The sequence below is a fragment of the Ambystoma mexicanum genome, chromosome 3q (assembly GCF_040938575.1).
Source record: "Ambystoma mexicanum isolate Mex_15411 chromosome 3q, UKY_AmexF1_1, whole genome shotgun sequence".
In the NCBI taxonomy this organism is placed as follows: Eukaryota; Metazoa; Chordata; class Amphibia; order Caudata; family Ambystomatidae; genus Ambystoma; species Ambystoma mexicanum.
This window is the reverse complement of record NC_090926.1, coordinates 250,954,659-251,378,157: the sequence shown is the minus strand read 5'-3', so window position 1 is coordinate 251,378,157 and position 423,499 is coordinate 250,954,659. Positions and strand designations below refer to the sequence as shown.

Genomic DNA, 423,499 nt, shown 5'->3' with positions numbered 1-423,499 from the left:
ATGACGGCACGTAAAGTTATATTTTGCTGCCCTGCAAAGCCGACTGAGGAATTTTACCAATTTAACGCTACGTATCTCGGCACTGTCCTTCCCCGGCAATTGGCGGTGTGCCTCAGCAATTTTAACCCTATGTTGCATCATTTATGTAACGGTAGCAAAATCTGATGCCAGCCTAAGCAAAATCTGACGGCACGTAAAGTCATTTTTTGCTGCCCTGCAAAGCCACCTGTGAGTAATTTTACCAATTAACCCTATTGTAGTAGCTTGGCGAAATACTTCCCTGGGCAACTGGAGCTGTGCCTCAGCAATTTTAACCCTATGTTGCATCATTTATGTAGCAAAATCTGACAGCAGCGTAAGCAAAATCTGACGGCATTTAAAATCATATTTTGGTGCCCTGCAAAGCTGCCTGCGAGGAATTTTACCAATGTAACCCTATGGTAGCTTGGTGCCGTCCTTCCCGGGCAATTGGAGCTGTGCCTCAGCAATTTTAACCCTATGTTGCGTCTTTTATGTATCGATAGCAAAATCTGACTTCAAAGTAAGCAGTATCTGATAGCAGGGTACGCAAAATCTGACGGCACGTAAAGTCATTTTCTGCTGCCCTGCAAGGCCGCCTTTAAGGAATTTTACCAATTAACTATGGTAGCTTGGCAAAATCCTTCCCTGGGCAACTGGAGCTGTGTCTCAGCAATTTTAACCCTATGTTGTATCATTTATGTAGCAGTAGCAAAATCTGACAGCAGCCTAAGCAAAATCTGATGGCAGCCTAAGCAAAATCTGATGGCATGTAAAGTCATTTTTGCTGCCTTGCAAAGCCGCCTGTGAGGAATTTTACCAATTTAACCCAATGGTAGCTTGGCACCGTCCTTCCCGGGCAATTGGAGCTATGCCTCAGCAACTTTAATCATATGTAGCATCATTTATGTAGCAATAGCAAAATCTGACAGCATGTAAAGTTATATTTTGCTCCCCTGCAAAGCCGACGGTGAGGAATTTTACCAATTTAACCCTATGGTAGCTTGGCGCTGTCCTTCCCCGGCAATTAGAGCTGTGCCTCAGCAATTTTAACCCTATGTTGCGTCATTTATGTAGCGATAGTCAAATCTGACAGCAGCCTATGCAAAATCTGATGGCAGCCTAAGCAAAATCTGACAGCATTTATGTTGTGTTTTGCTGCCCTGCAAAGCCACCTGTGAGGAATGTCACCAATTTAGCCCTATGGTAGCTTGGCGCCGTCTTTCCCGGGCAATTGGAGCTATGCCTCAGCAATTTTAACCATATGTTGCATCATTTATGTAGCGATAACAAAATCTGACGGCAGCCTAAGCAAAATCTGATGACAGCCTAAGCAAAATCTGACGGCATGCAAAGTTGTATTTGGCTGCCCTGCAAAGCCACCTGCGAGGAATTTCACCAGTTTAACCCTATGGTAGCTTGGTGCTGTCTTTCCAGGGCAATTGAGCTATGCCTCAGCAATTTTAACCATATGTTGCATCATTTATGTAGCGATAGCAAAATCTGACAGCATGTAAAGTTATATTTTGCTCCCCTGTAAAGCCGACTGAGGAATTTTACCAATTTAACCCTATGGTAGCTTGGCGAAATCCTTCCCTGGACAACTGGAGCTGTGCCTAAGCAATTTCAACCCTATGTTGTGTCATTTATGTAGCGATAGTCAAATCTGACGGCAGCGTAAGCAAAATCTGATGGCACACAAAGTAATTTTTTGCTGCCCTGCAAAGCCGACTCTGAGGAATTCCACCAATATAACCCTATGGTAGCTTGGCGCTGTCCTTCCCGGGCAATTGGATCTGTGCCTCAGCAATTGTAACCCTATGTTGTATCATTTATGTAGCAGAAGCAAAATCTGACAGCAGCCTAAGTAAAATCTGATGGCAACGTAAGCAAAATCTGACAGTAAGTAAAGTCGTTTTTTGCTGCCCTGCAAAGCTGACTGTGAGGAATTGTACCAATTTAACCCTATGGTAGCTTGGTGCCGTCCTTCCCGGGCAATTGGAGGTGTGCCTCAGAAATTTTAACCCTATGTTGCATCATTTATGTAGCGATAGCAAAATCTGACGTCAAAGTAAGCAATATCTGACAGCAGGGTAAGCAAAATCATTTTTTGCTGCCCTGCAAAGCTGACAGCGAGGAATTTTACCAATTTAACCCTATGGTAGCTTGGTGCCGTCCTTCCCGGGCAATTGAAGCTGTGCCTCAGAAATGTTAAACCTATGTTGCATCATTTATGTAGCGATATTCAAATCGGACAGCAGCCTAAGCAAACTCTGACGGCACCCAAAGCACAATCTGACGGCATTTAAAGTCATTTTCAGCTGCCCTGCAAGGCCGCCTGTGAGGAATTTTGCCAATTAACCCTATGGTAGCTTGGCACCGTCCTTCCCGGGCAATTGGAGCTGTGCCTCAGCAATTTTAACCCTATGTTGTGTCATTTATGTAGCGGTAGCAAAATCTGACGGCAGCCTAAGCAAAATCTGACGGCAGCGTAAGCAAAATCTGATAGCACGCAGTCATTTTTTCCTCCCCTGCAAAGCCGACTCTGAAGAATTTCACCAATTTCACCCTATGGTAGCTTGGCACTGTCCTTCCCGGGTAATTGGATCTGTGCCTGAGCAATTTTAACCCTATGTTGTACCATTTACGTAGCGTTAGCAAAATCTGACGGCAGCGTAAGCAAAATCTGATGGCACGTAAAGTCATTTTTTGCTGCCCTGCAAAGCCGCCTGTGAGGAATTTTACCATTTTAACCCTATGGTAGCTTGGCGCCATCATCCCTGGGCAATTGGAGCTGTGCCTCAGTAATTTTAACCCTATATTGCGTCATTTATTTAGCGATAGCAAAATCTGACGGCACGTAAAGTTATATTTTGCTGCCCTGCAAAGCCGCCTGTGAGGAATTTTACCAATTTAACCCTAAGGTAGCTTGGCGCCACCCTTCCCGGGCAATTGGAGCTGTGCCTCAGCAATTTGAACCCTATGATGCGTCATTTATGTATCGATAGTAAAATCTGACGTCAAAGTAAGCAAAATCTGACAGCACGTAAAGTCATGTTTTGCTGCCCTGCAAAGCCGCCTGCAAGGAATTTTACCAATTTAACCCTATGGTAGCTTGGCGCCATCCTTCACGGTCAATTGGAGCTGTGCCTCAGCAATTTTAACCCTATGTTGCGTCATTTATGTAGCGATAGTCAAATCTGACGGCAGCCTAAGCAAAATCCGACAGCACGTAAAATCATGTTTTGCTGCCCTGCAAAGCCGCCTGCAAGGAATTTCACCAATTTAACCCTATGGTAGTTTGGCGCTGTCCTTCCAGGGCAATTGGAGCTGTGTCTCACCAATTTTAACCATATGTTGCATCATTTATGTAGCGATAGCAAAATCTGACGGCAGCCTAAGCAAAATCTGACGGCAGCCTAAGCAAAATCTGACGGCAGCCTAAGCAAAATCTGATGGCACGCAAAGTCATTTTTTGCTGCCCTGCGAAGCCGACTGAGGAATTTCACCAATTTAACCCTATGGTAGCTTGGCGCAATCATTCCCTGGGCAATTGGAGCTGTGGCTCAGCAATGTTAACCCTATGTTGCGTCATTTATGTAGCAATAGCAAAATCTGACAGCAGTTTAAGCAAAATCTGACGGCACGTAAAGTCATTTTTGCTGCCCTGCAAAGCCGCCTGTGAGGAATTTTACCAATTTAACCCAATGGTAGCTTGGCACCGTCCTTCCCGGGCAATTGGAGCTGTGCCTCAGCAATTTTAACCCTATGTTGCGTCATTTATGTAGCGATAGCAAAATCTGACATCAAGGTAAGCAAAACATGACAGTAAGTAAAGTCATTTTTTGCTGCCCTGCAAAGCTGACGGAGGAATTTTACCAATTAACCCTATGGTACCTTGGCAAAATCCTTCCCTGGACAACTGGAGCTATGTCTCAGCAATTTTAACCCTATGTTGCATCATTAATGTAGCGATAGCAAAATCTGACGGCAGCCTAAGCAAAACCTGACGGTAAGTAAAGTCACTTTTTGCTGCCCTGCAAAGCGGACTGTGAGGAATTTTACCAATTTAACACTATGGTATCTTGGCGCCGTCCTTCCCGGGCAATTGGAGCTGTGCCTCAGCAATTTTAACCCTATATTGCATCATTTATGTAGCGGTAGCAAAATCTGACGGCAGCTTAAGCAAAATCTGACGGCAGCGTAAGCAAAATCTGACGGCACAAAGTATATTTTTGCTGCCCTGCAAAGCCGCCTGTGAGGAATTTTACCAATTTAACCCTATGGTAGTTTGGCGCCGTCCCTCATGGGCAATTGGAGCTGTGCCTCAGCAATTTTAACCCTATGTTGCGTCATTTATTTAGCGAAAGCAAAATCTGACGGCACCCTAAGCAAAATCTGACGGCACGTAAAGTCATTTTTTGCTGCCCTGCAAAGCCGCATGCGAGTAATTTTACCAATGAACCCTATGGTAGCTTGGCAAAATCCTTCCCTGAGCAATTGGAGCTATGCCTCAGCAATTTTAGGTATATGTTGCATCATTTATGTAGCAATAGCAAAATCTGACAGCACGTAAAGTTATATTTTGCTGCCCTGCAAAGCCGCCTGCGAGGAATTTTACCAATTTAACCCTAAGGTAGCTTGGCGCCGCCCTTCCTGGGCAATTGGAGCTGTGCCTCAGCAATTTTAACCCTATGTTGTGTCATTTATGTAGCGATAGTCAAATCTGACGGCAGCGTAAGCAAAATCTGACGGCACGTAAAGTTATATTTTGCTGCCCTGCAAAGCCACCTGCGAGGAATTTTACCAATTTAACCCTAAGGTAGCTTGGCGCCGCCCTTCCTGGGCAATTGGAGCTGTGCCTCAGCAATTTTAACCCTATGTTGTGTCATTTATGTAGCGATAGTCAAATCTGACGGCAGCGTAAGCAAAATCCGACGGCACGTAAAGTTATATTTTGCTGCCCTGCAAAGCCGCCTGCGAGGAATTTCACCAATTTAACCCTATGGTAGCTTGCCGCTGTCCTTTCCGGGCAATTGGAGCTGTGTCTCACCAATTTTAACCCTATGTTGTATCATTTATGTAGCGATAGCAAAATCTGACGGCAGCCCAAGTAAAATCTGCTGGCAGCGATAGCAAAATCTGACGGCAGCATAAGCAAAATCTGACAGCATGTAAAGTTATATTTTGCTGCCCTGCAAAGCCACAAGTGAGAAATTTCACCAGTTTAACCCTATGGTAGCTTCACGCCGTCTTCCCCAGGCAATTGGAGCTATGCCTCAGCAATTTTAACCATATGTTGGAATCATTTATGTAGCGATAGCAAAATCTGACGGCAGTATAAGCAAAATCTGACGGCAGCGTAAGCAAAATCTGACGGTAAGTAAAGTCATTTTTTGCTGCCCTGCAAAGCCGACTGAGGAATTTCACCAATTTAACCCTATGGTAGCTTGGCGCCGTTCTTCCTGGCAATCGGAGCTGTGCGCCTCAGCAATTTTAAGCCTATGTTGCGTCATTTATGCAACAGTAGCAAAATCTGATGGCACGTAAAGTCATTTTTTGCTGCCCTGCAAAGCCGACTGAGGAATTTCACCAATTTAACCCTATGGTAGCTTGGCACCATCATTCCCTGGGCAATTGGAGCTATGCCTCAGCAATTTTAACCCTATGTTGTATCATTCATGTAGCGATAGCAAAATCTGACGGCAGGGTAAGCAAAATCTGACGGTAAGTAAAGTCATTTTTTGCTGCCCTGCAAAGCCGACTGAGGAATTTTACCAGTTTAACCCAATGGTAGCTTGGGACCGTCCTTCCCGGGCAATTGGAGCTGTGCCTCCGCAGTTTTTAACCCTATGTTGCGTCATTTATGTAGCGATAGCAAAATCTGACGGCACCCTAAGCAAAATCTGACGGCATGTAAAGTCATTTTTTGCTGCCCTGCAAAGCCACCTGCGAGTAATTTTACCAATTTAACCCTATGGTAGCGTGGCAAAATCCTCCCCTGGACAACTGGAGCTATGTCTCAGCAATTTTAACCCTATGTAGCATCATTTACGTAGCGCTAGCAAAATCTGACATCAAGGTAAGCAAAATCTGACGGCAGTGTAAGAAAAATCTGACGGCACGTAAAGTCATGTTTTGCTGCCCTGCAAAGCCGCCTGCAAGGAATGTTACCAATTTAACCGTACGATAGCTTAGCGCCGTCTTTCCCGGGCAATTGGAGCTATCCCTCAGCAACTTGAACCATATGTTGCATCATTTATGTAGCGATAGCAAAATCTGACGGCAGCGCAAGTAAAATCTGCCGGCAGTGTAAGCAAAATCTGAGGGTAAGTAAAGTCATTTTTTGCTGCCCTGCAAAGCCGACTGTGGAATATTACCAATTTAACCCTATGCTAGCTTCACGCCGTCCTTCCTGGGCAATCGGAGTTGTGCCTCAGCAATTTTAACCCTATGTTGCATCATTTATGTAGCAGCAGCATAAGCAAAATCTGCCGGCAGTGTAAGCAAAATCTGAGGGTAAGTAAAGTCATTTTTTGCTGCCCTTCAAAGCCGACTCTGAAGAATTTCACCAATTTAACCCTCTGGTAGCTTGACACTGTCCTTCCCGGGCAATTGGATCTGTGCCTCGGCAATTTTAACCCTATGTTGTACCATTTATGTAGCGTTAGCAAAATATGACAGCAGCCTAAATAAAATCTGATGGCAGCGTAAGCAAAATCTGATGGCACAAAGTCATTATTAGCTGCCCTGCAAAGCCGCCTGTGAGGAATTTTACCATTTTAACCCTATGGTAGCTTGGCGCCATCTTTCCCTGGGCAATTGGAGCTGTGCCTCAGCAATTTTAACCCTATGTTACGTCATTTATGTAGCGGTAGCAAAATCTGACAGCAGCCTAAGCAAAATCTGATTGCATGTAAAGTTATATTTCGAAGGGATTGTGTCCTCCTACGTATTCCTTATCTTTGATATATGTTTCCAGCTTGCTGGCCTCAGAATTTTTTTCTCTGTAGAGGGCGCTGCGCGTCGACGTCCGCCGAGTTGATGTCCCTCGACGGCCACCGTATCGACGCCGACGTCACCATGCCCATAAATAGACATGCGCTGCGTCCGTTGCTCAGTTCTGTTTTTCCGCGCTTCGTGGGGCCTCGGAACGTCGTTGCTCAGTTCAGTCAGTTAATCTATATCTAATTCGACGAATATTCCTCATCGTTCTCGATGGCTTCTTCATCAGAACCGACGATGCCGCGATCCGGCTTCAAGAAATGTCGAGACTGCGGTAAAAAAATGTCAATAACGGATCCACACAGTGTCCGTTTATGGTGCTTGGGGTCCGAGCACCATTGTTCGGAGTGTGAGGACTCTATGTCCATGACGGTGAAAGCCCTGAAGGAGCGAAAGGGGAAGCTCGAGAGGTAAGTCAGCCAAAAACTCCTCGAAGGTTTTGTCGGCCGAGTCGAGGCATTCGTCTCCTCGTCGTCGAAAAACACTCCCATTCTAGATCTCGAAGCAGCTCCCACCATTCGTCGAGATCTAGACACTCGAAAAAGAGACGAAGGTCCCATTCCTCATCATCTTCGGTGTCCCCAGAAAGAGTTTCCTGTCCCACCAAACACAGTTCTCAAACCGAGTGGGAGGAATTCAGAAAGAAAATGTTAAGCGTCTTCGAGAACGCGGCCTCGACCCCCTCGAAGACAGCTGAGGGTGATACCCTGGGTGAAAAACCCAAAAAATCAAAATGCCACGAGTCGCAGCACCCGGCAAAACATTCCACCCAAGAGCGCCATGAGCCATCGGGTAAGATGGCACAGTCTTCGACGCCGTCGTCGAGGGTTCCTTCGACGCCGAAGATTCCCTCGACGCACGGGTCGGCGCCATCGACGCTGTTGTCGAAGGGTTCCTCGACGCCATCGTCGATGTCGACGCCGATGAAAGAGAGGACCAAGGCTCCACAGCCAACAGTGTGTTTTCAAGGGCCTCTGGCACGACGCCGAGACCGTCGTCGATGCCCTCGAGTAGGATCCCGATCCTCTCAAAATCTTCGAGGCCCCTTCCAGTTTTTTCGATGCCATTTTCGGCGCCTTCAAGGCCGGTTACATCGGCGTCGACATTTTCTCGTCCGATAACGAGTTTGGCTCCTTCAGCCCTAGAGATGGGCTTTTCTCCATTTCAGAGAGAATACCCTGCTCTCTTCAATTTATGAAGAAAGAGAAGACTCTGACCAAGAAACTTTTGGTTTACAGAGATCCTCACTGCCTGCTGCAGAGGATTTCACCTCTGAAGAAAGGAGGCTGAAGGAACTACAGGACTCACTTCATGAGGCCAGTGGACTTGACACTTCCCCAGAAGTGGAATTTGTAAAGCCAGACCCAGGGGAACATGCAGAAACACCATATAGAACCCTGATGGCAAGAGTAATTGAGTTTATGGGTTGGTCTGCGCCTTCACCCGTTTTCCAACAGGATGATCTAACGGCTATATTGGACAAAGGCCCACAGGAGGACCCAGTGGTCCCCTTCCATGCAGCCCTACAAAGAAAAATTGCTTCCAATTGGAGACTCCCGAAGTCATCACAGCAGTCAATAAAAGACTGTTGACAATTTATAGGGTAGCGGCTGCTGACCCTGAATACCTGCCAAAACACCCGACCCCAGAGAGCCTGGTGGTTCAAGCGGCAACTTCATCCAGCAGTAGGACTGCTTACCCTACTGTCCTGTAATGCTTACCTCATAAACTCTGCGGGAGCACTTCTCTGGAAAATCTGTTTGTGCTATTCTTAGTGTGCGTCGTTAATCTATGTAGTTTGGTTATCTAAAAGGAAACATTCAGCAATCCTTAGTATGCTAGTCTAATGCACCCGTTCAGGAATTAGCTCTCTGACACTTTGGGGGGCGTTACCTGTAGTTATTTGTTGGTGAACTCTCCATCCTGCTTCTATGCAGGGGCGCTTGTTCTGAAGAAGGGAAATGAAATGTAATTTTCTGAGGGAAGGAAGGATCGCTAGTGTGCGTGATATGCGAGGAAGAGGAAATAGGAATAGATAAGGAGTTAGAAACTATCCCTGGCAAGAATAGCACAATTAAGCCGTTCCATTAACAATTGACGTGCATGAACACCTAGTCATACCAAACCCAACAATTGAGGAACAACTATATGTGCGTGTGAACAATTGGCCAGAACAATGTTAACTGCTGAGAAATTGTATTGTCCTTTTTTACATTAACATGTGGCGTATGCTAACTAATGGAGAAGACGTCCCACAGCTAACAATATGACCCTAGTTAGTTTTACTGACTGGAAGAAATTGTAACACCCAAGATATGACAACTCAAAACCTTGTCACCGAATTGCAGTACTACATAGCATGTGTGAAAGGCTGACTGACAGGGGAACAACTTATTACTGCTGCCACAAAAAACAATGTAACTCAGCTGACTGGAAATGCACGCTAAAACAAGGGCGCAACATTAACAGCCAATACTTACGATAAATGCTGGTTGACGAAACAGGCTTCAAACTGCTGAGGGAGATTCACAAAATGTTCCGCTGACAGGAATGAGCGCGGCAAAAGTGCTGAGGTAACCGTGAAGGCAACTTGCGAGAATGCTGGCTAAAAACTGACACCATGGAATACTGTGGAAATGACGGGAATGTATACGGCTAACTTCAGAGGAAAACTATGGAACCACGGTCAGGAGATTATAAGAATGAGCTGAGGGAAAACTGTGACTGGAACTGGCGCCGCGGTAAGCGTACACTGCGAAGCAGATGACGCGAAGCGCGGAGCAGGTGAGGGGAGGGGCTTATATATGCTTCGAGTGTGAAGCACTAGACCATAACTATCACTTCCCATAGAACCACTAGGCCGCCATCTTAGGTAATGAGGAAGTGTCTTTTGCCATATAGCCTAAACATGGTTCTTTCCTTGTTACAGACCAAGCATGATAAGCCGTGGTCCACGAATTCTTAGAGGCTAATCTGGGGGCATGACCCAAGCTCATGACAGTATTCCCCCCCAAAACCCCTCCTAAGCCAGAATCCCCCTTGGTAGGCTTGCACGGGTTATTTCTATGAAAGGCTCTCAGCAATCTAGGCGCATGTATGTTCTTTTGGGGTTCCCATGTTCTATCCTGAGGACCATACCCCTTCCAATCCACCAAATAAAACAACTTCTTGCGCACCACCTTGGAGTCCAGAATAGCCTTGACTTCATACTCTGGCTGATCAGTCTCAACTTCCATTGGGGCTGGTACTTCATGAATTCTGGTATTCGGGCTGACTGGCTTCAACAAGGAAACATGAAACACTGGATGGATTTTCAAGTTCTTGGGAAGTGTCAATTTCAAGGCCACTGGATTAATCACTTTTTCGATTGTAAATGGTCCCAGAAATCTTGGAAGGAATTTTCGTGACCCCTTCAATGTTAAGTTTTTGGTAGACAGCCACACTAAATCTCCAACCTTGTAATCGGGAGTGTTTTTTCTTTTTAGATCAGCAAATTTCTTCTGGGCCTCTTTGGCAACAAACAAATGCTCTCGTGCCTTGACCAGTGTGGTGGCAATTTTTTCATGCAGAGTTTTCACAGCTGGCATTTCTAAGGATTCAGGAGGATCATAGGCAGACGTCCGAGGGTGCCAGCCATGTAAGGTAAAAAATGGACTCAAACCTGTGGAGGCGTGTACAGAGTTATTGTAAGCGTATTCAGCTACCCACAAGATATTAAACCAGGTGTCTTCAGACTGATGCAACATACATCGGAGGTATTGTTCCAAGGTTTGATTAGTTCTCTCGGTTTGTCCGTCCGTTTGTGGATGATGACTGGTGGACAAGCGAACCTCCACCTTGGCTAGTTCGCAGCATTTTTTCCAGAATTTAGAAACAAACTGGCTTCCTCGATCAGACACTACTATTGACGGACAACCATGGAGTCTTACTACATTCTCCAAAAAGGTTTTAGCCAGAGCCGAGGCTGTAGGTAAACCCTTCAATGCTACAAAGTGCGCCATCTTTGAAAAAAGATCTACCACCACCAAAATGGTATCATACCCCTCGCACATGGGTAGATCTGTGATGAAGTCCATAGAGAGAGTATGCCAGGGAGCAGGTGGCACACTCAGCGGTTGAAGAAGGCCAGAAGGTTTACTCTTTTGATTCTTGTTTTGAGCACAATTTCCGCAAGTGTTCAAGAATTGAACTACATCTCTTCGCCATGTAGGCCACCAATAAGATCTTTTCACCTTTTCCATAGTTTTGGTAATTCCAGGATGACCCTCCAGCAAGGCTCCATGATAGTCGGAAATAACTTGAACTTGCAGCCTGGGCGTGGGCAAATACAGGCGATTCCGATAGAATGGCAACCCATCCAGAACACTGAAGTTTTCACCCCTTGCCTCCCATTTCTGCAGTTCGTCGGTGTTCATGCTGATTTTGACTTCCTCTCTCAGTTTCTCCCAAGACAAATCTGTTGTACCCACAACTCCAAGCACCTTTTCCCCAGAAATAATTTCCACAGGAATGGGAGGCACATAAGCTTCTTCACCTTTTCCAATACGAGATAGGGCATCCGCCTTTCCATTTCGCACCCCCGGCCTGAATGTGATGACGAAGTCATATTCGGCAAAAAAGAGGGCCCAACGTAGTTGACGGGAGGATTGTGCCTTAGTCGAGCGGAGATACTGCAGGTTGCGGTGATCCATAAAAATGGTAACGGTATGTCTTGTCCCAAGTAGGTGATGTCTCCATTCCTTAAGGGCACACTTGAGGGCCAACAATTCCTTATCAGTAATTGTATAATTGAGCTCTGTAGAGGAGATTTTTTTAGACCAAAAGGCCACAGGATGCAATTCGTGGGAGTCCGGATTGCGCTGTGATAACACTGCTCCCATGGCCACATTTGAAGCGTCTGTTTCCACCACAAACGGAAGGTCCGGCCGTGGATGATGGAGGACAGGGGCTGCGGTAAATCTTTCCTTTAATTTTTTAAAGGCCTCATCTGCCTATGTAGTCCAATCAAATGTTTTGTTCTTCTTGAGTAAGGACGTAATGGGATGAACTAATCGTGAGAAATCAAACACAAACCGTCGATAAAAATTTGCAAACCCTAGAAAACTTTGAATTCCTTTAACAGACGTGGGTGCAGGCCAGGTGAGAATTGCATCAACTTTTCGGTTGTCCATCTTGACTCCTTGTGTCGACAAAATGAACCCCAAGAACTCAACTTCTGGAACGTGGAAGTGACATTTTTCCAGTTTAACATACAGAGAGAGTTTTCCTTGAGTCATTGGAGAACAGCAGTCACATGCTTGACATGTTCCAAAGGGTCATCAGAAAAGATTAGAATGTCATCCACATAAACCACCACACAAATATCCAACATATCTCTGAAAATGTCATTCATAAAGGATTGAAAGGCCGCTGAAGCATTGCACAGCCCGAAAGGCATCACCATGTATTCAAAAAGCCCGTATCTGGTTCGAAATGCAGTTTTCCACTCATCTCCCTCTTTTATGCGAATTAGATGATATGCACCTCGGAGGTCTAGCTTAGTGAAAATTTGCGCCTGTTTTACTTGGTCCAACAATGTAGAAATGAGTGGAAGAGGGTAGCGATTCTTTACAGTGATTTGATTTAGAGCTCGGTAGTCTATAGACATTCTCAATTCTTCTTTTTTGGGGACAAAAAATAGGGGTGATGCTGCTGGGGACTTAGATGGTCTGATAAATCCATTAGCCAGATATTGATCCAAATAAGTTTTCAAATGGACATTTTCCTTTTCTGTCAAAGCATAAATTCGACTGCACAGAAGCTGGGATCCAGGAATCAAATCAATTTGGCAATCGTAAGGTCTGTGAGGGGGCAATACTTCGGCTTGTTTTTCCTCTTGGAATACATCTTGGAATTTCCAGTATTCATGGGGCAAGGAGCCTATAAGACCTAAAGTATTTTCCGTAGACCCCTCCTGTTGCATTATCTCCACTGAACCTTCCATAGAATTGCAAGAGTTTTGGCAGTCAAGAGCAAAGGCCAAAGTTCTAGTTCGCCAATTGATCAATGGGTTATGCTTTTCCAACCACGGTATTCCCAAGATAATCTGGAACTGGGGAGCTCGAATCAGGTCAAAAGAGATCATCTCTCTGTGTCCCTCCTGGCAGAGCATAATAAGGTTGTTAATGCATTGTGTAACCGGACCTGACACTAAGGGAGTGCCGTCGACCCGGATACATTTTCTGCCTTTAACTTATCCGTTAAGGGAAATCCCAATTTGCTAGCCAGGTGAAGATCCATATAATTGCCAATAGCCCCACAGTCAATATAAGCAGTCAACTCATGTCTTATTGTGGGAAACTCAGGACTGAATAGGATGATTGGAAACACAAAGTTGGGTCATTGAAACCTTATCCACGCTCGACAAGCTGACCTCTAAACTTGCCGGGCACTGGAGTTTTCCGAATTCTGGTCCTTCTGATCTTGACCTACTCCTCCCAAAGGTTTTTGTGCCGGTTTTACTGGACAGTCCTTTAAAAAGTGACCCGCCTTACCACAATATAGACATAACTTTTGTTGACGTCTTCTCTCTCTCTCAGTCTGAGAAATCGGGCCTCGAATTCCCCCCAACTGCATGGGTTCAGAGGGAGTTTCTGGGCTTGATCTTGCAATTGATTCTCTTGGGCGAATCACATACGCTCGATTGTCTAGGCGAGCGCGATCAGTTCTACGATCTTGTAACCTGTGGTCTAACTGAATAGTCAAATCAATGAAGTCATTGATATCCTCCGGTGGGTTCACCACTTGTGCCAAAACGTCCTTTAATTCACTGCGCAGACCTCGATAAAATAAAGTTGTTCTTTTTTCCGTAGGCCAATTGGTTTCTGCCACTAACCTATTAAAGGTGGCCACATAGGCCAGCAATTCATGATTGCCTTGCTTCAATGACAACAACTCACCATCCAATGTGTGCCCTTGAGTGTGTCGAGCAAAAAGTCTTTCCAATTCTTTCTGAAAATCCTGGAAGTTTTGCAACACCGGATCATCCCTATTTACAAGGGGTATGGACCAATCGGCCGCATAGCCGCCCAAATAAGATAACACGAAAGCCACCTTTGATTGGTCTGTGGGGAACACTCCAGGTCTGCACAAGAAATGTAATCTGCATTGATTTAAGAACACAGCAAATGTCTTTGGATCTCCTGTGAAGCGCTCAGGAGGAGCTAATGGAACGTTTCCAGTAATGACCACTTGGACTGGAGCCTGGGGCGCCGTAGATGCAGAAGCCTGGGAATTATTTAATGGTAGCGGTACCTGACCTGCTTGAGCCTGTAACAGCTGACGAGCCAATTCTTCTGTTCAATCCTTGTTCACCACCAGCTCTCTTCTAAGGGCATTGGTCTCCGACCGAGCTGCGTGGACTTCAGCTCGTAATTCCCCCAAAAGTTGAGTCAACTGATCCATCTCTGTATTTTCCATGAATGCTCAGACAGAGTATTTTTCAGCACGGCTTCGCGTTCTGTAACGCTTACCTCATAAACTCTGCGGGAGCACTTCTCTGGAAAATCTGTTTGTGCTATTCTTAGTGTGCGTCGTTAATCTATGTAGTCTGGTTATCTAAAAGGAAACATTCAGCAATCCTTAGTATGCTAGTCTAATGCACCCGTTCAGGAATTAGCTCTCTGACACTTTGGGGGGCGTTACCTGTAGTTATTTGTTGGTGAGCTCTCCATCCTGCTTCTACACAGGGGCGCTTGTTCTGAAGAAGGAAAATGAAATGTAATTTTCTGAGGGAAGGAAGGATCGCTAGTGTGCGTGATATGTGAGGAAGAGGAAATAGGAATAGATAAGGAGTTAGAAACTATCCCTGGCAAGAATAGCACAATTAAGCCGTTCCATTAACAATTGAGGTGCATGAACACCTAGTCATACCAAACCCAACAATTGAGGAACAACTATATGTGCGTGTGAACAATTGGCCAGAACAATGTTAACTGCTGAGAAATTGTATTGTCCTTTTTTACATTAACGTGTGGCGTATGCTAACTAATGGAGAAGACTTCCCACAGCTAACAATATGACCCTAGTTAGTTTTACTGACTGGAAGAAATTGTAACACCCAAGATATGACAACTCAAAACCTTGTCACCGAATTGCAGTACTACATAGCATGTGTGAAAGGCTGACTGACAGGGGAACAACTTATTACCGCTGCCACAAAAAACAATGTAACTCAGCTGACTGGAAATGCACGCTAAAACAAGGGCGCAACAACATTAACAGCCAATACTTACGATAAATGCTGGTTGACGAAACAACAGGCTTCAAACTGCTGAGGGAGATTCACAAAATGTTCCGCTGACAGGAATGAGCGCGGCAACAGTGCTGAGGTAACCGTGAAGGCAACTTGCGAGAATGCTGACTAAAAACTGACACCATGGAATACTGTGGAAATGACGGGAATGTATACTGCTAACTTCAGAGGAAAACTATGGAACCACGGTCAGGAGATTATAAGAATGAGCTGAGGAAAAACTGTGACTGGAACTGGCGCCGCGGTAAGCGTACACTGCGAAGCAGACGACGCGAAGCGCGGAGCAGGTGAGGGGAGGGGCTTACATATGCTGCGAGTGTAAAGCACTAGTCCATAACTATCGCTTCCCATAGAACCACTAGGCCGCCATCTTAGGTAATGAAGTGTCTTTTGCCATATAGCCTAAACATGGTTCTTTCCTTGTTACAGACCAAGCATGATAAGCCGTGGTCCACAAATTCTTAGAGGCTAATCTGAGGGCATGACCCAAGCTCATGACATGTCCCACAGGACAGGGATGACAAGAGGTACGACTCTATGGCAAAGAAAGTCTTCTCTGCCTGTAGTATGGCGTTGAATTCCATCAGCGCCACCTGTACGCTCTCCAGGTTCAGTCACACATTATGGGAGTGTGCTTCATCAGCGGCTGACTGCATACTCGATGGAGTGGAGAAGGAAGCCTTCCTTAACATCATTCAAGATGGCAAAGATGCCATGTGCGAGTCTCTTCAAACTGGCATCGATTCCGCTGACAGTATCAGCAGGGCCATGGCAGCTAGTACAACAATCCGCATGCATGCGTGGTTACAAAAGTCTGGCTTTGCTCCAGATGTACAGTCCAGACTTTTGAATATGCCCTTTGACGGCTCTTCGTTATTCGGAAAAAAGGCTGATGACAGTCTGGAAAAGTTAGACTTCTAAAGCAGCAGCAAAATCCTTAGGAGCTGCTATCCGCCAAACTCCTTTTCGCCCCTCAGGAACCTCTGGGAGAGGAAAGTCCTTTCGCTATTATTCCGCATTCGGAAAAGGCAGAGGACAGCCGGCTCAAAGGGGCCAAAGAAGATCCACCCGAGGTGGACGGGTCAAAGGTACTAAGACCGCAGCAGCAGCAGGTGCCTCTTTACCCTCGGCATCTGCATCAGCCGCCCCCAAACCACTCTGAGGCCTTTGCACACAAGACACCTGTAGGGGGCAGGTTAACTCATCATCTGACGGAATGGCAGGCTATAACGTCAGATGCTTGGGCGTTGGAGACAGTTGCCCAAGGTTACTGCCCACCCTTTCTACACATCCCTCAGAGTCATCCACCGGGGAACAGCTCCCGAAAAGTTCCAGATCTGCTCCTCTTGCAGGAAATTATGGACCTGCTAGAGAAAGGTGCCATAGAACCGGTACCTGTAGCAGACAGGAACAAGGGCTGGTACTCCCCCTACTTTCTCATACCAAAGAAGGACGGAGGACTTAGACCCATCCTGGACTTAAGAGAATTGAACAAGTTCCTCAGGCAGGACAAGTTCAAGATGGTAACTCTCTCTCAGATCCTTCAGGCCCTCCAGCTCCAGGACTGGCTGGTATCCCTGGACCTTCAGGATGCTTATTTCCATGTGCCAATCCATCTCAAGCACAGGAAATACCTGAGGTTCGCAATTGGCAACTCTCAATATCAATTTCGAGTTCTGCCATTTGGGCTGACCTCCGCCCGAGGGTCTTCACCAAGCTAATGTCGGTAGTGGCGGCGAGTCTAAGGAGGGAAGGGATCCAAGTCTATCCCTACCTGGACGATAGGCTGATCAGGGCCGTATCTTCGGAACAGGCCCGGACCCAGCTAGATTATGTCTGCCTCTTCCTTCACAGACTAGGCTTCTTTCTCAATTTAAAGAAGTCACAGATGATACCATCTCAGAGACTCCAGTTCATTGGAGCGGTCCTGGACACTTCCCTGGGAAAAGCCTGGCCACCAGAGGTGAGGGCTCAAGATATTCTACAGATGGTCACCAAGTTTCAAAATGCCCAACGTCTCCCAGCCTTCGACTTTTTGAGGTTGCTAGGCCTCATGGCATCCTGCATCTTACTTGTGCCAGAGGCTCGCCTGAGAATGAGATCTCTTCAGTGGGCACTGAGAAGTCAGTGGTCACAATTCTCAGGGAGAATGTCAGACCTCCTCTGGATTCTGGACAAGGTAGCCCACGACCTTCAGTGGTGGGCCTATTCAGAGAACATCTTGAAAGGAGAACTGTTTTGGCAACCATGGCCGGAGATAACAGTAGTCACAGACGCCTCGCTCACAGGGTGGGGAGCCCATGCCAATGACTTGACCATCAGCCGTCGTTGGTCTCCATCGGAGTCCAGACTACATATCAACCTATTAGAGCTGAGAGTGATCAGACTAGCACTGAAAGCTTTCCTGCCATCAGTACGGGGAGAAATGTCCTGATAATGACGGACAACACGGTGTCCATGCACTACCTCAACAAAAGAGGAGGCGTAGGTACACTACCACTGTGCAGAGGCAATGCAGATCTGGTTTTGGGCAATTCGGGAAGGAATCTCTCTATCGGCAGTCCATCTAGCCGGAAAGAAGAATTTGACAGCGGACGCTCTGAGCAGGCAGAGCACAGTCTCCCACGAATGGGAGCTAGCTCAGGAAGTCCTTCAAGAGCTCTTTGCCCTTTGGGGAACCCCTCAGGTAGATCTGTTCACCACAAGCACCAACAGGAAGTGCAATCTGTTCTGTTCAAGGGAATTTCCCCCGAGAGGAGCTCTGGGAGACGCGTTCGTAGTGGACTGGGAGTTTCCACTCCCTTACGTGTTTCCACCAGTCCCTGTTATTCCTCAAATGATCAGGAGGTTGAGAAGATTCCGGAAAACCATGATCCTAATTGCCCCGCACTGGGCCAGGAGAACGTGGTACCCGGACCTTCTAGATATGTCCATTTGTCCTCCAATCCGTCTTCCACTCAAAGAGAATCTTCTCTCGCAGAAGGGAGGTCAGGTTCTCCATCCAGACATCAGAACCCTCAACCTTCACGCTTGGCTTCTGAAAGGTTGAGGTACAAGGATTGGGATCTCCCTGATAACGTCATGGAGGTGTTGCTTTCGGACAGAAGACCAGCAACAAAGTCTTTATACCGCTGCCGTTGGAACAAGTTTTGCAGCTGGTGTAGGGAAGAGAATATCAACCCTTTTTTATGCGGTACACCAACGGTGCTATCGTTTATACTCTACTTGGCAAACTCAGGCCTTCTAAGTTGGCACTGTAAAAGGCTATCTTGCAGTGCTTTCTATCTTCAAGCGCACTGTGGAGGAACCATCAGATTTAAAAATTCCTCTAGTGGTACAATTTCTCAAGGGTCTGACTAATGTTTACCCTCCTAAACCATTCCAGGTTCCATTATGGGACTTAAATCTAGTCTTAAACTTCTTAATGGGTGCTCCATTCGAGCCACTTCACTCTTGCGCATTAAGATTTCTCACACTTAAAACTGTCCTACTTGTAGCACTAACATCGGCTAGAAGGGTGAGTGAGCTTCAAGCTCTCTCCTGTAAACCCCCACATACAATCTTCCACAAGGACAAGGTTGTCCTCCAGGTGAAGCCTAATTTTCTCCCAAAGGTAGTTTCTGAATTCCATATTACTCAGAAAATTACCTTTCCTTCATTCTACCCTCCGCCCCATCCTGGGAAAGAGGAGGAAAGGCTACACAGGCTGGACTCTAGGCAAGCTCTCAGCTTTTACATCAGCAGAATGGCTAGAATCAGGCAAGCAGACCAGCTGTTTGTAGGATACCCAGGTCACAAGTTGGGACTACCCATAACAAAACAAACCATCTCCAGGTGGATTATCTTGGAATGTTATAGACTAGCAGGGAAAGAGCCACCCCAAAACCTCAGGGCTCATTCAACCAGGGGTATCGCAGCTTCTTCGGCTCTCCAGAGAGGGGTACCGGTCCGGGACATATGTGCGGCTGCCATATGGTCGTCCACACATACATTCACAAAATTTTACAACCTGGATTCCTCCACTGCTCAAGAGACCAGATTTGGCAAAGCCATATTACACTCGGTCCATCCCTAAAGGGATACATAACACTATCACTCCCCCCTCCAATTGCATACCACTGCTATGGGAGTCTATCAAAGATAAGGAATACGTTGGAGGACACAATCCCTTCGAAGAACAAGTTACTTTCTTACCTGGTAACGTTCTTTCGACGGGATGTTCCTCAGACGTATTCCTTAACGCCCCTCTCATCCATCCCCGCAGTGATAACTTCCCTTGTGGTTGCAGCTTTCGCTCCTTCAAGGTTACTAACCAATTCAGACATGTCTTTCTTATGCTACAAAACGGAACTGAGCAACGGACGCAGCGCGTGTCTTTTTATGGGCATGGTGACGTCGGCGCCGATACGGTGGCCGTCGAGGGACACCGACTCGGCGGACGTCGACGCGCAGCGCCCAATACAGAGAAAAAATTTCCAAGGCCAGCAAGCTGGAAACGTATATCAAAGATATGGAATACGTCGGAGGAACATCCTGTCGAAAGAACGTTACCAGGTAAGAAAGTAACTTGTTCTTTGCTGCCCTGCAAAGCCGACTGTGGAATTTTACCAATAAACCTTATGGTAGCTTGGCGAAATCCTTCCCTGGGCAACTGGAACTGTGCCTCAGCAATTTTAACCCTATGTTGTGTCATTTATGTAGCGATAGTCAAATCTGACGGCAGCGTAAGCAAAATCTCACAGCAGCGTAAGCAATATCTGATGGCACGTAAAGTCATTTTTTGCTGCCCTGCCAAGCCGACTGAGGAATTTTACCAATTTATCCCTATGGTAGCTTGGCGCTGTCCTTCCCGGGCAATCGGATCTGTGCCTCAGCAATTTTAACCCTATGTTGTATCATTTATGTAGCAGTAGCAAAATCTGACGGCAGCCTAAGCAAAATCTGACGGCACATAAAGTGAATATTTGCTGCCCTGCAAAGCCGCCTGTGAGGAATTTTACCAGTTTAACCCTATGGTAGCTTGGCGCCATCATTCCCTGGGCAATTGGAGCTGTGCCTCAGCAATTTTAACCCTATGTTGCGTCATTTATTTTGCGATAGCAAAATCTGACGGCAGCGTAAGAAAAATCTGACTGCACGTAAAGTAATTTTTTGCTACCATGCAAAGCCGCCTGTGAGGAATTTAACCAATTTAACCCTATGGTAGCTTGGTGCCGTCTTTCCCGGGCAATTGGAGCTATGCCTCAGCAATTTGAACCCTATGTTGTGTCATTTATCTAGCGATAGTAAAATCTGAAGGCAGCGTAAGCAATATCTGATGGCACGTAAAGTCATTTTTTGCTGCCCTGCAAAGCCGCCTGTGAGTAATTTTTGCCAATTAACCGTATGGTAGCTTGGCAAAATCCTTCCCTGGGCAACTGGAGGTGTGCCTCAGCAATTTTAACCCTATGTTGCGTCATTTATGTAGCGATAGCAAAATCTGACAGCAGCCTAAGCAAAATCTGTTGGCACATAAAGTCATGTTTTGCTGCCCTGCAAAGCCGCCTGCGAGGAATTTTACCAATGTAACCCTATGGTAGCTTGGCTCCGTCCTTCCCGGGCAATTGGAGCTGTGCCTCAGCAATTTTAAACCTATGTTGCGGCATTTATGTATCGATAGCAAAATCTGATGTCAAAGTAAGCAAAATCTGACGGCAGCGTAAGAAAAATCTGACAGCACGTAAAGTCATTATATGCTGCCCTGCAAAGCCGCCTGTGAGGAATTTGACCAATTAAACCTATGGTAGCTTGGTGCCGTCTTTCCCAGGCAATTGGAGCTATGCCTCAGCAATTTTAACCATATGTTGCATCATATATGTAGCAATCGCAAAATCTGACGGCACCCTTAGCAAAATCTGTTGGCACATAAAGTCATGTTTTGCTGCCCTGCAAAGCCGCCTGCGAGGAATTTTACCAATGTAACCCTATGGTAGCTTGGCTCCGTCCTTCCCGGGCAATTGGAGCTGTGCCTCAGCAATTTTAAACCTATGTTGCGGCATTTATGTATCGATAGCAAAATCTGATGTCAAAGTAAGCAAAATCTGACGGCAGCGTAAGAAAAATCTGACAGCACGTAAAGTCATTTTTTGCTGCCCTGCAAAGCCACCTGTGAGGAATTTTACCAATTTAACCCTATGGTAGCTTGGCGCCGTCCTTCTCTGGCAATTGGAGCTGTGCCTCAGAAATGTTAACCCTATGTTGCGTCATTTATGTGGCGATAGTCAAATCTGGCAGCAGCCTAAGCTAAATCTGGCAGCATTTAAAGTCATGCTTTGCTGCCCTGCAAAGCCGCCTGTGAGGAATTTTACCAATTAACCATATGGTAGCTTGGCAAAATCCTTCCCTGGGCAACTGGAGCTGTGTCTCAGCAATTTTAACCCTATTTTGCGTCATTTATGTAGCGATAGCAAAATCTGACAGGAAGTAAAGTAAATTTTTGCTGCCCTGCAAAGCCGACCGAGGCATTTTACCAATTTAACACTATGTAGCTTGGCACCGTCCTTCCCGGGCAATTGGAGCTGTGCCTCCGCAATTTTAACCCTATTTTGCGTCATTTATGTAGCGATAGTCAAATCTGAGAGCAGCCTAAGCAAAATCTGATGGCAGCCTAAGCAAAATCTGACGGCATTTAAAGTCATGTTTTGCTGCCCTGCAAAGCCTCCTGTGAGGATTGTTACCAATTTAACCATATGGTAGCTTGGTGCCGTCTTTCCCGGGCAATTGGAGCTATGCCTCAACAATTTTAACCATATATTGCATCATTTATGTAGTGATAGCAAAATCTGACGGTAGCCTAAGCTAAATCTGACGGCTGTCATGATGCACACCCCCGGGCATCCAGACCACGTCCATCAGCCCCGGGAGCCGGCATCATGTTACTTTGAGAAAACCCAGCAACCCCTGTTAGGGGCTGTCTGGGTTCAATCCTGGCGCCTATGGCGCCAGGCTCATATGGGACATCAGTCCTGGAGCCATAGGCCGAGTGCACCTCTGCCCTAAATTCCCCTAACAGTTGAGCTAGTTGATCGGTTTCAAAGGTTTCCATAACACCCGGGTGGGTTTTTTTTGGTAGGCTTCGCGTTTCGTTACGCTCACCTGCCTCCCACAGGGGCGTCGGTCGGACCCGGACTGCTGCGGCTTCCACCCACGTGATGCGTAGTGCAGCAATGACTGACTGGATCTGCCCTCCTAATCTTGTCTGCTTGACCCGTAGAAATATTCTCCTACAAGTGGAGGGCTGGATTTAGCCACTTGTGGATTCAAGTGATAGCTCCCCCACTGTCCTCCCCACTAATCACCTCTGTGCCCTCTCAGCAATCTCACCTTATATTCTTGAAGGATGAGCCCTCCATCCTGCGAAGCACGCAGGGGTGCGTTGATGACCAGTTACTTCACTGGCCTGAAGATATTGGAAGAGTTGTAGATGAATCCTGACTCCAAAAGGTCCTGGCGAAGAGCCGCAAGTATATAGTTCGTAAGAGTTCAAAATGTCTGGAATTCACTCCTGCCCAATTCCTCTTATCTTGCAACTTTGACCCATTAAGAAGATTGACTGCTGAAAGCGCTCCAGTAAAAGTCTGTTACCCAACACTGTCCAGTAAATAATGCCAAGGGTTAAACTTGCTGCTTTCTCCTTTTCTTACAGGTGCGGCATAAGAAGATGTGGCGTGCTGATGAATAATACCTCCGGCGGTAAAATCGGGTAAGCATATGGCGGCTAAAGAGATTTTCTGTCTGTTCTCTCTGCTTACCTTGTTGTTTCTTGTCCCCCTTAGGTGCCGGGATTCGGCGATGTAAAGATGGAGACAGCGCTGGATCGAAGAAATGCTGCATGGAACGGTGAGTATGGCGCAGCACTGCTGCTGCGATGCAACACGTTTAAAACAAAGTCGTTCCTCTGGTTTTGAAGATGCAATGAATCCGGAATCAGGTAAGATATCAGGTAATACTCTTGTTCTAACCTTTGCTTCTTTCCTTCTTTCTAGGTGCTCCAGGTTCGAGGCGGGCATGGCAGAAGGCTGGATGCTGCTGCTGGCACGGTGAACGTTACGCTGCTGGATGCAGAATAACGTGAAGTGTGTGCTGCTCTTTGGGCGTGGTTTAAATAGCCTCCAAAGTAGTCCGAGGTAGGTATTCCTCCCCGACCACACCCGAGTAACAAAATAGTCTCTAAGGTGAAGTAGTCCCTTCTAGGTCTCACATGGGTTTGGATCTTCTTGCAGCATGGTCTGTATCGGGTAAGTGTGCACCTATGAGCTAGACAACTGCTGCAAAGCCAAGCCGGCCAAACACCACTACCTGGGCTCGGAGGGAATCCAACTCCTGTCTCTTCGAGCAATCCTGTGGAAATGGTTCTACCAGGGAGCATTCCTTTAGCTCCACCTGTTACAATTCAGAGTTAGGATTCTGTACAATTACAAGGTATAACACTAGCACAACACCCAAAAGGATACTCAGATGTACAAAAGGATACAAGTTGAGTTCCCGTAGAGCTTCTCCCGATTGGCTATTCCGGGTGTCTTCTAAGGAGAAGATTTTGATGATTGAAAACCTTCCAACCAATGCCACTCTCAGACTATTGATCAACAGACACAGCCTGATAGAGTAATTAGTGGAAAGGTCCAGATATTTGGATGGATACCCCCAGTCTGTTGGATAAGAATGATACGTTTTAGTAGCTAGTCAATTAACCTAATTACTATGTAAGTGTTAGATTGAGGATACACTAACCTGTGGTTGTTTGGACTGAAGACTGAAGATTGAGTTCCAGGAATACAATCCGAAAATAAAAACCAAAGAAGGAAAAGGGGAGGTTAGTAAGGTGACTAACCCAAACGGAATGAGGGCCGCACTAGAGACGGGTTGGTGCACACCGGATAGCGTCCATAAAGTTCAGTGCACTATCCTTGTAGGAAGTAGTTGGGAGAGAAAATGGATGGAACGGAAATTCCTAGAAAATGATTGTCCAAATAGACTGGGACTGGATTGGGACCTTTGGAGGTTAGAAATGGATCCGAAGACCAGATGTGAAGACAGCGCGGGTCCGGCTGGCAGAAATGAAAGAGCAGTTCAGGAAACCACCAGAAATAGCAGCGCGGGTCCGGCTGGAGCAAAAGGGAAAAAAGCAGTTTGGAAGCTGCTTAGAAGCAAGGTAGAACCCGAGCTCCGGAACGAAGATCAAAGAAACAACGATCAGAAGCGCCGATTAGCGGGAGGCTTCCTGTTTAAATATGAGTCAGCTGACGTGAAACGCGTAAGTAGCGCGTTGACGTCCGATCATGTGATACTCGCGCATACCTGTGGAATGAAACTGGTAATGTGAATGGTATGCGCGGTATGATTAACAAAGAATGTTCGCCCCTCCGCAGAAGATAATAAGGTCTGACAATGGACTAGCGGAAATGAAGGCGTTTGCCAGGAATCTTTCCCCAGAGTCGCCACCGAGTATAAAATTGTCTGGCTGATCTCTGGGCTGTAGGTGTAGGGTGCTGACCTCGAGCATGAGATGACCTGGCAGGCATGACACCACCCAAACTTTTTGCTGGGGACCCGAAAAGGTTTGCCGTGTTCATGAACCAGTGCTGCTTGCACTTTCTATGCAGACCAGGAGCTTTCCCAAACGACCAAGCCAAAGTAGCCTTTGTACTATCGTACCTTAGTGGCAGCGCAGCAGATTGGTCAATCCCACTGGTCAACCAGGATGACCCTCTTCGGGATCTTCAAGGTTTTCAATTGAGCATGGAAAAACTATTTGCCAGACATTCACAGGGTCAGGCCCTGGATAACAGACTTTTATCCCTACGACAAGGCACTCAGGATCTGCTAACCTATATCGCAACCTTCAACAGGTTAGTGGTGGAAACCGGCTGGCCAGAGGAGAAAAGAATTACTTTATTTCATCGTGGGCTTCCGGATGAACTCAAAGATGTTTTGGCCCAAGTGGTGAACCCACCCCAGGATTGCACAGAATATATACACTTAGGAGTCCAGTTAGACCACCGACTCCAGAATCGAAAGGCTGATCGAGCTAAATTCGAGAATCGAGTACTGGTCAAACCACATGTTACCTCCAAAGGAACTGACATCAGAACCCATGCAGATCGGGGGTGGGTTAAGGGACCCTTAATGCAAAAAGAGAGAAAGAAGACGACAAATGCAATTGTGCCTTTATTGTGGGGCTTCAGGACATTTTCTAAGGGATTGCCCTATTAAACCATCCAAGAAAGTAGCCGGAGTAGCTGTTAGAAATCAAACAGAGCCTGAATCGGGAAACGACCACGCCCGACAAGCGTAGAGGTCCGCTTGCCGAGCTTGAAGGAGGACACTCAGACCTTGCATCTAATCATACCAATGGTCCTCATTGATCCAAGACTCCCATCACGTATGCACGCAGCAAGGGCATATATCGATAGGGGGGGTAATAGGAAACTATATGGACCATAAATTGGCTTCTAGGATGAATCTATCTCTCTGTAAAAAGACCGCTCCGGATGTCGTCACCACAGTCGATGGAACTGAAATTGCCTCAGGGCCTGTAACTCATTCCACTACAGCAATGACATTGTTGGGTCAGGACGAGCATCGAGAAACTATTGTGTTTGACTTAATCAAAGCCCCACAGTTCCAAATAATACTGGGGATACCTTGGTTAGAAACACATAATCCTTGTATTGATTGGCGAGAGAAGAGAATAACCTTCCCCGATTGTGCACACACCTGCTACCCGGAAAAACCCTTGAACAAAGGCCTGGCCACAGTCACTACTCCAGTCGTGCAGTTACCTCAGGAATACCAAGAATTCCAGGACGTTTTCCAAAAAGAACAGGCAAATACCTTACCGCCACAGATCATACGATAGTCAAATCAATCTCATCCCCGGTGCACAACCCTCATGTAGCAGAATCTATGCACTCACGGAACCCGAAAACCTGCACCTATGACAATATTTAGACCAATACCTTGCTAATGGTTTCATTTGTCCATCCAAGTCCCCTGTTTTCTCAGCTTTGTTCTTCGTGCCATAAAAGGAAGGTGACCTTAGAACGTGCATAGACTACCGCGCACTAAATCAGATTACTGTAAAAAACTGGTACCCATTGCCTCTGATCCCCAAATTACTAGACCAAGTAAAGGATGCTTGTATCTACACTAAGTTATATCTCCGAGGGGCATATCATCTGGTACGTGTAAAGAAAGGCAACGAATGGAAGACGGCCTTTCGAACTAAGCATGGATTATTCGAGTATCAGGTGATGCCCTTCGGGTTGTGCAATGCATCAGCAGCCTTCCAGTATTTTATGAACAATGTCTTTCGTGATCTCATTGACGTCTGTGTTGTCGTATACATAGACGATATCCTTGTGTACTCCTCCTCAGAATCAGACCATGTTAAGCACGTACGTGCAGTCCTTGAGAAACTACGCCAGCACAAGTCATATGCAAAATTGGAAAAATGTGTTTTTCATGTTACGGAAGTTGAATTCCTTGGATTTATCTTGACTCCAAAAGGAGTCCGAATGGACTCACGAAAGGTGGACGCAATTCTCAAGTGGCCATCACCTAGTTCAGTTAAAGGGGTACAAAGCATGCAGGGATTTGCCAATTTCTACCACAGATTCATTCCGGACTTCTCACATGTTGTACATCCCATCACAGCACTTTTGCGAAAGAACAAACGTTTCTTGTGGACTGAAGAGGCTGAAAAGGCCTTCCAAGAGCTGAAAGCGAAATTCACGTCTGCGCCTGTCTTAAAGCATCCACGCCCAGAGCTTCCATACATAGTGGAAACTGATGCATCCAGTTTAGCCATGGGAGCTGTCCTGTCCCAGAAGGATCCTGAAACTGGTCAACTTCACCCCGTGGCATTTTGGTCCAGAAAGTTCTCAGCACCCGAGTTAAACTATGCGGTTACCGACAAGGAGTTATTAGCCATTAAATCCGCCTTCAAGGGTTGGCGACACTATCTTCTCGGTGCCAGGCATACCATTACTGTAATCACCGATCACCGGAACTTGCAGTATCTAAAAACAGCCAAAGCCCAGTCATCGCGCCAACTTCGATGGGCATTGTTCTTTGCTGAATTCGATTTTGTGATTACTTATCGACCAGGCTGTAAAAATGGCAAGGCAGATGCCTTATCCCGAATAGGAATGGAAGACGCAAATGCGAACACAGAGCCGGTGCCTATAATTTCTGAACAAAGAATTCTTGGCATAACTACTTTACAGACACTAGAAGAAATTCATTTAAAAATCCAACAACTCTTCGATCCAGCAGCCCTGCAGGACTGGGTAAAGAAAGTCCCGGATTACTCGGTCATCAATGATCTACCCTACTATCAAGGATGACTATTTTTACCACACAAGGAATTACAGGAACTTGTCATCACCAATTATCATGATACCCTGATGGAAGGTCACCCAGTTATCGCAAAAACCAAAGCTAAAATTAAACGACAATTCTGGTGGCCCACCTGGCGAAAAGATAAAGTCATTTGCGATGTCTTGCGGCATTTGCGCCCAAAACAAAAGTCAGAAGAAAAAAACAGCTGGCCTTTTACAACCTTTGGATATTCCACCTACACCATGGCACACTTTATCTTTAGACTTTATTACTGATCTGCCTCCATGTAATGGATTTAACACCATTCTAGTTATTGTGGATCTTTTTTCCATTTTTGGAAGAAATGTTGCCAATTGGTGCAAATCGACGTAAGGTTATCAACCAGTCACCACCCCCAGACCGATGGTCAGATGGAAAGGACCAACCAGACCCTTGAACAGTACCTACGTTGCATGCTTCACCAGACCGAAAGTAATTGGAAAGATATTTTATGGATTTCCGAATATGCATACAATAACTCTGTACATTCAGGAACCGGACAAAGCCCCTTTTACACCATATATGGACACCACCCTCGAACCTCAGAACTCGATTCGCCTCAGCACTTAGAAATGCCTGCAGTTAGTCATTTACATTCTACTATTACACAAGCCTTCAAGAAAGCAACAGAACATTTAAAGCAAGCAAAAGAGAAATACAAGACAAATGCTGATCTACATAGAAGTGAAACTCCACAGTACCAAATTGGAGATCAGGTTTGGCTAGCTACAAAACACATACCTCTGAAAGGAACTCTGACTTTTAATCCTAGATATCTGGGACCTTACACCATAAAGGCCATTATCAACCCGGTGGCCGTCAAACTGGAATTACCCTCCAATATGCGAATTCATCCTGTTCAACCAGAAACAAGACTAACCAAACCACCAGATCCTATCTTGATAGATGGAGAACCTGAATTCGAGGTGAAAAACATCCTGGACCCAAGGTGGTTAAATCAAAACTTTTTTACTTAATCGATTGGAAAGGTTACGGGCCACAGGAAAGGTCATGGGAGCCTAGTGACCACGTTCATGCACCACGATTAGTGAAGAGATTCCACTGGGACTTCCCAGACAAACCAGGACCAAGGGGAGGAACGACTTTAGGAGAGGCCTTGAGGGGGAGTGCTGTCATGGTGCATACCCCCCGGGCATCCAGGCCACGTCCATCAGCCCCAGGAGCAGGCATCATATTGCCTTGAGAAAACCCAGCAACCCCTGTTAGGGGCTGTCTGGGTTCAGTTCTGGCGCCTATGTCGCCAGGCTCATATGGAACATCAGTCCTGGCGCCATAGGCGCCAGGCTCATAGGTGCACACTTACCTGATGCAGACCATGCTGCAAGAAGATCCAAACCCATGGAGGCCTATAAGGGACTACTTTACCTTAGGGACTATTTTGTTACTTGGGTGTGGTCGGGGAGGAATACCTACCTGGGACTACTTTGGAGGCTATTTAAACCACGCCCGAAGAGCAGCATACGCTTCGCGTTATTCTGCATCCAGCAGCGTAACGTTCACCGTGCCAGCAGCAGCATCCAGCCTTCTGCCACGCCCGCCTCAAACCTGGAGCACCAAGAAAGAAGGAAAGAAGCAAAGGTTAGAACAAGAGTATTAACTGATTTCTTACCTGATTCCGGATTCATCGCATCTTCAAAACCAGAGGAAAGACTGTTTTAAACACGTCGCATCGCAGCAGCGCCGCGCCATACTCACCGTTCCACGCAGCATTTCTTCGATCCGGCGCTGTCTCCATCTTTACATCGCCGAATCCCGGCACCTAAGGGGGACAAGAAACAACAAGGTGAGCAGAGAGAACAGACAGAGAATCTCTTTAGCCGCCATATGCTTACCTGATTTTACCGCCGGAGGTATTATTCATCAGCACAACACATCTTCTTATGCCGCACCTGTAAGAAAAGGAGAAAGCAGCAAGTTTAACCCTTGGCATTATTTACCGGACAGTGTTGGGTAACAGACTTTTATCAGAGCGCTTTCAGCAGTCAATCTTCTTATTGGGTCAAAGTTGCAAGATAAAAGAGGAATTGGGCAGGAGTGAATTCCAGACATTTTGAACTCTTACGAACTATATACTTACGGCTCTTCGCCAGGACATTTTGGAGTCAGGATTCGTCTACAACTCTTCCAATATCTTCAGGCCAGTGAAGTAACTGGTCATCAACGCGCCCCTGCGTGCTTCGCAGGATGGAGGGCTCATCCTTCAAGAATATAAGGTGAGATTGCTGAGAGGGCACAGGGGTGATTAGTGGGGAGGACAGTTGGGGAGCTATCACTTGAATCCACAAGTGGCTAAATCCATCTCTCCACTTGTAGGAGAATATTTCTACGGGTCAAGGAGACAAGATTAGGAGGGCAGATCCAGTCAGTCATCGCTGCACTACGCATCACGTGGGTGGAGGCTGCAGCAGTCCTGATCCGACTGACGCCCCTGTGGGAGCCAGGTGAGCGTAACACGACAGCGTAAGCAAAATCTGACGGCACGTAAAGTGATATTTTGCTGCCCTGTAAAGCCCCCTGCAAGGAATTTTACCAATTTAACCCTATGGTAGCTTGGCTCCGTCCTTCCCGGCCAATTGGAGTGGTGCCTCAGAAATGTTAACCCTATGTTGCGTCATTTATGTAGCGGTACCAAAATCTGACGGCACGTAAAGTCATTATTTGCTGCCCTGCAAAGCCGACTGAGGAATTTTACCAATTGAACCCTATGGTAGCTTGGCGCCAATCTTCAGGGGCAATTGGAGCTGTGCCTGAGCAATTTTAACCCTATGTTGTGACATTTATGTAGCGTTAGCAAAATCTGACGGGAGCCTAAGCAAAATCTGCCCGCACGTAAAGTCATTATTTGCTGCCCTACAAAGCCGCCTGAGAGGAATTTTACCAATTTAACCCTATGGTAGCTTGGCGCCGTCCTTCCCCGGCAATTGGAGCTATGCCTCAGCAATTTTAACCATATGTTGCATCATTTATGTAGTGATAGCAAAATCTGACGGTAGCCTAAGCTAAATCTGACGGCACGTAAAGTCATATTTTGCTGCCCTGCAAAGCCGCCTGCGAGGAATTTTACCAATTTAACCCTATGGTAGCTTGGCTCCGTCCTTCCTGGCCAATTGGAGTTGTGCCTCAGAAATGTTAACCCTATGGTGCTTCATTTATGTAATGGTAGCAAAATCCAACGGCACCCTAAGCAAAATCTGACGGCACGTAAAGTTATATTTTGCTGCCCTACAAAGCCGCCTGCGAGGAATTTTACCAATGTAACCCTATGGTAGCTTGCGCTGCCCTTCCCGGGCAATTGGAGCTGTGCCTCAGCAATTTTAACCCTATGTTGCGTCATTTATGTATCGATAGCAAAATCTGACGTCAAGGTAAGCAAAATCTGACGGTAAGTAAAGTCATTTTTTGCTGCCCTGCAAAGCTGACTGAGGAATTTGACCAATTTAACCATATGGTAGCTTGGCGCCGTCCTTCCCGGGCTATTGAAGCTGTTCCTCAGCAATTTTAACCCTACGTTGCGTCATTTATGTAGCGATAGCAAAATCTGACGGTAAGTAAAGTAATTTTTTGATGCCCTGCAAAGCCGCCTGTGAGTAATTTTACCAATGTAACCGTATGGTAGCTTGCGCTGCCCTTCCCGGGCAATTGGAGCTGTGCCTCAGCAATTTTAACCCTATGTTGCGTCATTTATGTATCGATAGCAAAATCTGACGGTAAGTAAAGTAATTTTTTGATGCCCTGCAAAGCCGCCTGTGAGGAATTTGACCAATTAACCCTATTGTAGCTTGGTGAAATCCTTCCCTGGGCAACTGGAGCGGTGCCTCAGAAATGTTAACCCTATGTTGCGTCATTTATGTAGCGATAGTCAAATCTGACGGCATCATAAGCAAAATCTGACGGCAGCGTAAGAAAAATTTGACGGCACGTAAAGTCATTATTTGCTGCCCTGCAAAGCCGCCCCCTTCCACCAGGAAACTGTAGCAGCTATGTGTACTTGTAAGGAATTGAAGACCAAGCTAGAGTCTAAAATATATAGATCATGTACTATATGTGAAGGTGAACAGTCAATTGGATTGACGGTACATGCTTTACACCACAAGACAAAACTTTTCCATTTGATAAAATAGCAGTGTCTTGTATTGGATTGCATGCTTCCTTTAGGATGTCCATCCAACTTTGGTTTAGATGACCAAACTCTTACCCCAGGAGCCAAGCTGCCAAGTTCAGCGTCTGAGGGCATGGGTGGAGTGTTGTCTCTTGGTTCTATAACATTTTATATGAGCGGGGTAGTTTCATTGGAGGACAAAGACATCTTTTGTAGGTGTGTAACCCAAGACTGTTACAACCACATAGGAACTATTAAGATCAAGATTACTTGTTCCTGGTGTAGCTTGTGGACTTATCCTGTTGAGAAGTGGTGTTGGGGAAATACATATTCAAATTTTCCTGACCAGTTCAATAACAGAGCGCTCCCCTTGGATTTTGTCTGGGGAAATCTAGATGCATAGGTTTGGCATTGTGAGTTTTCTTGTGTAGTAAAGAGGCCCACGTCCAGAAACCCCCAGTTTGTGAAGACTGTAGGACGTCTGAAAGGGCAGAGGGCAGTTCTCAATTTCTGATTGGTACGTCTGCCAGAGAATTGTGTTCCCCTGGAACATGTTTTGCCAGGAGAAACATGCTGTGTTTCAGTGCCCACAGCCAAATGTTCTGGGCTAGTCTGGACAGCCCTAGAGAGCGTGTTCCCCTCCCTGATCGTTTATGTAGAACATGGATGTGGCACTGTCTTGTAAGTATGACCAATTACTTCTGTACTAGCTGTTTTGAATGCTCAAAGAGTTTTGAAGATTGCTAGCAGTTCTAGAAGGTTGATATGCTTTTTGGTTAATGCTTGTGTCCACACCCCATGCTACGCTTGATGGAGACAATTTGCTCCCCACCCTGTTAGCGATGCGTCTGTAGTAAGAGTGACCTCAATAGTTGGGGGTATTGAATGATTTGCCCGTTGAAAGGTTTTCCTTTGTCCACCACTGGAGAGATAGGATGTGGAATCCCCACTAGATCATCCCACAGACCGCTTGCTTGCACACATTGTTTCATTAGCCACTCTTGCACAGGACGCAGCATGCGGCACAAGGTAAATGCAGGAAGCTATCATCCCGAGAAGGTGCATGGCCTTTTGCACGCTTACCTGACAACCAACTACGTATTGAGGGATTTCAAAAAGCAGGTTTTGTACCCTCTCGTTGGAGGGGAAGACAAGACCACTTCTGCTCAAATTAGTGCCCCCAGAAATGGTTTTACTTGACTGGACACTAGAGACTTGATTTTTTCTTGTTGATGGAGAATCCTAATTGAAACCTAAGTATTTTGATGCCACAACTTAAGTGGGTGCCGTGTCATTAGCCAGTCATCTAGATAAGTGTACACTGGTATGGACTGCCTATGTAGGTGTGAGACCACCACTGCAAGGACCATTGTAAACACTTGAGATGCTGAGGCTACACCAAACGGTGGCACTTAGAATTGGTAGTGCTCATTTCCCACTTTGAATCTTAGGTATTTTCTGTGCGCTGGCAACATTCAAATATGTAAGTATGCATCTTTCATGTCTAATGCTGTCATGTAATCCCGTTTTAGTCAAAAAATTACCTCCTGCAGCGTTGTCATCCTGAATTTGTGTGGCTTGACATAGGTGTTTGCAGGGTGCAGGTGCAAGACCGGGCGCATTGTTAGAACTTGCGTAAGGAAGTACACTGAATAAATAACTTGGTTTTCTTCCAGAGGTGGAACCAGCTCTATTGCTGCCTTTTGTAGTAATGATTTATTCTTCTAGAATCAGGTGATGTTCTGAGGACATTCTTATTGATTGAGGAGGGTGGTGGCGAGGTGTTTCTAGGAATTCTATTGAATAGCCTTTTGCCACAGTTGTTGGCACCCAGAGATACAATGTTCTCACGTCCCTTGTGTTGGTGAACTGTGTTATGCTACCCCCTACTGGGGAAGCGTGGGAGGGTACCTTAACTGCATTGCCATTTGCTGGCAGAGGCAGCCAAGCCTCGACAGGCTTGAAATCGGCCCCAACCTTTACCTCTTCAAAAGTCTCTTTGCTGATTTGATTGAAAAGAGGATGCTTGACCTTGAAGAATGTAGTAAGAGGAGGAGGCTCCAAAGCCAGACAGGTCTCGTGAGAAACATTGGCTTTGAAATGAATGTGGTGTATTAAAGGTTCCCAATGCATAAAGGGCATATTACACGTGTGTCCTATTTTCAGGGTTTCATGCTCCTTATTGGTAGTTTCTAGTTGTTCAACTGTCTGCCCAAAAAGGACTGATGGTTCAATAGGCATATTTATCAAAGTTGTCAGAGTCTCAGGGTTGGACCCTGAATCCCAGAGCCATGAATGGCGTTTGGGCAGGGTGCCTTCTCAACTTTTACTCTCCCCGAAGTGTGAACTGGATCTAAAGTGTTTAAGATATTTTGGGCTACTTGTATGCCCTCCGTCGAGATCTTGAGTAGGTGTGCCTGAACTGGTTTGGGGGCAGGATCCAGTTGTATGTCACCCCACTGCGTATTATAGCTTGCAAGCAGAGTGGTGTTTGCAATGCATGTGAAATAAGCCCCAGAGGTGGTTACTTTTTTGCCCACGGTATACAATCTCTTGCACTCTTTATTGGGAAGAGCTTAAGCACTAGACAGTGGAACACCCGCCCTTTTGCTAGCGATGATGACCACTAGGGAATCTACTATAAAGAGGGACAGAAGGTGTTAACTTAAAAACCTTTTGGACCGTGGGGTTGACTGCCCGAGAGGGGGCAATTCTTTCTTTATTGACTGTAAAAGTGGAATAGCCTGAGTGATGGCTTTCCTTTCATTTAAAATATCCTTTACAAATGTGTCCTCCACAGTTTCTGGAGTTTGAATATTAAAATGATTAACAGCTCTTTTTAATAAGTCATTGACCAAAGGTTGGTCATCAATGGGGGAAATGTAACCACTCTCTGCTGTAACATCAGGAGTGTCTACAATGGTCAAGTCTTGATCAGTCAGGATTAACCAGATCATCATACCACACATACTTATCTCCATCCCCTTCATCTTGGTAAGAGTGATGAGCAATGTCCACAATAGTATGTGTGGGAGAAGGTTGACACCTTGAGGGTTTAGCTAAAGGCTCCCCCCTTTCTAAAGGCTGCCCTAATTCCAAGTCTAAAGTTTTCTGCCCGATTGAGTATTTTTACATGATAGTTATAAAAGAGGAGGCCGTGTCCATAATGTTCTCGAAAGGTTCTCTAGACCAGGTTCCTGTCTTGGGTGTTTCAGGCAGAGGGAACACAAAAGCTTCATGGTCTTCCCTAGGCCTTTTCTTCTGAAGAGACCAGGATAAAGGGGAGGTAGCTGCAGTATACTGTGGCACCTTCTCAGGGACAGTAGTATGTGTGAGATGTGTTCATGGGGTTTTTCCCTGCTAGAATGAGTCTTGTGCATTTTCAACGTGTTTCAGTGTTTGCGAAAACACCCGCCGAGGGACTTTCATGCACGCCTGATGGCACCTGTTATACTTGATCACTTAGGCTAGATGTTGGAAGCGCAGCAGGCTTTTGGCAGTATGGTCAGTAGGCCGCAAGGTGGCTTCTGCCGGCGTTTGGCCTGCTTTCGACGCATCTAAAGAACGGCTTGGGGGTTGTGTGCAGTTTATGTGTGTGCATCTGTCACCAGGAGATTTCCTGATAGCGCGCTGCAAATGTTTTTCGGTGCTGGGGACTGATGCGCAGGAGCCAGAAGTTTCCCTTGAAACGCCTTTGGCTTCAGATATGGAGCTGTTGCTGCATTGGCCTTTTACCTCCGACTCAGAGGGGCTGCTAGGGTGTTCTGATTTGGCTATCATAGCATAGGCCGCCCACCATTTGGTGTGTCGTTCTTTTAGGGTTTTGGGCCTAAATAATTTACACAATGCCCCTCTGGGTGCTCTCAGGGAAGGCAGTGGTTGCACAACCGATGGGTGTCCATCCACAGGTATTTTACGCTACAACTTGGACATAATTTAAAAGTAGTTCTCTCCATAGCTAATCTGAATTGAAAAGGCAGTTTATAAGTGTGTATATATAGGTTGGGGAAGTATGCATTCTCCGATGAAGGTAATCAGTCCCCCACTCTCCCTACTGCAATGTCGAAGTCTGGTGTAGGCTGAAGCCTTTCGCCGAATCGGACGACTCAGATCGGCAGTAAGAAGGCCGCCTTGTTGTTTGTCAAAATATGTGAACTGTGACCGTTGAAAGAAGTTAAAGTTAATTAACTCTGAAAGTAGCAGCGCTACAGACGCCATGTAATATGTCCTACCACAATGGTGGAAAAAAATAATCTGAGGGACCTCAACACACAATGGAGCATGGGTACAGTAGACATCACATTAGGAATAATGCAATACTCCACGCCTACCAGTAGATGTCGCCATATACAAAGCATGCGATTATGAGAACTGCAACAAATCTACCTCGGGGGGTGTGGATCACTATGCCCCCCTCTGCTCTTGTATCTCAGGGCCTTTGTGCACTGTGTTACTCCTAGATTACTCCTAAATTACTCCAATGGACACACTAACATAAGAGACACAGAAAACACATTGATCAATTCAACAACAGAAACACTTTTATTCATACATAGCAATGCATGATGCAAACACTACTATAATGCAAATCTCAAATTTGCACCTTTTATGTTCTGGGTGCAAATCTACAATGCAATGCAATAACTATAAGCCTTACAGGCTTCTAATGCAAGCAATCTAATAGCAATTTATCCACACCATTCCTCTCCAATCCACACCACACTCTCTCTCTAAGACAAACCCTGTCTGATTTCCCCATCTATTATGTCAGCCAAAGCTCTGTGCGAATGTCTGTTCCAATTCCCCATGCACATGTCTTAATCAGCAATACTCCCCTTTTCTCTGTGTTGCTCTGTCTCTTCTCTCCAGCTAACTTCTGCAATCAGCCAGTCAGTCAGCCAGGGCCAGGCCTCTCGCTGCCAGAACCCTGCCAGATCGATCTCATCAGCTCTGCTCAGAATGTTTTTCCCATCTGCCCATCAGCCAAATCCATCGGATTCTGCTGCTTGCAAAACCGCTTTCCAAAGTACATCCAATCACTCCCAAATGCCTCTCCAAGTCATCTCTCACAGTGTCAGTGTGCCATCTCCAACTAGCATCTCAAACTACCAACTCCCTCTCTCTTCAGATAGCAGACCAGAAGAGAGCAGCAACTACACTCCTCTCAGAGCCTCACCTCTCATACTGTTCAATGACGTATACATATCCATGGTTACACTCGTTCTCTCTAAGCTAAAATGCCTCTCTTTCTGTCTGTCAGCATTTCTAAATGTGAGCAGTGCCTGAAAGTCTGTGATGCATGTCTTGTACTTTTCAATCACTGCGTGTTCTGGTCATCATGACATTTTCTACATATCTATACCATGGCCTTCTTCTGTATGCCTGCGGTACACCATCTTACCATCTCCTCATATTTCTCCATTCAAATCCCTCTCTCCTTGCACGTCTCTCCTTGCAAAGCTCTCCCTACATGGTGCTGCCTGCCCCCACCTTCTCTCTGTCTGCGAAGCACCAGCCCAGGCTGGTAAACCCACAATGCCTTCTCCACTCGGACCAAAAGTCGCGTTATCTGTCTGCCAAGCAAACTGTTTAAGCATACTTTGTACACCAACTCATAACAATTTCGCACTCTGCAGCTTCTCTGTGTCTCAATGGAATGGCTTCATAATGCCAGGGGCCTCATTCTATAGCAAATTGCAAATGCATACAAACATGTGGCAGAATAATGTGGATAGTCTAATGATGTCACTACTTCTTGTCACTACTAATCAGTACTAATCAGAATGTATGATGGATGCAATTATGGAAAACAAATCCCTAAATGGGTAATGATTCTCTAATAATGGATAATGATTCTGTAATGATAACAAACCAGGGTTCTCCATACTATCAGGTTTCACAAACTATATAAGGGATACATTACTCACCGTAGTCGTATTTCTGATGCTTGTATCTGCTTAGATTCACATGCTGTGTGCATAGGCCGACATCTAGTGGAAGCTGCAGAGTATTACAGTTGTTTTCGAAACTCGAAAAAGGGACGTCGACAGGGCGTGCCAGTAATACTATCCCTAGTGTGACATCCACTGTACCCATGATCCCTCACGCGTCTAGGTCCCTCAGATTGTTATTTTTCTGACATGAGGTGTAGCGTGAGTACAGTTCTATCCAAGCAGATACGTATCAGATAAGCTCATAGGCATCCATGAACCTTCTCTCCGAGGGGAGGAATGGTGGGTCGCATGTGAATCTAAGCAGATACAAGGATCAGAAATACTATTACGTTGAGTAATGTATCCCTTCTGAGGCTTGTGGAATCTGCCTAGATCACATGCTGTGCATAGATTAGCGAGCAGTGGAAGCAGAAGGAGGTGGGATGTGAGAAGGTTCAAGAGCAAATAAATGTCTTAGAACTGCTTGTCCCACTTGTGTATCTGTCTTGGAATGAGTGTCAATGCAGTAGTGCTGAGTGAAAGTATGTACAGAGCTCCATGTAGCTGTCTTGCAAATACTGTCTAAGGGTCCATTTGCAATGAAATCCAGAGTGGCTCCTGTGCCTCTAGTGGAGTGAGTCCTGGGTGTAAAAGGTAGTGTTTTATCTGATAGGGAATATCACAATTGGATACATCTGCCTATCCACCTAGAGATGGCATTTTTAGAAATGCAGCCACCTTCTCTGCCTAGCGCTACGGAGACAAACAATTGATCTGTCTTTCTTAGCCGTTTGGTCTTGTCCACGTAGTAGAGGACCGCTCTCCTCACATCTAGTGTGTGGAGGTTTACCTCAGCTGAGCTGTTGGGTTCCTGGAAGAAAGCCGGTAGCTCAATCGACTGGTTTACATGAAATTTAGAGATGAATTTAGGGGAGAACATAGTGCGAGTACATAAAAACCAGCTTGTCTTTGAGTACAACAAAGAAAGTATCCCGCACGGACGATGCTTGAATTTCATTAACTCTTCTTATGGAGGTGATAGCATAGGCTCAAAAGGAAGTCCCATGAGCTTAGCAAGTACCACGTTGAGGTCCCAACCTGGCAATGGGTTAGAAATTGGAGGGTGGAGTCTTTACTCCTTCCATAAATGCCTTGATGACTGGTACTTTCCACCATGAGACCTTATTATGAGAGGTCCTGTAGGCTGACAAAGCCACCAGGTGGACTTTAGGGAGTTGAATACTAACCCTGCATCTAGCAAATTGAGCAAATAAGTTAGAATGTGGGATGGAGTACATTCTATGGGGTTGATCCGTTTAGACTGGCACCAAATTACGAATCTTCTCCATTTGTCAAAGTAACAGTGCCTAGTATTTGGTTTTTTGATTCTTTCAAGATATCCATGCATCTCTGTGGCAGGTTGAGATGGCTGAACTCTATGACTTTAGGAGCCATGCTGCCAAGTTCATTGAGTGTGGCTGCGGGTGCACTGTTAGTCCCTTGTGCTGGGTGAGTAGGTTGTACTGGCACAGGAGTTTGATGGGATCGCACATCACCAGTTTGCGCAGATGTGGATCCCATGGTTGTCTTGCCCACATAGGAGCAACTAGGGTAAGCGTCATCGGTTCCTTGTGCATCTTGTTCACCAATTTCCTCATGAGGTGTTTGGGGGAAGGGGGGAAGCATAGGCAAATTCATTCCCCCTTGGAGACTGGCTGGGGGAACCTGTACGCGAAGTCTAGGCATTGACTGTTTTCGCTTGTGGTGAATAAGTCTATTGTGGGGAAACCCAATTGAGAGAAGAGGGGTTCTACGATTACTTCGTGTAGACGCCACTCATGTTCCTCTGGTAGGGGGTCTCTGCTCAATGAGTCTGCTAGAGAGTCGATTTCCCCTGGAACATGTTGTGACGACAGGAACATTTTCCGTTTGAGTGCCCATTTCCAAATTTGCTGCGCAAGTTTGAATAGATTTGGAGAACGTGTACCCCCCTGTTTGTTGATATAAAACATCGCTGTAGTGCTGTCTGTTAGCATCTGCACAGATAGGTTTGTTAAATGGGGTTTGAATGCCTGAAGGGCTTTGAATACTGCCAGACGTTCTAGCAGATTGATGTGGTTCTGAGCTACAGTGTGAGACCACAGACCCTGAGCTGTGTGGTGAAGGTAGTGAGCCCCCCACCCCGCCAGTGAGGCGTCCGTCGTGACAACCACCTGCACCTCTGAATCGTAGAAGGGTTTTCCTTTCGTTAGATTTTCCCTTGTCCACCAGCAAAGATTTTGTGCAAGTGTTGGCGAAACGACCACTAGATGGTCCCACTGACCGCTTGCCTAAGACCATTGTTTCCTCAACCACTCTTGCATGGGACACAGGCACACGCGGGGAACCAGGTAAATGCAGGATGCCATCACGCCTACTAAACGCATAGCTTTGCGCACCGTTACCTGGTGGCTGGCCTGATAATGTGGTATTTGCAGTAACAAATGTTGTACTCTTTCCTCTGATGGAAAGACCAACCCCTCTTCTGTGTTTAATACAGCTCCTAGGAACTGTTTTGGAGTGCTTGGCACTAGGCTTGACTTTCTCGTTGATGGAGAAGCCCAATTGAAAGAGAAGCTTGACTGTTCTCTGAATGTTTTGTCTGCAAATTAGGGAGTGATTCCCCTGTAATGAGCCAATCGTCCAGGTAAGGGTACACTGGGATTGCCTCCCTGCGCAGGTGCGCTGCCACCACTGCCAATACCTTTGTGAATACCCTTGGAGCCGAGGCTATTCTGAAGGGCACCACCTTCAATTGGTAGTGCTGGTTTGCGATCTTGAAACGCAAGAATCTTCTGTGCGCTGGGAACATTGAAATATGAAAATAGGCATCCTTCATATCCAATGTTGCCATGTAATCCCCTTTTTTAGTAGAGGGATTACCTCTTGTAGTGTAGTCATGCAGAACTTTCATGGCTTGACATACTTGGTTGCAGGGTGCAAATCTAATACTGGGCGCATTGTAAGATCTTTCTTTGGCACAAGGAAGTAAGTTGAATAAATACCCGTTTACCTGGTTGGCTGTGATGACTACGATGGCGTCCTTTAATAGAAGTGTGGCAATCTCCCTGATGTTCTTCTGAGTGAGTCTTCTGTCGTGGTGGGTGACCGTGGGGACGTTGGAGAAGTTCTATACAGTATCCGCCTGCTACTGTGGACAGCGCCGATCTTGAGGCGATTCCCTCCTATGCATGGGTGAAGCAGGAAATGCTGCGTCCTACTGGAGAAGTATAGGAGGGCACCTGAAGCGGAATGTCACTGCTTTGGAGGTGGTGTGCCACCTCAAGCAGGGCCTCTTCCTCGACCACAACCCCTGCATTGTCCTCTAGGATATCCCTGGGAGGATTGGCCTGGATTATTTCCGCACGAGGAACCTTGGCCCTGACTATAGTTGGATCTTCGTTGAGAGTTTTGGCTTCGAAACCGTGAAAATTGCCATTACCCCTTTGCCCGGAAGGTTTGTTGGCAAGTTGACCCAAAGATTTAAGAGTGTCATACTCGTCCTTTACAGTCTTAAGGGTGTCCTCTACGGCCTTACCAAAGAGCACATTTGGTTCAACAGGCATGTTCATTAGGGTGGCCTGTGTCTCTGGCCTGAACCCTGACTGGCGTAGCCATGCATGCCTCTTAATAACAGTCCCCTGTGCAATGACTCTTCCGGCATTGTCCGCTGCATCAAAGTTGGTCTTAAGAAGACAGGTAGAGCCACTTCTTCTAGCTGGGACTTTAGTGGCTCTGGGGCATAAGAATGTAAAGCCGACATTTCTTCCCACTTGTGGCAGTTGTAACTGGCCAAAAGTGTTGCATTATTTGCTATTCTTGTTTGATAAGCCGCAGAGGGGACGACTTTCCTACCCATGGCGTAGGATCCTCTTTCTCTCCTTGTCGGGTGGAGCCTCAGAGGAAGCAAGGGGTGAGCCCGCTCTTTTTCTAGTTGTAGTCATATACAAGAGAGGCAGAACGTCCTCTGACGGGCCCACGGGTCAGAGCTCACCCTTGAGTACCTGTAAAACAAGATAGCTGCACCATGTGAGGAATGGGGTGCAGGATTCACTTACTCCAACACGATTCAATAAGGACACTCAAATAGTTTGGCAAAGGGAAGTTAGTTTAATGACAAGTACACAAAAAGGGGAAACAAATGGGAATCAGCAGTTATGATCGCCTGTCTCGCTTCAACTTCCCGAACTTCATACAAACAGTAACTTTTATCCTCAAAACTCATCATCATTGATGTCTCACTCTACAAGTTTGTCATGCAATATAATTGGTTGGAAAAGGTAACTTAAGTATAGGTGCCATATCTGTATATGGCAACAGAGCATGCGGATTGGATAACTTATCGGGTGGGCTTCTACACCCATCCCTCTACATCACACGTGATAGACATCACTACAAGTACGGCGTTCTATTGGTTCAACTACCTATAGGACCCTAGATAACTTGGTCCTTTGTGATTGGGTAGGTTACACCCCTAGACATAAATCTCCATTTTAATTAGCAGTCTGCAGAATGGACACCCAGGTGCCTAGTGCCCCAAGATTCACCCTGCCTCCCTTCCATCAATCAATCAGTGCATTTAGGCTATGTGTCAATTAGTTGGCTGGGTATGGCCTCGAAACTGTAGCCTCTTATCTGTAGAAGTTATGGCATCCTTGGTTCTGGGTGACATCAGACGTTGGTAACTCTTCGTGCCTGGCTGGTCACGTGTCTGTTCACCATGAATCTGCTTCAGTTTCCAGCTTTTTGTGTATTTGATTCTTCCTTAGCCTCACCACCTGCCTGGGCCCCCTTTATCTTGACCTTCACGGGGCAGGCTGGTATGCTCTGAAGTTTCGATTCTTTAGCGTTGCCGCTCTCCTCCCTTCCTTAGGTTGACCTCGAATTCCTAGGCGTGAGCAGCTTCTTTGCTGAGTTTCGATTCCGCTCTTCTTTCTGGCTTTAGCTGGAATATGAAACCTGGCCTGGTAGGCCTCTGGCCGCCTGGAGATACTTCTGCTTACAAAATGGAGTCGCACTTGTATAATGTGCCTTATTGAGGTAGATATATGGTTGTCGCTTGCCGCTCTATTCTTCTACTAAGCATTGCAAGCAGTACTGTTTTCTTAGCTTCTTGCGTTCCAAGCCTATTTACATGTGTTAGCTGGTTGGCTACTTCCATCCTGTTTCACCGCAAAGTTTCCTTACGTTTCAATATCGTCTCTTCTCCTGCGTACATTACATCTATTTTCATAGCTGCTCGCACTGGTGTGTTAACTTTGATTGCCGTTTTCGTTCATCCGCGAGTCTGTCCAGGCCCTCGTGTCATTTCCCCTGGCCATCCATTAATGCTCTTTGGGTCTCTTCGTGGACCGTCTGTAGGTACTCTTCATTTCGTGTCAGCAGCTGGTATGGTTGTCTAAGAAGGTATCGTGCAGCCCATGCTTGTCTGGTTGCGGGTGCTTCAACAGGTATTGCTCTTCTGATGTACACTGGGCAGAGCCCAAGTGCTGCTCTCTGTTGGTTCATTTTCTCCTCATACGTCACATACCTTGGCGTGTATACGTTCCTGGTACCTCGAAATGGGGGGCAGGGGTACAGGCCATGTATGGGACCTCCTCTACAGTCACAACTAATGAGTGGCTTCAGTTGCCCTCTAATATATAAAGGGTCTGAAGGTGCGGATTTGAATCATTTCTCTACACAAGGGTTAACAGCCCATGTGAGGTTAGGTGCTTCTAAAGATGGTTGTATTCCGTGCTGCACTGACTTCAGTAGCCGGATGAACTGTGCTACTGTCTTTTTGTCCTCCAAGATTTGTTCTGCAAAGTCTTTATCCTCCTGTACCTCCTGGGTGCCAATCTGAAAGTGCTTGGCCGCCTTGGCTAGCACCTCATCAAGGAGGGGTTGATTATCAATAGGATAATCAACAACTGGAGTGTCTTGGTTAAGAGGGGAGTCAGTACATATTGGCTTCTTGGACCTCATCATGCCCATAATAAGGGTCTACTGTGTCCTCACCAATAAACGGAGGGTCAGCTGTCACTACAAAGGAGAGATCTTCTTGGTCTGATTCTGGGTCATAGAGATATATGACTGTACTCTATAAAGGAACATTTGAACGAGACTCCTTAGAAGGGGGTTGAGTAGGTAAGGCAGAGGCTTGAGAACAAGAAGGAGCTGTGGTGAGGGGAGTGGAAGCTCTGAAGGTAATCGGGGTTCTTTTTGAAAAAATTGTCCATAAAGGTAATTCTTTTCATTACTCAATATCTTGTGAAGACCATTCTTTGGAAGTTAGGACTTTCCCCTCAATCTGTGCTAATCCCAAATCCTCATCTGTGTGAGGTAGCACCTTAGGCCTAGATTCTCTAGGTTTCTATATGTGCCTGGATTCTCTAGGCTTTTCCTTCTGAGAGGTCTTTTGCCTAAGAGGGCTTTTGTCCCGATGAGGAGTGTTTGAGGTCTTCTTGTAATGTTTCCGCCCCCCCCCCTTGGGGCCAAGATGAGTGTTTAACTGACTTTTTGGGGGTTGCCACCTTATCTGATGCCGAGTGTTGATTTCGGATGCGGGTAGGGCCGAGGTCTCCTCCACGGACTATCGACCTTCAGAGGGAGTTTTGCGAGGGACACCCTTGCCATCCTTCAACGGTAGGGCCCTGTCGTGTGGCGACCGAGTGAGATTGCCCAGAGGACTGGGACTCAGCGGACCTTTCCCTGGGTGTTGAACGTTGTTGATCACTCGACCCATGTGTTGAGTTTCGACCTAGGCTTATGTGCTTAGTGGTGTGTGTCTTTGTAGTGCTACCGCCGCCGGGTGTAGTCCCCACAACATGGCCGCCAGCCTTTCCTACGGGGTTGGGGGTCTGCGCTTTAGTAGCTGGAGCTACTCTGTCACCCTTGCTGTCCGAAAGGCGCTAAATGTGCCTTCTACCTCCATGGCCTCGAACTGCCTGGCGTAGTGGGCTGTCATGGCCACAGAACACAAAAACCACACCATCTAGTGATGGGGCAATGGGTCACTTGACTCACTTATGCCCCTTTGGGACCCATGAACACAGGGGCCTTTGGCACCAGGCTCATATAGAGATGTGAGCTGGAACACTTTATTTCAGTGCAGGAGTGCTTTTACTTTATTTCAGTGCAGGAATGCTTTTATTTTACCAGAACGTTACAAGAGCTGAAAGCCTTTATTTCAGAGAACATCCTCATGTGCTGACTCATCGGGTGTGGCAGGCAGGCTCAACCTGGTGGGCGTGGCTTCAGAAGCTCCGCTATATAAGCTGCTCCATCCTTAAGGCGAGTGCTTCGCGTTACTGTGCACTCGCATACAACGTGACGCTCACCGCCGCTTGGACCAGTTTACTTACCTTTGAAACCAGGCGTTCTCCTGCATACTCACCTCCAGGAAACTGGTGCTTCATCGCTTCATCTGCAGACTCATCTCCTGACATCCAGTGATCTTGATCCCGACGCGACAGCACTGCACTCCGCATCCACAAACTCGGACCCTGTGAAGAAGAAAAACAAGGTTAGAACATCCGTCCTAGAGCTGCGTCGCATTTGAACCCCACGCGCCCCCTAGTTAACAATTTACCAGCTACTGTACTGCTGTAGCTCTGTTCCGCATTCCCTCCGGCTGCCGCCTCGAGGTCTGCAGGTTCTGCCAGACCGGCATCATCACCTGCAAGGGAAGAAAGCAAAAGAGCAAACATCAAAAGTGGAACGGACAGCAATACAAGACAACAAACTTTACAATACAACAAAAACAGCCGAGGAAAGACAAAGGAAACCAGGAACACTTACCTGAATGTTTAGTCGCAGCAGGACTGGACTACCACATGCAAGGGACCAGTGAAGGAGCTCGGTCCGGATCATACAAGCGCCCCTGTCAGAAGCAGGACATAGTGCTCGCCAAAACTAATCAACAGGTGAGCTTTCCAGGGACAGCGCATCTGTAACGCTCACCTGGTTCCCACGGAGGCGCGGCGTCGAAGGCGCAGAACTCTGAAGATGGACAGGAAGGGCCCCTCTATTCTGGCTTCCCTGGCTCGTTGGATACCCTCCTGTGCATGAAAAGGGAGTATTACCAACTGTGGAACAATGCTCAAGCCTCCCACGCCTTTCCAACCCTCCACGATACCTCCTCCACGATTCCCCGTGAAGCCTCACCTTAGGGTTTGGAAGGATGAGCTCTCCATCCTGCTTCTGATGCAGGGGCGCGTTGAAACCCAGTTACTTCACTGGATTGAGGATTGATGGGAGTTCAGGTAAGCTTGACTGTTCAGGTAAGGCGCTGTAAAAGTTCTGTTCAAAAGTTCAAGCTTAATAATAATGTTTGTTGTCTAATTGCAGCAAGCACTAATGCTTATGTCTTTTTCCCCTTAGGGGCCGGGGTTCGGAGTGCCGGAGATATGGCGCCGACCCGAAGTGAAACAGTTCTGGATGAGCGCTCAGGTAATGTCTTTGCATTCGCTCATTCAATGTCTTTGTCTTTTTTCCCCATAGGGGCCGGGGTCCGGGGATGCCAGGAAGCGGCAGGACCCGAAATGCAGTGGGAATAATCCAACAGGTAAGACTTAAAAGGAAACTGAGCTTTCCTTATTCCTTTTCTCCCTCTCACCTTTGTTCTTGTCTTTTTTCCTCTAGCCGCCGGGGCGTAGCTGAATCCGGAAGATCGCTGCTGAAGATGGAAGCGCCTTGCAAAGGTGAGTAAAATGCAGCGCTGCAGCGATCGAAACAAAATGCCTTTAAAATGATGTCTTCCTTTTCAGGGCCGTTGGAGAAATGACTCTGGGATGCAGATTTAGCAGGTAAGGGCTTTTCTTCTCCTATTCTCTTCCTTTCTCCCCTTGCAGGTGTTCCAGGGTGCTGGCAGGCGTGGCTGAAGTCAGGATGCAGGAGCTGACACGGTGAGCGTCCAGCTGCTAGGTGCAGAACAACGCGAAGCACGTGTGGCTGTTCGGGTGGGGTTTAAATAGCCTTGGAAGAAGTTCCTGGTATGTATCCTTCCACCAATCAGGTATGTATCCTTCCCCGACCACACCCGGGTGGTGAAGTAGTCCTACAGGTAAAGTAGTCCCATTCAGGCCTCAAGAGGGCCTGGATGAAGCAGCAAGGTCTGCATCAGGTAAGTGTGCACCCAAGCACTTAAACACATATCCTCTTCTATGAGCCTGGCGCCTAAGGCGCCAGGACTGGGGTCCGCTATGAGCCTGGCGCCTAAGGCGCCAGGACTGAGTCCAAAGGGCCCCGACTTGGGCCCGCTGAGACTTCCCTGGGGAAAATGATGTCTGCCTCTGGGGTTGCTGGGCCCGGCCTGGCTCCTTGGAGGTAGGCATCATGACAGTACCCCCCCCTCAAGGCCCCTCCCAAGGTCTTTTCCTCCGGGGGTTTTGGTTTGTGCGGGAATCTTCGATGGAATCGTTGAATTAATCGTGGTGCGTGAACATAGTTACTGGGTTCCCAAGATCTTTCCTGAGGTCCATATCCTTTCCAATCAACAAGATCAAAGAGTTTCGACTTAACTATCTTGGAATCTAAAATGTTTCACTTCGAATTCTAATTCTCCATCAATTTGGACAGGGCCTGGGGGCTCAGACAGTCTGGTTCCAGGTTGTACTGGTTTTAGAAGAGATGCGTGAAAAACGGGATGAATCTGTATGTTGGATGGTCAATCGAGTTTAAAGGCCACTGGGTTGATAATAGCTTTGATGGGGTAAGGCCCAATGAATCTGGGATTAAAAGTTCGCTGACCCTTGATGGGTAGATGTTTAGTTGCTAGCCATACCTGATCTCCTACTTGGTAAGGAGTTTTACTTCGGTGCAAATCAGCGTTTTCTTTATACTTTTTCTTGGCTTGCTGTAAGTGAGTTGTAGCTTCTTTGAAGGCTTGGGTTATTGTGGAATGTAGGTGATTTACTGCAGGCATCTCCAGGGTCAGAGGTGGATCTAGGTCAGAGGTCCGAGGATGGTGACCATACAGGGTATAAAAAGGAGTCTGTCCGGTTCCAGAATGCACTGAATTGTTGTATGCATATTCTGCAATCCAAAGGATGTCTTTCCAATTTAACTCGGATTGGTGTAACATGCACCGCAGATATTGCTCGAGAGTCTGATTGGTTCTCTCGGTTTGTCCGTCGGTCTCGGGGTGGTGGCTGGTGGATAACCGCACGTCTATTTGTGCTAGTTGGCAACATTTCTTCCAAAAGTGGGAGATAAATTGACTTCCACGGTCTGAGACTAATATGGAAGGGAAACCATGTAACCGCACTATATTTTCCATAAATTCCTTGGCCAAGGTGGAAGCTGACGGCAATCCTTTTAAAGGGATAAAATGGGCCATTTTGGAGAATAGATCCACTATTACGAGAATCGTGTTGTAACCACCACAAGGAGGCAGGTCAGTTATAAAGTCCATTGACAAGGTGTGCCAAGGTGCTGGTGGAATGTCCAAAGGTTGAAGTAGGCCGGCTGGCCTTTTCTTTTGACTCTTATTTTGGGCACAGATTCCGCAAGACAACACAAATGACTATGTCTTTTCTCCAAGAAGGCCACCAGAAGTGGCGTTTGATCTTTTCTTCGGTTTTCGCGATACCGGGGTGTCCTTCCATTAATGATTCATGATGACGGGTAATGACAAGTTCCTGCAATTCTTTACTTGGCAGAAATAACCGCTCTTGGAAGTAGGGTAAATCATCCTTAACGGTGTAGTGAGGACCCTTTTGACTCCATTCCAGTAAGGCAGAAGAGTCAAAAAGCTGTTTTACTTGAGCTTGGATGTCCTCAATGGTTTGCAATGAAGTCAAGCCCAGAATTCTTTGTTCCGGTATGATTGGCACAGGTTCTGAACTCGAATTGGGTTCTTCCATGCATATCCGGGATAAGGCATCTGCCTTACCATTCTTGCAGCCAGGGCGACAGGTAATTACAAAATCAAATTCCGCAAAGAATAAAGCCCATCGGAGTTGTCGCGAAGATTGAGCTTTGGCCGTCTTTAAATACTGCAAATTTCTGTGGTCCGTAATTACGGTGATGGTGTGTCTTGCACCGAGAAGATAGTGATGCCAAGCCTTGAAAGCTGATTTAATAGCCAGTAGTTCTTTGTCGGTAATTGCGTAATTGAGTTCAGGTGGAGAGAATTTTCTGGACCAAAAGGCTACAGGGTGTAGTTGGTTAGTTTCTGGGTCTCTTTGCGACAGGACAGCTCCCATGGCCGAACTGGATGCATCGGTTTCCACGATGTAAGGGAGATCTGGGCGCGGGTGCTTCAATACAGGTGCAGAGGTGAATTTGGTTTTCAGGTCCTGAAAGGCTTGTTCAGCCTCAAGAGTCCATTCAAAGCGTTTGTTTTTCTTTAGGAGAGCTGTGATGGGTTGAACAGTTCGAGAAAATTCCGGGATGAACCTTCGATAGAAATTGGCAAAGCCAAGCATGCTTTGCACTCCCTTCACAGAGCTAGGAGATGGCCATTTGAGAATGGCGTCCACTTTCCGCGAGTCCATTCGGATTCCTTGAGGTGTCAGGATGAATCCGAGAAACTCCACTTCTGTGGTATGAAAAACGCATTTTTCGAGCTTGGCAAATAATTTGTGCTGGCGCAATTTCTCAAGAACTGCCCTAACATGGTTTCTGTGATCAGATTCTGAGGAGGAATACACCAGGATGTCGTCAATATAAACGATGACACAAACATCGATAAGTTCCCGAAGAACATCATTCATGAAGTACTGAAAGGCGGCAGGTGCGTTGCACAAACCGAAGGGCATTACTTGATATTCGAAGAGCCCAAATTTGGTGCGGAATGCAGTCTTCCACTCGTCGCCCTCTTTTATACGTACCAGGTGGTAAGCTCCTCGGAGATCTAGCTTGGTGTACACACGAGCATCTTTTACTTGGTCGATAAGCTCAGGTATCAGGGGCAAAGGGTAACGATTCTTAATCGTTATCTGATTTAGGGCGCGGTAGTCAATACAGGCCCTAAGGTCTCCTTCCTTTTTAGGTACGAAGAACAAAGCGGAAGAGACTGGTGACTTTGATGGGCGAATGAAGCCATTGGCCAGGTATTGATCCAAATACTGGCGCAAATGCAGGTTCTCAGGTTCAGTAAGAGCATAAATCCTACTACAAGGTAGTTGTGCATTGGGTACCAAGTCGATTTGGCAATCGTAAGATCGATGGGAAGGTAAGGTATTAGCCTGCTCTTTCTGAAAAACGTCTTGGAATTCTTGGTATTCAGATGGTAACTGTACAGGGGTGGAAGTTACAGAGGCTAGACCCATAGCTGGATTCCTTGGGTAACAGGTTGGTTCACAATCAGGAAAAGTTATCTTCTTTGCTCGCCAGTCTATTCTCGGATTATGTGTTTCTAACCAAGGGATACCAAGAAGTACTTGAAATTGTGGGGCCTTGATCACATCAAACACGATTGCTTCCCGATGTCCGTCCTGACCCACCAGAGTGATTTCAACTGTGGAATGCGTTACAGGCCCTGAGGCTATTTCGGTTCCATCAACTGTAGTAATTACATCTTGGGTTACTTTTGGGCGGAGAGGAAGCTTAATCCTGGAAGCCAATTCACGGTCTATGTAATTTCCAATAGCTCCACTGTCTATGTATGCTTTTATAGCATGCAACTGCTGAGGCTGTTTTGGGTTCACAAGCACCATTGGCATGACAAAATGCGAGGTCAAAGAGTTTGTTTTCAAGCTCGGCAAGCGGACCCCTACGCTTGTCGGGCTAGGTCGTTTCCCGAACCAGGTGTCAATAACTCGTTATCAGTGGCTCCAACCACCTTCTTGGGTGGTTTAACTGGACAACTTTGAAGAAAGTGACCGGAAGTTCCGCAGTACAGACAAAGTTGCATTTGTCGCCTTATCTCTCGTTCCTTCTGCGTTAATGGTCCTTTAACACTGCCAATTTGCATAGGTTCGGAAACGTCAGTACTCTTGGAGTTAACGTGGGTCTTGATAGGTACTCTGGTTTCATACTTGAGCCGATCTGCTTTTCTATTTTGAAGTCTGTGATCAAGTTGAACCACTAAGTCTATGTAGTCTGCGCAGGCCTGGGGTGGATCTACTATCTGAGCTATAACATCTTTAAGCTCTCCGCGCAGGCCTTGATGAAACAATGTGATCCTTTTATTTTCAGGCCATCCGGTTTCCACAACTAGTCTATTAAAGGTGGCGATATAGGACAAAAGATCCTGATTACCTTGTCGTAAGGATAGCAGTTCGTTGTCAAGGGCCTGTCCCTGCGAGTGTCGAGCGAACAATCTTTCCATGCTGGCCTGGAAGCCCTGGAAATCCCGGAGAATGGGATCATCCTGATTTACCAATGGAATAGACCAATCGGCAGCACAGCCACTGAGGTAAGATAGTACAAAGGCTACTTTGGTCTGGTCATTGGGGAAGGCCCCGGGCCTGCATAAAAAGTGTAACCGGCATTGGTTCATAAAAACGGCATATTTCTTGGGATCCCCCGCAAAACGTTCCGGCGGGGCCAAAGGCATGTGTCCAGGTAGATTGATTTGTACCGGGTTATTCCAACCCATTGTTGTAGAAATATCTCCGGAAACAGGTAAAGGAGTGTGCTCTGCCTGGCCCTGCAATAACCTTTTGGCCAGATCATCAGTTCTTTCCTTGGATAGGATTAGTTCCCTTCTGAGAGCATTAGTCTCCTGGCGGGCTGAGTGCACTTCTGCCCGTAATTCCCCTAAAAGATGGGCCAGCTGATCTGTCTCGGAAGTCTCCATAGCGCCCATGTGGGAAATTGTGGTAAGGCTTCGCGTTCTGTAACGCTCACCTGGTTGCCACGGAGGCGCGGCGTCGAAGGCGCAGAACTCTGAAGATGGACAGGAAGGGCCCCTCTATTCTGGCTTCCCTGGCTCGTTGGTTACCCTCCTGTGCGTGAAAAGGGAGTATTACCAACTGTGGAACAATGCTCAAGCCTCCCACTCCTTTCCAACCCTCCAAGATACCTCCTCCACGATTCCCCGTGAAGCCTCACCTTAGGGTTTGGAAGGATGAGCTCTCCATCCTGCTTCTGATGCAGGGGCGCGTTGAAACCCAGTTACTTCACTGGATTGAGGAGAGTTCAGGTAAGCTTGACTGTTCAGGTAAGGCGCTGTAAAAGTTCTGTTCAAAAGTTCAAGCTTAATAATAATGTTTGATGTCTAATTGCAGCAAGCACTAATGCTTATGTCTTTTTCCCCTTAGGGGCCGGGGTTCGGAGTGCCGGAGATATGGCGCCGACCCGAAGTAAAACAGTTCTGGATGAGCGCGCAGGTAATGTCTTTGCATTCGCTCATTCAATGTCTGTCTTTTTTCCCCATAGGGGCCGGGGTCCGGGGATGCCAGGAAGCGGCAGGACCCGAAATGCAGTGGGAATAATCCAACAGGTAAGACTTAAAAGTAAACTGAGCTTTCCCTATTCCTTTTCTCCCTCTCACCTTTGTTCTTGTCTTTTTTCCTCTAGGCGCCGGGGCGTAGCTGAATCCGGAAGATCGCTGCTGAAGATGGAAGCGCCTTGCAAAGGTGAGTAAAATGCAGCGCTGCAGCGATCGAAACAAAATGCCTTTAAAATGATGTCTTCCTTTTCAGGGCCGTTGGAGAAATGACTCTGGGATGCAGATTTAGCAGGTAAGGGCTTTTCTTCTCCTATTCTCTTCCTTTCTCCCCTTGCAGGTGTTCCAGGGTGCTGCAGGCGTGGCTGAAGTCAGGATGCAGGAGCGGACACGGTGAGCGTCCAGCTGCTAGGTGCAGAACAACGCGAAGCACGTGTGGCTGTTCGGGTGGGGTTTAAATAGCCTTGGAAGAAGTTCCTGGTATGTATCCTTCCACCAATCAGGTATGTATCCTTCCCCGACCACACCCGGGTGGTGAAGTAGTCCTACAGGTAAAGTAGTCCCATTCAGGCCTCAAGAGGGCCTGGATGAAGCAGCAAGGTCTGCATCAGGTAAGTGTGCACCCAAGCACTTAAACACATATCCTCTTCTATGAGCCTGGCGCCTAAGGCGCCAGGACTGGGGTCCGCTATGAGCCTGGCGCCTAAGGCGCCAGGACTGAGTCCAAAGGGCCCCGACTTGGGCCCGCTGAGACTTCCTTGGGGAAAATGATGTCTGCCTCTGGGGTTGCTGGGCCCGGCCTGGCTCCTTGGAGGTAGGCATCATGACAGCATCCCACGGGTACCACGGTTTGGGAGAAGGGGTCTGGAAGGGGATCAGGCGCAAAAGCTGGCATACTCACGCCCCCTATTCTCCACGCAGGAGCAGTCTTGAGCAGCATCACCTATTACCAACAGTCACCACATAAGCGCAGAAGGCGAAGTCGGACCCGAGCAACCTCACCCCTGGCAGGGCTGCAACCGTGCCCCAACGCCTCCGCAGAGACAAGGTGAGCGTAACATGGGCCCAGCGCTTTGTGGAGCGGTCCTTTAACGTCTTTGGCTTGAAGAGCCTGCACGCTCGACAAGACGTTTTGAATGTGGTCTCTTGGGAGAGACAAATTACAAACTCAATGTTTGTCTACCCACAGGAATTTGCGATTACACTTGCGGCAGCATTTAAAAGATGTATTTTCCATAATTCCAGGCTATGGCAGCTGGGCAAACCAAGTGTAGGAAGGGGGGTATATACATCCTAAAATGGCCTCCCCCCTCTCTCCCCAGTGTCTGGGCCGAGGCCCGGGGCGGCCTTCCAAGGCCGAACAGTCCGTTGCAGTAGTCTTCCACGGGCAGTTTCTCTGTCTTCACCGGTGTGATGTTTCGGGGGTCGGTGAACGGATAGAAAGAAATACCAACACTTAATTGTAAATAGTCAATGGCTTTACGCCAAAAGGAACTCTACTATACGCGTCCATCTACAATGGTGGAAAAAACAATCTGAGGGATCATGGATACAGTGGACGTCACACTAGGGATAGAATTACTGGCACACCCTGTCGACGTCCCTTTTCGAGTTTCGAAAACAACTAATAGTCTGCAGCTTCCACTAGATGTCGGCCTATGTGTAGAGTACATTTTTTTGTTTTCGAAACTCAAAAAGGGACGTCGACAGGGCGTGCCAGATTGTTTTGTTTCTGACATGAGGTAGCATGAAGTGTAGCGCAAGTACAGATGTAACAAAGCAGATGAGAGTAGAGAAAGCCAGACAACATCTATGCACCTTCTACTCTATAGGGACGAAGGGTGGGCGCATGTGAATCCAAGCAGATACAAGCATCAGAAATACGATAACGATGAGTAATGTATCCTTTCTGAGGCTTGTGGATATGCTTAGATCACATGCTATGCATAGATTAGCAAGCAGTGTCTGGAGAAGGTGGTGGGTTGTGAGAAGGTACAGCGGCAAATAGATGTTTTTAGCATTGCTTGTCCCACCTGTGAATCTGCTTTCGAACATGTGTCAATGTAGTTGTCCCGAGTAAAAGTATGTATGGAACTCAAGTCGCTGCTTTGCAAATAGCGTCCAGGGGGCATTTGCAATAAATGATAAAGTAGCTCCTGTACCTCTGGTAGAGTGGGCTCTTGGTGTGAAAGGCAGGGTCTTTTTTGATAATGAATAGCACAGTTGTATGCCCATGACTGTTTGGAGATGGCGTTATTTGAAATGTGATCACCTTCCCTACCAGGTGCTATGGTAACAATGAGTTGGTCTTTTTTCCTTCGAAGTGTTTTGTTTTGTTTATGCAGTACAAGACCACCCTCCTTACATCTAGTGCATGGGGGCTTCTTTCAGGGGAGTTGGAGGGATTTTGGAGAAAGGTAGGTAGTTCATTGGATTGGTTGACATGGAACTTGGATATGAATTTTGTTGAAAACCTAAGATGCGTTCTAAGGACCACCTTGTCCTTGTGGATTACAAAGATAATGCCTGTAGCTCTGTAACCCGTCTTATCAAGGTGATGGCTTCCAGAAAAGCAGTCTTGTAAGTGTTTTATGCTGGCTTTGTGCAAAGGTTCAAAATGCGGACCCATGAGCTTTGAGAGCACCACAGTAAGGTCCCACCCTGGTGGGGGGTTAGGAATTGGGGGGTAGTCTCTTTACTCCCTCCATGAAGGCTTTGATGACAGGAACCTTTCACCAAGATACTTTGTTCTGTGAAGTGGTGTACGCGGACAGAGCCGCTAGGTGTACTTTGATGGAGTTAAATACTCGGCCAGAGTCTTATAGGTAATGCATGTAGTGTAGAATGTTGGATAGAGAAGATTCAATTGGATTTAAGGATTGTGATCAGCGCCATATTACAAACCTTGTTGGGTTTTCATGCCTCCTTTAGGATATCCATACACCTTTGAGGAAGTCTGAAGTGCCCAAACTCTAGGACTTCAGGAGCCAGGCTGCCAAGTTCATAGGCGTGGATGAAGTTCTATCCCCAGCATGTTGTAAGGGCACGGGAATGTGATTGGTTTGCACATCTCCAGCTTGAGCAGGTTGGAAACCATGGGTGTCTTGCCCACATTGTAGCTATCAGGATTAGCGCGGCTTGTTCCTGGTGCATCTTGTGCACTATCCTGCTGAGGAATGGTGTCCGGAGGGGGGGGGAGGGGGCGGGCGTGGAGAGCGTAAGCACATTTCCCTGACTAACTCATTCACAGGGCGTTACCCTTGGACTCTGATTGGGGAATCCTGGATGCAAAGTCTGGGCATTGTGCATTTTGGCATGCGGCGAACAAGTCTAAAGCAGGATAACCCCACAGGGAAAGATTTAGTCTAGAATATGTTGTGCTGCCACTCGTGTTCCGGTGGTAGAGGATTTCTGCTCAGAGTGTCTGTTAGAGCATTGAGTTCCCCTAGAACGTGTTGAGAGACTAGGAACATGTTCCGCTTGACTGCCCACTTCCAACATGTTTTGGGAAAGCCTGGACAGACTTGGAGAGTGTGTGCCTCCCTGCTTGTTCATGTAGAACATGGCAGTGGTGCTACATGGCAGGACTTGTACTGTCTCACCTACTAGATGCTGCTGAAAAGATTGCAGAGCCTTGAGAACTGCTAGAAGTTCTACAAGGTTGATGTGGTTTTGGGCTCTGTCCACTGCCGATGCGCTGTGTGGTGAAGGTAATGGGCTCCCCATCCAGAGAGCGAGGCGTCCATAGTTGGTATTCCCTGAATTGGTGGATTGTGAAAGGGTTTTCCTTTCAGCAAGTTGTATTTGGACCACCAACGAAGAGCACGTACCAAGTTTAGCAAAACCATCACTAGATCGTCTCATTAAAATAATTTGAAAGATTGTTTGCCCTCCCGATTACACAGCCATCACTGGAGGGCTGTGCAAAAATCTCTAAAAATGTGCTACTAGAATGAAGTATCTCTGGGTCAGGAGAACATGCCCAGTTTGGGTCAGGAAAGGTACAACGCCTCATCACCAGGTTTTTTCACCCGATGAGTTTTTGCCCGAAAAATCTTTAATGAAAAAACTCATCGAAAAATATATGGGGTGTGGGCAATCTCCCCCCAACCCCCAAATACATATAATAAAGATATCAATGACTTTCCGTTAATACATTTTCGGCAAAAAACTAATTGGGGGGGGTGGGAAACCTGGTGATGAAAGAACATAGAACAGTCAGGAAAGTAACTGCATCGGAACTGCTGCAGCACAGTGTATAATATTGCTTAATTCTTTGACACTGATTATCGTTAACAATACATTGCCCTGAGAAGAGAGCAGTGACAGATTACTCATAACAAGTCCAACATGCAAGAGGCATACAAGGCACTTTTACTCCTTACGACAAATAAAATTGGGAGTAAAATATAGTAAATAAAAATAAAACATTAAGACATGGGAGCATAACCCCCTGCTTACACACAAAAAGTTCTTTTAATTTCTGACTAGCTGTACAAGCAGAGCAGTGAAACAGGTTACTACTGCCTGATCTAAAGAGGAACCTTAAGGGAAGAAACAACTTCTACATTATGAATAGGTGGAAAGAATTCGGATTATAAAAAGAAATCAGTTTACACTGTAACATTTATCTTCACATGACTAAAAATGTACCCTCTTTGGCTATCCAAGTTACTTTTATCCTCAAAATTCCCAAAAAACAGAGTAAAATCTGATTAAAGCACTGAGTAACCTGGTAATCGGGAGTGAAAGGACTGGGTGCAGAATCTTTCTATCCTACAATTGTTTTGCCCACCCTTGTGCAACACAGCCTAAAGAAAATTAAACTAATAAGAGCCACACTGGTGTTCCTTAGGAAGCCCGGTAAACAAATATAAAAAATAAACAGATCTACCAATACGTTAATAGCAGCACTACTGGGTGGTATAACACAAGTGCCTTCTTCTGCAAATTTTTCTTATTCTGAAATTCACGGTTAATGATTAAACAAGATGGATGGGGCTCTAAATATAGAAAATATTAAAAAGCATGCAGCAGCAGCTGAGCACAGAAAAGAAACTATGTAGTTTTCTAGACTGTTAGAATATGCTGCCCTTCAGTGCAAGCAAACAGCATGTTTCTTTTACTGTACTGTACCCACACTTGGATATTGAAAGTGGCATTTATGTCCTTCACCAAGGAATTTGCTCCTGTGCTGTTCTCCAATACTAGTTTACAGGGGTCAGTTAAACACAAGTTAGGCTCCTCTTGGGATTGCAGCAGTAAACTTCTCACTGGGCTATTCGCATAACAAAAACATTCAGCCTGCAAAAAATATTTAAAGCCTCACCACAACCTTATGTGCAGTTAAGAAAATGTCAGGAATGCGCAGTCACTCAATTATTTTGCAGTGCTAACAAGATTCTTTGCATCATCCCCTCCCAATAATAGTTGGTTCGTTTTCTAAAACTTCTGAGTGAAACCATCAATGTATTGGAGGGATCAGAGTTTCCATAGCATTAAAGTATATCCCTGAAATGTGCTAATTTCCCTTCTACCTTAGAGACCCCCAGCTCTTTTTGCTGGACTTTAGGGCTTTTCATTTCCTTCCTGAAGAGAGTGAGACTTTTCCCCCACTCTCTCATGCATTTACATTCGATTTGAACATGGTTTCTTTTGGTTTTGAAGTCTGACAAACTCCATAGGCATCTTTTTACATTGTGACACACAGAACCCTCAGTGCAGTGTCACAGAGAAATCCTTTGGATTTCTGCTCAGGTTTAAACACCTTCTCTTTGATAACTACTGTTTCCAAGAGTAGTAAAGTGAAATTAACTTTACTTCCATTTTCCTCTTTATAGACCCAGCACGCACTCTCCTATAATAGGGTGCTGGAGGGGCTACTTAGTATTCCCTTTGTCTATCTTCTCTAACATTTTTATGCTATCCTTTCTACAGATAATGGCTGGTGGCAGTTGTTTACTTTTTCCTACCATTGTGTGTTTTTACTAGAAGTGTACCGAAATTCGGCTTCGAGTAAGTATTCGGCCGAATTCTAGTAAAAACGTAGGTATTCTGCTTCGGCAGAATGCCTAATTGAATGCTTACTTGAAGCCGATGTTACACGCACCCCTAGTTTCCTATCACTGCGAATGGGCTTTTTTGCCTCGAAATGCTGTCCTTGTATCAATCAGGACTCAGGAGCCTGCTGTTTATATTGCAGCTAATCAGGCTTGATGTATGCATAACATATGCTGCAGCTTCCCGGTGTTGTGCGGTCAGAGGTCACTCTACGTGGCTTTTCTACTTGCCCCCGGCACTGCCTCCACTGCTTAGCCGAGACAACCGATCCTCTCGTGCGCCCGGCTCTCATCTGCACCGCCAGAATGTCATCTTCGCTGTCTTGTGCTGCGAGCGCAGCTGTGTTTACACCCGTGGATTCAAGATCACGGCCTCCCCCACCCGGCTCAAAACTGTGCACAGTGCGAAATGCGAATGGTGCAAGTGACAAAGCGAAAGCGTGCACCAGGGCTCAACCAGGACAGCGTTGCACAGTCAGTCTCGCTGGACTAGCTTGGGAAATTCCGCACTTCAGGTAGTGTACAGGATCAATATGAATTACAGCGCCTACACGCCCAAGGGCTAAAGCGCTATATGAAGGAGGACATTAGTCAAGTCATCCGCTCTCAAAGGACAGTCACAGAGCGACCTCGCAGGCTTGTGTTGCTAATATATGGACATCAGAATGTTCATTTTAAGTGAGTGTCCTTCACCTTGGGTACAAGTTGAGATATTCTGAATTTGTCGTGACACGATGTTGTCTGCCTTCTTGCCGGTAGAGTACTGCATATTACTAGCCGAAAGGCCCCATGCACGTGATGCATCCACAGCGATGGGAGTCGTGCTGTTCCAGTGATTAATGGCCCTGTGTGGCTTGTGGGCTGCCATATGGTGTGCGGAGCAGTCTGGGCTGGCACCCCGGGCCTCCCCTCGGCCCACCAGCATATTAGAGGCTCAGTGCAGTCTGGAAACACCCGGCTTGAGAAAACCCCCATGGCGGACCACAGACTGCACACTGAACCACCAGAGCAGTCCCAAACAAATGGAGCATTTCAAAGCCGTCTCCTCGACACAGCACAGGATTTGCCACAGCCCACTGCCCATTGTTTGTCAAGAAGGCAGATCCTGGGTGGTGGCATTGTTGGCCCTCCGCCCTGTCATTGGGCAGTTTCAAGAGGAGATTGAGGCTGTGGAGGGTGGGGGCTGCATGGCCTCACATCTGGAGCCTGGTAGTTCCGATAGCAGGTCTCAAATTTCACAGAAACACCCCAGAGGCATTAGCTGTTCTGACACGAACAATAGATTGTACAGATTGATTCCAGGCAGCCAGGACAGCAGGGAGTAGCCATTGATGGGACACTGTGGCCGAAACACTCACTGTATATTGTTCTCTCTTCTTTGACAACATGCAATAAAATAAACCCCCTACCTGAGGCAGACAAGTGCTTTTAAAGACCAATACTACACCGTTCTCCAAAGCGAAAACCCAGCTGCATTTTCTAGAAACTACTTTCCACTGCAAACAAGTCCCTATATAATCAATTTCCCCACAGTGACGTGTGCATTTTCCGTGGAAAGGAGCGTCACCTCAGTACCTGGATCTTTGTATACCACCCTGACAAACATGCTGTAATGCTGCATATGTTTCTCCAAGGACAAACATGCCAACTTAACCTTTGTGTGGGAAACGTTAATAGTTCTTAACGTCCGCTGGTCTTTCACCAATTTAAAATATCCAGCCCTCTCCATATTCTATTCAGTTCCGGGCGAATAGTTTTGCAACTATTCGGTAGAATAGTAAATGTACTATTCGGTACACCCCTAGCTTTTACCACTGGCTGCATTCGAAGATGCAGAAAAGCACCCATCGGTGCCCATTTTGTCAAAATGGCCCTGGTTGTCTTTTTTCACAATTTTCTGTTGTAAAGGTCCTTCTTGAGATTTACTCTGTGTGCCAAACCAGGTTTGGTCCCCTTGTTGGTTTTGTCTTTGGGGTGATTCACTGGTGAAGCCCGCCTCTGGCTCCAGAGTGTCTGGCAGGGCAGGAAGCAAGGGAGGTGCCCGAAACTCCCTGTGCTTAGTCCCCTTGGTTACAGGAATGCACCCAAAGGTGATTGGCCGGCTGGCTGTCCTTGTAGGTTAGCCACCCTGCTGTGTGATATGATCTATGATATTTTATTTGTATCGCGCTCATACAGAAGTGTTTCAGAGCACGACTAGCAAGGGTGGGGAACAGGGGAGAACACAAAACAACAACAATCTTACTAGGCCCAGTGACATTGAGAACGAGCAAGTGCATGGGAAAGGGAAAAGGGAAAAACGAAAAAGTGCATGGAAGGATGATAGTGGAAAATGCAGAGCAGATAAATAAATAATAAAAATAAATAGAAAATGGAGGCAATAAACAGTGGTAGTGCAGCCAGCAAGTGGCAAGTGCTGTGTTTATGGCAGCAGACTGGGTGAGTCTGACAAGTGCAGAAAAAGAGAAGGGGGGGCTGTATGGGTACAGATACAGTCCACCAGTGCAAGGGGTGGCCATGAGGCAGTGCAGGAGGGCAGCAGGGTGAGCAGGTACCTGGGCCCAGGGGAAAGAGGGTTGCCAGGTGCACAGTGCCAAGAGAGCCGGTCAGCGAGGGGGAGAGAAGGAAGAAGCAAAGAGGAAGGTCTTGAGGTACTTCTGGAACAGGAGATGGTTCTCCTCAAGTTTTAGAGTGACAGGGAGGCTGTTCCAGAGAGAGGCCCCAGCTGAAGACAGAGATCTACCCCCAGCTTCTTTCTTTGAAAAACAATTGATCCGGAGGGAGTTCGAAGTAGAGGAGCGAAGAGCTCGAAAGGGGAGGCATTTGTGGAGGGATAGCTGTAGGTATTTTGGACCCAGGCCCCAGAAAGCCTTGTGGACAATGTAGAGGGTTTTGAAGTTAATCGTTTCATCCACTGGGAGCCAATGGAGAGATTTCAGGGCTGGAGAGATACGATGCCAGGGCTTGAGGCCAAGGACAAGTCTCGCAGACATGTTCTGGATAAGTTGCGGAGAGTAGAGGCAGATAGATTTAGAAAGAGGCTGTTACAATAGTCCAACCTAGAGAGAACCAGAGCTTGGGAGACAGTGAGCTTCTGAGGGAAGGAGAGGAAAGGCAGAGTACCTCTGAGGAGGTGCAGTAGGAAGTTTGACTTTTTAGAGACCTCAGAGATATGGACAGAGAAGGAAAGTGTGGAGTCAAAGATGACCCAAAGGTTCTTAGCCTCGCAGGTACGGGTGGGAGGGGAGCCAAGGGAGGCCGGCCAGAGTGAGGGAAAAGGATGGAGATGGTGTGCCGATGAGAAGGATCTCAGTCTTGCTGGCATTCAGACAAAGATCATTGGCGGCACACCATTCTTGAATGGCAGGCAGTCAGATATGAGAGGGACGGAAAATGAGTTGTGTCATCAGCATAGCACTGGAAATCCGAGCAGAAAATGGCAATGCAGTGAGCAAGAGTTGCAAGACATTGGTTAAAAAGCCAGGGTGAGAGGTTAGACCCGGCCAGAGTGAGGGAAAAGGATGGAGATGGTGTGCCGATGAGAAGGATCTCAGTCTTGCTGGCATTCAGACAAAGATCATTGGCGGCACACCATTCTTGAATGGCAGGCAGTCAGATATGAGAGGGACGGAAAATGAGTTGTGTCATCAGCATAGCACTGGAAATCCGAGCAGAAAATGGCAATGCAGTGAGCAAGAGTTGCAAGACATTGGTTAAAAAGCCAGGGTGAGAGGTTAGACCCCTGGGAAACCCCACAGGTAGACAGGAAGATAGATGATAGGAAGGACCCCAGTTGGACCTGGGAGGGTCGATCAGAGAGGAAGGAGGTCAGCCAGGCCAGCGCCTGATCAGTGATACCCAGGTTATCACAGAGATTGTTGAGCAGGATGGTGTGGTTGACCGTGTCGAAGGCAGAAGAGAGAGATCTAGAAGGATGAGGACAGAGGGAATGTTAGAGTCCAGGTTGGAGAGCAGATCTTCACAGATGTTCAGAAGAGCAGTTTCCGTGCTTCTGGTCGCTCTGAAGCCAGACTGGTGATCATGGAGACAGCCAACAGTATCTGAATGAAGGTTAAGCTGAGAGATGGCCAGCTTTTCCAGGGGTTTGCCCAGAAAGGGGGTAATGGAATTTGGGCGATAGTTGAAGGATCAGCTGTGGGTTTCTTGAGAAGAGAATGCACAAGGGAGTGCTTCAGAGGGGAGGGGAACGATCCTGAGGCAAAGGAGTGGTTGCAGAAATCGGCAAGGGTCAGAGTGAGGGTGTCAATGTGGTCCTTGATGGTTTTAGAGGAACCGGGATGAACCTGTTTTGATGAGGCTTTCATAGATCGGACTTGTCTAGCGCCCTCGTCGGGGAGAAAATAGGAAAGGAAGGACGGGGGGGGGGTAAAATGGGGGTCTGCAAGCACAGACTGAGTGGTAATAGGAGGGGCAGGGGAGGAGCGGGTGGACAAGATGTCCTGGGTTTTTGAGATAAAGTGCGAGGTAAGGACATTACAGAGAGCCTGGCAGGCAAGAGGAGGGTGGAGACTGACGCAGGGTTGGCAAGCTCCTTGCAGATTTTAAAGAGTTCAGCCGAGTTGTTAGAAGCCACAGAGACACAGGCTTCAATGTGGGCTCTTCTTAGTGCGGACAGAGAGTCGGTATTGCCTTTGGAGCAGGAGACAGGCCAGTTTGTCAGAGGATGAACCAGAAGCCCTCCATTTCCTCTCAGCCGCCCTACACTTACGTTTATTAAGTGTAGCTAGGTCGGAGTCATACCAGGAATTGCACTTGGCTTTGGACTTCAAGCGGATCCTCATGACAGGGGCAAGAGCATCAAGAGTATCAGAGATAGAGTAGAGAAGGGGCTGGGTTGTGTCGGGTGTGAGTCAGCCAGAGGAGGAGGAGGAGGAGGAGGAGGGGGAGGGGGGGGTGGGGAGAAGGTGGCAGCGAAACCCTCAACTGACACACGCTTCATAGGTTGGATGTCTGAGAAAGTAAATGGCAGTGTTGTGGTGGGGTTGGTTTGGGGGGGGAAGAGAGAGATGGTAGGAGAGAGGAGTGGTCAGAGGGATAGAGAGGGGGCGGCCAGGCGAGATCATGACATCAAGTGTGTGTCCAGCAGAGTGCGTCAGGCCAGAGGGGAAGATAGAGAGGGAATCGCATAGGTTGCAAAAGAGCAGAGATGAGGGAGAGGGAGAATAAAGGTGGATGTTGAGGTCACCAAGGAGGAGGAGTTGAGTGGTTGAGGCCAGGAGGGAGGAGGAAAGGTCCGCCCATTCAGAGAGAAAAGAGTTCATTTGCCTAGGGGGCCGGTAGAGAGTAGAAACAGTAAGAGAGTGGTTAGGAGAGATTGAGAGCCTGCAGACAAGGCATTCAAAGAGGAGTAAATCGGAGTGGGAATAATAGTGGCAGGCATCCACTCGGGAAAGATGAGGGCTACGCCCCCTCCAGGTCTAGTGGATCTGGGTGCAGAGAGGATCTTGTAGTCATCAGGGAGTAATGTCAAAGCTTGTGACAGAGCTGTCCGTGAACCAGGTCTCTGTAAGACTGAGGAAATCATGGTCCAGTTCTTCAAGGAGGTGGCAGATGTCAGAAGAGTGTTTGACAGCAGAGCGAGAGTGGCAACATGAAGGTTGCCGGCATTAAAGACCTTCCAGGGAGGGGGACAAATCAGAGATACGCCCTGCGGAGCTGTGGAGGTAGCCTGAAGAGTGGCAGAGGAGGAGAAAAAAGTGGACAAGGTAGCCAAGGAGTGAGAGAAGGGACAGCTGGAGATGAGAGGAAGTTGATGAGGCGAGGCAAACGTCTATCGAAGAGGAGGAGATTTGCCTGAGGACCTTGGACCATGACAGTGCCATTTAGGTAGGCATTAAGGAGGACACTGGAGGAGTCGAAGGAAGCCATGGGGACATCCCAGCGGATGCCACCATTTATGGGAGAAGAGGAGACAGGACAGAGCACAGAGATAATATGGGGGGTCCATAGATCAGGCGAAGGAACAACAAAGAGGATGTCGGTGAGGGTCTGGCTGGAATAAGCACTAGTATAGGTATTAGCGATAGGGAGACCAGGGTTGGAGGCCAAGATATCCTTTTTAAATTTATTTTTTCCAGACTTAGTGAGAAGGGATGGATAGGTGATAGAGAAGCAGTTGGAATAGATGGGAGAAACAGAAAGCATCATGATTGGAAAAGGGAGGAGGCAGGAGTAAGCACGTCAAGCAGAATTGAGCAGTCACTACGCTAGCAGGTTAAAATCAGTGGGCAAAGTTGGATGCAAAAATACACCAGAGTTTGACTTTCAAATAAATGCAAGAATTTCACTCAGGTTTGACTTTCAAGTTAAATGGGAGACCAGTAGTTATGGAATTTAGAATGGTAGTCAGATGGAAGAGATGATTATAGATAAAGCTTCAAATGGTAACATAACAGGGTGAGTTCAGAAGTACCCTCTGAGAAGGAAGTAGATGTAAATCAAGGAGGGAACTAACCCAAAATTAATATGGTGAGTGTTTCATGGCAGTCCAATAGTCAAGGGGTAGCATCTTCAGTGAGTGTGGCTGTTGCAGGAATCTCATGTTGCAGCCAGTAAAGCAGACAGGGAAGCTGACAGGAGCCTTAGAAATGGGCCTTCAGAATGATTGGGCCGGCTAAAGCCTGCCGGTCCCTCGTTGGTCATAAAATGCTGACTCCCCCACCAATCCAGGAGCAGGATGGGCGAAGGTGCTCCAAACAACACTGCCTCACTAGTGGAGAGGGCCTGGGTGGCCATGATGAAAGCACCGGATGGTGCAAGGATATGCAGGCAGGAAAGGCAGTGTGGCACAGTCAGGTGTAGAGCAACGGGTGCAAGTCAAACAAAATGCTGCCCAGAACGTGTACATATAGCAAAGTAATTACGTCAGAGGAAAAAAGTGAAAACATTTCAAAATTGCATTTCTTTTTCATAGAAATGTGCCCACAATTATCTGGATGGTACTGCGATGCAGGACAATTGCACCTACCTCGTCTTGAGGGGTCCAAAACAGCCTGGTCGATGAGATTAACTCCAATGGTGAAAACACAGGTTGGAGCAGAAGAAAGGAACGTTTGAGGACCAAACACTCCGTTGCGTAATGTAGAATGAAAAGAGCGCGAGTGACAGCTGGTCTGCAAATGAATGGGAACGACTTTAATAAAAGGCAAAGTCTTTTGCAAGGAAGGCAGAGCTGACCACTGGACTAAGGAACCGAAGAAAAACTGGAAGAGAAGCTTCCTGCACCTCCTGGACCATTGGTTTGCCCGGTGAAGCCCTGCTGCAGTGCTGAAGCTCCCATTTCGACTGACTAAAGAAGCCCGGAAAGAACTTCTCCCCTTTGGTCCCACCAACCCATCGACCCCAAGACGAACTCAACTGAAACTCCTCTCTCTGCTGGCTGTACTTCCATTGCTGCTGCAGGAACCGAGTGCCAGGGGACAGGAACACCAGAATCGAGTGCATCGCTTTAAAACCGGAAACGAGCTCCAGGAAGATCCTCCAGATTCCCTTGAAGCAGGGCTGACCAAGCCTAAGCCACCTCAACAGAGTGCTCGACCCCAGAACCAAGAAAAGTCCACAAGGTGCCCAGGAACTGCGGTGGTGCTATTTGCAAGTAGCTGAAATAAAGTGCTGCTGATCTGAAATTTGCCCATTGCTGCCGCTGACCTTCAATTCGTAGTGCAGGAGTCCCCAGACGTCCTCCAACTTGTCCCCACGACTGAGGCCCAGGAACAACAGGATCAGCAGGACCTATAACGGGAACAGAAGCCAGCTGGAACCATTTCTTCAGACCCAAGGTACTGTGAACTAAGGGGTACTTACATCTTGTTTGAGTAGCTTGCTTGCACTCAGTTGAGACTTGCATTGGGTGCCCTTTGCAGAGTTGCTTGCAGCTTTGCCCTTCACAAGCCTCCCAGCTTGTGGCCCAACAGTGATTTCTTTTTACAGCAAAAACATTGTGCAAGAGTTTTACCTACCTTGAAGAAGTGCCTCAGCTCCCCTAGACTTTGCTCAAGTAACATTGGCTGTCCTGACTCCCTTAAAACTCTTCTTAACCTCTCACTTCGTTTTAACTACCCCTCTGTTACGCTCACCTGGTTTCCACAGTGGCGCCGAACGAAGCTGGAGTGCGGCGGTCTCCATCAGCATGACTCGTAGCGAAGTGATGAGTGACTGCACCTGCCCCTTTAGTTTCGCCTGTTGGGCACGAAGGAATATTTGCCTAAAATGGTGAAAGTGATAAATGAACTAGCCGTAAGGAGAAGGGCCAACTTCCACCTCCGCGACCTCCCAATGTCCCTTCACTGTGTCTCACCTTAATGTTATGAAGGGTGGGCTCTCCATCCTGCGACTGTGTGCAGGGGTGCGTCGAGATTCAGAGATCCAGTTAACTTCACTGATCCTGTAGCCTTATGGCAGAGTTCCAGACAACAATGACTCTGAGGTAAGTCTTTCTGCCAATCCTATATAGCGTGAAATGCTTTAGAGTTCTGGTTGTCTTAAAGTTCACTCTTGTACCTTTCTTTGCAGATTCCCCTTTGAAGTACTCCTGAAGAAAGACGAATCCCCTCCGGATAAGATGATGTAATGCCAAGGTAAGTTTCAATACTTGCACGGTTCAAAAATGCCCAACAAGTGATATTGTTCTTTCGTGCTATTAATCTGCCTTCTGCTTTTATTTCTGCAGATGCGGTGCCGCCGGAGCAAAGGTTGTATAATGGTGACTCGTGGAACTGCAAGTGAATACTGCTTCTGGTGAGTATTATGCTGCACGAGATTGAATGTCGTTAGCGAAGCGCAGCTCACCTCTTCTTTCCTTGTTCTGCAGATGCGGCTGCACCGGGACGGCAATCGCGTGAGAATGCCTCGTTGGATCGCGTGGGCGTACAGCGCTTAGGTGAGCATCACGCTGCGCTATGCTAACTGTCTTTAAGCTGGTTCTTACGTAGCGTGGTTACCCGATGTTGCTTTTTCTGCAGATGTGGAGACTCCAGAGTGATGGTGTATCAGGTAAAGCTCTTGTTCTAATCTGTGATGTCTCCTTCCTTTGCAGGCGCGGACCACGATGATCAGGACGGGTTGGCTGAAGAAAGGACTGGAGCTGCAGGCACGGTGAGCGTTACACTGCAGGAGTGCAGAATAACGCAAAGCGTTTTCTGTTCTTCGGGCGTGGTTTAAATAGCTTCTCAGAAGTAGTTCCCAGGTAAAGTAGTCCCTGCACCACACCTCATCAACTAGTCCCCAGAGAAAGTAGTCCCTTCAACCAGCCTCAGACTGGGCTGTACATGGTTCTGTTACGTGATAACCTGTCTTGCCTGAAAAGGCAGTATGAGCCTGGCGCCAACGGCGCCAGGACGGAGTCCAGGAAGCCCTTAGGAAATCCTTTGGGGCCTTAAAGGTCTCCATGGGTGCCAGTACTCTGGGCCGACTGGTCTGCTCCTGACATTTGGGGGCAGGCATCTTGACACCCTCCAAAAGTCATACATACCTTACTTGTATAGCTGGGAAAGGGTTAATCTACATTGCATTGGGGGGTTCTAAAGTGCTTACCTGTTAGAGAAACGTCTTATCCATTGTATCCCTCCCTAACCTTTTAATTTTTGACAACTTCAGTATTACTATTTAAGTGAGAAAAGTGATATATTAATGTCCACAGTATCCCAACTATTGAAGTCACCTCAGGGTGTATGAATTTCTGCATGCCATCCCAAAGGGTATCTACTTGGGTATGACTTAGGACTACGCAAAATCCTTAGACAAAACGTAAGATCACACCTGCGTAGTGTAGGCAAGGTAAAACAGGGCAAGACCAGAATATTGTCTAATTAGCAGAATGTAACTAACAGAGCAAGCAGATCGTTGGTTCCTGCTGTGGCTTTTGTCCAATAAGAAGGTGGCAATTATGCGTTTGCTGCCAGTGGCACCAGTGGGAAGCTGGGCAAGCACACATGTGCACAGCTTGCTTAGAGGGAACAGTTGACAAGCACATTCATATCTGACCAAGTCATCCTGTTGTGTTCACTGTAGAATATACCATATGTTCCTTTGGGGGAGATATCGATCTCTCGATATCAATATATATATATCATGTGCAATGACCAAAGTTGAAATGCGGAATACATTTGAATGCCACCCTTTTACAGAAGGTAAATCACTGTCTCAAGTACTTGTTGCATAAGTCTATTTTCATATGCCTCATCACAGTGCCAAATTCTGGGTAGGCCAACACAGCTTTCCCACTCTCTAATATTGATGACATTAAGTCCATATATATATTTGGCGATAGTAACATCGATTGTACTACATAATGCACCAGATGGGGCCAGTTAAAATCTAACATAGCATCATTATGGTGCAGGTCCGTTAGGACAGTTTTTCTAAAGTCCACACAAGGGGCTTTATAAAACTATACCATAAGCAATACAGTAAACTCCAACTCAGTATAGACCTGTAATACTTGTTTTGGTAGTGTGGACTGAGCAGGCAGGCTTATTTTAGGAGGGAGAGAGGGCTGTAGTAAGGTACAAGGAACTTGCAGCATAGATATGGTCCGTCCAAAGAAACCGTGATCCACTGATGTATTGTAAAAAGGTTTATTTGATATACAAAGGCAAAGAGAATTCTTCAGAAAGGTAAGTACCATTATATGCCATGAACACAATATAAAAAACCAAACAATGCTTATGGTAAGTAAACTAAAGCATTAACTACTTTCAGAATAGCAATATGCAGTTCAAGGAGAGTTAAACCTAGTGTTACACATTTAGAATGGCAGTATGCTATTCAAGGGGAGAAAAACCAGAATGACCCAAGGTAAGCAGACCCTATTGGTAGTACACTATGTCACTTCAGTCTCTAGAATAATAGTTACACCAAAATTACTTTTCAGAATAGTGGAACACAATTCCAAGGCAAGCAAGAACATATGAATTACTTTTTCAGGAGGGCAGTATGCACTTCTAGGATAAGTACGCACTCAGGAATACACATTTAGAATGCCAGTAGGCTATTCAAGTTGAGTAAATCCCCATCGGTAATAAACCCTTACACTTATTCTATTTGTTGTGTCGATTTATACCCCTACCATCCATGGCAGTCTCCAGGTGCTCGCGTGGCTCTGCAAAGGTGAAGGGGGGTAGGAGATGGTGAGGATCGGATGAGATCAGAGCAGAACCAGGAGGAACTGAGTGTAGCATGTGGGAGTTGGTGTGTGAGGCCCCGAGACTCAGTGCCTTGGGTGTGTGCTAGTGTTTGTGTTGCTGTGTCGTGTGATGTTGGGGTGGGTTGTGCACACTGGTAAGATTGTGTCCATAAGGGATCCAGAGCCGCGGGTGGCTGTCACTGTATCTTGGCGTGTACTTGACAGTTTTATGGACTATGTGGCGGGTGGCTCACTGTAGGTGTGTTTCCAGAATCTCAGAGATGGTGGGGTGTGAACATTGAATTGATTCTTGGTGTCTATGTGTAGTGTGGCTAGCCCAAGGTCTAGTGTAGTGGCGTTGGTTATGTTGGAGGAGCAGGACGGGGAAGTGGGTTATTAAGTCGGTCGGTTTGGTGGAGCCTATGGTGTGACACTTTGGTTGCCGCTTGGTGGTATCTACCCATGTTGTTGGTTGCGGTTCATCAGCCCATCTCGCCTCCTCTCCAGTTGTTTGTGGGGTTATTGCTGCTGTTGTACCTTTGCGGTGGTCATGGTCTACTGAATAACCAGGTTTGGGATACCTGGACAGAGGGAGAAATGCCTACAACGTTGACAACAGTAAATTCAACAAAATGTAAGTGTAAGTGAATGGTATATATCAGTGATGGGAGTACTACCTGCTAGCTGGATAGCCTTGGTATGCTATGTTATATGGGTTTGACGGGTGGTAGGGCTTTTGGAATACAGTAATTGCTGTACTCCCACCCCACACCAACCTTGTTAGTTGCTGCTGGTTGACAGCTGGCTGGCTTCCCAGGCGAACACAGGTCCTTGTGACAATTTCGTCTTTACTCACCCTTCTGGGACTGCCCCTTTGCATACGTCTTCACAAAGTCTAGAACTGAATCTACCACCAACCTGACCCACCAACAACCTGACCTTGTCTGGATGTAGATGATGTCATTAGTGACATACCAATCAGTTTCAATTACTATATAAGGTGTGGGTGGTGTGGGGGGGGGGGGGGAATAGTCCTGCTGTAAAGTTCTGAATGCAGTCACATTTGCATGAAGATGTACTATTTACCAAAGAACTGTTGGAATGTTTAAACTCGAATATAAAGATTACATTTTTTCTTAAATCTCGACCTCAATGAATTGATGCCTCAAACGTTTCCAGGTATGGCGGCAGGCTACCCCGCTTTTTGTGGTACAGAATGCTCTGCCGAGTGCTATGCTTCAACTGAATATTTCTTTTCCTTAACAGATGTGTGTGGCCTTGTAAACAAAGTATATATTTTTCAGTATACCAGTGTGGTGTGGTGTGGCCTTTTGTGAGGGCTACTGGGAATACTTGTACCTCCATGCTAGCTATTTGCCCTCCTGAAGTTAAGCTGGACTTTCCTGCTACAGTTCACAGGAGATTTTGTTCGACACTGTTTTACCATTAGGTTAGATGCTTAACAGTCTCACCAGACGGCTGCGCAAACATCACCCCAACAGTGGTTTTAACTGGTAATTTGGGTATGAAAATAAATTGTATTTGTGTTGGACCTCAATGTGTGTCCTATTGTTACAGGTTTTGCCTATGCAATGATTATGCATGGTCTCTTGGATGGGAGTGAAAAATACTAGGTGACAAAGGGGCTCACAGAGATTTGAGCCAAAGGTTTTTACTTCAATGTATTCCTATTGGAGTAGAACATCCAAGAAGAGGAACCCCTGCGTTTTGTTATTGGGTAATAACATTTTCCTTGTTATTCTGTTATGTTAATGTTAAAGGATATTTGTACCGTGCACTATCACCACCGGAGTGGTTCCCCTGGTGCTCTGGCGGCTCTGAAAGAGGAGGGGAGGTTGAGTCAGTGGGAGGAAGCAGGAAAAGTGCAAGAGAGCAGTGATGTGCTGCAGGCGGCCTCAACCCGGTGGGTCCATTGGCTGGTCCTGGGGTGTTTGCGGCCAATAGACGTCGTGTACTGCGAGTCTACGTGTGAACTTTATTTTGTTGTTGCAATGTAGTGAAGTTTGTGCGGTTTGTTGTGCTGTAGGTTTTTGGTTGCATTTGGTTTGGCGTTTGAGAGGTGTATGCAGAGGGTGAAATTGTTAGTGGAGTTGGTTAGTTGGCATTTCCATCCTGAATTGAGGCGCTGGGCTTGCTTAGTCTCCCCTGATGCGCCACTGTCCTGATCTGGGCCCGTCAGGCATTAAAGGTCCCTTTCTCATCTGGCCCCCACCTCCATCAGGCTCTCTCATAGCCCCACCTGTCCTGCCATCATATTCCTGTGGCCAGTGCACCTGCCAATGTCAACAACTCAGATAGTGTGGTAGTTGTCAATTCCTTACAATTCCTCAGTATTGTGGTAATTTAGGGCGGGTAAATAAGTAGAGTGAGGTTGGCTGGGGTAGTTGACTTGGTCTCCATGTGTGTCGCCTGTGTTATAGTCTGCCCGGAGTGACCCGTCCAGGTGTCGTGGGATCTTCCTGGTCAATTCTGGGGTTGTCCGTGTCCTTTCCTGTTTAGTCATCCTTTTTCTTTGTTTCGGTTTTCTGTTCGAGTCTGTGGTGTTGAAGAGCCAGGTTTTTAGTGATTTTCTGAATGTTAGGTGATCTTCTGTGTTTTATTTCTTTTGGGATGTTGTTCCTAAGTGGTTAAGTGGTAGAAGGAGGTGCCGCCTAGTTTTTTCTTAAGATGTGGTTTAAATTCCAGGCGGATTTCGTTGCTTGATCTGAGGGGTCTCGTTGGTTTGTAGATTGTTATTTTCTTTTGTAGGAATTTTGCTCCTTGTCCATTGATTTCCCTGTGCGTTATGCACATTGTTTTGAAGGTGATGCAATGTTTTACTGGGAGCCAGTGTAGTGTTTTTAGGGCAGGAGTGATGTGGTCTCTTCTGGATAGTTTGAGGAGTAGTCTTGCTGCTGCATTTTGGATCCGTTCTAGTTTCTTCAAGAGGTATTCTGGTATTCCGGTATTCCGAGGTAGAGGTTGTTTGCATAGTCGATTCTTGACATGATGAGGGCGACGATAGTGAGTGTTTTGTGCGTGAAGGAGAGGAAAGGTAGAATTCTTCTTGCCGTGTGGAGGAGGAAAAAACATTTCTTCACTGTTGCAGTAATTTGTGGTTCTACGGTGAGGGTGTTGTCCATTAGGACTCCCAGGTTTTTTACTACCTTAGATGGTGTTGGTGCATTTCCCATTTCAGTAGGCCACGGGATGGTGGTTTCATTCTCTTGGTCTTTGGATATGATCAGGATTTCTGTCTTTGCTGGGTTGATTTTCAGGTTGTTGGCTTTCATCTAGTTGAAGACTTCTTTTAGACATCCAATTAGGTTTGAATGATCGGCATCAGTAGCTTTTATTTTGTAGATGATTTGAGTATCATCTGCGTAGTTGTAGCATGTAGTGTTGTATTTTTTGAAGATTCTGATGACCCGAGTTGAAATATATTGGAGATAGTGAGGATCCTTGTGGCACTCCACAGTCGTTAACTCTTGGGAGTGGATTTGAATGGTTTAATCCATACGGTTTCTGTTCTGTCTGCTAGGAATGATTTGGTCCAAAGTAGTGCTGTGTCGGTTATGCCTATGTCTTCTAGTCTTTTGGTCAGGGTGTTGTGGCTAACTGTGTCAAAGGCTGCAGATAGGTCGAGCAGAATAAGGGCTGAAGTAGTGTTCGAGTCTGCGTTAGTTTTGAGGTCGTCCCAGATGGATAGTAGTGCCGTTTCCATTCCTCTTGCAGGTCTGAAACCGACTTGGGCTTGATCTAGAAGGTGGTGTTTTTCTATATGTTCTTGGGTTAGTTTAAATACGTAGGTTTCTAGGAGTTTTGCCGGGTAGGGGATGTTGGAGATCGGCCTGTAGTTGGAGAGGTCTTCTACATCGCCACTTGAGTTTTTCAGGAGTGGCTTGATATACGCTGATTTGAAGATCTTCGGTACAGTCCCTGTTGTTAGTGATAGGTTTAGAAGGTTTCTGTAGTGTTCTGCCAGCGTTCCTTGCGCGAGAATTGTTTGGAAGATGTCTGGGGGACAGGGGTCCATGGGTGATCCCGCTTTCTTGATTTGTTTTACCAGCATTGCGAATGCATCTGCTGAGATTTCAGGAAAGTTTCGGAGTTTGTGCTGTGGTTCGTTAGGTTGTATGTTGTGGTTGGTTGACCTCTTTTGTATGGTTTGTCGGATGTCGTTATTTTTTTCTTGAAGTGGTCTGCCAGGTCGTTGCATAGTTTCTCTGAGGGGGTTGGGGTGTTCTCGCAACCTTGTGGGTTTCTCATTTCTTTAATGATGCTGAACATCTTTTTGAGTGTTGGTGGCATTGGTGATTGTCATTGTAATGTCTTCTCGCCTTTTGAATTTCCTTCTTGTATGCGCGGATTTGTTTCCGGAACAGTGTTTTTTTGTCTGGGTTGTATTCTTTCCTCCATTCCAGTTCCATCTTTTTGTTTTCCTTTTTCATGGCGTTCAATAATGGGGTGAACCATTTTGCCATTGCTTTTTTTTTGATGGGGTGAACGGTTTTTCTGGGGCGATCTGGTCTATTGTATCTGTAATCCATTTGTGTAGTATCTCCGCTTTCCCGTCTAGGTCAGCTAGCTCTAGTTCTGTAGTTGAAGGTTTGGTTAATTCCAGTTGTTCGAATAGGTTGCTTTCTTTAATGTGTTTCCAGTTTCTTTTTGTGGTGGTTGTGAGTTTCGGGGGTTGGATGCAGATTTGAGTAGGCAGAGTGATCACGAATGGGATGATGAGGTGGTCGCTCCACAGAATTTGTATTAGTGGTGCTGTGGTGATGAGTTTTTCTTTGGCGAAAATTGCGTCAAGTGTGTGTCCTGCTGAGTGTGTTGCCCCTTTGACTAGTTGTCGTACTTTCATGGTGGTGAGTTGTTCAATCAGTGAGCTTTGGGAATTGGCGTGACTGTCTTCAAACTAGATGTTGAAGTCCCCCAGGATGATTAGGTGTTCGTGGTTAATGGCTAAGTTGGTGATGGCTTCTATGAAGTTGTCGATGAAGGTTGCATCTTATGTCGGCAGTCTGTACACCAGGATGAATGTGATGTTGGTTTTTGGGCTCACGTTTAGGTGTATTACCATGGTTTCGCAGTGGAGGATGTCGAGTGGTTCGTCTGTTTTTATTTTCAGGTGTTCTTTGAATGCTACTGTGATTCCTCCTCCTTTTTTGTTTTTCCTGTTTGTTTGCAAGCATTTGAAGTTGGCTGGAAGACAGCTTTGGAGTGTGATTTTGTAGTTGTCGTCCAGCCATGTTTCTGGGATGAATAGGATGTCAATGCCGTTGTCGTCGAGTAGATCGAAGATCTTTGTTGAGTGTTTTGACATGGATCTTGCGTTTATTAGATTGCAGTGAAGTTTGGAGGTGTTGTTTGCTTTAGACTTTCTTGTTGAGGTCGTCTTCTGAACGGTGTTGAGTTTTCCTTCCTGGTCGATCTCTTGGTGGGCTGTGGGTTTCGGGGTGTCAGCGCCTTCAAAAAGTTCTCCTAGATTCTGTCTTGGTTTTTTTTTGTTTTCATCGGGTTCGTCTTCCAGGAGTTGTGGTTGTTGGTTGAAAGTTCTTCTTGTTTTGGTGATGTAGGGCGTTATCGCATCGGTCGTATGTTTGAAGTGTTTTGTGTTGTTCATCCTTCTTCTACTTGCTTGTGTTAGGTTGTTTGATGTTGCTGCTTCTAGTGTTGGGTTGGATTGCTGTGGTGGCCAGTTGTCGGCGTGTTATGGAGTTAGGTAGAGGGATTTGTCCCTTCTCTCAGTGTTGGTTCGATTTGTGTTACTGTCTGTGGGGGTGCCTTCTATAGTTGTTGTTCTTAGTTGCTGTTCCGGAGTGTGTTCTTTCTTCTCTGTCTTTTCCTTGGAATGAGTTGTTTGCGCGGCATTATACGATTGAGGGTTGTTTTAGTCTGTTTTTGGTGATGTCCTGTTGGTCCGGCTTTGCTCTGGTTGTCTTGTGGTATAATAGTGGGTGTGAGGCTGTCCACTACTAGTTTGGCCTCTGTCTGTAGGTGGTGCTCCGACTGAAGTTGCCGACTCGTTCAGTCAATGTCTTGAGAGGGGTAGGGCGGTGGTTAAGGGTTATATAGTTGGGTGTCATCATTGGCTCTCTTTAGTGTCCATCTCCCTGAGCGCGGTTCATTGTGGAGAGCTAGTTATGTGGGCTTGGGAAGTGTATCTATTAGTTGGAGTGGCTTGCAGGGCGCAGCTCGGACTTTCTCCTAGTGCTGTGTGGGCCCCTAACTAGAGTGTCACTCCACAGTAATTCACCAGTGGCTTTTTTCACTTGAGTGAGTTGGTCAGCGAAAATTAGAGAGGCCTGTATAGTGGGAGGGAGGTCTATCAAAGCAATCTAGCTATCACACAATGTAAATTGTGCACAGAGGCCCTGCTAATCTTGACAGACCTGTATGGTGGGAGAGAGGCCTATCAATGCAATCTAAATATCACACCATGCAACTTGGGCACAGGGGCCCTGCTAGATTTGAGAGACCTGTATAGTGGGAGAGAGGCATATAAATGCAATTTGAATGTCACCCAATGCAATTTGGGCACATAGTCCCCGCTAATCTTGCGAGGTCTGTATAGTGGCGGAGAGGCCTATCAATGCAGTCTAAATATCTCACAATGCAATTGGGCACAGGGCCCTGCTAAATTAGAGAGACCTGTGTAGTGGGAGAGAGGCCCATCAATGCAATCTGTATGTCACACAATGCAGTATGGACCCAGAGACCCTATAGAAAAAAATAATTTGAGAGACCTGTATAGTGGGCAAGAGGCCTATCAATGCAATCTAAACATCACAAAATGAAGTACGGACCCAGAACCCCTATAGAAATATGAGAGACATGCATAGTGGCAGAGAGGCCCACCAGTGCACCCCAAACCTCACACAATGCAAGCCTGGGCACAGGGGCCCCGCTAGATCCGTGAGACCTGCACAGTGGGGTAGAGGCCCATCAATGCAATCTGAACATCACACAATGCAGCCTGGAAACAGGGCCCCTACCAAGCCTGAGAGACCTGTACAGTGGGACAGAAGCCCATCAATGCAACCTGAACATCACCCAATGCAATTTTGGGCAATCTGAATATCACACAATGCAGCCTGGAAACAGGGCCCCTACCAAGTCTGAGAGACCTGCATAGTGGGACAAAGGCCCATCAATGCAACCTGAACATCACCCAACGCAATTTTGGGCACAGAGTCCCCGCCAATCTTGCGAGGTCTGCAAAGTGGGGGAGATGCCCGCCAATGCAGTTTAAACATCCCACACCGCAACTTGGCCACAGGGCCCCGCTAAATTAGAGCGACCTGTATAGTGGGAGAGAGGCCTATTAATGCAGTCTAAATATCTCACAGTGCAATTTGGGCACAGGGCCCTGCCAAATTAGAGAGACCAGTACAGTGGGAGAGAGGCCATCAATGCAATCTAAATATCACACAATGCAGTATGGATCCAGAACCCCTATACAATTTGAGGGACCTGAATAGTGGGAGAGAGGACCATCAATGCAATCTAAAAATATCATTGCAATATGGACCCAGAACCCCTATAGAACAATAATTTTAGAGACCTGTATAGTGGGAGAGAGGCCCATCAATGCAATCAAAATAGAGGAAGAAAGGCCTAATCATCCTGTGTAACTTTGCTTTGCTAAGTGGCTAGGTTTCGGGGGTAGAGTTGTGGCTCTCCCCCCTAAGCCAGGCCACTCCTACCTTACTGGTCCTTGTAGTTGATGGTAGACAGCTGGTCACTGGCTTCCCCGGCAGACACTGGCTGACATTTCCAGGGGCCGCCTCTGTTGGAGCCGAGGGCTCGGGGCCCTTAGCTGAAGGGCCACACGGACAGAGGGCTGCCCTCGGGGGGTTGTTTGAGACAGGGGGGGTTTGTTTGCTCTTACCTGCCTTGCACGATCTAAAGTGCTGGCAGGGAGAGCGACACAGCCGTAGGGCCTGGAGGCTCAGCGGCAGGAGCCAATTACCGGAGGAGGGAGGGCTAGGTAGGCGGGGGGAGGACGAGGGAGGCGGGATGAGGAAGCTAGAGTGGGGCAAATAGAAGAAAAGGGCCCAGAGGGTCTCCGAGGGGCCTGCTCTCACCTGTCTTGCACGATCTAAAGTGCGGGCAGGGAGAGCGACACGGCCGTAGGGCCTGGAGGCTCAGCGGCAGGAGCCAACACCGGAGGAGGGAGGGCTAGGTAGGCGGGGGGAGGACGAGGGAGGCGGGATGAGGAAGCTAGAGTGGGGCAAATAGAAGAAAAGGGCCCAGAGGGTCTCCGAGGGGCCTGCTCTCACCTGTCTTGCACGATCTAAAGTGCGGGCAGGGAGAGCGACACGGCCGTAGGGCCTGGAGGCTCAGCGGCAGGAGCCAATCACCGGAGGAGGGAGGGCTAGGTAGGCGGGGGGGAGGACGAGGGAGGCGGGATGAGGAAGCTAGAGTGGGGCAAATAGAAGAAAAGGGCCCAGAGGGTCTCCGAGGGGCCTGCTCTCACCTGTCTTGCACGATCTAAAGTGCGGGCAGGGAGAGCCGCACGGCTGTAGGGGCCTGGTGCCTCAGGGCAGGAGTCAATCACAGGAGGGGGGAGGGCTAGGGAGGCGGGATGAGGAATCTAGAGTGGGGAAGGCGAGCGGGGTGCACGGGGTGGGGGGAAATAGAATGAGAAAGGCCCAGAGGGTCTCCGAGGGGCCTGCTCTCCCCTGCCTTGCTCGATCTATAGTGCGGGCAGGGAGAGCGACATGGCCGTAGGGGCCTGGAGGCTCAGGGCAGGAGCCAATCACCGGAGGGGGGAGGGCTAAGGAGGCGGGATGAGGAAGCTAGAGTGGGGAAGGCGAGCGGGGTGCACGGGCTTGGGGGGACATGCAGAGGGGGAAAAATAGAACGAAAAAGGCCCAGAGGGTCTCTGAGGGGCCTGCTCTCCCTTGCCTTGCACAATCTAAAATCCAATATCACAGTTACTACCTATACAGACAACCATTCCGGTGCCCAAATACCACGTTTTTACCTATACAGACATCACTTTTCCGATGTCCAGCTTTCCTGGTGCACATTTCTGCTCTACTCTGAGCTCCCGTCCCCTTAAGGGCTACTTCTTACCCTAGTCCTTCAACCATCACTTCTGCCCCCAAGTATTCCCATTTCGCCTTACTGTCCCAGAGTGCTGCGCTTAGCCTGAGGTTCCGTACTCCCTGTACCCTGACCCTAGGCCCTCAGATCTTGCCCAGGGGTACCCCCCCCCGTCGTTATTACAGTTCCCTGGGATCCATTCTCCCCCAAAACTCCCACCCCCCACTGACCTTGATTTGTCGTTCTCTCAATTTCCCCCAAGTATCCCCGCCTGTTTGCCTCCAGCCTTGCTCTTGCCCCCCCTTCACCTCCTTGGGCCTTGTGCCCCCCCCAGTTCCCTCTTGTCACCCCTCGAGCCCATATTTTTTGATTCCCCTCTGTGTATTCTGTCCAAACAAATGTATGGAACAAGTTACTTGCCTGTAACTGTTGTTCTCCAGCATGAGTCTGGCATGGATTCACATGCTCATGAATATTCTCAGTCGTCAGGCTGGGAGTCCTCGGTAAAAGAAAAAACCTTCATTTTCGTTTATAAACTGTCTTTCTCCTATAAATCAATCACTGAGCTCTGGGTCATACTGCCCCCAGCCAATGACTGCCCTCTCCCTAAACCCCTCCTCTGGCAGCCATCTTCAGATTTGGTAGCACGTAAAGTTGCAGCAGTATGACCAAAAAGCCGCAGAGCGGCAGGAGGGAGGGTTTGCATGTGAATCCATGCCAGACCCATGCTGGAGAACAACAGTTACAGGTAAGTAATTTGTTCCTTCTTCAGCATGGGGTCTGGCATGGATCCACATGCTCATGAATAAAGAATACATAGCAGTGCATAAGGCTCAACAGAAGCAATTATTCTTACCACCTCACCAGGCTCACCTTCAAGCAAACAGGTTGCGTAGCACGGCTTGGCCGACTCTGGACTCCTCCCTGGAATCCCTGTTGATGCAGTAGAATTTTGTGAAGGTGTGTAGACCTCCACCTAGCAGCCCTGCAGATGCCTATCAGGGGCACACTAAACAGGGACGTCGTCATTGCAGCGATGGCTCTGGTAGAATGGGCTTTCAGACTGCTAGGCAGCGGTCGGTTTGCCAACTGGTAACCATGAGTGATGCAGCCGGAGAGCCACCTGGAGTAGAAGTCTTGGACAAGGCCTTCCCATGGTTCGCAGGACCAAAATACACAAAAAGCTGAAGACTTCCGGAAACTCTGTGCGGGCCACATAAAACTTCAGCGCTGGAGCCTCATCCCGCAAGTGCAAAGTCCTTTCAGCCGGTGACAAAGGCGTTGGAAAAAGCACAGGTAACACCAAGGGCTCGTTGAGATGAAATTCCGACGGAACCTTGGGCATAAAGGAGGGAAGCTTGATGCATCAGCTGGAATGGGGCCGCCATGAGCCTAGTCAGTACCACGTTGAGTTCCCACGTTGGCGCAGGAGCCTTCACCGCCGGGAACAAACGGAACAGTCCTTTGATTAACTCCATCACTAGACGGTGCAACCAAAGAGAAGACCGTCCCGGAGCCCTGGTTTAGCGGGAGATAGCCACCAGAGGCACCTTGATGGAGGTGTGTGCCAGCATCGACTTAGCCGACTTAGCCAATGACAACAAATAAGGAAGGACTTGGGGGGCCGTGACTCTCAGAGGGTTAATCTTCTGCGACTGGCACCAAGTCGCAAAACTCTTTCATGATGCGCTGGCCTTGGCGAGGACCTCCCTGCAGTCCGCAGGAAACTCGTACCCACCGAACTCAAATGCTGCAGGAGCCAGGCCTTCAGGTTCAGCAATCCTGGGCCATGGTGCAGGATTGAGCATCCTTCCCTGGCGAGAAGATCTGCGACCGTCGGCTTGACTAGAGGGGAGGCTAACATGCTTAGAAGGTCCGGGTAACAGATTTGCCTCGGCCACGCTGGCGCAACGAAGATCATCCTGCACCGTCACAGTCAGAGTTGACTGATGACTCGTAGCAGCAGTGGGAATGCGTACAGAAATAGGCCTTCCCAAGGGAAGGAGAATGCGTCCCCCATGCTCCCCAGCTGGAGGAACCTGCCAGCAAACCTCCGGCACTGGTGTTCGTCGCTGTCGCAAACAGATCAATCTGGGGATTGCCCCCACTTGAGGAAGAGTTGGTCCACTTGATCCTGCCGAAGCTCCCACTCCTGGCAAGAGCACAGCTCCCTGCTGAGGGAGTCGGCAACAGTGTTTTTGACTCCTGCCAGGTGAAAAAGAATGAGGAACACCCCCTGGGCGACGGCCCACTGCCACAGCTATTGTGCTTCTCCGGAGAGTGCCAGAGACCTGGTGACCTCCTGCTTCCAGGTGTAAAACATTGTGGTGGTATTGTCCATGAAGACCCTCACCACTTTGCCCATGAGGGACGGGAGGAATGACTGGAGGGCCCAAAACGCAGCCCGTAGTTTCAGGACGTCGATGTGTAGCACCTTCTCCTCCGGCAGCCACAGTCCTCTGGCGTGGAGACGTCGGTGTGTGCTCCAGGGAAGCATCCGGCGTGACCGTTTCCTGGTATGGAGGGCTCTGGAAGTCTGTGCCCCTGGCGACGTTGGAGCGCACGCCCCACCACTTTACCGCTTGACGGAACTCCTCGTCAAGCAAAATCTTGCCCTTGAAGCTTCTGGACACCTGGATCCAACGGGAGTCCAGGAATTCCTAGAGCGGTGGCATCCGCAACCTGCAGAGCCGGATCATGCGAGGAGTGACTTGACGGTCCTCACTGTGGCGATCTTCTGTGCTAACAGCACTTGCACCTTCCCCAAAATGGCCGCTATTCTCTCCTCCGACGGAGCCACCAGGCAGGATACCGTGTTGAGCCTCGACCACAGGAACAGCGCATTCTGCGATTGAGTCGAGCAGGATTTTTGCATAGTTCACTGAGAACCCTAGATCCATCAGTGGCCGGACGGTCCTCTGTGTGATCGATGGTGATGTCCGTTGACCTGGCCCGGATGAGCCAGTCGAGGTACGGGTAAACATGAATTCCCTGTAGTCACAAATGGGCCGCCACCGGTGCCAGGCACTTCATAAAGACTGTGGACGCTGACTTCAGTCCGAAGGGGAGAGCCTTGAACTGGTAGTGCTTCCCTTGTACAACAAAGCACAAGAACTTTCAATGTTTTTCGTGAATGGGGATGTGGAAGTACGCGTCCTCTAGTTCCAACAATGACAGAAAGTCTCCGCCCTCCAGTTGGATGAGCACGTGCTGCAACGTGACCAGCCTGAATTTATGGGACTTGTCGAGTCATTTTAGATCGAGAATGGGCCTCCTATCCCCGGTCGTCTTTCTTACCAGTAAGTATCTTGAAACATGGCCCGAACCTCCAGCAGCAGCTGAGGGATGTGTTGTTCCTGCCGGGCCACCAGTGGTATTCGCTGACACTTTCGTTGAAACGCCAAAGTGTGTCCCCGGGGGCGAGAGCATCCAGCACCCATCGATCAGAGATGTTTTCCCACACGCTGACCAAGATCACTATCCGTCTCCTCAGCCGGTTCAGTCCTGCTTGGAGGCTGGCTCGCCGCACTGGGAGCCTTGACGATGAGGCCCACCTCAGAAGGCCTTGCAGCGACCCCTTAAGGCTTCCTGGGTTGTGGAATGAGAGGGTTGGCAGTAAGAGGACGATCCACTGCCGAAGCTCTTCGAAGACCTACCCGACTTCCCTGCTGAGGGACGAAAGGACAGACAGTGCTGTTGCAGTTTGCCCAGGGCACAGGCCGTTCAGCGTCAGTCTTGATGGCCTGGAGAGATTCATCAACAGCCTTACCGAAAAGGTTGTCCCTGTCTAACGGCATGTCCCGGACCCTTGCCTGAAGTTGGTGGCTTTCAGCCAGCCACGACGACTAAGGCAGACTCAGTTTCCCATCTGGTGGAACCCTGTGTCCGCAATGTCCAGGGCCATGGTGATGGTGTGTTCTGACGCCACCTCCCCTTCCTGAAAGATCGCCATTGCCTCTACCCGCTTGTCCTCAGGGAGGAAGTCCAGGATCTGAGCCATCTTGTGCCATAGCTCCCCATCATACCTGGCCAGAATCGCTAAGGCGTTGGCCGCTTTGACCGTCGTCGCCGCAGAGTAAATGACCTTCCATCCCACGGCGTCCAACTTCTTCCCCTTGCTGTCTTGGGAGGGGGTGGGGGGGGAGAAGAACAGAGGCTGACGACGGGTTGGACTTCTTCCTAGCTGCAGCCAAGACCACAGAGTCAGGCAATGGTTGTGACTGCAGACACTTGGGTGCAGATTCCAGCACCCAGTATTTCTTTTCTAGCCGGTCCCTCTTCGCTGGGGTTCTTCAACAGCGCCAGCCCCTCATCCTAGACGTCGCCCAGGAGCAGTACTGACAGAATGGTCTTCCTTTTCGCATCCCGGCATTGATACAGGAAACCTGCCTTCTCTTCCGGGGGGAGTTGGAAGATTTCCAAAGCACAGGCGATCATGGAGTGAAAGGAACCCACTTCGTCTGGTGGAGAAGCCCTTTGTGGCGGAGAGATTCTGCAGGCGTCGTCGGAATCAGTCGTCGCTGTGTCTGTCCCGCTTGGGGGGGCGGGGGGGAAGAAGGCAGCGACGGTTGAAGTGGAGGCGTAGGGTGTCTCCTTTTCTTCAGCGGTGGTGGCCCCGGTGTCAACAGGGCCATCGCCGGTGGTGTCGCTTGTGGTGCTGTTGGCATCCTCTTCTGCATCAGATGGAGTGCCCTCAAAGGACCTAGAAGCCCAGTACGGGTGGCTGCGTCCGGTTGAGGCATGCCCATGTGGACCACACCTGGTAGAGGCCCTTGATTTGAGCCACGCCGCCAGTCGAACGTGCCGATCCTTCATCGTGCGCTTGGAAAAGCCATGGCAAATCTTGCAGTCTTCTTCCTTGTGCATCGGGTGCAGACAAAGGCACTCAGAATGCTGGTCTTCCATGAAAACATTCTGCAAACCACATCTGTGCAGAGCTTGAAGAGGGAAGCCCTGACCTCCGACATGATCCGGCATGGTGCAGACCTGATGGAAACTTCCAAGAAGATAACACTCAATGATTTAGCCCTTGAGGGGTGATGAAAGCTGCCGAAAAACAGATCCCTGTTAATAGGATGAGTAAACAATGAGGCACACGGGCTCGATTTTAACAAAAAAGGGGTTTCATGAGCAAAAAAAAGCACAAAAAACGCAGGAAGCTCTAGGAGCAAAACGTGAGAACTCCCAACACTTGAATGTGTGGTAAAAATCTCAAGGTGGCTGTAAGAGGAGGGACTTAGGGCAGTCATTGGCAAGGGACTGTATGACCCAGAGCTCAGTGATTGGTTTATAGGAGAAAGACAGTTTATAAACGAAAGATAAACTGTTTTTTCTTTTACCAAGTATTCCCAGCCCGACGACAGGGAAGGGAGTAGTTTCTTACCTGTAACTTCATTTATCCAGCGTTGGTATCTTTCATGAATTCACATGCTGTGAATATTCCCCGTCAGGCTGGGAAGACCCTGGTAACTTTAGTGTAGCAGTTTTCCTATGGAAAATCTTCGACACCTTGAGTGTCCCATCAACGCAGTTATGGGTGCTTTAGGCAGCACCAATGGGACGCCGGGAGTATAGCTCCATCCCCGCAGCTTCACCTCAGATTTTAACCTCTACCAAAATAGTATGTCGGAAGAGGCCGTTTGCCCGAGGGGGAAGGCTGGAGGGTCGCATGTGAATCCATGAAAGATACCAACGCTGTAGAAATGGAGTTACAGGTAAGAAACTATTCCCTTCTCCCGCATTAGCCAGAGCACTCATACTCTCGAAGCTCGACTATTGTAACGTCCTTTACCTATGCACATCTAACACCAATCTAGCCAAACTTCAACTCATGCAGAACAAAGCCCTTCAAGCGGCACTCGGCATGAAAAAAAAAATAAAATAATTCAGACCATATTTCGAACACCAGGAGAGCCAACCACTGGCTCCCCATTCAAGCTAGAGTACTGCTCAAAACTCTCAGAATCACACATAAATGTATCACCAAAGCAGTTCCAAAATATCTCCTTAACGCAGTCAAGAAAAAACACCACACTAGACATTTAAGATCGACTAACAATAATAATCTCAACATCCCACGACATAAGAGAGAAAAAGCAGGCGGTAGTAGTTTCATAGTACTCAACCCCAGGCACTGGAATACCCATCCCATTAATATCAAGATGGAAACGTCCTTCCCAACATTTAAAAAGCCACTAAAAACCTGGCTTTTTAATAAATTCTAACAGGATTATAGGGCGTAACCCATGCCACTATATAACCGCTAGAAAATTATTACTGTATTCTCTCTGTTAATGCCTTATTATGTTCTAAAATTGTATTAGCCACTGTCTGTAACTACGCCATGATAACTCAGGGTCTGGGCGTATAACAAACGCAATAAATAAATTGGATCTTCCATGGATTCACAAGCTGTGAATAGACTTTGTAGTACTAAGAGAGCCTGGAGGTGCATACCATGCAACTAGGACGCAGACATAAGGCAATATGGTCAACAAGAGAAAAAACATCCATTCCAGTCAATATATAAAAACAGGAATGGAGCCAAAACCCTGGAAGCTGCGAGGCTTACCTTACTGGAACAGGCGTTGGAGCACAGTTCGTCTTATCTGTACGTCCTCAGCATGCTGTTGATTCAGACAGTGCCTGGTGAACGTGTGAGGCACTGCCAATGTTGCAGACTGGCAAATGTCTCTGATCGGTATGCCTACCCAAAGAGCAGCTGAGGTCGCTGTGGACCTTGTAGAGTGAGCTCTTGGAGTCGACTGTAATGGTTTGTTGCCCGAAAGATATAGTTGCCGCCCCCTAGCGTGAGATGGCTCGTTTAGAAATCGGCCTCCCCTTGTTGGAAGGGCAAACGCCACAAAAAGAGTTGCTTGGATGCTCTGTACGATACAGATGGTACTTTAAATCCCTTTTGACATCCAGGGAATGCAAGGGTTTTTCCGCCGGAGTAGACGCATTAGGGAAAAAAGTTGGATAAGGCTATTGTAGTGTTCTTAAGAAAGTCTGATGGTATCTTTCGAATGAAGTGTGGATTTGTGGAGAGAAGAACCATGTATTTCATGAAGCGCAGTTATGGAGGGTCAATTATTAGAGCCTGCAGCTTAGAGAAGCGTCTGGAGGACGTACTGGCAATTAGAACAATTGTTTTCCAAGTGAGAAATGTTATGGCCGCCGTTGACATAGGCTCAAATGGTGGTTTCATGAGGGCCGATAACCCCGGGTTGAGACGCCAAACTGGAGAAAACTTTCTTCGGGGGAAAAGTCCTGAAAAGGCCCTTGAGGAAATGTTTAATCAATCGATCGCTGAAAAGAGCTGTAGAATTCCATTTCCGTGTGAAACTTGAGATGGCCGCTAGGTGAACCTTGATAGACTAGATTGCTAGACCATCCTTTGCTAACTGCAGAAGGTAAGGAAGGAGTTGCTGAGGTGAAACACGTAATAACTGTAGGTTAGGTTGCTGAGAACACCAAACATGCAACCTTTTCCATTTACGGGCGTATGATGCGTTGGTAGATGGAGCCCTTGCCGCAGCCAAAATGCGTCAACACACCTGAGGTATATTTAGGTTTCCGAACTCGGATTGGTCAGGAGCCATGCAGCTAAGTTGAGGGAGCCGGGGTTGTGTTGCCACCCCATCCCCATGTTCTGAGAGAGAAGATACGGCTGGGATGAAGAGGGTCGTCCCTCGCCAGGTGAAGAAGGTCTGAGACCAGGTATGTCTGGGCCAAAACGGGGCTACCAGGATGATTTTGCAGGGAACTTTGTGAATCATCTGAATCGTTATCCTCATCAGGGGAAAAGGCGGAATCTCGTAGGCGAACATCCCAGTCCACGGAAAAGAGAATGCGTCCCCCCCCTGGAGTCTGGATGAGGAACTCTGCTGGCAAAGTGAAGGCACTGCTTGTCGTCGAGGCTGGCGAACAGGTCCAGAGGCGGAGTGACCCATTTCTTGAACATCTTCGCCACCTGGGTGTCGTTCAGTTGCCATTTGTGCATCTGAGAAGAATCCCTGCTGAGGGAATCTGCCTGTATGTGTTGAATCCCTGGCAGGTGTAAAGCCAGGATCTGAATCCCATGTTCCTGGGAAATTAGTAGCGAGTGTGATCCCCCTGCTTGCGCAGATAGAACATGGTCGTGATGTTGTCTGTTAGAATCCTCACCATCAAGTCTCTGATTAGGGGAAGAAAAGAGTTGAGCACCCAATTTACTGCTCTCAACTCCAGGACATTGATATGTAGAGATGCCTCTGTGGGAGACCACAGACCCTTGACTTGGAACTGGTCCAGATGAGCACCCCATCCGGCCTGCGAGGCGTCAGCCACGATGGAGTCTTGAAAATCCGGTTCCACCAGTGGCATGCACTGCTCGATATTGACGGGATGAGCCCACCTCTGCAGGGCGTCTGCCATAGCCTGGGAAATGAGCACCCTGTCTGACCAGGAGCCTTGTATCTGGGACCACCTGGAAGTGAGAAATTCTTGTACGGGGCGTATAAAAAGACGACAATTTGGAATGGGTGGGATGCAGGACGACATGGTCCCGAGCAGAGACATGTATGAGCGGACCGTTACCCATGTTCCTTGTGAAAACAATCCCGCCAGGCACAAGAGCTTCTGTATCCTTTCTTTCGGTGGCTTGACTTGATTGCGAGCAGTCTGGAATTGGAAGCTGATGGTGAAGCCCAGACATTGCAAAAGGAGCATAGCAGCGTGAATAGACTCCAACCAACGTCCGCTGACAAGTCGTCACCCTGACCAACCAGTCATCCAGGTACGGATAAACATGGTATCCGTTTCTGCAGAGGTAAGCTGCAACCGGAGCCAGGCACTTGGTGAAAGTCCTGGGAGCTGACTTAAGGCCAAAGGGTAGAACACAAAACTGGTAATGGCTGTTTCCCAGCATGAACCTGAGAAACTTTCGATGCCTTGGATGCACCAGGATGTGAAAGTAAGCGCCCTCGAGATCCAGAGACGGCAGAAACAACCCTGGTTGAACTGTCCTTATAACGTCTTGCAACGTTAGCATCCTGAACCTTTGGTGTTTTATGTTCTTTTGGAGCGGCCGAAGTTCAAGAAAGGTTGCGCCATTTTGCATTTGGCTTCTTGACCACGAAAAACCTGGAATGGGTCCCCTTTCCTTTTGCCGATGAGGGAACCTTCTTGATTGCCCCTTTTTACAGCATGAGACGAACCTCTTGACGCAAGATGTGAAGATGAGCCCGAGACATTTTTACTGGAAGAATGGGGAGTGGAGGACACAAACTCTAACGAGTGGCTGTATTGGACTGCTTCCAGCACCCATCTATTTGTTGCGATTGCCCGCCCCCTACCCCCTAGTAGTTTGCCCTTGTGGCAGTCACTGTTGAGGCTTGCTTTGACGGCCTCTTTCTGAAGAGGATCCCCTTTTCCTCTGGCCTTGGTACTGCTTGTTCCGTTGGGTGGTCTGGAAGGAACGCCTGAAGCCCCAACCGTATCCCTTGTCTCGAGAACCCGAAAACCTTGCGTTTCCCCGAGTCACTCCGAAAGGGGCGAAAAGTTCTTATACCCTGCAGGGCTGTAAGGGACCTTGCTGTATCAGAGTCTGCTTTCATGTTCTTCAAAGCGTCAATCTTTTCCCCGAAAAGATTTTCCCCCTCACAAGGCATGTTCCCCACCTTGTGTTGAACCTCTCGGTGGAAGTCAGTGCAGCGAAGCCAGTCTTGACGGCTGAGAACTACCCCATTATTAATCTGCTTGAAGCCAGTCTCCGCCAGGCCGACCGCAATATTTATACTATGATTTGACGCCTCCTCCCCCTCACGCACCAAAAGCATAGCTTCTTGCCTCTGTTGCTCTGGCAGGTGGTCTAACAGAGGTGCTAGGCGATGCCACATCTTGCGGCCGTACCTTGCCACGATAGCCAACGAGTTGGCAGCCTTAACAGCAGTGGCTCAGACAGTGAGGACTTTCTTACCAAAAGCATCCAATTTATGGTTCTCATTATCGGGAAGAGTAGCGCACTTATGCTGGGTACAAGACTACCTACTAGCCGCAGCTGAAACAACTGACTCCGGAGTAGGCGGCGACGTCAGGCACTTCGGGGTGGTCTCAGGAGCCTTTAACCTTTCCAAACGGCCCTTGACAGCTGGCTCTGTAAACGAGTGCCTCATCGTATGGAAACCCTCCTGCCACATGTGCTCCAATATAGTGATTGAGAAAACAGCCTTTCTCCTCTTCTCCATATGGTCTAACAGGAAACAGTCCTTTTCCCCCTCCCGGATGAGACCAAATTCGTGACAGGCTTTAACAATCATGGCATGGAAGGCTCCAATGTCATCCGGTCGAGATGGTTCGGGCCAGACTACTCTGTACATCCAGGTCCGGGTCTGTATGCCAGGAGTCCCCCCTTCTGGGAGAAGAAGAGATCATAGAGAGTGTCCTGCGGAACAATCTCTTGCTCTGACTCTTCCAGCTCCCCTTCCTCCTGATCCCTTCGAGGAAGACTAAAAACCCTAGGGGAAGGCGTAGGAGGTCTAGCCAGAGATGGTTTCCAGGGACGAGGACCTTCCTTCCGACAAGGAATGGTAGGCGGGGTGTGCAGCAACGGAACTGACGAAGCCTCAGGAACTGGGAGCCTGGCATTTAATTGCCCCCAAAAGAGTTTGCAACATAGCGAGCACCTGCATCGAGAGCAATGAGTGTGAGTTCCTGAGAGGATACTGAGGCGGCACAGCACCCAGACCCGCTGATGTGGACATAGAGAAGACTGTAGGCCCAAAACAGAAGGATCCAGGAAAGGCTGAATTGACACTCCTTCAGGATCCTAATCAAAAGCAACATGCTCGTCGTAGGGAGGAGCCTCAAAGTCTGAGGTGATCTCATGCTGGAGGATGTTCTCATGTAGTAAGGACGGACACCTCTCCAGAAGAGGTTGCTCTGTAGACATAGCAATATGCTTCAACGACTACCTGGAAGACGGGACTTCTGTCACCGACTGGAGCTGAGCTGGCCTTGCAGCAGACACATGCATTGTCGTCACCTTATTCTTTTCTATCGTCGACGGATTAATCGTCGGCGGAGCAGTCGTCAGCGGAATCAGCATGGTCATCGACGAGGCAGTGGATGAAAGAGCTTTCGTTAACAGTAGAGTCGTTGTCGATGGAGCGGACGAAGAACGAGTCGTAGGCGCTGCCTCCGTCACCGATACCACCGTAGATGGAGAAAGAGGCCGCTTAGACCAAGATTAGGACTTGTGCTTCGCTGCCTAATGCACCTAGAACTACGTTGATAGGACACTCAAGGTGTCGTTTTTCCATAGGAAAACTACTATACTAAAGTTACTTGGGGTTTTCTCAGCCTGACAACAGGGAATATTCACAGCATGTGAAGCCATGAAAGATCCAATGCTGGAGAATATTCATGAGCATGTGAATCCATGCCAAATCCCATGCTGGAGAACTGCATTTTTCTTTAAATGTAGGGAGGACTTCTGCAAGCGAAAGTGATTGAATACTATATGTTCAGGCCCTTAAAACTAGAGTAGTTAAACTGCTATGGAACCAGGGGCTGTACGGGACATACTTACGGCTCATTCTTCTGGTTAAAGGGAAGACTAAAAGGAGAAAAAAAAAAGATCCACCTCATTTCTCTGAAAGCTTTAAGAAATATTTGCACTCCTCTTATTTCAGGAATATGTAGTTATACCGATGTTACTTTTCAGTATAGTGGGACACAATTCGAAGGTATGCAAGAACTCTAAGAATTTTTTTAGAACGGCGTAAACTGTTCCATGTAAGAAAAACCTAATGCTACACATTTAGAAGGGCAGTAATCTATTCAAGGTGAGTAAAACCCTATTGGTAGTAAACCTATGCACTAATTCCATTTGCGGAATATGTAAGCACACCAATGTTACTTTTTAGAGGAGGGGGGCACTTCAAAGGCAAGTAAATAACTTTATATACTTTTCAGAATGGCAATAAGCAATTCATAGGTAAGAACTTTGTAACTATAGGCTTTCAGGATTCAAATTTACAGCACTAATTCATAGCAAGTACTTGTTATAATTTCTCTGCAGAGGTCTATCCTTTAGAGTGTTCTCCAAGGCAGAAGGGGGACCAGGGTGGCCCAGGAGCCAGCTGTAGGCAAGTCAGGATAAGGCAGAACTGTAGTTTTAGGTTTTTATAACAGACAAGTATCAGATTTTAGAGTTAGTATAAATGTTCAGGGACTTCGTAGAAGGCTCCCTATAGGCGTTCCAGCGTTAAGCCTGGGGAACCGATATGGGTGAACTCCCAAATACCTGAATTGCCCCCTTAGCCACACAGAAGTGACAAGACTTTAGGTTAATTAATATCCTAATGTGCAGCAGAAGACCAAGTGAGATACGAGGTCACACAGCCGCTCTCACGGGAACCCAATTTGGGTTTATAAGTAGACAAAAATCATTTCAAGTTCAATTAGTTAGTAAAAAATAAAAGTTGATTGAAGAATGACAGCGTTGTGGTTCACTTGTATTTCATCATTATTTGATCAAAAAAAGGAATCTCTTGTGTGAGAAGTCACTAATACACTCTTAGTGAGGAAGAAACTGTCACAAAGTTTTTCAATCAGACCAAAAATTGCCAATGCATTTCGGAATAACATTTCCTTCATCAGGGCAGGTCTATAAAACAATGCATTACTTACCGTAAAAGCATTTCTGATGATTGTATCTGCTTAGATTCACATGCTGTGCATAGGTCTGACATCCAGTGGTCACTGCAGAGTATTGCATCTTGTTTTTCGTAGTCGAAAAGGGACGTCGACCGGGCGTGTCTGAAATACTATCCCTATAGTGACGTGTGTTGTACCCACAATCCCTCACGCGTCGAGGTCCCTCTGTTTGTATTTTTCTGCCCTGAGGGAGCCTTCTAGACGTGAGTGAGTACAGAAAAGAGATATAAAAGGAAGTCTATGTTCCTTCCATCCGAGCGGGGAGGAAGGGTGGGCGCATGTAAATCTAAGCAGATACAATCATCAGAAATGCTTTTACGGTAAGTAATGCATTGTCTTCTGATGCTTGTTAATCTGCTTAGAATCACATGCTGTGCATAGACAAGCGAGCAGTACCCGGAGTTGGCGGTGGGGTATGAGAAGGAACAGTAGAGAAAAGATGTCTTAGTACTGCCTGACCCACCAGGGAGTCAGATCTCGAGTGTGCATCTAGACAGTAGTGTTTTGTAAAGGTGTGCACAGAACTCCAGGTAGCCGCTTTGCAGATGGACTCAAGGGGAACATTTGCAATGAATGCTATGGACGCCCCCATGCCTCGAGTAGAGTGTGCTCTAGGCTTAAAGGGCAGTTCTCTCTTAGCAAGAGTATAGCAGAGAGTGATGCATTGAACAATCCATCTAGAAATAGTGGACTTTGAAACTGCATCCCCTTCTCTTCCTGCTGCCACCGAGACGAAGAACTGATTAGTCTTCCTCAGTGGTCTGGTTCTTTCCATGTAGAACATGACCGCTCTGCGCACATCTAGTGTATGCAGAGTTTTTTCTCCCAAGTTGGAAGGATTTTGAAAGAATGTTGGCAGTTCTATAGACTGGTTTACGTGGAATTTCGATATGAACTTCGGAGCAAACCTTGGGTGCGTGCGTAGAACCACCTTATCTCTGTGAACTGTAACGAAGGGGTCTAGAACAGAAAGAGCCTGTAGTTCACTTACCCTCCTGATGGAGGTGATAGCTATTAAAAAAAGCAGTCTTAAGAGTGAGGTCTTTAAGAGATGCTTTGTGCATGGGTTCGAAAGGTGAGCCCATGAGTCTGGTAAGTACCACGTTAAGGTCCCATCTGGGAGCTGGGTCAGCTATCGGGGGGTGTATTCTCTTTATTCCCTCCATGAAGGCCTTTATAACAGGGATCTTCCACCACAACACCTTGAGTTGGGAAGTGGTGTATGCAGAAAGTGCCGCTAGGTGGACTTTAATGGAATTGAACACTAGACCTGAATCCAACAAGTGGGTCAGGTATAGAACAATATGTGTGGGAGAGCAGTCAATTGGGTTGATGCCTTCCCCTCTGCACCAGATGACAAATCTCCTCCACTTGCTAGAGTAGCAGTGGCGAGTGTTAGGTTTTCTGGCTTCCCTGAGAATGTCCATACATTTCTGCGGGAGCAGTAGATGTCCGAATTCTATGATCTCAGGAGCCAAGCTGCTAAGTTCATGTTCTGGGGGCATAGATGCAGAGTCCTGCCCTTGTCTTGTGACAGCATGTTGTACGGGCAGGGGAGTTTCACTGGGGGAGATAGAGACATCTCCATCAAGTGAGCCACATAGGGGCCACCAGTATCATGGTTACTTGTTCCTGGTGCATCTTGTGCACCACCTTGTTGAGAAGGGGAGTCGGGGGAAAAGCGTAAACAAATTTCCCTGACCATTGCATCGACAGACCGTTCCCCTTGGATTGGTTCTGGGGGTACCTGGAGGCGTAACTTAGGCATTGTGAGTTCTCCAGGGTTGCGAATAGGTCTATTTCTGGGAATCCCCATTGTGTGAAGACGTCGAAGACGATGTCTTTGTGTAGTCGCCATTCGTACTCTTCGGGCAGGGGGAAATCTCTGCTGAGTTTGTCTGCCAGCAGATTGAGTTCCCCTGGTACATGTTCTGACAGTAGGAACATGTTTTGTTTGAGAGCCCACTTCCATATATTTTGGGCCAGTTTGGACAGTCCCGGACAGTGGGTGCCCCCCTGCTTGTTGATGTAGTACATGGCTGTGGTGCTGTCTGTAAGGACCAACACCGTTTTGCCCTGTAGGTGTTCCTGGAAGGCTTTTAGCGCCTTGAACACAGCTAGTAGCTCCAGTAGATTTATGTGTTTGGATGCTACGTTCGGAGTCCACACTCCGTGAGCAGTCTGATGGGATAGGTGAGCCCCCCCATCCTGTTAGGGATGCGTCTGTGGTTAGAGTGGCTTCCGCCGCGGGTGTGGCAAAAGGTTTCCTTTCCAGGTTTTCTTTTGTCCACCATCGTAGCGAGAGAACTAAGGCCTGCGAGACCACCACTGGATCGTCCCATAATCCGCTGGCCTGACACCACTGGCTGTTGAGCCACTCTTGCATAGGGCGCATGCGCAGGCGCGCGTGAGCTACCAAATAAATACACAACGCCATCATGCCTAGCAAGCGCATTGCTTTGCGTACCGTCACCTCTCGACCGGGCACATAGAGGGATCTGAAACAGCATGTTTTGGACCCTCTCGGAGGGGAAGACGAGGCCGTCCTTTGTTTAAATTAGAGCCCCTAGGAATTGTTTGATTTGGCTGGGGTCTAGGCTAGACTTCTTTTCGTTGATGGAGAAGCCCAACTGGAACAAAAGGTCTACAGTCTTTTGGGTATTGGAGAAGCATGTTTCGTAAGAATCCCCTGTTATGAGCCAGTCGTCGAGGTAAGGGTAAACTGGGATGGACAACCTGCGCAGGTGGGCCGCTGCCACTGCCAGTACCTTCGTGAATACCCTTGGTGCTGATGCTATGCCGAAGGGTAGCACTCTGAACTCGTAGTGTTTGCCCTCTATCATAAACCTGAGGTATCTTCTGTGCGCTGGCAACATTAAAATATGAAAGTATGCATCTTTCATGTCCAATGTTGTCATGTAATCTCCCTGTGATAGCAGTGGGATCACTTCCTGTAAGGTTACCATACGAAACTGCTGGGGTTTGATAAACTTGTTCGCTGGGCGCAGATCTAATACAGGGCGCATGGTTAGATCCTTTTTGGGTAGAAGGAAGTACACTGAATAAATACCTTCCGTTACCTGAGATAGAGGCACGACCTCTATGGCTCCTTTTTCCAGCAGTAGTTGTACTTCTTGGAGAAGGATGGCAAGGTGTTCCGGTGTCATGTGTCGTCCCCTCGGGGGTCTTTATGTTGGGGAACTGTTGAATTCGATGCAGTATCCGTGGGCTACGGTGGAAAGTACCCAGCGGTCTGACGTTATTCCCTCCCATGCTGGAAGAAAGGATGTTATCCGGCCCCCGACCGGTGTTGCATGGGAGGGGACGCGAATCTTCGCGTCACTTGGTGTTGTTGGGGGCTTGGGAGCCTCTGGGGGTGGACCCCCGCCCTCTCCCCTTGCCCCTGCGCTGTCCTCTTTGGCTGTACTGCCCACTATTGGTCTGGTAACTGGTGGCAGGGTACTGTTGCTGCTGATTCTGCTTTTGGCGTTGGCCACGAAAAAAGCGTGTGTTGCCATAGCCACGTCTGGTAGTGGGCTTAGAGATCTGGTCAAGAGTTTTGATAGTATCGAACTCTTTTTTAGCCATTTCCAGAGCCTCATCCACCGCCTTCCCGAAGAGGTTTGCGTCCTCAACAGGTTTATTTATTAAAGACGCCTGTGTCTCCGGTTTGAACCCTGAGTTGCGCAGCCATACATGGCGTTTTAGGAGTATTCCCTGAACCAGGGAACGTCCCGCTGTCTCAGCAGCATCCAGAGAGTTCTTTACAATACTCTGGTTGACCTGGGTTCCTTCGCCAATAGTTGAAAGCAGGCGTGTACGTAATGGTTCTGGCGCTTCTTCGGCGTCCTTGCGCAGTTTGGCCCACTGTGCGTCCGCGTAGCTAGCCAGCAACGAATTGTTGTTCGCAATTCTTGCCGAAAAGGCAGCCGAGGATGTGACCCTTTTAGCAAGGGCATATAACCTCTTGCCCTCCTTGTCAGGTGGTGCCTCACTGGTGGACAGCGGCACCCCTGCCCTCTTCCTTGCGTTAGATACTACAAGGGAATCCGGAATGGAATGTCCCCTTATGTACAGCGGGTCTGAGGGTGAAGGAGTGAAAAGTTTTTCAATCCTTGGATTAACTCCTCTGATTAGTGCGGGTGTGGATAGCGAAGGGATGATTCTTCTCTTCACTGAAGCGAGGAGGGGAATGGTCTGGCTGACTGGGGGTTTCTCCTTAATTACTCTTTCCACAAAGTCTATTTCCGGAGAGATCTCCCCAGTGTCCAGTTCGAAATGTGCTGCTGCTCTGCGCAACAGGGCATTGAATGTGGGCTGATCGTCAATGGGAGACGTGTTTCTGACAGGTGAATTGTCTGGAGGATTTAGGTTCAGGACATCAGTGTCCGAATATCCTGATGGGGATTGCCAGGGATGAGAAGGTCCTTCTTCTGGATTTTCTCCGAAGCCTTCTCCTACCATGTCTGGGCTGTCTTCCAGACCTTCCTCTTGGTTCTGTCCTTCATTGTCCACAAAATCATCCTCCTCTTCTAAGTATTGTTCCTCACCAGTGAGGTCATACACATTATGGATGTCTAAGGCTGTATCCTGCCTCGGGTATTTGGCCCTGGGGTCCTCCTGAGGCCCTTCTCTTGTTCTCTTGTGAGTGGGAGGGTTCTGGGTGTTCATAAACCTCTCCATTCTCTCCATGCAGAGATGGAGCCTTTCCATGGGGTACCTTTGAGCGGTCTAGTGGTGGAAAATTAGTGTTTTCTTGCTGAAAACGGCTCAACCTCTCCCACAACGTCGAGGAAAGTGTCCCGTCGCCCTCTGAAAAGCCTTCCGGTGTGCTGGGGGTCCCCCCGACTGAAGGGGGTAGTCCCTGTTTTTCTTCGGCTTTTTCGGCGTGCCTTTCGACCTTTGCGTAGCGCTCGACGTGTCTTTCGGCGTACGCTTCTGGGCGTCGGCTACAACGATCCTCGCCAAGCTCTCTGTGACTCGTTTGTCAGCGGAGGGCTGTGGTTTGGACGTTACGGGTGTCGAACGTTCTACGGCGGCGTGCGCTCTCTGCTGGTGCGCGCCGGCCGATGGTTTGGGGGCGGCGCCCTTATTTGGCGAAAGCCCAGTCGCTGGTCGCGGCTGCGAGAGGGGCTTCGAACCCGAACGGTCCGAGGAGGCCGCCGGTATAACCTGCGTCTCCTTGGTCGCTGATGCTTTCTTCGTCTTCGACGAAGAAGAGCTATGGGTTGTGTGCTTATGTGATGTATCGTGTGCGTCAGTGACCCCGGGGTGTTCTTCCCCATAAGCAGGGCGTGAGCCGAGCCCGTCGGGGCTGGGGACAGACGACAAAGAGCGCGAGCGCTCTTTAGAGGGGGGTACGACTTCCGTAGCGGAGGTCGTGTTATCACGTTCCTCGCCACTGTCGGTGGTAGCAGCGGCGGGTAAAGACCCGGCCTTCGACATAGCGTAGGCCGCCCACCTCTTGACCCTACGGTCTTTTAGAGTCTTTGGCTTTAGAAGCCGACAAGCCGAGCAACTCTCCTCTACGTGATCGAGGGGCAAGCAGCAGTTACACCGTGAATGCTTGTCCTTCCAAGTAAACTTGCCCTTACAAAGTGGGCAAAACCTAAAGGGTGTCCTCTCCATAGCCGAGGCAATAAAGCGTGATAACTACCCCAAGGGAAAGGAAGGGGAAAAGGAAAGGTATTCATAGAAAAAGAATCAGAGATGTCCCACGACCCCACTCTCCCTACTGTATTTGGCCTGCGAGGCCAGGCCACGTGTTCGGCTACGCCGACGGATCTCCTCTGCTCGTCCCCTCCGTCGAAGATCTTGCTCGGCGGAGACAGCTTCACCACTGTGTCGAGGGAGGGATCGATATATTAAATCTTTAAACAGGAAAAGACGACCAAAGGTCGAGGAGATGGAATGTGCAATGTCTCTCGAGGAGCTCCGCGTAAAGGCGACCAGTAGCTGGGCAGAAAAAAACAATCTGAGGGACCTCGACGCGCGAGGGATTGTGGGTACAACACACGTCACGATTGTGGGTACAACACACGTCACTATAGGGATAGTATTTCAGACACGCCCGGTCGACGTCCCTTTTCGACTACGAAAAACAAGATGCAATACTCCGCAGTGACCACTGGATGTCGGACCTATGCACAGCATGTGATTCTAAGCAGATTAACAAGCATCAGAAATAATGTATACCAAACCATCAAATAAAGTTAATCATGTAACAAAACACATTAGCACATATCAGTGTCATATATATATATATATATATATATATATATGAAAATGTAAAGAACATACCATTTGGTTGTAGTAACAGAAGTGGATGGTAAAGATGAGGGGGCAAATTTGAGAAAAAGGAAAATAGAACATGATGAAGCTCTATACGGTACGAGTTAAGGACAGTGAGGTAAATAAAGAAAGTATTTTACCTGAAATAGCAAAATGCGTGCGCTGTGTGTGGCGTTGTAAGCTATATAGAATTCAAAATCTGCCTGATGCAAAATCAGCGCAAAAGAACATCCTTCAGCAGTATGGCTGTAATCAGAAAGCATATATGTGTTGGTAAGCGGGTGGAATCAGTGTATGGAAAACAGAATGTAAGCGTTAAGACAAGCTTACCGTGCGGGACACGGGGAACTGTAGTGCTCCCGTTGCCTGCTCGTGAAACACTGCAGCTGTAGCATCGAGGCGTCGCTAGGGCAACACTTCCTTTAAGAGACACGTGACCGCAAGGCAGCCCAAATGGGCGCGCGGTTAAAAATGGGAGGCTGCATTCAGACCTTAGGGTTTGTTTAGGACAAATATGATTATTTGTCTGGCCTCATGGCTATTAATGAGGAATTGTGGAGTATTAAAAAATAAAAAAACAAAATTGGAAAAAAATGATAGAAATAAAAGAAATACTATGCTAAATTCAAAATCAAAAGAGCCATAAATACAGTTAGTTTGAATGTCAGCCTGGCCGTGCCAAGGGCTGATGACCCCAGGTGAGTGGTGTGCAGTAAAAACATTACTGACATAGAAAGGGCAACAATTTGGTTCACACATAGGCATATATATACACTGTGTTATGGGTGGAGACGTCCAAGGGGGACCCCTTTAGGTCCATAGGGTACCAGACATTTCAGGTAAAATACTTTATTTACCTCACTGTCCTTAACTCATACCGTATAGAGCCTCATCATTTTCTATTTTCCTTTTTCTCAAATTTGCTCCCTCATCTTTACCATCCACTTCTGTTACTACAACCAAATGGTATGTTCTTTACACACATATATATATATATATATATATATATATATGACACTGATATGTGTTAATGTGTTTTGTTACATGATGATGGTTAGGTATACATTATTTATAGACCTGCCCTGATGAAGGAAATGTTATTACGAAATGCATTGGCAATTTTTTGGGCTGATTGAAAAACTTTATGTGGCAATTTCTACCTCACTAAGAGTGTATTAGTGACTTTTCACACAAGAGATTCCTTTTTTTGATAAAATAATGTTGAAATACAACTGAACCACAACATTGTCATTCTTCAATCAACAACATTTATTTTTTACTAAATAATTGAACTTGAAATGATTTTTGTCTACTTATAAACCCGAATTGGGTTCCCGTGAGAGCAGCTGTGTGACCTCGTATCTCACTTGGCCTTCTGCTGCACATGTATTTTGGATTTGGTTGTCTCCGAATTCATCACAGCCAGCTCCTTTTTGAACATTTGGATAAGAAATATTTGAACAAATCGACCATCTTGTTTACAATCTTTGAAAGCTGATATTCGCCGATTTATTATCAAGTGGTGCCCACTCATTTCTCTTCTTGTTAATTAATATCCTAAGCCACAAAGTACCTCAACAGTGAAGAAGAGCTTTTGGACGGATGCCTTCACGATGCAGCAGCACAGGACCGCCGTCTCTGGATTCTTGGTCATGGTGACGAAAGAACAGACAATGGATGGGAACTTGCAGCAGCAGTCGACTGGAAAAGCTCCCAACAAAGGAATATTCACTGCTTCTCACAGTTCCGATTTTGGCACCCTTTTCAAGGTACCAGATGAAGGCCAGTTGTTGCCGATCGGATTCACCTTGCATCTCGGTCCGGCACTCTGGTAAGGGGACTTCAAGGAGTGGAATTGTCTCTCTGGAGGTCCACCAAGGTTTCAGCGAGATTCCTTCTTCGGAAGACGTTGCACAGCACTCTGGATCTAGGTCTTGGTGACTTGCAGCCCATGAAGGACGCAGCTAGTCTTGGGTTGGCTCGGAATGCAGGTCTTACGACCGATTGGCCCCAATAGTCCGTTGGTCGGCATCTTTAGGACTCCTCTGTCACATCAAAAGAAGGGGTCAGCACGGGCAGCGGTTACACAGCAGGCATAACTGGTCGCTGGAAGTAGCTACAGCAGTCTTCTCTTCTTCATCGGATTCAGCTTCAGTGGTAGACTTGTCTTCAGCTTCCAGCTCCAAGCTAGATATATAGGAACCCACACACATCCTCTGCAAACTCTCCCTGCAGTTTACAGAAAGGGGCCGTTGGCTGTCCAATCAGGAAAACCAACCCCCAGTGGGGAATGGATTCTCCCTCACTTCCTGCCTTCACAGACACTCAGGAGCCTCAGCGAAGTACACAAAGGGTTCCTGCCAAAGACAAATGTACAATCAGGACCTATCCCTCCCAGGACATCAGAAGGACCAAGAAAGGAGAAGGAAACAAGAAATGGCAAGCAAATTAAAGAAGCCACCGTTCTAGCAGAATGGTGACCCTTCTGTGCACAGAGTAACCCCCCAGCAATCCACATAAGGTGGGGTGTGCTTGCCTCAATCTAAAACTTAAAGGGGATGAAAATCCCTCTCTACCCTTGAGAACATTGTTCTACAAGGCAAGTCACAAGAAAATACAAAGGGGGGGCCCCAAGGGCTACTCCAGCAACATTGAACAGAAAGGGCTTTGTTCTGCAATAATAACATGTAGATTTCCAAAACGTTATAGGAAAGTAAAGTTTCAAAAATAAAGTATGGAGTCAGAAAAATGACACCCATAAAAAGAGTAAGAGGGTGAGTGGGAAGAAAGGTTCCCACTCAGGAACATAGAAAAATAACCCACAAGTCCAGCAAAAAGTGCTGGAGGTCTCACATGTGAAGGTGAGTTGGCATATTGTTAGGTAAGAATTGATGTAGTAACACTGAGACTACAGAACACTTATCTGCTTGGTATTAGGTAACCCACCTTATGGTATAGGTCTGTACTGCACAAGTTGGTAGTGTGACTGAGCAGCCAGGCCTATCTCAAGAGGGGTAAATGTGAGCTGCAGAGCTGTAGCAATGAGTGTAACACTTACACTCAAGGTTTCAGTTATAGTTATTTAAAAGCAATTTTTAAATAAGCATTCTTTAAAAAGGGCAAGATATGCAATTAAATTTACTTCAAAATACTTTTCCAGAATCAGCACAAGTTAGTGGATACTCTTTAGAGATGCTTTTTACAAACTTCCTACACCCGCAGGTGACTTCAGTAATGGCATTTATATATCACTAGTTATAGTTATACTTTGCAGATTGAGGTTGCAGAAAGGAAAGGTTAAGGGAAGAAACGAGGTTAAACAGGTTCTCAGGGCATGTGAGTATACCTAAATCGTCCAATGAAGTCTAGACAAGCCTTTCCCAGCAATAACCGTTTAAAAGTTATCACCTATGAGGGACAGAAATATCAGAGTCAATGGACTACACCAGTCTGCAGGGAGCCAGGACAGACAGTCAATTGGAGAAAAGTCTATGGGGCTGAGGCACTCAGTTAATAAAAGTCTGTTACACTTGTGAAAATCAGAGTTGGAATCGACTCCAACAAAAGTAGCCAATGGAAGTCTCAAACTGAAAAAAGCACAGCTAAAGACACTGAGGCAAGTTACCCAAGTATAAAAAGTACCTCTGGTTTGAAGAATAGTGGTCCAGCTGGATTCTGTCCTGTTGCAGCAATGCAGATCCTGGCTTCCTGAGCCTCAGTCGTGGGGACAACAGGGAGGGCGTCTGGAGGACTCCTACGGCAGCAATTTGGAGGTCGTTGGCAGACAGGCTCTTTTCGGATTAGCAGCACTTTGCGGTTTCAGCGCACGGTAAACAGCACCACCCTGGATCTCGGATACCGGTTGGGCTTCCTTCACGTCTTGAGTCCTGCACTCTGGTGAGGAGACTCTAGATCTGGTCGTCCTGCTTCTGGAGGGTCCTTAGGAGACTCCTGGAGCTTCTGGACGGATTTCAAATGTTTCACTTGACTACGGATTTCTCGACCCCCTGGCACTCGGTTCCTGCAGAAGTGAAGAAGTACAGCCAGTCAGGGAAGGTCGTCCAGTGGAGTTCGTCTCAGTGTTAGTTGGTCCCACTAACACAAGGGGAGAAGTCGTCCCTTCTGGAGCTTGTCTTGTCGATCAGAACAAGGAGTTTCAGTACAGCAGCAGGGCTTCACCAGGCGATTCAAAAGTCCAGGAGGATGCACCAAGCTTTTTTCACGGTTTCTTGGTCAGGAGTTTCTCCCACTGGTCGACTCGGACTCTAGTTCCAAAACCCTCACCTTTTAAGCAGGTTTCTCGCGTTCATGCACAGCCTAGACTGTCATTCAAACAGCAGGGTGGCTTGTCCTGAAAAGACAGCCAGGCAGCCAATCAGAACTGGTTGCATTCATGCATTCCTAATTCGGGAACTTCCCTCACATTCCGCCTTTCCAGATACACTTGTGCCAGAGGCGGGTTCAGGACTGAAGCACGCCAAAGGCAAAAAGAACAAAGGGCTCAAACCTGGCTCAGCGCACAGAGTAAAACGCAAGAAAGATCTCACAAACAGAACATGGTGAAAAAAAAGGGGGCCGGGACCATATTGACAAAAATGGTCACCCATGGGTGCTATACTGCAGCAGAGGATTCAGCCTGCGATACAAAAGCACAATGGTAGGAAAATTATACCACGGCCACCAGCCATTTAAAGTAGTGAGAGTAACAAAAAATGTTACATGAGAATGTAGGGTAAGGGGCTAATAAGTAACCCCCCCAGCACTCCACATAAAATGGTGTGTGCTGGACCCACAAAGATAAAAAGTAAAGTCAATTTCACTTTACGATTCTTGGAAACAGTAGTTCACACAAGAAAAGGTATTTGAACCTTATGTGAAATTTGAACCTTATGTGAAATCTAAAGGATTTCTCAGTGACACTGCACTGAAGGTGCGGTGTGTCACCATACAAAAAGTAGATCCCCGACAGATTCTAAAAACAGAGGAAATATATAATCTAAATCAGGTCAAAATACATGAAAGAGTGAGTAAAACCGTCTCACTCCAGGGTTAAAATTAAAAAGTCCTAAACTCCAGCAAAAGAGCTGGGGGCCTCTAAGGTTGTAGGGATTTAGCACACATGATAATTCTCCCTATCACAAATAAAATAAAATCTAACTTAGTCTAGAACATGGTTTCTCAAAACAAGTGTTGCAAAACCTGGCTGCCAAACAAACTGATTTGAGACTGGGGAAACAGAGTTGAGACTCATAACCCAGCTTTGGAAGCAGATGATACGGTGATCCTGGATACATTTTCACACCCCACTGTCCAGTAATGTGCCACCTTCTGTGAAAAGGTTTATCTATTCATTCTTGTGACAAGCCCATTGGCTGGCCACCCTTTGTCTTCATATAGGCCACTTGAGTAGAAGGGTCCCTAGACAGAAGAGCTCCAACCAAACTAAATCCAAAGAACATTTTATTTCCATCTATGTCTGTTTATGTTCACCAGCAGGTCTTGACAGTAGCGCCTAGCTAATTCAAGTGTAGATTCCATACGCCCAGCAAACAAAATTCGAGGAGGCTTGTAAGTTTTGATCATACAAACCAATAACTTCATCACAACACTTAAGATAAAAAAAAATACACGTTCAGCTTCCTTCGTGAAATCTTTCAGAGCAGTCGATCTGAGCAACCGAAAACAGAACCAACAACTATTCTGTTAGTATGGAAAGTTTTGCGTTGGCTGGAAATTCATGGCAGCATCACAGATTATTTCAAATAACGATTGGAGGAAACAAATGTGAAAGCAGTTTTTTAAAAATGTTCAGGGGACATGCAGGAATGTTTAAGGGGGTGGTGCAAGGCGATGTTACATATTTTAAGATCTACCTCCTATGAAGGTGTATTTTGTACAGTGCCTAATGAATAGTGACGTGGGGACGGGTGTAAATTATCTGACGCCAGAAGTGTCAGGTCCCCTGAAAAGCTGCCTTTGAAGTTCTGGATAAGCGTTAGGTACGATTTCTTTTCAATTAACAAGTTACTTACCAACTGGTAACGTTCTTTCGACTGGATGTTCCTCCAACGTATTCCACATCTTTGACATGTAATGTCCACAGCTGAGCTGCTTCGGAGAGAGAGAGAGAGAGAGAGAGAGAGAGAGAGAGAGAGAGAGAGAGAGAGAGAGAGAGAGAGAGAAGAGGGAAAAAAAAAGAGGGAGGGGAAAAAAAGAGGGAGGGGAAAAAAAGAGGGAGGGGAAAAAAAGAGGGAGGGGGAAAAAAGAGGGAGGGGGAAAAAAGAGAGGGAGGGGGAAAAAAGAGAGGGAGGGGGAAAAAAGAGAGGGAGGGGAAAAAAAGAGGGAGGGGAAAAAAAGAGGGAGGGGAAAAAAAGAGGGAGGGGAAAAAAAGAGGGAGGGGAAAAGAGAGGGAGGGGAAAAGAGAGGGAGGGGAAAAGAGAGGGAGGGGAAAAGAGAGGGAGGGGAAAAGAGAGGGAGGGGAAAAGAGAGGGAGGGGAAAAGAGAGGGAGGGGAAAAGAGAGGGAGGGGAAAAGAGAGGGAGGGGAAAAGAGAGGGAGGGGAAAAAAGAGAGAAAGAGAAAGACACCTCTCGGTGGGGAAGACGGCGTGGAGGGTAGATGGACATTTCTAGAAGGTCCGGGTACCACGGTCTCCTGGCCCAATCGCGAGCAATGAGGATCATGTGGTATCCGAACCTCTGCAACCTCCTTAGCACCCGAGGAATGACGGGGACCGGAGGAAACGCGTACAGAAGTGGGAATTACCAATCCATGATGAATGCACCCCCTAAGGCTCCTCTCAGAGGAAATTCCCTTGAGCAGAATCTCTCGAACTTCCGGTTGGCACTGGTCGTGAACAGATCCACTTGTGGGGTTCCCCAAAGGGCAAAGATCTCCAGAAGGACTTCCTGAGCCAACTCCCACTCGTGAGAGATAGTTCTCTGCCTGCTCAGAACGTCCGCCGCCACATTCTCCTCTCGGTCCAGATGTACTGCCAAGAGTGATATTCCTTGCTGGATTGCCCAGAACCAAAGTTGCATTTCCGCTCTGCACAACGCGAGTGACCCTACTCCCCCTTTTTTGTTGTGGTAATGCATGGCCACTGTGTTGTCCGTCATTATCAGGACCCCGCACAGATGGCAAAAAATCCTTCAGAGCCAGCCTGACGGCCCTCAGCTCCAACAGGTTGATGTGGAGTTTGGACTCAGACGGAGACCAACGACCGCTGGCGGTCAGCATGTCAGCATGAGCCCCCATCCTGTGAGGGAGGAGTCCATCACCTCTGACCACGGTTGCCACAATGGCTCGCCCTTCATCAGATTCCCTTCGCTGGCCCACCACAGAAGATCTTGCGAGACCGAGAGTGGAATCTGAACAGGATCCGACATCTTGTCTGAGAATCAGGACCACTGCATCCTGAGAACCCATTGCAGGGATTTCATCCTCAGTTTGGCCTCTGGCACTAGAAAAATGCAGGATGCTACGAGGCTGAGCAACCTTAAAAATTCGAAAGACGCTGGGCATGTTGGAATTTGTCCACCATCTGTACAATGTGATTACCTTGGGAGGCGAGCACTTTCCCAAGGACGTGTCCAACACAGCCCGATGTACTGGAGCTGTTGAGGTGTCAGATGCAACTTCTTGAAATTGAGGGACAAGCGCAGCTTGTGGAGGGAGCGGCAGGTGAGGCTGAGATGATCCATAGCTTGCTCGGGAGAAAGTTCTGGGTTCAGCCTGTCGTCCAGGTAGGGGTAGACGTGAATCCCCCCTCGCCCGAGATACGCTGCCACCACCACCACCATTAGCTTGGTGAAGACCCTCAGGCCGAGGTCAATCTGAATGGCAGGACCCAAAAATGAAAGTGCAAGCTGCCAGCCGCAAACCTCAGGTACTCTCTGCTTTGGATGAATTGGCACATGAAAATAAACATCCCGTAGGTCCAGAGACACCAACCAATCTTGAAGTCGAAGGGCCTCAAGGACCTGAGAAAGAGTGACTATCTTGAACTTGTCCTTCCAGAGGAGTATGTTCAACCAACGCTGAACAGACCCCCGTCTTTCTTTGGAATACAAAAATATGGGGAATACCATCCCTTGTTCATCTCCGCTACAGGCACTAGTTCTATAGTGCCTTTCTCCAGCAGGGTCATGATTTCCTGCACAAGGAGCGGAACTGGAAGCTTCAGAGAGATTCCCCGGTGGATTGTTGTGAGGCCGCTTTAGGAAGGGAAGGCAGTAGCTGTGGGCCATTGTATCCAGAACCCACGCATCCAAAGTAATAACTAGCCATTCTTCGAGATGCTGAGACAGTCTGCCCCGAACCGGTGAACAATGGAACATGGCCTCATAGCTGTTTGAGCGGTTGAAGGCAAAGAGGCAGCTCCTTGAGCAGCTTTGGCACCTCTATTTATCCGACCACCACAGGTACTTTTACGTTGACTCCTTTGATTGGCGGCTCCTCTCGTCCTACCAAAAGAGTAGTAATGAAAGGAACCCCTCCAATGTGGTCCCCTAGGACGAAAAGGCAGAGGTTGACCACAGCTGCGCTCAAAGATTTAGCAGCATCTTTGGAGGTCTGCAACCTTTCAAGACTCTTGTCAGCCTTGCTGCCAAACAAGAGAGCCATCAAAGGGCATGTTCAGAAGACAGGCCTGTACATCCGGAGCAAAACCAGCCTTCCGCAACCACGCAAACCTGTGTATAACGGTGCTCGCAGCCATGGACCGGCTAACACTGTGGGCCCTGTCCAACCCAGACTAAAGGGATTCACACATGGCATCCTTGCCATCCTGCACGAGAGCAAGGAACACATCCCTTTCTTCCCCCTCGGGAATATGCTGTCATGATGCCTACCCCCAGAGCACCAGGTCAGGCCCAGCACCCCCGGGAGCAGGCATCATGCCCCCGGGTAAAAGCCCAGCGGCTCTTTATAGGGGCTCTTTGGACTCTGTCCTGGCGCCGTTGGTGCCAGGCTCATGTTGGACATCAGTCCTGGCGCCATAGGCGCCAGGCTCATAAGGAGAAGTGTTTGGTGCACTTACCTGAAGCAGACCATGCTGCACACTCACCTGATGCAGACCATGCTGCATGAAGACCCAAGCCAAATGAGGCTTAGGAGGGACTATTTTACTGAAGGGACTATTTTGTTACTTGGGTGGGGCTGTGGAAGAATACTCACCTGGAACTTTTTCCAAGGCTATTTAAGCCACGCCCGGACAGCCACACGTGCTTCGCGTTGTTCTGCATCCCAGCAGCTGAACGCTCACCGTGTCTGCTCCTGCACCTGGACTCCAGCCACGCCCGCCTCGAACCTGGAACACCTGTAAGGAAAGAAGAGAAGAGAAAGGTGAAAACCAAGAACTTATTCAAACTTCTTACCTGCATCCGGAATCTTCACGCCAGCATTCCTGAAGAAAGACTTCCATTTAAAAGCACCACGTTGCTCGCTGCAGCGCCGCGCTTCACTCACCTGTTCCCGAGACGCCGCCCGGCTCCATCGCGGCTCTCAGCACCGGTCGCCACATCTCTGCACCTAGGGGAGAGAAGAAGAGAAAAGGTGAGCAAAGGGAACACAAGAGGAAAGCCGAATTTTCAGCCATATTACTTACCGGCTTTTCTTGGTGAACCATTCCACATCTCGGGTCGGCGCCGCTTCTTTGGCAGGTACCGCACCCCGGCCCCTAAGGGGAAAGGACAAAAGACATTACTGGGGAATTATAAAGACATTTAGAGGGGTTGCCCTCATCACTAACTCACCTGATTTTACCATCGCCAATTTAACCCCTCAACGCATCGCCTTCATTCTGCACCTGAAATAAAGGACAGATCACAGTTTAGGAAAACATAAAAGGAGGATCACACTTGAACTTTTGCATCTTCATACTTACGGCGTATCGCTCAGAAAAGTCAAGTGGATTTGCCAGCGCCATTCTGAAAACCAGTGAAGTAACTGGACGAACGCGCGCCCCTGCACCAGAAGCAGGATGGAGAGTTCATCCTTCCAAACCATAAGGTGAGCTTAAACCGGGGGTTTTGGAGGAAGTCGGAGAAGAACGAAGGGGGAAAAGGAGGAGCAAGCACACTATTCTGCACACAGTTAATCCCCTTTCTCATCTGCAGAAGGATATGCCTACGGGCCAGACAAGCAAGATTTGGGGGTCCTGTTCAATCGGTGGTCCGAGTTCTGCGCATCACGCTTGAAGAGGCCACAGCAACCCAGACCAGACCAGCGCCTCCGTGGGAGCCAGGTGAGCGTTACATATGCTCAGCCGCTAGAGAGACGCAATTGCACAGTTTGTGTGAAAATCTTGCCAACGCACAAGTGGAGTTGGCCGACTTCAGCGTCATACTCCCTGCAGAAAACACCTTGCGTGCCCAACCATCGAATCGCTTGTCGTCCCCATCAGGAGGGATGGTAGGGTACGCTGCCGCCTCTTGATATGAGTCCCAAATAACTTTTTTTGTTTAAGTTTACGTACAAACTTGAAAAGATCAATTTGAGTTTCTATATTGCCATACTTGAGAAGGTGAGAATGATAACCCCTTGTTTAGTAGTTGTTTCTCAGATTCAGTTATTTCTTTTGATGACAGTTTCATAACCAGATTGTTTATTTCTTGGTCCCTGCAGCAATTCGGGCGCTCGCCCGTGTCAATCTCCTGTAGTCTTCCAGAGCCTCTAGGTTTCCGCAAGCTATTCCCCCCCCCCCGCCTCCCCTCCTGGCAAAGGTTGTGTGGGGTTTGGTTAGGTTGGTAATTGAAAACTGACCTGTTTGGTATTCGTCATTACGGTTCCCTTTTTGTATCGTCTAATTTGATTTTGAAAGCCGGATCCTTCAGTGATTCTTTTAAGTTTCCCCCCCTACCTTCTTTATTTCTATCTCAATCAACATCTGAACTCCCGGGAGAGGTGTTTGGAGCATTTCCTTAGATAGTGGTTTGCTGAATTGATTATATTTTTCCTGAAAAGTATACAGCCCATCTTCTTGATAGTCCCGTTCGTCTCTGTAGAATTTCCGTACCTTTCCACCTTTCCTATTTTGATCTCGTCTTGATACTCCTTAAGTATCTTTTTTTAAAAATTATTTTCTTAAGTGGCCTCTAGTACCTGTGTTTCCGAGATATCCTTTTTGGTAGCTTCTATTTGTTCAATTGCTCTTTTTTGTTCTCTGGTTGCATGTCCTATGAGTATTTGGAGCATGTTCTTGGAGCTGGTATTCAAATTCGTCTCCCACTCTTATGCCAAGTCTTTGTCCTCATCTTTGGAAAAATATGGACAAATTTGTATTCTTAGGCCTCTACATATGAATTCATTGGAAAAATATTTCCTCAATGACACTATTTCCCAAATGTGTATTTCTTTCCTGGAGATTCTCTCTAATTTAATAAATTTGCATCTTAGGTCTTCCCTCTTGGGGGTAGTAGATGAGAAACCATGTGTCATGTCACCTCTATGGGAGAACAGATGTTCCCATTTTCTATCGTTCAGATGTATTCAGCCATCTTGTTCTTTCCAATTCAAAGCTTGAGTAGGTTTTTTTCTTGATCCCGGCCAGATAGGCTGATGGCACTTTATATTGGATAACTAGAAAAAAAATGGTTGGGGTTTTGTTGTGCCAACTTTTTTAAAGGCCTGTGCCCAAATTCAAATTGTAAATACTCAGGTGTTGCACAGGCATGAGGAAAAGAAGAGGCAAAGACTAAGACTCCTACCTCTATTTTGTAAACAAGTAAAACGTTTCCTCACACAAAGTAAAATGCGCCACACAACTTAATTTTGTTTCAAACCCTTAGGTATTTTTAGGAGGGATTAAACCCAACGACCTTTTGAACAAGACTTTGAAGAAAAGCCAACCATCATCCTGGTAAGAGAATCACACACTAATTTAAATACACACAAGGTTATCTAAGATTTGGAAATGACGGTACCAGCTATCTCAACTTTGGGAATTCTGTACTTGGCCTACTGTGTTACTATGGAAAGTAACTATATAAAACCTGTACATTTAGAATAGTGATACCTGTGACTATTTGGTGTTAAGCCAGAAGGGGAAAAAATAAAACTTTGCGATGTTGACTATTTTGTTTCGCTCAAAGCACCAGCTTTTACTGATCTTATTTTGTTTTGTGTTTCTGTAAACTTCCCTACCTGACCCCCCCCGCCCCTCCGTATTGTCTTTCACTATTCATTCTTTTCTTTTTTCCATTTCTTTCATAATTTTTTGTTCCATAATTATGGATTGTTAATGTTTGATTGAATATGTGAATTAGAGTTAATTCAACTTGCCCTGATTTGAAAAAGGCACATCTAGTGCCAAAACACGTGTTATATAAGATTCAACTTGTGTGTTATGATTAAAAACCAACACTAACGTTTTGAAACAGAATTAAGTCAAGTGGCGCATTTTTCTTTGTGTGAGGAAACTTACCCGTTTACAAAATAGAGGTAGGGGGGTCTTGACCTCCTCTTTTCCTCATGCCTGTGCTACACCTGAGTATTTACAACTTTAATTTGGGCACAGGCCTTAAAAAAGTTGGCACAACAAAACCCCAACCTTTTGTACACACGTTTGAAACAAATCTGGTCTACAACAAACCGGTAGCTGTGAACATACATGCCAAAAATGATCAATGCCCATGCTGAAAGAGGTCTCCATTCCAGAAATATTAGTTATTACAAGCTCACACTTCTGAAAATATTAAACTTGCATTTCCACCCATTGACAGACAGGAAAACGACTTGCTCCCAGGCTTTTGGCTGTTTAGGTAGAGTAAAAGAAAAGGATATATTTATTGGAAGATATTTTTTATTAAAACAAATGTCTACTAGCGAAGAGTACAAAAGAAATTTGGTCCATCAAAAACATAATATTAAGTTAATAAAAAACAAGAAATCTGCCATGGGCCTAGGTATTATGGAACCATAACAGACATTACATGGGGCAGACAGGGAAAGATACGGGACATTGTTTGAATCCACTTGAAAAGATAGTCGTTGGAGGCCCACAACAAACTTACTGCGCGACAACAGGAAGCAGTATTCCAACAGCTAAATTACCTGGCTTCCTGCAGAGCAACTAGAAGCCTCGGAACATGTAGCGGGGGACCAGGGACCGGAGGTATTCCAAGCTACACACCTTTAAGGTCTTCTTTAATTAGGACAGTAAATCAGGGCAGGGAGTGGAGTTTGAAATATAGGCCTGCACACGCTCGTGTGGGTCATTTATTTGAAATGTCTGAGACAAGGCAATCCAAGAGCACACCACTCAAATTAAGTCGTTGGCAGAAGCAGCAACAACCCACTTCCTCTTTGAATCTTAAAGGAGATTGTGTTAGGGGAGTACACAATGCAGGTTCAGTGGGCTCTAAATGTGTACATCAAGCTTTGCTCTTATGGATTGCTGTGTCTGATAAGAGACATACCACCAACGTAAAGAAAGGTATAACTGACCCCCTATGCCACCCACAGCTTAAACTATTTGTGTTGCAGCAAGTTGAAAATTAAATCTTAAAAGGAAACCCATTGTAGCAATGCTCTTGCTGTAACCACTTACCTGGAAATGCAGTCTCCCCACATAACATTACCCGCCAGTTCTGCTCTGCATGGGTGGGATTTATTTGCATATTCTTTTTTTTAAACAATCCAATTTGCTTTAAGAAGTGAATACATCTTCTCTAATAGTCTCCGTTAAGAGAACCTGGTTGGGGTTGGAAGGACTGTTTAGTACAGCATATTAAATCTCCCCTGTTGTGCACACCACAGCAATGAGTTCTTCACCTGAGGATGCCGGAATATCTTTTACTCTTCACTTTACTTTTCACAGGTTCACCAAGTCTCAATCTGCAGAGGTTCTTTACGGATTGCATTCAACAACAATACAAAGCTTCAATAGTCTCATAATAAACCACTATCTCAAAGAACAGTCAAGATTTCTGTGACAGACAGACAAATATTACACCACCCGGAACGGGTCAAACTCGCTTCATTCTACTGACCTCAAATCCCTAACCCCATCCCAACTATTCTTCCTATGCTAAAGACCTTAAGGCAGAGACTGGAATCTGGGACTAAGGGCACCACCCCTATCAGAACCCAAAGACAGGGAAACTGGGGGAGCACTCTGAATGCAGACAGAGCAGCTGAAGGCATATCCAGTGAAACACAGCATCTAGATTCCAGAGCATGTATCCTTCCCCATGCCTCTGATGAACAATGACACCAATTGTGAAAATGAGGCTTAGGAGTTCCAGCAATCTACATATATGTGACCAAGACCATCCAAACCAAACTTTCTGCATGAAATGAGTGTGAAAAGTGAAAATGCAGCTTGCATGTGAAATTCAAAGCAGAGTCCATTCACATGGCAGGTAAGAGCCTTCTGTGTCATTAATGCCACCTCCCCCGTACCGAGACAAATCCACACTGTTGACCAGAACCAGCATCCGGGCGAGTCGAGGTATGTGTGTGTGTGTCCAGTGATCACAAGTCTGCACGTTCCTGTGATCACTCTTATGTCAATGCTGGATACAGGCAGTGCCTGATGCTGTACGCAGAGCAACAAACTGAAGGCTCTGCTAGTCCAGTTGTAGAGGAGAGCAAAGAAGCCCTTCGTGCCCCTTTTAGGTATTGCGAATTCCCAGTGCTTGCTCAAGCTCCTGTCGCCTCTGTTGCACCTGAGGGGAAAAAATTAAAATAGTTAGTGTGTCTGAAATGGATCCGTATTTAATATGACTCATTTGAACGACCTGCACACACTCTGGGTAGGTTATAAGAATCTTCACGAACTTGCTCAATTCATCAGTGGAACAAGCTAAAATCACCTTGAAAATCTTAACTAAATGTGTGTAGCCAAAATAAAAGGACCAATGCCTCACCATAGTGAAACACTACTAATCCCAACCATTCACTCGCATCTATACAGTCTTAATATACGAATGGGAAATTCCTCTCGGAGAAAGGGACTGAAATGTGTCTACACAGCACAGAAGGAGAGGCAGATTTGCTGACCAGCATCCGATCAGACAAGCCATTCAGCTACCAAACCACTTGCTTTTCGGCTTTTATTTGCAAAGATTAGAGAGATTTTTCCACAGCCCTCTAAAGAGGCGTGTGAAATCATCTTTTGGGATGCAATGGAGAAAGTTGGTAGCTAGGTTCACTTAGTCAAAAAAGGTTTACTGGAGAACCCACCTCTTATATAGTAGGCTATAGGCTTAAATAAAATCGCACAAAGTTAAGTGCTTCAAGTTGAATGCACCAGAGGCCTTTTTATCAGTAAGGGACTTCCACATAAAGCTAAATGTATTAACTATGAATATTAAAATACTAAGGGGTGGGGAAAAAAGAGGCCCTCCAAACATCAGAAAAATACATGACAGTCCATGTTCAGGGTCCACAATGTCTATACAGAACCCCCTCCCCAACCCCCCCTGCTGAGTGCAAAGCAGGTTACATGCAGGTAAACCACATACTTAGGAATGTATAGCACATAGAGGGAGGGAAGGGAGTTAAATTAAAACAATGCCCAGAGGGCTCAGAATAAACTTAAGATATAGACCATAATATTAATGCACGCCTAGAAATAGTTATAACCAAGTTAAGATACAGCAACCTAGTACAACTCTAAAGTAGCATAGCACAAAATGAGGAGGTCCCTCTGTGAGCTCTGCTGAGGCGACACTCCTCCTCCCAAGCTCCTCTGAGAAGCCTATCTGCAGCATACTCTTGGACCGGCACCCCCTCTCCTCCCCCCCCCCCCACCACTCATGCCTAACTATTGATGATCATGGTGTTGCAGGGGCATGATGCAGACTGCACTAGGTGAAAGCTATTGGTTTTGAATCAAGTATTACACCTAACTTTACTTAGGAAAAAGGGGGGTGGATCCTCGCCCCCAAAAGTTCCAGCCGCCATTGTGTGCAGCCATTAATATTATGCACATGGCAGAAGCGGAGGCAGCTTTTGGTTCCTGTTAGGTAAGAAATGGAGTAGTCACACTGTGTGAGACTACCCAAGACTTATCTGCTTGGTATTAGGTAACCCACCATTTGGTATAGGTCTGTAATACACAAGTTGGTAGTGTGACTGAGCAGCCAGGCCTATCTCAAGAGGGGTAAATGTGCACTGTACAGATGAAATCAGTCAATACAAGTAACACTTCCACTCAAGGTTTCAGTTATAGTTATTTAACAAGACTTAATAAAGCCGTCTTTAAAAAGGCAATTGTAACAGTTCAAACAAACTTTGGCATTGCGTCTCAGAATCGAATAAGCAGGTGAATACTCTGGATATGCTCAATACATTTCTCCTACAAACTGAAGTGATTTCGATTACAAGGATAGTATTTGCATTTATATAGAACACCAACATACTTTGTAGACTGCTTTTCAGAAAGGAAGGGTTAAGGAAAGTAGAAGGTTAGAACAGTTTCTACGAAAATGTGAGGCCAACCAAATCCTCCAATGAGTTCTAGATAAGCCTTTCGCAGCAGTAGCAGCACTGAACAAGCTAAACAACCTATGGGGGGACAAGTAATACCAAAGTCAATGGATTTAGAAGAACAAGTTACTTTCTTACCTGGTAACGTTCTTTCGATGGGATGGTCCGACGACGTATTCCATATCTATGACATGTAATCACCACAGCTGTGCTGCTTCGGAAACTTTTTCGGCGTCTGCGTCCTGCGTCGATGCGCCGCCGTCGAGGACCTCATCCGACGTCCGACGTCATCCGATGTGATGAGTAGGACGCACGACGCCAGTAGCCTCAGTTGTAGTTTTTTTTTTCCCCAGAACGTGTGACATTAGTCAACTGCCAGTCAGACACAAAGCCTTGCGGAACGTAAGCTGCAATCGCAACAGAAATTCTGCAGCGGGGAAGGCAGGGCGGGAGCGATATGGAATACGTCGTCGGACCATCCCATCGAAAGAACGTTACCAGGTAAGAAAGTAACTTGTTCTTCGAGGGGATTGGGTCCTCCGACGTATTCCATATCTATGACAGACTCCCAAAGCAGTACCAAAACAAGGAGGAGGGAAAGAATTTAGAATCAAAATTTAGAATAGCCAATCAAATAGCAGAGCAAAGGACCGCCTTGCCAAAGGCCAGATCCTGCCCTCTGATGGAATCGAGGGAATAATGCCGTACAAATGTATGTACTGAAGCCCAGGTGGCAGCATCACAGATGTTGCGAATAGGAACACCCCTCTGCAGGGCAGTAGATGCCGCCACGCCCCTGGTAGAATGGGCCCGCAACCCAGCCGGTGGGTCCTTACCCGCCAAGCGCTAACACTCCGAGATGGCCAAAATAATCTAGCGGGACAAAGTCTGTTTCGTCACAGCTTGCCCCAAGCGCTTACCAGCGTAACCAATAAAGAGTTGATCGTCCACTCTGACCCGGGACATGCGAGAAACATAAAAGCTTAAAGCTCTCCTAGGATCAAGCCTATGGAGCCTCTCCTCTTCCTTACCAGGATGCGGAGGAGGATAGAATGCCGGAAGAACAATCTTCTGGGCCAAATGAAATTCCGTCACTACCTTTGGAAGAAAAGAAGGATGAACTCGAAGGACAACCCTGTCCTTGTGAAATACAGTGAAGGGCGGCTTAACAGAAAGTGCCTGTAACTCACTCACTCTGCGAGCGGAAGTAACCGCAACTAAAAACACAGTTTTCAAAGTCAACAGCCTCAAAGGGCAAGAATGTAAAGGCTCAAACGGAGCACCCATAAGAAACCTAAGAACAAGGTTTAAATCCCAACCGGGCACCAGGAAAGGCGACGGAGGGAACACATTAGTGAGCCCTTTCAGAAACTGTGAAATTAAAGGGATTTTAAAGTAAGAACATACTTCAGATGAGCGCTTAAAGATGGACAGCGCCGCCAGGTAACCTTTAATGGTACCCACTTGCAAGCCCCTGTGGGCCAAAGAAAGCAAAAAGGACAGAACCATGGGGATGTCACATGCAAAAGGATCCACATTCTGAACTCTGCACCAGTCGCAGAACTTACGCCAACGGCAACGGTACAGAGACTTATTTGCAGGCCTTCGGGCCGAAAGCAACACCTCCATCACGTCTTCAGGGAGGTTCCCAATCCTTATACCTCAACCTTTCAGAAGCCAAGCGTGAAGGTTGAGGGATCCGACCTCTGGATGGAGAACCTGACCCCCCCCCTCCCGTGAGAGCAGATCGTCTCGGTAGGGAAGACGACGTGGATGGCAGATGGACAAGTCGAGAAGGTCCGGGTACCACGTCCTCCGAGCCCACGCCGGAGCAATGAGGATCATCCGGGAACCGAACTTCCGTAACCTCCGCAGCACTTGCAGGATGACGGGGACTGGAGGAAACGCGTACAGCAGCGGGAATGACCACTCCACCACGAACGCGTCTCCTAAGGCTCCCTTCGGAGGAAATTCCCGCGAGCAAAACCTCTCGCACTTCCGGTTGACACTGGAGGCGAAGAGATCCACTTGAGGGGTCCCCCAAAGGGCGAAGATCTCCAGGAGAATCTCCTGAGCCAACTCCCACTCGTGAGAGATCGCGCTCTGCCTGCTCAGAGCGTCCGCCGTCACGTTTTCGTCTCCGGCCAGATGAACTGCCGAGATCGAAACTTCCTGCCGGATGGCCCAGAACTCGAGCTGCATCGCCTCCCTGCACAGAGGAAGTGACCCTGCCCCCCCCCTTTTTGTTGAGGTAGTGCATGGCCACTGTGTTGTCCGTCATGATCAGGACATTCTTTCCTCGCACAGTCGGCAGAAAAGCCTTCAGGGCTAGCCCGACGGCCCTCAGCTCCAACAGATTGATATGGAGTCTGGACTCCGACGGAGACCAACGACCGCTGACTGTCAGCCCGTTGGCATGAGCTCCCCATCCCGTGAGGGATGCATCCATCACGATCGTCACCTCCGGCCAGGGTAGCCAAAATGGAGCCCCCTTCATCAAGTTGCCTTCGACGGCCCACCACAGAAGGTCCCGGGCGACCGAGGGCGGCACCTGAACCGGGTCCGACATCCTGCCGGAGGACTGCGACCATTGCGTCTTGAGTGCCCACTGCAAAGATCTCATCCGCAGGCGAGCCTCTGGCACCAGAAGAATGCAGGATGCCATGAGGCCGAGCAACCTCAAGAACTCGAACGCCGGGAGCGTCTGGGCATGCCGAAACTTGTGCACCATCTGCTGAATGTGAAGAGCCCTCACCTGGGGAGGAAAACACTGCCCCAGGGAAGTGTCGAGCACTGCTCCGAAGTACTGGAGCCTCTGTGTTGGCGTCAAATGGGACTTCTTTAAATTGAGGGAGAAGCCCAGCCTGTGAAGGGAGTGGCAGGCGACGGACAGATGATCCAGGACTTGCTCGGGAGAGCTCCCCCTGATCAACCAATCGTCCAGGTAGGGGTAGACGTGAATCCCCCCTTGCCTGAGATGCGCTGCCACCACCACCATGAGCTTGGTGAAAACCCTCGGGGCGGAGGTCAAACCGAACGGCAGGACCCGAAACTGAAAGTGCGAGTCGCCAACCGCGAACCTCAGGTACTTCTTGTGCTTGGGATGGATCGGCACATGGAAGTAAGCATCCTTGAGGACGAGTGACACCAACCAGTCCTGAAGCTGAAGGGCCTGGAGGACTTGAGAGAGAGTAACCATCTTGAACTTGTCCTTCCTGAGGAGTTTGTTCAAACCGCGCAAGTCCATGATGGGTCTCAATCCCCCGTCTTTCTTGGAAATCAAAAAATAAGGGGAATACCATCCCTTGTTCCTCTCCGCTACAGGCACCAGTTCTATGGCGCCTTTCTCCAGCAGGGCTTGAATTTCCTGCGCAAGGAGCGGATCCGGACACTTCAAAGAGAGGTTCCCCGGTGGATTGTCGCGAGGCCTGTGCCGAAAGGGAAGACAGTAGCCGTGGGTTATGATCTCCAGAACCCACACATCTGAAGTAATGGCACGCCACTCTACAAGATGCTGCGCCAGCCTTCCCCCAACCGGCGAACCATGGGACATGGCCTCATGACTGAGTAGGAGCGGCTGCGGCGTTACCTGAGGGCAAAGAGGCAACTGCCCGAGCGGCCTTGGCACCACGGGTACCTTGTCGTCCACCTCTGGTACCCCTGCGTTGGCCCCTTTGACTGCCAGCTCCTCTCGCTTTACCAAAGGACGAGTAATAGCGAAAGGAGCCACCCCTCCACTGCTGTCCCCTAGGACGAAAAGGCGGAGGTTGGCGAACTGCAGCGCCCAACGACTTCGCTGCAGCTTTTGAGGTCTGCAAACTCTCAAGGCTCTCGTCAGCCTTGCTGCCAAAAAGATGTTCACCATCAAAGGGCATGTTGAGGAGCCGGGACTGCACATCAGGAGCAAACCCCGACTTCCGCAACCACGCAAACCTGCGTATCACGGTGCTCGCCGCCATGGACCTACTGACGCATTCAGCTAAGTCCAAACCCGACTGAACGGACTCACACATGGCATCCTTACCATCCTGGACCATAGCAAGGAAACCATCCCGTTCGTCCCCTTCGGGAATATGTTCAGCCGCTAACGCAACACAGTTCCACAGAGTGTGCGTGAAACGTGACAAGGCACAAATGGAGTTGGCCGCCTGAAGCGCCATACCACCAGAAGAAAACACCTTCTTCGCCCAGCCATCAAAACGTTTGTCGTCCCCATCAGGAGGGATGGTAGGGTACGACGCCTGCTTTGCCGGGGCCGTGGCCGCCTGCACCACCAAACTTTCCGGAGTGGGGTGCCTGGTCAAGTAGCAGGGGTCGCCACTGGCTGGACGGTATTTTCGCGACAAGGATCTGCCCACTGCCGGGAGACTCTCCGGAGCAGTCCAAGCCGCCGCCACCCTTCGCTGTAAAGCCATATGGAACGGCAGTACCGGGTCAGTTGGGGGACCAACATCAAGGATGTCCGTCAGATCATCCTGCACAAACTCCCCTGGGGGAGCAGACCATCCCAGATACTCAGACACCCTAGCCATAAGGCGCCGGTATGAGGAATCGGCATGGGAGCCAGGCTCAGGCCTACCAAATTCCACCTCCGGAGAGGTGTCCAGTCCACTGGCATCATGCAGTGACTGCCTCAAATCGTCAAATTGACTATGGCCCGAGACAATGTCATCTGGCACCTGACTAGGAACCAGGCCATCCGAATCCTCATCCGCCTCTGAAATATAATCCAGGTGGCGGAAAGGCACCCGAGAGTGCCTGCTCTTAACCAGAGCCTTCCTAGGGGGTACACCCGAGACACGGGGCACCTCCGACACGAAAGGCGTCGCTGGCGTCGAGCGAATCGGCGCCGACGTCGAGAAAACCGGCAACGGCGTCGAGAGGATCGGCGTCGACGTCGAGGAAATCGGCGTCGACGTCAGATGCAGCGCCTCCAGTAACGGCGGCGTCGACACAGCCCTCGAAGCCGGAGCTCCGAGCGTGTCCCTCGACGACCTGGACGTCGACGGCTTCGACGACTTCCTCGAAGCCGGAGCCACGAGAAAGCCTGTCGACGCCCTCGACGCCTCAGACGTCGATGTCTTCCTCGAAGACTGCACAGGCGCACACGGTCTCGAACGCGTCGAGGACCGGGACCTGGAACGGGTACGGCGAGAACGAGCCTCCTTGTCCGAACGGGACCTCTCCCGTGACTCGTGCCAACCACTCTTGCGAGCGGTGTCTCTCGACCTCACACGGCCGACCCCACTCGGGGGCGCGGACGGTTGAGTACCCTGCGACTCAAGAATCGCCAACATTTTCTTCCCGAAGGAAGCCCATTCCTCCGGCGTCGCACGGCTGGTGGGAAAACCGACGTGCCGGGCAGAGTCCTCGGAAGAGGACCTGGAAGGCGACCGGTGACGGCGCATCCGAGAATGCCTCGAAGAGGCTGAGGAGTGGCGAGACCGACTCCTAGAAGAAGACCGACGAGACTTCCGACGATGACGCGGAGAGTCACCCCTCGAATCATCCGTCGAAAGCCCCGCCGACTTCGACTTCCGGGGCTTGGACACCCGACCTACCGACAATTTCTTCTTACGTTCGCGTAAGGCCTTGGACGTGAGCGACTGGCAGTCGACACAGTCATCCGTGTCGTGGGCCTCCCCAAGGCACCAGAGGCAGGCGTCGTGCGAGTCAGTCACCGACATCTTGGACCCACACTCCCCGCACTTCTTGAAGCCCGGACGCGGGGTTGAAGACGAAGTGGAAGACATCGTCGAAGGAATAGTCACAAACGAACAGGTTCGAAGAACCAGAAAGAACAGAACTCCAAAGAGTCGAGGCAAGAACCGAGAAACACGAAGCAACACGTTCGCGGAAAAAACGGAACTGAGGCTACTGGCGTCGTGCGTCCTACTTATCACATCGGATGACGTCGGACGTCGGAGGAGGTCCTCGACGGCGGCGCATCGACGTCATCGACGCAGGACGCAGACGCCGAAAAAGTTTCCGAAGCAGCACAGCTGTGGTGATTACATGTCATAGATATGGAATACGTCGGAGGACCCAATCCCCTCGAAGAGTGCCTTTAGGGAGCCAGGACAGCCAAAGTGATTTGGACAAAGTCTATAGTTCCGATGCACTTCTTGGATAAAAAGTATTTCACAAAGTCAGACAGTTCAGAAAATCACTTGTAGGAACACAAGCGATTAAGCCTGTGCAAAGGGAGTTGAAATGAACTCAGAAAGATAAGCAGGTGTAGGTCTCAAGTGAGACAGCATGACTCAAGGCAAGAAGGTAAGTACCCCTAATTCCAAACAGGACCTCTGGTTAGAAGAAAAGTGGTCCAGCTGGATTCCATCTTGCTACGGCTATGCATACCCCTGGTTCCTGAGCCGCAGTCGTGGGGACAAACGAGGACGTCTGGAGGGCTCCTGCGGCAGTACTCAGGAAGGCCGTCGCCAGCTACGGGCTCTCTTCAATTCAGATGCACTTTTCGGTTTCCTGCACTTCGCAAACAGTACTGATGTAGAACGGTTAACTCTGGTTGGACTTTCCTTGCTCCCCCAGTCCTGCACTCTGGTGAGGGGACTCTGGATCAGGATTTCCTGTATCTGGAGTGTCCTGAGGAGGCTCCTGCAGCATTTGGCCGGATTTGTTGTGCAGCAGACGTTGCACTCAGTTATGGACACTCAACCTTTGGCATTGGGCTTCTGCAGCAACGGAGAGGTGAAGCAAGTTAGTAATTGCACCAAAGTGGAGTTCGCCTCGGGGTTAGTTGGTCCCACTAACCTAAGGAAAGAAGTCGTCCCGTCCAGAGCTTTGCTTTCAATACTAAAAAGGAGGTTCACTGGGCAATTCAAAGGTCCAGGAGGTGGCAGCAGCTTCTCTTCACGATTTCTTCTTTGGATGTTTCTTCCAGTGGTCGACTCTGCCTCTCGTCCCAAAACCCTCTCTTAAGTAAGTTTCCCATTCATTCACAGCCTAGGCTGTCAATCACACAGCAGGGTGGTTGTCCGACCAATCAGGACTGGTTTTGTTCAGGCAAACCAAGAGACAAAGGACAGGGGAGTTTCGGGACCCTCCCTCACTTCCTGCTCTTCCAGACACACTGGAACCAGGGGCGAGGTTCAGGGTTTATACCCGCAAAAGGCAAAACAAACAAAGGGCTCAAATCCGTCTCAACGCACAGAGTAAAAGCCAAGAAAGACCTTGCAAACAGAAAATCGTGAAAAAAAGAAGACAGGGGCCATTTTGACAAAACGGACACCCATGGATTCTGTACTGCAGCTGAGGGTTCAGCCTGCGGTAGAAAAGCACATTGCTAGTAAAAAGTAAACCACTGCCACAAGCCATTTAAAGTAGTGAGGGTAACAAAAAATGTTACATGAGAACGTAGGATAAGGGGCTACTTGATAACCCCCCCTTCCCTACTACTCCCCAGCACTCCACATAAGATGGTGTGTGCTCAACCTACAAAGTAGAAAGGTAGTGTTAGAGAGAATTCTCATCAACGTGCTAATTCCCTTCACCTTAGAGACCCCCAGCAACTTTGCTGGATTTTGAGGTCTTGATTTTTTTCTTCCTGGAGAGAGTGAGCCTTTTTTCACACACTCATCTTTTACATTGTGTCACAGCACCTTCAGTGGAGTGGCACAGGGAAGTCTTAGATTTCCTCAAGGTTTAAATACCTTCTCTGGGATAAACTACTGTTTCCCAGAACAGTAAAGTGAAATTGACTTTACTTACCTTTTCAACTTTGTAGACCCTGCGCACACTATCTTACAATAGGGTGCTGGAGGTGTTACCTAGTATCACTTTGTATAGCTTCTCATGTAAAATTTTTATGTTACCCTTTCCTCACTGAATAGCTAGTGGCAGTGGTTTTGTTTTAACTACCATGGTGTGCATTTACCGCGGGCTGCGTTCGCAGCTGCAGTAAAGCACCCATGGGTGCCCATTTTGTCAAAATGGCCCCGGTCTTTTTTCGCCATTCTTTGTGGAAAGGTCTGAGATTTACTCTGCGCGCCAAACCAGGTTTGGTCCCATTGTTCATTTTGTCTTTGGCGGGATTAACGAAATGAGGGAGGTGCCCGAAACTCTCTCTGCTTAATCTCCTTGGTTACAGGAATGCACCCAAGGGTGATTGGCTGGAGGGCTGTCCTCGGAGGACAGCCACCCTGCTGTGTGATTGACAGCTAACCTGTGAATGAATGGGAGAAACCTGCATAAAAGGCAAGGCTTAATGCTTGGAATGTAGAGTCGACCACTGGACAAAGGAATCTGAAGAACTTGGAAGAGATGCCTGCTGCAACTCCTGGACCGTTGGTTTGCCCGGTGAAACCATGCTGCAGTGCTGAAGCTCCGAATTTTCCTCGAATAGAGAAGACCTGCAAAGGACGACTTCTCCCCTTGGGTTGGTGGGACCAATCAACCACAAGACAAGCTCATCTGGAAATCCTCTCAGAGCTGGCTGTACTTCCATTGCTGCTGCAGGAACCAAAGTGCCAGGGAGAGGAACACCAGAATCGAGTGAGTGTCTAAGTCAGACCAGAGCTCCAGGAAGATCCTCCGAACTCCCAGAAAGCAGGACCAACCAAGCCTGAGCCACCTCAACAGAGTGCTGAACCCCAGATGCAAGGAAAGTCCAAAGTGGTATCTGAGAACCGCAGTGTTGCTATTTGTGAGAGCCGCGAGGAGCTGAAAGCGCGAAGTGCTGCTTATCTGAAGTTTGCCCATTGCTGCTGCTGACCTTCAATTCGTAGAGCACGAGTCCCCAGACGTCCTCCTCCTTGTCCCCATGACTGAGGCCCAGGAACAACAGGATCTCCAGTCCTACACAGTAACAGAAGCCAGCTATAACCAATTTCATCTACCTAAAGGCACTGTAAAACTAAGAGGATTTACCTCTTGTCGTGTAGCCTTGCTAGTTCTCAGTTGAGACTTGTCTTGGTTGCTTTTGCAGAGTTGCTTGCAGCTTTGCCCCTCACACGCCTCCAAGTGAATCTATCTACACAGACTTCTCAAACATTGTGCAATACTTTTACTTACCTACAAGTGCTACAGCTCACCTAGACTTTTGCTCAGTTAACATTGGCTGGCCTGGCTCCCTGAAAGACTCCTCTCACCTGACTTTGTGCTTTACCTTTCCTCCAGGAAAGGGTTAATTTACTTTGATTGGGAGGTGAGGGGGTTCTAAAGTACTTACCTGCTTCAGAATATTTGTTTAACCTTTGTTTTATTCTTAAATCCTTTTCTTTGACAACAATTCAGTATTGCTCTAAATGTACCAGTGATATATTAATGTCCACAGTGTCTTAGTTATTTTAGTCACCTCAGGGAGTAGGAACAATCGGTGTGCCATCCCAAATGGGTACTTGCTGATTTAGAGAAACTTAAGAGTGTGTATTTTGAAGTGTATTTTTGTGTTACTTATATATTGCGCCCTTCTGAAGAAGGCTTATTCAAATGACTGTTAAATTAAATTAATTGCCACTGTGAATCTCTGTGTAAAAACCCTACTGCTCACACTGACCCCTCTTGAGATAGGCCTGGCTGCTCAGCCACACTACCAACCTGTGTAGTACAGACTTATACCAAAAGGCAGGGTTACCTATTGCTAGGAGGACAAGGTTGCTGTAGTCTCCCAAAGGGTACTGCACACAATCTTGCCTAACACTTCCAATCGACCTGGGGACGCTGAAAATGACGACCCGGAGCCTGGCGAGACCCACTAGTCTTAAGACCACCAGCCTTTTGAGCCATTCCACGTTGTGCTGCAACCTTGCGGGGCTGCAATACCCCAATACCTTGGGACCTCAAGCCATTGCGCAGTTGTCAACTAAGTGCTTAGTAAACCCATTCAACTGAGGAAGTACAAGACTCCACTCCTATTATAAGGCTGTACCACCCAAGTATATGATAACATAGACAGAGCATCCAGGCTAATCTTAGGCGGGAGGGACGGCTGTAGAATCAGTACAAACAAATCCTAATACAAATATGGTCCAAAGAAACACTGAAACACTATGTATTGTAAAAATAAATTATGTATTTTAAATACAGGTAGGCCCAGATAATTATTGGGGGGGGGCTGGGGAAATACAAACACATTATTAAAATAGAAAAACACTTTGCTTACAGTTACACAGACCAAAGCATATAACCTTATTTGGAACACAACAGTAGCTCTAGGGAAGTCACACCAATAGTTACTTTTGGATTACTTACAGTAATACAGGGTGGTAGACCCTAGCAGTTGTACTGTGACTCAGCAAAGAAAATCACAGTGAATGAACTGGACAGTATATTTTTCAGAATAGTGGAAAACTTGTTCCAGGAACAGTATAAACCTGTAACTCTGATTCAGGATAACAGTTATACTAGGGGAGTTGGACGTTGGGGTGTAATATACAATTACACTTACTTTTCAGCTCAGTGGAACACAGTCTAAGATCAGTAAGAATGTAGTACACTATTTTTGGATGGCTCAAGGCAGACCAAGGTTACGTACACCCAAGAACACTTTTCAAGAATGGCACACATTTATTCTAGGCAGGTAAAACCTAATGTTGTAATATACTATTACAGTTTGCTTTTTAGATCAGTTTAACACACAGTAAGGCAAACAATAACTACTTGTTTTAGGATGGCACACAGCTAATAAGTAACACCTTCACACTTTTTAAAAGGAGCTATCAGCAACTTAGTCAAGTATAACCTACGGCAGACTTATTCTGGACAGGCTAACAGCAAGTCAGGGGCAGCAAGGCCCAATTGGGGACACACATACATTAATATCCTAACAAGAATAGTACAGAGGAACCAACAGCATTACTTTTGGGAAGAGGGTGACCAAAACAAAGATGAGTAAATTAACCTATCTACTTTCTTTTAGAATGGCGAGAGTGTTTCTAAGGAAAGTAAGACTTTGAGTACACTTATTCAGAATGACAGCTATTACAGGTAGGAAAACCCTATGTATACATTTTTCAGAAGTGCTAAACATATCTAAGGTAAGTAATAACTTCACATTTACTTTTACAAGTGGAAGAACACTTTCAAGTTAAGACCTTTTTGTAACTGCTCACCTGCTCATCAATCATACCCCTTAAAGTATCCAGCCCTTCCCAAGTCTACGACATGAGTTCTCTCAGAGGCAGAAGAGGGACCCTACAGTCTAGGAGCCAGCTGTAGGCAGGGTGATATTGGGCTCAGTTGTAGGAAAGTCCGAGTTCCAGAGGAAGACTGTTTCAAAGTTACTTGAGGGTCCAGGGACTTCAGAGAATACACCATAGGAGGATTCCAGCAGGGTACTGGGTGAACTGGACGAGAGGTCTCAATCACAGAAAACAACCCAAAACAACAGAGGAATCACAAGAGACTTAAGGTAAGTAATACCCAAGCAAACACAGTACCTCCGTACAGAAGAGGAGTTTGCAGCAGGAGGACTTGAGAATCTGCAGCCAAAAACCTAGTCACTGGATTCCTTGTCACAAAGACAGGACTCTTGAAGGACTTTTGAAACAAGGATCAACTGGGAAGGCTCCAGGCAAGAGTTACTTTGCGGCTGGATGCTGTTCTGTGGTTTTGGTGCCCTTTTCAGGAGCTAGAAGACGACTGAATATTGCTAGATGGATTCTCGATGTTTCTAAAGGCCAACAATCTGGTGAGGGGATTTTTCTGGACTCGAGTCACATCTCTGGAGGTCCAACAGAATGCCCACGAAGTTTCAGCAAGCTTTGGAATTCAGAAGCATGTGCACCGCTGCCCTAATGCCTTCCCCTGGCCATACAACCTCCCACCACTCCACTCGCGGTCCTCCCACAATCCCAAACACGATCCGTTTGCAAACACACCCCATCAACTGTCTTGCATTCTCATCAATGCGAGGTCAGTCTCTAAAATTCCAAACTTACTGTTTGAAACAGATCACGAAGGTGTGGAGGACTTGCAATACTACACAAACACCAATTCTCCCTACTAATTAAGGATATCTCTACCAACACCACAGACTAAGAATCCCTTTTGGTAAAACTCCAACTCTCATCCTAGCACAGTTTCCTACTCATTTACAGACCCTCTGGCTAATACAACAACTTTGTTGAGACACTGACGCTCTGGCAGCAATCCGCTTCATACATCCAACACTTCCCATCCTAGGTGATTTCAACATCTGGTTTGACTCCCCTTCAAACTCCATGCTCCCACAGGCAACCTAGAAGCCTTCAACCTGACAACGCATCTCCACGCCCACCCACACTGGAGGCCACACCCTCGATGCGATCTGCAGCACCCCAAACACCATTTCCACACTGCCTCCACGCACCCCAAACCCCATCATGGAGGATCACTCAGCAATCCTCTTCTCTGTACTATTCACAACCGCGTCCACGCCAGACCACCACCAGCCTCCACACCCCTCAATTCACTCTCAAAGCCATTATCACCCCAAATCTAGCCAACTCCCTCCTCTCCTCACTCCTAGCACTCTGCCCACAGGAAGATCCTCCTACACTCCCTCAGCAAACTCTTCGACCTCTGGCTTTCGACCACCCTTCACCCCAACAAAATGACTCAGATCAGGACCCACACCCAGGTCGTACACCTCCAAACTCAAATCACTAATAACCTCAAGCACCTTCTGGAACGGTCCCTACCGTAACGAAGCATCCCTACCGCCCAGAACAAAACCAGAGCATATACATTGGAAATCAGAAAAACCAACAAAGCATTCTACGGGAAAAAAATCTTACATTCTAACAACCAGAGCAGGGAATTGCATAGAATCATTCCTGAATTCAATTCTCCAGATTGCTCCAACTCCCTCCTCCCAATCCCTACGTGACACCTTATCATAACACTTCCACAATGCAGCTATCAGACACTGTGCCTTCATCTCTAAATTGGAACACATGCCCACACCCCATGCTCTTCCTCAGCTCGACCCCCATCCAACCCCCCCTTTGATACAAACCTTCACCTATTTCCTTCTCTGCAATCTCGCACCAGGAGTTCCTCGCGCTCCTAGCACAAAGCTGCCCATCAGGCTCCCCTGAGGACCCCTGCCCGCCCACCCTCCTCAAAAACATCCTAGCTTCAACCTGTGCAGTCAGTATCGCACACTCAATCCCCAACAACTCCCTAACATTGGGAAACTTCCCAGAAGCCTTACAAACCTCCTACATCAAACCCCTCAAAGAACCTTCAGTCAACCCACAGTTCCCCCAGAACTACCGGCCCATATGCAACACCCACTTCATGGCCAAACTCATTGATGCACAGCATAAAAGCAGCTTGGCCTTTTCACTGAAGCCAACAACCTCCTGGATCTGCCCAATCTGGCTTCAGTTTGCTCTGAGGAACGAGTCCTCCCTATAATGTCTGTCTGGGACGACCTAAAAAGAACAGCTGATGCAGAAGGCTGCGCTGTACTCATCCTCCTTGACCTCTACCGCTTTCTATACAATCAACCACACCATCCTCCTAGACAGGCTACACTCACTAGGAATAAAAGACACTCCCCTCTCATGGATCTCCGCTTTCATCTCTAATCGCTCACAAATAACGCTCCTCCAACCGTTCACCTCCACCTCACAACCAGTGACAAAAGTGGTCCCACAAGGTGTATCCCTATACCTCCTCCTCTTCAACATCTATCTAAACCCACTCCGCTCCCACACTCTCACGTCCTACTACTAAGCAGACATCCAGATCAACCTTAAAATCCCCAAGGTCCAACCCTCCAGATCAGTCATCATGCCTCTCGGAAATGGGACTACTGGATGACTACCAACCACCTCATCCTCAATGCTGGGAAAATGGAAATCTTAGGTCTACAGGGAAAACAGCCCTCCTTCCCTAACCTATTCCCTGGCCTCAATCCCTATGCCCCCCACGAGCAACCTCCAGCTCGGTTAAAAACCTGGAATGCAAACTGGACAGATCTATCATTGCACCAACACATCAAATCTGTATCAAGTGTTAGGACAGTTTTTCTGAAGTCCAACGGGCTTAGTAAAACCATACAACTGAGACAGTACAAACCTCAACTCTTAGTAGAAGGCGGTACCACCAGAGTATATGGTAGTGTAGACAAAGCAGCCAGGCTAATTTTAGGAGGGAGAGACGGCTGTAGGAAAGTACAAAGAACGTGTAGTATAGCAAGGGTTCAACAGAAACACTTACAACCAGAAGTATTCTAAAAAAATAAAAGGTTTATTTTCAATACAGTTAGGCAAACTTAAGTCTTGGGGTAAGTACTTTGTCAGAGTCAAAAAAACATAAAAACACAACACAATGCTTTAAATTACACAGACCGAATTTGGCGGTTGTAGGTCAAAGGATCGACAACCAAAGGGTCGAATGGTCAAAGGATCGACACCAAAGGACCGAAAACCAAAGGATGGAATTTTTTTTTTTTTGGGGGCCCTCCCCACCCCCTCAGGGGCCCCCCCACCCCCTCCTTCAACCCCTGTTTTTGTGGTAAAAAACACTTTTTTCACAAAACAAAAACCCCCAAAAATATATAATTAAAAAAAGAAACTTGATCCTTTGGTGTCTGTCGATCCTTTGGTCAAAGGATCGAATCCAAAGGGTCGAATGGTCAGACACCAGACCGAATCATAGACCCTGTTCAGGAAACTAACAGTATTTCTAGGGAGGTCAGACTTTACAATACACATTTAGTAAAGGCCACACCTATTCATGGGGAGCAAACCTGTAAATTACTTTAAAATGACCTTACTGTAAATCAAGGGTAGTAGACCCTGTCAGTCAGGCAGACCCACTCAGTTAAGGAATAACCTAGCAAACCAACCCGGTTATCAGGATACTTTTCTGAATAGTGCAACACAGATTCAAGGAATAGTGCAACACAGACTCAAGGAACAGTATAAACCTGTAACTACATTCAGGTTAACACTCAGTTATACCAAGTGAGTAAGACCTTTTGATGTAATACAATTATTTTTAGTGTAATTAGTCAAACGACTTACAGAAATTAACCTAAACAAACTAAGATAAAATACATGCATAAACTATAATGGCAACAAATACCCTAGAGTAAAATGAATAAAATACATATATACAGTACTTCGCAAATTGGCCATCACAAAATTAAAGCAAAGACAGCTTTACTATCAAGTAATGATGTTATACCAATCTTAGACATACAAACAAAAGAAGCATTAGATACGTCAATGATGACAATAGAAGATTTAAAAAACAGTATCTTTTTAGCGGCACTCCCAGATCTAAAATGATTTTATAACAATGGCAAGTCTCTTCACTATCACGTTCCAGATCCTATAAAGTGTAAGGTGCACTGAATGTGACGGTGGGTTTAAACAATAAATCCAGAAATCGTCAGATCGTGGAGATTTAATGGAGTTGCAGTCATAAACGAGAGTCTAGTACTCCAGGACGAACACTCTGTAAAAAGTGCTTTGATGGTTCCATAGCTCCATTGCACCTACATATACAACACTTGATCATCCAATACTAAGTTTATTCGTGCACCCAAAACAGTTTGTATTGGCAACTGATTAATACGAAGACGATACTAATCTACACACTTCCAGCATTGTGCTCAAGATAATATACACAAGGTTTTTTTTTAACCCTAGACACACAGTTTAGACTTTTCAAAGTAAAAATATGTTTGTAATTTCTATTCCAGTCTGCCAACTCAAATATGGCTTTAAACAAGGACAAATCCCCCCACCCCCCTCCCAGCATCCCAATTTGGGTACCAGTTTATAGCTAGGAAAGTGGTCATTGCAAGATCAAATGCATCACTCTTAGCCCGGCCGCTTCGCCCACAATTGGCACTCAACATTTTCAGAAGTCGGCCGTAGGAGGATCATCTTAGCTTTTAAATATAACTGACCCCTTTTCCTTTCCACCTGGCCACTCAATGAGACCAAACCAACTCCAGACGAAACGTTTCCATAGGGATCGAAGTTTGAACAGTTTCCTCCTGAAAGCTCACTCAAGACAATTTAACCATCTAAGATCTTTCATCCTTAAAGCCTCAAGTCCATATAACATTGCTGGGCAACAACGTCTACAGAGTATTATCCCCTCCAAAGAGTAACCTGCCGTCTGATGTGCGAAGCGGCTACACAAATAAGTCAGCAGAGCATCTTTCCTCTTTTTATGGCAATAATATGGGAATAACTATAGTCTGCACTTATTTCCAATTACAGTTGCTTTTCAGATCAGTGGAACAAAGAATAAAAAGGTAAGCATTAACTTTCTACACTAATTTAGGATTGCACCAGGCAGACCAAGGTCATCGACACCTAAAGGTCACTTTAAGAATGGCACACAGCTATTCTAGGCAGGTAAAACGTATGTAATATACTATTGCAGGCTCTTTTCAGTTCAGTGGAACACAGACTAAGGTAAGCAAGAACTCTATAACTTAGTTTAGGCTGGCAAAAGGCAGACCAAGGCAAGTAAAACCTACAATACAAGAATTGCACACAGATTTTCAAGGTAAGTAAAACCCAAGACCGATTCTAGACAGGCTATACAGCAGGTCAGGGGAAGCAAGACCCAGTTGGTAAACCTATACACTAATATACTGAAAGAAATAGTAGGAAACCCAACAGCATTACTTTTGGGAAAGAGGCACAACCAATTCACAGGCGAGTAAAATAACCTTACATATACTTCTCAAAATGGCAGAACACATTCAAGGTAAGCAAGAACTTTTGTAATTGCTCACTCTCAGAATGACAGTTACCAACCAACTCTTTCACAAGTAAGTAAACTTTTAAAACGTGTTCTCTTTTCTAGGCAACATGCCAAACCTTAGAAGTATTTTCCTATTCTTGAAGCATGGGTGTTCTCAGTGGCAGAAGGTGGTGGAGGGGGAATTCACTAGGTCGCTAGTGTCCAACAGGCAGTTCAGAATAGGCACAGAAGTAGCAAGCGTTCCTAAGGAAGACTGTGCCAACAAGCAAGTATCTCACTTTAGAGAGGTTGAAAAGGTCCAGGGACTTCTGAGAAGACACCCTAGATGGATTCCAGCAGTGGGCCAGGGTGAACTGGATGAGAGCACTCCCAATCACAAGAAACACCCCAAGGCTATACAGAAATCACACAGGCTTAATAAATAACCCAGCCAACGCAGTATCTCAGCACAGAAGAGTTTGCAGTGGGATAGACTTCAGGATCTGCAGCCAAAAACCTGGCTGATGAATTATTGGTCAGGAATACAGGACAATGGTAGGGAATTTGCAGCCGGGATCAATGGGGAAGGCTCCAGGGAAGAGTTGTCGTGGCTGGATGCGTCTCTGGTTTTGGCACCCTTTTCAGGAGCCAGGATTAGACAGAATATTGATCGTCGGATTCTTGTCTCTCATCTGGTCCAGCACTTTGGTGAGGAGACTTCAAGGACTTAAATCGTGTTTCAGGAGAGCCAGGAGGATGCCACCAAAGTTTCAGCTCGATTCAGTGCACCGCACAATGGCTCGATGTCCCAGGGTATTGCAACCCGCAAAGTCGCAGCACGACGTGGGGTGGCTCAAAATGCAGGTCTAGAGGATCTCAGCATGCTCTGGGTTCAGGGTCGTCGTTTTCGGGAACGCCAGGTTGACTGGAAGGGTAACAGCAGGCTCTGGTTACACAGCAGGCTCTCTGGTCGCTGGAAATCGCTTCAGCTGTATTTTCTTCATCTTCCTCTTCGGTTTTAGCTCCAGTGGTCGACTTGTCAGCAGCTTCCATATACGGAGCATTTAAAAGGAACTACAGCAAAACTTCTGCAATATCTCCCTGTATTTTACAGAAAGGGGCAGTCTGGCAGTCCAATTAGGACAGCAAGCTGTTAGGCAAGATTGGATGCAGTAACCCTGTGGGAGACTACACCAGCCTTGTCCTCTTGGTAATAGGTAACACCCCTATTAGAATAGGTCTGTACTACACATGTTGGTAGAGTGACTTAGCAGTCAGACCCATCTCAAGAGGGTTAAATGTGAGCTGTAGACATGCAACCCTGAGATTCACAAGTATCCAAATAACTCATACTCGAGATTTTCTAGTAAAATAATTATTTAACGGTCAGTTTTAAGACATGCATTACTCATCGTAATAGCATTTCTGATGATTGTATCTGCTTAGATTCACATGCTGTGCATATGGTCCGACATCCAGTGGTAACCACAGAGTATTGCATCTTGTCTTTTGGTGACGTCGGCATAGGCGTGTCTAACACTATCCCTATCGTGACGTGTAGTGTACCCAAAATCCCACACACGCCGAGGTCCCTCCGATTGTATTTTTTCTGCCGTGAGGGAGCCCAAGGCTATTGTGAGTGAGTACATAAATAGAGAAAGTAGTAAGATGTCTATGTTCCTTCCAACCGAACGGGGAGGCAGGATGGGCGCATGTGAATCTAAGCAGATACAATCAGAAATGTTATTACGGTGAGTAATGCATGTCTTCTGATGCTTGTTAATCTGCTTAGAATCACATGCTGTGCATAGACTAGGAAGCAGTACCCGGAGTTGGAGGTGGGTTATGAGAAGGAACAGTAGTGAAAAGATGTCTTAATACTGCTTGTCCCACCTGAGAATCAGATCTACCAGCTGCCACTGAAACGAAAAACTTGTCTTCCTCAGTGGTCTTGTTCTTTCCAGGTAAAACATGACTGCCCTGTGCACATTTAGTGTGTGTAGGCTCCTTTCAGCCATGCTAGTGGGATTCTGGAAGAAAGTGGGTAGTTCAATTGACTGGTTCACATGGACTGTAACAAAAGGGTCTAGAACTGAAAGGGTCTGTAGTTCACCAACCCTTCTAATAGAAGTGATAGCCACTGGGAAGGCCATTTTACAAGTAAGGTCTTTTAGACCTGCTTTAAGCATTTATTCAAAGGGAGACCCCATGAGTCTGGTCAATACCACATTTAGATCCCATCCGGGAGCTGGGTTAGAAACTGGGGGATGAATTCTCTTAACCCCTTCCATAAAGGCCTTAATAACAGGTATTTTCCACCACAACACCTTCTTTTGTGACGTAGTGTAGGCTGAGAGAGCAGCTAGGTGAACCTTAAGGGAATTAAAAACCAGTCCTGAGTCTATAAAGTGTGTCAGGTACAACACAATGTGGGTAGTAGAGCAGTCAATCGGATTGATGTCCTTGGTATTTCAACCGGATGACAAAGCGTTTCCACTTACTGGAATAGCAATACCGGGTGTTAGGTTTCCTAGCTTCGCTGATTATGTCCATGCATCTCTGAGGAAGTTGAAGGTGTCCGAACTCTATGACCTCAGGGGCCAGGCCACTAAATTCAGAGTTCGTGGGCATGGGTGTAGTGTTTCCCCTCTGTCCTGAGACAACATGTTGAACGGACAGGGCAACTTCATCGGAGGGGAGAGCGACATCTCCATCAGATGAGAGAATCTGGGATGGCGGGCCCACATGGGAGCCACCAAGATCATCGTGACTGGTTCCTGGTGCATCTTGTGCACTATCTTGTTGAGTATGGGTGGTCGGGGGAAAAGCGTAAACAAATGTCCCTGACCAGATTATCCAGAGCCCGTTCCCCTTGGAGGTGGAGGTGTAGTCTTGGCATTGGGCGTTCTCCTGAGTGGAGAACAAGTCGATCTCTGGAAAGCCCCATTCTGCGAAGACGTTGGAGACGATGTCTTCGTGTAGACGCCATTCGTACTCTATGGGTAGTGGGAAATCTCTGCTGAGCAAGTCCGCCAGAAGGTTGAGTTCGCCGGGAAAGTGATGGGACAGCAAGAACATCTTGTGTTTGAGAGCCCACATCCAAATGTTCTGGGACAGCTTGGATAGCCCTGGAGAGTGTGCGCATCCTGTTTGTTCAGGTAATACATGGCTGTGGTGCTGGCTGTCAAGATCAGAACCGTCTTCCCCTGTAGCTGTGTCTGAAAGGCCTTCAGTGCTTTGAATACTGCCAATAGCTCTAACAGGTTTATGTGGTTGGAAGCTACTTGTGGGGGCCACACTCCATCCACTGTCTGTTGTAGCGGATGAGCCCTCCCCCACCCCGTGAGAGATGCGTCTGTCGTGAGAGTGGCTTCTACTGCAGGGGTGGTGAAGGTCTTCCCCTTCAAGAGGTTTTCCCTCGACCACCACTGCAGGGAGAGAACGAGGGCTGGCGAGACAACTATTAGATCTTCCCACTGTCCGCTAGCCTGACACCACTGGTTGTTGAGCCACTCTTGCATGGGACGCATGCACAGTCACGCGTGAGGAACCAACTAAATGCATGACGCCATCATTCCAAGCAGTCGCATGGCCTTGCGTACCTTCACTTCCAGACTGGCTACATATTGAGGGATCTGAAACAGCATGTTGTGAACCCTCTTGTTGTAGGGGAAGACGAGGCAGTCTTTGGTCTGAATTAGAGCCCCCAGAAACTGTTTTACTTGACTGGGGTCTAAGCTGGATCTCTCCTCGTTGATGGAGAATCCCAGACTGAACAAGGTCTATTGTCTTCTGAGTGTTCAAAAGGCATGCTTCGCAAGAGTCCCTTGTTATGAGCCAGTCATTGAGGTAAGGGTAAACTGGGACGGATAGTCTGCGCAGGTGTGCTGCTGCTACTGCCAGAACCTTTCTAAACACCCTTGGCGCTGAGGCAATGCCGAAAGGAAGTACTTTGAATTGATAGTGCCTGTCCTCTATCATGAACCTTAGATATTTTCTGTGCGCTGGCAACATTGAAATATGAAAGTATGCATCTTTCATGCTGCATCTTTCATGTCCAGTGCCGCCATGTAATCCCTGTTTCAACAGTGAGATTACTTCCTGCAGAGTTACTATACAAAACTTTTGAGGTTTGACCGGGGTGACATGGGAGGGGACCTGGATCCATAGGCCATTTCTGACCAGAGGCTGTGGCTCCCCTGGAGTTGGGGCCTCTGCCTTTCCCGCACTGCTGTCCCCTGGGTGGATAGTTGGCGGGGGTGCTGGATGCCTGTCCCGAGTGCCAGGTATTTCCCGTATTATACAGATTGTGTGAAACGGGATTGGCCCTGAAAGGACATGCTGGAAATGCTTCCCCTCTGAAGGGGGGTTGCGGGGGGGTTCTTTTGGGCGATTTGCTGAAGGGACTCAAGCTCCTTTTTGGCAGTCTCGAGGGCATCGTTGACTGCTTTACAAAAGAGATTTGTCTCCTCAACAGGCTTATTAATAAGAGCTGCTTGGGTTTCCGGCTTGAAACCCGAATTCCTGAGCCAAGCATGCTGTTTGAGCAGGGTGCCTTGAGCTAGCGATCTTCCCGCCGTCTCTGCAGCATTCAGCATGTTTTTCAGTACATTCTGAGGAGATCAGGGAGAGCTTCAATCTCTTCTTCCTCTTCCAGTTTCTTTAGTGGAAGGTTGTAGTTCATTTAGCTCTTAGGATATTTAGTATAAGTTATTATAAAAATCCTTTTTGAGAAGAATTTACAGTGAGCTTAATTTCTACAGAAATTTCGTTAATGAAGTCCTTGTTGTAACTTCAAGACCAACTTACAGGTGAAGCAAGCTAAGTTTTCTAAAGTGCAATGTTTTTATCTTCAATTTTTCTCAAGAAGAAGTTTACTTTAAAATTCTAAGAAACTATTTATCTGCATTTGATTTTTATGAACATTATTTGAACTCTATTGCGCACGTATTCAAGGAAGGAAAATTCTGATGCACGTTTATTTTTTCCTCTCGTGGCTGCGTGTGCGGGAAATTAAAGTACGTTTGTTTTTTCCTCTCGTGGCTGCGTGTGCGGGAAATGAGAGTACGTTTATTTTTTCCTCTCGTGGCTGTGCGTGCGGGAAATGAAGGTACGTTTATTTTTTCCTTACGCGGTGGCATGTACGGGCTAAGAAAGTTAGTGTAGGTGTTTTAGAGCATTCTGGTCAGGATATTTGTGACTTATTGGTTCTAATTTAGTTTAATATTTTCACTATAGTACGCGTGTTATTAAAATTAGTATAGTGATGTATAACACTTAATATGCGCCTCTTTAGTTCATTTACTGAAAAATCAATCCTAGTCGGGAATCGGTTAGAGTAAGCTCGCACGTTCCACTTTAAAGTTTTACTTCCTGGTTTGACGTACTAGTGTTGTCAAGTAGCGTTCCTAGGGGCGTCGTGTTGAGTTCCGGTATTTCTCTGTGAATTTGTTTACTTTTGTGGAGCGGTTACTGAATGAAGCTACGTGTTACCGCGACCGTTTGAAAGCGCGGCTATTTTGCTTCGTGTCTTTAATTCAACTTCGCTCTGATGGCACGTGCGTCGCGTTCTTCAATCAACTGAACTTTTCGTTCATTGTGCAACAAGCCATCTAACCTCATTGGAGCATCCAAAATCTACAGTACAGTTTTGAATGATATTTATATATTCAGATACAAGAAAGTAAAGACTGTAAATTGAATAATCCAGAAGAGTTTTATTTAACTCAGACTAAGAACTATAGTAAAAACATTTTTTCTTCAAGCAAGCCAGTTTCAGACTTTCTACAACATATATTCAAAGAATATACAAAGTGTTTCAAGAATATTGAACATTGACTTTCATTGTAAATTCTTATTATAAGTTATTCAGAAGAGCATCTAATAATACAAAAGAACAAACTATAAATTCCTATCAGCAATCAAGCATAGGCAGCAGGTACATGCTAGTTTTGTTTATATTATAAATAGCAGAAAACAACATTCAGATAAGAGTTTATTTAATCTGTGTATTTTTGTGCTTCGATTTCACAGACACATTACTGATGAAGCTTCCTCAATCCAGTTCCAAAGAGTTTACATCTACTGAGTTTATATTCTGGGAACCAGTGTCGTGTCTAAAGAAACAGTGAAGATCTGCAGTTGTTATTTTCTCCTCCATTCCCCTTGGGTTTGCCTGTTGGGTAGTTTTATATTTTAAGAACTATTGGGCAGGCATATCAAGGGGGTCTGGTGGGCCAGCATCACTCCTGCAAGAAGACCCAAGATATGGACCCGACAGTGGTCAAGGGGTAAACAATTATTGCACTTAGCGTGCCCGTCCTTCCAAGGATATCTGGCCCTGCAAGAGGGGCAAAACTTAAATGGTGTTGTTTCCATAGCGAAAGGCAATAAAGGCGATGACCGGGTAAAGAGGGGGAAGAGGAGAGACATAGCTCAAAGGATATGGCCACCCCAACCCCACTCTCCCTACTGTGGAGGCCAGCCAGAGGGCTGGGCTACGTGGAAGGCTCTGCCGACGGATCATAGGCGTCTAAAGTTCACTGCAGTCTTCGGCACATAACAGGAACCACCGTCAAAATGACTAAAGGAATAATCGACAAAGTCGATGATGAAATGATAATGTCTCTTGAAAGAGCTCCGCAATAGGGCGACCAGGAATCTGGGTGGAAAAAAAACGATTTGAGGGACCTCGGCGCATGAGGGATTTTAGGTACACTACACTAATGATAGGGATAGCGTTACAGACATGCCTATGCCGACGTCCCCTTTCGGTCCCCGAAAGACAAGATGCAATACTCTGCGGTTAACACTGGATGTCGGACCATATGCACAGCATGTGATTCTAAGCAGATTAACAAGTATCAGCAAGTAGATCTACTTTTTGGATGCCTCACACACCCTTCCTACACCCTGAGATAACTTAAATTACTGGGACAGTCTTGGCATTTATAGATCACTTTTTGTACTTGATACAATTCTGAGGTTGTGGAAAAGGAAAAGGTTAGGGAAGCAAAAACGTTAACAAGTTCTCAGAGCATGTGAATACTGTTCAATCTCCCAATGAAGTCTAGATTAGATTTTTCCCAGCAATACAAGTTAAATTTATGCACCACCTATGAGGGACAGTTAGAATCAAAGTCAATGGGTCAGAAGAGTCTGGATGGAGCCAGGACAGCCAAAGCCAAAGCCAATTTGAACAATGTCTATGGAGCTGAGGCACTTCTTTAGATAGCAAAAAGTTTAGAGAGTTTGTAATAATATCACTGTTGAGCCACAAGCTGTCAGGCTTGTGAAGGGCAGAGCTGGAATCGAGACTGCAAAAAGCAGCTACTGCAACTCTCTAATGAGAACAAGCAAGCTACAAACAAAAGAGGTAAGTACCGCTTAGTCGAGACAGTACCCTAGGTTTGAAGAAGAGGATCTAGCTGGCTTCTGTTCTGGTTGCAGTCTTGCAGATCCTGGGTCTCAGTCATGGGGACAAGAGGGAGAACGTCTGGAGGACTCCTGCACTGCAGTTTGAAGGTCGGCAGCAGCTACAGGCTCTTCAATACAGCCTTGCACAATCTGTCAGTAACTAATATGCTGCCATTGTGCCGTTTATGTAATTTAATTTGCACTGTGAATTGATGTGCAACCAAATAGTATCCCTACAGGCAGGACCCTCTCTTGTTTATAGCCTCTTCAATTCAGTGGCACTTCACGGTTTCAGCTACCGGCAAATAGCACCACTGCAGATCTTGGACACTGGATGGGCTTCCCCTTGCTTCTGGAGTCCAGCACTCTGGTGAGTTGACTCTGGCTTGAGTCGTCCTGCTTCGGGAGGGTCCTCAGGAACTTCCTGGAGCTCTTTTCTTAAAGACTATGCTCTCAACTACGGATTTCTCGAGCCATGGCACTTTGCAGCAGCAGCAAAGAAGTACAGCCAGTTGGGGAAGGTCCTCCAGCAAGTTAGTCTTGGGGTTAGTTGGTCCCACCAACTCAAGGGAAGAGGTCATCCGTACCGGGGCATCTCTAGTCGATTAAGAATTGGGGCTTCAGCAACGCAGCAGGGCTTCACCAGGCAGTTCAATGGTCCAGGAGGGTGCAACAAGCTTCTCTTCCAGTTTCCTTTGTCGGATGTTTTCGTCCAATGGTCGACTGCCTTTGGTTCAAGAAGTCACGCCTTTTATGCAGGTTTCTCCCATTCATGCACAGCCTAGCTGTCACTCACACAGCAGGGTGGCTGTCCTGCAAGGACAGACAGCCAATCACCACTGGGTGCATTCAGGTAACCAAGGAAATGGAGTTTCGGGCACCTCCCTCGCTTCCTGCCCTGCCAGACACACTGGAGCCAGAGGCAGGTTTCATTACTGAAGCCTGCCAAAGACAAAACTAACAAAAGGGTTAAACCTGGTTTGGCGCGCAGAGTAAAACCCAAGAAAGACCTCACAAGTAAAAAATGGCGAAAAAAGAAGACCAGCCATTCTGACAAAATGGGCACCCATGAGTGCACTACTGCAGCGGAGGATTCAGCCTGCGTTAGAAACACAATGGTAAGAAAATGAAACCACTGCCACAAGCCATTTAAAGTAGTGAGGGTAACATAACCTTTTTACATGAGTAAGTAGGAAAAGGGGCTAAGTAACTCCCACAGCACTTCCACATAAGATGGGGTGTGCTGGACCTACATAGGAAAAACCAATAAGTAAAATCAAGTTCACTTTACTACTCTTGGGAACAGTAGTTCACCCAAGAGAAGGTATTTAAACCTTATGGGAAATCCAAGGGACTTCTCTGTGACAATGCACTGGAGGTGCTGTGTATCACAATACAAAAGTAGATGCCTATGGAGTTTGTCAGACTCCAAAAACAGACACACAGAGTCCAAATCAGATTTTAAAAAATACGAGAGTGAGAAAAAGGTTTCACTCACTCCAGGATTAAAAATAAAAGTCCTAAAGTCCAGCAAAAGAGCGGGGGGTCTCTAAGGTTGAAGGGAATTAGCACAGAGATGAGAATTCTCCCAAACACCAGCCCCCTTGAGACTGGGCTCCTTTCAGGCAAGGTGAAAGAAGGGCTGCAGAGTTTTGGACTCCTCCCCCGCTTCCTGCCTTCTCTTCTCAGACACTCTGGAGCCTTGGTGGGGAATACAAAGGATTCCCGCCAAAGACAAAACTGCCACTGAGGTGGTTCCTGTCTAGAATGGCTGGGGAAGACCTCAGAAACTACAAGCAAACACGAAATGGCAAAAAAAGAAGGATCCCACCATTTTAGAAAAATGGTGGCCCTTCTGTGCATAACCGAGGCTGAATTAACAGCCTGCAAATAAAACTGACGAAAAGCCAAAAGACAAACCATTGCCACCAGCCATTAAAGCAAACTTGCAATTGTAACAAAAATGTTACAGATAAGTAATAAATGAGATTCATTGTATCCCCACAGCACTCCACATAAGGTCGAGTGTTCTGGCTCACTATTTAAAATGCAAAAGGGGATGAAAATCCTACTTTCGAACTTGGGAACTGTAGTTCACCCCAGTACATGAAAAATAAATGAACAGAGGAGTCCATTGGGGCAACCCAGTCAAATCCCAAAAGCTGTAGCAAACTATACTTCAACCATACACTATGGAGAGACCTAAAAAGGTCACCCATAAAAAGAATAAGGCTAGTTGAGAGGGGAAAAAAGATTACTCTTCACCTAGGGACAAGGTAAAATAGTTACCTAGTCAAAGCAAAAAAGTTCTGGGGTTGACACTGGTCGGGTACGATTTTCATATTTATCATAAGTATGAAAATCTTACCCAGCACTTACTAACTCTTATCAAAACACAACCATCCCTACACATCACAACAAACTACGCACACACTTCACTACCCACAACATACCACACATAGCCTCGCAAAACAGCACATGAAAACTACCAACTGAAAAATCACACCTATGCTCAGCTAACAGTGTAAACCGAACTGAAGCTGCCAACAGCACATCACCCCCGGTCAATCCTACTAACGTATCATACCCTCTTGCTTTTCAGATTCCGCCAGAGCTCCAGGCGACAACTCAGGTGGTGATAGTGTGCGGTACAAATATCCTGTAACAGTTTTTGCAGCCGCATTCAAAGCAGATAAAGACAAGTAGAGCTCCAGAGGGGGCACCACTACCCTAGAATTCACACAACCTTCAAAGGCTTACATTTCACTGAGACTGACTCCTCTGGAGTCTTTCTTCCTGGCAAACGGCAGTCATCACACAATTCAAATTACTGGAAATACTTCGCGTTTACCTCTACAGATTTTAAATTTGATGCAGTATATGCTGCAGTCAATGTGATGTTTCGTAGCAGACATACATGTCAATCAGAAAAATGATGCTGCACATTCAGCTCACTTACCTTGGAATAGAAATATCTACACACTGCTTCCTGTGCCCATGGTTGAAAGTAAAACTCTGCTCGACGTTCCTCCTCTGGGTTCCCCACCACATCTGTCATGGTCTAAAAGTAAAAAAGAAAGGACACATTAGAATAAGCTTGATCTAAGCTATAGAGGCACATTCTGCACAACTCTGCTTGAAAGCAAGACATCAAGAGGGATAAACATGTTCCATGTGCAGTACTGCTCTGAATATACATATTAACATCATACTGTACAATATGCCTAGAGTTGAACTGCATTTCTTTCTGGCTCTCCAATATGCCAACATGCTTGGTGACTGGCATAGCATTTCTTCTGACACCGAACAAAACCCATAAATCTGAAGGCATTCATATTGCTTCTAGAAAAACCAAGATACAGTCAATGTATTAGTGTTTTGTCATGCTTCACAACAGCTTTTACTCTTCAGCAAATAAAAGACTTTCAGGTAAAACTTTTTTTTGTAATTGTTCAGGTTACTGTCTAACTGATACACCCACAAACATGCAGAATCATGCTCAACTTTCTACAAATATAGTGATAAACCTGCTATGTGGGGTGGACGGGCGGTAATAGCCAGCCAGAGGCCCTACGTGCACCACATAGCAGGGTTCATCACTACTGGCACATGTATGTTTGGTGGGCAGGGGAGTGCATGCTGCAAGACCACTGCCAAGGGGAATGGTAAAAAGAAAAATGTGGAAACAGGGAGAGTTGGAGGTCCCAAGAGACCACGGGTGGTGACTGTGGCTTTGTGTTCCAGGCCTAGTTATTGGTTGGCACGCCCCACAAGTTCATTCTTAACCTCTTCCACATTTTCTTGATCATAAACAAGTTGATACTGTAGGTTGTGACATAGGTGATCCTGTCCTGCATGGTATTAATTTCTTCCTCCAATAGAGTGTCCCTCATGTAAACCTTGCTCTTTCAAGAACATGGGAGACCAGTTGTTTAGGGTATTCCCTTTCTCTGAGATTGGAACTAATGTTTGTTAGCATTTTGGTAATAGTCCACTGTGGAAGTGCAACATACAGTACCAATTCGTTTATGATCAAGAAAATGTTGAGGACATATTGGCCAATGATCTCTACCCGTTTGCCGAATACACAAATACCACTGTTTGCATTTAAACGATAAAAAAAAAACCTTAAAGACAAACTGGTCCACTCGAGAACAAGCTGACCAGATCCAATAAGAGCAACTGGGATTTACGCCCACTTATGGGACATTTTCCATGTGGAAATTGCAGAGCCTGTAATTTCACCTCCAAAACACTAACATTTCAGATTGAAAACAAAAGGTGGGAACTACGATTCATGTCGAACTGCAAACCAGCAATCTTATATATTGCATAGAATGCCCATGTGGTTTGAAATATGTTGGACAAACGACAAGAGCAGCTCATATTAGAATCAATGAGCATAGATCCAGGATACGATGCAGAAACCACACAGCACCATTAGTATCCAACTTTCTGGAATTCCAACACTCCCCTGACGACCTAAAGTGGTGGATCATTGATATATCTAACTTGATACCATCACTATGTGAGTTAAGGTGAGAGGCATGATTTCATGTATTCCAATCCAACAGCCACTGTCGTAGACTAGCACCCGTGAACAGTCCTCCCCAGTGCCCTACATCTCCACAGGTGATCTACATGACGCACCATTGGCCTATAGATTGCACAGCGTTCCCATCCCTATCCTATTTCAAACCATCACTATGTGAGTCATGATGACAGGCATGATTCGATTTACTCCAATCCAACAGCCATTGTATACATCTGTAGACCAGCACACATGGCCAGTCCTCTCCTGAAGTGGGAGAATGGGAGAAAAAGCCCCCCCCCCCAATCTCCTCGCAACCATGGCCCAGAGGATCGCGGCCCAGACACCCACCCCGAGATGAATTTGTCTAACTACCAGACGACCAAATACCCTGGTTCAAGAACATAAAGATATGCCCACCAGCCTGCCCTACTCAAGCCGACACCTGTGGCATGGATGAACTCGTCTAAGACCTCAACAACAAGCACCCACATCGTTGAGATGCCATGACGACCTAGCCAACTGCCAAGAACACACGTGCCACCATGCACACTGGACACTCACGCACCAACCCACACGAAGAATATATTCAGTGCTAGGACGTAGGTGACGGATACACCCACTGACGCGCATCTTTATTATTTTTCACATAGGTTTTCCGTAATGCAGAAACGCAAGATGCATAAAGCACTCGCGTATACGCTTGCTGATGCTTCTCCCACCCCTTGCATCGTGATGAGAATGTAACGAAGACGTAATACTGCCTATGAAGCCATGTCACACCGCAACACAGGTGCCGTGCATTACACATCCCCACCCATGAACCAGGCCCAAGTAGGCCTCAAGCAAGAGCCGCCATGAACACTGAATGAGCGAGAGTACAAGTGCTGATCCCGCAGAACGAGCCCAGCGAGAGCTCACAGCCAAGGGGGCGATGTTGCAACTCGTATGCTAGCAGCCGGCGCCAAGGTCACACCTGTAAGCAAAGCCAAGCACACAGAAGCAAAATACAACTTTAAATTTGCAGAAATTCTGCCCCAGCCACGGTCTCTCCACACGTGACCAAGCCAACCTGACAGGGTGCCAGACCCACGAGGGAGAAGTCGCCTGGGTCCCACGTCTGGGACACAGGTTGCAACAATGAAATGACCCGATGGACACCTACAGCGATGGGAATGGTCTGCTCTCAAGCCTATGAGCAAATCCACACATTGTCTGCACGAACACATAGTTACACATTGTTGCTAGTGACGGGTACAACGCGAGCTGGGAACAACGATGGTCCCAGACTGGGGGGCTCGCGGGTGGACCAATCAGAACATGGGGGCACTCATCACTGACTCCACTAACTTTAGCCAATCATTAGGGGTCTTCGTGTAACAATTTTCAAGTATCTAATAGAAGGGACAACCCAAGTATACCACCCGACTCATCCTCAACCACTAATACTGTTCCCTATATGTATGCTATACTAACCCTACCACTCGAGGAACCAATCCGGAGTGGCGATAGGTTTTTCGCTAACTTTCCCAGGTGACGCAAGTAGCGCGTCATACTGAGGCAAAAAGGGCCTGCGAGCCCCACGAATTTTGAGAGTCTGGACGGACGCGTACGATCCTAAACCCATCCCTGCCGTTGTTTTAATAAACAGCAGAACCACCTTGCTTCTTGTGTGCGTCTCATACTAATTTTTGGGAACACGGGAGGAGTTGGGGCCTCCCAGCCCGGAGGTCCGCGGACGGCCCAGCCGACCACGGGAGAATCACCCCGACACTCCAGTGCCCTACATCTCCTCAGGTGATCTATATGACACCCCATTGTCCTATAGATTGCACAGTGTTCTTATCTAAACGACCAGCTCCCCTGCTACACGGGTCTCATGCACACTTGGTGAATCAGTACTCCAGACTTCACTGTCTCCAGCTGTTCTTTTGATGGTCCGCACAGTTACTCATATATACGTGCCAGCACATTTATTCCATCGCCCTCTAGTGACATATGACATGCATTACTTACCGCAATAGCATTTCTGATGATTGCATCTGCTAATGCTGTGGATATGGTCCGACATCCAGTGATAAGCGCAGAGTATTGCATCTCGTCTTTCGGGGACCGAAAGGGGATGTCGGCATAGGTGTGTGTAACACTATCCCTATCGTGACATGTAGTGCACCCAAAATCCCTCACGCACCGAGGTCCCTCTAATTGTATTTTTTCTGCCATGAGGGAGCCCAAGGCTTTTGTGAGTGAGTACATGAAGAAGAGAGAAGTAGTAAGATGTCTATGTTCCTTCCACCCCGAGCAGGGAGGTAGGGAGGACGCATGTGAATCTAAGCAGATACAATCATCAGAAGTGCTATTATGGTAAGTATTGCATGTCTTCTGATGCTTGTTAATCTGCTTAGAATCACATGCTTTGCATAGACTAGCGAGCAGTACCTGGAGTTGGAGGTGGGTTGTGAGAAGGAACAGTAGAGAAAAGATGTCTTAGTACTGCTTGTCCCACCCGAGACTCAGACCTAGAATGTGCGTCTAGGCAATAGTGTTTTGTAAAGGTGTGTACAGAACTCCAGGTTGCCGCTTTGCAAATGGACTCAAGGGGAACATTTGCAATTAATGATATGGATGCCCCAGTGCCCCGAGTAGAATGTGCTCTAGGCTTGAAGGGCAGTTCTCTCTTAGCAACAGTTTAACATAGTGTGATGCATTTGACAATCCACCTTGAGCTAGCTGATTTAGAGACAGGATGCCCTTCTCTACCAGCTGCCACTGAAAAGTAAAACTGGTTCGTCTTCCTCAGTGGTCTTGTTCTTTCCAGGTAAAACATGACTGCCCTGCGCACATCTAGTGTGTGTAGGCTCCTTTTCGCCATGCTAGTGAGATTCTGGAAGAAAGTGGGTAGTTCAATCGACTGGTTCACATGGAACTTCGAGATGAATTTAGGCGAAAATCTGGGGTGAGTGCGCAGAACTACCTTATCCCTGTGGACAGTAACAAAGGGGTCTAGAACAGAAAGAGCCTGTAGTTCGCTAACCCTTCTAATAGAAGTGATAGCCACTAGGAAGGCCGTTTTATAAGTCAGGTCTTTTAGACTTGCTTTATGCATTGGCTCTAAGGGAGCTCCCATGAGCCTGGTCAAAACCACATTTAGGTCCCACCCAGGAGCTGGGTGAGAAATGGGAGGATAAATCCTCTTAATCCCTTCCATAAAGGCCTTAATCACCGGTATCTTCCACCACAACACTTTTTGTTGTGATGTGGTGTGGGGGGGGGGTGGGAGGGGGGGAAGTGGGGAGGTTGGGAGCATAGAAAAATGTCCCTGACCATGTTATCCAGAGACCGTTCCCCCTTGGAGCAGTTCTGGTGGTACCTGGAGGCGTAGCCGTGGCATCGGGCGTTCTCCTGAGTTGTGAACAGGTCGATCTCTGGGAAGCCCCATTCTGCAATGACGTTCGACACAATGACTTCGTGCAAACGCCATTCGTATTCTTCGGGCAGAGGAAAAATCTGAGCACATCTGCCAGAAGATTGAGTTCCCCTGGAACATGTTGGGACAACAGAAACATCTTGTGTCCGAGAGCCCATATCCAAATATTTTGGGACAGCTTGGATAGCTCTGACGAGTGAGTGCCCCCCGGTTTGTTCAGGTAATACATGGCTGTAGTGCTGTCTGTTAGAATCAGACCCTTGTAGTTGCATCTGAAAAGCCTTTAATGCCTTGAACACCTAATAGCTCCAGTAAATGTATATGATTGGCCGCTACTTGTGGGGACCACACTCCATGCGCTGTCTGCTGAAGCAGGTGAGCCCCCCTAGCCTGTGAGAGATGAGTGTCGTGAGAGTGGCTTCCACTGCAGGGGTGGTGAAGGTCTTCCCCTTCAAGAGGTTTTCTTTTGACCACCACTGCAGAGAGAGAACGAGGGCTGGCGAGACAACTACCAGATATTCCCATTGTCCGCTGGCCTGACACCACTGGCTGTTGAGCCACTCTTGCATGGGACGCATGCGCAGCCGTCCGTGGGGAACCAAGTATATGCACAACGCCATCATTCCTAGCAAGCGCATGGCTTTGCACACCGTCCCCTCCCGACTGGCTACATATTGAGGGATCTGAAAAAGCATGTTCTGAACCCTCTCGTTGGAGGGGAAGACGAAGCCGTCTTCTTTCGTCCGGATTAGAGCTCCCAGAAATTGTTTCATTTGACTGGGGACTAGACTGGATTTCTTCTCGTTGATAGAGAACCCCAGACTGAAGAAGGTCTACGGTTTTTGGGTGTTCAAAAAACGTGTCATACGAGTCCCCTGTTAAGAGCCAGTAGTCGAGGTAAGGGTAAAATGTGACGGATAACATGCGCAGGTGTGCTGCACCTACTGCCAGGACCTTCGTAAACATCCTTGGCGCCGAGGCGATGCCGAGAGGAGTACCTTGAATTGGTAATGCCAGTCCTATATCATGAACCTTAGATATTTTCTGTGCGCTGGCAACATGGAAATATGAAAGTATGCATCTTTCATGTCCAATGTTGCCATGTAAGTCCCCCTGTTTCAGCAGTGGGATCACCTCCTGTAGCGTTATGCAAAACCTCTGAGGTTTTATGAACTTGTTCGCTGGGCGCAGGCGCATGGTGAGGTCCTTTTTGGTTACAGGGAAGTACACTGAATAAATACCCTTGTTTACCTGAAGAATAGGGACGGCTTTATAGCGTCCTTTCCCAGCAGCACTTCCACCTCTTGATTCAGGATCTCCAGACGGTCCGATGAAAGGCGCCGTGAGCGCGGTGGTCTGAATTGTGGAGGTCGGGCAAATTCCACGCAGTACCCGTGGGCGACCGTTTTTATGTCCCACTGGTCTGAAGTTATCCCCTCCCATGCCGTGAGGAAAGATATTAAGCGACCCTCCCCCCCCCAGACAGGGGTGACATGGGAGGGGGACCTGGATCTGATGGTAATTTCTGACCAGAGGCTGCAGCTCCTCTAGGATTGGGGCCTCTACCTCTGGCTTTGCTGCGTCGCTGACCCCTTGAAGGGTAGTATGCAGGGCGTCCTGATGTTTGTTTGTCCGGTATTGCAGTTTCCCGTGCCATAGTTGTTCTGACTTGCAAGGGACTGCCCTCGAAAGGACCGCCGAGAGTTACTTCCTCTCTGGGGGGAGGTCTTTGAGTGATTTGTTGCAGAGACTCAAGAGTGTCATGCTCTTTTTTGGCTTTTTCTAAGGCCTCATCGACCGCCTTTCCGAAGAGGTTAGCTTCTTGAATTGGTTTATTGATGAGCGAGGCCGGTGTTTCGGGCTTAAACCCCGAGGTACGCAGCCAAGCGTCTCATTTGAGTAAGGTTCCTTGGGCCAGAGACCTGCCTGCTGTTTCAGCTGTGTCCAGAGTGTTCTTTATTACATTCTGGTTCACCTGTCTTCCTTCGGCCACAATAGTGAGAAGCTTGGACTTAACAGATTCTGGGACCTCCTGGAGGCCTTCCTGAGCGTCAGCATAACTCGCCAGCAGCGTAGTATTATTCGCTATATGCGTGGTATATGCGGCAGCCAAAGTGACTTGCTTGCCCAAGGCATACAGCCTCTTGGATTCCCTATCCGGGGGTGCCTCCCGCGTGGCAAGGGGTACTCCTGCCCATTTCCGGGTGGTAGTCACTACCAGAGAATCGGGGGTGGCATGCCCTTTAATGTATTGAGGGTCCGAAGGAGCTGGCCGAAATAACTTTTCAACTCTTGGGTTCACTGCCCGCGTTTGAGCTTGTGACACCAGGGAGGGAGCCAATCTTCTCTTGATAGAATTAAGGAGGGGAATGGCCTGGCTCGAGGGATGTTTCTCCTTAAGAATATGCTCTACAAAGTCCTGCTCAGGCACTGCCTCTTGAGTAGAGATGTGAAAATGCTCAGCTGCCTTCTTTAACATGGTATTGAAGGCCATCTGGTCGTCTACAGGCGAGGCCTGGCGAGCCGGGGTGGACTGAGGGGAATCCAGGCACAATACATCAGTGTCCTGATCTTGATGGGGAAGCGTCCATGGGTCTGTCCCCACTTGCTGGGTTTCTTCCCTATTGTCTGTGGCATCCGCCTGATCCTCATCGTAATTCTGTAGGAAGGAAGGTTCTTCATCTTCACTGTAAATGTCCCTATAAGTGTCCATCTGGACGATGTCTTCATGCTGGACGGGGACAGAAGGCTGATCTTCTTGGAAATGTGAAGCAGATTGAAGATTAGGCTCGCCACGAGATCTTTTCAGGGAAGGATGCTCAGAAAAACTGATAATTCTTTCAAGACGGTCCATACACCCTTCAAATGTCTCCCTTGTCCATTTAGAGGACCCAGAAGGGCCTACGGGTGGAAAAGCGTTGTGTTCCGTCCTTCGGCGTTGAAAATTGTCTCTCAGGGTGTTGGAAAGAGGCTCTTGACTGTCCTTATAGATAGTGAGAATCTGGGCACCATGGAGCATCCAAAGATTTGTCCACGTCCTGCCCCATGTTTTTCGCCGGAACAGGAATAAGCCCAACCGCCGGAGTAATTCTTGCAATGCTGTCTTCGATTACCGCCGTGAGTTAGTGGATCCAAAGGACTATCGGTAGACTTCTTGCCTTCCACGGCGTTAGAGGGCCTAGCAGTCGGTTTTTCGCCTTGAGGCCTACTTGTGATTTTTAGTCCTATCGCAGCCTTTGGGACCGTCGGATTTTCGTGCTTCGACCTGTAAACCTGATTCAGGTGTAGTGCCCTCGTTTGTTTTGGAATGCCCAGTCGCAAGACGCTTCAGCGGATACGGGGAAGGCTTTGGATCTGTACGATCAGATGAATCCGCCAACATTGTCGGTGGCCCTGCTGGCGCTTTCACCTTTTCCGACGTACCCGTCGAAATAGGTGTAGGGGTTGTGTACTTCGTGAACAGCGATTGTACGCCCCTGTCACCGGGTGTTGTCCCTGAAGCGAGACCAGAGTCAGGCCTTAAAGGGTGGGGGACTGGCGTGGCGGACTTAGAAGTGTCCGCCTCGAGGTCTATCATATCTGCAACGGATGTTTGGTCATCGGAGGTACCCCCATCACTTTCGGCGGGTGTGGCGGTGGGGGAAGGGGGTTCCACCCGCGACATACCGTACGCATCCCACCGCTTTACACGTCGCTCCTTAAGGGTCTTAGGCCGAAGGAGTTTACAAGCTGCACACCGCTTCTCGTTGTGATCTAAAGGGAGACAGGAGTTGCATGTCCTGTGTTCTTCCTTCCAAGGATATCTGACCAAACACTTAGGGCAGAACCTTAAAGGAGTCCTTTCCATAGCAAAAGGGGAAGATGATCAGACCTAGAGGGGGAAAGAGGAAAGGCAAAATGGAAATATGGCCATACCGACCCCACTCTCTACTGTAAAGGCCGGCCAGAAGGCCCGGCCACATGGATGCTTCAGCCGCTGGATTGTAGGCACCGAAATCCACTGTTGTAGACAAGTCCCCTGTAGTCTTCGTCGAAGTTGTTCTTGGCGTCAAAATGACTTAAGGGGTAAAGAACCGACAAGTCTGTTTAGGATAAACAATGTCTCTTATGTAATTGCTCCGCTATAGGGCGACCAGTTATCTGTGCAGAAAAAAACAATCTGAGGGACCTTTGCACGTGAGGGATTTTGGGTACACTAAACGTCACAATAGGGCTAGTGTTACAGCCACGCCTATGCCGACGTCCCCTTTCGGTCCCCGAAAGACGAGATGCAATACTCCGCGGTTACCACTCTATGTCGGACCATATGCACTGGAAGCAGATGAACAAGCAACAGAAACTGTTACTATTCCTGATACACGCCAGTCAGGCGCAAAGCATCGAAATCAGTAGTGCAGTACCGCTTTCCACTGATATAGGTATAGTGGCGCAGCACAATTCTCCCCCGCACAAGTTAAAGCCTGCGCGGGTTAAAGCCCGAGACTTTACAGCAGGTTACCATAGTGACCGAATTCTTACGATACGGCTCTAGTCACGACTATCCTCATATACACAGCTAGGTGCTGTTACGAGGTGAGTCGCAGCGATCGCACAGACGCTACCAACCACGCATACTCTGTCTCATACCAAGCCTGCTTGAGACCTACGTTTTAGTCGATCTACTTCGACCATCACTTCTGTGCCTTTATTGGCACCAACAGGTTTCCACTCTGATGATCCCGGGCGTAGAGATGCGATTCACTTCCAGGACTCCTCCAGATCCTTCCAGGATCCAGGCCGCCTGCCTCAAGGTATGTCTTTGACAGCACCCATATTCACACAATGCTACTCAAGCAAAGTGTACATTTACATCCCTTCTATACCTCCCAGTCCTAGGCAGCCATTGACCTCAGCACGTCAACAACTGAGCCAGCGCTAACTTCAGCTTCTCCCTCCAGAGTATGCAGCACCCTATTTAGGGACTCGCCTAGCCATGGTAAGCCTGCAAGCCTCTAACTGTTCTCACTATGTACAAACCTTTTATCCACTGTGCTCTTTTAACCCACTATTGCATCACATCCACTTCCCCTATTCTCCAAAATGATCTTAAAATTGTCTCAATGAGTGAAGGGAACATCTAAGCACTACTTGTTTTCATAATAGCAATTTTCGCAGGTAATGGCCCAAAATGTCGCTCTCGTAATTGCGACAGCCGAAATGCCCGACTTTTTTTTTTTTAAACACCCCCTTTACACCACATATATATGTGGGGGTGTATGGGATATTATAGTAATATGGAGGCCTGCGGGGGTCTCCTCCGGCCATCGCAATTATGTGTGGTCTCAGTGATCACAGATCCATTTCTGCTCAATGCAATGCATGGGCTTATTACCCCCATGAGGAGTGTCAGCCGTAAGACACAGATTGACCCAAAGCCTGACACTTTCCTTCTTCGCCCAATTTTCTCCTCAGGGGTCACCACATAAATTAAGTTCTTTTGGTCGTGAGGAAGGCGGACATATCTACAATTAACCGTCGAAATGTATAGCCCGTGTGCCTTGATTCAATCACATACCCGGGCCGCGCTAGAGTCAGCTTTACACCAACGCACTAAGTAGACCCCTGAACTTTTGATACCCAACTCATGTAACAAGAAACATTAATTCTTAGTTGTCTGCAAGCAAGATGACAGAACTTGCTATGCTTTTGCTATTTGAAATACAGCATTAACTGTGGGTATTAAGATGTATTGCTTATTTGGGAGCTTCACCTATGTTGCATCTGAGAATTGTATCAGTGTAAACTTTCACAGGTTGTGGTGCTCCTTTATCTGTTTTCATTCGGTTTGTTTTTTAGCCTTATTTACTGTATCGTTTTCAGGCTTTACTTGACACATGCTTTTTGCATAAACATGTGTACAATAATTTGTGTATGAATTTGTTCAGGTCAATGCAATTATATTTAATAAATGTATGTGACAAATTCGGAGACATAGTACAGTGTGCTTTGTTCTGATAGATACAGAACTACAAGTGTTCCCAGTTCAACTAGGGACCAAGACCTGTTAATAAAAAACTGTTTACACTTAGTTGCACATTCAGTTGGCTACAATTAATCTGTCCAGTTTTCCTGTCAGGACACCCTTGTTGTATTATGTTTATATTGCCCTAGTCCTTGGCAGAGTTGGGGTTGACCCTCACGGGTTCCAATCTAGTGGGCAAAGCTTGCCCCTTCCTCTGACATATGTAGAGAGCGTTAAGGGATAGCCATGTGAACTGTAGGAACTAGAGGTAAACAAAGACAACCTCCATTGTGTTGAAACAGAGGGAGTAAAAAAAAAAAAAATAAAAAAATAAAAAAAAAAAAGGGCATAGCCATGTAAAATGGATTCCACATGTGGAACCATATTACACAGGCGTCAAGGCCACCACTAGTCTAGCCACATGACTAACAGATGGGGATACCTTTACGGGACAATAAGGGGTCCCCGCTGCCTTAGCCGTCAATGACAGAAGAGCACACAAACAACCTCTAGTCAGGTTTTGGGTTAAGCTGGACTTGGAGGAAACAATGAAGTCCAAAACCCAGGAAAGCCAGCAAAAAATGCAGGGGACTTCCACATCAGGCCAGACATGGGCTTTCTACCCAACAGTGGTGCACTGAGTGAATCTAGCTAAGCAATGGGTGCACTAGTAGCAGAATAAAGAGAAAGAAGAGAATTAGTACAGCTATACAATGGGTTCAACTGGCAACATGACAGATTGCTCTAACTAAACAATGGATACACTGGAGCATAATCAATGGGGAAATTAATCTAGCCTTGCAGAGGGGTCATGCTCAGTCTGGGTAAGCTAGTAGCATAATCAGTGGAGAAATTGAAAGGTTTAAGGTTTCCAATGGGTTCAGGCATAGCCCACTGAACTTATCCAGCTCTGCAATGGTAGCACAGTGAACTAATATACTATGCACAAATGTTCACTTCCAATCTAGCTGTGCAATGGATTCAGACCTTGTGTCCTCAGCAGGAAGATGACATCTAGCATTGGAAAGGTTCACTGGTAGCACAATTAATTAATCTAACCAAGCAAAAGTGAATTATGCAACAGAGAATGATGGCAGAACATATTAATCTAGTTATGCATTGGTTACACTGGTAGCACATTAATTCATCTAGTTAAGCAATTGATTCATGGGAAGCTCACTGAATTAAACTATGCAACGTATACACTGGAATCGTAATGAGTTAATCTAGCTATGCATTGGTTTCACTAACACCATAATGAATACATTTTGCAATGTTTGCACTAGTAGCAATGGTAACAAGGTGAATATCTTTGCAATGGCTCCCAGGTAGCAAGAAGCGTTAATCTACCTAAGCAGTGGAAACACTGTTAATGGAATGAAGTAACTAGTCTAAGCAATGTACACACTTGGGTAATATTCATGAGCATGTGAATCCATGCCAGACCCCATGCTGGAGAATTAATGTAACTAGGTGATGGGTGCACTGTTCGTAATGGAAAATATTGAGCTGTGCAATAGGATCACTGGCAACAACAAATGTATGAATTAATCAAGCTGTGCAATACATTCTCTAGTATCCCAGTGAGATAAACTAGCTATGCAGAGCATTCCCTGATGGCACACTGAGCAGAGATATTATAAATTAATCACTGTAGTGACTAACGTACTCTTAGTTCATAGTCCCATTTCATCCATACTGTATGGGCGTCCCTTCCAAGCGACGGAACCTTTTTCACCAGAAAAACCTTCCCCATTAAATTTAGAGACGTGCAGGGGAGCTGCCCTAACACTTCCCTCCGGAGCCACACCTCAGTCCCCATTGACACGCCAACAATCGATATACCATTGCCTAATGACACCAGTATTATTAGGGCGGGAGGTTGGTGGGACGTATGGAGGAAAGGGGACTATGGACTAAGAGTATGTTGGTCACTATGGGGAGTAACTTATAATTACTCTTACGTCCCGTCCCCTTTCCTCCATACTGTATGGGCGATTACAACTGATTGTAGCCCCAGGGTGGAGAGGAGACCCTCCTTAAGCAAATCGGTTCCTGAGAACCGCCTGTGTGAAAGCTGCATCAGATTTAGAGCCGACATCCAAACAGTAATGCTTGCAGAAAGCTGAGGGAGAGGCCCAAACTGCTCGCCCTGATTATGACTTGCCAAGGGACATCGTGCTGGAATGCGAAGGCCATGTTGGCAGGGCACGGCTTGTGCTGGCCCTCATACGCTTCTTTGATGGCAGAGACCATCCAGCGGTATATGGAGGCCTTAGAGGCCTGTTAGCCTGGACTCGAGCCTCCCAAAATGACAAACAGGCGTCTGACTTGCGGAGGCCCTGGGTCCTAACAAAGTAGAACTTTAGGGCACGCTGGACATCCAGGCAGTGCAGCACACACTGCTTCGTCCTTGGGATCGGGAAAGAACGTAGGAAGGACTATTTCCTAATTCAAGTGAAATGCAGATGGAACCTTGGGCAGAAATGCCGGGTGCATCCACAGGATTACCTTGTCCTTGTGAAAGGTGGTATATGGTTCAGAGGTGACCAGCGCCTGGATCTCGCTGAATCTGCGAGCCGAGGTAACACCGACTGTTGCGTGAAGGGCTGTGCTGCGTGAGAGGAGCTGCAAGCATGAGCATTAGCCAACAGCTGTTGTGGAATTTCTTTGATTGACTCGACTTTACGGGCAGCGCTCGTCAGCAAAGACATTGGCGACATTGGCTAGGAAGCCTGGTGAAGCCCGCCCATTGCTCCGCCCCTCCAGGAAGTTGCAGCATCAAAAGAACGCAGCGGCCATGCAGCATTAAGCCCTCTTGCGTGGAGGGCTGTGCTTAGTGGCGCTGTTTGGCTGTGCTGCGCTGCTGCAGCGTGGGGAAAACACAACCCTCTACCAACGGAACAAGAGCACGAGGTGTTAGTGTCCTTTGTAGCGGGATAGAGTACACAGCATGGCCGAAAAGTATCCTGCTGATACGGCTGTACCGCGACACAACACCAGAGCGAAGCCAAGGTTACCTACCCATCTGCATGTGTTATCTGCCATGCTGATGCAATTGGTCTCCTTAAGAACAGGTAAGGAGCGGGATTGGGACTCTTCTGTGTCATCTACTGCATCTCCCTCAGACATTTGTGGTAAGGCCGGTCTGCTGGGGAAATTTAAACATGTCGACACAAGTAAAGTTGCAACGGAAGAATCTCGTCCCTCTGTGGGGGACAGTGATTCACAGAAAACTTCAACAGACACCGACACAATAAAAAAACAAAAGAAATTCTACGGCGGCCAGATGAGACGGCTTAACCAATCTACATGTGAAAAAGGACCCAACAAAAATGGGCAGCATTAATCCACAATATATGTAACCAGATAGTGCAAAAGAAAAAAAGAAAATACCAGAAGTGTGGAATAAAAGCATCACAGTACCAATATACAAAAAAGGGAACAGGGATGAGCCAAAAAACTACTGTCCAATATCACTTTTGGCAACAATTGGAAAGATTTGCGCTTCCGAACTACAAAGCAATTGACAAGCTGGGCCAAAAACAACAACAATATCGACCCCAGACAAACGGGATTTACTAAAAGAACAAGCACAGACTTAAACATCTTCATACTAAACATGGTGAAAATAAATGCACAAAAATCGAACAGAGAAGTACATCTTGCATTTATAGATCTTAGTCACGCATTTTATTTGTAAGATTTACTCAAAGATAAACAAGCAAGTCAGTTAACACAATCAAACAAAACAGTTAATTACACGCAGAATACAATATACAAATAACCATCAAAGAACTAGTATAAACTCAGAAAGTCATCCCAAATCTTTTCATGTAATCTTAACTTCCCTTGTCTCTTATAAATCACCCTCTCCATAGTTGCAAGATCAGACATCCCCTCAATCCAATCCTCCACTGTAGGTGCAATCCGTGTCTTCCAGCCCCTCAAAACCAGCTTTTTGCCCAAACTAGTACCACGGAGCAGAAACTTTTTCAGCGAAATAGAGAGATCCTCTAGCAACTCAGTCAGGCATTTGACACGGTACACAGAAGAAAATTATGGGACAAAATTGGAAAAGTGGAAGTGCCCGAAAAATCTTCTAAACCCAATAAGAGCATTACATCAAAACACAACACCACAAATACGGCTCGACAATAAAGGAAGGCTGTCTCGAGAGGTGGCTATAAAAAAAGGATGCCCGTTGCCAGCTACCCTTTTTAAACTATACATAGCCGACCTCCTGACAATAATAACATACAACACTTCCCTCCAAAACTGAACGAGAAAGAAATACCAATTATATGCTATGCCGATGACATAGTACTATTGGACGAGACAAGAATCGGTTTACAGAGGCTATTAAACAACTTGCAGATTTATATGACATCGAATCACCTGGTGATCAACAGTGAGAAATCGAAGATTGTCACAATTGGAGGAAGTAAGAAACTTTCAATAAACAAATTTAAATGGCAAATTGGAGGAGAACAATTGGAAAAAGTCTCAGAGATTCGCTATCTCGGTATCAGGTTTAACAGCTCGAGCATAGAAATTAAATGGGAAGAAGAGCTTCAGTCAAAGGTAAAGAGGTTATGCTCACAGGGTAGTATCATAAATGGGAGATTTGGCAAATGTTTTCTTGTCCCGGTGAGAATGTTTTGTCCCGGTGAGAATGTATTACTCACAGAACGTGGTGCCGTCGCTAAGGTATGGAAGCAAGGCAGGTATGAACCCAAATTACAAAATCTGGCCAAAATTAGAAAGTATGTTTTGGAAGTCCATATTTAAACTGCCAAAAACTATTCCAATAGTTGCAATAAGAGCGGAACTATGTCTTGAGTCCATGGAAGCAAAAATGAAATGGAACTCTGTCTTCTGAGGAAAATCACTGAAGAAAACCCAGCAGAAGGGTACAGAATACTGGTGAAAAATGGTAAAGGAAAAGGCGCAAAGCTCCTAAACATCTGGAAAAAGGAGTGGGAAGAAATGCTGGCAGATCTGGACTCTTTGATGAAAGAATTAATCTCTAATCCAAACAAAGTGAAGGAGAAACTTCTTAGACTAGACTGGATTGTGAAGAGAGGCAAAACTGGCTCTCAAAAATTGTGCAAATATGGCAAATGAACATCGAAAAAAATGAAATGCCCGCATATCTACATAAATTCCCGTCAAGCTTCTACAGAGAAAGACTGATGAAAATTAGGCTGGACGTGTATCCAACCAATGAGAACATGAACTGGACTGGGAAAAGAGGGATAACCAATGGAACTTGTAGAGGCTGCCAAAAACCAAATCAAATGGAAACAACATTTTATCTATTATTAGAATGCAGTGTTGAAGAAAATGCAAGACAACATCTGTTGAGGACATATATGGCGCTAGTAGGTGGAAAAAGTACCAAGGAATGTTGGGACTACTTTCTACAGGGACAGAACCACAAATTCACATGTCAAGGGATAAACTTTTTAGAAAAAATACTCCAGAAGATTGAAACCATTGCGATATGTACTGTTAATGACGAATCGATTATTTGAATGAGGATGTAGTACAACAGCGGTGATTTTGTGGTTCTGTGGGAGAGATGGGGTTTTCTTTTTAACAAAAGGAATGTGATAAAAATTTTCAAATGTAAAACAAATGTCACAATAAATAAATAATAATTTTTAAAAAAAGTAACACCGACTAGTAAGGCCGCCTTGATGGTGACCAGCCTGATGTCCATGGACGCCATTGGCTCGAATGATTTGTGTGCCAGGGCGCCCAAGCTATGTTAAGGTCCCACACCGGGTGCGGTTTCTTGACAGGTGGGTAGAGTCTAGCAAGACCATTCAGATGTTTCATGACGATAGGGTTGGAGGGGGAAAAAATGCCTTCCTCCAGGTTCCTGTAAGCCCCAGTGGCTGCAAGTTACGTGCGGCAGGTGTCCACCTCTACGCCCGAATGAGCGAGGGGCGCCGAAAAGGAGAGCACGTCGTCCAAATTGCATGCCAAGGGATCGATTCCCTTGGATTCTGCCCAGTGGCAGAATCTGGTCCATTTGCTTTTGTACTGGGCCCTGGTGGCTTTGCTCCTGGCGCCCTGTATGATCTCCAGATTGGCCTGCGAGAGGCAAAGGTGCCGAAGCGTTACCTGCTCAGGTACCACGCTGTGAGGGCTAGTTTCTCTGGCGCAGGGTGGATGATTCTGCCCCCCTGCTGCACCAGAAGATGTACCGGGCCCATCGGAAGGTGTATAGGGGACACCTCCGAGAGGCCGAGGAGCTCCGAAAACCATGGCCTGGCCGGCCACCATGGAGCTGTCAGAATGATGAGGAGTTGGCGGGACTCCTTGATCTTGCAAATTACCCTGTGCATCAGAGGAGTGGGCGGAAAAAGGCATAGGCTTTCATGCCGGTCCACTGGAGGTGAAATGCGTCGCCCAGAGAGCCGGGGCCCTGACCCTGCCAGGATACGAACTGGGGACACCTCTTGTTGTGCCAGGAAGCAAAGAGATCCACTTGGGGGTGACCACACCTGTTGAAGATCTCCTGAATAACGCGGTTGTTTAGCTGCCACTCTTAATTGTCTGCTCCCATCCTGCTGAGCCTGTCCGCCTCCAGGTTGGATTCCCCCGGGAGGTGGACTGCAGAGATGTAAATGTCGTTTTTCCAGGGCCAACTCCCACTTGCTGATCGCCAGTCTGCACAGAGGAGGGGATCTGGTTCCTCCCTGCCTGTTGACGTAGTACATGCTGGTTGAGTTGTCTGTCTGGATGCGGACAACCTTGCCCCTGAGAAGTGGTAGGAATGCTCTGAGCGCTAGCCAGATGGCGTTCAGCTCCAACCAGTTGATGTGGTATTCCTGCTCCTGTCGAGTCCAGGTGGCATGGACCGATAGATCGTCCAGGGTGGCTCCCCAGCCCTTGAGCGAGGAGTCTGAGGTGATGGTGACCTGCGGAGAGGGCGGCCGAAAGGGCTTGCCCTTCCGTAAATTGCAGTCCATGGCCCACCAGGTTATGTCCGGGTGGAGAGAGAGAGGAAAGTTGATCTCGGATTGCGAGTCCCGATTCCACGAGGCCGCGAAGTGCAGCTGAATCCTTCTCATCCTTAGTCTTGTGTGTGGCACGGCTAACAGGACCGCCACCAGTAAATCCAGGAGATGTTGGTACCACCATGCCGAGGTCACCTCTCTGCTGAGGAAGTGGGCGGTGGCCCTCTTGATGGCCGAGATTTTGTCCTCCGAAGGGAAGCCCCTCTAGGAGCACTTGTCCCAAATGAGTCCCAGGAATGTCATTCTGCATAGGCTGCAGCTGCGACTTCTTGAGGTTGAGCGAGAAGCCCAGATTGTGCAGTGTGTTCATAAGGGCATGGGAAGAGTGGCATACCGCTTCCGGATATGTAGCCCTGACGAGCCAGTCGTCGAGGTATGGGTAGATGTGGAGATCCTGCGCTCTGAGGAGGTCCGCCACTACGTTCATGAGTCTGGTAAAGACCCTGGGGGCCGAGTTGAGGCCACATGGAAGGACTTTGTATTGAAAATGGTAGCCCATCATCCTGAACATGTAGGAAGGAACGATGGGGCTGCCCAATCGTGACGTGTAGGTACGCATTCTTCAGGTCCAGGGAGCACATCCAGTCTCCCTTGTCCAAAGTCTCCGCTATAAAAGCTGGCGTAACCATCTTGAATTTTTGCTGGGGTAAGGAGAGGTTGAGCGTGGAAACGTCCAGCACAACTCTCAGGCCCGCCTGGTTCTTCCAAATGGTGAAAACCCTGGAGTAAAAGCCAAAGCCGTGCTGGGAGGCTGAGACTTCCTCCACTGCCTGGCTCTCTACGAGCGACCGGATCTCAGCCAAAAGAGTTGCTGTCCCAACCTGTGGGAGGGGAGGAGAGGCTGGGATAGGAAGGCGGTACCCAGTTGATACTACGGAGAGGATCCAGGGGTCCACGAAATTCTGGCACCAGAATTTTGCATGGAGAGCAAGCCTGCCCCCCAACGGAGACACGTGGACTTGAAGGGGCGAGTCATGCATTCTTTCACTCGGAGGCTGATGCGGAGGAGGGGGACTGGAAAAAACTCACCCCTTTTTTGTTGTTTGCGCCGGTTCTGAGACGGCGAGCGGTCCGGCTGCCTGGATTTGCGTTCCTGGAAGCCGCAGAACCCTCCATATGTACAACCCTTTCCCAAGCGTTGCTGAGATTGGGTGTACGATTTGGGCGAGGTGTTTGTAAGAATGGAAATAGACTTTGCCATTTGTGAGCTGTTCTTTTTGTCCATCTCTTCCATAGAGGAAGAGGTCCCCCCCCACCCCCTTGAACAGTAGATCTAGGATGCACTCCTGGACATCCGGGTTGAATTTCGTTGCCCGGAGCTAGGCTGTTCTCATGTCAGTGGCAATGCAGATGGCACGGCTTCAGGTATCGATATGAGCCACTGTGGATTCCATGAGGTCATGCGCCACGAGCTTGGCTTCAGCTAGCCCCGCCTTAAAGCGTGATTGGCATTGGGTGGGGAGTTCCAGGGGGAAGTCCGCAATTTCCCGCCATAACCTCAGGTTGGCGGCTGCCAACATGGCATCAGGGTTGGCTTGACGTAGATTTAAAGAGGAGTCTCTTGCCGTATGCCTGCAAGATCTTCTCGTCCTTGCCTAGCAGCGCTGCAGAGGAGGAGGCTGAGGATGACTGAGAATTGGAGTATAGTGATGCTGCAGCGATCACTGATGAGTGTGGCTGAAAATGGGTCGAGAGCAAGAGTGTATCCCCCTCCATCTGCCTGTACTTGGCGTCCAGGCATCGATTGACCGCTGGACCGAGTGGGGCTTGAGCCAACCCTTCTTGGCCAGGGAGACCATCGGTTTGCAGTGGAATCCCCGTGTTGGCAGAGGGGCGTCGCGTGAGGACTTCTGCCAGAACCCCTCTGCCAGCTGTTTGACCTCGGGTTGGGGGAGGCCAGGTACTCCGCCAGGCCAGCAAGACGTTCGTGGAAGGCCCTGGCTGAGGATGGCGTGTCCGGGTCCTCCTCGTCTGTATCCTGCGGGTCTGGATTACCCGGTCGAGGCGGAGTAGATGGCGCCAGAGGCTGTGGTACAGGGACCGCAGCCGGAGTCTGAGGAAGCGGCAGAGTTTGCAGAGTTGGCTCTGGGGCCGTAGGAGGCGGCTGCACCGGGCCTGGGGGTCCGATGGAGGAGTCTGTGGTGATGCTAGCATCGCAGGGAGGACTTCCCTGGCGGCGTCTTTGATGATAACCCCCATCTGAGGAGACCTCATGAGACCAAGGAACTTCTCAAAGAGCACCTCACTGGCCAAAGAGGTGGCAGGGGGTACCGACAGGTTAACGAGAGGCTGCTGGAGCCGCTGTATACCCCTCCCGTATGGACGCAAAGGAAAGCTGCCCTGCGCAAATGAAGGGTAAACTGTAGGCCACGTACCTGGTTGAGGCCAGGCCCCACCTTGACACATGTTCTTCGCTGAATTCCTGGAATGGCATCGGATGGGTGCCTCTTTCTGGCGCAGCGGCCATTTTGTCGAGCTGCCTGCCACGTGCCTGCGATGTGGTGCTCGGCCCGCTGGGCCCAGCCTCGTCCAAGACTCTTGCCTGTGGATCACGAGGCCTACCCTGCTCCTCGTGCCTCGGCCCGGTAGGTGCGACACCCTCGACCTGGGAGCCGGTAGAGCTGCATTTAGGTGCCCCCCTCAGACATATTGCCGGTATTAGGGCATAGCCCCTCGGACGTATTTCCGGTGTTAGGGCATAGCCCCTCGGCCACGGTGCCGGTACAAGTGCGGAGCCCCTCGGGTGTAGACCCGGTACAAGAACCTTCCGGTCCCTCAACAATGCGCCCGGGAGGATCCAAGGATCCTTTGACCCAAAGGCCGGTAGCTTAAGAAGCCTTGGTGCACGTGCCGGTAGAAGGACCTGGCTGGCCCCTCCCACGCGGGAGAGTCCCTGGGAAGGAGTCTCCCTTGCAGGGTGCGCTGTAAAATATCGGCCCTACCGTGGGCCTGGTTTGATGTCTTCACGAAGTTCTTGAGATCATGTGGAGGCGACCCCTGGAAGAGCTGCATCCACCTGGCTAATCTGTTCTTCAGCGCCTTCGAGGACAGCAGGTCACACCCCAAACAGGATTGCCAACCGTGGTCTGGGCCAAGGCAACCTAGTCAGAGGGCGTGGGGGTCTGAATTTCGGAAGAGCCCGTTGCAGGATGGACACCGGCTGAACCCTGTAGAAGTCGGCATGCGCCGGGGAGGAGCGTGACAGACGAGGACGGAGTACACGAATGATAGATAAGACAAAAAAGACAAAGAAGAGGTATCCACGCACGGAATTACATGGCCAAGGCCAAACCCAGGAGCACTGGTGAATACGGCCTGTTCCAGTCTATGAAAGGGGACTGAGGTGTGGGGGCGAAGCCAGGGCAGCACATGCTCCCGGGGCCGCTCCCCCACGCGCCTCTAAATTTAAAGGGGAAGAAGGTTTTTCTGGTGAAAAAGGTTCCGTCTCCCGCCCCTTGGAAGGGACGCCCATACAGTATGGAGGAAAGGGGGACGGGACATAATTCGATTATCTAGTTATACAATGGCTTCATTGGCCACGTGAATGCATGAGGAACTGGATTTACTGGTAGCACACAGAATGGGACAATGATTCTGGCAAGAGTTGGTGGAGTTTTTCTAAAGTCCACACAAAGCAAGACTTTGCAAAACGATACCTTGGTATACAGGCCCCAACTTCTAGTATATGTCTGCCCTACTCAAAAGCTTAGTAGAATGGCAGAGCAGCCAGGGTCATCTAAGGAGGAGGATGTGAGCAGTAGTTGTATAATGAACTAACTACATAGGCCCAAAGAAACACTTCCACTCTGGCAGTTAGATTAAAATAGTTATTTATTTTACATACACAAGGATAAAGTTATTCGGGTAAGTAAGTACTATTTCAAATAAACACAATAGGAAAACAATATAGTATTTCAGGTGAGTAAACCAATAGTCTGGAATTATACAGGGTATGACCTCAGTTCAAAGTTAAATCACATTATTATAGCCAATTAGACAATGTTCTGTTGTAGGAATAAAAAGGGGGTATTCAACACCAATAATAGAAAGTCAGTACTTTAAAGCGATTGTAATACTTTTCAGGGGCCTTAAGGCTTAGCAGATCTTCAAAGTGAGATTGGAGGGAAAGCAGATAAGGCACAGCAGCAGAAAAGGCAAAGTTCCACATGAATCTTCTGGTACAAGTAAGTAGACTGCTTAAGAGGGTCAAAAAAGGTCTTAGGGACCTTGGGAAAGGCTCCCTATGGCGCACACGCATTAGGCCTGGGCAAACGGTATGGGCTAATACCTGAACACCAGAACCAGCACTCCAGCAGCAAAGGAGCAACAGAATGACTTGAGGTGTGTACTGCCATGACCCCCACAGTACCTTAAGGAGCTGTGCAGAAGATGCAGCTGGATTCTTGCACGGTGCAGAAGCAAAGGACCTGGTCTACTGTTCCTTGCTCGTGGTGACAAAAGGAGGGACTCTAGAAGAGCTCTTGCAGCAGCAGTCGAGAGAAGGGGCATCCAGCAAAGGATTCTTCATACTCCCACGTTGGTCTGCAGTTTTGGCGCCTTTTTACAGGCTCCAAGGATTAACATTTACCGTCTATCAATCTGCCTCGATTCTTCGGTCCTGCACTCTGGTGAGGGGACTTTGTGGAGGGGGGGGTGGATGGGATCTGGTCTCTGGAGGTCCAAGTGGAGCTCACCAAAACTGTGTTGGGATTAGTTCACGGGAAGACTATGCACTGCAATATGGTCAGAGGTCCCCAAGTAATGGCGGTTTGCAGTCCAGGAAGGCCAGAGCATGCCGGGGGATGGGTCGTCTTTCAGGTTGTCTTATGGCTAGTTGGTCCCACCAGCCAAAGGGAAGGCGCCATCCTCTTTGGAGCTCCTCTGTTGAGGTTCAGGACAGTTCGTCTCTTTGCAGGTGCTGGAAAGGATTGCAGGCGTGTCTGGTCGTGCAGCGTTCTTCTGTTCAATAGTCGACTTGCCTTCTGCCTCAGTATCCTCACCTTTTATTAGGAATTCACACTCCTCTACAAACTCTCCCTGCAGTTTACCGAAAGGGGCATGTGGCTGTACAATTATGACAGTCAGACCTCCCTAGTGGGAACTGGACTCTCTCAGGCACGACAGAAGATTCAGGATAGCAAAGTTTCAGGATCCTCCATATCCTCTCCTCGCTGTTCTGAAGTTTTCCTAAAGTCCACTTGAGGCAAGACTTTATAAAGCTATCCCTTGACATACAAATCCAACTCTTGGTCTGTATTACCCAAAGGATCTTGGCAGAATGGCAGAGCAGCAAGGCTCATCAGAGGAGCAAGATGTGAGTTGTAGATAAGTACATTGAACCCCCGTAAGTACAATTGTCCAAAGAAACTCTTTACACAGTAAATGTTATATTAAAATAATCATGTATTCGTATTTACAAAAGGAGGGTAGATAAATACTTATTTCACTAACCAACACAGGTAGGAATTGTTAATACTTTTCAAAGATGATTATTCAATAGTAGTTGCTCGCGGTTACAATTGTTAGAGTTTACTGTATTATCGGATTACTTTACAGATAAACAATAATGGTATTTATTTAGCAAAACCACATCAGATAGTCTTTTGGAAGGAAAAATGTTGGTTATACACATAGCATTAGAGCTGAACCTTCTAGAGAAGGTTTTTGAAGCGTCAAATGCTTTTAAAGTCCAATCCCCAACTATACCAAAAGGTCAGTGTAGGAGTGGATCCAAAGTCTTTCCTCCGGATACTTTCAGTCTCTAGGATAAGATGACATGCATTACTCACCGTAATAGCACATCTGATGATCGTATCTGCTTAGATTCACATGCTGTGCATATGGTCCGACATCCAGTGGTAACCGCAGAGTATTGCATCTTGTATTTCGTGGACCGAAAGGGGAGTGTCGGCATAGGTGTGTCTAACACTATCCCTATCGTGACGTGTGTAGTACCTAAAAACCCTCACGCGCCGAGGTCCCTCCGATCGTATTTTTTCTGCCATGAGGGAGCCCCAAGGCTATAGTGAGTGAGTACATAAAGAGAGAAAGTAGTAAGATGTCTATGTTCCTTCCACCCAGAGCGGGGAGGTAACGAGGGCGCATGTGAATCTAAGCAGATACAATCATCAGAAATGCTATTACGGCGAGTAATGCAGATCTTCTGATGCTTGTTAATCTGCTTAGAATCACATGCTGATCATAGAATAGCGAGCAGTACCCAGAGTTGGAGGTGGGTTGTGAGAAGGAACAGTAGAGAAAAGATGTCTTAGTACTGCTTGTCCCACCTGAGAATCAGACCTAGAATGAGTGTCTAGGCAATAGTGTTTTGTAAAGGTGTGTACAGAACTCCAGGTTGCCGCTTTGCAAATGGAATCAAGAGGAACATTTGCAATGAATGCTATGGATGCCCCAGTGCCTCGAGTAGAGTGTGCTCTAGGCTTGAAGGGCAGTTCTCTCTTAGCAAGAGAGAAACAGTGTGATGCATTTGACAATCCACCTTGAGATAGCTGATTTAGAGACAGGATCCCCTTCTCTACCAGCTGCCACTGAAACGAAGAATTGTTTAGTCTTCCTTAGTGGTTTGGTTCTTTCCAGGTAAAACATGACTGCCCTGCGCACGTCTAGTGTGTGAAGGCTTCTTTCGGCCATGTTAGTAGGGTTCTGGAAGAAAGTGGGCAGTAAGATAGACTGGTTCACATGAACTTTGAGATAAATTTTGGCGCAAAGCTGGGATGTGTGCGCAGAACTACCTTATCTTTGTGGACTGTAACAAAGGGGTCTAGAACAGAAAGAGCCTGCAATTCGCTAACCCTTCTGATAGAAGTGATAGCTACTAAGAAGGCTGTCTTATAAGTCAGGTCTTTCAGACTTGCTTTATGCATAGGCTCAAAGGGAGTTCCCATGAGCCTGGTCAAAACCACATTCAGATCCCAACGAGGGGCTGGGTGAGAAATGGGAGGATAAATCCACTTAACCCCTTCCATAAAGGCTTTACTCACTGGTATTTTCCACCACAACACCCTTTGTTGTGATGTGGTGTAGGCTGACAGAGCAGCCAGATGAACCTTCAGGGAATTGAATATTAACCCAGTGTCCAACAGGTGGGCCAGATACAGCACAATGTGTGAGGGTGAGCAATCGATGGGATTGACGCCCTTGGAATTGCACCAGATGACAAAACGTTTCCATTTGCTGGCATAGCAATAACGCGTATAAGGTTTTCTCGCTTCCCTGAGTATGTCCATGCACCTCTGAGGGAGCTGTAGGTGTCCAAACTCTATGACCTCAGGAGCCAGGCTGCTAAATTCAGAGTTTGTGGGCATGGGTGTAGGATGCCCCCCCCCCCCCCTGTCCTGAGACAACATGTTGTATGCGCATGGTAGCTTGACTGGCGGGGAGAGGGACATTTCCATCAAGTGCGCGAACCAGGGTTGGCGGGGCCACCAGTATCATGGTAACTGGTTCCTGGTGCACCTTGTGCACTATCTTGTTGAGAAGGGGAGTCCGGGGGGAGGGGGGTGGGTGGTGTTGGAAGCATAGACAAATCTCCCCGACCATGTTATCCAGAGACCGTTCCCCTTTGATCGGTTCTGGGGGTACCTGGAGGCGTAGTCTTGGCATTGGGTGTTCCCCTGAGTAGCGAACAGGTCGATCTCTGGGAACCCCCATTCTGCGAAGACGTTGGACACAATGTCTTCCTGCAGTGGCCCTTCGTATTTTTCGGGCAGAGGGAAATCTCTGCTGAGTACGTCTGCTAGAAGATTGAGTTCCCCTGGAACATGTTGGGACAACAGAAACATCTTGTGTTTGAGAACCCATATCCAAATGTTCTGGGACAGCTTGGATAGCCCTGGAGAGTGAGTGCCCCCCCTGTTTGTTCAGGTAATACATAGCTGTAGTGCTATCAGTCAGAATCAGCACTGTCTTCCCTTGCAGTTGCACCTGAAAGGCTTTCAAAGCTTTGAACACGGCTAACCGCTCCAGTAAGTTTATTTGATTGGACGCTAGATGAGGAGACCAAACTCTGTGTGCTGTCGAAGCAGATGAGCTCCCCACCCTGTGAGAGATGCGTCTGTCGTGAGAGTGGCTTCCACTGCAGGGGTGGTGAAGGTCTTCCCCCTTCAAGAGGTTTTCTCTTGACCCCCACTGCAGAGAGAGAACGAGGGCTGGCGACACAACTACCAGATCTTCCCATTGTCCGCTGGCCTGACACCACTGGCTGTTGAGCCACTCTTGCATGGGACGCATGAGCAGCTGCGCGTGGGGAACCAAGTATATGCTTGACACCATCATTGCTAGCAAGCGCATTGCTTTGCGTACCGTCACCTCCCGACTGGCTACATATTGAGAGATCTGTGGAAGCATGTTCTGAACCCTCTCGCTGGAGGGGAAGACTAAACCGTCTTCCGTCCGAATTAGAGCTCCCAGAAATTGTTTTACTTGGCTGGGGACTAAACTGGATTTATTTTCGTTGATCGAGAAACCCAGGCTGAAGAGGCGATCTACTGTTTTTTTGGAGGTTCGAAAAACAAGCGTCGAACGAGTCCCCCATGATGAGCCAGTCATCGAGGTAAGGGTAAATTGGGACTGATAGTCTGCGCAGGTGTGCTGCTACCACTGCTAGGACTTTGGTTAACATCCTTGGCGCCAAGGCGATGCCGAAGGGAAGTACCTTGATTTGGTAATCTTTGTCCTGGATCATAAACCTTAGATATTTTCTGTGCGCTGGCAACATTGAAATATGAAAGTATGCATCTTTCATGTCCAATGTTGCCACAAAGTCCCCCTGTTTCAGCAACGGTATCACCCCTTGCAGTGTTACCATGCAAAACCCTTGGGGTTTTATAAACTTGTTCGCTGGGCGAAGGTCTACAACAGGTCGCATGGTGAGATCCTTTTTGGGTACAAGGAAGTACACTGAATAAATACCCTTGTTTATCTGAAGAATAGGGACGGCTTCTATGGCGTCCTTTCCCAGCAGCGCTTCCACCTCTTGGATCAGGATCTCCAGATGGTCCGGTAAAAGGCGCCGTGAGCGCGGCGGTCCGAACTGCGGAGGTCGGGCGAATTCCACGCAGTAACCGTGGGCGACCGTCTTGAAGACCCACTGGTTGGAAGTTATCCCCTCCCATGCCCTGAGGAAAGATGTTAAAATCGCGCCCTGACCGGGGTGGCATGGGAGGGGGCCTGGACTTGGTGCTCATTTCTGACCAGAGGCCGTGGCTCCTCTGGGATTGGGGCATCTGCCTCTAGCTTTGCTGCGTTTCTGACCCCTTGAGGGGTAGTAAGTGGGGCTTCCAGATGTTTGGTTTGAGTTGAAATTACCCGCGCCGTAGTGGTTTTGGCCAGCACGGGCTTGCCCTCGAAAGGACCGCTGAGAGTTATTACCCCTCTGAGAGGAGGGTTTTTGTGTAATTTGATGCAGAGATCTAATAGTCTCATGCTCCTTCTTGGCTGTTTCCAAAGCCTCATCTACCGCTTTCCCAAAGAGGTTAGTCTCCTCAATGGGTTTATTAATGAGAGAGGCCCAAATCTCAGGTCTAAATCCTGATGTGCGCAGCCAAGCGTGCCTTTTTAGTAGGGTCCCTTGTGCAAGAGACCTGCCTGCAGTTTCTGCAGTGTCCAGTGTGTTTTTCACCACATTCTGGTTAACTAGTCTTCCCTCCGTTACAATGGAGAGAAGCTTTGACTTGGTAGATTCGGGAACCTCTTGGAGGCCTTCCTGGAGCAAATTCCATTGGGCATCAGCATAGCTTGCTAATAGAGTAGTATTATTAGCAACCAGTATGGTGTATGCAGCTGCTGACGTGAAATGTTTGCCCAGGGCATACAGCCTCTTACACTCCTTATCCGGTGGTGATTCTCCCGTGGCAAGGGGTACCCCTGCCCTCTTACGAGTGGTAGTCACCACCAGTGAATCTGGGATGGCATGCCCTTTGATATATAGAGGGTCGGAGGGAGAAGGTTGAAATAATTATTCGACCCTCGGGTTCACTACCCGTGTCTGAGCAGGTGAGACCAATGAGGGAGCTACCCATCTCTTAACAGAGTTAAGGAGGGGGATGAATTGACTCGCTGGAGGTTTTTCTTTAATAATATCCTCCACGAAATCCTGTTCAGGTACTGCCTCTTGAATGGCAATTTTGAAGTATTCAGCTGCCTTCTTCAACATGGAGTTGAATGCCATTTGGTCATCCACAGGAGAGGCCTGGCGAGCCGGGGTGGACGGAGGAGAGTCTAGGCACAAAACATCAGTGTCCTGATCTTGCTGTGTCCATGGGTCTTGACCTTCCTGCTGGGTTTCCTCCCAGTTGTCCGTAGTATCCTGTTGATCTTCCTCATAGTTTGAGAAAAGAAGCTTGTTCATTATAGATGTGTCTATATGTGGCCATCGGGACAACGTCTTCCTGTTGGAAAACCTGAGACTGATCTTGAATTTGGAGGTTAGGGTCTACCCGAGCCCTTTAGGATGATCAGAAGAACTGATCTGTTCCAGCCGATCCATACACCCCTCAAATTTTTCAGTAGTCCATTTAGAGGACCCAAACGGGCCTACACGAGGAGAAACAACGTTCTCCGCACTGCTGCGTCGAAAGGAACCTCTCAGGGTGTCGGAAAGAGGCTCTCGACTATCTTCGTAAGTCTCATCGGAATCGGGAACCCAATCCGCCGAAATTTTTCCGCGGCCTGGCCCATAACTTTAGGCGGAACCGGAGTAAGGCCCACCGCCGCTGTGATTCTTCCGATGCTACTTTCGATAGTCGCAGAATCGTCGTGAGACAAAGGCTCAGATGATTTGATGGCAGTTGTAATACCGTACGCAGCACTAGAGGGCCTAGCGTTCGGTTTTCCGGGTAGAGGCGTAGCCGTTGTTTTCGGGCCTACTGAGGCCTTGGAAACCGCCGAAGCGTCGGGCTCCCGCACTTCCGACGCGTGTAGGTTTTGGAGTAGCGCCCTTAGTCTGTTTAGATTGCCCAGTCGCAAAACGCTGCTGCGGATGCGGGGAAGGCTTTGGATCTGGAGGATTCGAGGGAACCGGTGAAGTCTTCGGTGGCCCCGTTGGCGCTTTCGCTTTTTTCGACGAAGGTGTCGAAACTGGCGTAGGGGTTGTGTGCTTGGTGCGATGCACTTGTACGCCCCCGTCGCCGGGTCTAGTCCCTGTAGCAAGACCAGAGTCGAGCCTGGAAGGGTCGGGGACGGGCGTGGAAGCGTCCACCTCAAGGTCTAAAACATCAGCATTGGACGTTTGGTCATCCGAAGTACCCCCGTCACTTTCAGCTGGCGTGGGGGAAGAGGGCTCCACGCGTGACATGCTGTACGCGGCCCACCGCTTTACACAGCGCTCCTTAAGGGTCTTAAGCCGAAGGAGTTTGCACGCCGCACACCGCTTCTCGTGCTCTAGGGGGAGACAGGTGTTACAAGTCCCGTGTTCGTCCTTTCAACAGCAAAAGGGAAGGATGACCAGACCAACAGGGAAAAGGAGGAAAGACATGCTAAACAATATGGCCACCCCGACCCCACTCTCCCTACTGTATAGGTCGGCCAGAGGGCCCGACCACGTGGAAAATCCGGCCGCCGGATCTTAGGCGCCGAAATCCACAGCCGTAGACTATTCCCCCATAGTCTTCGTCGAAGATGTTCTTGTTTGGCGAAGTGACTTAACGGGGAATAAACCGACAATTCGGTAAAGATAACAATGTCTCTAGTAAGAGCAACGCTATAGGGCGACCAGTTATCTGGGCGGAAAAAAATAATCTGAGGGACGTCAGCGCGTGAGGGATTTTGGGTACTACACACGTTACGATAGGGATAGTCTTACAGACACGCCCATGCCGACGTCCCCTTTCGGTCCCCGAAAGACAAGATGCAATACTCTGCAGTTAGCACTGGATGTCGGACCATATGCACAGCATGTGATTCTAAGCAGATTAACAAGCATCAGAAACTTAGTAGTATAACAAGTTAGGGGGACCCTGCAAAAGGACTCCCTAAAGGGACACAAGCTGGCAAGCCTGGGTCAGAGGTAGGGTGGGCACCCGGACACCTCTTTACTCACTTAGAATTCACAACATTAGCCTGCAGCGTATCTAAATAGGATTGTGAATGTTAGCATGTGCACAAAGAGGGAATTCTTAAGCCTAGCATGTGCCACATCTAGACATGATCGCGAACATTAGCCGGCGTCGCATCTAGACGTAATCGTAAACACTAGCTGGCGTTGCACCTAGATAGGTTTAAAATGTCAGCACGTGCCACACTTTGATAGAATTGTGATTGTTAGAACATGCCCAATTAACCAAGCCACTAACGATTTCGCCCCTCTGCATATACCTCTCAAACTCTAACCAAACACAACCACAAACCTATAACACAACAATCCGCACAAACTTCACTACACTGCAAAAACAAAACAAACCACACAGACTTGCACAATAGCACACGACTACCGACCAGAAAACACCCCAAGCCCAGCCAACGGAATTCCGGGCAGAGGCCGCCAACAGCACCTCATTGCTCTCCTGCACTTCTCCAGCCTACTCCCACTAACTCACCCCCCTCCCTTTTCAGAGCAGCCACAGCGCCAGGGGACCACTCCGGTGGTGATAGTGCGCGGTACAAATATCCTTTAACATTAACTCCAGTCACACTGGATCGACTCTTTGGTTCAAGGTAAGTTATACCTTTCACCTCACAGTACCTTAGGTTAGAAGAAGTAAACGTAGCTGGATTCTCCTCGGTGCAGCACTAACGGACCCGGTCTCTTTTTTCTTCTGTCTGGTGTGGAAAAGATGGGATGTTTCAGCAGCAGTCTGGCGAGAAGACCTGCGACACTGATTTTTTTATTTTCTTGGTTGGTCTGTTTTGGTGCATTTTATCAGCTCCAACTAAGGACGGTATTCGCTGGGTCGATCTTCATTTCTAAAGTACTGCACTCTGGTGAGGGGACTTGGATGAGTGGGATTGTGCCTCTGGCAGGCCAACTGGAGCTCACCAAATTTCTGGATGGATCCCACCTCGCAAAGACATTGCACTGCAAATTGGTCAGAGGTCTCCCGGGATTCGCGGTCTTCATCTCTGGAAAAGAACAGAACCTCGGAAGATGGCTGAACTTTTATTTCGTCTCAGGGCTGGTTGGTTCCACCAGCCAAAGGGAGGATTCGTCCTCTTCGGAGCTCGTCTGTCAATTAGAAAATGGGGTCAGGACAGCAGTGGTCGCTTCACGGTTACTGGAGGAGTCTGCAGGCATTTCTGGGCGTCCTCAGCTTCAGTTCTTCTGTTCAAGTGGTCGACTCATCTACCGCAAAAACATCACCTTATATTCTGTTTTCCCCACTCACTCTACAAACTCTTGCAGCATTTTACCGAAAGGGTTGGGTGGCTGTCCAATCAGGACAGCCAGCCCCCCCGCCGCCCCAGTGGGAACTGGTTCCATTCAGGTACTCTGGCAGACAAAGGTCAGGGGAGTGAAAACTCCTCCCCCACTTCCTGCCTTCGCAGACACTGAAGCCTAGGCAGGCACGCCCAAGGGTTCCCGCCAAAGGCACAAAATACACACAGAACCCCTGTTCCCCCTCCCAGAATGGTAAAAGGGGTAACAAAAGACAACCACACGAGAAATGGGGAAAAAGAAAGGAGCCACCATGTTAGATCAAAGGTGACGTTATTGTACACAACCGAGACTTAATACAGTTCTGCAGTAAAGAAATAGCACAATAGTTGGCAAAGCACGTCCACTGCCACCAGCCATAACTGTAGGGTTGTCACTGTGACTAAAAAGAAAAGTCACAGGAGCAGGGTGAAGGGGATGCTAGGTATCCCCTGAGCACTCCACATAAGAATACAGTTTAAGGAAGGATACAAAGTATCCCTCTAGCCTTAGGAACAGTAGTTAAGGACAAGGAAAGAATCTCAAAAGAGAACCCAAAAGGTTCCCATCAACACTGCACATAGGGTGCTGTGTGTTGCAAACGTTAAACACAGATGTCTTTAAAGAGATATGGAGGAAAGCAGACTCCATGGTAAAGTTAAAACACAGAACATAGTTTCAAAATAAAGAATGAAGGGGAAAAAAGCTCCCCTTATTCAGGCTAGAAATGAAAAGGTCCTGAAGTCTGGCAAAATGTCCTCGGTTCTCACTAGGAGAGGGGATGAAGCATACAAATGCCGAATCTCCCCAAAACTCGGGAACTGTAACTTTCCTGCATATGAGCCCTAGCCTGATCTGCCTACTGTTGGCTACAAGACAACTAGGGTCCCTCCTCTGCCTATGAGATCACTCGTGCCTTAGAATATATGGACTCTGACTAGAAAATAAAAACAAGTGTTGCAAAGTACTCGTAAATTTGTGTGCAATTCGATTCCTGAAAGTGAATTAGTTACAAAGTGTCCTAAAGTTCTTACTTTACTTATTATGAGGGGAACAAGCAACTCAGTTATGTACTTACCTTTGAATTGTGTTCCACTCTTTTAGAAAGTGAGTTGCCATTTATTATTCCTGCAATTGGAGGAGTTTAAAAGTCTACCAATTGGGGTTACACACCTTCAATAGCTCCTGCCATTCTAAAGGTGTACCATTGGGTTTTGCTTACCCTGAGAACTGCTTAGTGCATTTCTAAAATAGTCTTACAGAGTTCTCACTTATCGTAGGGTTGCATTCTACTCTTCTGAAAAGTATCAACATTTTATTTACTGACCTTAGAATTGTGGTCCACTCTTCTGAAAAGTATCATTGGTATAACCAACTATTCCTTAACAGAAATAGTGTTATATGACCAATCGGTGCACAAAGGCATACCTCCTGTCCTTGCCTGTGCCTGATCAATCACTCTCCGACACCGAAGGAACTGGAGCCTCGCCTCCAATGCAGGCGCAGTGTGAGGAGCGCGGAGCGAAGCAGAAGCTTCCAGCATATTTCAAGGTAGGCCCCCTGGGCTTGCTAGATCCCTTTCCAAGCCTGCGCATACCCGCCGAATTAATGCGGCTTTTCATCCTAACCCACGACTTCTACTACGATCCACAAGAAATTGCCACTTCACAGCAGCATCCCTCCAGACACCAGCGCGACCCCCTTTGTTGTGTACTGGGGCTGCCTTTCCAAGATGGCCGCACGCCATAGCCAAGTTTTACTCTCACTTGTATGAGCCCACCCAGGCTACCAGCAGCGCCCTCATTGGCCGCCTTGACCTGGTAAACAGCCAATCAACAGCCGGCATCAGCACAAAGGCGGTGTGCACAAAGGCATACCTCCTGTCCTTGCCCGTTACTGCCTAATCACCTGCCCCCTGCCCGAAACGCTGCTCGTGCCCTACACGGACTATAATCCAAAAGGTACTGTACTAACTGCAGACGCACTCTTTCTGACCCCCGCCCTGGTACCATATAGCCTTACCCATACTACCTGCTCCTAAGTGTAGGCTCACTTAACTATAGAATGCCGAGGGCAACTGCGATCCGACTCGTGGCTAAGGTAGACTTGCTATGATCATCATCCAACCCATACAGGCATACATGCCTACACTAATCCATAGCGTGGCTCCCATGAAGCACACGAAATCTCGTTATGTATCCTGCATAATATTGTTACTGCCAATCCCAGTATGTGCTTATCTTGCTTTGACCATGCCTTTGTTGCCTGCTGCATAACTGTACCTAAACCAGCGCATCCTAGGCTGCTGTAAGCTCTCAATATAACTATCATAATTGTCTTGTCCACCCTACCCACAGCACAGTGCCTAAATATTCATTGTTGGGATTGGTTGGATTGCCTCATGGTCGCCCTCAGACCACATCTGAATTGTGTTGTGCCCTATGGTCGCCCCCAGACCACATTTGAACTGTGTTGTGCCCTATGGTCGCTCCCAGACCACATTTTAATTGTGTTGTGCCCTTTGGTCGCCCTCAGACCACATTTGATTTGTGTTGTGCCCTATGGTCGCTCCCAGACCACATTTGAATTGTGTTGTGCCTTATGGTCGTCCTCAGACCACATTTGAATTGTGCTGTGCCCTATGGTCGCTGCCAGACCACATTTGAATTGTATTGTGCCTTATGTTCGCTCATCGGCGATCCTCCTGGTGCCTTTTGCTGCGCGTAAGCCTCTCTGATACCTCCTAGTACCCCAGCATGCCCTTTAGCCCACTCCGAACCTATCCACTGCCTACCTCAGGCTAGGTCCACCCCACCCAACCTGACTGCCCTCCTCCACACACAGCCCCTCCCAGCATACATCATGCGCACAGCGTCCTGCAAGCTTGCAGCTGCTCACCCTCCTCGCAACACTCACTGCCCTCCAACTCTATACACCTTTCCACCCCCCCATAACCACACTACCTAGCCCACTCCCCTACCCAAAGCATCTCACTACCCCGGATACCCCACAAAGACAGCCACCTCGCACACCCTGCGCTGCAATTATGCAGACTAGAAAGACTTCGAGCTCGCACACAACCCCCACCCACTGTATACAGAAACTATAGACAGTTCCCGCACCACCAAAATGTTGTCCCCGCATGGGACACTCACTCTCCCACAGTCCACCACCCACTAACCACACCACAGCCCACAATACCACCACACAGAACATATCAGATACAACCTCCACTCGCACCGCCACAAACCACACACACCTCACATCAAATGTGCCCTTCTCAATGTCCGATCACTCCCAGCTCATGCTTCAGATATTCATGACCTCATAACCAACAATAACATTGACATACTAGCCATCACAGAAACATGGTTACACGAAGCATCAGGTCCTGCCGTTGCACTTGCACTTCCACCTGGCTTCACCATACTCAGACAAGACAGGCCAGATCGAATAGGAGGCGGAGTAGCCTTCATTTACAAGGAGAACCTCCAGCTCCGACCTGCCAGTCACCCCTCTACCAACAACTCGGACCTCCTATCGGCTAAACTCACACTGTCTCCCAACAGCACCATCAACATTCACCTACTATACCGCCCCCCGGGCATCACCCCAGACTCCCAGGAAAACATTGTTCACATCCTCAGCAATAATATCAAAAGCTCCACTAAAACCCTTCTACTACTAGGAGACCTCAACCTCGGATTCAACGATACTAAAGACAAATCCGCAGTCACCCTCACTAAGGAACTTAATGACCTGGGCTTCACCCAAAAATTAGAAAGTCCCACACACGCCAAAGGCCGCATTCTTGATTGGATTGCAGACCATAATTGCCTCTCCACTATCACCTCTAACTCCTCACTGCCTTGGACTGACCACAACTGTATCGAGTTCACTATTCCCATCACCAAAAACCTCAAAACTCTGACCCCTGCTATCGCTGCACAAGTCAGAAGCTCTAAAAAACACAGAGGATAACCTGCGCCCATACCTCAATACCCCCCCAGTTAGCACCCCCATTCGCTAATGACCCCAATACCCTAGCAGACATCTACAAAGATGTCATCACCGAAGCTATCAATGAAATAGCACCACTCGAATGGAAAAAAGAGAAGAAATCTCTACTCACCAACTCATGGTTTACTGAAGAACTGCACTCAATGCGATCCCACAAAAGAGTAGCACAAAAAAACTGGCAATCTGACCCCTGCACCAGTACCAAAAACAAATTCAATTTAATTTCCCGCCAATACAAGATAGCTATCACTGATGCCAAAGCCAATGCTTTCAACACTCGAATCTCTAATGCCAAATCACACTCTAAAGAGATCTTCGGCATCTTTAACGAGCTCATCTCCCCCCCAAATACACCAGATGAAATAATCAAAGATGAAGCCTGGTGTACCAGCATTCAAGCTGCCATGCTACACAAAATGGAGCTTCTCCAAAAGAAAATAAAAAAGACCACTGCAAAGCACTTCCTCAACAGACAGCAACCAAGCCTACCAACGCCCCACCCACCTCGTCCAAGCCCGCCATACCGGACTTCTACTTCAGGGACGTCACCGAATCAGAAGTTATCAACCTACTAAAAACCCTCAAACCCTCCCCCTGTAAAGGGGACATCTGTCCACCTAAACTCGTCAAAGATTGCGCAGACTGCTTTGCTCCGCTCTTTACGGCATTCATCAATGCGTCCTTCAAAACAGGCATCATCCCAGCTAACCTCAAAGAGGCCTGGGTCCGGCCTCGCCGAAAAAAACCTACTCTCGACCCCTCACAACCCAACAACTACAGACCAATAACCACAGTGCCATTCCTCCTGAAATTACTGGACAAAGCCGCACATTGCCAAATCCAACAATTTCTAGAAACCCACTCTATCCTCGGGACCAGGCAATCAGGCTTCCGGAAGGGACATGGCACAGAAACAGCCCTGGTGGATCTGAAGAGTCAGATCACCCAAATCATGGACAAAGGCAAGCCTGCTCTTCTCCTCCTAGATCTCTCTGCCGCTTTCGATCTGGTTGCCCACAAGACTCTCACTTCACACCTCACACACTCAGCCAACTTCTCCAAAGAATCAGCTCTCTGGGTCACATCCTTCCTAGAGGGAAGAGCCATGAAAGTTATCGGACATCGCCAACGCCACTCCCACGACAATCCACTGCGGGGTCCCTCAAGGATCATGCACTGCACCCACACTCTACAACTTGTTCACTAAGCCCCTCTTTGACAAACTAGACTCGTACGGTATCACATACACGAACTACGCGGACGACACACAAGTACTTCTACCCCTCTCAGGATCATACAACGAAGACGCCAAGGCACTCCACACAATGTACTCCATCATCAAGGCCTGGATGGCAGTTAACGGCCTCTGCCTCAATGGAGACAAGACCGAAATCATGATATTAGGTCAACAGAACACCCTAGACAAACTTGACAAACTGTACGCTAACTTCTCCATTAACCACTCCATCATCCCCGTATCCACAGCTGTAAAAACATTGGGAGTATACCTAGACTCCTCACTATCTATGACCAGACAAGTCAGCGCAATCACATCCTCATCTGCGCATACCACCAAACTCAAACGCCATCAAGCCATACCTCTCTAAACCCAACTGCCTCTCTATAGCTAGAGCAACCATTGGAGCCAAACTGGACTACTGCAATGCCCTGCTAGCAGGAACTTCAGCCAAAAACCTAAACAGACTCCAAGTCACGCAGAACAATGCTCTCCGGGTCGCTCTTAGCATCCCAAGAAGAGAGCATATCTCCCATGCCAGGCAATCAACCCAGTGGCTTCCCGTCAAAGAGCGGATCACTCTCATAATACTCACACTCACTCACAAATGCCACTCTCTCTGCCCCGTCCCATCTGTCAGACCATCCTCAAACCACCCTCATCCCGTCCCGCTAGGACGCAATACTCCAACCTACTCTACATCCCACGCATCAAAAAAGCCAAAGCCGGAGGTCTAAGTTTCCCCTACATTGCAGCCAAGACCTGGAACACTCTTCCTGCAGACAGAGCGGCAAACTCGCTCCCGATTTTTCGCAGGAAACTGAAAACTTCATTCCTCACAAACTAATAGGAAACTCTCAGGATTCTATGTAAATATACTGCATTGTAAATTGGGACACACGTCCATGGTTAATGTAAATACTGTACTTGTATGTAAATATTGTATCCTATGTAACTAAGATATTGTCTGTAACAAGCGCCACGATGCCCCCGGGCTGACGTGCGCTCTACAAATCCGAATAAATAAATACTCGCCTTGAATAGCTGCAGCCATTCTAAAAGTGTAACATTGGGTTGTGCTTACCTTGAATTGCTTAGTGCCATTCTATAATAGTCTTGCAGAGATCTTACTTATCCATGAGTAGCTGACTGCCCCTCTGAAAAGTATATAAGTTATTTTTTTTACCTTTGAACTGGGTTCTGAAAAGTAATCTGAATGTAACGGTATCCCCTTTGAGAGAAGAATGCGTTACATATGTTGCAAGGTGTATACTTGAAACAATGTTGGTATAACTAGAGTATTCCCAAAACCGAATACTATAGGTCATCATCATTAGGGTCTGTTCCCTTGAATTATATTGTGTCATTATCAAAATCTAACTAATGTGGTTTTATTCCCCCATGAATAGCCTGCTGCCCTTTTAAATGTGTGTCATTTGGGTTTTACTCACCTTGAACAGCATACTGCTCTTGTAAATAAGGTTTACACTTTGGTTTGCATACCATAGGTATTGTGTTGCTTTTTATAATTGTGCTTATGAATGATAATCATAGTTCACTTTCTAAAGCAATCTTTGCCTGTGTATAAACCATGATTTTTAAAAGTGTATCAGTGTTTCTTTGGACAATATGTATGCTTCAATTTCTTTGTACCCATCTTCAGCCCCCTCGCCCTAAGATAAGTGCTTTGTCCACGCTACAAGCAGTGCAGGTGTATACTAAGATTTGGAGTTTCTGTATTGCCTAAGGTATAGTTTTATAAAGCCCCTGGTGGACTTTAAAAAAACGGTCCCAACAGATACCCTGAGGAAATACCTATGCGAACTGTAATGGTTGCCAAGGCCCTACTTGGTATATTTTTACCAGGGTAGACTTTCCTAAGGAGGTAGTATCGGACAGGGGGGTCAAATGTTATGTCCCACTACATGTAAGCCATGTCCAACACCTGTGGGGTCTCGTACAAGTTCTCAACATCCTACCAACCCAAATCAATAGGATGGTGGAGAGGTATAACAGTACCATGAAGAGCATGATAGGCGCTTTTATTTTTTTAATTTGTTGTGCATTTGTAAGGCGCTTATACATCAAGTAAATTGTGTTTCAAAGTGACCTTAGAAGAAAGAGGGACCTTCTACTGCTATGCATTCTTTTTGCTTACAGAGAGGTGCCTCTAGTTGGAGCGGGCTTTAGCCCCTTAGAGATCCTCTATGGCTTCTAACCAAGAAGAGGAGAAGTGTGAGCCTCTCCCTGCTCTTCTAAAAGGACACCCTTCAGATATGTCTGTAGAAGTAGTAAAACTCCCCTCTAACTTGACACTGTAGCAACAGCAGGAGTGCAAAGCCCTGTTAAGTCAGTTTGCCCCTCTGTTTTAACGAACTGTTAGGCAAAGTTTGTATGCAGTACCCTCTGGGAACACTACAAACAACTCTGACTACACGTATAGGAAACCCAACCTTTGGTATAAGCTTGTACTACACAGTTTTTGTAGCGTGTTGAGCAGCCAGGAGTATCTCACGAGGGGTCAATGTGAGCTGTAGGGGAGTTACACAAAGATTCACAGTGATAAGTATTCAAATAAACACTTACACTCAAGGTTTCTTGAATAGACAATTTTTGAGTCCGTTAGAATAAGCCTTCTTCAGAAGGGAGCAATATAATAGTAACACTCAAATACACTTCAGGAAATAGACACTTAATATCTCCAGTAGATAGCCTTTTGGGATGGCCCACCGACACTACCTACACCCGCAGGTGACTTCAACTGCTAGGGTGCTGGGGACATTAATATATCACTGTTGCATTTAGAATCAGATAGTAATAAGGTTATTCAGAACATACAAGAGACCACAAATATTCTTAAGCAGGCAAATACTTTTGGTTCCCCCAAGAAGAGGCATTCAGTACAATAGGCTAAGCCAAAGTCAATGGGCAAAAGTCTTATATAGGATGAAGCACTTCCGGTAGGTAAGTAGGAAAGTCTTTGCAATGCTTTAGAAGTCTTTGAGGAAAAGAAGAATCAAATGTAGGGCCACAAGCGGATTAGACTTGCTAGTAGTTCTCTCAGACTTTACAATACCTTGGTATTAAAGAAAATGTGTAGCAGATGACTTCTGTTTCTGTGCAGCTCTGCAGATCTCTGTTCCTGGACCTCAGTCGTGGGGACAAGAGAGAGGACTTCTGGAGACTCCTGCACTGCAACGGGACGGTAACCACTGGCAACCGGCAATCTTCAATTCAGTGGCTGTTCAATCTTTCAGCTCCTCGCGTCGACCGCAAATAGCAACACTGCGGTTCCTGGCTGTCGAGATGGACTTTCCTTGCTTCTGGGGTCCTGCACTCTGTTGAGGGGGCTCAGGCTTGGTCAGTCCTGCTTCATGGGAGTCCGGAGGACATCCATAGCTCCGAGATGGATGTCCAGGTGGCTTACTTTGGAGTTGATTTGTCCCACCAACTCAAGGGGAGAAGTCGTCCTTGCAGGAGCTTCTCTGTAGATACAAATTTGGAGGTACAGCAGTTACAGCACAGCAGCAGGGCTTCACCAGGCAAACTAACGGTCCGGGAGTTGCAGCAGGCGTCCTCTTCAAGTTCTTCGGTTCCTTCGTCCAGTGGTCGACTCTGCCTTCCAAGCCAAAGGCTCGCCTTTTATTCAGTTCTCCCCCCATTCAATCCAGCCTAGCCGTCAGTCAACCAGCACAGTGGCTGTGCTTGCCGGACAGTCAGCCGGCCAATCGCCACAGAGTGCATTTGGGTCTCCTAGGAGACTAAGCACAGGGCGTTTCGGGCACCTCCGTCACTTCCTGCCTACCCCAGACACCCTGGAGCCAGAGGCGGGCTTCACTCGTGACTCCTGCCAAAGGCAAAGCAAACAATGGGACCAAACCTGGTTTGGTGTCTAGAGTAAATCTCAAGAAGGACCTTTCCACAAAGAAATTGTGAAAAAAAGACGGCCAGGGCCATTTTGCGAACGCAGCCTGAGGTAATGCACACCACGGTAGTTAAAACAAAACCACTGCCACCAGCCATTCAGTGAGAAAAGGAGAACATAAAAAATGTTACATGAGAAGCTAGACAAAGGTGATACTAGGTAACCCCTCCAGCACCCTATTGTAAGATAGTGTGTGCTGGGCCTAGAAAGTTACAAATGTAAGTATAGTCTTACTGCTCTGGGAAACAGTAGTTTATCCCAGAGAAGGTATTTAAACCTTTGGGAAATCTGCAAGACTTCCCTGTGCCACTGCACTGAAGGTGCTGTGTGACGCAATGTAAAAGATGATGCCTATGGCGTTTGTCAGACTCCACCACCAAAAGAAATACAGAGTTCAAAATCACATTAAAATACATGAGAGAATGGGAAAAAGGGCCTCGCTCTCTACAGGAAAAAAAAAATGAAGTCCTCAAAATTCAGCAAAGTTGCTGGTGGTCTCTAAGGTGGAGGGAATTAGCACATTTCTGAGAATTCTCCCTAATACGGACATCAGGCCTGACCCTTTGGGATCAGCATGACATTTGTTAGGTAAGATTTTCATATCGATAAATCTTCCTGACCTGTGTCAACCCCAGAACATTCGTATTGAATAGGTAACTATTTTACCTTGTCTCTAGATGAAGGGAAGGAATCCTCCGCCCCACCCCCCACCCTGGTCTTTTACTCTTTTTATGGGCAACCTTTTTATGTCTCTCCATAGTGCATGGTTGATGGTTTCCTACAACTTTGGGCTTAGGCTGGGTTGCCCCTATGGATTCCCCTGTTAATTTCTCTTTCTTGTACTTGCGTGAAATACAGTTCCCAAGTAGGTAAGAGTAATTTTCATCCGCCTATACATGTTATATAGTGAGCCAGCACACCCCACCTTATGTGGAGTGCTGGGGGGATTCTTACTTACCTTTGTTACAATTTCAAGTTTTACATGAATGACTGGTGGCAGTGGTTGTACCTTTATGACTTAGTCTGTTACTCACAGGCTGTCAATTCAGCCTCAGTAATGCACAGAAGGGTCACCATTTTTCTAAAATGGTGTGCTCCTTTTTTTCGTCATTTCTTGTGTGCTTGCTGTTTCTGAGTTCTTACCCTGCCGTTCTAGGTGGAAACTACACAGGCCCAAGAGTGTCTGGAAAGGCAGGAAGCAAGGGAGGAGTCCAAAACTCGATATCCCTTTGCCTGTCACCTTGCCTAAAAGGAACACATTCCCAGCAGGGGGCTGGCTGTCCCGATTGGACAGCCAGACCGCTCCTTGCTGTAAAATGCAGGGATTGAATGCAGAAGTTGTGCTGTAGTTCATGATAAATACTCCGAACCTGGAAGCTGCTGAAGAGGAAGAAGAAGAAAACAAGGCTGAGACTATTTCCAGCAACCGGAGAGCCTGCTGTGTGACCGGAGCCCGTTACTCTTCCTTCCAAGCAACTTGGGGACTCCGAAAACTACGACCCAGAGCCTGGTGAGATCCACTAGACTCAAGACCACCTGCATTTCGAGCCATCCCAGGTCATGCTGCAACCTTGCAGGGCTGTCATACCCCAATACCCTGGGACCTTGAGCCATGTGGCATCCTGCTGGACTTCGAGACGTAAATCAAGTCTGAAAAGTCCCCTCAACAGAGTGCAGTACCTTGCAAGTGACAAGAATCCGACTAGAGATATTCAGTCTTCTTCTGGCTCCTGAAAAGGGCACCCAAAACACAGAGCTGCATCCAGCCATGAAGAAAGTCTTTCCTGGAGCCTTCCCAGTTGATCCCTGCTGCAGAGGCCCTTCCAGTATCCTTTCTTCATGATAAAGGAATTCAATCACTGGGTTTTGGCTGCAGATCCCAAGTCTTCTTGCTGCAACTCTTCTCCCGTGCTGAGGTACTGTGTTGGCTGGGGTACTTACTTTGTTGAAGCCTTTATGACTTCTGTAAAGCTTTGGGGTGTTATATATAGGACAAGGACTGGAAAAATAAATCAAAGATATGGCTCATAGTAATCTTAAATTTCAGCACCCCGACTAGCCCACAGCCTTGTTAATGCACCTCAAGCCTGAGCTGTAGCAACCTCTGGTTATTCCAGTAGGTAGTATGTGCAGCTCTGCCAATACTTCTCAATCATGAATTCCAGCAGCACCCCTTGTAATCGCAGTACTTGAGCTCACATTCTCAAGTGCCAATGCACCTGCTTTTGTGGGGTCTCACAAATAAACGCCCCTTTTCCAGTGAGCCTCAATACTGGATTACAGCATGCTTTTTAGTACTATTCGTGCAACCCACACAGATAATTCACCTAAAATTGTAACTTTTTGCAGGAATTTCACTTTATTACAAGTTTTATACACCGGAAATGACAAATCAAATGAATAAACACCATAAACAAAATGCAGTCATCCACCACCCACCCCAGGATGCGGATGAACTCAATTTCACAATGCGCATCAACGACACAGCACCTCTAAGAGTACAGTGCATGGAGACAGTTTCAGCTCATACATAACTCCCCAGCCCAATCCCAGAGGGAAGCCTCATTTGAAATACCACTTAATATAAAGCGAACCCACGCCCAGCCTATTCAACCCAAAGCTGACCCAGAATGGTCCTCCATGCTTACCATATTTTTTGCAGAAACAGCAGCCACTCCATTTCCCCAGAGGGGAACATGTCAAAGAGAATCCCCATGATATTCTCAATCTCCTATCTATCTTGCCTTATGTGACCACTCTTTCAGCCAATCGCATACCGCGAGAAACATCTTAGACAACTGTATTGTATCATATTGCCACCTATATAACAATTTGATCCAAAGTAGCTTACATCGGCAGAAAATTGAAGTCTTATGCGCACCAGGGCACATTTCCCCCCCCACAATTCTTCATCGAATTCCCTATTTACGTCTTGTTCCCATCTGCTTTTCTCATACTTCAGCCACCACCAGTGATTGATAAAGACCAGAAATTAGCCCCCTAGAACGGGACGCGTTTATTATGCACCCCATGGGTGTTGTGGGAACTATAAATCCAAAAAGTCACCCCTAGAAATAGTAAAAGACTAGGTGAGGAGGGTACGGGGGGAAAGATTACCACTCACCAAAAAACAAGGGAAAATCACCAAGTCCAAGCAAAACGTTATGGTCAGGAAGAGCATTCACATTTATGAAAATCTTACCCAACAGGTGTCAACTCTTGTTATGCAAGCTTTTCATAGCAATGATACATCTTCCTGATCTGTGTCAACCTCAGACCTTTTTGCTTACTGGTGGATTATTTGTCCTTATACCTCTGTGATTGGAAACCCTTTTCCACAATCACAGAATCTTTCACTCTTTTTTATGGGGCTCCCATTCTGAACTTCCCCTAGCTAACCTTGTGAGAACTACAGTTAGGGTAGAAAGGATCGTTGGGTCCCCTTTACATTTTATTAGGTGAAACCAGCACATCCCACATATTGCGGAGTGCTGGGGAGATGCACTGTATCCCCTTTCTACTTTTAACTAACATTTATGCTACAGGGACAAGCTTACCTTTAATGGTTGGTGGCAGTGGATCTTTTAACTAATCTGTGAACCTTTATCGCAGGCCGTTTCCATAGCCCCAGTGAGGGCACCCAAAGGTGCTCATTTTACCAAAATGGCCCCCTGTCTTCTTTGTTTGCCATTTCAGTGTTCCCTGTCCGTTTTCTTGGTCGTTACCCTGACCACCAGGGCGGGAACATCCTGTGTGTCAATTTTGTCTTTGCCATGAATATTGTGGATTCCCCACCCAGGCTCCAGAGTGTCTGTGAAGGCAGGAAGCGAGGGAGGAGTCCAACACTTGACAGCCCTTTGTCTTCCAGTCTGACTGCTAGAATCCGGTTCAAACTGGGAAGCTGGATGTCCTGAAAGGACTGCCACCCCCCCCCCCCCCCCCAAGTTCGAATGTTTCATGGCTGTTTGATTGGCTGGGTTCCTGCATAAATGTCTGATCCTGGAAGCTGAAGAAGTAGCCGACCACTGGAAACGAAACGAAGCTGAGATGATTTCCAGGGACCGGAGAGCCTGCTGTGTAACCACAGCTTGCCGTTACCCTTCCTTCCAATCGACCTGGGGCCTCTGAAAACGACCCACAGCCTGGTGAGACCCACTAGACTCAAGACCTCCTGCATTTTGAGCCATCCCACGTCATGCTGCAACCTTGTGGGGCTGCAATACTCCAATACCCTGGGACTTTGAGTCATTGTGCGGTGCACAGTCTTCCGAATCTTGCTGAAACTGTGCGCGTCCTGCTGGACCTTCAGAGATGTGAATCAAGTCTGACAAGTCCCCTCACCAGATTGCTGGAGCTCGCAAACAACGAGAAACCGACCAGCAATTTTGTCAGTCTTCTTCTGGCTCCTGAAAAGTGCACCAACACCACAGAACCGCATTCAGCTGTGAAGAAACTCTTGCCTGGAGCCTTCCCAGTTCATCCTTGCTCCAAAAGTCCTTCCAGAGTCCCATCTTCATGACAAGGAATCCAGTGACCGTGTTTTTGGCTACAGAACCTGATGTTCTCCTGCTGCAAACTCTTCTGAGCCGAGGTACCGTGTTCGCTTGGGTATTACTTACCCCTTAAAGCAGACCCCTTAACGTATCCAGCCCGTCCCAATTCTATGACATGAGTTCTCTCCGAGGTAGAGGAGGGACCCTAGTGGTCTAGGAGCCAGCGGTAGGCAGGGTGAGCTAAGGCTCAGTTGCAGGCAAAGTCAGAGTTCCGGAGGAAGACTGTTCAAACAAGTAAGTATTATACTTTCAAAGTTAGTTGAGGGTCCAGCGACTTAAGACAACCTAGGTGGATTGCAGCAGGGTACTGGGTGAACTGGACGAGAGGATTCCCAATCAGAGAAAACACCCCAAAGCTACACAGGAATCACAAGAGACTTAAGAGTGGGGTCTTAAACCGTTTCATTTGAATAGTTTTACTAAGCCCTTAGTTGGACTTCAGAAAAACTGTCCTAAAAACTTTCTCTGAAGAGCCCACTTCCATGTATTTGACACAAGCAGTCCCTTGAGTTGCAAATACAAGAAAACTGACAGCATGCCTATTTTAAGGTGTTCCTCCAACACCTGAATGGATATAAAAGCCCCACTCACATTTGCCCCACCCTCTCCAAAACTGCCTCGAATCTGTATTGGAATCTGAGAGGATCTGGCATGTTGTCTCGTATTGGGTGCTGAAGGGGGATATGCATATGTGATTCAAGAGAGAAGGCCAGGTAGTCACCCCCAAATCAACCTTTGTTTCTTCCAAACACCCCATTATATGCCTATAAAAGTATTCCACAATCATTCTCTTTCATTTTCCTTGGGACCCACAGCCATTCCCCAATGGCCGTTGGCTTCTTAATGCTTTGTATACAGATTGATTAGTGGATGAATTACCAGACTTTAGACCAATGCAAAACATGCCTGTAGGGGCCAAGAACTGGGGGTGTTACATCCCTTACCTTAAGATCACGACACTGAGACTGCAGCCAGTCATTGATGAAGCCCTGAGGATCTCGAGCGAAACTTAACATGAATTCCCTCTGTGTCTTCAGATGATTAATAGTTTCTATCGTCTCGTGGATCTGGCAAAGGGAGAAAGGGTGATCTTGGATAAAGATGTAAAACAAACTTTTGTATATCACAATGAAAAGAGGGCTAAACCATTAAGCCCAATCAAAAAGTGGATCTCTAAAAGGCAAGTGTAGTGGCATAGGAGTAGAATGGCAGAGGGGGAAGGGCTAGATTACACACATATAACTATGGATAACGCCATTGTCTGAAGAAATTATACTAATGCTACACAATGGCAATTCACTGCTCAGTGGGGGGTGTACTGATGATACAAGTGAGATGAACAGTGTGCGAATGAAAAGGTTTAGCAAAATGCAGAGTGAACCATGATGTCATAGCGCAAAGGTGATAAGAAAAACAAAAAGTAAAGACACTTGTTTTACAATCGTGTGAGGGAAGTGGTGTGGGTGAAGATTCAATAGATAACATTTTGGTACATTAGAGAAATACAAATTGTGCATTGGTTAAATGTGCTGTGCGCTGTAGCATACCTCTGCGTGGCCCATTTACTTAAACAGTGCAATTTTAAATGAAGTGCAACCCTAGAGTTAGCCCAAAGGACCCAAGAGGAATAGTAAGGGAATGTCCTGTATTAGGGAGGATTCTAATTTCTGTGTTAAGTCCCTCCAACCTTAGAGACCCTCAGCTCTTTTCTGGACTTCAGGACTTTTTAATTTTAACCCTGGAGTGAGCGAGCCCCTTTTCACTCATGTGTTTTTACCTGATTTGGATTACATGTTTCCTTTGATTTTGGAGTCTGACAAACTCCATATGCATCTATTCTTTGTATGGTGACACACACAGCACCTTCAGTGCAGTGTTACTGAGAAATCCTTTAGATTTCTCATAAGGTTTAAATACCTTTTTTGTGTGAACTACTGTTCCCAAGAATAGTAAAGTGGAATTGACTTTACTTACCTTTTCTCTTTGTAAGTCCAGCACACACCATCTTATGTGGAGAGCTGGGGGGTTACTTGGTGGCCCCTTATCCTACTTGTGTAACTTTTTTGTTACCCTCACTACTTTAAATGGCTGGTGGCAGTGTTTTTAATGTTTCTACCATTGTGCTTTTCTATCGCAGGCTGAATCATCAGCTGCAGTACAGCACCCACGGGTGACCATTTTGTCAAAATGAATCCAGTCTTTTCGCCATTTTCGGTTTGTGAGGTCTTCCTTGGTTTTTACTCTGTGCGCCAAGCCATGTTTGAGCTCTGTTAGTTTTGCCTTAGTTGGGCTTTAGTACTGAAACCTGCCTCTGGCTCCAATGTGTCTGGAAGGGCAGGAAGTGAGGGAGGTTCCCACAATTCCCCTGTCCTTTGTCTTTAGGAATTACTGAATGCACCCAGTCCCAATTGGCTGGCTGGTACTTTCAGAACAGCCACCCTGCTGTTAGAGGGACAGCTAGGCTCTGCATGAATGGAGAAAACCTGCTTAAAAGGCGAGGGTTTTGGGACTGAAGACAAAGTCGACCCCTCGGAAGAACAACCCGACAAAGAAACCAAGAACAAATCTTGCTGCATCATGGTGGACTTTTGAATTGCCCGGTGAAGCCCTACTGCTGTGCTGAAACTCCTTTTTCTGATCGACAAGAGAAGCTCCGGAAAGGTCGACTTATTCCCTTGGGTTAGGGGGACCAACTAACCAGTGGCACCCTCAGACATTTTTCATACGGGTGGCCTGATGAGGTCACTGGGGTGGCACACAAGAACAAACAACTGAATTTCAGGCCGGTGGGGGGCAGTGTTTTTATAAGGGTTGCCATGCCCCCCCCCCTGCATACTCCTTGGTGGTGCCTCTGCAACTAACCGAGACGTACTGCACTGAACCATCTTCCCCGACTGGCTGTACTTCCTTGCTGCTGCAGAAACCGAGTGCCAGGGGTCGAGAAATCCATAGTCTAGTGCAACATCTGTGATCCAGCCAGAAGCTCCAGGAGTCTCCAAAGGACCCTCCAGAAGTAGGACGACCAGAGCTTGAGTCCCCTCACCAGAGTGCAGGACTCAAGGAGTGAACGAAGATCAACTGGTATCCAAGATCCGCGGTGGTGCTGTTTACCGAGCGCAGAAACCGCAAAGTGCCGCTGATCTTAAAAGAGCCTGTGGCTGCCGCCGACCTCCGAATTGCTGCCGCAGGAGTCCTCCAGAGTCCTCCAGATGTCCTCCCTAATGTCCCCTAACTGAGGCCCAGGAACACAGGATCACTGCAACCAGACAGAAGCCAGCTGGACCACTTCTTCTAACCAAAGGTACTGTTCTAACTTCAGCTCTACCCTTCACAAGTATAACAGCTTGTGACCCTACAGGGATTGTTCTTCAACAAACACTCCAACTTTGTGCAAGACTTTGCTATCTAAGAAGGGCCTCAGCTCCATAGACTGTGCTCCAATCGACTTTGGCTGTCCTGGCTCCCTGCAGACTATTCTAGTCCAATTGACTTTGATACTTACTGTCCCTCATAGGTGATAATTTGGTTTTGAACTATTATTGCTGAAAAAGGTTTTTATCTAGACTTCATTGGAAGATTTAAAGTGCTCACATGCGCCGAGAGCCTGTTTAACCTTTTTCCTTCCCTAACCATTTCCTTTCTACAAATCTCAATGTACAACATGTACTAGGGATATATAAATGCCATTACTGTCCTAGTTCGTGAAGTCACCTCAGGGTGTAGCAAGTGTGTAGGAAGCATCTACAAAGAATATCTACTAGCATTGTGTTGATTCTCAAAAAGTATTTTAAAGTATATTTTACTATTATCTACATTGCCCTTTTAAAATAATGCTTATTTAAAATCTACTGTTAAATAATTATGTATAACAAAATAACCTTGAGTGCAAGTGCTTTTTGGCTACTTGAATTTGTGGATTTCATTGCTACAGCTCTACAGCTCGCAGTTACCCCTCTTATAAGCCTGGCTGCACAGCACAGTCACACTACCAACTTGTGTAATACAGGCCTATACCAAAAGGTGGTTACCTAACACAAGACGACAAGTGTTGTGTAGTCTCCCACAGGGTTACTACATCAATTCTTGCCTAATAACCAGCTGATGGGAAGAAGGGTAGGCAAACATTTAATGTGTTACAAACTGAAGACCAAGAGTATTTTTCAGACACAAGTTAAGGAATTCCTGGTGTTGTGATGGAAGCATTCATTAATAAACAGGTCAAATATGTGGATGTCCATGTCCTAAGTATTCCACAGAAAATGATGATGCGGCTATCCTTATTTTAAGCAGCTCAGTGGTTAAAAATTAACATTCAAGGAAAACAAAGCATTTGTTAGAGCACAGCTACGCAGAGGAAGTAAGTGAGTAGTTACACAGACGGGATACATTACTCACCGTAATCATATTTCTGGTGCTTGCATCTGCTTACATTCACATGCTCCGTCAGGGAGAATTCTCAGAAATGTGCTAATTCCTCTCTACCTTAGAGACCCCCAGCAACTTTGCTGGATTTTAGGACTTTTAATTTTTACCCTGGACAGAGAGAGAGACCACTTTTGCACTCATGTCATTTTTCTGTGATTTGGAATCCGTTTCTTTTGGTTGTTGATTCTGACAAACTCCATAGGCGGCATCTTTACATTTTGTCACACAGCACCTTCAGTGTAGTGGCACAGGGAAGTCTTTCAGATTTCCCAACGGTTTAAGAACCTACTCTTGGATAAACTACTGTTTCGGAGAGCAGTGAAGTGAAATTGACTACTTATATTTGTAACTTTCTAGACCCAGCACACACTATGGAGGGGTTACTTAGTATCCGCTTTGTCTAGTTTCTCATTTAACATTTTTATGTTACCATTTCTACAATTAATGGCTGGTGGCAGTGGTTTAGTTTTAACTACCATTGGGAGTTTTTACAGCAGGCTGCATTCGCAGCTGCAGTAAAGCACCCATGGGTGCCTATCTTTGTCAAAATGGCCCCAGTTTTCTTTTTTCACAATTTCTTGTTGGAAAGGTCCTTCTTGAGATTCTCTGCACGCCAAACCAGGTTTGGTCCAGATTCATGAGTGAAGCCCACCTCTGGCTCCAATATGTCTGGCAGGGGCAGGAAGTGAGGGAGGTGCCAGAAACTCCCTGTGCTTAATCCTCTTGGTTACAGGAATGCACCCAAAAGGTGAATGGGTGGCTGGCGGTCCGGCAAATACAGCCATCCTGCTGTGTGATTGACAGCTAGGCTGGAATGAATGGGAGAAACCTGCATACAAGGTGAGGCTTTTTGGCTTGAAAGGCAGAGTCAACCACTGGACAAAGGAATCCGAAGAAGAACTTGGAAGAGACACCTGCTGCAACTCTTGGACCGTTGGTTTGCCCAGTAAAGCCCTGCTGCTGTGCTGAAGCTCCAAATTCGCCTCAACTAGAGAAGTCCTGCAAGGACGACTTCTCCCCTTGAGTTGGTGGGACCAATCAACCCCAAAGTGAACTCGTCTGGACATCCTCTCTGAGCTGACTGTACTTCCTTACTGCTGCAGGAACCGAAGTGCAAGGGAGTGGAACACCAGATTGGCGTGGATCACTTTTATATTGGACCTGAGCAGCTGGAAAGTCCTCCAGACTCCGAGTAAGCAGGACTGACCAAGCCTGAGCTACCTCAACAGAGTCCTGGACCCCAGATGCGAGGAAAGTCCAAAGTGGTATCCAAGAGTCTGCGTTGGTGCTATTTGCCGAGACGTGAGGAGCTGAAACCACAAAGTGCCGCTGAATAGTAGTTTGTCCTTTTCTGTCTTCGACCGTCCCGTTGCAGGAGTCCCCAGAAGTCCTCCTTATTGTCCCCACGATTGAGGTTCAGGAACAAAAGGATCTGCAGAGCCACAAAGGAACAGAAGCCAGCGGGAAACATTTCTTCTAACCAAAGGTACTGTAAAGTCTAAGAACTTATCTCTTGTTGTGGCAGCCTTACTTGATCTCATTTGAGACTTGTCTTGGTTGCTTCTGTAGAGCTGCTCGATTTTTCTACACCTCACAAGCCTAACCAGCTTGTGGTCCTACTTTGATTCTACTTTTCTACAAAGACTTCTAAAACATTGTGCAAGACTATTATTCACCTACCAGAAGTGCTTCAGCTCACCTAGACTTTTGCCCAATTGACATTGGCTGGCCTGGCTCCCTGAATAACTCTTCTGTCCTCTGACATGGTGTTGTACCTTTCCTCTAAGAAGAGGTTAACTTACTTTACATTGGGACGTTCAAAAGTACTTAACTGCTTCAGAATAATTGTGTGATATTATAAGTTACTCACCGTAGTGACTAACATATTCTTAGTCCATAGTCCCCTTTCCTCCATACTGTAAGGGCGTCCCATCCAAGGGAAGGGAGACAGAACCTTTTTCACCAGAAAAAAAACCTTCTTCCCCTTTAAATTTAGAGGTGCGGGGGTGCCACCCAGGGAGCATGCGCTGCCCTGACTCCGCCCTCCGGCGCCACACCTCAGTCCCCATTGAGGCGTCATCAATAGATAGAACATTGCCTAATGACACCATTATTATTAGGGGGGAGGTTGGAGGGACTTATGGAGGAAAGGGGACTATGGACTAAGAGTACGTTAGTCACTACGGTGGTGAGTAGAACAAGTTACTTTCTTACCTGGTAACGTTCTTTCGATGGGATGGTCCGACGACGTATTCCATATCTATGACAGGTAATCACCACAGCTATGCTGCTTCGGAAACTTTTTTCCGCGTCTGCGTCGATGACGTCGAAGCGCCATCGTCGAGAACCTCCTCCGACGTCATCCGATGTGATAAGTAGGACGCACGACGCCCGTAGCCTCAGTTGTAGTTTTTTCCCCCAAAACGTGTGACATTAGTCAACTGCCAGTCAGACACAAAGCCTTGCGGACCGTAAGCTGCAATCGCAAAACAAATTCTGCAGCGGGGAAGGCAGGGAGGGAGCGATATGGAATACGTTGTCGGACCATCCCATCGAAAGAACGTTACCAGGTAAGAAAGTAACTTGTTCTTCGAGGGGATTGGGTCCTCCGACGTATTCCATATCTATGACAGACTCCCAAAGCAGTACCAGAGCAAGGAGGAGGGAAAGAATTTAGAATCAAAATTTAGAATTGCCAATCAAATAGCAGAGCAAAGGACCGCCTTGCCAAAGGCCAGATCCTGTCCTCGGATGGAATCGAGGGAATATTGACGTACAAATGTATGTACTGAAGCCCAGGTGGCTGCATCACAGATGTTGCGAATAGGAACACCCCTTTGTAGGGCAGTAGATGCAGCCATACCCCTGGTAGAATGGGCCCGCAAGCCAGCCGGCGGGTCCTTACCCGCCAAGCAGTATAAATCCGAGATGGCCAAAATAATCCAGCAAGACAAAGTCTGTTTCCTCACAGGCTGTCCCAAACGCTTTCCAGCATAACCAATAAAGAGTTGATCGTCCACTCTGACCCGGGACATGCGTGAAACATAAAAGCTCAAAGCTCTCCTAGGATCAAGCCTAGGGACCCTCTCCTCTTCCTTACCAGGATGCGGAGGAGGATAGAATGCCGGAAGAACAACCTTCTGGGCCAAATGAAATTCCAAAACCACCTTCGGAGGAAAAGAAGGACGAACTCTAAGGACAACCCTGTCCTTGTGAAATACAGAGAAGGGTGGCTTAACTGAAAGTGCCTGTAACTCACTCACTCTGCGAGCGGAAGTAACCGCAACCAAAAACACAGTTTTCAGAGTTAACAGCCTCAAAGGGCAAGAATGCAAAGGCTCAAACGGAGCACCCATAAGAAACTTAAGAACAAGGTTTAAATCCCAACCGGGCACCAGGAAAGGTGACGGAGGGAACACATTAGTGAGCCCTTTCAGAAACTGTGAAATTAAAGGGATTTTAAAGTAGGAACACTCTTCAGACGAGCGCTTAAAGATGGACAGCGCCGCCAGGTAACCTTTAATGGTACCCACTTGCAAGCCCCTGTGGGCCAAAGAAACTAAAAAGGACAGAACCATGGGGATGTCACATGCAAAAGGATCCACATTCTGAACTCTGCACCAGTCGCAGAACTTACGCCAACGGCACAGACTTTGGTGCTGGCCGTCGGGCCGAGAGCAACACCTCCATCACGTTTTCAGGGAGGTCCCAATCCTAATACCTCAACCTTTCAGAAGCCAAGCGTGAAGGTTGAGGGATCTGACCTCTGGATGGAGAACCTGACCCCCCTCCCATGAGAGCAGATCGTCTCGGTAGGGAAGACGACGTGGAGGGCAGATGGACAAGTCGAGAATGTCCGGGTACCACATCCTCCAAGCCCACGCCGGAGCAATGAGGATCATCAGGGAACCGAACTTCCGTAACCTCTGCAGCACTTGCGGGATGACGGGGACTGGAGGAAACGCGTACAGCAGCGGGAATGACCACTCCACCATGAACGCGTCTCCTAAGGCTCCTTTTGGAGGAAATTCCCGCGAGCAGAACCTCTCGCACTTCCGGTTGACACTGGAGGCGAAGAGATCCACTTGAGGGGTCCCCCAAAGGGTGAAGATCTCCAGGAGAATCTCCTGAGCCAACTCCCACTCGTGAGAGATCGTGCTCTGCCTGCTCAGAGCGTCCGCCGTCACGTTTTCGTCTCCGGCCAGATGAATTGCCGAGATCGAAACTTCCTGCTGGATGGCCCAGAACTCGAGCTGCATCGCCTCCCTGCACAGAGGAAGTGACCCTGCCCCCCCCCCCCTTTTGTTGAGGTAGTGCATGGCCACTGTGTTGTCCGTCAGGATCAGGACATTCTTTCCTCGCACAGTCGGCAGAAAAGCCTTCAGGGCTAGCCTGACGGCCCTCAGCTCCAACAGATTGATATGGAGTCTGGACTCCGACGGAGACCAACGACCGCTGACTGTCAGCTCGTTGGCATGAGCTCCCCATCCCGTGAGGTATGCATCCGTCACGATAGTCACCTCTGGCCAGGGAAGCCAAAATGGAGCCCCCTTCATCGACGGCCCACCACAGAAGGTCCCGGGCGACCGAGGGCGGCACCTGAACCGGGTCCGACATCCTGCCAGAGGACTGCGACCATTGCATCTTGAGTGCCCACTGCAAAGATCTCATCCGCAGGCGAGCCTCTGGCACCAGAAGAATGCAGGATGCCATGAGGCCGAGCAACCTCAAGAACTCGAAAGCTGGGAGCGTCTGGGCATGCTGAAACTTGTGCACCATCTGCTGAACGTGAAGAGCCCTCACCTGGGGAGGAAAACACTGCCCCAGGGAAGTGTTGAGCACTGCCCGATGTACTGGAGCCACTGTGTTGGCGTCAAATGGGACTTCTTTAAATTGAGGGAGAAGCCCAGCCTGTGAAGGGAGTGGCAGGTGACGGACAGATGATCCAGGACTTGCTCGGGAGAGCTCCCCCTGATCAACCAATCGTCCAGGTAGGGGTAGACGTGAATCCCCCCTTGCCTGAGATGCGCTGCCACGAGCCATGAGCTTGCTGAAAAACCTTGGGGCGGAGGTCAATCCGAACGGCGGGACCCGAAACTGAAAGTGCGAGTCGCCAACCGCAAACCTCAGGTACTTCTTGTGCTTGGGATGGATCATGAAGTAAGCATCCTATAGGTCGAGAGACACCAACCAGTGCTGAAGCTGAAGGGCCTGGAGGACTTGAGAGTAACCATCTTGAACTTGTCCTTCCTGAGGAGTTTGTTCAAACCGCGCAAGTCCATGATGGGTCTCAATCCCCCGTCTTTCTTTGAAATCAAAAAATAAGGGGAATACCATCCCTTGTTCCTCTCCGCTACAGGCACCAGTACTATGGCGCCTTTCTCCAGCAGGGCTTGAATTTCTTGCGCAAGGAGCGGATCCGGACTCTGCAAAGAGGTTCCCCGGTGGGTTGTCGTGAGGCCTCTGCCGAAAGGGAAGACAGTAGCCGTGGGTTATGATCTCCAGAACCCACACATCTGAAGTAATGGCACGCCACTCTACAAGATGCTGCGCCAGCCTTCCCCCAACCGGCGAACCATGGGACATGGCCTCATGACTGAGTGGTAGCGGCTGCAGCGTTACCTGAGGGCAAAGAGGCAACTGCCCGAGCTGCCTTGGCACCACGGGTACCCTGTCGTCCACCTCTGGTACCCCTGCGTTGGCCTCTTTGACTGCCAGCTCCTCTCGCTTTACTGAAGGACGAGTAATAGCGAAAGGAACCACCCTGCTGTCCCCTAGGACGAAAAGGCGGAGGTTGGCGAACTGCAGCGCCCAACGACTTCGCTGCAGCTTTGGAGGTCTGCAACCTCTCAAGGCCCTCGTCAGCCTTGCTGCCAAAAAGGTGTTCACCGTCAAAGGACATGTTGAGGAGCCGGGACTGCACATCAGGAGCAAACCCAGACTTCCGCAACCACGCAAACCTGCGTATCACGGTGCTCGCCGCCATCGACCTGCTGACGCATTCAGCCATGTCCAAACCCGACTGAACGGACTCACACATGGCATCCTTACCATCCTGGACAATAGCAAGGAAACCATCCCGTTCGTCCCCTTCGGGAATATGTTCAGCTGCTAACGCAACAGTTCCACAGAGTGTGTGTGAAACGAGACAAGGCACAAATTGAGTTGGCCGCCTGAAGCGCCATACCACCAGAAGAAAACACTTTCTTCGCCCAGCCATCAAAACGTTTGTCATCCCTATCAGGAGGGTACGACGCCTGCTTTGCCGGGGCTGTGGCCGCCTGCACCACCAAACTCTCCGGAGTGGGGTGCCTGGTCAAGTAGCAGGGGTCGCAACAAGGACCTGCCCACCGCCGGGAGACTCTCCGGAGCATGTCCAAGCCGCCGCCGCCACCCTGCTCTGTAGAGCCATATCAAACGGCAGTACCGGGTCAGTTGGGGGACCAACATCAAGGATGTCCGCGAGATCATCCTGCACAAACTCCCCCGGGGGAGCAGACCATCCGAAGTACTTGGAAACCCTAGCCATAAGGCGCCGGTACGGGGAATCGGCATGAGAGCCAGACTCAGGCCTACAAAACTCCACCTCCGGAGAGGTGTCCAGTCCACTGGCATCATGCAGGGACTGCCTCAAATCGTCAAACTGACTATGGCCCGAGACCATTTCATCTGGAACCTGACTAGGAACCAGGCCATCAGAATCCTCATCCACCTCCGAAATATATTCCAGGTGGCGAAAAGAAGGCACCCAAGAGTGCTTGCTCTTAACCAGAGCCTTCCCTAGGGGGTTCCCCCGTGCCACGGGGTACCTCCGACACCCTAGCCTCGAAAGGCGTCGAGTGAATCGGCGCCGGCGTCGAGCGAACAGGCATCAGCGTCGAGTAAATCGGCGTTGACGTCAGATGCAGCGCCGCCAGCATCGACGGTGTCGACACAGTCCTCGAAGCCAGAGCTCCGAGCGTGTCCTTCGACGACCTGAGTGTCGATGGCTTAGACGACTTCCTCAGAGCCCCAGCCTCGAGAAAGCCTGTCGACGCCTCAGACGTCGATGTCTTCCTCGAAGACATCACAGGTGCACACGGTCTTGAACGCGTCGAGGACCGGGACCTGGAACAGGTACGTCGAGAACGAGTCCCCTTGTCCGAACGGGACCTCTCCCGTGACTCTTGCCGACCACTCTTGCGAGCGGTGTCTCTCGACCTCTCATGGCCGACCCCACTCGGGGGCGCGGACGGCTTAGTACCCTGCGACTCGGGAATCGCCAGCATTTTCTTCCCGAAGGAAGCCCATTCCTCTGGAGTCGCATGGCTGGTGAGGTAAGCGACGTGCCGGGCAGAGTCCTCCGAAGAGGACCTGGAAGACGACCGCTGTCTGCGCTTCCGAGAATGCCTCGAAGAGGCCGAGGAGTGGCGAGACCGACTCCTAGAAGGAGACCCACGAGACTTCTGACGATGACGCGGAGAGTCACCTCTCGAATCATCTGTCAAAAGCCCCGCAGACTTCGACTTCCGGGGCTTGGACACCTGACCTACCGACAACAACTTCTTACGTTCTCGTAAGGCTTTGGACGTGAGCGACTGGCAGTCGATACAGTCATCCGTGTCGTGGGCCTCCCCGAGGCAGGCGTCGTGCGAGTCCGTCACCGACACCTTGGACCCACACTCCCCGCACTTCTTGAAGCCTGGACGCGGGGTCGAAGACTAAGTAGAAGACATCTTCACACAAAGGATTTTCTCACAAAGACGAACAGGTTCGAAGAACCGAGAAGAACAGAACTCCAAAGAGTTGAGGCGTTAACCGAGATTCACGAAGCAACACGTTCGCGGAAAAAACGGAACTGAGGCTACGGGCGTCGTGCGTCCTACTTATCACATCGGATGACGTTGGAGGAGGTCCTCGACGATGGCGCATCGACGTCATCGACGCAGGACGCAGAAAAAAGTTTCCGAAGCAGCACAGCTGTGGTGATTACCTGTCATAGATATGGAATACGTCGGAGGACCCAATCCCCCTCGAAACTTATAATTACTCTTACGTCCCGTCCCTCCATACTGTATGGGCGATTACAACTGAATGTAGCCACAGGGTGGAGAGGAGACCCCCCCCCCCCTTAAGCAAATTGGTTCCAGAGAACCGCCTGTCCCAAAGCCGCATCAGATCTAGAGCCGGCATCCAAACAGTAATGCTTGACAAGGGACGTGGCGCTGGAATACGATGGCTGTTGCCTTGGCCCCCGACTGCGTGGGCATGCATGTTGACCGGAAGTGGCTTGTTTTGGCCCTCGTATGCTTCTTTGATGGCAGAGACCATCCAACGGCATATGGAAGCCTTCGAGGCTTGATAGCCTGGTCTTGAGCCTCCAAAAGTGACAAACAGGGCGTCAGACTTCCAGAAGCCCTTAGGCGTGCCCTAAAATTCTACTTGAACAGGACCGACATCCAGGCAGTGCAGCACTATCTTTGCTTCATCCTTGGGATCGGGAAAAAACAGAAAGGACTATTTCCTCGTTCAAGTGGAACGCAGATGGAACCTTGGGCAGAAATGCCGGGTGCGTCCGCATGACTACCATGTCCTTGTGAAAGGTGGTATATGGTTCCGAGACGACCAGCACCTGGATCTCGCTGACTCAGCGAGCCGAGGTAAGACCGACTAGTAAGGCTGTCTTGATGGTGACCAGCATCATGTCCACGGACGCCATTGGCTTGAATGGTTTGCGCCAGGGCGGCCAAGACAATGTTAAGGTCCCACATAGGGTGCCGTCTCTTGACGGGCGTGTAGAGCCTAGCGAGACCCGTCAGATGTTTCTTGACTATAGGGTTGGGGGGGAAGAGAAAATGCCCTAATGGCTGCAGGGTATGGGCGGCAGGTGTCCACCTGCACCCCTGAATGAGCGAGGTGGGCCGAAAAGGAGAGCACGTCGTACATAGTGCACGCCAAGGGGTCGATACCCTTGGAGTCTGCCCAGTGGCAGAATCTCATTCATTTGCTATTGTACTGGGCCCTGGTAGCCTTGCTAGTGGTGCCTTGTATGATCTTCAGATTGGCCTGTGAGAGGCTAAGGTGCCGAAGCGTTACCTGCTCAGGTACCATGCAGTGAGGACTAGTTTCCCTGGGGCAGGGTGGACGACTCCCCTTTCCCCCACCCTGCTGCGCCAGAAGATGTGCTGAGCCAGTCGGGAGGTGAATCGGGGGCACCTCAGAGAGGATGAGTAGCTCCGAAAACCATAACCTGGCCGGCCACCATGGAGCTACCAGAATAATGAGGAGATGGCGAGACTCCTGGATTTTGCAAATTACCCTGTGGATCAGGGGAGTGGGTGGAAAGACGTAGGCCTTCATGCCGGTCCACTGGAAATGAAATGCGTTGCCCAAAGAGCCGGGGCCCTGATCTTGCCAGGATGCGAACTGGGGACACTTCTTGTTGTGCCAGGTGGCAAAGAGATCCACATGGGGGTGACCCCAACCTGTTGAAGATCTCCCGAAGAACGAGATCATTTAGCTGCCACTCGTAATTGTCCGCTCCAAGTCTGCTGAGGCTGTCCGCTTGCAGGTTGGACTCCCCCGGGAGGTGGACTGAAGTGAGGTAAATGTCGTTTTCCAGGGCCCACTCCCACACGCTGATCGCCAGTCTGCACAGAGGAGGGGATCTGGTGCCTTCCTGCTGGTTGATGTAGTACATGCTGGTCAAGTGGTCTGTCTGGATGAAGACAACCTTGCCCGAGAAGCGGTAGGAACACTCTGAGCGCTAGCCAGATGGCGTTCAGCTCCAACCAATTGATGTGGTATTGCTGCTCCCGTCGAGTCCAGGTGCCGTGGACTGAGGCCGTCCAGGGTGGCTCCCCAGCCCTCGAGCGAGGAGTCTGTGGTGATGGCAGCCTGCAGGGAGGGCGGCTGAAAGGGCTTGCCCATCCGTAGGAGTCAGTCCCTGGACCACCATTTTAGGTCCGGGTGGAGAGATGGAGGGACGTTGATCATCTCGGATTGCGAGCCCCGCTCCGGATTCCATGAGGCCGTGAAGTGCAACTGAATCCTCCTCATCCTTAGTCTTGTATGTGGCATGGCTAATAGGACTGCAGCCAGTAGACCCAGTAGATGTTGGTACCACCATGCCGAGGTCACCTCTCTGCTGAGGAAGTGGGCGGTGGCCCTCTTGACGGCCGAGATTTTGTCCTCTGACGGGAAGACCTTCTCAGAGCACGTGTCCCAGATGAGGCCCAGGAATGTCAGAGGCTGCGTAGGCTGCAGCTGTGACCTCTTCAGATTGAGCGAGAAGCCCAGATCATGCAGAGTTTTCATAAGGGCATGGGAGGAGTGGAGAACTGCTTCCGGACATGTAGCCCTGACGAGCCAGTCGTAGAGGTATGGGTAGATGTGGAGGCTGTGCGGTCTGACGAGGGCCGCCATGGCATTCATGAGTCTGGTAAAGACCCTGGGGGCCGAGTTGAGGCCAAAAGGAAGGACCTTGTATTGAAAATGGAAGTCTGAACGATGGGTCTGCCAAATCGGGGCGTGTTGGGATGCGTGCTTCAGGTCCAGGGGGCATATCCAGTCTCCCTTGTCCAATGTCTCTGCTATGAAAGCTGCTGTAACCATCTTGAATTTTTGAAGGGGTAGGGAGAGGTTGAGGGTGGAAAGGTCCAGCACAATTCAGGCCCGCCTGGCTGTTCTTCTGAATGGTGAAAATCCTGGAGTAAAAGGGGGGAGGGGGGAAGAGGCTGGGATAGGAAGGCAGTATCCTGTGGATACTACGGAGAGGATCGAGGGGTCCGCGAAATTCTGGCACCAGCAATGTACATGGAGAGCAAGCCTGCCCCCACCGGAGACACGTGGACCCGAAGGGGCGTGGCATGCTTTCTTTCCCTTGGAAGCTGATTGGAAAAAGCCCTTATCCCCCGTCACGTTCTGATGTTTGCACCAGCTCCGAGACGGTGAGCAGTCCGGCTGCCTGGATCTCCCTCCCTGGAAGCCACGGAATCCTCCATATGTACAACCGCTTTCCGAGCGCTGCTGAGATTGGGTGTACCATATGGGCGTGGTCTTTGTTAGAATGGATAAAGACTTTGCCGTTTGTGAGCTGTTTTTCTTTTTGTCCAGCTCCTCGTCCATAGAGGAGTGATAGAGGCCCCCTGCCCCCCACCTCGAACGGTAGATCTAGAATGCGCTCCTGGACATCCGGGTTGAATTTTGTTGCCGGGAACCAGGCCGTCCTTCTCATGTCCGTGGCAATACAGATGGCACGGATGGAGGTATCAATATGAGCCACTGTGGATTCTGTAAGGTCATGCGCCCGCCACCAGCTTGGCCTCAGCTAGCCCCACCTTAAAACGTGATTGGCTCTGGGAGGGGAGTTCCGGGAGGAAGTCTGCTATTTCCCACCATAATCTCTGGTTGGTGGCAGCCAGCATGGCATCGGCATTGGCTTGACGTAGATGTAAAGAGGCTTTGGAATAGAGTTTCTTGCCATATGCCTCCAACATATTCTCCTTCTTGCCTAGCAGCGTCGCAGAGGAAGAGGCCAAGGACGACTGGGGCTTGGAGTATAGTGATGCTGCAGCAATCACCAAAGAGTGTGGCTGAGGATGGGCCGAAAACAAGAGTGTATCCCCCTCCAACTGCCTGTGCTTGGCGTCCAGGCGTCGATTGACCGGCTTGTCCGATTGGAGTTTGAGCCAGTCCTTCCTGGCCAGGGAGACTACATCGGTCTGCATAGGAATCCCCAATTTGGCAGAGGGGCATCGTGTAAGGATTTCAGCCAGAACCCCCTCTGCCGGCTGCTCGACTTCAGTTTGGGGGAGACCCAGGTACTCTACCAAACGAGCAAGACGTTTGTGGAAAGCCCTGGCTGAGGATAGCGTGTTCGGATCCTCCTCCTCCTCATCCTGCGTATCTGGAGGATCTTGTGGAGGAGGAGGATACTGAGACTGCAGCCAGAGGCTGAGGAGGTGGCGGAGGTTGTGGAGCTGGCTTTGGAGCCGGAGGAGGCAGCTGCACCAGGGCCTGGGGGCCCGATGGAGGAGTCTGTGGTGCCGCTAGCCTGGCGGGAATAACTTCCCTGATGGCGTCCTTGATAATAGCCCCCATCTGAGGTGACTTCATGAGGTCGAGGAACTTCTCGAAGAGCACCTCCTCATTGGCCAATAAGGTGGCAGGGGGTGCCGACGGGGTAGCGGGGAGCTGCTGGAGCCGCTGCGTACCCTGTCTTCATGGACGCCACGGAAAGCTGCCCTGCGCAACTGAGGGTATACGGTAGGCCATGTACCTGGTTGAGGCCAGTCCCACCTTGACACTCGTTCTTCGCCGTATTCATGGAATGGTGTCGGACGGGTGCCTCTTTCTGGCACGGCGGCCATTTTGTCGAGCTGCCCGCCACGTGCCTACGACGTGCTGCTCAGCCTGCTGGGCCCGGCCTCGTCCAAGACTCTTGCGTGTGGATCACAACGCCTACCCTGCTCCTCAGCCCGGTAGACGCGACACTCGAACCAGGGGTCGGTAGAGCTGCGTTTAGGCGCCCCCTCGGATGTGTTGTCGGTAATAGGGCATAGCCCCTCGGGTGTAGACCCGGCAAAAGAACCTTTCCGGTCCCTCAACACTGCGACCGGGAGGATGTGAGGATCCCTCGACCCGACGGCCGGTGGCTGAAGCAGCCTCGGTGCCCGTGCTCGTAGAAGGACCTGGCCGGTCTGTTCCGCGTGCGAGAGTCCGTGGGAAGGAGCCTCCCGCGCGGGAGAAACCCTGGGAAGGAGTCTCCCTTGTGGGGTGAGGTGGAACATATTGGCCCCACTTTGGGCCTGGTTCGATGCTTCACAAAGTTCTTGAGATTCTCTGGAGGTGACTTCTGGAAGAGCTCCCTCCACCTGGCTAGTCTGTTCTTCAGCACCTTCGAGGACAGCGAGTCACACGCCGAACATGATTGCCAACCGTGGTCTGGGCCAAGGCAAAGTAGGCAGAGGGCGTGGGGGTCCGATGTTGGGAAGAGCCTGTTGCATGATGGACACCTGCTGAACACTGTAGAAGTCGACATGCGCCGGAGAGGAGCGCAACGCTCGAGGACTGAGTACCTAAGACAAATAAGACAGAAAAAGTATCCGCGAGTGGAATTACATGGCCGAAGCCAAACCTAAATTTAATGGGGAAGAAGGTTTTTTCTGGTGAAAAAGGTTCTGTCTCCCGTCCCTTAGAAGGGACGCCCTTACAGTATGGAGGAAAGGGGACGGGACGTAAGAGTACCATTGTTTTATTCTATAATCCTTTTCTTTGACATGCTTAACAGTATTGCTCTAAATTCAACAGTGATCTATTAATGTCAGTGTCCTAGCTAAGGACTAGGGTGTAGGACGTGTGTGCCATCCCAAATGGGTATTTGCTGATTTAGAGAAACCAAGAGTGGGTATTTTGGAGTTTATTTGTGTGTTACTATTTCATTGCCCCTTCTGAAGAAGGTTTATTCAAACTGACTGTTAAATAGGGGGGTTCCTTTGGTATATAATCTAGTCCAGACACACTCCACCTCCTGTAACCCTATAAAGGAAATTGGGGAACAGGACCTGGGAGCCAACCTAAGCGAGGGGCGATTGTTTAAATACTGTAATTTCACAAGATCGGTTTCTTTAAACTCTGGGCTGTGTCTAACTCAATTTTAAATACTCAATCAGTTGCACTATACCCCTGCTAGGTTGGGCAAATTTGTAGCGAGTTGCACAAGGAAATGGTTGAAATGTGACGCACCAAACGCAGACGCCTACCATATATACTGGGCATGCCCCTCCGTGGCTCTATTTTTGGGCGAAGTCGCTAACATCATTGAGCACATCACATCAATCCCAGCGTCCCGATCTCCTCTGAAATATCTATTTGGAGATATTGGTAAGGCAGCCGAGACTACTCAGTGGTTCTTTAATATTGCTTGCGTAATTGCAAAACGCTGTATATTAAAGTGCTGGAAATCTGCTAATGCACCCCACCGGAAAGACTTTAAAGCCCTTACAATGGTGAACGAATGTGAAGAACAATTTGTATTAACTGTATCTGCCACTTGCTGTTCTAAAAATATTTGGGCTCCGTTTAGGGGCTACCTCTTTAATATGCTCTCTGAAAATGACTTTACACCCCCAACAAAGCCTTGATCTTTCAAATGCTATGTAACAAGATATTGGAAACTAAATGTAATGTTTTTTGTGGTGCTGCGCTGAACCTGTACTGACTGTTCTGCTGTGACTCTATAAAATAACGTTTTTTTTAAATGACTTAAATTAATAATTGTTTAATCAAGAAACCGCAAGTAACTGTTTATTTGAATACTTGTCACTGTGAATCTATGTTTAACTCCCTTACTGCTCACATTGACTCCTCTTGAAATAAGCCTGGCTGCTCAACCACACTACCAACCTGTGTAGTACAGACGTATACCAAAGATTGGTTCCGATTTCCAGGAGGTAAAGGTTGTTGTAGTGCACCCAAAGGGTACTGCACCAAATCTTGATTAACACTGGTGGCAGGCGGTAATGATCTATTGTAGAGTTGTTACACTAAGTATTTGCTTTGCTTTTGTTCAACTAAAACCTTCACAAGGCTAAGCTCCACTAGAACAGCAATTGTAACATCCCAAATATGAATAACTTCAGTCATGAAGCCCTGATCATTTTAATAGTAGATCAACTGAAAGAAAGGTGTAAGGTCAGGAATCTCCCTGTTAAACGGAAAGAAAAATGAATTAATTGCAAGATTGTTGAATTATCAAAGTCTGGGTAGTAGGCCTGTCACACCTTACTCAGGAAATGTGGAAATTGAAAATGATGATGATAATTCAGAGTCCCACTCTAATGTCTTAGAAGAGCGAGAGGATGGAGAGGCGTCCCAGCAAGGGATCCCCTCCTTGCCTCAACAGTCCCCTTTGCCTCATCCTTTAGCGACTGGGACCCCACAAGGCCCATCACTGAGTCCAGAATATGTGTCGCTTGAGAAATGAAGACTTTAATTAGAATTCAAAAAGCTACAAGTCCAAGCTGAAACCAAACAGGACATCAAACTCAGGGAATTAGAAATGCAACATGCTCTTGAAATGAAGAAATTGTCTCTTGAAAACATTTCTCTCCCAGAGTCCTCTAGGTCTTCCAATCCAGAGAGGCCTTGCCTGCCCAAAGAAGCAGCGAGTGTGTATGACGTGAAACTTTCTATTTTGGATTGGTTGGGTGCTTATGAATACAATCATGGGATTCAGGGTATCACAAGGAATCAGTGGATTCATTGGCTTTTGACTAGGCTCCCCCAGGTTGGAACTTATGCTGTAATGGAGGTGGGTGAATTTGAAAGATTGAGTATGAGAATGTGAAGCTAGCTTTGATAGCTAGATTTGGCAAAACTCCTTCCCAGTACCTTAAGAGGTATAGGACCCTCAAAAAGACGGATGGTACCCCTTGGGCTAACTGGGTGTGTGAATGTTTGAAAAACTTAGATGGATGGGTTAAGAGTTACAGAGTGAACTCCTTTGAAGGAATGAGAAATCTATTTCTGTTTGAATCTATTTTTGATGCCTGCTCTCCTGAGCTGAGAGAGCACTTGGCTGACTCAAAAGAGATTGATCCCAAGAAGCTAGCAAAAGCCGATTACTTGTGGGTTTCCAACAAGGCTACTCACAATGATTATGGGGCCACTCATAAAAAGGATGAGGGGAAGCAGCACAAGAAAGATGACAAAGAGAATTCTAAAACCTCCCACCCAAAGGAGGGCCACAAACATAAGACGGGTAAGCCATTTGGGAAACCAGGTCAGTCTAGTGAGACCTCTGGTGCTAAACCAGAGGGAGGTCAGCAGAAGCCCCCATTTGTCAAAACATTTGGAAAATGTTATGCTTGTGGATCAACTGACCATGTGAAAAGGTATCCCAGATGCAAGGGTAAACCGTCGGGGCTCCACACAATCTCCATAGCCTTAATCGCTGAGGGAGAAGTTCATATACCAAGTGAAAACTTTCAATTATTGGCTCTGTGGACCCCATTGGAGTCTCAGCCAGTGTTCCTTTAGTGTCCCTGGGTCTGAGAGAACAGCAGAATGCTGATGTCTATAACTCTATTCCAGACAACACAAAAGAATATTACGAGGACAGTGTACTTGTGAATGGCCAGGAGACCCCTGCCATTAGAGACACTGGGACCAGCATTACAATGGTGGATGAAACCTTTTTCAAACCGGAGGATGTTGCTAAGGCACCCAAAGGTCCCGCAAAGCTTGCTGGAGGCTCAGTACAGATGGTTCCAATACGACCAGCTCTCATCCATTGCAACAATATGACTGTAGGAATACCGTTTAGTGTGCAAAATGAGGTCCCAGGGAAAGTCTTGTTGGGGAATGACTAAAAAGCTCTTGCGAGTTGTATCAAGCACCCCCACGCATCCCAGTAAAAGGAAAGAGGACCAGACTAGACTGGCCAGAGAGCAAACTTTGAATTAATCTAATTGGGAAGTTACAGAAGTGCCTATTACTCCAGACCACAGCAAGAACAACCGTCTGATTCCAGGAGGAAGGAGACAAAGGGGAAACCCAAGGTTTCAGGAAAAAAGAAAAGTATCACCCCTGTGCACAAAACAAGGACATCCCCAAGAGGATAGTCCAAGGTCACACAGCAACCCCTCCACCAGCTGAGGCCGAGTGGGAGGACCAACCAGAGGATGGCGAACCATTTACTGATGACAGAGCTGGAAGAGGCCCTTCCCTCTATTGGAGATCTTGTTGGGGAGAATTCTCAAAAATGTGCTAATTCACTTCACCTTAGAGACCCCCAGCACCTTTTGATGACTTGATTTTTTACCTAGAGAGTGTGACCCTTTTTCCAACTCTCTCGTGTATTTTGATATCCGTTTTACTCTTGTGTTTTCTTTGGTTATGGAGTTTTAGACAACTCCATAGGCATAATCTTTTCATTTGTGTCACACAGCACCCCCAGTGCAGTGGCACAGGGAAGCTTTTTAGGCTTTCCCAAGGTTTAAATACCTTCTCTGGGATAAACTACTGTTTACCAGAGAAAGTAAAGTGAAATTGACTTTACTAGTCGTTTTAAATTTCTAGACCCAGCACACCCCATTTTACAATAGAGTGCTGGAGGGATTACCTAGTATCCCTAGGTCTAGATACTCATGTAGCAGTCAAATGCTTCCCTTTCCTCTCAGAATGGCTGGTGGCAGTGGTTTTACAAAGAACTACCATGAATTTTCCCGACAGCGAGTAGTGTTAAATCGTGGGAGCCTTGTTTTTCAAGATGGCGTGTGATCCCCTTTGTTTAAACAGGTCCCGGTCTTCTATTTTCGCTATTTCATTTGGAAAGGTCCTTCTAGAGTTTGTCTCTGCGCGCCAAACAAGGTTTGGTCCCTTTGTTCTTTCGACTTTGGTGGGCTTCAGGAGTGAAGATCGCCTCTGGCGCCCGAGTGTATGGGGTAGTGAGGGAGGTGTCCAAATCTCCCTGTGCTTAGTCTCCTAGGAGACCCAAATGCACTCTGGCGTGAATGGCTGACTGACTGGCAAGGACAGCCACCCTGTTGGGTGAGTGACAACTAGGCTGGAATGAATGGGAGAGAACTGGATAAAAGGCGAGTCTCTTGGCTTGGAAGGCAGAGTCGACCACTGGAACGAAAGAACTGAGACAAGCTTGAAGAGGACGGCTGCTGCAACTCCTGGACTGTTGGTTTGCCCGGTGAAGCCCTGTTGCAGGTCCGAATCGCCAAGTTCACCTTGACAGAGAAGACCCCACGACGACTTCTCCCTTTGAGTTGGTGGGACCAATCAACTCGACACTAAGCCACATGTATACCATTATCAGAGCTCATATTTACCTCAGAGTGCTGCAGGAAACCGACTAACCTGGCAGAGGGACACCAGTTTGTGTGCTTGACCTACAGCTACCGGAATTGAAGATTTGGCAGTTGCGAGCTTTTTGAACAGTCCCAGTGCAGGAGTACCCCGGCGTCCTCCATCTTGTCCCCATGACTGAGGCCCAGGAACAGCGAGATCTGCAGGAACTGCCAGGAACAGAAGTCATCAGTTGTCTCTTTTTCTTCATTTGTAAGGTACTGTAAAACCAGACAGAGTACTTACCTCTCGCAGTGACAGTGCTTGAAACGTTCCCAACTCACAGGCTTAATCAGCTTGTGACCCAACAAATGATTCTTCTAACTACAAACTATTCCTAAGAACTTTGGCAGAGACATTTCCGTTTAACCACCAGAACTGCTTCGTCCTATCCAAGACTTTAGCCTATTGAATTGAACTGACCCTTCTGGTGAACTCTAAATTTGCACTGTCTAAATATTGTAACCTTTCATTTTCTATTAGTCTTTGCCTTTTACTCCTCTTGAAAAGTATTTCTGAATTGGTATTGAAGTGTAATTGTGTATATAATATAATGGCCTCCTCCTATTGAATGTTTTATAATTGAATGGTTAATAAATTAATGAGTATTTTTAACCAAGAAACCTTGAGTGTAAGAGTTTATTTGAACACCTGTGACTGTAGACTTCTGTGTAACATTATTACAGCTCGCATTCCCTCTTGAGATAAGCCTGGGTACTCAGCCCCACTACCAAAACTGTGTGGTACAGACTCATACCAAAGGTTGGTTTTGCTTACACCTGTAGCCATAGCTGTCTGTAGTGGTCCCAAAGGGAACTGCATTCAAACTTTGCCCAACAGATCTGGATCCTAAAGACCATCCTGAGCTGCAGACTTTGCTTGCAGAAGGTGGCCCCTGTAGGGCAGACTTCAGCAGAGGTCAAAGAGTGTCCTACTCTTGAAGGACTTCGCCAACAGGCAGCTTCCCACCTGGAAGGGCACGAGCCAGGGAAGCGCAGGCTGTACTGGGAGGATGACCTCCTTTACAGTGAGCCTATTGAGTCTACCCCAGAAGACTACAGAAGACGTGTAGTGTCCCAGGAGGTGAGACCTACGTTTCTACAGTTAGCCCACGAGATTCCTTGAGCTGGTCACTTAAGTTTTAAGAAGACCAAGGAAAGGATTTCTCTGTTTTTCTACTGGCCTACGGGGAGGTCTGATGTAGATACATTCTGTAGAAGCTGTCACAATTGTCAGACTTCTGTCAAGGGATGAACCAAGAACGTGGCACCCTTGGTGCCTCTCCCAGATGTAGGAGTTCCTTTTGAAAGGGTAGGGATTGATGTCCCACATCTTCAGGCAACTAATTTGTATTGGTTGTGGTAGACCATGCTACCATGTATACTAAAGCAATTCCTATGGGAACTGTTACTGCTCAGGCAGTGTCTAAGGCCCTCCATGGTATTTTTTTTACCAGGGTAGGTTTTCCTAAATAGGTCATCTCAGACAGGGGGACCAAATTTATGTCCCACTACATGCAGCCCATGTGGAAAAACTGGAGTGACCTACAAGTACTCAAAATCCTACCATCCCCAAACCAATGGGTTGGTGGATAGGTTTAATAGAACTATGAAGAGCACAATAGGTGCTTTAGAGTCACTGACAATGTGTTAGGTCTCCGAAGGAGAATGACACACATGACAGAAGCTTCAGAAAACTTGAAAGCAGGTCAGGGTCTGGTTAAACATTGGCATGACTAGAAGGCCAACATGGTTGAGTTTACACAAGACCAGCTAATTCTCGTTATGGTACATACAAGGCAGAGGGCCTGTCACGCTTACCTCTGGTGCCCTGCAGGAGTGCCTGGTCCGGTCTGTAATGCAGAGTAGCCACCTTACTGGTGACCTTCGCCCAGACGCTTATCCCAGCCACACCATCCCCCACCGGCCGACTGGGGATTAACCTCCAAGGGACCGTGAGGTTGGGAGGGGCCTGGGTGATCCTACTCCCCTTCAAGAGAGCAGCCCCTCCCTGTCCTGGTTTGTGGGGATGGTTATGGTGGCATCGAGCAACCAACAGGGGGGCATGAATGTTTTCCACGGGTTCCCATGTTCTATCTGTACCCTTTCGAATTTTCAAATCAGATAAACTGCCTACTGATTTAAGAATCAAGAATTTCTTTTAACTCATACTCTTCCCCCCTGACTCCCTGACCCCCTGTTTGGATCTCTATTGGTAGAGGATTACTTAAGGAATTCCGTGTTCCGGGGTATACTGGTTTGAGCAGGGATACATGAAAAACTGGGTGAATTTTTAGAGTTGGTGGGAGATCAAGTTTTAGTGCCACAGGGTTAATAATGGTGAGCACAGAGTAGGGGCCGATATATATTTAGGGTGGAACCTTTTTGGGCCTTTTAGTCAAATATACTTGGTGAAAAGCCAAACCTTGTCGCCAACTTGATACTGGGGGGGGGGGTGGGGGGGGGGGGGGTTCCTTTCTTTTCACAGGCCTTTTGTAGCGTCTTTAATATTGGTATGCAATGACGTGACTGCGGGCATTTCCAGTTCTGTGGGTGGATCGAAAGCAGTGGTTTTTGGGTTTCATCCGTAGAGGAAGTAGAAAGGTGAGAATCCAGTGGCGCTATGGATGCCATTATTGTAAGCCTATCTGCCACCCAAAGAAGGTCAACCCAACTGTTTGGCCGGGGGAAACATACGTCGCAAGTACTGCTCCAGAGTCTGGTTAGTTCTCTGTTTGTCCGTCCGTTTGCGGGTGGTGACTAGTAGACAGCCGGACATCAATTTGGACCTTGTTGTAGCAGTGCCTCCAGAACTTAGATATAAATTGGGTTCCTCTATTGGAAAGGATGATTGATGGAAAACCGTGGATCCGCACAAAGTTGTTCAAGAACGTGTGTGCAAGGTTCCCTGTGTTTGGTGGCCCTCTTAGAGCAATGAAGTGTGCCATCTTCGTTAGCAGATCCACCACCACCATAATGGTGTTGTATCCATTACATGGGGGAAACTCTGTAATAAAGTCCAGGGAAATAGTTGTTACGCTCACCTGGTCTTTGCAGAGGCGTTGGGGCACGGTTGTAGCCCTCCCAGGAATGTGATCACCTCCGTCGGATCTCTCCCCCTGCGGATAGGCTGTGAACTGCGACAATTGTTGACTCGTGCGCGGATATGAGAAAAGGTGAGTGTGCTGCTCTGTGACTATGGTACCTCTCAAACCCTTCTACCCAAGGTGCGATTTCTGTGGGCATGTACCGGCCCATAAGGCTCATCTGATATTTATTGATCCGTCCTGCTGCTTCTGGCAGGGGCGCTTGTTGATGGGATCTAGTTCCTTCACTGATCCCTTGTGAGTAACAGTCCAGTCCAGCTGCGACTATTCTTCTCTTGATTGGTAGTAAGTTTTCTCAATGTCTCTTGTCTTTTCCTCTCTGTTTTTTCCCTTTACGCTTTCTGTCTTGTATTATTGCACTCCATTTTGTTGTTATTTCCTGAGTAACGTTTTCTCTTCTGCTTTCTTCCCAATAGATGAAATTGCAGCCCAACAACAGCTGTGGAGGTGCGGAACGCGGCCGGGAGAAAGAAAGATGAAACAGCAATGTCCAAAAATAGGTGAGTGATGGTTTAAGGGAAAGCGCAAGATGGAACGTGAGCTCAATGTCTTTTTAATGTCTAACCTTGCTTTTGGCTTTTTTTTGCAGGTGCTGCAGTCGCAGACTAAGCGCGTAATTCTGTGGTGTCCAGATGAAGAGTACGGCGCTCGGGAAGATGTCAAGGTGGACTGCGGTGTCAAGATGAAGAGTTCGGGGCTCCAGAAGATGTGCACAGGTGAGAGCTGATCCCCCACATGGTAAGTATGGAGGCAGGAAGCAGGATTTCCAAGGTAAGTTCAGATCCCAGGCGGCGGGGAGCGTTACGCTGCATGGATGTGTAGAATAACGCCAAGCGTCTGCCTCCTGGATTGGAGCAGCTTATATAGCTGTGAGCGTGGGCACGCCCACTAGGCCTGGCTTGCCTGCCACTCCTAGCGAGTCAGCACGTGCAAGGCAACCCAGTGAATAGCAGCCCCACCCCAGAGTACACATGGGGCTGGTTTTAAAGTGCCCATGTTAAATGCATTTTGCACCCGGAATGAGGTGCTATGCCTTCAATAAAAGCATTTAGTCGCCAATAAGTCTCTCTTGCTGTCTGTTATTTATGAACCTGGCGCCAAAGGCCTGGTCTGTGGTCTTGGCCCGATGACCATGACAATAGTATGCCACGGGACCGGTGGTATTGGTAAAGGGTGGAGTAATCCAGAGGGTCTAGTCTTGGGCATTTTACTAGAAGCGCAGACATCGCAGGTCTTGATATATCGAGTTATGTCCTTTTGCCAGGTGCATCACCAATAGTGCTGTCGGATCTTTCCTAGGGTTTTGGTAATGCCAGGGTGACACGCGAGCAATGTGTCGTGGAAGTTGTGTAATATTTCATTTTGCATTTGGGGTTCTGGAACATAGAGTCATCCCTGCCATTGTTCCAGGTTTAGGATTTGCTGGATGTCATGGAGTTCATCTAGAGGTGGTAGTGGTGGGCTTATCAGCCCCAGTAGCTTGCTTCCTGGGATGATGGACACCGGTTCGGGGACTGCGTAGGCATCTTTCCCTTCGAGACTCCATCCAATGCGCGACAAGGCGTCGGCATTTCCATTCTTGACTCCAAGGCGAAACATAATGACAGTCATATTCGGAGAAGAACTGAGCCCATCGGAGTTGGCGGGTGACTGTGCGTGCGCTGTTCGTAAATACTGCAGGTTTCGATGATCGGTATAGACCATGATGGTATGCCATGCGCCTAGCAGGTGGTGACGCCATTCCTTAAATGCTGCTTTGATGGCCAGGAGCTCCTTGTTGGTTATAGAGCAATTCATTTCCGCAAGCGAGACCGCAAAATGCCACAGGGTGTAGATGAGTGGTTATTAGATCTCTCTGGACAGCACCGCCCCCATCGCGACACTGGAGGCGTCAGTTTCCACCACGAAAGGTAGTTCAGGATTTGGGTGCTTCAAGATGGGGGCTGTGGTGAACTGTGTCTCGAGTTGTCTAAAGTAAAGGCTCTTTCAGCTTCAGGTGGCCATTTGAAGAGTTTGCTCTTTCGCAGTAATGAGGTGAGCTATATCTGAGAACCCAGGTATAAATCGTCAGTCGGAATTTGCAAAAACTTAGGAAACTCTGCACTGTTTTAATTGAAGTGGGCGTGGGCCAGTTTAGAATTGCCTCCACCTTCCTATTATCTATCTGAATACCATGAGGGGTTAATATAAAGCCGAGAAACTCCACTGTTGTGACGTGGAAAAAAAACACTTCTCTAATTTCGCATACAAATGGTGCTGGCAAAGTTTTTTCAGGACTGCCGTCACATGTTGTACGTGTTCCTATATCGTCAATATAGACCATGGCGCAAACATCCAGTAGTTCTCGTAGCACATCCGTCATGAAGAACTGGAAGGCCACTGGGGCGTTGCACAGGCCGAAGGGCATTACCGTGTATACGAACAACCCATATTTAGTACGGAAGGACGTTTTCTATTCGTCCCCATCTTTTATACGGACCAAGTGGTATGCCCCTCGCAAGTCTAATTTAGTGTATATTTTTGCGTCTTTAACCTAATCCAATAGCGTGGGAATCAGGGGCAGGAAGTACCTGTTTTTCAACGTAATCTTGTAGTAACACACGTCCGGAGGTCCCCTTACTTCTTTGGTATGAAAAACAGCGCCGAGGAAGCAGGGGACTTGGATGGCCCGATGAACCCATTCGCAAGGTATTGATTTAGATATTCCCGCAGGTGCCGATTTTCCTTTTCGGTGAGCGCATAGATACGACTGCATGGGGGCTGTGTACCAGGTATCAGGTCAATCTGGCAATCGTATGGCCTGTGTGGCAGAAGGGTATCGGCAGATTCTTTTCGGAATACATCTTCAAATTCTTGGTATCTGGGGGGTTGCTGCCCCAACGTGCTAGGTGACACCACCACCCCCAATTTAAGGGCTCTATGGACTGGAGGCAGGTACGGATAACATGTGTGCAAGCATTCTGACTGGAAGACCACAGTATGGGCCTTCCAATTAATGACAGGGTTATGACGTTCTAACCAGGGCATGCCAAGTATGAGCTGGAATTGCAGAGGAGTAATTAGATCAAAAGTCATACTCTCTTAGTGGCCGTCTTTACACAGCATCTCCACATCTTCGGTGCACAATGATACAGGTCCCAATATCAGCGGCAAGCCATCCACCGAAACAATTGTCTATTCTTCCTCTAGGTTGCCCCTGTAGGCCAATTCTATGAGCCACGCCCATATCAATAGAATTGCTGATGGCTCCACAATCAATATAGCATGCATTCGGTGAGGTTATCCTGGTTTGATCAGGATGACTGGTACAGTAAGGTGTGAGACTGCAGTTGGTTTAACTTCCCTACTCTTGTCGAGTCCAGCAGTTTTCCGACGGCTGTACTGAATTCTCGGCACCGGTCGCTGCCTCCCCAGTGACCCCCACAGCCCGTTTCTTCGGTTTACTAGTACAGTCTTTCAAGAAGTGGCCCGCCTTGTCACAATACAAGCACAAATGTTGTTGCCATCGTCTTTCTCTTTCCTCCTTTGAGAAGGGTCCTCGCGCACTACCCAATTGCATGGGCTCTGGGGCATTCTATGAGGGGCGCCCTTGTACTTCACACAGGCGCACAAACTGGCCGAGCCTCCGCCTTTCGTTCTTGCAGGCAGTGATTCAACTGGATAACTAAATCAGTGTAGTCTGTGCAGCGCTCAGGTGGGTTGACCACCTGCGCCAGGATGTCTTTCAGTTCTCCTCTGAGGCCACGGTAGAACAGGTTGGTTCTTTTTTCCTCTGGCCAATTAGTTTCGGGCACGAGTCGGTTAAAGGTCGTGACATACACTAACAGGTCTTGTGACCCCCCTGCCGGAGAGCCAGTAGTTCGCCATCCAATGCAGCCCCATGATTCTTACAAGCAAATAGTTTGTCCAGTTCTTGCTAGAAGGCACCAAAATTATGCAGGATGGGGTAATCTCTATTCACTAAGGGCACCGACCAATTGGCCCCATGACCCCCTCAAATAGGACATAAAGGCCACCTTGGTTTGGTCCGAGGCGAAGGCCACTGGTCGGCACAGTGTAGCATACACGGTTTCATAAACATTGCGTACCGCTGGGGGTCCCACCCCCCTAAGAATCGTTCTGGCGGGACCAAAGGAACAGAATGTGGTGTGGTGACCTGGATATGGGGCACCCTCTCCGCATCCCTGTCAACAGGACCTGGGAGGAGAACATGGCCAGCTTGAGAGACCAACAACCGCTTAGCCAAGTCTTCTGTTTTCTCCCTATTAACTACCACTTTGTTTGTCTCAGAACGAGCTGCGCGCACCTCGGCCCTCAATTCCCCCAAAAGGGTGGACAACTGATCCACCCCAGGATCCATGCTAGTCGGGCAGGGTTTATGACGTGGGCTTAGCGTTTTGTCACACTTACCTCTGGTGCCCTGCAGGAGTGCCTAGTCTGATCTGTAATGCAGAGTAGCCCCCCTAATGGTGACTTTCGCCCGGACGTTTATCCCAGCCACACCTTCCTCCACCGGCCGACTGGGGATTAACCTCCAACGGACCGTGAGGTTGGGATGGGCCTGGGTGATTTCGGGACTTCTAGGTTGTGGTATTCTGGGGGTATTAGATGAACCTGGAGATTAACACAGGGTAAGTCTACTGTATATTAGCCTAATGTCCCCCCCTTCATTCTCCTCCCCAGGACGTGGCTGACTGGAGAGCGTGGGCGCAGCTCACCTTATTTGTAGCGATGATGGTTCCAGGCGTCTAGGGCGTATTGATCTCCAGTTCCTTCACTGAAGACGCGTGGTCAAACGACTGCAGAACACAGGATACGGTGGCGACAGGCAAGTCTATTTGTAACACGATGAGCTGGAACAGGAGTTTTTTTTCCCCCACGATTGTTGACTTGCCTTTAACTGTCTTTTGTCCTGTGCCCCAACCAGGAGCATAGCAGCTAACGGAGGAGCCGAAGTGGAGAGCCGGTGAAGGAGAACTCGTTTCAAGGCACAGGTGAGTTCTCAAAGAGGCCGGTAGGGCGAGGGTAGGAGCAGGATGCAGTGTCTCACCCAGTTGCTTGCTTTTCCAGGTTCAACGACACTGCATGCAAAACAGGCTTCGAAGAGAAGAAGAACCAAAAGTCCACAGATGGACTGCTCTAACCGGGATGCTGAAGGCTGCGGAAGAGCACTGAAAACCAGAACGGCAACCAAAGGGATACTGAAGGATGCTGCAAACCAAAATGGTAAGCGTAGAGATGCTGAAGGACACGGACAACAGGAGCGGTTAGCAGAACACTACTCTTGCTAGAAGCAGACGAAACGCTAAGCACAGTGTGCGGTCCGGGGTGCGTTTTTATAGGCCTGAGTCACACCCTGTCGGGGCTAGATGCGGAGCAGCGTTGGTTTCTCGCACGTACAAGGTGTTTTTATGCACGTGCTGGGCTTGCAAATGCTCACAGCTCCTTGGCTGGTGCCGGGCGTTGCCTCCTCTGTGGTAGGCCCTTCCTTACAGGCTGCAGCGGTGTCGCGCACCCCCACACGCTTGCACCAGCCAGCAATCATACCTGCCAACCGTCTCCCTACCTTATTAGAAGAGGGCCTTTTCCTGACCTGCCACCCCCAGGCCTGCAATGGGATCGTGACAGGCCTTACAGGACAAATTAATTGGAACCTTCAAGGATGTGGGCAAACTTGGAGATGTCAATTATTTGTTGGACCTAGGCAATCCTAAGGAGGCCCGCAGGGTCTTTCACACCAACTGCCTAAAGACCTATGTCTCTAGACCAGAACTGTGAGCTTTGCCCTTAGCCTCTGCTCAAGAGGAGGAGGAGAGTGAACCTCTACCTGACCACCTCAGGGGAAACATTTAGATGGAAATATAGGAGTTAATCTCTCTTCTGATCTGACTCTGGAACAACAGGAGGAGTGTAAAATTCTATTAAATCAGATTGCCCCTCTGTTTTCACTAACACCAGGCTTGACCCCTTGGTGCCAGCATGATATTCTCACTGGTGACCGTCTCCCTGTTAAGAGCAGGGGGTACAGAATGTCAGACCATGTAAGAACCCACATAAAGGAAGCGGCCAAGAAGATGCTTGATCTTGGGGTAATAGCGCCATCTCCAAGTCCATGGGCTAGTCCAGTTGTGCTAGTGCCAAAGGCAGGATCCAAGGAGTTGAGATTCTGTGTGGACTATAGAGCTCTTAATACAGTCACCCCGACTGATGCCCATCCTTTACCTAGGACAGATGAGCTGGTGGATAACTTGGCAAAGCCAAGTACATTTGACCTAACTTCAGGCTATTGGGAAACAGCTCCGACAGACCATGCCAAGGAGAAAACTGCATTTTCAACCCCAGGAGGCCTCTACCAGTTTAGGGTTATGCCCTTTGTACTAAAGAAGGCACCTGCTACATTCCAAAGGATGGTAAATCATGTTCTGAATGGGACGGAGGACTTCTGCATGGCATACTTGGATGACATTGCAGTGTTCAGCCCTACTTGGCAAGAACACATTGACCAACTAGGCTATGTATTGCAGGCTCTTGAGCAGGCCCATCTGACTATAAAGGCAAGTAAGTGTCAAATTGGTCAAAGTAAAGTGGTCTACCTTGGACATGAGGTAGGAGAAGGTGTAATAAGGCCATTGATTAACAAAATACAAGCTGTACAAGACTGGGCCGCCCCACTACTCAAATCCAAGTGAGAGCCTTCCTAGGTCTGACAGGTTACTATAGGAACTTCATTGAGAACTATGGGACCATAGCGTCTCCCTTGAATGTGGTGGTCTCATCCAAATTCCCCAAGAAGGTCAGGTGGAATGAGGAGTGCACTAAGGCATTTGAAGGACTTAAGAAAGCCCTTTGTCAAGCTCCAGTCTTAAGAGCTCCTGACTACAACCAATCCTTTATTGTACAAACGGATCCTACCAATAAAGGTGCAGTTCTGAGTCAGCAGGATGGGAAAGGCAGTTAACTCCCTATCTGCTTCATCAGTAGGAAACTGAAGGACCCTGAAACAAGGTGGGCAACCATAGAACGTGAATGTTTTGCCATTGTATGATCTTTGAAGACGTTTAGACCATATTTGTATGGATCTACGTTTGTAATTCAAACAGACCACCAACCCTTGAGATGGTTAATGCAGATGAAGGGGGAAAATCCTAAATTGTTAGGGGTTTGATTTTACTATAGAACACAGGTCAGGGTGTAATCACCAAAATGCTGATGGTCTCTCCAGAAAGTATGACCGACTGGAGTAAGGAGATTCATCCAGGGGTGGATTAAATCCTCATGTCCCTTAGTCTGGGCATGAAGAGTGTTAGGGAGAACTCAGAAATGTGCCAATTCCTCTCTACCTTAGAGACCCCCCCCCAAACCCCTCCCCCCATCAACTTTGCTGGATTTTAGGACTCTTATTTTTAATCTGGAGAGAGCAAGACCCTTTTTTCACACTCATGTAATTTCTCTGCGATTTGGACTCTGATTCTTTTGGTTGTGGAGTCTGACAAAGTCCATAGGCATTATCTTTACAATGTGTCACACTTCAGCGTAGTGGCACAGGGAAGTCTTTCCGATCTCCCAAAGGTTTAAATACCTTCTCTTGGATAAACTACTGTTTTCAAAAGCAGTGAAGTGAAATTGACTTTACTTACATTTGTAACTTTCTAGACCCAGCACACACTAACAGTAGGGTGCTGGAGGGGTTACTTAGAATCCCCTTTGTCTAGTTTCTCAGTTAACATTTTTATGTTACCCTTTCTACAATTAATGGCTGGTGGCAGTGGTTTACTTTTAACTACCATTTGGAGTTTTTACTACGGGCTGCGTTCGCAGCTGCAGTAAAGCACCCATGGGTGCCCATTTTTGTCAAAATGGCCCTGGTCATCTTTTTTTCGCCATTTCTTGTTGGAAAGGTCCTTCCTGAGATTTACTCTGCGCGCCAAACTCGGTTTGGTCCCTTTGTACGGTTTGTCTTTGGCGGGATTCGCGAGTGAAGCCCGCCTCTGCCTCCAGTATGTCTGGCAGGGGCAGAAAGAGACGGAGGTGCCCGAAACTCCCTGTGCTTAAGGAATGCACCCAAAGGTGATTGGCCGGCTGGCTGTCCGGCAAGGACAGCCACCCTGCTGTGTGATTGACATCTAGGCTGGAACAAATGGGAGAAACCTGCATAAAAGGTGAGGCTTTTGACTTGGAAGGCAGAGTCGACCACCTGAAGAAGGAATCCGAAGAAGAACCTGGAAGAGATGCCTGCTGCAACTCCTGGACCGTTGGTTTGCCCAGTGAAGTGCTGTGCTGAAGCTGCAAATTCACCTCGACTTCTCCCCTTGAGTTGGTGGGACCAATCAACTCCAAAGTGAACTCGTCTGGATATACTTTCGGAGCTGGCACTTCCTTGCTGCTGCAGGAACCGAAGTGCCAGGGAGAACACCACCAGATTGGAGTGCATCACTTTTAAGTCAGACCAGAGCTGCTGGAAGATCCTCCGGATCCCTAGTAAGCAGTACTGACCAAGCCTGAGCCACCTCAAAGGAGTGCTGGACCCCAGATGCGAGGAAAGTCCAAAGTGGTATCCGAGAGACTGCGGTGGTGCTGAGACGCAAGGAGCTGAAACCGCGAAGTGCTGCTGAACAGATGTTTGTCCTTTTCTGTTGCTGACCGTCCCGTTGTGTTGCAGGAGTCCCCAGAAGTCCTCCCTCTTGTCCCCACGACTGAGGCTCAGGAGCAAAAGGATCTGCAGAGCCACAGAGGAACAGAAGCCAGCTGGAACCATTTCTTCTAACCAAAAGGTACTGTAAAGTCTAAGAACTTAACTTTTGTTGTGGTAGACTTACTTGATCTCAGTTGAGACTTGTCTTGGTTGCTTGCATCGTCTACACCTCACAGGCCTAACCAGCTTGTGGCCCTACTTTGATTATACTTTTTTATAAAGACGTCTGAAACTTAGTGCAAGACTTTTATTCACCTACCAGAAGTGCTTCAGCTCACCTAGACTTTTGCCCAATTGATATTGGCTGGCCTGGCTCCCTGAATACCTTTTCTGTCCTCCGACATTGTGTTGTACCTTTCCTCCAGGAAGGTGTTAACTTCCTTTGCATTGGGGGATCAAAAGTACTTACCTGCTTTAGAATAATTGCGCAATCTCTTGTTTTATTCTATAACCCTTTTCTTTGACATGCTTACCAGGATTGCTCTAAATGCAACACTGATATATTAATGTCCACAGTGTCCTAGCCATTTAAGGAGGAAGTGTCTGTGTGCCATCCCAAATTGGTATTTGCTTATGTAGAGAAACTAAGAGTGTGTATTTTGGAGTGTATTTGTGTGTTACTATTTAATTGCCCCTTCGTAAGAAGGCTTCTTCAAACTGACTTAAATTAATAACTTTTTAATCAAGAAACCTTGAGTGCAAGTGTTTATTTGGATACTTGTCACTGTGAATCTCTGTGTAACTCTTGTACCGCTCACATTGACCCCTTGAGATAAGCCTGGCTGCTCAACCACACTACCAACCTGTGTAGTACAGACTTATACCAAAGGTTGGGTTCCTATTTCCAGGAGGTCAAGGTTGTTGTAGTGCACCTAAAGGGTACTGCACCGAATCTTTCCTAACACTCTGCATAGTCTGCCATCTAGTGGAAGTGGCAGAGTATTACAACATTCGTTTTTGAAACTGACGTCGACGGGGCGTGATTAGTAATACTATCCCTAGTGTGACGTGTACTGTACCCATGGTCCTTCACGCGTCTCGGTCACTCAGAAAGATTGTTTCTGACATGAGGTTACATGAAGTACAGCTGTAAAGCAGAACAGAGAACCCCACAAAATATTGATGCGCCTTCTACTCCAGTAGGGGAGGCACGGTGGGCGCATGTGAATTTAAGCAGATACAAGCACCAGAAATACGATTACGGTGAGTAATGTATCCCTTCTGACACTTAAGATTAGCGAGCAGTATCTGGAGAAGGAGGTGGGAAGTTTGAAGGTACATCGGCAAAGATTAGGACCGCTCGCCCCACCTGTGAATCTGCTTTAGAATGAGTGTCAATGCAGTGATGTTGTGTGAACGTATGGATGGAACTCCATGTAGCCGCTTTGCATATGGGGTCTAGAGGGACGTTTGCAACGAAAGCTAAGGTAGCCCCTGCACCTCTGGTAGAGTTTGCCCTCGGTGTAAAAGGTAGAACCTTCCTGTATAGGGAATAGCACAGTTGTATGCATCTGACTATCCATCTGTAGATGGCGCCCTTTGATATATGATTGCCTTCTCTACCAGGTACTTTGGAAAGAAAGAGTTGGTCTGTTTTCCTTAGAGGTTTTCTTTTGTTCACATAGTACAAGACCGCCCTCCATACATCAAGTGTATGGAGGCTTCTTTCTGCTGAGTTTGAAGGATTCTGAAAGAAGACGGGAAGTTCTATGGGCTGTTTCATATGGACTTTGAAATGAACTTAGGTGAAAACCTAAGATGTGTTCGAAGGACAACCACATCCTTGTGAAGGATGAAAAAGGGGTCTTGTACCGATAAAGCCTGTTGCTCTCGGACTCGTCTTTCGGAGGCAACAGGTAACAGGAATGCAGTTGTATAGGTGAGATGCTTTAGGACGGCCTGGTGCATAGGTTCAAAGAGTGACCGCATGAGCTTGGAGATCACAACATTGAGATCCCAACCCGGGGGAGGGGCGGTAATAGCCTCTTTACCCCTACCATGAACGCCTTGATGACCGAGACTTTCCACAAGGACACCTTGTTTTGTGAAGTGGTGTAAGCAGATAGGGCCGCCAGATGTACCTGTAAGGAATTGAAAACTAGGCCGTAGTCTAGTAGGTTAAGCATGTAATGTATAATGTTAGCTGTAATGGGTTTAGTGATTGTGATGTGCACAAATCTCTTCCACCTATAAAAATAACAGTACCTGGTGTAAGGTTTATGTGCCTCCTTGAGGATATCCATACACCTTTGTGGAGGGTTTAAGTGGCCAAACTCTGACTTCAGGAGCCAAGCTGCCAAGTTCATCGATTGTGGGCATGGGTGGAGGGATGCCCCCTTGTGTCACAAGGCACAGGAGTTTGCTCAGGCCGCACATCGCCAGTTTGAGCAGATGTGGAAACCAAGGCCCACATAGGAGCAACCAGGATTAGGGTATTCCTGAGGCATCTTGTGCACTATCCTGCTCAGGAGTGGAGTTGGTGGGTGGTTGGGCGATAGAATACATAAGCAAATTTCCCTGACCAGTTCATCCACAGGGCGTTCCCCCCCTTGCGCCCTGGCTGGGGAAACCTGGACGCGAAGTCTGGGCATTAAGCGTTATGCTTTGTGGCAAACAAGTCTAGTGGGGGGGTGGCCTCATAGTGAGAATATTCTGTCTAGGATATCTGTTGAGTTGTGAAGGCAAGCGTCCCCAAAAGGCATTACCCTCCCCGCAATGAGAGGCAATAATAGGCACACCCCAAGAGGGAATGAGGCTAGGACCAAGTGCGGGTAAAAGTAAAGGTTCTTTATCTAATCAAATAGGGCATGCAAAGGACTCTGCAAGCTCCGAGAGCGCTCTGTCTGACAATAGCAAAGACTGTCTTATTTATTACAAAATGTTGTCATAGAAACCTATACACTATAGGGGGCACATAATCTTGGGGATTGGGTGGTGTCGACTAATTATAAGTGCAGTTGTGACGAGCCGCTCCGTGGTTGGTGGACATCAGCGTGGTGCCAACATGGGGCAGATAGGTCAGCTGGGCTCATCGGGGTGGGGCTGCCAGGCCAGGCGCGGTCAGTGTTGTTGGACGGGTGCCCTGACATTCTGCCTTGTGGCCACACACAACATTCATTCATTTAGATAATTCCGGTTGTCCTTTAAATCCTACAATAGGTTACTCTAGGGGTTAATAAGAGACAGGAGGAATACATATAATGTGAAACTTTACCAATACATCAAGACACTGTTACTTTTGACCTGTTCACCGGGTGTCATAAACCTGGGGGTCTGGTCTGAGGGCATGGGGTGAGCTGCACTGTCATTCTGGTCTCGTCAGATGTAGTGAAGAATTACTTTATGATGCGTTAGTACAGGATTGAATATCTGCTCTCCAAGGCCCATTAAGGTGAACCGGAGTACCACTGGATCAGCAAGGGTGTACCTCTGGCCCCTTGGGGCTGTGGGGTTTTAGGACTGGGTTGTAAATAATTAATTTTGCCGACCATGGCGGTCTGGGACATGGGGGGAGGCGAATACTTGAAGCGGGTCCAGCAGAACGAGGGGAGGTGAGGCTGTGCTGCTCGCACACCAGCTTGTCCTGGCGTGCCTTGGTGGGAGGGGAGGGGAGATGGCCTTGGGTGTGTGTGTGTGTGTGTGTGAGAAATTCTCTGTGCTTGGGCTGCACACTATGTAAAACAAGGAAGTGATTAATAAAGTTGGTAATATTAAAACGATCACATATTTCTACTGTCTATACATTCGTATATTTTATATTTGTCTACAATAATTTGGCAGTGTTTCATACATCATTAAACATCGGACGACTATTTTAGCAATGTCACACGGTAGTAGCTGAATAACACGAGGTAGCATTCGGTTTGATGGTGTACTCGGGAGCATGGAAGCAATACAGAGACGATAATACATTTTCATTATGGCTTGTACATTTAAACGTGACCCTCTATGCGCGCCCACACACACACTTGCAGTAACGCTTGGTTTGCCTTCCTTTGTTCTTAGCAGCATTTGTAAGCCCTAGGCGGTCTGTATCAATTTCTTTTCATTAAGTAGCTGAGGCCGTGCTTGCTTTACCAATACTAATGAATTTTTAACCCTCTTAAATATGGATGTTTATATTTAATAAAGCAATCTCTGTAAAATGTCAGGCATTGGAGTGTGGTTGGACATCGACAAGGGTCCATACAAAGAGGGTATTCACATCATATATTTTACATGTTACGGGTTAGATGCAGGGTCGAGGCCTGTTCTGTTAGGATGGTTTTCTGTTATTTTCCAGACTTGAACCGCGAAACAGGTCACTTCGGGGACAGTGATGTACTGCGGAAAGTAAATGATACAGTGTTTGTTCTGATAGGTGTTCGTGTCTGGTTGCTCGTGAGAACGGGCCTTCAGCGGATCTGCCATGGAGCGGAGGCGCCAGGGGAAGGGCATGGCTCTCTGTGAGTGGGGCCCAAGCTGCAGCATTCGCAGGCAGGCTGTCTCGTTGGGATTCAGGTTGTCAGTATCTAAAATGGAGTCCTGATGTTTTCCAAAATGGTGTCCATGGTCTGTTACAGTACAGCATGATCAGGCTTGTGCGTCGATCAGTAGTTACCCCGTCACCTGGGCCCTGGTGACAGGGGGGCCCCTGACAAGCCACGAACCTCACGTAGGTGGGGCATGTCGGGGAGGGGGGTCTCCTGGACCTATCCTCCCATACAGTTGTCACTCGTGTTGTTCATGGTAGAGGGTGTCTGCCAGAGAATTGAGTTCCACTGGAACATGTTGGAATGTTAGAAACATGTCCGGCTTGAGCGCCCACCTACTTATCTCCTTGGATAGTCTGGACAGACATGGAGAGTATGTGCCTCCCTGTTTGTTCAGAAAGAACATGGCCATGGTGCTGTCTCTGAGGACTTTACTGTCTGACTCTGGAGATGTTGCTGAAAAGCTTGAACAGCCTTGAGAACTGCCAAGAGCTCCAGGAAGTTGATATGTCTTTGCAGTAGCACGAGTCCATTGTCCGTGGAGTATGTGATGGAGGTAGTGTGCCCCCCCCCCCAAACCGGCTAGTGAGGACTCTGTAGTTAGGATTGCATGGGCTGGTGGAGCGCGAAAGGGCTTTTAACAGATTGTCCTTGTACTACAAGCTAAGAGCCTGAACTAGGGTTAGTGAAACCACTAGATCGTCCCACTGTCCGCTTGCCCGAGACCTCTGTTTCGCTAACCATTCCTGCATTGGACACATGCGCAGGCACCCGTGAGGAACTAGGTAAATGCAAGAGGCCATCATCCCTAGCAAGCGCATTGCTTTGCGTACTGTTATCTGGCGACCAACCATGTATTGAGGTACCTGCAGCAGCATGTTTCCTACTATCTCGCTTGAGGGGGAATGCAAGCTTCTCCTTTGAGTCTAGAATAGCCCCCAAAAATTGCTTTGTTTAGCTGGGGATTAGACTTGATTTTTTTTCTTTTTGCTTGAGAAACCCAAATTGAAAAGGAGGCCTAGAGTTCTTTGCGTATTCAGTATGCAAAGCTGTGGCGATTCCCTAGTGAACAGCCAGTTGGCCAGATAAGCATATGCTGGGATGGACTTTCTGCGCAGCTGTGCTGCCACTACTGCAAGCGCCTTGTTGAACAGTCTTGGTGTTGAGGTGATGCCGAATGGAAGTACTTTGAACTGGTAGTGTATTCCTGCCATCTTGAAACGCAGGTATTTTCTGTGCGCAGGGTGCATTGAAATATGAAAGTATGCATCTTTCATGTCCAATGTCGCCATGTAGTCCCCCTCTCCCCACCCCTAAACCCCCGTTTCAGGAGTGGAATCACCTCCTGAAGCGTGATCATGCGAAACATTTGTGATTAGACATACTTGTTTGCGGGGTGCAGATCTAGTACTGGGCGCATGGTAATGTCTTTTTTTGGCACAAGAATAGATATCCTGGTTTACCTGGTTCACAGGGACGATTTCGATTGCGTCCTTTTCCAGCAGCGCCTTCATCTCCTCTAGCAGTATGTCTGTTTCTTCTACTGTTCGTTTTTGTCTTAGCGGACTGTGAGGTGGTTTCTGAAGCAACTCTATGCAGTACCCGCCTGCACCGGTGGACAACACCCATTTGTTCGCTGTTATCCCCTCGCTTGCGTGGGTGAACTGAGTGATTCGGCCTCCTACTGGAGTGACATGGGAGGGGACATGAAACGGCATGTCATTGTTTGGGAGGCGCTGAGCCTCTCTCAGGTGAGGTTCTGCCTCTTTTATTCCCCCTTTGAAAGCTAGACGAGGAACCTTTGCTTTGAGACTGGTTCCAGGACGAAGACTGTCCTCCCCGAGAGTAGCCAGAGGAACATTTTCCACTCTGGCCCACAAATCTCTCAGAGTTTGGGGAACCCCGTTGGGAATAAGGTCTGTTAGACAGCTGCCCAAGGGATTTAAGAGTGTCATACTTGTTTTTGGCACTCTTTAGGGCGTCCTCCATGGCCTTACTGAATAGGACGTTCAGCTCTATTGGCATGTTCAGGAGGATTGCTTGGGTTTCTAGCTTAAACCCTGGCTGCCTAAGCCAGGCATGCCAAATAATGAGGGTCCCTTCGGCAATGATGCGTCCTGCGCTGTCCGCCGCATCAAGGCTGTTCTTCAGGAAGCAGCTTGACTTTTTTCCTTCTGAAACAGTCTTAAGTAGTTGGGCATTCAATGGTTCTGGGACAGCCTGTATTTGTTGTTGAAGCTCGTCCCACTTGTGGCAGTCGTAACTAGCTAACAGGGTTGTATTGTTCGCAATTCTTGTTTAGTAAGCGGCAAAGGAAGCTACCTTTTGCCCAAATGTATACATCTTTTTACTCTCCTTGTCCGGTGGGGCTTCTGCCAACGCCAGGCGAGTGCCTGCCCTCTTTCTGGTGGTAGTAACTACCAGAGAATCTGGATTGAGCTGGCCCCTAATGTACAGGGGGTCAGTGGGTGCAGGCTTGCACAACTTTTCTATTCTTGGGTTGACTGGTATTGTAAGACTAGGTGTTAAGAGGGATGGTTGAATAAATCTCTTTAATGGTTGTAAGAGAGGCATGAATTGCGTGGCTGCCTTTTTGTCCCCCCTAGGATGTTTTCTACAAAGTATTTATCAGCTTGTGTCTCCTCAGTGTCAACGTTGAGCCGCCTTCAATTCATTATACTGTAGCTGGTTGTCAACTGCCAAGTCTGCAACCAGCTGGTCCTGATGGTCGGGTGATTGTACTACATAAATGTCGTCATCTTAGTATTTGTCTTGATGTCTTGATCCTGGCTATAGAGCTCGCCCTGTGACCGTGCTTGGTCATAATAATATGGGTCCTGCGATGGGTCTTGGTATTGTGACCGGTCTTGGGGTGCAGAGGCCGAAATGCCCAGAGCAAAGGTGCTGGGCTGTGACTAAAGGCTGGATTTCTTGGGGGGGGGGGAAGCATGGATGGGGGGGCATCTTTGAGTACCTGTCCATAAAGTACACCAAACAGGACATTCGCCTTAAGATCTTATTGAATTGTTCTGGTGTAAACCGACATTCTGGTGGGAAGCCCGAGATGATAGGACCCTGGGAAGGGGTAACATCTTTCGCAAGGGTGGTTTCTGTGAGAAGGATGTCTTTATGGCACATAGCCCCAGAGAGGGTGTCTAATGCAGTGTAAGACACTGTCTGGGTGGCCTTGGGAGTTAATGGCGTCAAAATGTGTTTTTTCTGTGACCTTGCCTTTAGAAGAGAGGCGCCAACGTGTTTTTGAATTAGCGCTTGTATTTTCAGCGCTTTCTTGGGAGACGCCGATATGCCTTTCGAGGCCTGTTTTTCTGATTTTTATATGCAGTGTCTGAACCGATCTTTTCTTTAGGTTTTCGGGAGCAGTCGTTAGGTGCGCGATGGCCCAAAGGACAGTGAGGCTTTATCCCCTGTCACTGCATGGGTCTCGACGGTGTCTTTGAGTGTCGGCCGTGGGGTATGTCTTTAGCATGTTTATGCATGTGTGCCATGGCCGTCGGGTATCATCTCCATCACAGGACAGCTGGCCTGCGTGTTGGAGTTGGGGGCCTGCACTTGGGGTCCAGACTGATCTGATCGCCCTCAGCGTCACTCGTGACTCCGTAACTGCCCTCGCTGGAGTCTTCCGTCACGTCTATGGACGTCTCGGGCTGCATAGCGTGAGCGGGCCAGTGTTTCGTCAGTCGATCTTTTAGGGTTTTCGGCTGGAAAAAGCGGACAAGAATTACAGTGCTTTTCGGTGTGATCCCCGGGGAGAGAGTGGTGCACACATGGTGCATGTCTTTCCACAGAAATTTACGACAGCAGAAGGGACAACATTTTAATGGGGCTTTGTCCATTATGCATAAACAGGGCAGTTGGGCGAAAAGAGAAGAAAGGGGCTAATAGGATTAACATTCTCTAAAAAGGAGTCAGAATAGAGAACCTACTGTACTGGGCCAAAGCCTAAAGAGGCCGGTAAGGCTGTCTAGGTGTCGATCGACCAGTCACCGACGCTGTGGGTGTTCGTCAGGAGCCGTCGAGTGGATGAGCAGTTGTGCAGAGAACAATAGAGGAAAGGAAGAAATTCTACCAATATAACTTTAGTAAATCAAAGGCATCAGCCTAGAAGAGAACTCTGCATTTGCAACCAACTTCTATGGCGGAAAAAACAATATGAGGGACCTTGACGGGTGAAGGACCATGGGTACAGTACACATCACACTAGGGATAGTATTATTCACGCCCTGTCGATGTCTGTTTGAGTTTCGAAAACAAATCTTGTAATACTCTGCCACTTCCACTAGATGTCGGACCATGCAGAGCATGTGATCTAAGCAGATCCACAAGCTCCAGAAATCGAGTTACATACAAGGATAATGGAGGGACAGAGTGAACATAGTTCATGCAAACTGCACAGACACCATAGACATGGCTATCAATAGCATAATTGTTATAGCAAAAGTGAGTCAAGTGTTTCACTGGTATGAGAAGTGAGGACAAAGTAAAGAGCAAATGCAGGGAATCAAAAGTCAAACATTACTTTGTTATCCAGTGCAGCAATCTCCTGCTGGCTAGCTGTAGAAAGAAGGAATGAATTCATCTGCGTCTTAAGCGTATCATCCACTTCCACATCAATATCGTAACAGGCAGTTTTCTTCTGGTCATTTGGGTCAACGCTAGAGAAAGATACTGTAAGTGTCAAAACAGGGAATGGGGCTACAAAAATGTCACAGCACTACTTTCAGTTCATGAACTTCCATGCAGAGGCCTCATCGATGCTTTCACAGAGATGTAGACAAGTTCAAGTAAGGAACACGTTACTTACCTATAACCTTTGTTCTCCAGCATGGGTCTAGCATTGATTCACATGCTCATGAATATTCCCTGTCAGGCCAGGAATCCTCGGTAATAGAAAAAACTGTTTTCACTTTCACTTACAAACTGTATTTCTCCTCTAAACCAATTACTGAGCTCTGGGTCATACTGCCCTAGCCAATAACTGGTCTCTTCCCAAGTCCCTGCTCTGGCAGCCATGTTTAGATTTGGTAAGCACGTAAAGTGGCAGTATGACCAAGAAGAGCTGCAAAGGGGATGGCAGGAGGTTTCGTCTGTGAATCCATGCCAGACCCATGCTGCAGAACAATAGTTACAGGTAAGTAACTTGTTCCTTCTCCAGCATGGGGTCTGGCATGGATTCACATGCTCATGAATAAAGAATACATAGCTGTACAATATTACACAACCACAGTGTTACGGCTTTGGCGTCTCCCAACTCTAGTCGCTGTAGTTTCCTGCATTCTCGAGTGAAATTGACCTTGGCCCTGGTAATATAACCCTGCTTTTCTTGGATTAAGTTTGGCACTATTTTTTCTGACTGTTTACCTGGTTCCTTGACCCATTTTTGTATACGGCGTCCACTGGGATTTCCTTCAACTACTGAGATCTACTCTTTTTTAGAGTGCTTTGAACGCCTTGAACTCTGTTCCCATTAGAGCGCCCTTGTTCCGTATGGGAAACAAGGTCCTTACTAACCATATTCACTACCCTCCCCTTTTTACATACCTTCCCCAAACCTCCTAATTTCTGTGCTACCATCCAAATCCAAGACTACCATCAAAAAACATTATGTACTAATTACTTGCTACCACCGCCTCTGTATTTGCAATTAAAGCTGATTGATGACTGCTAATTCAGGTTAGATCCTATTGAAGTAATTGAATTCTCGTGTCACTCTTCCGTTCCTGTACTAAATCTCCTTTCTTTTCAGACTGGTGAATACCTGGTGGTCTTTTGCTCTTCCAGCTGAACCACTATCCCTTGCATATCTTCTTAGCTCGGACGGGATAGTATTTCATAGGGAAGGTTGCCCTCTCTGAGGAGGCCCTTAGTGGGCCATTTCATTCCTGTTCCATAAACAGGGCTTTTGTGCTTCCCTGGGGAGTACCTGGCGTTCTTGGTTTGCCCGCCGAAGCCCTGCTGCTGTGCTGAAACTCCAATTTTGTTTCGACTAGAGAAGCCCTGCAAGGACGACTTCTCCCCTTGAGTTGGTGGGACCAATCAACTCCAAAGTAAGCCACCTGGACATCCTCTTGGAGCTGGCTGAATTTCCACTGCAGTTGCTGCTGGTACTGAATAGCCAGAGAGAAACACCAGATTGTGAGTGTGTTGTTTTTAAGTTGGCCAAGAGCTCCAGGAAGATCCTCCGGACTCCCAGGAAGGAGGACTGACCAAGCCTGAGCCACCTCAGAGTGCTGGACCCCAGCTGCAAGGAAAGCCCATCTCGACAGCCAAGAGTCTGCAGTGTTGCTTGAGCTGGAACCGCAAAGTGTCACTGAATAGAAGTTGGTCCTTTTCTGTCGCCGATCGTCCCGTTGCAGTGCAGGAGTCCTCCAGATGTCCTCACTTGTCCCCACGACTGAGGCCCAGGAACACGAGATCTGCAGAGCTTCAGAGGAACAGAAGCCAGCCAAAGACCTTTTCTTCTAACCAAAGGTACTATACATTCTAAGAAAACTTACCTCTTGTAGTAATCTTACTTGTCCCCTGCGGAGAACTGTCTTGGTTGCTCTGTAGAGTTGCTAACAGCTTCTTTACTTCACAAGCCTAATCAGCACGTGGCCCTGCTTTGATTTCTTATTTTCTACAAATACTTCTAAAACATTGTGCAAACCTTTTACTAACCTACAGGAATGCTTCAGTACACCTAGGCTTTTGCCCAATTGACTTTGGCCTAGCCTGGCTCCTTGAATGACTCTTCTTCCCTCTGACATTGTGTTTTGTCTTCCTTCCAGACAGGGGTTAACTAACTTTGCATTGGGGGTTACTAAAAGTACTTACCTGCTTCAGAATACTTGTGTGATCTCCTGTTTTATTTTAATAACCTTTTTCTTTGACATACTCCTAAGTCTGCTTCTAAATGCGAACGGTGATATATTAATGTCCACAGTGTCCTAGTTACTAAAGTCACCTGAGGGTGTAAGAAGTGCCTGTGTTCCATCCCAAAAGGATACTTACTGATTTAGAAATATCAAGAGTGTGTATTTTGGGGTGTATTTGTGCGTTACTGTTATATTGCCCCCTTCTGAAGAAGGCTTGCTCTAACTTACTTAAATAAATTAATAATTGTTTAATCAAGAAACCTTGTGTGCAAGAGTTTATTTGAATATGTGTCACTGTGAATCTCTGTGTAAACCCCCTACAACTCACATTGATCCCTCTTGGATAAGCCTGGCTGCTCAACCCACTACCAACCTGTGTAGTACACCAAAGGTTGGGTTCCTATTGCCAGGAGGTCAGGGTCGTTGTAGTGCACCCAAAGGGTACTGCATACAATCTTGCCTAACACACACATTAGGTTGTTGTGCATCGTGGTTACATTTTTTTTGTTCCTTTGACTATTTTGTGACCCGAGCCACGTTTGCCACGAAGAGTGCTGCCCATTTTTTGTAATACTTCACTAACTAAGACAGTAATGGCATTTATAGATCACTAGTACACTTTGTAGATTCTGAGGTTTGTATAAAACGTTTAAGGGAAGGAAAAAGGTTAAACAGGTTCTCAAGAGTATGTGAGCACTTCTTCCAATGAAATCTACATAAATTACCTTTGGCAGCAATAATAATTAGAAAGGAACAAGTTACTTACCTGTAACTGTTCTCCAGCATGGGTCTGGCATGGATTCACATGCTCATGAATATTCCCTGTCGTCAGGCTGGGAATCCTCAGTAAAGAAAAAAAATCAGTTTTGTTTCTGAACTGTCTTTCTACTAGTAAGTAGTAACCAATCACTGGTCTCTGGGTCATACTGCCCTCTACCTAAGCCCCTCCTCTGGTAGCCATCTTCAGATTTGGTAGCACGTAAAGTGGCTGTTGGACCAAGAGAAGAGCCGCAGAGGGATTGGTGGGAGGGCTCGCATGTGAATCCATGCCAGACCCATGCCAGAGAACAACAGTTACAGGTAAGTAACTTGTTCCTTCTCCAGCATGGGGTCTGGCATGGATTCACATGCTCATGAATATTTATTTGGATTTATAAAGCGCCCAGCGGCCCGGAGGCATCGTGGTGCTGTTACAGAATGTTAACTTAGCAGGTTTTAGGGCAAAACATTAGAAGAACAAGTTACTCTCTTACCTGGTAACGTTCTTTCGATGGGATTGTCCAACGACGCATTTCATATCTATGACAGTAATCACCACAGCTGTGCTGCTTCGGAAAATCTTTCGGCGTCTGCGTCGATACGCCGTCCTCGAGGACCTCCTCCGACGGCACCAGATGTTATAAGTAGGACGCACGACGCCCGTAACCTCAGTTGTAGTTTTATCCCAGAACGAGTGGCACCAATCGTCTGCCAGTATGACCACAGAAAGCCTTGCGGAAACGTAAGCTGCAATCGCATAAGAAATTCTGTAGCGGGGAAGGCAGGGAGGGAGCGAAATGGAATAAGTCGTCAGACCATCCCATCGAAAGAAAGTTACCAGGTAAGAGAGTAACTTGTCCTTCGAGGGGATTGGGTCCTCCAACGTATTCCATATCTATGACAGACTCCCAAAGCAGTACCAACGTAAGGAGGTGGGAAAAGAATTTAGCAAAAGAAATGTAGAATGTCCAATCAAATTGCGAAGCAAAGGACCGCCTTGCCAAAGGCCAGATCCTGCCCACGGATGGAATCGAGGGAGTAGTGACGCACAAAAGTATGTACCGAAGGCCAGGTGGCTGCATCACAGATGTTACGAATAGGAACACCCCTCTGTAGGGCAGTAGAGGCAGCCATACCCCTGGTAGAATGGGCCCGCAAGCCGACCTGTGGGTCCTTACCCGCCAAGCGGTAACACTCCGAGATAGCCAAAATAATCCATCGAGACAAAGTCTGCTTAGTCACAGCTTGTCCCAAACGCTCTCCAGCGTAACCAATGAAGAGTTGATCGTCCACTCTGACCCAGGACATGCGTGAAATATAAAAGCTTAACGCTCTCCTAGGATCAAGCATATGGAGACTCTCCTCTTCCTTACCAGGATGTGGAGGAGGATAAAACGCCGGGAGAACAACCTTCTGGCATAAATGGAATTCCGACACCACCTTCGGAGGAAAGGAAGGACGAACTCCAAGGACAACCCTGTCCTTATGAAACACAGTGAAGTGTGGCTTAACTGAAAGTGCCTGTAACTCACTCACTCTGCGAGCGGAAGTGACCGCAACCAAAAATACAGTTTTAAGCGTTAACAGCCTCAAAGGGCATGAATGCAAAGGCTCAAACGGAGCACCCATCAGAAACTTGAGAACAAGGTTCAAATCCCAACCGGGCACCTGGAAAGGTGACCGAGGGAACACATTAGTGAGCCCTTTCAGAAAGTGGGAAATTAAAGGAATTTTAAAATAGGAACACTCTTCAGAGGAGCGCTGAAATATGGACAGCGCCGCCAGGTAACCTTTAACGGTACCCACTTGCAAGCCCCTGTGGGCCAAAGAAAGCAAAAAAGACAGAACCATGGGAATGACACATGCAAAAGGATCCACATTCTTAACCCTGCACCAGTCGAGGAACCAACGGCAATGGTACAGGGACTTTGTTGCGGGCCGCCTGGCCGAGAGCAACACCTCCATCACGTCTTCAGGGAGGTCCCAACCTTATACCTCAACCTTTCAGAAACCAAGCGTGAAGGTTGAGGGATCTGACCTCTGGATGGAGAACCTGACACCCCCCCCCCCCTCCCGTGAGAGCAGATCGTCTCGCTAGGGAGTGGAGGGCAGATGGACAAGTCGAGAAGGTCCAGGTACCACGTCCTCCGGGCCCACGCCGGAGCAATGAGGATCATCCAGGAACCGAACCTCCGTAACCTCTGCAGTACTTGCGGGATGACGGGGACTGGAGGAAACGCGTACAACAGTGGGAATGACCACTCCACCACGAACGCGTCCCCTAAGGCTCCTTTTGGAGGAAATTCCCGCAAGCAGAACCTCTCGCACTTCCGGTTGACACTGGAGGCGAAGAGATCCACTTGAGGGGTCCCCCAAAGGGGGAAGATCTCCAGGAGAATCTCTTGAGCCAACTCCCACTCGTGAGAGATCGCGCTCTGCCTGCTCGGAGCGTCCGTCTTGTTTTCGTCTCCGGCCAGATGAACTGCCGAGATCGAAACTTCCTGCTGGATTGCCCAGAACCAGAGCTGCATCGCCTCCCTGCACAGAGGAAGTGACCCTGCCCCCCCTTTTTGTTGAGGTAGTGCATGGCCACTGTGTTGTCCTTCAGGATCAGGACATTCTTCCCTCGCACAGTCGGCAGAAAAGCCTTCAGGGCTAGCCTGACGGCCCTCAGCGCCAACAGACTGATATGGAGTATGGACTCCGACGGAGACCAACGACCGCTGACTCAACTTGTTGGCATGAGCTCCCCATCCCGTGAGGGTTGCGTCCGTCACAATCGTCACCTCGGGCCAGGGTAGCCAAAATGGAGTCCCCTTCATCAGATTGTCTTCAACGGCCGACCACAGAAGGTCCTGTGCGACCGAGGACGGCACCTGAACAGGGTCCAACAACCTGCCGGAGGACTGAGACCACTGGACCTTGAGTGGCCATTGCAAAGATCTCATTCGCAACCTGGCCTCTGGCACCAGAAGAATGCAGGATGCCATGAGTCCGAGCAATCTCAAGAACTCGAATGCCGGGAGACTCTGGGCAAGCTGAAACCTATGCACCATCTGCTGAATGTGATGAGCCCTCACCTGGGGAGGAAAACACTTCCCCAGGGATGTGTCGAGCACAGCTCTGATGCACTGGAGTCTCTGAGTTGGTGTCAAATGGGACTTCTTTAAGTTGAGGGAGAAGCCCAGCTTGTGGAGGGAGTGGCAGGTGACTGACAGATGATCCAGGACATGCTCGGGAGAGCGCGCCCTGATCAACCAATCGTCCAGGTAGGGGTAGACGTGAATACCCCCTTTCCTGAGGTGCGCTGCCACCACTACCATGAGCTTGGTGAAAACCCTCGGGGCGGAAGTCAATCCGAATGGCAGGACCCGAAACTGAAAGTGCGAGTCGCCAACCGCGAACCTCAGGTACTTCTTGTGCTTTAGATGTATCGGCACATGAAAATAAGTGTCCTTGAGGTCGCGAGACACCAACCAGTCCTGAAGTTGAACACCCTGGAGGACTTGAGAGAGAGTAACCATCTTGAACTTGTCCTTCCTGAGGAGTTTGTTCAAACCGCGCAAGTCCACGATGGGTCTCAAACCCCAGTCTTTCTTGGAAATCAAAAAATAAGGGGAATACCATCCCTTGTTCCTCTCCGCTACAGGCACCAGTTCTATGGTGCCTTTCTCCAGCAGGGATTGAATTTCCTGAGCAAGGAGCGGATCCGGACTTTTCAAAGAGAGATTCTTTGAGAGAGAGATTCCCCGGTGGATTGTTTTGAGGCCTCTGGCGGAAAGGAAGACATTAGCCGTGGGTCATGATCTCCAGAACCCACACATCTGAAGTAATGGCGCGCCACTCTGCAAGATGCTGCGCCAGCCTTCCCCCAACCGGCGAACCATGGGACATGGCCTCATGACTGACTCGTTGCCTGAGGGCAAAGAGGCAACAGCCCGAGAGGCCTTGGCACCTCAAGTACCTTGTTTTCCACCTCTGGCACTCTTACGGTGGCCCCTTTGACTTGCAGCTCCTCTCGCTTTACTTAAGGATGAGTAATAACGAAAGGAACACCCCCCACCTCCATTGCTGTCCCCTAGGACGAAAAGGCGGAGGTTGGTGGACTGCAGCGCCCCATGATTTCGCTGCAGCTTTTGAGGTCTGCAACCTCTCAAGGCTCTCGTCAGCCTTGCTGCCAAAAAGATGTTCACCATCAAAGGGCATGTTAAGGAGCCTGGCTTGCACATCGGGAGCAAACCCCGACTTCCTCAACCACGCAAATCTGCGTATCACGGTGCTCGCCGCCATGCACCGGCTGATACAGTCTGCCATGTCCAAACCCGACTGAACGGACTCACACATGGCATCCTTGCCATCCTGAATAATAGCCAGAAAACCATCCTGTTCGTCCCCTTCGGGAATATGTTCAGCCGCTAAGTAAATACAGTTCCACAGAGTGTGCATGAAACGTGACAAGGCACATACAGAGTTGGCCGCCTGAAGAGCCATACCCCCTGAAGAAAACACTTTCTTTGCCCAGCCATCAAAATGCTTGTCGTCCCTATCAGGAGGGATGGTAGGATACGACGCCTGCTTAGCTGGGGCCGTAGCCGCCTGCAACACCAAACTCTCCAGAGTGGGGTGCATGGTCAAGTAGCAGGGGTCACTACTGGCTGGGTGGTATTTTCGCGGCAAAGACCTGCCCACTGCTGGGAGAATCTCCGGAGCAGTCCAAGCCGCTGCCACCCTTCTTTGCAGAGCCATATGGAATGGCAGTACTGGGTCAGTGGGTGGACCTTGATCTAGGATATCCGTAAGGTCATCCTGCACAAAATCAACTGGGGGCGCCGACCACCCCAAGTAGTCTGTGACCCTCGACATAAGGCGCCCGTACGACGACTCGGCATGGGTGCCAGGCTACAGAACTCCACCTCCAGAGGTGTCCAGACCACTGGCGTCATGCAGTGACTGACGCAAGTCCTCAATCTGGCTATGACCAGAAAGAATCTCATCTGGTACCATGTCCGGAACCAACCCATCTTCAGAACCCTCTTCCACCTCAGAAAAATAATCCATAGGCTGAAAAGTGGGCATTGAATAGGGGAGAAAGACATGTTTTGCCTTGGCCAGAGCCTTTCTAGGGGGTTCCCCCGTGCCATGGGGTACCTCCGAAACGACAGCCTCGAAAGGCGTCGAGCGAAACAGCGTCGAGCGTGGCGCCGACAACATCGACGGCTTCGACACAGACCTCGAGGGCGGAGCCCCGAGTGTGTCCTTCGACATCCTGGGCGCCGATGGCGTCGACAACTTCCTCAGAGGCGGAACCTCGAGAGACGGAACTTCCGGGAGTGCCTCGAAGAGGCAGAGGAGTGGCGGGACCCACTCCGGGACTGAGACCCCCCAAGACTTACGACTATGATGCGGAGAGTCACCCCTCGAATCGTCCGTCGAAAGCCCAGTGGACCTCGCCTTCTGGGGCTTGGACACCTTACTGACCGACAGCTTCTTCCTACGTTCCCGCAAGGCCTTGGAAGCAAGCGACTGGCAAGTCGACACAATCATCCGTATTGTGGGCCTCCCCGAAGCACCAGAGGCAGGCGTCACCGACATCTTGGACCCGCAGTCCCCACACTTCTTGAAGCTCGGACGCGGGTGGAAGAAGAGGAAGATATCCTGATAATACTTTACACAAAACGAACAGGTTCGAAGAACCGAAAGAACAGCAACTCCAAAGAGTCGAGGCGCGCCAAGATCTCCGAAGCCAACATGTTCGCGGAAAAACCGGAACTGAGGCTACGGGCGTCATGCGTCCTACTTATAACATCTGGTGACGTCGGCCGTCGGAGAAGGTCCTCGAGGACGACGTCATCGACGCAGAATGCAGAAAGATTTTCCGAAGCAGCCAAGCTGTGGTGATTACTGTCATAGATAGGGAATACGTAGGAGGACCCAATCCCTTCGAAAGCAATAGTACAAAAAACAGAACACAAGTAATGAACATGAATACAAGAATACATAGCCGTACACACATGCACAACCACGGGAGGTGGCAAGGCTCAAAATTAAGCATCTCTTACCTCCTCACCAGGCTCACCTTCAAGCGAACAGGTTGCGTAGCACTGCCTGGCCGACTCTGGACTCCTCCCTGGAATCCTGGTCGACGCAGTAGAATCTCATGAAGGTGTGTGTCGACCTGCACGTAGCAGCCCTGCATATGTCCAGCAGGGGCACACCAGACAGAAACGCTGTGGTAGCAGCAATCGCTCTGGTCGAATGGGCTCTCGGACGGCCAGGCAACGGTCTGTTTGCCAACCGGTGACAGTGCCGGAGAGCCATCTGGAAATGGAAGCCTTCGAGAGGGCCTTCTCTTGGTTCACAGGTCCAAAGTACACAAACAGCTGTGATGTCTTCCGAAAGCTCTTCGTGCAGTCCACGTAGAACTTCAGCGCTCTAGCCACATCTAGCGAGTGCAAAGTTCTCTCAGCCGGCGACAAAGGTGACAAGAAGAAAACAGGTAACACCAAGAGCTTGTTGAGATGGAAGTCTGACGGCACCTTGGGCATGAAGGAGGGGTGCTTCCTCAGCACCACCCTTGTCTCGTGGAATGTCAGGTATGGAGGTTTACAGGAGAGGGCCTAGATCTCTCCCACTCGTTGTGCGGAGGTGATGGCCACAAGAAACGCGGTCTTCGACCACAGGATCTTCAACGGTGCCGAATGCAGAGGCTCGAATGGTGGCCCCATGAGCCTGGTCAGCACCACGTTGAGCTCCCATGCCAGGGCCGGAGCCTTCACCGGAGGGAACGATCGGAACAGTCCTTTCATGAACTCCTTCACCAGGCGATTAGACCATAGGGATGACCCCCCCCCCCCGGAGTTCTGGTGTAGCGGGAGATAGCCGCCAGATGGATCTTGGAGGCATGAGCCAGCCCCGCCTTGGCCAGCGACAGCAGGTACGGCAGCGCTTGAGGGGCCGTAATTCGCAGATCGTTCATCTTCTGTGCACAGCATCAGACAGACGACCTCTTCAATTTGTGTCCATAGCACTTGAGAGTTGAGGACGCCCTGGCCTTTGCAAGCACCTCCTTGCAGTCTGCCGGGATATCATACCCTCCAAACTCTAGTGCCGCAGGAGCCAGGCCTGCAAGTTCAGCGACCCCAGATCGAGATGCAGGCTGGTGCCTCCTTCTCTGGAGAGAAGATCTGCGTCCGTCGATAGTTTGACTGGGGGTGGGGAGGGGAACGCTGAAAAGTCCAGAAGGTCAGGGAACCAGATTGGTCTCGGCCACGCCGGTGCGATGATGATCATCCTGCACCAGGACCTCTTGAGTTGGTTGACGAGTCGCAGTAGCAACGGCAACGGGGGGGGGAAAGCATACAGGAACAGGCCGTCCCAGGGGAACAAGAAAGCATCGCCCATGCTCCTCAGCTGGGGAAACCTGCTGGCGAACCTCTGGCACTTGGAGTTCGCTGCCATCGCGAACAGGTCGATCTGGGGTTTGCCCCATCGTCGGAAAAGCCGATCCACTTGGTCCTGACACAGTTCCACTCGTGGGACGAGCGCAGCTCCCTGCTCAGCGAGTCGGCAATGGTGTTCTTTATCCTTGCTAGATGGAAGGGCACGAGAAACATCCACTGGGCAACGGCCCAATGCCACAGATGCTGGGCCTCCTTGGAAAGGGCCGGGGACCTGGTTCCTCCCTAATTCCGGATGTAGAACATCGTGGTGGTGTTGTCAGTGAAAATCCTCACCACTTTGCCCTTGAGGGATGGGAGAAACGACCCAAGAGCCCAGAACACTGCTCGGAGCTCCATGATGTTGACGTGGAGTGACCTCTCTTGCGGAAGCCAAAGGTCTCTCACGTGAAGATCTCCGGTGTGCGCTCCCCACCCCACCAGGGAGGCATGCGTCGTCACCGTCTCCTGGTGTGCTGGGGTCTGAAAGTCTGTTCCCGCCGCGAGATGCGCGCGAGTGCCCCACCACCGAATTGCTTGGCGGAAGACCTCGTTGAGTGGGATCTTGTCTTCGAAACTGCCCGCCGCTTGCATCCAACGGGCGTCGAGGAACTCCTGTAGAGGACGCATCCGCAGACTGCATAGGCACACCAGGTAGATGCAGAGGACATCACGCCGAGAAAGGACTTGATGTACCTCACCCTGGCCAGGTCCGTGGCCAGCAGGCGCTGCACCTTGCCCAGGATGGCCTTCGTCTTTTCCTCCGACTGAGAGGCCAATCGTGCCACTGTATCGCGCTTGGCTCTCAGAAATAGTGCAACCTGCGACGGAACCAGGTGGAATTTGGGGAAGTTGATGGAGAATCGCAGATTTGTGAGCAGTTGGACGATCTTCGCTGTGTGCTCGACGGCGAGTTCCCTTGTCCTTGCTCGGATGAGCCAATCGCCCAGGTAGGGGTAAGGAACAAGTTACTTTCCTGTAACTGTTGTTCTCCAGCATGGGTCTGGCATGGATTCACATGCTCATGAATATTCCCCGTCGTCAGGCTGGGAATCCTCGGTAAAGAAAAAACCAGTATCAGTTTCGTTTCTGATCTGTCTTTCGTAGTAATAACCAATCACTGGTCTCTGCGTCATACTGACCACAGCCAATGACTGCCCTCTACCTAAGCACCGCCTCTGGCAGCCATCTTCAGATTTGGAAGCACGTGAAGTGGCAGTATGACCAAGTGAAGAGCCGCAGAGGGGTAGGCGGGAGGGTTCGCATGTGAATCCATGCCAGACCCATGCTGGAGAACAACAGTTACAGGTAAGTAACTTGTTCCTTCTCCAGCATGGGGTCTGGCATGGATTCACATGCTCATGAATAAAGAATACATAGCAGTACACACATGCACAACCACGGGAGGTGGCAAAGGCTCAACATTAAGCATTACATCAAACTCAACATTAAGCATCTTACCTCCTCACCAGGCTCACCTCAGGCGAACAGGTTGCGCAGCACTGCTTGGCCGACCCTGGACTCCTCCCTGGAATCCCGGTCGACGCAGTAGAATTTCGTGAAGGTGTGCGTCGACCTCCACGTAGCAGCCCTGCATATGTCCAGCAGGGGCACACCAGATAGGAACGCTGTGGTAGCTGCGATCGCTCTGGTGGAATGGGCTCTCGGACGGCCAGGCAGCGGTCGGTTTGCCAACCGGTGACAGTACATGATACAGCCTGAGAGCCATCTGGAAATGGAAGCCTTCGAGAGAGCCTTCCCCTGATTGACGGGTCCAAAGTTCACAAAGAGTTGTGACGTCTTCCAAAAACACTTTGTGCGGTCTACGTAGAACTTCAGCGCTCTAGCCACATCCAGCGAGTGCAAAGTCCTCTCAGCCGGCGACGAAGGCGACGGGAAGCACACAGGCAACACCAAGGGTTCGTTGAGATGGAAGTCCGACGGTACCTTGGGCATGAAGGAGGGGTGCGTCCTGAGCACTACCCTCGTGTTGTGAAAAGTCAAGTCAGCACCACGTTGAGCTCCCACGCCGGGGCCGGAGCCTTCACCGGCGGGAACGATCTGAACAGTCCCTTCATGAACTCTTTCACCAGACGATGAGACCACAAGGACGTCCGCCCCGTGGTTCTGGTGTATCGGGAGATCGCAGCAACATGAATCTTGATGGACGCGTGTGCCAGACCAGCTTTGGCCAGCGTCAGCAGGTACGGCAGTACTTGGGGAGCCGTAATCCGTAGAGGGTTAATCTTCTGTGCGTGGCACCAGACAGAGAACCTCTTCCATTTGTGTCCGTAGCATTTAAGAGTGGAGGACGCCCTGGCCTTTGCAAGAACCTCTCTGCAGTCGGCCGGTATGTCGTATCCTCCGAACTCTAGCGCTGCAGGAGCCAGGCCTGCAAGTTCAGCGATTTCGGGTCGTGGTGGAGGATGGCGCCTCCTTCCCTGGAGAGTAGATCCGCGTCCACCGGCAGCTTGATTGGCAGGGGCGCTGACAAGTCCAGAAGGTCCGGGAACCATATCTGCCTCGGCCACGCAGGTGCGACAAGGATCATCCTGCACCGTGACCTCTTGAGCTGGTTGACAAGCCGGATTAGCAGTGGCAAAGGAGGGAACGCATAGAGGAACAGGCCCTCCCAGGGGAACGAGAAAGCATCGCCCATGCTCCTCGCCTGGGGAAACCTGCTGGCGAACCTCAGGCACTTGGAGTTCGTCGCCGTCGCGAACAGGTCGATCTGGGGTGTGCCCCACCGTCGGAAGAGGCGATCCACTAGATCCTGCCGTAGCTCCCACTCGTGGCACGAGCGCAGCTCCCTGCTGAGCGAGTCGGCGATGGTGTTTTTTATCCCTGCCAGATGAAACGGCACCAGAAACATCCTTTGGGCGACGGCCCAATGCCACAGGTCCTGCGCCTCCTTGGACAGTGCTGGGGACCTGGTTCCGCCCTGTTTCCTGATGTAAAACATGGTGGTGGTGTTGTCGGTGAAGATCCTCACCACCTTGCCCTTGAGGGACGGAAGGAAGGACCTGAGGGCCCAAAACACTGCACGGAGCTCCAGGATGTTGATATGTAGGGATTTCTCCGTCGGGAGCCAAAGGCCTCTTGCGTGCAGATTTTCGGTGTGCGCTCCCCACCCTTCCAGGGAGGCATCCGTGGTCACTGTCTCCTGGTGGGCTGGGGTCTGGAAGTCCATGCCCGCCGTCAGATGCGCGCGGGTGCCCCACCACCGGATCGCTCGTCGGAAACTCTCGTCGAGTGTGATCCTTTCCTCGAAGCTGCCTGTCGTTTGGATCCAGCGCGCGTCCAGGAACTCCTGCAACGGGCGCATCCGGAGCCTGCACATGGGAATGAGGTAGATGCAGGAAGACATCATTCCGAGGAGGGACTTGATGGACCTCACCTTGGCCGCGTCGGCCACCAACATCCGCTGCACCTTGCCCAGGATGGTCCTGGTCCTCTCCTCCGACGGGGAGGCCAGAAGGGACACTGTGTTGAGCCTCGCTCCCAGAAACAGAGCGTCTTGCGCGGGTACCAGGTGGGATTTGGCGTAGTTCACGGAGAATCCCAAGTCCGTGAGAAGTTGGACGGTCCTTGCCGTGTGAACCACGGCGAGCTCCCTCGTCTTGGCTCGGATGAGCCAGTCGTCCAGGTAGGGGTAGACGTGGATCCCTTCGCGGCGCAGCTGCGCCGCCACCGGTGCGAGGCACTTGGTGAACACCCTGGGTGCCGACCGTAGTCCGAAGGGGAGGGCTTTGAACTGGTAATGACGCCCTTGGACCACAAACCTGAGGAATTTTCGGTGCCCCTTTAGGATGGGAATATGAAAGTAGGCATCCTCCAAATCCAACGACGACAGGAAGTCTCCTTCCTCCAGCTGACCCAGGACGTGCTGGAGGGTGACCATCCGGAACTTTTGCGCCTTGATGAACTTGCTCAGACGTCGCAGGTCCAGGATGGGGCGCCATCCCCCCGTCTTCTTCTTCACGAGGAAGTATCTCGAGTAAACTCCGGAGCCCCGAAGCCTCTTTGGGACGAGTTCGATGGCGCCCTTCCTGAGCATCGCCTTTACCTCCAGGAGAAGTTGAGGGACGTGAAGTTCTTTCCTGGCCACGGGGGGGACGCGCGGACACCTTCTTCGAAACTCGAGCGCGTGGCCCCGGGCCAAGGCGTCCAGCACCCAACGGTCGGTGGAGATGGACTCCCACACGCTGACGAAGCTCGCCAGCCGGCCTCCCACCGGGGTGCTTCGGTGGGGGCCCGACCCCACGGCCGGTTCAATCCTGCTTCGACGAGGCTTTGCCGCCTTGACCTCCTTGGCGACGACGGCGGGGTCCGCCAGACTTGCCTCGTCCTCTGTAGGCCTCCTGAGACGACGAGCGGGCCGCTTGACGGTAGGTGGAGAAACCGCCGCCGGAACCTTTGGAGGCGCCCTTGCCTCCGCTGCTCCGAAAGGGCGTCCGTCGTTGTTGCAGAACTCCAAGGGCCCGGGCCGTCTCGGTGTCCGCTTTAATGGCCTGAAGGGAGTCGTCCACTGTTTTCCCAAACAGGTTGTTCCCATCGAAGGGCATGTCCAGGACTCTGGTCTGAACGTCTTGACGGAAGTCCGTAGCCTTGAGCCATCCACGCCGCCTAAGGCAAACGCCGTTGCCCAACTGGCGGAACCCAGTGTCGGCGATGTCCTTCGCAACGGTAATGGCGTGGTCCGAAGCCACCTCACCTTCCTGCAGGATCTCCAGGGCCTCTGCCCTCTTGTCGTCCAGCAAGAAGTCCAGCAGGGGAGCCAGTTTGTACCAGAGCTCCCTGTCGTAGCGGGCCACGATAGCCAAGGCGTTGGCCGCTTTAATCGTCGTCGCTGCAGACGAGATGACTCTGCGTCCCATAGCGTCCAATTTCTTTCCCTCGCCGTCCGGTGGGGAAGTCGATGTGGAGGCTTTTTTCCTGGCCGCCGCGAAGACGACGGAGTCCGGGGTAGGCTGCGCCCGGAGGCACAGGGGGGCCGTGTCCGGGACCCGGTACTTTTTCTCGTACCGGTCTCTTCTAGCTGGCGTCGTGGAAGGGTTCTTGAGGAGGGTGAGGCCCTCATCCCAAATGTCGTCCAATAGAGGCACTGCGAGGACCGTCTTCCTCTTGGCCTCGCGCCGCTGATAAAGGAAACCTTCCTTCTTCTTCTCCTCAGGGCAGAGTTGGAAAAGCTCGGATGCCCTGGTGATCATGGAGTGGAACGATCCAATCTCGTCGGGCGGAGAAGCCCTGGTGGGAGGCGACGACAGTACATCCTCGTCGTATACCTCGTCGTCCGTACCCGTCGCTGCCGTGTCAGTCCCCGTATCATCCCCTCGGGTGGACAGGGAGGAGGGCTGGAAGGGGCGCGACGGCTGAAAAGGAGGCGGAGGGTGGATCCTTCTTTTCTTGGTAGGGGGAACACCAGAAGGTCCCGGTTCTGGGTCCCCCGACGGGAGAGGTTCCGTCGGCAACGGTAGACTCGTCCTTATCTCTGAGCATAAGGACTGTATAGCCAACAAAATGGCCGCCGAGTTGTCTCGCGGCGCTGGCAGAGGGGAATCCGGCAGGGCGATCAGGGGCCCCGTCGGTACCCTCGACGATGTCGTCGTCACCTGCGTCGGGATCCATCCCCGACGGGCCGGTCTTCTTCCACGCCGAGGCCGTGGCTTAAGACCTCGACCAGCTCCTCCTCCGAGGTTGAGGCCGAATCTACGACGACGCCCTGCCCCCCCTTTTTCTTCCCCACGGGGGATTTCACGGGGGTCCTATCGATGGGCACAAAAGAGGACTCCCTCCGAGGTGGCAGGGAGACTCTGAGCCCCGAGGTCGCCACCACTGGTGTAGCCTCCACAGGCTGAGCCAGGGCCGCCGCGACAGCTTCGATAGAGGGCTTGGCCGGATGGATTAAGGCCTTCACCACCTTAGGTGCGCTCACCGCCTTATCCTTGAGGGGGGGGGACACTGCCTCGCTCCCCCTCCGCCTTCGAGCTCGACCGGGGCCTCTCCAGGAGCCTCACCGGGTGCTCGGCCTTCCTCTTACCCGACCCAGAGCGTTGGCTCGTGGTTGATGGTGCCGGGGAGGGTGCGCCCAGCCTGGCGCCCGTAGAGCCCGACCGTTCGGCGCTCCCGGTGCCAGCAGACTTGCGGTGCTTGGCCTTATGTTGGACCCCCGTCGCCGGGGCGTCCTCAAAGGTCTTAGAAGACCGCTCGGATTTCTTCCTCTTCTTCTCGCCGGACGGGCTCTTCCCTTCCAACCAGTTGGCGAGACGTTGATGGCGGTCCTTCATGGTCCGCTCCGACATGTTGCCGCAAAACGCACAGTCCTTCTCCACGTGCGTCTTGTCCTCATGTAGGCAGTAAAGACAAAAAGAGTGTTCGTCCTCCGTGAAGACGTTCTGCAGCTGGCATCCAGGGCAGACCCTGAACAGCTTTCCGGGCGTCGAGCTTCCCTTCTCCTGGGCCATGACCGGGCCTGAGAAACTTCAGGAGTCCTCCAAAAGCGTAGCTCGACGAAATCTTCACCCTTGAGGGGCGCAGACGAATCCGACACGGGTCCCCGTTAATCGGATGGAGAGTCGGTGGAGCTTGAGGCTCTTTTGACCGAAAAAACGAAGTTTTTGAGAAAAAACGTGAAAAAAATAGTACTAACGCTCGAGAGCAATATCACGCGGATCCCAACACATGAACGTGCGGTAAAAATCTGAAGATGGTTGCCAGAGGCGGTGCTTAGGTAGAGGGCAGTCATTGGCTGTGGTCAGTATGACGCAGAAACCAGTGATTGGTTATTATTACGTAAGACAGATCAGAAACGAAACTGATACTGGTTTTTTCTTTACCGAGGATTCCCAGCCTGACGACGGGGAATATTCATGAGCATGTGAATCCATGCCAGACCCCATGCTGGAGAAACGTGGATCCCCTGCAGGCGCAGCCGCGCCGCCACTGGTGCTAGGCACTTGGTAAATACCCTGGGCGCAGACTTCAATTCGAATGGCAGGGCGCTGAATTGGTAGAGCCGTCCTTGGACTACGAATCTGAGAAACTTTCGGTGTCCTTTTAGAATGGGGATGTAGAAGCAAGCATCCTCCAAGTCCAGCGACGATAGGAAGTCGCCTTCCTCCAGCTGTCCCAGCACGTGCTGGAGGGTGACCAGCCCGAACTTCTGGGCCTTGATGGAACCTCTTCAGGACAACAGTTGAGGGACGCGATTTTCCTTCCTGGCCACGGGAGGAATGCGGGGGCACTTCTTTAGAAATTCAAGAGTGTGCCCGTGGGCCAGGGCATCCAGCACCAACGGTCGGTGGAGATGGAATCCCACACGCTGACGAACTTCGCCCGCCGGCCTCCCACCGGGGTGCTCAGGTGGGGGCCCGACTCTACGGCCAGTTCAGTCCTGCTTGGAGGTGGCCTTGCCGCCCTGTCCTCCTTGGCAACGGCGACGAGATCCTCCTGACTTGCCGCGCCCTCTGTAGGCCTCTTGCGACAAGGTACGGGCTGCCTGGCGGTACGTAGATGAGCCACCGCCAAATCCTTTGGCGGCACCTTGCTTTCCTCCGGAGTTCCGAAAGGGTGGCCGTCGTCGCTGCAAAACTCCCAAGGCCCGAGCCGTCTCTATGTCGGTCTTGATGGCCTGAAGTGACTCATCTACTGTCTTTCCAAACATCATGTTCCTGTCGAAGGGCATGTCCAAAACTCTGGTTGGCACGTCCTGGCGGACATCTGTTGCCTTCAGCCATCCCTGCCGTCGAAGGCAAACACTGTTGCCCAACTGGCAGAAACCAGTGTCCGCGATGTCCGTGGCCACCGTTATGGCGTAGTCCGACGCCACCTCACCTTCCTGCAGGATCTCCAGGGCCTCCAATCTTGTACCACAAGTCCCTGTCGTAGCGGGCCACAATTGCTAGGGTGTTCGCCGCCTTAATTGTCGTCGCTGCAGACAGATGACGTCGTCCCATGTCGTCCAGTTTCTTTCTCTTGCCGTCCGGTGGGGAGGTTGAAGTTGACGCCGTCGCCCTGCCGCTTTCTTCTTGGCCGCCGCCGAGACGACTGAATCCGGGATCGGCTGTGCCCTAAGGCACAAAGGGGCGGAATCGGGCACCCGGTACTACTTCTTGTACCAATCCCTCTTGGCAGTCGTCGTGGACGGGTTCTTCAGCAGAGCAAGTCCCTCATCCCAGATGTCGTCAAGCAACTGCACTGCGAGGACCGTCTTCCTCTTGGCCTCGCGCCGTTGATAGAGGAAGCCTTCCTTCTTCTGTTCTTCGGGTCAGAGCTGGAAAAGCTTGGATGCCCTGGCAATCATGGCGTGGAAGGAGCCAATTTTGTCGGGCGGGGAGGCCCAAGGGGGTGGTGATGGAAGGCCCTTCCCATCGTCACCACCGTCGTCATCTGTCCCCGTCGTGGCCGCATCTGTTCCTGTGTCATCCCTAGGATCAAGGGAAGGAGATGAAGGCTGAGCAGGCCGCAAGAGCTGGAAGGGTGGGGAGGGATGGACTCTTCTGCGCTTGTTTGGAGGGCTTCCCGACGGGTCCGGTTCTGCTGGGTCGTCCGTTGGGGGGGTAGAGGCAACCTCGTCCTTATCTCTGTGCATAAGGTTTGGATTGCCATCAAAATGGCCACCGAGTTGTCCTGAGGTTCGGGCACTGGCTGCGACGGGCGCAATGGTTGCTCCTCTTCCACGGGAGCCTTGTCGGTGCCACCGTCACTCTCTTCATCTGCCTCGTCGGGATTCCTCCCATGGGACCGGATCTCCTCAAACCTCTTGTTGAGGCCCTTCACGACTTCAACCAGCTCCTCCTCAGAGGCTGTATCCGTGTCCATAACGGCCACCCGCCCCCCCTCCCTTATTCCACCCGGGTCTTCTTGGGGGTCTTATCGATGGGCTGAAAAAGAGGATTCCCTCCGCGGTGGCAGGGAAACTCTGGGCCCGAGGTCGCCTCCACTGGGGTAGCCTCCACGACTCCCTTGATAGAGGCCTTAGCCGGGTGAATCAGGGCCTTCACCACCTTGAGCACGCTTGCGACCTTCACCATGGGGCGGAGGGTCACCGCCTCGCTCCCCCTTGGCCGATTCCTTCGAGATAGACCGGGACCTCTCCAGAAACTTACCTGGGTTCTCTGACTTTCTCTTCCCCGAGCCAGAGCATTGGCTCGTGGTTGATGGCGTCGGTGAAGGTGCGCCCTGCCTGGCAGCCGAGGAGCCCAACCCTTCGGTGCTCCTGGTGCCCGCAGACTCGCAGTGCTTTGCCTTCTGTTGGGCTCCCGTCGCCGGGGCGCACTCACAGGACTTAGAAGACCGCTTGGACTTCTTCTCACCTGCTGGGCCATTCTCCAGCCAGCTGGCGAGGCGGATCAGACGATCCCTCACAGTCCGTTCCGACAAGTTCTTGCAAAACGCACAGTCCTTCTCCACGTGCGTTTTGTCTTCGGGAAGGCAGTAGACATCTTGAATGCTCATCCTCCTTGAAAACTTTCTGTAAACTGCATCCAGGGCAGTTTCTGAACAGCTTGGATCCGGGCGTCGATCGCACCTTGTCCTGGGCCATGTCCACGAGGTAGGCCTCAGATCTTCTGGAATCCTCTAAGAAGAGTAACTCGACGAAACTTCCAAAACGTGTCCCCGTTGATCAGAAGTAGAAACGGTGGAGCTTGAGGCTTGATTGACCGAAAAAATGAGATTAAACTCTTTGAAAAATCGCAAAACTCCTTACTACTAAGAAAGACAGTTCAGAAGCGAAACCGATACTGATTTTTTTCTTTACCGAGGATTCCCAGCCTGACGGGGAATATTCAGGAGCATGTGAATCCATGCCAGACGCCATGCTGGAGAAGTATGTCCACTGGCACCAGCCATTATATTAAGCTTGTCACTCTAACAGAAATGTTACAGGAGCAGTGAAAAAGGGGATATCATGCATCTTCCCAGCACTCCACATAAGGTGGGGTGTGCTGGTCTCACAATATAAAATGTAAAAGGGGATGAAAATCCCTCTATAATCTTGAGAACATGTGTTCTCCAAGGTAAGTCAAGAGAAAATAAAAAGGGTAAGCCCAACGTTCAACCCAGCAACACTGCACAGAAAGCGCTGTGTGCTGCAATAATAAAATGTAGATGCCCAAAAAAAGTTACAGGAAAGGACAGACTCAAAAATAAACTATGGCGAGTGAGAAAAATGGTACCCATAAAAAAGGCAAACGAAAGGGTGAGTGGGGAAGGTGGTTTCCACTCACGCAGGAACATAGAAAAATAATCTACAAGTCCAGTAAAAAGGGCTGGGGTCTCACATGTGAAGGTGATTTGGCATATAAATGAAAATCTAACTCCAGCCACCCCCCAGGCAGCTGACTCTTAAGAGCCTGAATGGCAGAATGGAGCCATAGGTGGGGATGGAGAGCTGGAGGATACAAACAGACAGACTAATTCTGTGATGTATAGGTGAGGAATAGCTTAGACTATGAGGGTGCTGTAGTGTCTTCTCAGACAAGTACATAGAATTGTTAAGCAGAATCTTTGCAATGACTGTATGACACTAGGGTGGATTATTGGGCCTCACCGAAAGGCAGGGTGCTGCAAAAGCACACACACTTCGGGTATTCCAGTCACAGAAGACTCCTAGTTAAAGCAAGCCATATAGAGCTGCATTGGCAGCAGCAGCTGTTTGGATCTTAGAATAATGGTGCACAGGGTCCTCCTTTTTTTCCATAATGGTAACGGGGAACCATATGTCTGTCTGCTGCTTGCTACTCTACCATTCAGTTGAACCGTTTTTAGACTGCAGGCACTACAGCCACTTTTAGGGAGAATGCTCAAAAATGTGCTAATTCCCTCGATCTTAGAGACCCCCAGCAACTTTGCTGGATTTTGAGGACTTTAATTATTTTAACATAGAGAGTGTGTGACCTTTTTTCCCCCACACTCATGTATTTTAATGTGATTTTTACCTTGGTGTTTCTTTTGGTTATGGAGTCGGACAAACTCCATAGTGATCATCTTTTACATGGTGTGACACAGCACTTTCAGTGCAGTGGCACAGGGAAGTCTGTTAGGTTTCCCAAGGGTTAAATACCTTCTCTGGGATAAACTACTGTTTCCCAGCGCAGTATTTGTATTTATTCATTTGTATTGCGCGCCAGACCCGAAGGTATAAGGGCCCAGGAACAGCAAGGTTATTCTCAGCTTGGTTACAGTGCTGTACACTAATTACAGTGTATACATAGGTACAGTTGCGACAGATGCATTGATAAACAGTTTACAAATATACATATGTACAAGTATACATAGGGTAGGCAATTGAGTTATTGGTCATTGTCCTTTATCCACTGGAAGTAATTGCGTCTAAAGTGGGGGTAAGTTTGAGGTATCTCTAAGGAAAGTGGAATTGATTTTACTTGGCATTGTACCTTTCTAGACCCAGCACACAGTATCCTACAATAGTGCGCTAGAGTGGTTACTTAGTATCCCCTGTGTCTAGATATACATGTAACATTTTTATGTTACCCTTTCCTCACAGAATGGCTGGTGGCAGTGGTTTCGTAATTACTGTGGTTTGCATTTACCACGGCTGTTCGCAGCTCCTGTAACGCTAACCGCGGGAGCCATCTTTTTCAAAATGGTCACTGGTCATTTTTCACCATGTCTTTGTGGAAAGGTCCTTCTAGAGATTTTCTCTGCGCGTCAAACCAGGTTTGGTCTCTTTGTCCGTTCGCCTTTGGCAGGATTCAGGAGTGAAGCCCGCCTCTGGCTCCAGAGTGTCTGGGGTAGGCAGGAAGCGAGGGAGGTACCTGAAACTCCATATGCTTAGTCTCCTAGGAGACCCAAATGCACTCTGTGGTGATTGGCTGGCTGACTGTCCGGCAGGGACAGCCACCCTGCTGGGTGAGCGACAGCTAGGCTGGAATGAATGGGAGAGAACTGAATAAAAGGCAAGTCTTTTGGCTTGATAGACAGAGTCGACCACTGGACGAAGGAACCGAAGAAGAGCTTGAAGAGGACGCCTGTTGCAACTGCTGGACCGTTGGTTTGCCCAGTGAAGCCCTGCTGCAGTGCCGAAATGCCAAGTTTGCATCGACAGAGAAGCCCCTGCAAGGACGACTTCTCCCTTTGCGTTGGTGGGACCAATCAACTCCAAAGTAAGTCACCTGTACACCCATCTCCGAGCTTGTTGAATTTCCTCAGAGTTCCTGCAGGAAACCGTATAGCCAGGGAGAGGGACACCAGATTATGTGCATTACTTTTAAGCTGGCCTAAAGCTTTTGGAAGATCCTTTGGACTCCCACGAAGCAGGATTGACCAAGCCTGAGCCCCCTCAGCAGAGCGCAGGACCCCAGAAGCAAGGACAGTCCACCTCGACAACCAGGAACCGCGTTGTTGCTATTTGCAGTACCTGAAACGCGAAACAGCCACTGAAAGTGAAGTTTGCCGGTTGCAGGTTTTGACAGTCCCAGTGCCTTGCAGGAGTCCCCCGACATCCTCCCTCTTGTCCCCAAGACCGAAGCCCAGGAACAAGGAGATCTGCAGAGCTGCACAGGAACAGAAGTTATCAGCTGCATCTTTTCTTCTTCATCAAGGTACTGTAAAACAAGTCTAAGAACTTACCCGTTACTGTAGAAGTGCTTGTAACTTCCACAACTCAAGTCTAATCAGCTTGTGGCCCTACATTTGATTCTTCTTTTCATCAAAGACTCTGAAGAACTTGTGCGAAGACTTTACCATTTACTTACCAGAAGTGCTTCATCCTATCCAAGACTTTTGCCCATTGACATTGCTCTAGACTATTGAATTGTAGGACACTTGTAAGAATATCTAAACGTACTTACCTGCTTAGGAATATATGTGGTCTCTTGTTCTAATAACCTTTGCCTTTTACAAACTTAAGAGTATTCTGAATGCCAACAGTTAGATATTAAAGTCCCCAGCACCCTTGTTACTGAAGTCACCTGTGGTGTAGGTTGTGTCTGTGGGCCATCTCAAAAGGGTCTTGTCTGACTCAGAAACTCAAAGTGTACAGTACTGAAGTATATTTGTGTGTTACTTTTCTATTGCTCCCTTCGGAAGAAGGCTTTATAACTGACTGAAATTAATAATTGTTTATGCAAGAAAACTTGAGTGTAGGAGTTTACTGGAATACCTGTAACTGTGAATCTTTGTGTAACTCCACTACAGCTCACATTTCCCCTCTTGAGATAAGCCTGGCTGCTCAACACGCTACCAAAACTACGTAGTACAAGCTTATACAAAAGTGTTACGCTCACCTGATATCCACGGGGACGCCACCCAGCCCTGGTTGGATGATTTGCACTCTCGAACCCTCTCCCGGTCCCTTGGTAAGGCCTCTGGTTAAAGATGGGTCTGCAATATAGGAGAGCTGGATTCAATACCAGATTGTCTTTATGTTTTCCCACCTCCCTTGGCCTCAATTCCCCCCCCCCCCGCCCCTGGGCCCTCTCCTCACCTTAATATTGTAAAAGGTGGATTCTCCGTCCTGCTCCTCGTGGCAGGGGTGCGTAGATGTGGGGGGCGAGCAACGACCAAGTTACTTCACTGGTGCAAGCCCCCCTGTGGGAATCCAGGCCTGCTGCAACTCTGCAGGTTTGCTGCTTTACAGTCTTTATATGCAGTTCATATGTTCTCTTAGTTCGAATAATAATGTCTTGCTTCTTTCCTTTTAGGTATGGAAAGGTATTTTGGTGTTGTCATGCAGTTTGAAGATGAGCATGGGCCGGTAGGCGAAAGCGTGGTGTGGTGTGCGCGATGCTGTCCGGTGAGCGATGTGCGGTGCTGTTTCGCCTTTTATATTGCTAACCTGTGTCTTTTCTCTCCTTGCAGGTTGCGATGTTTCTCGCCGAGCGCTGTAATGTTCCAGCAATGATACTGACCAGGAGATGACTACCCAGGTACAAACTGTGTGGCTTTCTTCATTAGGGAGTAAACAAGAGTAAACACTTACTAATGGCGTCTTTTTTTCTCCTCTTTCCAGGTTATGGTATTTCAGGATGCATGTGGTGCCGGATGGAGTTTGTACCTTCAGGTGAGTGCAAATGAAGTTGGCGATGGATTGAAGACAGGATACTGTTCCAGGTAAGTTTCGTAGTGTTCTTTCTCTCTCTGAAGGTCCTTGGTTTCAGGTAAGCTGGCATCAAAGAACTGGACACAGTGAGTGTTGCGCTGCCCACAGCAGAATAACGCAAATCATGTCTCAGGTAAAGTAGTCCAGAGAAAGTAGTCCCAGGCCTGCCACACCCAAAAGACTAGACCGCATAGCTCAGTTACAAGGAACTGAGCTATGTGTGTGCCTCCATGTTGTCAACACAGTTGCACGTCTTCGGTGGTGCTTCGGTGGTCCTGGAAGGTGCTGCTGGCCTCTCTGCTCATCCTCTTCGTCTGAGATGTTTGTGATCAACTCTGCCTGTAGTCCCAAAAGCCTCGCCTTTTATGCAATGTCCCATTCATTCACAGCCCTGCAGCGGTCAATCACACAGTGGGTGGAGGGGTTGTCCTCTAGGACAGCCACCCGCCCAGTTGGAACTGGTTTCGGCCAGGTATGCCTACAAACAAAGGTCAGATACGTTTCGTGCTCCTCTTCACTTCCTGCCTTCCCAGACACAACACTGGAGCCTGGCCAGGCTTCAGGGCTGAAGCCCACCAAAGGCAAAAACACAAAGGACTCAAACCTAGTTTAAACAACAGAGTGAAAGCCCAGAAGGAACTAACAAACAAGAAATGGTGAAAAAAGAAGACCAGGGCCATTTTGGAAAAATGGTCACCCATGGGTGCTCTACTGCAACTGAGAAATTAGCCTGCAAGTACCCTGCACAAAAGGTACTAAAAAGCAACCATTGCCACCAGCCATTCAAGTTAGTGTAACAAAAAGTTAATGAGAAGTGGGATAAGAAGTTACTATGTAACAATACCCCACTTCGCTCCCCCCGCTCCCCAGCACTCCACATAGGGTTGCATGTGCTGGACCCACAAAGGAAAATGTAAGTAAGATAAAAGTTATCTCACTCATCATGGGAACTGTAGTTCACACAAGAAAATGTATTTAAACATTAAGTCCAAGGGACTGTTCAGTGGGACTGCACAGAAGGTGCTGTGCGTGTCACCATGCAAAACGCAGATGCCCAATGGAGTCTTGTAAACTCCATAAACAGTTAAAAATCAATGTCGGAGAAAAACACACGAGTGAGTGGCAAAAAGTACCTTGCTCAAGAGGTTAAAAATCCAAAATATCCCAGATTCTATTAGCAGAGGGTATCTAAGGTTAAAGGGAATTAGCACATAAACTGAACATTCTTCCCAACACTCACCCCCCCTCGCCCCAGACTTAGGGAGCGGAGGATTTAATCAACTCTTGGATGAATCTCTTGTTCCAGTTGTTCTTACTTCCCGGAGAGACCATCAGCTTGTTGATAATTACACCCTGACCTATGCTCAATGGTAAAATCAAACCGAGGCTGATAGACCACTGAGCAGTTTTGGACTCTCAACATTTGCATTAACCATCACAAGGGTTGGTGGTCAGTCTCAATAAGGAAAGTAGAACCATACAAGCAGGGCCTAAACTTCTACAGAGACCACACAATGGTAAAACACTCACGCTCTATGGTTGGCCACCTTGTTTCTTGGTCCTTCAGTTTTCTATTGATGAATCAAATAGGGTGTTCCCTGCCTTGCTCATCCAGTTCACTTAAGACTGCCCCTATTCCTGTATTTGATGCATCTGTCTATGCAATAAAGGATTGGGGACAATCAGGAGATCTTAAATCTGCAGCTTTGCAAAGGGGCTTTTTGAGCCCTTCAATTGCCTTGGCACACTCTTCATTCCATCTGACCGTAGGACATTTTGGAGAAGAGATGACATTCAGGGTAGAAGCTATGGTGCCATAGTCCTCAATAAAATTTTGGTAGTACCCTGTGAGTCCTAGCAAGGCTCTCTCCTGGGTTTGAGTAGTGGGGGTTGCCCAGTCTCATACAGCTTGTACTTTACTAGGCAAGGGCCTAATATCACCTTGTCCTACCTCATGACCAAGGCTGACCACTTTGCTCTGAGCAATCTGGCGTTTACTTGCATTTATGGTCGGATGGGCCTGTTCCAAAGCCTGCAACACATCCTAGGTGAAGATGCTCTTTGCATGTGTGGGGCTGAACACTGAACTGTCATCCAAGTATGCCATGCAGAAGTCCTCTAAACCATTCAGAACATCCCATTCAGAACATGGTGCCCCATCCTTTGGAATGTGGTAGGTACATTTTTTTAGTCCAAAAGGCATGACCCTAAACTGTACAAGCCTCTTGGGGTGGACAATTCTGTCTTTTCCTTGGCATGGTCTGTCAGAGCCATTTGCCAATTACTTTTCAGAATCAAAACACGTTAGTGGATAATCTTTGGATATGCTTCTTGCACAATTCCTACACCCGGAGGGGACTTCAGTCACAAGGACAGTAATGGTATTTATATATCACACTAATACACTTTGCAGTTCCTGAGGTTGTAGAAAGGGAAGGAAAAAGGTTACAGTTTCTCAGTATATGTGAGGCCAACTAAATCTTCCAATGAAATCTAGATAAGCCTTTCCCAGCAGAAACAGTATACAACAAGCTACCACCTATGAAGGACAAACAGTAACAAAGTCAATGGACTAGAAGAGTCTTCAGAGAGCAAGGGCAGCCAAAGTCATTTGGGACTCCATCTTACTGCGTTAGGTCAGTTTGTCTAAGCCCAACTAAGGGCTTCATAAAACCATATCTGAGGCAGTACAAAACTCCACTCTTAGTATAAAGCTGTACCACCCGAGAACATTTGATAGTGTAGACAGAGCAGCAAGGCTTATTTTAGGAGGGAGAGAGGGCTGTAGCTTGGTACAAGGAAATTGTAGCATACATATGGTCCAGAGAAACACTGAAACACCATCTATTGTACAAATGATGGAATATAAATTCATGTAGGCCAAGATACATCTTGGGAAAGGTAAGTATTTCTCACCGTAATCGTATTTCTGATGCTTGTATCGGCTTAGATCCACATGCTTTGCATAGTCCGACAGGTAGTGGTAGCTGCAGAGTATTGCACATTAAGTTTTCGAAGTTTGAAAAGGCATGTCGACAGGGCGTGTTTCTAATTCCATCCCTAATGTGACAGTGACTATACCCACGATCCGTTGTGCATCGAGATCCCTCAGATTATTTCTGACATGAGGGAGTGTGTGGGCATGGAGTGTAAGTTACAGATCATGAGATGTAAAACATCTATCTTTTCTCGAAGGACCTTCAACTCCATGAGGGGAGGAAGGATGGGTGCATGTGAATCTAAGCAGATACAAGCATTAGAAATACGATTAAGGTGAGTAGTGTAGGACTTCTGAGGCTTGTGGATCCGCTTAGAATCACATCCTTTGCATAGATTAGCGAGCAGTACTTTGAGAAGGAGGTGGGTTGTTTGAAGGTAGCGCTGCAAATAGATGTTTTAGCACTGCTTGCCCCACCTGTGTATCACCTTTGGAATGTGTCTAAACAGTAATGTTGGGTGAAAGTGTGGATTGAGCTCCAAGTGGCAGCTTTGCAAATGGCATATAAGGGTACATTTGCTATGAAAGCTAGAGTTGCCCATGTGCCTCAAGTCGAGTGTGCTATAGGCTTAAATGGCAACGTTCTTTTAGCAAGAGAATAGCAAAGTTGGATTGAGTTGACAATCCATTGTGAAATTGCTGATTTAGAGATCGGTCACCACCTCTTCCTGCGGCTACTGATACAAAAAATAAGGTCTGTTTTTCTGATGGCTTTAATCCTTTGTAGGTAGTACATGACAGGCCTTCGTACATCCAGTGTATGAAAGCTGTTTTTTGCTGTGTTTTTGGGGTGTTGGAAAAACGTAGGAAGCTCTATGGTTCGGTTTACATGAAATTTAGATATAAATTTGGGTGAAAACAGAGGGTGCGTGCGTAGTACCACCTTGTTTTTGTAGATAACAAAAAAAAGGGTCTTGTACTAACAGAGCTTTTAGTTCACTGACTTCCGATAGATGTAATAGATCAGTAAGATTTATCATTGCTATGAAAATTTTACTCAACAGCTGTGTCAACCCCAGAACTTTCTGCTTTACAGGTGGATTATTTTTCCCTATGCCTCAGTGAGTGAACCTTTGTACACGCTCACATGATCTTTTACGCTCTTTATGGCTGTAATTTTTAAGACTCTCCATAGTGTCTTTTTAATTTTATCCTCTGACAACTTTTGGCACATACTGCCTATTGTTGCTGGGTTGCCCATGGGGCTCCCCTTTTAACTTTCTCTGGCTAACCTTGTGAGAACTACAGTTCCCAAAGTTAAAAAGGATCTTTTGGATACATTTTATTAGGTGCACCCAGCACAACCCCACCTTATATGGAGTGTTGGGGAGATGCAGTTAAAAGGAGAAATGTGCTACATTGTAACATTTACGTTACAGGGACAAGCTTACCTTTAATGGCCGGTGGCAGTGAACTGTTTAATTCAGTGCACTTTCACCGCAGGCTGTTTCCACAGCCCTGGTAACGGCATCCATGAATCCTCATTTTACCAAAATGGCAACAGTCTTCTTTTTTACCCTATTTCAGTGTCCCTTGTCCTTTTGTATTCCTTCCCCTGACCTCCAGGTCGGTAACATCCTGTGTGTCACCTGTGTGTCAATTTTGTCTTCAGCAGGAATCCTATGGATTCCCCGCCCAGGCTCCAGAGTGTCTGGGAAGGAAGCGAGGGAGGAGTCAAAGACTCTGCAGCCTTTGTCTTCCAGCCTGACTGCAGGAATCCAGTTCAAACTGGGAGGATGGCTGCCATCCCGATCGCCCCCCCCCCCCCTCCCCCAATAAGTTTGAATGTTACATGGCTGTTTGATTGCCTGAGTTCCTGCATAAAAGACAGAACCTGTGTTAGGCAAGATTGTGAGCAGTACCCTTTGGGTGCACTACATCAACCTGGACCTCCTGGCAATAGGAACCCAACCTTTGGTATAAGTCTGTACTACACAGGTTGGTAGCGTGGCTGAGCAGACAGGCTCATCTCAAGAATGGTCAATGTGAGCAGTAGGTTTGAAACACAGTTTCACAGTGACAGTTATTCAAATAAACACTTACACTCCAGGTCTCTTGATTAAACATTTATTAATTCAGTCAGTTATATAAGCCTTCTTCAGAAGGGAGCAAAACAAATAATTATAATACAATTCAAAACACACTCAGTTGATCTAAATCAGACTATGCCCATTGGGGATGGCCCACAGACACTTCCTACACACTCAGGTGACAAATAGCTAGTACACTGTGGACATTGATTTATCACTGGTACATTTAGAGCAAAACTGAGTTTCTTGCAAAGGTTAGATAGGGGAATAAAACAAAGATTAACAAGTAATTTATATACAGGTAAGTACTTTTTGAACCTTATAATGTCAAATAAGGAACAAGTTACTTACCTGTAACCGTTGTTCTCCAGCATGGGTCTGGCATGGATTCACATGCTCACGAATATTCCCCGTCAGGCTGGGAATCCTCAGCAAATAAAAAAAATCAGTTTTAGTTTTGTTTCTGAACTGTCTTTCTACTAGTAACCAATCACTGGTCTCTGGGTCATACTGCCCCCAGCCAATGACTGCCCTCTACCTAAGCCCCTCCTCTGGCAGCCATCTTCAGATTTGGTAGCACGTAAAGTGGCAGTAGGACCAAGAGAAGAGCCGCAGAGGGGTTGGAGGGCGGGTTTGCATGTGAATCCATGCCAGACCCATGCTGGAGAACAACAGTTACAGGTAAGTAACTTGTTCCTTCTCCAGCATGGGGTCTGGCATGGATTCACATGCTCATGAATGACATGCATTACTTACCGTAAAAGCATTTCTGATGATTGTATCTGCTTAGATTCACATGCTGCGCATATGGTCCGACATCCAGTGGTAACCGCGGAGTATTGCATCTTGTCTTTCGGGGGACCGAAAGGGGACGTCGGCATAGGCATGTCTGAACACTATCCCTATCGTGACGTGTGTAGAAACCAAAATCCCTCACGCGCCGAGGTCCCTCCGATTGTATTTTTTCTGCCATGAGGGAGCCCAAGCCTATAATGAGTGAGTACATGAAGAGAGAAAGTAGTAAGGAGTCTATGTTCCTTCCACCCCGAGCGGGGAGGCAGGGAGGGCGCATGTGAATCTAAGCAGATACAATCATCAGAAATGCTTTTAGGGTAAGTAATGCATGCCTTCTGATGCTTGTTAATCTGCTTAGAATCACATGCTGTGCACAGACTAGCGAGCAGTACCCGGAGTTGGAGGTGGGTTGTGAGAAGGAACAGTAGAAAAAAGATGTCTTAGTACTGCTTGTCCCACCTGAGAATTAGACCTAGAATGAGTGTCTAGGCAATAGCGTTTTGTAAAGGTGTGTACAGAACTCCAGGTTGCCGCTTTGCAAATGGACTCTAGGGGAACATTTGCAATGAATGCTATGGATGCCCCAGTGCCTCGAGTAGAATGTGCTCTAGGCTTGAAGGGCAGTTCTCTCTTTACAAGAATAACAGTGTGATGCAATTGACAATCCACCTTGATTGTGCCGATTTAGAGACAGGGCCCCCTTCTGTATCAGCTGCCACTGAAACAAATAATTGTTTAGTTTTCCTTAGTGGTTTAGTTCTATCCATGTAGAACATGACTGCCCTTCGCACATCCAGTGTGTGAAGGCTTCTTTCGGCCATGTTAGCAGGTCTCTGGAAGAACATGGGTAGTTCGATTGAATGGTTCACATGGAACTTCTAAATGAATTTCGGCGCAAATCTGGGATGTGTGCGCATAACTACTTTATCTTTGTGGACTGTAACAAAGGGGTCCAAAACCAAGAGGGCCTGTAGTTCGCTAACTCTTCTGATAGAAGTGATAGCTACTAGAAAGGCTGTCTGTCTTTCAGACTAGCTTTATGCATAGGCTCAAAAGGGGGTCCCATGAGCCTAGTTAAAACCACATTTAGATCCGACCCAGGGGCTGGGTGAGTGATGGGGGATAAATACTTTTAACCCCTTCCATAAAGGCTTTAATCACAGGTATTTTCCACCACAACACCTTCTGCTGTGACTTGGTGTAGGCTGACTATGCTGCTAGGTGAACCTTTAAGGAATTGAAGACTAACCCAGAATCCAATAAATGGGTTAGATATAACACAATGTGTTAAGGCGAGCAATCGGTGGGATTGACGCCTTTGGAAATGCACCAGATGACAAAACGTTTCCATTTGCTGGCATAGCAACAACGTGTGTTAGGCTTTCTTGCCTCCCTCAGTATGTCCATGCATCTCTGAGGGAGTTGCAGATGTCCAAACTAGGACTTCAGGAGCCAGGCTCCTAAGTTCAGAGTTTGTGGGCATGGGTGCAGAGTCTCCCCCCTGTCCTGAGACAACATGTTGTACGGGCAGGGCAGCTTGACTGGTGGGGAGAGGGACATTTCCATCAAGTGCGCGAACCAAGGTTGGCGGGCCCACATGGGAGCCACCAGAATCATGGTGACTGGTTCATCTTGTGTACCATCTTGTTCAGAAGTGGAGTTGGGGGGGGGGGGGAAGCGTAGACAAATTTCCCCGACCAAGTTATCCAGAGACCGTTCCCCTTGGATCGGTTCTGGGGGTACCTGAAGGCGTAATCTTGGCATTGGGCGTTCTCCTGAGTAGCGAACAGGTCGATCTCTGGAAACCCCCATTCTGCGAAGACGTTGGATACAATGTCTTTGTGCAGTCACCATTCGTACTCTTCTGGCAGAGGAAAATCTCTGCTGAGTACGTCTGCCAGAAGATTGAGTTCCCCTGGAACATGTTGGGATATCAGGAACATCTTGTGTTTGAGAGCCCATATCCAGATGTTTTGGGACCGCTTGGATAGCCCTAGAGAGCGAGTGCCCCCCTGTTTGTTCAGGTAATACATTGCTGTTGTGCTGTCGGTTAGGACTAGCACTGTCTCCCCTTGCAGTTGCTCCTGAAAGGCTTTCAATGTTTTGAACACTGCTAGTAGCTCCAGTAGGTTTATATGGTTGGACGCTACCTGAGGGGACCACACTCTGTGCGCTGTCTGCTGAAGCAGGCGAGCCCCCCACCCCGTGAGAGATGCGTCTGTCGTGAGTGGCTTCCACTGCAGGGGTGGTGAAGGTTTTTGCCTTCAAGAGGTTCTCCCTCGACCACCACTGCAGAGAGAGAACGAGGGCTGGCGAGACAACTACCAGATCTTCCCATTGTCCGCTGGCCTGACACCACTGGCTGTTTAGCCACTCTTGCATGGGACGCATGCGCAGCCGCGCGTGGGGAACCAAGTATATGCATGACGCCATCATTCCTAGCAAACGCATAGCTTTGCGTACCGTCACCTCACGACTGGCTACATACTGGAGGAACCTGAGAGAGCATGTTCTGTACCCTCTCGCTGGAAGGGAAGACTAGACCGTCTTCCGTATGAATTAGAGCCCCCAGGAACTGTTTTACTTCGCTGGGGACTAAGCTGGATTTCTTTTCGTTGATAGAAAATGCCAGGCTGAACAGTAGGTCCACTGTTTTTTGGGTGTTTGAAAAACAAACGTCGAACGAGCCAATCGTCAAGGTAAGGGTAAACTAGAACTGTGTGCCACTGCCACTGCCAGGACCTTGGTAAACACCCTTGACGCCGAGGCTATGCCGAAGGGAAGTACCTTGAACTGGTAGCGGTTGTCCTGAATCACAAACCTTAGGAATTTTCTGTGCGCTGGCAGCATCGAAATATGAAAGTATGCATCTTTCATATCCAATGTTGTCATGAAGTCCCCCTGTTTTAACAATGGGATCACCTCTTGCAGTGTTACCATGCAAAACTTCTGGGGCTTTATGAACTTGTTCGCTGGGCGCAGGTCTAGAACAGGACGCATGGTGAGATCCTTTTTGGGTATAACGAAGTACACTGAATAGATACCCTTGTTTACCTGAAGAATCGGGACGGCTTCTATGGCGTCCTTTCCCAGCAGCGCTTCCACCTCTTTGATCAGGATCTGCAGATGTTCCGGTGAAAGGCGTCAATGTTTCGACGGTCTGAACTGTGGAGGTCAGGCGAATTCCACGCAGTAACCGTGGGCGACTGTCTTTAAGACCCACTGGTCTGAAGTTATACCCTCCCATGCCTTGAGGAAAGATGTTAATCGCCCCCCAACCGGGGAGACATGGGAGGAGACCTGGACTTGGTGGCCATTTCTGACCCGAAGTCGACGCTCCTCTGGAATTGGATCCTCTGCCTCTATTCTTTCCGCGCTTCTGACCCCTGTGGGGGTAGTAAGTGGGGCTTGCAGCCGGTTGAATTGAGTTGAAGTTGCCCGTGCCGAAATTGTTTTGAGCGGCGCAGGCTTGTCCTCGAAAGGACCGCTGAGAATTACTGCCCCTCTGTGAAGAGGGTTTCTGTTAAATTTGGTGCAGCGACTTAATAGTCTCGTGCTCCTTCTTGGCTGTCTCCAACACATCGTCTACCGCTTTCCTGAAGAGGGTTTTGTTGATAATGGATGCCCGGGTCTCGGGCCTGAAGCCCGACGTGCGCAGCCACGCGTGCCTCTTTAGGAGAGTACCCTGTGCGAGAGACCTGCCTGCTGTCTCTGTGGAGTCCAGGGTATTCTTTACCACATTCTGATTGGCAAGTTTGCCCTCCGAGACAAAGGCGAGAAGCTTGGCTCTGGTTGGTTCCGGAACCTCTTGAAGGCCTTCCTGGAGTAGGTTCCATTGCGCGTCGACGTAGCTTGCTAGTAACGTCGTGTTATTGGCAATCCGGACGGTATAGGCTGCCGCCGACGTAACCCGTTTACCTAAGGCATACAACCTTTTGGACTCCTTGTCCGGGGGTGACTCTCCCGTGGCAAGGGGAACCCCTGCTCTCTTACGAGTGTTGGTCACCACCAGCGAGTCTGGGATTGTGTGTCCTTTGATATAAAGCGGGTCTGTGGGGGAGGGTCGGAAAAGTTTTTCTACCCTTGGGTTCACAGCCCTAGTCTGAGCGGGTGTGAGCAAGGAAGGGTCCAGCCATCTCTTTACCGAGCTCAAGAGAGGGATAGACTGGCTTGCCGGAGGCTTTTCATTTATAATGTCCTCCGCGAAATCCTGCTCGGGCAAGGATTCAAGCGTGGCAATTTTAAAGAATTCCGCTGCTTTTTTCAACATGGTGTTGAAAGCCATTTGATCATCCACCGGGGAAGCTTGACGAATCGGGGTGGATGGGGGAGGGTCGAGGCAAACGATATCAGAGTTGTGATCGTCCTGCTAGGTGTCCTCCCAGTTGTCCGTTGTTCCTTGATCTTCCCCATAGTTGTCCAGAAAAGAAAACTCCACTTCTTCTGTATAGATGTCTCTGTACGTGTCCATCTGGACATCATCTTGATAGTCAACTTGGTGTTGGACATCTAGGTGTTGTCTTTGAGGGTTAGGGTCTACCCGAGCTTTTTTTGGCAGAGGTTGATCAGAAGCCCTGAAAAACTGCTCCAGCCGATCCATACACCCCTCGAATTGCTCCGTGGTCCACTTGGATGACCCAAATGGACCTAACTGAGTAGGAACCGTGTTCTCCGTCATAGGGCGTTGAAGGGATCTTCTCAGGGTGCTTGAGAGGGGTACCTGGCTTTCTTCGTAAGAGTCTACGGGATCGTCTTCCCAATCCGTGGAAAACCTTTCGGCGGATTGGCCCATAACTGTGGGCGGAACCGGTACCAGGCCCACGGCCGTCTCAATCCTATTAATGCTCTTAGGGATAGTCACCGAATCTTCAGGAGACAACGCCTCCGATGAAGTGTCGGCAGTGAAAATGTCTTCCGCGGCTCCAGAAGGGCCAGCGGATGGCTTCTTGGGTAGACGCCTACTTGTATTTTTCGGGCCTGTACGGGCCTTGGAAACCTTGGAATCCGTTGAAGGTTCTTGTACCGAAACTCCGGCGCGTGTATTTTGGGGAGTAGCGCCCTTGTTATGTTTGTTATTCCCAGTCGTCATGCGCTGTTGCGGATGCGGGGAAGGCTTCGGATCAGACCGATCCATGGGCGCCGCTGAAGTTTCCGGCAGACCCGTTGGCGCTTTGGCCTTCTTCGACAAAGTCGTCGAGGAGGGCGCTTGGGTTGTGTGCCTTGTGCGGTGCGATTGTACGCCCCTGTCGCCGGGTGTGGTCCCTGTAGCAAGACCGGAGTCGAGCCTGGAAGGGTCGGGGACAGGCGTGGCGGCCCTAGAATAGTCCGCCTCAAGGTCTATAACGTCCATGTTGGACGTTTGGTATCCGATGTACCCCTGTCACTTTAGGCTGGTGTCGCGGCAGGGGAGGGAGGCTCCACGCGCGACATGCCGTACGCGGCCCACCGCTTCAACCGGCGCTCCTTAAGGGGTTTAAGGAGTTTACACGCCGAACACCGCTTTTCCTCATGCTCTAGGGGGAGACAAGCGTTACACGATATGTGCTCATCTCTCCACAGATATCTGACCCTACACACAGGGCAGAATCTAAATGGAGTCCTTTCCATAACAGAAGGGAAGGGTGACCAGACCAAAAAGGGGGCAGTGGAAAAGAGGAAAGACATAACAGTATGGCAAACTCCGAGCCCACTCTCCCTACTGTGTAGGCCGGCCAGAAGGCCCGACCACGTGGAAGTCCGAATGCCGAATCTTAGGCACGGAACCCACAGCCGTAGACGATTCCCCCGTAGTCTTCGTCGAAGATGTTCTTGATGGGCGAAGTGACTTAACGGGGAATAAATCGTCAATTCGGTAAGATAAACAATGTCTCATGAAGAGCTCTGCTATAGGGCGACCAGTTATCTGGGCGGAAAAAAATCTGAGGGACCTCGGCGCATGAGGGATTTTGGGTACTACACACATCACGATAGGGATAGTGTTCAGACACGCCTATGCCGACATCCCCTTTCGATCCCCCGAAAGACAAGATGCAATACTCTGCAGTTACCACTGGATGTCGGACCATATGTACAGCATGTGATTCTAAGAAGATTAACAAGCATCAGAAACAAGAATACATAGCAGTACACACATGCACAACCACAGGCGGTGGCAAGGCTCAACATTAAACATTTCAACAACTCAACATTAAGGATCACTTACCTCCTCACCAGGCTCACCTTCAAGCAAACAGGTTGGCCGACTCTGGACTCCTCCCTGGAATCCCAGTCGACGCAGTAGAATCTCGTGAAGGTGTGTGTCGACCTCCACGTAGCAGCCCTGCAGATGTCCAGCAGGGGCACACCAGACAAACGCTGTGGTAGCAGCGATCGCTCTGGTCGAATGGGCTCTCGGACGGCCAGACAAGAGTGTTTGCCAAACGATGACAGTGAATGATGCAGCCAGAGAGCCATCTGGAAATGGAAGCCTTCGAGAGGGTATTCCATTGGTTCACAGGTCCAAAGTTCACAAACAGCTGTGATACTCTTCGTGCGGTCCATGTATAACTTCAGCGCTCTAGCCACATCTAGCGTGTGCAAAGTCCTCTCAGCCGGCGACAAAGGCGACGGGAAGAAAACAGGTAACACCAAGGGCTTGTTGAGATGAAAGTCTGACGGCACCTTGGGCATGAAGGAGGGGTGCATCTTCAGCACCACCCTCGCCTCGTGGAATGTCAGGTATGGGGGTTTACAGGAGAGGGCCTGGATCTCTCCCACTCGTTGTGCGGAGGTGATGGCCACAGGAAACGCCGTCTTCCACGACAGGAACTTCAACGGTGCCGAATGCAGAGGCTCGAATGGCGACCCCATGAGCCTGGTCAGCACCACGTTGAGCTCCCACGCCGGGGCCGGAGCCTTCACCGGCGGGAACGATCGGAACCGTCCTTTCACAAACTCCTTCACCAGGCGATGAGACCATAGGGATGACCGCCCCGGAGTTCTGGTGTAGAGGGAGATAGCCGCCAGATGGATCTTTATGGAGGCATGCGCCAGCCCTGCCTTGGCCAGCGATAGTAAGTAGAGCAGCACTTGAGGGGCCGTAATCCGCAGAGGGTTAATCTTCTGTGCACGGCACCAGACCAAGAACCTCTTCCATTTGTGTTCATAGCACTTGAGAGTCGAGGACACCCTGGCCTTTGCAAGCACCTCCTTGCAGTCTGCCGGGATATTGTACCCTCTGAACTCTAGTGCTGCAGGAGCCAGGCCTGCAAGTTCAGCGACCATGGGTCATGGTGCAGAATCGCGCCTCCTTCCCTGGCGAGCAGATCTGCGTCCTTCAGAAGCCTGACAGGAGGGGACGCTGATAATTCCAGAAGGTCCGGGTACCAAATTTGTCTGGGCCACGCCGGTGCGACGAGGATCATCCTGCACCGGCACCGTCACCGTCTGAGTTGACTGATGAGTCGAAGCAGCAACGGCAACAGGGGGGATGCATACAGGAATAGTCCCTCCCAGGGGAATGAAGGCATGGGGCATGGGAAAACCTGCTGGTGAACCTCCGGCACTTGGCGTTCGTCGCGGTCGCAAATAGGTCGATCTGGGGATTGCCCCATCGTCGGAATAGGAGATCCACTTGATCCTGCTGCAGCTCCCACTCGTGGCACGAGCGCAGCTCCCTGCTGAGTGAGTTAGCGATGGTGTTCTTTATTCCTGCCAGATGGAAGGGTACCAGGAACATCCTTTGGGTGACGGCCCTAGTGCGACAGATCTTGTGCTTCCTTGGATGGGGCTGGGGATCTGGTGCCCCCCTGCTTCCGGATGTAGAACATCGTGGTGGTGTTGTCGGTGAAGACCCTTACCACTTTGCCCTTGAGGGACGGAAGGAACGACCCGAGGGCCCAGAACACTGCTTGGAGCTCCTGGACATTGATGTGTAGTGACCTCTCCTCCGGGAGCCAAAGGCCTCTTAGGTGGAATCTCCGGTGTGCGCCCCCCCATCCCTCCAGGGAGGCCGTTGTCACCGTCTCCTGATGTGCCAGGGTCTGGAAGTCCATGCTCGCCGCTAGATGCGGGTGACCCACCACTGGACTGCTTGGCAGAAAGTCTTGTTGAGTGAAATCCTGTCTTCGAATCTGCCCGCCGCCTGCATCCAACGGGCATCGAGGAACTCCTGCAGTGGTTACATCCATAGCCTGCATAGGCGCACGAGGTAGATGCACGAGGACATCATTCCGAGTAGGGACTTGATGGATCTCTCCCTGACCAAGTCCATGGTTAAAAGCCGTTGTACCTTGCCCAGGATGGCCTTCGTCCTTTCCTCAGACAGCAAAGCCAATCACGCCACTGTGTTGAGTCTGGCTCCCAGGAACAGGGTGTCTTGCGACGGCACCAGGTGGGATTTCGTGAAGTTGATAGAGAATCCCAGATCTGTGAGCAGTTGGACGGTCTTCGCTGTGTGATCGACAGCGAATTCCCTTGACTTTGCTCGGATGAGCCAATCATCCATGTTGGGGTAGACGTGGATCCCCTGCAGACACAGTCATGCAGCCACTGGTGCTAGGCACTTGGTGAACACCCTTGGCGCTGACTTCAATCCGAAGGGAAGGGCCTTGAACTGATAGTGTCGCCCTTGGACCACAAATCGCAGGAATTTTGAATGTCCTTTTAGAATGGGGATGTGGAAGTAGGCATCCTCCAAATCCCGCGACGATAGGAAGTCTCCTTCCTCCAGCTGTCCCAGCACGTGCTGGAGGGTGACCATCCGGAATTTCTGGGACTTGATGTACTTGTTTAGACGACGAAGGTCCCGGATGGGTCGCCAACTGCCGGTCTTCTTCCGGACGACGAAGTACCGAGAGTACACTCCGGAGCCTCTTTGGGACGAGTTTGATGGCTCCCTTTCTTAGCATCGTCCGTACCTCCAGCAGCAGTTAAGGGAAGTGGTTTTCCTTCCTGGCCACGGGTGGAATACGGGGAAACCTTTTTTGAAATTCCATAGTGTACCCGCGTGCCAGGGCATCCAGCACCCAACGGTCGGAGATAGACTCCCACACGCTGACGAATTTCGCCAGCTGGCTTCCCACGAGGTTCTCAGGTGGGGGCCCGACGCCAGGCCGTTCAATCCGGTTTCGTCTCGCCCTTGCCGCCGCCAACGAGATCCTCCGGTCTTGCTTCGTCCTCTATAGGCCTCCTGCGACGAGGAGCGGGCCACTTGGCGGTACGACGAGGAACCGTCGCCGAATCCTTTGGTGGCACCTTGCTTGGCCCCAGAGTTCTGAAAGGACAGCCGTCGTCGTTGAAGAACGCCCAAGGCCCGAGCCGTCTCGGTGTCTGCCTTGATGGCCTGCAGTGACTCATCAACTGTCTTGCAGAACAGGTTGTTCCTGTAAAAAGCCATGTCCAGAAGCCTGGTCTGCATGTCCTGGCGGAAATTGGTGGCCCTGAGCCAACCGCGCCCGCGAAGGCAAACGGCGTTGCCCATCTGGCGAAACGCAGTGTCGGCAATGTCCGTGGCCACCGTTATGGCGTGGTCCGAAGCCACCTCGCCTTCCTGTAGGATTTCCAGGGCTTCAGCCCTCTTGTCGTCCAGGAGGTAGTCCAGGAGCGGAGCGATCTTGAGCCACAGATCCCTGTCGTAGCGTGCCACAATCGCGAGGGCGTTGGCCGCTTTAATCATCGCCGACGAGGTGACCCGTCGTCCCATGGCGTCCAGCTTCTTCCCCTCGCCGTCTGGGGGGGGGGGTGGGTGGCTGTATGTTGGCGGGGTCGGATGTAGAAGTTGAGGCCATCGCTCCCACCGATTTATTCTTGGACGCCGCAGAGACCACCGAATCCGGGGACGGCTGTGCTCTGAGACACATAGGGGCAGAGTCCGGGACACGGTACTTCTTCTCGTACGGGTCTCTTAGCGGGAGCCGTGGCCGGGTTGTTTAGGAGTGCCAGCCCCTCGTCCCAGATATTGTCCAGTAACGGGACTGAGAGGACAGTCCTCTTGGCCTCCCATCGTTGGTAGAGAAAGCACTCCTTCTGTTCTTCGGGGCAGAACTGGAAGAGCTCGGATGCCCTGATGATCATGGCGGTGGAAGGAGACAATTTTGTCAGGGAGGGGGGGGTGGCTATGCAGGGGGGGGGGTAGTCCCGTGGAGGTGGTGATGGGAGGTCCATCCCGTCTACACCACTGTCGCCTCCGTCCCCATCTCATCCCTTTGCCCGCAGACTCGCTGTGCTTAGCCTTTTGTTGGGCCCCTGTCATGGAGCACCCTCAAAAGTCTTAGAAGACCGCTCGGACTTCTTCCTTTTCTCACTTGCTGCTGGGCTCTTCCCCTCAAGCCAGTTGGTGAGCCGAGAATTACGATCCTTCATTGTCCGTTCGGACATGTTCTTACAAAACGCACAGTCCCCCTCCACGTGCGATTTGTCGTCGTGAAGGCAGTACTGAGTGCTCATCCTCCTTAAAGACGTTCTGTAGTCTGCATCCAGGGCAGCCCCTGAACAGCTTTGATCCAGCAGGTGTCATGCTTCCTTTGTCCTGGGCCATGACCACGAGGGATAGGCCTCAAAGATCTTCTGGAATCCTCTGAGAAGTGGAAACTTGACGAAAAGATGCCCTTGAGGGGCGTTGAAAATTCTAAAACAGGTCCCCGTTGATCGTAAGTAGAATCGGTGGAGCTTGAGGCTCGGTTGACCGACAATATTAGAGTAAACTCTTCGAAAAAAAACAAGACGCAGTAAAAGCCCGAGAGCTACAGCACGAGGACTCCCAACACTTAAACGTGTGGTAAAAATCGAAGATGGCTGCCAGAGGAGGGGCTTGGGTAGAGGACAATCATTGGCTGGGGGCAGTATGACCCAGAGACCAGTGATTGGTTACTAGTAGAAAGACAGTTCAGAAACAAAACTGATTTTTTTCTTTACCGAGGATTTCCAGCCTGACGATGGGTAATATTCAGGAGCATGTGAATCCATGCCAGACCCCATGCTGGAGAAATCTAACCCTTTCCTGGAAGAAAGCTAAAGGCACATAGTCAAATGTAAGAAGAGTCTCTCAGGGAGCCAGGACAGTCAATGTTAGTTGAACAAAGTCAAGGGAAGCTGAAGATCTTCTTTGCAGGTACCAGTACCACCAAAGACTCCTGAGAAACATCAGACCTCTGCTAAACCAACAAAATAGTATAACAATTGCTAGGGCCACTATCCTCTCCCGGCTCGACTACGGAAACACATTGCTGATTGGAGCCAGCAGCAATTGCCTAAAACAGTGCCAAGTAATTCAAAACAATGCTGTACAAACTATTACGGGTAAAACCAAGAGAGCACATCACTGTTGACAGAAGAGAACTACACTGGCTTGCCATAGAAGACCGTATTGTCTTTAAATCTTTGACATTGGTCCATCGCTGTCCATTTGGAAACGCCCCTGCATATCTCAAGAAGCAATTCGCCTGGGATGAGCCAAGTCGCAGCCTTGGATCTACAGACAAAGGACTCCTGCGTGTCATTCCAGCAAATTGAACAAACGGACTGGGCAGGGCCTTCGCCCCAAAGGCCATTAACAAGTGGAACAAGTTACCCCTGAACTTAAGAGTAGAAATAAATTACCTCTGTTTTGGAAAAAAATTCAAGACCCTTCTCTTCCAATAAGGCTACTCCACCTCCGCCTTAGCTCTAGCACCTGACAATTAAACACACTAGTTCACGTTTGTCCGGTTTCTAAATGTCCCTGTCTTCATGTAATGTGCTCTGATGCCTGCAGGCTGCAGCGCTATACAAATACATAAATAAAATAAAAGTCTTGCACAATGTTTTTAGAAATGTTTGTAGAAAAAGATTTACTTGAAGGGCCAAGAGCTGGGATACTTGATTAACCTTGCTTGCATCTTTGCCCCTCAAGACGAGTCAACTGGGAGCAAGTAAGGGTACACCACAAGAGGTAAGTTCTCTTAGACTTTAAAGTAGCTTTGGTTAGAAGAAATGGTTCCAGCTGGCTTCTGTTCCTGTACAGCTCTGCAGATCCTGGTGTTCCTGGCCTCGTGGGGACAAGAGGGAGGACTGGGGACTCCTGCACTGCAATGGGAAGGTCAGCAGCATCAATGGGCAAACTTCAATTCAGTGGCACTTCGGCGTTTCAGCTCCTAGCGTCTGACAGCAAATAGCAACATTGCGGTTCTTGGATACCATTTCAGACTTTCCTTGCATCTGGGGTCCAGCAATCTGTTGAGGTGGCTCAGGCTTGGTCAGTCCTGCTTCAGGGAAGTCCGGAGGATCTATCTGGCGCTCGGGTCAGACTTAAAAGCTATCCACTCGATTTGGTGTTACTCTCCTTCGCACTTTGGTTCCAGCAGCAGCAGAAGCCCAGAGGATGTCCAAACTACATCACTTTGGAGTCGATTGGTCCCACCAACTCAAGGGGAGAAGTCGTCCTAGCAGGGATTCTCTAGTCGAAAAAAATTTAGAGTTTCAGCACAGCAGCAGGGCTTCACTGGGCAAACCAACGGTCCAGAAGTTGCACCAGGCTAGGCTGCTCTTCCAAATTCTTCTTCGGATTCCATCGTCCAGTGGTCGACTGCCTTCCCAGCCAAAAAGCCTCGACTTTTATGCAGGTTTCTCCAATTCATTCCAGCCTAGCAGTCAATCGCACAGCAGGCTGGCTGTCCTTGCTGGACAGCCAGCCGGCCAATCACCTTTGGGTGCATCCCTGTAACCAAGGGGATTAAGCACAGGGCGTTTCGGGCATCTCCCTCACTTCCTGCTCCTGCCAGACATACTGGAGACAGAGGTGGGTTTCACGCGTGAATCCCGCCAAAGGCAAAGTGGACAAAGGGACCGAACCTGGTTTGGCTTGCAGAGTAAATCTCAAGAAGGACCTTTCCAGCAAGAAATGGCAAAAAAAAAAAGACCAGGCCATTTTGACAAAATGGGCACCCATGGGTGCCTTACTGCAGCTGCGAACGCAGCCCGCGGTACAAACACCCAATGGTAGTAAAAAGTGAACCACTGCCACCAACCATTCATTGTAGAAAGGGTATCAAAAATCCTACATGAAAAACTAGACAAAGGGGGAGACTAAGTAACCCCCTTCAGCACCCTATGGTAAGTTTGTGTGTGCTGGGTCTAGAAAGTCACAAAATGTAAGTAAAGTCAATTTCACTGCAGTGCTCTTGGAAACAGTTTCACCAAGAGAAGGTATTTAAACCTTTGGGAAATCTAAGCGACTTCCCTGTGTCACTGCGATGAAAGTACTTTGTGTCACAATGTAAAGATGCCGCCTATAGAGTTTGTAAGAGTCCAAATCACAGAAAAATAAACGAGCGAGGGTCACTAAGGTAGAAGGGAATTAGCACATTTCTGAGAATTCTCCCTAACACTCTGGAAGCTAAAGAGGTAGACAACCACTGGAACCGAAATCGAAGAGGATGAAGAAAACGCGACCAAGACGATTTCCAGTGACCGGAGAGCCTGCGGTGTAACTGAAGCCTGCTGTTAACCTTCCTTCCAATGGACCTGGGGAGTACGGCAACAACGACCGGAGCCTTTTGAGACTCACTAGACAAGACCTGCCTTTTGAGATATCCCAAGTCGTGCTGCGACCTTGCAGGCTGCAATACCCAAATACTCTGGGACCTCAAGCCATTGTGCAGTGCTTGGTCTTCCGAATCTTTAGTGATTATCCTGCTGGACCTCCAGAGACGTGAATAGAGTCTGAAAAGTCCCCTCACCGGAGTGCTGGAACTTGCAAACAACGAGAATCCGACCAGCAATATTCAGTGTTCTTCTGGCTCTTGAAAAGGGCACTGCATCCAGCAGTCACGAAGAAACTCTTGCCTAGAACCTTCTGCGTCAATCCTTGTTTTTTTTTTTAGCACCATCGCTTGCAAGCATCGGGGCGCATTCACATGAACACATTACAACAAAGTGTACGTACAACAGACGCACAAGCTAATGGTAATATCACTCAGTAACTGTCTAGCAGGGTAAGATAGTTAGGATCATTTAAACAAGTGTGTTTGAAATTTTTTGCGTACTGTACCCAGAGTAGCTGATCTCAACGCTCTGCCTGGTACGTAAAGATTGATCTTGGACTACAGTTAAGCCGGCGCTTTCCCATAGTTACATTTATGTATCAACGTGAGAGCCTTGAATTGCACTCTATCCCCCACTCTCAACCAATGTAGTTCTCTTCTGGCACTGCTGTGTTCGGTTTTTGATTTTTGTTTGATTATCCTAATCGCATTGTTCTGAATATGTTGGTATCTGTCAACGCATTGTTAGTTGGCTCCCAGTGAAAGTGCGTTGCCGTAATCCAGACGTGACAAGATAGTCGCTCTAGCTATTGTGGTGCAGTTATCATCAAGTAGGGTTTGATTGCTTTCAACAATCGGTGGTAGTAGGATTAGCTTTTACTAAAGAACTTGAGCGTCAGCACTCAGAGGCTTCCAGTATCATTCTGAGGGTTTTTAACTTACTCAAAACCTGGATGCGTGTATCCTTGATCAGGCAGGATCGGTTTTCTTGCTATTTAAACACATCCAGTTATGGTCTATCCAGGTTTCTACTGTGTTTTATAGGGTTGTGACAGTTTCACTGTCTTGTAGTCACCGCTTAATTCCACCACTGAGTATCGTCAGCGTAGTTGGTGAAAAAGATGTTAACGTGATCAAGGACTAAGCACAGGAACCTCAAATGGAGATTAAAGAGTAGCAGTGACATGCTCGCGCCCTGAGGGATTCCACAGAATTTTTTAAAAGGAGAATTTGTCATCCCGGTGCACTTTGATTTCCTGTTAGAAAGGAGATTATCCAGCCAATTGCCTCCTCAGAGCAGTTGGCTGTTTACTCCAAGGCCTTTTTTTTTAGAAGATAGAGGAGATCAAAGGTCGCACTCAAGTCCAACAGAATGAGGAGACCTGTGTTCGCCTATTCATTATGCTCAGCATTTTAGTCTGGAGATCGAGCATAGTAGTCTCTGTACTGTGAGCTGTGCGAAAGCCTGATTGTTGATGTTGTAAAGACTCGGATGCTTCGACGCAAGCCTGTAATTGCGATGTGGCTACTTTGTCCATCACTTTCAATATACAATTGCAATTTGTTACAGGGCTTAAGTTATTGGGGTTTCTTTGATAAAGGTTGGGCTTTTTGACCAAAAGGTGTAATGGTTACCTTTTTTATACTGCAGGAAACAACTTGGTCCCAAAAGTATGCATTTATTATTTTTGTTAGAATGGGCGCAAAAATGTCAATATGCTTCAGGATTATCATGGGAGGCAAGACATTCTCAGCACATGAGGTGGGCTTCATAGCAGGTGGCTGAAAAAGCCCATCCAGGGTCCCGTCTTCATGAGAAGGAATTCAGAGCCCAGGTTTTTGGCTACAGATCCTGAAGTCATCCTGCTGCAAACTCTGCTTCTGTGCTGAGGTACTGCGTTGGCTTGGGTATTACTTACCTTAGGGCTCTTGTGATTCCTGTGTAGCTTTGGGATGTTCTGTGATTTGGAGTCCTCTCATCCAGTTTAGCGAGTACCCTGCTGGAATCCTCCTAGGGCGTCTTCTATGAAGTCCCTGAAACTCAACTAACATTGAAAGTAGAATACGCATTTCTTACTTTGCCTGCAACTGAGCCTTCGCTCACCCTGCCTAGAGCTGGCTCCTAGACCACTAGGGTCCCTCTTCTGCCTCAAAAAACGGATGTCATAGAATTGGGAAGGGCTGGATACTTTAAGGGGTCTGCCTTCAAAAGTAAAACAAGTGTTGAAAAGTGAACTTACTTGGACAAGAGTTAGTTGGTGACTAACTCTGAGTTAACAGTTACACAAATTCTTACCTTGAAAGTGTTTTGTCACTTATAAAAGTATATGTAAGGTTATTTTACTTACCTTAGATATGGTCTGCCATTCTAACAGAAAGTAGATAAGTTAATTTACTCACCTGTGAATTGGGCCCTCTCTTCCCAAAAGTAATGCTGTTGGTTGCACTGTACTATTCCTTTTAGGATATAAATGTACGGGTGTGCCCCATTGGGTCTTGCTTCCCCTGACTTGCTGTTATGCCTGTCCAGAATAAGTTTGCCTTAGGCTGGCTATACTGATCCTTAAGCTGCTGATCGCTTTTTATAAGTATATAGGTCTTACCTGCCTAGAATAGCTGTGTGCCATTTCTGAAGAGTGTTCTTTAGGTGTAGCGGACCTTGGTATACGTGGGGCCATCCTCAACTAGGGTAAAAAGTTCTTACTGATCTTAGACTGTGCTCCACTGAGCTGAAAAGTAAGTGTAATTGTATACTACACCCAAAGATCCAACTCTTCTAGAATAAACTGTGAATCAGAGTTATAGGTTTTTACTGTTCCGTGAATAAGTTTCACTATTCAGGAAAGTATATTGTCCAGTTGATTCACTAAGGGATTTCTTTGCTGAGTGTCACAGTACAACTGCTAGTGTCTATTACCCGGTATTACTGAAGGTAATCTAAAAGTAACTATTAGTTTTTACTCCCAAAGAATAGGTGTCCTATACTGATGTGTATGAAAAGGTTTGACTTACCTAGACTACTGTTCGATTTCTAAATAAAGTCTGTGTACTTTAGTATAGTGTTGTGGTTTGGAGTGTACCCTGTCTCTTCAGAACTGCATCCAGAGGATAACGGGCGAAAACACTGAATGCAAATATTGAATAATATACAAAGTAGAATTAACATTGACATTCATTACATGACCCGCCCCCGCCTCCTCCACTCCCTCCCTCCCTCCCTGCCTCCGGCCACCTCCTACCCAGATTGGCTGATAGTGGGAGCTGTGTTGTGCATGCCCTAGGCACTCTACTGATTTCCTTACTGAGGTAAGCCTGTGCCTACAAGGCCCTGAAATCTTTTGCAAGTTTGTGGGGTTCCATTTCGAAAAGCGCTGAGGTGTGCAGTGAAATCCACCCTCCCTCAAACCTTCCCAGGGCCACCCTCTGCCTGTGCACCTCCAGCAGCTCCTACAGTAGCAGCTCCAGACAGTGTCTGCAGGTGTCAGTAGCGGAAGCAGCCAACCACAAACCAAACTCAATCTACCAACTAGCACTCAATCTTCAACCATCATTGACATATACAACCAAAGAGGCGCCCTGTGCCCCATAGCCTCAGCATTGCTCAACACACTGAGCCCAAGAGAAGGACCAGAAGTGCCCCCACCTGAGTCCCCGGGCGCAGTGTCATACTCCAACCACCCCCCCAACAACAGCCAACAACGAAGTGGTTGTAAAGGCATAATCCCACCCGCAAACCAGCAGTACCAGCTGGATGCAGTGCCCGGACGCGCCAAATGCGGCACAGACTGCCATCAACCAGCATCAACGGATAAGAATTTCACTGATATATATTAATAACCGCCCAGAATTTCAACCCACCACACAGCAGCACCGCCAGTTAAGAAACACAGCAACCAGTCACATCATCACACTCACTAGGAAATCCATCGGCAACACAACTTTATTTTTAAAACCCTTCATACTGTGAAACGTAGGCCTCTCCCACTATACAGGACTCTCAAATCTAGGTGTGTTCCCCCTGTACCCATATTGTAATGTGAAACCTAGGCCTCTCTCCCACTATACAGGACTCCCAAATCTATTTGTGTTCCCCATATATGCCTATTATACTGTGAACCTACTGTATGGTGAAACAGGGGCCTCTCTCGCACTATACAGGACTAAAATCTAGGTGTGTTCCCCATATCTGCGAAACCTACTGTATAGTGAAACCTAGGCCATATCTGCCTTGTCCTACCCGCACTGGACAAAGATCGCTGCAGACGAACATCAAAGTCTACGGTACATATACCTTACACCACGTCTGTGGACACAGGCCGCAGGCCTGACCAAACATCCATGCACCATAGAATGCAGCTATGGCTACGCTCATCCGGTCTAGCAGCGTATATAGCCGTTCAAACTGAAACATCGGACGTACCTCAACACCTCTGCCACTAGCATACAGCGACTGCCAACGAAAAGAAATTCAGTATAGCTGGCCACATAGACTCTTTCAACAATAGCACTCTCTCGCAAAACTCCAACAGCGCCCAACCACGTGCCTGATCTCCTTGGGCTGCTTCGTCGCGCCTAGACAGCCACCTAAATCTTAGACCAGTGAAAAATCACCTAATCAGCGTTCCAACCACAAAGCGCATTGAGGTCATACAAATGGGGAAAGAGCGCTATATAAATAACCCAATACGATACATTTCCAATTTACAAACAAAGAAAGGTAATAGGGTATGGGGTAGAGGTTTTTGATACTTTTCTAGCAGCCAGCGAAGCGTTTCTTTTAGTTGCATTAGAAGGAAGGCTAAAGGAGTTTTTGGCTACATTTCTATAAAAATATACTATTATACATTTTAACTTTCAACACATTCTTACTGTGCACTCTGTAATTCAGCATTTTCATGTACATTGTTTTGAAACGCCACAGTCGAGATTGGGCAATTCGGATTAACAGTGGGTGCTTCCCTTTTCAATATAGTATTGCTACACGGTAGTGCTGATCCTCCTACAAAGATTAACCTGGAATTAAGACCCTAAATATACAACAGGTTGCTAGATATATGGAATTAATTTCTGAGAAGATTCCATTTGCCTTTTTCGATATTATTTTAACACCCATTATCAATGTTTCCCCTCTAAAAAAAATGAAGCCACAACTACTAGAATTCATTATTTTTTTCATTTGAAGTTAAAGTAACCTTCGCCTGGCTGGTAGCTCCGCTGATGTTGCAGAACTCCCCAGTAAGGCGGGCTTACTGGATTGAGCTTTTTCCTCAAAGGTTAACAATATTAGCGGTCAAGCTACAACCTAGACAGGCTATCCCCCACACTACTTGGTCACTCTTGGCTGTGGTCACCCAAGATTCAGGATTACCATTACCCGAATAAAAAAAAAAATAAAATAAAAGTGGCGGCCATAAAGGGTTAGGACTTTACTGCCTTTTGCAGGAACTGTCACACTGCAAAGAATGAACTACCAGTAGAGCAGCTGTTTTCCAACTAGGAGAGGCTCACATTTACCATAGCTAGGCAGCATGCTGGCAAACAAAGTCAGAAATATGCACAACTATCGTTACATGCACACAGCAAAGCAACCAAGTGTGATCAACACATTGAAGGGGAGCACAATGGTGAGGACTCACTTCATTAGTTGGTGCTTTCTTAGCTGCGTCAAGTTGCCTAAATCTATGGGTTTGTCAATTCTCACCTGATTACATGATTGATGATGATAGGCTCTGGCGGCATCAGCAGAGCATGCAGGCGCTGAGGAATTTCAGAGAATTTCATCCGCTGGGATTCAAATATCTGCAAGAGACCGATAGAATGTTGTAAGGAAACAAACCAAACGAAAACGTGGCATGGCAGGAAATGTAAAGATATGGAATAAAGGCTGTAGGAAAATCATGCACGAGCAGAAAAGGTGGGGAGTAGAACGGTAGGGGAGTGCATAGATGGAATATTACAATTGAGATGAACAGGAGGGTATGAAGGAACTCAAGCACTGTGAGCATAAGACTAAACAAGCAATGCACATAAATCCAAGCAACACTCACCTGCTGCAGGTACTTGTCACAGATCACAAACTCTCGCTCGTGTGGGTCTTGCAGCTTGTGGGTTTTAATGTACTGCCATAGAGCCTGGATAATCACAGGGCGGGTCTGTGTGTGAATCCCCAGGAGGCGGGCAAGACGTGGGTCCAGTTTAAACTGTGGAGGCTGCAGAGTTAAAGTGAAGCAGAGGCTGATTGGAACTGGTGGGGGTGTACAACTTACAACTAAAGAAGCCAGTTTTTTCACCATCACTGATTTAACTACAAGTGTCAGTTAAGCTTTCTACGGCACAGCATGATCGTTTTTACTTTTTTTTACCGCACAATAAAAATATAATTTTCTTCTTGTACCAATTGTTTACTACTAAAATTAATTCACATGTTAGGGAGATTGTCTCACAGCCCTCTGCCGAAGTTGGCAAAACCATATATCCTAATGGAAAGGCAGGGTTCCAACCAAAAATGAGATCAAACTGAGTAGCTGTCGCAGAGCAACAAGTAGGCCCAAATACATTTTCAGGGGATTGGGTATTCTCACAGATCATATTAACAGTTTAGGGTTATTAAAAAAAGAACAAAAATACTATGCTTGCACGTACGCAGGCCAAGGCATATCACTTAATTTGGAGCACCTAACAGTAGGTCTATGGAAGTCAAAACCAATAGTTATTTTAGAATTACTTACAGTAATACAGGGTAGTAGACCCTAGCAGTTGTACTGTGGCACTCAGCAAAGAAATCACATAGTAAATCAACTGGACAATATACATTCAGAATAGTGGAAAAATTGTTCCAGGAGCAGTGTAAATCTATAACTCAGAATAACGCAGTTATAACAGGGGAGTTGGACCTTGGGGAGTAATATACAATTGCACTTAATTTTCAGCTCAGTGGAACACAGTCCAAGACCAGTAAGAACCTATTACACTATTTGTGGATGGCTAAAGGCAGACCAAGGTTAGCTGCACCCAAGAACACACTTCAAGAATGGCACAGAGCTATTCAAGGCAGGTAAAACCTAATGTTGTAATATACAATTAAAGTTTGCTTTTTAGATCAGTTCTACATCGATTAAGGCAAGCAATAACTAACTTGTTTTAGGATGGCAACACAGATAACCAAAAGGTAAGTAAAACCGATACACCTTTCAAAAGGAGCCATCAGCAACGTAGAAGTAAGTATAACCTAAGGCAGACTTATTCTGGACAGGCTAACAGCAAGTGAGGGGAAGCATGTCCCAATTTGGGACACTCATACATTTGCACCCTAAACAGTAATAGCACAGTGGAACCAAAAGCATTACTTTTGGGAAGAGAGGGACCCAATTCACAGGTGAGTAAATTAACCAGATCTCTACTTTCTTTTAGAATGGAGAGACAGTTTCTAAGGAAAGTAAGACCATGTACACTCATTCAGAATGGCACACAGCTATTCCAGGTAGGTAAAACCTAAATATACTTTTCAGAATGGCAGAACATTTCGAAGTTAAGTAAAATGTTTTTTGTAAATGTTCACTCTGAGTTAAAGTGACCAACAAAGCAAGTCAACTTTTCAACACTTATTTTACTTTTCAAGGCAGACCCCTTTAAGTATCCAGCCCTTCCAAATTCGATGACGCGAGTTCTCTCAGAGGTAGAAGAGGGGTCCTAGTGGTCTAGGATACAGCAGTTACTTTGTTTTTACTGTTTAGGAGTAATAAGGTATGTGAAAGAAAAAGGGGCATATAGCGTTTTATCAATCACTGTGTGGAACGCAGCGCATTCTTATTTGGGGATAGCATTCCATCCACATGGGGATTGAAATAAGTGTGATAACCGGTGGGACAAAGGCGCGAGTGTGTGCTGGTGGCCGAGTGTGTTTGTCATGGAAGAGAGGATTAAGCGCCATTCCGTTTTTCTGACAACATGGGAAGAGAATGCCAGCACAAACAGGTTTTTAAACGGTTTCTACACAGGATAAATGCATACCTGGTAGTCGAGCATCAAAAGCACAGTGCACCGAACGTTCACATCGCCTGGACGTTTCACCTGAAAGCCGTCCGTCTCTTGGGTGGTGGCTGTCCTATGCCACTTGAAGATGAGAAATAAATAAACAAAAAAGGCATGTCAAACAAACGGCAATTGAAAGTTGAAGACTTGCCTCCATCTAGTGGCAAAATATAAGTGATGCAACGTAACCTTTCACGCAGACTATTCATCCTCCACACATAACCTACTTCCACAAGATGGTTGTCTGGTCCGTACAGATCCTTATCCAGCTCAATCACCAGAGATTTAAAAAAAGATGAGAATTTCCTTTTCTGTTTGGTCGCATCGTACTTGGACAAGGCAGACTGTGAAGAAAACAAATAAGCACTCGAGTGACACCAGGAACTGCGATATAAACATTGCTCAGCTGCTTACATCAGTTATCTAAAACCAAGATGTATTGCCGGCCCCTCTCCCAATGCCAGAGCTGGGTCCATCGTAATCAAAACAGCCACTGCACTTGATCGAGACTTGTGCCACCCTTGGACATCGTGGCAGCCCTTGGAGGCCCAGACCAACAATTTTAACGATCACTGGCTTAGAGGTGTCTGCAAGCTACGGCTCCCCAGAGATTCTGAACTGACTCCCATGATCGCTCACCATAGGGTATGCTGGATAGAACTGATGGTATATATATAGTCCACAACGATCTGGAGATCCAAAAGATGCCACAGTTTGGTCTGACTTGCATGGATATTATTCAGAAAGATTATATGCAGCCTCATTTTCGAAGCATCTGCTAAAATGCAGCTTAGTTGAGCAGGCATTTTACCACCTCGCATTAGTTTCCAATGTCTGGAAAATGCAGTGCGTAACCACAAAAGTGAAGGTAGGGCAGATTATGGTAGCAGTTGGGCATATAATGGCAATAGATACAAATCGCGAATGCCTCGCAAATGCCTATGCTTTGCCTATAGTATTGGCTTTGTTACTGGTAGTCTTTGCTTGTGGTGGGCTCAATTCTTTAACAGCAGAAAGAGGGCGGTTATACGAACTTTTTTTGAATTTGGATTTTAAGCAGCTTAATCTGAAAAAACACTTACCGAATCAACTGAAATCCATGCATGCTTGGGGGGCACTGGCGAAACGGGATTGTTCTTTTTAATAATGCTCCTCGTTTTTGGTAACCCCAAAATGACACTACCCAGACTATGCATGGAACTCCACGCGCCCACTTGGCTAGGAATTGATGGGGCATAAATGAGAATGGCTATGGTCACAGACTCATTGCACATACAGGACAGCAACACTGAAAACCCCAGTACTACACCCACAGAAAGTGCACGCTGCTATTTGCAGCTTTAAACTAGTCTCACAGCTCTCCGCCCCAACCCCCTGAACGTATCCCACCTAATCATGCTTTCCCTGCCAAGAGCCCACGTTTCCAACTCACATCCTCCAGGAGACGCCCTTCGACACGCAGCTCCCATGAAGCGACCGTCCCTTCGCCATCTTCCATATCAGACTTGGCAGGGTTAAACGTATTGGAAATAAAAATACGGAGCTTTCGCTTTTGCTAATGAAGACAAAAATGACAAACATTAAACAAAAGGTTAAAGGTTTTCATGAAACAATTCTCCAATCACACTGCTAATCCAAGATAACCCAGTTCCAATAAAACAAAATGGCAACTGGGAAAAATGACAAGAATCATCAAATAACAGGGGGGCACTCCTCTACAGTCCGTTATGCAGCGAAGATGCAATACTCTGTTTTTTTGGGTTAATACACATCAATTTTACAACAATAAAACATGCTAATTAAAACCTTTACAAAACGTATCACTTCAAAATACTAAAATAATCCATCTATGCATTGCACATACACATTTCCACTTCAAATAAATTAATTTATATCAGTTTCATCTGTGACAATAGTCTGACAACTGCAATTTTGAGTAAAGCGCATGATCCGCCCAACAGCCACTGCCAAAAGCTTTGTACCTCAATAAAATCTGTTCCATGTATACACCTTTTAAAATAGCTTAGTCGGAAGCTTAGTGGGAAGTGATTCAATTCTGGACACACATTCTGTCAAGTACGACAACAAGCCAACTCACCTGGCAGTTGCTTCCTGGTGGTTGATATTTCTCTCGCTTTTTTTAACTTTATTTTCCGGGTGACATGTACTTTACATAAACAGAAATTGCATGGTACTGTGCTATACACATGATATTACAAACAGTCTTTTACTACAAAGACAATGAGATATGTGTATTAGATCAAAGGGGCCATGTTACTCCGATGTTGCAGAGGGCTGGTAGGCTACTGAGTCTCGTGAAGCACTCTTCACAGTTGTATGTCTCAATCAGGTCTCGGAACCATGTGTGAACTGTGGGGGCAGTTTTCGCTTTCCAGTGACAAAGGATATTGCGTTTGGCCACCGCTGTCGCAACTGAAAATAACCTTCGGGTCTTGATTGGGGCCTTGCCTATGTCCCCCAGGAGGTATTTCAAAGGTGTAGCCGGGATTCGAACCTCAAGGATATTGCAGAGCTTGGAAGCCACTTCATTCCAGAACTTCCTTGTGGGAGGGCATTCCCAGTACATGTGGAAGGAGTTGGCCTCCAGGAGCCGGCATTTGGGGCACAGGGATTGTTTGGACCAGTCAAATTTGGCGATTTTCCCTGGGGTGATATGCAAGTGATTTAGCATTTTGTATTGAATCAGCCTGTGTGTCCTCGATTACTATTTCAAGGTCCCTCTCCCATTTAGTTTTCAAGTTGTTCTGGGAGGGGGTGTGGGACTGTACCTTAGATCTTGGAGATGGTGCCATTAAAACCGTCTTGATTCATTATATCTAACATGAATGGGTGGGGAGGTGGCTCTGTGGGGAACGATTGCCATTTGCGTTTTAGGGCTGCCTTCAGGCGATTGTATTGCAGGGTTATTGTAAGCCCCTGCCCGATTATATTTTGAAGTTCTGCCAGTTTTAGGAATTCCCCATTTGGGAACAGGTCCCCAAGCGTCATGGCCTTCCCAGGATCCCATTTCTTCGGCATATTAGGATCACGCAAGGTGGTGATGTTGGGCGATGCCACAGTGGAGTTTGGTATCAGTATGGGTGTGTGCAGCCTACTCTGCAGAATATTGCTGCCCAAGCGCGTATAGTGCAGATCACCGGGTTCAGGCCAACCAGGCATCCGTGTTTCTCAGAAAATATACAGGATGCTATATCGACGGGGGCGACAGCTTGCTTTTCCACTTGTATGCGGGGGTATGCCTCCGTGTCGTGAACCAATACTTGGCATAGTGCAACTGCGCCGCATAGTGGTACACGGTGAAATCAGGTGCCGACAACCCAACCTTTGTCAATCTTTTTGCTTAATTTGGCCCAGCTCTGTCCGACTGTTCCCCCGCCCCATACAAAGCCCGAGGCCAATCGTTGCAGTTTAAAGAAAAAGGTTTTGCCCAGCCAGATGGGGATGTTACTCAATAGAGTAGGTTGGAGACAACCACCATTTTCAGGAGTGAAATGCAGCCATAAATTGAAATGGGCCCTTAACTCCATATCGTTAGTTTGGTTTCTAGCTGTGCAATGTAGGGAGCGTAGTTGGCATTATATAATGTGTCCATCGTTGGCAACAATTATACCGAGAGAGCGAGTAAAGTTTGGTGACCAGTGGAACTGTTCCATGGCATCTGACCTCGTAGTGCTCAGTGTCGGGGGGGGGGGGGGGGGGGGGGGGACGGGGGGGGGGGGGGGGGGAGATTATCTCAGATTTAGCCAGATTAATTTTGCAGCCCGAAAATTTGGCAAATTCCATGATGTCCCGCATGACCGGCAGTAGGTTGGTGTCTGGGTTTAGCAGATATAAAAGGGCACCGTCCGCGTAGAGCGAGACGATCTGGAGAGGATCACATGTCGGGATGCCACGGCACAAGTGTTTGTGGCGTAGGAGTACAGCTATTCCCTCTATCTTGAGGGCGAATATGAGGGGGGGGGATAGTGGGCCCCCCTGACGTGTGCGTCTCTGTAGGGTAAAAGCAGGGGACATAGTATGGTTAGTCTGAATTTTTGCTATAGGATTTTTATATAATAGCCAGATAAAGCTTTGGAAATGTGGGCCAAACCCCATGCGGAGCAGGATAGCACACATGTAGCGCCAGGACACAGATAAACACGTTTTGAGCGCCGTGTGTTACTGCTGCAGGTTTAAGGTTGTGGATCTAGTGGGTATGAATCCTGATTGATCAGGTTGCATCAGCTTGTTCAAATGGGGGAGAAGTCTGTTTGCTATGACCTTGGCGTACATTTTGGTGTCTATATTAATGAATGAAAGTGGGCGGTATGACTTAGTGTCCTGTGGGGGCTTATGTGGCTTAAGTAGCGCGGTTATGGTGGCTTCCCTAAAGGATTCTGGGAGAGTGCCGGACTCTAGGGCTTCTTCCCTGAGTGCTAGTATTCTGGGGGATAGTTCATCTGCAAAATCGTCTGGGAGACCGTCCGGACCCAGGGCCTTACCAGCCGTCAAGTGTTTAATGGCCTGGACGATTTCCTCAAGGGTAAACGGGCTCTCCAGTATTTCCCTGTTGCTGTATTCTAGTCTGGGCAGTGTAATAGAAGACATACCGATCAAGTTCATGTGTCGTGACTTGGTCTGTATTCTTGCAAAGGTCAGAATAAAGTCCAGGAAGAAAAAAAAAAAAAAGCTTTTGTCTGCATTTGTGTGAACCGAACCGTCTGTTCCGTTGATGGACGTAATAATGTTTGAACCCCTGCTCTGATTAGGTTTGCCAACATCTTCCCGGCTTGGTTACCCTCACCATACCTTCTGGCTCTGGTTGGTTGTGTGGTGTATTTTATTTCTCGCTCCGCCAGGGCTCTGAATCTGTCCAGCTGTTCCTGCAGTGGTTTGAGGGATTTCATACCGGGTGCGTGCGTGTGTGTGCATTTTCCAGCAGCCGGAGGTTGGTTTCCAACTGATTTAGGTTGGTTCTGATGGATTTAAGTGTGCCTACTGATTTGGAAAGTTGGTGGCCCCTGGTCCAGACTTTAAATATTTCCCAGAGTATGGCGAGCGAGGCCACCAAACCCTCATTGATGTCGAAGAATTCTATGATCTCCGCTCAGGAGGGACGGCAGCATCCTTCATGTGCGATGTACCCTTTCAGTGGTCTCCAAGTTCATTTCAAGTAGTACAAGTGAATGGTCCGATATTGTTCGTGAGTGGATGGAGCAGCCGCATACCCGTGGAATGAGTTACGGGCAGAGTAGCTAGTAGTCTATTCGTGAGCTGGTGGAGTGTAGAGATGAATAGAATGTGAACTCCTTCAGCGCTGGATGCAGTTCCTGCCATACATCCACCAGTGGCATCTCAGCCATGCCTTGTTTTATGGTTCTAGCTGCTCTGGAGTGGGGTCTTGAGTTACCAGCCGATCTCTACACATGAAGGTCAAGAATCGTGTTGAAGTCTCCTCCCCATATAATCTTGGAGCCCCGCTGTGGCGAAACCTGTGACATGATTTGGAGGTAAAACTCTGGGTTGTCAATGTTTGCTTCATATGTGTTTACCAGAATTACATCATGGTTATGAAGTGCCCCCAATATTATCACGCATCTTCCTTCATTATCAATGTTTGTTTTGGTAAGATGGAAGCCAGTACATCGGTGTATGATGGTACACAAGCCTCTGGACTAAGACGAATGGCCTGTGTCGATTCTCAGAGGGCCCCAATCTCGGGCAAAGGAGTCCACGACTCTTGCTGTTGCATGCATCTCCTGCAGGAATAGTATATCGACCCTATGTCACCTGGCATATGCCAGTATTTTCCTGGCCTTTATAGGGTTTGTCAGGCGCCGTATGTTCCAGGAAGAGAACATTACCGTTATGCGTTTGGCCTGTTGAAGCCATAGTAGGTTGGATGATATCCTAGTGTTGCTTCTGTTGTCGATGTGTGATCCATGCTTGGTTCTTGTGTCAGCATTTTCCTCCTTTATCTCCCCTCTTTTCACCCCTCTCTTCCCACCCCCACCATCCCTCCAACTGGATAGTGTAATTACCCAACTCAATTTTTAACAGTCTGACTCAGTGGGTGGCTATGTGCGGCCAAAACCTAGAACCTTGGAACTTGCCGCCTATATGTGCATCATAACTATGATTTGCAGTTTAGTGGGTGTGCTGGCTCTCAATTGTGGTGCTTGGGCTTTCAATTGTGCCAGAGTACACCGAGTTGTACTACGGATTCTTGCCGTCATCCATTATTCTTGGTTTCAGGGTTGTGCTGCTTGATGTAGGACATTGCTTCTCTGGTTGTTTCAAAAAAGTGGGCTCTTCCGGCATGTTGAAGGTGTAATTTGACGGGGAACTGCATTGCATACAGTACTTTCCTTTCACAAAGTGCCTTCTTCACCTAGTCAAATGTCCGTCTGGCTGCTTTGACCCCGTTGGAGAAGCCTGGTTAGATAAGTATCTGGTTAGAGAGTCGTGGGACAGGGAACCTTTCACGCGTGAAAGGCGAACGATTATGTTGCGGACCCGGTAGTTGAGGAGACGGGCTATTACCGTACGTGGGGGCGCGCCTGGTTTAGGTGGTGGGGCCAGGGTTCTGTGGCCATTTCCACCAAAAAGTGCTGCGAGAACTGGGCCTCTGGGAACAGTGATCGAAGGATTTCTGCTCCATTGGTATGGCCGTGACTTTCTCCGCCATCCCTACCACCCTGATATTATTGCGTCAGGATCTGGATTAGAGATCCTCGCATTTGGCCCGGATAGATTTGAGGTTCTTTTGGATCTCTTTGATTGCCTTACCACGAGTGACCAATGTGTCCTCCAGGTTACTCGCCCTCTCCACAGCCTCCGACACCCTGGCGTTCACTTTTTGTATATCAGATCTGATAGAGGAAATGGTACTACCTATCATCCAATTTTGTGTTGACAGCCGTGAACCCAGCTTGTAATGCAGCCATGTATGGCTCCAAGTTTGGTTCGCCGTGCGGTTGAGAGCTATTAGGAGTAACTTGGGTGGAGCCATGGGAGATTACTGTGCCGATCACACTAGTGAAGGCATCCATGGGTCCTTTCTTATTGCCCTTGGCCCCTCTTGTCGTGAACTTGGCGGTGTGAGACGCAATCCGTGTGGATCCGGGGGGTGACTGCTCACTGTTGCGGTCTTACGGTCAGGCACCTATGATGGGTTTGGTGAGGTGATATGGAGTTGAGGGCACGTGGCGACTGGCCAATCCTAGCCTGGGCACTTTGCCCTATCAGATCCTTGTGTGGTTGCCCCAACGGTATAGCTTAATTACTACCAGGCTGACCGTGGCCATATGGACTGTGTTCCCATGCGACCGGATACGGCTGCTGTGGTTCTAAGTTGTTTGCCCTTCTGCCGTGACTAGAAGACTGTTGTAGCAGCGCAATTTGTCTAATTTGTCAAGTCTGTGCAGCATGTGAGCAAGGCCCATACCTGCGATATTGCGCAGAATGCTTGGATTGACGAACCCAGTGCTCAGGAGGCTCCCCCTTGGGACCGCTAGTACTTGCCGCGCGGTGCGGGACCCGGCACAGCTTCTCTCACTGTGCTACGGGGTGGCTGGGATCAGTTAGCCTCCTTCTGCTGGGCCGCTACATGGAGTCAGGGCAGGCTCGCTCAGGAGAAGCGCATCGGGCGGGATGGCCAGTACAGTTTGGAAGAACTGAAATGGCCCGAACCTCCGTCGGGCGTCCTAATGTTGCAGAGGCGGCGGTGGGAGATGGATCAGCCAGGGGGAACCTCAGAACGGATGCGACCACAGGGGTGCAATGATGGGAGGTTGCGGCTCCTGGTGGTCTCCGCACGGGTATGCTGTGTCCCCGGGATTCTGAGGACTTCCTGCCGCTGGCAGCTGCTGTTTCAGGCGTGTGGGGGGGTCCATCTGACTATGGGATAGGGGGACATACCTTCAGAGGTGCGTTCTTGGCCGCAGTGCCGCACCATGCACCTCTGGCTCCGCCCTGCAGGTCGATCTTCAGACGTCTTTGCAGGCAGGTGAGCCAAACAAGCCCCACGGTTGGACGATGGGGGGGCGGGCACTAAGGAGCGGGCTAGTAATGGTGCTGGGTACCTCTTCGGGTCTACGATGCCCGCTGCTACACGGTCGCAGCGCCTCCCGTACCCCACTCCACTGTGCTGGCGAGGCGGCCGGTCTCCGGATGTTCGGCGTAGTTTTGCCCGCTTCACAAGGGGGAGGGGGGGGCAACGACCACTCCCTGGCTCCAATTCTTTGCGTTCAGAGTAGCTGTCAGACAGGCTTCACCACGCCAATCTCAGTACTTGTGGGTGTATAGCCCCACCGGCCCTCAGCCCCACCCTCACTCAATAGACCGTTGTATCGCCCGCAGTGCAGTAGGTTTTGGTGCGCACCTCGCTGGCCGCGCTGCTTGCTGCTCACCACGCCATAGCTCACCCCAGGCTTCAGAAGAAACGCATTTTCCTCAGATTTCACACTTTCACACAATAGTGCCTTGTCAGGTGCAGTTTGCGTATCGGATTTCCTTTGTGCCAGCACACTCTTCGCAACGCAGGATTTCAATAACAGGATCTAAGGGGTTACGGAGCTCTCACTTCAGGCGGACATCTTTGCTGGCGCACAACAGCGTCCCAGATATTTCTCTTTTTAAAATAAAATGTAAATGAAATCTCATGAACGAATTAGATCAACATTTTGAGGCTCACATTTACGGGGGGGGGGGGAGGGAGGGGTGCTGGAGGTATTGTGTAGGTGAATTTGAACTGGTAGCAATCCAGTCCCTATCGAAATGTATCCTGCATGGGTTTTCTATCAAAAGAGTCTTGTTACAATTCACCCAGGAAGTTCTCAATTATTTGAAAAAACAGTTACTGCATTATTGCCCAACTTCTGAATTAGCGTATTTAAGTCACCACGAAAACATTTGTGCACAGTTACCTGTATTGTTCTATAAAAACACATTTGCAGAGGCCAGTTGGGATAGGGATGTATGGGGACCCCCAAATACTACACCTAAAACCACTTACACCCCCAGAAGAGGGAATTTGTGGGGGACAATGGGGCTCATTGGAAACCTAGTGGCTGGAGTCTCTCCAGCCACTAGGTCTACAGATTATTTCTACAGATTATTTCGGTCAGGCCTTTGTAGAGAACCCTAAACAGGGTGAAAACATTTCTATTTAGTTTCTAGCAGCAAGGGAGAACCACTTGAGAGCAGTGGACGGGAGCAAACAGTATGACCAAGGACTGGGTCAGTAGGTCTTTAGGAACAGCAGGCCCATCCTCATGGTGAGGGACAGCAGCAGCAGCCTGGTGAGGTCACAGCAGAGCAGAGAGGATGCTAGCCAAGTTTCCAGCGTCAAGTGCCCTGACGTACTGGTAAAGCTTCACATTATATGCATTTCTCCTGTGTCCTATTATCCCTTAGAGTAACATATTGCAGGATTTACAGGACAACTGGAATCGTCTAAACGGATGAATGCTTGTGTGTGGCCACAAGGGCAGAATGTTAGGGCAATCATCCATCAACGACACTGACCGCGCCTGGCCTGACAGCCCCACCCCGATGAGCCCAGCAGACCCATCTGCCCCACGTTGGCACCACGCTGATGTCCACCAATCATTGAGCTGCTAGTCACTACTGCGCCTATAGTTAGTCGACGCCACCCAATTCCCAAGACTATGTGCCCCCTATAGAGTGTAGGGTTCATGACAAAGTTTTGTAATAAATAAGACTGTCTTTGCTATTGTCAGAGAGCGCTCTCGGAGCTTGCAGAGTCCTTTGCATGCCCTATTTGACTAGATAAAGAACCTTTTACATTTACCCGCACTTGGTCTTGGCCTCATTCCCTCTTGGGGTGTGTCCGTTACTGCCTCTCATTGTGGGGAGGGTAATGCCTTTTGGGGACGCTTGCTTTCAGTGGTGACCCCGACGTGATTACATTTTTAATTTCTTCATCGTCCCCTCTGGCACGAGAAATTCCGGGCGGCAGTGGAGATGCACGGTGCGCCCGCAAGAGAGCTGGCCGCCTACGGCAACTGGTACGCTTAGACGTGCGCACGGGGTCCCGTTCCAAAAAAACATTTTAGTACCGCTCGCCGGAGCCGGCCATTAAGTGTGTGGCAGCGCCGCCTGGACGGACACAGTCTGGAGAATCTCGATTCAAGACGGGCACGTGAGTATTAAGTGCGAGTGATTGTAAAGGTTGAAGGGGAAGGGAGTCAGAGTACACAAGGTCATTCAAGGGGTACCCTTCAACTATTAATGCTATTTGTATTTACTTTACTTTCTCTGCATATGGCCATTAGGACAAAAAAGGTGAACTAAGAGAAGATAAAAGATGGGAACCTAGCTCTGCAAGGGGGTAGAAGGCGGCACCGCGTAGTGCTATCTCAACTAGTACTGGAGGATAAAATAAAGGTGTCTGAAAATAGGGGTACACGGTGTATACGTTACAACCTGCTACTTTCTTTTTTCCTTCTACTCTAGTCGGGGTACCTCAGTGTTGTGCAAAAGATAAAAAGGTTTTAAAAAGTCTAGGGACAAATGATGATCTAGGGAAAGGGGACCTTACCAGGGCAAGGAAAGAGGGGAGGGGTAAATGTTGTGTTGTATGTCAAAAGTCTGTTAAATGTCTGTCCCATGTTGCACATGTTAAGTTGACAATGTTTCAATGAGTTGTAAAGAAATGATGTTGAATTGATGACATTGCATAGCTCTATGGTATGGTCATTGTTAGTGTGACCCGGTAAGATCTGAAGGTAGTAATATTGTGAGCAAGTGCTTTTGTGTATGCCCAAAAAAGATAAAAGCTGAGAATACAATATGGGGGCGGAAACACCCCTGGCCCACATATGTAAAAATCTACCTGGTTATGCAGAACGTATAAAAAAGTACCACGATCAGTGGGTCACAGAATTAAAGGGAGAAGGACTACCCCAAGTATGGCTAGAAGGGGGATCGTTTGATAAAAGTATCCTAGATATGGTAGCCACATGCATATTCATGAAATATAAAGGAAAACAGTTTCATAATAGAAGAGAAATATTAGATTTATGGAGGCTATTTGAGGAAGTGCCTCCTCTCAAAAGGAAGGAGTCAGTACCTAACCTGCCGTGCACCATGAATACGTCGGAGGAACATCCCATCAAAAGAACGTTACAAGCTAAGAAGTAACTTGCTCTTCGAAGGGATTGGGTCCTCCGACGTATTCCTCATCTTTGATAGACTCCCATGGCAGTGGCATGTAATTGGAGGTGGGAGTAATAATGTCATGTATCCCTTTTAGGAATGAAACGAATGTAATACGGCTTTGCTAAATCTGGTATCTTGACTAGAGGAGGAATCCAGGTTGTAAAATTTTGTGAATGTATGTGCGGACGACCATGTGGCAGCCGCACATGTGTCTCGGATCGGTACCCCTCTTTGGAGGGCCGAAGAGACTGCAATACCCCTGGTTGAATGAGCCCTAAGATTTTGGGGTGGCTCTTTCCCTGCCAGTTTGTAAAATTCCAGAATGGAGAAAATAATCCACCTGGAAATGGTCCGTTTTGTTATGGGTAGTCCCAATTTGTGACCCGAGTATCCTACAAACAGTTGGTCTGCTTGCCTAATCCTAGCCAGTCTGCTGATGTAAAAGTTCAGAGCTCGCCTTGGGTCCAGCCTATGTAGCCTTTCTTCCTCTTTCCCCGGATGGGGAGGATGGTAGAACGAAGGTAAGGTAATTTTCTGAGTGATATGAAATTCAGAAACCACCTTTGGGAGGAAATTAGGCTTCACCTGTAGGACAACTTTGTCCTTATGGAAAATTGTATGGGGGGTTTACAAGAGAGAGCTTGTAATTCGCTCACCCTCCTAGCAGATGTTAGTGCTACCAATAGGACAGTTTTAAGAGTGAGAAATCTCAGCGAACAAGAGTGGAGTGGTTCGAATGGAGTACCCATTAGGCAATTTAAGACTAAATTTAAGTCCCATAAGGGAACTTGGAATGGTCTTGGAGGATAAACATTAGTTAAGCCCTTGAGAAATTGTATTACTAGAGGTAGTTTGAAATACGATGGTTCCTCCGCAGTGCGCTTGAAGATTGAAAGCCCTGCGAGATAGCCTTTTACAGTGCCAACTTGAAGGCCTGAGTTTGCCAAGTAGAGTAGAAACAACACTACCATTGGTGTACCACATGAAAAAGGGTCGATATTCCCTTCTCTACACCAGCTGCAAAATTTGTTCCAACGGCAGCTGTATAAAGACTTTGTTGCTGGCCTTCTGGCCGAAAGCAACACCTCCACGTCGTCATCAGAGAGGTCCCAATCCTTTTCAGAAGCCAAGCGTGAAGGTTGAGGGTTCTGATGTCTGGATGGAGAACCTGACCTCCCTTCTGTGAGCGAAGATTCTCCTTGAGTGGAAGACTGATTGGAGGACATATCTAGAAGGTCCAGGTACCACGTTCTCCTGGCCCAGTCCGGGGCAATTAGGATCATGGTTTTCCGGAATCTTCTCAACCTACTGATCATTTGAGGAATAACAGGGACTGGTGGAAACGCGTAAAGGAGTGGGAACTCCCAGTCCACTACGAACGTGTCCCCTAGAGCTCCACTCGGGGGGAAATTCCCTTGAACAGAACAGATCGCACTTCCTGTTGGTGCTGGTAGCGAACAGATCCACCTGAGGGGTTCCCCAAAGGTCGAAGGACTTCCTGAGCTAGCTCCCACGCATGGGAGACTGCTCTGCCTGCTCAGAGCGTGCGCTGTCAAGTTCTTCTCTCCGGCTAGGTGGACTGCCGATAGAGATTCCTTCCTGAATTGCCCAAAACCAGAGCTGCATTGCCTCTCTGCACAGTGGCAGTGACCCTACGCCTCCTCTTTTGTTGAGGTAGTGCATGGCCACCGTGTTGTCCATCATTATCAGGACATTTCTCCCCTGTACTGATGGCAGGAAAGCTTTCAGCGCTAGTCTGATCGCTCTCAGCTCTAATAGGTTGATGTGTAGTCTGGACTCCGATGGAGACCAACGACCGCTGATGGTCAAGTCGTTGGCATGGGCTCCGCACCCCTTGAGTGAGGTGTCTGACTACCGTTATCTCCGGCCATGGTTGCCAAAACAGTTCTCCTTTCAAGATGTTCACTGGATAGGCCCCACCATTGAAGGTCGTGGGCTACCTTTTCCGGAATCCGGAGGAGATCTGTCATTCTCCCTGATAATTGCGACCACTGAGTTCCCAGTCCCACTGAAGAGATCTCATTCTCAGGCGAGCCTCTGGCACAAGGAAGATGCAGGATGCCATGAGGCCTAGCAACCTCAAAAAGTCGAAGGCTGAGAGACGTTGGGCTTTTTGAAACTTGTTGACCATCTGCAGAATATCTTGAGCTCTCACCTCTGGTGGCGAGGCTTTTCCCAGGGAAGTGTCCAGGACCGCTCCAATGAACTGGAGTCTCCGTGATGGTATCATCTGTGACTTCTTTAAATTGAGGGAGAAGCCCAGTTTGTGAAGGAAGTGGCAGACATAATCTAGCTGGATCTGAGCTTGTTCCGAAGGTACAGCTCTGATCAGCCAATCGTCCAGGTAGGGGTAGACGTGGATCCCTTCACTCCTTAGACTCGCAGCCACTACCGACATTAGCTTTGTGAAGACCCTCGGGGCAGAGGTCAGCCCAAATGGCAGAACTCGAAATTGATAATGAGAGTCGCCAATTGCGAACCTCAGGTATTTCCTGTGTTTGAGATGGATTGGCACATGGAAATAAGCATCCTGAAGGTCCAGAGATACCAGCCAGTCCTGGAGCTGGAGGGCCTGAAGATTGAGAGTGTTACCATCTTGAACTTGTCCTTCCTGAGGAACTTGTTCAATTCTCATAAGTCCAGGATAAGTCTCAGTCCTCCGTCGTCCTTTGGTATGAGAAAGTAGGGGGTGCAGCGGGGGGGGGGGGAGGGAGGGAGGGAGTGAGTACCAGCCCTTGTTCCTGTCCGCTACAGGTACCGGTTCTATGGCACCTTTCTCTAGCAGGTCTATAATTTCCTGCAAGAGGAGCGGATCTGGAACTTTTAGAGAGCTGTGCCCCGGTGGATGACTCTGAGGGATGTGTAGAAACGGTAGACAGTAACCCTGGGCAACTGTCTCCAATGCCTAAGCATATGACGTAATAGCCTGCCATTCCGTCAGATGGTGAGTTAATCTGCCCCCTACAGGTGTTTTGTGTGGAAAGACCTCAGAGTGGTTTGGGGGCAGCTGATGCAGATGCAGAGGGTAAAGAGGCACCTGCTGCGCCTTTAGTACTTTTGACCCGTCCACCTCGGGTCGATCTCCTTTGGCCTCTTTGAGCCGGCTGTCCTCTGCCTTTCCCGAATGTGGAATAATAGCGAAAGGACTTTCCTCTCCCAGAGGATCCTGAGGGGCGAAAAGGAGTTTGGCGGATTGCAGCTCCTAAAGATTTTGCCGCTGCTTTAGATGTCTGCAACTTTTCCAGACGGTCATTAGCCTTTTTACCGAATAAAGAAGAGCCGTCAAAGGGCATATTCAAAAGTCTGACCTGTACATCTGGAGCAAAGCCAGACTTTCGCAACCATGCATGCCTGCGGATTGTCGTACTTGCCGCCATGGCCCTGCTGATACTGTCAGCGGAATCGATGCCAGTTTGAAGTGACTCGCACATGGCATCTTTGCCATCTTTGCCATCTTTGATTATGTTAAGGAAGGCTTCCCTTTCCTCTCCTCCCGGTATGCAGTTAGCCGCTGATGAAGCACACTCCCACAGTGTGTGACTGAACCTGGCGAGCGTACAGGTGGCGTTGGACTTCAAAGCCATACTACAAGCAGAAAAGACTTCTTGCCATAGAATTGTACCTTTTGTCATCTCTATCCTGTGGGACAGTAGGGTAAGCGGATCATCTGCTTGATGAAGTTGCCGCTTGAACCACCAGGCTCTCTGGAGTCGGGTGTTTTGATAAGTATTCAGGGTCAGCCGCAGCTACCCTATACTTGGCTGACAATCTTTTATTGACTGCAGGGATAACCTCAGGAGTTTCCCAATTAGATGAAATCTTCCTTTGCAAGGCTGCATGGAAGGGGACCACAGGATCCTCCTGTGGACCTTTGTCTAGTATGTCTGTCAGGTCATCCTGTTGAAAAACAGGTGAAGGCACAGACCAACCCATAAATTCAATAATCCTTGACATCAGGGTTCTATAGGGGGTTTCGGCATGTTCCCCTGGGTCTGGTTTGACAAATTCTACTTCTGGGGAAGTGTCCAGTCCACTTGCCTCATGTAATGACGCCTGTAGGTCTTTCAACCTTCTTTCCTCAGAGGTAAAATCCTCTGAAACAGGTAGTGTGGTCCTCTGCAACCCAAAGGTTTCCTGGTCAGAATCCTCCCCTTCTTCATAAATTGAAGATAATCCGGGGTACTCTGACCTCGGAAATGGTGTAAAACCCATTTCTAAGGCAGAAGGAGCCAAACTCGTCATTATTGGGCGAGAAAACGTCGATGTTGTCGACGCCGAAGTGACAGGGTTCGAAGGCGCCGAGAAAACTGGAAAAGGCCTTGAACTCGAGAGGATCGGGATCCTACTTGAGGATGTCGACGGCGGTCTCGGCATCGTGCCGGAGGCTCTTGGTATCACCGTTGGCTGTGAAGTAGCCGTGGTTTTCTCTTTCATCAGCGTCGATTCGGTCGACCAATGCGTCGAAGAACCCTACGACAACGGCGTCAATGGTACCGATCCATGCGTCGAAGGGATCTTCAACGACGGCGTCGAAGATGGTGCCTTCTTACCCAATGGCCCGTGGCGCTCTCGGGTGGACTCTTTCGCCGGGTGCAGCGACTCGCGGTTTTCGATTTTTTGGGTTTTTCACCCGGGGTATCGCCCTCAGCTGTCTTCGAGGGGGTTGAGGCCGCTTTCTCAAAGAGGCTTAGCATTTTCTTTCTGAATTCCTCCCACTCAGCCCGAGAGCTGTGTTTTGTGGGGCAGGAGACCCTTTCTGGGGAAACAGAAGATGACGAGGAAGGGTATCTTCGACGTCCCTTTGAGTGTCTAGATCTCGACGAATGGTGGGAGCTACTTCGAGACCTAGAATGGGAATGCTTTCGACGGCAAGGAGACGAATGCCTCGACCGAAGAAACTTTCAAGGAGGTTTTGACTGATTTACCTCTCTCGAGCTTCCCCTTGCGCTCCTTCAAGGCTTTCGCCGTCATGGACATGCAGTCCTCACACTCCGAACAATGGTGCTCGACTCCCAAGCACCACAAGCAGATCCTGTGTGGATCTGTTATCGACATTTTCTTAACGCAGTCTCGACATTTTTTGAAGCCAGACTGCGGAGTCGTCGGTTCCGATGAATAAGCCATCGAGAACAAGTTGGTATTTAGAGTAAATAGAAGATGGTTTTATCGAACTGAGCAACGATATTCCGAGGCCCCACGAAGCGCGGAAAAACGGAACTGAGCAACGGACGCCGCGCGTGGCTATTTATGGGCATGGTGATGTCGGCGCCGATAAGGTGGCTGTCGAGGGACATCGACTCGGCGGACGTCGACGCACAGCGCCCTCTATAGAGGAAAAAATTTCCAAGGTCAGCAAGCTGGAGACGAATTGTCAAAGATAAGGAATACGTCGGAGGACACAATCCCTTCGAAAGGGGAAATACTGTTCGGGATTCAGGAAGAGCCAACTCGAATAATAGAACTGGGGCCACAGGAGATGGATGAAATGGGGCCACAGGAGATGGATGAAAACACAGGTGAAGAGGGAATGGCTACCGGGGGCATGGAAGAATTGTGGTGCGATATTGAGGACGATGAACAGGAAAGTGGGAGGTTGAGTGTGGCAATGGGAGGAGGATCAGGTAGAGGAGAGGTAACATCTCTGGGAAGGACAATGGAAGAGGAATGGACAGGAAGGTTAAGGAATAGAATGGGAAGAATGGCACCGTTAGGAAAGGATTGAAGGGGAGTACTGGCAGAACGACAAAGGGCAAACTGCAACTCCCATTGATACATAGGGGAGGTGGGAGACCAAATTATATACCCTGGGCCCAGATGGACAAAGCCAATTTGCTAAAATCATTGCCCCCGCTATCAGGAGGGGCAAGTAAGTGGATATATGCATTTGAAAAACATACTGCAGGAGAGGCAGTAGCAGATGTCAAAAGTTTGCTAGTATCAGCAGTGGGTGACCAAGCAGATAGAGTATGTGCAAAGGCTGGCTTTCCGGGAGTGACACTGGATAGTGATCGCCATTATGGAGAATCTTTTAACACAGTGTGCGCGAGGGTATGGGATGCATTAAGAGAAACATTTCCAGACACACCAGATTTACAATCAGTAACGCAGTGCACAATGAATGATGGGGAGGATGCTATGGATTACATTTTTCGGGTGCAGGAGATATGGACAGCCAAAACGGGCACACCCTGGTATCAGTCAACATCCCTATTTTACTTTATAATGAAGAGAGGACTCCCAAAAGAGGTACAAAAAGCACTCGACAAAATAGCAGGGGTTGAAGCGAAAGGGTGGCCGGAAATACAAAGCATAATAGTACAACACTGTAAAAGAATAAAAGAAAGGGAGAAAGAAATTGGTCAAAAAAGATTGGCGGATGAGGCCAAGTTAGTACAAATGAAGCTGGTGAAGGTCGCTGCAGCTGTGGCAGCACTCCCCCACGACAGGGAGGGGGAAGAGGAGGAGGGGCTGGTAGCGATACAAAGGAGGATGGCAGCAAATTGGGCAGGCAACGGGCAGCCACAGTGGAATGGACAGGAGCAATACGGTGGTCTGCAGTGGCAAGCGTGGGGCCCCCTGCGGAGCATGAGGTGGGTACAGGGGCCGCAGAGGGGGTGGTCAAGGATACGGGGAAATGGAGGGTATGGAGGACAAGGTCCAAGGGGGGGGTGGGGGACAGGGGAACTGTTGGAATTGTGGGAGTTGGGAACATTTCTCACGAGAATGCAGAAGCAGACCAAATGTGTATCAAGATGACCAACCATGTTGTCATCCTCACCCGGGGAGCCCCTAAGACCCATGGGAGGAGCACAAGGGCAGCCAGAGCAGGGGTATGTAGAGCAGCGACGAGAACATCCTCACAATGTACAACAGCATCCACAAAACCACGACCACATGCAGTGCACACAAGGTAACCCCTTTGCCACGACTGCTAACGGTGCACCTGCCCCGTATGGCGGAGTGCGGTGGTATCTGGGAATGTTTTTGGTCAAGGGGGGGGGGGGGGGGCATGAGACATCCAGCATAGGACAGCCCACAGGGAGCACTTGCGTGTCCTGTTCTAACTATGACCTACAATGCAGCAGAAGAACCATTGATAGGGGGGCAGATAGGGAATAAGCAGTTCATATTTATGGTGGACTCGGGAGCTGAAAAATCATGTTTACGTGAAGGATGGTTTCCGTTCTCTAATCGTAAATTGGAGACGCAGGCGTTCTCTGGGGCTGTTGTCGACGTTCTTACACCGAAGATTTAGACATCATCGTGGGGAGTAAGACAGTGACGGCACCCCTACTATATTACGAACAGTCCCTGATTAACTTGCTCGGAAGGGACCTTCTCACTAAGCTTAATATGACCATCTCCTTTACGGAGAGAGGGATAGTTTGCTCCACCCCAGCGATCTGTCCCTTGCGCGTGATGCTGGTGGTGCATGCGCGAGCAACAGCAACAGAAGTGCGCAGCATACCGGTAGATCCAGATGTGTTTATTCAAGGACTGGAAACATTGGCACGGGTAGTACCAGAGTTGAAAAAGCTAGAATGGCGAGTACCAGCAGAATTCATCTTCCGACCCATAGCACGCCCAGAGATTGTGCCAGGAACAGTGATGTCCCTAGATTTGCATGCAGTTCAAATATCAGCCAAAAGAATAGCTGTAATTGCAATGGATATACATGGCTGTGAGTGGCACACAATGCCGACATTGCATTGCGGGATCTGTCAGATGAAGATCTTTTGTCAGATTCCGAAAGTGACGGTGAGATAATGAAAATAGCAATACCCTGTGACATCATGATACAAGAGAGGCAGGTGCCAGTACAGCTGATGGCAGTGGTGGGGGCACGGCCTTCCTTCTTTGATGATGATATGAAATTAGTGCTCAGTAATTTGCGGACTACAGGCCCCCCATGACGTGGGATTATTGCATGGAGTCACCCCAGTTAAAATCAAACTCAAACCTGGAGCTATTCTGCCCAGGGTAAAACAGTACCCCCTGTCCCGAGAAGCAGAAGAAGGGATAAAAGAAACAATCAGCGCATTACTGGCCCAAGGAATAATAGTGCCTTCAAATTCGCCATGTAACATTTATATTTATCCAATTAAAAAAAGAAAAAGGTGGGGCATGGAGGATAATTCAAGAACATTGTAGGTTACCCCAGGGGTACTATGAGAGCCCCAGCATATTTAACCGCATCCTCCATGAAGATTTAGGAAACATGACCGCAGAGAGCACGATTATTCAATACGTAGATGATTTGCTCATTTGCGCACAGAATGAGGAAGAATGCAGGAAAGATTCTGTCACTCTCTTGACATTGTTGGCCCACAAAGGCTACAAGGTCGACAGAGGGAAACTACAGTACTGCCAACCAGAAGCGTTGTACCTGGGACAACTAATATCAAAAGATGGCAAAAAGATAATACCAGACAGAGTAGCTGCCATTACAGCAGTAAAGAGGCCAAGCACAGTGAAGGACATGCAAACATTTCTAGGCATGTGTAACTACTGCCGAGCATGGATATTAGATTACGCGGAATACACAAGACCGTTGTTGCAGGCACTCAAAGAGGCACACCGGGAGAACAGAGAAATTCAATGGTCAGCAGAAATGAGTGACTCATTTACCTCGCTCAAGGAATTGATCTCAAGCGAACCAGTGCTCGCGAACCCAGATTACGAACGCAAGTTTTACCGATTCTCCCACTGCAAGGGGATCCTCATGACAGCAGTACTGACACAAAAAACATCCCTGGGACACAAGCCACTTGCTTACTACAGTGGCACATTAGACACACTGATGCAAAGACACTTCGCTTGCGAGCAATCTCTCACAGCCGCAGCGTTCGCCAATGAAAAAAGTGCAACAATAGTGTTGGGATGCTCTGTGACACCATTTGTGGAACACTCCCCATTCTCTATATTAGAAAGATCAAAAATCACACTGACAACACAAAGAGCAACTGCTGATGAAATGATATTGTCCAGTGAAAACATACACATAGTCCGATGCAAGACAGTAAATCCAGCAACATTCATTGCAGAACCATGCACATTAGAAGACCTGCAGGAACTCGACTGTGCCACTTACAAAGGAGAGGAAGGGGAAGGCTTGGTGGTAAGTGAAAATGCCCTAAATGGAGAAGTTTACTTCATAGATGGGTCAGTGTCAAACACTGACACAGGGGAAAACATGTGGGGGTGGCAGTTGTGAGATTGGAAGAAGGTAAGAACGAATTGATGGTACATCATCGCCTGCCATCCCATTACTCAGCCCAAGCAGCAGAGCTTATAGCCCTTATTGAAGCATTGCGTGCAGCGCAAGGGTGTACAGTGACTATTCACACAGATTCAGCGTACATGACTACTACAGTACAAGGCGGGTTGGCAAGGTGGGGACGGAGAGGGTTCCACAGAGCAGATGGGTCACCAGTACAACATGCAGAGCTCTTGAAAGAACTTATTGAGGTGTTGAAAGAACCTACAATGGTAGCCATAGTGAAGTGCCAGGCCCATACGTCCAATACGGACGTCATCTCTTTGGGAAACGCTGCAGCAGACGCCGCAGCCAAGGAAGCGGCCTATTTAGCAAAAGAGCTAACAGGTGGGTACCTAATGCACCAACAGGTAGTGGAAAAGCTCCCGGACGGATACAACACTATGCCCGTGTCACAAATACTGGAGTTACAAGAAGGGGCAAGTGAGGAGGAAAAAGGGCTGTGGGAAAAGAGGTTATAGTCAATCAGCAACAGATCTTTTGTGGCGTCAGAATAACTCAGGGAAGTTGGTAATGCCCCTCAAACTCTTAGAAATAGCATTCCAGCAACTACACTTCCCAGCCCACAATGCTATGCAACACATAGCAGCAGAGATCCAAGAGGACTGGTTTGTACTAGGCCTCCAGGAACATATATCAAAACTAGCAATTGAATGCACAACATGTCAACTATACAATTCAGGAATGACGCTAAGGACACTACGAGGAACAATACCCAAACCAGTAGGGCCCTTCAGAGAGCTGCATATTGATTATGCAGATATGGGAGAAAGGTGTAATGGGGCACGGTATATGATAGTGGTTGTTTGTCCATTCTGAAGATGGGTTGAAGCAGGGCCGTGCGCACGACCTGATGCCAAATGCGCTGCAAAATTCTTAGTGAGGGAAGTATTCCCCCGCGCTGGGGAATTTGCAACATTATTCGCCCAGATAATGGCACTCCTTTTGTTACCAAGCTGTTTAAAGTAACAGCCCTGTTAGGAATAAAACATAAGCCATGCTTGATTTATCATCCGCAAAGCAATGGCGTGGTTGAGAAGATCAACAACCTTCTACAGGGTAGGCTGTCAAAATTGTGTTTTTCCCTCAAAAAGAACTGGGTTCATTGTCTGTGTTTGGACTTGTTCGAGCTGAGAAATCAGCCAAGCAAGGAACACCATTTGTCACTGCACGAGATCGTGACGGAAAGACGTATGCACACAGCACACTCCCCGCTCCGCAGGCATTCAGATGCACACAAAAGTGCCACGATACTAGGAGAAGAATTTACTGACCATCTGACAAAACTCACAATAGCAGCGCGCATGATATCAAGGCAACTTGCACCACCATTTACTCGAGAAGAAGGGACTGAGGCAGTAACATTTGTCGAGCAAAGCCCACAAGGGCAGTTAATGCCAGGGGATATGATTTATGTCAGAAGTTTTGTACGAAGGTGGAATGCCCCAAGATTTCATGGCCCTTATGAAGTGATATTTTGCACACCGACTCCGGTGAAAGTAAAGGGCTTGAGATATTGGATACATTTAACGGACGTACATAAGGCATATGACAGGGTCCAAGAGGAACGAGAAGATAAAGCACAGACAACAGAGGAGAGACTTCACAATAAAAGGGAAAGCAAAACAATGAATATTAAACATGGGTACAAAGTAAAAGATTGGTAACAAGAAAAAAAATGTACATTGACGAAAATTGTTTGTGTTACATCAAAGCTAACAATGAAAGGTTGGACTGTAATTCTAAAGTGTCTCCCTCTCTCCCTCTCCCTTACTATATAATGAAATGAAGATCTCAACTGTTGATGGCAACAAACGGGCAGCCCGCAACGAAAAGCATTAGGGCAGTTAGAAATGTAAATAATGTATTCAATTTACGTAGATATTTGTATGAATGTGGCCTGTTTTTGTGTTGTTTTATTCTTTGCAATGATGTTTGGTCTCATTACTTACTGGTTAATTTCATTCATCTCTGTTGAGATGAATGAGGGGGGAGGGGGAATGAAACTAACATGAGAAATGGAACCAAGGGGGCTAAAGAGGGTGATTACTTAGTATGGGATGGATTCCAGCTTGTATGGGGCTATGGTACAATCCCGCCCAATGCCCAGTCCTCAAATAACATCCACAGCAGCCAGAGTATAAATCCAACTTCACTCTCAAATGTCTCAGAATATAATGTGTACAGTCTAAATGATCGCAACCCTTCTGTCATATCATGGCTATACGATACTACTGCCACACTCCCCTCACTAGAAGTTACCCTAACAGCAGAAACTAGACCACCTATAGGAGGTAAGACAGAAAATGAAGAAATGGCAGTGAAGTTTCTGTCTCTATATGATGAATGGGAAAAGGGGGGTGCGGAGTAAGGGGGGGCCAATATCACACATAGCCCGAGAAGCAAAGAGCTACCTTAGAAGCAGTAGGAGGATGAGGGAGGTGGGGAGGAGAAAATATGATGAATACTCTGGCCTGAGTCTATAAACAATAGAAGACCCCAGACATCCACACCAGTCAAACAAATGGTATGCGGACATGAGTTCCACCAACCAACGAGAGTTATGCCTGGTCCCTGATCCCCCACGCCTCGGGCACACCTAAAGTTCTGTTGCCAAAAGAATTGCCTCTTGCAGATGCCCAATGTCTCCTTCATCTCACCTTGTGCAGAATTAAGAACACCTTTCAGGCACACGAAGTATCTTTTGAAATGCTGCAAAATGAGAAAACCTGTTACTCGAGAGTGAAAGGAGTGATATGCTTGAAAGAACCTTTTTTCTTTATCAAGGGGACATTGTTTTTGGACAATAAATGGAAAGATGAAGAAATATCATGCAAAACTGAGGCACTGCGAGGGCTGACAGCAGAAAAATTACAGTGGATCAAAAAAACATGCACGCCAGTCTGGAAAGAGCACATCACGAAACTGACCTGGGTGACCGCCATAGAAAAGCCGTTCAAACTGCAAAAAAATATCCTATGATCTGTGCTTCCATGGGGAGGGGGAAAAACCCAATGGGTGTGAACAAGAACTGTAATCGGACATTCACTATACTAGACATGAAGAAAGGAACAGCAGCACTTATGGACACTTACTGGGTCTGCGGCAAACAGGCATACTTGCACCTCTCACAGTCCTGGAGGGGCACATGTTCATTGGCAACACTACACTCAGCATTAATGGTGATTCGGGAGAGTCATATTGCTGGGGGAAAAGGAGTGCCAGATGCCCCCCTGAACAAAACACCCAGTCAACAAAAGAGCCACAACTGTATGCCCTGTCCTCCGGAAATGTGCAAGCGGTGTCATCAAGGCGGCGAAGATCATCCAACTACATATCCAAAGCCTCCTCAGAATTATTGGCACAGATTCCAGACAAGTACCGACTGTTCAGTTCTGCAGAAACGTTCTTTGCCTCACTCGTTCCAAGCATCCAGGCGTGGGAAAATGCAAAATGGCTCCAAATCACACGTTGGGAGCAGATCCAGCTAGCTAATGACACTGAAGAAGGGTTTAACGTGATCAAGGTGGAGCTAAGAGTCCTGCGGTTAATGACGATGCGGAACAGGTATGTCTGTTGACGACGATGGACGGCGGCGTTTGCCGAAAAATTGTGAGCGGATGTTGCACATTTGTACCTTCTGAAGACGCAGATAATGGTACATTGTCACATGTCATCGCAGCAGTGCACAACCTGGGGGAACGAAAGGAAAAAGAAGGTGGAGCAGACGCCAGCACCTGGTTCGACAACCTCTTCTCCTGGGTACTATCATGGGTTGGATTGACGATCAAAATGCTGATGCCTGTCGTGCTATTTTTACTTTTGATTTTTTGCGTGTGCCAGCTGGGTCTTCGATGCAGTGCCTAATGGTGCAATGATGATGGTGACAATGGGCAACACTAGGGGAGTCGCACAGGTCATGCACAAGGCTCAAGTACAAACAGGTGAGGATCCGGGGCCAAAGTACAGATTGGTGCCTTTATATTACGATGGGGACATAGGAGATAGGTTGTATCACACCACAATAAAGGAACCCCGAGAACAGGAGTGGTATACAGAAGTATGGGTGGACTTGGACGGGGATGAGGGATGTATATACATGACCTGCACACCAGATGAATATGCTAGGAGAGGGGAAAGCTTGAAAGGGGCGTGTAGAGCTTGGGTGCCAATAAAAGGTAGACCAGCATGGGACGAGGCTGTTGCAAATGAAGAAGAGCGCCAAAGGTTGGGTGAGTTACAGTATTCGTTACTTAAGTAACAAAAGGAGGGAAATGTATGGGAGGGTAGGTCCAGGAGACCCCCCCCCCCCCCCGACATGCCCCACCTACGTGAGGTTCGTGGCTCGTCAGCGGCCCCCCTATCACCAGGGCCCAGGGGGCGGGGTGACTGCTGATCGACACACAGGGCTAATCGTGTTGTACTGTAACAGACCATGGACACCATTTTGGAAGCATCAGGACTCCATTTTAGATACTGGTGACCTGAACCCCAACGAGACAGCCTGCCTGTGGATGCTGCAGCTTGGCCCCCACTCACAGAGAGTCATGCCCTTCCCCTGCGCCTCCACTCCATGGCAGATCCGCTGAAGGCCCTTTCTCACGAGCAACCAGACACAAACAAGTATCGGAACAAACACTATCATTTACCTTCCGCAGTACATCACTGTCCCCAAAGTGACCTGACTCGCAGTTCAAGTCTGGAAAATAACAGAAAACCATCCTAATAGAACAGGCCTCAACCCCGTATCTAACCCCTAAAATGTAAAATATATGGTGTCAACACCATCCTTGTATGAACTGTCGATGTTCAACCACACCCCAAAGTCTAACGATTCATAGAGTTGCTATATTAATTATAAACACTCGTGTTGGAGAAGGGATAAAAGTTCATATGTATTGGTAAAGTAAGCATGGCCTCAGCTCATGCACGATATCATGTGCCTAGAAGACTTAATGAAAAGAAATTGATACAGACCACCTAGTGCTAACTAACAAATGCTGCTAAGTACAAAGGAAGGCAGAAAAAGCATTACCGAGAGCGTATGTGTGTTGCACAAAGGGACAGGTTTGAATGCTTGTACAAGAATGAAAATGTACTATCGCCTCTGAACGTATTGCTTCTATGCTCCCGAGTACACCAACAAACCTAATGCTACCTCATGTGTTCTCCAACTACTACCGTGTGAGATTGCTAAAATGTAGTCGTCCGATTTGTTCAATGATGTATGAAACACTGCCAATTTGTCGTAGTCATATATGAAATAGTGCACAAATGTATAGACATTAGAAATGTGTGATCACCCCAATATTACTAACTTTGTCTCCTCGTTCCGTAAAATGTGCAGCCCAAGCAGAGAGAATTGCTCTCACACACACACACACACACACACACACACACACACACACCCCCCAAGGCCATCTCTCCCTCCCTCCCTCCAAGGCCCGCCAGGACTAGCTGGTGCGCAAGCGGCACAGCCTCACCCCCTTCATCCTGCTGAACCCGCTTCAAGTATTCACCTCTGCCATGTCCAAGACCGCCATGGACGGCCAAATGAATTATTTACAACCTGGTCCTAAACCCAGGTTGTAAATAACCTCAAGGGGCCAGAGGTACACCCTCGCTGATCCAGTGCTACTCCGGTTCACCCCAAGTTAATGGGCCTTGGAGAGCAGATATTCAACCCTGTACTAACATATAAAGTAATTCTTCACTACATCCAACGAGAACAGAATGACAGGGCAGCACACCTCATGCCCTCAGGCCAGACACCCAAGTTTATGACACCCGGTCAACAGGTCAGAAGTAACAGTGCCCTGACGTATTGGTAAAGGTTCACATTATATGCATTTCTCCTGTGTCCTATTATCCCTTAGAGTAACATATTGCAGGATTTACAGGCCAACTGGAATCGTCTAAACGGATGAATGTTTGCGTGTGTGGCCACAAGGGCAGAATGTTAGGGCAATCATCCATCAACGACACTGACTGCGTCTGGCCTGGCAGCCCCACCCTGATGAGCCCAGCTGACCCATCTGCCCCACGTTGGCACCACGCTGATGTCCACCAATCAAGGAGCTGCTCGTCACTACTGCACCTATAGTTAGTCGACGCCACCCAATTCCCTAGACTATGTGCCCCCTATAGTGTGTAGGTTTCATGACGAAGTTTTGTAATAAATAAGACTGTCTTTGCTATTGTCAGACAGACCGCTCTCAGAGCTTGCAGTCCCTTACATGCCCTATTTGACTAGATAAAGAACCTTTTACATTTACCCGCACTTGGTCTTGGCCTCATTCCCTCTCAGGGTGTGTCCGTTACTGCCTCTCATTGTGGGGAGGGTAATGCCTTTTGGGGACGCTTACTTTCAGTGTCTATGCAACAGTGTAGTTCAGTTCCAGGCAGATGTAAGCTAAGCGCAGATTCGAGCAAAGATTACGGGCTTATGCGTTCAATATATACAGAGCAGGGTTTCTTTATAGTCCCACCATTGCTTATTAGCACGCAAAAAAAAAATTGAAAAAACACGCTACACGTGTAGTATCATGAAATGAAACTAACGAAACAGACAAAAATGCTCGGGCACTCCACTGGAAATGTGCAAATAATCTTTATTTTTGCTGACTCTTTCTGCTACCAAAATATGCCGTAAACACAGCTGGGCAAGACTTGTATCCCACCATGAGCCATGCGTTCCACCCCTTACACAGGGCTTCGTCAGGCAAACAATTACAACATTTAAAAAGGTTGAGAGCTATTTATATTCTTACAACCACTGTGTTTGTTACATTAGTGTTGATGGAAGTTTTCAATCGTGAAAATAGAAAACTGACTCCATGCTTACAGATATGAACCTAAACTTGTGCACAATGGTGGCCATTTTAGCCTGTGGTCGGTGCATGATATTCCCCATACAATTAGTCACAACTCAACTAATGCCGCAGTTGTACAATCATAAAATGAAATGCAGTTTCATGAACATTAAGTAACTAATTACAGTGGCTGATTAGATAGCTGATATTCCCTTTGATTGTGCTCTAAAGTGCTATAGCATGAAAATATATTACTGAAAAAGAACCATAAATGCGTCCCGCTTTTCCATTTCTGTTACACGAGTCTTTGAAGGAAACAAGAGAGCAAGAAACAGCCAATTTTTCTTTTTTTCAACTGGATTATTGCAACAGCCTTACAAATTCTATTTAAGCGAGTAGATAAACACCTGCTTACGAAATAAAGCCAAACTGGGCATAGTGACCAACTTCATCATCATTTAGCGATCTCTAAAATACATGTCATTTGAGATCAACATGGTGGTTATACTTTTGCTATGAGAAAATCAACAAATAAAAAGACTGTATGACAATCGAACTGGCCACCTACGCAACAACCCTACGATTCCCTTAACTTTAATAATCACAGACGTTACTCATTTAACTGGTTTTATTGGACTCGTATTGCAAACAGCCGACACAAGTTTCGACCTTTCAAAAGTTCTTCCTCAGGACTTAAAAGCACATTCTTTCCAGAATTTCTTATATATGTTAAAGTCAACCTCTATTGTCCACACAACCTTTGGTTGATTCGGCCTATTCACGACCGAGCTCACTATCTTATAATTCTGTTGATACCTAATGTCCTTTTTCTGAATTAAGCAATCTGATATTGGAGTCTGCTCAGAAATAATCTCTATATCTTGTATTAATGACAACTTATTTCATTGTATTTAAATTTACATCAGTTCAATGTAACACAAAATTAACAAAAGCAAAGAAGAAAATCTTATGTAATACAATGCAGTGTTCATAAAACCACATACAGCAATCCCCCAAAAATGCACAACTGCAACAAAACCAATAAGAAAAGCAATGCAATAAAGATACAAGTATTCAAATAACTCACAACAAAACAACCAACAAGGAAAGAGGAAAGGAAATAAAATAAAAAATAAACCCCACACACAAACCAACTGCGCAAAATCACAACCCATCAACACCCATTGCAGGCCCACAAAAACTACCCATATAGCTCATTAAAAGATAACCAAACTACACCATACATACCAGAACAATCTTTTTTATTGTATAATACTTTCTCATACGTAGACAAAATAACCAAATAATGCATCCACCCATCTAATTGAGGCTTTTTTCCAGGTTTTCCAAACCTTTAGAATTTGCTTATGAACAACCATCAATGCCCGAACCAACCACATTCTCGAACAATATGCAGCTCCCTTATGCACCCACTCAACCACAGTATGTATGCTTTGCACATCTTGAAATGTTTGCAACCACAACCAATTCAAAGCAGTCCAAGACCTCCCACCAAAACACCTCCACCCTAGTACAACCCCACAACATGTACATTAATGTACCACCTGCACTGCTACATTCCCATCACCACCTACAAGGCGCAAGGAACACATTCCAACCAGAGTCCAATATAACCGTCCTAAAACCTGTCTCAAGTTCAGATCTAATTTTTGCACAGCAGACTCTTTTACTGCCCCCTCCCACTCATTATCCAACAAATCACAGCTCCACAGACCACTTAGATCGCAAGCTGTGCCATCCACCAGAAACCTCAGTCTTAACTGGCATAAGTCAAAGAAATGTCGACACCATCTGCAGTGGACTGTCAAAAACCTTGAGAAGTAAAGGTTTATTAGTCAACAGAGTGTGTAACATATCAATCCTCTGAGGCAACAGGGTACATAACTCCAAATATTTACACTTTTCACTCTTCGCCAGGCTACATTTACCCTGTTATTCTTCAAACCCAATAATCTTATTTGCTACCATCAAATCACACACACACACACACACAACGCACCCTTCAAAGCCCAACTTTTTCAAAACAACTTCCTATTACCCCTTTGAAAGACTTAATTATACCACAAAGAGACATCCTTATGCAGCCAAACAACTTCATCACTCCCTTTTAACCAATGAAGCAAAGCACTTTGAGGAGTCTGCACTGTGGTTAGAATTTTAGCCATCTGCAGCAACTTTATAGTCACAAGCTGGAACTGAGACACAACCCAAGCCTCCATACTCAAACAAATTGGTGGATTTTCCATATCACAAGCAAAGTATAATGCAGATTTCTTAAGAACAAAACCCTTAAAATACTTATCCAAATCCGGGTAACCAAACCCTCCAATTGCAACCTCACGAGCCACAATATAATGTGGAATCCTCTTATCTTTTTTATCTCCCCATAAGAATTCCTTAAACACTATCAATCACACACAATAACCTGTTAGTAAGAGGCAAGGATAGCGACTGGATAATATGCAAAACCTTAGGAAGCAATGCCATTTTAATAACATTCATTCTGCCCCACACCCACCATAATATTCTTCCATCTATCAAGATCCTTCCTAATACGCGAAACCACTTTCTATACGTTACAGGCACAACTCCTCAGGCCATTTGCAATCCTAACCCTCAAAATCATCCAGACAAAAAACTGCTGCCAAAGGAAAAGTTTCACTCGGGCCAATACATCTTTTGACCCGAAAGTGAGTCAACCTCATAATAAAAAAATGCCTCTCAAATGAGGACAACAAGCACGAGGGACAGACAGTGCAACCACCAAGACATCAGCATACCTAACACCCTAAATTCTACAGGGCCAAACCGCAACCCCTGAATATTCACATTTTGACAGATCAATGTAAACTCTAGGGCAATGTTAAACAAAAAAAGGGTGACTAAGGACAACCCTGCCTTGTACCTCTATACAACTGCAAGGACTCTGACATGGTACCATTGGCCCAAATGCTTGCAGACATGCTGTAATGTAAACAATCAATTCACCATGTTAATGAACATCTTGCCAAAACCCATCCTACCCAAGGTATACTCCAACAACCTCCAATTAACCCTATCAAAGGCCTTTTCCGCCTCTAAAAAACAGGGCTTTCTAATCAAGGTCAAACGTATGCCAATTACATTGAGAAGAGTTCTATTATCATACACAAATCGTTGGCTCACAAACCCAGATTGTGAAGTATGAATTACCTCACCAATACACCCGCTTAACCTACCTGAAAAAACCTTAGCTAAAATCTTCATATCAACATTAAGTAAGGACATTGGTCGATAATTCGGACACCTGGAGTGATTGGTGCCTGATACAATTTTCTCAAGTGGTAGCCATTCCTGTGCACCAGCTATTATATTATTTGTAGGGCGATTGCTTCTAATTACTACAAATAATCACAGTATCCAGTCAATTATTTCACCATTGCTTTTTTAGTTCTTGCCCCTTTCTCACAAGTTGTACAGAGAAAGCGGTATATTCCTTATCCTTGTTAGTCACAAATGATATTTTCTTTCTCTCTGTAAGGGAGATGTTTCTATGTTAAATTAAGGACACAGAGCCAGAGAGTAGTTTTTGTGGGATTTTCCTACCAAACAGATTTCTTTATTAACAAGAACTTATTTCCTCTCTTTCTTTTAGGGAAACAGGATACGTCTTTGCTGCAGATCCTTCAGATATCTTCTCTACTCCCTCCTCTTCTGGTGGAAGAATTATACAGGTAAGTGGACTTGAAGAATCTTAGTCTTTTTCCTCATAGTTACGACTTTCTGTAACTGTCTCTTGTAACAGCTTTAACTGAGTCTCACTGCCTCGTTCTTTTAATTACAAAACTGTCTCTTGTAACAGCTTTAACTGAGTCTCACTGCCTCGTTCTTTTAATTACAAAACTGTCTTATAAAGTCTCTAGACTTCCCCTTTTCTCTTCTTTGCCTTCTAACTCTTTACAACACTTGTCTTTTACCCAGCCGCCTTCTTTCTTTTCCCTTTCAACTGTTGTCGGACACTAGGGCATTAACGTTTGCCTGATGACCTCACTTTGACTTTGTGTTGGGGTACAACTTCTCATCAACGTAGAATTTATTAACAGAAACTCTGCACACCTGCATAGATCTTGAAAGAAAGTTTGTTCCCCTTCATGTTAGCCTTCCTTCTGTTAGCAGCCAAAAGGGACCTCCTTTCACTGTCTCTATAGGCACACGTGTACCTTGTCAGTGACAGACCTGTCACTTCGCCGGCTTCGACACTCTGTAAATGCTCAGAGCGCTCTCCTCCCTTCCTTTGGAACAGCGGTTTCCTCGTCACCGCTTACGGCTCTCTCCGTTTCTTTTTGGTCCCACGTCCTCTTACGCGATCTGCTTCGCGAAAGGCTCCAGCTGGGAGCCAGCTGATCGCAGTCAACAGTTCTCTTTTGGAGCTGGAGAAAAGGAAGACACGGCCCGTCTCCCAACGTCTTCTTACTGTGGCCATATCTCGTCAGGCGCTCCGCCTCCCAACGCCTTCTCACGGAGGCCGTACCTCTTCAGGCACTCCCAATGAAACATGTTATGCCGGCGAACGGTCGCCCTCTCAACATGAATCGGAGCGAACCGGAGCTCCACAGCGCAACGGCGCCTTATTCTTATAAACTTCAACAAAAGTTTTCACAGTGCAACGGCGCCAGTAAACCAGGAACACAACATTAAACTCTCGTACTTGTAGATTTTCAGAATGCCCACACGTAACGGTCACTCTCCGTCTCGCCCTCCGCCTCGTTGGCTCCCTAGCAACCAAAACAAGCAGCTGACATTAGAGAAGGGCACCTCTAAGGTGCTTCTTATATTGTAAATGTAAGCATATGATGTAATTTAAAGTACTTGTCTCCACATCCACTATTCATTAGAAGTCATTAAGCAGAACTTTATCACACTCTCACAAATCATCTTTTCTTTCTCTCTGTTCTCTCTCTCTACGAGCGTTTCACAATTTTTTTTATCATGGATCATCAGGAGAGAATCCTATTCGTTACATAGTGTCGCTCGCCAAGTAGAAATTATTTTGTTTTTTGTTGTTGGAGTATTCTATTCCCGTTCTGCTGTTATTTGGCACAGCCGTTTATAAACCTAGTTCCAGAGGCGATCCGCTTGTCCCTCTCATCGCTGATCCGTGCCTGCTTTAGGAAGCAAAGTAATAAGAGCGTTTGTCATCTTCGCAAACAATTCCCCTTTCCCCAGTAAAAAATTATAATCGTTGCACAGGACCAGAGAAAGCAGACTTTAGAAAGGCCTATACAGTTCCACAGGCAGACCAAACTTGAATCTGATTAATAGAAAAAACAATCTCAGTCTCAGTGACCCTCTCTCCAAGCCCTAGACTCTTAGCCTCAGATAATTGGGGTAGATCTTTAGCAAAAAAGGATTCCAAACCACACATGGGAGCCAAATTCTCAGAGTATCTAGAATCATACTACGGCTGAAAGCATTTACATATCTCAACATTAGCCAGAACTGACGTGCCATCATCGCACACAATATTCTTAACAGACTGATGCAAATACCCCTTAAATCCATTTGAAAATACCCCTTAAGTCCATTTGCTAAGAGCCTATCACCCACCCACCCCACTCTGGCCAAAGGCCCGTCCAGCATAAAACAAAACTTTCTCAGTTTGCAGGTCAATTTTATTAAGTACCTCTCTCAACCTGCACAATTCAAGTCTATCACTCTCCTCCGCAGTAAGGGCATACCTTTTTTTGCACTTTTCCTAAAGCATTCCCCAACGATTGACAACTTTAACGTGCTCATCTATGTTGGTGGTTTCTTGCTCGTGGTAGGTAAATATAGAAATATAGTGTGCTGTTTACTTACAGCCAAGCCAATTTTGGGCTCAACAGGACCTCATTCTGTAATCTTATTTCTTTGTGGCGTCCCACGTGGCTTGTGGTAAATCTGATGTGCAGAAGGACATCAATTATCAACAAAGTCCTGAGGAAGACCTTTTGAAAAGTTGAAACACATCAGCAGTTAGCAATATGTGTCCAATACAAATTGTTAAATGAGGAGTAACATCTTTGTGATTTTTAAAGTTAAGAGAATCATAGGCTGGTGGCGCAGGTGGCCAGCTAAATGACAATACCTTGCTTCTGCCTAAAGACTTGGGCCCCGAGCTTTTTGCTAACCTAGGCCTCTGCTTCGCTGCCAGTTTTGGATTGACACCATTCGTTTTTTCAAAATACAAGCTCCTTTTTTTCATTATTTTTGATGTAGCATCTCAACTGGGTTCAGCCCAGTGTTTAACAAATACAAAAACACCTGCTTATAACATCAAAAAGCCCAAGTGGGCATAGTGACACTCTGATCATTTAGCGTCTTTCCGAAAGCCGATACATAAATATCATGTTGGTTACATTTGTGCTGTAAGCAAATCAACAAATAAAAACAACCTGCTTGCAAAATAAGAAAAGTCTAAGTGGGGACGAAATAGCCAACATTATGATCCTTTCAAAGTCTTTCAAACACATTAGGGATTTGCGTTTTTGGCATATTTTGGTAGCAGAATGAGGCAAGAACAAAGAATATTTGTACATTTCCACTTGCGTGCCGGAGCATTTTTATCTAAGGGTTGTCAGTACCATTTCATACTACAAGCAGAGCGGGTTGTGTTTTTCATGTACAGTGGTCGGTTTCCCCCCAGAGCTCAGGAGCACCAGCTGCATTAGAGGGAGATCGACCAGAGGAGGATGTTTAGTTTTTGTATAATGGCACCTGGTTTAGGTCTTCTCTGTTGACTTGAAGACAGACGTCTGATACAGTGATTGGCTTGGCCAATGCTGGTTGCAGCAATAGTCCACCAGCAGGTCTCTGGCGGTCCTTTAGCTTAAATATTTGGATTGTGTGGCTGACCTCTCTAATGGCTCCAGGAGCTTTCCTTTTACCCATAATTTCAGAAGATTGAGTGCGTCAGCCCCACCAATGGAAGGTCCCAACATCTTTCAAACATATGAGACTGCCCCAACCATGGACAACCTAACCCCCCACAAAAAGGAAAATGGCGAACAACAACGATGGCAAAGAGCATGGCTTGTACAGATGAAGAGCAGCCATTTTGTGTACAAGGTAATTGAAAAGGAATGATTACTGTAAACCAGAAAAGTGCACAGCTGAGCACCTCAAAAAAAAGTTGATAATCTGTTCAGTACACACTACAAAAGGAACTCAGATGATACTTAAAGAAGCCAAAAAATGCAAAAAGGCCCCTTAGATACTCTGCTGAAGGGGTCTTCTGCAACCGTGTAAAAACAAAGGTTAAAAGAATTTCCATCATTGATAGCCATCGGGAATGACCAGTACACCGGTAACAAAATGAGTTAAGTAGGTGAAGAAAAAGGGCCTACCCCAAAAATGCAAGATCCAGACAAACAGCTGCCAAATCAATTAAAATCAATGGAGGAAAGTTGCAAAAAAGTGAAGAAAAAAAACAAACATTGTTGCATTCATGATACTCAAAAGCACAGGCCAATAAAGACACCAACAGAATTGTTCAACATAAGAGTACAACACTAATATTTGAACATTGAAGTATGACAAATCAACACATTTGAACATAACTGCAGAGTTATTTTGAGAAGCACTCTTTTATAAAGTACAGATCTCAAAACATATTGATAAAAGGTATTCAGCACCATCATTCCTCTTCCATTGTTATAGGATTAAATACATTCCTTCTATAGCTGAAGTTATGAAGTCCATCTTAATTGTCAAAACTAAGATGACCGCTACAATAGCCTTTTACCTTAATGGGCCGCTTCAAGGCCTCCTGAATGTCTAGTCTTTTCCTCATGATGGTCTGGTCCAGTTTCCTTTCAAAAGCTAACAAATCCATATATGCCTGAGACTCAGGAACCAACTCCCGAATCTGCAACAATGGGAACATTAGTCAGACAGAAGCTTCACCCCACCATAAAACTTTCCAACAATCCCCCAATCCAGGTAATCACTCTGGTCTCACCAGTAAGACATCTGCTACACCAAATACACGACTAATCGAGCAAAACCACATAGCCACTACCACAAAAAACACTGCAACACCAGAATATATACAAGGAAATACATTTATTACAATGCTTCTACTCACAGTCCATAACAATAGTCAACGAAAGACCCTACAATCCTCATCCATCCAAACGCCTGCTGTTCAACTCTCCTGCAGCACTTCAGGTCAGCTGCTAGCACAAAGCAGCCAGCGCCTTAAGGGTGCAGCAAAGTACAGCAGGAGAAGAGAAGATGGAGCAAACATGTAAATGCTGGATGGACCAGGAAAGATGAATGGGGGTATAGAAGAAGAAAGAAAAAAGAAAAGAAAAAAAAAAGGACCAGATGTTTGTTGCTTGTATAGTATGTATGCCTCTAGAGTCCGTTTTCAAAGAACTGCAAGATTCAGGCAGAGGATAGAGATAGCGACAAAGAGGGAACATTATTTTTATTTTGGATGCTGGTAATGCACCGATTCCACTTCAAAATGTAAGGGGCAAGGAGGGAAAATAATTGAACAAGGAAGGGGGGCGCATGACAGGAATGGAAGACAACAGCATCAGGCTGGCGAATGAACAAACGAGAGGCAAAGACATCATACAAGGAGGGCAGGCCACTTAGCTTAACAGAAAAGGTCAAATTAACAGAAACATGCAAGGCAATAAAGAACACATTACACACACAGGCTGAGCAAACTGTTTCAGTATTGTCTAGTGAAAGTTTATTCACAAAATCTTTTGGGCAAAAATAACAAGTACAATAGCTTATAAAAAACGAATTTCTTGGTCATCTGAACATCCATATGGGTTTTTCAGCAATTCCATAACTGACCAAGACAAACTACATGCAAGTCATCTAAACATCCATATGGGTTTTTCAGCAATTCCATAACTGACCAAGACAAACTACATGCAAGTATAAATAATTGTGCCTTACCCTCTGAGGTAGAATCTTATCAGCCATCTTCTTCTTCTTTGTACTGCTTTAAAATTAAATGAAATGGTCAAACTACACGTTGTATTCAGTCTGAAGCCTCAGAATGAGAGACTACCAATGGAAATGCAGCCCCAAGCCAACTGTTATACCCTCCAAGCACTGGCAAATAATACCCACAAATATAATCCCTAAAATGTTACCACTACCCCTTCTCTTGCCCCCAAAGAGATTAACAAGTTACTTAGCCCTGGTAAAGTTCTTTCGACTGGATGTTCCTCGCATGTATTCCTCATCGCACTCCCAGCCAACCTATTTTCGCTTCTTCAAAGCGTAGTGGAATGAATGTGTCCTCCCACGTATTCCCCATCTTTGATAGACTCCCAAAGCAGAGTTTGTTTTTGTGACGGGAGTAGGAATTTAGTTATTAATGGTTTCCATGAACCGAATGGGACACAGCTTTTCCAAAGCTTCCATCCTAACCGAGGGAAGACTCAAGGCAGTAGTGCTTTGTGAACACTGTGAACATTTGTATAGTAGACCATGTAGCTTCCTCACCAATGTTTTTGATTGGGACACCCCTTTGTGGAGCTGTAGAGGAAGCCATGCCCCTGGTAGAATGGGCCCTTACACCTTCTGGCAGATCCTTGCCCTCCAGCCTATATCATTCTGAAATTGCCCGAATGATCCATCTGGATGAGGTCTGTTAAGTCACAGCCTGACCCAGTTTGTGACCTGTATAGCCTATAAAAAGCTCATCAATACAAAGTTTGGATAATCTAGATATGTAGAAGCTTAGAGCTCTACATGGATCCAATCTGTATAAGGATATAAAGTGGGCAAAACTATTTTTTGTTCTACATGAAAATCTGAAATGATTTTAGGTAAAAATTAAGGCTTAGCCCTCAGGACCACCTTATTCTTGTGGAAAATAGTCAAGGGAGGCTTGGATGTTAGTGCCTGCAATTCACTCACTCTACGGGCCGAAGTTAATGCCACCAAGAGGATAGTTTAAAATGTTAGCAACCTTAATGGGCATGAATGTAGAGGTTCAAAAGGTGTGCACATAAGACATTTGAATACCAGGTTAAGGTCCCAAATTGGAACCTGGAAAGGCGATGGGTGTTAGGGGGAGACCCATTGGTGAGTCCCTTTAGAAAATGGCTGCTTAGTTTGTGAGCTCCGTACATCGGCCACATATTGAGGAAAAAGGTGGCGGCCCAGCATGATTACAGCTGCCGAAAACATAAGCCCAGACTGCTGATGCCCGTGTACGCTGACTGCACTGGTTGCGAGCGCCAGGGTGCCCTGAGCCCCGGGATCAGCAACCTGTCGAAGTAGTACGGGGCTGGAGTTCGGAGGCCGCTGAGCGTTACTGCCAGGGAGAGTCGAACCGCGTGAATTTCAGCACCAGGTCGTGCCAGCCGCTGTCCCGGATCCCCGGAACGGTACCTCCATCACCTGCTGCAGGGTACTCATCAACAGGGCCCCAGGCAACAAAATCCGATGTAGAGGCTCCCGAGAGAAAGCCAGCGGAATACATACAGCTGCGCAAGCAGATTGCCAGCAAGGACACCGAAGATGTGGTGGCCACCCGCAGCAGCTTCGAAGGAGGTGAAAATAAAGCGAGACCCCAGAGCTGTGCACAATTAGAGGGGACGCCGGGAGGGCGCACTACCCGAATTAACGAGCCATTAGCAGGCGTTGGGACGAGGGCACAAATACGTGGCGGTGCCAGACTGCGGCCGACCTGAAGATCCCTCGGAATCGATCCCACCCTGCAGCATACGCCAGCACACAGAGAGGGGTACTGCCAACGACATCAAGGTGAGCCTCCCCATGCTGCCGTAAGTTACAGCCCCCGCCTCCCTGAACTCTCTAATAACCCAGATAAGCGACTCTCTCCGTGAGGCAGGAGGCACAGAGGGGCTATCACTGACCATCGGCTCCCCCGGCCGAGTCGGGCACCGTGTATTTACGGTCACTGGGTGTTAATAGGGATTTCTGAATTCTGACCTGGTGGGAAGAGGTTCAGAAGGCCAGCCATGTTTCCTGGAACAGGGTAACCGTCTGGACAAGCCAGACCAATCAAGGTAGCATTGGCGGCGGTCAAGACTAGGTCTCAGGAGGGGCGAGGGTGACTGAATGACCTCAGTGAGCCCACAGCGTAAAGGACACTTACAAATCACTCCCAGTCAGGTGTATATACATTAAAAGTACTAATACATTTATTCAAGGCCTTTGAGTTTCAACACAGTAATAATCACAGTAAAACATTTAAACCAACACAATCCCACTAAAATACATATATACAAGACCAATGGGCCGAAATGGTTAATGCACGAAATGGGTCCACAGCCTAGAAATGAAAGGAAGAAGGTTGTGCAAAGAGTCTTTATGCAATTCTGCAGTAATCACAATCCTAACTTAAAGGCAGTCCAGTCGCTATGAGGAGGAGCCTACTGCTCAAATGTACTTGCAATGCTGGCGCACGTGGTAGTGCAGATGGGCCAAACTAGGTCTTTTGTAGGGTCTGTAGCAGCTCAGGAAGGCAGGTGAGGTGATGCAGAATAGGTTCCCACTATTTGAGGAGGGTCTCCCCAGCAGTGTAGAGCAGGTTCCAAGAGTTGGGAATAGTTCGATAGCTCAGGCTATCTAGGAAAAGGAGAGTGGCTCTCGGGGGACACTCGTGCATAAAAAGGGTTGGATGCGCTAGAGGCCACCGGTAAGGGTTGCAATTACTCACCGACCCATGGCGCACTCCGGACCAAACTTCAGCAGTCAAGTTCAATTCGGTTGCAGGTTCAAATGTGGCAAACTTGTGGCTCTGCGGCTTTCAGCGGATTCCCAAATGGGACAGTGGCAATTTCTCCGCTCCTGGTGGATGGATCAGGCCAGTTACACAGCAGCAGGCTTCAGGGCAGAGGATCACAGCTGTAATGTACTTGCAAAGTTCATCACCATGGCTGGGAGACACGGTAACCACGTGTACTCCGGTTTAGGCCTTCTTTACTCCAGACCTGGGAACGCCAAGTGTATAAAATTCAGCGTGACAGTGCCGTGAACACAGAGCTTGCGATGTATCAAGTTTTAAGGGTCTCCTTGAAACGGCGGCCGAATCAGAGCAAAGGTCCTGCGCAAGCTGGTCAGCCCACTGGTTGGCCCAGGGACACTTCCGAGAAGGCTTACTTGCAGGGTTTGATGAAGGTACCGAGAATAGTTAGTCCCAATATTCTAATGGGTCGAAGAGTCTTCGCAGACCCTCTAGTTCGATCAGATGCAGAGGGGTCCAGCAGGAGGACAGCAGGCTCAGGGTACGGAACCTTGCACAGGTCACCAGCGGTTCCTCGACTCAGCGTCTTAGTTTCAGGATACTTGGATCCTATCCTTCGCTCAGTGAGAACTCAAGAGATCAACCTGGTATGGGTGTTTGGAGCCCTCTCTTATCCAGAATCTCCTTTGCGCTAAAACAAAGAGGAGAGAAGAAAAGTGTCCACGGGCTGTGGAACACTCGCGTCCCCTGCACACTCGGGTTATTGCCAAAAGGCAAACAGTAATTCACAAAGAGTAGATCAAGTTTTTTAGAATGGATTTCAATGTAACCATTTGAAAATATATATATAATACAATAAACCAGAGTAGGTGTAAAAAAAGTGTTTTTGAAAAGTTTTTGAAAAAATAGCTTACTGGTTCATCACCAATTGTGTTATACTTAAGTATTCACTGAGTGCTTATTTTCAATAGTAATAAACAAATCACTTAGTAATTGATTTCAAGAAACATAAGATTTAATAATGCATGCCAGTCTATATTCAGCAATAATATCAATTGTTGATCGTCATATAGTGCCATGTCCTTAAACAAGAAGTGTATACATTTTGAAATATAGTAGAGGCCTAACTACTATATCTTTGGCTCAACGCGTTTCGGGATGTAATATCCCTTCTTCAGGAGCTGCAGCATTCAGAATAACAACGTTGTTGTTTTTGTGATTGGCGTGGTTTTCCAACCACGGCAATCACAAATACAACGTTATATTTTTAATTGGTGCGCCTCGGATTTTTGCCTTCATTTTACGTTTTCTGTGCTTCCCTTGGCTTGGGGAGCACAGAAAACGTAAAGTGAAAGTGAAGGCAGCCTGCTCAGCTCTGCTTAGGCTGCAGTAAGCAAAAGCTCCCACAGGGGGCCTTTGCTGCTAGTTTAGTGCCGCAAAGGCAGAGCCGAGGAGGCCGCCTGAATTCACAAAATGGATGCCCCCTAGTGCTTGCAATTTTAAAGTTTGAGCTTCATTTGCTCGAAACTTTGCATAGGGGCTTAAAAAAAGATCTATATTTTAGGTATTTGCTTTATTATTGGCCATCTTTTTGGCCAATATTTTCTGACCAAACCATTCCTTTAAGCTAAGGTCCCCTACTCCCGGTTGGCTGGATGCAATACTCAGTTTGAATTGGGATTGGGGGGATACACTGCTGGATTGCAAGTGGTGGTGGTAGGAGGTCAGACAGTTACTGAGTCTCCATCTGTAACAGGAAGAAACGGGGGCACCAGTTGCGCTACACAGTGGAGTTGTTGGGCACCACCCATTAAATCACGGGCGGACGGATGCTGCAGGGTACGGGCTACACCCATCAAACGCATAAATAATCATAAAGCACATGTTACAGGATACTACCCCACACTTAACAGATGTTGCAACAGGTGAATATCCTGAGCTGGAATGTCCGTGGTCTGGGAAACTATACAAAGTCACGTAAAATAATTGCCTATGCACAAAGACAGATTGCCAACATCCTCTTCGTGCAAGAGACTCATGCGAGGGAGAATACATGTTGCAATATAGACCACACTTGAGGGGGGCGAACAGATACTCCACGTCTTATTCCACCCAGGCGTCTCCATCATTATACATAAATCTCTGAAACTCGCCGTGAAGCAGTCCCATATTGACCCTGAAGGTTGATATATATAATATTACACTGTTTCCTTGAAGGTTTACAGACCATACTTGTCAACACATATTGCCCGAATATAGGCTCCCCGAATTCTTTGTCAACTTACAGGATATCCTCGCAGGCTATTACGGGATACCTCAAATCTGGGTTGAGGATATGAACTTAATGCTGGATCACACACTGGACATGTCCAACAGAGCCCCTCGTCCACAAACCTGTGCAGCCCACCAACTACTCTCCGTTATGCAATCACTTGGCCTTCGAGATGCATGGAGGACCATTTACCCCGCCTCCAGAGAATTCATGTATTATTCCTCGGCGCATGATATGGCTTCCCGAATAGACCTCTTCTTAATCTCCAACTCATTAGTTGGGGAAAGTACTTAAAGTTGATATAAGATGCCGCACACACTGATCATTCACCGGTCCTGTTAACCCTGAAATGTCACAGGTTTCCCCCTTTCTCACCTGTTTTCGCTGCTTGATGGATTCCGTTGTAGAAGTTTTCTTCCTTATGGTTCGGGTCTTGTGCAAGCCCGCTCAGTCGTCTTCGGCTTCCAGTGTTCGTTCAACTTCTTGTCCGGGATCGATAGTAAACTCCAGGAAATCCAGGAAAAAAATAAGGGGAAGAAGCACTCCGAGGCCGGTGCACGGATTCCGGGAGAAGGTTGGGTAAGAAGGGGAAGGGATAGAATGGAGCAAGGATCCGGGAACCAGGAAGGCAACAAGGTTCCGTGAAAGCGAACTACGGAGCACACGTCTAGCCACAGCTAACAGTAGCGTTGAGACGCGCGGAAGCGCGGGGTGTGGCTATTTTATCGAGCGTGCTGCAATGAACGCGAAGACTGGTAGGCAGCGTTCAGTGTTTGCGGCCATGTTAGTAGTACAACAGAGTGCAAGCCACGGCGTGACAGCGACCAGGAGGCCCAGAAGGGGAGTGTCCGATGTGTCATGACACTGAAATACAAAGATGCTCCCGAGAGGCTCACATGGAGATCCAAATCTGAGGCGCTACGGGACATAATATTCCGGGCGGACATAAAAGACAGACACCTTCTTGGCAACAAACGTGTCAGATGCCACCTCCCAGGATGCTAGGTGGCAGTCCTTTAGGGTATACATTCGGGGTATGTCAATATCAAGTGAGGCAGGAGAGACCTCGGCCAAGCTGAACGAAAACTTACAGGTACACTCCAGAACCTCAGATCCTGCAATGTTAGCACAAATCCATGCTGAGCTAGAGAAATTTAACACCCACGCTTCCAGAGAAACCCTCTTTTTTTACCCGTCCTGCTGCCGCTAGGAGATATGGAGAGGGAGATAGGCCAGGCAGGTCCTTGGCGAGGGTGGTCTATTCCGAACGTGGTCGCGAACAGGTGGAATGTATATTAGATGCACAGGGGAATAGATGGGTGGAAATCGAGGTGGTGACGGTGTTCAGGGAATTCTACCACAAACTCTATACAGCTTCCCCTTCCAAAGGAGACCCAGAAATACGGGCCTTCCTCCAGAAAAATCACGCTGCCCTCCTTGAACCCTCAATCCAGGGAAAAGCTTGAGCTCCCGATCGAGGAGATAGTGGAAGTCATCTCTTCGCTCCCTAAAAGTAAAAGCACCTGGCCCAGACGGCCTGACAGCCAAATTTTACGAGGAGTAAGCAGCGACACGGTCGCCTGTACTCCTGCAGATGTGGGACGTGTCCCTACAGCGTCACATCCTCCCGGAATCCCTAAGGTAAGCCGTAATTATGGTATTACTGAAACCAGATAAGCCTAAGAAAGAATGTGGCTCTTACAGGCCCCTCTCCCTTATAAACTGCATAAACGGGGGGCGCACAGGTTATGGCAGCCTGATTGCATTGCTCTCGCTGGGCCTACTAGGGGTTTGAGCCCCCCTTGCTGACCCCCAGTAAGGAACAGAGGTTGGTGAGTGGGAATTCCCCCCCCCCCCCACACCCTATTTGTGCAGCAAATCTGACGTCCTGGGACCCCGTCAATCCCGAGAACGGGACACCGCAGGCCCCGCGGGTTGCCGTGCAGGAACAAACGAAGCGAGCCTGCCGCAGCCACCGCGGTAGAGATTCCAGTCTGCAGGCAGCCCGGTACAAGAGTACCCCTGCAGACCCATCAAAGTGGTGACAGAGTGAAGCAGGGGGCCTTGGGACTCACCCCCCTCCAACTCCCTCCTGCCATCAGAGCTACATGGGTGGGAAGTCGAGCGGACCCAGAGAGGTGGAGTCCCCTGATATGTGGCCTTGAGGGAGTCAATGAGGAATACTCTCTGCCGCGGGCCCGGGTGCAGGCCTTGGAAGAAGCGCAAGGAGTGGCGACAGAGCGCTCCCTCTCGCCACCCCTGGAACGGTAGGAGGGGGCGGATCGGGTGGGGGGGCTTGGAAGAGGTGGAGCTCGCACCCGGCCCCCGGGAGACCAATGGGGGGAGGGTGCCTGGGTGCAGCGCTGCGCCGGGCCCCCACCCCCCCCGTAACACCAGTCCAAAGCTGAACTGAGGTGGCGAGGTGAAGTCCCCAGAACCAGATACATTACTCACACCTACAGACCCACAGAGGTGGGAGCTGGCCTGGGACCGGAGTGGGCCTGGGACCGGAGCTGGGCTCACCACATGCGGCCAGGGGGAGTGGACATGGTCAATCTGAAGAGCACGGCCATCATAGGTGTGACTAGGTGCAGGAGACTACTAGGAAAACGCACGCGTCTGAGAGGCCCCCCCAGAGAAGTGGGATCAGCAGCTGCAAGGAGTAAGAAGGAACCCTCACGCAACATGCCTTGGATCTACACAAGGGGGTGGGCTTCCCCCAACCCTATTAACCCTATAATCAAGGGGAAGGAGTAGAAGAAAGGAGGGAAGGGATCACCCCCCTCATTCAGAACACTCAGGTGTGAAACACCCCACCGGAGGACAGGGAGCGCTGCGGAGCATCGGTGGGCACTACAGCTTGGGTGGGGGGTGGACTTTGTCGACAGTCGGAGCGTGTGCCTGCCCAGAGGCTTCAGTGGGATATTTAACAGTGCCAGACAACTGACAAGGTGAGGGCCCCCAGGAACAGTCCCTGGGGTGTGTCCCTGGGGCATGTGCCTGCCATGAGGGAGCCTACCACGAGTCAGCTGCACCAGAAGGAAATAGAGGAGAGAGAGTCCAGCACCGCCTACCCTGGGAGCAAGCAGCAGACACCCCTTACGGGACCCAGCACAGGGCCCAGGAGGGACACATTAGACCCACGTAGAAGGGGACCAACGCAACAAGCGGGGAGGCCCTGCGAGTTGGATGATGGTCCTGCAGGAGCCTACCCATACAAACCCACAGGTACCACAAGTGGAACGGATGGAGACAGGACCTGAGACGAAGCCCAGGTCGAGTGCATACACAGGGAAGGAGGAAAACCAAAGAACCAAAGGTGCCGAAACGCAGACAGGGTGAGGGCCCCCAGCGACAGCCCCTGGGGTGTTTGCCCGCCCTGAAGGAGCCCCCAGTAGGAACCGTCCGCACAGGACAGTAACCGAGGGGCAATAGCCCAACTCTATCCCCTACCAGGGTCACACAACAGAAGCCTCCCCTGGAATCCATCATTGGGCCTAGAAGGGACACAGCAGATCCAGGTAGACTGAGCCCAACCCGCAGACAAAGCATACGGGGAGGCCTTATGAACTGGAAGGAAACCCTTCAAGGGTATTGTTTTCGTGAGGCAAGACACAGGAACAGGAGGGGGAGATGGCCCCGTCAGGTGTCACGCCGATGGAAAGGGGCTTTGCCTCGGTCCTACAAGAAATAAGAGACACAAGATCAGATCTAGTGCAAAAGCAGACCAAAGGGTGGACAAGGTTGAGGACAGGCTTTTACAGTTGGAAACTAATCAATCATCGTCCTCGACCCAGGAAGCACAAATAGACATGAGACTGGAGGCACAGGAGAAAAGAGATGAGGAGAGGGCCAGGCAAATGGTCGATTTTGAGAAGAGAGAGAGGAGGAACAACCTTCGATTCTTCGGGGTTCCGGAAGCGGAAGGGGTGACGGAAAGAGACTTATGTAAGGCGAGAGACGTGATCTGCCTCCTCTTTGCAAATTAATCACCCACAGAACCCACAATAGACAGGGCGCACAGGGCAGGGGGTAGGGAGGAAGGCCCCCGGTCCATCTTGGTCCGCTTGCACTATTACACAGAAAAAACAAAAGGTGCTGGAGGAGGCCAGGAAGGCTCGGGATATAACGTACAATAACGCAAAGATCTCAATCTTCCAGGACCTCTCCGCATATACGCTGGCCAAACGGAGACTATGCCGCCCCCCTGACCCCAGTGCCTGACGGAAAAGGGTGTGCGCTACCAGTGGGGCTATCCCTTCTGCTTGACATTTGAATACATGGGGCAGAGGTCAACCCTGGTTACAGAAGAGGACATTAGAGGAGCAATCCAAGACTACGCGGAGGACCCGGATGGCCAGAGAAGGCACTCAGGCATGGTGGTGGCGGGAGCAAGTGGATCGGAGAGATCGAGTGACAGGAAGACGATTGCAGGCGCCAGGAAAATTAAGAAATTGAACACACCTCTCCCGACAAAGGATAGAGGTTGGGGCAGCCCTGAAGGATGAGGGGAATTACACCCTGACCAGAGACTGTTCGGGATAAGGGAAGAACTCATTGCTACGATCCCAAAGAACAGCCAGTGTAATGGGGAAGGGGGGGGGGGGAGGGGGGCGAAATCAACGGGATCAGTAAATTCAATAGCAGCCTGGCATTGGCGGGTGCGTTGGTGGTCCAGCCAAGCACCAGGAATGGTCGAATTAACTGGCTGGGTGCTGTTGGAGGCGGAGACGATGGGAGTTAAGATTGATAGAGTAGGGGGTAAGAAGGTGGGGCAGTTGGGGTCAAGTTTAAGCTCCACCCAGGGAGAGGGGAGAATGGAAGGAAAAGGGGCAGAGGAGGGGGGTTAACGGTTTGTCGATGGTACTGGGCAACCAGAGGTTTATTAAAGTGACACAAATGCAAGGGGACAATGAACAGTGGGGTGCTCCGAGGTCGTCGTATAATGGAAAGGTAGACCACGAAAATGGCTGATTGTCTACCCACCACTAAAAGGTCCCTACTGAGTAGGGAATTTCGTTGGCCGAAGCTGGGCGTGCTCTTCCTGCAGTAGACACTGGGCAAGGGAGAGGGGGGGGGGGGGAAACCTACCTTGAGAGGGGGAGGGATTGGAGAGATCTTGTGCGCATCACACACAACTAAAAAGAGGGGAGTAGCAATCCTGTTGGCGAGGGGAATGGGTTTTGAAACAGAGGCAATATTGAGGGACCCAGAGGGTCGGTACCTGTTGGTTAGGGGTTCACTCTAGGCCTCCCCATTAACCTTGGCGGCAGTATACGGGCCTAATGTGGGTCAGGCTCACTTCTGGGAGGGGGTGAGAAACAAACTCCAACTATTTGTGCAAGGCACAGTGATAGTGGAGGGAGATTTTAACATGGTCCTGAATCCCGCAACAGATAGGAAGAGAATGGCCTCAGGCCATCCGTGTGGTGGACGACCTCATGTCACAACATTTTTGCAGGGTCAGCCAGGACCTCAGTCTGGAAGACTCACTCCCGAGCGCGAAAGCAGGCGACGCCCGTTCACATTTTATTCTAGGATACACAAGTCCTTTTCAAGGATCGATTATATCCTCATTGACATATCCTTAATCCCATACGCAACTGGCCATGGGGTGGACCCAGTACCTTGGTCTGACCACGAGCTGGTCCGGATCACTCTGTTGGGAGGGTGGGGCCGCACTCTGAAGGGGCGGGGGGAGGGAGGAAGTGCAATGACGCATTGCTAAAGGATGAGTTGATTGCAAAAACGGTACTAGATAGCATTGTGGAATACTTTGATCTGAACGATAACGGGGAGGTTAGCCCACACACCCTATGGGAAGCATTCAAGGCAACCATAGTGGGGAGTCTTAATTAAAATAGGAGCCCAAAGAAAAAGAGAGGGAGGACCAGGAGAAAACCCTCAGGGGAAAAAATAGCAAAACTTCAACCCGGGTGGGTCCCCGGATAGGCCCATAGATTCGGACCGGGTTACAGCCCTGGAGGAACTTAGGCTCCCACTGAAGGAACTCCTAACTAAATCTGAGAGAAGTCTCCAACTGTTTAAACAAAAATATTATGAAAAGGGGGACAGGGCAGATAGAATACTGGCATGGAAACTGAGGGAGGTCCAGAAGAATAGGATGGTGAAAGCGATAAAAAATGAGACGGGAAAACTGGGATACGACACCGAGAGCATGGGGGAAAGGGGCTTTTGCCACCGGGACTATGAAAAACAATACAAATCAGAGTATGGAGGGTGGGGGGAGGGGGGAGACGACACCCAAATCGAACACTTTCTAAAATCCATCCCAGTACCGTCGCTAGCGAAGGAAGCGGCTGATGACATGGAACCCCCCGATAGCGGAAGAAGAGATAGTGAAAGTAATCAAGGGGATGAAGGGAGGAACGTCACCAAGGGAGGATGGGTTTACAGTGAAATTTTACAAGATATTCCGCTCCACTTTAGCCCTTCACCAGGCAAAGGTGTTTAATGCAGTTCTCGAGGGTGATAGCTTGCCCGAAACAATGATGGGTGCAATCATAGTGGTTTTACCCAAAGAGGGAAAGACCCGACGAGTGCTCCTCCTATAGACCGATATCGTTGCCGAATATAGATGTCAAGATCCTGGCAAAGGTAATCGGCAAGAGGATGGAGGGGATTATGCCGACGCTAGTTCACGGGGACCAGGTGGGTTTCATAGGGGGACGCCAGGGCTCAGATAACATCCGGAAAACAATAGATCTGATCCACTATGCGTAAAAAAAAAAATAAAAAAATAAATAATAATAAAAAAAAAAATCGGACCTTGACGCAAGCTTACTTTCGATAAGATTCGGAAAATGCTTTTGATAGGGTCGAGTGGAGGTACAAGACAACTCCTCTAAAAAATGGGGTTTGGGTAACGACTTAGAAAATGGGTAGCCACGTTGTATAGGGCCCCAACAGCAAGGGTCTGGTTGAATAGAGAGCTTTCGGCCTCATTCCCCCTCTCTCGGGGTATGAGACAGGGGTGTCCTCTCACCATATGCCCTTACGATGGCGCCCCTGGCCTTAGCAGTGAGGACCCATCCAGATATCAAGGGAATTATTCGGAGAGAAGTGGAATTCAAACTTTCACTGTTCGCAGATGACATATTGGCATATTTGGTGGAACCCTGCCGTTCGCTCCCCCCACTCCTGTCCTTAATAGGCTCCTTTGGGCAATTCTCGGGGCTGTAAATCAAAAAATGGAAATCTATGATACTCCCTATCCAGGCACAGGACCCACTGCTGGACCCTTCAGAGAGGATCATGGGGATTAGTGTTGAGAAAGACTCCATTCGGTTACATGGATATCCGCCTCACCAGGGACCCATCGCGACTGGCCCAAGCCAACTACGACCCTATAATGGCTGAGATCAAGACGGACATGAGACGGTGGGGTAAAATGTATGACAATAGTGAAAATGAACGTCTTACCAAGACTACTGTACCTCTTCACGGCCCTTCCCACGTGTGTCCCCCGACCAGACTTCAGAAGGCGGTTCAAACATTTAACTGGCAGGGTAAGACCCTGGCGACTAGAAGGACCATTCTCACCCTTCCGAGGGAACTTTTACGGAGCCCAGTTAAAGGTACTTTTAGAACACATGAAAGAGGGCAAGATCTACCTGGAGGACATGGCTGCCCATCCACTTAAGTTCCGGGACCCCCTTCGGGCACCGAGAAAGTCAACTTCCAAACAGATTAAAGAATCACCCAACACTAGGTCAATCTGGAAAGAGGGGGCACAAACCAACCACCTGACAACATGGTCCTTCCCTTTAACCTCGTTGTGGGGTCCCATATTCAGGTTTGGAAGCAGGGGATTTAAGAATGTGCAGGCCTGGTCTGATAATGGTATGGGAAGGGCGGGCAACTGTTCAGAGAGGGAGACTGTCATATGAGGAAATGGAAGAGGTGCTAGGCCAGGGGACGATCTCTATTTTTGAATATCTCAGGCTGAAGGGCATCTTGGGTGAACAAGTCTTGGTGGCGGAAACTCAGGAGACCTCGGACTCCCTTCGAGAAAATGTTAGACTCTGCTTGCTCAAGGAAGGGGATGGTGTCTAAAATGTACAAGATATTGAATGCTAACAACCTAACGGAGAGGAGAGGGTTCCGGGGCTACTGGAATGGCCTGGCAGGGGAGATTCTCTCAGATGAGGTGTGGGACAAGGTTTTCAAAATAGCTTTCCATGGGAACTTATTTACAGTAGACATGGAGCAAAACTTTAAAATCCTACAGGGATGGCACAGGGACCCACTAAAGCTATCAAAGACGTTCCAGGGGGTCTCGCCGAAATGTCCGAGTGTATGTGGTTAGGTGGGAACGAGGGAACACATGTGATGGCACTGTCCGCAGGTTCAAAAGTACTGTGAGGATATGAGGGGTTGGATGGCAGAGGTCATAGGGGACGTACTCCCACAAGACCCATTAACTAACTTACTTGGCCTGCACCCCGAGGGACTCAGACAGATACCCCAGAATGTGGGAAACTATGATGAGGGCAGGGAGGGTGGCCCTGCCCCAGAAATGTAAGAGCCTGGTGGCCCCGTCTGAAGAGGACTGACAAAGAAAGCTGAAGAACATGTTTGTCATGGACAAATTGACTGCAATGGTCAACAATGACTCAAGCACCTTTCAGTCAAACTGGGACGGGGTGAGACAATCATGGGGATGGGCAGTACATTGAGATATTGCTACGTTGACTGACCTGAAGCGGGGAGGGGGGACATCGAGAATGGGAAGGGAGAGAAGAGTAAGGTGGGAAAGAATGAGATGGGGAGATCCACTATCTGGCACAAAACAGTGAAAAGATAGAACACACCGAGTCTCATTTCTGGGCTAGATCTCGCGCACCGGCGAAGAAGTTCACCTTGCATGTCATAGTGGTAGAACACGATGCCTACCGTCAAGTTCCAAAGGTTCAACTTCAAGGAAACCCCAGATCGGGGGGGGGGGCCGTGTTTAGGGAGGGGGGCGAGGGAGGTGAATGGGGTGGGGAGGTGGCACTCAGGGGGAGGGACATGCTCAAAGGTTATTTGAAAAAGTATGAAGTGTACGAAGCTGTTCCGGAAGACAAGGTTATTGTTTTACATAAATGCTAATAAAACTAAAGTTTATTTAAACTGCGATACCAAAATATGCGCCAAGGTCCTGGCCAAGAGGCTTCTCCTCATAATTCCCCACCCGGTACATCCCGACCAGGCTGGTTTCGTACCTGGAAGGTCCACATCATTCAATATCAGATGAGTAACCTAATCGCTATGATTAGGGGCCAGACACCCAGATTGGACCCAGACACCCATGCAAGTCACAGTCACGATTGATGCCCAAAAGGCTTTTAATATGGTTGCATGGGACTACATGTTCCCAACACTGGAGGCGATGGGAATAGGCCCCAAGATGCGACAATTTATCAAAATTATTATACACACAACCCTTAGCTAGGATCCGGGTTAACTCGCACACATCTTCCTCATTCCAATAAGAAAGAGGAACCCGACAAGGCTGCTCCTCCCCCCCACCCCCCCATCCTCTTCGCTTTGACCATAGAACCAATGGCGGAATATATTAGGGAAAACCATGGACACCGAGGTTTCCACCTGAAGGGAAGTCCTGAAATCATCTCGCTGTATGCAGACAATGTTATGCTTTTCATAAAAGACCCACTAGCTAACCTCACCCTTATCTTACATGACATCACCCACATCAGCAAGCTTTTAACCTTCTTCCTCCGAAGATGGTTGCCTCTCGGCTCGTCCGAAGGTTTTTTCAACGGGGTAGTCGATGGGGATTTTTTTTTTTTTTAACCTACCGCCAATTTCCCCCTTCGCTCCTTCAGAGCCTTTCCGTTCATAGACTAGCATTTGGAGCAGGACGAGGTCTTGTGCTCCACACCGAGACACCACAGACATACACGATGTGAGTCGGTTAGCGACATTAGAGTTGCAGTATCAACACTTCTTGAACCCGGTTGTCTAGGAAGGTGTCTAGGAAGAAGATATTTTTCGCAATTAGAACTAAGGAAGTGCACTGTTTCTCGCAGCGTAAGCATACTCGGAAAAACGGAACTGAAGCCAAAGGTCACTGCACGTGCTATATATCCCTTAAAGGACATCATCCACAAAACGGAGGCCCTTAAGGGACATTGAGTCGAATGCATCGACACACAGTTCCCTCTGCTGAAAAAAGAATTCCTGAAGCAGCTTAAGCTGGATATCAAATATCAAAGATGAGGAATACGTGGGAGGACACAATCCATTCGAAAGACTGACTGGCACCAAGACAACCCTTTCCAGCTCAACTAAAAGAACCAGATCGTTGAGTGGCTCCCACCACTCCTTGTCGTCTTTCCAGCTCAACTCCTCTGGCACTGTCCCACAAACATTTGCAGAAGAGAACCCGGACCTCAGACTCACAAAAGCAGCAGTCTACTCCAAAAAGAAAGCCCATATCACCAAGAATGTGCCTGCGTTTCAAATGGACTGTCTTCGGGATGCACAGTTAAGTAAACCATGGTCTACAACTATCACTAGCATTCTAAATGTCCAGTCAGACATGAGATATAGTGCTAACTCTCAATCAGGCCCCATTATTGGAAGCACACATATTGAAAACAGTTCCACCTTTATTGCAAGGGATTGGGACAAAGCTAGACTTTCCACTGAAATCACTAAATGTGTCAGAAGGAAGTATTAGGCAAACGGCTTTGGGCCTTCCAGTCTCAGTTCCTTTTCAGTGGCTACAAATTGAACTTTTACTGGTCGCCTTGGAATTTACAGCTAAATTTAGAAGGGTAGCCTCTCCTTGTAAAGTATTGGAGGTTGAACCAAGCACTTTTCCAGGTTATAAAAGATCTGATGGATAAAAGAAATCCTGATGCATTACAACATTACACAGCAAGTTGTGTGACTTTCCTCAGCGTAATGGATTACACCAGTCGCTTCACCATGCACATATACACAATTAAAAAGAAAGCTTATAAAAGTGGATTAGGTGAGGAGTTCTGCCAACTCTCCGAACAAAGTAAAAATAAAACAATATATTACCGTTTAGAAACATTGGAGGTATTTGTTCTGTCGAACACAAGGGCCCAAGTTGTAGACTATGTAAAAAAGGGGGGGAAGTTTGGGTACGCTTGCACCATTTATTAGATGAAAAGCTACTAAAGTATTGAGTCGAGAAGTATTTTCTAGATGTGTGTGTGATCTGAAGATCTCAGATTCTGAAGGGTTTTGGGAATGTTTGTTGAGTGGGCTGGGCCCCAGACCTCCTTGACTGCACAGCTTGCCTAGGTCCGCATTAAGATTATGGTGCCAATAAGGATCTAATGGGGAGGTATGGGGAGGTGTGGGGTTTGGTGGGGGGGGGCGGAGATGAGGAGTGGGAGCATTGGGATTCGACATTCTCAATTCATGTCAATGATGGGAAGAATTTAATTTGGTAGGTGGTTTTGCTCTACAATTTAAATTGTAGGCACATTTTCAATAAATGTGATGAAATATAATGTAGTAATGTGCATTGTCTTTTCTTTAGATGTGCATTTGTGAGAACTGAAATGAATCACAATAAACAATTACCGTTTTATTGAAATAAGGACATACTACATTTTACAATTCTAACACTAAGTATGGCATCTAAGTGCATTAAATGATACATTGGAAGCACAATAAGAAAGCTGAACATGCGATTATAGGAACAGAGCAAACCTGACAATACATCGGAAACATCTGCTAGTACAACATTGGAACACAATCCATTGGCGAAATCAGATGCATGGGCATACAAGAGATCAATATGCCACTTAGAGGAGGCCATGGGAAGATGCTACTTGGATATAAAGAACCACCGTGGATCAATATGATGTTCACACACCACAAGGGTCTAAAACAGGATGTTGGACTCCATACATGTAGAAGTGAATAATTAATGTTATGCCAATAAAATGTATGTGATGTTGCTTTATACCGTGCACCGCTAACACCCAAGTGCAGTCTCCAGGCGCTCAGGTGGCTCTGCAAGAGAATAAGGCGGGTATGTTAATGAAGATAGGATGGGTTCAGAACCATGAGTAACTGGCATCTGCGTGTGGGGGTTGGTTCGATTAGAGGCCCCGCTTTTTGTAACCGTGTGGGTAGGACTCAGTGCCTCGGTTGTGTGCTAGTGTTAGAGTTGGGTGTGTGCGGTCATATAAGATTAGAGTGGGGTTGTAGACATATCCATAACGGGGTCCAGAGTTGAAGGTGACTGTTCAGTGTTTCTATTGTATTGTGTTGGTGTGCCTTTGTGTAAGGTCAGTGGATTTATGGACTATGTGCAAGGGTGTGGTCCTAAAGCTACTTCCAGAGTCTCTCAGTTGATTAGTACATCGGTTAGTTTGACAGTGCGTCTTTGGTTGCCGCTTGATGGTATGTTACCACGTTCTTGGTTGCGGTCCGTCTGCTATCCCCACCTCCTCTACAAGCATGCAGGCCGACTTCCCCTACAGGTTTGAGGGTAGGGGTTGGTTGTACCGAGTGTGTTCCTAGTTCCTCGGCGGGATTGATCGCGGACTGCCGTTTGGCTTGCTGTACTGTTTGCAGCTAAAATGGTGCACAGCTGGTAATATGATAAATGTGAGAAAGGGGTGATTTTACCGGGCAACCCTAGTTATGTGGATGAGCAATTGTTAGGGTGAAGCTTCGATTGAATGCGTTACCTGTATGGGCTGAAGTGAATGATCAGTTTTGAATTTTATTTTGTCCAAATGGATGCCCGTCACAAGGGTTTCAATCAGGACAGTGGATTTAATGTATTAGTAGTAACGCGTCATCAATCTACCACCGTCCGATTATTTTGTTGTGCAATATCATAATCTATGCAAGCCATACTGCAAGAATATTGCTGAACATGCTTTCATTTGGCAATATATCATGTAAATATCCAAATGCATCTTAATTTTCATTACTTAAAAGCCTTCAAGTATTGTACTGAAGTATTAAATTAGTAGAAAACGTACCAAATTTTATTACATACAAGTTCAACTGATATAGGCAAAATAGCAAGTGAACTGATCACTCATTAACATGTAATGCATAAAACGCCATCACTCTCAATATTACGCAATAACATCACGTACGTAATGCTAGATCGTTATTTTTCCTTCCAAGAATATTCAGCATCACGAAAAAAATATGAGACCACGCGACGCAATGTCTTCACGCGATGACTGAAGTGTTACTATAAATTACGCCCATTTTGTTTAAAACATGTGCAATTTTAGCTTCCAAGGGAACATTCACTGAATAGAGTCACTGACTAAGATGTAAAGAGACAACTAGCTAACTATGAAAAGCACTTTCTTCTGATTTTTTTTGTGACTAATAGTCATAATTCACTGATTCATTTCTGAATCCAAATTGTACATTTGAAGGGTTAATGGCACATTCAATGTAGATTAGATCAAAAGGAGTAACATCTAAAATACAGTATTAAATTAAGACAATATAGTCCCGATTAGAAAATATTGAAACCCACGAGGATAGGACCGAGCAACATATTCAACATGTTATGAATGGGTTAGGTTTACAAGTCCTAATGCTTCTTATATATCTTTATGAAAACAAGTTAATCATAACAGAAATAATTGGTATCCTCGATTTTAGATTCAAATATATAGTATTCCACCTGATGTGCTACTGCAAAAGGCGAAACATGGAGAGGATGATGACAAGGATAATTAACAGGGACACTTGTAGAAATCTTGATGAGAACAAGGAGAAGACTACAATAAGGATACTTAAGAACAAAAACAATATTAAAAATGACAAACCCATAACATTTTGGATGAAAAAGTATTCAAAGAGTTAGAAACCCATCAAGACATTATAAAAGTGAATATGCGCATTAAATGAACGGAATTAAAAAGACAGGGACCAATTAGCTGATTTTGTTTATTCTTTACCAATTAGGACCATTTGTACTAATAAACTACACAAGACATTACTGCTACAATTTTTGTAATGTTTTATTTGGTTATTTCTGAGTAACAGGAATAACCCAAAACCTTTTCTAAAAATGGGAAAATTGAGCTATATAAAATGACAATACAAATATTGTGTATATTGAAATAAGAATGGTTTTAGATCTTTCAAGTGCAAGAGTATTTCCTTATTTTCGATAAAACTAGTGGACAAGAGACTTAGCAGCTGTAGTCTCAAAGGAGGTACATGCAGCTAAAGATCTGTTTTAAGTTGAATTTAGAAGTGCACCTGGACAATAATCATCTGTGTTTCTTCAACCAATTAACATTTTTAATTTACGTGATGAAATATTATTGAAGCAAGGCACATTTTCTCTTTTTGATATGTATTTGTGAAAAGCTGAAGTTAAACTAATCACAATAAATAAGTGTCCAGGTTCATTTACAGCACCTAGCATTTATAGATGTGTAACGTGGTCCCTGGCAGGCCAGAGCCAGGCGCCTTCACTGGAAAGGGCAGGCCCCATTGATCTTTTCTATACAAAGGCAGCAGGCCACTCAAGACTGCAGAAACTTGCTATCGTTGTTGCAGTTTCTGGAAGCAGGAAATATGCAAAGCATAGTGCCTATTGCACTCACCTGTGATTGCGATTCTGGGCTGCTTGTTGCTGCTGCTGCTGTTGCTGTTGTTGCTGCTGCTGCTGCTGGATCTGCTGGGCAGCTGGTCTCTTGCGGGCTGGATCCATGCCAGACTGGGTAGAGCCAACCCTTGCGACTGGACTTCCACCATACCCTGGTGGTCCCATTGGAGGACCTTGAGGGGTCATGCGGCTTCCTGGGAGCATGCCAGGGCGCTGCAAAGAGACACGATTTAATAGCTGGCAGTAATCCAAGAGATTCATACCCAACTTCGGGTGTTTTCCCCATAACACAATCGAAATTTTCAACAATCATTGTCAACCATGAAGAAATCCTATGAAGATGCCACTAGAACTAAAATGAATGCCTCCTGTCACACCAGATTTAAGTATTGTCAAAGAGGAAAGACTGCAGGGGGGCGAGCTTCCAGCACTTGGCCTAATCACCTAGTCCAAGCTAAGTATTCTGTTAAAATGGGTTCTTCAGTGATGGCACACGGAGACCAGCCAGGGGTAGGTCATTCTTTACTATGATACCAGGTTCCAGATTCACAGGTGTAAAATAGGTACATTGGGGTCTTCAAGTACAGAAAGACATGGAGACATCCAGCAGCACCCACTCAGTCCAACAGCCAACTTCCACCTGCCTCAAAAGAAACTCTTGCACACCAACTTCCACAGGCGGCATTCTACAAACATTCCGCAGCACCCAGGCTGACAACACAGGGGAGAAAGCCAGACATAACATCTCAGTCCTTAAAATCAAACAAGAATAGAGGAATGGAACAGAGACAAAAGGACAATTCCAAAAACCAACCAACAGCTCCACATGACCCACGAGAAGTCCAATATTCAGTCACTTCATTAACTTGCACAGAACAAACTGCCACTCAATCAAACCATCCCCTAACCGTCCCACCATTGAAATGCTGGGATAAGAACCCCAAAAACACATCACAATCCACACAGCAGGAACCTCACAGGGGAGCAGCCCCACACCATTCAGAACTAGTACCTGCTACCCAGCTCAACTAAACCATCACCCAACCAAAGCACTGCCATTTGTGCACCGACAGCCACCCAGCAAATATACACCACAGCCGACTAGAGAACACCACAAATGAATGGCACAAGAAAAATGCACCACTAGCGCCGCAACAAAAAGCAGACCACCATGTGGTTTGAGACCACCACGTATAAGGTGTAGCGGCGACACCCCCAAACAGGGTACCAGGGTCCTCCCTACACTCAATGGAAAAACAAATGTAAAGGAGCGGCCACAAAAGAAAAATGTGTGGGGTCCAACTCTGCAGAAAGAAACCAGAGGTGTACCACAAGTCTAAACCCTCAACAAGGAGGCGAATGACTCCTCTAAAATCAACATTCCTTCAACACCATATACCCAATTGGCAAGGGCACAGAACACCGCCCAAAGTGCTGGGTGTCCAACACACCTGAGCCACCTAGTAGGCAGGCCAGAGCCAAGGTGGCTGGCACTACTCTACTATACGCAAGACATTACAAAAGCGGCCTGGACCTCCTCTTCTAACCCTCACGACACCCAGAGGAGGTTTGCTAGGCCACCCGGAGGGCCTACACAACACAACATATGACCTCCCCACAGATCCTGCATTAAGAAAAAGAAGGAATACAGCAAATGAAGGACCCTGTCACTTAACAAGTCTGTGCCCTAGCCTATAGGTCCACATTTAGAGGCAAATGTGACACAATAACAAAAACATCTACACTTTTAGTTTTCAGGTAACGCCAAACTAACAAGAGGCCGTGTCATGCGCACCCATTCTCCCATATCACGATGACACATACCAAACAGGCCACGTACATACACGTGCAGGCATCACACAACAACTAGGTAAAATCATCCATCTTCGGGAGCCTGCATGGACAATTCCCTGAAGACAGACTGGATCCAGCTCCTGCAAAACGACCAAAAACGGATTCTTTGGGGGCCCCCCCACACGGTGCCACAACCACGGCAAAAACCCCCACAGCTCCTCCCAGTGAACATACAGCTCAACCCTTGCCGAAACACAGTCTCCACTTAATGCCGTCCCTCAAACACTACCTTGTGGGCTTGTTGGAGTGAGACACCAAGCCGATCCAGACACCGCTCTGGGGCCTCCATTCCATGTTGTGGAAAATTGTGAACAAAGTAACTGTAGGCACTCTTGCAGTAAAAACCTTTTGCTCTGCACGGATGCATTTATTCTTTGAGCAGGCTCCAAGAGTGAAAATAAACCAGAAAGCAACTGCGCTAACAGCCTGAGACCCTGACTCTGTGTTTGTGTTAAGCTTGTGATTTAATGCCTGTCATGAAGAAATGCAACACCAAGTGTATAAAAGTGGTTTGTTTTCAGAATAACCTCAGAGGTACGGATAAAGTCTTTGCTGTTGTTTTGTTCTCCGCTTAAGCGCATTCTGAATGAATAAACCTTTGACTGCCAAAATAGTGCTGTTCCGGTATCCAATTCGTGGTGTGTGTCCACGAGCGGACATTCCCACAAAAAGGCACCCCCAGATGGGACCTCGTCTCAGATAGGATCCAGTTGGACAGCGTGCCATGGTCAGGGAACATGCAGTGGACGGCGAAGGACTGCGCGCTGCATGAGGTGGACAGAGGTTTCCTGCAGCCACAGATTTTTCCCACCAGCTGATTTCCTCGACACGCGGATCCTCAGTGACCAAGGTCCCCGCTTGTTGGACTGAGGGAAGCCGGCACAGACAAGGGAATTGTGAGACCGTTCTGGCTACAGTATGTGTATGATGTGATGAGCATACTATGATGTATTACTGATGAATTATGAAATGTGTAGTGTTATATTTTCTGTTGGAGAATTGGGTTTCATGAACCATAGAGAAATACACCTTGTTTACACAAGTTGAAACCATGGTTAGCTCATCCACTAAAATTATGTGATGTGGGCTGAAATGTTGTAAGGCTCGGACCAGTGCTCTGGAGCAGCATGTTTCGATTCCCCCAGAAGGTACGAGGGGTGGGAATGGATGATTAAAAAGGGCTTGGGGTGGTGGTGTTTTTGCGAGAATGGCCTAAATACACCGCCACCAACTCCAAATTAGTTTCCTTTGCATGGATCTTTTGACCTGCAGAAAATAGGTACCCAAGAGAAACATTAGTCGCTAAAGGAAATGAGGCAATTATTGTTTTGCTTTTTCCCCCAAATTTATATAGCGCACAACAGCCCGGGAGCATCGTGGCACTTGTTACAAGGCAGAGCTTAGTTACATAAAAAGATATTGACATTTGTTACATAGTGATATACATTTGTGATACAGTATATATACAAAGATTACAATAGATTATATTACATTTATATTACAGTATACAAGTTAGGAGGACAGGGCGTGGTGACAGTTGAGGAAGGTGGTCTTGAGAATATTGCGGAAGACAGAGATGGAGGTTTCCGCTCGGAGGGTGGCAGGGAGTGAATTCCATAGTTTTGGTGCAATGTAAGAGAAGCCTAGCCCACCAGCAGTATCTCTTAATGCGTGGTGTGTGTAGCTGGTTGGTGTACTGAGATCTTGTAGGGCGTGTGGAATCTGTTCTTGATATAACTTCCGATAGGAATGTGGGAGCAGTGTTGTAGATGCATCTGTGTGTGACAGTGACGATTTTGAGAGTAATGCGGTCTTTGACCTTTAACCACCATGCTGCATGTCTGACATGATATGTGATCTCTTCTAGGGATGCTCATGGCGGCTCTTAGGGCATTGTTTTGTGTAGTTTGTGGTCTGTGAATGTTTTTGGAAGAGGTGCCAGCTAGGAGGGCGCTACAATAATCGGGTTTGGCACCTATTGTTGCTCTGGCTATTGCTAAACAGTTGGGAGCGGACAGGTATGGTTTAATGGTGTTGATAAGTTTGGGGCTGTAAACTGATGCCGAGGCTATGGCGCTGACTTGTTTGCTCATTGATAAGTTTGCATCAATGTGTACGCCTAGAGTCTTTACGGAGGATGAGACAGTGATGGTAGAGTTGTCTATGTTGAAATTGGCATACTGGGGGCTAAGCTTAGCTAAAGTGTTTTTCTGACCGAGGATAAGTATTTCAGTCTTATCCCCGTTGAGACAAAGGCCTTGAGATCGCCATCCAATCTTGGATTGTAGCATAGATATCGTGAATGGCCGTGGCGTCTTGGTGATAGAGGCCGGATAGTGGTAAGAGTACTCGTGTGTCATCTGCATAGTTGGTATATGCCACACCCATAGAGTCAAGTAGGTCGAATAGGGGTTTTGTGAAACGGTTGTAAAAAGAGTGGGAGCTGTACATGATCCTTGGGGGACACCGCAGTTTATGGTAGTGGGGTCAGTGATCCCATTAGCTCTCGGTGATCCATGATGCTGTTTGATTAGAGAAATGAGCTGCTCGAGTGAGATGGGTAGTGTTTTGTGATCTACCAGATCAAAAGCTGCCGACAGATCGAGAAGGAGGAGCAGGGCAGGTTTACCTTTATCCAAGATCTGTGATATTTGATTTTTTTAGGTCTAACAAGGCGCATTCTGTTCCATACCCGATACGGAAGCCAGATTGCCTTTTGCCTAGTATGGAGTTAGTTTCTATGTAAGATTGGATCTGGTTATGAGCTGCCTTATCCAAGATTTTCAGAAGGAAAGGAACTGTCGTTATAGGCCTATAGTTATTGGGCTGCGCTGGGTCGAGTGTGGCTTTTTTTTTTTTTTTTAGAAGGGGGCGATCGCAAGCTGGTTTGAGGCTGTTTGGTACAGATCCTGTTTTGAAAGATGCGTTAATGAACACAGTGATCAGGGGTGCTAGGTTGTTTGCATATTCTTTGATGATTTAAGGGGGGCAGATGTCTGCTTTGCAGAGGAATGGTTTGAGGTTTTTGATGAGTTCAAGGACCTCGGATTCGGTAATGTCTCTGAAAGTGAATTGGGCAGGTTTGTTTTTACTATTAACTTGTGTTGGGGGCAAGGGTTATGGTTCGGGAGAGCTTTGCAATGGTTGTGAATTTTATTTTGGAGGAGGTTAATTTTGTTGAGCATGGCGGACTGGATGCTAGCACACCATACCTTGTCTTTAATTGTCTCATCTGTGGTAGCCGGGGGTGTGACTAGTTCATTAAAGATTATGAGTATCTCTTTGGCTTGCGAGTTGGCCTTTGAAATTCTCTCGTTAAGGGAGTTGGATTTTGCTGCTATGATGGCTTTTTTATATTGGAGAGCTATCTGTTAGAAGGGGCTCTTATTAAGGCCACTAGGATCTGCTTGCCAATTTTTTTGTGACCGACGCTTTTGTGCGTGGAGCGTTTGGAGTTCGTCTGAGAACCAAGAGTGGCAATGAATTTTTTTTTTTCTCTTGCTTTCAAGTGGGGCTATCAAGTTTATGGCATTGGTAAGCGTATCATTAAATATGGTTGATAGCACATTAGGATCCTGAGAGAAGGGTGAAGCTAGGCAAGGTTTTTTGAGGTATGGTCGGAGGTTGTTGCGTTAAGTTTTTTGGAGCTTCTTGTTGTAGCAGATGGCACGTGGGTGAGAGCTTTGTGGCTAGGGGTAGAGGGGATAAGGAATTCAATACAAGTGTGATCTGTCCAAGGAAAGGCAGTGTTTGTTATAATGGTGGTTGCACAGTTGTGGTCCATGACCCAGTCGAAGGTGCGGCCCTTTGAGTGGGCGGGGTGAGTACTCCTTGGGAGAAACCTAGGTCTGCAAGTTCTTTTGCTAGGGATGCAGCAGATTTATCTTTCGGGTAATTATAACATAAGCTTAGGTCTCCAAGTAGAAGGATTTGGGAGGATTTTTTGATGTCGTTACTGAGACGGTGAGAGAGGTGCTCTTGGAAGTCTGCTGGGAGACCTGGAGGTCTGTAGAGGGTGTGGATATTGATCGAGTTATTGGGAGCGAGTGTGAGCTTGGCTGAGAGGATGTCAGCGTTTCCATCCCATATATTATGATCTAGTAACCTGATGGATAATGTGTCTTTGTAAATAAGGGCGACTCCCCCTCCAGTCCTATCAGATCTATCGTGCCTCAAGATGACATAGCCTGGGGGTAGGGCAAGAGCGATAGAAGGGCAGGAGACGTCATTAATCCAAGTTTCGGTGATGCTTAGTAGGTCAAGATTATGGGTGGATAGGAGGTCATTTATCTCTGGGGCATGTGCAGGTAAGGAGCGTGCGTTCAGCAGTGCACATTTGAGTGGAGGGTAATATTCGCTTTCATGTTTTTTCCTGTTAAATCAGTGCTTCTTAGTGTGTGGTAGTGCTGAGGCAGGTTGGGGTGGTGATGAGTGGGGGGTGCTTTTGCACCTGTTGGAGTAGAGTGCTGGTGCAGTGTGGGTGCCTAATCTGGAGTTTCTTGAGGTGAGGGGCGTGGGTGAGCAAAGGAGGTGACTGGGAAGTGAACGGTTTCTGAGTCTATTGAGTCTGATTACTAGACTGTGGTGTGTGAGTTGAGTGCATGGCACTGGGTGTGGGGTGACGGGTGTGGGAGAGTGGGGGGGCCATTATTGTGAGGGCTATAGCGAAGATTACAGAGAGTGCTGGGTGGAGTGTAGTACTGAGAGAGAGGGTGTCCGAGTCTTAGTTGTGTGTGGAATGTGATGTCTTGGGCAACATGATCGTAGAGTCACTGAGCCGGGTGCGTGCAGCCGGGGTGCAGTCCGAGAGGGCAGATAAAGTGATCGAGCAGCTAGTGGAAGAGCAAGGTGGGAAGTAAGGCCAGTAGTAGAGAGAGGGATTGTCTGTGTCGGCTTAACTTACGGTGGCAGATAATTAGAAGGTCACAGAGTTAACATTTTCAACCGTGCCTAAACTCGATTTTCAAGCTGGGGCTGTGAAATGCTAGGTAGTAGTGTTCATAGATACAGTTAAACATACACAGCAATGTCTAAATTCGATTTTCAAGCTAGGCCGGCGAGGCACAGGAGAGTTTACTAGCAGCAGGTGGTAGAGTTTCCACATATTATAGACAGGTGATTTCAGAGATTGTGCATATCAGGATAGGGGGGGGGGGTGATGTGGGAGCAGGCACCGGTAGTCGGTGCAATAGATAAGCCTTAGATAGGTGGATTAGGTCAGTGTACACTGTGAATGGGGTAGGTGGGTAAGGTGTAGACCTCAGTGAAAAAGTAGCTTTAGATGGATCATCATTAGGAAGGAGTCCGTTGTGCAGAGTGTCCGGGCGACGGCTGGAAAGGCTTGGACAGGCGAATGGCCTTAGTGCAGGCCTCTGTGCATTGGCCGGCTAGTGTATTGGCTGTAGAAGTAGCCAATGGGGCGAGCTCACAGCCACAGGTTTGGAGTAGGGAGGGTTGTCGAATTAACCCAGATGGGCGGCCATGTTGGAGTGTTGCCGACGCTGCTGAAGGTGGATGGGCTTAATGGTGCCACACGGTGTGGCATCCGCTCAGGCAGCGGAGCGAGGATTCTCCTGCAGTCATGCAGGCGAGCGCATTAAATAGGCACTATTCCAAAATTGGTGGATTATACAATGAAAAAGATTAAATTAGACCCTTGCAATGGGAAACATATAGACAATGGGAAGATTATGGAAAAAAAATGTAAACCGCAATCCGAATAAGACAAAGCGTGCACATATGATCATAAAGAGATAAAAAAGGATTGGGAAGAAGGAGACTGAATATATAATGAGATTTAAGGGTGTATATGTAGCCAAGGCTTGCCCCTCAGCCCGGACACCCGAATCAGGAGTGACCTTAGAGGATGAGACATACCCGTTGTTAGAATATTTAATGGTTAAAAGGCCTCCCCCACCGGGTACCTCATGATGAGGCGCTCTCCTCGCCACCTCGTGCCCACAGGATTACAACCAATGAAATGGAAACCGTGGAAAGGGTAGTGTTAGCATGGATCAAAAAACGGGGTCGAAAGAGTAGAACAAGCCAAAGTATACATGACCCAGGAACGAGATACGCTTGTATTCGTAATAGTCCTAGAACTAATAAAGCAGATGTGGCCGTTACGATCTATGTGATCACTGCGCCGCCCATAACTGCGACGGTCAAAACGCCGACGCCAGTTACAGCGCGGCGGAGTGATCATATAGATCACTGTGCCCACTTCCCCAGCCTGCTTTTCCCTTCCTAACCCCCACCCCCAAACCCCAACTTACCTTAAATGGCGGCACACTACTGTGTGTGGCACCTGCACCCTGCTATCCCTGCGGCATCAGCTCCTCCCACTAACATGGGTTACAGCCGACGCTGCAGGGTGCTTTTTTTTTTCTTTCGTGTCCGCCGCTTACCAAAATGGTAAGCGGGGACACCCCTGCAACCCCTGACTGCCGTTACGGTGCCCAAGCAGAGCGGGGGGTGGGAACACCCCTGCAACCCCCGCTCTACTTGGGCACAGTAAATGTCGCCCTCATTTTGTGCGCCCCCAAAGTCGCAGTAACTGGAGGGGTGCACAAATGAGGGCGACATTTTTGTACGATTCCGGCTGTTAATAAAAATGTGAATGGAGAGGATGAAGTGTACTCCCTCCCGAGCAATTTTAAGAACACAGAGCAAGCAATCCAGGAGTGTAAGCTTGATTCAGACTCCTGTCCAAAAGTTGTCCAAATTCCTATTTTGGTTCATTAATGCCTCAGTCCATGGTAACTCAAACGTTTCATATGAGAGAAGTGCCTCCGTTTGATATTGATAACCCCACACACCAGGTCCCCGTACCCTGGAACGGAATGGAGTTACTGTCTTTTACTAAAGACAACCCAGATATCAGGCAAAATTCTGAGCACTGGTATGTCCAGACTGTATCTTAAAGACAGGTCTGTAAATGCTTGGTGCTACAGATCAGCTGTTTTCTTGCATACTCCCGGTAGACATATGGCGCCAATGCATAATGCAAGACAGTTTAAACCCGGTGATAAATTGGGATGCGCTGACCCAGAGGGAAGACTGTGGAATTGCCCAAAGAAATAATAGCTCTACCAGTACTGCTGATAACGTGTATCCAGCATGTGGTTCCCCGCAATAAAATCAATTGGGATAAGCCGACCACTTGCAGGCCGGAAGAAGGGGAAGTCAGTTGAAAAATATTTTGCACGAAAAGAAGCTTTTACCTCATTTAGTGGGATGGATAGGTCTACCTCGGAAGGGGCAAAAGGCATTCTGTTACCATTTTGTTGAAAGGTTACCTCACTTATAAAATGACATTCAGGTGTAGGAGTCCACCTGGCCAACCCAAAATGCTGCTCAAATATTGACCATGGCTAGGTATTATGCAAATCGCCATGCTAAAAACAAGGGAAAAAAGGGAAAAAAAAAGCATTAATGCAGCAGGCTTTTCCCCAAAAAAGGTAGGGTAAACATACGCATACAGAGCTGAAGAGAGGAAGAGGCATGTAACCCAAGGCCCATGTCTGGCCCGGTCTCAGTTTGCTTTCTTCACTACACGTCCTGCACTGCAGGAGCTCCCCCCCATCCTGGGAAACAAGGCGGCAGGATCACCCGACGAGCAGCTCTGCACTGGGTAAGCCTCAAGGGCTTTTGCCAGTAGACCAACTTTTGTGCACTCCACGTGCATTTCATCTGCGGTTCTGCACTATTTTTATTTCAAGAGGTTTTACATCAATCCTTCAAGTGCGCGCATTTACTGCTGCATGTTTTTCAGGCCTCATTGTGGGCCCATTTCTACCGAAGCTGTGTTGTCATCTAAACATGGCCGCCCCCATCTGCAACGTACCAAGCACCTGAGTGCCTCTTCTTCCTATCTCCATCGAGCTGCCGATTGGATGCCCGCAACACCTTAATGCCATTGGTTAGCTGGCAGGCGTGAAAGCCGGCCCACTGACCAAAGATCCTAACCGAAGGCCCCTGCCTGGGCCTGTCAGGGTCTGGGAAGGCTCCTCTCCTCCTCCCAACCCCCATAAAGCATGGAGCGGCAGACAGGTGGACAGCCTGTTACAATAAGAACTTGGGCTGTAACCCACTGTACCCTGCGGATCAGCAGTGAGTAATGACTGTGCATGAGGACTACCTCTCCACTAACCTCCAACAGCTGCTGAATCACGGTGTGCCTACCAACGGATGTATACTAACTGACCGGTTCACAATTTACTTTGGGAGAATTGACCTCGGGAGAACTGACCGAATTTAAATAGGACATATGCAGGGGGGGGGCCTGCAACCCTCCACCCAATCCCCTTATATTATTTTTAATCCAATCCATATATAAAATCACTAAAATAAAGGTGAATTGTGAAGGTCAATTAGGAACACTATAATTCGGTCAATTAGGACAAACAGTCAATTGTAAAAGGTCAATTTGGGTAATACCCCTACAACTCTACCTTCTGGACTGACTTATCCTCGCTCATTCCTACTGATCTCAATTTGGCATTCTGAAAAGTTGTGCTGAAGGTGCCCTGCATCAAGATTCAAATTTAGGTGCCCTACATAAGTTTTGTGTGCTCTGATTGCTATCTAGGTGGGTGTGATTTCATCCTGCATTCATTTTGTACACTGCATTGTGATCCTTTTAAAAATTGAATCCTGCACCCCACCTATTCCTCTGCATTTGTACTTGTGCCTTCTTTAACCATTAGACTGCCTTAGAGTAAGTGCCAGGACTGTGCAGTTCTCTCATCCATTCTCTCCCTCAGAGATGGTGCTCACCATCTCTCCCATCTTCTCTAACTGCTTCACTATCACCTATCCTCCCCCTCTCACAAAGTCTGGATGAAAGAAAAAAATAAAAAAACATTGAGTGCAAATCCTGGCCTTCCCATCGCAGAAACCTACGTCAGCGCATCTCCAGAGATCTCTTTATTGATATACATTTCTCTGTCCCCTCTCCAGAGCCATGGACATCTCATCTCTTCTTTACTCTACTTTCTCCCCTTTCACATACTCTCCCATTAATGGTGGCACCGTGTTAAGTCCTCTTGACGGGCTGCTTTTCATTATGCTGCATAATTAAGGTCTACCACACAGGCAATATCCTGGTTCAGGATCCTCAAGCCAACATCCTCCTCTTTGACCAGATCTGCTCTCCCTCGTTCACTTTCTTCGTTCTCCTGCCTCTCATTCGACCACTCTCTCTGCCCCCCCCCTCCGACTGGAGTATCACACCACTCTACTACTCCACAGAAAACCTTTAAAGGCAGTGACTGTCTCCACCAGAAGACTCTTCACGCCTGCTCAAACACTACTGACATTTGCCTCCTTCTCAAAGACATCGACATTCTCGCTGTTACCGAGACATTGTTCAATGCCAGCTCAGTCCCTGCCTTTAACTCCCCCCTACCTAACGGCTTCAAGATCATTTTCAAGCATCAACTTCACTGTGCTGGTGGTGGGGTTGCCTTAATATTCCCCGAGTGGTTTGCCATCTTCCATCAACCCCCACCCAGCTCTACTCTCATTTGAGAGCCTGGTTTGCAGATTGGTCATCTCTCCCTCCTCCACCTTGACCATTGTACCATTTACCGGCCTCCATGCTCTAACTACCTGTTCTCCTCTGAATGGGTGGATTTCTGCTCCTCCTTGCTTTCACCCTCCTCCAATATGCTCCTCTTGGGCGATTTCAACATCCAACTGGACTCTTCTGGCACAGCAACCACTCTTCTAGTTGACCTCTGCACCTCTCTACCACACTGCATTCTCCCTCCTGGGCCAATCCACTTCGCTAGACACCCTCATCCACTCTGACCACCCTCTCTCGTCACCCCTCTCTTGGTCAGACAACTCTTCTCTCCTCCCACCTGGGTCCTTTTGCCTCACTGACCACACCCCCTAAAGCACCGAACCTTGTTCACAACATCCATCCGATGAAACCAGTGTCAGCTGCTGCCTTCAATTCCATCTTTACCCCCCCCCTTCGCTCAGACATTGACACTGCTCTCAGCAAATTCCATCTGTATATCACAAACGCTCTTCTTGTCCCCGTCATGAGGATCTGCCTGAAACCTTCATGGAAGTTTAACACCTGGTACGACTCTGATCGGGCAGCCCTGAAATTAAAAACTAAAGTGCAGAGCGGTGGAACGGAAGTAGCAAACTTCAGGCGCACCCTCTGACAAACTGGCCTGCAGCCTGCCCCAACGGCAATACAGAATTATCCACCCGTGCCAAAAAAAGGCCCACATTCAGGCACGGTATCTGGTTCATCCAACAACACGGCTGAACTTTTCAAAATCTGCAAGGATCTAGCCAACCCTCCACAGTCTCCTACTCCCCTCTGCCTTCCCAGGCCCTCTGCAACGCACTGGCCACTCACTTCGCCACCAAAACTCAAGATATCCTGAACAGCCTCGTCACTCAACCTCCCATCCCTTCCCACACCCCCTCGCCTCCGTTGGCCCTCACCCTCTTCCTTCCTCCTTCGCCCATCATACCTGAAGACGTCACCAGACTTGTCCGCTCCATGAAGGTCCCTTCAAAACAGGTCTCCACTTGCTCATCAAGGACAACATTGGCTCTCTTGGCCCCACACTCGCTGACCTCTGCAACCATTCTTTTGCCACTGGGTCTTTCCCCTCCTCCCTCAAGCACTCTCCTTGTGCAACCCCTCCTTAGAAAACCCTTCAGCAGATCCTACCTGTCCAGACAACTACTGCCCTATTTCCATCACTGCCTTCATGGGGAAACTGCTGGAGAAGCTGGCCTTGCCCCAACTCAACTTTCACACTGAACTTGTTGGTGTCTTCACGACCATCAAACTGGATTCCGAGCATCTAGAGGCACGGAAACTGCCGATCTGAACTCCCTTAAAGAACTGCTTGCATCCCTCGATTCAAACTTCCCCAGCTGTCCTCATCCTACTTGACCTCTCTTCTGCCATGGTCAACCACTCCATCCTCATACAAAGGCTCCATGACACCCTTGATATCTCGGAACAGGCTTTGGGCTGGCTGACCTTCCTAACTGACCGCTCCTCCCAAGTCATCCAGGGCACCTTTTGCTCTCCTACTTCCTTCTCATGTGGTGTCCCCCAAGGGCTCTATCCTCTCCCGCTGGCTCTTTAAAATGTACCTTACTCCACTGGCACTCCTCATCTCCTCCATCTCCCTCAATTTACAGTGTTATGCAGACAAGACAACTCTTTTTCAAACTTCCTGCTGTCCCTCTTGCACCTTCCTTCATCCCTAACCACCATCCAGGTCTGGTGCACTTACAATGATCTCTGCCTCAATGGCAGCAAAACAGAGATCCTTCCCATTGGGATCCCTGCTCCTCCCCCACCTTCTTCCCTTCTATGTGGCCTTCCTCCATGGGCTCACCCCCTTCTTCCGAAGTCAGTAATCTTGGTGTCATCTTTGACTCCCCTCTCTCCTTCCTCCCTCACACTCAGGACATTGCCAGGAAGTCCCACTTTCAGCTGTTCCTTCTCAAAGGAATTCTACCTTTTCTCACTTTCCCCCAGAAGCTCAATGTTTCCAGAGCCCTGGTTCTCTCTAGGCTGGACTATTGCAATTGCCTCCTCATGAATCTACATTCTTCCACTATGCAACCCCTTCACCTAAACCAGACTAGGGCAGCAAGACTTCTCTTTGGCCTCAAGCCCAGGGGCCGCATTTCTCCTGCCCATAAAATTCTTCATTGGCTTCCGGTTGCTTCACAGATTAAATTCAAATTCCTTTGTATCATACACAAGGCTGTCTGGGACCGGAGACCACACTTACTGCAACTCTCTCCTACTAAATATTCTCCCTCTAGACATTTGTGTTCCTCTGGCACCAACTCGTTGTGTATAAAGCATTTCAATAAACAGAGGGCTGGAGGTCGATCACTTTCCTCAGCTGATTCCCTCATATGGAACAGCCCCCCCGCCCCCCCCCTCTGCATCTTGAGCAGAATTTTCTTAAATTCCGGAAAGCTCCTTTACCTCCGCCTGCCCCCCTTCTATCCTCTGCTAATTTCACAGTTGCTTTTATTGGTGTCCAGGGCCATTATCCTCTGACCTTCCACACCGAATCGCCCCCCAAGGTTCTGTCTATCCTCAGCACTTGCCTCAGCACACCCTCCATGCTGGAGGCTTGCACTTCATCTGTTGCTCACCCACAAGCACGGGCACCCAACACTTGCCCCCAATGCTCCCTCCCTTCCACACTTGCATGTTCTGAATACTCACAAGACGTACATTGTAGGGTTTGTCATTTTCCCCCCTCCAGTGTATTCAATTATCTCCATGTATTTAATGTGACTCATTCCCATGTCCCCTCCCCGATGCACTGTGGGCGCTTTGAAACAGAATGTACTTGCTGTATAAGCACCTACCAAGCCAACAATAAAATAAATGTAGAGGAAGAAGAGAAAGCGCACCACGAGGTGGTGGAACACTAGTGGACCCGGGTTGTCCCTATTCTAAGGCTAAGGATCATTGGACCCGAGAATGTACGCAAAGGAGAAGAGGTCAAGGCCAATCATGGAGTTGCAGCATGTCAAGACAGCATTCATAAAGGCGAGATATCGGCATTCAAACTAATAGTGGGGCACCTGAAGGGAATAGCAACCAGCTCAATTACTTTGACCCACGACTGGGTCAGCAGTATTCGGCTAGGGAATATTATGTGGATGACTAGAAGTCGGCGACTATGTGGAATTGGGCTGCCCAGGAGAGGGAAAAGGAAAAATGTGTATCCCTGCAGGTTCCAAGGGACCCATTTGTTGAAATGACGGTACACAGCAAGCAGTCCAAATTCCTGCTAGATACCGGTGCCTCAAACACATTGATATCCCACAACACTGTCTTTCATTCCCCTCTCCAGGAATATAAATACATCAGTGGGATTTGCAAATGAACCCATTTGCAAATAGGTTGCATTGTGATGGTTAGCAAGTGCCACACTTAGATAGAATTGTGAACATTAGCCTGCGTCACATCTAGACAGAATTATGAATGTCAGGCAGTGTCACAACTAGATAGACTGCATTGGGAATATTACCAATGCCATATTTAGATAGAATTGTGAATGCTAGCTTGATTTGCATCTAGACACAATTTTGAAGGTGGGCCAGTGCCACATCTGGCTAGAATTGTGAATATTGGCGTGCGTCATATATAGTCAGGATTGTGATTATCCAGTGCTGGATCTGAATAAAAATGCAGGGATATTCACACCCCACATCTGGAAAGAAGGTGGAAATTTAGCACATCACTTCTAGATAGCGAGTCCAATAACCAACCCACTAACAATTTCACCCCTCTGCATAAACCTCTCAAACTCTAACCAAACACAACCACAATCCTGAAGCACAACAATCCGCACAAACTTCACTACTCTGCAACAACAAAAGAAATTGCAACAACAAAACAAACCACACAGCTTCACACAACAGCGGCTACTGACCGGAAAGCACCCCCAAGCTCAGCGAATGGTGTTAACCGAACTGGAGCTGCCAACAGCACATCACTGCTCCCTTGCACTTATCCTGCTCGTTCAAACTAACGCCACCCCCTTTCTTTTTAAGGTCCGCCAGGGGACCACTCCGGTGGTGATAATGTTAAAGGATATTTGTACCACACACTATCAAAACCAGTGTTAGTCACCATTGGCCCCATTTCCTGCATGGCTCTGCTGGCGGTCACAGACAAATGTACTTTGAACTTGTCGGGTAAGGATCAACTTCAGCACTTGCACGCTAACATGTATTGCTCAACTGATGAAGTATATTTGACGTGTTGTGCGGAGTCCTTCTCGAAGTGCTTTGTTGTTGGCACCAACAAACCACCTCAAGTATTAAAACAAGTTGACCCCCATTATCTGGGCCACTGGCTCCAATGATGTAGGCTGCATGGTAGTTGAGCAGATTAAAATCAGAGTTAACCAGGGGCGTTGTTACCCAGAGTGCCCCAATATGAGATAAAGGAAGGTTTAGAAGGGATCAAACCAGCAATACAGGACCAATTGACGAAGGGGATATTAAAAGGAAATCGTGGTTAGTCCCTGTAACAGTTCTATTTTACCCATACAGAAGGGAAGTGAAGGAAAACCAGATTCTCCTACTCAGTGGAAAAATAGAATTTATCTGCGCGCCATTAACAATATTGTAGTTCCTCAGTTCCCTGTGGTCGCAGACACGATCTCCCTTTTCACGATGATTCCGCCCTTGGCAGAATATTTTACTGTCATTGATCTTATGCCTTCTTTAGCATTCTAATAGACAGTCAGCACCCACTTTCTTTTAATGTTGAAGTGCGATCGTACACTTTCTGTAGAGCGCCACAGGGATACACTGAAAAGCTGAGTATATATAGGCAAGCTTTAAAGACAATTGGACATGTTCACTCCAACCACTCATAGTGCTTTTACAATATGTTGGCGATCTTTTGATAGCAGCCGACACCCAAGAGCAATGTGCAGATTGCACAGTGTGTCTGTTGCAGTTCCTAGCACAACTTGGGCATAAAGTATCTCCCAGTAAGTTGCAGTTTTGTAAGACGCAGGTCACTTATTTGGGACATCCATTGTCAAAAGGAAGAGGTGCCTTCATCTGCAGCCCTTGGAAGCCATTATGAAAATAGCTGTCCCAAATACACAGCAAGAAGTCTAAGGGTTTCTAGGGATGACCTCACTCTGTAGGCAGCGGATCCCTAATTTCTCCCCTCCTGGCTAAACCATGATAGAACTAACCTCGAGCCGCACTCAGATTCCTTTGCCGTGGACTGTTGCTCACTAGGAAAGCTTTAACATACTTTGTAACTCACCTGTTTTGGAAACTCCCGACTATACGAATCCCTTTACCCAGTTTGTGCATGAAAGCCAAAGCTGTTGCGCTGTCTGTACGAACGCAAACGCCAGGGGGTAAAAATAAGCTGTGCGCATATTTTTCCTCCACTTTGCATCCAGTAGAAAAGGCACTAGCAAACTGTTTGCGAGGTGTTGCTGCTGTAGAATTATCCATGAAACAAGCAGATGTCATTTTGTTAGGACATTCTGCAACTCTTTGTCGTGCAATAGACATATTGATTGATAAAACCAATATACAACATTTAACGAATGATAGGCTCACTATGTATGATTTGAAATTATTGGAACCCTGCTACCCCTCACTTCTGATGGTTCTGTTGAAATGCATGATTGTGCACTAACCATTGATGAAGGGATGGGTGAATCTGGTGGACGTCCCTGTCGAACAGCCAGACGGTATGTAGATGGGTCTTGGTTTAGATTACCAGATGGCACCTCTACAGCAGCATATGCCATTACAACCTTAAAAACAATATTTGAAACCTGTAGGATTCCTCAGCATTCCGCCTAGGCAGCCAAAATGATTGCCCTTATCCGAGCATGTGAACTCAGTGCAGGACTTACAGTAAACATTTACACAGATAGCCAGTATGCTTTTGGTGTAGCACACAATTTTGGTTGCATATGGGCTGAAAGAGGGTTCCTGACTTCACGTGGCACAAAAATACAAAATAGTTTTTTGATCTTGAAATTACTGAACGCCCTAATATTACCAAAGAAATTGGCCATCAATAAATGCAGTGCACACAAAACAATTGTAAATGATACAGGAAAAGGCAATGCTTTTGCTGATCAGACTGCCAAAGCAACTGCTCAGTCTTCTGTATAGCTTATGTATATCTGCCATGCACGAAAAGAAGACACTGACATTTGACAACATTATAGAGACGGTAAAACACATTCAGTCTTAACTACTGCCCAAGAATCAAAGGAATGGAATCGGACTGGGAAATATGTAGATGGTTGTCGGCTAGACATGCAAGATGAGGGAAAATGGAAATTACCCCATATACATTTACCTGTAATGTTGTCCTATGCTCATGGCCCATTTCATGTAGGTGCAGAGGGAAATGTACAAATTGCTCACTACATTGTGGAGTAACACTAAGCTAAGACCAGTCACAGTTGTTTTTTGTAAAAACTGTTTAATATGTGTATCCTATAACATTGGGAAGAGTGAGGGAGCCCCAAAAGAACATTTCCGGCCACCTGAATTTCCCTTTGAAGCGTTACAAATAGATTTGACTGAATTGACTCCCCACCAAGGAAAAAAAGTGTTAGGGATAGTATGCATGTTTAGCAAATGGGTAGAAGCATTCCCCTTAAAAGACAATACTGCATTAAGTACTGCTAAAATACTCGTAAAGGAGCATTTACCCCAATTTGGACTGCATCACACTATATGTAGCGACAATGGTGAGCGTTTTGTTAATACCACAATGAAATTAGTGTGTAAATTAGGCATACAGCAAACATTCTATGCAGTTTATCATCCCCAGGCAGCGGGATTGGTGGACAGAACAGATTCCACTTTCAAGAATAAACTATCCAAGATATGGTCTAGCAGTGCCCAAGGATGGGTAGACGCACTCCCACTAGCATTATTCTCCATGAGAATGGTTATGCACTCAGGCGTTGGATTGTCTCCTTACAAAGTAGCCATGGACCGCACAGTAGATGTATGGAGCATGCCAAATCCAAAGATAGTGAAAAGTGTGCCATATCCGCTGTTAATTGACTACTGTGAAGAATTAACTAAAAACCTGTCCGTTCTCCGCAAACACGATGCCGATTGTCTACCAACACCATTGGAGGGGGCAGGACACAGCATCCAGGTATGTAATCGAGTCTTTGCAAATAACTTAGCGAGCATCATGACTGCAGCCCAGGCCGGTGAAGGTATTGCTCGCAACTCAGGCAGTTGTGAAATGTCATGGCCGCAAGCATTAGATCCACGCTTCATATATAAGTGAGCACCATCTTCTCTGTTACCAACACCATTGCCTGCTGTGTCCAGTGTTGAAAGTACCCCTTCCGAGACATTCGACTCTCACATCGTTGTTGCTAGCCCCAAAGACATTGATGGAACAGTAGAGGAGCCAAGATACAATCTACGACTAAGGAAATTATAAGGAATCCCTTAGGGGCTAAGGGTGAACGAGCATAAGCTAGACTTGGCACAGGGTGGCCTATGGGCAGTTAAGAGAAACAAATTCACAGCAAAGACAGCGAGAAGGGGTGTAAAGAGAGACAAGAGCAAAGATAAGGAAGAGAAAGGCCATGAAGACATTTGAAGGTAAAGCAAAGACAAAAATGTAGTTGAGACTTAAGGAAAGCCAACAGAGGGTGAAGGGAGGAAGTAATCGAAGCACGAGGAGTGTGTGAATTTGTAGAATTAAAGACAAAGCGGAGAGGGGCAACACGTAGACTGAACAATAGTCAAGACAAGAGATAGTTAAGGCAGTAAAAAAAGTTTGGTGGCATGAAATGTGAAAAAGGGACATGCTTTGGGAATATTGAAAAGTTGGAAATTGCAGGAGTGGACCATTTTAGCGATGTGTAATAAAGGAGAGAGGAATCAAACAGGACACCAAATTTCAGGCCAAAGAAGAGAATGGGAGAGAGATGGGAGGGGACTTGGGTGGGGTGGTAGAAGCAGGAAATAACAAGATTTCAGTCTTCACAGCATTAAGATTTAACAAATCAAAACCGCTAGTTCATTCAAGATTAGATTGTAAGAAGACAAATAGTGTTGTTTAGAATCAGAAAATGAGCAAAAGGAGGAGACCTCAAGTCTGAACTATGAAAGTCTTGTCAAAGCAGGTTCTCCCCGCTCATCCAGAACCATCAAGGAACACATCAACACCATTGGGCAATTTCTGCAATCCCTCCTTTGCCACTGGAAATTTCCCCTCCCCCTTAAGCACTCCCTTGTGCACCCCTTCTAAAGAAAACCTCGGCCGATCCTTCCTCTCCAGCCAACTATCGCCAATATCCATCACTCCTTTCCTGGGCAAACGCTTGAAAAAGCTGGCCATCTCCCAGCTTAATCTACATACTGAATCTGCTTGTTGCCTAAATGACCACCAGTCTTGGTCAAGAGCTGCCAGAAACATGAAAAGTGCTCTCCTGAACACCTATGAAGACTAGCTCTCAAATCCTGACTCTAATCTCACTTCCGTCCTCATTCTCATCCATCTATCCCCTGCTTTTCACATGGTCAACCATGCCATCCTGCTCAAACGCCTCCGCGACAACCTTGGTATTACTGATCAGGCCCTGGCCTTGTTGACCTTTTCTCAATGACCGACCCTCAGGTCCAACTGGGGTCTTCCCTATCTTCTCTCTCTCTCTCTCTCTCTCTCTCTCTCTCTCTCTCCCCCTCTCTCTCTCTCTCTCTCTCTCTATACTTGTGGTGTTCCTCAAGGGTCTAACCTCTCTCCCTGGCTCTTCAACCACTACCTTGCACCTTTTGATCACTGCATCGCAACTTTCTGCTCCAATTTTCAATGGTATGCAAATGACTCGGCTTTCTTTCAGGCTCCCCTCAGCCACCTCTGCTTCTTCTTTCATACCAGATGGTCTGGGAACAATTCAGGAATGGTGTGCCAAAAATGATCTCTGCCTTAATGCCAGTAACACCGAGATCCTCCTCATTGGGACACCCTCTCCCTCATTTCCTCTCTCTCTGTCTCTCTCTGGCCACCCACACATGGCCCTCTTCCTGTGAGGCCAAGAACCTTGGTGTCATGTTCGACTCCGCGCTCTCCACTCATCTCCGACGTCTCTAAGAAGTCAAACTATCAGCTGCACCTCCTCAGAGGTATTCTTCCTTTTCTCACTTTCCCCAGAAGCTGTCTCTAGAGCTCTGGTCCACTCTAGGCTGGACTATTGCAACAGCCTTTCTAATCTTCCTGCCTTCAACCTTTACAACTTATTCAGAACAGGACTGCAAGACTTGCCTTGGCCTCAAGCCCAGGGATAGGATCTCTCAAGCTCTGAAATCTTCACTGGCTCCCGTGGCTGCAAGGATCAAGTTCAAGATCCTCTACATCGTGCACAAGGCTTTCTTGGGCCAGGGACTGCTCTACCTCCAACCTTCCCTTGCAAAACAATCTCCCTTCTATAGCTCTCCGCTCATCCACTTCCAACTCTGAGGGTCAGACACTTCTCCAAGCAGAGAGTTGGGGGCAGATCCATCTCCTTGCCTGGGGTCTCCCTCTGCAACAGTCTCCCTGCCTCTCCCAAACTTGAGCAGAACCACCTCTGGTTCCAGAAGCAACTAAAGACCTTCCTTTTCACTTCCGCCGTCTCTCTTCCTCTCCCCTGCTGATGCACCCGACTGATCCGTGCACTGGTCACCTGGTCACCCTGTGAACTCGGGCGCAAGCTCCTGCATGTCCAGTTGCTCTCGCACGGTCTCTGGGCTCCTGAGCACTCAAGGGTCAGTGTCTGAAACCCTACAGTACCTTCTAACTGCACTTATGAGCCACCCGCTGGATGCACTAGTGAGTTAACTGCAATCCCTTCTCTTCCCCATGGCACTTCTCCCCTTCCATCTTCCCCGCACTTGCGCAATCTGAATGACACAAGGCCTAGTAAGATCATTATTTTGTCCTCCCTTTGTTTCCCCGTCCTTGCCTTGTCGCGCCTAGAAACACGCGTGTACATTTGTATTATAAATGCCACGTCATATCCCATCAGAAGAAACTTGGGAAGCATGGAGGGAAAAGAAAAAGGGGAACCAAGATGAGCTTTGGAGAACACCATGTGTCAGTGGGAACTACGAGACTGTAGGTCACCCCAGGAGGCAGCGAAAGAATGGTTGGACAGATAAGAAACCAGGAAAGAACAGTATAAGACTAGGCAACAGCAGCAGAAAGATTACAATAAGAATCGGCGATAGCTTAGAGTGGCGAGAAGGATAGAATTAGAAACGGAAAGAAGGGCAGTTTCAGTGGAATGAAAAAGGGAAGGCCAGATTGCATTTGCAAGAGAAGGGAGTTAAGGTCAAGGTAAGATGCAACTTGGAAACAAGCACCTGTTATACGCAGGAAGGTTTCTTTCAGGAGAGGCAGGATGACAGAAGTTCAATTCAGGAGGGAAGGTTGCAGAGGAAAGACATTAATGAGAGAGATAAGGTATGGTAGCAAGAGGAAAGATCTTAGCGATGAGTGGGAGGAGAACAGGGTCAAGAAGTGTGGCAGTAGGATGGGCTCTAGAAAGGATGCTAGAAGTGTCAGTCTCAAATAGAGGTGGGAAAAGATACCAGAGAAAGGTATGAAGAAGGCTAGTTGCTTGGGGTTAATAAAGAGAACCATAGCAGCTCCACTTTAGTGAGGAAATAGTTAGCGAGATCAGCAGGAGTAAGAGAAGAGGATATTGAGGTTCAGGGGAGGAGAAGAGAGAATACAGTGAAGTAGCAGAAAGACTGCGAGGATGAGAGAATGAGATGGAGGCTTTATTTTGCATGGGCCAGGGCAGGGTAATAGGTACAATGGATAGAGGAAAGAAGCAAGGTCAGTAGAAGCACAGCACATCTAAATGCGCAGCATAAAGAAAGAAGGACAAGGTTGGGTACGTTTACAGACAAAAAGGACAAGCAGGGTCAAGAGTATCAATAGTAGAGGTAAGAGACATTGGAAGATCTGTATCAGCAGAGAGACTCAAAGTCAGAGGGCGAAGAAGGGCAAGTAATAAGAGCTTGCAAAAAAAATTAAGTGTCAACATTTCTGATATTGCTATAGAGAAAAGTATGCTTTAGGGCATAGGAGAGATGGTGGAAGGGAACAGAAAGGTGAACACGTAATGGTCAGAGAGGGAAGGAGTTAGTGGGAACAGAAGAAGCTACAGAAGGTGAGGAACATATAAGATCAAGGGGAGCCAGAAATATGAGAGCGAGGTGTGGGATATTGAGAAAAGTTATATGAATCCAGAATAGAAAGAAAAGGAGGAGGCGTGAATGAAGAGATGATGGTTGAAATCACCAAGAGGAAAGAAAACCAAGGAGAGAGAATATAAGGATAAGTGTCTGGAGGTCAGTAAAGAAGGAAAAACGTTGGGAGTGCCATTTATGATGAGAAAGAGAAATATGGTATGGATGGTGATTGGTAGCAATTAACATGCTCTTTTCTGGCAAAGAGGAACAAGTTACTACTTGTAACGCTCTTTCGACTGGATGTTTCTCCCACGTATTCCTCATCTTTGTTATCTCCAATATCCAGCTTCAGCTGCTTTGGAATTTATTTTTGTTGGCAGAGGGTGCTGTGCGTTGATGGTGTCGACTTGATGTCCCCTGTCTCGAGGATGTCATCGAAGACATATATATAGCGCGCACAGCGTGTTGGCTTAAGTTCTGTTTTTTCTTGTCATTCTCAAGTAGAACTACCCTCTTTAATGCAGATTTTACCATACTAGACTTTTAAGGTGCGAAAGCTCCAACAGCACGGGAAATTCTACTGAGGGATAGGTTAGGAGGGCGATCAGGAATACTTGGGAGGAACAACCAGTCGAAAGAATGTTACATGGGGTAAGTAACTTGTACTTCGAATGGATTGTGTCCTCCCACATATTCCTCATCTTTGATAGACTCCCCAGGCACAGTTTGTTTTGGTGGAGGGAGTAAGAATTTTGCCATCGATGGTTTCCATGAAATGAATGGAGCACAGCTTTTCCAAAGCTTCTGTCCTGACTTAAGGTAGAATCAAGGCAGTAATGCTTAGTGAAAGTGTGTATTGTAGACCACGTAACTGCCTCACAAATGTTTTTAATAGGAACACTGCTTTGCAGAGCAGAAGTAGCTGTCCCCCTAGTGGAATGGGCTCTCAAGCCTTCTGGAGGATCCTTGCCCGCCAGCCTGTACCATTTGGAAATGGCTAGAATAATCCATCTGGAAAAGATTGTTTTGTTACAGTTTATCCCAGTCTTTGACCCGTATAACCTATGAATAGTTGGTCACCCAGATGAAGTTTTGACAATCTTGAAATGTAGAAGCTCAGAGCACTTTGTGGATCGGGCCTGTGCAACATCTCCTCCTCCTTGTCAGAATGAGTGGGTGTGGGGAGAATAGAAAGTGGGTAACACAATCTTTGTCTTAAGTCTGAAATGACCTTAGGTAGAAATTAAGGCTTGACCCTGTGGACGACATTGTCCTTCTAAAATACTGTAAAACAGTGGTTTAGAGGATAGTGCCTGCAACTCATTCACTCTGCGGGTTGAAGTTAGTTCTACCAACAAGATGGTCTTGAACGTTACTAACCTTAAGGGACATGCATCGAGTGGTTCAAACGGTGCACACATAAGGCTTAAGGTCCCAAACGGGAACCTGAAAGGGAGATCGAGGGAACACATTAGTGAGTCCCTTCAGAAATGGGATCATCAAAAGGTATCTTACAATACAACTTTTGCTCTGATGAGCGATTGAAAGTGCTGCTAAATAACCTTTAAATGGTCACAACTGGAGCCCCAGATTGGCCAAGTACAGTAGAAAGGATAACACCTCCAGTGTTTCGCAAAGCACATGGTCGACATTCTTGTCCCTACACCAGCTGCAGAATTTGTTCCAACGGCAGCGGTACAAAGACTTTGGTGCTGGCCTTCTGGCCGAAAGCAAACCCTCCATTCCGTCATCCGTGAGGTCCCAATCCTTGTAACTCATCCTCTCAGAAACCATGCGTGAAGGCTAAGTGTCTTGACCTCTGGATGCAGAACCAGACCCTCCTCTTGCGAGGGAAGGTCCTCTCTTAGTGGAAGACTTATTGAAGGGCAGATGTACAAGTCCAGAACGTCAGGGTACCACATCCTCTTGGCCCAATCCAGGGTAATTAGGATAATGGATTTCCTGAACTTTCTCAACCTCCTGATCATGTGAGGAATGACGGGTACTGGATGTAACGCATACAGAAGTGTAATCTACCAGTCCACCATGAACGCATCTCCTAGAGCTCCTCTTGGGGGAAGTTCCCTGGAGCAGTACAGTTCGCACTTCCGGTGTCATGAACAGATACACTTGAGAGGTTCCCCAAAGGGTGAATATCTCTTGAAGGACTTCCTGAGCTAGTTCCCAATCGTGGGAGACTGCTCTGCCTGCTCAGAGCGTCCGCCGCTGTTTCTTCTCTTCGGATTGGTGAACTGCTGACAGAAAGATTCCTTCTTGAATTGCCCAATACCAGAGCTGCATTGCCTCTCTGCACAGTGGTAGTGACACTACACCACCTCTTTTGTTGAGGTAGTACATGGCCACCGTGTTGTCCGTCGTTATCAGGACATTCTTTCCCCGTACTGAGGGCAGAAAGGCCTTCAGCGCTTGTCGGAATGCTCTCAGCTCCAAAAGATTGATGTGTAGTTTGGACTCTGATGCAGAACAATGACTGCTGATTTTCAGATCGTTGGCTTGGGCTCCTCACCCAGTGAGTGAGGCATCCGTCACTACTGTTATCTCCGGCCATGGTTGCCAAAAAGGTTCTACCTTCAGAATATTGTCCACGCAGGCCCACCACAGGAGATCCTGTGCAACCCTGCTTGGAACGTGAAGAAGGTCTGACATGTTGCCCAAGAACTGAGACCATTGTGTCCTGAGAGCCAATTGAAAGAATCTCATCCTCGGGCGAACCTCTGGCAACAGGAAAATGCAGGAGGCCATGAGGCCGCACAACCTCAAAAAGTCGAAGGCCGGGAGACGCTGGGCACTCTGAAATTTGGTGACCATCTGCAGAATGTCTTGAGCCCTCACCTCGGGTGGCGAGCTCTTTCCCAAGGATGAGATGGTATCATGTGGGACTTGTAATTGAGGGAGAAGCCCAGTCTGTGGCGAGAGTGGCAGGTGACGTTGAGATGGTTTAGGCTTGTTCGGGAGAATGCGCCTGGATCAGCCAATGGTCCAGGTAGAGGTAGACGGGAATCCCCCTCTCCAGAGACTCACTGCCACCAGTTCTGTGAATACCCTCGGGTGGAGGTCAGCCTGAACGGCAGAACTTGAAACTGATCATGCGAACTGCCAACAGCGAACCTCAGGTACTTTCTGTGCTCGAGATGGATTGGCACATGAAAATAAGCATCCTGAAGGTCCAATAACACCATCCAATCCTGGAGTTGGAGGGCCTGAAGTATCTGAGAAAGTGTGACCATTTTGAACTTGTCCTTCCTGAGGAACTTGTTCATGTATCTCAAGATGGGTCTCAGTCCTCCGTCCTTCTTGGGGGGATCAGGAAATATGGATAATACCATCCTATGTTCCTCTGCACTGCAGGTACTTGCTCTATGGCTCCTTTCTCTAGCAGGGTCAACATTATCTGTACAAGGAACAGATCTGGAATCCTCAAGGAATGGTTCCCCGGTGGATGGTTCGGAGGTCTCTGAATGAAGGGGAGGCAGTAATCTTGGACTATAGTGTGTAGCATCCAAGCATCCAATTTTATGTCGCGCCATTCTTTCAGATGCTGAGACAGTCTGCCTCCCACTGGGGTGCCATGACTCAAGGATCTCAGAGGTTTTGCGGCGGCAGAATCAGTGGCTGTTGGTAAAGATGCTGCTGCTTGAGCGGGCTTTGCACCTCTCTCTCATCCACCACAAGGGAATCCATTCCTCTCGCTCTTCCAACTGAGTAGTAACAAAAGGATCTACCCCCCCAAGATTTTCCACTGGAGTGAAAAGACTGAGGCTGCCTAATAGCGGCACCCAAAGACTTGGCTGCTGCCTTCAAGGTCTGCAGCTTCTCAAGGCTTTCATCAGCCTTGCTGCCAAAAAGATGAGACCCATCAAAAGGCATTTTAAGGAGTCTAGACTGCACGTCCGATGCAAATCCAGACTTCCTTAGCCACGCAAATCTGCGAATTACGGTGCTTGCCATCATGGCTCTGCTGCTGACATCAGCAGAATTCGAGCCCAACTGAAGAGACTCACAATGCCCCCTTGCCATCCTTTTCAATGCCCAAGAAGCTGTCTTTTTCCTCCCCTTCGAGAATATGCTCGGCTGCCATAGAAATGCGGTCCTATAGAGTGTATGTGAACTTTGGCAAGGCACATGTGGAGTTGGCTGAAAAGCCATGCTCCCAGCAATAAATACTTTTCTTGACCAGGCTTCTACCCTTTTGTCATCCTAATCCGGTGGGATGGTTGTGTACGCGGCCTGTTTAGAGGTAGCAGTTGCTGCCTGCACCAACAGACTTTCTGGGTTAGGGTGTTTCGACAAGTAGCTGGGGTCACTACTTGGACTGTATTCTCTTGTCCGGTTCTTATTTACTGCCAGACTTGACTCTGGTGCTTCCCAATTGCCAGTTACCCTCTTCTGAAGAGCACTATGAAAAGGTAAGACAGGATCCTTTTCAGGACCTTTATCCAGGATATCTGTAATGTCATCCTGTTTGAAAGGGAGGGCAGGTCTGATCCATCCCAGGTAATCCACCACCTTGTTCATCAGCTGCCTGTAACAAGCATCTGCATGCTCTCAGGCTTTCCAAATCCCAACTCTGTTGAAGTGTCCTCTCCACTGGCTGTCTGCAAAGTTTCATGGAGGTCTTTGTCTGGATTCCTCCAATATGAAACTATTAGGGGCATTTGGTGTGCCATACTGCAAACCAAAAAGTGCATCATTATCAGACGGCTCATTGTCCTCATAAATGAGATTTAAAGAAATCCTTTCTTGGTAAAGGTGTGAGGGTTTTCTGTATCTCGGGCAAGGGCATCGAAGGCTTCGAAAATATCAAGCCAGATGCCTGTGGAGCAGCTGATGTCTTTGATTAAGACGTTTCCAACATCGATGGCACCGGAGGCTTCGATGTTATCGACAACTTTGACTTTTGGCTCGAAGGAGCTCAGATTTATCGTGTCGAGGCCTCGACGGCTCTCAATGGGAATCTGGCCTTTGTCCCGGGCCAGAGAGCGTGCAGGATTTGGCTCAAGACCTTTCCTTACCAGCTTCAGAAGCCTTTGTTTGAGGCTGTGAAAACAGACCCCGGGTCATCCGTCACTCATATCAAAAGTCACCCTAGGCTGCGTCTCAGCCAGGCCTCCAGATAAGGTGCGTACCAGGCCTTTTTATGAATAGAAAATGTTGTAAATATGACAGCTTTATTATTTTCCTGTGTACATTTACAAACAAGTTTAAAGCAGAGGGCAGTGCAAAGGTCAGATTACTTGACGGAAACCAGAAGGCTTCTTTTGATTTTTATCCACATGGATGTAATTGCAAGCCATGGATAAGCCTCTAAAACAATGCATTTCTCTGCAGCCTTTCAAAAAAGAAACTGCGCACTGTGTTAAAGGAATGGTTTATTTCCATTTAGCTTCTGCTGTGTTGCTGCTCATGGAGCAAACAGAAGCATAGAGCAGATCTAAGCATTTTCGGATTGTAAAATTAATAAAAATGGAAAACTAAGTTGAAATTGAGAATTCATATTTTTAACAAATTATACTTTTTTTCAAGTGAAAGCAAACCAGTATTGCACAATTGTATTTTTCAGAGTTCCTTTGCTGTGTGCATAATCATGCAGAGGCAGATAATTTGTACACTTTTAATTTACACTCCAATTATAAAAACAGTGTGTAAAATTATGACTATGCACAATCTTGTTTACATCCATTCAACCTTGCAATCAATGGGGTACATTACTATAAATGGTCAGTGGCAGCAGAGTCTTTGCTCAAGGGTGAGTGGTTGTCATTACATCAATCGCAGGCGTTCTAGCCTTTCAAATCTTCAAGACAACAATTAAAACATCCAAAACCTGACTCTCCAGGAAGTGCAGTTCAAAAACAAAGAAATTAAAGTTACATTTCTAATTGAAATAGAAACTCATCAAATTATAGGTCATTCAATCGCTCCCTTTGCGTTTTACTAAAAGAAAATCCTTGGTCACATAGACAAAGTATTTCAAGAATTTTTATGGGGGGGTGGGGAAAAGGCCTAGAATACCTCAATCTATTATGGTCCAAAATGTCAAGGATGGGGATTTGGATATCGAAACAAGTGCAGACAATGCAATGCTTGGAGAAGTAATACTGTAATTATGCACTACGTAAACTTACATTTTTGGAATGGAATTGTAGGACCGTCTTTTTTTAAAAAAAAAAAGAAAGTTAAAACACAGGATATAATTTGCTTTAGTAAAAGTATTAAGCCGATTACTTTTGGTTTGCAGCCATTTGAAAAAGAAAGAACCTTCCTTGGCTAGCACTCTCACATAGGCCTTTGGCACTTGTAAGAGATGAGGAGATGATTACTGCTGCACTCTCTCTCCATTAGCCACTTTGAAATTGCTGTGAACCGAGAAAAGAGGGTGGCGAGAGCCCTGAGGCCAAGAGGAATGCAGGGTGAGGTGTGCCTTCATTGAACAGAGTAATTTAAATAGCTAGCTGTGCTATACAAGAGCCAATTTAATTAGCAAACCTACAGAATTGTATAGCACATTGCTATGCAACAGCTTATTTTATGCCTTGTTAGTTATTGTTTTGTGAGGAATGCAGAAGCAGGGTGGCAGGAAGAATTTATTTGTGATGTGTTTGTGTAGATATTTGTTAATGTGTCGTGCATATTGGGATTATTTTTTCAGTTGTAATGCATGATACTATGCTTCATGGTGTATACTGTAAAGATGCACATGCAGATATTAGATACACATGCTGACATTACTTCGGACTTATTTGTAAGGGTGAGTTAAGGATGCAACAATGTTGGTCTTATTTTATGTGTAGTGTTTAATTAAGTTAAACCTTAAACTTGTGTTTCAAGGTTTATAGACGTATCAAGCATAATTTAAAAACAAAAATCCCCGCGTTATTGTAGGACAGTTAGGACAGAGATGTCGAGTATGGCAGACACAGAAAAAGGGGGATGGGGGGGAAAAAGATACAATAGCAATCCTATTAGGCCCGGCGACATTCAGAAAGTGCAAACGCTGAACAAGAAGTGCGAGGCATGGAGTGCCGGTCTGCGCATAAAAACGAAGTGCTAAGGTGGGAAGGGAAAAGGGTGAAGAGCCGAGGTGCAAGTGCCAGGAAGTGCAGGGAAGGGTGTGTCCTGGAGCCCTGTAGTACTCAAGAGGGAACCAGGCAACCAGTCAATGAGACACAAGAAGTTGTTAGCAGGAGAGGGGGAGAGTGAAGGTGGAGGAGAAACAAAAGAGTGTCTTAAGGAGCTTCCAAAACTTAAGGAGATCCGGCACAAGCCTGAGAGGGGCAGTGAGACTATTCTAGAGGGAGGCTCCAGCAGAGGAGAGACATCTGCCCCCACTCTTTGCTTAGAGAAGTGTCTGATTTGCAGAGAGTTGGAGCTAGCAGACGGAAGAGCTCTAGTGAGGAGGTATTTCGGGAGAGAGAGTTGAATGTAGCGGGGTCTCAGGCCCCAGAAAGCATAGAGTATAATGCAGAGGATCTTGAATTTAATCCTAGCTGCAACCGGGAGCAAGTAGAGAGAAATTAGGGCTGGGGAAATGCGGTCCATGGGCTTGAAACCAAGAATAAGTCTTGCAGTCTTATTCGGAATTACTGCATAGGTTTGGCGGCCCTACTGCTTTTTGGATTAGGCAAATCATTTGCAGAATACTTTTCTTTTAGTTGTATATTTTGCATTTTGTCACACCAAGCCTACTTCATGTGAATAGGGGAGTGTTTGAGTGGCATTTATTTTTTGGTGGGTTTAGCTGTATATTTTTCATTCCATTTTGTCCACGGCACCGAAGGTACGGTATTATCGATTCATGCTTTTGGCCTTAATTAATTTTGAATTTAGCCAATTCAATTTTTGCAGGGTGCACTACTTCTGCCACGTGCTATATTTTGAAAATCGAAGTGGCCAATTTTGAAGCATGGTGGGCTACGAGTGCATAAAATGTCCATGCCAAAAAAAGTTTGTAACAATCATTTTGGACACAGATATATTGATGAAATTTGGCACAAGTGTTCGGATTTAGCCAGATAAATCGCATGCCAAATTTGGTGAGCTTTTCATGAACCAGAACAAGGTGGAAAATAAAACATTTGTGCATTTTCTATATAACGTCCTGTCTAAACAAAGTTGTGAATGCCCCACTAGAATCTATATGCATACAACCTGCTTCTCCTCCAGAAGTAGTTCTGCTCATTCAGGGATGACCTATACCTATGAGCTGCTTTTATTTCTTGTGTATTAGCCATTTATTTAGATACCAGCTACACTCTCAAAGTCTGTGGAAGATCGGCTGGGTTTTTTACGGAAAATGAGTGAAATAATTATCGCATGACATTCCAAACAAAATGGGTTCTCTCAGCACCAACAGTTTGTTTAGTTGACAAAACGGAGATCATACACAAAAGTCAGTCAAGTACTGTGCTAAAAAGTGGGTATTTACATTCATCTTCCATTGAATATATTTTGTGGGTGAACTAAAGGACCATGCTGCATTTCTACCTCATACTAAGCAATCTCAAGACAGTCTTCCCCAAACCACCCTCACTATCAAGGCAATCAAAGCGGTTGTCCTACCGAGCTTGAGTACTGCAATTCGAGATTCCCGGGAATACGTGAAGGGGACCTACAGACAATCCAGTTAGTACAAAGCAACCAACAAGAGTTAAAATGCCTCATACACTGAAGAATAAAATCCACTTTGCAGTTCCTAAGCGCCAGAATCAAACAAACATTTTATTCACAAGTCCTCAACATGAGGATAACTGCCAAACCTGCAGGTTAAGTATCAGGGAATTAAGTGCCTGAATTGAACTTCACATCCTACACCTGAAGATAATGTTCAAAAGACGTGACAGCCTACTTCCAAGAACGAATGAAGCCAAACCACCAGATTTATGGGGTGGTACACAAAAATATGTTAGGACAGCAATGTGTTGCTGCTCGCCTCTGCAAAATAGCACCGACATTTTTAATCAGATCAGCACAAAGCCCAGCTCATTCATACTGTGTTATCAGTACACACCACCCTTCAGAACACACGCCCTGCACCTATTGAAAGCCTTTTGGTCTTTAAATAGCTGCACAGTACAAGGCCACACGTGGTATACAGGGTTTTATTTTTAGATTTTGTTAGGTGGCATTTACTTAACAAGGAGCTGGACTCCGAGCAGCAAAATGTATGGCATGAAATAAGGGTAAGAGTAAAACTCAAGACTGGCAGGGTTACAGATGAACTCTGGGTTCCTACCAGTGCTAGCTATTCAGGTTTTCCATGTGCAGCAGTTTTTGGTTGTTGGGGTGCCGGACAGCGTCTGGGTATTTGAACCATTTCAGTTGAATCTGAGCCGAAGCGGCTGGCGGCTGCCCATGTTGGCAGTTTTATGCTGTGGTTTAAGCGTACAAAATAAATAAAAGGGTAGTGGAAGGAACACGTTTCTTACCTGTAACTATTGTTCTCCAGCCTGGGTCTGGCATGGATTCACATGCTCATGAATATTACCCGTCAGGCTGGGAATCTTCGGTAAAAGAAAAACACTATCACTTATAAACTGCATTTCTCCCATAAACCAATCAATGTCCTTTGGGTCATACTGCCCCCACCCAATGACATTCCTCTGGCAGCAATCTTCAGATTGGGTAAGCACGTAAAATGGCAGTATGACCAAGAAGAGCCGCAGGGGGGTCAGAGGGAGGGTCTGCATGTGAATCCATGCATACCCTTGCTGGAGAACAATAGTTACAGGTAAGTAGCTTGTTCCTTCTCCAGGATGGGGTCTGGCATTGATTCACATGCTCAGAGATAATGAATACATAGCAGTACCACATTACAAAACCACGAGAGGTAGCAAGGCTCAACAGAAGCAATTAAACTTGCCCCGGAACAGGCTCGCCTCAAGCAAACAGGTTGTGTGGCACTGCTTGGCCGACTCTAGACTCCTCCCTGGAATCCCTGTCGATGCAGTAGAATTTCGTGAAGGTGTGAGTGAACCGCCAAGTAGCAGCCCTGCAGATGTCGAGCAGGAGCCCACCAGACAGGAACGCAGTTGTCGCAGCGTTCGCTCTGTTAGAGTGGGCTCTCGGATGGCCGAGTAGCAGTCAGTAAGCCAACCAATGACAGTGCGTGGTGCAGCCGGAGAGCCACTTTGAAATGGATGCCTTGGACAAGGCCTTCGCATGGTTCACAGGACCTAAGTTTACAAACAGCTGTGAAGTCTTCCGAAAACTGTGCATGTGACAGAACTTCAGGGCATGAGCAAGGAATGCAAGCTAACACCAAAGGCTCGTTGAGGTGGAATTCAAACAGAACCTCGGCATGAAGGAGGGGTGCGTATGTAGCACCATCCTTAATTCATGGAAAGTCAGGAATGGCTGTATGCAGGATAGGGCCTGGATCTCACCTACCCTCCTGGCAGAGGTGATGGCCACTCGGGAAGCAGTCTTCCACAACAGGAATTTGAGTGGAGCTTGATGCCGAGGCTCGAAGGTGGCCCCCCCCTAGCCCCCCCTCCCCATGCGCCTCGTCAGAACCATGTGAGTTCCCATGCTGGGGCAGGAGCCTTCACCATCGGGAGAGATCTGAAAAGTCCTATAAGAAACTCCATGACGAGTCGATGGGACCGAAGCATGATCTTCCCGTTGATCTGATGTAGCGGGAGATGGCCGCCAGATGCACCTTTGATGGAGGCTGTGTGCCAGTCCAGCCTTGGCCAAGGATAGCAAGTACGGCAGGATCTGTGGGGCTGTGACCCTCAAAAGGGTCAATTTTCTGTGACCGGCACCATGTAGCGAAACGCTTCCACTTGTGACCGTAGCACTTCAAGTTCCACAATGCCCTGACTTTTGTGAGGATCGCCCACGAAGAGGAACATCTCTTGTCCGACGGCCCAGTGCCACAAGTCATGCGCTTCCCTGGAGAGCGCTGGGGATCGAGTGCCCTGGTTTCCTGATGTAGAACACGGTTGTGGTGTTGTCTGTTAAGATCCTCACCACCCTTGCCCTTCACAGATGGAAGGAATTACTTGAGCACCCATAACACTGCCTGTAGCTCCAGGATGTTGATATGGAGGTCCTTCCTTGTCCTCCAGCAGCTACAGGCCTCTGGTGTGCAGACGCCGGATGTGGGCTTCCCAACGTTCCAGGGAAGCATCCCTAGTGACCGTCTCCTGGTATGGAGGTCCGGGGGCGGGGGGGGGGTTTGGGGGTTTGAAACCCAGGGAGATGTTGGTGCAGGCGCCACACCACCTTATCGCCCGACAAACTCGTTGTCGAGCGGGATCTTGTCCGCAAAGCTTCAGGTCACCTGTACCCAGCGAGCGTCCAGGAACTCCTGGTGAGGTTGCATTTGCAACCTGCAGAGCCCGATGAGGTAGATGCAGGACAACATCATGCCAAGCAACAACTTGATGGTTCGCACCGTGGCCGTCTTCATCGGCAACAGCCGCTACACCTTCCCTTGAATGGATGCTACCCTCTTCTCCGAGGGTGACGCCAGGCAGGATACCGTGTAGGGTCTGGCTCCTACGAACAGTGTATTCTGCGATGGTGCAAAGCAGAACTTCGGGTAGCTGATGGAGCAGCCGGATGGTGGTCTGTGTGTCCAATGTCCAGCTCCCACAAGTGAGCCCGGAAGAGCCAGATGTCGAGGTACGGGTCTACGTGTATACCCTGTAGACGAAAATGGGCCACCACCAGTGCCAGCCATTTTGTGAACACTCTGGGGGCCGACTTCAATCCGAAAAGTAGGACCTTGAACTGGTAACGCTGGTCCTGCACTATGAAACAGAGAAACTTTCGATGTTTCTTGTCAATGGGGACGTGGATATAGGCGTCCTCCAGGTCCAGTAACGCCAAGAAGTCTCCCTCCTTCCTTCAGTTGGCCGAGCACGTGCTACAAAGTGACCATTCTGAACTTTTGGGACTTTAAAATTTGTTGCGATGTCGCAGGTCTAGGATGGGCCTCCAGCCCAGTCTTCTTTCCTGACCAGAAAGTGTCTCGAATAGACTCCGGAGCCCCCAAGCCGCTAGGGAACCAGCTCAACTGCCCCCTTTTTGCAGCACGGGCCGCACCCCTTCCAGGAGCTAGGAATGTACTTGCTCCCGACAGGACACCGGCGGGATCCGCGGACACCTGCATTGCAACTCCAAAGTGTGTCCTTGGGCAAGAATGTCCAGCACTCATCTCACAGTGATCATCTTCAACTCGCTGTTGAACCTCGTCAGCCGGCCGCCCACCGGGGTGCACGTGTGGGGTCCAGACATCCCGGCTGGTTCAGGCATGTTTCGGAGCCAGCATCCTGCCTTGCTGGCGACGCTGCCCTCCACTACCCTAGGCCTGAGAACGGCCCCTGCAGGCTTTGTGGGTCGTGGATCTGGAATGTTGGCAGTACGAAGAGGAAAAACCTTTGGACGACCTGCTAGACTTTCCCCTGGAGGAGCGAAAAGAAGAGCACTGCTGTTGGAGAGTGCCAAAGGAACGGGCCATCTCTGTATCCGCCTTGATGGCCTGGAGGGACTCGACGACCTTCCCAAACAAGCTCTCTCCTGCGAAAGGCATGTCCAACACGTTCGTCGGAAATTTGTGGCCTTCATCTAGCCTTGTTGACGAAGACAGACACCATTCCCCAATCTGCTGGAACCCTGTGTCAGCGACGTCCAACACCACAGTAATGGTGTGATCAGAAGCAACTCCCCCACTCCTGGAAAACAGCAATTGCCTCCATCCACTTATTGTCTGGGGGTGGTGACTCCAGAATAGGGCCCAGCTTGAACCACAGTTCCCCGTCGTACCAAAGCAGGATCGCCAGTGCGTTGCGGTGTATATCACCTTCCTTCCCACGGCGTTCAACTTTTTCCCCGCGCTGTCGGAGAGACCAAAGACGAGAAGGATGGATTAGTCACTGCTTCCTAACGACTGCTGATTCCACCAAATCCAGTGATGGTTGCGACCTCAGGCACTTGGGTGTAGGGGAGTCACAGTATTAGTTTTAGGACGGTACGATAACCTTCTTGCCAAATGACAGTATATCATGGTTATCGCGGTATAGCAGGTGGAGTTAACTAATCTTAACAAATATTTTCTTAAAAAAGGTAATAAATTGTCAGATTTATCATCGCAAAACAAAATCAGGCACCCAGGGCCAGAATTGGGCTCTTCAACATACTTTCCACTGAAATGCCACTCCTTGCTTCCACCAAACAACACAAACACATGTGTGGAGAGGAAGAGTGGGGGGGGGGGGAAGCCCTGCTGCGACTGACAAAGCAAACTTAATAGCTTTTCTTAAGTGGTCATTTAGCTCCCCCCCACTGGACTGGTGAAGATGAACATGTTGCCATATTGATAATCTGCATGCCAAAGATCAATGGAGGCTGATTGTAGTATGCGCTTATGCGCATACACACACACTCTCTCTTTACGTTACAGCCTTTAGTTTACTTGCGGGCCAAAAGGTGTTCAGTAATCACAGACATGTTACCCTTTGGTATGGCAGCAGGGAATACCAGCAGAGATGAGTGAATTTCGCTGTGTGACTTATTATATGTAAATTCAATGATAGAACCAGGGAAATCCCCCATTGTCATAGGTTTATATAAACCCCTAAGCCGCCAACCCAAAGTGAATTCTTTTCCTTCTTGGCACTGTATTTATTCTTCCTATTGCTAACATATTGATTTTGTGTCAGGCACGTGTGGTTTACGGAATGGCATTAAAAACTGCTCCAACTGAAACTACTTGTACCCAGAACTTTTTTTTTTACATTGCCCTTTTGCATTTGAAGTTCTTTAATTTACAATTAAGTCAATGCTTATTAGTTAACTTACAAATACGCAGGCAGGATTTTCCAGCTGTAGCAAGGTAGCATTTTGAAACTTGTCACATATTTAGCTGATCCTCCAGGAAGCTAAGGCAGCTGCAGAATTGATCTTTCATGGCGCTCACTCGTTGATCGCCTTGAATGAAAGTGAGTAGTTGAAGTGTTATAATGCACATTTTGAGCAATGCGCTTGCTGCTCAGTCACAGGTCATCGCTTTGAAAATTGGTCTCGACTTGCATTTTTTTAGAACCACATGGCATGATGAGCATCATGATCCCTCGCTGCGACAAAGTTTGTTTTGACAACTCTTTAGCCCATTAAAGGGAGAAAAGTCACTCATGTGTGTGGTCTGAAAGCCCATGTCATTGTTTCTTTTGCCAAAATGTCATAGCCAACACAGACAAACCGAAAGGTTGCATAGTGATCTAATCACTATAGCTCGTTTACCATCTGCCTGGTGTACTATGAAGGTCTGATGTCGGAGTCACCACTGACCATGTAATCCTAAAGGGACAGCGTTCAGTGGGCGCTGTTTATTTCTTTCTTGATTCTTGCAATACATGTTCATTTACCTTCTTAAAGATAGTGGCAAAAAAAAAAGCACTTTGAAAATGACAAACTTAAAATAAATATCGGCAAAAATATGGCCTAGACCACCACCTCACCGGAGCCCCATCATTACCGTTTTCCCCAGGTCTGAGTGCATTAGGACCCTTGCGATGAGAGTTCAGAGGAAGGAATGCTTTCATGAGTGGTGTCACAAATTGAGAATAGACCTAAGAAATATTTCACCCCATTGCTCTGGATACTTCAGTTCAGTACCATATGCAGAAGGCAGGTAGGTGAAGGATCAAGCGAAGCAACAACTCTAGTGCCAATGTGCAAATCTAAACAGAGGACGAGGGGGTGGGGGACAGTTTATTTACTAGCAGAAAGCACCGATAGGCCCTGTGTTCACACAGTCTACAGCAGGGTCAGGCTGGGGCATAAAATTGTCTCTGGCACCAACATATAAAAGTAGCCCACAGTTGCAAATGGCAATTCATTCCTTTTGGAACACTGTTTGAATAGTGCCCAAGGAGGAGATTTTTGATAAAATGTGATGCAAATTGTACATTTAAAAGAATATTTATTCAGCAACAGTGGTCAAAACTATTAGCCGCATAGTGAAGTCACTCATCAAACTGGTCCACTTTGCCAGAAAAGTGCCCCACTTTGACCCAAAAAACTGGCCCACACAGGCATTTTGCGTTTTTTGGTTCAGCCATGGGCCTATTGCCCTAAAGGCCAGTCCATGCCTGGTCTCCAGAGCTAAAGTTGTTTGTGGACATGCATCAGAAGGGCATCCAGTTCATTCCCCTTTGAATTCTGGGATGTGTAGTTCCCCATCTTTCAAATTGGTGGGAAAACTACAAATTCCAGAATTCTAAGCTAAAACAGAACTGGATGGCTATCCGATCCATGACCATGAGAAACTTAAGTTCATTGAATCGAAACCTTGGGGAGAGTAATTCGATATGCATGACTTCACTGGCTGTTTTTCTTTTTTACAATTTGCACAGCCCAAGCAAGAGCTGTTCCAATGTGTGTTTGCTCAGTGCAGTAGGACCTTAACTTACTGAACTAATGGCACATGATGCCGGGCCAGGCTGAATCGATACATTTCTGCTCCTGCTGGCAGAGTGGTTGCTAAGCAAAGTGCTCCTGGCTCCACTGTTTTGCAAGTCATTGAACGTTTTATTACATTTGTTTACATACGAACAAAAGGAAAAATAAAATTATCACTTGCAGTTCAGGCCCTCAGCTTACCCTCGCGATGTCGATGTGGTCTTGCTAATTGAAAATCGGGACAATCACCATAGAAGATCTGACCTGTAGCGCGGAGCATCATGATTGTGTGAAGACGTTTAAAATCTGTATGCTACTTTTAAAATAAATGATGCCTGAAACAAAATAACTTTGTTCTAGTTTGCCCATGAAATCCAGGTCTGGCAGAGTCTATGAACTGGAGTCTCAGGTATGCGTATAGAGCCAGTCGATCAGCTCATTTTTACCAGCTTTGCATGGGCAACACAAATGTTCAGGCACTGGGCAGCTTTCAACACAATTTGCGCAAAGTCGGCTGATCTTTGACCCGACTCTACTGATCACAGAGAAAGAGTGGTCACAACAGCAAAGCTGCATTTACTAATGTGGCCTCACTTTCCATATGCTCTAGACTGCCAAACAAGGCCCCCTTGGCAGACGGCAGGCACATCCAACAGTGCAAGACCAAGACTGCACAGCACTTGCTTACTGCAGCCTTTCCAAATCAGATTGAAAAGCACACTTAACGGTATAAACAATGCGACGGTTATTGTTCAATTAAGCTGTTCACGGTATCTTTAACGGTATACCGTTATATCCCTACTTGTGTGCGGAGGGTGGCACCTGATACTTCTTCTCCAGTCTATCCTGTATAGCTGGAGCCATGCAAGGATTCTTCATGAGGGCCAGGCACTCTTCCCACATGTCATCTAGGAGGGGGAACAGTCATGATAGTCTTCCTCCTGGTCTTGTGCCTTGGTACAAGAAAACCTCTTTCCTGGTTTCTTCGGGTACAAGCTGAAAAAGCTTGGAAGCTCTGGTGATCAGAGTGGAACGACCCCACCTTATCCGGTGGGGATGCTCTAGGCAAAAGCAGAGACCGCTGCGACAATATCCTTGTTGTCCGTAGTCGTGGTCGTATCAGTGTCTAGGTCTACTGGGGGAAGATGGGGACCAAAGCGGGTGTGGAGGCTGAAATGGGGGCGTCAGATGACGCTTCCTCTTCTTTGTCGGAGGCTGACCGGGAGCCTGGGGGACCACAGGAGCCGGGCCCGGTGGCATCCTCTCCTTAAGAAGCTAACGCATGATCCTTTAACTATCGCCCTCTCTCTCTTCTACCGTTTCTTATGAAACTCTTGGAATCACTGGTGTCTCCTCTTCTTTCCTCCTTTATGGAGTCCACCGGGACTGAGAGCGTGTTGGTGTCGGTTCAGGATGACATGGCCAGGCTGGTCGATGCTGAGGGGGGGGGGGGGTATGGGTCCTGGCCGAGCAGTTCAGGCAGGGCTGCTCACATTAGTGGCAGTACCTGACTGATTTGCATATTGCTGGACCCCTTTTACAATGGCGCAGACAGGCTAAAAACCGGTGGTATGTAAGGATGCCCAGAGCAATGCCAGTTGTTCAGATGAATTCAAAACCTTCCACCCATCACTTTTTTGGTTTCAGTTTGTCTCACTATGTGAGAGAGGGTATGCCCAGACGCGAGTCCCTTGCTCACTGCGCTATAGGGAACCAAGCTGCACCTCATTGAGGAGGCCCAACAAGGCCAAGACATGTCTGGGGTTGCTTGCATTTCTGTGCAGAGGGGACCTGACCTAGCAGTTCGGGTAGGGCTGCTCCCGTAAGTGGCAGTACCCGACTGATTTGGATATGGCTGGGCCCCTTTTGCAAGGGCACAGACTGGCTAAAAAACGGTGGTGTGGAATGCTGCCCAGAGCAATGCCAGTGGTTCAGATAAATTCAAAACCTTCCCACCCATCACTTTTTTGGTTTCACGTGGGGTTGGCGCCCTGATTCTTTTAGACCTTTCTGCGGCCTTTGACACCGTGGACCACCCCATCTGACTCGCCCGCCTGGCCCAGGTGGGAATATCTGGCCAGGTTCTTGCCTGGTTCACCTCATTCCTGACCAACGGGACCCAGACTCTTTCACTCCCTCCCTTTCTCTCTGTTCTTTTCACTATTACTTGTGGTGTCCCTCAGGGATCCGCCTGCTCTCCTATCCTCTTTAATATCTACATCTGGCCTTGTGTGTGTCTAATCCGCTCCTACGGCATCAGGTGCTATTCATATGCCGACGACACTCAGATTCTGATCTGGTTGGATCACAATCAGACTGAGATGTTGTCATGCTTGAATCAGTGCCTGACTGATGTGGGGGATTGGATGAGCCACAATTGGCTTAAGTTGAATGGAGACAAGACAGAGGTGCTGGTGGTTGGTTCGCCCCCTGATCCCTCACTTTGGGTGTCTTCTTTCTAGCCCTCGTCTTTGGGCCGTCTTCCAGTTCTGTCTGCCAAGGTCAAGAACCTTGGTGTAGTTATCTCATCTTCACTTTCAATTGAGGCTCAAGTGGCGGCAGTTTACCAGGTGGGTCATTTCCATTTAAAAATACTTAAGGTGCTCCCCTTTATTCCAGTTCACCTTCACCAGCCTCTGGTCGCAGCCTTAGTGCTCAGTCATTTAGACAACTGCAACTCACTATATCTGGCAAAGCCCAAAGCGCCAATTCAGAGACTTCAGCGTCTTCAGAACATGGGGGCCAGAGTAGCAACAGGCTCCTGTTATGGGGCCCATATTTCAGAAGTGTTGCGGTCCCTACATTGGCTGCCGATATCCCAGCGCATTATTTGTAAGCCCTCTGCCTGGTACACTGTGCGCTCCATAACCAGGGGGCGGAATATCTTCGCACCAATTTCACATGCTACCGTCCGACACGGCAGTTACGCTCTGCTACTACTGGTCTCCTGGTTGTCCCTCTGTTTCGCCAGGTTAGGTTTGGAGGTAGAGCCTTTCAAGTCCCTGCCTCCCGTCTGTGGAATGATCTCCCCCTGGCCTTCAAAGAGTCCTTTAATCATCAAGCTTTTTAGGAAATTGTTGAAGACCTATCTGTTTCAATAAACTCTGTCGTTGCTCTCTTCTCTCTTCTCATAGTGCCATGATACTTCAGTGACCGTGCACTTAACGAGATACATTAACATAACATCCTCTTCTGGATCTCCGACACCAAAGTGAAAAGGCTCGACATAATGTCCAGAGAGACATCCCTCGGCTGAGCTGGCGGAATCAGAAAACTAGGCCCCGATTCCACGTCCTTGTGGACCGTGTGCAAGGACTCCTGGTCCTCGTCGCCTGGACAAGACATCCATGGCTTCAGCCACGGCCTGGGAGGGCTGTTTCAGGGCCCCAACGACTCCCCCTTATCCCCTCTGTGGGACTCGAACCGGGGTCTGAACCGGTTCCCCTCCCCTCTATTCTGGCATGTTCGCAGACTTTTTGCGAAAGTCACTGCGGCGGTCTTGCGCCTAGGGGGTAAGGACAATATCTGTGCTGCGGGGGCTTTTTGACGGTTTGACAATTAGTTATGTCCCAGGCAGTTTACACATAGGAACACCACCAAACCAGCACCTGAAAGAAAGCTCAGCATGGTGTGCCACCGGAATGTCCCTCCCACCCCCACCCAGGTTGGGAAGAAGTTACTAAATACATTAAAAAAGTGTCCATCACTTCGTCTTGGAACCGTGCTCCCGCTCTGCGATTTCCCCCGTAAAGGACCCTTTAGTTCCCGCCCACTTTGAACTCCGGTCTTATGTCACAGAAACACACCCTCAGAACATCACCCAGCGGCAACATCGATGCGCGCGAGGACACGGTTGAGCAGTAGTTAATGGATGGGGAGGGACTGCTTTGATCACCTGGAGTGGAGTCTGTTTGTACCAATCAATCTGTCTGAAATTTTTGTTTATGCTCTCTGATAGTTTGCAATGAAGATAGCATCTCATGGATGTGACAGGTTACATACCTAGGTTACATACCTAGAGGTGGGTTGCTGAAGACCATTGGCCCTAACCACCATTTAGAAAAGACTGTCCCTGCCGCCAGTTAGGCGGACATGTCAGCTGGAGCAAGTAGCCACAAGGAAAACAGAGAAAAAGAAAACCAGTGGGCTATGGTATAGAATTGATGGGGCGTGTTCAAGCACAGAGGAAAGAAAAAACAAGCAGGACTCAGAGGACAAGGAAAAGACGGAATGGGGAGGAGGCCAGCAAATGTTTGTTCGTTGAAAACATCGGAACATAGATGCTGCAACTTTCTTCAGGAACTGCCCAACGGAGAGGATGTACATGGAAATCCTATTCCTTCGGCTATGCTGCTGAAGTCAGGCAGGCCCCCTTTTCTGTGAATCACAGTACAGTAGTGTGGTGAGGTGCAACGCTGCAAGGGAAGCAGTATATGTGAACATTATTGGGAGGTGAGAACGCCAGACGACGGCAGGGCCGGGAGCAGGTCTGAACCAAAATGACAATCTTCTAGTATTAGCATTTCGCAGTGACAATGAGAGAAACCTTAACGCACATCGTGCCACATTCATTCTAATACTGAAATCAGAATCATTAGCTTTAATGGCTTCACAAGACGCCTGCACTCATACAACAGCAACGATATGACATATCTCCGATCATTTTGGAAGGACACAATTGATAAGGAGTCGTCAATCATTTGCCTTGAAAAAGACAGAGGAGGTCGAACACGTGTCGGCACAGTTTTTGTCTACAAATGACCTTGAGATAAACACCTTGTTCTGTTAATCAATAGTAACTATCAGCGCATGTACATCGAACAATCGTGATACCCGTAACCCCTGCAGCCGTCCATTTGCCTTTACTCCCAATTATCTTCGCGCATGCACACAATGTTTTTATCCCCCATGAATTGGCATGACACAAGATTTCAATTGGCAAAATTGGCCGCAGTTTTATTTCCATGACAACAGAAGTATTTGTACACAATAGTGACCTCATTCTGTATGTGTGGCGCTTGCTTGCCGGATTTCCTTTGCTTCCCCCTATACTTGGTATAGTAGGCCCCCAACTCCCCCGACCCATTGTACCTGTTCCTATCCTGCCCGTGCAGGGGTCCGTGGGTGGGGAGAGTGCCGTTTGTTTTGGGGGGGAAGCTGAGCCTTATTTGTTCCTACCAGACGCCCCCGCCGTTTAGGGCCCCAAGAGGCGCTGGTCCAGAAAAGCGAAGACCCATTCCGTTTCCTTCTGGCTCGTCCGGAGTCTATCTTGTGCTTGGCTACCCAAACACCGCCACGCCAACCGGTGGGTTCCCGCCCACCGTTGGCTCCCTCCTTCCTCATTCCTTCTCACAACTCCAGCAATTTGGTGCAAATGTTCCAGAAAAAGAGCTCCATTCCCTTTGGGGACAAGTGCACCCCATCGGCTAAGAAATACTCGGGGGTCTTCCCATCAATCAGGCCATGCCTGATCTGATGGAAACCTCTGCCCCTGCAGAATTTGGCAACTGCCCCGTTCAGCTTCCTCCTCGATTTCTCTACCGCCAAATGGTTCTCTGCCCCTCTCCATTGCGCCCGAGGAATCACCTCGGACCAGATGATCTCTGTCTCCTCCACCTGTGCCGATATTTCCTGTAATGAGTTTGGGATGTCTCTCATCAAGACCCCCCTCCCTAGGCTGGTCAGGTCATTCCCTCCCAAGTGTATCACCAACACATCCGGCTTCCGCCGCTTATTTAGCAGTTTATGCAATTGCCCTTTCAGCTGGGCCCATTTCATCCCTGGCACCCCGTGCCACTCGATCTGGAATTCTCCTGCCGTCAAGATCTCTTGCTGCTGGTTCCAGCTCGCCTTTGCCCTTGAGATGAATGAGTGCCCCACCAACCATACTGTGCGTAGTTTCCTTTGGTGCACTGCTGGTAAATGACATGGAGGGAACGGCATGGTTATCTTTACACTTTCTCTGGCCTGACATAACGTTTATAACATCCTGACGACCATCTCCCCAATCTCTTAATGTCCTCCGCCCCTAGTCCCCCGACTGATGCTGAGGTGGCGGCCCCAATCCGGAAAGAATGTGTCCCAAACTGGCCCCCTGCCAGACCCATTTTATCCAGACCTAGCGACATCACTTTCTTGAACTGAAAGCGGCTTAGTGCGGACCCATCCTTGTGCGTGAGCCATGGCGCCTCTGCCCCTGATGGCCGCCTCTGTCGCATAAAGTTTGCCGTTGCCGCCACCGGGCAAACCCTGCTCGCCTGAATGGCATGTACGGTCAGCGCCGCCCCCTTTCCTTTCTGATCCGTCTTTGACCTCCTCACATAAATGATGACCTGAGCGCTCCCCACTTGGATGTCCCTGACGCGCAAGAACCCATTCCCTTTGTCGTTCTTGTTTTCCGGCACCAGTTCGCCGATTCTGAGCGCCCCAAAAAATGCCACCGTAAAAGCAGCCGAGAAGAGCACACGCTCTGATTCCTCCTTACATACTTCCCGTAGACATTTAATTAATCCGTGCAATTTCCCAATATCGATTGGCCGCCTTTCATCTGGTTTTGTTATGCTTTGCCTCGCCCAGCCTTTCATGGCCAGCATGACGTAATGCTCCTTAGTGGGGTCCTTATCCCCGTGCACTTTTGCATAATGTGCTATGGCCGCCAGGTGATAGCTTACCCACGCCCGGGTCTTCCCTGTTTTCCAGCACCAGCCTATGAATGCTCTCACTGGGTTCTCCCCGGGGTCCCCTGCTAGTACCTCCTCCTGGAACTGTGAAAACCGACTCCAATAAGCCCTGTACCTCTTGGTTGTACCGGGTGCCAGGGCAGTTTCTACCAATGCGGTCAGATCGCCCCAATCATCCCCCACCATTGTACCTCGAATGGGGTCATCTCCTCCCTTGCTTCGGGACAGCTCTCCCGGAACCGGTCCCACTGTAAACGAGACAGAGAATCAGCGGCCGTGTTTTTCACCCCTGGAATGTGCCGTGCTCTAACCTCGATGTTTAACTCTAACAAACTTCTGGTGAGTTCTCTGAGGAGCCTCAGCACCCTCGGGTTACTGGACGACCCTGTGTTAATGATCTGTACCACCTCCAAGTTGTCCGACCATAGCGTGACCTTATAATTTTGCAGCTGCCCGCCCCACAACTTAAATGCAACCACTATGGGGAACAGCTCTAGTAGCGTGATATCTTTCGTGACCCCTTCCTTATGCCATTCCTCCGGCCACGCCATGCCACACCATCTGTCACCCAGGATAGCCCCAAAACCCAGGGACCCAGATGAATCCGTGAACAATTTGAGCCTCTGACTGCTTGCCCAGTCTGCCCTCCAGATTGCCACCCCGTTGGAACTTGTCAGGAAGCTATCCCACATCCTGAGATCCTCCTTTACCTCTGAACCCAATCGGACGTGCTGTGCGGCATGTTGTAAGCCCACAGTTTTCAGCTCCACACTTCTGGCAAATGCCCTCCCCGCTGGTATCACTCTGCCTGCAAAATTGAGGTTTCCAGCCAGTGCTTGCAACTCCCGCAAGGTCGCTTTGTTTTTCCCCATCAGCTCCTGAATCAAGCCCCTCAGTTTTTGTACCTTGTCCTGCGGGAGCCTACATTCCCCTTTAACTGAATCGATCTCGATCCCCAGAAATGTCAATGTCGTTGCTGGACCCACGGTCTTTCCTGGTGCTAGGGGGACCCCTAGCTAGTCAATTTTATTTTGAAATACCTCCATCAGGGATCTGCACTCTTCCATCCCTTAACTCCCCACGAAGAGAAAATCATCTAAGTAGTGCAACATTCCCCCACCTTTTTTCTCCCGTTTTACCGTAAACTCCAGAAAGGAGCTGAATGCCTCAAAATATGACCAGGAAATGGCGCACCCCATGGGGAGGCATTTGTCATAGTAGTATTTGTCCCCTAACTTAAAACCCAGCAAGTGGTGACTATCCTCGTGGATTGGTAATAGACGGAAGGCTGATTCTATGTCTGCTTTCCCCAACAATGCCCCTTCTCCTGCCGCTTTTACCATTAGTATCGCATCCTCCAGGGAGGCGTACTGCACCCTGCACTGTTCCTCTGGGATGCCATCGTTCACTGATTGACCCTCGGGGAAGGATAGGTGGTGTATCAGGCGGAATTGGCCCTCTTCCTTCTTTGGCACCAATCCTAGCGGAGATACCACCAGATTGCTCATAGGAGGCCTAGTAAATGGGCCGGCCACTCTCCCCAGCCCGACCTCCTCGTCGACCTTCCTTTCTACTACCTCGGGTTTCTCCAGAGCAGATCGCAGGTTGGCCGTCTCCCTTCCCCTTTGAGTACCCGCCCCCGGGATCTTAAAGCCCCACCTGAACCCTTGCCATAGCAATTTTGCGTCGGCCTTGTTGTGGTACTCATTTAGATAGGGAGTCATAGCAAGAAGGCTAACTGGTGTGGGCAATGCCCCTTTAATCATACATTTGTCATTCATTGTTTCCCCAGCATTGCCTTGTTTTGTCGGCGCATCACTCAACGTTTCCTTTATTTTTTTGTTTCCCACCATCCCTGGGTTTAGCCTCTCTGGTGCTTGTACCTGCATGTCTTCCCGTATGAGCAATACCCTTCTGCAAACCTCCAGCAGACTTCTTGCTCCCCCTAGTGGGCTGCTGCCCGGTACACCCAGGAGGAGGGCCCGTGAAAGGACCCTCTCCCCCATTGCGGGAACCCGCCTCTGCCTCTCCCACCCCGAGACTTCTCTCCTAGTGGCTCGTCCTGGGGTTCCCTGCAGGGGACCACTTTGTCCATGTACCCCACGACATCCATCTCGTCCCATGACATTGCTGGCCATATCTGCATCTTTAATCTAAAGCCCCGGTCATACTCCAGCCATCCCTCGCCGCCATATTTCTGATACAAATCATGCACGTATTGCTCATATGCTATCATCGCCAGTGCATCCTGCGGGTACCTCTCCAACATTACTGACATATACATCCTATAAGCTTTCAGCCAGTTGTTAATGGAACGCTCCACCTTGGTGGCCTCCCTGTCCCTTTTCCCTTTTTCCTTTTCTGACAGTTCCTTTAGGCCTCCCCCCCGTGGGGACGATCCCCAACAAGTCAAAGATGTCAATGAATTCCTTCCTCCACAACCTCTCCTTGACCCCCCCATGGAATGTGCCACACCAAAGAATTCACCGTAGCCCGCATAGGTGCAAACCCTGGCATTGGCCTCCCATACTGGGTTGTCTGGCCCCACAATCCCCGTTTCCCCGCTGATCGGGCCTGCTGTTGACAGCTGAGCCGCGCTCAGCCCCCCTGTCAAGACCGCTCCAGGCCCTGCCTCATTCTGCATCCCCTGAGCCCCTGCAGGTAACCCCGAAGCCAACTGCTGGGCCCCCCCCCATGCTTACTGACGCCCCTGGCCCTTGGTTTGCCATTCTTGACCCCAAGGGAGCCCCGCCATCTGCACTTGATGCCCGCCTACCATAGGTGGGCCCACACTAGGCAGCCCGACAGATAGGAAACCCCCGGGCGGTATCCCCCTCTTCTGAGGCAATTGACAGTCCACCCGACTGTGCCCAGCCTTGAGTGCTACCGCTGCACCAAGGCCCTCCCAGCCCATGCGACGCCCCCGGATGCGTGGCTATACCTCCTTGAGACACTCCCCCTACCACAATACCAGTACTGGACACAACATTCGGCATTTGCCCCATTTTCCCCCATGCTTGCATGCATTCCATCACCATACCTTTTACCGTCTCCAGGGATGTTGTTCCTCCACCCGCGACATCCACCGTTCTGGTCGCAGAAGTGTTGGGTGGGCTCACTCGATTCCCTGGAGCCTCAGCAGGTGTAGGAGCCGTTAAGGCCGCATCCTCCTGCGCCCTCCCCTTCTGCCGTGGTCTCTTGGTGCTGCTGGCCTGCTCCTTGCTCGCTTTAGCCCTGGCCGTCTTTGTCCTTTTCCTTTTGCTCCCCCGGGTCTCCTCGTCTTCTTCTTCCTCCTCCCCCAGGCTGTGGATCTCGGCCTCGACCACGGTGGCCTCGCTGCCACTGTCCTGAAACATCAGAGGGGAGCTTTCCACCCTCTGGCTGCGCCCTTCCTGGCAAGGTTGGGCCACCATCCTGGACATCCAGTCTGGGCCATGGGTTGCTGCTGCCACCCTGGCCATTTCCATAAATGACGCCAGATCCATTGTTTGGCGGCCTCTCAATGGGTCAGCCACCTGCTTCCTGCTCCTCCTGGGCCGCTCGTTGCTGTTGCCCGTGTTCCTTGTGATCCTCGGGCTCTCGGGCTGTTCTGGTGCCTCTGCTCCTCCGCCGTAAGATCTCTTTCCTTTGGAGGGAGGGCGTGGGCGTCTGCGTGCCCCTGCGCTGGCCCCTCCGCCCGGGACGCTTCTGTTCGTGTGAGAGGGGGGGGGGGGTGGGCTGGCGCTGGGCGGATGCACCTCCGGCTGGTGTTCCCCCTGTCCTGTTCCGGCTGGGTCTTCGACCGGGTTGCAGCCCCGTGTGTCCTAGCCGCCTTTCCTTGCCCCTTGGCCCCTTGCCCTCCCGCCGGCGCTGCACGCCTGTCCTCCGGCTGCTGCTGGGCGGGCTCACCCGCAGCTCCGCTCCGCCTTCGTCGCTTCGTTCCTGGTCCCGGGCTGAGCGCGCCTTCTCCCGCCGCGGCTCCCGATCGGCTGGGCTGTTCCTCCACGCCCGCCGGCTGTCCTCCACCAGCTGTGCGATCCCGCCTGCTGGTTCCTTGCGGTCGCTTCTCACCGCGTTTCCCGGCTCTGCCGCTGATCATCCTTCCTTCTGCTGGGCGGGCGATCCAGCTGCCAGTCCTTCGCCTTTTCCTCCTGCCGCCGCTTTGCGTTTCTCCTTCTCCCGACCCTCCGAGGTCCGATCAGCTGGGCTTCTAACGAAATTCCTTGCACTTGGCGGCTACCGGGTCCCAGTGCAAGAGCGAGATGCCTGGTCCCTGGTCCCGCCTGCTAATATCCTGCAAGCCCCGCCCCTTTCCTTTTGTTTCCCCTTCGCGGGCTTTTGGGCCATTCGGCTTTTGGCGCCGTTCCGCCCCTTTGTCCTTTGCCCTTCCGGGTGAGGGTCCCAGCTCCCGGCGGCATGACCCCGCAGGGGTTACCCTGCTGCCTCCTCCATTTTTGAGGACGTTTTACCATTACTTACACTAGGCAGGGGTTAGCCTAGAGTTCCACTCCCTGCAGCCGATATTATCTTTCTTTCTTACATATCTATGACCTACTAGCCACAGCGCACTCCTACTTGGTATCCCCAAACTCTCTTACCTCATTAACGATTGGTATTGCTTGTTTATTCAGTTTCCATGTGAAACGTGACCAGTGTTTACAGGGCCTTTTGAATTTGATTATTTGTGATTTAGCAGGATCGATGACAATGTCATTGATTTTGGCATAGGTTTCTAGGCCACTTAACATTCTTTGGAGACCGATGGGTGCGTAATCTAGCAGCACTAACTGCATGTTAACTGAATGCTGATTAGTCGTCCACTCCTAGGTGACTCAACCATGTTTCCTGGAAAAGGACAAATCGAAATGACCAAATTGTGATTTCCATGTATTAGTGTCTTTAAACGAGCTGGAGCCACGTGTGTTCCAGCACACCACATTTATCCCATCTTTGGCTAGAAAGAAGCCTTCACTAGACCCACTTGTGTTAGAACCTGGGTGATAATTACTGGCCAGAGGGGACAGATCTTCGATTGTAAGGCAGTGTGCCCCTCTGCTTTCGTCTCCTTTCCATCCTGAATGGACCCAATGCTTGTGGAATATTTGGCTTCCGAATCCTTGGCCTCTCCGGTTTCTGCCATACGTTCCTCCCAGTGCTCTAATTCAGGGAGCGACTCAACCACCATTAGTGCTCTTGCACCCATCCATGACTTTAGCCCCAGTTCGACAATGCGAGCATGTTTCATGTATGGAAATCGTACATATTCAAGGTCTTGGGATGAAAGTACAGTGCTGGTATTTGTTTTTTTAAAGATGGATATGAGGGTGCTCCCATTTAAGGCTCGACTGGCCTTCCCATTCAGAAGCTTTCCATCCAGATTCACGGAATGGCAAAAGGATTGGACTGATTTGTTGTGGTAGTGCGATTGCCTATACTTCATTCTCTTGCCGAGGTTCATTCACTGGCTCTAGGGGGAACAGATGCTTTCCCTTTGCCACCAATCCAATGTTCAGCTGTCTCCTGTCCAGTGGTTTGCGAATTTCGTTCGCTCTCAGCTGGTTGGATTTTTGTGGGCGTTATGGTGTCCGCTGCACTGGGAGGGCTTTCCCACTGTGAAATTTTGTCTTTTTCTTCTAATCTGGGTACTCATTTCAGCTTTGGAAGTTCTTCCACTTTAACATTTTTGCCTATTTTGTCAGTCTGCCATTGAAGGTTAATAGTCGACTGATAGCAGTCCCGGAATGGATTTCTAGAGAGTCCGTTTGCACAGCTTGATCGACTGCCTTCTGAAGTTGGTGTCCTGCAGTGCCCTTCTGCATCTGGGCTTTTTTTTTTACACTTGTCTGCGTGCCAATATTTGAGGTTTTTTTCTGAAGTAGCAATATTTTGCTAATAAAGCGTTTATTTCTTGCTCTTATGTTTTTTATTTTTCTTGATGTGTATGGCATTGTCCATCTTTCCAGGTGTGGTAAATGGTGGAGAAGCTGTTACAGGAGATGCCTGCACGAGAGAGACCAAATCTTCAAGTGCTTCCTTCTTATTTGTTTTCTTTTGGGATACTGCCTGCTCTTGTTCAACTGTGGAGGACGTTTGAGGGTGGCCGATAGCCCCCAAATTGTCAGCTGCTGTAGAATTATTAGTGATCCTTTTTTGCATCCCAGAATCTAGATCATCTATTTGGGCAAGCTGCATGAACTCTTCGAGAACCGATTATGAAAGTGGGGTGTTGTCTAAGTCACAGTATGAGACTGCTTCTGTGATTGGGCCCGGATTGACCCCTTCTGATGAAGATGTCAAAATCTTCTCTTCTAGGGAGATTATTTTCCCTTCTAGGAATCCCATGTGTTGCCATAATGTTTTTATAAGTTTGCACATTGCTCCAATGCTCAATTGCTTCCGTTTTGAGGTCTAAATCACTTTCAGATTTAGGGTCGTCTTGATATTAACCAGAGCTGAGTTGCATTTATACGTTTCAATGGTCATATCCATTAGGGCGCTGGAGTTGATCTGGACTTCATCTTTCAGTAGTTCAAACACATTGTCCAATGAGTTTAAGAAAAGACTCAGGGCTGTCAATTTGTTGTTGTGGACTGTTTCGGTCTCTAGATGGTCAATTATTTGTGTCTTGAATTGGCTTGATTGTTTTTCTAAGCTTCCTTTTTCCCCAGAGCTGCATTCTCATTTGTCTTCACTGCGAGTGTGGAGTCAATGCGATTCTCTGAAGGCTGTGTTATATTGCCAGCGTTTATTATTATTATTATTATTAAATAGAGTATAAGTGAATGCATAAACCTCCATTTGTTCCCTTCCACTGTCCCTTGTGGTTGTAGGGGTGTTTGTGTGTCACCAGGTCTTTGTCAGGTCCTGTACTACTCCTTCTTGGGAATCTTCAATTTTGGCTTCGTCTCGCTGCTGTAAAGGTGGACTCTGGATGAGCCTGTACACTAGGTCCTGCTTCTATCATTGAACTATCTGCAGATGAAGTGTCTTCTAATGTCAACAAAGGATGTCCCTGCACTCTGGTATTTTCGGTATCTTCCAGTGTATTTGTTCACTAGAATTTTCCCATTAAAGGTTTGCTTGCAGGGACTGGCGTGTTGGACTTTATTGGGGTCTGGTCCCAGCTTGTCTACAAGGAAAGATTATCAATTTCTGGGTCCCGTAGGTCATCCTGTAGCAAGCCACAAGTCACTGCGTAAATTATACGAGTAAGGCATGGTTATGAAGTAGATGAATTATTGGGCTTTGTTTGTTTTTGGGTTGTGTTCCTTTTATTCCCGCTCTCTTTGTTGCGCACTCTGGGACGCCGACACCGCCCAAAGAGAGGTTACAGGAGGAAAAGAGGTAAGTGCCATTTGAAGGACTGCCCAAAGAGATTGCTTGCGAACACTCAGTTAGTACGTGGCTGGCTTCTGAGGCGAGGCTAGATTTACTGGGTGTGAGATTTGTCACTTCTGACTAGTTGCCGTAGAAGATGTCTCACTATTGTACCACACCCGGTGCAGCTCAAAAGGAAACAGCCCACAGTCACTACGCCGGGGGGTAATGGTGAGGGGGGGGGGGTCGCAGAAAGCAGAAAGATGTGTGCCTTTAAGAAGCACTACACCTCAAAGTTGATTTTATGCGGTTTTCATGTGACATGTCTCACACGACTGGTATTAAAGGGCAGGAGCCTATACCTTAGGGTGTGCGTGTTCGTTGCGAGCAGAAGAACAGAGGTGATCCTTGTTGACTGGGGCTGGAAGCACTAGTGATCACCCCAAGGGCTAAAGATTAGAGCTTCCTTTTTGCTGGAATATGTGACGGGAGCAGCCAATCCTCGTGACAGTACAGCGTTAAAGGAAATAATACGTCAAAAAGATGTCACTTACGGGAAGTGCCACTGCCCTGATTGTCCACGGGGTACGCTAGTCCCAATTACTGGGATGGTGTCCAAGCCCGGGCAAGCACGTTCATCGTCTTCATCTCCCCAAACTCATAACACACACTGCAGCACGTCCGCATCATCTTTAATACATTATTTTTGTAGTTTCAATAAAATGGGAAAACCTACATAAACAAAATGGTCTACCAACTCAATAGGGATAGTTTCAACATGCCAGGTGTATTCTGAGCCATCCTACGCCGAGTACACTGCATTACTTTTGTTTTATCCGCATTCACCCTCAAAGAGTGGGCATTAGCGAAATTCCAAAATGAAGTAATTAGGCACTGTTAACATATTTGAGTACAGTCAAAAATAAAATCACCCACGTATGCCAACCACATGGTTTTCAAATTACAGATTTAAGGAGAGACAAAAGCAGCAGAAATCAAAGATTCACCAACATCTCATATGTATAAATTAAAAAGGGACGGCACAAGCACACACCCCTGCCTAACACCCCGGTATGTCCCGATTTTCAGAGAGAGAGGGAACCCTGCTGTTCCAGCCTAACCTGAACATTCGATCCTTCATACAGACCAATGATGAGACACAGTAGCGTTTCAGGAATTCCCCAGTTGTCCAATTTGGTCCATAAGAGGCAACAATAGACCGCGTCAAAGGCGGCTACCAAATGGTGGCCAGAAAGATGGAATCATATTTAAAAAAAGGACCATGCCCGACTAATGGCTTGCTTCAAAATAAAACCATTAATAGAGGTTCCCAGGTGCTTACAGAACTGTCTGCCATTTTACAATCCTTCCCGTCTCCAGCTGCCACTTCTCAAGATGAACCAGCAGGAAGACCAAAAAGACCTTGCCATCGGCATCAAGGGTTGAGATGAGACGATAATTGCATGGGTCCGGTCTCAGTCCTTTTTTAAAAACAAAAGCTGTCGACAAGGAGGAAGGAAATTGGCAGGAAGAAACAATCTGGTCGAAAAGGACAGCTAAAATCTCTGCCCATATCTCGGGGCATCCTTTAAATAGTCAATTGGACAACTTATTTGGGCCGGCGAGGCCCTTGAGGTGCATATTGTCCTGCAGAAACAACGGGAAGAACCCAATTACTTTCCGTGCTATCCACTTTCCAATACCTGTTCCCAGCTATACCACTAGGTAGGGAAAATAAAGCTGTAAAGTGAGTTAACCCAGGTCGACTCGGAAATAGTATTCAGTAAACTAACCGATTCAGAGTTATCCATATCGTTAAATGTCTGCCAGAAGGACCTGGAATTTTTTTGACCAAGATAGATGGCATATATTCAGCTTCATTTTGATGTCTTAGAAATCAACCCTCTAAATCAGCAGTTTTTGTATACCTGGTTAGCTTTTCTAATATTCTTATTTTTTCTGATACTGAAAATATAGTAGAGGATTTCTTTGTTGCTGCAATTGCAGCCCTCAAGATCTGTTTCCGTGCTGCGACCTCCCCATCATAAATATGCTGTTGCCTTCTCAAATTAGTGGCATTGCAGTTTGCAAACATGCAGTTTACAGAAAGGGGCAGTCTGGCAGTCCAATCAGGAAATCCAGCCCCCCATTGGGACTTGGTTCCTTTCAGGCAAGGTGAAATAAAAAGGGCTGCACAGTTTTGGACTCCTCCCTTGCTTCCTGCCTTCTCAGACACTCGCTTTGGTGGGGAATATAAAGGATTCCTGCCAAAGACAAAACTCCCACTAAGGTAATTCCTGCCTAGAATGGCAGGTGTAGACCTCCCAAAAAGCAAACGAGAAATGGCAAAAAAGGTGCCCATCATTCTAGCAGAATGGTGGCCTTCCTGTGCATTACCAGGGCAGATTTAACAGCCTGCGAGTTATAAGGCCAAAAAGCCCCTACGGTAAAACCACTGTCACCAGCAATTCAAATAAACTTGAAATTTTAACAAAACTGTTACCAGGTAATAGCAAGAGATATATTGTACCCCACAGCCCCCAAGACCTCCACATATCAAAGCAGATGTGAATCCCACTTTACTTTTTGGGAACAGTAGTTCACCCAAAAAATAATAAGAGAATTAAAAAGTAAGTCACTGCATTTAAAATGCTGTGTGCTGCCATAGTACACTACAGGCAGCCCAAAGTTATAGGAAACTAACTCCAATCAAGGAGAGACACAAAAAGGTCACCCATTTAAACAAAAAAAGTTTTTAAAAGGGGTACAAGACTAGGTGGGGGGGGTTACATAGGGAGCACACAGGGACTTTGAAGAGCTTCCCTGAGGTGGCGTGTGGTGGAGTCAGGCTCCAATTTTTTTGGGGGGCTGATGGGGCGGCCAGATTACCGTTTTGAAGGCTCATCATCATAGGGTACATTGACATCAGGCGGGCACCACCTTACTTAAGTGAAAAACGGAGGAGGGTTGGGACATTTTGCTTTGTCCGGGACACTGCCAAGGCTGATTCTGATCAGTAGCTTAGGTTATAAGCTTATTGGAGGTTGTGATAATATGGTCTTGGAGGAAGATTTCTATGGCACGGTCAAGGAAAGGGAGGGAAATGATAGGTCAGTAGTTTGCCTGGTGGACTGGTTGTAGGGTGGTTTTCAAAGGTAAAGGGGAATGTAGCACATCAGTGTAAGAAGTTGCTACAGGGCAATATGTGAGTGGGGTTGGGGGAGAAGCAGAGACGAGAAGTTGAAGCAAGTGATTTGACCGTTTTGGACGCTTTGTTTCTACAAACTCACAGAGATGTATCTTTGTGCATGTGTATAATATGGTATTTATAACGCGCCTTTACACAAGTGTTTCAAGGCGCGACAAGGCAAGGGAGGGGAGGGGAAACAAGGTGAGGACAAGACAACTATCTTACTAGGCCTAGTGACATTGAGATTGCGCAAGTGCAGGGGAGAGGGAAGGGGAAAGGTGCCAGAGGAAGGGGAGAAGAAGTGCAAGATACAGGATCAAACATCAAAGAACAAGTAGTGCCGCCAGCAGGTGGCAGTGCAAGGTTAGGTGCAGGCAATTAGTGTCGGATAAGTGCAGGTAGGGGGACTGTAGGGATGCACATCCCTACAGATAAGGTATGTATCTTGGCTTTAAACGCATGTAATTAAAGCCATTACGGAGCATTTAATTTTCTTCTGTGTACCGTTTACGCTGTATTTATTTTCATTAAAAAGCATACTTTCCTCCACTAGATGGCAGTAGAGGGCAATAATCTCCATATAGGAGTATTACACAACTTCTTTTATTAAATCACTCAAAAGTACAGTGGGGTTAACTAGTTTTTTGGGACTTCTAATTTACCATTCAGGCTTAACATGTTGATGTAAGGATTTATTATACAATTTTTTTGGTGTTATTATGCAATTTGTGTTTTTGGAAGTAAACACTTCAGGACATCATTATTGTAGGCCTTGACATCCAAACTATTTGTACTGAGTAACACTTGGAAGGTATGTGGTGAAATTTGCAGAGTGGATTAAAATCCCTGCTTCACCGTTAAGCCAAGGTTTGTGATCCTGGTCCCCTGTCCCCATACTCCACCCTGCCTCCCAACCCATCTGTCCAGCCATCCTACCCCCTCCTTTTTGGATGCAACCAGAGGACCACTAGCTCCTTTTTTCCCCCCTTCCACCACTGATGTGATTAGCGGTCATGGGCTGAATTTGCTGTGATGCGTGTTATGTCCAAGATGCAGATTCTTGGCTATCTAGGAGGAAAATTATCGGGCAATCAAGACTGCTCTCCTAGGATGGAAGTAGAAGATGGGGGAAGGCACAGACAAAGTCTTTAATACTCGAGCAGTTCATGTGAAGTTATATTAAGCAAGGAGCAAGCTAAGAGACAAACTTTGTCATGTGCATTATATAAATGGTCACTAGTATTAATGCTACAGGTCGAACAGTGGAACAGAGGGCAATCAGGCTTTTTTAATAGTAACTAGTTAGAAATAAATCACTTGTAGTAGCAATTTCTATTTTTGCTAAAAAGGCACATTGGCAAAAGTTTTGTCCAGGATCACACACTTTAGTGTTGAAGTAGGGCTCTGGGACCAGTCTTCAACATATGCACTTGCCTGCATTTCTTCCCAACTAATTGCCAGAATTATGGTTTTTGGCTTTGTACACAAACAATAAACCAGTAATACTATAAATATGCCTACCATAATGCAATTCAGCTTGCATGCACTTTTTAGTTATTTGAAGTGATATTGCTAACTAGTGTCTGGCGATCCACATTAATTTCATGCAGCAGACAGCGGGAAAGGTAGATAAGCAGTTTGTTACTTTTGCTAAGATTATGTGTGCAAGTTCCTGTAAGTAAATCATATGCCAACAATTGCTTACTCACACTCGCTCTGCAGGCAATACATCAGTCTCAATCTATAGTAGGTCTTAACAGAGTTTCTAGGCTCTAGAATTTTGAAAATGAAGCCGTGTAAGTACGAGGTACTTGTAAGTTATTTTAATGCAGAATATTTTCCACCAGTGTAATAAAATATTTAAAGCCAAGCCAGACAACTTTGATCTACAACTCTTTTGGGCTACAGGTCTGATTTTACGTATGCATTGGGTGCATGTTGGATACGTTTTACTCTCTTGCAGAGGAGAAAATTATTTTTACTCTCTTAAAATTGCATTTATGCTCTAATTTGAAAAATCATGCGTAAAATACTCCCACCTAAAAATCTTATCTGGAGCACTGGGGATGCAGATACAGACCCAAGTGCAGGGTTGCCATGAGACAGTGCAGTATCAAACAGGAGATAAGCAGGGAAGAGAGCAGGCAGAAGCAAAGAGGAAAGTCTTGAGATGCTTTCGGAACCGGAGATGGTTCTACTCAGTTTCAGAGAGGCTGTTCGAAAGGGAGGCGCCAGCCGAAGAGATTTCCGCCCCCAACTCATTGCTTAGAAAAGCACCTGACCCTCAAGGAGTTGGAGGAACGAAGAGCTTGAGTAGGAAGGTACTTCCGAAGAGTGAGTTGGAGGTATTGTGGTTCCAGACCCCAGGAGGCCTTGTGGACAATGCAGAGGGTCTTGAACTTGATCCTTGCAGCCACTGGGATCAAATGGAGAGATTTCAGGGCTGGAGAGATACGATCCCTGAGCTTGAGGCCAAGGACAAGGCTCGTAGTCCTGTTCTGGATGGGTTGCAGAGGACGGAGAGTAGAAGCAGGCAGATTTAAAAAAAAGGCTGTTGCAGCAGTCCAGCATACAGAGAACCAGAGCTCTGGAGACAGACAGCTTCTGGGAGAAGGAGAGGAAAGGAAGAATACCTCCGAGGGGGTGCAGTTGGTAGTTTGACCTCTTAGACACATCAAGGATGTGAGGAGCGAATGAAAGGGTGGAGTCGAAGATGACCCTGGGGTATGTATATGTGAGCGTACTTGGGTGGTGGGGGGAGAAGGGGACAGAGAGCTGGCCAAGGGTTTCCTAATGGAACACAGGGTAAGTAGTGGGGCAGAGGAGGGTAGGGGAGATTATGTTGGTTGCAAGGGTGTCCCACTCGTAGAAAGATTGTGGGGTGGGGAGGCGCACAAAGGAAACAATTCCCTGCAGCGCCGCGATTGATCTCAGAACTGGAATTAGATCAAATCGGTCTGCGGGGAAACAACGTATAACGATTTGACAATTAAAGTAATTTACCATTCTTTAAAGTGGCTTGTAGAAAATTAAGAATGTCGTGGAAGAAGCCAATGGTGAGCTTTTGGAATTTGTGCTAGGAGAGGATATTGGGGCTGGAGTCTCAACTTAATTTGGTGAGTTCTGGGTTATTGGGGAATTGTTACTCTGGTCAACGTGGTTGATGGGAGATTTTTCGACTGAGACACGAGGGTGGAATGTTTTGATGCACACGAGTGCCTCAAATAAGTCACTGCTTACATTATTGGCCTCAGATGGTTTAGAAAGGAAAGTCGTTTTATGCCTTGCATGTGGCGAGCAGAGGTTGCCAAACTTCTAAGAAAAAACATGCAGGTGGAGCCCACTTCTTGGTCCCTGAGCCCAGGCAAAACAATCTTGCCTTCAAAAAAGCTTTAAAATATATAACACATGGCTCTTACCAGTATAACAATCCAATGTATACATAGATCGAATAAGCTACTCTCTGAGGCACACACCGGCTACTCCCTGAGGCACACACCAGCTACTCCCAAAGGACGGACACACTTTACAGCAATGGGACATCAGAGACAAGCCCCCTACCAATCCACATATCCAATACTCTTACCAATCCATCCACGTCACCCTCCATATGCGCATCATCCCCAATCAGACATCCACAATAGTAGCCCCGTTTTGACCATCAAAAACAACTCCATTCACACCTCTAATCAACATCACCCACAACTGTCAACGCTATGGGGCTCATAACCATCCCAGGAAACATTTACCCACATAGATCCACAACACCATTTACTTCAACACTAACATTAAGGCACAGGTGAAGGATGCAGACTTGAGAAATAAATAAATTCTGTAATAAATCTATTTGTATAGAGCTTTCATTGCACATTTGTATACAGCATTATCACCCAACCAAAATTGGCACTCATTTAAAGACCACAGAAAGAGGACAGGCTGAGTTGGCCTTGCCGGGACACATACCTTCAAACTTCAGATCATGCACAGATCTCAATAGTTACTGTTTAATCTGTGAGCTATCTAACCGACAAGCCACACTCCACAAACTCCAGATAACAGAATTCACATTCCGGTATTGTGGAAAGGTGTAGCCTCGGCCAGACTACTCTTGACCATCCAGACCACTGCCACGTCCGATTGGTCAAGCAAAGTGCAAACACTGTGCATAACAAATGTTGTTTACACATGGTTCAAAACTGCTGTGAGCTATACACCTCCAGCTTATAGCCCAGAAGACTCTGGTTAGCTCGAACACCAAGAGCGAACAGGAACTACTTGTGAGACCCTTGGCCAACTGATGTTGCAGGAACACAGCTATGTGAAATGCTTACAAAAGGAGCACAAGGAGACATGCAAATGCATAATGGGTCATAAAAAATTGATTTAAAAAAAAAGGTATAGTTTGCGCGTGGAAGTTACTCTGTGCCCCAGTTGCTGCTTATAGGGTGAACGGTGCCCCAGGAGCTACCTTTAGCTTGTACTCATCTAATCTTTATTTCACTGCCCAAGAACGTAATATGCCCAATCGACTTGCAGACAGCATGATCCTAAAAGAGGACAATTTTTGGTATTTTTCTTTAGCAAAATTGCCTTAACAAAAGAAAAGAGAAACATTACAAAATTCACTGCACAGTAATTAAAACATAGAGGAAAACACTGTCACAATAAAAATCTGCTTGCAGTACCATGAATTCTATAAAAACGTGTAAACAGTTACATTTTATTGAAAAAAAATGTGGACACTAAAAGATTGAAAATCCCCAAGACAAACAATGTCATCAGTTACGACCCATATCACAATCCAGTGCAAAGAAGTTATATAGTGCCAATAGTGAAGCTGTAGTTCAGCTGCAGACAGTTTATAAAACCTACCACAGCCAACACCATTGACGTGGTCCAACCCGCCAAACAATCATTCCAGAAGTTGTCTCTGCCATCAGGGTATTGCACATCAATACATTTTCTAAAATAAAGTGTACTCTTCTCTGTTAATGCAGGACCCAATTAACAAATGTTTTAAATGCTCTTCCCAGACAGACCACAGTATCAGCAGTTAGGAGATTCTGCCGAGCAAAAACCATATCTGATCATTATTTGTTTAGTGTAATAGCGTTTCAGGGAAAGTTTTAATAAGGACCTAGGGGGGCTAGCAACGTGCTCCATAGCATGATTTAATGATTCATTACCAAGCATTTCCCCCAATATGCTGATCCAATCACGGTGGTACAATGTTAACTTTACTTTTACTGGATTTGCGATGAAATCATCATTTGACATTTCCAATTCCCTCAACAAGTTCAAACAATACTTGGCCAATTCATTCATGGTTTGCAGATTCCCATCCCTGATCAGATTATCCAAATCCAAATAAAGAGACTCAGTGACAGGACCGATAATATTTCAGTACAAAGTTAAAAGTCTCCAGTCTGCGCTGCTTGTCAATGAGTTAATGCAAAGTTCATATTGGATTGCCTCCAACGGAACTGAAGTCTGGATGTTAAGCACACAACGTCAGTTGTCCTCTAGTGTGGTTAAAATGTCCACCACCGAAAAGAAATGGATCTCATTCCCATAACAAATCTTTGGAAGGATCTTTCGATCAAAATATTTTAAGATGGGAAATTAAAGAAAAATGTACCAAATTGGGCATCCAACCACATCATTTTCAGATAATTCTACTGGTAGGTTGAAATCCACACAATTTCCTCTTGGGTCTTATCGATTTCTGGCACAGTTACACTGCCCGCAATCACAGCTTCTGGTGTGTCGGCCACAGTTGCGATCACAGAAACATTTAGTTCAGTAAAGGTGGAAATACCAGTAGCAGAGTGATTAGACAGTCTCTCTCAAATAGCTGTCAAAGTTATGTGAAGTAAAGACATCACTAACACCTTCCCCCTAAAGAAGCTCCATCCGCTACCGCCCAGGCGGGCTCAGTCTGTCTTGTGCAATATAACCACCATCCTGGATAGCCAGTGAAGGGGTGACCATTCCAAGACTTTGCGACGAGGGGCATTCCCCCGAACCTCCAAGGAACTCCTTCAATTTATTTTGCACACCAAAATGCTCACATTTGAATAAGCGGGATTCCAACATGGAAGAATGAATCCTGGACTCTGTTTTCAAACCCTCATACAAAGAAACCACGGCACAGAGAACTTGATTAATGTCTGATTGTAGACCCTATCGCCCTTCAGTGGCGTGTTCACAGATTTTATTGTCCTCGCTTTCCCTATTGAGCAAAGTGGACAAACGTCCTCCCGAGGTGGAGTAGTAAGTAGTGATGGATGAATCAGAGTCATACACTGACTTGCCCAATAAATCAGGGGTACGGTTAAGAGAATCACGATTGTGTTTCAATGGACACAGTACCAGCTTCTCAGCAAGCCATGTCAGAACTGGATTCAAACATTTGATTGTTGGGGTGTACATGTTACCGTCTTTTGCAAAAGAAGGGTGGGGGGGGTCAGTGGTATTCCGTAGGACTTTGGTACGTATGTTACACCGGACCGACGGGCCTTCCACAGGAGAAAGTGGAAGATAGGTGGCCATTTTTAGACATGCTGGGGATATGTACAGCATCATCAAAGGCTTTGCCCAGCTGCATAGCTTGTACATACGAGAACTATAGGAGTCTAGAAGCATGTTTTTCTTTTTCTATGTAAAAGGTTAAGAAAACCAAGTGACAGAACAGCCCTCTACGTAAAGTTTCACCCACAGAAACTATAGTTCAAGCGCTCGCCTGGAAAGATCCACAAAGCAGGTACAATTCAAGAAACAGTAGATCTATAGACTTTAGGCAAAACAGTCCACACACACAAGCTGTAATTGCTGGGTAGTTTTAAAGAGTAACCGGCTCTGCTTACTGCAGTAACCGGATCAAACGTCTCAGTGCGAACCTTGGCCTCACTGGTCAGGCGCTGGCGTGGCTGACCTCCTTCCTCTTGGACCAACCCTCTCAGGTCCAACTTGGGTCCTTTCTCTCCACTACCTCTCTTTCCACATGTGGTGTTCCCCAGGGCTCTATCCGGTCACCCTGGTTCTTCAATTACTATCTGGCTCCCCTGATCTCTACTTTCTCCTCTGACTTTCAGTGTTATGCAGATGACACAGAGCTCTTTTTCAGGCTACCCTCAACCGCCTTGCCCTCCACGTTCATTCCTGTCTGTATATCCGCTATTTGGGGATGGTGCACTTCTAACAAACACTCCCTTAATGCCAGTAAGACAGAGGTCCTTCTCATTGGGACGCCTACTCCCGCCTTTTCTCTACCTCTCTGGCTGCCCTCTTTGGGACCCCCCCCCCTCCTCCGAGGCAAAAAACCTTGGCGTCATCATCGATTCCACTCTCTCCACACACATCACAGACCTTGCCAAGAAAGCCCACTTCCAGCTGCTCCTCCTCAGAGTTATGTTACCTTTTCTCACTTGTCTCCAGAGCTCCGATTATCTCTAGGTTGGACAATTGCAAGAGCCTCTTTCTCAATCTTCCTAAGTCTACTCTTACTTAGCCTTAGCCTCAAGCCAGGGACCGCATCTCTCCAGCTCTGAAATCTCTTCACTGGCTCCCGGTGGTCGCAAGGATCAAGTTCAAGACTCTCTGCATCATGCAGAAGGCTTTCTGAAGCCGTTGTCCTCGCTATAGCCAACACTCTCTTCCTAAATACCTTCCTTCTAGAGCCTTCCGCTCAGCTACATCGAACTTTCTCTCCTCTGCAGGTGCCTCCCACTGGAATGGCCTCTCTGCCCCTCTCAGACTTGAGCTGGATCACCGGACGTTTGGCTCAAGACCTTCCACTTCTCCTCTACCAACCTACCCGTCTGCTCGTTCTGACTGGTGGCGTGGTTGCCCTCAGATTCACACAGGGTGTCCCCTCCCCCCATTGACCAGTCACCCTGCAATGCCTTCTGGCCCACCCAGCACTTCGGGTCTGGGACTACACCTGTGTAGTCCTCCGCCGTACTTGCACTTAAAGCCCTGCTGCCCCAACTGCATTTCCCCTTCCCTGCACTTTTCTCCTCGTCATCTCCCCCTCTCCCCTGCACTTTCACTTTGCACGATCTGAATGTCAGAAGGCCTAGCAAGATCGTTTGTCTCGTCATCCCTCTGTCTCCCCCTCCTTTGTCTTGTGGCGCCTAGAAACACTTGTGTAAAGGCGCGTTAATACAACCTGCTCTTGCTGCTCCCAGTGCAGCATGCATTTATTCATGCAGGAAGCTCAGGGCAAAAGATCCACCCACAGCTTCAATCTCCAAGCTGCCTCTTCACACTGCAGCAAACTGCTCTTGTCGCTGCCACTCTTCGCGCTCACGAAAGAGGACTAATTCAGCACAAATGAAATGGGTATACCTCTTTTGGACCGCCACCACTCCAATTATGCAACCTGACCCGTCTGAAGCACTTCCGACAACAAACTGCAGAAACTCCTCCAGTGCAAAATGGACTGGTTACCTCTGTTGCATGACACAGACAAGCAACTGCCACTTGTGAATGAACATCAAGAGTAAAACTGAACGCATAGATGTAAAAATGCATTTCATACAGGACAGCACACCACCACTGCGATGCTGTATGGCAACAGTTGCTTCAGGATTATAACAGGTGCATGACATGCAGAACGCAGCTAGAGCAAACGGGACCCTTACAAAGTGCGGAAACAAGTGCATCTCACAAAGACACATCAGTGATACTAAAAAGGTGACATACTGCAAGGCAAAAACGTGCACCTCTCACAGGACACTACTATTGCAATACTGAACGACAGGACTCATACAGCGCACCTCACACAGGAGAGCACAACTTTAGGGGATTTACGGTGCAATACTAAAACAAGCGCAACAAACCACCAAGCTCATATTGAATAGCAACCCTCATGACAGAGCTGAAACAAGTGAGTGTCCAACATCCTCCTAGGATATCACATCTTAGAATTCATGTTCGAGGATATGCTTTATTTCACGTTACCCTCTTTTCCTAAGAATTAACTTATTTACCAGCACCCTTTGCAATGGGTCACGCTCATTAAGCTTCACACGCAGTTTACCAAGATAGCCCCCATACCAGTGTAGCTAAAGATATTAGTGTGCAGACAGCATCAACGGCTCTACCAAAACCAAAGTAGACCAGAGCCTTAACCTTCCCCCGATACTCCTGGTCATGCAGTCAAATAATGGAATCAAATTTGACAGTCATGGGGCCCAGCATGGATAGGGATTGCTGGAAGTGGTTTAGCTCATGCTTGTATCCTAGAAGGCTGTGGTTAACTAGACAACTACTAGGAGCTAGACTGGACACCTCATGCCACCAAACGTTGGCATACAACATAACTGACAATAACGAATCTTTTAGGAAAGTGTATGAAGGTGCACCAGGACCCATAGCCAAGACATCTAAAGCATAAGGGGTCATATGTAATGAACAAAGAAACATCATTTTGATCTAATTTGTAGAAGCCATTTGCAGCATGCTATACACAAGCTCCTCGTTCACTAAGCAATGCCAGACATTCCACTTATTTCCTGCAACAATTTGATTGTCAAGGTTTTCTGGCCTATAGTTGTCAGCCTTTTCCCTGGTCCTGCTTTTATGTAATAAGACCATGTGTGCACCTAATAGTACAACCTTTACCAATGTCATATACGTTGATACTCAAATATTGGCTATTGTCCCGTTGAAATGTACCTCTTCTTCATAAAGCAATATATAGGCTAAAATGCCAAACATCAATCTCAAACAGTGTCACGGTTATATTACACCCACTAAAGCAAAAACTAATTTGGGTGGGGAGATGACGAGGGAGTTGAAAATAAGACATGAAGAAACTGACCAATCATTACGTGGATCCAGTGCTCGAGTAGTATGCATATACTGTCTGAACAAAGCCTCCAACATAATCGACATGTACAACCAATGGCAACAGTTTACTTGATCTTGCATTTGTTAAATGTGTGGAGTAAAAAAGTGGGAAGATGCTTCAAAGGTCATAGAGAAAAAAAAACGATGATCAGAAGGCTCGACAAAGGGCTTTGGTGACGTGCAAGTGGGTGATCCAGATATAATTGGGGTGGGCGAACAACAGGATCATGGAACATACATGCCAGCGTACCCAATACCATTCGGGAGATGCTAGTCCAGTTCGGAGAGAAGAAAAGGCACGGATAAGTGTTAATGCTTTGGACAGTAGAGTGGGAGAGATTGCCAACATAAAGGTACACGGAAGGCAAATAAGTATTACTTCAAGAAAACTTGGTTTATTATGAATCATGGTTACCACCGATGTAAAGTACACTCGCGATACACAAGAAATCCAACACCTTGGCTAAGAAATGATTAGTTAGAGCGACATGGCAAGTACAACAAAATATGTTTTTTGAATATCACAGGCGTGGCATGATTGAACCATACAAAATACACGTTACGTACATTTTTCTGATATACGAAATAATGTTCATATGCTTCCCATTATTTCGCAGGAATTGTCATTACCATCAATTAAGTACACGAAATGGTCTCTAAGTAGCAATGTATTATATTTTATTCCGCTACCATTTGAGCAATAACAATATAACGCGTTCAAATATACATAATCTCGCGCCCTGATAAAGTGCCTGCACGTCTGTAGCCTTATGTCGATTAGGGCCCCAGACCCCAGTGCACACAATCCCCCTGTAACCTCACCCACTAGATATAGCTCCTACGAATCTTCCACCTTCTCTTTCTTTTCACTATATAATGTGTATATTGTCTTTTTTTCTCTTATGTGTGCACATAAACGTCACCACATTTTATTCCACTTCAGTTATTCCTGAAGCCTCTCCTCACCGGGTATGCAGCGCCGGGCATGGGGGAACGATACATGCCCTGCCCGGGGGCGGGCCCCATGCGTACAGGGGCTCCCGCTGTCCCTGACCCTAGCGCCGCACCACCACCACCACTCGGAGGAGCAGACTGGAAACCTGCCCGAGCCGCCATCTTCTCGGCCAGCTGCACAATGGAGCGGAACCGGAAGTGACGCGAGCCGCAGGGTAGAGACTAGAAAGAATCTTAACTTGTAGAGGTAAAATAGGGTAGTGTCTAGTTCCCATCCGAGAAACGGACCATAGCAACGCCACGCCTACTTTTGGCACGTTGTGTTCCCCACCATGCACGCAGCGTCCGACGTCATCTTGTCCCTCATCTTGAGCGGGAACGGCTGCTAGGGTAGCCGAACATGTGTGCTTTTAAGTGGCTGACTTTTAAATCTGCATTTTCTTGGAGATACCTGATAAGTTAGTGTGGAAGCCAGAGGCTCGTGCAAGACACCAGATGAAGCTGGGGGAGCGGAAAATTACATTTACTTTAAACATAATTTTCATTTATTCAACGTGAGTTACGTGACAGGGATAGATGGCTGATAAAAAGAACCTGTGGATGGGCCAGGGACAATCAACGTGACAGGGATAGATGGCTAAGAAAAGGAACAGCGGATGTGACAATCGACGGTGTCCAACTGAACAAAGAGGGCTAATGAAACAGGCTAATTAACAGAACTAATTTAAAGGGGAATTTAATGTTGATGTAGGAATAGAGTGTGCTTGGGTTAACAAATAGTGGGTAGGATTGGGTGATTTTAGAGGGTCTGCTGGGTATGGTTTGGGGAAGGCAAGTTGGCATATTGGTGGTGGTCTGCAAGGGGATGTGGCATCTTGGTGTTGGTCTAGAGCAGTAATCTTCAAACTGTGGGCTGCCCCCCCCCCACCCTCTAGGGGTGCCTGAAGGGTGTCTGAGGGAGGTGAGGATGTGAGGCTCCCCCGAAAGGGAGTACAGTGACTGCTTTTAATGGAATATATAAGCAGAAATGGCATCTGGAGGACCCAACAGCAATATATTTTCTCCAGGGGAGGGCTCGGAAACTCGGGGCGTAGTGTCTGGAATGAAGGGATGTCTGGAGGGAGGGATAGGGGCACATTGGTCTGACTAGAGGGAGGGATGGGGCATCTTGTGTTTGGGTCTGAAGGGTGGCAAGGGGCATCTTGGTGTGTGGAGAAGGATGGTGCATCACAGTGTTGGTCTGGAGGGCAGGATGGGGGCATCTTGCTGTGGGTCTGCAGGGAGGGATAGAGGTACATTGGTCAGGGAATAGAGGGAGGAATGGGGCATCTTGTGTTTGGGTCTGAAGGGTGGCAAGGGGCATCTTGGTGTGTGGGGAGGGATGGTGCATCTTAGTGTGGGTCTGGAGGGCAAGATTGGGGTATCTTGGTGTGGGCCTGGGGGAGGGATATGGGCACACTGCTCTTGGACTAGAGAGAGGGATGGGGGCGTCTTGTGTGTGCGTCTGAAGGGTGTTATGGGGCTTCTTGGTGTATGGAGAGGGATGGTGCATCTTGGTGTGGGTCTGGATGGCAGGCTTGGGTCTGGAGGGAGGGATGGGGCACATTGGTGTGGGTCGGGAGGGATGGCCACATTGGTCTGGTTCTGGAGGGAGGATGGAGCCTCTTGGTGTGGGTTTGAAGGGAGGCATGGTGCATCCTGGTGTGTGGAGAGGGTTGGGGGCATCTTGGTATGGGCGTAGCGGGAGGAAAGGGGGCATTTTGGGGTCTGGATTGGAGGGAGGGGGCAACTTGGTGGGTCTGGAGGGCAGGATGGGGCATCTTGCTGTGGAGGGAGGTAGCATAGTATGGGTCTAGAGGAAGGGATGGGTCATTTTGGTGGGGTCTGGAATGGAGGGAGGGGACATCTTGGTGGTGTCTGTAATGGAGATATGGGGGCATCTGTCTGTTGGTCTGGAGGGTGGCATGGGGCATCTGTGTGGGTCTGGGGGTTGAATGGGCCATCTGGGTGCGGGTTGGGAGGGTGAGATGGGACATTTTGGTGGGGCTGGGTCTGGAGGGTGGGATGGGGCATCTGTGTTGGTCTGGAGGGTAAGATGGGGCATTTGTGTGTGGGTCTGGAGGCTCTGGTAGGGGTTCTTGGTTGCCAGAGAGAGGATGGGGCATCATTCATGGTATGGGTCTAGAGCAGCACTATTCAAACTGTGGGTCGCGGCTCTGCTTGGGGGGAGCCGGGGCACGGCCGCTTCCCTTGGGTGTCGTGAGAGCCCAGCATGAAATGTAAAAAAATGACCATGAAATGTACAAAATAAAAAAAAATGGGCAGGGGCGGCTCACATGGTCGGGCCGAAGCATGACACTGACTCAGACACCAATGAAAAAGTGGCCCGCACTTGTAAATGGATATTAATTCACAGACTTTGAATAGTACCCTTGTGTTAAAATTAAAAGTACATTGTGATATTTATAGAACAATTATTCAGCAACAATGGTCAAAATTACTAACTACATAGTGAAGTAACTCATCAAACTGGCCCACATTAGCCAAAAAGGTGGCACATTTTGACTGGCCCACACTAGCATTTTGTATTTTTGGTACAGGCATTGCCCTATAGGCCAGTCCGAGCCTGGCGGCTCACCAATAATGGCGGGGGGGGGGGGCAAGCCACCCACCCAGTGGCCCCCTCACCCTTTATGGAGGAGCTAAGGAGCCAGCCCAGTGAAACAATGAGCACTCCCTCAGCTGCTTTTTGCAGCTGAGGGGGTGCTACTGGGCTGGCTGAACTGTCAAAGAGAAACCCTATTTCCCTTTGACAGTTCAGTTCAGTTCCCCAGCCGCACATGCTCACTGAGCCATGCAAGGCTGGGGCGTTTTGTTTTGCCAGCATTGCATAGCTCATTGGAAATGCTGGCTGGGTCACTGCATGTCTGTATGTGCGAGGGGAGCTCCTGCCCCTCCTTGTACATACGGACAGAGCAGCCTAGAACAGGTCGTTTCAGCACCCACATGCAGGCCAATGCAGAAGGTATGTTTATGTTCATTTTTTTATTGAAACATATGTATGGATGCGTGAATGCTTGTGTTATGTGTGAGTTTATGGTGATGGATGCTCGTGTGAATGATAGAGTGATTGCTGTATGAATGTGTGTGTGTGTGTGTGGGTTAGTTTGTTTTGGTCTGTTGATCTGATTTTGGCAAGTGGTGGATAGATGGGGGAAGGAGGGTTGTACAACAAAGGCATTTTAAAAATGCCTAAATGCCTTTGTTGCACAATCCCCCTACCCACCTGCCAAAATCAGCTCTCCTTCTGAGGTGCTGTGGAGCCCAGGGGACAGGGATGGTCTTTTTTTTTACTGGATTTCTATCATAGATGTCCAGTCAAAAATACCATGCTTTCCCCCTTGGCACCCCAGCGCCTTGCATACACACATAACCATGTTGATTGTGTTAGGCCTAGTGGGGCCCAGAGGACAGGGATGGTATATTTTTGCTGTTCATCTATCATAGATGGCCAGTAAAACATGGCATGCCTGCCCCCTGGGCCCCTGCAGCAGCAATTGCAAACTGTTTGGATATTTACCAATTTGTTTTTGAAGAATGCTCTACAATGCAACATTTTAACCCATTATTTTATAAAAAAAAATTCATGGGGGAAACCCCTTCGAACCCCCCTTGATTGGTTCAGACTCCCTCACTGCGCTGGGTCGCTATGGCATGTTTGGGGGAAATAGGTTTGCCCACCAATTCACCAGCCGCCACTGGCTCTCGGACTGTGTTGGGAACGGGATGGGGGAGCCCAGGGACTGTGGTGGGAGCAGAATGGGCGGGGACCATGAGATAGTGGTGGGAGCAGGGTGGGGAGAGCCCAGGGTGTGTGATGGTGTGGGGAGAGCCCAGGGACTGGGTAGGAGTGGGATGAGGGAGCCCAGCCACTGTGATGGGAGCAGGTGGGGGAGCCCAGGGACTATACTGGGAGTAGGGTGCAGTGACGGTGCACAATACATACTGTCCATTTGGCATTTTCTGGGGGGCCCGGCCTGCCCACATTTTGCTCAGGGGGGGGCAGGCCTAAAAAGTTTGAAGACCACTGGCCTAGTGGATTTACAATGTGAGGCAACTTCTTTGATTGGCATGCTCGTCAGAGTCTCATATACAAAACAATCCAGTGTGCTTGTGTATGGAAATCAAACATTTTGCAGCTATCTCTATAAAAAAAATAACACAGAGCGGCGGGTCTGCGGTGTCCCGAACAATTTATTTTTTGCTCAGGGGGGCCTTGGCATAAAAAGTTTGAAGACCACTGGTCTAGAGGGAGCGATGGGGGCATCTTGGTGGGGTCCGGCTTGACGGGTTGGTGGCATCTTGGTAGGGTTTGGATCCGAGGGTGGTGTCTGGAATGGAATGGAGGGATGGAGCATTTTGGTGCGGGCAAAGAGCGAGGGATGGGGGCACATTGATGTGGGTATGGAGGGAGTGATGTGGGAACATTAGTGTGGGTCTCGAATGAACGGATGGGTTTGGGGGCAGACTTCCAATCACCTTAACCCAGAGTAGGCCCACCTCTCAAAAGTGAATGCACATTTGTCCATATGATTTGATATGATAAGGCAGTTATAACGGGCCTATAGACAAGTGTTTCAAGACGAGGCAAAGGAGGGGAAACATAGGGAGGACAAAATAACGATCTTACTACGCCTAGTGACAATGAGATCTCGCAAGTGCAGGGGAGAGGGGAGGGGGAAAGTGCTGGGGGATGGGCAAGTGCAGTACATGGGATCCTAACAAGAAGTAGTGCGGCCAACAGGTGGCAAGTACGAGTGATACAAGTGCAGACAGCAAGTGTCAATAATTGCAGGAAGGAGACTGTAGGGTTACAGATACAGACCCAAATGCCTGGGTTGCCAAGAGGCAGTGCGGGTGTGCAACTGGGCGGGCAGGGACCTGGGCTGGAGTTCAGAGGGTAACCAGGTGGCCAGTGCAGTATTAGACAGGAGATCAGCAGGGGTGAGGAAGAGAGAAGGCAGAAGCAAAAAGTAAGATTTTGAGGTGTTTCTGGAACCGGAGATGGTTCTGCTCAATTTTCAGGGAGGCTGTTCCAGAGGGAGGAGCCAGCCTAAGAAGGAGATCTGCCCCCAACTCGTTGCTTGGAGAATCGACTGACCCTCAAGGAGTTGGAGGTAGAGGAGCGATGAGCTTGCATAGGAAAATATTTACGAAGAGAGTGTTGGAGGTATTGCAGTACCAGGCCTCAGAATGCCTTGTGGACAATGCAGAGGGTCTTCCAATGGAGAGATTTCAGGGCTGGAGAGATATGATTCCTGGGCTTGAGGCCAAGGACAAGTCTTGCAGTCCTGTTCTAGATGAGTTGTAGAGGACGGAGACTAGAAGCAGGCAGATTTAGTACGAGGCTGTTGCAGTAGTCCAGCCTAGAGAAAACCAGAGCTCTGTCAGTCAGCTTCTGGGGGAAGGCTAGAAACGGAAGACTACCTCTGAGGAGGTGCAGCTGGTAGTTTGACTTCTTAGAGACGACAGACATGTGAGGAGAGAAGGATAGTGCAGAGTCGAAGATGGCCCCGAGGTTCTTAGCCTCACAGGTAGGAGCAGGAAGAGGGGCCATCATGGGTGACCGGAGAGTGTCAGGAAAGGAAGGTGCAGGTGTGCCGATAACGAGGATCGCTGTTTTACTGGCATTCATTGGAGGCACACCACTCCTGGATTGCAGGCAGACAATCCAGGATGAGAGAGGGAGAAGAGGTGGCTGAGGAGAGCCTGAAAGGAAGCTGAGTGTCATCTGCATAACACTGAAAGTTGGAGCAGAGACCAGCAATGCAGTGGGTGAGAGGTGTATTAGTTGAACAGCCAGGGAGAAAGGTTAGACCCTTGGGGAACACCACAGGTAGAGAGTGAGATAGAGGAGAGGAAGGACCCAAGTTGGACCTGGGTGGGCCGCACAGAGAGGAAAGAGGTCAGCCATGCCAGGGCTTGATCAGTGATACCCAAGGTATCACAGAGTCGGTGAGCAGGATAGCATGATTGGCTGTGTCAAAAGCAGAAGAGAGATCAAGTAAGGTGAGGACTGTTAGGGAAGATCTCCGTTCCATGTGTAATTTTCCCTCCAGTTGTGTAACCCCAACATTTTGCTTTGTTTAAACACCATAGTCTGACTTTGCCAGAGGAGCACAGCCTTCTACCGCACTCCTCTGGGCTTTTCACACACTTTGTTATGTGGAAACTGACATGCCCTTAAAGACAGTCAGTACTGGGAGACTTTGTTTCCCTTAGTCCTTGTCAATGTTGCAACATTTCTGCAACATGTTACAAGTGCACAATGTACCTTCCAGTATAGTGCACTTGTGTCTTCCTGCCATTTCTAAAGGCTCTAGTTACTCTCAAAGGATTTTTTAGGAGAAGTGCAGATGTGCCTTGGACAGTGCTGGTGGCAGCTTATCTTTTCGTGTATTTTTAACCCTTTCCTGCCAGGTAAACCACAGTTACCGCATTTGGCACAGTTAGGCGGCCTGGCTCCAAAATGGCCACGCCACAAGGTTCTTTGTCCTGTCCTTTGTCCATCTTGCCCCTTCACCTTCCCCAGGTCGAGCCGACTTGGGTCAGTCCTTATTTGGGCATGCATTTTCCTGCGAAGCGCCAAGCTTTCGTGGGCTTCTGCATGCCTTGAGTGTGCGCCCCCAGGATGTGGGCTGGACTATCTAGTTCCAATACACATCCAGGGTGCCAGAGAGTCTGGTGTGCTGTGAATGCCTGGGGCCACCGGGGTCCATGATTGGTCCACATATGGTGTGCCTGTATGTGAGCAGATCTCCCATTGGGTCCTCTTTGTTTTGGTGCAAAGGAGATTTTGGATAAGGACTGGCTGCAAACACCTATACCACGTCGTTCTCTGGAGTTCTCACTGAACGAAGGATAGGATCCAAGTATCCTGAACCTAAAAGCCGAGTCGAGGAACCGCTGGTGACCGGCTGGAAGGTTTGACACCCTGAGCCTGCTGTCGTCCCGTGGGAACTCCTATGCATCTGGTCGTCCTAGAAGGTCTGCGAAGATGCTTCAACCCAATAGAATAGTGGGACCAACTATTCTCTGCACCTTCATCAAAACCTGCAACTAAGCCTTTTCGAAAGTGTCCCTGGGCCAACCAGTGGACTGACCTTCTTTCAAAGAACATCCAATATCAGAAACCCTACTTCGATACCTCCTCCAGGACAAAACGAGGCAAGAGAGGAGGGAGATCCAAACAACTCAGCAAAAACAGGAGTACAAACTCACTCCCAAAACCCATTACCACAACGCAAAACTTAGTAATCAATCTATCAGGTGAAGAACTCTCAACACCACTAATTCAAGCAATAAATAAGGGACTTAACTTTTGCCCCGACCAAAATTATGACTATTTTCAGACAACTGTAGATCTTTTCACATTTTGCAGAAACCTGAAATTAAAAAAATTCTTTGCGAACCTTGAGATGCAGAAAAAAGCTTTGGAAATTCCAATTGAGCCTTCTGAACCATCTGTGGAAAATGTAGAACGTACATTAGATCTTCTCAATATTGCAGAAGTTAACGATCAGTTCACTATGGAAAGATTCACAGATGAACAAAACATTGCAATGGGCCTAGCAACCAGTACCAAGTTGAAAGATAAATCAACCTTCACACCCACATTATCACCAGAAAATGTAATTGACACATTTTTCAAAGTAGTTCAAAATTAACTGAGAGACAACTACCTGAACAAACACACCAGAAACAGGAAAAACAGTCACTGTTCCAATCTAACAACCAAACAAACCATAGCACTTGAAGAATTAAGCAACAATGGTGACATCACTATTAAATCATCCGACAAGGGAAGCAACATAGTGGTTTTGAAGACAAGCGATTATATTAAAATGGCACAATCACATCTGAACGATACAAAGTGCTATGAGCAACTCACCGCTAATCCTTTGACTCAACTAGGTGAAAAGTGGAAAACCATGAGTAGCTATTGGAGAGACCAGTCACTCCTCACAGAAGAGGAATACCAATATATGAGCATCTCACATGCTGTCATTCCGACCATTTATTTTTTACCAAAAATACATAAAAAATTCCTCAATCTACCAACCAGCAGGCCCATGATAAATGGAATTGGATCAATCATGGAACATATTTCAGAGTACATTGAGCACCAGTTACAACCATTGGCCACATCACTTTCATCATATATCAGAGACACCACCCACATTATACAGCAAATGGAAACTATACCATGGGACAAAAACTACTGGTTGATCACAATGGATGGCACAGCATTATACACCAGTATATTACACGACAAAGTACGGAATACCACTGAATACTTTTTGCAAACTCGATCCGTCTCATTTTACGACCACAACAATATGATTTTGGAAATGCTTTACTTTACGCTTCAAAACAATGTCTTCATGTTTAATCAATCTCTATATCAACAAATCCAGGGAACGGCCATGGGGGCGAAATATGCCCCGTTGTACGCCAATCTATATATGGGACATTACGAACTCGAATTTGCCTGGCAACACCCATCTTTTACCCACCTCAATAACATCACCTTAACAACAACACCTACAATCTCAAACTCACGACGGAATATAGCCAAACCAGCATTAACTTTCTGGAAATCACGTTATATATTGAAAATGATACAATCCACACAACACTCTACACCAAACCCACCCCAGTGAACAGTGTACTACATGCATCAAGTAATCATCCACAAAATGTGATCAGAAACATTCCGCTCGGCGAAATGTTGAGGGTAAAGCGCAACTGTACAATGGAGGAGGAGTTCACCAAACATGTGACTCAAACTGTTGACAATTTCAAACAAAGAGGCTATCCAACAAAAGTTATCGCAAAACATTGACAAGACCTAGACAGACACTACTAAAAGTTACAACCAAGAAGGACAAGAATATCTCAAATGGAACGTAAAGCCAATTTTGTAACAACTTTTAGTTCCAATAACAGGACAATTCGACAAATCCTCAACAAAAATTGGAATATCTTAAGATCCGACCCTGACTTACTTCCAGTACTGGACACGCAACCTACTTTGACATTCAAAAAAGCTAGAAACTTGAAAGACGAATTGAGTCCCTCACACCTTTCCACCAAAATCATTCCATCTAGTAAAGAATCACATACAATGTGGTTACAGAAACCACTTTAAGGGAGCTACAAATGCGGACAATGCTCAGTTTGTCAATATTTAGAAAATGCAAAGACTACCATCATCAAACCCAATGGATCCACATACACCATTCAACAACTCATCAACTGCAATAGCACATTTGTCGTCTATGGCATAAATTGCCTATGGAATAGACTCCACATAGAAAGCACCATACGGCAGCTTAAAATAAGGATAAGTGAACACATCAGAGCCATCAAAAATCAGGACATGAAATCGCCTTTGGCAGCTCATTTTCATGAATATCACAAACCGGAACAAATAAAAGATCTCAAATTTTTTGGGATATCAAAACTCAAACCACCACCGAGAGGAGGTAACACAGAACTCCTTTTGAGACGTCAAGAAGCTCGCTGGATCTGTCTTAAGGACACGTGAAACATCGGATTACAGACCAAGAGCTATTCCACTTCCTTTAGACACAATGTATGAGAACCATCCACAACACAACCAACACTCCCATAACATATGAACAACAAACATCATCTGCTACCCTCTTTCTCACATCCACCATCCTCTTCCCCCTTTTAGCCTTTCTCCTTTTCCCTCCTTTTTATCTTCGTCATATCTTTTTTCCAATAGCCGCCCATATATTATAAACAGTTATTATAAACTGTCTAAAGACCATAGACCTACACCACCTAGTCTCAATGATCCATACAACTTAGACACTTCATCTCCCCTTAACTTTTTACTTTTCACTGAAAATCAAGTTCTTAATATATAAATCTAACATACCAGTTTTAGAGACACCAATAGGTATAATTTGGCAGCTTGAGAGATATCAATATGAGGGGAAAAAATTCTTTGCAACACTCTCCATTCTATGAATAAATGGCAATGTCTGCAACATGCCCTATTCTCTCCACAAATCGCTTTTGATAACATGACCAAACTGCTTTTGCATCAGATTTGAGCCAATTACACTAAACGGCATCACAATAGCTCATTCAAGATGGCCGCCGACCGCGGGCGCATGACGTCATCACGCTTTATGCGTGAAAACGCATGACGTCATCACGCCGACGTCAATACACATACCGCTATATAAGCCGGCCCCGAGTCACCATGCATTTATGGAAATCGGACCATTGTGACGGCGAAGACGAATCTAGAAATATCAGGTAAAACCCATTTTTTAAACTTAGTCTGATTTCATTTTTGCCACTATCTTGTACACAGTCTGAGAACTAGAACACAAAACTCCTCTTGACCTTAGCATGAATATGCTCTCTCACACTCACCCAATAGCTTGACAGCCCAACACAGGGTGCTGCTATATCATGAGCATGACAATGCTCCCTCATAGTTACCCAATATTATGAGTGCCGCATTTGTTTGAATCCTTTAGAACTATTCTCATTCCAACTGGAAATGTAAACTTTATTCTAGCATGATTCCAAGTACCTTAGCACAATTCAATACACAAATTGTTTTTTCACATCTTTTCCAGAGATATTGCATGTACTGCACCAAGAAATAACACCAAGAATTGCATGTTGAACCATCTGTTCTAAACCACTCCTAAATCATATAGTCACAACAACCAACGTGAGTATATTCAATCAGAGCCTTGTATTGCTATACATTCAAACATAGAATGTGCATATCTTCATACCCTGAAACTTTATTCCTTTCAGGCAATCCACGTAAGCAATCACTTACCATCAACTCTAATAGAGGCTATTATTGGAACTACTAGAGCCCTATCCATTAATACCAACTATCCTCCTGAAGAACCACTCAGAATCAGGAGTGGGGAAACACGTGTCGAGGACCTCAGAGGACCCCAAGGATCTCCTCATAACTAGAGGACACAGCCCATAATACCAATACCACAATCTTGGACAAAGAGCTCAGGCATTCATCAATTAAAAGGACTACACATCAACAAATCTATGGATCCCTTACAAATATCAGATTCTCACTAATCAGTGGACAAAGAGTTCAAGCATCCATCTCAATTCAATACTCAACAACCAATTTAAGGACCTTCTATAAGTATTAGATCTTCATTGAATAGAGAACACTTCCGTACAAATTTCATTTATTTGAGGAACCTAGACAAAACATTCAGTCTCAAACTGACCAGTTTGTGCAACTATTTTTCTTTAATCCCAATTTTTCTTTTTCCTTTGCAACAGTGAAATAACTACAATTTCCTCTGTTTTTTTATAACACCTGTCTTCCTAAATGGAAAGCTCAAACTGACCAATTTGTGCAACTATTTTTCTTTCATCCCTATTCTTCTTTTTCTGTTGCAACAGTGAATTAACTACCATTTCATCAGTTTTTTATAACGTCTTCCTAAATGGAAAGTCCTTTTTTGTTTATCTGTTTTGCTGTTATACATTAAATACCTAAATCTACTGCACAATATTCTTGTACTTGAATTAATTATCTTCAGAGAAGCGCAAACCAGAGATTTCTATTTTCAGATTTTTCACTGCTCAGGTCAGCCTCTGTGGTAACCCCAAGCTGCAGCATCGCTGTTTCTTAAACAGAACCTCCCTTCCCCCCATTTTTTCTTTTTGAGCAAAGACTAAGAGGGCACCAGCACTGTCCATAAGGCTGACAAACTTTCCTATTTACGCAGGACCTTTGCCCTGATACCGCCGCCGTTTCGAGGAGGCCCTTGAAACTTGGTACATTGTAAGCTCTGTGTTCACGACACTCTCACACTGAAATTCGTACACTTGGCATTCCCAGGTCTGGAGTAAAGTGAGTGTGCCCGAACCGGAGTATACGCGGCTACTGTGTCGCCCAGCCGTGGTGATTTACTTTGCAAGCTCATTGCAGCTGTGGTCCTCTGTGCCCTGAAGCTTGATACAGCGGCACTGGCTTGATCCATCCACCAGGAGCGGAGAATTCACCACTGTCTCATTTGGGAATCAATCCTGTATCTTCATCGCTGAAAGCCGCAGAGCCACAAGAATGCCGCATTTGAACCTGCAACCGAAGTGGACTGATCTGCCGAAGTTTGGTCTGGAGTGCGCTGGGCGTCAGTGAGTAATTGCAAACCTAACCGGTGGCCCCTAGTGCATCCATCCATTTTTATGCACGAGTGGCCTCTGAGGGCCCCTCTCCTTTCCACTGCTAGTGCGAACTAGCGAACTGTTCCCGTACTCTGGAACCTGCTTTGCCCTGTTGGGGAGACCCTCCACGAAAAGTGGGAACTTATTGTGCATCACCCACCTTCCTGAGCTGCTACAGTCCCTTGAAGAGACCCTGTTTTGCCCATCTGCATTACCGCGTGTGCCAGCATTGCAAGTACATTTGAGCAATAGGCTCCACTCTTCTTAGGGATTGGACTGCCTTTCAGTTAGGATTGTGTTTGATGCAGAAGGGACTAAAGAATATTTGCACTGCCTGTGTCCTTCCCCTTTTAGGTTGTGGACCCATTTCGTGCATTAACCCTTTAGACCCCATTGGTCTTGTATATGTGTATATTGATAGGATTGTGTTGGCTTAGAAGTATTACTGGGATTTTCTTATTGTGTGTTGAATCTCAAAGGCCTTGAAATAAATGTATTTGTATTTTTAATATATATACACCTGACTGGGAGTGATTTGTAAGTGTCCTTTACTCTGTGTGCTCATTGAGGTCTTTCAGTCCCCCTCACCCCTCCTGAGACCTAGTTTTGACCGCCGCCAATACTACCTTGATGGGTCTGGCTTGTCCAGAAGGTTACCTTGTTCCAAGAAACTAGGCCTGCCTTCTGAACATCTGCCCACCAGGTCAGAGTTCAGAAATCCATCTTAACAAATTGGTGGCAGCGGTGGGATAGGACTGAAGGTATCCAGTGGTGCACACTAGTGAAGGCATTTCAGATTACCCCTATCCAAGACACATGGTTACTTTGTAGTGATAACTGTAAAAGGCCATAGACCTATCTAATATAATGGAAACAAGTACCTTTATAACCTTCAATGCTTCTATGTCAGAAACATTGAGAAAGATGTGTACTGAGAGAGGTTTACCTGCTCAATGTACAACATTAGAAATGATTCAGATAATCATGGAATGGCAAGAGTTGCAACTCAGTGCCATTGCCTCAGATGAGATTGTAGAAGGAGGTGGGGCTGCTTCCACTGGCAGAACTGACAGTTCTGTCGCTGCCCTGATCCATGGTGCCCATGAGGATCTGGATGATGTAATGTCAAATGTTTCCTCTGCAAGCTCTGATGCTTAGGCCATGCTGGAATTCAAAAAGCAAGAGCTGCTGTTTAGGCAGAAGGAGCTTGTATTTCAAATGGCTAAACTGAAAGTAGAGCAGGCAGAAATGCAGAAGGACAGGGATCACCAGTTGGAACTGACCAATCTTCATGTTTCAAGTGGATCCAAGGGATCTGGACATGGGTCTGGGTCCTCCTCCCATTCAAGAATAGCAAAAGATTTGCTCAGTGTGTATGATGAGCAGAATGACATTATGGACTGGTTGAATTCATTTGAGTATGCATGTGAAGTTGAAGAGGTTGTAAATGCTGATAAGATTGCATGGTTGCTCAGCAGACTACCCCATACTGGCTGCAGTGCTATTATGGAAATGTCAAAAGCTGAAAGAGTAGATTTTGCAATGCTTGAAGCAAACTCTCATATTAAAGTTTGGGAAGACCCCTGCCAATACTTGAAGAGATTTAGAGAGTACAAAAAGAAAGAAGGAAGTACTTCGGTGTCATGTGTGACTGATTTTTTAAATAACTTGACTGGCTGGGTTGAAGGCTATAAGGTCTCCACCTTTGAGGGTATGATATGTCTTGTCATGCTTGAACATATTTTTGCATCTTGTTCCCCTGAACTTAATCAGCATTTGGCAGATCCAAAGGAGTTAGATCCTGAGAAACTGGCCATGGCAGCAGATTTGTGGGTGTCACATAGAGTGCCCCATAAGAACAAGACTCATCCTTGTAAGAAGGAGGAGGGAAAAGGTCAAAAAGATAAGGAGGGCGGGGATCTGATAAAACTTCCTCCTAAAAGAGCCACAAAAGACATTTAAGGGTAAGTCACAAGAGAACACACAGGGTGGTGGAGGTTATCCTCCAAAACAGAAATCTGGTTACAGTAAGCCTCCCTATGTCCCAAGACCCAGTGGATCGTGTGTGGCTTGTGGAGCAAGTTATCATGTCAAGGGGGACCCGAGATGTAAGGTCAAAACCTTGGGGGTCCACTCTGCTAATCTGGCCTTCTCCTCCTATGAGGAATAAGAGATTACAGGGGCCTCCTTCTCCTCAGACTCCTTCCCCAGTGGGATAGATCCTGGGGTAGTTTTAGTTTCCCTGGGTTCATGGGAGCCTAAGGTCTCGGAGGCTTATGCCAGGATTCCTGATAATACCAAGCACTACTTTAAGGACGGTGTGCTGATTAACGGAGTAGATACTCCTGCTCTTAGGGATAGTGGGTGCAACAGAACCTTAGTAGATTCTACCTGGTAGACCCAGAGGAAGTTGCCAGAGCTCATCTGTTACCCACTAAGTTGGCTGATGGCCCACCTCTCAAGTTCCCAGTTATGCCTGTAAATCTTACTATAAATTGTACAGTGGTCAGGATTCCACTGAGCATTCAGAGAGATGTCCCAGGAAAGGTCTTGCTGGTGAATGATCTCAGAGCTTTAGGGCTTTTGGGAGACACAACAGAGAGACCCTGCACAAGTTCACAAACAAGGGCTGCACTGGCCATGTCCACTGCCTTGCCCAAGCCAAAAGGGAAACCAAAGGCTAAAGGAGTCAAGAAAGATAGAAGACGGAAAGAAAACATTCCCCCTAACTCACCTACCATTGAGGTGGAGGTAGTTAGCCAAACACCAGGACCTGATGAGGTAGAGGTATTACCTTAAGTGTTTGATCCCAATGACCATCCTGAACTACAAGACTTGTTAGTGGAAGGCGGTCCTGACAGGATTAAATTCAGCAAGGGCCAACGTGAGTGCCAAAATCTGGAAGGCCTAAGGAGACATGCCTGCTCCCAGCATGAGGGCGAACCTCCTGGGAAGCATAGGATTTATTGGGAAGGTGGGCTCCTCTAAAGTGAGCCTACAGACTCTTCAGAAGGAGACCATAGAGGTTGGTGGTTCACCTTGCTGTAAGACCCTTCCTCTGCAGCTGGCGCATGAAGTGCCCCTTGCTGGTCACGTTGGCATCAAGAGAACCAAGCAAAGGTTATCCATGCATTTCTACTGGCCCAAAATGAGGGAGGATGTAAGTAGAAAGTCACTGCAGGAGTTGTGCCACATGCCAGTTATCTAGAAAAAGTGGCACAACAATCCAAGCTCCATTGTTACCACTCCCAGTTGTGGGGGCACTATTTGAGAGGGTAGGGATTGACATTGTTGGTCCCCTTGACCCTCAAACATTCTCAGGCAATGGATTTATCCTGGTGCTGGTCGGCCATGCCACCAGATATCCTGTGGCCATCCCATTGAAGACTGCGACTGCCAAGTCAGTTGCAAAAGCTTTACTTGGCATATTTACTATGGCTGGCTTCCCTAAAGAAGTTGTGTCTGATAGGGGCAGGAACTTTATGTCAAAGTACATGCAGGCCATTTGGAAGGAATGTGGTGTCACCTACAAGTTTTCATCCGCATATCAGCCACAAACCAATGGTCTCATAGAAAGGTTTAACAGAATGTTAAAAAGCATGATGGGGGCTCTGGAATAGCCCCAAAGACGAAAATTGGATCTTCTATTGCCATGATAACTGTTTGCCTACAGAGAGGTCGCCTTCGAGCTTCTGTTTGGTCACCCTGTGAGGGGACCCTTAGCAATAGTCAAAGAGGGATGGGAGATGCCCACTCCACCCATCACTACCAACGTAGTAGACTATGTGCTAAGGCTCAGAAAGAGAATGGTACTCCTGATGGGTCTGGCTAGTGAGAAACCAAAGGCAGGACAAGCACTGGTGAAACATTGGTTATTATAATGTTGATGATTGGTATAGGAAAAATTTGAGTTTCTGTCACTAACCTGAATTGATGGCGATCCTCTGGAGCAGAAATGGACGACTGTAAGGATCTCCCTGAGACCCCTGCTCCCCCTACTCGAAGATTGTAGAAAACCGAAGAGAGAGAGACAGGAACCCCACGGAAACCCTCGGGGGGAAGAAAACCCTGGGAGTTCTCAAGAGTGCTTCTGGAGGATTGGCTCGTCTCTGGATGGCTGGTGTTGCAGGATTCACGTTGCCTATATACCAACGAGTGGACAGGTAAGGAAGAGATAGACTGACTCAGAGAAAGAATTCAGTTGAAGAAGAATTACACTTACAGTTCTTCTAGTCACTACGGGAATCTGTGTTTAGGGAATGCCGGTCTTGTTAGCCAACAAGGAGGATTCACCCAATGGATTCGAGAAAGATTCCTAAATAAGTACAAGGATATCACAAGGATGAGAGAGAGAAGGCTAAAGAGAAATAGGGAAGATTGTTACATGAAAACAGGACTTACTCGGTCAAAAAGGATGGGTGGCTCAAAGAGGGATTTTGGTCGGAGAAGGGGTAACCTCAAAGGCAGAGACCTGAAGACCGCTGAGCCCGGTAGATAAACCGCCACTCGAGGGCAAATTTCCGAAGGATTGCTAAGTAGGAAGGAGGACAGCAAGAAGGTTTAAAGTGGAGTTCTAGGTAATCGAACAAAGTCTGAGGCTTAGATTGAAGTAGCGAACTTACGAAGCGTCTTGGAAAACAGAAGCGACGCACAAGAGAGAGGAGTTTCGATCCTTAAATTCAGTCATGTGATCCTCTGATCGCATACCAAGAGGACGTGCAAAGACTCGACCGTCACTTCTCCCGTGTCCGGAGCACGTCGCCATCTTGAAATATCCGCGAAAGGCAGAACTGCATAAAGACCATTGTCGTCTCAATTGCCACCGCTGAAAAGGTGTAACAATATGCCTCCTCTGTACAGGAGGCAAACCCGGTTTACCCAGGTGAAGGCGAAAAAAGCATCTCACCAAGCGAGGGGCATGAACGCCCGAAGCAGGTTCCCAACTCCTGTCTGCAGGGGAGTAGCCCTTCCAATCTATTAGAAACTGGAGTTTACCTCGATGGTACCGAGAGTCACAAATGTTGGCCACTTCGAATTCAGCTCCCGAGTCGGTCAAGACAGGAGGAGGCGAAGGTTTGGTAGATCGCTGAAACCTATCTTAAACAGCCAATTTAATTTGGGACACATGAAAGACCGGTTGAATGCGAGACCAGGAGGGAGGTAGAGACATACGGACCGCAGAAGCCCCCACTCGATCAATCACCGAAAAGGGTCCAAAAAATCTGGGGGAAAGCTTCGAGGTGACCAGATGTTTGGGGAGAAATCGGGATGCCAGCCAGACCCTATCCCCCTTGTCACAGGATGGTAAATCTCTGCAATGTCTGTCAGCATACTTTTTTGCCCGGTCCTGAGCTGCTTGAAGGGACAATCAAGCCAACCGATGGCCCCTTTGGGGGTCTGCAAGAAGGCTGTCAACTCCCGGAAATCTCGAAGAAGGCGAGGAGATCACCGGAATGAATGAAGGATGAAATCCATGAAAGCAATGGAAAGGACTTGTGTTCAGAGCCGAGGGTTTAGCATTATTGTAGGCATATTCTGCTAAAGGTAAGAGATCTACCCAATTGTCTTGTGCTGCCGAAACAAAGCATCGTAAATAGCCTTCCAAGGTCTGATTTAATCGTTCCGTCTGCCCGTTGGTCTGGGGATGATATCCGAAACTAAGGGCTCTCTTGATACCCAGCACCTGGCATACTCTCTTCCAAAACTGAGAAGTGTACTGGGGACCCCTGTCAGAGACAATAGCATCAGGAAGACCGTGTCGAGAAAATATTTCAGAAATGAAGACTTTGGACATCTGGGCAGTTCCTGGAATTTTGAGCAGGGGAGTAAAATGGGCGAACTTTGTGAAGTAATCGATGGTGACCATGATTGTAGTATATTGAGAGGAAGGTGGAAGGTCTACTATAAAGTCTGTCGAAATAATTTGCTAAGGTCTTTTAGGAATGGGCATTCGGGTAAGTAGACCAAAAGGAGGAACTCGTTCTGTTTTGGATTGAAGGCAGATACAGCATGCTTTGACATAGTTGATGACATCCGACTGAAGAGTAGGCCACTAAAAATGTCGTCTGACGAGATTGAGAGTGGTCTGGATGCCTCGATGTCCGGCTGCTAAAGAATCGTGGCACATCTGAAGGACCTCCAATTGTAGAGAAGGAGTAGGAACCAATACTTGGTCTGAATGAAAATATAGATTCTGGTTCTTAGTAAGGTGGTAAGTGGTAGCTAATTCTTCACATTGTCGTAGATGACGAGCAGTTTCTTGCTTAAGAATTTGAAGGAAATCCGAGATGACAGAAACAAATTGGGCTCGAGGGAACATCCTTTCAGGACAGAACTTTGAAGAATTAGGGTTCTTGCGAGACAAAGCATCTGCCCGTAAGTTTAAATTCCCAGGCAGAAAGGTGAATTCGATGTTATAGGGTAAAAAGAAATGTGCCCATCGCGCTTGTCTGCTCTTCATTGTCTGGGCTTGTTGTAACACCTTCAGATTCTGATGATCAGTGCGCACCTCTATTGGAAAGGGGGACCCCAGTAAGAGGTGTCTCCATTCTTCAAATGCCTTTTTGATTGCTAGAAGTTCCTTTTCTAATACCGAATAATGTACTTCTGAAGAGGTGAAAGTCTTGGACAAATAGGCTACTGGTCTTTCCTCCCCTTGCTCTCCCCGTTGCAAGAGAACTGCGCCTGAAGCCTGGTGGGAGGCGTCTGTCTCCACGATGAAAGGTTGTGTCTGATCAGGAGTAATTAGTATAGAAGCAGAAGTGAATAGTCCTTTCAAAGTCTCAAATGCTTGTTGGGCATCTCCATCCCAATGAAATGTGACTCCCTTCGTTAGCAGTCTGGTAATAGGTAAAATAGTTTCAGAATAACATGGGATGAATTTCCTGTAGAAATTTGCAAACCCCAAAAATCGTTGCACCTCCTTTACTGTTGTCCGGGGGGGGCAATCCAAAACTGCTGAAACCTTTCTTGGATCCATGGAGATGCCGTGGGTTGAGAGGATGAAGCCAAGGTAGGTGATTTGTGTTTTATGGAATTCACATTTTTCTGCCTTGCAGTATTACTGATTTGCCTGTAAGCGATCCAGGACGAGATTGACATGATGTATGTGGTCACTCTTGTTCGCTGAAAAAATCAGAATGTCGTCTAAATAGACAATAACGAAATGTAGAAGAATATCTGCAAACAAATGATCCATAAACCTCTGAAAAATGGCGGGTACGTTTACCAATCCGAAGGGCATCACTTGGTATTGGAAATGACCAAAGGGAGTTCAGAAGGCAGTTTTCCACTCATCTCCTTGTGCAATCCGAATTAATTGATACGCTCCTCGAAGGTCTAACTTGATATATAATTCAGCACCTCTAACCGTTTCCAAGATGTCTTTGATCAGAGGCATAAGGTATTTGTCGGGGATGGTGATCTTATTGAGTCCTCTGTAGTCAATACAAGGACGGAGCTCTTCCGAATCTTTCTTTGGTATGAAAAACAGAGAAGCACCTGCGGGGGATTTGGACTCTGTGATCAAACCATTTTGCAGATTAGACTGAAGGTATTCTTTGAGAGCTGCCTTTTCCTTTTGGGACAAAACATACATCCTCCCGAACGGAAGAGGCTGGTCTGGGAGCAGAGAGATATGGCAATCGTCCCTACGATGGGGAGATAAAGTGGGAAAGAGCAGGTTTGAAAAAACCTTATTGTAATGACGATGACAAGGATGAATCAGTTGTAACTGGCCAATAGACGATATACCTGTGGCATTATTCATTTCAGAAGGGGTCTGTACTCCTACCACATCTTGACTCAGGCAGTGACCAATACAGTATTCTGAACCCAGAAATAGAGTTCCTGCCTTCCAATTGATAAAGGGGTTGTGAGTGCGAAACCATGGAAGTCCTAAAATTACAGGAAAATGGGCTGTCTTTATGAGGTCGAACACAAGTTGTTCTTTATGGGAAGCAATCAAACACGTAAGTGGTTTGGTCTGCTCTCGAATAGGACCAGAGATCAAGAGATTGCCATTGACTCCTTGAATCGGAGTGGCACAACATTTGTTGATTCTAGCTATCCCATTAGTCGCAGCCCATTGATCATCTAAGAAGTTTCCAGCTGCGCCACAGTCCAGCAATGCAGGAATACCTGGGATAGTTCGATCAGTAGACTGATGGTCAAGGAAAGGACTACCATAGAGTGTTGGATAATAGACAGCTCTAAATATAATCCTACTCTAGGAGGGGAACTCTGAATTAAATCCCTTACCGTGGTTCCCTCTATGGTAGGGATTTGGCATTTCCCGGAACCGTGGATCTTGGTCGGTGAG

At 47.8% G+C, this 423,499-nt stretch overlaps 1 protein-coding gene across 4 annotated transcripts; it reads right to left on the bottom strand.

Moving 5' to 3' along the window:
* Window positions 1-110,176: 110,176 nt before the first annotated feature.
* On the bottom strand, window positions 110,177-403,165 carry SMARCD1 (SWI/SNF related BAF chromatin remodeling complex subunit D1). 4 transcript variants are annotated; one of them, XM_069653674.1, is made up of 13 exons: window positions 402,925-403,165; window positions 336,920-337,134; window positions 317,269-317,314; window positions 316,094-316,216; window positions 282,449-282,571; window positions 281,244-281,360; window positions 280,996-281,097; window positions 279,033-279,194; window positions 278,687-278,784; window positions 229,066-229,201; window positions 186,940-187,062; window positions 140,861-140,962; window positions 110,177-112,061 (listed from the first exon to the last, which is right to left on the bottom strand). In XM_069653674.1, the coding sequence occupies exons 1-13, from the start codon at window positions 403,072-403,074 to the stop codon at window positions 112,008-112,010; spliced, it is 1,551 nt and encodes a 516-aa protein (XP_069509775.1). In that variant the 5' UTR covers window positions 403,075-403,165; the 3' UTR covers window positions 110,177-112,007. The 4 variants fall into 4 exon arrangements, with proteins under 4 accessions (XP_069509775.1, XP_069509776.1, XP_069509777.1 ...); XM_069653675.1 differs by having other exon boundaries at window positions 317,269-317,311; window positions 402,925-403,115; XM_069653676.1 differs by lacking the exon at window positions 316,094-316,216 and having other exon boundaries at window positions 402,925-403,116.
* Between the last annotated feature and the right edge of the window lie 20,334 nt (window positions 403,166-423,499).

Bases quoted from the DNA above. Each gene is read 5' to 3' on its own strand.
- SMARCD1 (XM_069653674.1), bottom strand. From the start codon at position 403,074: ATGGCGGCTCGGGCAGGTTTCCAGTCTGCTCCTCCGAGTGGTGGTGGT. The intron at 282,572-316,093 runs GTAAAAGGCTAT...TGTCTTCATTAG, and splicing joins CCTTGAAGCGGCCCATTAAG to CAAAAGCGAAAGCTCCGTAT. The intron at 281,361-282,448 runs GTGAGTTGGAAA...TTTTCTTCACAG, and splicing joins AAGGGCGTCTCCTGGAGGAT to TCTGCCTTGTCCAAGTACGA.